Raw genomic sequence first — 558664 nt, forward strand, 5'->3', positions numbered from 1 at the left:
AATATAATTTTATATTTCCTGTGGCTCAGAGGTTAAAGCGTCTGCCTCCAATGCAGGAGGCCTGGGTTCGATCCCTGGGTCGGGAAAATCCCCTGGAGAAGGAAATGGTAACCCACTCCAGTATTCTTGCCTGGAGAATCCCATGAACGGAGAAGCCTGGTAGGCTACAGTCTACGGTGTCGCAAAGAGTCGGACACGACTGAGCGACTGAACGGAACGGAACGGAATAGAGGATAGGAGATCCAACCAGTCCATTCTAAAGGAGATCAATCCTGGGTGTTCATTGGAGGGACTGATGCTAAAGTTGAAACTCCAATACTTTGGCCACCTCGTGCGACGAGTTGACTCACTGGAAAAGACTCTGATGCTGGGAAAGACTGAGGACAGGAGGAGAAGGGGACGACAGAGAATGAGATGGCTGGATGGCATCACCGACTCGATGGACATGAGTTTGAGTGAACTCCGGGAGTTGGTGATGGACAGGGATGCCTGGCGTGCTGTGATTCATGGGGTCGCCGAGAATCAGACACGACTGAGCAACTGAACTGAACTGAACTGAATAGAGGATAGAGATTGATACTTCCAATCAGACCTGAGGCTTTGGATCAACTTTTCCTCTGATCTGGCAAGGCTCACTGGCAAATCCGCTTAATCAAAACTCAGGAACTCACTTATTCACCAGGTATCGGTGAGGAAACCACCACAAACCCCGCCTCATAACCACAGGTCTAATAATTCAGAAGGCTTCTTAAAAGGAGTGGAGGATTTTCTGTCAGGGACACACACACACAGAATTACTTTATGCTACTTTATGATTTTCCTAGTAAGCTGAAAGACAAGACTTTTAGAGCAGGGAAAAGTGAACAGTGAAGAAGAGAAGTTAATTTTGTTGGAAAGGCCCCTGCAGATTCGATAGTGCTGAGGACTCCAACAAAGAAAAGCATGAAGAGGTCCATGCATGACCGTGGGAGCAGGCACTTGACACTGAGTTTTCTTTCCCATGTTGCAAGTCCCTTATGATACATTCACATTTTTAGCTCAGCTTTAATGACTGCAACTCGTTGAAACTTTAGTTTCCAGAATGCAATAAGTGGAGCACAAATTCTGAATTTTTCCTTAAATTTCCTTAAAAAGTAAAATATGCAAGAACTATAGAAATGGATGAGGGACCCAGGGAACAGAAGTTGAGTATACTATGGCTTCATTTCGAGAAAAAAAAAAAGGAAAAGAATCTTCCGTTTATTATTGAAGAAAAAATTGTTTTAGTGAAAAGAAGTTCTTTGTGGATTAAGAGATTGAGAATTTGAATGAGATTTTAAAATTCTCTTGTTCAAAAGGAATTATAATAAAATGATACAAATAATATCATTTAATGACTAAGTAGTGGCTCCAGTGATGAAGAACCCACCTGCTAATGCAGGATACATAAGAGACTCTGGTTAGATCCTTTAGTCAGGAAGATCCCCTGGAGGAGGGCATGGCAACCCGCTCCAGTATTCTTGCCTGGAGAATCCCATGGTCAGAAGAGCCTGGCAGGTCCATACGGCTGCAAAGAGTCAGACATGACTGAAGCAACTTAGCACACACAATATATCCATTCGTGAACTAACGTTTATAATGATCCTCACAAAAAAATTCTATGAGGTGCCCTTATACACTTTTCACACACAAGAAAACTTGGAAAGGCAACACTCATTCTCTAACCTGAGTATCTACACAGCGATATTTCTATGATGGATCACTCTAGTTTATTTCCTCCAAAAGAACAAGGAATCATTCTGCATTTTCCATTAGACATTATCATCTTAACCCCTTTTTAAGAAGGAGGGGGAGATATATATATAATCTCTTCTGGCACTATTTGGAATAAGACATGATAAAAATTGACTATAAATATATAAATGATTTATGGTATATTAACTGAAACATTATTTTGCCTGTAATCAAGATTAAGTAAACTATATAACCATTATTAAAATAAATTAGAATAAAGTGGTAAAAAAACAATTCAAAGCTAATTTTGATAATGATGACTAATTAATGAAATTCTATCATTGTGGTGGTGTTAAAGAATCCACCTGAAAACGCAGGAGACAAAAGAAATGAGGGTTCGATCCCTGGGTGGGGAAGATCCCCTGAGGGAGGGCATGGCAACCCACTCCAGTATTCTTGCCTGGAGAAGCCCATGGACAGAGGAGCCTGGTGGGTCACAAAGAGTCAGACACGACTGAAGTGACTTAGCACAAGCACTATCATTATACATACACGGAAAATAAGAGAACAGGCTGATAGTTTTATAGTTTTTTCTTTCTCAGAATGTTGCTTTATGTTATAATGCTTGCACAATAAATAAGTAGATGGATATGCATCCTTTCAGATGCTCTGAGAAGGACATACCAAGACTGGATTTAACACATGAGAGGTTTTTTGAAGCAATGCTTGTCTTCATCAAAAGATAAAGACACCGTGTAGGGTCGGACATGACCGAGCAACTTCACTTTCACTTTTCACTTTCACACATTGGAGAAGGAAATGGCAACCCACTCCAGTGTTCTTGCCTGGAGAATCCCAGGGATGGGGGAGCCTGGTGGGCTTCCGTCTATGGGGTCGCACAGAGTCGGACACGACTGAAGTGACTTAGCAGCAGCAGCAGCAGGGATTATAAGCGGGAACCCCAAACTGCAATCTTCGAAGTCTCACCCATGGAGTGGACCCGCTGCCTGGGATCCTTTCCCATTTGTGCTGTGACATGGGGTTTTCCAGCACCGTTCAAGTCTGGATGTTGGTCAAAAAACCCAGTTAGGTGATGTATCCCCTGCTCTTTTTGTTTCTCTTTTCTTTTAATGTTAGTATATTGAAAGTAAGCTAGATAATTCTCTAATAAATATTTATATTATTAAAAAAAAAAAGACCCCAGGTAGACAGACAGTCTTCAGACAGTGATGCAATTTTGACACCTCTGAAGAGAGAGGGAAAGGAAGGTGGATGGGTAGGAAGAGTCTCAGACTGCTGTTATTCTAAAATAGTTTGGACCACACTAACGGAGAGTCCTCAAGCTAGAGTCACCAGTTAGAGGTGTCCCATGCTGGGCCGGAAGTGACCTGCATGGTCATTGTCGGGGAAGAGTGCAGGGGACATGTGACTTCAGTGTGTGACTGCGGTGGTGGATCTGAAAGCTCCTGGGACTCCCACTCACTGTGTTCCCCAGCACACAATCTGAGCTGTGCAGCCATGGCTGCCACAGGGCACACGTACATTATACTAAAATTTTAATACAAAACTTTTACCTCTGTCCGTCATGATGACACTCTGCCCCAATTCTACTGGGTGTTTGTTTCTTTCTCCTACACTTTAATTAACTGGAGTAATAAATTGGCAATTCATAGAGTATATTGTGTGTCAGTGATTTTCTATTCTCTCTAGTTTTGGTCCTGTGACCTGGTATATTAATTTAATGGTATGCCATTTATTTAAAATGACAATTTTCTAAGCTTACCCATAAAGGGATTGTGCAAAGAATCATTAAGTCAACATGAAAGAGGAAAAAAGTAAAAACAAAACTCAAGAAATCAAATGGAAATAATTCATGTCAAGGGCTTAGGAACCCTACAATGTAGGGAAAAAACATCAGTCACCTATTATATTTGACCTCCAATATTTCCAGTTTACAACAATTCTTTCTTTTACTACTTTCAGGTTAGAGACAGCTTCTGTGCTCCTTGGCTTCTGTAATAATCTCTTGTCAGTAACACTGGTACCTGGAAAGTGACCTAGAAAGCACATTGCATATGTACGTGCTCAGTCAGGTCCAACTCTTTTCAACCCCACAAACTGAAGCCTGCCAGGCTCCTCAGTCCATGGGATTTTCCAAGAAAGACTACTGAAGGGGGTTGCCATTTCCTACTCCAAAGAATGTACACTGCACATCACAAATTTTGTTTCTCTAAATATGACAAGGCAGCTAATCCACATACACACCATTTCTCTCCTCCCCAAACAGGGAACCAGCTATAGTGGAGAGGGAACCTTGCAAGTTTGTTAATATAAAATGCATCTTAAATACCTTCCATGTACCTTTTAATACTAGATGGGGAAAGGAAAAGAAATAATTTTCTCCTTTTTTTAATTATCGTTCATTTGAGACAAGTATTTCTTACTTAAAATAATTTTAATGGGTAGCCAGACAATGAATCTTCTTTCTTAGTTCAGTTCAGTTCAGTTCAGTCGCTCAGTCATGTCCGACTCTTTGCGACCCCATGAATCACAGCACGCCAGGCCTCCCTGTCCATCACCAACTCCCGGAGTTCACTCAAACTCATGTCCATCGAGTCAGTGATGCCATCCAGCCATCTCATTCTCTGTCGTCCCCATTTCCTCCCACCCCCAATCCCTCCTAGCATCAGACTCTTTTCCAGTGAATCAACTCGTCGCATGAGGTGGCCAAAGTATTGCAGTTTCAGCTTTAGCATCAGTCCTTCCAATGAACACCCAGGATTGATCTCCTTTAGAATGGACTGGTTGGATCTCCTTGCAGTCCAAAGGACTCTCAAGAGTCTTCTCCAGCACCACAGTTCAAAAGCATCAATTCTTCAGCGATCAGCTTTCTTTCTTAGTTGGGCTGTACCAAATAGAGATACATAAGACATAGAGATTCTGCAGTTCCAGACATTAAGAAAGTCAATCTGGGGAAATTAGCCAGGTTCTGAGACTAGGTGAAAGGATTTGGAACAAATTAATGAAATACCTGAATGGTCTCTGAACTTTCAAGCTTTTACAAGTGTGTGTGGGTGCTCGTACATGCTCAGTCACTCAGTTCTGGTCAACTCTATGGGACCCCATGGACCATAGCCCACCAGTCTCTGCTGTCCATGGAATTCTCCAGGCAAGAACACTGGAGTGGATTGCCATTTCCTTCTCCAGGGGATCTTCCCAACCCAGGGACTGAACCTGTGTTTCCTGCGTTTCCTGCATTGGCAGGCAGATATTTTACTACTGTGCCCCATGGGAAGCCCATTTTACAAGTATGCTATATTCTAAAAGAAAAGTCATACTCTGCCAATTGATTTGACCCACCCCAAAAGGGAAATGTCTCTTGGCATGCTCCGGTGGCAGCGACTGATCTCTTGGATGATACAGCAGTGATGCTGCACAATGTCCAACAATGCCTTTTGATAAGGAAGTTGTTTGTGGCTCATTCTGATTCCTTTCTAAGCATAGCATTTGCCTTTAACTGTGAAGGTCCTTTTAAAAGCTTTTTGACAACGATGTGACTTGTGCCTGTTTATAGCATGAGAAATGCAACCTTGATGATGCCACCTCTGGTTTTTGTCTCTTCCTTTTAGCAAGAATAAGCTAATCAATTAAAAATTTGTTTTTCTTGATCAAAAAAATATTGATTGATTCGCCAGAGATGTATGTCATTACACAGTTTTGTCGAAACAGTTCATAAAAAAACCATACCACTGCTCAAACAAATTCATAGTAGAGAAACATTGGGGATGAGGGGAAATGTAAGGAATGTGTAAACTGACCACATTTCAGTTCAGTTTTTCTTTTCAGTGGCTTGTGAAGGCCTTCACACTTGCGAGTTCATCTATCACTGTCAAGTTCACAGGTACAGTTACCATTTTTACTTGAGTCCCGAGCACTCTTTCTGCATATAACATAAGTTTTGCTTATAGATATTATTTTCATCATTGCTTTTATATCAATACTTTAATTAGTTGTATGCATTGATTCATCTTTGAGAATTGTGGCACAGTGAAAATAAACAGTACCTAACGAGCGACTGAACTGAACTGAACAATAGTGCAAATTATCAAATGTAAACAATCAAATAAGGATTACTGAGAAAATGTGTTAACTTAAACTTTCCCCTGTTATATCAGACTATGTTAAGTGGGATTTACTGGTCAAAGCAATCCTTGTAGCACATGCTCAGTTATTAAAAATGGAACTATTAAAAATGTAAGCAAACATTTGCTAATGTCACAATTAATTTCACATTCCAATGTTATTCAGTGTATGTGAAAAAAAATTTTTTTGTTGTGTTTTCTTCTGTCAAGAACAGCTGGAAAAGAATCTGCCTGCAATGCAGGAGACCCAGGTTCCATTCCTGGGTTGGGAAGATACCCTGGAGAAGGGATAGGCTACCCACTCCAGTATTCTTGGGCTTCCCTGGTGGCTTAGCTGTTAAAGAATCCGCCTGCAATGCAGGAGACCTGGATTCAGTTCCTGGGTTGGGAAGATACCCTGGAAAAGGGAACAGTTACCCACTCCAATATTCTGGTCTAGAGAATTCCATGGGCAGAGGAGCTTGGCAGGCTATATAGTCCGTGGTCACAAAGAGTCAGACATGACTGAGCGAATTTCACTTTCACTTCTATCAATAACAAAGCTCTTGCAAACTCTTGTTTGAGCACCTAGAATAGTCATAGGTCAGAATTTTTTTTAAGTAATACTCTGTAGCGCAATTGTTATTTGTGGACATTTAATGAATTGATGAAGGGGAGAAAACTATGCAGAATATGAATTTAAAATATTTCTGGGGGATTCCCTGGTGGTCCAGTGGTCAGGACTCTGAGTTTTCACTGCTGAGGGCCCAAGTTCAATCCCTGATTGGAAAAGTAAGATCCTGCCAGCCACATAGTACGGCCAAAGGAAAAAAATAAAATAAAAAAATATTTCTTAGCATATGTATCAGTTTGGGCTTCTTGATTAAAATGGACTAAACAATAGAAGATTAGTAATTTAAACACAAAGAAAAAGTCAAAAATAGGTTGTATCAGGGTCCCATCAAAACTTAGGAAATTCGTAGCTCTGAGTTGCTTCTCTTGGCCTTCACCTCACGTTAGCAAGATGGAGACACCAGGTGACAGCACTCCATCCTCTTGTGACACTCCAAAGCAAGAGGGAGGGGACAAAGCTCTCTCCTTATAAACCCCTCATTGTTCCAGAGCAGAAAATCTTTAAAAGAAGAATCCAAGCAAAGGTCTCCTTATATCTCCTTCATAATAACTGGATCAGTAGGATGAGAATACTCCAGTTAGTTTAGGCCAATCATGACTCATCTCTTTTGTCTGTAAACATATGTCCATAAATACTAGTACAAAATCGAAATTTAGCGTCAAAGAAGGATGTAGTTTGCTAAACAGCTTTCAATGTGGGCAGTGAAGTGTGTCTCCCACAGTAGAAAGCAAGTTTTCAAATATTTTGTTTTTCTGTTTCTGTTTAGTCGTTCAGTCATGTCCAACTCTTTATGACCCCATGAACTGCACCCACCAGGCTCCTCTGTGCATGAGATTTCCCAGGCAAGAATACTGGAGTGGGTTGCCATTTCCTTCTCCAAAATATTTCGTAGATGCCCCAGACATAAACCTGCAATCAAGTATGCAGAAAAAAGCAGAATACCTTCAGTTGGAAAGAGTGTGGGCAGAGATTCTCCACACACTTCTTTTCCCTTTAGTCACTCCAGAGATACTTCTGCCCAACTCTTAAGCACAGCTTGAAGAACACTGTCCTAGGAATTGAATGATTCCATAGGGAATTAAATGGAAACTACACCATAACTAAAACGGACTCATCCCCGAAATACAAAGATGGTTAACTTAGCAAATTGGTGGTGGTGATGGTGGTGGTGGTGGTGGTGGTTTAGTTACTAAGTCATGACCAACTCTTGCTACCTCATAGACTGTATCCTACCAGGCTCCTCTGTCCATGGGATTCTCCAGGCAAGAACACTGGAGTAGATTGCCATTTCCTTCTCCAGGGGATCTTCCCAACCTAGGAATCGAATCCAGGTCTCCTGCATTGCAGGCATATTTTTTACCAACTGAGCTATGAGGGAAGCTTAGTATAAATAATATAAAGATAAAACAAATTCCTTAGTAGCATTTCTTAGCAGGTTATAAAGAACTGGATTCATCTTTGAGATGATCTTTATCTCTTTCCATAAGGCATAACTTGTTTTATTGTCTTTGCTTTATTATGCTTCACAGATTCCCCCTTTTTTACAAATTGAAGATATGTGGCAACCCTGCATGGAGCAAGTCTGACAAAGTCATTTTCTCACTTTCTGTCTCTGTGTTACATTTTGGTAAGTTTCACAATATCCCAACTTTTTCATTATTGTTACATTTATTATGGTGATCTGTGATCAGTGATCTTTGATGTTACTCTTATGACTTGAGGAAGGCTCAGATGATGTTTAGCATTTCTAGCAATAAAACTTTTTTTAACAAATATAAAAAGTCAGTTTTTTCAATATGGCAACCCACTCCAGTGTTCTTGCCTGGAGAATCCCAGGGACGGGGGAGCCTGGTGGGCTTCCGTCTATGGGGTCGCACAGAGTCGGACACGACTGAAGTGACTTAGCAGCAGCAACATATAGTTAAAATGTATTTTTTAGTTTGTTTAAATAATGAAGTTTTTAATCCATGAATATAAAATTTTCATTTTCATTCTGGTCAAAACACCTTTTTTTTAACATATGTAATCAGTTTCAGAGATCTGGTCCTCAGCATGATTTTTATGATACCCACAGAGAAACCCAAGGCCCTACTCACAGTCATTGTAATTCAGAAGCCTTCCCTCCCTTCCTCCCTTCCTTTCTTCCTTCTATTTCTCTCTCTCCCCTCTCCTTTCTAATTATTTTTTAATTAAAGGATGTACATTGTTTTTTCTACATAATGCTACTGCACATTTGTGTGACTTGCTTTATTGCAATATTCAGACCACTTTAGTGCAGTGGTCTGGAACCAAACCTGCAATACCTCCAAGTTATGACTGTACTTTCTACAAAACAAGTGGGAAAAAAGTAGTTTCAGACTTCACTGTCAAAAGAATATAAGCATTACTGTTTAATTCAAGAATAAGAGAAGAATATTGGTCTGGAAGACTGGTCTGTGCAATTAAAAACCAGTATAAGTCTATACATATTTGGAGTGGGATGCAAATTTTATTATCTGAAGGTGACATCAAGGACTAGAATATTCAGATTCATACTCTAAGAACAAATTTGACCTGAACCATGAATAACCCAATATGGATGGATCTTCTTCCTAATTCTTTGAGCTCTTCTCTTTTTATTACCTTGTTAGACATGCATAGACAAGCAATTTTTTAAAAATTATTAACTAATTGAATGAGTGGGTATTTTCACAGTAAGACCTACTCAATCAGCTGTGACAGCAATGACTTGCAGATGAGCATTCACATTTGAGTCGATATTATTTTGGAGACTCTTTCTACTGTCAGGACAGTGACTTGAGTGGTAGCAAAAATGATGGAGGGAGATAATGAATCAAATATCAGTCTTATATGTGGGATTGTCATCATTTTTCCCAGAAGTATACTCCAAGACAAAGATTCAAGTGTATGTAGTTAATTTTGAAGTTCCAGGGTACACAAGTGAGTTTGGGGAAGTCAAACAAAGAAAGGCAGGCAGTCAGGAATGGGCTATTACTAAGCCAACATATACAAGAGCTTCTTTCCTGGTGGCTAAGACAGTAGAGAATCTGCTTGCACTGCAGGAGACCCCAGTTCTACTCCTGGGTTGGAAAGATCCCCTGGAGAAGGGAATGGCTACCTACTCTGATATTCTTGCCGGAGAATTCTATGGACAGAGGAGCCTGGTGGGCTACACTCCATGGGGTCACAAAGAGTCAGACATGACTGATGTAACTTAGCACGCATGGACACATGCAATAGGCCACCAGAGCTTACTCACAGGGAAATTTGAGGAAACACATGTTTCAGGATTACTCTGCTGGAGTAGCCAGAGGTGTCGAGTTTTTATACATCATTTCCTGGGAGTCATTGGTTGAGAACTGATGGGTGGGGAATAGGAGTGTGTGGTGTTAATCCCCCCCAAATTTCCAGCTATTTCAAGTGTGGGCTAGTAGCCTTCTATAGTGTGAGGGAAAGTCCTCACAAGTAAGAGAAGCAGATTTTAGCTACTGGGGTTTGGTTGAAGGATGCTGAAATGCAGTGAGATCTGAGTCAATGGGGATCTGAGTTAAAGATCTAAGTCACTTTGTCCAATAGATTGGACAAATTCAAGGGCTGCTCCTTTGCGGGACCACTGGCTTATTATGCTGAGATCGGAAGGACGTGGTAGATGATCCGCAACGTGACAAGGAAATCTGATTGAGGGACAGTCACGTGGGGCTAAACACACATGACACATCTCCTAGGAAACTCATAGAAATCCTCAGTGGCATTCCTTGCGAGGAGGAATAGGATTTATAGAGGTCATATGCAGCCTCCTAGTACCATGATCTGAATATACTAGAAATATGACTTTATAGCCACGGAAGAATGATACCTAGAAATATGATTTACATAATAACAAGATGGCTTGGAGTTATAATCTCCAGAATCTGTAAACTGTGGAGAGAAAGGAATGAAGAAGCTAGATATGAACATCTGTAAAATCTATAGCAACATTAGATTTATTGGCTAACCAAAAATCAAACTATATGACAGTGGCCCTAGGATTTACTTGGCTTTTCAGCAAATATTAAATTTGGCTTACCTAATGGGCATGACATAAAATTAAATTAAGTCATTAAATTTAACAATTTCAATTGACATTCTGTTAGGTTTACCCATGGGAAAAGAGGTTGTTCTGAGGGATATAAGAATGGTATTTTATGACTTTTTCAAATGAGGCAATAAAGCCCATGGGTTTAACCACATCTGACACATAAACCACTCATAGGCAGGAAAAATAAAAACAAAGGTTCTTCACTTGGATGAAAAGAAAAAGGCTTCCTAATCACAGAACAATCCAATTTAAATGGAAAAAATAAATTTAAAAAGAAAACAGAATAGAACTTTTTAGCAATATCTTCAACATAGCCTTGAAACACTGCCTCCTGTTATTCTTTTTTCCTTTCCTCTGCTTCAATAGATCAGCTGACAGCTAAAATTGGCCTATAAACCCCCCCTGGTTTGACTCCTCTCTGACCCAGTTCAGGCTCCCGAGAGGGGGATGGACAGAAGCTAAGCCAGCACTCGGCATTTGTTTACTTCTTTGTGTCTCAGCACAAATGATGAGACCACTAGAAAGAGTCCTGGGAATAATGTTTCTTTGTTTTGATGTAGCTTGCACACCTGCGGGGTCAGTACAGGCATTGTTTTGTGGTTTTCTCATATGCCAGACCAGATGAGAAAGCAATTCTTGTTATTGCTTTGTGATTCAATCTACCAAGCTATTCTTATTCCCACAAAATGTGGGTAGAAATGTGTATGCAACTAAGTGCATACTTCAGAACTCTAAGCAGTTATCAATTTTTTTTTCTCTTTTACATTTTCTAGCAGATGTTGATTAGGCAAAATTCTGGACTGAAATGTTAATCCAGTTGCTATGAGATCCTATCAGTAAGTGCTGGTTTCACCATTATGCTCTGAAAAATTGCTTCTCTGAAAAAATTATTCAGAGAATTTTAATGCATTTTCCACCATTCTACAGGATGGTTTTTTCCCTAACTTCTCTCTTTGTGGTTGACCAAATAGAAGATTTTTTAGGCTGTAACAAATCAATCTGGAGAAATGCTATTAAAAACATGAATTGAAAAAAATTGTTAATGTATTCATTTAATGACACATTGCAAATTTTGAACAGTTCACTGGTATATATAGGTAAAAAATTTACTACCCCGAATTATTGCAATTTAGATTGGAGCTCACTAGACATTAACCAATTACAGTTAATATGCTGAAGGCATTAGTGGTAAACAAGGGGCCAGCATTATGTATTTCTGTGAATGATGACCTAGAGCTGTTCAAGGCCATTGTGATTGTGACCTAGAGTAGACTGTAGGAAATACACAAGCAGAATCAGTTCAGTTCAGTTCAGTAGCTCAGTCGTGTCCGACTCTTTGCAACCTCATGAATCACAGCCCGCCAGGCCTCCCTGTCCATCACCAACTCCCAGAGTTCACTCAAACTCATGCCCATCGAGTCGGTGATGCCATCCAGCTGACTCATTCTCTGTCGTCCCCGTCTCCTCCCACCCCCAATCCCTCCCAGCATCAGACTCTTTTCCAGTGAGTCAACTCGTCGCAGGAGGTGGCCAAAGTATTGGAGCTTCAGCTTTAGCATCAGTCCTTCCAATGAACACCCAGGATCGAGCTCTTCTAGAATGGACCGGTTGGATCTCCTCGCAGTCCAAGGGACTCTCAAGAGTCTTCTCCAGGACCACAGTTCAAAAGCATCAATTCTTTGGCAATCAGCTTTCTTCACAGTCCAACTCTCACATCCATACACGACCACTGGAAAAACCATAGCCTTGACTAGACAGACCTTGGTTGGCAAAGTAATGTCTCTGCTTTTTAATATACTATCAAGGTTAGTCATAACTTTCCTTTTGAGTTCCTCTTCACTTTCTGCCATAAGGGTAGTGTCATCTGCATATCTGAGGTGATTAATATTTCTCCCAGCAATCTTGATTCCAGCTTGTGCTTCTTCCAGCCCAGCGTTCCTCATGATGTACTCTGCATATAAGTTAAATAATCAGGGTGACAATATACAACCTTGACGTACACCTTTTCCTATTTGGAACCAGTCTGTTGTTCCATGTCCAGTTCTAACTGTTGCTTCCTGAACTGCATACAGGTTTCTCAAGAGGCAGGTCAGGTGGTCTGGTATTCCCATGTCTTTCAGAATGTTCCACAGTTTATTGTGATCCACACAGTCAAAGGCTTTGGCATAGTCAATGAATACTCCCAGTCTTATCAGCAATCGAAAATTGAATTTGGCCCACCTACCAGACTTGACAGTGGGTAAGAAATCCTCCTGCAATGCAGGAGACACCAGGGACTGGGTCATTCCCTGGGTCAGGAAGATTCCCTGGAGAAGGAAATGGCAACCCATTCCAGTATTCTTGCCTGGAAAATTCCATGGACAAAGGAGCCTGGAGGGCTACAGTCCATAGGGTCGTAAAGAGTCTGACACAATTGAAGCAACTGATCATAAGCACAAACACACACCAGTCTTATCCACTCCTAAATTCTGAACATTTCCATTGTGGGTTCAATTTCTCTGCTGTAAATTGCTTGTCTCTTGGGGACCACTGAGAATTAACAGTTGTCACATTTTGGGGCAGTTTGGGAAAAACACCAGGAACAACAGTCTCCCATAATCTAGCGCTGACTGCTAACATTCATCCTGAGCATTTCTCAAACAATGAAACATCTATTTCACTTGTACCACTGTTGGTAATCTCGGGCCTCAGGGATTTCTAGATCTCACAGATGTGACAGAAATCAGATATCAACAGCTTTAGAAATCAAAATGTTCCTTTATAATGGGTAGAATTTCCTATTGTATAGTTCTGTACTTTCATGGACTTTTTAAAAGAGAAGTAGCAAATATTTGAAAGCAATTACTTGATTTTGTTAAGTATATTTAATACATATGACACTCTACTTTGTTGGGAATTACTGAGTCTTTAAGCATTTAAGAACAAATCTGGGCTTCACTCGTGACTAGTAAAGAATCTGCCTGCAATGCAGGACGTGCTGGAGATGTGGGTTCAATCCCTGGGTCAGGAAGATCCCGTGGAGGAGGAAATGGCAGCCCACTCCAGTATTCTTCCCTGGAAAATTCCATGGACAAAGGAGCCTGGCAGTCTACAGTCCATGGGGTCATAAAGAGTCACACATGACTTAGCAACTAAACAACAACAGTAACGACAAATCTGTGAAACACAGCTTAGAATATCAGCAGGCTTGGAATCAGCCAAAACAAAGTTTAAATCTAGGCTCTCCCATTCAAGAGTTTTCTACCCTTAGATAAGATATTTAAACTTACCTTTCAGTTTTTTTAATGTTTTTAACACTTAATAGGTCTAGGCTTGTTGTGCTCGTGCTGTCACTCAGTTATGCTCAACTCTTTGTTTACTTTGTATACTGTAGCCTACTGGGCTCCTCTGTCCATGGGACTTCCCAGGCAAGAATACTGGAGTGGGTTGTCATTTCCTTCTCCAGGGGATCTTCCTGATCCAGGGATCGAACCCAAGTCTTCTGCATTGGCAGGTGAATTCTTTAACACTGAGCCATCATGGAAGCCCATAGATCTAAGAGAATGTTTAAATAACACATGAAAGCGTCTAGTGTACTGAAAGCATAAAGTCCACACAATGTAAAGAGTGACATGAATCTCAATGGGGAATGTGCCTATGGCAGCTACCATTTCTGCATTTGGAGGAGAGGATGGCCACAGAGCAGGTGTCCCAGTTAGGAAAGGCAGGACCTGCGGCATCATCCACGCTGCAGAATAAGAACAGAGGGAGGTAAACTGCTCTGCAGAATTGAGTCTAGAAAAAGGGGGAAGAGTGTCCTTTTTGAGCTTGAGATGTTAATTTCATACAAAAATGACTTGAGGGTAAAGCTGAAGAGGAGTCAGAGGATGCCGAAGGTGAGCAACCAACAAGATAAAAATAAAAGAGGGTCTCTGGATGAATAAAGGTCACAGAACCAGCAATAGGCTACGGCCTAACAGGTGGAGCAGCTGAGATTAACGATCTCCCTGTGCCGAAGTTCAGCTTCTAGACTTTAGAAACGATGATGTCTGATACCCAATTTCAGTGGTTGTTGCCCTATGTAATGGTATGCTCTGCCACTTACCATCCTCTGGTATTCAGTAAAGTCTTATCAACTACTAATTTCATGCTGGTCTTTCAGGTAGCCTTCAGGATTAAAGAGAGGAGGTTATGATGATGTTGGAACAGGGAGAGAGGTCAGGAGAAAACTGGATCAAGAGGAAAATTCAGCCATGAGCTGGCCAGCTGCTCCCAAGGAACCCAAAAGCAGCCAGGACCAACAGCTCAATGTGACAGGCCACAAACACGATATAAAAGCAACCTCTGAAATTTTGTCAACAATAGTGACAAGGATACTGAATTTTTTACAGTTTCATCAGGGTGAGACTCATCATGTTGTAAACTGAAAAAAAAAAAAAGATAAACCCTAATTTCAGGAGAATTTGAGGACCTTTCTGTTACATAAAGTTTCAGTAAATTAAAAAAAAAACAGCTTAAGTAAGAAATCTTTTTCAAAATCTGCAATCAGGTTGATTTAATAGGCCTCATTTGGTGTTATTCAATGCTTTTGAAGGGTCAGTAATCCACCTACAAGGCAATTACACTGAAGGAGAAAGAATGAAAATAAATGATACCGAGCCCTGTCACCTCCGGTTTATCTCTTTTTGCTCTAAAATCATTCCTACCAGGGGAATCTTATTTCTGTTTTAGAAATGAGACCACTGATGCTATGAGAGGCTAAACAACCTGCCTTGGTGAGTCATTAGTGATGGCAGAGCGGGGATGGAAGCTAAGGCCCTTTCCCTTTCACCTCCCTGTGTGTTTCAGGTCTCCCCAGTGAACAAGCAGCATCCCACATCTGGAAAGCAAGTCTGGTGTCTCATCATCACAAGGGCACACAGATTCTTTTAATCTATTCTAATTGCTCCCAGAGACGACTCAGTCTAACTTCATTCTCTACTAATACACAGCTATATGAAACATAATACATTTTCCAGTTTAAAAGCAGTGCTTCATCATTACCAAATGCATTAGAAAACATTTATTAATATCTGAATTGCACATAATAATGATACTATTCATAGAACACTGACGAAATGCCAGACACGGTATTCAGCGCTTCACATTGATTATATCCTCTGAAGCTTACAAAACCCATAAGGTTGATATTACTCATTTCCCTGTTTTATGTTTGAAGACATTGAGACTCAGAGCGGTTAAGCAATTTGCTGAGGGTCATGCAGTTAATAAGAGTCACAATTAGACCAGGCAGTCCGAGTGCAGACCTCACACTTTTAACCAACATGCTAGAAATCCTCATATAAAACTTTACCAGGTATTGGGCACAAAGTCTAAACTCACTGTTTCTCCTGTGAAGCAAAATTGACACCATATAGAGGAAAAATGATACTTTTATAGATATTCACAAACAGGGACTGGAAGAAAGGGAGAAAACGTGAGGGACCTGTGTTATTACCAAGTTCTGCCCCCTCTCCTCCATGCCCCGAGTGCCTCGGTCATTGTGTTTCTGCAGATGAAAGCAAGGGAGACTGGAGATTAAACAGTTTGCCCAAGGTCACCTACTCAGAGCCAAGTCTATTGACCCGCAGGTCAAAGGAACTTTCACAATATACCTCAAGCCCTGATAGAAGTTAGACCATATCCCAGCAAAAATCCAAACAGTGGATTATGTTTTCAGAACTGTCTTTTGAAGATAACTTTGTTTTAGAAAACTGTCCAGCAATCTTCTCTCTATTTAGAAAGGTTTGTCAATGAAATGGTTGATTGATGAGGTCTGTATTTTTGTGCTTACTTTAATATGACAACAATTTTGATTTCAGGTCTTGACATGCTCAGGAAGAATAGAATGGCTCACTTTTTTTTCCTCCCCCAGAGGTGTGATTTTATGATTCCAAACTCTATTATCAATCCAATCCAGGTTGTAAATGGTAGTACTGTGTCAAGAAAGAGAAAATTTCCTACAGGGTTTCATATTTCCTCCTATAAGTTTTGGTTAGAAATTTTCTTCCCATGATATTGAACAAGTTGGCACTGAATATTTGCTGCACCTTTAAAACTTGAGTCCTGAGGTGTCTTTGGTCTTTGGGTCCAGATTCTGACTGACTTTATTACGGATTCATCAGGGAGTTGTTTTTCAAGCTGGTCCCATTTACAGAGCTTTTGTACCTGCAATATACCTTCATCAGTAGAATGACTACGGATATGGATGATGATAACTAGCCTTCCAAACTTAACAACCCTCAAGTTAAAATTCTTAACATCTCCTGCATTTCCTAGCATATTACAATAAAATCCTCAGAGTAGGTTGGAACAGGATGGGAGAAAAAGTAGACCGATTACTCTGTTATAGAAGTATAGTAGAGACTACTAATTACTCCCTAAAATTCATTCCTTCATTTGTAGTAATAACATTGAAGGTTACACTTGGTTGCCAACTTACAGACAACATTCCTCCACCACCCTAAAGCTTGATGTGGTTAGACGATTAAATTAAAGCCAATGGGATTGAATGTGGATGATGTTTGCAACTTGCGGATCTTCAAATCAAAACACAAACCATTTGCCATGGAGTTCCTCTCTTTTTCTATTGTTCTATAAAATAGACACAAGTGTGATCCAGCCCTTACTATGTAGGTGAAAAGCATGCCTTAGGAGATAGCAAAGCACCAAGTTGAAAGAAATTGTTCACATAAGTAGTGCATGCTAAGTCGCTTCAGTTGTGTCTGACTCTTTGAGACCCTATGGACTATAGCCCACCAGGTTCCTCTGTCCATGGGATTCTCCAGGCAAGAACCCTAGAATGGACAAGTATTCTCCAGGCAAGAATACATGCCATCCTCCAAGGGATCTTCCTGATCCTTCAGAGATCGAACTCACATCTCTTGTCTCCTGCACTGACAAGCAGGTTCTTTACCACTAACGCCACTTTGGAAGACCTCATAGAGCAGAGACATCTCCTTCTGAAGTGAGCTACTCACTTCAAAACCCTTAAATGAGGAAGAGATATTTACTCGGGATTTGAGACCCATTGTTATGTAAATTTAGATTTTGCCTTTGCTCTAGGACTGCACCTAGATAAAGGGTTAACTCCTGAATTCCTATGCCCGGTGAAGCATGTGCATGATTCACTATTTTTATTAACATTAGTAAAAAAAAAAGTAATTATAATGATTTTATGTAAAGTTTTATTTTCTTTGGCATTGTTAAATAAATACCTTCTCTACCAAATGTGAGGAATTAAAATGCTAGCCAAATGACCTATTCAAAGTTATGCTGTCATAAATTTATTTTTTTTTCAAATTACACTAGCACTTGCTTTTATGGCCAACTGATTTCTTTACTCCACTTTATTAATAGTATAACGGAGAATTTTTAAAGAAGAAAACAGCACACAATAAATTAACCCAATATTTCATACTGAAGTCAATCATTATTATGACTCAAAGATATTAATGGAGATAACCTGTGATATTACTCCTATTAATGTTTGTCTTTAAAAGATAAATAACAGATCTCATTAAAGTAAAATCATTTGAAAATCAACTGATTGAATCATGTGAACATTTGGAAACTATATAATAAATACACCTACTGGGAAACTGGAGCAGGACAAAGAAATTGGTGCAATATCTACAGTGCTGGTTTTATTAATGGTAAAGTTACTACTTTTCTAACTATTAGCCTCAGACATTAATTTTATAATTTTATACATTTAAAGAAATCAGATGATTATTATGAAAGTAAGTCTAAACCATCCCAATATTGACATCATTCAAGGGTAAACACATCTCCAAGAAATAGTTCTAAACTTTGTATGGAAGCTCAGAAGTAAACAATCTTGGGAAAGAACAGAGCGAGAAGAACCACATTCCATGATTTCAAACTATACTATGAAGCTACAATAATCAAATAAAGATTTCCACAAAAACGAACACATAGATCAATGGAACAGAATAGAGAGTCTAGAAATCAATCCACCTATACGGTCAATTAATCTATGACAAAGGAGGCAAGACTATAAAATGGAGAAAAGACAGACTCTTCAATAAATGGTGTTGGGAAAACTGGATAGCTACATGCAAAAGATCAAATTGGGCTACATTCTTATATCATATATGAAAATAAATTCAAAATGAGTTGAAGACTTAAATGTAGGACCTGAAACCATTAAACTTGTGGAAGAAAACATGGCAATTCTCTCTAACATTGATCATAGAAATATTTTTTTCAGATATGTCTCCTCAGGCAAGGGGAAAAAAATCAAAAGTAAACAAATAGAATGACATCAAACTAAAAAGCTTTTACATAATGAAGGAAACGATCAACAAAATGAAAAGATCACACACAGAATGAGAGAAGATACTTGTAAATGATATATCTGATAAAGGGCCAATATCCAGAATATACAAAGAACTCATGCAACTCAATATTTTAAACAAAAATTGATTAACTATGAGTAAAGTACCTGAATAGACATTTCTCAAAGAAATATGTACAGATGTTCAATAGACACATGAAAAGATGCTCATCACCACTAACCATCAGGGAAATTCAAACTAAATTCAATAAAATAGGTAAAATAATAGAACTAATCACTTAGGGTTAGAGAGCGAATTCAGTGAATTTCATAGTTTAACAGAATGTTTGTCCTCTGTAATTTTTCAATGAATAGTCTTCATTTTACTATCATTCACAGTGTTTATGCATACCCTGTTCCTCATGTACATTTCAAAATAATCATAGCCTCTTTTCAAAACTATACTGGCTATAAGCTCCAAGAATCATGTCACCAAAACTTGTAAAGAAAACAAGAAAATACATCCCTCTCTCCCCACCTCCAGAAAAAACTTACTAACAGTGAAAGCTAAATGAATAGACATAATGATTTAAACATCTAGTTATCTGTAGTTTTTGAAAAACAAGTAAAGCTGCATTCTGGAAACACTCCAGCTCTCTGAGAAACAGGGATAGTTTGAGAAAATAAGGTAACACAAGCAGCTTTGCATGTCTTTCATTCTCTCTCCACTGCCTCAGGAGCTTATGAATCAAAGAGCAAAAGCTAGGAGAAGAAGACCATGATGTAGAAGAAGAAAGAGAAGAAAAGTTTTCTAGACTAAATAGACAGCTGCAGCCATTCCCTAGGGCTATGCTATGCTAGTGCACAAATTCAAGGGGCTCCACTGGGGTTCATCACACTGAAGTCCATGTGGGGGGTTGCTGCAAGGCTTCTGTGGAGTTGTGTGCTACAGAGCTCCATTATTCCCTGGAGTGGTGCCAAATAATGGTCTGGACGTACCTTGGACCCTTTAGGAATTGTTGTTAGTCAGAGGGCATTTTCCTTACTCCCTCTCAGTCCCTCCTTGACTTTTCCTGTATTTTCTCTAAGTCCAGTATTAAAAATATTAGAGGACAGCTGGGCAGGAAGCAGAAGAAAAATAGGTGCCCCTCTGCACTCTGGGAGTGGTCACTTTGGGAGGAGAAATGCTCAGAAGAGGCTGCGGGTGGGGCTGGCACGGAACACTCGGCATGTTCTAGAGTGTGCTGTTCCATACCTGCCGAGAGTTCCAAAGGACCACACTGCGGATGCTCAGGACAGAAGTAAATGCCATTCTGGTTCCTTTTAGAAGCAAAGGTAAGTGCACCAGCCTGCCCCCATTCCTGCTATAAATTAAAAGTAGATAAATACACACTAACAGCAGACAGAGAGTCAATCCACCTGATCTCTTTACTCATACGCTCAGTCGGGACAGATTTTGCCTCATAAATGATGAATAAGAGGGGGAGAAATAGGTAGGGGTCAGGAAAATGGAGATCTACGAAGAATGAAGTAATAATGGCACTGAAGGATCCAGAAGAAGGTGGCTTCCTCCATAAAATACGATAAGAAAATAAATTCAAGGCATAGGACAGAAAGCAAGGTAGCATGACAGGGAAGATGGATGAGATAAAGAAGGATTTCAGGAACACTAAAGACACAACACAGGAATGATAAATTAAGCTGAAACAAAATGGATGCCGTTTTAAATTAAATTAATATTGTGGAGAACAAACATGAGCCATTCCCCCAGAATAAAAATGACAAGGACCAGGGGAAGACAATGGTCTGAAAATAAGAGAAAAATCTAGAAAAGGACTGTGAAGCAATCCAAAAGAATAGGCAGTAAGTAAAAATAAAATAGAAAAAAGATAAAATATGTGAGCACATAGCAAGTGATCTCTGTACTCCAGGCAAAATCTATGGGGAAAAAAAGAATATAAAGAGGAGATAAATGTTTAATCATTTACATTCTAAGAGTATTTCTGAACTACTAGCCTTTCATTTAAGGATGAAATTTTTCATTTGGGCAAAAACACCACCACTACCACCGCCACTTCCTTCAGAAAGAATAACAATAAGTAAACCTTATTCACAGCCAGAAGACGGGAAAGTGACACTGGCTTAGACCAGTGGTTCTCAAAATTTTCATTTCAGGACCCCTTATACTCTTAAAAGTTATTGAGAATTCTAAAGAGCTTTTGTTCTGTGGACTTTATCTATCAATATCTACTATGCCAGAAATAAATGTGAGAAATCTTAGGATTTGTATTCATTCGTTCATTTTAAAATAAGCCCACCACATATAGTCTATGGGGGAAAAAAGTCCAAAACCATAAAAAATTTAATGAGAAATGTGGCACCATGTTACATTTTTACAAATCTCTCAGTGTCTGACTTAATAGAAAACAGCTGGATTCTCATATCTGTGTCTATGTTTAAGTTATTGCCGTATTACTTGTCATATAACCTCTGGAAAACTCCATGTACACTCTGAAAAAAGTAGAGTAAAAAGGGCAAATAAAAATCTCATATTGTTATGAAAATAGTTTTGGATAAATGAATTCCCTGAGAGGGTCTCAGGGACCCCTCAGGTTCTCACACTTTGAGGACCACCACCTTAGGCTAAAGGATATTTATTAAATTAATAACAAAACTATGGAGCGAAAGTGAGCCCAGGGTTGCTTATTTCCCTAGCTCATTGACATAATCGAGAATTCAGGTTCTTTCCATCTTTGCCTCTGTGCCATTCTCGCAGTGAGTGCCTCTCCTCCTTCTCTGGCTTCCTTGTCCTCCTAAAGCTGCCAGAGTTCCAAGCGTTAACCCTCAAGACCAGAGACAAAAGAAAAGTTTTGTTTTATGAACACATTTCACAGTGAAGAAACAGATGCCTAAAGCAGATTTCCTTTATGCTTATAGACCAAAAATTAATAATGAGTCATTCTTTGATCGATTAGTTGGATGAAATCACCACAGTTGGACTTTGTACACACACACATATACATACATACACACATAGACGTACATAAACATATTTTGAGATATACATATTCCCTTTAAATTTACAATTCTATTTCTAGATATTTATCCTAACACAATCATCAAATATGTGAAAAGGGGAATGCATGTTGATGCTTTACATGACACTTCAATGTTACTGTATAACTTTTTAAACTCAGTGATCCAATCATAAAAAATCAGTTGGGAAAAAAAAAGGAAAAGAAAAAAGAAAAAAAAGTCAGTTGAAGAAGTAAATTTTTTGTGCTTCCATCAATGAAATGCTCCCAAATCACTGGAAAAAAACAATGAAGAATTGCACTTATTAGCATGGAAGTCTGATCACAGCATATTGTTAAATAAAAAGTAAAATTTACAAAATACTGTACATAGTTTGAGTCCACTTTTATAAAATATATTCACCAGTGTGTGTAGAAATATGTCAGAAAGACTATATATAGAAACAGTAATAGTAGTCAATCAATCCGGTCATAATGAAGATCATTGGTTTCTCATACTTTCCTGAATTATCTGATTTATTTATGAATAAATATTTTTATGAATAGTTTTACAATAATTTAGCAGAGCTATATTCATCTTTAAAAAGTGAAGTAATGCAGAAATATTTCTAGGTCACTAACACCATGTAAATAAATTTCATCTAAAGAAAGAACTATTCTCCCTAACTCCCCTTTCTTCTCAACATAGGAAAAATGTTACAGTTTTTAAAAAATTATTGTGCTCATGTTTTTAAGTGATTTAATGTGACTAATTTATATCCTGTGTGATTTTATAGCAATAGCAACGTGAATCATAATCATCAATTACATTTGAAAATAATGTGTCTCTGACTCTCATTTCCTTGACTCATAATTAGGGTTAATCTTGGGCTGTAAAAAACAAAACAATGCCTTCAATTTCTCTGTAACTGGTTTGAAAGAACAGAAATCACACCTTTACTTGAGGTCAGGATGTGTTTGTAGAATTATGACCTCAAAATCAAATATAATCCACTCACTTGATTTAAGCACCCGCAATACCTCATTCAAGAAATGCTTCTTTAATTTACCTGCTTAGCAGTCAAATAATTTCTAACTTCACTTCACTATTGATTTTTTTTCAAGTCCAGTACTGTCTGCCACTGCCTAGCATTATTCACTCATTCAGTCCCTGAAATCACTAACAACCTAGGATGTTCTGGGTACGATGATGGGCCCCGAGGGTACACAAGTAAATGAGCGAAGTCCTGCTCAGACAGATGTGAGAGATGGGGCTGGTGAAGTGGCGCTTTTATTGTTGCTGTTTTTTTTTTTTTTCTTTTCTTTCTATCTGAAATGAGAAGGAAGCAATGATGCAAATATGAGTCAATTTGTGAAGAGAAAGGCTGCGGTTCAAGAGAATATAAGCCTGAAAAATATCTATCTGCTCTGTAAACTGGCAAGAGGTGTCCTTGGCTAAGACTCAGTAAAGATGTGCCTGTCCACTTGAGTAGAGAGTTGAGACCATGGGGTATTCTCCTGGGATAAAGAAAAGGATGTGAACCAGAAATAAGAAAATAGGTAAGTGAACTTGAATTCTCCATAACTGGGGGGCGGGGGCGGGGGGCAGGGGGGTGCTTCCCTGGTGGCTCAGCTGGTAAAAAATTCTCCTGCAATGCGGGAGACCTGGGTTTGATCCCTGGGTTGGGAAGATCCCCTAGAGAATGGAAAGGCTACCCACTCCAGTATTCTAGCCTGGAGAAGTCCATGGAAAGTCCATGGGGTTGCAAAGCGTCGGACACGACTGAGCAACTTTCACTTCACTTCACTTCAGAACAACTGTGGGAATAGTGTGATTATGACAGAGCAAGAAGCATGAGGAGGTTCCTTTTGTCCATGCGATTTTCCAGGCAAGAATACTGGAGTGGGTTGCCATTTCCTTCTCCAGGGGATCTTCCCGACCCAGGGATCGAACCCTCATCTCCTAAGTCTCCTGTATTGCAGGCAGATTCTGTACTGCTGAGCCATCAGCGACGCTCCTTCTATATAAAATAATAGTTGCGCATAACGGAATTGGAGAAACTTGTTTCTGGTAGAGAAAGACTAAGGAACTTTTCTATGGTAAAAGAGAGTACAGCACATTGTATAACAGGGGTTCACTAACAAGTATATACTTAATAAATACTTCCTGAATGGAAGGAAAGAAGGAAAAAAGGGAGAATGGATATGTGTATACGCACGGCTGAGCTGCTTTGCTGTACACTGAAATTATCACAGCATTGTTAATCAGCCATACTCCAACATAAAATGAAAAGTTAAAAAAAAAAAAAGACTAAAAGGAGGGAGGGAAGGGGAAAGAAGAAGGGAGGGAGGATTTTTATGCATAGAGGTAATGTGCTGTTTACCAACAGCCCTGTACTAACCCACTCAGCTAAGATTTAAGTCTGTTTCCTATACATGGAGAAAGAAAGGGATGTGCATTTTAATAGGGATTTGGGGAAGCCCTTGAGATTCATACTCCCTATTAAATAAAAATAGAAAGGAAAATAAAAAGGAAAAGGACAGACAAGGAAGCACAGAGTTTGCAGGGAGCTGCAGTGTCACTTCTGAGAGCTCAGTACAAAACAGCAATCATTACTATGTCATTGTAAAACTTTCTATCTCTTTTCTATTTGTCCTCAGGTCTTTATAAATGCATTAATAATTTATGCTAGCATTTAAAAGGAGAGTTTAATTTAAGAACAAACTAAGAATAGGTGATGTGTCACTAATTAGAAAGTGGTGATTAAATTAAAATAAGCAGTGAAAACAGACAAAAACACCTGTAACATTAATCATAAAACAGGATGATATTTTGCCAAGAATATACATTTTGTCTTAATGTATTTTTGTATTATTACGTTTATGTCTTAATGTATTTATTTGGTAATTATGAGTAGGTAATTATGAGTAAGGATTAAAATACTTCTATAGAAAAAAGCTGGATGTTATTATTAAAAGCTGGATGTTATATTAAAGCTTTTGAAAGACATTAAAAATGAGGTATTTGTATCAAAATGTAAAATTTTAGTGTTCTAAATCAACTGCTTGCCTGAACGCAACAATTTATTAAATGGAAATGGAGATAGTTTTATTTTGGTGCTGCATTTTTAAGGATCATGTATTTCTTACCATATATCTTTAAGGAAACCTTAACTTCATTCATTCCAGTGAATAAATGGCAGATGAACAGGCTAAAGTAAAATGTTTACATATCAACAGGGAATAAAGCATTTGTAATAAAGTAAGGAATCATAACCTTTGGCCAAGATAGGAAAGGTGATGAATTTAAGAAAGACCCATTCATTTACGAAGTAGCTGAGTATATTAGTAAAGTGAGTCTTCAGTAAGTACAACCTTAAAAAATTCTGTTCTAATTTTGCTGTTTGCTAGATATTCCATATAAAAATGAGACCGTTCCACCTCAAACTAGGGTGACCAAACATTTTCCAGAGACTGAGTGGGGCCTTATGATGTTGGACTTTTATTTTTAAAACCAAGACCATCTCGGGCAAAACAGGACCCATTGGTCATCTACCTAGAGGTTGGTCAAAATGTGTAATAAAAATATCAGAGAATTTCTTCCTCAAAATCCTCTTCTTTCCTCAATTCATTAATGAATGATATCAAGCAGAGTGCTTTGACATAATAATGAACAATACATTTGTAATCCGCACTTTCACTCATAATGTCATCATAAGCATCAACTTCTAATATAGAAACAGTCTTTCAAATTGAAGATGAAGTGGAAGTTTTACTATTTATGGTAAATATATTATGATAAAAAGCTTAAAAATAAGACAAATTTAAAAGAAAGTGATTTTCAATTCCTTTTTTTTGGAAATACACATGAACTTCTATTAACTATGATTTGGATGATTAGAATCTTTCAGTTAGAATGATTAAATAGGTCCATTAACAGATTTTTAAATAGTATTTTAAAGTTAATGTATCTTTAAAACCTTTTTCTCCCAGCAGATAGTCACTAAGTGGGAAAAATCTGTAGACATGCTCATTTATCAAAGTCAGTGTTTAAAAAAAATGAATAAATGTTAATTTGAATCTACTTTGTCTGGGATCATTTTTAGCTCAATTACTTTAAAAATCTATTTATTCACAGATTCTAGACTCCTAGTGGTCTGACCTCTAAAGACACAGTTCTTGATCTGTCTGCAATAATAACATTTTTCTCTTATTTGAAATTTTCAAATATTATTTAAAAATTAATCAGGTGAAAAAGCCACATATAGTTCAAGAAAATTTATCTGGCAACACTAGAGTGAAAATCCATTATGGTAGCTTGCAAGAAGCCAATAATATCTAAAATTCAGACAATAAACAAAGTTGGAAATCACCCAGGACTGACAGAAAATATGAGTCCTAGTCCTGAGTCTGATATAAATTAACTGTGTCCTTTTAGGAAAAGCCCTTGGCCCCTCTTAGTTGCATTTTATTTCTGTCTAATAATGAAGTAAACAATAGGAAATTTAAGTAAATTAATATATTCATTATTTTTCAAATGTATTTTATAACACCCATAAATTTTAAGAAAAGCTATGTACAGTATTGTTTTAAAGAAAGAAAAGACTTTGCAACATATGCAAATACTCATAATTTTTCAATCTATTTATTTTTCTAATTTTAATTGTGTGGAGAGATTACTAGAAGGATTATTACTGGATGCTGACTATATTTGTTTCTCAATAATGGATATTTTTATTTTATTTCCCTCATTTTTAGTTATTTATTTTCTTTTTTCTATTGCTGTAAGTTTCTGTATCTACTTGAATGTTTTACACTGACCATGTGTTGTTTTTCCCCCACTAAAGTAACAAAATTCCTTCTTATATAAAAAAATAAGTTCATCAGCTATTAAAAATAATATTTAAAAAACTATTCTGATAAAAAAAAACCTGCAAAAATTTTAAAATCCAAATAACTACAAAAGTCTTATAATCAAAAAGAGAAACTTCTTGCTTCTTCTCCTTATTAGCGCCACCTCTCAATAGTTCATGAAGATCTCCTCCTTACTTCTCGGAGGCAAACACTGTCAAATCTTTTAAATTTTTTTCTAGTTTTTACTCCCCTTTCTATCCACTTTTAGCATTATTTATAACCATCTATTTATCAGAAGAGCATTTTGACTGACTCATCTCCTTTCTCACCTCTTATCCTCCCAAGATAGGTACCAATTTTTAAAAAACGTTATTGGGGTATAGTTTGTTAATAATGTTCTGTTAGTTTCTGCTGTATAGAAAAATGAATCATCCATACAGATAAATATACCCACTCTTTTTTTAGATTTTTTTCCCATGTAGCCATTACATAGTATTGAGTAGCGTTCTCTGAACAGCAGATTCCTATTAATTATCTATTTTATATATGTGTGTGTTAGTCACTCAGTCGTGTCCAACTCTGAAAGTGCATGGAGAGTAGACCGCCAGGCTCCTTGGTCCACAGAATTCTCCAGGCAAGAATACTGCAGTGGGTCGCCATTCCCTTCTCCAGGGGATCTTCCTGACCCAGAGATCAAACTAGGCCTCCTGCATTGCAGGGAGATGCTTTACTGTCTGAGCCACTGGGGAAATAGTGGGTGTATGTCAATCCCAATCTTCCAATTTATCCCTCCCCAAGTTTATCCCCTGGTGATCATGAGTTTGCATCCTACATTCATGACTCTACTTCTGTTTTGTAAATAAATTCACTTGTAGCCTTTTTTGTAGATTCCACGTATAAGCAATCTTATGATATTTGTCTTTCTGTGTCTGACTTTCTTCACTCAGTAAGACAGTCTCTAGGTCCATCCATGTTGCTGCAAATGGCATTATTTTGCTCTTTATATGACTGAGTAATATTCTATTCCACTGTGCATATGCACTGCACTGTTGATGGGAATGTAGTTGGTATAGCCACTGTGAAGAACAGTATTGAGGCTCCTTGAAAAACTAAAAGCAGAACTACCATACGACCCAGAAAATTCACTCTTTGGTATTTATCTGACAGAAAGTGAAAACAATCATTAGAAAAGATGCATGTACCCCAGTGTTCATGGTAAGCATTATCTACAATCGCCAAGATATGGAAACAACTTAAGAGTCTATCAACAGATGAATGGATAAAGATTTTATATATATATAAAATCAGGGCTTCCCTGGTGTCTCAGACAGTAAAGAATCTCCTGCAACGCAGAAGACCCAGGTTCTATGCTAGGTCAGGAAGATCCTTCAGAGAAGGCAATGGCTACTCAACTCAGTATATATATATATATATACACACACATATATATAATACAATATCATATAATATATATTAGGCAATATAATAGATATATACAATGGAATACTACTCATCTGTAAAAAAAGAATGAAATTTGCAACAACACGTTTGAAACTGGAGGTATTATGTGAAATCAATAGAGAATAACAAATACAGTATATTATCACTAAAATGATCCAGTGAACAGAACAAAAAATATACAACTTGACAGATATGGAGAACAAACTAGTGGTTACTTACCAACGGGGACTGGCAGTTATCAATAGAGATGAAGTTCCCGCCTTATGAAACTTATAGTGAAGTGAATTATACAAAGACATACTGCAAATAGTTATACCAATACAAACCATAACCACCCATCCCAACTATCCAGATCAGAGCTTCTTCCACTATATTATGCTGGCCTTTTTCTCAGTGTGAGAGTGATGGCCATGATCACAGTATTCAAGTAGGGAACCCTCCTTCCTTCCAAATGTCCCTCCCTACTCCTCAGAGTATCACTTGAGTATCACAGCCCCCTAGTTATATCATCTGTACAGCCCATATTTATCTGAATATGTGCTTATATAAATAATTGTGTATTTATTTAATATCATCTCCTCCAAAAATGCAAACTCTGACAGAAACATATCTTGCTTCTTTCAGTATCATATGTGTAGCTTCCAATGGTGCAAAGTAGATACTCAGAAATAACAGTTGTCTGAATGGATATAAGCAACTCTCTTTCTAAACACTATTACTGTTGTTTTTTGCAAATTATATATATATAGCACATGTGCGTGCTTAATTATAAGCATGTGCGTGATTAATATATACAGTGCATGTGCGTGTATGCCAAGTCACTTCAACAGTGCAAGTCAGTCATGCAAGTCAGTTGTGCCTGACTCCAACCCTATGGACTGTGGCCCGCCAGGTTCCTCAGTCCTTGGGATTCTCCAGTCAAGAATACTGGAATGGGATACAGTGTCCTCCTTCAGGGGATCTTCCCAACCCTGGGATCAAACTAATGTTTCTTACGTCTCCTGCATTGACAGGCAGGTTCTTTACCACTAGCACCACCTGGGAAGCCCATATAGTGGGCTCTATCTCAAATGATTAAATAGCATTTTCTTGTTAGTATAATAATGGAGAATCAAAACTTTCCAGGAGCTATATGGCATATTCGCAGCCCAATGACTAATACTAATTATAAACCAAGTACAGAAAGAACAGTTTGAAGATTATAATAAAAAGTGAAGCAACAAAGATCCCAAATAACTTGGATTCAAATCCTGGCTGTGGTGCTAGATGTATGATTGTAGGATGGCTTATTTAACCTCACTGAGGGCAGTTCCATCTACAATGACACTAGAAACATCTCTAACTTCAAACCAGCATGTAAACTCAGTAGAGGAAAAACTAGGATGTAGTGTTACCAATAACCCTTGAGTGGAAGTTACCATAGGTTGGCTCACTTAGCTACCATGCCAACCACTTTGTCATATGCTAACATAGAGGACAGAAAGAAAAGTACTCGGCCCCTCACCTCTTAGAATAAATATAAAATAATAAAAGGAGACCGTATCAACGGACATAAGTCTTCAATAAAGTTCAGAGGTATGAAAGTATATTGAAGTGGTTGCCTTGGAGTGGGTGGCTGCTCTGTGGACAAGGATGCGCTGAAGAAGAGACAAGAAGCAGAAAATGAGCCTAAATATCCAGCTGGCTACTCACTCCAGTTTGTCTGTGACCAGGTTAGCCTAGGGCACCATCCCACATGCAGAAAACCACGGTGGGCCCCAGGGTAAAGCCCTCAGCTTAACACCCAGCTCCTCTGCTGCCCACACAGAACAGATTCTGGTTGTCAAGCAGCCCCACTCATATTTACAGAGTTTGAAATCAGCCTACAGAACACAACTCTAGGTCTCCTAAAGCAAGGTGGCCCAGACTGGTTACTTAGACACTCGACCAAGTCGTCCTTCTTCAATACAGAAGGACAAATCACGATCAAGGATAAGCATATGAAGAAAACTAGAAACATGAAAGCAAAAGCCCAAGATAAACAAATCTCTGAGCTGAGAGAAATAAATGAATTGAGGAATAAAACAAATTACTTAGAAAATTATAAAAGCAAACTCTAGCTATTAAAATGTGAAATTAAGCACATATGTTCAGTTCAGTTCAGTTCAGTCGCTCAGTTGTGTCCGACTCTCCGCGACCCCATGAATCACAGCACCCAGGCCTCCCTGTCCATCACCAACTCCCGGAGTTCACTCAAACTCATGTCCATCAAGTCGGTGATGCCATCCAGCCATCTCATTCTCCCTCGTCCCCGCCTCCTCCCGCCCCCAACCTTTCCCAGCATCAGAGTCTTTTCCAGTGAGTCAACTCATCGCATGAGGTGGCCAAAGTATTGCAGTTTCAGCTTTAGCATCAGTCCCTCCAATGAACATCCAGGATTGATCTCCTTTCGAATGGACTGGTTGGATCTCCTTGCAGTATAAGGGACTCTCAAGAGTCTTCTCCAACACCACAGTTCAAAAGCATCGATTCTTCGGCGATCAGCTTTCTTCACAGTCCAACTCTCACATCCATACATGACCACGGGAAAAACCATTGCCTTGACTAGACGGACCTTGGTTGGCAAGTAATGTCTCTGCTTTTTAATATACTATCAATGTTGGTCATAAGTTTCCTTCCAAGGAGCAAGCGTCTTTTAATTTCATGGCTGCAATCAGCATCTGCAGTGATTTTGGAGCCCAAAAAAACAAAGTCTGACACTGTTTCCACTGTTTTTCCATCTATTTCCCATGAAGTGATGGGACCAGATGCCATGATCTTTGTTTTCTGAATGTTGAGCTTCAAGCCAACCTTTTCACTCTCCTCTTTCACTTTCATCAAGAGGCTTTTGAGTTCCTCTTCACTTTCTGCCATTAGCGCTCCTCTATATTCTTTGGCTCTATTTCTTTGTATCTATTATTTGATATCAAGTGTTATAAAAAAGAAATGGACTATTCACTGTAAACTTTTTTTTGTTTGTTTGTTTATTTTTTTGTTTTTTTTATTGGTTGGTTTTGTCATATATTGACATGAATTCGCCCCGGGTTTACATAAATTCCCCCTCCTGAACCCCCCTCCCACCTCCCTCCTCCCTTTATCCTCCCTCTGGGTCATCCCCGCATGCCAGCCCCGAGCATCCTATAACATGCATCGACCCTGAACTAGTGATTCGTTTCACATATGACAACATACGTGTTTCAATGCCATTCTCCCAAATCATCCCACCCTCACCCTCTCCCACAGAGTCCCAAAGACTGTTCTATTCATCTGTGTCTCTTTTGCTGTCTCGTATACAGGGTTATCATTTGCATCTTTCTAAATTCCATATATATGCGTTAGTATACTGTATTGGTGTTTTTCTTTCTGGCTGACTTCACTCTGTATAATAGGCTCCAGTTTCATCCACCTCATTAGAACTGATTCAAATATATTCTTTTTAATGGCTGAATAATACTCCATTGTGTATATGTACCAAAGCTTTCTTATCCATTCGTCTGCAGATGGACATCTAGGTTGCTTCCATGTCCTGGCTATTATAAACAGTGCTGCAATGAACATTGGAGTACATGTGTCTCTTTCAATTCTGGTTTCCTCAGTGTGTATGCCCAGGAGCGCAATTGCTGGATCATATGGCAGTTCTATTTCCAGTTTTTTGAGGAATCTCCACACTGTTCTCCATAGTGGCTGTACTAGTTTGCATTCCCACCAACAGTGTAAGAGTTCCTTTCTCTCCACACCCTCTCCAGCATTTATTGCATGTGGATTTTTGGATAGCAGCCATTCTGACTGGTGTGAAATGGTATCTCATTGTGGTTTTGATTTGCATCTCTCTGATTATGAGGGATGTTGAGCATTTTTTCATGTGTTTGTTAGCCATCTTTATGTCTTCTTTGGAGAAATGTCTGTTTAGTTCTTTGGCCCATTTTTTGATTGGGTCATTTATTTTTCTGGAATTGAGCTGCAGGAGCTGCTTGTATATTTTGGAGATTAATCCTTTATCAGTTGCTTCATTTGCTATTATTTTCTCCCATTCTGAAGGCTGTCTTTTCACCTTACTTATAGTTTCCTTTGCTGTGCAGAAGCTTTTGATTTTAATTAGGTCCCATTTGTTTATTTTTGCTTTTATTTCCAATATTCTGGGAGGTGGGTCTTGGAGGATCCTGCTGTGATTTATGTCGAAGAGTGTTTTGCCTACGCTCTCCTCTAGGAGTTTTATAATTTCCGGTCTTACATTTAGCCCTTTAATCCATTTTGAGTTTATTTTTGTGTTTGGTGTTAGGAAGTGTTCTAGTTTCATTCTTTTACAAGTGGCTGACCAGTTTTCCCAGCACCACTTGTTAAAGAGACTGCCTTTTCTCCATTTATATTCTTGCCTCCTTTGTCAAAGATAAGGTGTCCATAGGTGCGTGGATTTATCTCTAGGCTTTCTATTAGTTCCATTGATCTATATTTCTGTCTTTATGCCAGTACCATACTGTCTTGATGACTGTGGCTTTGTAGTAGAGCCTGAAGTCCGGCAGGTTAATTCCCCCAGTTCCATTTTTCTTCCTCAAGATTGCTTTGGCTATTCGAGGTTTTTTGTATTTCCATACAAATTGTGAGATTATTTGTTCTAGTTCTGTGAAAAATATCATTGGTAGCTTGATAGGGATTGCATTGAATGTATAAATTACTTTGGGTAGTTATTCACTGTAAACTTTTGAGGGCAGAATGTGGGTCCTGTTTTTTTTTTCCACCAAAATTATTTTCTTTTTAATCTGAAAACATATCTTTAAATGGATGTTTTCCAATTTCTCTTCCAATGTTATCATTAAAATAATGAGCAATTCTCTGAGTAAAGAATAAATCGTTCAGGGGCTGAGACACTGGAATGAAACAGTCAAATCATCAGGGGAAAACTGAGGTTCTCATTTAGCTACTATATATGCAAAAACATCCAAACTTTAAAACCATATGAATATTTTCAAATTAAGAATCGATTCTGCTGAATTAATTGCAAAGTATTGCTCTTGATCAGAGAAGTGATTCTGTGCTATTTTTTATCTTGTTTTTCTTTTAGCTTTTTCATCCTCATCTTACTGTAAATGGGCAAATTAATATTTGAGCAGATACAATTGAGAATATGTATAATCTGTAAAATAATATTTATCTCCAAAAGACACTTAGATGCCACTTCTACTTATCAATCGCCTAAAAACTCTAATCGCTCTACCCAGCCTTCATTTCTTTTCCAGATACCAGCCCCCTCCCCCACTGTATTGCCTCTTAATCCTCAAGGTTTAGAGTGAGTTATTTTTTATTTGGTTGCTGGTATGTATCTCTTAGCCACCATGAGACACAATTGGCCATCCTCCACTTCTCCATCCTTCTCTTCTTATGGTATTCAACCTGATTCAACTTTTTGGGACAACACAACCCACAGGGCACATCCACAGTGACTTATCCCTTTCCCCAACTTCCAGATCACTGCTGGATTACACCACAACCATTCCAGATCTTTCCAGACTTTAAATTTCTCAAAGTAACAGATCAAAGATCCAAACTTGCTTCTTTCTCACATGGTGACCAAAACAATACTGGGTAAATAATAGGTCCGTAAGATAATGAAAGTGAAAGTCGCTCAGTCATATACTACTCTTTGCAACCCTATGAACTGTAGCCCACCAGGCTCCTCTGCCCATGGAGTTCTCAAGGCAAGAATACTGGAGTGGATTGCCATTCTCTTCTCCAGGGGAACTTCTTGGCTCTCCAGATTCTGAACATCTGTATTCTAGCTCAGTATCACAGTCTTGGCCAATTCATCAAGCAAATGCAATAGTCTCTGTTTTTGTGCAATTGTTTTCTTCTCTTTCATTTTATTTAACTTTACTTGGTGTGACTTTTCTCAGTAAACCAAATATTTTCAGAAAATTGATACCTTCAAGGGATGTATAATAGCTTTCTTTTTCAAAGCATCATATAAAGTAACATGCAAATACAAACCCAAAATACCAAATATAAATCATTTTATAGTATTCCAAACTTTTTAAAAGGTATAATATATATCCTCAACAGATTTTCAAGAGTATCTGAGTTGACTTGCCACAAGAAAAAAAAAAAACTTGTATCTAATAAGCTTATTTAAAATGAAATAGATATTGGAAAACATTTTAGGTGCTTTCCAAAATCTTGAGAGATGAAAAATTTTCATGAAGATGAAAAACTGCAGAACAAATATCTAATTTGTATTTTTTTGGCAAAGTAAGTTTTGTCTTCTTTTTTTTTTCTTTTTTTTTAACTTGGAAATAATATGATTAAATGATCATTTTAGAAAAAGTAGTCTTCTGATGTTAAAATGTCTGCCCATGGATCCCTGACTAGTGAATGGCACAGTTTCAACTTGGAGCCTAAGCATGAAAAGATTTCGTTTTGTTCCAGTGGCTATTCTCTAATTGTACTGTATTCAGCCTACCTTTTCCACTTGTACTTTAAAGACACTTTGGCAAGATTCAGTAATTTTCCACTCAATTTCCTTTCTTTGAAAGGTCTTATTTTCATCAATAAGGAGTCAAGACTCTAGCAGCTTGTGAGTAGGACTGGTTGGGGAACTGCTGGGAGAAGGGGGCTGCAGATCAGAGGAGGGGGCTGCTTTCAAACCCCCTCTCACTCTGCCCTCTTCTAGGGTGAGCTGGTCCATTGTGTTGGGATGGGGAGGAAAAGGAGGTGGTGACAAGACAAGCCTCTCTCTCCTGGCTGAGCAGGGGGTAGCTTATCCTTCATCAAGTGACCTCTATTCCATCAAGATCCTTCATGGAGCTATTAAATAGTTCCCAAATGTTGCCACTCTTATGTGGATGGACCTCTGTAGGGGTCTCTACCCTAAAGGAGGCAGTTGATAGACCTCTTTCATCAACACCTCAGTGCCTCTGGGTGGTGGACTTTCCTTCCCCTGTGAGTGATCTCTTGCATAGAGTACCTGAGAAAGGCTTTAGCTCAGCTGTCTGTGTGGCGTTCACTTGATTTGCTGTGAATTTATGTATTCCTGGCATGCCTCACCCAAGTTTCTACCTTGTAACCTTACCAGTTCTTCTCTGCTCTGAAAACACAGAGAAAAATCAGGTCCCCATGCTAAGCAACCAGCAACACTCCTAGACCCAAGAAAAAGGAAGACTTTTAGTGGGCTGTGAGGAAGAGAGCAGATTATTGAATCTTATTGAATGTATGTTTTCAAATGTTCACTTTAGCTAGAGCCTTTGACTGTGTGGATCACAATAAACTGTGGAACATTCTGAAAGAGATGGGAATCCCAGACCACCTGACCTGCCTCTTGAGAAACCTGTATGCAGGTCAGGAAGCAACAGTTAGAACCGGACATGGAACAACAGACTGGTTCCAAATAGGAAAAGGTGTACGTCAAGGTTGTATATTGTCACCTTGCTTATTTAACTTATATGCAGAGTACATCATGAGGAACGCTGGGCTGGAAGAAGCACAAGCTGGAATCAAGATTGCTGGGAGAAATATCAATAACCTCAGATATGCAGATGACACTACCCTTATGGCAGAAAGTGAAGAGGAACTCAAAAGCCTCTTGATGAAAGTGAAAGAGGAGAGTGAAAAGGTTGGCTTGAAGCTCAACATTCAGAAAACAAAGATCCTGGCATCTGGTCCCAGCACTTCATGGGAAATAGATGGAAAAACAGTGGAAACAGTGTCAGACTTTATTTTTTTGGGCTCCAAAATCACTGCAGATGCTGATTGCAGCCATGAAATTAAAAGACGCTTGCTCCTTGGAAGGAAAGTTATGACCAACCTTGATAGTATATTAAAAAGCAGAGACATTACTTTGCCAACAAAGGTCCGTCTAGTCAAGGCAATGGTTTTTCCCGTGGTCATGTAATGATGTGAGAGTTGGACTGTGAAGAAAGCTGATCGCCGAAGAATCGATGCTTTTGAACTGTGGTGTTGGAGAAGACTCTTGAGAGTCCCTTATACTGCAAGGAGATCCAACCAGTCCATTCTAAAGGAGATCAATCCTGGATGTTCATTGGAGGGACTGATGCTAAAGCTGAAACTGCAATACTTTGGCCACCTCATGCGACGAGCTGACTCACTGGAAAAGACTCTGATGCTGGGAAAGGTTGGGGGCGGGAGGAGAAGGGGACGAGGGAGAATGAGATGGCTGGATGGCATCACCGACTCTGTGGACATGAGTTTGAGTGTACTCCGGGAGTTGGTGATGGATAGGGAGGCCTGGCTTGCTGTAATTCATGGGGTCGCGGAGAGTCGGACATGACTGAGCGACTAAACTGAACTGAACTGAACTGATAGAGAAAAATTCATAGAAGGGGATAGATAAGAGGGCAAGTGAGATCTGAGGTCCAGGCAGCTTGATCTCAAGAGATGAGGCTTTACAGAAAGAGTTCAACGTTCCAAGAAGTAGCCATCCTGGTGGGATATGATGAAAATAGTCATCTTAAGGGGATATGATGAGCAAACAATTAAGTGGGTAAGACAATAAAATCACTGTGATGAGAGTCAAGCTTATGACAGAACAAGAAAGAACAGGCTGAAAATTTGAACTAAGCCAGAGAGGTGAGTGATTTCAAGCACAGGACATGAAGGATTTCACCAGAAACAGAACTCAGGAATGCATCTGAGTTGGTGGAAAATCCAAAGTATGAGATCAACAGAAGGAATGCCTTTAGGAAATCAGAACCTGTCTGTGATGTGAATGAATGCCATCTACCTCGGATAGGAGTTTCTTATATGATTCTTTGGAGAAAGGAACCACAATTAAGGCAAGAAGCACAGAGTGACACCCTGCCACACCCGAGAGGTCCTGAAAACATGTACCACATCACCAAAGTTTCAGGGGTCATTCACAGAAACATGGTGAAGATAGGACTCTGCTGAGGGTCCACTGTCAACACTCACAATCACATTTTTAGATGCTTCAAACCACCAATGCATTGTAGGAAGGAAATTAGGAAGCTGAATTAAGGATTTTTCCTGAGGAGAACACAGATAATGAAGTTACGGTGAATATACACCAAAATCAATTAGTTCTCCAGCACTGTTGCACAGTTTGTAAATTCCACTGATGCAGTTTGAACCAGCAAAATGAAAAACATTATAAACTTATTTATGAACACTAAAACAAGTGAGTTGTAAGACAGACAAGCTATCCTAACATTAATGGCATGTCAAATAAATCTTTTATTTACATCCGTGCTATCTTGTTGTGAGAAACAAACCACTAATAATCAGATCTCCAGTGCCCATTTCAAAGCTGCGTAATGATCTGCTTACCCCCAGTATAGGCCCATCACAAAACAGAAGTGGGAGTCTCTGAAATTGTATAAGTGATAATTGTTGCTTCACTGCCAAACTGAAGAAATGCCTCCTGCATTGATGGAACTACCTCCTCCAGCTCTTAGTTTGCAAGGTTTGTGTGAGGCCTCAGTATGTGATGCAAGGGCAAAGCACGTGACCTTAGGTTAGAGCAGTCAGTGCTTTTCTTCCCAGTGAGTGGCTCAGAGATTGGAACATAACCCAGGATAGCCAGTGAAGGAGTGCACTTGGACTTCCATTGGAAACTATCCTGAAAGACTGTTCAGCTGGACTTCTAATTACAGGAGTGAGGTTAAGACGGCTGTAGTCTCCTTGTACCCCCAAGTTCAGAACCTTATTGCTGATGGAGCCAATTTGGAAAAAGTAGAGTTGAGAAATGGAGAGAAACATGCTGAAGCCAAAAAGCATGCTCCTTGACTTTTTGTTACTTGAGATAATGCATTTTCCTTTTTGCTTGCTTCAGTTTGGTTTGGTTTTTCTGTCACTGTATGAGAAAATACCTTGATTCAGTATTCAATCCCTGGTGGCTCAGATGCTTGCAATGCAGGAGACCTGGGTTCGATCCCTGGGTCAAGAAGATCCCCTGGAGAAGGGAATGGCAACCCACTCCAGTGTTCTTGCCTGGAGAATTCCATGGACAGAGGAGCCTGTTTCACTTTCACTTTTCAATATAATTGAAGACATCCCACAGACATTACTCCCACTCATCACATTTCCATGGTATCTATTACATGTTGACACAGTTCATGATCATTGGGTCTCACAGCGCACTTGAGGAAAGGGTATTTGTAATATGTAATGAACAACAAGGGCTTCCCTGGTGGCTCAGAGGTTAAAGCGTCTGCCTCCAATGCGGGAGACCCGGGTTCTATCCCTGGGTCGGGAAGATCCCCTGGAGAAGGAAACGGTAACCCACTCCAGTATTCTTGCCTGGAGAATCCCATGGACGGAGAAGCCTGGTAGGCTACGTCCACGGGGTCGCAAAGAGTCGGACACAACTGAGCGACAGAACGGAACGGAATGAACAACAAAACAAGCCAAGAGGGGTTAAATACCAGACACAACATGTCAGCAGTGTGGTGAGCACCAAAGTTTCAAGAAGATAGAAGGTGGTACATAGGATTCACCAAACCCTTCCACCATGAGAGTTGTTAAGGTTAGCAAACTTGACTATAATGTTTACAATCCATGGGATTTTGCGTTTGTTCAGTTCGGGGTATAAATAGATCAAGCAACTCCCTCACTGTACATTCATAAACGTTTATCCAATAATGTCACAAGTTATAATGTATATCTTCTCAGTCCATCTAAAACTCCCAAAAATAACCTACAGCAAAAAGAGAACAAAAGAAAAATAACGTACAGTAAGGACTTGAGTTTCACTTCCTTAAATTCCACTGAAATTATAGCAACCACAGTTGGGAAAATGATTTCTTATAAGTTTTTGTTCTGAAATGATCACAGATTCAGAGGAAGTTGCAAAAGAAAAATGTACAGAGAGATCCCACATACTCCAGCCTCCCACAGTGACAGTATCCTGCACAACAAGAGAACAACATCCAAACCAGGAAACTGACACCAGCATGATCTGCGGAGCTCATTCGAATTTCATCAGCATTGCATTAAGCACTAGTATGTGCATTGCAGTGGGGGAAGGAAATCCTATGCAGTGTCATCACTGGTGAAGATACAAGAGCCATTCCTTCACCATGAGTTTTCCTCCCACTGCTCCTCCGGCAACATCTGCTTCCATCTTCCATCTCTGGCAACTGCCAATCTGTGCTCCATCTCTACAATGTTGTCATTTCAAGAATTCCATACAAATAGGTAAAGAATCCATCTGCCAATGCAGGAGACACAGGTTTGATCCTTGATCTGGGAAGACCCCATATGTCACAGAGCAACTGAGCCCAGGCCCCACAACTATTGAGCCTGTGTTCTAGAGCCCTGGAACTGCAACTTCTGATCCCATGTGCCATAACTACTGAAGCCAGCATGCCCTAGAATCCATGCTCTGCAACAAGAGAAGCCACCACAATGAGAAGCCTGAGCCCTGCAACTAGAGAGTAGCCTCTGCTTGCTGCAACTAATGAAAGCCTGTGCAGCAGCAAAGATCCACCACAGCCAAAATTAAATAAATAAAAATTCTTAAAAAAAAGAATTACAAATGTCATCATGTAACATGTAACCCTCTGTGACCAACTTCGTTCTTTCAGCATAACTCCCAAAGATCCACCCAAGATGCCATAGGCACCTTGAGTTCAAACCCGTGTACTGAGCAGTATGCATAGTATGGATGCCCCCTAGTTAGTTCAATCACACACCCATTAAAGGACACTTAGGTTACTTTCAGTTTGAGTCCATTATGAAGAAAGTTGATATAAACTGCCATACATATTTTATACATATTATTGTGAGAAGTGAACTCTTCATTTCTCTGAGATAAACAGTCCAAAAAGTGCAAATAAAGAATGACTTTTAAAAGATTGTCTTCAATCACCTTGCGTACCTCCAAAACTTCACTGTTTTGACATTATTGGACTTAAAGGGTAATACCATAGCAGATCTCTTTAAGTTCTACCAGATGCAACATCTAAAGCTTGGCTGAGGTGAGCAGGGTAGCCTGATTTTCTGATTCTGAATTTAGTATGGTGGACATTTTCTAAAGCTGCTGCATGGAAACAACAGCTGGAAGTGGAATGATCAGATCTCTTTGTTCCAGTCAGGCCCACTCCATTGGCTGAAAACAGCCACTGAGTTGCGGCTCATGCTTCGCAAGCTGGTAGGTTATAACTCTGCAGTAAAGTCAGACTTCCCAGGTGGTCAGTGGTAAAGAATCTGCCTACCAATGTAGGAGTCGCGGATTCAGTCCCTGAATGGGGAAGATCCCCTACAGGAGGAAATAGCAACCCACTCCAGTATTCTTGCCTGGGAAATCCCATGGACAGAGGAGCCTGGCAGACTACAGTCCGTGGGGTCTCAAAGAGTCAGACATGGCTGAGAACCCACACAAGTTATTTTTGAGGTCTCTTATCGCTACCACATTCTAATATTTGAATTCCCAACATGATATACAACAGGTACCTAGTAACCTCAATTCCTTCTTTGTCTTGTGTTACATCGCCCAAAAATTCTATTTATGAGCAGAGGGGCAAGTCACTGAGATGTGATTCAGTTGTTGAGCCAGCAATGAATTTCCTTTTTACGTTGGATTACCCCTGCAGAAAACAAAGATCATGGCATCTGGTCCCATCACTTCATGGGAAATAGATGGAAAAACAGTGGAAACAGTGTCAGACTTTATATTTTTGGGCTCCAAAATCACTGAGGATGCTGATTGCAGCCATGAAATTAAAAGACGCTTGCTCCTTGGAAGGAAAGTTATGACCAACCTTGACAGTATATTAAAAAGCAGAGACATTACTTTGCCAACAAAGGTCCGTCTAGTCAAGGCAATGGTTTTTCCCGTGGTCATGTATGGATGTGAGAGTTGGACTGTGAAGAAAGCTGATCGCCAAAGAATCGATGCTTTTGAACTGTGGTGTTGGAGAAGACTCTTGAGAGTCCCTTATACTGCAAGGAGATCCAACCAGTCCATTCTAAAGGAGATCAATCCTGGATGTTCATTGGAGGGACTGATGCTAAAGCTGAAACTGCAATACTTTGGCCACCTCATGCGACGAGCTGACTCACTGGAAAAGACTCTGATGCTGGGAAAGGTTGGGGGCGGGAGGAGAAGGGGACGACGGAGAATGAGATGGCTGGATGGCATCACCGACTCTGTGGACATGAGTTTGAGTGTACTCCGGGAGTTGGTGATGGACAGGGAGGCCTGGCGTGCTGTGATTCATGGGGTCGCGGAGAGTCGGACACGACTGAGCGACTGAACTGAACTGAACTGAACTGAACCCCTGCTCACTGTTCCACTGAGACACAAAACATTTCACTTGCATCCCAGGGGAAGCACATTTAAAAGGCCAGAGGAGGAGGAAGAATGCATTTCTTGAAGTGCACAAGGTTTCCACTGACTTTATTAACAAAGCAAAGATTGTCTCTCTTACTCCTTGTTTTTTATGCTTGTGTCTGAACAAAGACACATACACAGCTGGGTTCTGGGTGTGGGCCGATGGAGTGAACCTTGCATATTCAGATACATCCACCCAGGTCCTGATCATGCAATGTGCCAGACGGAAAGGAAAAAACACAGAGGCAGTCATTTCCTCCACAAGCAATGACTGAGTGCTGAGATGCACAGGCCCCATGATAAATGCGGGTGATTCACAGTGGTGAGGAGAACAGATCACCTGCCCTCCTGCAAATTATGTAGAGGGCAGATACCAGGGGACAGAGGTACAGAGCGCTGGGAGCATAGAGAGGAGACATGAACTTGAGTCGGTCAGTTGAAATCTTCCTGGAAGCAGTGAAAGGTAAGCTGGCCTCTGGGAGCTGAGTGGGAAATAGCCAGGTGAGGGGGATGGGAGATGGGAGGGGAGAAGGCACATTTTGCAGGGAGGGTGGAAAAGGTACAGAGTCTCACAGAAGTTTCTCAGCAACTGTAAGTGGTCTAGGTGGGGCGGGAGTGGACTGAGATGTAGGTGGACAGGAAGGAGGAAGCAGAGTGTGAACAGCCTGTGAGGCTGGTAAAAAGAAACTGTACCTATTATCTGAGCTCAACTCTTACCCAAGGAAGGGAATTTGTGGGGTTTTTTTTTTAACCATTTCCTAAATATATCATTACTGTTAAATGAAATACATTGACTGAAAAAATCCAACCAAGATAAAACAGTGTTAGATTGTCAGTTTAGATTAAAAACTGAAGACTTAAAGGATGGGGAAAAAATCCACTGAGTCAAATTCTTTTAAGCCAAAGTCTTTTGCGTGGAACTCTACTGTGCTCCACAACCCCATGTACACACGCCATCTCTGCCTCTACACCAACCCCACCGCCTCCACAGCACCAGGCCCTCCACTCCTCAGAATCAATATCTCCTTTCTGTGCCTTCCCAAAACATTCTACACGTTGTTATGAATTAATGTAAACTAATAATAATTATTATGATAATGCTAATAATCATTAATATTTTAATGGGCAATGATTAATATAATAAATATTTGATTAATAAATTAACAACATTAATAACACATATTAATTAACACATAATCAGACAGTACTCTGATGATTTTATCTTGGTGTGTCTGCCTTCGCTGGTAAGCTGAGCTTCTTAAAGAAAGGTCACACATGTCTCAGTCCTGGATGTTCATTCAATCATTCATTCATTTAATAAATATTTATTGAAACCCTGCTATGAGCCCAGCATAGTCTCAATTTGGGAGACATATCAGTGACCATGTGGTCAACGTTCCTGGTCCTCTTGGAATCAAATTATAAGAAGCACTTGGCTGGGAGCTGGAGGCATCTTGACCACAAGGCAGGGCATCAGGAAGGACTTCTGGTTGTCCACCACTGCTGGCAGGGCTTCTTGAGGAAAGTTTGGTTTACATATTCTGTTCAGTCCAGATAAAGGCATTTTAAAAGCTGATAGGCTTTCCCACTGAAAACCTTCTCCTCCCCTTCTGCTTTTCCCTTGTGAGAAGTGACTCCTGATCTCAAGGCACAATGGGCCACGGGAGGGTCTGGGGCCCATATGGGCCATGGGAGATAATATACCCATCTCTCCTGGGCTGTAAGCTGCCCCCTCAGCCAGGGAGCAATGAGCCTACATAGGTCTTGAAAACTACATGCCAAATTGATCAAAGTTCTTTGGATCAGAGTTCTTAGGAGCCCCTGGTAGCTTAGACGGTAAAGAGTCTGCCTGCAGTGCAGGAGACGCGGGTTCAATCTCTGTTGGGAAGATCCCCTGGAGAAGGAAATGGCTACCCACTCCAGTACTCTTGCCTGGAGAATCCCATGGACAGAGGAGCCTGGCAGGCTACAGTCCATGGGGTCACAAAGAGTTGGACCCACTGAGTGACTTCACTTTCTTTGGATCCTATTGAGAAGTTATCTCACTAGCTAGAAGGTCTACTCCCTGGGAGACCTAGAACAAGTTGAGTTTCAGTGCCTGTGAATTCAGGGATTTGCCATTCTGTCCCAGGTCTCTGCATGGGCCAGTCCATGACTCTGTTTACCCATGTGATAATCTGACTGTAGAGACCTCATTACCTCTCTCTGCCTATTAAGTCTTGTGAAGGAAGGGTCTACAGATTCATCTCAGTAAGTCTAACTTTCATAGTCTCCTGCTTGAGAGTTCAGGAGTCCTTCCCTTCACTCTAGGCTTCTGCAGTTTCATCTGATCCCTCCCCGGAGCTCCATATTAGGAGGGGCAGTCTTTGCTTGTCCCTGAAGGTATGGATGACAGCTTCCCTTATCCTTCCATAACAAGAGATGGCACCCAGAAGATTCTTATTCCAAATAAATCTTCTCCAAGTTGAATTGCCTTCTGAATCTCCAAACACGGAAGTGGATACAAGCTGTTTTCTCTTCAAAGCCCACCTCACCATATATACCCTAATATGATTCCCAAGTTGCCTTAACATTCGTAAACATGTTTAATGATAGCAACCACCTGCACCACTTTAAAACAGATTCCCATTCTCTTCGCCATTCAGAATATGGTTTACTCAGTTTGCATGAGACTAAAGAATCCGCACTTTTTAACAGGACCCCAAGTCATTATTATCACCACGTGAGATTGAGAAACCCTGCCTTCAGCAGTAATATGCTGGGTATTGATTTAAAGTCCCTAATGTGGATGGAAATAGAGAATGTTTATGTGGAGTGCATATGAGTTTAAACGTTTAAGAGTTAAGATATCTCTCCAAGTTATTGATTTCATTTCTTTTGCATATATACCCAGAAGTGGGACTGCTGGATCTTATGTAGTTCTATCAGCAGTTTTTTGAGGAACTTCCATACTGTAGCCCCTTGTGTAATTTGCTCAGTCACGTCCAACTCTTTGTGACCCCATGGACCATACAGTCCACGGAATTCTCCAGGCCAGAATACTGGAGTGGGTAGTCTTTCCCTTCTCCAGGGGATCTTCCCAACCCAGGGATCAAACCCAGGTCTCCCACATAGCAGGCAGATTCTTTATCAGTTGAGCCACAAGGGAAGTCCAAGAATACTGGAATGGGTAGCCTATCCCTTCTCCAGCAGATCTTCCGAACCCAGGAATCAAACCAGGGTCTCCTGTGTCACAGGCAGATTCTTTACCAACTGAGCCATGAGGGAAGCCTGTTTTCTCTTATAGCTATACCAATGTATACTCTCACCAACAAGTGTACAAGGGTTCCTTTTTTCCACATCCTCACCAACCTTTAACCCTTGCTTTTTTCATGACAGCCATTCTTACAGGTGTGAGGTTTATCTCATTGTGGTTTTGATTTGCATTTCCCTGATTAGTGAGGTTGAGTATTTTTTTCACATATCTATTGGCTGTTTGCATATCTTCTTTTAAGAAATGTCTATTCAGGTCTCCAGCACATTTTTAAATCAGATTATTTGTTTTCTTCCTATTCATTTTTTTTTAGTTCCTTATGCATTATGGATATTAACTCCTTATCAGATATTATGGTCTGCAAAGATTTTTCTCTGACTCCATCTCCTCACACTGCTGATTGTTTGCTTTACTGTCCAGAAGCTTCTTAGTTGTAATCCCATTTGTCTACTGAAGAAAAATTTTATAAAAGATCTCCCAATTCTTAAATTTTTATAGTGTCAGTGCAGTAGAAAGTGCATGGGATTGATATTTAGGAAAACCTTGATTCTAAGCTCTGGTTTCTTCCACTTAGAGGTTATATAACCTTGACTAAATTAAACACAAACCTTTCACACGCACTTACTGGATAACATTCTATGCCAAACACAAATCTCCGAGTTCATGGTCCAGTAGGAGAAGCAGAAAGTAAGCAACTACCACTGCAAAGTGTTATATTTGCCAGAATGAAGCTTGCAGTAGGTTTAGGGTGCTTACAAGGCAACTTATTCAGACTATGGAGCTCAAGGAAGTCTTCTCTGAAGAAGGGATGTCTCAGCAGATTCACTGCAGCAGCCCCTAGACGTTTTGGCACCAGGGACAGATTTTGTGGGCTTCCCTGGTGGCTCAGCTGATAAAGAACCTGCCTGCCAATGCAGGAGATGCAAGAGACTCGGGTTCAATCCCTGGGTCAGGGAGATTCCCCTGGAGAAGGAAATGGCAATCTGCTCTAATAGTCTTGCTTGGAGAATCCCATGGACAGAAGAATCTGGTGGGCTACAGTCCATGGGGTAACAAAGAGTAGAAAACGACTGAGTGTGCACTCACACACACACACACACACACACAGAGTTCACCCAGTAATGCGAGCAATGGGGAATGGCTGAAAATACAGATGAAGCTTTGCCTACTAGCCTGCCACTCACCTCCTGCTGGGCAACCTGATCCCTAAAAGGTCACAGACCAGAAACAGTCCATGAACTAGGGCTTGGGGACCCCTGATTTTGTGGATCTCCAGAGCCTCATTTTCCTTCTTCTGTAAAATGGGAATAAAAGCTTTACTGCACAGAGTGGTTGTACAGATTCAATAAATTAATCTAGCACATTACTGGCACTGAACAAGTATTAAATAATCCCCCCCTGCCCTTTTACAGTTAAGGAATTCTAAAAGCCATCAATGAAAAGGAATACTGAGAACATAACATAGAAGCTTCTCCAAGTATAATGAGGTATAAAGCAAAAATAACTAATGGACCTAAGCCTTTCATTCTAAATATACAGGGACGTGTCCCCAGGTGCTTCCTTCTCTGTTTGGTCTTCATTTAATTGTACATTATTTCAGAGCAAGAATTGCTTCCTCTATATTCTGTGCCGGGCTGTGCCCTGCATCCAATATGCTGTTGGATGGGACTAAATAAAGTTTGTTTAAATTAAATTGACATACACACTCATTGTCCATCTTTTTCAAGTCATGTCTAATCATTAATCCAATCAATAACCCTATAAGGAGGTTATAGTCTTTCCATTTAATTATTCCAGGTTTATAATCCATGGTTGAGGAAATCCAGCTATTGAAGCCCTCTTCTTGGCCTAATCAGTAGCTAATGAAGATTTAAATGAAGGCTTCCTGGTTTCTTTTCCTTTAACGGAAATGCCAGTCCATTTTTCCACTTGATGGCTACTTTGTTAAGAAAAGTCATTAAAAGGAATTAACAATTCTATTCTCCTCTGATAAACCCACATTTTCATTTCAGAAGTAGACCTCAGCTTGCTTCATGTAATGACAATAGATCATCCTAAAATTTTACACCCTGAAAAACAAGAATAGATTTTAAAGTTGCAAAAAATTCCTTTAGTAAAATAAAATAAAAGTCAGTTTCTATAAAATATTAAATGGTTGATTTTGTTATTTTCAGTTCAGTTCAGTTGCTCAGTTGTGTCCGACTCTTTGTGACCCCATGAACCACAGAACACCAGGCCTCCCTGTCCATCACCAACTCCCAGAGTCCACCCAAACCCATCTCCATCGAGTCGATGATGCCATCCAAACATCTCATCCTCTGTCATCCCCTTCTCCTCCTGCCCTCAATCTTTCCCAGCATCGGGGTCTTTTCCACTGAGTCAGCTCTTTGCATCAGGTGGCCAAAGTATTGGAATTTCAACTTCAACATTAGTACTTCCAATGAACACCCACGACTGATCTCCTTTAGGATGGACTGGTTGGATCTCCTTGCAGTCCAAGGGACTCTCAAGAGTCTTCTCCAACACCACAATTCAAAAGTATCAATTCTTCAGCGCTCAGCTTTCTTTATAGTCCAACTCTCACATCCACTACTGCTGCTACTAAGTCACTTCAGTTGTGTCCGACTCTGTGCGACCCCATAGACAGCAGCCCACCAGGCTCCCCCGTCCCTGGGATTCTCCAGGCAAGAACACTGGAGTGGGTTGCCATTTCCTTCTCCAATGTGTGAAAGTGAAAACTGAAAGTGAAGTCGCTCAGTCATGTCCGACTCTTAGCGACCCCATGGACTGCAGCCTACCAGGCTCCTCCATCCATGGGATTTTCTAGGCAATAGTACTGGAGTGGCTTGCCATTGCCACATGACCACTATAAAAACCATAGCCTTGACTAGATGGACCTTTGTTGACAAAGTAATGTCTCTGCTTTTTAATATGCTGTCTAGGTTGGTCATAACTTTCCTTCCAAGGAGCAAGCATCTTTTAATTTCATGGCTGCACTCACTATCTGCAGTGATTTTGGAGCCCAGAAAAATAAAGTCAGCCACTGTTTCCACTGTTTCCCCATCTATCTGCCATGAAGTGATGGAACCGGATGCCATGATCTTAATTTTCTGAATGTTGAACTTTAAGCCAATGTTTTCACTCTCCTCTTTGACTTTCATCAAGAGGCTTTTTAGTTCCTCTTCACTCTCTGCCATAAAGGTGGTGTCATCCACATATCTGAGGTGATTGATATTTCTCCCGGCAATCTTGATTCCAGCTTGTGCTTCCTCCAACCCAGGCTTTTGAAGTAGTTGAAGATTTTAGATAGCTGGAGATTTTTGGTTTTGTCTGGTTTATCATTTGTTGATTTTAGCTTTTATGCTGTGACCATATTTATAAGACATTCCGATGGGGACCAAAAAAGCATGTTTGGGGATTTTCCAATCAAAACTTTCTGTTGAATTCATTATAAAACAAATATACCTGGAATAAGCTGGCACACAAGCTTAAATTTTGGAGATTCCACCTAAAACAATCTAAATGTCTAGCTTCTCTTGAAAAATAGTACATGTAACAACATAGGACTCATATTCCTGCAGGAACACTGTTCCTGGAGATGAATGGCAGCTACCTTTGTAGACGGGGTAAGTAATGTGGCATCAAACAGCTTCCTTCTTCCCTCATTTACTGGTCCTTCCTGCCTGAAGGTAGTCTGAGTTTGCATCACCAGCCCTGTCCTAACACCCTCTTGTTGCCAAGAAGGAAATCTGTCCAGAGGAAATAGAACAAATGACTTCTAGGGTTTGGATATTATTGCATAATAAAGTACCTCCAAAGCTCAGCAACAAAAAACAATAAGCATTTGTTTTGCTCATGTGTCTCAGGGTCAGCCAGGCTGAACTAATCTAGGCTGGGTTGGTCTGGGGTGGCTTGGCTTTTCTCCACTTGTCATTCATTCTCCTCCCAGCAACAGCACACCAGTGAGGCAACTTCTACTCAAGGCAATGACAGAAATGGAAAAGGTCAAGGGAAACACGGGCTTCTCAGTTGGCTCAGTGGTAAAGAATCTGCCTGCCAATGCAGGAGACATGGGTTCGATCCCTGGGTGGTGAAGATCCCCTGGAAAAGGAAATGGCAACCCACTCCAGTATTCTTGCCTCAGAAATCCCATGAACAGAGGAGCCTACAGCCCATGGGGTCGCAAAGAGTTGGATATGACTGAGCGATGAAGCACACACAAAGTGGAACACATGAGCTCTCATACTATCTAGGTTCATAACTAGTAGGCTTTGACATCTGTCTCTCTCAAGTGAGTGAAGCAAGTCAGGTGGTTGATTGCATGTCAAAGTAATTGGGAAATGTGCACTGCCCCTTTAACAATGGAATTTCCAAAGCACATCATGGATGGAGCGGGGGTAAGGTTAAATAAATAGAGCCAACTGTGCAGTGGTAGTCAATCATCCCTTGCACAGTCTCCATCAAGCCTACTTTCACTCATTTATCTTCCATTTCTTCCCCAGAACCATCTGATTTGGAGACAGCTGGTCCTATCTCATGATATAGACAAGGAAAAGAGACAAAAAGAATCAGAGCCCTGAGAAGAACCTACCTCTTAACCTAGTGTTCTTCACTTTTCAAATTGATGACAGAACACTATTATTTAACCTGTGTAAGGTAAAATAATCGCTTATAGATTTTGCCAATAGAATTTCATATTTGGAAAGAGCTACATTAAAGCTTGAAAGGCATTATAAAACTGGGCTACAAGTCACTCATTCAGAATGAGTTCTAAATACTCAAAGCAATCTTTTCCTTAATAATTCTCAGAGTCTGATTGCACCTTATATGGAAATGAGGCACTAGAGAACTCCATTCGGGGGGAAAAGAGCCTCCAACAAATTGCATGGCATCATTTACTTTATGATGAAAAATCTCAGCAGACGTCCCTTTACTTTCAAAATTGTAGTTTTTCTTGTTCTCTGCTTCTAAGACTTGATACTTTTTTAAAAAACACTGTGCTTAAAAAGCCAATAAAGCATTGAATCAGTAATGAATAAAGAAAGGAGAAACAAAGTTTAGTAAATGAATTTTATCATGCTAGTCTATCAGTCGCTCAGTCGTGTCCGACTTTTTGCAGCCCCATGGACTGTAGCACTCTAGGCCTCCCTGTCCATCACCAGCTCCCGGAGTTTACCCAAACTCATGTCCATTGAGTCAGTGATGCCAGCCAACCATCTCATCCTCTGTCCTCCCCTTCTCCTTCCAACTTTGATCTTTCCCAGCATCAGGGTCTTTTCCAGTGAGTCAGTTCTTCACATCAGGTGGTCAAAGTATTGGAATTTCAGCCTCAACATCAGTCCTTTCAATGAATATTCAGGACTGATTTCCTTTATGGTTGGATCTCCTTGCAATTCAAGGGACTCTCAAGAGTCTTCTCCAATACCACAGTTCAAAAGCATCAATAGTTTGGAACTTTGCTATCTTTATAGTTAAACTCTCAAATCCATACATGACTACTGGAAAAACCACAGCTTTGACTAGACGAGTCTTTGTTGGCAAAGTAACGTCTCTGCTTTTTAATATGCTGTCTAGGTTGGTCATAGCATTTCTTCCAATGAGTAAGCATCTTTTAATTTCACGATTATGTCACCATCTGCAGTGATTTTGCAACCCCCCAAAATAGTTTGTCACTGTTTCCACTGTTTCCCCATCTATTTGCCATGAAGTGATGGGACCAGATGCCATGATCTTAGTTTTTTGAATGTTGAGTTTTTAAGCCAGCTTTTTCACTCTCCTCTTTCACTTTCATTGAGAGGCTCTTTAGTTCCTCTTCATTTTCTGCCATAAGGGTGGTGTCATCTGCATATATGAGGTGATTGATATTTCTCCCAGCAATCTTGATTTCAGCCCGTGCTTCATTCAGCCTGGCATTTCACATGATGTACTCTGTATATGTTAAATTTAAATAAGCAGGGTGACAATATACAGTCTTGATGTACTCCTTTCCCAATTTGAAAGAAGTCTGTTGTTCCCCGTCCAATTGCTTCTTGACCTGCATACAAATTTCTCAGAAGGCAGGCAAGGTGGTCTGATATTCCCATCTCTTGAAGAATTCTCCACAGCTTAACACGCTAATTTGGATAATAACCCATAAATGTCCATCAGTTCAGTTCAGTTCAGTCGCTCAGTCGTGTCTGACTCTTTGCAACCCCATGAACCACAGCATGCCAGGCCTTCCTGTCCATCACCAACTCCCAGAGTTCACTCAAACTCATGTCCATCGAGTCGGTGATGCCATTCAGCCATCTCATTATCGGTCATCCCCTTCTCCTCCCACCCCCAATCCCTCCTAGCATCAGACTCTTTTCCAGTGAGTCAATTCATCGCATGAGGTGGCCAAAGTATTGCATAGCATCAGCCCTTCCAATGAACACCCAGGATTGATCTCCTCTAGAATGGACTGGTTGGATCTCCTTGCAGTCCAAGGGACTCTCAAGAGTCTTCTCCCACACCACAGTTCAAAAGCATCAATTCTTTGGCAATCAGCTTTCTTCACAGTCCAACTCTCACATCCATACATGACCAAGGGAAAAACCATAGCCTTGACTAGACGGACCTTGGTTGGCAAAGTAAGGTCTCTGCTTTTTAATATGCTATCTAGGTTGGTCATAACTTCCCTTCCAAGGAGTAAGCGTCTTTTAATTTCATGGCTGCAATCAGCATCTGCAGTGATTTTGGAGCTCCCCAAAAAATAAAGTCTGACACTGTTTCCACTGTTTTTCCATCTATTTCCCATGAAGTGATGGGACCAGATGCCATGATCTTCATTTTCTGAATGTTGAGCTTCAAGCCAAACTTTTCACTCTCCTCTTTCACTTTCATCAAGAGGCTTTTGAGTTCCTCTTCACTTTCTGCCATAAGGGTGGTGTCATCTGCATATCTGAGGTTATTGATATTTCTCCCAGCAATCTTGATTCCAGCTGGTGCTTCTTCCAGCCCAGCGTTCTTCATGATGTACTCTGCATAGACGTTAAATAAGCAGGGTGACAATCTACAACCTTGATGTATCCCTTAATTCCTTATAAGAGAAGTTCCATTCAAACAAACAGAAACTCTTTTTTTCTGGAGTGTGTGTGTCCACACAGCCCTACCTCCTCTCCTAGCATGCTTGGATGAGCAGTCCAAGAAAGGTCCCTTAGCTCTGTATGCTGATCTTAGGTGTCAGGTACTTTAGTCTCTAAGTCATGTCCAACTCTTTGTGACCCATGGACTGTAACTCGCCAGGCTCCTCCATCCATGGGCTTTCCCAGGCAAGAATACTGGAGTGGGTTGCCATTTCATTCTCCAGGGGATCTTCCCAACCCAGGAATTGAACCTGTGTCTCTTGCATTGGCAGGTGGATTCTTTACCACTGAGTCACCTGGGAAGCCCACTAGAAGCAACCCCCAAATACCCAGCTTCCACTGTTTTTCTAGGACCCAACCATTGTAGCTTTAGCTACAATGGCACCCTTGTCATGCAGGCAAAATTGACCTCCCACCCCACAAAATGAAGAGGCACAAATATAGTAATCAGAAACCTGGAAGATGCAGCAGTTCACAAGCTCTAAAGCTTCCAAAAACATCCCCAGTCCAAAAGTTCGCCTGTGGACCACCCTCACCACCCTCACACACCTCACAGTGTTCAAATCCTTTCAACGCCAAGACCTGTGATCCCCTTCAGATTTATTTTGTTTTGTTGGTGGAAGGTAGACTGCTGAGGAAGCAGAAGAGACAAATGGGAGTTTCTGTATCTCTCTTCCCTGCTTCCAAGTCTAGAGTAAACTATTTTTCTTTCCCTAAAACCTTTCCTACTTGTGATATAAATATTGGGTTGACAGCTTTGCTGGTTAGTCTTTACACATTAGCCAACCAGCTGGGTCAGGCCATGGTGCTTCCTCGTGGGCCTGGTTCGCACCTTCGTCTCCTTTGAGCACATCACAGTAACACCAGGTTCCCCGGGGATCATGAAGTGTATGGAAGTACGAAGCTCACCTAACACCTACACACTGAAGAATTCCATGAGGAGTGTGTCCCTCCATGGATTTCAATATATCCAGCAGGGATGAGAAAGAGAATTTAGAGATACAGCACTTTATTATCTGCTTTCAAGGATTTGAAATCACTTAAACCACACAGTCAGGGACCTCCCTGGTGGCTCACATGGTAAAGAATCTGCTTGCAATGCAGAGACCCAGGTTCAATCCCTGGGTAGGGAAGATCCCCTGGAGGAGGACATGGCAACCCACTCCAGTATTCTTGCCTGGAGAATTCCAAGGACAGAGGAGCCTGGCAGGCCCCAGTCCATGTGATCATAAAGAGTCAGACACAACTGAGCAGCTAACACTTGCAAACCACACAACCAAGTTGAAAATTTGCATTTTCATTTTGTAAACCAGGTGGGGAGGGGGCTTGAAGTTGTGATACATAAAGTCATTTTTTCAAAGTCATAAACATAGGAGAAGAGCTTTCACCACAGGGTGGAGGTGGGTAGGTAGAGGAAAATCTTAGACCCTGCCAGTCCCCTTCGTTCTTGATTAAATTCTACAGTCATAACTTCTGTTAAATTCTCCTTTCAGTTTCTGTAAATATAAGTAAGGAGCAAAATCAAAGCTCTCTTTCTTACAAAACATTTAATTTTGCCATTATAAGCTTATGCTTTTTCTGGTTTGTTTCTCTGAGATGGTTTCTGTACATATTTTAAAGATATTTAGCAAAGCATTACTACTGCTTGACTATATTTTTCTACAAGAATTCTTTAGGACAAATTGGTTGGTGCCAAGAAGTCTAGAAACTAGGAGCAGAGATTTCCCGTGTCTTGGTTTTGGATGATTTCAGAAATTGTGCCAATAGGTATAAAACCTGCCTTCCTCATCCAAGAGTGAGAGGGACAGACAGACGAATAGACTGAGGGTGTGAGTGTGTGATGAGCAAGGTTGAAAAAGGCTTGCCACACAGCTCACAGTCCTGTGGTTTAGATTTCCGTCTGTTCTTCAGATACCAGGGTGACGCAGGAAACAAATGGCCAAGCTGTCCTGGGCATGGTTTCAATAAGACCTTCACCACTGCCTTTTCCTACTTTTTTTCTACCATTAAAGATATACTTTTGTAAGAAAGGAATAATAACCTAAGATTTTGTGACTATGAAGAATCTTAGTCTTAGTTTGGGGGCTAATGGGAAATCTCCTCTAAAATCTAACCACAGTCTCTAGGTCTCTTTTAACTCTTTGGCCTGCTTTGTAAACTTCTTTGCACTAAGTGAAAGCCATAAACATGCTGATTAGGAAGACTTAATAAGAAAGAGGCAATCATTGCAATGCCTTTGTGGGCTGAGTGTGGGTTGGTCTGCTGACTTGGTTTTACCCAAAAGAATATGGCAAAGAAGATGGGCTGTCTCTTCCATGATTACACAGCATAACATAGTGACTTCCATCTTGCTTGCTGACTCTCTCACCGCTTTGGGGCTTTGATGAAGCAAGTTGAATTATTGGCAAGGTCCAGGTAGCATGAAACTGATAACAATCAAGGAACACTGTCCAATATCCTGTAAGAAATGGAATCCCACCAATAACCATGTGAGTCTGGAAGTAAATCCTTTCCACCATAACAGTGAGACCCCAGTCACTATATTTTGATAGGAGCAGCATAGGAGATTCTGATTCTGAGACACCCGGAGCTAAGTCTAGATCCTTGACTCACAGAAATAGTGAGATAATAAATGTGTGCTTTTTTAATCCAGTAAACTTGGGGAAAATTTTTACACAGCAATAAATAATGAACACACCTAGTCTTAAGCACAAAACATATATCAACTACCTCTTGAGTGATCACATACTTTATCTTTTTCTCATACTCTCAAAAGGAAAAACAAAATTACTAGAATTGAGTAATGGATAGGAAAATGGCAATACCCAGAGAATGTAGGAATGTTTTAAAAGGCCTAAAATGTATACAGATAGCAACAATGAATTGCTAAAAAACTTTGATGTAAATTCACGATTTGAACGTTGAGATGAATTTGGGCAATGCAATGCGAATTTTAGGACCAACTACCTAGTAGCTGAAATTGATATTAGTAGCTCTCTTTCTATCAACACTGTAGTTAAAAAAATACCTAACCCTGAAACTCCTTGAGGAAAAAAAAAAATATTTCCCTTAATTATATTCTTATCAGAACCCAGAAATTTATATTGCTTCTTAAAGTTAAAATAAGAGCATACATCAAAACCACTTAAGGTTAATGACCTACACACATCAAGATGAAGAACCCTGAAGATGCTTGAATTCTTGCTATGGATTCTGCAGATGGTGTACCAGATCTGGCTTTGTACCAGCTCATAAGCGACAACTGTATATACATACTCTCAGTGTTGTGTTTTGTGTCGTCTTGGTAGTTTGAATTTGGTTATAAGAGGAAAATAATATGTGGAAGGCAAAGCAGAGAAGCAGACAGAAACTGGATCCCAGAAATAATTCTGAGCCAGTAAGTTAATCAGGCCTGGAAAGCTGTTTTACATCTGGACCTTCATCTACTTACTAAAAAAAACAAAAAATTCTCTTCATTATTTTTGCATATTTGAATTGGATATTCTGTATCTTAGTATCTTAAACTGAATACACCTCAGCAGACTCACATGGAGGAGAGGATAAAAATTGAACATGTACTCTTTTTTTTAAAGTTCCAAACTCTGCTTTGTGCAACTTGCCTTGTTAATTGCCTGTTGTGGGGCGAAAATTTGATTCTAGGTCACACTTTTGATGGGAAACATCAAAGATAATTTTAACATGAGAGAATCAAAGTTGCTTCTAAAATGATAGCCATAATGTTTCAGTGTTGGAAAGTAAGTATAACATTAGTTTGACATGGGTATTTTAATGATTTTTTTTTTAATTCTTGATATGGCTCTTCCAATACCCTCCAGCAAAATTCATTAATTGACAAAAGAATCAAATCTTTCCCAGTGAGAAGAGAAAATACAGAACTTGGTCTTGACATAGCTTTATGATAGGAGCTTATGAAAACCACAGCTATCAATTCCATTTTATAAATGACAGCATGATTCATGACTATCACTATTTATCACTATAAACAGTGATAAATAGAAATGTTAAATAAATAGATTAAATAGACATGTTAATCCTCCTCCAAGTGGAGATAAGAAGAAATTTATTAGGAAGTTCAATAAAACAAAAGACTATTTTGAAAAAAATAATTTAAAATATATTATCAAATGAAAAAGTAAAACCTAAGCTTTTGGGTTGCTCACAAAGTTATAAACATAATAGATGTGAATAAAGAGATATATTGCAGTAGGCTGAAAATTGGCCCACCCCTCTCCTTCCCCCTCTCCCATAGATATCCATGTTCTAAACCCTGAGACCTGTGGAAGTTACCTTATGTGGTTAAAAAATAAGTGTCTTTGCAGATGTGATTAAGAATCTCCAAGATGAAGACCCTAGGTTATCTGGATGGGACCCACATGCCATCACAGGTGTGCTTTTGAGAGGCAGAAGGAGATCTCAAACAGGGAAGAGGAGAAAGTGGTGTGAATTGGAGAAGAGAGAGTCTTAATGATGCTAAGCTGCTGGCCTTGAAGACGGAAGATGAGGATGTGAACAAAGGAAAGCAAGAAATGCAGCCCTAGAAACTGGACAAGGCAAGTGAAACTAACTCTGGACGTCTGACCTCCAAAACTGAAAGAAGATAGAAGATGCCTTTAGCTAGAACTAGAAACCACATCAAGTCTGTGGTACAACAGCTACAGGAAGCTTTTTCTGAAGGCATACTTTGACTACACCCAGAGACTTACAGCATGTGACTCTTTAGGATCAACTTACAGGGTATCTTGGCAAGTTCAGTTCAGTTCAGTCGCTCAGTTGTGTCCAATTCTTTGCGACCCCATGGACTGCAGCACACCAGCCTTCCCTGTCCATCACCAACTCTCGGAGTTTACCCAGACTCATGTCCATTGAGTCAGTGATGCCATCCAACCATCTCATCCTCTGTCGTCCCCTTCTCCTCCCACCTTCAATCTTTCCCAGCATCAGGGTCTTTTCTTTTTCTTTTTTTTTAGGAATAGATTTTAATTTATTTATATTATTCATTATTTACAATAGCCAAGACATGGGAGCAACTTAAGTGCCCATTAACAGATGAATGGATAAAATGGATAAGCAAGATTCCTTCATCTTTATTGCATATTATAATATATATAGTATTTACACATGTATTTATATATAAAGAAGGTTATATATATATATATATATATATATGGTTGAGTAATATTCTACTAAATATAATGGAATTTATTATTTAAAGACTCATTTTTTTTCTTTTTTTATTTTATTGTATCATGCGTCATTTCACATATGATAATATACATGCTACAATGCCATTCTCCCAAATCATCCCACCTTCACCCTCTACCACAGAGTGCCAAAGACTGTTCTATACACCAATGTCTCCTTTGCAGTCTCATATACAGGGTTAAGGTTACCATCTTTCTAAATTCCATATATATGCGTTAGTATACTGTATTGATGTTTTTCTTTCTGGCTTACTTCACTCTGTATAATAGGCTCCAATTTCATCTACCTCATTAGAACTGATTCAAATGCATTCTTTTTGATGGCTGAAAAATACTCCATTGTGTATATGTACCAAAGCTTTCTTATCCATTCATCTGCAGATGGACATCTAGGTTGCTTCCATGTCCCAGCTATTATAAACAGTGCTGCAATGAACATTGGAGTACATGTGTCTCTTTCAGTTCTGGTTTCCTCGGTGTGTATGCCCAGGAGTGCAATTGCTGGATCATATGGCAGTTCTATTTCCAGTTTTTTGAGGAATCTCCACACTGTTCTCCATAGTGGCTGTACTAGTTTGCATTCCCACCAACAGTGTAAGAGGGTTCCCTTTTCTCCACACCCTCTCCAGCATTTATTGCATGTAGACTTTTGGATAGCAGCCATTCTGACTGGTGTGAAATGGTATCTCGTTGTGGTTTTGATTTGCATTTCTCTGATTATGAGGGATGTTGAGCATTTTTTCATGTGTTTGTTAGCCATCTATACGTCTTCTCTGGAAAAATATCTGTTTAGTTCTTTGGCCCATTTTTTGATTGGGTCATTTATTTTTCTGGAATTGAGCTGCAGGAGCTGCTTGTATATTTTGGAGATTAATCCTTTATTAGTTGCTTCATTTGCTATTATTTTCTCCCATTCTGAAGGCTGTCTTTTCACCTTGCTTATAGTTTCCTTTGCTGTGCAGAAGCTTTTGATTTTAATTAGGTCCCATTTGTTTATTTTTGCTTTTATTTCCAATATTCTGGGAGGTGGGTCTTGGAGGATCCTGCTGTGATTTATGTCGGAGAGTGTTTTGCCTACGCTCTCCTCTAGGAGTTTTATAGAATCTGGTCTTACATTTAGCTCTCTAATCCATTTTGAGTTTGTTTTGGTGTATGGTGTTAGGAAGTGTTCTAGTTTCATTCTTTTACAAGTGGCTGACCAGTTTTCCCAGCACCACTTGTGAAAGAGACTGTCTTTTCTCCATTTTATATTCTTGCCTCCTTTGTCAAAGATAAGGTGTCCATAGGTGCGTGGAATCATCTCTGGGCTTTCTATTTTGTTCCATTGATCTGTGTTTCTGTCTTTATGCCAGTACCATACTGTCTTGATGACTGTGGCTTTGTAGTAGAGCCTGAAGTCCGGTAGGTTAATTCCTCCAGTTCCATTCTTCCTCAAGATTGCTTTGGCTATTCGAGGTTTTTTGTATTTCCATACAAATTGTGAGATTATTTGTTCTAGTTCTGAGTCTTTTCAAATGAGTCACTTCTTCACATCAGGTGGCCAATCGCCTGGCTGGGCAGAGAGGCAAATAATTCCTTAAAAACAAATGTTGGACTTTGTTTTTCTGCTATAAAATTAAAAAATCATAGAGAAGTAATGAAATATTGGGGATTTACTATTATAAATACTTGAAAATATTTCTTCATGTGATAGCAATATCTGCCTCAATTGGATTTCAAACAGTAATGGTTTGGAACAGGTAATTTCTCCCAAACCATCTTTGCATATATTCATCCTTGAATTTTGGTACTTAAAGAGATACTGTCCATATTGATGAACTATCAAGTTTCAGTTCAGTTCAGTTGCTCAATCATGTCTGACTCTCTGCGACCCCATGAATCACAGCACGCCAGGCCTCCCTGTCCTTCACAAACTCCTGGAGTTCCCTCAAACTCATGTCCACAGAGTCGGTGATGCCATCCAGCCATCTCATTCTCCGTCGTCCCCTTCTCCTCCCGCCCCCAACCTTTCCCAGCATCAGAGTCTTTTCCAGTGAGCAGTTTCAGCTTTAGCATCAGTCCTTCCAATGAACACCCAGGATTGATCTCTTTAGAATGGACTGGTTGGATCTCCTTGCAGTCCAAGGGACTCTCAAGAGTCTTCTCCCACACCACAGTTCAAAAGCATCAATTCTTCGGCGATCAGCTTTCTTCACAGTCCAACTCTCACATCCATACATGACCACGGGAAAAACCATAACCTTGACTAGACAGACCTTGGTTGGCAAAGTAAGGTCTCTGCTTTTTAATATGCTATCTAGGTTGGTCATAACTTTCCTTCCAAGGAGTAAGTGTCTTTTAATTTCATGGCTGCAATCAGCATCTGCAGTGATTTTGGAGCCCCCCAAAAAATAAAGTCTGACACTGTCTCCACTGTTTTTCCATCTATTTCCCATGAAGTGATGGGACCAGATGCCATGATCTTTGTTTTCTGAATGTTGAGCTTCAAGCCAACCTTTTCACTCTCCTCTTTCACTTTCATCAAGAGGCTTTTGAGTTCCTCTTCACTTTCTGCCATAAGGGTAGTGTCATCTGCATATCTGAGGTTACTGATATTTCTCCCGGCAATCTTGATTCCAGCTGGTGCTTCTTCCAGCCCAGTGTTCCTCATGATGTACTCTGCATATAAGTTAAATAAGCAAGGTGACAATATACAGCCTTGACGTACTCCTTTTCCTATTTGGAACCAGTCTGTTTTTCCATGTACAGTTCTGACTGTTGCTTCCTGACCTGCATACAGGTTTCTCGTTGTTAATTTTTACTTTTAAAATACATTGGTAAATATCTAAATCACGCCCCAAACTGTTCATTTCATTTTCAAAGGTTCTGATAGAGCTATCATTCTTAAATGACAGAATTGTGAAAGTTAAGAGTGTGTTCTTCCATATCTCTTTTTGCGGATGAATGGCAGCTTTATTTATTTATTCCAAAGGTGACACCAAACTCTGATTCCTGACTCTCAAGGAAAAGAATATAGGATGCAGGCTTCTCCAAACCCCATAGGAGGCCAATTCAGGTCCCACCATGACACAGTCTCCTAATAATAATTCTTGACAACATCTGCCACAATTATTATTAGTAATCAATTGTGCAGTTACTTATATGATGTTTTTCTTTATCAGCATGTTTCTTCTATCATTGCCTGGCTCATAATATATATCAGTTGAATGAATGGATATAATAAATTATGATATTGTTGTTGCTTATTGAGTTCTCTAAGTTATACATTGTTTCTGATATTAATTATCACATCAATGATTGAAAAAGTTGTGTCATATGATATTTTCCCCACTTGAGAATATGTCAATTTTAAAGATACATTAAAAAAATACTTTGTATTATTTGAATATTACAAGGAGGATAAAGTCAGAAATATTGGGAACAGGTATTAAACACATCATGAACAAAACATTACCTGACATAGAGAATACAGTATCAGTGTCTAACACTATGAATTTTAACTTAACAATGTAAATGCCAGATAGGGATTTTAATCTCAAATAATTTACAACCTCATAATAAATGAGCATAACATGGCTTTTTATTCATATATTTAGTAAGAATTATCTGCTTTTAAGATATTTAAAGTAAGCTCCCAAAGTAAAATATTTATAAATTATTGTAGTCAAATTTTGATCATGACAGTATTAAATGTACTTTGGATGAAAATTATATGTAAAGATTCTGTAGAAGATACCAAGAAAGATGACATCATTCTTGCCACAAAGAGACTAAAATTACTCACTAGTCTATGCCATTCCTCCTTTCCTTCAAACAAATGTTCATCTAATCAAACTCCTACTCAGTCTTCAAGATCCTCCGTAAGAGGGACCAATCCGAACTGGTTTCCTGACTGCCTAGCAGGACTACTGACTTTCTCCATGTCATCATTCTCTTGCTGAGTTCAGTTCAGTCGCTCAGTCATGTCCACCTCTTTGCGACCCCATGAACTGCAGCACGCCAGGCCTCCCTATCCATCACCAACTCCCGGAGCTTACCCAAACTCACGTCCATTGAGTCAGTGATGACATCTAACCATCTTATCCTCTGTCATTAGTTATTTCCTCAAAGGCAGAACTTTTCTATACCAACACCTAAAATGGTTGCTTCAAATACTGTCTGCTAAAGAAATGTTTGCAGCATCACTGGATGATAAAGTTCATTTGGCAGAATTATAATGAGGAAAATGGGAGATTTGGTCAAATTCCCTCCAATCTCCATCGTCTCTCCTGTTCATGTTGGCTTACAGTTTTCTATGGTTTCTGACACTATGTTTCTCCTGCTCAGATACAAAAATTATATTATTTCTAACTTGGCTTAGTGTTCCCCGTTCCTGCTTCCTGCTCAGATTAGTGACGAAAGACCATGTGGAAAGAGGGGCCGTAAGGAAAAGCCCCACAGCAGTTCAGCAGCAGACATATGAGGCTGTCTCAGACGTTCCAGCCTCCACAGGGCTGCTGGCTGAATGCAGCCATGAGTGATCCCAGCCAACCAGATGAGACAGAAGAACTGATTCCAACCAATCCCAGAATCATAATAAATAATAAATCACTGTTGTTTCAGTCCACAGGGTTTTGGAGTAGTTTGTTATATAACAATAGATATGAGAAATACCACTATATCACTCCGGGTATTTCAGGAAAAAAGAAATGTAGTAGGGAACTTAGTTTTACACAATCATTGGAAGGGCAAAATGAGCCCCTCCTGGACTATGGAGTCCGAGGTTATAGAAGGCTCCTAACTGACCAGATAGCAGGAAGATTCTATTGCTGCTACTGCAGTTTGTGGGCACAACTGCCTCTCAATCCTCAAAGCTGGTGACTGAAAACTGGGTTCTTGAGTTTCCTCTACATACTCATGTCCCCCCAGCTTTCAGCTAAGCCACCACAGTGGCTGGAAGATGGCTCACGTCATTCCTGCCTTCTGGATCTCTTACAATGGCGTCTAACCAGCACACCTTCCATCAGACTCAGAATCCTAGATTCAAGAGATTTTGAAAAACGTAGGTTTCAGCTTTCCAACCTCAGAGGCTGGAAAGAGCATGGAATGATGAGAGAAGTCTAGTATCCGTGACCACAGCCCTCTGATTCTGAATTCAATCAAGATGACACAGAAATGACCTTGGAAGGGGCCTATGACACATTTGATTTCCCATCCTGGTTCTGATACTTATTAACTGTTTAAAACTGGTCAGTTAGGGAACCCTCATCCTTGACTTGAAGGGTTTTCCAAGAACTCAACACAGTTTTCATAAAGTTCCTGGCAAAACGCCTAGCACATAGTAGGTACTCAGTGATGGATAATGGTTATTTTTAAAAGAGGAGCGGACAAGGAGACAAAAAATTTACAGAAAGTATTATTTGAGAGTGTATAAAAGACATCTAGCAGATTGGGAGAAGGAGAGAAGACGTCTTAAGGAAGGTGATATTGAAATTTGAGATGAGTCAGTTCAGTCGCTCAGTCGTGTCCGACTCTCTGCGACCCCATGAATCACAGCACGCCAGGCCTCCCTGTCCATCACCAACTGCCAGAGTTCACTCAAACTCACCTCCATCGAGTCGGTGATGCCATCCAGCCATCTCATTCTCTGTCGTCCCTTCTCCTCCTGCCCCCAATCCCTCCCAGCATCAGAGTCTTTTCCAGTGAGTCAACTCATTGCATGAGGTGGCCAAAGTATTGGAGTTTCAGCTTTAGCATCAGTCCTTCCAATGAACACCCAGCACTGATCTCCTTTAGAATGGACTGGTTGGATCTCCTTGCAGTCCAAGGGACTCTCGAGTCTTCTCAGCACCACAGTTCAAAAGCATCAATTCTTCTGCACTCAGCTTTCTGTTTGGTCCAACTCTCACATCCATACATGACTACTGGAAAGACCATAGCCTTGACTAGATGGACCTTTGTTGACAAAGTAATGTCTCTGCTTTTTAATATGCTATCTAGATTGGTCATAACTTTCCTTCCAAGGAGAATGAATCTTTTAATTTCATGGCTGCACTCACCATCTGCAGTGATTTTGGAGCCCCCCAAAATAAAGTCAGTCACTGTTTCCACTGTTTCCCCATCTATTTGCTATGAATGACAGGACCGGATGCCATGATCTTAGTTTTCTGAATGTTGAACTTTAAGCCAACTTTTTCACTCTCTTTCACTTGCATCAAGAGGCTCTTTAGTTCTTCTTCACTTTCTGCTATATGGGTGGTGTCATCTGCATATCTGAGGTTATTGATATTTCTCCTGGCAATCTGGTTCTTCTTCCAGCCCAGGATTTCTCATGATGTAATCTGCATGTAAGCTAAATAAGCAGGGTGACAATATACAGCCCAGTCTGTTGTTCCATGTCCAGTTCTAACTGTTATTTCCTGATTTGAGATAGGCCAAACAAAAATGGCAGAAAAGAGAGTTCCGTATGCTGAGGTCTCTATCTGGCCCCATCCATAATTCTATAGGTAGGGCCATGACTCCAGTGGTTCTGTGCTTATTTCTATAACACTTCATAAGAATGGCAATTAATTTAATGTCATTAGCCTCTGATTTTCTCCCTTTCATGTTTCTAGCTACATTGTCTGGCATTGGAACAAACATTGGACTAAAAACATATCTGGGTATCAATCCTACCTTTGCCACCAAGAAATTTTGTCAACAGTTTATTTGAGATACAGCACTTAGCTTCTGAGTTTTCACTTTCCTTTCTGTAAACAAACTCAACAATTAAGAAAGCAAAAACAAACAAATAAGCATGACTTAGATAATTTCTGTGACCACTTCCAACTTTGACAGCCTCAGAAATACCTTGGTCCATTTATCCCCAAGCACAGAGTTGTGGTTTTTATCAGCTGATTCACCATCCATACACCAGGCACTCAGCCCCTACTGAAAACAGGAATCCAACGAGAGAACAGCTATCTAGCAATAAGATGAAAGCCTATTTAGTGGATTTCCATATTAACCACCAGGTTTGGCCTTCACAGATATACTTCATCAAACTGATCAATATTGCTTGGATAAATGCTGGAGCCAATGAAAGAAAAAAAAGGTAGTAAAAACCTGACATCTTCATGATATGCATTATTGATCTTCAAGAATCATACTTAGATGCTTTCAAGTAGATCCCTATTTTAACCAAAAATAGGGTATTTGGCAGGTGTTAGGAAGCCTCCTGTTAATGTGAGCTTGGAGCTTTGTACCCATGGTGATGCTAATAGTACCCTTAAAAATATACAAAAAGTACTTTGACTTTATTAGGGTTTTTTAGACTAGTTGCATAATAATTCTCCTATTGCTTTGAAAACATCTATAAAAATAGCTATTTTCTTCTTTTTTGTCCCTCTAGCAAAGAAACAAGCAAATAGAAAGGGGAGAAGACTCAGGATTAGCTCAGAACAGAAATACGTTTTCAAGTCTACACATGAGAAAATGCTAGAAGGTAAAGCTATGAAAAATCTTAATCTAGTCATATTAATAAATTCAAATGATCATGTGGGGAAGAAAGAAAGCCCACTGGCTTTCATTTGAATAGATGTCCTCAAGACTAGTCAATCTACCATTTTTGTTTCAGGGCCTGATCGTAGGTGCAGTTTGCATTGTTTTTCTTCCTCCTCCTACTCCCTTTTCAAGAACTGAGCTCTAGGCAATGCTGTTATGTTTCTATTTCACTTCTTTTTAATGCATCAAGGGCAGAGCCAAAGCAGAGCATATGCACAGGAAATGGGTTAGTGCAAATGCAAGCACACACCAAAACCGCATGCCTGAGAAAAGACAGTTACAATGTCAGATAGATTTTTTTTTTTAAAAAAAAGGAAAATTTTCCTGGAAATAAAACAGCTTCTTTACATCAACTACATCCACCAAAAACATTTTTCTCCAAATATCTTCCACCCACCTAATCATGGTATGGAAGTAAAGCTTTGGAAAACTTAAATGAGCATAGACTAAATATCAGTGTGTTTCCTTCTGGGGCTACCTATTAGGAAAAAAAAAAAAACCCACATCCTTAATCTCCTTTAAATAGTTATTTGGTATTTGTTAAGTATATATTTGGTGTAACATTCTTTTAATTCAATGAAGAAAATAGCAACTGATGCCATGATTTCTGATTAGTGTTATCAACTGCTGGCTGCCACTGCTGCTAATTCGCTTCAGTTGTGTCCGACTCTGTGAGACCCATAGACAGCAGCCCACCAGGCTCCTCTGTTCCTGGGATTCTCCAGGCAAGTATACTGGAGTGGGTTGCCATTTCCTTCTCCAAGTCTTATCAACATGCAATAGTAAAAACAACAAATCATACATACTTACATATTTGACTCATATCCAGAATATATACATTAAACTTTAAATGAGAGAAGGACAACCAGATTTAAAACGAGCAAAAACTGAAATAGATTTTCTTTTCTAATTCAGAATTCTTTTCTTAGGAATTTGACTGTTTGAGGTATTTTCCTTATCAGTTGAGATATTTGTATATTGAAGATATCTGTTTTTCTTAATTTTTATTATATTCACCCAATTATATTATTTGCCCATTGGCTTTTGTTATTTATTCTGCCAAAATAAAAATATAAGTTTTTATATATTTAAATACTACATTTTTTTCCTTCTATAATATCTAGGATTCCTGTCTTCATTCAGAGAATATCTTAATTAAATTATCTAATAATGAAACAAATAGTAAAATATATTTCAACTAGTAAAATCCAAAACCAGTTCTTTGAAGAGATAAGATAATCTCTTATCTTATAAGAGATAAGATAAATATAAGATAATCTCCCTCAAGAATTCAATTAAAGAAAAAAAGAAGAAAGCTAGAAATTCAAGATTCAGAATGGGAAAAGTCTTTGGATATAAATAAACAAATTAAATGTCAGTGAAAAGAAACAAGGGGCTTCCTTCCTTCCCACCAGGAAGCCACCAGGGTTTGATCCCTGGGTCAGGAAGACCCCTTGGAGGAGGCCATAGCAACCCACTCCAGTATTCTTGCCCGAGGAAATCCCACGGACAGAGGAGCAGGAGAGCTATGGTCCATGGGGTCACCAAGGGTCAGACATGACTGAAGCGACTGAGCACAGCACAGCACAAAAGGAAATAAAGCATGCAGGACAACTAAGTTAATCTCTTCAATAAGTTAATGTTATTAATATTATCAAAAAGGAGGTGGAGAATGGCTTTAATGGAAGACTTAAGACATGACAACCAAATCAATGTATCTTCTATGATTAAATTCTGGGTTGAACAAAGTAGCTATAAAGAAGCAGTGTTTAGGGAACAATTGGAGAAATTTGAATATGACAGAAGTTATGAAGAGACTGATTTCAGTGTGTTAAATGAATTTGCAGTTATGTGGAAGAACATTTTTACTCTCCGAAGATAAACGCTGAATTATTTAGAAATGTAGGATCACAATTTGTCTAATTTAAAATGGCTAGCTACAGCTGGGAGTTTTATGGATGTTCATTGTACTCTTTTGAAATTATTTTGTGCTGTGATTACTTGCTTCAGTCATGTCCAACTCTTTGCAACCCCATGGACTGTAATCCACCAGACTCCTCTGTCCATGGGGATTCTCCAGGCAAGAGTACTACAGTAGGTTGCCATACCCTCCTCCAGTGAAACTTTTTAGGCTTGTTTATAATACATAATAAACTTTTCAGGCTTGTTTACAATACATAATAAAACTTTCAAAAAAAATCAGTAAGGGGAAATATATGTATGTTAATGAAATGTGCAATGCTAAAGCAAATGTTTTTAAAACCTGGAAAATGGATGATAGTCTTAGAAAAATACAAATTCTTAATAATTAAAAGAAGATGTATAAGTCTTGCCTAAACGCGCTGCTATAGAAAAGATTTGAAAGTGATTATAGATTGCCTACTTAAGAAAATGCACCAGGACTGGATGGCTCCACAGCTGGATTCTATTCAATCTTTGGAGACCAAATGATCCCAGTGTTTTTTAAACTATCGTCGGCCATGGAAAGGGATAGAAGTTGCTCCAATCCACTCTAGGAAGTTAAAGTCTTCCTGGCAAAATGTAATGAAGTCACTTCCAAAAAGGAAAAGGTGACCAATCTCATTCATGCAGATAGCTGCATAATTCTCAACGACAGAATACAGATTCATTTTTCTGTTACTCTCTTCTAAAAAGAAGTAATTAAGTTATCATTTGTCATACGCGCATGCTCAGTCGCTTCAGTCGTGACTGACTCTTTGTGACCCCATGGACTGTAGCCCGCCAGGCTCCTCTGTCCTTGGGATTCTCCAGATGTTTGCCTTGCCCTCCTCCAGGGGATCTTTCGGAATCAGGGATCAAACTCAAGTCTCCTGCGCCACCTGCACTGCAGGCAGATTCTTTATCCATTGAGACACCTAGGAAGCCCATAACTTATTATATGAGGTGTATTTCTGTGAGAATAGTGAGTAACCAACATATTGGAGAAGCATATTCTAGCGAGAATGCCTAGAAGAATAAAACAATACAAGGGTTTAATTATGCATGGAAGCAATTGAAAAGTTCCCATTCGATATTTACTAACCATTTCCTTCCTCCTCATATCAAGGCAAAATCTGCCTCCAAGTAATTTTTACAGATGGAGAAATAAAGGTCCTAGGACATTAATTCCCTAAGGCCAGACTACAAATTAAATCCAAAGCAGGATAGAAAACCCAGTGCTGGTTTCCGTCCAAACTGTTCTTTTCTTTCAAGCATGTGCCTGTCTTTGAGATATGCCTCCAAGGATTCTGGTAGACTTATCGTGCGCTGCATGTAGAGTGTGGGCAGAATATACAGCCTGGCAGAGAGTTTCACATTCAAATCATATTAGGGTAAGTGCAATTTTCTTCCAAGAAGTGATCTGTCTTCTAAACACTGTAACAAATCCATATCAAATTTAATTCCTTTGCCCATAAACAACACAGAGGCACTCTGCTTTGTCACATGGCTCTGGCAAGGACTAATAGATGCCCATAAATATAACACCTCTCAAACCATATTTTCCCTGTTGCTTTTTAATATTCCCTTGGCAAAGTGAAGAAAAATGTACCTTAGAATCCAGCCAAAAAGCCACTGGATATAAATCCAATTGTTTACTTTTTTCTTTATATTAGAGAACAAAGAAATGTTTATGGCAAAGTCTTTTTCTTATATTCTTGTTTGCAATTCTGATATACCCACTCAAGTATTCTTGCCTGGAGAACTCCATGGACAGGGAAGGCTGGCAGCCTACAGTCCATGGGGTTGCAGAGTCAGACACAACTGAGCGACTAACACACACACACACACACACACACCCCAATTATAGACACTACAGTGTCAGGGTAGGTCACCTACTTCTGTGAATCTCTTTTCCTATGATTAAAAATAGAGTAAATGCACTTTTCCCTTAATAGGGAAACAGGAGGAAGACTTGATAATATCCCAGAATCATTTGAACTTTCAGTTCAGTTCAGTTGCTCAGTCGTGTCAAACTCTTTGCGATGCCATTAACCGCAGCACGCCAGGCCTCCCATGTCCATTGTGTCGGTGACGCCATCCAACCATCTCATCCTTTGTCGTCCCCGTCTCCTCCTGCCCTCAATCTTTCCCAGTATCAGGGTCTTTTCAAATGAGTCAACTCTTCGCATCAGGTGGCCAAAGTATTAGAGTTTCAGCTTCAACATCAGTCTCTCCAATGAACACCCAGGACTGATCTCCTTTAGGATGGACTGGTTGGATCTCCTTGCAGTCCAAGGGACTCTCAAGAGTCTTCTCCCACACCACAGTTCAAAAGCATCAATTCTTCGGTGCTCAGATTTCCTGATAGTCCAACTCTCACATCCATACATGACTACTGGACAAACCATAGCCTTGACTAGACGGACCTTTGCTGGCAAAGTAATGTCTCTGCTTTTTAATATGCTGTCTAGGTTGATCATAACTTTCCTTCCAAGGAGTAAGCATCTTTTAATTTCATGGCTGCATGAGTTGGTGAGGGACAGGGAGGCCTGGCATGCTGTGATTCATGAGGTTGCAGGGAGTCAGACACAACTGGGCAACTGAACTGAACTGAATTGAATCACCATCCACAGTGATTTTGGAGCCCAGAAAAATAAAGTCTGACACTGTTTCCACTGTTTCCTCATCTATTTGCCATGAAGTGATGGGACCGGATGCCATGATCTTAGTTTTCTGAATGTTGAGCTTTAAGCCAACTTTTTCACTCTCTTTTTCACTTTCATCAAGAGGCTCTTTAGTTCTTCTTCACTTTCTGCCATAAGGGTGGTGTCATCTGCACATCTGAGGTTATTGATATTTCTCCCAGCAATCTTGATTTCAGCTTATGCTTCCTCCAGCCCAGCATTTTTCATGATGTACTTTGCATATAAATTAAATAAGCAGGGCGACAATATACAGCCTTGACACACTCCTTTTCCTATTTGGAACCAGTCTGTTGTTCCATGTCCAGTTCTAACTGTTGCTTCCTGACTCGTATACAGGTTTCTCAAGAGGCAGGTCAGGTGGTCTGGTATGCCTATCTCTTTCATAATTTTCCACAGTTTATTGGGATCCACAAAGTCAAAGGCTTTGGCATAGTCAATAAAGCAGAAATACATGTTTTTCTGGAACTCTCTTGCTTTCTCCATGATCCAGCGGATGTTGGCAATTTGATCTCTGGTGCCTCTGCCTTTTCTAAAACCAGCTTGAACATCTGGAAGTTCACAGTTCACGTATTGCTGAAGCCTGGCTTGGAGAATTTTGAGCATGACTTTACTAGCGTGTGAGATGAGTGCAATTGTGCAATAGTTTGAGCATTCTTTGGCATTACCTTTCTTTAGGATTGGAATGAAAACTGACTTTTCCAGTTCAGTGGCCACTGCTGAGTTTTCCAAATTTGCTGGCAGATTGAGTGCAGCACTTTCACTGCATCATCTTTTAACTTAGATATTTGTATATGCCTTCTATATTAATTAACAAAATGTTCCTCTTTCTAATTTCAATGTTATTAAATTATCTCTCAATTTTATCTTATGGATGATGGGGGCAATATTGTACGCTTCATCTGACTTTTAGAATGAATGACTTTTAGCATGGCTAAACTTCACCTAGTTTAGGATGCATCATTTTAAAAGCAAACAAAATAGTGATTATATTTTGTAAATTGCATAACACTAGGCAAACAAATAGTTAAGCCTTGAGACAGGCTGATGATCAGGCTGACACCTAGAATGCAATGGACTTGGTATCACTTAGGAAAGATGCCTTAACCTCATAGAAATTAGTACAAGGGGTATTCATCTTAGTTTCTACAGTCTTTTAGTACCAAAACCTGGAATCACACCCAGGTCTTCAGATACCTGAACCAAGACTGATGAAATTTTCACACTATATATCTCTAGATATAGTAAAGATGGTACCATTTTCTTTTTTATATTTAATACTGATAAAGTTTCTAAAAGCTTTCCTTATTCATAAGACTGGTGTAATCAGCCCTGGATAAAGTCATGGACAAGGATGGTAGGAGGGGACTACCGACAATTTTATTTTTATAGTTGTGTAGAGCTTCAGAATGTATGAGGACAAGCAATCAATGCTTGTGTGTGTGTGTGTGTGTGTGTGTGCGCGTGCTCAGTCGTGTCTGCCTCTTTGTGACCCCATGGATTGTAGCCTGCCAGGATCCTCTGTCCATGGAATTCTCCAGGCAAGAACACCAGAATGGGTTTCCATTTTCTAATCCAGCGGGTCTTCCTGACCCAGAGAGTGAACCCACATCTCCTTCGTCTCCTGGATTCATGGGTGGATTCATGTACCACTGTGCCATCTGGGAAGCCCAATCAGTGGTTACTGCACGTGAAAAACACCATTGATGCTTTTGAATAAGAAGGGAGAGTATCTGAGCTTTAAAGAAGGAAAGGAGGGAGGGGGAAGAGAAAGGAAGGAAGAAGCATCAGAAACTCCCATGAGAAAATTTTTTTCAATCTTAGAGTCATAAGAAAATAAAAGATGTCAATATGGGTCCTACTGGATAGACACCATTTCCAGAATATTACCCCCCCACCTCTAACTAGTGTTTTATAAATCAGTTTCTCTATTTGAAATTAAGCTGTTTTAATGTAAAGACTAAAATAAACTGTGGAAACTTTTCCAATAAACTGTGGAAAATTCTGAAGGTGATGGGAATACCAGACCACCTGACCTGCCTCTTGAGAAACCTGTATGCAGGTCAGGAAGCAACAGTCAGAACTGTACATGGAACAACAGACTGGTTCCAAATAGGAAAAGGAGTACATCAAGGTTGTATATTGTCACCCTGCTTATTTAACTTATATGCAGAGTACATCATGAGGAACGCTGGGCTGGAAGAAGCACAAGCTGGAATCAAGATTGCCGGGAGAAATATCAATAATCTCAGATATGCAGTTGACACCACCCTTATGGCAGAAAGTGAAGAGGAACTCAAAAGCCTCTTGATGAAAGTGAAAGAGGAGAGTGAAAAGTTTGGCTTGAAGCTCAACATTCAGAAAACAAAGACCATGGCATCTGGTCCCATCACTTCATGGGAAATAGATGGAAAAACAGTGGAAACAGTGTCAGACTTTATTTTTGGGGGCTCCAAAATCACAGCAGATGCCGATTGCAGCCATGAAATTAAAAGACGCTTACTCCTTGGAAAGAAAGTTATGACCAACCTTGATAGTATATTAAAAAGCAGAGACATTACTTTGCCAACAAAGGTCCGTCTAGTCAAGGCTATGGTTTTTCCCGTGGTCATGTATGGATGTGAGAGTTGGACTGTGAAGAAAGCTGATCGCCGAAGAATTGATGCTTTTGAACTGTGGTGTGGGAGAAGACTCTTGAGAGTCCCTTGGACTGCAAGGAGATCCAATCAGTCCATTCTAAAGGAGATCAATCCTGGGTGTTTATTGGAAGGACTGATGCTAAAGCTGAAACTGCAATACTTTGGCCACCTCATGCGAGGAGTTGACTCACTGGAAAAGACTCTGATGCTGGGAAAGGTTGGGGGCGGGAGGAGGCGGGGACGACCAAGAATGAGATGGCTGGATGGCATCACCGACTCTGTGGACATGAGTTTGAGTGAACTCCAGAAGTTTGTGATGGACAGGGAGGCCTGGGTGCTGTGATTCATGGGGTCGCGGAGAGTCAGACACGACTGAGCGACTGAACTGAACTGAACTGAACTGAATGTAAAGACCATTTACTTTGCTCTCTGCCCCATGGCTTAGATTGAGATCCTGTCCAGAGTGGATAATTCATAAATGGCTGTTGAAAGTGGGGTTATCTCTTTCTAATTAAATGGCCTGGTCCAAGCCAACTCAAATAAAAAGGAGAGTTAGAACTTGATAAAATTTGATTGCAGGCTATGTGTTCTACATACTAGAAAATACAGAACAGTAAAAGCTTGAATTTAAGGTAATTGAACAAAATTGCCACTTCATGACATTTTTTAACTTTTAAAAATTTTATTGAATCTGTAGTTAATACCCTTTTGTCATTTCAATATTATTTTGTAAAATATTATTTTATTTACTTGTTTGTGAATATCTTATTAAATACGTGATACAAAATCCAACAAACACATAATGCATATGGTAATACATATTAACGTGTATATTAATAATATATATCGGCACTCCTGTCCTCCAGCTGTCAAGTTCCCCTTCCAAGAAACAATAACTGTAGTCTGTTCCTTGTGCAACCGCCAACATGATGAATTTTAGAACATTTTCATCATCCCCCAAAGAAACTGTGTACCCATTAGCTGTCACTCCACATTTTCTCCCAACTCCTCCAGCCCTCAGTTCAGTTCAGTCGCTCAGTTGTGTCCGACTCTTTGCGACCCCATGAATCACAGAACACCAGGCCTCCCTGTCCATCACCAACTTCCGGAGTTCACTCAAACTCATGTCCATCAAGTCAGTGATGCCATCCAGCCATCTCATTCTCTGTCGTCCCCATCTCCTCCCACCCCCAATTCTTCCTAGCATCAGACTCTTTTCCAGTGAGTCAACTCGTCGCATGAGGTGACCAAAGTATTGCAGTTTCAGCTTTAGCATCAGTCCTTCCAATGAACACCCAGGATTGATCTCCTTTAGAATGGACTGGTTGGATCTCCTTGCAGTCCAAGGGACTCTCAAGAGTCTTCTCCAACACCACAGTTCAAAAGCATCAATTCTTCGGCGATCAGCTTTCTTCACAGTCCAACTCTACTTAGAGGTAACATATTGGTCCCATATTGGCTACCCATGTGAAAGCATATAATGCCACAGTAGTTTATTATACAGGGTATCGGAGAGTCGACTGATGCTTCATATGGCACTTCTCAAGTCTTCCAGAATCTCTGCCTATCACAGTTTCTAGAATGTACCAAAACGATGCCCCATCAATATCTCTGGCTAATTGAATCCCAGATATCAGAGAGCTCACCCACGTCCACTTATCAGCCACTTAAGAATTCTTTACACCCAAATGTAACCTTGTGTTAAGCCATGTATTGGTGTGGGAAAACCTCAGGGTCACAGATTAAGAAACTGTTGAAGAAACCTAGAATATCTGGAATGCTGGGCACTTCAATAGTTCTCTGCCTATTTGCAGCACCACAGCCTGTACCCTGCCATGTTCCTGTGTCCGTGGGATTTTTTCAGGCAGGAAAATTGGAGTGGGCCATCACACCCTTCTACAGGGTATGGCATTGCAGGCGGATTTTTTTTTTTTTTTTTTTTAACCGCTGAGCCACCGGTGAAGCCCAGAATACTTGGGATGGCTGTCCCCAGTCTCTTCAGACTGGTATCCTAGGGGCTGCAGGTGCTCGTCTCCATCCCAGCCCCACATTGGTCGTTGGAGAACTACCCTGGGGTGTGACTCAGGATGAGAATTCTTAGATTTGAATCACATATCTGGGAACAACGTGCAGGCCAGATGAATGTGGGGCAAGAGTGGGAGCAGAGAAACTACACGGATATAAGTTCCACCCCCATACCTGACCCACACTACCTGGTAAGACCACAGTCCGCTCTAGACAACTCACCCCATGTGATTCCACCCCCCTTCTCAGCCTGTTACATCACATTATCCCGACTTACTGGTTTCTAGCTTGTATTATCCGAAACTCCCTTGTTCACAGATTCATATTCTTTATTAATTTGGTTATTTGCTGCCTCCCACCCCCAATTCAAAAACCTTATCACCCCCACCGCCTTAAAGTGGGGCTGGTAAGCTCCTTTCTTGGTCCAGTTTCCAGAGCAAGGTGAACCGGCACATAGTAGGTGGTTCCTGAATACTGGCTGAAGCATGAATAAACTGGGAAGCTTATTCCAGGGTCCTGAGAGGAATTTTAGACAAAGGAGACTTGGAAAGCCTGATGGGGGAGATGCAGCGGAAATCCCAGCCATCAGACCCTTTTTAAGCCTCTGATCTGTCTCCGCGGCTGGAAGGGCGAGCGGGCTTGACCCGCGCCCCCTCGCCAGCCCGGGGAAAGTCTGGGCCAAACCAGCGAACGCGGCCAGAGCGCCAGCCCCGCGAGGAGCCTCCACATGGGGACGAGGGCGGCGGGCAGGCCCCGCCCGGAGCCCCGGGGCGGCGGGCACAGCCCCGCGTGGCCAGCCGAGCCCGGGGGCGGCGCGGGCAGGAGCCGCCCCACGCGCGCCCCGCGGCCCCCTTTCCAGAGGCGCCGCCGCCGGGCCGGGGCCGCTCGCCGAGTTGGCCGCGCGCGCCCGGAGGAGCGCGGAGTTTGGAAAGTCGTCGCGAAGCTTCGGCGGAGAGCAGGGGGTGGGGGAGTGGGGGTGCTGGAGAGAAAAACCCGCCTCTTGCGAGTAGAGCGAGGAAGCGGGGGGAAAGGCGCCGAGTTCCGCTTCCTGACGGCGGTGGGCAGAGGAGGTCGGCGCGGGCCAGGCCGGCGGGACGCGCACTCCGGGCCCGCCACGGGCGATGGCCGGCGAGCGGACCCGCAGGTTCACCCGGAGCCTTCTGCGACCCGGGCAGGCGGCCGAGCTCCGGCACAGCGCCGCGTCCGCCGCCGCCGTGGCCGTCAGCAGCCGGCAGCAACAGCGGGTGAGTGCCGCGCGCCCCGCGAGCCTCCCCCGCGCGCCCCGGGCGGCCGTGGACCGCGCTCCCGCAGCCGGGTCTCCGCGAGCCCCTGGGCGCCCCAGCCTCGGCCGCCCCCCGCTTCCCCTCCCACGCAAGCCCTCCCCCAGCCTCCTTGCCCTGCGCCCCGCCGCACCACCTCCGCGAGGCAGCGATACCGACGCTTGGGGACCGAGGGAGCGCATTGGGGGACTGGGGACACTCCGAGGAGCCACCGCGCGGACCGCAGAAACGCAGCGTGGGAGAGGACGCGCCTGGGTTGGAAGCGTGGGGGCGGTGAGGAGGTGACGGGAACGCACCGCGAGGCACACGGGTGCCAGGTTGTGGGGTCCCAGAGCCTCGAGCGGTGGGCGAGTCTACCGAGCGGAGCCCCTCGGTCCACAGGTCTGCGCGCCCCCTTCACCCCCGGCGACTAGTGCGTCGGAGGGGAGAAGGCGATCGGAGGTCCTCTCCCGGGCTAAAACCTGGGAGCCTCACCTGAACGCTATCGCAGAAACAAATGTACTTCTCACCCACCTCCCTCCACGGGGCAAAAACCCACAAACCGCTTGATGGGACTTCAGAAAGGGCTGAGGGAACCAGACTGGAGGAGACGTGGGTCATTAAGTATCCAGTGGTTTCTGGTATTTTCCTAAGATGTTCGTGGGGTTCTCCCGCCAAGATCGCTTTACTGGTCACTTCCTTATTGAAACGCCTTCTAAGAGAGCGGGGTGATTTCCGCGGGAAATCCCTGGGGCAGCCTCCAGCCGTGCTCATATGATTCCCAAATCATCCATAGCTTCCCAGAGGTTCAGAAGTTCCAGTAGGTGTCACCCTCCAGGGTGGAAGTCTCAGGAGGAGGGGAAAAAAAATCTACTCTGGTGGGAATGGGAGACGAGTGGCAACAGCCTTAAAGCAAGACTTGGGTTCAGCAGCCACACTCTTGGCCTGCCTCTCTGGACCGGAATCCCACTTTGTGGCTTCCATTTTCCTTTTTGCCAGGAAATATCATTAGGAATTAAACGGCGTCTTTTAAGAGTGTCAAAGAAAGTGTTACTCTTGCCAGTCACCCATGAGGAGGGAGCCAAGGGCTACCCAGAGCCGGTTCCCACAGCCAGGACTTTTCTTTAGAGCCATAGGTCTGGAAGTTAAACAGAACGGAAGCTAATTGCCTGGCAGAGGACTAGGCATCGGATGCCCAAGAGGGTGGTGCTGATTGGAGTGTGAGATGGGTAGGTGGCCATACCTTCTCTCTCTCTCTCCCTTACCACTCACTGGCTGCAGCCTGCCGTTACCCAGAGGGAATTCACGGCTTAGCAGAATAAGCAGCTGCCCTGATTCTGATATCAGCATGGACATTTTCAAGGCAGGAAGGATAAACCATCAAAAAGAACTTTTTTTTTTCCTTAAAAGGTTCAATTGGAGTAAAAGTAGATATAGTAATATCTTCCAGCATGCCTAGAGAATAATTTTTACTTTGAAATGATTATTCAGAATGGTGGCTTTGTCATTCTCCACCATGTGCCTTTAAGATAACTTTATTTTGCTATTGATTCATTTTACCAAATCTCAGTAATGATCTGGTAGAGAATTGCAGCGAACTAAGTAGCGTTCATGTGGAATAAACAGCCTAAATGCTGTTTTTGATTTGGGTTTTGTTTCAGCTGGGTTCTCCAGGAGTTTTTGTAACACTTGACTTTCTCTAAAGAATATGTATCCTAGATACTTTTGTATGCAGACGCACACATTATTTTCTCCAAATTTATGTCAGATTTGAAATCCTAGGGAGTCTTGTCAAAATGAATAAGCTCAATGTCTTAAAAAGAGTTGGGACAAGGGGTGATTCACTGGCAGAGGCCTCCCTGCCTCCCTCAGCTCACTTCAGCACCGTGGCCAACACTCCTAAACAAGCTTTTGCCAAGACATTTCAAGGGATCTTACACATCTAGTCAGGCAGCTTGAGCAGCGATTTTGGCAGCAGGAAGCCATGTGCTTGGCATCCATCCTATCAGTTCACTCTTCATCACTATACTTTGAATCTACATTGTACAAAGTGACCAGGAAGTGGGCATCCATAATCGACCCACCTCTGAGGCTGTACCTTTCATACCAGTGTCTTCTTGGGCTCTTTTGATACTAAACATGTTTCTCATTCCAATGAATTGAGATGGGTTGATTCTCAGGAACCTCGTAAAAAGAAAACAAAGATATTGTACCATGTTTATTTAGTAATTTAATATTTGTTTCTCTCCCAGCAAATAACTACCTCATTGAAGTTAAAACTTCCAAACATAACTTATTAATAGTCTTCAATTTTGGCTCAGATTGCTCAAGATAAAAATACTATGCTAAATACAGATAACTTACAACAGCTTTAACAGTTAATTGTCTATAACACACACCAGGGTTTTTCCTTGACTAATTTTAAGGTGATCCATTAGTATTCCTTATACAGGTGGAAAATGATCTTCAATTTTCTTGTCTGTTTATTTTTAATATAAAAGTTGGAAGGGACATTCAATTTGTAAGTCACCACCATCAACTTTAAAAAAATAGTCGTCATCAGCAGGTGGAGGTAAACAAGCTGAATTGCATAACTCCAGGAGGTAGGGACCTTCAGTTTATATTCAAGTATACATATGCATGGGCCTTCCCTGGTGGCTTTGACAGTAAAGAAGCCTCCTGCAATGCGGGAGACCTAGGTTCCATCCCCAGGTTGGGAAGATCCCCTGGAGGAGTGGTTGGCAACTCACTCCAGTATTATTGCCTGGAGAATTCCTGCCAGGCTTCTCTGTCCATGGGGTCTCAAAGAGTCGGGCATGGCTGAGCTGCTAAGCACACATACATATGCATGTTCCAACAGAAAAAAGAATTCATCAAAAATAATTAACTCTTAAAGGGTGACAGGAAGATGATGCATTCTCTGCGTTGGCACCCAAACTCAATGGGATTCTGTGAGGCAGAACATCCCTTTTGAACCTAAGACCCTGTAACTGGACAACGCAGTGAAGATGAAGCCTAGCTTACATCGATCCACTTCCTTAAGACTCTTTTTGTTCCTTCAAGTTCTCAGATCCTAGTTGTCAGGGGAGAAAATGAATAGACTCGAGGAAGAAGATTATGGGCAGCCCACTCCAATACCACAAGTAGAATTGTGTGTATTGGAGCAAGCTGTCATCTATTGAAAAAATATTTGAGAGATACTAGAAGGTCTTGCTGAAAAAAACCGGTCTTGCTGCTAGTTTATAGAGTACTCTTTATGAAATTTGTCTTTTGGGGGCCAGAATCATCCAGAGTGTTATGGAGAGATTGCTATAGACTTTGATAAGGATAATAAGAGGTTATTATACGAAGAGATGAGGTTGTCAGATGGACAGAGTTTTGGACTCTGTGTCCTATACGCATAATAGAACAGGAAATCTTCAAAATCTGTTTGAATTATGGAAGGAGGCTGAGTAAGGGCACTTACTAGGGGGCCTGCTTTTAGGCCAGTTGCTGAGGGAAATAGAGGTAGGTTCCAAGGCAAGTTTGATTTCAGTTTTAACCCAAGACACTGCAGGAGCTCACATGCAGGCCGACTCCTGGGGAGGATCCACCTTATTCTGCGTTCCTCTTAAAACAATAATGCAATTATCTGCACTCTCAAGTTCATTGCAGCATTTTTCACAGCAGCCAGGATATTCCATTGCAATAGATATGTAATATTCCATTGTGTATGTGGATACACACAAACACACACACATTATTTAACCTTATAAAAGAGAGAAATAGAAGGAAGTCCTGCCATTTGTGTAATTATATTAAGTGGAATAAGTCAGACACAGAAAGACAAGTACTGCTGGAACTTATTTCTGTGTAGAACCTAAAAGAGTAAAACTCATAGATGCAGAGAGAGTAGAACGGGGGTTGCTGGAGTGGGGAGAGGAGTGGACGAAGAAATGAGAAGCTGGTCATCAAAGGGTGCGGACTGGTCAGTTCTGCTTGATAAATGAGTTCTGGAGCTCCAATGTACAACTTGGGGACAGTAGTTGAAAATACTGTTTTGTACACTTGTCATGTACTAAGAGAGAAGATCTTAACTCTTCCCAGCACACACACAATACAAAATGGTGACTATGTAGAGGTAATGGATAAGTTATTTAATTTCATTGTGGTGATCGTTTCACAATGTGTATGTACGTCACAATGTCAAATTGTACTCCTTAAGTATATACAGTTTTTATTTGTCAAAGATATCTCAATGACATTGTCTAAAAGAAAGAAAAGAGTAAGAACAATAAAGAACAGTTAGGACCAAATATACATTTTGAAAAAGTATATATTTCCTCCTTAGTTATCCTGAGATTATTTTTCATAGAAAACAAATGAATCACAACTCATGCAGAAGCCAATCTCAGGATCAAGTGAAGCTCAAGTATTTTCCTGAACCCCCCATTTATGGTAGTCCAACAAAGCAAGCTTCTTTAGTGCAGAATCTCAGTTCAAAAATGATTAGGAATATTTCTCCCATGTCAGGACTAGAATCTCTTATTTTTTTGGTTGAATATACCTACTGTGTTGGCCTCAAAGTTGTAGTGCCATTAATTAGAGATTCTTTTTTGATAAGAACCTCTTCCTTTAAAATGTATAAGGGGATTTGTACTTTCACATGAATTAGTTCATTTAGATAGCTCTCTACTGTTCATTAAGGGCTTCCCTGGTGGCTCAGATGGTAAAGAATCTGTCTGCAGTGCAGGAGAGCAAGGTTCGATCCCTGGGTCAGGAAGATCCCCTGGAGAAGGTAATGGCAACCCACTCTAGTATTCTTGCCTGGAGAATTCCACGGACAGAAGAGCCTGACTGGCTACAGTGCAAATAGTTGGACACAACTGAGCAACTAACACACACTGTTCATTAATTATAAACAAGATTGGTGCTCTTTTATCCATATATGTTCTATTTGATAGCAATTCAAGAAGAAAAAAAATTAATTTCTATTAACATCGCATCAGATTTGTCACTTTGAGAGATAGGCACTTTTATGTGTGGAACGTGATTGGTTAGAGTAATGAAAGGCTGGGTAACAGAGAGGGTAAGAGCCTGGCTAGGGTCAGACGGTGGGAAGGAAGTACAGAGGCTGGGGGAGGTTTGTGCATGTTAAGTCACTTGAGTCATGTCCGACTCTTTGCGACCCTATGGACTGTAGCCTGCCAGGCTCCTCTGTCTATCGGATTCTCTAGGCAAGAATACTGGAGTGGGTTGCCGTGCCCTCCTCCAGGGATCTTCCCAACCAAGGGATCGAACTCAAGTCTCTTATGTCTCCTGCATTGGCAGGCGGGTTCTTTACCACTAGCGCCACCTGGGAAGTCCTGGTGGAGGTTAATCAAAAACCAAATAATCATTTGGTCAGTTCTTGCTTAAAGCCTTTTATGTGGTTCCTCCATGGGAACATATCACTTTGTTTACATGTATTCTTTAGGACCTTTATTCTGTTGTTACACAGAAATTTCTTTGTACCTCATACTTGAATTGTATCCAAATTTATTAACTTCTTTTAAAGAGGAAACATCCTGCCAGAAGAGATTGTACTTAATCAGTATGTTTTTTCCCTCCCCACCCAGCCAGAAAGGCCAAGTGGTAAAGAATGGACAACATTAATTCAATAATCTCCCAAATTCCATATCCAAACTTTGATTTGATGCTTCCTAACTTCCTCTGTTCCCCAGTGATACTCCTTTTGATATTTTAGAGAGCTTTGAATAAGAAGCAGAACCTTTGACCTACTGAAGATCTCTGATTGAAAAACAGTGAATATGTAACTGTTTACAGGGGCAGGAGGAATTCTTAGAAAGAAGAATGTCCTCCCCTCTAAACTTTGTGATATTTAGGTAGATGAGAGTAGGAAGGGTTTTAAGAAACTGAGTGGGAGATACTAGGGTTTCTGAAAAATCCCATGCTGGGAGTGAGAGTCAGTGAAAAGATGCAGGAAATGATAGTGAAGGAAAATGAAACACTTGTTTTACTGTCAGTGTCTAGAATGAAAGCCGTATGCAAAGCACAAGCCTATTTGTTTGGCATTCCCTGCACCCTTGCTTTGTTTTCGTTTTTTTCCACGGAATTCTTATCAACAAGGGTGTTTACATTTTAGCAGAAATCACAGGCTTTAGCAGAAATTCCAGTCCCACGTTCATAGTCTCAAATGAGGAAAGCCCCTTGCCTGGTGAAGAAGTCAGCCCAAACTTAGCTGACAAGATCAAGGTTGAATGTTATCATTGGCTGTATCAATTCATGTTTTTGACTTCTCAAGGGCATTGCACAAGGAGCAACTGTGGGCTCTAGCGAACTTCTACATGGGTCAAAGAATGAAAGAATGAGCAAACATTCTCACCTGTCTTTTTCTTTACAACCTTCTTCTCTAAGGCCTAACATAAAAAAAAGAGCAGTCATAAATGTTACATAATAAACCATTTGTTGAGAACCTCCAAAATGCCTGACACAGCATTACGTGTTTTATTTAATTCTCAGAGCAATCCTATGAGGAAGTCATTATAGTTACAGATTACACAGGGGGCCATTGAGACACGTAGGGTTAATAGATTGCTCTGAGTTAAGTAACTGACATGGAGCCTCTTTTGCATCCTGGATAACAACTAGTTTTGTAGCTGCTTCCGATAGCATCTCTAAGTTGGAAGACACAAGGTGCTGACTTTGCCTTCTGATGGACAGACAGCTCAACCTAAAGAAGAACTCTGTCCTTCCCTCTGGCATTGCAGAGCAGCCCCAAGTGTTCCCGTGAGTTTTCCTCTGAGGTTAAAAGCTACAGCAGAGGCTGTTCCAGTTACCTGTATTAATAATAGACCCTCCCAAGGCAACCAGAGCTCAGTTATTAAATCCTTAAAATATGAACTCAGTCATCCCCGTGCCATCTATCTGGCAAAGCCATAAACAAATTGTGAAAGAGGGTGGGGTTACTTCTTCTCAAGTCCTCTTCTCTCCCAGGACGGGCTGCTTCTCCATTCTCAGTCATTTCACTCACTCCTGCAAGTGCCTGAAATTTTCCAGTGTATTGTGTGTCCTTGACGATGCATATTTCCATTTGACTAGGTAGTGCTGAGAGTCTTTTCTCACATGCTATCTTGTTCGAAGGAGTGATTCTAAGTGTCTTACAAAGATTGATAAGACTGCAACAACCCAAAATGTAGTAAAGGGGAAAAAAAATCAATATTAGCAACAACAACAAAAAGCCAGGTTAGGAAAGGTGGATGTAGTCAGGAGTAGGTCAGTGAAGTAGGATCAGTATATGAAATGTATAACCATAGTCTTGCTAAAGGCACATCCTAGCGACCAAGTCAAAGAGGAAAACATGATGCTTAGACATGAGAATAAGAGAGCTTTGAGATAAAAGAAAATAATTCACTCTAGACATGGTCAGGTTTTCTTTTTTTAATCTTCAAATAAGCACTTTATTATCAAATAGTTCAACATCAGAACAAGATTTCTAATTCCAAAAGAAGTTTCTTCACATAGTATTATATTGTGAAATACATTAGGGGTTTGACGCTAAAGCCTACATCCTGTTCCAGTTTCTCATATGCAGTTGGGTAACTTGATCTATAAAGTATAAATTCATCTCATTCTTAATAGTGCTTAGACATGGTCAGCTTTAACTGGACTGAGATTCCGAAAACAGAACAGTTCTTTTCTGTAATTGTTCACAAAGGACATCATGATACTGTGATGGACCCTCATTCCTTGGAATGTGGTCCAGGGCCAACAGCATTGGCATCACCTGGATGTTAGAAATGCACAATCCCTAGCCCCATACTAGACCTATTGGATCAGAATATGAATTTTAACAAGATCCTCTGGTGATTTGTAAGCACACTGAAATTTGGGAAACATACATAGCTACATGTGTAGACTATTTTTGCAGTGTATTGTCAGGTAAAGGCAATTGTGTGAGAGTCTAGTATAGTGCAGACCTATTATAATTCTTTGAAAGAGTCTCTTGAGGCAAAGATAAAGATTAGACCGCCTAGGGATGAAAATGAGATTGTTTCATTGCTAAGTGACTTTAGAGAAATCCCTTGCTTATTTGCATTCTGTTTGCTTCTGTAGCTAACACCTTAATTATAGAGTGAGATTAAGAAAAAAACACTCTATAACATACATGACAGAGTTGTGATTCAAGTCTGTGAAAGTTCTCACCTTGATTAGAACACCAAAGATGAGTCCCAGAGTGAGGCCAGTGTTACTCCACTCGCCAGAGAATTTGAAAGCAAAATTACTCCAACTCGGGTAGGACATGCAATGGTGATTCCTTATTGCTTTAGATTTATGTTGCCATCATACTGAAACTTTTAGTTATTTGAAAATAAATGGTTATATCAGAAAATGGTGAACCTTTTTTTCTTTCAGTCACTGATTCTCAGAAAAAAAGATTTTTCTTGTTCACAGTTGAATGTTCTAAGGATGGGGTTCCATGGTGTTAAGTCCTTGATATCTCCACGGGTTGCAACAAATGTGGTCCAGGAGCCCTGTGATTGCTGTCCTTCACCACCGTCTTGAGAGACCCTTTCCTCCTCACAGCTGTCCAAGCTGAAGTTCCTTCATGCACTTTGCACAACTTGGCCAATTTGGGATTTGGTATAGGAAATATCAGATCCTACTGAGACTGGAGACCAGAGTTCCAGCCCTTTCTCTGGGACTCTTTGCTTAGTCACTTCCCTTGTCTGAGTCTCAGTTTCCTCATCTGTGAAATTAGGGGACTAGTTGAGAGAGTCCTTACATTTGCCGTTTCTCTGTCCTGGAGTTCTCGGGGCTTCTTCTCATCCCTTGGGTTCTCAGCTGCAACCACTCAGGAAATTCACCGTGAATTCCCAAATGCAGGCGTCTTCTCCAGCCTCCTTCTCGTGGAGACGTCTCTGACCTGTTACTGTGCCTCGCTTTCCTCATTCGTGTTTCTCTTTTCCAACCTTCTGCCTTCATGTAAGCGCCATTGGGAGAAACTTGTCTGTTTCACTACTTTTACACTATGTTTATTATATAAAAATGGCTTCCCTGGTGACTCAGTTGGTAAAGAGTCTGTCTGCAATGTGGGAGACCCAGGTTTGATCCTTGAGTGGGGAAGATCCCCTGGAGAAGGAAATGGCAACCCCTCCAGTATTCTTGCCTTCAGAATTCCATAGACAGAGGAGCCTGGTGGACTACAATTCATAGGGTCACAAAGAGTCAGACATGACTGAGTGACTAACACTTTCACTTCATTATATGAAAATAAGGAGGGGGAAGTCTCGCTTCCCACGGCAAATGAGCATTTAAGGAAAGTCAGGAGAGTGGACTGGGTGTATACCAGTGAGGGATCACAGTGGAATTATGACCTCAAAACCGGGTTGTCAGTATCTGCTAAGGATGTTCCTTGAGTCGTCTTCTTCGTGGTCTACTTGGCAAGTAGTGAAAATGCAATTATATAGAAATATAGTGACCACATCCTAAATGGCAGGTACTTGACATGAACAGTCTCTTTCAATCCTCATGGCAACCGTGTGGGAAAGGATTGGTGTTTGTATTGTATAGATGAGGAAAGAGATCCTTGGAAATCAGAAACTTGCCCCAGATCTGGTAAATGACTGGTAAGTGATGAATCCAGAAGTCACATGCAGGCAGTCTGACTCTGGGTCTGTATTCACCACGATAACTCCATTCTTCAGACCGGGTCCACCAGGCAGGCAAGCAGATCTCATTAAACATGCAGTTGGCATCCATGCGAAAGAGCAAAGAGAGAAAGGAAACCTCAGAGTACTAGCCATAGGAAGAGGTTTTGAAAAAGAGTTTCTGAACGAGAAAAGAGCTGTGGTTACTTTTGCTCTGAGGAACAATTTTTCATTTATGACCTCTCAGCAGAGTAGTATATTGAGAATGACACCAACTCTGGACACTGTCAGTTCTTTCCCAAGAACAGAACTGGCACGGAGTGTGTTAAACTTTGCAAACAGTGGTCCCTTCATCTCTTGAAAGGGGCATCATCTGATTCTTCTCCTTCTGTGGAAATATATCTCTGGCAAGATAAGCATAGAGTAGTTGGATTGCAGCATGACATCTGTTACTTTGTCTTTTTTAGTCTTGATTTTAATGTTCATGTTTACAAAGGAGAGGGTTTTTTTTTTTTTCCTCCCCACTGAAATGAGATTTGTTCGCCTCTTGTCATTCACAGCAGCGTCAGTGGGCTGGAAAGAAAAGAAATGCTTGTGTTTGCTGGACTCGACATGCTGACCTACATTAAATGATGTAGAAATAATAAAATTTAATGAATGTGACCAAGTTAGTGGCAATAGAGCAAAACACTTGCCTTTGAAAACATTAATATTTTGCAATTGGATTTTGGTGGGAATGTCTGCCTCTGAGAATAGCAGAATTAATGGACCCAGATCATCAAAAGTTCCTTTAATTGTGCTGCTAAATGTGAGAATAGTCACTTTTCCTAATTCAATTTCAGCATAACTCCCTCTCCTGACATATAAAAGTGAGGAAGCGAGTCAGTTCTTTATGTTAAACACCCAAATGGCAGGGTTTAACAACAGGAGATAGAGAGTCTATTGAAAAAGGTGAAACCATTTATGATGACCACAGTGAGCTTTCCTTCATGTAATTATTTTAGTAATCGCCAATCTAAATGACTCATTAAGGCTGTCAAAATGACCAGTGCTGTTTGGGCTTTCAGATCACACATTCTATAAACAGAACACAGGCCTGAACATCTGACTTGGCAAACAAGCAAACAAAAAACTTGACAAAATGTACTATGCAATGAAATATGATAATTAAGTTATTTTTGAACACTCGTTGTTTATTTGATTAGCTCTTAAAAGTCCCTTTGTCATACTCTTCAGGAGGAGAAAATGGAAATTAACTATAGCTGAGTAACCTTCACAAAAATGAAAGTGCTATCAGAGCTCAGTAACTTTTTTGAAGAAGAAAATTCAAATCTGGAGAACTAATATTTAAAATCATTTATGTTCATCTTTTTTACATTATTTTAAAATCAGACATTTATTCAAAAGAGGATTTTATTTTCCAATATAAAGTGTTCCATTTTTATTTAAAGTAAGTCTACCTACATATCTATAAAACTTCCCTGTGAAACTGCCAGTAATAAAATTTATTGGCATGCCCATATGCACAGATAAGACTCTTTTAGGACCTTTCTGAGTGCTAACAGGGAAAGTTTATTTATTAACTTCCATTTTTTGAAGTCAAAAGCCATTATGTGGTTCCTAGTCAATCAATTTGAAAAATGTATCCTTTTATCATTAGGAAGCAGTGGTTTCCAGGCTGTGTAACCTTGCCTGTGTCTTTAAGCTTCTTTGGGTTTTAGTTTCCTTGTCTTTAAAATTAGAATGTTGGACAGTAGGAGCTTTAAAGATGCCTTAGTTCTACAGATCTAGGGGGTTATTATTCTTCTTAAGATGTTGAATAGAGGATTCCTTGTTTTCACTTTAATAACAGCATTATTGATTAACATAGCTGATTTTAGCAACTGAAGGAATGACTCCAAATGACCTACAACCAAAGTTGTATTTCAGAGATGAAAATGGTAACATAAAGTGGTTATTTGAGGATGTGATGAAGGCAATTGCTGTTTATACACACAGAGTACAGGGCTGGTAGCATCCAAATTGGAGAGGGACAGGCAGCAGTGACTGAGGGGGGCAAGACACACTCCTCTGACCTGGTAAAGGCTCAGAAGCTAGTATGTCAACTCATTTCCCGTTTTCTGTTCCTGCAGAGAACAAAGGTAGGCTCCATCTGCTTTAGGATCATTTCTCTGGTTCCCATGCCCAGTGTTGGTAGCAGCTCTCTGGCTTCACGTCTATGCCAGGCTCCTTTTAGCACCCATATGCCTACCATATAGACCGGGGTGGGGGCAATTTGAGCCATCCCTCCAGACTCCATGCCTTCTCCTTGCCATCAAAAAGCAGCCAGAACCTCTCTTTTTCCAGTTTCATCCCTGTCACCCCTTTCTCCCACCTGAGAAAGGTAATAGGGGCTGTCCCTGCCCTGGTGTGATTTCCGAGGTGTTGAAAAGACAGCAAAGTTTGTCCTTTCCAGATCACTCTCTTAACAACTTAAACCCTAATAAGGTCCAGCCTATTTCATTCAGCAGTCAGAAGTCAACCTTAAAGACACAAGAGGGTCATTGACTTGAATTCATGCCAAAGTGTAAATACATTTCCCAGCAGGTATAGCTCAGACAGTAAAGAATCTGCCTGCAATGCGGTCAACCTAGGTTCAATCCCTGAGTCGGGAAGATCCCCTGGAAAAGGGAATGGCTACCCACTCCAGTATTCTTGCCTGGAGAATTTCATGGACAGAGGAGCCTGGCCATCTAGAGTCCATGGGATTGCAAAGAGTCAGACACAACTGAGCAACTAACATTTCACTTTTTTTTTTTTTTCATACCTTGGGAAAAGGCTTTAGGGGAAAAGGGCATGAGAACAGGAGGCTTGTACCAGAAATAATGGTCCTTCATTTATTGGTAACTGGTAGTCTGATCTCTGGCATGTAAATACATGACAAATGTCCAGTTGCCTTCCCTGAACTGGAAGGATGAAGTATGGTTTTGCCTTCAGGTTTCCAAAACCCTGAGACACTTTCCAGGATAAGCTCTGTAGTTATCGTTTCTATATTCCCAGGATAGCAAGATGTCTGGCATGCATACAGTAGGTATTTACTAAATGTTTGTTAAATGCAAGAGAGAATGTCCCCCCTGGAGATGGCAGAAGTACAGGTTAGGCTTGTGAAAGGGAACCTAAGTGCCTGGTTTGCAGTGAAAAAATTCTCAGGTGTGTTTGGGAAGAAATACTTTGGCAATAAAGTACGGGCATACTGTATCTGCTGATAGTCACAAATTGAATTGAAGTAAGCTGAACAGAATTGAGGGGCTTCCCAGGTGGCTCTAGTGGTAAAGAGCGTGCCTGCCAATGCTGGAGAGGTAAGAGACACGGGTTCGATCCCTGGGTCAGGAAGATCCCTTGGAGGAGGCCATGGCAACCCACTGCAGTATTCTTGCCTGGACAGAGGAGCCTGGTGAGCTACAGTCCACAGGGTCGCAATGAGTGGGTCACAATTGAAGTGATTTAGCATGAACGCGCTAATGGAGCTGAATTCAGGAGTCTCATCAAAGGCTATTTGAAGATTAAAAGAAAAAATTAGAATGTCAGTTGGCATGAGTAGATATTCTTGGGTAAGAAAGGCTCAGCCCAGCAGTCGTTCAGGCTGTTTCAATACTAGCTCCTCCCCTGAGGGCACCTTGGTGACACACGGAGAGCTCACTCTTTGGCCAGGGGTGTCATTGCCATTCCTTCGGATGCTGTTAGCTGTCACGAGGCTGGGACAGAATACAATTCTGGGAGGGTTGCAGAAAATGATTGATTAAAATGCAGGAAGTGTGGGCAACGAGTTTTGACAGCAGTCCGATCCTAGTCCCGTGATGGAGTGCAGTTTATGTTTTCAAGAAGACTCATCATAAATCAACAGAGCTGTACGATTTTATCAGCGAATGTGAGTACTATTTTAGTTCTTTAGAACTCTGCTTCTTCTCTTTAGGTCAAGGAGCATTCCTGACGCTGTTTCCGACGGTTGTAATAACGGTGCTCTGTATTTTCTTTTTAATTCCAATTTTCATTGAGTAGTCTCTTTTTACAGCTCTGCTTTGAAAACTTATTAAATTAATAACTCAAAATATAAAAGATAATGGGGGAAAAAAAACAATTTCTTTTTTTTTTTTGCACCACCCACTGGCAACGGATTTCAGTGTTTATTTGAAACATTTGTCTGCTCACAAAAATGTTCTTTGACACATGTTTAAGCTAATGTTGAATATTTAAATGTTTAATGTGTAATTCAAGCTAAATTTTGTCCTGAGAATCCTTTCTTCTAGGTCTGTATGTTTAGCAACTCCCCATGAAATGTATGTTGGGAATAAAAAAAGAGAGACACATTTCTTGGTGTCCTACCATCATAAACAGTTAGACCTAGAGGAACGCTTGGTCTAAAATAGATCAGGAAGTTGAGTCACAGGGAGGTTTATGTGGACATGGTCAGGGTAACAGAGCAAGGCTGATGGCCTCAAACCCACTGCTTTTTCTCCCTCAGCCCAAGGCACCATCAGCAGGCAGAAGTATAATTTATTGTCATAAAATGAAAGTCTAGAATTTTACTCATATTTCCATGGGACTTTCCGATAAAGTGAATAAGCCTTAAACCCAAGAGAACACTGCTTTCAAAGGAGTTTAAACAGTAAACATTCACTTAACCTGAGTGTGCACACGTGGCTTACTTCCTGAACATGTGACGTGGGTGTTAACTGTTGCTGCTGAGACTCTGTAACCTGCGTCTGGCAGCAGGTTGAAGTTGTGTGCCTCTGATTTGTGAGTGCAGAGAAGGGAGTGGTTGTGTCTTTGAGCTTGTGTCATTCCTGGAAGCTGACATGAGTTTTGTCACCACCTCGAGTGATCTGAATGGTGACTTGTGACAGTCTGGGCATCTGTGGCTTTGTGGAGACACCAACCCTGTCGCTAGATTTCTATTGCTGCCATGACAAAATTGTTACAAACTTGTGGCTTAAAGAACACAGATGTATTATCTCCCTGCAGTGTGGGTAGGAGGACTTCCCTGGTGGCTCAGATGGTTCAGAAATCGCCTGTCATGCAGGAGATGCAAGTTCAATCTCTAGTTTGGGAAGATCTCCTGGAGAAGGGCATGGCACCCCACTGCAGTATTCTTGCCTAGAGAATCATCCCATGAACAGAGGAGCCTGGAGGCTATAGTGCGTGGGCTTGCAAAGAGTCGGACACGAGTGAGCAACTAACACACACACATACACACAACAGTGTGGGTAGGAGGTCACAACAGTGTCCACAGAGGTCTCTCCAGGCTAAAAGCAAGGTGTCCAAAGGGCTGCATCATTTTCCACAGGCCGGAGGGCAAAAGTGTTTCCTGCTTATTCAGGTGGTTGGCAGAATTTCTTGTGACTGTAGGGTCAAGGTGCATGTTTTCTTTCTGGCTGTAAACTGAAGGTCATTTCCAGCTCCTAGAGGCCAACACATTCCTTGGCCATGGCCCCTTCTTCCATCTTCAAATCCAGCAATGGTGGATCAAGTCCCGCACATACCACATCTCTCTGAGTCATTCTTCTGTTTCCTCTCTTGCTGTGAAGGACTCGTGCGATTACTTTGAGCCCCCCGCATAATGTAGGATCACCTCCCCATCTCGTCCTTAACCTTGATCACATTTGCAAAGTCCCCTTTTCTAGGAAAATTACCATATTCCTGGGTTTGGGGGTTGTTCAGTCACTCCGTTTTGTCCAAGTCTTTGTGACTGCATGAATTGCAGCACACCAGGCTTCCCCGTCCTTCACCATCTTCTGGAGCTTGTTCAGACTCATGTTCATTGAGTCAGTGATGCCATCCAAGCATCTCATCCTCTGTTGTCCCCTTCCCCTCCTGCCCTCAATCTTTCCCAACATCAAGGTCTTAGGAGGTAGACATCTTTGGGGAGCCTATCACAAATACGTTTAGAAGAATTATTAAAAGGACACATTTCTCCGCAAGTACTGTTTTCTCATCCTAACACAAAGAGGATGAAACAGTCTTTTGTAAAAGACTTCACTTCCAGACACGGACCTTTTCTATCTGAATGGTATTGGTAAGGTAATAAACCATAGCTTTTTCTCCTTGTAAAATAAGAAAACGCAAAATTCTCACGAGGGTCAAATGATGACATGCCTTAGAGTTTTTAATGCTACTTTCGTGTGCATTGCTGTAATTGCCACCCGTCTAAGGAAATGTTGCTCATTTGACTTTGTGTTCATCTACACAGGAACAGGCATTTTGGAATGAGGGTCACTGTGATTTAGTCGATGACGGACAATCCCCAAACGTGGCTGTAGGGTGCCTCCTCTGGGCATTCAAGGGACTCTGCCCCTGTTGGAGTTCAATTTAGGACCTAGTCTCTGACCAGGCCTCATGATTTTATGTGAAAGTCACTTTGATCCATGACAGATCTTACACCTACCACACCTTGAACTTCCTTCTCCATGTTTTCTTTAGTATCTTGTATTGAGGAGCCTGGTGGGCAGGAGCAGACACTGTGCATCAGTTCCTAACAAGCTGTCTACAGTTTTGTGTATAGGACTCAATAACCATTAGTCAGAAAGACAGGCTGAAACTGCCGTTTATCATTTTACCTAATGGCTAAAAGAACCATTTAACACAGGCAGTTTTATTAGAAATGATACCTTTAATTCATTAATAAGCAGAGCCTCGGTGTAGTTTTGGTCATGGAAGAGTGGATCAGGAATTTCTCAGTATGTGTTCAGTTCACAGATTACCTCAAGGGGAAATGGACCACTTCATGTTGAGGTTCACCTGGGGTCTAGCCTTACTCCTTCTTCTCTCGGCCTCTCCCCCAAAACCTCCGTCTGTGGTTCATCTTGCCCCTTAGATCCAACAGCTCACCCAGGCACCGATGTTTCCATCTCTGCCTCCACTTCATGCTCTGTAACTGAGCCCTACCCATAGACACTTCTATTCTGGGGTCCCTGAGTTACTTCAAACTCGACAGGATCCATATCTAACACATTTATCCTCCCCTCATAAATCTGTTCTTCTTTTTTCCCTGAGTTTCACATCCCAGTTTATCCTTTAATCTCAAACTGAAACCATGCTGAATTCTTTCCATTCCCTGCCACCCCGTGGGGGATTACGGTCCATTGCAGACAATTCTGCCTCCTAAATATTTCAAACTTCTCCCTGGCCTTACTAATCCTGGTAAGTCACTCATGATTTCTTGCCCAGATTGTCTTTTTCGGTGTTCTTGAAGGTTGTTTCCCCCCCCCCGCCAACGTTCTCACTACTTCCCTTCTCTGGTCTCCCCATCCAGACAGCCACCTTCCACACTTTGTCTCCCTTATCTGTTGAGCACTGAATCCTGATCATGATACATTTCTTCCTGAGTGTCCTCATGCTCTTGATGACTGCCTCAAGTTAAATCCCACTTGGTTCCAACCTGTCTTTCCAGCCTCATTTTCTAGAAAGTTCTTTCCTCTCTGCACACCATAGCTGCTTAAGGTTCTGGGCATTTCCCATGGATGCCAAGCATTTTTATGACACCAGCTGCTCTTCTTTCTCTTCTTGTTCAGCCCCACTTGCCTTTCATGACCCAACTCATGCTTTTCTTCACCTGTTACCCTCCCCTGAGTCCATAGACAGCCAGTCCCTTCCTCTTCTGTGTTTCCATAGCACTTCTTGAATGTGTGATTTTGTTTTCATTGTAATGGTTTAATTATTGTCTCATCAGACAGTTATAATTTTATTATAATGTAATAAATGATTCTTGGTTAGATGGATAAAGAGATGTCTATGCCTATTGACAGCTCTTTTAAATGTTCTAACCACTCCATGTCCTTTAAAAGGAAAATGCACTGCAAATATTATCTTGCAACGGAAGCAGTAAGGCATTATCTTCCTCTTCCTTACTTAGATGCTTAAATATTACTTAGCTTTGGAAATAATAGCCCAGCATTCAGTCCAGTACTTCTGAAAAAATTAAACAGGATCAGAGATGTTTCTAAAGGACCCATTTTAATTATTGCCTTTCAGTAAACGGCTGTGACTGCGAGGAAAAATTGCATTTTATGTCTGCTATTTCTTTATTTTTCAAAGTGCACTCCCCATCATTTCTCATTGGAATTTTTAGCTCCTTGAATATTTCTAACATTCTAAATATTTCTTCTCATTGCAGTGAGTTAAAATAAATTGTACATTAAATTTTTTATGAATTATCCAGTTTACTGGAGAAAATAATGGAGACTTTAAATTGCCCCAGTGCTAACATTGAAAATCTTCAGTGTGATAGTTCCAGACCCCAGCCTTCCCTTGCTGCCTGTGTCAAAGGTCCAGGGTGCCTGGTGTGCAAAAGACATCTGGCCAAGCATGGCCTTTCATTGGTCATTCCCAGCCCAGAATGCTCTTTTCTCCTCATCCGTCATATCCTCCAGGAATCTTTCTCTTCTCTGCCCCTAAACCCTCATAAGCTTGAATTGTACTGGGTACCCACCTCCTGTGGCACATACTGGTTTCCTGGTTATAAACTGTGAAATGCTTCATATATAAAAAGAATATCTAGAACATATGTTTACTCCTGGAAGACTACAAATGAAAGTATTGATTGTGAAATGCTACAAGCAGCACCTTCAGAGGCCTCCATCTGCCTCTGCTCACCCTAAGCTCCTCCTTCCTGAGAAGCAATCACTAAACAAAATATGCTCATTACTCATTCTCCTGCTTCATTTTTTCTTTTTCCTTTTTTTTTTATTTTGAACAGTGCTTAGATTTATAAAAAGTGTATAAAACTAGTGGAAAGAATCTCATATACCCTTCTCACCTAGATTCCCCAAATGTTAACATCTTACCACACTAAAAGCTATTCTTTCTCTCTCTCCCAAGCTCTTTTTGTCTCTCTCTGTCTCTTTAACACATACACACATAAATATACACACATAAACTGCACACATAATGCCCTTTTATCTCAAAATACTACTTCAGGTATATTTCTTAAAGCAGTTCCCTTTGGTACCTATACTATAATGATAAAAATCAAGAAATTAACACTGGTGTAAATATGGTATCTAATTTCATTCCTGGATCTTCCTACTCCCTGAAGTAGGAAATGGCATCCCACTCCAGTATTCTTGCCTAGAGAATTCCATGAACAGAGGAGCCTGGAGGCCTACAGTCCATGGGGTTGCAAAGAGTTGGACATGACTGTGTGACATAAACACATAGACTTTATTAGGATTTTGCCAGTTGACTCACCATTTCTTTTTCTGGTCCAGGATCCAAGGATGGCATTCCATTCCATTCTGTCGCTCAGTCGTGTCCGACTCTTTGCGACCCCGTGGACTGTAGCCTACCAGGCTTCTCCATCCAAGGGATTCTCCAGGCAAGAATACTGGAGTGGGTTACCGTTTCCTTCTCCAGGGGATCCTCCCGACCCAGGGATCGAACCCGGGTCTCCCGCATTGGAGGCAGATGCTTTAACCTCTGAGCCACCAGGGAAGCCCTGGCATTACATTCTGTCAAATCTCTTTAGTATTCTTCCATCTGGAACAGTTTCAGTTTCTCAGTCTTTCTGCTTTTCCTGACCTTTGAAAAGCACAGTTCCATTGCTCTGCAGAATGGTTTTACAGTCAGTCTGGTTTTAGACAGATGCATTCTCGTGATTAGAGTCAGGCTCTGTTGGGCAGGTGTGTCGCAGAAGCTGTGGGGCATCTTCAGTGCAAGCCTGTGTGTGTGGCGGGGGGTGGGGTCGGGGGGGAGGCATGGTGTCAGTTGTCCCATTGCTGATCAGTTAGCTATGATGGCGTCTGCCAGCTTTGTCCTCTAAAGTTACTAGGTCCCTGCCCTATTCAGCTTGGACTGCTATAACAAAATACCATAGACCAGGGACTTAAGCAACAAATATTTATTTCTTACAGTTGTGGAGGTTGGGAAGCCAAAGGTCAAGGCACAGGCAGATCTAGTATCTTATGAAGCTTCTCTTTCACCTCTAGGACCTAAATTTTTCCCAGAGGCCCCATCCACAAATACTATCATGTTGGAAGACTAGGGTTTCAACATAAAGAATTGGAGGCAGGGGACACAAGCATTCAGCCCATAGCAGTTCCCTCTGTAATTAACCAGTAGCTTATGGGGAGACCTCTGAGACTCCCCTGATTCTCCTTATACATTAGCCGTTGTCATAGCATTTGCAGTTGATATTTTCCTGAAGCAGTTACTGCTGTGAATGGACATTTAGGTTATTGCTAATTTTCCTTCTGTTGTTTGCTATTTTAAGTCTCCTGATGCACAAATGCAGGAACTTCTCCAGGGCGCACCGTCTTCAACTTTAGCAATGCTGCCATATCGTCTCCAAAAGATCATATCGCTTTCTACTCTCACACATACTTCCTAAACTTACTGTCAAAACTTTTTGATTTTTGTTGGTTTTCTGTCTATCGCATGACATCTGACCTTGCTGATTTCATCTGCATTTCTCTGCTCACAAAGTAGAACATCTTTTTATCTATTTACTGACTATGTTTGTTTCCTTTACGTGCTGACAGTTTAGCATATATTTGTGAGACTTGCATTTAATATCAACAAGTGTTCCAGACATTAATGATAGGATGATTATTTGAAATTATTTTGCAGCGGAAATTTTTTTAATTTAAGCTGCATTTTGAAGTTTTCAAAGCTGTTTTCAAAACTATGCTGGTAATTAGGATCAGTCCCCTTCCATCATCAAGTTCATGCTTCATTATTTGGTACATAAGTGTCCTGTATACAATTCTCATAATGAAATTCACAAGAATAAATACAAGCAGGTGTCTCCATTTAAGAAAATTCCATGTATTTGAATTTTTGCCCAAATCTAGGGATAGAAAGGCTTTTTGGGCCACAAAGTTTCCTGGCCTCAAGCATCTCTTGTGCAAATGTTTTGTTTTAATCAAACAGAATTCCTCAGTATAAAAATGTCTTACTCATTCCGTTTGACTTGTATTCAGTCGTAGTAAATGCCCATCCTGAAGTCTCAGATTTTTCCAGGCACAAATTCTAGTAGTTATATATAGTTTCTATATTAGAATGTTCCTTTTGACTTTCAGTTTAGGTTAAATTCTACACTTGCGTGACAATGTTTGTAGGGATAACAGAGGATGAGACGGTTGGTTGGCATCACTGACTCAATGGACATGAGTGTGAGTAAACTCCAGAAGTTGGTGATGGACAGGGAGGCCTGGTATGCTGCAGTCCATGGGGTCTCAAAGAGTCAGACACGATTAAGCAACTGAACTGAACTCATGACAATGTGTGGTTGTGCAAGTGAATTTGATATAAAAGAAGAGTTCTTTTTACTGCCACAAGGCTGCTATCAATCAGGACTGTGATGTGGAGCTGGGTGTGGGAACCCAATGGTATAGGTTCTTGCTGGCAAAATTAAACCTTTAAGTAATAAGTGAAAGGTCACCTAAGGGCAGAAATGGAGCTGGCAGTTCACTCTGACCAGCCAGAGAAATGGGCTGAATGGTTAAGTGACTTACTCAAGATTACACAATTTTAAATGGTAAAAAAGAGTTCATAATCTTAGCCACTCTGTTGTAAATACTGTGCATGTATGTATGGATATTACAACACTATACATTTTACAGCATAATGGTAAAAATATAAAATTAGGAAAATATAATTTTGGATATTATTTGAGTGGAGACGCCATCCTGATTTGTGTCCTTTTGTCACTTTCTAAATGGAAAGGCAATTTCTGTAAAAGCTCCTTAAAATAACTTATTGAAATGAAAATATGTATAACTTTGTTCAGTTCAGTTCAGTCACTCAGTCATGTCTGACTCTTTGTGACCCCGTGGACTACAGCACTCCAGGCTTCCTTATCAATCACCAGCTCCCAGAGTTTACTCAAACTCATGTCCATCAAGTCGGTGATGCCATCCAAACATCTCATCCTCTGTCATCCCCTTCTTCTCTTGCCCTCAATCTTTCCCGGCATCAGGGTCTTTTCAAATGAGTCAGCTCTTCTCATCAGGTGACCAAAGTATTGGAGTTTCAGCTTCAACATCTGTCCTTCCAATGAACATTCAGGACTGATTTCCTTTAGGATGGATTGGTTGGATCTCCTTGCAGTCCAAAGGACTCTCAAGAGTCTTCTCCAACACCACAGTTTGTAGAACATCCTAAATTATTTCATGTCTGGGTCCCATCTTCATGTTATGCAGTGAACTTCCAGCTGACTCGAGTTTCCAAAGTGAACCCTCCCAGTGTTGTTCTGCTGACTTAACAGTTTGTATATAGGAGTGGCCTTGAAATTCCTGAAGAGCACAGATGCTCAAATTCATATGTCTTGAAGAAGAACTGGGAGAGAAATAAAACAAGCAAACAAAACAATAACAAGAAACCCTTCTGACTCTTTCTTCTACCATCTATCCCGACTGAATTAGGAAATCAAATTCAGAAAAGCTGAGATCTGCCAATATATATCATCATGTACAGGAAGTGGCAACCTGCTGCAAGTATTTGATGTGCAAACCTCACCATAGAACAGAATGAAGCTCCATCCTATGGGGTGCAAAAGCTTCAGGGATAAATCCTCCGCTGAGTTTCTTTTTCCTATATTTCTTCCACCTCCATAACATGTTTTAAACAAGTACACTTCATGTAAATAAATAGAGTAGTTTGGAGTGAGGAAATAGTCATAAACGGGTGTCCCAAGTGAATAGGTAAAGCTGTAGATTGAGGTGAGGAGGCATTTGTATTTGCATAGCTTTAGCAGAAATGAAAGATTGATGCACTGATGATTTATCCACTGTTTAACCAACTGCCTAGTACTCTTGTCAGTTCTCTGATGGACATGGCATATACTGCTGAATACAACATTTAGGATCCCTGCCATTTATGGTTCTTGTCCCTTTAGTTGTTCAGCACAAGACACAGTTCTTCAGCTCCCCTCATATATAGCAAACTTCCTTGATTTTCACTCTGCTCTCCCCTAGAGTGCAGTTCCTGAAACAAATTGTTGATTGTTTCATCTTTGCAAGATGTGTTTAAAGTCAGTGGGTATAAACAGTATGTATCTGTGTCACATATGCATTCCATCACATCTATGGAGTCATCTTCATACAATTGCATGAGGGGTGTATATGTGTCTGAAACCCAAGATCCTTGGGAATGTAAATGAATTTAATGTTCTTTAATAGGAGGAAATACTATAGTGTGTCTTTGAAATTAGATTGCTGAAGATGGAGATTGTCCTAAGTGATAGCAAATGTTTCTTTCATCTTATGTTGAAGTGCTTGCAAGACATTTTTATAAAATGACATCATTTTATGATTGTCATCAGCTTAATTGTCCTTTGGAATCTTAAGATAGCTACCTCTACTCAGAGGAGAGAAACCCTGCAAAACCCATCGTAGACATCAATGTCACTTTTGTTCATCCAAATAATGTAATAAAGTTTGATTTTTGGAGAACAGTTATAATAAAGCAAAGTATAGGGGAAAGTTGCTTCTAAAATATTATGCTAAGTTGTTTGGCAGGAAAAAAAAATCCTGTGATTAGCTCATGATTTCTCCACTGCTTTGCCAATATGTTCACCATCTTGCTGCAACTCATCTGTTCTGCTCTATAGAATACATAGACCACAGAGGAACATAAATGTGTGTCCTATTTTCAATCAAATATTAAGGATGTATAGTTAGAATTGTTATGGCTCCCCTTTTAAAAATTTGGCATACTTTAATATTGATATCAAGACTATCTACTTATGAATCCTTACCAATATGAGGGTGATAGAACAAGGGAGCAAAATAGTGTTAGATTATTGACAGTCTGAAATTATGAAAAGACATAGAGGTAAGTGGTCTGCCTATATAGACAAATAGTTATGTTTATGTTGAGTCCATATCTCTGAATGAGCTAGATTCACAAGGAATTAGGCACGAGTACAACATATGGATAGCAGATACACTTGTAATCGACACCCGTGTCTTCAGGGCTTCAGCTTGTTGGGTTAGATTTGTCAATTGGTCCCATCACCTGACTGAAAACATGGGAACTTACCTAAATTATACTCATGTTTTGGCTGCTGATCCTCATCGTAATGCTCATGAAATCAGTAGACCATGCTTTGCAGAATGAGAGCTGAACATTAAACACTTTCAATCTTTTTTCCACTCTCACATTCCACCCTGATACCCAAGCCAGAGCTCATGGTTGTGTTTGCTAAGGCGCTCCCAGAGATAAGAGGACAAAACCGTCCACTTCAGAATGGAAGATCTGGCAGCAGAAGAATGTGGATCAAGCCTCTGTGTGTGACAGAAAATAGTAGGCACTGAACAGCTGGAGCCAAAGGGAAGCCAGGAGGGAGTAGACGCCAGGAGTAGCAAAAATGGATTTAAATAAGAAAACCAGGCAGGAACATGGGACCCTGAAGTGGGGTTGGCTTGAGGATTTGTATCTCAGCCAGGAAAAAAAGTAAACCACACTCTCTTGAGCTTTGAAGTTGCCAACCCCCAAATTCACAGTTGTCTTCTTTTTCGTTAACTATGAGACTCTGCTTCAGACCTTGGAAACCCAAAGCGTGTATTAGTTGGCGAGTGTGGTATTTCTCCACATCTATTCAGGAAGCTACCACATTGTGTGGTCAGGGTGACAGTCTTTGCTCATTCAAAATCCCACACACCATAACAGGGGTCCTGAGGATATGGAGGGCTGCACAGGCAGAAAACCTGATCAGCAACATGTCAGATGATTGGTCTCCACTGTGGCCCAACCCGTAGGACTGTTTCCTGTCTTAGATTATTACCTAAGTGCTCTTAACAGTTCAAAAGGGAAGGTTTAGAAAATGGCAGCCACTCAAAATTAGATTGTTGCTAATGGGTAGCAGAGCTTTACATACATTTACATGAGAGCTTGGAAAGACCTAGAATTCCCCCAATTTCGGCTGCAACTTGGTGCTCTTCGTGAAACCAGCTGAATCCCCTGACCTAGGGAAAGAATGATGGTTAAGATGAAGTATGCATTGCTCACTTCACAGGCCCCTGATTCAGTCCTGCAAGGAACAGCAGCTTCCTCCACACCAGTCCCCGGCTCTGTGCTTCTCCCCTCCAGCTGCTCAGACCCAGAGATGAACAATTTAGTCCCCACGATTGCTATGACACACAGAAGAGAACAGAGGAGAATGAGTATTTTGTTAAAATGCATGATTATCAAAAAGTCTTCCTCATACACTGTGTTTTTCTTGGAAAATGTCTGAATTCAGCACTTCGAAAGCAAGTTGTCACCTTGGCAAAATATTCCTCAAATTTTCTGTAGAAAATTCAGTCGAACATGAGATGTGGCATAGCTCTAACCTAGGGGCCACCCCAACATGACCGTGAGTGCATTATTCCAACAGAGTAGCTAAGGAGGAGGGGCCGGCCGTGGGGCCTGGCAACCAGACAGTGGCCTCTGTTCTCTGCTGGCAGGGTTAAGGAAGAACAGATGCAATTATAAATAGAATTAGAGCCCAAACCAGGATTCCTTGGAAAACTCAGTCAACACAAGCTTTCGTTTGATTCAATTTTCTAAATGATTTCATCAATGATTAGCCTAACTTTGTTAGTGGACATCTAACAGGAGAGCCAGCTTAAACATATTCAGCAAGGCCAGCGTTTCCTTTTTGCTTTTCTTTGAGTGGGAAGTTTATCTCCAGTTACTGGGTTCTTTGGCTAGGCAGTGCTATCCGCGTCTTTTTTTTTTTTTTTTTGACAAAGGAGAAAAAAAATCTCTTAGAAACTCTGGAAATCCGAAAGAAAATGGACAAGCTGGAGAAGTAACGCTGAATAATTACTTTAGATGTTTTACCGAAGTGGTATACCAGGCCAGACTGCTGAATCAGTCTGTCAGTCTGACTCTCTCTGTTGCCCTGTTTCTCTCACCACATGCTAAGTCATTTCAGTCATGTCCGACTCAGTGCGATCCCATGACTGTAGCCCGCCAGGCTCCTCTGTCTGTGGGATTCTTCAGGCAAGAATACTGAAGTGGGTTTCTGTGCCTTCATCCAGGGGATCTTCCCCACCCAGAGATTGAACCCGTGTCTCTTACGTCTTCTGCATTGGCATTTAACACTCTCATCACCATTTTATTTCTACTTCTTTCCATGTAACTTGTAGCTCTTTGCATGAACAGTGAGACTTGTTTCTGTGGCCAGACTGTCTTCAAGCATATAAGTTGGGTGGTTAATTCCATCCTACACTGATCTTTTGGACTGACTCATAATGAACAACCTTTGCAAACACATTTCATAACCAAAAGTTGGACTGAATAATTCAGCCACTCTTGCCATTTCCTAAAAGTGAAATTATTGGATAACAGTTTTGGTTAAGAAATCCTTTCAAAAATTTTTCTGGGTTTAATTTTAGTTTTCTTTGGACTGTAGCTTAGAAAGTTAAAAATATAAGTAAGAGGATTTGCTATCTGGGGAAAGAATGTACATATAAATAATAGTATCACTTAGTTTTTACTAATGTATTTACCTTCTTGCTCATATCAATCAACATTAAACTGTCCCTTTTAGTCAAAAGTTTCTATACAAATACAAATTATGATATGTTACTTAAAATGACCCATGATTCGAGTATTAAATTTGAGACGTTGTCTATGTAGTGTGGTGTTGTTCAGTTGCTAAGTTCTGTTGACTCTTTGCAACCCCGTGGGCTGAAGCAGACCAGGCTTCCCTGTCCTTCACTATCTCCCGGGGTTTGCACAAACTCATGTCCATTGAATTAGTGATGCCGTCCAACCATCTCATCCTCTGTCATCACCTTCTCCTCCTGCCCTCAATCTTTTCCAGCATCAGGGTCTTTTCCAATGAGTTATCTCTTCACATCAGATGGCCAAAATATTGGAGCTTCAACATCAGTCCTGCCAATGAATATTCAAAGTTGATTTCCTTTAGGATCAACTGGCTTGATCTCCTTGCTGTGGACTCTCAAGAGTCTTCCCCAGCATCATAGTTCAAAAGCATCAATTCTTCAGCTTTCAGCCTTCTTTATGGTTGAAGTCTCACATCCATACACGACTACTGGAAATACCATAGCTTTGACTATATGGACTTTTGTTGGCCAGGTGATGTCTCTGCTTTTTAATGTGCTGTCTAGGCTTGTCATAGCTTTTCTTCCAAGAAGCAAGTGTCTTAATTTCATGGCTGCAATCACCATCCACAGTGATTTTGGAGCCCAAGAAAATAAAATCTGTCACTGTTTCCACTTTTTCTGTATTTATTTGCTGTGAAGTGATGGGACCAGACGCCATGATCTTAGTTTTTTTGAATGTTGAGTTTTAAGCCAGCTTTTTCACTCTCCTCTTTCACCCACATCAAGAGGCTTTTTAGTTCCTCTTCGCTTTCTGCCATTAGAGTAGTATCATCTGTATGTTTGAGGTTGTTGATATTTCTAAGTTGTCTATATAAGTCCAAATAAAAACAGAAAGTCTTAACATGTAAACCAACTATTTTATTTTTTTCTTGTGTATTTTTATAGGCCATAGGAAGACATTTAAAAAGAAGATTATATGCCAGTGCCAAACCTGCTAACTAGACCTATTAACACTACCTGACTCTAATGAAGCAGCCATGGTAGACTCGATTACAAACAGAAATAATGCATAATGTTTTATGGGTTTTTGTTTGTTTGTTTTATTCTGGCTGTGTTGGGTCTTCATTGCGGTGCACAGGTTGTCTCTAGTTATGGCACTCAGGCTGTAGTGGTCCCATGGCAGGTGGGATCTTAGTCCCTGGCCAGGGATGGAGCAGCCCACATCCCATGCATTGGAAAGTGGATTCTTAACCACTAAATGACCAAGGAAGTCCTGTTTTATGGCTTTATAGTTTGCAAATAATTTTAAGAGGGGGTTATCTTAAAATATTCCTATCTTATTTAAGCCTCAGCAAATACTCCGTGATGGGGAAACTGAAGCCTAAGGAGTCTAAGTGAAACTTCTTGCCCAAATATTCTTTCCTGATTATATGGAAATAGTGCTGTAATCTGGAAAATACTTCCTTAAAGTTATAGTGAAACCCTGTCGTCATTGAAGTGTGGTGATCTAATAATGGTTCTATCACACAAAGTGCCAAGTTGCATTACTGTAAAAATAATGAAATATATTTTGTAGGAAAAGTAAAAGGAAAATATTTTATATTTATAATTTTTAGTTATTGAGTATATTAGTAAGTTTTAAAAAATGGTTCACTATTACAGATTTCATATCACACACTAAATTGAGAAAATCCTGAATTATCATGAAGTGGTCACTTCCAAACTACACCCTCCTCCCTACTCAGATTTTCTTTCCAAGAGTTAATACAACTTTTATTCACCCTTCAGATGAGAACAAGTAGATGACAGAAATCAGTCACCAATTACATTCAGTTCAGTTCAGTCACTCAGTCGTGTCCGACTCTTTGCGACCCCATGGACTGCAGCACGCCAGGCTTCCCTGTTCATCACCAACTCCTGGAGCTTGCTCAGACTCATGTCCATTGAGTTGGTGATGCCATCCAACTATCTCATCCTCTGTCATCCCCTTCTCCTCCTGCCTTCAGTCTTTCCCAGCATCAGGGTCTTTTCCAATGAGTCAGTCCTTTGCATCAGGTGGCCAAAGTATTGGAGCTTCAGCTTCAGCATCAGTCCTTCCAATGAATATTCAAAACTGATTTCCTTTAGGATTGACTGGTTTGATCTCTTTGCAGTCCAAGAGACTCTCAAGAGTCTTTTCCAATACCACAGTTCAAAAGCGTAAATTCTTTGGCACCAATTACATTATAATCACATTAAAATATTTTGTATCCCCTTACAATGGAGTTTACTTTAGAATATTCAGGGGGTAAAAAAAAATTAGTGGCTATATGAAGAATAATAAAGCAAGTACATACAGATTTTTTAAATCATGGAAATGAAAGCCCCTGAAATAAAGGAATAAACTTCAGACTAGACCCAGTTCAAGAAACAACTCATCTATTCAAAGATAGTATTGAATTCATACAAAAGAAAACTCAGAGAAATTAAAGATATAAGAGAGAGAATTGATAAATTCAGTGATATAAAATTCAGAAGAGAAAATGTTGAGCTTCTCAACCAGCAGAGGAAAAAAAAAGAATTCAAAGCATATCATTCCTACCTAATAGCAGAACTCCCCTAGGGGATCAGATGGTAAGTAATCTGCCTGCAATACAGGAGACCGGATTTTGATCTCTGAGTCATGAAGATCCCCTGGAGAAGGGAATGATAACCCATTCCAATGTTCTTACCTGGAGAATTCCATGGACAGAGGAGCCTGATGGGCTACAGTCCATGGGATCACAAAGAGTCAGACAGGACTGAGTGACGAACACACACACACACCAGCCTAACACATAATAAGAAAAAAAATATACAAACAAAAGTTATGATTAGTAGACATCTCAAAATAAAATTTTAGACATTAGTATAAATATATCAGTAACCAATCACAATAAATATAAGCTGCATTCATTACAAAACAGAATATACTCAGTATTTGTACTAAAACTATGATATCCTAAAAAATTCTATAGTAATAGCATAGCATCTTTTGTGTTTTAAAATCTTTTCTATTTTTTTGTAAGTAAATTACCTCACTCTTAATTGGAATTTTTCAGTAACTGAGCTTTTTATCAACACAGAAGTGTCCCAAATATCATTTTAAAATTATTCATTGTCTCCACAAGATATATGAGAAAATTATTTAGGCCACCATTTTATCTAGTTACCCTAGGAAGTAGGTGATATGATTTAAAAATTACCAGAGGTAAAATGTGGGCGTAATATCCACATTTTGATTTCAGAGGTTTTTATTGTTTTTTTTTTTTTTTTTTTTTTACTGTTTTAAGCATCTGTTTCCAATGAATTTTCAAGTTATATTTCTTTTTTTTTTTAAATAACCTTTATATTCTGACTTCTGGGCATTTTTTTTTTTAAAGATATCACTTACTTCTTACAGTTATATCACCATAGTATTTTGTGTGATCATAATAGGAGCCAAAGTATCATCATAGTAGCCAAAAACGCTTTTCTGATATATCTTTTGGAGACATTGAGAAATTTCTGAAATGACATTTTGGATGTTCCTGTGTTGAGATGAGCTTAGTGGCTAAAAAATTCTAATTGAGTGAAAGAAAATTTTGGATTCTATCCAAAAATGCTCTACTATTAATATGTTAAGATGAGGAGCTAATGCTAATATAGTTTTGTTCTACAGTTTGATATAATATAAATTATATTCAAGGAGAAAAGAATTCTAAGTATTATACATCTAAAATTCTGAAATGATTTCTTGGTGGCAGATGTCTTTAAAGTTTCATCATTGTTACAACCAAATATTGTCACTAAAAGAAGAACTTCTTATCCTGGGAACTGTGAGGCTCTATAAGAAAAAGAGGACATTCATGTCTATGGAGAAATCAAGCTATTGTTTAATTTCTGTGCACTTTGATGAAACTCTATCAGGGTGCCCTGTGGTTCCCTACCCTGTCATGCCTAGTGGTTCCCTACCCTGCCTGAGCTCAGTGAAACTCTCCTGAAGGGGTCAATATGGTTCTCTTACGGGGCATCCACCCATCCCTTGTCACTGAGACCATGTCACATCCTGGGCTTGCACAATCAGCAGATGAGTTTGAGAAGCTTCAACCAGTGAGGATGTTGGATCTTAAGAAAAAAACGCACCATGTCTTCATAAGAGGAACTAGACAGGGAAATTTCCTAAAGATTTTTAAAATCATGGCTGTTGTGTAAGGGGCAGTTTGCTAAAATACACAGAAAGGGGAAGGAAGAAAACATGTAAGGTTCTTAAATGCTTGGAAAGCTAGCTATTTCTGGAGCTACTGAACTGCTTTTCCTCTGCTATATTGCCACCTCCTCTCTATCTCCCGCTCTCCACCTCTCTCCCCTCCCCCCTGCTCCCCCCGCCCAATCTTTGTCCCTCTCCCTCTCTCCCTCTCTCTCACACACACACACACAGAGCCCTGCAGCCTGTGCTAAATTTTCCATCTCAATTATATGATGTCCGTGTTTCTGGAGATTCAGTGTTTGAAGTGAAGAGAACCAGAGGAAACTGTAGATTCTTCTTGCAAAAACTGGCATTAAACACATCTAGGATGCCATCACGGATGCCTGTGATAAAGTAATATCGGGGCAGATAGATTAGGTTGCCCCAAACGAAGCAGAGTGAAGCATTGAAGTACTTATTATCTAGATCAGGGATCCCCAACCGCCAGACCATGGACCAATCCCAGTCTGTGACCTGTTCGGAACAGCCGGAGGTTAGCAGCAGAGAAACAAGCAAAGCATTGTCTGTATTTACAGCTGGTCCCCATCACTTGCATTTTCTCCTAAATTCTGCCTCCTCTCAGATCAGTGGCAGCATAATAAATGTAATGTACTTGAATCATCCTGAACCTATCCCCTCCGTTCCATCTGTGGAAAAATTGTCTTCCACAAAACTGATCCCTGGTGCCAAAAAGGTTGGGGACCACTGATCTAGATGATTTGAGAATCTAGCTTGATTGACACACATGTTCTAACTCTCCACTTCACTTTGGCCACAGCAACCTGACCTGTATCATTTCATTTATATCAGGATCATGATTTTACCAGTTAAGGGAAATACAGATTAATGAATGAGATTTATTATATTTCTCTTGAAACCCTTGCTGAGAGATATTACTTTAGAATACTCTAAGCCTCACCATACACGTCATAGCAGCACTTTTAAAATCTTCAAGCACAATCTGTGTGCTTTTGAGGGATCAAGGAACTTTATATTCAGGGGGTTTTGATGATGCTTGTTATCCAATATGTAAATGATTATTTTCTTGTTTTCCTTTAGGGTACTAAAAACTGTATATTTGCATTTAAAGGGAATATCATTTGATTTTAACAAGCAAATTATCTATGTACCTTCCTTGATATTAATTAACTTGAAGAGTATTAATTGAGACTGAATTATTATTTAACTCGGTTGTAGCTAGTCAGGAAAATAAATTTCTAAATGTTTTTATTTCCAAAGAAGGCTTATGAATGTTAAAGTCTATGTGACTTGAGGCAACTAACAGAACTTTTCTGAACTTCAGTTTTCTGTTAAAATGGGGTGGTAATTACACCTAACATAGAGAGTTTTTATGAAGACTGAAATTTTAGAAAAGCAAATAATTTTTTTTAATTTTCTAACTTTTCAAATTGAAGTATAGTTAATTGCAACATCACATTTGTTTCGGGTGTACAACAGAGAGACTTCACATTTTTATAGATTACATACCATTCAAAATCATCACAAAATAGTGGCTATATTTTTCTGTGCCATACAATATGCTCCTGCGGCCTATCCATTTTATATATAGTAGTTTGTACCTCTCAGTCCCCTTCTGTCCTTTTTCCTCCCCATCCCCACTGGTAACCACTAGTCTGTTCTTTGTATCTGTAAGTTTCTGTTTTATTACTTGTTCATTTGCTTTATTTTTTAGATTCTACATGTAAGTGATAACCTACAGTTTTTCTTTCACTAAGCATAAAACCCTCTAGGTCCATCCATGTTGTTGCAAATGGCAGAATCCCATTCTTTTTATGGCTGAGTAATATTCCATTGTGGTATCTATAACACTTCTTCTTAAGTTAGTCTTCTGTTTATGGGCACCTGGGTTGCATTCCTATCTTGGCTGTTGTAAATAGTGCTGTTATGGACATTAAGGTATGCATATCTTTTCGAATTAGTGTTTTTGGTGTTTGTCAACTGTATACGCAGGAATGGAATTGCTAGGTCATATGGTAGTTCTGTTTTTAGTGTTTTGAGAAACCCTCCCTTCTGTTTTCCACAGTGACTGGCTGCACCAATGTACATTCCCACCAACAGTGTACTGGTGTCCTTATCTCCACATCCTTGCCAACAATTATTATTTTTTGGTTTTTGTGGTAGCCATTCTGACAGGTGTGAAGTGATGACTCATTGTGGTTTTGATTTGCGTTTCTCTGATGATTAGTGATGCTGAACATATTTCATGTGCCTGTTAGCCATCTGTGTGTCTTCTTTGGAAACATGTCTATTCAGGTCTTCTGTCCATTTTTAAATAGGGTTGTTGGGGGGTTTTTAGATATTAAGTTGTATGAACTGTTTATATATTGTAATTATTAACCCCTTATCAATTATATAATTTTCACATGTTTTTCCCACTCAGTAGGTTGTCTTTTCATTTTGTCAGTGGTTTCCTTTGCTGTGCAAAAGTTTTAAAGTTTGATTAGTTCCCATTTGTTTATTTTTTATTTTGTTTCTTTTGACTTAGGACCAGATCCAAAAAATATTGCTATGATTTTATATCAAAGAGTGTTATGCCTATGTTTTCTTCTAGGAGTTTTGGTTTCCAGTCTTTCATTAGGTCTTTAATCCATTTTGAGTTTATGTCTGAATACGATGTCAAAAAATGTTTAATTTCATTATTTTGCATGTATCTCTACAGTTTTCTCATCCCCATTTGTCTTTTCTCCATTGTATATTCTTGCTTATGTTATGGGTTAATTGATCATAAGTGCATGAGCTTATTTCTGGGCTCTCTATTCTGTTCCGTTGATTTCTGTGTCAGTTTTGTGCCAGGACCATGGTGTTTTGTTTACAAAGCAGTGTTATACTGCTTGTAGTAAGTCTGAAGTCAAGAGTGTGAAACCTTCAGCTTTGTTCTTTTTTCTCAAGATTGCTTTGGCTATTCAGAGTTTTTGTGTTTCCACACAAATTCTAAGATTATTTGTTCTAGTTCTGTGAAAAAATGTCATGGGTTTTTATAGAGATTGCATTAAATCTGTAGATTGCTTTGGGTAGTATGGACATTTTAACAGTATTAATTCTTCCAATCCATGAACATGGGATATCCTTCTATTTACTGGTATCTTTAATTACCTCCATCAGTGTCTTAAAGTTTTCTGGAGGTCTGTCACTCCTTGGTTAAATTTATTCCTAAGTATTTTATTCTTTTACTTCAATTATAAATTACAAATAGGTTGTTTTCTTTAATTCTTTTTCTGATAGTTCATTATGGCAAAGCAACAGATTTCTGTATATCAGTCTTGTATCCTGCAAATTTACTGAATTTTTTAATTAGTTCTAGTAGTTTTTTTTTTGGTGGAGACTTTAAGATTTTCTGTGTACAGTATCATGTCATCTGCAAATAGTGACAGTTTTACTTTTTTCCTTTCTAGTCTGTATGCCTTATATTTCTTTTTCTTGTCTGATTACTGTGGCTAGGACTTCTAATACTATGTTAAATGGAAGAGGCAAGAATGGGCACTTTTGTCTTGTTCCTGATTGTAGAGGAAAAGAAAAAGCAAGTTATTTTTTTTTAATTTTTTATTTTTATTGCAGGCTAATTATTTTACAATATTATATTAGTTGGTTTTGCCATACATTGACATGACCCTGGGTGTGCATGAGTTCCCCCTCCCGAACCCCCCTCCCACCTCCCTCCTCCCCTTATCCTCCCTCTGGGTCATCCCCACATACCAGCCCCAAGCATCCTGTAACATGCATCGACCCTGAACTGGCGATTCATTTCACATATAGTAATATACATGTTTCAATGCCATTCTCCCAAACCATCCCACCCTCACCCTCTCCCACAGAGTCCCAAAGACTGTTCTATACATCTGTGTCTCTTTTGCTGTCTTGTATACAGGGTTATCATTTGCATCTTTCTAAATTCCATATATATGGTTAGTATATTGTATTGGTATTTTTCTTTCTGGTTTACTTCACTCTGTATAATAGGCTCTAGTTTGATCTACCTCATTACAACTGGTTCAAATACATTATTTTTAATGGCTGAGTAATATTCCATTGTGTATATGTACCAAAGCTTTCTTATCCATTCGTCTGCAGATGGACATCTAGGTTGCTTTCATGTCTTGGCTATTATAAACAGTGCTGCAATGAACATTGGAGTACATGTGTCTCTTTCAATTCTGGTTTCCTCGGTATGTATGCCCAGGAGTGCGATTGCTGGATCATATGGCAGTTCTATTTCCAGTAGAAAAAGCAAGTTATTTTTAACATTGTATATTTTATACAAAGTTTGTAATTATTTACCATTATTATTGTTGTTTTTATTTATGAGCATCAAATGAGAAAGGTGGTTTGTAAGTTGTAAGTGCCTTGTTAACTCTTAAGGAGTTGTATATACTTGTTTTATTGTCAATATCTCTTTTTGATTATATGATGGAAAAGCTAATTTCTATGGGCACTGTAATTTTTTGAAAGCTGACTATAAAGCTTAGAAAACAGATGTTGCTACACAAGTAGATTAAAGGATTTGGGAAATGTCTTCCTCTTTCTTACTTTGAAAATAAAGTGAAAGCAGATGGAATTGATTATAAAATTATTACTGCAATAAAATTAACTTAGAAGTATATTTTGGATGATTTATATAGTTTCCCTAATTGTCATGCATGCCTCCAAATACTTTCCAAAGTTCTTTATTTAACAGAGAAGTGATTCAGGATATTCCAGCCTTTGTTTTTGTGTAAGGATCCTTTGACCATCATGGTCTAGTCCAGAGCAGAGTCAAGTAACCTGGACAGAGAGCATTCAGCCCATAGTGTAACCTGTGGCCAGTCAAGTCAGTGTCTGGGTCTCAAGCTTCCCTTCATGTAGTCAGATGGGAACTTTTTTTTCCTCTGCCTGTTGTGGATTTCAAATTCTGAATGAATGGGACCTCATTTTAAGAAATCTGGAGACATGGCATGTATAATATTGAATTGTTACTGATAGTAATAGCACCATGTAAAGCCATTTTCAAGTTCTGTCTCCTTAATGAATTTGGGTGGCAGTTTGTTTTTCTTCTCTCAGGGAGTGCACATGAACTAGTTTCCATTCAGATCGTACCTGCATCAAGCTTTCTCCTCCACTAGGCTGTTCTCAGTGGGGCTCAACCCAAAGAGCTGCTCAGGGCCCATTGATTCTGCGGAACTCTGCTCATGCTATAGCTGAGGGCAGCTAGACCATTCTTCCAGAGCCTAACACTTTGGGTGCCTGTTTAAAATGCCAGTGACATTTGCATACTGATGTGGCCTCCCTGCCAGAAACCAGATGTCCCGCTAAGGTTCAGAGTCTTCGTTTCACTCAGCTCCACCCAGATCTGAACTTGACTACATTTCTTTCCTAAAACACAGAGACTCTTCTGTTTTGTTTACTCTTTAAAGATCAGGGTTGAGTAAATGTGTTTCATTTTTTAAATATAGCATAAAATAGGAAAGCCATCAATATACCAAAATCATAACTGCAGACGTCTGTTTGCCTTTCCATTGGTTGGTGACACTGCTATCAATCTTTCTATAAGAGCTGTTTGTTTTTCACTTGTTTTTTTAAGCTAACTTGATTATCCAACCTCTTTCCTCTCTGGTTAATGAAAGGAAATCCCTTTATGAATCTAGAACTCCTGGTGTGAATACCTCTAGCAGGTTTGTTTGTGTGGCAGATATAATGATTTTATTTAACTTTCTTCCCAGAAGCAAAGAAAGAAAATGCTTCTTGTAACTTCTCCACTTTCTTTATAAAGCCATAAGTTCTTTCTGGCAACTACTGTGACATTGTCTTTTCTAGTTTGGTAATAATCTTCATTGGCATGAAATCTTTGAACCTGATCATTCGGCAAGACTTGCTTACTGTGAAAAGAACTTGAACTATCCACATATGCTATTTTAGATACCATATCAATATTTTCCATCACTGTTTAACATTATCAGGAAAGACATGTCCTGCTGTCAGGTCGAGTGAGTCACAGTCAGGTTCACTTCTGAGACCTAAAACATTTCACTGTATTTTCCTTCAAAATATTTGACTTGTCAGCTGAGTGGATACCAGGCCTTTATTCACAACTGGTTTAATTTAGACTAGTGTGGATGATGGCCCATATGCCCTGGCTGTGCTGTGTCACTTAGCTGCTCTGCTTCATACAAGCTAAACACTTCTTCAGAAAAAAAGTTTTTCAGGATTTAGTTCTGTTTCTAATCCTGGATTAGTTGATGTCTCTCCTATAAAAAAAAAACTTCTATTTTCTTTGCTCTCTTCTTTTTTCAAGGTTGAATCAAAGTTCTCTTTATTGACACCATTTTATATTTCATCCTTAAACCATGTTGACCCCCAGATTGTATGAACTGTCTGGCTTGAACCAAAGAGTGATGTGCCTGAACTGATCTTGGAACAAATAAGAACCTAAAGCTCCTTCCTCATGCCACCTATGCTGTCTATAATCGTAGTTCTCAGTGTGTTCCCTTCATCCTTTTTCTCCCAGTAACATCAGTATCACTTGGAAACTTGCTGGAAATGCAAGTTAGCAGTCCCAACCCATCACCTCCTAATTCAGAAAGTCAGGGGTAAGGTCCGGCAGTGTGTGTTTCAGCTTGGTGAGCAGTACAGTTGAGAGTAGTAAAGTTGATTAACCCCTTTCTTCTCTGGCTCTTTCTTTTGCTATTCTGGTCTTTCTTCCATTTCTCAAACTCCACTCTTCAAAAAGAAACTGCTGTCAATCAAGTGTGTACCAACCAGTGGTTGGGACGTTTGCTTTGTGTGCCTTTTTTCTTATTGGACCCTGGAAGACTGTCCTCTTTCCTGGGAGATGGGTTGCATTAAGCTCCACAGTTCTTCACACATTCTGTATGTAGTCCCTTAGGGGTACGTTTGCCCACTGACCCTGGGCTTGGAATCATTATTCACTTTGGCCAGTGAGACAGTAACTAACAATACACATGCGGAAGCCTAACAAGCTCCTGAATGCCTCTGCCTCCTCTTTTATTCCTTTGCCTTCATGATGAGAAAATGCCTGGGTTTGCTTCTGGAGGGTGATGCCTAATGGAGAACAGGGGAATATGCAAAGACCCTAGAGAGGTGAAGAGCTACCTGGCTGACCTGTGGCTGACAGTAGGTCAATGGGTGCCTCCTCAGTCAATACTAAAAAGAGTCCGATACCAAAAGAAGCCCAGCCAACCCATTGGCTCCTTAGCAATAAATAATGGTTGCTTTTTTTTCCTAAGCCACTGAGTTTTGGGGTAGTTTGTTACTCAGCAACAGCTAACTACTACACTGTTAAAGAAATGTAATACCTCATCTAAGGGGAAGAGGGCAACACAAAGACCCTTCTCTGTCTCTCAGAAATCATGTGCATAGCAGCTTGTGGGAATCGATCACATCTCTAAGTAGGGCAAAACCCTAGCAACTCTTGAGTCAAAATGAAAATTCATAGCAGGTCTTTTTAAGTGACTAGTTTGAATCTGTTACTGTTGGAGAGTTTTCCTTTTTAAGCAAATTCTGAATACAGTTTTTCAGCCTTTTTTAAACCTTAGGGCCTGCTTTTGTCCTTTTTCCCTTTACATCCTTCCATCTGTGTATCTTCTCTGCAGACATTCTGATAACCTTGCCAAAGGCCACCCAGGTGAAATGAGACTTACAGAGATAACATCTTTCACAGGAAGAATGATTGCAAAAGTCATCTCTCATTTGGTTGAAGCAAATACTTGCATTCTGTGGATATTTTACACTCTTGTTTTTGAAATCTCAAAGAGGGAAGTCCCCTAAGTATTTTGGCTAACTTTGAAATCCAGCTGAGAGTATTTTATTGTTCAGACAGCCTCCCTGCCTGGGTTCACTCCTATAGAACCTAAAATCATCTGTTTTCAATATTTTGAGTCAATTATCAGAGTTTTATTTTGGTATATAGAATATTACATCTTCGCTAAAAATTTAATACTTAGTTTATGGAGACTTCTTATGGGGACATGAAATTTTAACTAGACTCTTTAAAGTCAGTCATCCATGACCCCTTACTTAGGAGTCAACCTGGTTTTTCAAGAGGTTCTCCCTAGAGGGCGCCATTTGCTCACTTCACAACTTGGTCTGGAAAGGTTGGATGCTGGCCATGTCATAGGAAGTTGAAGACGTTTAGGTTCAAACGTTGGAATCTTTTAATAAATCTATCAGAAGTGGAGCCTTGATTTTAGCATAATAAATGCATAATTTACTGATGTATTTGGTTTAAGTGTTATAGCAAATGAGACACAGCTATGGAAGGAGGCAGTAGTGTTTATTTGGCGTGATTGTTGTCAGTCAATTCTAGTTGATGTCTGTGTTGCTACACAGTGGCCTGTGGAATATTATGGATGGCTGGATAGTATACTAAGAATTCATTCAGTGGACCTGAGCTCTCATTCTCTGTGTCACTTGGAGAAGGTACTTATCATATTTGTACTTCAGATTCCATGGAAAGCTGATCTTGTTTTTCTTCACAATCCCACCAGCTTTATGATATGATCTTTGGTCCATAACAATAGTTCTGTACAGTTTGGTAGAGGAAGTGATATGATAACTGCTAATTCTAAGGAAATTTAGGTAGTTACCCAGTGAAATTTTGTTTAGCCTGCAGAAAATATCTAAAATTTTTTGGGGAAAATTATAGCTTAATTATTAAAAGCCATAAATGCCAATAAATATGTTTTTATTTCTCTTCTTAAAACATGAATTGTTTCATAAAATCAGCATAAGATATTGGTATAATAACTAGTTCAGAAGAACAAATGTCAACTAGCCAAAACCTATCACTAGGCATAAGAACAGATCGGGTCTTCACTCCAGAAATAGTTGTTTAATGAATGGCAAGACGGCTAATTTCATTCTTGGTACAACTTTTATTTTCTAGAATATTCTTTATTCTCTTGAGTCAGAATTAATCTCTGTGAATTTTCAGCTGTGGCTTTAAATTTACTCCTTTGGATTGTATTGGGCATGCTGTATTTGCTATACATAGAAAGTTATTTTTATTTTTTTCCCACCCCCACTACTAAAATAGTTGGATGGTAATAATTTCTGAAAGCATGTCACTGGCCATACCTATAATTAGGCATAATTCTTTTTTATGACTGTTTTTAAGTTTTATTAATAGATAGCAATTCTCTTATCTGATAGAGTTATTGAGCTGGCCACAAAGTTTATTCAGATATTTCCATAAGAAAGAATGAATGAACAAACTTTGTGTACATCTTTTCAGGATGTACCCAGTACATCTTTTCAAAGCTAACCATCATTCTTCAGAGCTTTGCTACGCATGTTTTTTTTCATCGTCTTCATTAACTGTCTTCTAATGAGTCCTGGTTTGTCTATATCCTTCCTACACTGTCACTAAGAACTGAAAAGTTGTCATGTTTCATAAATGCCAAGAAAACCAGGATTACCTTCACCTGTGTACTAAGTACTATTTTTTTTATTTTTGTTGTTACAACTTAATATCACATTCTTCACCAAAGGTCAGTTTATACTAATACCCAAGTCTTTTTCATGAAAGCATTGTTAAATCATGTTTCTATATTAGTGTGAATTTTTTAAAATTTATATTAGGATCTTTTCATCTTCTTTGAAGTTTATCTTCAACTTTGTCTGCATGTGGGGACATTTTGGATTCTGGTTATATCCATCTGCTAATTACTTCTTTTGACTTCATGTCATCTATAGCAATGCTGGCCCTGTGACCTCGTCCAGTGTTTCATCTGTGTATGTGTGTAATTTAACAGAGCTAAGAGAGCAGTGAGATTAATGCTGGAAACCATGCTCCAGGTTGTCAACAGAAACATTTTGAAGGTTTTTTCAGATAGCTTTATAAGATTCATGCCATCATTCTATCTCAGGTCCAGGTAAAAAGAAATAAAATTATTGTGGCCTGATTTGATATAAGTGATCTATCTATATTGACTCTGCATGACCACCTTTTCCTTTCCTAAGAGCTGATAAACCATCGTGTTAATAGCCACTCTAGAAATTTGCTGGAAATAAACATTAAACGAGATGCTGGAAAGCAGAATGTACCTCATATTCCTTTTATGAATTTTGCGATGCATTTGTGCATCTCAAATTTTCTGGCCTGTCCATACATCTGCAGAGCCCCTAATGGCAGTTGAGTGAGTTCTCTAAATACATTACAAAGTAGTTTCATGGGCTTGAAGTTCAAGTCCTCAAAGCTCTTATTGAGGGCTTCATTTTCTCCTTTTGGAGGGTCATTTACCTTTTTTAGGCAAAGATCACAGATGCTGAGAAGAGCGGAGCAGTATGAAAGATGAATTTTGATATCCATCCATACTTTTCTTCAGGTTTAAGCAGCAGGCCTATCCTTTCCTGTTGCTTTTCTTTCCAAATGTAAATTAAAACTGTCAATAGTTTGGACATATACTCAAATCACTTATGTTGGATGGTGTGTGTTGGGCATAAGAGGAGAATAGAGGGGCATGCAGAGAGAGAAATAACTTTGGTCATAGGACCTTAGCAAATCTTTTTGGTTTAACTGTAGGATACGTGCTTTACAATATTGTGTTGGCTTCTGCCATAATCAACATGAGTCAGCCATAGGTATACATGGAAAAATATGTGAGATTTTGACTGGAAGCATTCAGATGGACTCTAAGAGGGGAAAGTGGCAGGAGTAAAAACATAAACAGGAAACTGCTTAAATATTTTAGAAACAGCTAGGACACTATTAATTTACCTAGTAGTTAATAAGGACCTTGCAGACTGCTTCTCATTTGAATAACTTGATGGACTTAGGTTTTAAAGGTTTTCAACTAGAGCTATGATGTAAGTGAATTCATAAACTTAACCTGAAAGATAGAAAGATAGTTAGAATTCAATAGCAACCCATGCCATTCCAACTAAGACTGCAACAAATGGAAAGGAGAGAAACAGCCCATAATGTAGAGGTAGGTAGAAATGTGAATATGAATTTCATAAGTGGTAAAGAATCCACCTGTCAGTGCAGGAGATGAAAGAGACACAGGTTTGATCCCTGGGTCAGGAATATCCCCTAGAGCAGGAAATGGTAACCCACTCCAGTATTCTTGCCTGGGAAATTCCATAGACAGAGGAGCCTGGTGGACTATAGTCCATGGGGTCGCAAAGAATCAGACATGACTGAGCGACTGAGCATACACACTTGAACAGATTATTTATATATATGTATAATATTTGTTCTGGAAAACTATTGTTTTGGAAATTTTCTTTACCTGTCCCCGCTTAGTGCTCTTTCCCAAGATGTGAAAAACAGACCAATGAGTGTTTCCAAGATTATTTTTGGTAGTTTCCCACACAGGTTTAAATAACATTGAATCACACTATGAAAAGTTATTTTCCTTTTAGTTCTTTATCAATACTTCTGATTACCTTGAGGATACAAATCTCTGTTTAGTGTTGGTTTCCTTACCACCTGCCTAACATTTGCTATTCTCTCACTTTTTACAAAGAGAGAGTGGATTTGGACTTAAACTTTGGGAGGCAGTGGTATTGAACTGGAACTGAACGGCAACATTTCTTTAATTTTGCCCTCATAGTTTAAAATTACCTTATTCTGTTTTTGGCAGCTGGTGCTATTCTGTTGATTGTCAATTTAAAATAAGTTTATGGAAAGAAATTAAATCATTGATTCAAATGAGATTCAAATTATTGTGTTAGGTATATAGCAGGTAATTCAATGATTTGGCAAAAATAAAAATGATGGTACATGTGTGACTAATAGTCAATCAGCCATGCTCTAATATAGTACAGATGTGAGAGCTGGACCAAAAAGAAGACTGAGCGCCGAAGAATTGATGCTTTCAAACTGTGGTGTTGGAGAAGACTCTTGAGAGTCCCTTGGACAGCAAGGAGATCAAACCAGTCAATTCTAAAGGAAATAAACCCTGAATATTTATTGGAAGGGCTGATGCTGGAGCTGAAGCTTCAATATTTTGCCCACCTGATGAGAAGAGCTAACTCATGGGAAAAGACCTTGATGCTGGGAAAGATTGAGGGCAAGAGGAGAAAGGGACGGATGGCATCACCAACTCAATGGATATGGGCTTGAGCAAACTCAGGGAGATAATGAAGGACAGGGAAGCCTGACATGTTGCAGTCCATGAGGTGACAAAGAGTTGGACATGACTCAGCGACTAAAATACAGCAATGCTCTAGTAAATGTCCAGTTGGAATTGCCAGAACTTTCCATGTTTTAAAGATATTTTTCTCTCCCCTGAATTCACCAATTATTGAAATCATGTTCCTATGTCCCTGTCAGCTGGCCTAGTGGCCTTTGGGGAATGGAGTGGAGTTAGATGTCCTCCTTGTTGGGGAACAGCAGTGGCATCCTGTTCTCCTTGAATCATAAAATCACTGTTTTGACTCCTGGAGATGTGTCATTATTTTGTGGTGCTGGACTCCTTTCAGTTTGGTTCAGTTACTCAGTCATGTCTGACTCTGCGATCCCATGGACTGCGGGATGCCAGGATTCCCTGCCCATCACCAACTCCAGGGAAAGGACTCCTTTGGTATAAGGTAATAAAAACTCTATCTCATGGCAAAAAGGTTTTATCCTAAAGAGAACATGAGGTCCCTGTTTCTCAATTCACTTCCGAATTGATTCTAATATGTCTAATGACCTCTTTTCCAAAATTAGTTTCATGAAGGGCTTGATTGATTTCAGGCTCTTTATAGGTTTAATGTTCATTCTCCATTGTATTATGCCCCAGCATGAGTAAAGATGGTGTGTATGATTACAGAAACAAAGCAAGGCCAAGACTGCACCTTTGGGGGTCAAGTGTAGAGCAGCTTTTATCCCTGACTCTGAAGCAGGGCCATACATGGACTGAATGGCAAATGGACAGACCCTAATGGCTCTTTTAATGCAAACAATTGATTCTGGAGGCAGGAAGCTTCTGGAAGGGCTGCTCTGAAACTCTGCATCAGCACACTCTTGGCATTCTTGATTTTTTCTTAGGAAAATAAATGCTCTTTAGACTGTTAAACCAGGCCTGTGGCTTTATGCTTAAAGCCTAGATTTTTGAGTTGGAAAGATGAGTTCAAACATGGCTTTGTTTTTTGTGAGTTTGCAAGTGCTCAGTCGTGTTCAACTCTTTGCAACCCCATGGACTGTAGCCCACTAGGTTCCTCTATCCATAGAATTTTCTAGGCAAGAATACTGGAGTGGGTTGCCATTTCCTACTCCAGGGGATAATCTCGACCCAGGGATCAAACCTGAGTCTCTTGTGTCTCTTGCATTGGCAGGTGGATTATTTACTACTGCACCAAGCCTACCATAACCAATTACCACAAATGGGCAACTTACATTTACAACAACAGAAGTGGTCAGCGAATCTACTAGTCAGTAAGTCTGCACTCTTCCCAAGGTTCTTGGGGCAAATCTTTCCTGTGTCTTCCAGTTTTTGGTGACTCCAGGCATTCCTTGGCTTGTGACTGCAAACTCCAATCCCTGATCCTTCTTCACATTGCTGTCTCTTCTTTTCTGTGTCTTCCCCTATTCTGTCTTTTATAAGGACACTTATCAGTGAGTTTTTAATATGCTGTCTAGGTTTATCATAACTTTCCTTCCAAGGGACAAGCATCTTTTAATTTCATGGCTGCAGTAATTTTGGAGTCCAGGAAAATAAAATCTACTCCTTGCTTCTTGAAAGAAAAGCTATGATAAACCTAGACAGAGTATTAAAAAGCAAATATATCACTTTTCCAAAAAAGGTCCATAAAGTCAAAGCTTTGGTTTTTCCAGTAGTCATGTATGACTGGATCATAAAGAAGGCTGAGCACTGAAGAATGGATGTTTTTGAATTGCAGTGCTAGAGGAGACTCTTGAGAGTCCCGTGGACTGCAAGGAGATCAAACCAGTGAATCCTAAAGGAAATCAGTCCTGAATATTCATTGGAAGGACTGATGCTAAAGATGAAGTTCCGATACTTTGGCCATCTGATGAGAAGAACTAACTCACTGGAAGACCCTGATGTTGGGAAAGATTGAAGGCAAAAGGAGAAGGAGATGGCAGAGGATGAGACTGTTGTATAGCATCACTGACTCAGTGGAGATGAACTTGAGCAAACTCCAGGAGATAGTGAAAGACAGGGAAGCTTGGTGTGCTGCAGTTCACGGGATTGCAAAGAGTTGGACACATCTTAGCAAGTGAACAACAGTCAGTGGGTTTAGGGCCCATTCAGATAATCCAAGATTATCTCATCTTAAATCTTAATTTAATTACATCTGCAGAGAACCTTTTCCCAGAAAAAGGTTGTATCTGCCAGTTTCAGGGATTAGGATGTAGAGATATCTTTTTGAGAGCCACATTTAACCCACGTATAAGAGATAATCATATACGTATCTCACAGATTAAATAAGAAAATGCTGAGCAAATAGGACATGTTCAAGAAATGTTAGTCATCAGTTTCAGGATTATCAAATAGCTTCTTGGATTTGTCATTCTAATATTTACTTTTGGTGAGCTAGCTGAACTTAGGGGCTTACCTGGTGGCTTAGATGGTAAAGAATTTGCCTGCAATGCAGAAGACCTGTGTTTGATCCCTGGGTAGGGAAGATCCCCTGGAGAAGGGAATGGCAACCCACTCCAGTATTCTTGCCTGGAGAATTCCATGGACATAGGAGCCTGGCAAGCTACAGTCCCTGGGATTGTAAAAAGTCAGTCAGGAACAATGACTCAGTTCAGTTCAGTTCAGTCGCTCAGTCGTGTCTGACTCTTTGCGACCCCATGAACTGTAGGTCGCCAGGCCTCCCTGTCCATCACCAACTCCTGGAGTCCACCCAAACCCATATCCATCGAGTCGATGATGCCATCCAACCATCTCATCCTCTGTCATCTCCTTCTCCTCCTGCCCTCTATCTTTCCCAGCATCAGGGTCTTTTCCAATGAGTCAGCTCTTCGCATCAGGTGGCTAACACACACAAATAACTGAACTTAACAGTGGGCTTGGTAATGATCAAACCTGAGGGATAGGTATAAGACTCTAGTTGCCTTTGACCATTTCATGGGAGAAAACATGGCTTCTGTCCCCAAACTGGTTTGGAAGTCATTAACCTTATTTTATCAGGTTAAATACACATCATGGAACTTTAAAGAGACACTATTTCTTGTAGTTTTAGCAGACAAGGAAGCTTATTAGGGATTAGGGATACAAATGAAATACCAACTCCATAAAATCTGGAACAAGAACTGCTTTTAGATAAAGCGTTTTATCTGAAACTAAAATAAGTGGAGAGTATCTCTGTGCTTTGAATATATACTTTTTTGAACAAAAGGTTCATTTGATTAAATGTGAAGTCAGTGAAATCAATAAGGCATGACTTCAGGATTGTGTGTCTTTCCTCTGATTCTAATTGAGAGTATTGTACCACTAGAGATAATTCTGCTGCGAAGATCCATCTTCTGGTGGAATGGTGGAACAAAGATCCACCTTGCACCCTCAGGGAGCTCAAAATCTCCTTGCGGGTATTAACTCCAAACTCCAGCTCTAAACTATAATTGTAACCTCCTGAAATTCTTTTCCATTATTAATTAGAAATAGCATTTGTCACATTATATAAATTTTTTCCCTGGTCGTACATCAGTTCTTACCTGTACATCCCACCCCAGCGGCACTGATAATGGTTTGTACCGATTCTTCAGGGTGTTCTGGACATCTCACAACACTGTAGACCCCTCCTGGGAGCTGTGGGTAATGAGATGCTCTCCACTGGTTCCTTTCCTTCTACATTTGTGGGGTATCTGTCTGTCTGCCTGAGTCCATGATCAGCTCCCTGAGGCATGGTCCAGCTATTGTCACACTGTGATAAGTAGTCACAGAAACACTTTCTGTATCTCAGTCTACTCGCCAGTTAAAGAGAGCTGAACAGTTGACCAAACGTCAGCCACTGAAACCAAAGAAATAAATGGAAGTGGTTCTTTTTCATGTCTGTCAATAAAGGGCCCTAAGCAGAAGCAGATTTATTTCTGAATAAAGTCACTGAGAAAGATGTATGTGTGGTTCTTGTTACTGTTGTTACTGCATTTCCTGGCCAATGCTCGCTTTTATTCATCATGCCACTTAGGGATGAGACCTGAAGAGATGATACGACGATGAAACAATACTGAGGATGACAGTAGGTTGTTCTTCAGTTCAGTTCAGTTCAGTTCAGTCGCTCAGTCGTGTCCAACTCTTCACGACCCCATGAATCACAGCACGCCAGGCCTCCCTGTCCATCACCAGCTCCCGGAGTACACTCAAACTCACGTCCACAGAGTCGGGGATGCCATCCAGCCATCTCATTCTCTGTCGTCCCCTTCTCCTCCCACCCCCAACCTTTCCCAGCATCAGAGTCTTTTCCAGTGAGTCAACTCGTCGCATGAGGTAGCCAAAGTATTGCAGTTTTAGCTTCAGCATCTGTCCTTCCAATGAACACCCAGGATTGATCTCCTTCAGAATGGACTGGTTGGATCTCCTTGCAGTATACGGGGCTCTCAAGAGTCTTCTCCAGCACCACAGCTCAAAAGCATCGATTCTTCGGCGATCAGCTTTCTTCACAGTCCAACTCTCACATCCATACATGACCACGGGAAAACCATAGCCTTGACTAGACGGACCTTTGTTGGCAAAGTAATGTCTCTGCTTTTTAATATACTATCAAGATTGGTCATAACTCTCCTTCCAAGGAGTAAGCGCCTTTTAATTTCATGGCTGCAATCAGCATCTGCAGTGATTTTGGAGCCCCCAAAAATAAAGTCTGACACTGTTTCCACTGTTTTTCCATCTATTTCCCATGAAGTGATGGGACCAGATGCCATGATCTTCGTTTTCTGAATGTTGAGCTTCAAGCCAACCTTTTCACTCTCCTCTTTCACTTTCATCAAGAGGCTTTTGAGTTCCTCTTCACTTTCTGCCATAAGGGTAGTGCCATCTGCATATCTGAGGTTATTGATATTTCTCCCGGCAATCTTGATTCCAGCTTGTGCTTCTTCCAGCCCAGCGTTCTTCATGATGTACTCTGCATATAAGTTAAATAAGCAAGGTGACAATATACAACCTTGACGTACACCTTTTCCTATTTGGAACCAGTCTGTTGTTCCATGTACAGTTCTGACTGTTGCTTCCTGACCTGCATACAGGTTTCTCAAGGTTGTTCTTACAGACCAGTAATAGCAGAGGATATTTGCACTTGAAGCCTCTTCTTACAATGGACACCAGGAGGCAGTGCTCATATTAAGAGATTTCTGCCTCAGGCAGGAAGTGAATCCATCTGCATAAGTGCCATGCCCTCGTGAGGGGCACGGCCATTCTTGTTTGAAACCCCTTTCCTCACTTTACTTTCCAAACATCATTTATTCATTCATCTTTCCATCCATGGGATTTTCCAGGCAAGAGTACTGGAGTGGGGTGCCATTACCTTCTCCGCATTCATCCTTAATGAGGCTCAAATCTTTTAGTCTCTAAGAAACCACATCTAACTCTCCTGGCCAAATTAACTGCCCCCTCTCATCTTCCAGGCTTCGATGGTGGCTCAGTTGGTAAAGAATCCACCTGCAATGCGGGAGACTTGGGTTCAATTCCTGGATTGGGAAGATCCTCTGGAGAAGGGAACGGCTACCTACTCCAGGATTCTGGCCTGGAGAATTCCATGGACAGAGGAGCCTGGCAGGCTAAAGTCCATGAGGTCACAAAGGGTCAGACCCGACTGAGCAATTTTCACTTCACTTCACTTCACTTTCATCTTTCATAGTACTTTGAATAAAACTGGCCTTTAGGTTCTCTGTTGTATACAGTTGCATACCTCTGGTAAGCCCCACCCATGACTACCAACATCCCCAGCACCTGCTTTTGCCTCCTGTATACCTGTTGCCAAATGCACATACCTTGAAAGATTGTCAAAACTACTATCACTTGTACTATTATCAGCTAACTAGCAACTTTAAAGCTAATCATTTAAAAATGCTGATAAGATACTACTGCCTGTAATAATCTTTGGCTTCCCACTGTTAATAGAAAGCAGCACTAAACCAGTTCAGCAGGTTTATTCCTTTAGGGCCAAATTAACACCCCACTTTCTAGTAATTGCTTTTATTTTGAGGAATAGCTAGAACACTGATCTGAAGCCCCTCTTCTCAAAGAGAAGACAGAGAGGCTATGATGGGTACATGAACTCACCATTCCAGTCCCTACATCCTGCCCCACTCTTGGCAAAGATACCCTCCAGATGTTGTAAATATGTTGAAATTCTGTTGGCCTCCTAGCTGGATTGGTGTTACTACTTTCCGTGAGCTGTGGACAGGAAGTGCTCAAAACAAAACAGTTTAAATGTGGAATAGGCTGCTCTAAGATATGTTTATTTCTTTTTTAAGTGGAAAAGGGGAAAGAAGGATTGCTAGGCAATGGGGATGAAGTTCAATTCTGTCAGATTTGCTGTACTACATTGTGTCCATAAGTGACAATCCTATACTACTGTACAGTTAAGCATCCATTGGAAGGGTAGATCTCATGTTGGCTGTTCTTATCAGAAAAATGAAAGAGTAATTAAGTGGGTTGTTTCTTTCCCTATTAAAGCATTTATCTTTTGGTCTTCAATACATGGAAAGCACAATTCCATTAATGACTGTAATGAACAGAATGTATATTTTCAAACGCTAAGAGTTGCCCAGAGGTCATGATTCTTTCCTTGTGTTTTTAGAAACCAGATACACAAACCATTAGGAACTACAGCAGTGAGACTGAAACATGAGCTGTAAAGCTAGTTCCTGTGTGTGTGTGTGTGTGTGTATCTGTGTATCAGTTTCTTGGGGCCAGCTGTATTTTTGCATAGAAGGTGTGTGATGTGAAAAGCCACATGTTCTTACCCTTTGATAGTCTGTAGTTTTCCAATTTAAGATCACTTGTCAATTCAACAGTGACTGGATCAGTGCCTTGTAACACCAAGAAGGATGTGTTCTGAAGAACCAGCGAAGGGAACCTGTTACATCACACATAATAAAGCTTTCAGTCTACTGCTGAGCTTTCCCAAGCACTTGGCATTCAATAGAATAAGTTCTAATATTTACTGCTATGTATTGTCAGGTTGTAATTATCAGGTTGGAGACCTAGGAGAAGTTGCTTCTTTGGACTTAATTTTTCTCCTCTGAAATTTTGGACAGTGCAGCAGATGTTGCTCATTTTAGGATAATGAACCCATCCGTTCTCTCCATCTGCATCTCCTTTCTTACTCTGCAAATAGGTTCATCAGTATCATTTTACTAGATTCCATATATATGCGTTATCTCTTTGTGACTTCCTTCACTATGTATAACAGGCTCTTGATTCATCCTCCTCACTAGAGCTGACTTGAATTCATCCTTTTTATGGCTGAGTAATAATCCATTGTATATATGTACCACATCTTTATCCATTCATCAGTTGATGAGAGAGTGGGATGAATGGAGAAAGTAGCATCAACATACATACCCTATCACCTGTAAGATGGATAGCTGGTGAGAAGCTTCTGTGTAACACAGGGAGCCCAGTCTGGTGCTCTTTGATGACCTGGAGGGATTGGACAGGGGAGGGGAGTGAGGCCAGCGAGGGAAGGGAAGTACGTATAATTATGGCTGATTTGCGTTGTTGTATGGCAGAAACCAACACAGCATTGTAAAAATGTATTTTAATTTTAAAAAAATTAAAAATAATCCATTCAAAAACACCATTGTGGTATTTATGGGTAAGCTTTTACTAATAGGACATTATATCTTATTTGAGATTGACACCAGAATGTAATCCCCGAGGGACAAGAGCTCTCGTCTCTATGTTCACGGTCCCAACCTGAGACAGTGCCTGGCATAGACTGATCTTCAGTAAATTTCCTTTCCTCCCCCCTCCCTTCCTTCCTTTCCTCTATCCATGATCATTAAGAAGGAAAGGACAGAAGGAGGAAGGACGGTTGACATATTAACACCTCATTAAGCTGAACCTGCTCCCTGGGGTAACAGGCAGAAGCAGCCTTGGAAGTTTGTACATGAAATGTCGTGCTATGGGTGATATTTCAGGAGCAACACTTTTGTAAGAGAAAAAAAGTACATTGCAGGATGTCAGCCGTCTTTTTTCCATCTAGGAATCACTGGCAGAGGTTATTGATGACCCTTTGGTGAAGAGGAAGAAGTCAGTGAAGTGAGTGCCAGGGTGTTAAGAGTGGATGGGAGAAGAGGAAGGAAAAAACAGGGCCTTTAGATGATGCTTTCCAGTTGTTTGCCTAGAAGGGAAGGTGAGAGAGTTCAGGAGCCATAGAAATTTCAGGGTTGAAGAGATGTTATTTTTGTTTGTATGATGTGTGGAAGAAGCTTTTATGCTGCTGAGGGGAAGGAGCCAGTAGAAGGGAGAGAAGTGATGGATGGAGCAAGATGCTGGAATTGATGAGTGCACAGAGATGGGTCATTGCTTCTGACACTGAGGACAGTGTAAGGAGGATGTGAATAAATATTTACAAAGAAAAACAACAATACAAAAGAAACACTAAGGTGCTGAGCCAAGTAAAACCAGATGCTTCTGAGTGATTGCAATAAGTTCATTTGCCACTTATTCCTTCATATTCACGCATCTGCTGGTGCTGACTCACAGACAAGCAGCAAGAGGAGCAACATTTTAAGAAAACAGATGGAAAACATACAACTCATGTAACACTTATTGGGAGTTGGAAATAGATTGCCATTTTTTCTTTGTTTGTTTTTTTAGATTGCCATTTTTAAACCATCTATGTCTGGCTCTGGGCTTCCCTGGTGGCTCAATGGTAAAGACTCTGCCTGCAATGGAGGAGATGTGGGTTCATTCCCTGGGTCGGGAAGATCCCATGGAGAAGGGTTAAGTGCTGCTCATGTTGCTAACATTTATTGACACTGTTATACCAAATACCTGCCTAAATGATTTTACATGGATTACCTATTTTGATTTTTTTACCTTATTTGATTTTTATAGCAACCATGTGCTGTGCTATGCTGTGCTGTGCTTAGTCGCTCAGTCATGTCCAACTCTTTGTGACCCCCATGAACTATAGTCCACCACACTCATCTGTCCATGAGGATTCTCCAGACAAGAATACTGGAGTGGGTTGCCATGCCCTCCTCCAGGGGACCTTCCCAACCCAGGAATCGAACCGGGGTCTCCTGCATTGCAGGCAGATTCTTTATCAGCTGAGCTACCAGAGAAGCCCCATAGCAACCATACATGATAGAAATTATTACCAAGGTGGCCTTGCATCCAATTTTGTCTCTGCATAGTCCCTATTTATGCCTAATATTCTGGTGTCATTATTAACAGCACCCTCTAAAAGGGTCCTGGTTTGGACCAGCAATTATATGGTCATTGTAACTGTTACCACACTTCCTTTCCTCAGTTCACAGATGACACCTAGAGACGTGAAGTCTCTTATCCATCATTACATCTCATTACATCGCTGATCCATGGCTTAGCCAGGACTTGGACTCTGGCATCAGACCCCACAGAGACAGCCTGTAAACCACTGTATTCTGATTCATGTTTGTGTGTGCATATGTGCTAAGTAGCTTCAGTCATGTCCAACTCTTTGCAACCTCATAGACTGTAGCCCCTCCCAGGCAAGAATACTGTAGTGGGTTGCCATACCCTCCTCCAGGGGATCTTCCCAAATCAAAGATCGAACCCTCACCTCCTGCGGCTCCTGCACTGCAGGTGAATTCTTTCCTACTGAGCCACAAGCGAAGCCCCTGATTCATTTTTACTGATCCCTTAAGTTTTGATGGATGACTGGTCTTTAGGATTTATTTTGCTGCTGATTTAGTTCTGATATTCTGTGTCATACCAAGCAGCTTAGCCTTTCACTCCCTTTTACCACGACTGGTGACCACCATGTCCCACTGCATCTGACCCTCAGATATAGGGTGAGTTTTTCCCACTTGGGGCTGAAATGGAGAGGAGTAAAATAGGGTGCTTACTGGAAGCTGTAGGAGACTTAAGAGAAATTTATTTATAGGGATGTAAGTATGCAGGTCAGGAAGGAACAGTTGGAACTGGACATGGAACAACAGACTGGTTCCAAATAGGAAAAGGAGTACGTCAAGGTTGTATATTGTCACCCTGCTTATTTAACTTATGTACAGAGTACGTCATGAGGAACGCTGGGCTGGAAGAAGCACAAGCTGCAATCAAGATTGCCAGGAGAAATATCAATAACCTCAGATATGCAAATGACACCACCCTTATGGCCGAAAGTGAAGACGAACTCAAAGGCCTTTTGATAAAAGTGAAAGAGGAGAGTGAAAAGGTTGGCTTGAAGCTCAACATTCAGAAAACGAAGATCATGGCATCTGGTCCCATCACTTCATGGGAAATAGATGGGGAAACAGTGGAAACAGTGTCAGACTTTATTTTTGGGGGCTCCAAAATCACTGCAGATGCTGATTGCAGCCATGAAATTAAAAGATGCTTACTCCTTGGAAGGAAAGTTATGACCAACCTGGATGACATATTGAAAAGCAGAGACATTACTTTGCCAACAAAGGTCTGTCTAGTCAAGGCTATGGTTTTTCCCGTGGTCATGTATGGATGTGAGAGTTGGACTGTGAAGAAAGCTGATCGCCGAAGAATTGATGCTTTTGAACTGTGGTGCTGGAGAAGACTCTTGAGAGTCCCTTGGACTGCAAGGAGATCCAACCAGTCCATTCTAAAGGAGATCAATCCTGGGTGTTCATTGGAAGGACTGATGCTAAAGCTGAAACTGCAATACTTTGGCCACCTCATGCGACGAGTTGACTCACTGGAAAAGACTCTGATGCTGGGAAAGGTTGGGGGCGGGAGGAGAAGGGGACGACAGAGAATGAGATGGCTGGATGGCATCACCGACTCGATGGACATGAGTTTGGGTGAACTTTGGGAGTTGGCAATGGACAGGGAGGCCTGGCGTGCTGTGATTCATGGGGTCGCAAAGAGTCGGACGTGACTGAGCGACTGAACTGAACTGAACCAAAGATGTGAGCAATTTGGCTCAAAAGACCTGAGCAAGAATTTTATTGAAAGAGAAATGGTTAAGCGAAGTAATGTCCCAGGCTTTTATTTGGGGCAGGTTGCCCATTGACTCAAATTATCCCACAGTCAATGCCAATGAAGCAAATAGTATCAGTTACAATACAGGCTAAAAGGCCGAAGAACAGCTATGCTGCCTACAAGTGCACCTCATCTAAACAGACTTGGTTTTTGTTAAAATTGAATTTTGAAAGTCAGTAGTGGTCTTTTCATGCAAAAGCAAGTTGATGGCCATGGGTGTGAGCAATGCATACTTACAAACCTTCAATTGCATACAACACCTTTTTCTCAAAAGAAAAAAAAAACCCGAAAGTAAAAAATGCATCCATGGTCACTTTCCACATCCTGAAAACAGTGAACTTACTAAGATTCACACAGTTAACCAGGTTTTCATCACCAACGTGCCAATATCCACTTCCTGTCATAACGGAAAGTAGCTTGGCAAGGGCCCTTCTGATCACACACCAGACTTTGTCACAGGTGTGTGGCTCTGTCTTTTTGTGGAAATAGGTAGAAATCTGAAACCATAGCTTAACATCAATAGCAGGTGGTGTGATGTGATCTTGTGGCACTGTTCAGAACACTTGTTGACATTTCACATATGTACTTTCACACAGATTATCTCACTTAATTTTCACAACAGTCCTCTGAGGTGAGTCTGAAAGCAAAGAAGAGTTATGTGACTTACTGAAGAGGACCAAGCTAGTAAGACACAGACCTGAGTTCCCAAACCATTGCCAGCGGTTGGCAGAGTCCTTCTCGAGTGTGTGCATGTGCTCAGTCCTGACTCTTTGTGACCCCATAGACAGGCTCCTCTGTCCTTGGGATTCTCCAGGCAAGAATACTGGAGCGGCTTGCCATTTCCTCCTCCAGCGGATCTTCCCAATCCCTTCCCAGACAGGGATTGAACCCATGTCTCTTGCATCTCCTGCAAGAGAATTCTTTACCACTGCACCACCTGGGAGGCCCAAGACCTCCTTACCCAGCACATACACTAGACAGTACAGAGGCTGTCTATAAGGTTAAACTTGCTTCCCAAGCTTATATCCTAGTTAACTCATTCAGAGGTGGTCATAATAGCCATTTATAATTGCTAGGCTATTCCTTTCCTAATGAATTTGATATATTAAGTGAATTACAAAGTGATCTGAAATGCTGTGTCCTTATCCTTAGATGTGTAATGACTGTTGTTGGTTTTCAGTTGCTAAGTCATGTCCAACTCTTTGCGACCCCATGGACTGCAGCATGCTAGGCTTACCTGTCCTTCCCTATCTCCCACGGTTTGTTCAAGTTCATGTCCATAGAGTCGATGATGCCATCCAACCATCTCATACTCTTTCTTCCCCTTCTCCTCTTGCCCTCACTCTTTCCCAGCATCAGGGTCTTTACAAGTGAGTCAGCTCTTCGCATCAGGTGGCCAAAGTACTGGAGTTTCAGCTTCAGCATCAGTCCTTTCAATGAACATTCAGGGTTGATTTCTTTTAGAATTGACTGGCTTGCTCTCTTTGAAGTAGAGGGGACCCTCAAGAGTCTTCTCCAGCACCACAGTTAGAAAGCATCAGTTCTTTGGTGCCCTGCCTTCTTTATGGTCTAACTCTCATATCTGTACATGACTACTGGAAAAACCATAACTTTGACTATAGGCACCTTTGTTGACAATATGATGTCTTTGCTTTTTAATATTCTGTCTAGGTCTGTCATAACTTTTCTTTCAAGGAGCAAGCATCTTTTAATTTCATGGCATGAAGCCATGACTGCATGGCTGCAGTCACTATCTGCAGTGATCTTGAAGTGCAAGAAAAGAAAATCTGTCACTGCCTCTACCTTCTCCCTATCTATTTGCCATGAAGTGATGGGATCGGATGCCATGATCTTACTTTTTTGAATGTTGAGTTTTAAGCCAGCCTTTCACTCTCCTTTTTGTGTAGTGATAGACTGCTTTAAAAGGCAAAATATGTTCATAGGAAATTCCTTCTCTTATCCCCCCACATTGGGTGCAGATTAGATCATTATTAAGATTTGCACTAAAATATTTGGCATTGGTTTTGAGGAATGGAATAGCATCATATCCTGATCACACATATTTCTAAAGACCTAGGGGCACTTGCAGTTGAATTTTGGGAAATTTCTTCATGTACGACCAGACTTACAGATTCTCAGAAGTAGAAGCTCACCAGTGTGGAGGTTGGGATCTCAGCCCCAAGTTATCCAGCCACCCTGAGAAATATCATCGGCACTGCAGCTTTGTCCTCTGGCAGCTTGACCACGTGCTGGCCTGCTTCCAGGTCCAAGAAGGCATGTATAGTCTAGGCTGATAGGAAACCTGCCACAAGTTGGTCAGGGCTTCTGTAGCCCCTCCCTCAGTGCAAAGCAGGGCTCCTGTGTCCTCCTTGGCTAGGGGTCAGAGTAGGCAAAGGGAAGAGAATTCAGTTCCCTGAAATCTGAGTCTTCCTCCTGTTCCTTTCTGCTCCTAAATAGAAAACAGAATGACAATACTTTGCCTAAAGGGTAAACATGAACATTCTGTGTCTGCCTTGCATTCTTCTCTTCTAAAATACTGAAAGCCCAGAGATTTCTGCTACTAGAGAAGGTTTTCTGCTTCTCCATGACTGCTACCATCATCCAACAGGAAGAGGCACAACTGCCTCACTGGGCGTGTAGCTGTCAACCCTGAAAGTCCCTGAACAGAGCTTCTCTATTGGGTCCTTACTCCGTCCTGGGAACAGTGTTAAGTGTGTTAAGTGCTTCATTTGGATTATCTCATTTACTCCTTCTCATCCTATCAGGTGGGCTTCCCAGATGGCAGTAGTGGTAAAGAACCTGCCTTGGCAAGGCAGGAGACATAACAAACACAGGTTCGATTCCTGGGTCCAGTTGATTCCCTGGAGCAGGGCGTGGCAACTGACTCCAGTGTTCTTGCTTGTTCTTGTTTGGTGGTCTACAGTCCATGCTGCTGCTAAGTCACTTCAGTCATGTCCAACTCTGTGTGATCCCATAGACGGCAGTCCACCAGGCTCCCCCGTCCCTGGGATTCTCCAGGCAAGAACACTGGAGTGGGTTGCCATTTGCTTCTGCAATGCATGAAAGTGAAAAGTGAAAGTGAAGTCACTCAGTCATGTCCGACCCTCAGCAACCCCACGGACTGCAGCCTACCAGGCTCCTCCATCCATGGGATTTTCTAGGCAAGAGTACTGGCGTGGCTTGCCATTGCCGGGTCGCAAAAAGTCAAACAGGACTAAAGTGACTTCGCACGCACGCACACATCTTATTGGGTAGGGATAAAAAACTATCATCAGTCCCATTTCACTGAAATGGAAGCGAAGTTCAAAAGGTTGTTTTGGGGGACAGTAATCCAGGTAGTATGGTACACCAAAATGATCATATCGTACCTCTGAAGAAAAACCAGTCAAGTCTTATCATTACCATCCCATCAGTCTGCTCCTGTTCCATAGGACATTGCTGTGTACACATTGGACCACATTGGAGTGATTATTCTGGCTACTGGGCTGAATCAGGATGCGGAGCAAGGAGGTCCTACTGGCTTCTGACTTGAGAAATGACTTGATCACCCAGAAAAAGGAAATGGGTTCAGTTGAACCTCCATCCACTCCCTCAACCCCAATATTTTTCTCTCCACTCTCACTCGTTGGAGTGCCTCTACCTGTTTTTCCACATTGCTTGTGATTCACTGTTGCCTTTTTAAAAATATTGGTGGGGGAATGAGAGAGATACCAACAACATCTCTTCCCAGCTCTTCTCCACTCCAAAGCCCAGACATCTGTTATTGGACTTTGTGAATCTATAGATGGAGAAAGCCTTTAGATTCTAGACCTAGAAGGAACCTGAGGTCATCTCTTCTTTGTTGCTGCTGTCCAGTTGCTAACTTGTGTCCAACTCTTTGTGACCCCATGGACTGCAGCACGCCAGGCTTCCCTGTCCCTCACCATCCCCCAGTTTGCCCAAGTTTATGTCCATTGAATCAGTGATGCCTTTCAACCATCTCATCCTCAGTTGCCCCCTTAGCTCCTTCTACCTTCAATCTTTCCTGGCATCAGGTCTTTTCTAATGAGTCAGCTGGTTGCATCAGGTGGCCAAAGTATTGGAACTTCACCTTCAGCATCAGTCCTTCCAAAGAGTATTCAGGGTTGATTTTCTTTAAGTTTGACTGATTTGATCTCCTTGCTTTCCAAGGGACTCTCAAGAGTCTTCTCCAGCACTGTAGTTTGAAAGCATCAGTTTTTAGGCACTCTGCCTTCTTTATTGTCCAGCTCTCACATCCATACATGACTACTGGACTCACATCCGTACGTGACTACTGGAAAGACCTCTAACTTTATGGACAAACCAACTTAGATCCAGAGAGACAGAAGTAACAAGACCTGTCTGAAGTCTTAATTAGTGTCAGAGCCCAAACTCCATCCACTGCTGTTCCCATCACATCCCCCTGGGATGCGGGGTACCCAAGTCCTCCTGCAGAACTGCAGTAGCTTCATTTGTCTGTAGCAGAAACTGAAGATAATAGGAACACAAACTTGAAGAATCCACAGCCTGCACTTTAGGATTTAAAGAGAAGCTGAACATTATCTTATCAAGTTAATCTTTTGAATATAGCCCTGCCCCTCCTATTCCTGCTGGGTTTAAACCTTGCTTTGTCCTCATTTCCTTTCAACCTCCTGAGCTGGGAGCTTTGTGCCAACCCTAAAATGATAATGTTGGGCTGCTCCCCTGAGTCCTGGCAAAGAATGTGGAGTTGAGATTTGCTCAGGTTGACACCATCCTTTTCAGCTCTCAAATTGGTTTGGAAAAGCACATTTGAAAATGACTTAAAAGACTGCCATTTTCATGTTTGGAAAGCAGTTCATGATTATTGTAAATGAGATTTAACTTGGAATGTTTAGGATGTGGGTGGCTAATTCCTGCCACAATTCAAAGGGGAAAGAAATGAACACAGAAAATAAAATAGAACAAGTACTGAAAGTACAGTTAATAGCTCATTGATCCAGCCACAGCTGAGAACATTTTTTACATGGCTAACTTTTGAAGATCATATAATTGACCCCATTTAGTCATAAACTTTTAAGAATTAAAAGCAGTTGCTGGAGGAAGTTTATCTCAAATGTTTCACAGGTTTCTCTTCCTTCTGGAGCTGTCACTGCTGGACATAATTTGACTTTTCTTGTTGCAAAGCATGGACCCTAGACACATGGACTTTAGTAGTTACAACACACAGGCTCAATAGTTGTGGCTCATGAACCCTAGAGCACACAGGCTTCAGTAGTTGTGGTACATGGACTTAGTTGCCCCATGGCATATAGAATCCTCCCAGACTATGAACGTCTTCTGCATTGGTAGGCAGATTCTTAGCCACTGTACCACCAGGGAAATCCTAGCTCTTTCTTTTGTCAGGGCTTGTACTTTTAAGTTAGTCAGACTCAACCATGTACCCTGGGCTCATACTTGACTGGTGAAGAGGAGCCGAGGAGACTTCCTGCTTCATCTCACTGTTGACCTTGACAATTCATTCTAGTGCGAAGGCTCTGTTGCTGGTGTATTTATATGTGACTGTGTTAGCGTTGAACCTTGACTTATGGGTCTGTTACTTACCTTTTTTAGCTCTTTCTTGGAATAATGATAATAAACATAATAGTTTTATTCATAATACAGCTAAAAGAGTGATAAAATCTACCATTTATGCTAGTGTTTTATTCATAACATGTCTTTTGTTATATAACTCTGCAAAAGAAGGCATCTTGGTTCTGTTGTACCAGTTGAGGAAAATAAGGTTCGGAGGACTTGAACTCAGAATCACTTCCCAGGTACCAAGCTAAAATCATGCACCCTCATCCTTGCCCCGGGAACACAGTCCACAGTCCCATTTGGTGGTGTGGGTCTTGGGTGGTTAGTTTAATTGCTGGGACCCCTGCCACCCTTTGAAGAAGTTAGAAGCTGTCAGCACCCCATCAGTGGCTTGAATCACGCACCTTCATCCTTACCCTGGGAACACAGTCCACAGTCCCATTTGGTGGTGTGGGTCTTGGTTGGCTGGATTAATTGCTGGGACCCTTGAAACCCTTTGAAGAAGTCAGAAGCTGTCAGCACTCCATCCATCAGGAGGGACATCCTTCCAGTTTTAAGTGGCTGTGCCCTATTCCCACTGGCCCAGGGCAAGTCACAGTTATATTGCGACTGGTCAGAGGCTTTTGCAAGCTTCATTCAGCAAGGTCTTTGGAATCCTGTGTATGGTGGCTGTAATTGGTACAGTTATGAAAACCCCTTCTCTAACCCACTCCTGTAAGCGTCCCAAATTGATGAATTGGGTCCTGTCTCTTTCTGGCCCTGCAGAAGTTGTTTCTGTTGCTTCCCAGGACTTGGCTGTGATCACAGTAGTTGAGGTTGCAAAATAAGTGCCCTTTGGGTAAGTGAGGTATTATTATATTATTTTAAATGTGTTTACTCATGGAAAAGGACTGGGAAGGGGTTATGGAACTGGTCTCATGTTACCATGGGACCCAACTTCAAAGCTCAGAGGAGGCATGCCCATTATTCCATCACCCAGGGAATCATGTGTCCCTCAGCAAGGAAGAGTCAGAGATTTTTAATAAAAAAAAAAACCACTTGTAAAGGGGACAGGGAAAAAGTAAACAATGTCTGAAATCCTTAGATCTTTTTTCTCTCTCAATAATAACTAACTCATGTGTATTGAATCCTTACTTACCATATGCCTGGCACTGTGCCAGGCACTGACAGGGCAATTGGATCCTCATGAGTATCTATTCATTTAACAGAGGAGGAAACTGAGGCTTAAAACTTTTGCTGTGTGCCACAAAGGTAGCAAGTATTTCAACTGGGGATTTAAATTCCCAGTCCACTTCCCAGGCTTTTGCCTAATTGCTACACTGTACTGCCTTCTACTAAGAATAAGAAAGATTGACTCTGACCAGAGAAGAATGCTGTCAAATGCAGACGCCTGAGAAATATAAGGTGTGATATTAATGAAACATTGACATTATCCATGTACTCGTCAAGAAGCTGCTGAGGAAGCCGCTTGAGAGAGCAATGAAGGAAAATTTTCTGAAGCACGTAAACATACCAAAGAGAAATCTGCTTTTAGCTGCACTGGTCCCAAAGGGAGGGAAATGAAGAGAAGATGTGCTTGGCAACAGCACCTGGATTTTTTAAATGAAAGAACTGTGTGCCTGTTTCCAAAGTGATTAATTGTACAGCTCAGTGAATGTCAGCAAGCGGAAAAGATGCCTGTGAAGGGGAGGCACTATAATTAAAGGCAAATGAAGAGGTAGGAGCTGAAAGAAGAGAACTCTACAGATCACAAATGGGGGAAAAGAGGTCATGGTCGCTATCAAAACTGACCTACGTCCCAAGCTCTTGAGTTGAAGTAACACCAAGAGAGGCAAAGATGCAAGTTGATAAGGAATAACTGGGCCTCAGGGAGAATCACTCTGCGGGGTTGTGTTTTTCACTTTTTTTTTTATCTAAGAAAGCACTGATCGACTCCCTCCTATCCGTTTAATTGAATTTATATACCTGAGGGGACTTACCCATCTGGAAATAGACAAGTTAAAAGATTCTTACCTTGGAAAATGGCCAAGTCCATGAACTGGTTTTACTCAGCTTGGAGTTAAATCCTCAGTTGCCTTTAGTCTATGAGAAGTCTCCTCCTTCAGGGTCACTTTCACTTGGTCACAATTGCTGAGCCTCTGGAAAACTCACAGAGAACCCCAACAAGATTCAGACCTTGATGATGATAATAAAGAGGAAGAGGAGTTTATTTTTACTCCATATTGGTTGATTCACTCCACAAAGCACTGAATTCCCATGGAAAGGCTGTGCTCCAACTTAAAGAAGTGGGTGCAAGTTTCAACCTTTGTCCTTGGTCTCCAGTTTCTTGCCATCATACAACTCTGTGTAGAATAGCACTGGTGGTGAAGGAGGGGCAACAAAGTCTGGGAGACCATTCCACTCCACCAGCTTCAGAGTCCTCACCAAATTCTCACGCTGGCCCAGAAAAGCAAATGGCTCGTTCCCTGTGAACAGAAGTGCGTTCAGGCTGTCAACTTCCCATGGATTCAAGGGCAAGTGGTAGCAGGTTTCCTCTTGGAGCCATGCCTAGGTTCAAACAGTGTCTTAGGGTGATGGCTTCATTCCTGTTGGACCCAAAGTAGCCTCTTCCCTGGGGTTATTTCAGTGTTAGCCAGCATCTTTGTATGTAAGGACAGATACTTCATCAAAGAGTAACAAAGGCGAAAGTCACGATTCCATATTCCCACTATACGCTTTCAGAGCCAGCTTGAATAGGTGAGTGGTTTCTGCCAATGAATGCTTCACACAGTAAATACATCTTTTTAAGAATTCTCTTAGCAAATTCATTACATTTTTAAATGTTGTAAGTTCCCATCAAAATGTAATTTAAATGGTCACCCAAAACATTCTGCTAACACTACTAGCTGCCTTCTGAAACTGATCCAAGGAAACATCACAGACTTTCCTATGGACAAACCAGCTCTCAAAGAGGATGTTCCAAGGTTGCCTCAATATACCCTGCCATGTGCCAAATAATATTTTTCTGGTATAAATCCACCTTTGGAAGATACAAGGTTTACTTGGCACATATTTGGCTTTCAGAACTGGTTTTAAAAAGCTCCTACCCTGTAGCCAGATCTGGCTTTGCCAGTTACTCAGTATGATTCTAGCAACAAGTCACTTCTCTGTGCCTCAGTTTCCTCAGCTGTAAAATGGGGAATGATCAGATCATGACCTCATAATAGAGATATAAATGAATCAATGTGTGTAAATATTAAATAGGACTGTGCTTGGCACCTAGTAAGTGCTATGGGATGGCTTACTTTATTGTATATATTACTGTTGTTATTATTGTTATTCACTGAGCATCTACTTCATAGTTACAGAGGACATGTAGTAAAGCAAGTACAATCTCAGCTCTTACAGAAAGGGGATGACAGCCCTTAGAATGAAATCCATCAGAACATATCTTCAGCTTGTTTGTGAGGAAGGAAACCCACAGGGTGCAGTAATAAGGACTGAGGTTCTGAACTGTGAGGTGTGGTCTGTCAGAGATGCTTCTCAGGGGGAAGAGACTGATCTTCCACTCTCCCCATCAGCAGAGGTAGCCTCACACTTGTTCAATGATTGATGAGGTAGCTTCATGGTAAAAAACCCACCTGCCAACACAGAAGAGGCAGGAGACTGGGGTTCAGTCCCTGGATCAGGAAGACCCCCTGGAATAGGAGATAGCAACCCACTCCAGTATTCTCGCCTGGAAAATCCCTTGGACAGAGGAGACTGGTGGGCTACTGTCCATGGGGTTGCAAAGAATAGGAGACAGCTGGGCACACACATACACACATTGATCTTTTCAGGTACTCTCCTCCCACCAACATCCAAATAGATGTTAAAGAATAATTTCCGTGTTACAGTGGATATTCTCGAGGCTCAGAGAGGTCAAGAAACTTGCTCAAGATGACACAGTGTATGGTTGGCAGAGCCTCAGCTGAGCAAGAATCTGACTCCGCAGTTCATGGGAGCCTCTCTGCTGCCTCTTCCACCAGGCTGCTGCCTGGACTAGACTTGAACTGTGTTGCCCAGTCCGTACATTGCCACTACCTCTATGAATGAAAGAAAAGTGAAAGTGAAGTCTCTCTGTCATGTCCTGCTGTTTGCGACCCCATAGACTGTAGCCTACCAGGCTTCTCCATCCATGGGATTTTCCAGGCAAGAGTCGTGGGGTGGGTTGCCATTTCCTTCTCTAGGGGATCTTCCCAACCCAGCGATCGAACCTAGGTCTCCCGCATTGCAGGCAGATGGCTTTGCCCTCTATGAATAAGTCCACATAGAAGGAGGGACCCACTTAGTTTGGGTAGCCTAAGTACTCTGCCCTCTGGCTCCAGGAACAGGAAGAAGAGCCCTGCAGGCCAACTTCTTCACATGGTCAGCCCCATACCTGCTCACAGGTTGACACGTGTGCCAGTTGCCATCTTTCTTCAGTGTGAGTGTAAGCCAGGTGGGCAGGCTGCAGACACGCCCGCCTCCACTGGCCAAGGGGTGCTGACCCCTGTGCTACTTATTCTAGAAGCATCTACCCGTCCGCTGTTGTCACATGCTCTAAAGTTCTGTCTCCTGGGGTTGGTGGTGGGATGGGTGTCAGTTAGCTACTTTCTCACACCGAGCACCTACTTCCCTGGATCTCTGACCCCCTCCAGGGCTCTATTGAGAACTGTGGCTCCTCTCTACCGTGTCCTCCTGCCCCCGAAGTTCTTGCTCATCCTTCATTTTTAGTTATCACTCAGTGTGATCAGGTTCACTTTTCAACTTTCAGAGAAACTCTGAAAACTCTCATCTGTTCAAAGATCCATCCCTCCACCCCCACTTTCTCACTATAATGAATATATTCCCCTTTTTTACTGCTTTTTTGTAATTTCACTTGGACTTTGGGAAGGAGGAAAGGAAACACATGTATTCATTTCTTAATTACGCTATTTGCATCTGAGCTCATGTTGGTTTTCTAAGATAACCTCTTGTTATCAGCAGTAGCATTCCGTGCACATTTAATGTTTGAAGGCCAGATTAGTGATTCATTTTATTAATACTTCAAAGAAACTAGCAGACACCTTCAGGGAATTGATTCTTCCTTTTAAAATATTTCCTGTGTATCAACATCTATGCCAAACATGAGGGGGAAAAGGGACCTTATTTCTGTGGGTTGATCTGTCTCCTCCCCCACTTTGCCACATCCCTAGCTTAATTTCCTCTTTCAAACATCTCAGAAGCCAATCCTTTTCCTGTAATTTTGAATTTGCGTGTTTGAAATTTTTCACAAGAAAACATTGGACTATATGTCCAGCTGTCATTCTCTGGTTTTCATCCTTCCAGCCTCTTTTCCATTGGATAACTGCGGTTGTGTATTGAATTCCCAAGAAACTAATTCTTGGAGGTTCCCTTTCCTTGATGATGGAAGTTAGAAGAGAGAGAGAGAATTTTGAGACTCCCATCAGTAATAGCAGTCCATCAAAAATAGGGCTGAATTCCTCAGAGGCGGTTCAGGGATCGATGAAGACAGGACTCTAATAGCCAGAAAGCACATCATTTATTTCCCCAAAGACTTTGGCATCCACCAGATCATCTGACTCCAGAAGCGACCCCAGAGGTTAGCCAGCCTTAGGGAGAGATGGCTGGAAAGGAGTTTGGGATGCATACTGCCTCTTTCCTGTCAAGCCCACGGTTTGCAACTTAGGGCTCCACCTTCTCTTATTTGTAGCCCACAGGAGCTGCTGGAATGTTTAAGCACCTCCAATCAGTGCCTTGCTGTATTTAAGCTCTTCCGCCCAGAGCAGATGACCAGAACCTGAGGGAATGACTGGAGGGTGATAGGTCATGGAGTATGGGAGTGGGTGGGCGACAGTGGGCACTGAGATCCAGGGAGCACCAAGGAACAATCAGATCTGAAAAGGCACATTCATAATCATGGAAGCCCATTCCATATTTTGTCTCTGGTGGGACACCATTTATATATATATATACATTCAATATGCAAGCCAGGCGGGCTAAATTGTAGCCTCTCTTCAGTAAATGCCCCAGTTGTTTAGAGTTAAAAAAAAAAAATGGTTTAGATTAGCACCCGGGCACTCTGACAAAGGTCCAGAAGGACTTAAGGGACTTGCCAGCATCATTAGCATTTTTTTCTTCTTTTTCCAGCCGCACTAAAATATGTTTGCTCAAAACAGAGGGAGATGAAAAACTACTGGCAGCCAGTACCTCTTAAAAGAAAAAAATATTTTACTCCTCTGGCAAACATACCAATTAAAACGAAGCTGTGTTGTGACAGATTACGGAGCAATTAATGCCTAATTGAGCCTTCTGCTAGATGCTTCTGTGAAAGCCACTTTACAGGGGCCTGAAGTGGCCACACCTTAGAGGAAAAGAAACCTCCAAACTTCCTGTAACACCCTCTGCGTTGAGGGGCCCGGAAACCAAAGACAACATTTTTACTTTGAATCTCCGAGAGTTACACTGACAGGATTAGCTTGACAGAAAGATCTTGACATTGTAATCCTACTGGGGATTTCATAGTTTCCTCATTTGTAAGCAAAATCTATTTTCCATGAGATATTTTTAGTGCAAGCATCCCTGTTGTCTTATTTTCTTGCAGTATACCATTAGATCTTGAGGCTGGTCCAAGTCAGTCACGTGACTCCTAAGCATCTCTCAGTCCCCTCTTAAGTGACTAGTCTCTCAGGAGTCAGGGAATACTAGACTCTTAACTGCCAGAAACTTTAAAGTCCTTCCTGAAGCCTTGAATTCTTATTGATAGGATGTGAAAATGCTTTACAGCTGCACTATTTTTTTTTTTTCCTGAGAGGTCAGCTTAGCAAAGCTCGCTGCCTGACCTCAGTAAACAGAGATATTTTCAGCCATGCAAGCCGCCTATGTAAATATAAAAATGTATCAGGCTGAAGAATTGCATGCGTGGGAACAGAACAACCGAGCTATTGAAAGAAAATCACAGGGGGAACACTAGTGTCACTCACATGGCTTTGGTTAACGCGTTCATACTCTGGATAAATCGTTTTGATTCATTGGACTCCCCACTTTAGATGAGTCCATTTCATTTCTGGAACTTACGAGCTACAATAAGCAGAACCCCAATCACTTAGTGAGGTGTCTAGTAAAATTTCCTTCTGGAAGTTATTACAGTAAAAAGACAACAATCACTTTCACTCTTTATATGACACGCCTCTGCCTTGGAAAAAACATGTGAGTATAAAGTCAATTTTTCAGTTGTTTAATGTGAAAAAGAGTGATTTGTTTGAGTGTCTGAGAGGGAAAGATATCTTTAATCAGACCTCCAAAACAGGAATTGAAGAGAATCACTGTAATGAACAGGAAACATGCTCTTGAGATGAATTGAGAAATGCTCTCTGGGCAAAATGCTCTAATATTCCTGAGTGTGTTTAGTTTCAGTGGATCAAATCTTTCCCATCTCTGCATCCAAGCTATTTGGCGGTGATCAGATGATCAGAGCTCAAGGAAGTGATTGGAGAGTGAGCTGGCTGCAGCTGCGATGTAGGCTGTTTTCAGGGACAAGGAGCCACTGTTTTTCAAACATAGCATCCACATAGAAGTTATTTTCTGGGCTCCAGGATGCAGCGATGGGCTGCACTGCCAGCATTGTTCTGCTTCAAGCTTTTCGTTCTGTGGTCCAGAGGAGCTGTCCACACATTTGTAGACGACGCCAGGAGGAACCATCCCACGAAATTTTGCCTCTGGAAATTGACGATGAAATGAGTAGACCCAGAACCCTCATCATAATGGTATGGTATCTGTGGCAAAACAGCCTCAGTTGATGAAGCTGTGATTATAGAAATGAAGCTGTCATTTGGGATTCGGGTTTTCAGCTTTAGATAAAGAAATGTGTGACCAAGAGTTTACTACTGTGCTGTACTGTTGGAGGAAAATCTTTTCAGAATGATTTCATACATTATTCACAGAACTGGTTTTCTTTCTCTTATATCTGTCTTGAAAATGTGCAGTTTGGCGGTCTGTTAGAAACTCTCTTCTGCCTAATGTTTTGTGTTGCTGTTATTAACTTTTGGGCAGAAAATTCTGAAGCCTGGTTCAATTAAGTGGATTTTATGTTGTGACTCTAATTTGAAAGTAGAGCCCCAAATAGGTATTTTTATATCACATGTGACTCATCCAGTTGTGTTGGCAGTTAGATCTCTAACTTCAAAGCATTTGAGGCTTTCATTTCTGGCGCTGCAAGGGAAATGCCTTTCCAAAATACTTAACTTAGGCATAAAATCAGAATGAAGTTTTTGAGAATTTTGTGGAATGCATGGTGTTTTCATTAGAAAACTGTTTCTTGCCACTTGACAAATGACATTTTTGTCTGTGCTTTAATGCTTATAGTGTTAACTCCTTCACGTGTATCTGGTTGATCAGCTAGAAAAAAGTGAAGGGTAAACTCTTTCCTTACCTTAGGTTCAGGGAGAGATCTGCTTAGTCACTGAAATCCTGTCTTAGGATGGAAGTGTTGTGCTTAAGTTTCCAAAATTGAGGAGGCATTGAAGTCTGCATGGTTTCAGCACAATCGACTTTTTTTTCTTAGATTTCAATGGTCGGATATCAAGAATGCAGTAAATAATGAATGATAAATACCTGTTACACCAAAAGTTTTTAAATGAAAGTCATTTGGCTTGAGCTGTGCATCTGAGTGACAGAATACTAAGCTGTAACATTCTAGGTCAATCTCTCCAACAAATCAATATTTGATTTTCAAAAGGCAATACTGTCCTTCAACTACTGGGCTATGATTACCTCTTGAAGGGAATACTTAGTGGGACTATTTCATTCTCTCATTATTTCCATGCTGTGCTGTGCTAAGTTGCTTCAGTCGTGTCTGACTCTTTGCGACCCCATGGACTGTAGCCTGCCAGGCTCCTCTGTCCATGGGATTGTCCAGGCAAGAATACTGGAGTGTGTTGCCATTCCCTTCTCCAGGGGATCTTCCCAACCCAGGGGTCAAATCTGTGTCTCTTACACTTCTGCATTGGCAAGTGGGTTCTTTACTGCTCTTGCCACCACACATTCTATAGCTATGTATTACTCATGCCATGTAAGTCTTGAAAACATTTTTTCCTAATTTTACTAAATTTTTACAACTAGAAATTTGCCCCCAAAATCACATTTCAAAGTAATTGAGAGATAAAAAGTAATAATTCACCTAATAACAGTGCCCTGTTTTTTCAAAGATCCTTTTATTCATATGATACTTTTATGGACATTAAATGAGGTGATGATTTATTGGTGAGGAAAATAAAGTTTAGAAAGATGGAATACTTTGGTTATATCACACAGCTGCCAAATGCCAGAGCCTCAAGTCACACTTAGATCAATAATTCCAAAAGCCAATATGCTTTTTCACTCTGTTCATATTTCTAAGGAAATAATGATAAAACTGATAGAAGTGAATTTTTATGAGAAATCTGATGGAAATGTTGGACCACTCAGAGTAAAATATGCTCATGCAAAGTTATTTTGTATCTTGAAAGTTTCCAATGGGCCAGTTGAAAATTCACACATTCCCCAATTGGGCCAACCACTGTTCTTAGTACTTGGAATCCATCAATGAACAAACCCATCAAAGATCCTTGCCCTAAGTTGCAAGATAGCATATTTTGCAGATCTCTTTATGGAATTACTATATTAGGGTTGTGATGCTTAGTGTTCTAATTTAAGTCAATAAAACTATTCCCTATCTTTCAAGATGGTGGTTTGAAAACTTTAATGCACTTCACAATCACCTAGGAGTTCTTGTATATACAAATCCTTGTGCTCCTGGTCCCAATGACTCTACATAAGAAGATCTAGAGTGGAATCAAGGATTCTTTGCTGTTAGCAAACTTCCCACCCCCAACCCAACTCCAGTTATTCTCAGGTTCTGATGGAGGAACAGGGTGGATGACACACTGAGACACATCACTCTGGAAACTGATAATCTAAACCCTCCATCTGGCGTCCTCCTTTAACCTTATATGCTAATTGTCTTCTAACTCTCGCTACAACCTTCTGAAAGTGGTGAAAGTGTTAGTCACTCAGTCGTGTCTGACTCTTTGCGATCCCATGGACTGTAGACCACCAGGCTCCTCTGTTCATGGAATTCTCCAGGCAAGAATACTGGAGTGGGTTGCCATTACCTTCTCCAGGGATCTTCCCCACCCAGGGACTGAGTCCAAGTCTCCTGCATTGCAGGCAGATTCTTTACCATCTGAGCCACCAAGGAAGTTCCACAAACTGATTTTTTAAATTCTCTTACTTTCCCATCAACCATTAGTCACCAAATTTTGTATATTGATTGTGGTGTATCTGTGTGTGTGTAAGATCACAGACTCTAGAGACAGAGATTTTATATTGGAATCCTAACTTCATTCCTTATTGGTTATATGACCTTCAGCACACTTTTTAGCAACTCTGGGTCTCCTTTCCTCGTCTGTAAGATGGAGGTAATAGTTCCCTTAGCTCAGAGCTGTTGTGAGGGTTTAATAAGTAAAGGGTGTGTTAAGTGCTTAGAATTATATCTAGATATATAAGTAAGATTATTAATAAGTAGGACTCTTGAGAGTCCCTTGGAGATCCAATCAGTCCATTCTAAAGGAGATCAATCCTGGAAGTACTGATGCTAAAGCTGAAGCTCCAATACTTTGGCCACCTCATGCGAAGAGTTGACTCACTGGAAAAGACTCTGATGCTGGGAGGGATTGGGGGCGGGAGGAGAAGGGAACGACAGAGAATGAGATGGCTGGATGGCATCACCGACTTGATGGACATGAATTTGGGTGAACTCCGGGAGTTGGTGATGGACAGGGAGGCCTGGCGTGCTGTGATTCATGGGGTCGCAAAGAGTCGGACACGACTGAGCAACTGAACTGAACTGAACTAAGGACTCCCTAACTGAAAAAGTGACATTTGCAGAAAAGACCTGAAGGAGGTGACAAGTGAGTCGGAATGGCTCAGGCAGAAGGACCAGCCAGGGTGACCGTCCCTGATACGGGAAGCAGCTTGGGGTGTTTTAGGACCAGCAAGGAAGTCACTGTGCCTGAGAAGCCAAGGAGAAGGCAGTAGAAGAATGTTGTGGTGGTAATGCGGGACAGATCATGTGAGGCTTAGCAGGCCATGATGAAGACTTGGGCTTTTTCCAAAAGTGAGAGGGGAAACCACTGGAGGGAGCAGGCACAGCAGTTAAGAGCACGGGCTGGGGAGCCAAAATGTCAGGGTTGGAGTCCTGTCTCTGCTGCTCATTAGCTGTGTGATCTTAACTTGCCCCTCCAGTGCCTCGTTGCCTCACTGATGAAACGCAGAGAGTCACAGTACCTGCCCTGTAAGGTTATTGTGAGAATGCAGTTAATACTTGCAAAGAGCTTGTGCTTGGTGGGTAGTAAGTGCTATATTAGCTATAAGCTTGTTAATTTGGATGGTCTTGGGCAGGGCAGTGACAGCATCTGTGGTTGCCAAGGGTCCAGGGTAGAAGCAGAAAAAGAAAAAAGTCGCTCAGTCATGTCCAACTTTTTGCAACCCAATGGACTATATAGTCCATGGCCTTCTCCAGGCCAGAATATTTGAGTGGGTAGCCTATCCCTTCTCCAGTGGATCTTCCTGACCCAAGAATCAAACTAGGGTCTCCTGCATTGCAGGTGGGTTCTTTACCAACCAAGATATCAGGGGTAGAAGCAGGGAGACCATTAATCAAGAAGCTATTGCAATGATCCCCACAACAGACCTGGATAGTACTTGTTGAGATTGTGACAAGTGGCTGGATTTGGATATATTTTAATAATAGGACCAGTAGGATTTGCTTACAAATCGAACACAAGTGAGGGAAAGAGAGGAATGAGGGATGAATATATGGTATTTTAGGGTTTTTTGTTGTTGTTTTGTTTTTTGTCCTGAACCAGAAGACTGAGTTGCCATTCAAAAGGGAAAGCCTGCAGGAGAAGATTTGGCAAATGAATCTAAGTTCACTGTAAGACATGTCATGTTTTAAATACCTGTGAGGTCTATACATGGAGATTTCAAATAGAAGATTGATTATATAGGTCAGAGTCCCAAGGAAGAGTCTACAAAGAAGATATAATACCTGGCACAGTATCAGTTCAGTTCAGTTGCTCAGTCGTGTCCAACTCCCCATGACCCCATGAATCACAGCACGCCAGGCCTCCCTGTCCATCACCAACTCCCGGAGTACACTCAAACTCATGTCCACAGAGTCGGTGATGCCATCCAGCCATCTCATTCTCTGTCGTCCCCTTCTCCTCCCGCCCCCAACCCTTCCCAGCATCAGAGTCTTTTCCAGTGAGTCAGCTCGTCGCATGAGGTGGCCAAAGTATTGCAGTTTCAGCTTTAGCATCAGTCCTTCCAATGAACACCCAGGATTGATCTCCTTTAGAATGGACTGGTTGGATCTCCTTGCAGTATAAGGGACTCTCAAGAGTCTTCTCCTGCACCACAGTTCAAAAGCATCGATTCTTCGGCGATCAGCTTTCTTCACAGTCCAACTCTCACATCCATACATGACCACGGGAAAAAAATAGCAATTAATGATTGATGAATGAATAAAGAATCTCTCTACTAATTTTCTATAATACTTATAGTGTGTCACTCCATTTGTAGTTAATTGTATCTTTACCTACTTCATTGAACTTTTAATTGCTTACTTACTTTTCTATTCATATTTTTATCTCACTGATAGATGGAAAACCCCTTGTAGGCAGGAACTAAGCTGACTTTATACCCTAGTAGTGCCCAGTACAATTGTTTTTATAAACTAAAACTTGATATCATTGATGATTTGAAATTTGTAAACAATTGACCCCCATATGAAAAGCTCAGTTGATAAAAGCTGCCTTCTTAACTCTTCATGAAATGTCCAGGAATAAGTTAAGAATGAAGACAGCTACTACAATAAATACAAGGGTTTGAATGTTCTTCAAAAGACTCTGGCACTCAAGTCATCATTATATCGAAGAATCTCATTGCTGAGTCCAAGTCCTGAGTCTTCATGGAGAGATCAGCTTTGGGCTAGCACTGATTATGGTTTGGCTGCAGAGTCCAAAATGAATAGCCTGGTAAACATCAAAATAAATCATTGTAGGCCCTCGGCCTTTGCAAGGGACACATGAATCCGAATAGCTGAGACTATTACAATGGCCTGTTAAAATGCATTCAAGTTTAACTGGGCAAAATGAGGAAATTCCTTCAAAACTCTACTTTACCTCTTCAAAAATTTTTGCTCTGATGGGAGAATGAACAGAAACCCTTTCATGAATTATTTTTTCTTACATCCTTTATAGCATATTTTGTTGAAGGCCTCAGACACTAATTTCATTTATGGAGATATATAGACATTCTGGGGAATGTCTATAATTTCTGATGTAATTCACTAATCACCAGCCCCGGAAGCTGACTTCCCTTTTAAGACCTATTTCCTCTCCTTCCCAACCCCCAAAGAATATTTATCTGTTTATATGGTGCAGGATAGGGATACAATAGAATGAGAGCAAGAACCAAATGCTAGCCAGGCTCCTGGTCTCTCACTATACGACCAACCCCTGTGCATAATTCTAGGGTCTAAACTTGAAAGTAAAGCATTTTATAAAATCCACGAACATTTTGGGGTGTCTCTGTAATAGTAGAAACCATAAAATTTAAATTTGTGAATGCCAAGGATCTAGTGTACATAACATGCCAAACATGGCTTTGACTTTAATTTTGATTGAAGACAGGAAAATATAGTCTAATGTGGTGAGTCGGAAGGTAAACTCTCTTCTGTGAGTCAGAGCACTTACAGGATAAGCATTTCAGAGCCTGGGAGCTTCAGGTGCTGTCCAGACCTGCATCACAAGTCACCCTTTTGTGGCTACCAGCTCCAGGGCTCTGATGAACTATAGTTTATAGGTCAAGTCCTGTCCACAGTCTTTTTTTGTATACCCTATTAACTAAGAGTGGTTTCTAAAACTTTCAAATTTTACAAAACAAAAAAGGAAGGAAAAGAAGAAGACTATGTAACAGAGACCATATATGGCCCACGAAGCTTAAAGTATTGACAGTCTGGCCTTTTATAGAAAAGTTTGCTGACCTTACTCTGGTGAATGATGTGGGTTCAACCAGAATGGAAACTTCTTCTTTTTTTTCTTTTTTTTTTGTTTTAAACTTATTTGATTTCTACGATGTACTTGCTCTCTGCTTGTGTGTGTGTGTGTTAGTCCCTCAGTCGTGTCCAACTCTTTACAATCCCATGGACTGTGGCTCACCAGGCTCCTCTGTCCATGGAATTCTCCAGGCAAGATTACTGGAGTGAGTAGTCATTCCCTTCTCTGGGGGATCTTCCCAACCCAGGGATTAAACCCACATCTCCTACATTGGCAGGCAGATTCTTTACCCTCTAAGCCACTAGGGAAGCCCTGCTCTTGGCCTACCTTGATGCAAAGGAACTTAGGTTTTTCCTGGGCACCTTTTGTTCACCCAAGGGTCTGAGAACTGTTGTAATTCAATGAAGAAGCTTTAGATTTGGAGTCAGAAGCCCTGTGTCTGAGTCTCAAGCCTGTCACTTAAAAGCCCATGTGATCTGGACATGATGATTTATTTGTCCTGGTTTCTGAAATGGTGACTACTATCTATTCTGTCTGTTGGAAGCATCAGAGTGTTTATTTTTATGGAATCACTTTGTAAATTAGTGGGTATTATACAAGAACAAAGTCTTGCAGGTAGTGGGCTAACTTACAGTGTCAGAGATCCACTGTCGGTCACCGTCCCAGTGAGAGTTCATTATCCACTGAGTGACTCATCTGTGATACAAGGACACAGCTTACATTAGGATTTTACTGTATTTGCTCCATCTCTACCCCAAAAGGCTGGAACAGTGAGTGTGGCCAGAAGAGAGGGTCCATGAGGGAATTGTCAGGCTTCTACTTGACTAGCTTTGACTAGCTTGGTCTTCAACAAATCTCCACATTTGTGTCCCCTCATGTAGAATAGGCATAATAGTCCTTCCTTCCTGGTCAAGTTCTTTGCAAAACCTGGGATAAGGAAGGAAGCTAAATGAAGGAAATGAATTATTTGTGAAACTAATGATGCCTTATCTTTGGAACTCACATTTGTTTACATTTATGTCCTATGAATAAAATCAGGACCAGAGAGAAATAGACTTTGGGAGCCACTTCAAAGAAAATAAAATAATTTCTATTCTTATTCTACAATAAATATTCTAATTTAATAAAACTTGTAACGAAAGGGATTTTGCCGAGTTTCAGCTTTATGCATTCAGAGGAAATGACTTCAAACATTCTCAATCCTGAGTAAATATTCATATTTCATTTTAGAGAGGTTGAATTTTGAATATACTAATGTAAGATTCCCCTGGGAAAGGAAGTTTGTGTAATGGAGTGTGAATTGAAATGGTTTGCCATAGATAGATGGGTATAACGTGGAGCTTAAAAGCACAGGGAATCTTTGGCAGCTATTTTTCCTTGTGAACTGAATTTGAGCTGAATCTCAAAGCCACATAAAATGGACAAATGAATTGAATGGCTTCTCTATGAATATAAGAATTAATTGAATGTAATTGAGGCTTAGTAATTAGCCACACAAATCTTTGAGGCCAAGGCTTACTAGACTCAAATTACATCTGGTCTCATCTTGTCCAATAATCTTACATCTATCTAGTTCTCCAAATAAGATATATTTAGAAATGATAATAAACAAACAAAAAAAAAATTCCAAACCTAAAATGTAAAATTTAAAACCACCACACTGGTAAAGAAAAGCAGAAAATCAGGTATATGGAGGAATGCAGAGGCTTTGACCAAAAATAATTACCAAACTCAATTTGGTAGAGATATAAATATATATTTGTATTATAATAAAATATATATTAAAACATGTAGAAAATTATGTCCTTAGTAGGTATAACTGTTTGAGGAGAGACCATGATATAAAGATTCAAACAATTTTGTTACAAGTAGAAATATGTAGTTATATGGCTAGAAAAAGTAAAGACTCAAGAAATAAGTGGTAGCGAAAAGTTCTTTAACTTTTTAAGATACTCAAATATTAAGAAAGTCTGATTATGCTTCTTTTTGTTTTTCTTTCTTCCCTTTCTAGATTTAAGGCTTATCTCCAACTTCCAGGTTTCAATACAATGAAATCTTGTGCCAACTGAGTAATATACTTGAGGATAAAAATGCATATTTTGGCAAGCCAAATGCAAATAGAGTATTTTTGTCATGCTTCAACAAATTTCTTCTAGATAGTTGTTTTATTCTCTCATATTTTCTTTTCATGGAGCTGATTTACTTAAGGGCTAAAGTCTAGGAGTTTTGAAATTCATTTCCCATAATCTATGCTGGAATGCATTTTATTCTCTTAAGACCTCGTCCAACAAATTCAACATGTGTCAAAAGAATTTGGATTGTTGATTATCTAAACATCAGAAATTCAGTAGACAGCAGAGAAACAACTGCACCTTGCCTTTGACAGGCACAGGCGGCAAGGGCTAACTACTGCTCTTATCTCATGGAGCTTAGAGTCTGGCGGCAGAGACAGAGAAGACGCAAACAAATATAAAATTGTAATCATGCTAAGTTCTTCAAATGAGAGTTACATTCTACCTTAAGCTTGTCTCCTTTGAGCATCCATCCTCAACCAGGCCACCAAGGAAGGCTTCCTCTAAGGAAGTAACGATGGAGCAGAGATTAAATAGTAGTTGCTAAGAAGAGGGAGAGTGCCATGTGTCACTCCTAACTTTTATTTTGTTGCCGTGGGTTAAGAACCCTTGGTTCATTGCCCCATTCCACCTTCAAATTCAGCAGCGTTGTATCGTCAAACAATTCTGACTCTGACCCTTGACTCTCCTACCTCCCTCTTTCACTTACAAAAGACCCTTGTGGATTACATTGGTCCCACTTGGACAATCCAGGACCATGTCAAGGTCAGCTGATTAGCAACCTTAATTCCATCTGCAGTCTTACTTTCCCCCTTACCATATAAATAACATATTCACAAGTTCTGGAGCTTAGGATGTGGACATCTCTGGGGGACTGTTATCTGTCTATTCAAATATTTCATGGAGTTACTTTCAGAGTTCAGTGAGTGAACTCACTGAAAAGGATCTATAATGTACCCAGAACTTAGAAAGACCTAAGTTTTAACTATTATGATTTCTTCCATTGTCTGGTTGAAACTAAGAGAGGCTCACAAATTTAATATACTTTAAAGAGTTATTTTAGGAAAAAGAATTGAACTGCTAAAAGGAAACTTAATTTGTTCTTCATAGAATGTGGAGAAATGGAAATTCAAAGTTAGCTTATTTACAGGAGCACTGTAATACTTACTGAATAGATTATTCAAAGAACACCTACGCTTATTAGAGATTCTCTTCTGTGTTATCCATCAGTTGCCACTTTTCTGAAATTTAACTTTTAATTTCTTTTTGTTTTCCCTTTATCATTTATGAAGGAATACTGCATGTTCCGAGTTCTCCAAATTATGCCAAAGATAGAAATGATAAGGAACAAAGAAAAAACATACAAAATCTTTTAAAAAAAAAAAAAAGTCTAGAATTTAAAACCACCACAATAATAAAAAAAAAAAAGTAGAAAATCATGTGAGAGAGAGAAAAAGATAATACTTTTAGGTTCAATAAGGACAATTGAAGTTATTAGCTTACAGATAAAGAATAAATTGTATTTTGCCATTTTAAAGCTATTTCAGTGTTTTTTGATGTGAGCAGATTTTTAAATTACAGCAGATCTATAACCATTAAGAAACTTAAGGATTCTGGCAATCCAGTGGTTAGGACTCTGCTTTTACTGCCCAGTGCCAAGAACTCAGGTTCAGTCCCTGGTAGAGGAGCTAAGATCCTGCAGTCCACAAGGCCAAAAAGAAGAAAAGAAATTTAAAAATTTGAAACTATGGAATCTAGATTCTTCTACAAGTTGTTACTCAGTTAAAGGTTTGATGAACGAATGTAAGTTATATCTTACAGGTCAGAAAATTTATAAAAGGAAATCTGTGCTGGGGGGGGGGGGATGACATGGGTTCATTTGGGAAATTACCAGCATCCATGCCATTTATTGGTCCTTTATGTTATCAAAGGTCTTCTTGGCTTTCCTGCACTTTAGGAGAACAGACTGAATGAATATCCCACAAAATAACTTCAAATTCTGTTTTATGAGTCAGAGAAAGTAAAGATGGAAATTGTACCCACAAAATAATAGCTCTTTAGTGAGCTCTTCCAGATATTTATCAAGCACTTTGCTAACAACTTTGCAGTTATCTTTTCTTGTTGCCACAACAACCCACTGGAGGATATTATTTTTATTCCCATATCATTGAGGAAGAAACTAAAGCACACAGAGTAGCTCTGCCCAATTCAAATGCAATGTGAACCACATAATTTTAAATTTTCTAGGAGCCATATCTTAAAAAGTAAAAAAGATGAAATTAATAATACATTTTATTGAACCCAGTATATCCAAACTCTGGTTATTCTGACATATAATCAATATACAATTATTAATGAGATATTTTGCATTCTTTTTTCTTAAGTTTTCAAAATCTGGTATGTATTTATACATATCACACATTTCAATTGGAATGCTAAATATTTATCACAAGTACTTGTGCAGTATTCAGGTTACATAAAATTTACAGTTGAAAGAGTAAATTCACATAGCCAAGTTGTTTCAAAATTAAACTTTTCCAGTAATTGGATAGAGTAGAGTTTGTAAAGATAAGCCAAAATTAATGAAGATGAAGTAAAACTAAAAATTCAGTTCCTCAGTCACACTGCTGCTGCTGCTGCTGCTGCTGCTGCTAAGTCACTTCAGTCGTGTCCAACTCTGTGTGACCCCATAGACGGCAGCCCACCAGGCTCCCCCGTCCCTGGGATTCTCCAGGCAAGAACACTGGAGTGGGTTGCCATTTCCTTCCCCAATGTGTGAAAGTGAAAAGTGAAAGTAAAGTCGCTCAGTCATGTCTGACCCTTAGCGACCCCACGGACTGCAGCCTACCAGGCTCCTCCATCCATGGGGTTTTCTAGGCAAGAGTACTGGAGTGGCTTGCCATTGCCTTCTCCGTCAGTCACACTAACACATCTCAATACCCACATATGACTAGTGGCTGCTGCAGTGAACTGTGCAAGTATAGTGCTTACTGAACTTGCCCTCGATCACCCTTTGGTAGGAACCTGAGCTGGGATTTGAACCTGGGGCTATTGCTTGTAGCCACAGTGCCACATTGCCTCTGCCTCGAAAGGCCAGGGAGTGGTGAGCAGCACCAGCCTCTGCCCACCTTTACCAGTGCATTCTCTATTGCCTTGCCATGGACCTTTGTTTCTCTGATTTAAATAAAACTAAGCAACCTAGATAGTATATTAAAAAGCAGAGACATTACTTTGCCAACCAAGGTCCATCTAGTCAAGGCTATGGTTTTTCCAGTGGCCATGTATGGATGTGAGAGTTGGACTGTGAAGAAAGCTGATCGCCGAAGAATTGATGCTTTTGAACTGTGGTGCTGGAGAAGACTCTTGAGAGTCCCTTGGACTGCAAGGAGATCCAGCCAGTCCATTCTAAAGGAGATCAATCCTGAGTGTTCATTGCAAGGACTGATGCTAAAGCTGAAACTGCAATACTTTGGCCACCTCATGCCATGAGTTGACTCACTGGAAAAGACTCTGATGCTGGGAAAGGTTGGGAGCGGGAGGAGAAGGGGACGACCGAGAATGAGATGGCTGGATGGCATCACCGACTCGATGGAGGTGAGCTTGGGTGAACTCCGGGAGTTGGTGATGGACAGGGAGGCCTGGCGTGCTGTGATTCAGGGGGTCGCAAAGAGTCAGACACGACTGAGTGACTGAACTGAACTGAACTGAACTGAAGCAACAAAAAATAAAACATTTACTTTTTTTAAAGCATATAGGGAGTGGGCAGGGGAGGTGTATCTATTAATATGAAGATTTGGGGTGAATTAAAAATTTGTCTTTTTTCACCTGTCCCTAGTAAATTTTTCTAAGGTATATAAATATCCTTATCAAGTTGGCAAATGAGTCAAATATATATTTTTTAATTGATTAATTAGTTAATTAATTACAAACGGACAAGCAACCCAGGCTAGAGATGGAGTCAGGGACAACCCCAGTGTGGCTCTTATCGAACATGCAGACTACCACTTTCCCTGCAACCTAGAGCCACCACCTCCCCAACCTCCCACCCCCACTTTCCATATCACCAACTTCCCTCACTCCATCTTCCTATCATCTCTGGCTCTCAAGCAGCCATGCCCACCCCACCAACTCCACCCACATTTTCTTCACTCCTGCAGCCTGGTCACGCCCGCTTTCCCAACTGCACCCTCCTGCCTTCTGTCTCTATTGATTCAGGTATCTGCCATGGCATTCCTTTGCTGTGTCCAGTATGGCAAGCTGCTTGGGAATTTTCTTTAAAATTCAGAGTTTTCCATGTAGATTGTATATAATAATAACATGGTATGCACTGGGAATAATAGAATCCAGTTGCTTCATTTGTAGGGTAAAAACCAGAGCCTTATCTGTGGCTTTCATAAGGGTTGGTGACAGAACAAGGACCTTTGCCCAGATCTCAAAGTGATGAAACCTTCACTCTTTTAAATCCCACACTCTTCCTTTCTTAATCCAAAGATAATGGGCCAGAGTGTGTGCACAATTTTAGGTAAAACCACATAATTCCTAACTGCAAAATAGTAATGACATCAGTAGCAGAGCAAATTGTATCCGGTCTCTGATTATTTTAGAAGAATAAATTTATATGGAGTTGAAACTTAATTTTGTCATTTAGTAAATAAGGACTCTTACTCCATACTATTCTCTTGAGTTTCAGTTCAGTCGCTCAGTCGTGTCTGACCCTTTGCGACCCCATGAATTGCAGCATGCCAGGCTTTCCTGTCCATCACCAGATCCTGGAGCTTGCTCAAACTCATGTCCATTGAGTCAGTGATGCCATCCAGCCATCTCATTCTCTATTGTCCCCCTCTTTTCCTGCCTTCAATCTTTCCCAGCATCAGGGTCTTTTCCAGTGAGTCAGTTCTTCACATCAGGTGGCCAAAGTATTGGAGTTTCACCTTCTGCATCAGTCCTTCCAATGAATATTCAGGGTTGATTTCCTTTAGGATTGACTGGTTTGATTTCCTTGCAGTCCAAGACACTCTGAAGAGTCTTCTTCAACATAACAGTTCAAAAGCATCAATTCTTCGGTGGTCAGCTTTCTTTACAGTCCAACCCTCACATCCATACATGACTACTGGAAAAACCAAAGCTTTGACTAGATGGACATTTGTTGGCAAAGTAATGTCTCTGCTTTTTAATATGCTGTCTAGGTTGGTCATAGATTTCTTCCAAGGAGCAAGTGTCTTTTAATTTCATGGCTGCAGTCACCATCTACAGTGATTTTGGAGCCAAAAAATAAAGTCTCTAACTGTTTCCATTGTTATCCCATCTATTTGCCATGAAGTGATGAGATAGGATGTCATGATCTTAATTTTTCAAATGTTGAGTTTTAAGCCAACTTTTTCACTCTCCTCTTTCTCTTTAATCAAGAGGCTCTTTAGTTCTTCTTCACTTTCTGCCATAAGGGTGGTGTCATCTCTGTATTTGAGGTTATTGATATTTCTCTTGGCAGTCTTGATTTCAGCTTGTGCTTCATCCAGCCTGGCTTTTCACATGATGTACTCTGCATATAAGTTAAATAAGCAGGATGACAGTATACAGCTTTGACGTACTCCTTTCCCAATATGAACCAGTCCGTTGTTCCATGTACAGTAATAACTGTTGCTTCTTGACCTGCATACCGATTTCTCAGGAGGCAGGTAAGATGGTCTGGTATTCCCATCTCTTGAAAAATTTTGCAGTTTGTTGTGATCCACACAGTCAAAGGTTTTGGTGTAGTCAGTAAAGCAGAAGTAGATGTTTTTCTGGAACTCTCTTGCTTTTTCTACGATCCAACAGATCTTGGCAATTTGACCTCTTGAATTTACCTGAAGGATTAAATACTAAGAAAATGAGTTCTGGTTAATCTGCAGAATAAACCTATATCCTGGGTGTCTTGGTAGTCCCAGAGCAGGAAGAGCAAAGGAAAAAAAAAAGATAAATCACTTTCTCGTAATCCCTTCAGATTGAACAGTTTACATAGTTCTACTTTGAGAACAGAAGTGTATCTGTTACCTTCCAGAACTCTGAACCACAAAATACTGTGCTGTACCAGAAAGACAAATATGTAATGACAAAACAAGGATTTGATGTCAGACCTGTGCCATTTTAAAAATGCGGGACTATAGGAGAATTCCTTGCATTCTTTGAATTTCAGTGTCCCAATCTGCAGCATGGCAGTGGGTCTTCACGGTGCTGTTGACCATCTAAATGGAAACTGAGGAAAATCACTTAGCACAGTGCTTCCATTCCTGAGGAAAATGTACCTCTTTTTCATCAGTGAAGTGAGGAAAATATCCAGTGTGTACCTGCATCATAATTAAAATAATAACTTTTGTAAGTGAAGTGTAATAACTTCTGTAAGTGAAAATTAACACTATTTTGTGTTAATTCCAAAGGAGACATTTTGGTATGTTTGACTGTTCTTCACTTTTCCAGATAAGGAAATTGAAATGCTAAAAGAGACAGCGAGTAAACAAGGGGACTCAGTGAAAAAGCCAGTGAACCAAATGACATACCCCCAACAAAAGCCCTTGGAAGAAATAAGTGGACCAAAAGCTAGAGATCAAGATTAAGGACAAAGAGATGTAGGCAGGGAAGAGGCTCACTGAACAGGGAAAGAAATGAAGTATAAAATGCCTTTACCTCTCTCAAATCCAAGTGGTATGAGGTTGTTAAAGGGTCCTGTTGTAAGGCTTGCTTAAAGCCAGTCTGCTTTTGTGCCACTGTCAAACTATGGACATTTCAATCAGTGTCATTCTTCTACTCTTTTTTTTTCTTTTTTTCCCATGAAGATATTTGTTCTTTCGTAATGGCTACCATACTTTGTCCTATTTTTACCCATGCTGTTGAAAAAGAATGCTGATGGGTTTTCAGTTAAAGATTGTATTAGTATATCCCTCTTATTTACTTAGTTTTGAAAGTTGAGTGGAGCATGGCAGATCTGTAACTGATGAAATTGGGGTGGAATCACATTTTCAGGGTCTGATTAGAGGATTTTGTTTTGATTGACAGTCAAGTGAGCCAATGAGCACTTCTGGAAATGTCATCTTAATGAATATCCCTGTCATGCAAGAAAGGGTGTCACTTCAGTCCTGTCCGACTCTTTGCAGCCCTATGGACTGTAGCCTGCCAGCCCCCTCTGTCTGTGGGATTCTCCGGCAAGAATACTGGAGTGCGTTGCCGTGCCCTTGTCCAAGGGATCCTCCCAATCCAGGGATCCAACCAGTGTCTCTTATGTCTCCTGCATTGGCAAGTGGCTTCTTTACCACTAGTGCCAGCTGGAAAGCCCAGCCCTGTAGTAGTCATTTGCAGAAATGTGAAGAATAAAGAGACGCTCTTCTTTAAATACATCCCTTTTTTCCACAGCTGAAATGAAAAGAAATTATGAATTGTAGCTGAGTTTGTCACAAAGCGGTAAGCACCATTGGAATCACCTAAGTTCTCCTTCAGATTATTTTTAAATCTGCCATAGAGACAGTGTATTTCACTGAAGATGTGTTAAGGTCATTGAGGATCATCAGTACTGTAGATTACTTCTTTAAAGAGCGAGATTGAAAAGAGAAACAGGATTGTGAAGTTATAGTATTACTAAGTAGGGCTTCTGTGGTGGCTCAGGGGTAAAGAATTCAGTTGCCAGAGCAGGAGATGTGGATTCGATCCCTGGGTTAAGAAGATTCCCTGGAGAAGGAAATGGCAACCCACTCCAATATTCTTGCCTGAGAAATCCCACGGACAGGAGCCTGGCCGGGCTACAGTCCATGGGGTTGCAAAGAGTCGAACTCGACTTAGTTACTAAACAACAACAACAGTACTACTAAGTAAATTCTAGAGTATTGTAGAAGCCTCAGTTAGGGAAGACAGCTACTTCTTCAAACAGCTGCACATTGTTAAAACTCCCTTGGCAGAAGCAGAGAGCCCAGGCTCAAACTGAGACCACAGAGAAGTAAATGAATTGTAGCCGAACAGCTTTGCCCTGGTGTTCTACAGAAGACACTGTGCTTCTCTGAAGCTTTACTGCCTGGACTTGGCAAACCCTACTTTCATTTTACCGCTCCAACTTTCTGCCTCTTTTTAATTGTAGTTTGTACCAGTAGATCTGTGTGCTTGTGTGTGTCTATGGCTCTGTTTTGCAGTCAAAGAAACTTCCCAACACTGTGTTGTCTTTAAACATTCAGCGTCATTATACCCATATATGCACAGTTAATTTACATGTCTGAATCCATGTAGCTATACAGCCAGATATGGATAGTATGTCAGTTAACTAGTAGCCAGAGTTTTAAATGGAGCCTGGTGGGTCTGGAAAATGAAATCTACTTCCTTATTTAGCCATTTGAGACTGGATCTGTTATTTCAGAACCTTGTGATGACAAAGCCAATGACAATAAAATTTTTGAGATAGAAATCTTAGCCAATATTCTCCTCACCGACTCAATGGACATGAGTTTGAGCAAACTCCAGGGGATGGTGAAGGACAGGGAAGCCTGGTCGGCTGCAATCCACGGGGTCACTAAAATAAACAACTGAGCAACTGAACAGCAAAATTCTCATTTCATCTCTTACAATATAGCAATAAGTGTTGCTTTATCACTATTTTACGAAGAATACCAAAAATGCAATAGCAAATGGTTGTGTCAGTCCCAAACAGATTAAAAGAAGTAACATGCTGAAGACCTCATAAGGAAGTGGAAAATTGAGACTAGGGGCTGATCGGCTGTAGGAGAATATAGCGTAGACCCAGACCGCATACCTTCCAAAGCTCAGCCATTTCTGGCAGAGAAGGGCTTACTGAGCCCCAGTACTTGCCCTGACTTGGATTATTTTGTGCTTAGACTTTGTGGTTTAACGAATCAAGAGTTTAAACTATTCTTAGTTCCTGGAGGTTATTTTCTGATGCTCGTCTTTAAATACCACATGGGAATAATTGTAGTCAGTGAAACTAGACATACCATTTTCTGTTAGCTTTATCCTTGCCATTTTTGTTTCTCACATGCTCGATTTCCCAGCCAGTGCTCCCTTTTATGTGCCTGATCATGGCCATAATTTAACATCATTTTATTTTCCTGGTGGTTATCTGTCTCCACGTTGAAAGGTGCAGACTTCCATGAACCCATTGAAATTCAGTTAGTGATTTCTCTGTAGGTGTTTCCTCAAAATAATGACTAGAAAGCTCCAGTTGCAGAAGGGTAAAAGTCAAGGCAGAATAAAGTCTATCATTTTTTTCTCTTTTATATTTTTTAATTTCCTATAAATAAGTATATACCATGTGAGCAAGGTAAATCATGTATATCTGTATAGAATGAAACAGTGAAAATACTTGAGGGATCTTACTCAAACCTCTTGCTCACATTTCTGCATTTCTCTCATGCCCCTACAAATAATCATCATTGTTAATAACATCTACATACATGTAGTTTTCTTTTTTTTGCAAAATTAATAAGACTTTTAGTATGTGGTACACCAAGAGATCTTTTCAGTCACAAAGGTAAGCATGATTATGACCCAGAACATGAGGACACAGAGTCAGTTTTTGGTCTAATTTCTCATTGCAGTTTGGCCAGGGGGCCTGTGATAGTCACTGATATAACTTACTTTCTGTCATTTACCAGCAGTAAGTATGCATGTGTGCTCAGTCATGTCCAGCTTGTTGTGACCCCATGGACTAGCCTGCTAGCTTCCTCAGTCCATGGGATTTTTTTCAGGCAAGAATACTGGAATGGGTTGCCATACCCTACTGCAGGGGATCTTCCCGACCCAGGGATCAAACCCATGTCTCCTGCATCTCCTGCATTGGCAGGTGGATTCTTTGTCATTGAGCCACCCGGGAAGCCTCACTTTCATAGCCACCTAATTAAATGACAATTTTGGATACTTGATTATAAAATAACGCTTTAGGTATATCCTACCCATTGCCAAACCACTGGGCAAACCCTGAAATTTTCACTTATTATGTAGTTCTTCATATTAGATAAAGACTAACAGATAAATGGAACTTTATCTGTTTGATCCTGGCATATTCTGTGCCCAATGAGTGGGGTCATTTCATCAGCTTTTACTATTTGTAGCATCTACAATATTTTGGACCTAAGTGATCTGTGTATAAGTCCTGCCTCTTTCATTTTAAATGTGGTTAAATGTGAGCCTCTATGTGAAGGAAATGGCAACCCACTCCAGTGTTCTTGCCTGGAGAATCCCAGGGACAGGGGAGCCTGGTGGGCTGCTGTCTATGGGGTTGCACAGATTCGGACACAACTGAAGTGACTTAGCAGCTTAGCAGCAGCATGTTTTTATCTGAGTATCTGCTTAGGGTAAAATATTTAACTTTCTAAGCATGTGCTACTTGGCATTAAAGAGTTCAATCTATGTTGTTCATAGCCTTAATACAATATAGTTGGCCATAAACCTGACAAAATAGTAAGGTCCATTTCCAAAGAAACTTGCTACATAGGCCATTATAATCTTTGTGACACTTAGCATTTTTCTGCAACTTTAGAATGAAAGTCATTCTGCTTTGTCTCGGGAGCACTGTGTGATACCTACATATAATCAATTTCACAATTCACCTGTAAGAGGCGGTAGTCTTACTGACTTCCAAAAGGAGGAAAGAAACACTTAAGACTTTTAGAAATTAGAAGCACATATTTCCTTTTTGTTGCCCTGGGAATTACCTTCAGGAACTTACAAGTGCAGAAAAGTAGAAACTCAGAAAGTCAGACTTATGTAAATCTTAATAGACTTTGTGGTAATTTTATGTATTCAGAATAGCCCCTGGATGGACCTAGAGGTTATCATACTGATTGAAGTAAGTCAGACAGAGAAAGACAAATATCATATGGTATTTCTTATATGTTGAATCAGGCTCCCTGGTGGCTCAGATGGTAAACATGTGTAACATCATTTTACTACAAGGAGGCCATGATTTTTAGAGTGGTTTATGTTATATCCTCGGAGAAGGCACTGGCAAGCCACTCCAGTACTCTTGCCTAGAAAATCCCATGGATGGAGGAGCCTGGTAGGCTGAGTCCATGGGGTCACTCAGTCGGACACGACTGAGAGACCTCACTTTCACTTTTCACTTTCACGCATTGGAGAAGGAAATGGCAACCCACTCCAGTGTTCTTGCCTGGAGAATCCCAGGGACAGGGGAACCTGGTAGGCTGCCGTCTTTGGGGTCGCACAGAGTCGGACACGACTGAAGTGACTTAGCAGCAGCAGCAGCAGCATGTTATATCCTAAAGGAGATCAGTCCTGGGTGTTCATTGGAAGGACTGATGTTGAAGCTGAAACTTCAATACTTTGGCCACCTGATACAAAGAGCTGACTCATTGGAAAAGACCCTGATGCTGGGAAAGATTGAGGGCAGGAGGAGAAGGGGACGATAGAAGATGAATGGTTGGATGGCATCACCAACTCAATGGACATGGTTTTGGGTGGACTCAGGGAGTTGGTGATGGACAGGGAGGCCTGGTGTGCTGAGGTTCATGTGGTCACAAAGAGTCAGACACAACTGAGCGACTGAACGGAGCTAAACTATGTTATATCTTAATACAAAGAAGCCTCGCTTCTTATCAAATAGAATTCTCTTTCTCTCTCTCTCTTTTTGCCACAGGGCTTGTGGGATTTAGTTCCCCAACCAGAGTTTGAACCTGGACCCTTGATAGTGAAAGCACAAAGTTCTAACCACTGGAAAACCAAGGATATCCCCAGGGTTCTCTTTCTAAAATGAGCATGAGGTACAGAGATAGGGCCATGACTGGGGCAACATCCATATATATTCCTCTAGCAGCCCACCTAATTTTTTGGTATTAAGAATAGGCAGCCCCTTCAGAAATGTCTTTTGAAAGAATTTGGAGGGAAAGAGTGGATGGTTTATAAGCTGAGCACTTTGTTTGCCAAATATCTGAAGGCGTCAGTGAGTCTGTTGTGCCCACTTGCATTTTTTCAGGATAATGTTAATCAATTAGCTCAATTCTGCTATAGATAGTAAGTAATTACATTCCCTGGGAACCACAGTGGCATGATTAATAATACATTCTAATTTCCAAAAGTAGCATTTCACTCAGCATTTAAATGTGGCTCTTTGAAAAGTAAGCTTTCTTGTATATAAGAAATATGGGTAGAGTGAAATTTACTTTTTTGAAAATAATCCTGTGAAAATGAAAATATTATAAAGTTTTCCGTGAGGACTTCTGGCCCCTCCTGTGTAAGTGAGTACAATTTAAAATGCTTCTTTAAGCATTTTCAAATAAATTCTTAAGAAATAATGCTGTAGGCTTCAGAGTTAAGTATACTACATGGGAGTTTTAGGGAAGCCATGTAAATTCTTAAGAATCATGGAGCACCTGCTAAATTACAGTTCTGAGACTAAGATCTCTCTAGGGTAAAAAGGTAATTAAGCCACTGGCTCTGTATCTGAGAAGATACCACAGCAAGAGGGCCTTTGGCCTGTGCTAAATAAGTAAATACAATCTAAAGAGAAATAAGGTAATTACCACGAGAGAAACACAAAGAAACTGCCATGAGGTTTCAACGGAGGGATGAAGAAGGCAGGAATCCATCCTAGAAGAGCTAGATTGTGGACTGTATAAAGCAGAGGTCCCCAACCTTTTTGGCAGAGACCAGTTTCGTAGAAGACAGTTGTTCCACCAACTAGAGCGATACGAGCAATAGGGAGCAGCTGTAAATACAGATGAAGCTTTGCTCACTCATCCACTGTTCACCTCCTCTGTGCAGCCTGGTTCCTAACAGGCCATGGACTGGTACTGGTCCATGGGGTTGAGCACCCCTGATATATGGCATCGTATTGGGAGATGAGGACAGATAAGCAAACTACCGACCAGTCATGTCTGAACATTGACCTTGCCATCGAAGGTGCTTAACAGTGGCTGTTGTGGGACGTGCAATCAGTAAACATTTACTTAATATTTTCTACATGCCAAGCTCTGCCCCTGCCCCTACACAACATGAAATTTGGTCACTTTCAGCATTCTGACCAGATCTTCATAAACTTTGCACATACTGTGAAGTTAAAGCCCATGGCATTGAATAGGTCTATTCTTCTATGCACTTAAAAGGTTGAATGATTATATTTTGGGGAAAATATACATCACCAGATCCTCAACATAATTGTGTCTAGCGTCAACCTAATAATTATTAATATTTTTCAAGCAATTAAAATCTAATTAATAAGAGTTGTCTTCTACGAAATGAGTATCTCTTATCTGACATAGTGATGTTAACATAACCCACCAAAGAGAAGCGTTTTTGCTGTGGCCATCTACAATAGAAGTAACTTGGCGGTATAAGTGGGCAGGACAGTCCCATCTCTACCTTTGACTATTCTGCATTCTTCCTTCTCCTAGTCTTGTATTCATGAAATGTGAGTTCTTTGAACATTGCTCATCCCTTCTAAGGGAGAAGAAAAGAAGAAAAATTAATGAAGAGAAGAGAGTTCTGCTTTTTTTGGAGTGCATGTTGCTGACAGGAAAATGTAAATTTGAATTTGTTGATGATATTCAAGACCAGTAATCATATTTTCCTAGAAATATTTAAAGGCCAAGATTTAAACCTATGAAATAATAAAACCAGGTTTTATTCCTGGTCCCTTATTTTCCTGTGCTTCTTTAAGTCCTCAAGAAGGAATTAGTGGTGAATTGGATGGTGTCTATTTCAAAGAGTTTTGTTGAAAAATTAAGCTATGTTGAAGAATCATTTGTATTTAGAAAATTAAATGTTGACTGGTTATCAAACAGCTTTTAGTTTTATAGAAACTTATCATTTAAAGAGTTTTTCTAATTCACCTTAAATTCTATGGCATATTTTTTAATTTCATCCATCTAAAACAGAAAGTCTTCTAAATTTCACAAAGGAAAATTCCCACAAGAGGCTTATTAACATGCTCTAGCCCACTGCATCCTGCATTGTCATCCTTCTCCCAAATATAACATTTTAAATAAGTATTTTTAAAATATAAGATGTAGAAAATGGCTCTTTGATTTTTAGATCAAATGGTAAAAACATGATGATTTCAGACCAAATCGTCTTTATGTCTCTGCGTTCAAACAGTTGTATCTCCCACCAACACACACATCCCAGGTGCCTCCTTGCCTCCTTGAACTTTTCTGTTCTACTTTGCTCTGTTCTGCAATGGATGTGAATATTATCCCTCTGCAGTTATTTGCATATGAAACCTTGCTTCCCAGGCATGAAGAAACAAACAAGTTTTGTAATAACAAGCTCCAGATATCTTTAGAGTGAAATAGTCCTTTCCTGAATCAACCCACGTAGGAGTAACTGTACTCCTTACACGAAGGCCAACCTTATTCAATTTTATAGTAGGCAGATTAAATTCAAGCTGAGAAGTTGCTAATTGTCCATTGTTGATAATATATCAAAATGGCTTGGGGAAAATGGGCTTGAACCTGTACTGGAGAATTTTAGAAATTCATTGTAACTTTGGTTTTCTCCCTTTTCAGTCTTTCATACCATCATTGCTGTTGTGATTAAAATAAAAATTTCCTATTCTATGTTATACTAACTCCAAATTTTCAATTACTTGTCATTCATGGTTCAAGAAAAGCTGGGAGCAATGCCAGATTCCTATTAACATTCTTCCCCTTTATCATGGTTCTCTATATTTTTCTTTTCTTTTTTTTCTTGAAGAGGGCAGGATTTGGTTGACAGTCCAACTAACTACTGAAACAGTGAGGCTAAGCTAGAAGCATTTGTCATTTTATACAAAAGATGTCAGCAAAAAAAGTTTCGGCATCATATTTGGATTATACTCCTAGGACAGTTTAAAGTTGTATTGTTTAGTGTTGAGAACAGAGAGGCCAGAAAGGTACTCCACTGGAGACTGGATGGGGCAGTGAGGGGTGATTCACTACCTGATCTCAACCATCCCAGTAGGGCAGCCATGACCCTGGAGACGGTGGAATGGGTGAGAAAATGGCACTGGTGCTTTGGAGGGAGGGTTTCTGGGATAAATCCATTACTCAATAATCTCAGGCAGGAGCAATGGCAGTACAACTATGAGTGAGCGAGTACCTGGTCACTCAGTCGTGTCTGACTCTTTGTGACCCCGTGGACTGTAGCTCTCCAGGCTCCTCTGTCCATAGGATTTCCCAGGCAAGAATACTGGAGTGGGTAGCCCCTTCCTTCTCCAAGGGATCTTCCCGACCCAGGGGTTAAACCTGGGTCTCCTGCATTGTAGGATTCTTTACAGTCTGAGCCACCAGGGAAGTCTATACAACTGCATAGTTGCTAGGAAATGTGAGGTATGGCAGAATCAGCTCTTGGCCATCTTTCAAAGTGCAGGGAAAATGCAACCATAACATGTCTGTAAAGAGTACCATGAAACCATCAAATTATTCAAGACTCTGATGGTCTTTCATCATGACTTACATGATTATCAACACGAGGACCCTGTATAAAGAAGGGAGAATAGTATTCTCTTATTTTTCCAAGGATAAATGTAGAGAATAAATAAGAATATTTGTTAAGCTTTCCTAGCTATACTCTCATAATAAGATTTTGGAGCTATAAGCGTTTTCAAGATTATTTGCAATGTCTTGTCTTTATTTCATTGAATGAGGAAAATGATCAACTCAATTTCTGAGTTCTTCATCCAGATACATGATATATTCCTTAAAATGTAGGGTGAAAATAATTTTAAATTGATAGGTAAATAACTTAGTATCATGATAACCATTACTATTAAATCTTTTATCTCTCCCTCATTATTAATATTGCAGAAGAAATTGGCTACCCACTCCAGTATTCTTGCCTAGAGAATTCATGAACAGAAGAACCTGGTGGGCTATACACCCCATGGGGCCTCAAAGAGTTGGACACAACTGAGTATGTACACACATACACACATTGTTAATAGAAAATTACTGCTTGAAAGATGTTTGCTTCTTCTCTAAACAAATATTTAGTCACTTCTTAGCATTATGTTCACATCATTTACATGAAGATGTGATGAACCATGCCACACCAATTTCTCCCATGAGCTGATTCTGCCACAAAATGGTTTTTATTTGGAAAAATTACAAAAGACATTAGTGCACTATAATGCTTTCTATGGCTTAATCAGTGTCAGAAATATTCTCTTGTCCCATACACTCAAGGAGGGGGTATTCTGACAGAAATTTTAGAACCAAAACACAATTTCATTAATTCATTCAAAATATTGGGAATTCTCAGGAGTATATTAGGGATCTGAGATAGACCTGGGTTAACAACAAGTCCGACTGAGCGACTGAACTGAACTGAACTGAACTGAACAACAAGTCCATTGGCAGAAGAAATCTTGACGCTTGTCGTTTAACATACAGGGGTCAAGGAAGGCTCCAGAGATTCTAGTTACATTAGTCTCACACAAAGTCATGATCATTTTTCTAAATTTATTTTTTATTGAATTATAGTTGAATTACAATGTTGTGCTAATTACTGTTGTCCAGAAAAGCTACTTAGTTATATATATATATATATATATTCTTTTTCATTTTCATTTCCATTATGGTTTATCACAGGATATTGAATATAGTTCCACATGCTATACAGTAGGACCTTGTAGTTTATCCATTCTGTATATAATAGTTTGCATCTGCTAATCCCAAACTCCCAATCCAACCCCCTCCTACCTTCCTCCCCCTTGGCAACCAGCTATTTCTCTATTTCTCTGTTCTCAACTGTCTATTTCTCTATGCCCCTGATTCTATTTCTGTTTCATAGATAGGTTCACCACTGCCATGTTTTAGATTCCACAGGTAAGTGATATCATATAGTATTTTTCTTCCTCTTTCTGACGTATTTCACTTAGTATGACCATCTGTAGTTACATCCATGTTGCTGCAAGTGGCATTGTTTCATTTTAAACATTATGATCTTAGATGTGACTTTAAGTCAAATGTTCCAAACTCAGATGCCTACAGGCCTTGCAGAGAAAGTGAATCAGGTTAGATAAGGAGACAAACAAGAGTGGTAGGGAGCAGAACAAACTAAAGAAACTATGACTCATCTCCAGAGTATAGCCATTGCTTCACTCAGGCAGTTTTTTTCAGTGTCTGAAAGGAGGATTAGTTATAGCACAGGGAAATTGACTCAGTATTCTGTGATAGAAAAAATCTATAAAAGAATGAATACTATGTCTATATATAACTGATTCAATTTGCCGTACCCCTGAAACTAACACTAGCTTCTCTGATAGCTCAGTTGGTAAAAAATCACCCTGCAATGCAGGAGACCCCAGTTTGATTCCTGGGTCAAGAAGATCCGCTGGAGAAGGGATAGGCTACCCACACCAGTATTCTTGGGCTTCCCTTGTGGCTCAGCTGGTAAAGAATCCGTCTGCAATGTGGGAGACCTGGGTTCAATCCCTACGTTGGGAAGATCCCCTAGCGAAGGGAAAGGCTATTCACTCCCACATCCTGGCCTGGAGAATTCCATGGACCGTATAGTCCATGGTGTCGCAAAGAGTCGGAAATGACTGAGCAACATGCACTTTCACTTTCACTTTGAAACTAATGCAACATTTAGTTCAGTCCAGTCGCTCACTGAACTGAGTCGCTCAGTTGTGTCTGACTCTTTGCAACTCCATGGACTGCAGCACACCAGGCCTCCCTGTCCATCACCAATACAACATTATAAATCAACTATACTCCAGTAAATTGTTTTTTTAAAAAGCACACACATACACACACAAAAGAAGGGAGGATTAGCATGATTAGATCTTAATTTTTCAAGAGAATCAAATAACCAAAGCTTTTAATATACAATCTTCCCATTTTTAAATGCTGGCAACTAATTCAAATATTTTAAAACACTGTTGGCAGGAAAACACAATTGTGGGATGGAGTTGAGTCATAGGCTACCTGATTGTCATTCTGTTATACATTTTTGTTAGTTTCCTTTTAATTCAAGGTTTCAGCTTCAAGGAGCCAGTGAGAGCTACACTGCCTGTAATATGTTACAGTATGTTTGGCTCATAGGAATGGAAAATTATTTTGATGTTAATGTCCATGTAGGGCTAGAGATTATATTTTGACTTCAAGAAATTGTGCAGCCCAACTCCTAATTCAGAAGGATTTCCACAGATATAATTGAATAATAACAGGTCAGACTATCCTTTCTTGACTGTAAAACAATGAGAGGGGAATGTGGTAATAAATATCAGACACTTAATGTAATTTTCAGCAACATAATGCAAGTAGAAGATGTGGCGACTAATGCCACATCAAATGCAACAAATCCTTTAAAAACCTGTTTACAAACCAGACTAGGGATGTCACCCTTTACTGAAAGGAAGGGAGGAGGGCAGGGATGGAGAGAGGATTCAGATGCCCCATATTTTCACCTTAACTGGGTCATGAATTACTTTCCATACTGACTACAGGGCTTATTCAGTGCTTACTACAGAACCACGAAAATCTGTGCCTGCCTTATCCTGTTAGGCTTAGATTTCACAGAGGCCCAATAAACCCAAAGCCACGTATCTAAATAGATGTTACTTTTGGTCCAGCTTGGGGGGGCTTCCCTAGTGGCTCAGATGGTAAAGAATCTGCCTGCAATGCAGGAGACCCAGGTTTGATTCCTGGATCCAGAAGATCCCCTGGAGAAGGGAATAGCAGCCCACTCCAGTATTCTTGCCTGGAGAGTTCCATGGACAGAGGAGCCTGATGGGCTACAGTCCAGAGGGTCACAAAGACTTGGACACAACTGAGCGACTAAACAACAATAACCCAGCATCTCCCCCATTCAGACTTTCCTCCTTCCTCACGTAAACCCCTGCAATTTCCCTCTACTCTGGAAAAGAAGCTGCTGTCACCTTTCTTTCTCAAATATATTAAATTCTTTCTTACCAAATGGCTTACTACAAATGCTGGTTTCAGAGACCATTTCCTGGGCTATGTGACACAGAATAATAAGTGTAATAAGTGCACTGTAAGAAAATGCTTCTGTGCAAAAATCAGTGTGGGAAATATTGCCGAGTGCACACTCCTTGAGAGACTCACCTTGCACTTTGGAAATGTAAAGAGTTTTTCAGTGAGGAGGCTAGTATAGCTTTGTTCCACCCATTGTTTCTCAAGTTTATTTGACGTTGAATATCTCTTACCTGGAACGCTGGCCCACACATCTTGAATTTCTATAGCGCACTTTGGGAAACAGGAATTTGGACAAGGGGGATGCCATCTAAGGCTTCTGAGCTGGGGAATCATATGGTCAAACTTGGCTTTAGACAGGAAAATGGCAGCAATGAGAGGGATGATTAAGAGAACACATATAATCATTAGAGTTAATAATAGGCTGGCTATGCAGAAATCAGTGGGAAAAGAATCTGAAAAAGAATGGATATATGTATTGATATGAATATATGTGTAACTCAATCAGTTAGCCGCACACCTGAAACTAACGCAACATTGTAAATCAGCTACATTCCAATAGAAAATAATTCAATTAAAAAAGGAGAATCAGATACTCAACTTTATCACCTACATGAATGATGATGTCACTAGCGTGATGACAGTCAGCCCTGATTATTTCATTGGAAGGACTGATGCTGAAGCTGAAGCTCTGATACTTTGGCCACCTGATTCGAAGAGCCGACTCATTGGAAAAGATTCTGATGCTGGGAAAGATTGAGGGCAAGAGGAGAAGGGGGTAACAGAGAATGGCATCGCTGACTCAATGGACATGAGTTTGAGCAAAGTCAGGGAGATAGTGAAGGACAGGGAAGTCTGGCATGCTGCAGTTCATGGAGTTGCATAGAGTCGGACACAACTGAGTGACTGACCAACAACAAAGTCACATGAAATAGTATTTGGACGGAAAAGTAATAAGCTTTCGATTGGTTTTAGCACTCAAAAGAATATTTAGAGTAAAAAAATTTTTCTTTGTTTGATTTTTAGGGTTTCTAATACAAACCTCCTTTTATAGCACATGCCAGATCATCTCCTCTAAGCTCTATGAAGGCAAAAAAGTTATTTTGTTTTTCTGATTTCCCTAAATACTGAGCACAATATTGGTACCCATTTACAAAGGAAGTTAACAAATGGTGGCAAAAATTACATGGTCACAAACAGAAAACGGCTTTAGCCGAATCAAGGGGAGTAAAGAGTGAAGGTGGGATGAGCCCTGGCCCATCAGACTGAGGCAGAGCTCACCGAAGGCCTTGTAAACGCAAGAAGGAGGAGGGCCCACGTCACCGGAGCTGGAACGTGCAGGGTTCGAGGAGCCTTTGGTATAAATCACAGCTTGGTGTCATTCTTCTCAAAGTTCAGGTTCGGAGAAAAGAGTTTTCTTTTAATGCAGGTGTGGTCAGGTCACTTGTTGGACATCTCTGGCAGATGAGGGGGGAGAGGAGAAGCCCCCACAAGAAAATCAAAAAATATCAGTAAAATGAATGGGTACAAAACCAGCACCAATATTCTTTTCGATGCTCTGTTTACGAACTGTGTCAAGGACAAGGTCACCCAATGAGAAGGCACAGCTATTGACTTTTGAAGTGAAATCTAGCTGGAACCAGAGAGTGAGGCCCAGGCAGCATTTGGGGATCACCATCTGGACTCGGCGTGCAGAAAGAGGCGATCTGACTGCACATTCCTTTCTTTTCCAGTTGGTCATTGAGGTTAAAATAAAGCAGACATAAAGCTGACTTTCTCCGCCTGGTCATTAGACTACCTAAAAATGGATAATATGAATTTTATTTTAGAACATAAAGATTTCAGAGATGAAAAAGGCTGTAGGTCAAAGAGACCCAGAGAGGTTACTGCTTTGTGCAAGGTTGCTTAGACCAACTGTGAATGGACTGATTCTTCTTTTTTTTCCATTCTATCTTTTTATTTTTTATTTTTTTAACTTATTTTTTTTTAATTTATTTTATTGGAGGCCAATTACCTTACATTAATATATTGGTTGGTTTTGCCATACATTGACATGAATCCGCCCCGGGTGCACATGTGTTCTCTTTCTTGAACCCCGCTTCCACCTCCCTCTTCCCCATATCCTCCCTCCATGTCATCCCCGTGCACCAGCCCCAAGCATCCTGTATCATGCGTCAAACCTGGACTGGTCACTTATGATAATATACATGCTACAATGCCGTTCTCCCCAATCATCCCACCTTCACCCTCTCCCACAGAGTCCCAAAGACTGTTCTATATGCTAACACATATATATGGAATTTAGAAAGATGGTAACCTGAACCCTGTATACGAGACTGCAAAAGAGACATAGGCATTCTATCTTTTTAAGTTGGAGGATAATCGCATTATAATGTTGTTAGTTCCTGCTGTACAAAAGTGTGAATCAGCTATAAGTATATATATCCCCTCTTGAGTCTCCTTCCCACTTCCACCCCCATGCCACCCCTCTATGTCATCACAGAGTCCTGAGCTGACTGATTTATTGAATACAAGCCTCCCGACTGCCATCGGATACTCTTCTCACCATGAACACAGATGCATTCTGCCTAGAAGAACAAAAGAAATGACTTCTCAGTGGCACTCACTCAGTAGGTATGGGCACAGAGAGATAAGACGTGAACACAAATTCAAAACCATTTTCTGAACCAAAACCCTGAATGCCAACCAAAGCAAGAGGGAGGCCAGTTTTAAATGCTGCCAAAGAGCTTTTGAGACAATCTTGGTAACAGATCTTTCCAATCTGTGACATCCTTGCAAACAGAAGCAAAGTCGGAATAAATGTGTCCATGTCAGTGTACTTTGATACCTTGCTGTGGCCTCGGAAAGTTGTGGAAAGGAGGAGAGAGGAAAAGAAAGTGTGATGCCATTTTCTCGGTTCACAACGTCAAATGGGTAATTACACTGTTGGTATTTGCCACATGTCTGCAAGAGACCCAGCACAGCTCAGACATAAAGACAACACTATTCATTGCTCTGGGAATTTACAGTCTCGCTTAGGCAGAAAAGCAACCATGAAAAGATGAGAAAAGCTTATGATACTGGTTAAATCTTGGCTTTCTTTAAATTCCGTGGCGTTTGGGTCTTTTGTGTGGGATGAAGGAAGATGACAGAAATAGGATAATTGGAAGCTTTTGTAGTGTGCACAGTGGGGATTTAAAAATGAAATCACCAGTATTGCAAGACACAGTGAGCACAAAGAGGTCAGTTGTGGAAGGATGGTGTGTGCATGGAGTGAGGGATGTTTAGCCTACTTATATACATCTGAGCCGAGGGGGTCTCCTAGCCACTCCCTCCATTTCTGGAAGATCCTTTCCCTTTCACTGCCATGTTCAAAGCAGCTAGTGCCCAAAGCAGCTAGTGCCCTCTGGTGCCCCCACCTACCTCTCCAAGCTCAGTGAATGAACAACTGGGACATCTGTGCCCCCTCAATACACACAGCCCAGCTTACGACCACTCCTCAACACAAGCAGACTTAGAGCTAACATCTATTGGGCATTTTCTTGTATTCCAAACATTGAGCTAAACACCCTGCAAATATTCTCTTATTAGGCTTTCCAGGTGGCACTAGTGGTAAAGAATCTGTCTGCCAATGCAGGATACATAAGAGACGTGGGTTCCATCCCTGGGTCAGGAAGATCCCCTTGAGGAGGGTGTGGCAATCTGCTCCAGGATTCTTGCCTGGAGTATCCCATGGAGAGAGGTGCCTGGCGGGCTACAGTCCATGTGGTGGTAAAGAGTCAAACATGACTGAAATGACTGAGCCCACACTCACGCAGTCAATGAGGCAGGTACTGTAATTATTGCCACTTTACAGATGAATAATTCTTGTTCAGAGAGGTTGAGTAACTTGTCTGGAGTCCTCCAGCAACTAAGTGGGAAAAGCCGGAATCAAATACATGCTCACTGACTCCAGCACAGTGGCCATACACACAGTGGCGAACACCACACTCCCAGCTTTACCCTTCACACTCTTAAAATGTGTATCTTCATCTCCAGTTGGTTGGGGCTTGGCCTCGGTGACCAGCTTGCCACTTTTGATGTGTCATGTTAAATTACTGAAGATTAGAATGGCTTCAGATCTTTTCCATAAAAGTGATAGCTATACTTTATTAGGGACACCTCAGAACAGAAACAGAAACCAGATTCAGAGACTAATTCTGATAGTGTGGTTTTGAAGCATTTAGAGAATAAGAGAGGGGATTGACTTGAAGGTTAGTAGCCCCAAGGTTCTTCCAAGCAAGTGATTCTCAACTTGGCTTTCAGTTGGAGCTCTCCAAACCTAAAGAGAAACATACATCAGTCAGGAGGTCTCTGGACCTGAAGTTATTCGCTCAGTTGTGTCTGACTCTTTGCGACTCCATCTGTAGCCTGCCAGGCTCCTCTGTCCATAGAATTCTCCAGGCAGGAATACTGAAATGGGTTGCCATATCCTTCGCCAGAGGCTCTTCCCAACCCGGGGATCGAACCTGGGTCTTCTGCTTTGCAGGCGGATTCTTTACTGTCTGAGCCAGCAGGCCCTTCTGAAAGCCATCGTCAAAGCAATACTGAGGCAGAATAATGTTCATTAGGATTTGAACCAGAGCATTTCAACCAGGAGTTATTTTCCCCTCCTCCCCCACCCTACAGAGGACATATGATGATGTCTGAAGACATTGTTGGTTGACATAGTAGGGGAATGGGGGAGTTCCTGGCATCTAGTGGGTAGAGGCCAGCCAGGGATGTTATGAAACATTCTGTGGTACACAGGACAACTCCCTACAGAAAGGATAATCTGGCCCAAATTGTCACTAATGCCAAGTTGAAGAAAACTTGTTTAGACATAACTGAGAGGCCAGTATAAGCCAGGTTGCAAAAGTCCAAGCAGAGAAATGGCTGATCAAGTAAAATGGAAGGACGGATGGAGCGTGTCTAAGGCCCAGTTTTTAACAACTGGTTACACTCCAGCGTTCTCTCCTCAGTCCCCCAAATGTTTACAGTGATGGAGCTGGTTAGTTGTGCCTCCTTGAATACACCTAAGAGAAAGGGAAGATTTGATCTTGTAAACAAGACCTCAGTCTAGTTAAACAAAACAGTTGGCACTGGGAGTGGTGCCCCTCTGGATACTAGTATATGATTTTTCTAGCTAAGAAAACAATTAGGTGAACCAGCTTCTGAGTCTTTGTTTCTCCAAGCGTGGTCTGTGTAGCATCTTCAAATGAATTGTGTGGTATTTGTTAACAAAGTCAAACTCCTGGACCTCCTATACCTCAGTAGTACCCAGACCTACTGAGATCCTGGGTAAGTCTAGGAATCCACAATTTTAACAATCTTCCCTGGTAATTCTTGGGCTTCCCTGGTAGCTCAGCTAGTAAAGAATCTGCCTGCCATGAAGGAGACCCCCGTTCAATTCCTGGGTCAGGAAGATCTCCTAGAGTAAGGAATAGGCTACCCACTCCAGTATTCTTGGGCTTCCCTGGTGGCTCAGACAGTAAAGAATCCGCGTGCAATGTGGGAGACTTGGGTTTGACCCCTGGGTTGGGAAGATCCCCTGGAGGAGGGCATGGCAACACACTCCAGCATTCTTGCCTGGAGAATCTCCATGGACAGAGGAGTCTGGCAGGCTATAATCCATGGAGTCGCAGAGAGTCGGACATGACTAAACGACTAAGCACATCACAGCACGGGTGATTCTTGCACACACTGGAAAACACCTGCTCTGGGGGTTCTTATAAAGGTGGCTTTCAAAGTCCTACCATGGTTCAGGCCTGGACTCAGGTCTCTGTGCCTGTATAAAGTCCCCTCATGTTCTTTACTCATAGTCTTCACTTGACAGTTTCTGCCTTTTTATATTTCTGTAGTTGTTTTGTGTGTACCTCAGTTCCCCCATCTGGACTATAGGTGGGCGCTCTGACTTAATCCCTTCTATCACAGATACCCGGCACAGAACCAGGGGGAAATGACTGACATAGAATCAGAGCCTTTCCAGATGTGTACTTTTTCTTATAAACCGGATTCAACACACACTAGTGCCCTGTTCAAGCCGTACAATCTTCATTTTCCTGTTGTCCTCTTCTGTCCACTTAGAGAGGTGCAGAACAGAGAGTGAAAAGTCAATTTGTCCTCGGATTGATGAGCTATTATATGTCCAAAGGTCAACAATTCACTCTAGTGTGCACAGCTAAATAAAATCCAACAGTTAATTCTGTGCAAATCACAAAGAAGCTGGCTTAGTGGTAAAGTTCACCTGCCAATGCAGGAGACTTGGGTTCGATCCCTGATCTGGGAAGATCCCACATCCCATGGAACAACTAAGCCCTTACACCCCGACTATTGAGCCTGTGCTTTAGAGCCCAGGAAATGCAACTACTGAGCTCATGTGCTACAACTACCCTAGCCCATGTGCCCAAGAGCCTGTGCTCCTCAGCAAGAGACCGCCATGAGAAGCACCCACACTGCAACTAGAGAAAAGCCCGAGCAGCAACAAAGACCCTGTGCAGCCAAAAATAAATAATAAAAAAATTAAATTAAATTTAAAACATTAAAAAAAAAGCAAAGAAACTCTTGATTGGAAAGCCAAGAACCTTCCATTAGTCTCCAATTTCTACAATGCAAGGCATTAAACGAGGGCTTCCCAGGTGGCACAGTGGTCAAGAATCTTGCTGCCAATGCAAGAGACGCGGGGTTTGATCCCTGAGTCAGGCAGATCCCCAGGAGGGGGAAATGGCAATCAACTCCAGTATTCTTGCCTGGAGAATTCCATGGACAGAGGATCCTGGCAGGCTACAATTCATGGGGTCACAAAGAGTCAGACACAACTGAGTTGTTGTAGCCACGCATTCCGGGAAACAAACTCACTCAGAAGGACAATGCAGATAGTGGAGTGCAGTTTATTACACCGGTGGGCCCAAGGCAGAGTCTCCTCTTAGCCAAGGACGCTGACCAGCATTTGTGAAAATCTTTTATACCCCATATGTACGTGTCTGAACCCACCACTCAAAATTCCGTGAGACTTACATAAACCAAGGAAAATACAATCCCAATAACCTCATCATTCACGTGCTATGTGCTCATGTGCTCAAACAGTCAAACAATTAGCCAATAATCAATAAACCCGAGATTACACTCCAATAGATACTGAAAAATTTACAGCCTGTCTGGAGGAAGGGGTGATTAGTGTATGTTTTCTCTTAGGCGATGAGTAACCTAGACACGACTGAGCGACTTCACTTTCACACATTGGAGAAGGAAATGGCAACCCACTCCAGTGTTCTTGCCTGGAGAATCCCAGGGACGGCGGAGTCTGGTCGGCTGCCGTCTATGGGGTCGCACAGAGTCGGGCACGACTGAAGCGACTTAGCAGCAGCAGCAGCAACCTAGATATGATCTTCAAGGGTCCCCTGTCTGGAGGGGGTCTTATCCTTCTGTTGTCATTTTCATAGGCACTAAACACAGAGTTCACTGGAAAGGTGGCAGACTGTGATCAGCATGAACAGGCCTCAGATGGGGTCCAGGCCCTATGAATTCCTTCTTCAGAGTGACTGAGTACACGCACAAGGCATTAAACACTTGAAGTATCACATTAGCTTCGTCTCTCCTCCTGATAGAGGCCTTAAAAAGACTGAAAGCGTTATGACACCATTAAAGAAATGGTTTGTGGGGCCGAGAGACTGCAGAAATTGCAGCCCAACTATCAACTCCACAAGCACACACTCCTTGGTCTGAATGGTTGGCCACTTCCATGCTCAGGGTGTGGCACGTACATGGCAATTAGTTGCTTTTTCAGAATTGCTTCGGTAAGAGTACTTCATTGCTCTCCCTTTGTAAAGACACATCCATTTGCAGTTAAAAAAAGAAAGACGATCACAACACTGAAACATTTGTAAAACTGATGCTGTATGGGCTTCCCTGGTAGCTCAGACAGTAAAGAATCTGCCTGCAATTCAGGAGACCTGAGTTCAATCTCTGGATCAGGAGGATCCCCTAGAATAGAAAAATTAACCAGCTTTTGCATGGGAGCTTTGAAGAGCCAAAAGACCTAGGCTCTTTCATAAAACACATGATTTTTGAGGCAATTATTAAACATTGAGTGACATTCTTAGTGAAAGCAAGGTAATTAGCAATTGGAAAGACCGCAAGAGGGCAATTTGGGTGCTTGTTTTATTTTAAAAGAAACAACTCAGGTCTCTAGTTGACTTTGCCAGCAGTGGGAGATTGGGGTGGGATCCAGCCAGCCAGCAGAAAGATGCATATGTCTTCAGGGGAAAATTACTGTCAGGCAGTAGTCCCTAGCAGATCAATGATAATAACATTGATTCGGACCCTAGACTCCATTTGTGTGCCTTCCTCTGATCACTTACGAGAGAAATTGTCTGTCTGGACCCAGAATGCCTTTCTGTCTTCTTTAAAAGACAGAGGAAGAGTCCAGGGAAGATAAGTTGCTTGGGAACTGATAATGTTTTTAATGGGAAAAGAATACTATATTCTAGGTGAAGAATTAGCTGCATGACTTTTAAAATAACTTGCCAGAGAACATTAACAATCCAGGCTGTATCATTCACATGAAATATAAGCTTAGAAAATCATACAGTAGCTTTGGTGTGTTTGTTGTTGTTACTGTCATGTTGTTAGGCTCTAGCTCTGAGTTTGGTGGTGTGGGGGTGTGAGTTAAAATGTAGTCTCTGTAAGTAATCTCCCTGATGAATCAGCTGGTAAAGAATCCACCTACAATGCTGGAGACACAGGTTGGATCCCTGGGTTGGGAAGAAGGAATAAGTTTCCTCCCTATAGGAGGAAATAGCAGCACACCCCAATATTCTTACCTGGAGAATCCCATGGGCAGAGGACCATGGCAGATTACAGTCCAAGGGGTCGCAAAGAGTCACTCAAAGAAACACGACTGCAGTGACTTAGCAGCAGCAGCTAGCTTACACGTACACTCCATAAGCAGACATTCTTGCTTCTTAGGGATTTCCCGTTCTTCCTCAGACCAAACTGAAACTGACTTCTTAAGAGTGGCTGGATGCCTTTAGCAAAGACAGAAAAAACATCAACATGGGTGATGAGTACCTATATGTGCGTGCGTACTAAGTCGCTTCAGTTGTGTCTGACTCTTTGCGACCCCATGGACCGTAACCCTCCAGGCTCCTTTGTCCATGGGATTCTCCAGGCAAGGCTACTGGAGTGGGTTGCCATTCCCTCCTCCAGGGGATCTTCCTGACTCAGGGACGGAGCCCACGTCTCTTGTGCCTCCTGCACTGGGACGTGGGGTTCTTTACAACTAGCGCCACCTGGGAAGTCCAAGTACCTATAGACCCATCAGGAAATTGAGAGAGAGGGTAAAATTAAAATCAGTTTTCCTCATTTCCTCATTTAATGACTTACCAGTAAGTCATTAAATGCTTACTGGTAAGATATGTGAGTATCTACAGGCCATAATATTTTTCCTGGTGGATGGCTGTGGCCAGTGATAAAGTCCACAATGGAAAAGAAAAAACTAAAACCCTTTCTCTGGTTGCTATTAGATTCTAAGATGGGCTCACCAAACTGAATAAAATGAGTTCCTTACCTGCCTTGTCACCATCAAATCCTAAATGAAAATTCTTAACTCCTGAGGTCTTCTTAAGTTCAGTAATATAAACAAATATCATTACAGTTTAATACATGTTAGAAGGGCCATGAATAACTTACTTTAATACAACAAAGAACGTTTATGCTTTGCACACAGACACACAACAAACACACACACCTGTCACATACTCAGCTTACATCATACATGCACACACACAAAACTGCAATCTGTTTTTGCATTTTCTCTCAGTGCAGTTCATCTTGCAGGGCTCTATTTTCTGTGAAGTTTCTAAATATTTAATGTTATTAATAAAACTAATGCCATTTGGATTAGAGGGTATTATTGTTGTTCAGTTTCTCAGTCATGTCCAATTCTTTGCGACCCCATGGACTGCAGCATACCAGGCTTCCCTGTGCTTCACCATCTCCCAGAGCTTGCTCAAACTCATGTCCATTGAGTCAGTGATGCCATCCAACCATCTCGTCCTCTGTCGTCCCCTTCTCCTCCTGCCTTCAATCTTTCCCAGCATCAGGGTCTTTTCCAATGAGTTGGCTCTTACTCTACAGGCATTGCCTACTGAAAGCTCTACAGTTAGAAATAAGAGGTTTTATTGCATCCATTGAAGCTCCTCCAAGATATCTAAGCCTCTCTCATCGCTGACTCTGTGCCATTCACTCTTGACCTTTATAGTGGGAAGTAGTAAGCCTCAGTGCTAAAAGCTTAAAAAACACTTCTGCCTGGGCCAGGCTCTGGAGAGACCATAGAGAGGGAAGAAGTAGCTACTTGTGCTTTATTTCCTTTAAATAAGGTAGACAGTAGTGAGCAGAGCATTGAGAGGCACTATGGACCAGCCTTGTTGTGTCCTATGAGAGAAAGGCTGAAAAGCACCCCAACTCTCAGGCAAAGGGAAAGTCTATTGGAAATGGAAGAGGAAAATGAAATAAAATGAGTCATCTAAACATTCTCTAACAAGGACATAGTAATCACAGTAAATGCTGAAAAGCTCTACAGGTAAAATAAATTGGAATAAACCTAAAGATGGGATGAGAAGCTAGTAAAGAAAGCAAATATAAATGAACAGGAAGTACTTTACCAGCTGCTCAAATTAAGCTTTGTGGATTCAAGTATGATGTAGTGTGTGGTTGTCTAAATCTTAACCACCAAGGTTTCAGTTACTCTGCATGCCTAACGGTACTTTCTGAGTAGTTTGTATTAAGTAGATTCAGATGCGTTGTCAAAGAAACAAGAATCTCTTGTCTTCTGATTTCTTCGATTCTGTGAGAATGTCATTTGCTATTTGTACAGCCTGTTCAAATGTATTAAAAAATAAACATTTTAGAGGTGACCTCAGAGCTTGTTGGTTTAGTTTATTGCCTTTGTTTTCTGTGTTTATCACTTTGATTACTTCTCCACCAATGTTCATCTTCCAAATTGTCTCTTTGCTTCTGCCCTCCCTCCCCACAGCCACTATTCTCTTTCTCACCTTTATTTCACTGCCAACTTTTCCAGGATGGGACCTATAAGTCAAAAATGTCTATTTCCTCTCATTCATTTCTTGGCTCCACTGCAACCCACATCCCACCTCACTGTTCAGCAGAAACGGAGCTCAAAGGTCAAGTACTGTCCTCACCTATACCTTCTTCTCAGTGCATTCTTGATGTTAACCTTGTCTTCAAAAGATAAGTGCAAAACCAAGTTGTGATCCAGAATAGGACCATGTGAGAAACAGTTTCCTAAAGATACCTCTCCCCCCTCCCTACAAGACTCCCTGGTGGTTCAGTGAAACACTCGTCTTAGTACTGGTGGGAAGGGACTTTGTGTTACTTATCAGCTGACCTTAAAAGAGAGAAATTATTCTGAATTGTCTGAGTGGAACCAATTTAATCAAATGGGGCCTTAAAGAGCTAAGACTTTTCTCCAACTAGAGTAGAAAGATGCAGAGGAGAGATTTTTAGGGGAGAAAAGAAAAAATCAGATTGAGAGTGTGAGAAGGATTTGACTCATTATTGCTGGCTTAGCAAGGGACAGTGAGCCAGAGAATGCAGGCAGCTGCTGGAGGCTGATAATTACTCCTGGCTGATGGACAGCAGGAAACTGAGACCTCAGTCCTATACCTGCAAGGAATTGAATTCTGCCAATAAACTGAATGAGCCTAGAACCAGGTGCTCCTCTGGAGCCTCCAGAAAAGGACATCACCCTGCTGACACTTGGATTTCAGCCTTGTGGGGCTCTATGGAGAGAATCAGCTGAGCTGTGTCATACCCAGATATCTGTCATACCCACAAAAACTATGAGGTCATAAGTGGGTGTTGACGTAAGTCAATAAACGTGTGGTGATCTGTTACAGCAGCAATGGAAAACTAATATAGACTACTAGAACTTTTTCTCAAATTTCTGATATTTTAGCATTCAAATTTCCATTTCTGCCGAAACATGGTTAATATTTACCATCTTAATTATATTCCAAATATATTATCTATTGAAATTACAAACTTAGTTTCTCTATCTGGACACCATGGGCCAGACTTTGAATACACATATAAGGATTTATGCATCCATGTATTTTGTTACGTACATTCATTTGTATATATAGGGGTGTTTATACATAAATACATACCTAGGTTGTTGTTCAGTCACTAAGTCATGTCTGACTCTTTGCGACCCCATGGACTGCAGCATGCCAGGCTTCCCGGTCCTTCACCATCTCCCTGAGTTTGCTCACACTCATGTCCATTGAGTTGGTGATGCCATCGAACCATCTCATCCTCCTTCTCCTGCCCTCAATCTTTCCCAGCATCGGGGTCTTTTCCAAAATCTAGGTAGACCTGGTAAATATCAATCATGGTCAATAAATAATAGTTTACATATACACATATATAGGAATCTTAGCCATTATATATACACATATGTGTATTTTTCCACAATGTTAAGTAAATGGTAACATTATTTTGTGACAATCTTGTAAGCTGTATATTAATTGCTTCGTTATACATGTTAGAAATAGGAAGACAGAGGTCACATAGCTAGATAGAGGTCATCTAGCAAGTGGCTGAAGAGGATTCAAATATAGATCTGTCTGGATCTAAGACTGCAAGGTCCGTAGTTTTCATCTTGCTTATCTCTCATGCTGGATCAGGTCCTACACCCATCTCTGCCCAAACGCCTTGTGTCAGCCTCTTTCAGCTTCCTTCTACAGTACGTCTGGATGCCACACTACACTGCTAGTTTCCCCCCTATAACTCTGTGCCTTTTCAGTTTCCTAAGTTGCTTCTATTTATCACATATAAAAGAATCTCAAGATTATGTTCTCAATCTTATGCTACTCTCTTCTCCAAAAATTCAGTTTACTTTTAAACTCTCAGTTGTAACTCTTTCAATGACTTTCAGCTTAATATCTCCAGTCCTGACTCTTCCCTGAGTTCCAGGCACATGTATTAATATAACCATGGTGCCCTGTTTTTCTATCTTCTTGACATTTCTAAATCAGTATTAGTAGGAAAAGAAGTCTTCTCTTCTTGGCAGCCTTTGTCCCTCAGTCATATTATCCATCTCTTTGGTGGCCAAACTCAGAAGCCTGTTAGCCCCTTTGGACCTCTATTCTGGCTAAGAGCATGAGCTCTGGACTGGGCTGCCTAGGATCAAATCCCATCTGTGTTACCTGTTTGGGACCTTGGACCAATTGCTTAACTTCTCAGGACCCAAGTATCTTCCTCTGTAAAACCGAGTGGTGATAGAAGTCATAGTAATACCTCACAGGGTTGTTGCATGATTTAAATAAGACACTATATTTAGATCAGCACTCAGCACCTAGTCCTCTTGATAAATTTCAGCTCTCGTTCATTTTCCATTTAATTGCCAGATCTTCATTCCACCCAAAATGCGGGAGACCTGGGTTCGATTCCTCAGTTGGGAAGATCCCCTGGAGAAGGGAAAGGCTACCCACTCCAGTATTCTGGCCTGGAGAATTCCATAGACTGTACAGCCCATGGGGTTGCAAAGAGTCTGACACGACTGAGCGACTTTCGCTTTTTCATCTGTGAAGTCTATGGTTAAGTTTCTGATGCCGACTTTTCTGCCCTCCACCACTCCATGTTAATATCTGAATCAATGCCGACTACCTCTGAATCAGAATCCCCAAAATCTGGCCTACGTATAATTATAAAATGAATCTTCCAAAAGCACTATTTTAATTATCATTCAAAAATCCTTCAGTGGTTTTCCGTAACTTTCATGATACAATGGAAACTTTCATTATTCTGCCTTTCAAAGCCTTCCATGAATTGGCCCCGACTTCTGTTTTAAATTGTTTCTACCTTTCCTCTCCCACTCAGCCTTTGACTGTACACAGGCTGTACCCCCTCCTTTTTCTTAAATACTTATTGGCCTGCCTCTTGGCTTTTGTGATAACTAGTAACTATGGTAAATATGTGCCAGGTAATGTGTTGAAACTTTCAAGAGTGTCGTCTCATTTGTCCTCACAAAAACACTATGTGGTATCTACTGTGCTATTCCTATTTTACAGATGAGAAAACTGAGGCCCAGAAAGGATGACAATGGCTGAAGGATATACAGTTAGGAAGTGGCGGACTCAGGATTTGAATCTAAACTGATTCCAGATTCCTGGTTTTAACCACTGTATCTTATGACTTCTCTATGCTTCAGTCCCCTTGCGTAGAGTGTCCTTTACTCTTCCCCTGTCTATTTGACTCCCACCTATTCAAAGTCTCCCTTATGTTCTGTCCTTACTATAAAACTTTCTGAGTCTCCTTTAAAAACTCTAGTGAACTCCTCTATCAGGTACAAGGTTCTCAAGGCCAAGAAGGGTGTTACATATTTCTCATGAAGCCCAGCAATACCTTGAGCATAATAATTAATTAATTATGATCATTAATTGGTACCAAATTTCTTTACTAGTGTACTTGACTGTGATTCCTTGTGATGGAGCCAGCAGACTGATTTCTCTTTATTACCCATTTTTTCCCAGTGAGAAAGTTAGGCTCTTTGATTGCCAACACATGTCTGAACTTAAGCAGAATAGGAAATTTTTTAAATGGCGTAGAGTATCACAGAATGCTGAAACAGCAGACTTGGTCTGAAATCAAGGAGGGCGCAGCCCAGCAGAGGTCCCCGACAGTGCCAGCACGTGGAACACTGAACTCCATGCTGTTGGATTTCCCCTCCTTTGCAGTCACCGCAGGTTGCGTCTGTCTGGCCTCCCCCGCCTCGATGCCCAGCTATGCCTTTTTTTGCCTATGTTCAAGGGAGCTGCAATCAACAGCTTAGCAAGGAGAGAAATGAGTCATTCTCTTATTGCAGAAGTTGGGGAGTGGGAGGGACTCCGGGATAAAGAACTGTGGCGCCTAAAGAGGAATAGAGGAGAGACGAGATGCAACTACTAGAAAGAGAGGAAGTCACTTATGAGTTGCTCAAGATTACCAAATGCTTTGTTATGAGACAACATTCCTATCTTCTCAAATTAGAAGTTGGGGATTCAGGGTAACATGAACAAATAAGAAGGTCCCCCAGATGACTTCAGAGATTTGTGACCCCTGACCACACACACACAGTTTCTGAGTCCTTACATTTCCTTAGTGAGTGAGTCCAGTTTCTGTTAGATTCTCAAATAGGTCCATGATCCAAAAGGGTTGTGAAATACTACTTTCAGCTATCGAAATAGAAGCATAATCTTACCTTGGAACATCAGGTGACTCAAAGGCAGAGTCTCATAATATCATGTAAGGAAAAAGTTAAATTTGAAAATTCTGCATATGCTATAATGTACCTGCTCATCTAACAGATGCCAAAGAGTTCTCAGAAGGTCACCTCTTTAGAATGAAAGACCTACAGTGGAATTTCTATCTATGCCATGACGATGCGTCAAAAGGGCTTCTGCTCTGTAGAATCCTTGGATGCCCTCTTAACCAATTGCAGAATAACAATACAGCTTACCTCCTCAGTTGTTATTTTTATAGCATCTTGCTGTTTTTCTCATAGTTTTTGAAAGATCCTTCCTGGGTCTCCATACTTCGGCAGGGAACGAGCAGTATCTCTTTATACCTGTCTCTCCAAGTTTCTGCATGACAGGGTAGAGGTACATGAGTAGCTAGAGTCTGTAAGAAGAAGAAGGCTTCTTACAGATTAAATAATAATTAATAATGAAAGTATTAGTTGCTCAGTTGTATCCAACTCTTTGCAACCCCATGGCCTATAGCCCACCAGGATCCTCTGTCCATGGAATTCTCCAGGCAAGAACACTGGAGTGGGTTGCCATTCCATTCTCCAGGGGATCTTCCCAACCCAGGGACTGAACCTGGGTCTCCTGCATTGAAGGCAGATTCTTTACCATCTGAGCCACCAGGGAAGTCCTGTGAGGCTTATCAAATAAGCAAGTGGTATCTATTTAGTGCCGGGCCTTTTTATCCTTTGTTTGTCTGCTTGTTTGTTTTTAGGTTTGTTTTCTTTTCCAGTTGTATATGTGTTTTAAATATTTGTTTCTTTTTGGCTGTGTCAGGTGTTAGTTGCAGCATGCTGGCTCAGTAGCTGTGGTGTGTGGACTTAGTTGTGCCAGGGCATGTGGGATCTTAGTTCCCCGACCAGAGATGGAACCCATGCCCCCTGCATTGGAAGGAGGATTCTTAACCCCTGGAGCACCAGGAAAGTCTTGTCTTTGGAACAAGCTGGTTAAGTGGGAGCTTCCTTGAGAGTTGCTGCCTTCATTACAGAATCAGAACTGCGTTTGCAGAAGTGGCTTCTCAGGGCGAGATGAGTGTCTTATCCATCATCTTAATGACCTGACTTTCCCACCACCACCACCAAAACATGGCAAGGGAGGAGCATCCAAAGTGTTTAGGGGAGAAAGCTGTAGTTTTCAATGAATGTCAGAGAAGGCTTTGTGAGGAAGCGACATTTGAGTAAAGGCCTGAAGGAAGTCGAGGAAAAGCCACCTGGATACATGGGACCACTGACTTCTGGGTGGCAAGTTGGTGTCACCATGGCGGCCAGCCTGGGCCTGCACCATTAAGTGTGTCGAGCTCCAGAAAGAGAAGAGAAAGCTCTGGAGCAAAAGCTCCCACAAAACCCACAACTCATTGTGTTAACTCATTGCTCCTCTCCTCTTGTCATTGTCCCCTTTCTACCTATATCCTCAGTTCTGCTTCCAGCTAAGACATGAACACCAATAGCAACCTTGTTATTTTCTTTCTTACAGTTCAAAACTCACAGAATATTGAGAGCCTTTTGCACAGAAATTGCCCTTCTGGTTGGGCTTCGTGTGTGTGTCCCCAATGCTTATTATACTGCTCTCTGTGCAAAGATGCCCCCAACAAGTGTCTGTGAAACTGATTCCCTGACCTAAGAGTGGGCGGTTACTCCACAATGCCGCATGCTCAGAACTTGTCTCCTGGGAGAGTTGGTTCAAGCTTGTGTCTCAGTGGTCATGAAGATCAGTCCTCAATGGAAATATTCCTTCAACCACCTTTTAAACCCCAGATTGCTTCCTAGATGAGCAATGATTCCTTTCAGTTCAGTTCAGTTCAGTCGCTCAGTTGTGTCCGACTCTCCGTGACCCCATGAATCACAGCACGCTAGGCCTCCCTGTCCCTCACCAACTCCCGGAGTTCACTCAAACTCATGTCCACAGAGTCGGTGATGCCATCCAGTCATCTCATTCTCTGTCGTCCCCTTCTCCTCCCGCCCCCAACCTTTCCCAGCATCAGAGTCTTTTCCAGTGTGTCAACTCGTCGCATGAGGTGGCCAAAGTATTGCAGTTTCAGCTTTAGCATCAGTCCCTCCAATGAACATCCAGGATTGATCTCCTTTAGAATGGACTGGTTGGATCTCCTTGCAGTCCAAGGGACTCTCAAGAGCCTTCTCCAACACCACAGTTCAAAAGCATCGATTCTTCGGCGATCAGCCTTCTTCACAGTCCAACTCTCACATCCATACATGACCACGGGAAAAACCATTGCCTTGACTAGACAGACCTTGGTTGGCAAAGTAATGTCTCTGCTTTTTAATATGCTATCAAGGTTGGTCATAACTTTCCCTCCAAGAAGCAAGCGTCTTTTAATTTCATGGCTGCAATCAGCATCTGCAATGATTTTGGAGCCCAAAAAAACAAAGTCTGACACTGTTTCCACTGTTTTTCCATCTATTTCCCATGAAGTGATGGGACCAGATGCCATGATCTTTGTTTTCTGAATGTTGAGCTTCAAGCCAACCTTTTCACTCTCCTCTTTCATTTTCATCAAGAGGCTTTTGAGTTCCTCTTCACTTTCTGCCATAAGGGTAGTGTCATCTGCATATCTGAGGTTATTGATATTTCTCCTAGCAATCTTGATTCCAGCTTGTGCTTCTTCCAGCCCAGCGTTCCTCATGATGTACTCTGCATATAAGTTAAATAAGCAAGGTGACAATATACAACCTTGACGTACACCTTTTCCTATTTGGAACCAGTCTGTTGTTCCATGTCCAGTTCTAACAGTTGCTTCCTGACCTGCATACAGGTTTCTCAAGAGGCAGGTCAGGTGGTCTGGGATTCCTATCTCTTTTTAGCACCTACCAAACTGATGAGCACCCCCATTAAGGAGGTTCATCCATAAGATGAAGAAACAAACTCTTAAAGAATCTGAATGACTGTCTCACACAACCTTTATTTTTGGAACTCATCTTTCTAATATTTAACCTAATCAATTATTCACTAGTCCCATGGCCTCCAACTACTTATCTCACACACTTCATAAAAAAATTTGAATGCATTCCTATATTCTATGTTTATTTATAAACAATACAGTCCTTGCCAATAGCTAATATTTCAAAACATAGTATACATAGGGGATAAGTTCATTGTTTAGCATAAGGTATACAAGTCCCTCAATTCTTTTATTAAACAGTTATATACTGAGAATCTTCTGGAAGCAGGCACAGTTCTGATCACTGAATACACAGTGAACAAAGCAAACAAAATTCCCACACTCCTGTGGCATAGAATCTAGTGGAGGATGAAAGATCATAAGTAAAATAAGTAAACTGTACAGCAGTGTCACATGACAGTAAGTGCTATGGAGAATAATAAAACAGGAAGGAGCACTAGAGTGGGTTTTAGGGGGGAAGTGCAATTTTAAATTGCATCAGAGAAAGGGAGTAAAGATCTAAAGATTAGGGAATTAACTAGTTGACTGTTCGCAACCATATGACATAGAGAATGAAGGTGTCCATGTCAATGCATTATATAAATATTAGTAAAACACAATTTCTTTATTTAGATGACTGATATAAATGGGATTCTAATATTTTCCCTTGTGCCTAAGTGGAAAGACCACTGATGTAATGAGTACCTGATTTAAACAGGTATATTATTACAGTTCCCTTTTGAGATCTAGCAGGTTGCCATTTCCTTCTCCAAGGGATCTTCCCCACCCAGGGATCAAACCTGGGTCTCCTGCATTGTAGGCAGATTCTTCACATCTGAGACACCAGGGAAAACCAACAAAAGATTATTGCAGTTCACCTTTGGAATCTAGCCACAATGATCAAGTTTGGATGGCTGTTGCACTAACAGATATGGAAGCCTACAGTAAATTCGCTCTTTGATTCTGGCTCAACTTGGTTCCAAGGGCTAGTTTAAGATCCTATGGTTTATTTATCTGTGAGCAATTCTCTTAAACATCCAGAGTCATTTTGTGCTTTTTTGTCTTGCTTTAAAGCAGGTGATTAGGGAGAATACATGCACAAAAGTACATCTGAACAGCTGGTAGTTACTCACAGGAAGCGGTAATTTGTCGGTTTTCTTTTCCTTTCTGTTGAGTTATGTTAATGTAGCATGAGCATTTCCCTTTTTACCAGAGAAGAAAAATTTGTTCGGCCTGGTGAAGCTTCAGGAGGAAGAGGCTTAAGGGAATTGATATTTTTAAATATCTTGCCACTCAAGTAACAACAATACAATGAGCTTCCGAGGAAAGGTTTTTAAACGGGATCCCAGTGAATTTTGGAAGAAGAGACGAACAATGAGGAGAAAAAATCAAGAAGAAATCCACAGATTTACCTCTGTAGGTATCTGAATGTTGATGTTTGCTTTTCATCTTCTCTTCAATACTTAAAAAAAAAAAAAAATAGCTCTGGGGTGGTAATCTAACCTAGGGTGATGGGCAAAGTCTTAAATGGAACAGAGTATTCATCCCAGCTCATAAATATCCTTTTTTACTTACATCATTATTTTTTAATTGCTTCCATCATTATTTTAAAACATATTGGAAGAGGTTTGAAGTAGTTAAAATACTAGCTTATTTAGAATATTGGAATTGCTACCATCATTATTTTGAAACATGTTGATAGAGGATTTAGAGAGTTACTATTGCTAGAATATTCTCCTTTTTTAAAGAAAAGTCTATAATTGCCTCAATTAAGACCCCAATTGATGATGTGCCTAAAGTTGTGTTTTTAAAAAAGTATTACTGCTCTATTTTTATCGTATACCATTCATGATTTGTTTTAAAGTTCTTAGAAAGAGCAACCCAAAATAGGCAAGGAAATGTAAATAACTATTTAATTATGTGAGCTGAGGGTGAGAGTAAAAATTGGTAAATTCTAAAGACTAAAAAGATTTGGTTTTGTTTACTGTTTAAAGTGTTTCTGCCTTAGGGTTGGTAAACAAAATGAGAGCTCTGAAAATGTGTCCTTATTACGGAATTCTAGATTTCTATCTGTCAGTATCAGGGCGGATGGTTAGAACTTCAGTGATTCATATGTAATGTGGAAGGCCCACTTTATATGATGAATGACTGGGTACTCTTTTTATAGGAATGTTTATTTTACCAGGTAGTTTGTTTTGCTTGTTTTACTTCAAGGCAAGGGTTCTTGAGCTCAGCACTACTATCATTTTGGGTTGGAGATTTCTTTGTTGTTTGGAGCTGTCCTGTGCATTGTGACCACATTTAGTGATGGCCTGGGCCTTTAACCAGTGGGTGCTGGTGGCAAGCTCTCCCCTGTTGTGACAAGCAAAAATGTCTCCTTACATTGTCAATGTCCTCTCGGGCAGGGAGAGTGATGTCCAAGTTGAGAACCACTGCTCTAGAGATAAATAAAGTTTTTGTTCATATAAACATTTTTTAATCTAGAAACAGAGCAACTTAGAAACTATATATGTTTGATCAGATAATGATTGTTTATGAATAGACATTGAAAGAATATGAAAAATCAAATTGATGAATAGTCACTCAGGCTTTGATAGGCCAAAATCAAGTACGGAATATTCCATCTCACATAGCAGTGGTTCTCTTTATACTTACAATCTGTCTGGTGATACTTTAATGTGAGTAGAGTTTACGTGAAGGTCTGTCTCATAGCGTTGATCCCTTGCTGATTCTATCTCAGGATCTTAGTAGTATATGTCTCCCATTGGCAAACATGGGCAAATGACCCCTTTGACCTCTTCCCATGGGATGTGTCCAGGTCTTTCCACTCAGTGTTTCTTAAGGAGACTATGCTGAGTTCAGAATCTAACCTCTTGGTCCCCACTGACCCCAAAGGATGCTCAGTTGTGACATCTCCACTGGCCTCATAAAAGCCTCATCAGTTTTTTACCATCAGCCTGTTAAAGAGGATAAGTGTTTGGAGACCTGTTTGCTTTGAGATTATGTTAACCTTCAGACCAATCCAAAACATGCAGTTTCCTAGCTGCCTATCTCTCAGTGGAATTTGGAAGTCCTAAGGTTATGTCACCACAAGACTTACTTCTTCTCGTGTCCACTGAAAGAGACAACGCACAAGAGAAGAATGTGTCTATCTTACAGAGACCACAAGACTGCAGGATTTGACGTTAGGGCAGTCCCAGGTGTCTTCCATATAATGAAACTAATCACTCCGTGAGTTATCTTAACTGAATGGGAAGGCATTGCCCCTGAGAAGCATGGGGAGAGCAGCCAGCAAGGATGGTGTGTTTCCCCACAGCATTGGGTAGCTGTGTATTCACATTTAGTTAAGATCATTCATACGGTGATTAGCTTTCTTCTGTGGAAGGCGCTGGGGACTCCCTGATGCTGTTGCCTGCTTTTGGTCCTCCTAAGATAGGCATATCTTCTTTCACAGCTTGTCTCCTCTGTTGAGTAGGGGATTGTAGTATTATCCTGGGACTTGGCTTTCATTTTGGAAAGAAAAAGAGAGACTCCAAGAAAGTGAAGCATGTGATTAGAGGGCTAGGGGGTCATTCTGACTGTCACCCACCGTTCAGGAGGCCTTGGGCAGTTAAATCATTCTGAGCCTTAGTCGCCCCTTTCATAAAATGTTCCTAATGATACCTGCCCTGTCTTAAGATTTTTTATTGGAATTCATTTTGATCATGTGTATTCTGAACATGATTTGAACGCTGTGAAAATTTATGAGCTGCAAGTGTTGTGGGTTACTAATAAAACCAAGTAAAATATCAAGGGAAGGGGGGGATATAATTGCAGAGTAAGATTGTTTTTCTTAGAAACTGCAACGTTGAAGCCACTGAGCTGTTGGTCACTCCTTCCTTCCAGGACCCTTTTTCAGTGATAGAGCCACTCAGTAGACAAAATTCTAGATTGCATCAAGCTGGTGTTGAGGGGGGCTCCCACATCATTCTATGTGTCGATGGGGGTTTCCTTTGAAATACCATTTCCCACCCCACCCTCACCATAGCCCAACTTAGCTGAAACCCACCCAAAACCAGATTGGACTTTCCACAGCACACTCATCTAAGCTTTTTAAAAGCTAAACCAACATTTCTATACCAGCTTCTGAGATGACTTGATAGGTGGTAAGGAAGAAGCAATTCAAACGTCAGAGTGCCCAACAAATGAACATAAGACTTACAGTTAGGTCAGAGAATAAAACGATTTCTTTTGAATTTTTAGATGTACTCATATATTGTTATAAAAGGAGAAATAATGATCTGGAAATAATTATCATAGATTGCAGTTTTATAATGATCATGTGTAATTTGAATTCTGCAAATCATTTGGTTTTATTTTTTTGAAAGTTGCTCAGTTGTGTCCAACTCTTTGCGACCCCATGGACTAAACAGTCCATGGAATTCTCCAGGTCAGAATACTGGAGTGGGTAGCCTTTCCCTTCTCCAGCGAATCTGCCCAACTCAGGAATTGAACCGGGATCTCCTGCATTGCACACAGATTTTTAACCAACTGAGCTATCAGGGAAGCCTTAGAAATGGTTTAGTATCATAGCAGTCTAGAATACTTAACTGGAAGTCTATGACTTCCGAAATGGTACACAACTCAAACTTTATATTCTCATGATCTAGGCTGACAGTTTTGTTTATTTGTTTTTCTTCAAATGCTGTTTAAAGCTGTTTATTTAACTCTGTTGAAATTTTTAATTGTTTTGGAAGCTTCCCTTATCAATCCAGTTTTCAAGTATCTTGTCTAAGAAATCCCTTTCCATGTTTTAATCCACTTATCACAGACAATATACAATAGAGACAGTGCAATAGCATTAGAAGAGAAGTTTGAGGAAAATGAAACTTACTTGTTAGATCATCAAGTAGAACTACTTCTCTTAATTTTTGAAGTCTGTTTCGTGTTCTATAGTTGAAGGTTTTCTCTTTAACTGCCTTTCTATTTTTATTTTTCTTTTTTTATTCAATCACCCAGTATGATCTCTGGTGCATAGAACGAAAGTTAATAAAAAGGTAGTTTCCTTCCTAAGCTGCATGTCCTAATTTGGAAAGATTAAGTGTACTATAAAGTTGAGTTATGATATCAATCATCTGTACTGCCAGAAAATTGTGAAATTCATTTAAGTAAATGTGATTTATTATTTTTACTTGTTACTGGCTTGTGGTTAATTAATCTGCAGGATTTCAAAGTATTTGGAAAATTTGGGCTACAAATGACAATTTCTCCTCCTCTTTAGTCATTTAGCAGTCATTTAGCCTGTTAGCACTTTAATAGAAAATTGAAAATTGTAGAAAGCTACAGACAAAGGATGTAATCTGAATGACTTTAACGTATCTCCCACATACATACATTTTGCCCTGTTGTCTTTCAAGTCTGCTTTTTATCTTTACTCTTCCACGTTAACGTGGATGGGTTCTCCCTGATCATCTGTGTTGCCTTACCTACTGATACTGTTTTATACAAACATTCACTGTTACCTCTTGGGCCTATTTTATAAGGAACCAGTTAGCTGAAAGGACGCATGGGATGGGGACCCAGGAACCAAGAGGATGGTTCCAGGAAATGAAATGAGATTGAATCAGGGTTGAAATATAGCATAAAGCAGGGATGAATGCTATAAATAGACAAGGCATAAGGAAGCCGTGAAACAGGACTAAACGGGGGATCTGAATTCAATCCAGATCATAGAAATGGAGAAGTGTAAGTTGAAACTGGATCTGAGGACTCTGCTTGTGGCTGTAGCGATGGGGAACAGCTAGCCCACGTGCCACAGAGATGCAGAGAGAATGCTTTTAAAATGAACTTAGGATTAGTACCTGCAATTGAACCAAAAATACCCTTACTTTCCTCAAGGCTGAGTGCCAGGAGAGGGAGATGAGTGAAATCCAGAGAGAGACCAAGTAGAGAACTGCCAAACAGGGCAAAGCTTGACTTTGTAACGATGCTCTTTACAACTAGCTGATCAGGAAGTGGACCATTTGTCAGACAGGGGGAGGGGTACAGTGGACAGGAAGTAATACCATGATCCCCCAAAACTCTTTAATTTCCCTAATGACAGCGATACAAAGCTTTCTTAAAACAGAGGTTCCTTCAGTTGGTGGCAGTTTCTGCTGTGATTTCTGACACAAATATTATCTAGCATTCTCAATGGGAAAAACTCAGTTTGCCACCTTTCTCTCTCTTATGTGTCTCCTTTACTGCTCACACAAGAACAATTCATTTCTGACACTTCCGGTCACCAAATGTGTTGCGGTTTTCCCCCACACCAAGAAATTTTCTGCAACACTGATCTCGGGTGGCCTTGACCTTCTGCGGCTTGAAGCAGGATTTCAGTTCCCAGCCAGAGACTGAAGTCAGCCTGAGGCAGTGTAAGCTCGAAATACTAGCCACTAGACTGCGAGGACAGATAGACAATGAATGACACGGCCCTGGCCCTGAATTTTCACATGGAGACAGAAAGTAGTGAAATAAGTAAAGTGTTTATTAAGAGAAAAAAAGAGTATAGTACTTGTGGGGACACACACGAGTAGGGTCAGAGGGAGAATCGTGCCCTGAAGAGAGGCGAAAAGCAAAGGAGAAAAGGAAAGATATAAGCATCTGAATGCAGAGTTCCAAAGAATAGCAAGGAGAGAGAAGAAAGACTTCCTCAGTGATCAATGCAAAGAAATAGAGGAAAAAAACAGAATAGGAAAAACAAGAGACCTCTTCAAGAAAATTAGAGATTCCAAGGGAACATTTCATGCAAAAATGGGCTCGATAAAGGACAGAAATGGTATGGACCTAACAGAAGCAGAAGATATTAAGAAGAGGTGGCAGGAATACACAGAAGAACTGTACAAAAAAGATCTTCACGACCAAGTTAGTCACGATAATGTGATCACTGACCTAGAGCCAGACATCTTGGAATGTGAAGTCAAGTGGGCCTTAGAAAGCATCACTACTAACAAAGCTAGTGGAGGTGATGGAATTCCAGTTGAGCTATTTCAAGTCTTGAAAGATGATGCTGTGAAAGTGCTGCACTCGATATGCCAGCAGATTTGGAAAACTCAGCGCTGGCCACAGGACTGGAAGAGGTCAGTCTTCATTCCAATCCCAAAGAAAGGCAATGCCAAAGAATGCTCAAACTACCGCACAATTGCACTCATCTCACACGCTAGTAAAGTCATGCTCAAAATTCTCCAAGCCAGGCTTCAGCAGTATGTAAACCGTGAACTTCCAGATGTTCAAGCAGGTTTTAGAAAAGGCAGAGGCACCAGAGATCAAATTGCCAACATCCGCTGGATCATGGAGAAAGCAAGAGAGTTTCAGAAAAACATCTATTTCTGCTTCATTGACTATGCCAAAGCCTTTGACTGTGTGGATCACAATAAACTGTGGAACATTCTGAAAGAGATGGGAATCCCAGACCACCTGACCTGCCTCTTGAGAAACCTGTATGCAGGTCAGGAAGCAACTGTTAGAACTGGACATGGAACAACAGACTGGTTCCAAATAGGAAAAGGTGTACGTCAAGGTTGTATATTGTCACCTTGCTTATTTAACTTATATGCAGAGTACATCATGAGGAACGCTGGGCTGGAAGAAGCACAAGCTGGAATCAAGATTGCTGGGAGAAATATCAATAACCTCAGATGTGCAGATGACACTACCCTTATGGCAGAAAGTGAAGAGGAACTCAAAAGCCTCTTGATGAAAGTGAAAGAGGAGAGTGAAAAGGTTGGCTTGAAGCTCAATATTCAGAAAACAAAGATCATGGCATCTGGTCCCATCACTTCATGTGAAATAGATGGGGAAACAGTGGAAACAGTGTCAGACTTTATTTTTTGGGCTCCAAAATCACTGCAGATGCTGATTGCAGCCATGAAATTAAAAGACGCTTGCTCCTTGGGAGCAAAGTTATGACCAACCTTGATAGTATATTAAAAAGCAGAGACATTACTTTGCCAACCAAGGTCCGTCTAGTCAAGGCAATGGTTTTTCCCGTGGTCATGTATGGATGTGAGAGTTGGACTGTGAAGAAAGCTGATCGCCGAAGAATTGATGCTTTTGAACTGTGGTGTTGGAGAAGACTCTTGAGAGTCCCTTATACTGCCAGGAGATCCAACCAGTCCATTCTAAAGGAGATCAATCCTGGATGTTCATTGGAGGGACTGATGCTAAAGCTGAAACTCCAATACTTTGGCCACCTCATGCGACGAGTTGACTCACTGGAAAAGACTCTGATGCTGGGAAAGGTTGGGGGCGGGAGGAGAAGGGGACGACGGAGAATGAGATGGCTGGATGGCATCACCGACTCTGTGGACATGAGTTTGAGTGTACTCCGGGAGTTGGTGATGGACAGGGAGGCCTGGCGTGCTGTGATTCATGGGGTCGCGGAGAGTCAGACATGACTGAGCGACTGAACTGAACTGAACTGATGGGGCATTTCTTCCTGGTTTCCTCTGGCCAATCATCTTGCTTTGCTTGATCCTGAGTCTGTTTGGTGTATCTTGGGGTTCTCCCAAGTGTGCACTCATATCTCTTAGCCAAGACAGATTCCAGCAAAGAGGCCTATGGGAAGGTTGACATCACCTACTATGGGGTGACACCCACTCCTTTTGATGTCCGAGGAGACTTTCTGCACGTGTGTTGGTTGGGAAGATCTTGACTTCAAGAATAAGGAATGTGTGGTCTGGGAGGATTCAGCTTCTCCTCCCTCCTATTTTGGAGTCTGTCCACAGGGGAGGAACTCCAGCTGCTCAGCCTGGGACTCATCTATCTCCTTGCCTCATCACCAGTTGGGTATCCTAAATTTAACCCAGTTCTGGGGTCGCAGAGAGTCGGACATGACTGAGCGACTGAACTGAACTGAACACTATCTACCTGGAGATTGCATCAAATCTCACAGGTTAAGAGCTCAGACCTACAAGGCAGCCCCCGCATCCCACATCAGATGCCAACCGTAAGTCTAGATTATTGCCTGTGCTTCTGACCAGCCCATTTTACATTGGAGGTTCCAACCACCCACTCTTTGAACTTCAGACACCAGTTGCAAGTCCAGGTTGTTACCTGTCCTTCTGATCCACTGGCTATAAATCACGGGTTCCCATGATCCCTTCTTGGGATTGACTAATTTGCTAGAGCAGCTCACAGAACTCAGAGAAACATTTTGCTCCCTAGATCATGGGTTTAGTATAAAAGAATATAACTCAGTAACCGCCAGATGGAACAGATACTTAAAGCAGGGTATAGGGAAAGAGTACCAATCTCCCTCAGATCTCCATGTACCCACCAACTCAGAAGTTCTCCAAACCCCATCCTTTGGGGTTTTTATAAAAGCTTCATTACATAGACATGATTGATTAAGTCATTGACTATTAGATATTGATTCAAACCCAAATTCTTCTTGATCTCCCCAGTGGTCAAGGAAGTGAAACTGAAAGGTCCAGCTCTCTTATCAGCTGGTTCATTCTCCTGGAAATCACCCCTCCCCACCATCTCTTCTAGGTTTGATAGGAATATTGAATGAGAGAAAGTGTTAAATTCTTATGATAGGCCTTTCCATTTGATCATGATAATAATAGTAGGAAAAATAAAAGCCATCATTAGCGTGTATACTGTGCTTAGTTGAGTCCGATTCTCTGACCCCATGGACTGTAGCCAGCCAGGTTCCTGTGTCCATGGGCATTCTCTAGCAAGAATACTGGAGTGGGTTGCCATGCCCTCTTCCAGGGGATCTTCCCAACCCAGGGATCGATCCCAGTTCTCTTGCATTCTAGGAAGATTCTTTACCTTCTGAGCTACCAGGGAAGCCCAAGAATAGGAGTAGGAAGCCTATTCCTTCTCCAGGGGAACTCCCAACCCAGGAATCAAACCAGTGTCTCTTGAATTCCAGGCAGATTCTTTACCAGCTGAGCTACCCATTGGCATATATGGGATAAGTGATTTTTAAATGGTAGTGTTTAAAGTTACTATTAGTATTAAACTGTTCGGTGTGCAGATGTTATTTCTACAAGTAAAAATATATGAATTGGTTTTAATATAGCAAATGTTTTAAGATGAAAATGGCAGAAAGAAGGAAGGTAATACGGGGCCAGCAATAGCTTAAAGACACCAGGTCAGTTGTCTATAACAAAACTTCCAGTGCAATCTGGCACCTCCTATGGAGAAAAAATTATAGTTTGTGACAGTGTCAACAATGAAAGCAAATGTGAATATGAACATTTTTTGGCCCCAGTTGCTCTGGTGATTAGCAGAGGGATGATTAAAATAGATTATGCTTAGTAGAAAATTAGAGATGAAAATTTTACTGAATTTATCACCTTGGAAAGCCAAGAAGGTATTTGTCACTCATTCTCAGCATGTGTGATGTCTGATGTATTTTTTATAGAGTAAGATGACATGAGACTTCATTAGTAATATATGAGTTTATTAAGTCTACATTCTGTACTTCAAGAAGTCATTGACTATAGGAAATGTTCTCCTTTAAGATGATTCAATTCCAAACAAAGGTAAGTTGAGGAAATAGTAGTCGCTTATTGTAGGTACTACTTCTTGTATTATTTCATTTTAGATTTCTTTAATTGCAAGCAGAAGAAACCTTCCCTGGTAAACAAATATATCCAGAGAAGTGAACAGAAGGAAGAATGAAGGGACAGGCTGGCAAAAAACAGGAATGGACGTAGAGCAGCTCAGGGCAATGGGAAACAGGAACGGTCTTGGTGTTTGGAACTAATGGACTGCCCTGTGAGATTCTGGTATCTCTCCTGCACTATTCAGAGTTTTGGAGGGAAGATTTTAATGGGCTGGGGTCACATGTCCTTGACCACAGAAAAGTAGGACCCTTTTAATTATCAGACCCACCAACACTGCTCTTTATGCAGGAGAAGGAAGTAAGTCCTCAGAAGGAAATTTACATGCTGATACTAAAACAAAGCAGGATGGATATGTGTGTGTCTGTGTTTGTGTGTGTTAGTCATTTAGTCATGCCTGACTCTTTGCTACCCTATGAACTGTAGCCCACCAGACTTCTGTCCTTGGAATTCTCCAGGCAAGAATACTAAAGTGGGTTGCCATTTCCTTCTCCAGGGGATCTTCTCGACCCAGGGTTTCCTGTATGGCAGACAAATTGTTTACCTTCTGACTTAGGTCAAAAAACAGCAAATATTCACTCTGCACGTTCAGTTTCAAGTAGCCAAAGCTTAAGAAAGGAAATGAAAGAATGAGCTGACTGTCATTATGGGGAAAATGTATTAAACATATATGATTAATGTTGTTAAGTATTTACATTCATATATATGTGTTTATGTACACACACACACCCACATACCTCTCACATTTGACCTGTTAGTTTATCTGTGTGACTGTTACAGTACTAAAATAGTGTCAGAGTTTCAGCTGATGGCAGCTTTCATCACAGACTTCATGAAAATTAATCTAAAAATCCAGGCAGTTGGCTCAAAGACATTAATTTCCCTGGTGTCAGGAATACTTGTAATTGGGTTGTAATGTAGTTTTAATGATATTTATTATCTTTCAAGTGTTTCTAGAAAACTAAGTGAGACGTGTAATTTAATTTCATTTAGATCTTCTTGGATATTTTCTACTTCTTTGCAAGTACCAGTGTTAGGCGAAGAAGCAGCCACTTTTATTTTTTTCATTTGCTAAACAAAAATGAGTGAATTTTGACATACTAAGAACTATATGTGGTCAAATTACCTTAAAAAATAAGACTGAGAAGATTTAAATTCAATTTGAAAGTGTATCTTCCATCATATATCCTATAAATCTCTTCGGTTCCTTAACTTTCCTAATGAATTTATGAGTTAATAAAATAGAACATCCTAATTTTCTAACTGTAGGGCTTCCTGGTGGCTCAGACAATAAAGAATCCACCTGAAATGTAGGAGACCTGGATTCAGTCCCTGGGTTGGGAAGATCCCCTGGAGGATGGCATGGCAACCCACTCCAGTATTCTTGCCTGGAGAACCCCCATGGACAGAGGAGGCTGGCAGGCTGCAGTCCATGGGGTCTCAAAGAGTCGGACACAACTGAGCGACTAAGCACGAAATAGAATATCCTGATTTTTTTAACTATAAAAAACTAACACTGAAAATTGTGTTGAATATTATGATTAATCATCCTATTTGCCAACAACAAGCTTAACCTGCTTTATTTCACGGAAATGGACTAGGACATTTAAAGAGTTACTACTGGCTGATTTCTTCCGAGGTCTCTGTCCATTTTTGTTACCAAGGGAACCGTTTCCAAATTCAGCTTAATCTGAGTTTGCCCAGCTGTACAGTTCTTTACTTTGAGTTAGCTGGTGTTTTTCCATTCTCACGAAACTGTGTGCTTGAAGATAGAGAAAAGGTTAAAGGGTCAGCATAAGATGGCTTATTCCTTACTTAATCATTTCCTTTTCCATAAGAAGAGCTAGTCTTGCTTTCTGAAACTCAAACATTTGAGAGGTTGTCTAGTGGAACTCCCTTTGATGAAAGGCTGAATTAAATCTGTCACACAACCACAGGCTGACAGCTGTGGCCATGGATCCAGCTGTACGGGCTCTCTGCAATTTTCTTGTTTGTTTTAAACACAAATAGTGTGGAAGTTGGTTCCATTCCAGTTACACAAAGGCCAAAGGGTCCTGATGAACTTAAGATCTAACGAATCCATGTGTCATTTAGAGCTTTTATTTCCTTTAAGAAATGTAATCCATTATCTTGATAACACTGAAATTAATTAACAGCTGTGTTGTTTCTAGTTTGTTTTGGTGATGTGGAGATTGGTTTGGTTTTTTTGGTTTTTATTTTTTCGAGGTCTGTCTAAAGACCCTATGGATCCTCACCCTTAGCTATTTGTCTGTGTGTCACAATGTGAAGACAATGTTAATTTGCATCTCATGCCCTACGAGAGGCTTCTGTATTGGTCCTGAAGTAAATTCTATTTTTATTTGTTTTTCTGGGTCACTACCCAGGATGAATAGTTTTGTCAGCTGACGAAGACGTTCAGATATAGAATCAATTGTTATAAATACTCAAACTAGAATAAAGATTCAGATATCTGAAAGTAACAGGGGTGATCAAGGAAAATAGAGGAAGTCTAGAGAAGGCAATGGCACCCCACTCCAGTACTCTTGCCTGGAAAATCCCATGGATGGAGGGAGGAGCCTGGTGGGCTGCAGTCCATGGGATCGCTAAGAGTCGGACACGACTGAGCAACTTCACTTTCACGTTTCACTTTCGTGCATTGGAGAAGGAAATGGCAACCCACTCCAGTGTTCTTGCCTGGAGAATCCCAGGGACAGGGGAGCCTGATGGGCTTCCGTCTATGGGGTCGCACAGAGTCGGACAGGACTGAAGCGACTTAGCATCAGTAGCAGCAGCAGACTAACATCACAGGAGGTACTGCAATGTCACAGAAAAAATATGAAGTATCTCAAAGGTAGGGGGAAAATCTCTTTACATAATAATGTTTCTTGAAAAGATAAGATTTTTTTGAAAAGCAGAACCAAGCAACTAGTTTAGATCAACAAACTAGAGTAACCCTAATGATGAGTAACCAAGGTTTGGCTCCCTAAATACCCTGAACAGCACAAATGTGTGGCCCCAAACTCAAGGTGTTTGCTATGGAGACTCTTCTCCATTTCCCATCCCATCAGACCCATTTCAAACCCTTAGCTATCCTCTTAATTCTCTGTTGCTAACAAGCTTGACTTGCATGTGTGTAGGTTAGAGCTCCAGAAAGAAATTCTAACTTTGATTGTTGTCTAGATATTTATCTTGGCAAAGCTAATGAGTTTAATACTAAAGTAATCCTAAATTTAATCCTTTCCTTTTGATCTGAAAATATAAATACAAGAAAAATTTTTCTGAAAATAAAAGGCAGAATTTCAAAGTCACTTTCATTGCTGATATACATAATTAGGTAGATTGCCTTTCTTCTTCCTACTGGGCATAGGGCAGCCTGACTTGATTCAGAAGATATTATACACAGATGAGACACAGCCCTATTTTTAATTTCAGTGCTTTTCCTTATGTTATTACTTCTTTTGCTTCCAATAGAATCACTAAATATCAAGGTTTGTTTGTTTCTAAAGGAAATTTAGATAATAAACATTAAAAGCATGTAAGACAGTTTCTAGCACATGAAAAATTTAGTATCATTGGTTTGGTTGGTTTGGCTTGATGTTAGGATATATTTTGGGGTAAACATGTGTGGTTATTTTCAATCGTTTTTGAGTAAAGAGAAATCAGTATTTGCCTGGCATCGGTGGTTCCCTTAACACCCTCACATACTTCGTCTCTTTGATCTTTTTAACAGCACTGCCGAAAGCAGGAAGTTGCTCTTTGATTTGAGTCGATCTCGCTAAGTCTCAATTTAAATGACTGTCCAAGTTATTTAGCTGGGAGGTAAAAGACCCTGGGCTTCCAGCTAGAGATTCTGCCTTCTGATCCTTTACAAGAGGGTCCAAGGCACAGAACTGTTTAAGAAACTTACCACGTGTTTATGGTTCCCTACAGAGCTCAAAATACTTTCGATAATAAATTGCTAATTGTTTTTCCCTTTCTTGCTGACATTAGCTTCTAGAAGCACATACATAATCTGTAGTTATTTTCCCTGGTCTCCTATCACCAGTGTTTTATTTCTCTTTTTTTAATTACTTGAATTTGGTAGTGGTTCAACTTCATGCACTTTTCTAGTTTTCCCTCTTTGGTGGATTTTCAAAGGATAAACACTTTTAAAACCAAGCAACTCCCCAGTGTTTTCACAGAAGCATGAGAGTGTTGAAAGGTCAAGTTCATTTTCACCATGATGAAACAAATGATCATTAAAGAAAATTTGGAAAATGCAAAAACTCAAAATAGCAAAATCCTAAATCTCGTCTATATAAAATTGATAATATATGGATATATATTTCTAGGGTTTTTTTCTTTAAATTTTTAAAATCTTGTACAGTTATTCAGCATGCAGTATTTAATCCCACTTTTACTTAGCAACAATGCAGAAGAAATTTTGCTTGTTTTAACAAGCATATATGTTTTTTCTTAGAATGGATGTGCTGTAATTTCCTAGTCATTCCTTACCTTTAATAATTTATTGTTTCACATTTTTAGCTGTCCTTGTCCTTCAGATTTTATTACCTGTCAAAGATCTAGGTGTTCTGAACTCAAATTCTCACAATATGTGAGAATCTAAAACCATCGTCAGGATAAATTTGACCTCCTTTAATTGCCTTTCCTTTTGCAGCAATGCCATATTGAACATAGACTCCAGCCTCCTCACATTCTCCCACAAAAGCCAATCACATGCAAAATGTTGTGACTTAACTAACTTTACTGAATATCTGAAAAGTTACAAGGGGGAATCATGGCATGTACCACACAGTTATTCATTGATTTTTTTTTTCCAACTCCTATCCTATTTTCAATGTCTTTTTAGATAGAGCCTCCACCAGCCTGCCTGCCTTTCTTAGCTCTCTTTGATTAAGGCAAATATATTTTCTCTGTCTTGTTACAAAGGGAATGTTGCAAAGGTATTCTTGTTTCATCTTAGATTATATATGTGACTATTTATTTAAAATTAATGTCCTAGATGAAATCATAAAAACTTATTTACTCAACATTTATTGAATACCTACTATTTGCTCTCTGTATCCATTAAATTTACAAAAGTGCTTTAAATCTATGACTAGTGAAAATTTAAAACTCGTGGCCCTTATCTACTTAACACTTATGTAATAAGTACTATGGATATAGTGTTGTTCTAAGAGCATAGCAAATATTACCTCATTTAATCTTATGATGTAGCTCCTACTAAAATGTCCATTTTACAGGTTGGAAAACTAGAGGAAAAGTCTGATGATGTTGTTGTTCAATCACTCAGTCGTGTCCAACTCTTTGTGACCCCATGGACTGCAGCACAACAGGCTTCTCTGTCCTTCACTGTCTCCCAAAGTTTGCTCAAACTTATGTCCATTGAGTCGGTGATGCCATCCAACCATCTCATCCTTTGCCACCCCCTTTTCCTCCTGCCTTCAATCTTTCCAGCATCAGAGTCTTTTCTAATGAGTTGGCTCTTCACATCAGGTTGCCAAAGTATTGGAGCTTCGGCTTCAGCATCAGTCCTTCCAATGAGTATTCAGGGTTGATTTCCTTTAGGTTGAACATTAAGTCACTGGATTTTTTATGCATTACGTACTCCAAATGCATGAAGTTGAACCACTACCACCTTCAACTTTAGACACATGCTTCAGTGTCTAAATACTTCTATACTCATTTGATTTTGAATTGTAATTATGAAAATAATTCAGATCTTTGTGAGGGAACACTGTGTTCCTAAAATTAGAATTTTTAGCTAAAGCATGGACAATGCTTACTTGGACCAGTAAACAGCTTCTGGCAGCCTTGGTTGTTACCAAGATGGCAGGTTTACCAATTGCAAGGCTTAGACTTGTGCTGGTGTTCCATGAGAAGCTGTGGAATAAGGAGCGGGGAAGAAAGCATTTGTTTTCATGACAGGAGTCCATTCTTCTGCTGTGAAGTCGAATTGGAAGAGAGCTGTGGATTTGGGGAGGTAGATCAAACAAATGTCTTCATACCACATCAGGAGAATAGCCCTATTCCCACGGCGGTACAACACCAGCCCTGCCACATAATAATAGGCACTGGTGGGTGCCTTTTCCCATGCCTTGAGTGATTTTTAGAACAGCTAATGAAATTCATTACTCATTTGAGAGGAAAAGAGTAAGAGTAAAAAGTGCTATAAAAATCCAATCCAATTCAGAGTAATCTTGGCACATACCTTCTCCCAGTTGGTGCATTTCCAAAAGCAAGAAGCACATTAAATTCAGGAGGGACAACCCAACCATTGTAAAGCTATAAATCTGTGCTGCTCAGTTCCCAGTTTCACTCAACGTCTCTGTAAGGAGCAGTAGTGAGAAATTAACCGATCCCATCATCCTTGTATACATCTGTCTCTTTAATCAAAACACAGAACCAAGAGCTCTCTTGCCCCAGAGAGAACTACTGGTTGTGTAACCTGGATTCTCACCATCACAGATACAGAAAGCATCCTTGGCAAGCATCACCAAATCCCAGGCTCTAGGTACTATGGAAGGTATCAGGGTTATTTTTATGTGTAAACCTCATATATTCCAAATAATGAAACATTGAACATCTTGAATATTACACACCATTTAGCACATTCTCTGAAAAGGTGGGATTTTACTTATCCCACAGAGTCTGAAACTTGATAAATTATATGAAGCAGAGCTGCTAGGCTTTGCAGCCCAACGTCAGGACAACCTCGGTGCAACATTTTAAACAGGAAAGGTTTAACAATGTCATTCATTAATTGTCTGGCATGTCAGAGCCTGAAATGAATAGATAAAAATATACCTTCGAACAGATGCTTACAGGCAATGCCACTTATTGTGTATATTAAGAAGAGTTTAGGATTTAGTTTTCCTGTGGTCTTATCAATAACCCATGATTTGTGAATTTTTATTTTCTTATTGTACTAATTTATGTGGGATTAATTTTGGATAGAGTTTGGACCCTAGTATAATTAAATAATAGATAAAAAGATTATCTTCTTTGAAAGGTGTCCTTGACATGGGGTTGTTTATTAATGCTTGAATTTTTGACTAATGGGAGATAAAATTAAAAGGATAATGAGAAGAAGATTATAGAAGACCTAGAACATCCTTATGTCATTTGCCTTAACCAATAAATTGCCATGTGTACCAAACCATACTTACACACTCCTATTCATGCTGGTGTGAAAAAGGGAGAGAAAAGAGAAAGTGTAAGTAGTCACATCTTGAGCTGTTGGTAGAAGGACATGAGACACTCGAGCTGAAGAAAGGGAGGAAACAGGGTGTAACCAACCAAGTTGATGCAGAGATAAGTCACCCTAACTCCTCTACAATGCATTCTCTTTCACTTGCTACATTTCCTACACATTATTGGGGGAAGGGGGAAGAAGTTCCAGAATAAGCCAGCTGTTTCAAACTTGAAGGCTTATTGGGGCAGCTGGCAATATAAATGTGACATTATGATACAAATGAACTTATTTACCAAAACAGATATAGAATCAAAGGCTTCCAGTACTCTGATTACCAAGGGAGAAGGGGAGAGGGGTAGGGATCGGTAGGGAGTTTGGGACTGACATATGCACACTGCTATGTTTAAAACAACCATTGAGGTCCTACTTATAGCACAGGGAATTCTGCTGAACGTTATGTAACAACCTAACTGAATCACTTTGCTGTGCACCTGAAACTAACACGACATTGTTAATCAAATATACTCCAATATAAAATAAAAAGTTAAAAAAAATGCAACATTGTAGGTAAGAGGCGATAGGCTATTGAGGACTATTACTGACCTGTAATGATATACCTGAAACTCCAGTACTTTGGCCACCTCATGCGACAAGTTGACTCACTGGAAAAGAGTCTGATGCTGGGAGGGATTGGGGGCAGGAGGAGAAGGGGACGACAGAGAATGAGATGGCTGAATGGCATCACCGATTCGATGGACATGAGTTGAGTGAACTCCAGGAGTTGGTGATGGACAGGGAGGCCTGGCGTGCTGTGATTCATGGGGTCACAAAGAGTCGGACACGACTGAGCGACTGAACTGAACTGAATGATATACCACTACTCAAGGACACTCAAAGCAAAATAAAAATATAATAAGTGAGCCAAAAGCAACATCTGGAGCCTACATTTGCCTCTTGAGCTATCAATCTCTGTTCCTTGGAATTAATTTTTGCCTGGGAAAATAGGCAATTGGAACTTAAAATAAGTCTAAAATAGAATACTCGTATCAAAAGGCAGGGAAAAGATGCAAGAAGGACTTTTTAAAAAACTCACCCATCATGCCATAGTGTCTGTGTATCTTCTACTTGAAAATATCTTTCACTAAATAGATTATGTTGGGCAACTAAATTTCTTCTTTTCTCCCAGCTCCACACAGAGTTCTGTATTTTCATTTGCTAAATCAGCAGTCTTAATTGAAGGGCCCTTCCAGAGTGAGAATTCATTTTTCATAGTCCTCAGTTTACTTAAGCATTGTAGAATCGGTTTGGTTTGACCTTAATTCAGAAAGCACATAGAAATCCTTGTTGTTGGTCCACTGTGTTACATTTTGTTTTGTTTGTATATGGAAAAAACATTGACTGCTACTTTAAGGAGCTCATTAGCAATTATTAAAATATCGGTAACAGTTTCTCGAGCTTTACCAACACAGATCTTCCAAAGAAGGCTTTAGAAGTTTAAGCTAAATCTGTGGCTTTGCAGAGTGGGGAGGCGTGGGGTTGATGGGAAAGGTTCTGTTGATGTCATTGACATGGTCAATGAAACAAATTTTTTTCTCATTTATGAGGAAAAAGGGGCAACAGAGGATGAGATGGTTGGATGGCATCACCGACTGATGGACATGAGTTTGAGTAGGCTCCAGGAGTTGGGGATGGACAGGGAGGCCTGGCATACTGTAATCCATGGGGCCACAAAGAGTCGGACATGACTGAGCAACTTAACTGAACTAATGAGACCACTTTAACATGCATATTTCGTGGCAACCACTCTAGCTTCCAGGAGCCCCCAAATAATCCAATCATCTCTTTTTATTTAGTTTGCATGAATGCTTCATCCAAGGGCTAAGGGAACTCAAACTGTGTCCTTGGTCTTCTGTAATATTTTATTCTTTACTTTGGACTCCAAGTTTCTCACTTTGTGAGTTCTATTTGCGATAAACAGATCAACCATAGAATGAAACAACCACCTTCCTCCCACTGGCATTTATCTCTTGGGCAGCTTCTCTGAGGGAAGTGCTTTTCTTTTGCCTTCAGGACTATAATGTGATGAGATTATCTGGCTATTTTTTTCAGACTCTTCTCCATTTTCACCACACTGTATCCATAATAATTGTGTTGTTCAATTTTACTAGAGAATTACCCAACTTCTGTCTATATCAGCAAAGAGGCTTAGAGCCAAGCAATTAATCCTGACATAGGATCCATGTTTCAGTGACAACTAAGATGGTCTGTAATACTTTGATTGCTAGCAAGGAGTCAGTGTTTTGAAATAGACCCAAGTAGACCTCTCAAGGAAGTATCTAATTCACCAAAAATGATGATGATCATCGTAATACTAGAGCAAGTAAGCAGAATGCCTTTCTTCACATTGACAAAGATCAAGTTTACACAACTGTCTGCTCCAGGGATGTGACAGGGCTGAAAACCATGTGCATGAGGGGCTCGGTGCCAACAGCTTAAATTACTGAATGAGATGTCAGGTATGTCAAGATCTCATATTATTTCAGATCTGGAAATAATACTTCTGTGGCTTTGCTCCAGATGCCTGGAGTCTCCATGACTCCCCCGAAAGGACTGCACGGTGTCAAAGCTTTGATGGTTCTAAAAAATGAACTCCAACCAGATGTTGAGAAGAAGCAAGATTTTACGTGTCAGTGGTTAATATGATATTTTCTCTGTCTGCAGCAAGAAAAGCCTCGGCTTCTCGAGCCTTTGGATTATGAAACTGTCATTGAAGAACTTGAAAAGACCTATCAGAATGATCCCCTTCGAGATCTCCTGTTCTTCCCCAGTAACGACTTTTCAGTAAGTATTGTCATTTCAAGCTGTCCAAGTACAGAAGGGCCCTGCAGGGTGATATAAGATCCTCCCAAATTGGGTCACCGTCTTTCCTTATAGACTTGGGGAGCTCAGCCCTCTTCCTGTGGTCATCCTGTATCGCCATCACCACAGAGGGAGCTATCACTATCATCATAGTAATGTCACCATCATCATATCTGATGATAGAAAGTACCCAACGGCCTTCTAATGTTGGAAGATTGGAGGCTCAGTGATACTGTGGCCACTTGGGATGGGAGGGGCATGGGGTGCTGCCTGGCTCCAGGTGGTACTTGTGTCCTTGCCAATATCTGGGTTTCTCACCACTTACCTGGCCTCACAGAGCACTTTCTCTCTTAGGCCATTTGTAACTGAAAGCTTCTAAGCAACTGAAACCAGCCAGTAGCAGAGGTGGGCATCTCCTGGCACAAAAGAAACAATTCTTTAAAAAATTCACCCTTAATCTTGGTTGTCCTTTGTTGAGTTGTGGACAAGGAAAGGTAGGCAAGTGTATCCTCATGGAAGGGTTTATGATCAGAGACGTGTCTCCTTAAGGACAATGCTCATAGGCACACAGAGGGTAGTGGAGTGAATGAATAAAAAGGAGATTCATTTTGGAGACACGCACAGTAAAATTATGGATGATGAGCACCCAAGTGTCCCAAACATTCCATCTCTGGTCATCTAAAACATGTTTAAATTGTTAGTGAATATCTATATAACAGAGATCTCAACGGGAAGATAGCAATGTTTCCTTTTTTTTTTTTCCCTAAGAGAAAAATAGTCTTAAGCATTACAAACCTGATCATCTTAAAGTAGATGAAAAGGCAACTTCAAGGTAACCTTGAGAAACAGCCATTGTCCCTGGAAGCCTCTGACAAGTTGCTGGGGCCCCAGGACTGACACTTCCTCATGCAACCTCAAATCCCCATTCCTTCTCGTGTGTTTGGGACAGATCTGGCTTCTTGCTTCTAAAGGTTCATTTTGTTCACATTTATCCATGGATTAATAAACAAGTAGATAACTGGAAGTCAACAATTTTCTGTTCCAAGTACCAGGAGTAATAGGAGAAAGGAGTAATGGGAGCAAAGGAGTAAAGTAATGGGAGAAATCTGTTGGCAATAAAAGCAACTCTTCTAATCTGTTTTTTGGACTTTTAAATGTTTCTCACTTGAGCATTTGACACATTTAAGAGAGACTTATCTTGGGCAGAAATCTCATTTCCGTGGTCAGATCAGGCCACAGGGTCTGAACTGCTAGCACAAAGTTGAACCAAGTTTTATTTTTTAATTCCACATCCTCCTTTTCTTTCAGACCAAAGGTAAACCTTGATGAACAGTCTCTTTTTGTCAAATAGCATACACAAAAAAATTGACACTGGGAGCCCCTTTTCTTCTGGCTCTGTTATTGAGAAATATGTCAAAAGCTACTCCAAGTTCCCCCAATTCAAGAAGAGAGTAGAGGGACTTCCATGGCGGTCCTGTGGTTAAAACTTTGTGCTTTCACTGCAGGTGGCATGGGTTCAATCCCGAATCTGGGAACTAAGATCCCACATGCCATACTGCAAGGCCAAAATAAATGATAGAAAATATATATTTTAAAAAAGAGAGTAGAGGCATGTGGGCTTCCCTGGTAACTCAGCTGGAAAAGAATCTGCCTGCAATGGAGGAGACCCCAGTTTGATTCCTGGGTCGGGAAGATCCCCTGGCGAAGGGATAGGCCACCCACTCCAGTATTCTTGGGCTTCCCTGGTGGCCCAGCTGGTAAAGAATCTGGCTGCAATGAGGGAGACCTAGGTTCAATCCCTGGGTTGGGAAGATCCCCTGGAGGAGGGCATGGCAACCTACTCCAGTATCTTGCCTGGAGAATCCCCATGGACAGAGGTGCCTGGCAGGTTACAGTCCCTGGAGTCACAAAGAGTTAAACACAACAAAGGGAATAAGCACAGAGGCATATAGATGCAATGTAACATTTCATTAATTTGAATTCATTTTTTTGGCATCTTTCCACATTCATTTAAACAAAGGCTGGTCTGATTACATCCTTCGCTATCCTTAATGCTGTAAACAAAGGATATCATAACATACTTTGTTATTTTCCTGAAGTAAACATTTAAATAAGTACACTGAGTTCTTTCATCTTGTACTTGCCAAAGACCCTTCTATGACCACCCCCATTGCCTTCCAAATAAAGTGCTTTGCAAGGGATTTTCCAAAATCTGGTACTCACCCATTTCTCAAAGCCATGGTCTTCCTCCCCGACCGAACCCCCCTACCCTGTCATACACAGTCACCCTCAGTCCCAGCTGGGGTAAAATACTAGCACAGTTCTCAATGGAACACTCTATCACTCTCACGAAATGTCCTTCCTTTATTCATTCAACAAATTACAAACTGTAATACCAAATGCTAGATATTAATCTCAGAATGGGAAAATAGCAGTGAGTAGGCAGAAATTACCTTGTTTTAACGAAGCTTGCCTTCTAGTAGAAGGAATCAGGCAAAAAAAAAGAACAGTAAATAAATTAATTAGCAAGATAATTTGGATAAAGACCAGAGTTCTGTGAAGAATGAACAGGGCCAAGTAATAGAAATAATGAAGGGAAGAACTAAGCTGGACTGGATGCTCAAGGGCACCTCTGACAAGCTGACATTTGAGCTGAGGTCTGAATGCCCAAGGAGGACCATCCCTGCTAAAAGCTGAGAAAGGAAGGAAGGAAGGTTTCAGGCTGCAGGAAGTTGCTGCAAAGGCCCTGGAGAGATCTGAGATTGAAGAGCGGTATAGGTGGACCAAGAGAGTGGTCAGAGTTGAGGTCAGGCAAGGACAAGGTAAGACATTTGTATTTTATCCGAAAGGCAAGTGGCAGGTCATTGGAGTGTTTCAAGAAGGGCAGCACATGACCTGGTGTATGTCATTAAAAGCTCATCTGGTCTGTGCAGGGAAAACACATAGCAGGGTGTAGATGAAGCTGGGAGTGCTAACGGGAGCATAGCTGGCAATTAGCAGGTGCTCGAGACATTGGACGCCACGCTCTTATCAGAAAATATCATATTAGACAAACAGATAAATTTTCATTTGCATGAAGCAGTGTTTTAACAAACAAAAGGATATCATTGAATATTATTACATCAAGTTGTCGGCTTTTGAACAATATTCAGATGAATTGTTTTCCCTCTTTCCTACTCTACAAAGTAAGAGTTGACAAACTGTGGTTAGTCGTGTCTAACTCTTTGTGACTCCATGGACTGTCCATGGAATTCTCCAGGCCAGAATACTGGAGTGGGTAGCCTTTCCCTTCTCCAGGGGATCTTCCCAACCCAGGGATTGAACCCAGGTGTCCCGCACTGCAAGCAGATTCTTTACCAGCTGAGCCACAGGGGAAGCCCAAGAACACTGAAGTGGGTAGCCTATCCCTTTTCCAGGGGATCTTGCCAAGCCAGGAATCAAACCGGGGTTTCCCTAATTGCAGGCAGATTCTGTGTAAAACCCTTCCTTACATGCCCTCTGCCACTGTGTGCTCCATCCACAGCCTGCATCACATTCAGAGGTGTTGCTGAGCAACAGCAAGGCTTCCATTTACCTGGCTAGGGTATCATTTCCCAGGCCCATCCTTGAGTGATGGGTAAGGATTCTCTGGGCTTCCCAGGTGGCTCCTCAGAATGAAAGGACGGGAAGCAGTCCCAAGCTTCCCACTCTCCTTCCAAATGTCCTTTCTGGTTGTGCCTTATAGCTGGAAGAATCCAGCTCACTTCTGTGTTTCCACGTTACCAAGCACCCACACTGCAGCAGACATGATTCATCACTTGGTTTGTTTAATCAATATTTATTCAGCACCCACGAGGTGCTGAATATAGAATAGCACTTCCTAGACAAGAGAGACTGACAAGAAAAGCAAAAGCCCCATGTTTAAGGAGTGTGAGCCCTAATATGGATGAAAATTAAAGTCGATTAAGAATGCTCATGGTGAAGAAATAACAAGAGACAAGGGCTTGATCTGGTCCTCGATACCCCTTAAAGGAGATAATTTTTTACCAAGGCAGTATTCCATGTACACTGCTGACCCAAGCCATTATCATCCTTTTTCATCTGTATCCCCAGATATAGCCTTTGACTGGTCTTCCTGCATCCTTCTTTGCCTTGCTTTGATTTATTCAAAGGAAGCTTTTGGAAATACAATCAGATAATGCCATGGACATGGAACAATGGACTGGTTCAAAATTGAGAAAGGAGTATGTCAAGGCTGTATATTGTCACCCTGCTTATTTAACTTATATGCAGAGTACATCATGTGTAATGCTGGCCTGAATGACTCACAAACTGGAATCAAGATTTCCAGGTGAAAGATCAACAACCTTAGATATGCAAATAATGCCACTCTAATGCAAAATGTGAAGCGGAACTAAAAAGCCTCTTGATGAATGAGGAAAGCAAAAAAGTTGGCTTAAAACTCAGCTTTCAGAAAACAAAGATCATGACATCATTCCCATCACTTGATGGCAAATAGATGGGGAAAAAGTGGAAAGAAACAGTGACAGATTTTATTTTCTTGGGCGTCAGAATCACTGTGGATGGTAACTGCAACCTTGAAATTAAAAGACACTTCCTCTTCCCTAGTGGCTCAGATGGTAAAGAATCTACCTGCAATGCAGAAGACCCAGGTTCAATCCTTGGATCAGGAAGATCCCCTGGAGAAGGAAATGACAACCCACTCCAGTATTCTTGCCTGGAGAATTCCATGAGCAGAGAAGCCTGGTGGGCTATAGTCCATGGGATCACAAAGAGTCAGACACAACTGAGTGACTAACACTTTCACTTTCGCTTTCCTCTTTGAAAGAAAAGCTATAACAAACCAGGACAGGATATTAAAAAGCAAAGACATCACTTTACTGACAAAAGTCTGTAGTCAAAGCTATGGTTTTTCCAGTAGTCATGTATGCATCTGAGAATTAGACCATGAAGACTGAGTACTGAAGAATTGATGCTTTGGAATTGTGCTGCTGGGGAAGACTCTTGACAATCCCTTGAACAGCAAGGGGATCAAACTGGTCATCCCTAAAGGAAATCAACCCTGAATATTCATTGGAAAGATTGGTGCTGAAGCTGAAGCTCTAACACTTTGGCCACCTGATGTGAAGAGCTGAGTCATTGGAAAAGACCCTGATGCTGGGAAAGAATAAAAGCAAAAGGAGAAGGCGGGGACAGAGGATGAAATGATTGGATGGCACCACCAACTCAATGGACATGAGTTTGAGCAAACTCTGGGAGATAAGGAAGGACAGGGAAACCTGGTGTGCTGCAGTCCATGGGGTCACAAAGAGTCAGACACAACTTAGCAACTGAATAGCAACAACAGCTATGCTACACTTCTAGTTAAAACTTTCCAGCGGTTTCCCATTGCCTTTAGAGTCAAATCCAACTTCTCATCTGACTACTGATGATTGCTGAGTACTTATCTTCCAGTCCTGTTTCCCTCGGTCACTACCCAGTCACCTAACATTCTTTGTGCTCACTGAACCTGCCAAGCCCACCTGCTCTGTGGGACCTTTATGCACCCTGCACAAGGACTTCCTATCTTACATTCATGATTCAGTTCAAATGCTACCTCTTCAAAGAACCATCCTTGACTTCCAACCTACATTACTCCACCCCCACCCTGTTTCACTCACATCCCCCATTTGCTTCTGTTTATAACACTTACCAGTGCCTGGAAATATCTCAATTTGCTTTTTCACTCCTGTCACATGTTTCTCACCATCAAAGAGTAACCTAAAGCAGGAATGTCCCTGTCTTGATCATGGCGAGGCCCCCAGCAACTGGAATGGCACTTGGCACCAAGCAAAGAGAAAATGAATATTTATTTCATGAATTATCTTTCAGACACATGTAGATTTTTAATTTTTAATTTATTTATTTTTGGCTGTGCCATGTGGCATGCTGCTGCTGCTAAGTCGCTTCAGTCTTATCCGACTCTGTGCGACCCCATTGACGGCAGCCCACCAGGCTCCCCCATCCCTGAGATTCTCCAGGCAAGAACACTGGAGTGGGTTGCCATTTCCTTCTCCAAGGCATGAAAGTGAAAAGTGAAAGTGAAGTCACTCAGTTGTGTCCAACTCTTAGCGACCCCATGGACTGCAGCCCACCAGGCTCCTCTGTCCATGGGATTTTCCAGGCAAGAGTACTGGAGTGGGTTGCCATTGCCTTCTCTGGCGATGTGGCATATGGGAGCTTAATTCCCTGACCAGGAATTGGACTCACGTCCCCTGCTTTGGAAGCAGAGAGTGTTAACCACCGGATTGCCAGGGAAATCTCTTAGGTTATTGTTTTAGAATATAATTTTGAGTACTTTTAGCAACCAAAAGGGCCATTCTGAAACGAAATTTGAGAATAAAGGAATGAAGTCATTGACTTTGTGGTGATCACTAATATGCTACTTTCGTCTCTGACACATCTTAACCTTAAAAAAACTGCACTACGATCATAATCCTCTTCCCCAGAGGCTCATTCCTTGCAGTACATTGACCGGCACTTAGCCGCCATCAACAAAGGCTGATTTCCTCCCTGTAACACCATGTACTTATTCACTAGCTTTCTGTTACTAGGCAAGGGAGAAATCAATTCATATCTGTATTTTAAGTACCCAACACAACATCTGGCTCATGGGCATTCAATAAAGATTGTTGAACATTGAATTAACATCGTCTTCTTCTAGATTAAGAAACTGAAGTAGAAGTATTTTCCTTTCTTGGCCCATGAGGTAGAAATACTTCCTCTGGTGTGTGGGTTCTAGAAGCAGGCAGTGTGATCTTCTGTAGTGCTTGCATCATAATGGTTTCTTGGAATAAGCAGTCTAGATGTGTTTATTAACTCATTCATTTCAAAAACACATATTCCTTCAATAATTGTGTTTGCTACTCTTGTTTTTCTCATCTTTCTTTTTGAAACTGGTAGTAGTAGAAACTGAAGACCAAAAAATGAAGAACTTAGTCACCAAATTGTGGCTTCACAAATAGGCAAAGAGAGTAGGGAAAAAAACAAGAGCTAAAGAACAGTTTCAAGGACACACTGATTCATATTGTGGAGTGATTCCATTGAAGGAGAGGCTGATACAAAACAGCAGAACAAAAAAGTGAGAAAGCCAGAAATGAGTTTCTTTCTGAGCAAAAGATACAGAAAGACTGAAGTGGCATCATTTCTAGGAGATGTAAAAACCTTAAAGAAGAAAGTTCAGGGGTTCAAAAGCAATACCAATGCTGTGTAAAGGCCACCCTATCACCTGTATTTCCATCCTGCCCACCCCAGCCACACTGCTGTTTCCACTCAGTTTCCTAGCCCAGTTTTCTGTGAGCTGTGTTGTAGACAGCAAGGATACCGACATGACCAAGAAGCCGGCTTGAAAGGTGAGACTTTCAGCACCGGTCAGTGGCATTCTCAAAGTCATAGGTTTATATTACACTTCCGAAATAGCCTCTCGAGAGAGTTGACATGATCTTTTCAAATCCTTTCTTCATATCAGTAGTTCAGAGAAGTAGTCTCAGGGCTGACGAATATATCCTGCATTTTTCATGACTTATTAGCAGAACTTAGTTGTGATTTAACATTTGTTCTTTCATAGAATGTTTTTAGCTATAAAAAGCAGTCTGGTATGTGGGGACTTCCATGCTCAACCACATGGGTCATTTTGTCAGAGGAAGCAGAAATACAGACCTTAATATGTCTTAAATGGAAAAGCAGAAAAGCCATGAGTGTTTTATTTTCTTCTTCTTTTGTCTCTTACAGAGACACAGCCTAACATTTTATAGGAATGTCAACCTCTTTTTAATCCTTGGTTTCTTAGCCTGAAATCAGACTTTAAATGGCTCTTGGTGTTCATGCAAGAACATTGTGATTGAAATTTAAAAGCTCAGTAAGAGTCTTTGTCAAACTAGATTATTCTAAGTTAGAATATTCCTCTCATTTACAAACCAATGAAGCTGAGATTTGGAAAGGCTCTTGTTCAAGGATATAGAGTAACTATGATGACAGAAATCAAGCATAAGCACCTTGATTTTTGCTACTAGAGTTTCTGTCTAAACAGCATGCTCTGAGTCAACTGCTTCTTATAAAAATAAGGTGCATGACTTGGGAGAAATATTAACCCCCTGAAACCCACAGTGAGTGGTACTATTGTAGTATTGCAGAAAAGGGGTTCTAGAGGGCTTACTTCAATTCAGTAAAGGATAATGTGAAGATGAGACTGCTCTGGACTTGATTGTGCTAGGAATATATGCCCATATAAAGACTTTTGTCAGAATATTCAAAACAGTATTATTCATAATCCAAAGTGGAAACAACCCAAATGTTCATCAACTGAAGAGTGGATAAACAAAGTGTGGTATGTCTATACAATCGAATATTATTCAGCCATAAAAAGGAATAGAGTACTGATACATGTTATAAGTGAACCTTGAAAACAACCCAAACGTCCATCAAATGAAGTGGATAAACAAAGTGTGGTATATCCATAAAATGGAATATTATTCAGCCATAAAAAGAAATGAAGTATTGATACATGTTACAACATGGGTGAACCTTGAAAACATTATGCTAAGCAAAAGAGGCCAGTCCCAAAAGAGTACCCGTCGTATGCTTTCATTCACATGAAATGTCCACAGTAGGAAAATCCTTAGAGACAGAAAGCTGGTTACAGTTGCCTAGGGCTGGGGAAAAGGGAGAAAGGGAGTAACTTCTAGTAGATATGGAGTTTCTTTTGGGGGTGATGAAAATGTTCTAAAATTAAATGGTGATGATTACATAATCCATGCATAGACTTAAAACTACTGAGTTCATTTTTAAAGGGTGAATTTTATGGCAAATCAGTTATATTTCAATAACACTGCTATTTTAAAGATAAGGATATTTTGAGGTTTTAAGATAGGTGTGATGTAGGTGGTCAGAGACAGAAAATCATAAAAACACATGTCTGCATTCAGGTACATCGTTCTTTAAAAAGAATAACAAGATATACCAGAGCCACAATAAACAGCATGGCAGTACATTTCATTTGTAGTAATATTTTATTGCCAAAGGGGATTTAATGTGACTTGCTTACAAACAAAAACAAACAAAACCACACATGTGAAATGACTGGCTGAATTAATCACTAGCAAAGCTTATGAGTCTAAAATATTCTATAGTTTAGCTGCAGACTTCATGGGTGATACAGACAGTAAATGACATAGTTCAAAGAAGAGAAGATGCATGATGGATGAATTAGAATTTTCAAAAGTACTGATATCTATATCAAGCCTGAGATTAGGAAAGAACAAGGTAAAAAGAAGATTTGTGAGAGAAGGAAAATGGGCAAGTCGTGTGTAGGCATGAGCCCAGAATGAAGTAGAAGTGTGAGCAGCCATCGGAAACGATGCCGTGGCAAGTTGGCTGCCGTAGCAAGTTGGCTGCCGTGGGGCGGCGGGGTGGCTTGTATCTTGAGTCTGTTTGCTCCCCCACAAAGCCTTGTCTGCAGGCCTCACAGGGATCAGGCTGTTCCCTTATGCTTCCTGGAGAGTGAGCTCAGACCACAGCCTCTGAGTCCTTGCCAAGGGCAGACCCCAATGCAATACTATCTTTCTATTGTTGGAACACTGTAATCTATTAATACTCAGAGTTTTCCATACATAAAATGTTTTGTCCTTACTTCCTTGGAAGAGGTGAGATACATTTTAGAGCCTAGAAAATGAAGCACAGAAAAAAGGAAGTGACTTACTCAGTGGTTTGCTTGTCCAAGAATAAAAAGGTTTTGAAACAGATTTCCAAAGTTCCCTAATTATATACTTAAATACTATGGTGGATGAGTCACCAGGCTTGACTTGGTTGGATGATGACAAGGGCCCAGTTATGGGCAACTGCTCACCATTTGTGCATTTCCCATACAATTTAACTTTAGCAAAGCAAGAAGGACCCTTCCCTGAAAGCACATTGAAAGTATTAATGTGAAAGGCTCACCTATTTAAAAAAAATTAAAATCACAATACTCTTCTGAATAGGGTAAAAATATATTTCAAGCAATAGATGTAGTCTTAAGTGCTCTCCTAGGATAAAAAGCAGTATCAGTGTTTTAATTTGAGAAATTTAGGTGAAGACTAAAACACATGCTTAGGTTGGAATTGACGTGAAGTTTTAGTTAATAGTCCTTATTGAGGGGATTGTTGACTTCTCAAGCTCCACTGATGGGTTACTCTAAACACCATCATTTTTGTCTACTGTTTTGAGCAGCTGGGATCAACAATGCTGTCAGAGGGATCTTTGCTCAACTCCAAGATAGGAAAAGCAGCTTCTTTTTTAGATTCTTGACAGTGGCCTTTGGCCGATTGAGAAATGGCCACTATGTGCTTGGAATGACAACTTCTGCAGCCCCCAGCAGAATGGTGGCTGTAACAAAGCCACAAAGACGACCCACTACAGAGTAGAAGGAACCAGAGAGTGTCAGGGCTGCAGTGGAGGATGTCTGAATGTCATGGACCCGAAACTACACACACAGGCCTGCATGTCTTGTTTCATAAATAAAAGGACAGTTTTTATTTCCAAATGCCTAATCTCTCGACAATAGGCCCCTTATAAGATTCTACCACCAGAAGAGGAGCTTGGCTGAGCGCCAGTTGAGTCTCAGCTCCGTCTCATGCTTTTGAGCTCTACTAATTGTTGACCAGAGGGTTTATAAAAGAGAACAGGAAGTCTGTTGTGGCCAAGGCAATTTGTAGTGGTCTGAAAGCATCTAATTCTCAGAAAAGAAATTCTTTGTAGTCATGTTAATACCCTTAACAAATATGACTCTGTATACTTTTCTTCTTATTTGATCAATTTATTTTTGCTTCAACAGAGACACATGAGAGAAATTAAAAATGAGCAAGATGGGAATAAGGGATGAAGAGGTACAGACTCTTATGTAAAAAATAAGCTACAAGGATATATAATACAATACAGGGAATATAGCCAGTATTGTGTAGTAACTATTAATGGAATATAATCTTTAAAAATTGTGAATCACTATGTTGCCCACCTGTAATTTATATAATATTGTACATCAACTGCATTTCAATTAAAAGTGAAGAAAAGGAATAAAAAAATGAGTAGAAGCTCTCCAGTTCTTAAAGTTGAAATTTTATGGAGGCCTTCTGCTTTTTCAAATAAAGTCTCCAATATTATGGCCAAGTATAACTGAGGTCAATAACGTCTCATTATACATTCCTTTTCTTGTATCTGTGTACTCTGTACAAGGTATTAGATTTGCATGTTGTAAAATATTGTTTTATGTATCTCATGTGGTTACATGAGAGTGGCTCAGCCCTAACTGCCCTAGTTAGTAAAGAATTGACATCATCTCATATCTAGAGGTCATCAGGAATCATACATAACCATTGTACATATGATTAATTTTTATTACCCCAAACTCAATGAACTTCCAATCATACATCAGGTGTGAGCATTACCCTATGTTTTTGGGGCCCTAATCTTTACTCTGGTAACATCACAAATCAAATAATCATGTGATTATCATTACCAGAAACCCAAGCCCACCTTCCAGAAACCTACCATAAAGAAAAAAAAAAAACTTCTTAAACCAGCTCACTATTCACTCTATTGAACTATACCACAGAGTACTGATCTTAGTGGGACAACAGACTGATGGTATAACTAAACAGGAAACTAAACTGCAGGTCCCTTCACTGTCCATCAGATTTAGAGTATTTTAGAGAAGCTATTATTTTTTTAAAGGCAAGAAATCAATAAGAAACTGTTGTGGATAATGAAAAAGAAGAGTCTTGCTTTAATATAAAAATTCTATTATAAAATAATGATTGAAATATAGAAAAACTTTTTAATTAGAGAAAAAAAATCCTTAATCTTGCCAGTAGATCGCAGTATGTACTGTTCCCTGGAAACCAATCAAGTTACATTGTGTATCTGCAAATTATCTGTCCAAACAGGAAAGAAGTTATCCCCAGATAATCGAAATCCAGCAATAATCCCCAAAGCTCACTTTAGGCACGGATTCTCATCTTTTGCTCTAGCCTTTCAATGGAGTTTGTTTACTGTTTATCTTCTAACAGAGTAAATAATATAAAAGAAACAATTTGAAAGAGGCAATTCAAAAGGAATAAAAATGTAAAATCTAAATAATAGTAAGTCCTACATTGACTCCCAAAATACAGGACTTATTATGAAAATGCAAATTTGTGAAGTGTTCCATACTTTGGGGGCTTCCCGGGTGGCTCTGTGTGCCTATGTGAGTTGGTCAGTCGTGTCCAACTCTTTGTGACCGCATGGACTGTAGCCCACCAGGCCCCTCTGTCCATGGATTTCTCCAGGCAAGAATACTGGAGTGGGTTGCCATTCCTTCTCCAGAGGATCTTCCTGACCCAGAGATCAAACCCACGTCTCCTGCATTGCAAGCAGATTCTTTACTGTCTGAGCCAGATGGTGCGAGTGGTAAAGAACCCTCCTGCCAGTGTAGGAGATGCAAGAGACCTGGGTTCAGTCCCTGGGTTGGGAAGATACCCTGGAGTAGGAAATGGCAACCCACTCCAGTATTCTTGCCTGGAGAGTCCCATGGACAGAGGAGCCTGGTGGACTACACTCCATGGGGTCACAAAGAGTTGGGCACGACTGAAGCAACTTAGCACACACACATTGACCCCAGCATGCTTCACATAGGAAGTAGTAATTGTTCCCTGTATGTGTATCTACACTTGGCTTGAACCAATAGCCATGGCCTCTGAGCACTTCCAAACTTCCTTCACACACTGCAGTCAAATCCTGGGGCAAACACACTGACAGAGAGGCTCTTTATCTGTTACAAGATGAGCTTTTATTTTTGCCATGTGATGTATCTTGAATATAATTTTCTCATTATTTTGTGTCCCCTGATGATGTTACATTCACATGACGTTCTTCTTCTTTTAGGGTCCAAACTCCGTCTTCCCAATATGCACATACATACGTGCACACCCACACACTCATTCACTCATAGATAGACTCACACACCACACTCACTCACATGTGACACACACACACCATGCACATACACACACACACTATCAAATACAGCCTACCTCCTTGCATAATCACACAGACACTACACACACACACACACACCAGGCACACATCACACACACAGGCATTCACACAGACATTCACAACAGGCGACCACAGGCACATACCACACACACTCAGCAAGTAAGTATTTGATCACCCAGCCAGGCACTGAGGTTATAACAGTGAACAAAACCGACCAGATTTCTTTCCCACAAGGAGCTTATATCAAGAGTAAAGAAAAAATTGAAGAATATATGAGCCTAGGATTAGAAGATAAGGAATGATTCTGCCCCTGTGGCAGAGCTGCAGTTGCCATTGTGAACTCAAAAGACTAAATTCCCTGGACCTCTCTCCTTCCCATCTTCTGTGAAAGTAAGAACAGATTTTGAGACTCTCATCTACTTAAATAATTAGTCTAGGAAAAATGCCCTTCATCTGTTGTTGTTATTTAGTCACTAAGTCATGTCTGTCTCTTTCATAACCCCGTGGACTGTGTAGCCTGTCAGGCTCCTCTGTCCATGGAATTCTCCAGGCAAGGATACTGGAGTGGGTTGCCATTTCCTTCTCCAGGGGATCTCCCCAACCCAGAGACTGAACCCATGTCTCCTTCATTGGCAGGCAGATTATTTACTGCTGAGCCACCAGGGAAGTCTGTGTTTCATCTAGAACAGCTCAAATGAATCCTGAAAGTGAAAATGTCAGTAGCTCAGTCGTGTTTTACTCTTTGCAACCCCATGCACTGTAGCTGGCCAGACTCCTTTGTCCATGCGATTCTCCAGGCAATAATACTGGAGTGGGTTGCCAGTCCCTTCTACAGGGAATCTTCCTGACCCAGGGCTCGAACCTTAGTCTGTTATGTCTTCTACATTGCAGGCAGATTCTTTATCATCTGAGGCTCAAAGAAATTTGTGCTATATGATTTGTGTACAAAATAAAAGATCCCAACTGTTGGTACCATGTATGCTATCAGACTCATCATCCCAGCATCCCTGTAATCACCAAGGAGAACAGACTAAAGGAAGCTGGTGGCTGGGGTTGCAAAGTTACATGGCATCCCATAAGATATATACAGAGGAAACAATCTATACGTTACATTTTAAATGTTTTATTTTAAGAGATACTTTATCCTTTTAGTTAATATATATTCATTTAAGAAAAACTGGTTTGTTTAGCTTAAAGTTGAAGATGTTTTATTTCTATGAAGATAAAGACACCAAAAACATTACATTTTCTTCAAGGTCTAAATGTACTGAATACCCTTTCTTCTCTCCCACCCTATCTGTGGCTGCACACACATGGCTTCTGAAAGGGGTCAAATTTACCCTGTGAATATTCAGGAGATTATTCAAAGTAGGGCTGACATATTGCTGACTTTGTAGGTTTTCTTTTTCACTTCAAATGTAGTTTATCATTAGCAGCAACAAAGGTACCAATATAAATAGTCAAAATATACAGATGCCCAAATTTTTGTTTTCTCCATGGAAGGAAACAGCTTAAAATTGTGAGCTCCACAGAGAAAACAGTGGTCTGTAATATCATAGTCTTCCATTGTACATTGGGAATACATCCCAAGATGCCTAGTGGGCGCCTGAAAGTGTAGATAGCACTCTATAAATACTATTTTTTCCTATACATGTATACCTGTGATGATGTTTAACTTATAAATTAGGCACAGTAAAAGATTAACAACAGTAACTGATGGTAAAATAGAACAATTTTACTATAATAAAAAATATGTGAATGTGGTTTCTCTCTTACAATATCTTTTCATACTGTACTCACCCTTCTTCCAGTGATGATATGAGATGATAAAATGCCTACGTGATGAGATGAGGTGAATGATGTAGTGACATAGCATTCAGTTCAGTTCAGTTCAGTTCAGTTGCTCAGTCGTGTCCAACCCTTTGCGACCCCATGAATCACAGCACATCAGGCCTCCCTGTCCATCACCAACTCCCGGAGTTCACCCAAACTCATGTCCATCGGGCTACTATTTATTAACCTCTGACAATAAATCAGAAGGAGGGTCATCTGCTTTAGGTGCTCCTGGATCATGGAACCCTGAGGAGGTCAATGAGATAAGATAGTGGGGGCAGGCAGAGTGGAGTGGCTTGAGATCCCATCATACATCTCAGAACAGAACACTAGAAGTTTCCATTTAATATTTTTGGACCCTGGTTAACCACGGGTAACTGAAACCACAAATAAGGAGGGGCTAACTGTAATGTTCCCTGGTGGCTCAGACAGTAAAGAATCCACCTGCAGTTCAGGAGGCCCAAGTTCTATTCCTGGGTCGGGAAGATACCCTGGAGAAGGGCATGGCAACCCACTCCAGCGTTCTTGCCTGGAGAATTCCATGGACAGAAGAGACTGGTGGGCTCCAGTCCACGAGATCACAGAGTCTGATACAACTGAGTGACTAATGCTTTCATTCTTAAAACTGTAATGCTAGTAGTGGTGATCAAAAGAGGTGTGAATCTTCCTTCATAGAGAGTAAATTGCTAAAAACTGTGCAAGTTTCTGTCTTCTCTTATCCTCAAATACTGAGATCTAATACATTTTCTTATTGTGTCTTGGGTATAGTGGTCTGCACAATGCTTTCAAGTTGGAAGATTAAATTCCCTTTCCTTGTTCTTCTCAGACCACCACAGTATCTTGGGACATCCGAACCTTGTATTCAACAGTACCTGAAGATGCAGAGCACAAAGCAGAAAATTTACTGGTGAAAGAGGTAAATGCAATGCTTCCAATCCATTATTTTAAAAAGTTTTGTTTTCTCCTATGTAGTTCTTAATGCAACTTATTATTTCTGCTGTCTCCCTCTCTTTTTCAATAGAGAATTCCAAATGCAGTTGTTAGTTAACCTTTATTACTTATTTCCTGTGAATCATTTTTCACTCTCTGGTGACCATTCGAGTTCTGGAATTTTTAAATTTTGTTTTTACTTAATTTAAAATCCCCACATTGAGAAATAATCGAGTATTCCTAAGAAAAAGATTTAATTTTATTTTACTTATTTGGATTGACTTGTAGGAAATTCCATATTATGTGAGAATTTCGGATAACAAAGTTTTTAAGAGAGATATTTCTTTCAAGTATTAACGATGAAAATAGTTAATGACTTCACTGGTAGCTAGGTGGTAAAGAATCAGCCTGCCAATGTAGCAGATGCAAGAGACACAGTTTCGATCCCTGGGCTGGAGAATCCCATGGAGAAGGAAATAGCAGACCACTCCAGTATTCTTGCCTGCAGAATTCCATGGACAGAGGAGCCTGGTGGGCTATAATCCACAGGGTTGCAAAGAGTCAGACATGACTGAGTACACACACACACACACACAACCATTTGGACAGCTTAAAAGGACTGATAAATTCTGTTGGTGTAGCATCCATTTGCATTTAGTTGGTGTGTGTGTTAATCACTCAGTCATGTTCAACTCTGCAACTCCATGGACTGTAGCCCACCAGTCTCATGTGACCATAAAATTCTCCAAGCAAGAATACTGAAGTGGGTTGCCATTTCCTTCTCCAAGTTGGTATAAAACTGCTTCTTCTAGCCAGACTACAGACAGCTTTGGGGCAGGGATTGGACCGACACTTAACAGCTATTTTTCATTTGTTTGAAAGTGAAAATGAAAGTGTTAATAGCTCAGTTCAGTTCAGTCGCTGAGTCGTATCCGACTCTTTGCAACCCCATGGAGTGTAGCATGACAGGCTTCTCTGTCCATCACCAACTCCCGGAGTTTTCATAAACTCATGTCCATCAAGTCAGTGATGCCATTCAACCATCTCATCCTCTGTCGTCCCCTTCTCCTCCGGCCTTCAATCTTTCCCAGCATCAGAGTCTTTTCAAATGAGCCAGTTCTTCACATCAGGTGGCCAAAGTATTGGAGTTTCAGCTTCAGCATCAGTCCTTCCAATGAACATTCAGGACTGATTTCCTTTCGGATGAGCTGGTTGGATCTCCTTGCAGTCCAAGGGGCTCTCAAGAGTCTTCTCCAACACCACAGTTCAAAAGCATCAATTCTTCAGCACTCAGCTTTCTTTATGGTCCAACTCTCACATCCATACATGACCACTGGAAAAACCACAGCTTTGATGAGACGGACCTTTGTTGGCAACATAATATCTCTGCTTTTTAATATGCTGTCTAGATTGGTCGTAGATTTCTTCCACGGAGCAAATGTCTTAATTTCATGGCTGCAGTCACCATCTGCAGTGATTTTGGAGCCTCCCAAAATAGTCTGTCATTGTTTCCATTGTTTCCCCATCTATTTGCCATGAAGTGATGGGACCAGATGCCATGATCTTAATCTTCTGAATGTTGAGTTTTAAGCCAATCTTTCACTCTCTTCTTTCACTTTCATCAAGAGGCTCTTTAGTTCTTCTTCACTTTCTGCCATAAGGGTGGTATCACCTGCATGTCTAAGGTTATTGATATTTCTCCTGGCAATCTTGATTCTAGCTTGTGCTTCCTCCAGTCCAGGGTTTCTCATTATGTACTCTGCATATAAGTTAAATAAACCGGGTGACAATATGCAGCCTTGACATCCTCCTTTCCCAATTTGGAACCAGCCTGTTGTTCCATGTCCAGTTCTAACTGTTGCTTCTTAATCTGCATACAGATTTCTCAGGAGGCAGGTCAGGTAGTCTGGTATTCCCATCTCTTTAAGAAGCTTCCATAGTTTTTTGTGATCCACACAGACAAAGGCTTTGGCATAGTCAATAAAGCAGAAATAGATGTTTTTCTGGAACTCTCTTGCTTTTTCGATGATCCAGTGGATGTTGGCAATTTGATCTCTGGTTCCTCTGCCTTTTCTCAAACCAGCTTGAACATCTGGAAGTTCACGGTTCATGTATTGCTAAAGCTTGGCTTGGAGAATTTTGAACATTACTTTGCTAGCGTGTGAATTGAGTGCAATTGTGTCATAGTTTGAACATTCATTGCATTGCCTTTCTTTGGGATTGGAATGAAAACTGACCTTTTCCAGTCCTGTGGCCACTGCTGAGTTTTCCACATTTGCTGGTATATTGAGTGCAGCACTTTCACAGCATCATCTTTTAGGATTTGAAAGAGCTCAACTGGAATTCCATCACCTCCACTAGCTTTGTTCATAGTGATGCTTCCTAAGGCCCACTTGACTTCACATTCAGGATGTCTGGCTCTCAGTGAGTGATCACACTATCATGGTTATCTGGGGCGTGAAGATCTTTTTTGTATCATTCTTTGGTGTATTGTTGCCACGTCTTCTTAATATCTTCTGCTTCTGTTAGGTCCATGCCATTTCTGTCCTTTATTGTGTCCATCTTTGCATGAAATATTCCCTTGGTATCTCTATTTTCTTGAAAAAAATCTCTAGTCTTTCCCATTCTATTGTTTTCCTGTATTTCTTTGCATTGATCACTGAAGAAGGCTTTCTTCTCTTTGCTATTCATTGGAACTCTGCATTCAAATGGGTGTATCTTTCCTTTTCTCCGTTGCCTTTCAGTTTTGTCTAACTCTGCAACCTCATGGACTGTAACCCAGTAGGCTCTTCTTTCATGGGATTCTCCAGGCAAGAGTACAGGAGTGGATTGCCATTCCCTTCTCCAGGGGATCTTCCCAACCCAGGGATCGAACCCGGGTCTCCAGCATTTCAGGCAGATTCTTTATCATATGCGGCACCAGAGATTGAATGAATAAATGTAGCCAGTCCTTCCTTTACAGAAAATGCAATGATAACCTTTAGCCCAGCACAGATCACATTGAAAGTAGTGGAATCTAAATTCAGTCTTTAATCCTAAGAAACTAGTATATCCCAGTTAGGATTTAATTCAGTTCAGTTCAGTTCAGTCACTCAGTCGTGTCCGACTCTCCGCAACCCCATGAATCACAGCACGCCAGGCCTCCCTGTCCATCACCAACTCCCGGAGTTCACTCAAACTCATGTCCACAGAGTTGGTGATGCCATCCAGCCATCTCATTCTCGGTCGTCCCCTTCCCCTCCCGCCCCCAACCTTTCCCAGCATCAGAGTCTTTTCCAGTGAGTCAGCTCGTCGCATGAGGTGGCCAACGTATTGCAGGATTTAATTAAAGGCACATAAAGTAGCAAAGGACTTCCCTTGTGGCTCAGCTGGTAAAGAATCTGCCTGTAATGCAGGAGACCTGGGTTCGATCCCTGGGTTGGGAAGATCCCCTGCAGGAGGGAAAGGCTACCCACTCCAGTATTCTGGCCTGGAGAATTTCATGGACACATAGGGTCACAAAGAGTCAGACAGGACTGAGCGACTTTCACAAAGTAGCAAAATCCTTTCTCAACTTTTAAGCATATTTGCATGAGTAGAAGCTTATTAATCAGATTATTCATAATCTGATTAATCATACATATTTTATGTTGAACCATTCAGTCCACACCATCTTTGCCACAGAGTTGTCTTTTCCTCCGCAATTCTGTCATTTCTTATTTATTTTCTCAAAGTTCACATTAAATTACAACATCTTCTAAGAAGGTGATGAGAAAAAATGAGGTAAATGTCATTCAGAAAACATCAGGATATCTGATTGTACTGTTTTCACATTTACTGATAAAAGTATGACATCAGTTCCGTAGTATTTTGTTTATAGTTACCTTAGAGGAAGTTTCTGTATCTCGTAGCGCATCGTTTTTTGTTTTTGTTTTTTTTTTAAAGCTGGTAAATCATTTTCTGCACAAGCAAATCAGAATCATTGAGACCAGGTCTACAAAAGTCCTATAGTAAGCATGTGTTAACTTAGGTAGGGCTTGAAATATTTATGATGTTGAAATTCCTAACAGGGAATATTTAACTAGGTTTTTTTATGTTTTCTTTACTAAACTATTGTACTTTTTGTTGTTGTGGCTCAGTTGTTCAGTCGTGTCCGACTCTTTGTGACCCCATGGACTGCAGCATGCCAGGCTTCACTGTCCTTCACTATCTCCCAGAGTTTGTTCAAACTCATGTTCATTAAGTCAGTGATACCATCCAACCATCTTATCCTCTGTCGCCCTCTTAATACTTCCCAGAATCAGGGTCTTTTCCAGTGAGTTGACTCTTCACATCAGTTGGCCAAAGTATTGGAACTTTAACTTCAGCACCGGTCCTTCCAATGAATATTCAGGGTTGATTTCCTTTAGGATTGACTGGTTTGATCTCCTTGCTGTCCAAGGGACTCTCAAGAGTCTTCTCCAACACCATAGTTAGAAAGTATCAGTTCTTTGGCACTCAGCCTTCTTTATAGTCCAACTCTCACATCTATACATGACCACTGGAAAAATCATAGCTTTGATTATATGGACCTTTGTCGGCAAAGTGATGTCTCTGCTTTTTAATACCCTATCTATTGTATTAAATACACTTTCTTCTTAAAAATCTTTAACTTTATTGTTCAGTTTATTTCCATATATTTTATAGTATTATTACAAAATTTTGAGTAAACTTCTTTTTTTGCTATTTATTGCTGATTTTTTAAAAGCTACTGATTTTCAAATTAAAAATTTTTTTTTCTAATAAGTATATTGTTTCCTTAATTTTTGTCTTATTATCTAATATCTCTAAAACAATATTGAATAATAATTCTAATCAGGCATCCTGTCTTATTCTTGATTTGGTGTTTTATGATAGTTTCAGAGACAAAAGAAATGTCTAAGGAAGGTCGTTCTGGTCTTTATCATGTTTAAGAAGGACCTTTCTTGGTCTCCACAGTGTTTATCAAGACTGGTTCCTGTGTTACAAAATTCATATCCAGACTATTGACATAATAGCTTTTTTGCTTGAATTTCGTGCTGTAATAGAATAGGTTCCTGTCCTATGAATACATACTTGTGTTTCTGGCTTAAACTTTCTTGTTAAAGTTGTATTTCTACCTTAATTCTTTGCTACATTAGAATTGCTAATTCTTTCAAATTTTTGCATTTATATTCATGAGTGAAATCTGGCTGTAGTTTTCTTTTATTTCTTTGGTATTAGAGAAATGTTAACTCTTAAAAATAGACATTCTCCATCTTTCTCTGCCTTCTGAAATTTAAAAAAAAAAATAATAATAAGCCAATGAAAGAAACCGAGTATTTGAAACAGACCCAAGTGCATATGGTTACTTGATAAATGGTAAATGTGGCACTTCAAATTCCTGGTGAAGGGTGGACTGTTCTACAACACCACTTGGCTATCCATTTTGGACAAAAGTAGTTAGAACTGTATCTCACAGTACATGTAGAAATTAATTCCAGATGAATTTTTAATATCTTAATTTCAAAAATAGAAGCTGTAAAAACATAGGAAGGCATTTTAAAATGAAAAGTTATGAAAAATGCTTGCATTTAACAGTCTTGAATTTTTATGATGAATGGTGCCATCAATAAAGCCAAAAAAAATGGTTAGTGAATTTATTCTCAACTCACGATGTCTTTTGCCACACTCTCCCACACACATTCCTAATACACAAAATTCTATAAATTAATAAGAAAAAGGTAAATAACTCAAGAAAATATGAGCACAAAGAAAGAGCAGGAAGTTCAAAAAGAGGAGGAATTTTAAGTTGGCTCAGAGGAACATAAAATTGCCAAGCTACACTTGTAATCATAGAAATACAAATAAAACAAAAATGATGTATAACATCTGAACGAAGAAATGCGAGTAGACATACAGGGAGACAAACACTATCACACAGTGCTTCTAGTTCTCACATGTCTGTGGCATTTAGAGATACTCAAATGCATATATATATGCAACATACATATTAGAAAAACAAACACGAGAACGTAAAAGTATAATTACAAGCATGAATACAGTGTGCATGCATGCATGCTCAGTTGCTAAGTCATGTCCGACTCTTTGAAGCACCATGGACTCTAACCCGAAAGATTCCTCTGTCCGTGGGATTTCCCAGTCAAGAATACTGGAGTGGATTGCCATTTCCTTCTCCAGAGGATCTTCTCAACCCAGGGACTGAGCCTGAGTCTCCTGCATTGGCAGGAGGGTTCTTTACCAATGAGCCACCAGGGAAGCCCATGAGTACCAGACCAATTTGTAATATTAGCTGATATAAGTAGAGTTGAATATGTTTTGGCACATCTACATTTTATAATAATAAGTAGCCAATAAAAATTTTACATTTAAGTGCATTAACTGGAATGCCCAATGTATATATTGTGTATTGTTGTGGTTACAAACAAATTTTTGTAATAAAAAATATTTTTAAAAAATACTGCCAAAATTGGAGACAACTTGAGTCTATTTCCTAAAATTGTCTCCAAAAGTTAAAATCCAACTGTATGCTTCCAGTCATTAGGTAGTCACTTTAGAGACTTCATCACCCTAAACTTTTCTGTTGTGACTCTCAGGACAGAGCATCTGTCTTGACAGTGTGAATGAATCTTCTTACCATGTTTTTCCCACCCTTGTGGATCTAAAGTAGAAGAAAGTGGGAAGAAACTTTGTGGATCTAAAGTAGAAGCCTGGGAAGAAACTCTTTTATTCCCTGCTAATTTTTGCAGATCACTAGCCGTGAAAACTCTGTGGAGATCCCCATAGTTGTACTTGTTTTTAAGGATGGAGATAAAGAGAAAACTTATGGCTTGGGATAGAAGACAAACATCACATGATGATAAAGGAATATGAATAGTCAAGCCTGGAGACAGTAGATAAAAAGAAAGGGGTCCCCAAGAGAGCTGGGTTAAGACTGAGAAATAACCCCAGAGAAGTAGGCTGCCAAGAAGTCTTGACCTCAGTAGCTAATAGCTGCTGATCGTTATTGACTAGTTACTTTGGGCCAGATACGCTTCTCAGGCCTTTCCTTGCAATAATTACAAACATACGTTTCATCATTATTATTACTTTCTAATGGTGAGGAAACTTTCATAGAAAAATTAAGGAACATGTCCAGCATTATACCGCTGGGAATAGACGGGTCCAGCATCCCAACCCATGCTGTCCGGCCCCTGGTCTCTTAACCACGATGCTGACTGCCACGTGTGCTTTGCTATAGCTGCCCTCTGGAAAGAATGCTTGCCTCAGTCTTCACCCTAACAACCCCCTGTAGCTTTGTAACCCTGATGCCTGTAGTTATTGGACCATACTTTGCAAAACATTGACTGAATTTTTCCAACCAGAGTAAGCCAGCCCTGAAGTGAATCACATTGCCGGTTTTGTAGGATTTTGCAGAAACTCGTGTTCCCTTTACAGTGGCTGCTGTATTGCACTAAGCAGCCTTTTGGATCCACCCTGTGCTGAGTTGCCCTGTTGCTCCCCACTAGGTGGCACGGATAAATACCTGATTGCTGGGCAACAAACTGGCATGAATCTTATTTAAACACCCCAAGTTCAACACTAATGTTGCATTCTGCCTCTCTACACTCTACTTTTGACAACTCTGAGTCTCTTAGGAAAGGTGGTGGGCATTCTTTCCTTTCTCAAATCTTAAATAACTTTGTGCTTTTAATGGGAGCTTAAATAAAATAAGCGATCTCTTCCTTTACTGTTTTATCTGTTATTAATTCTCTTTTGTGTCTATGAAATGTAAGGTTAAGTATTCCCCCAGACAAGAGTATAGGTGTACTTCACATCCACTAAAGCACTTCAGTGCTTTAAAGTTATGTAAAACTAACACGAGTCAGAGTTCGGCAACATTCTGTATATAGGTTAGATATGTAGGTATGCTGCTGCTGCTGCTGCTAAGTCTCTTCAGTCCTGTCCGACGCTGTGAGACCCCATAGACAGCAGCCCACCAGGCTCCCCTGTCCCTGGGATTCTCCAGGCAAGAACACTGGAGTGGGTTGCCATTTCCTTCTCCAATGCGTGAAATTGAAAAGTGAAAGTGAAGTTGCTCAGTTGTGTCCAACTCTTAGTGACCCCATGGGCTGCAGCCCACCTGGCTCCTCCGTCCATGCGATTTTCCAGGCAAGAGTACTGGAGTTGGGATGCCATTGCCTCTTCCGGATATGTAGGTGTATATATACGTATATATATGTAGAGAGAGAGCATTTTATGTTACAGAACTGCTACCTCATTTTAAAGCCTACAAAGCAGGTTCTGAATGATCAATAACTTGCCCACATTCACACAGAGTGGGAATTAACATCATGCTCTTACCCGCTTTTACCTCTGACCCTTTGAAAAACACCTTTAAATCATGCCCTTAATATCCTGATCCAATGGGGCTATTTTCACTGTACACAAGGGAATATATCCTTCATTTAGACAAAGATTTCATCTTTCTGCCTCAGTTTCTCCATCTTTAAATGAGGATATTAATAATCCCAATGCCATGTTTCTAAAAATAAATATAGCAATGGTATGAAAACACTTGGAACATAACTGGGAAGCAATGTCTTTATCTGATCCTCATAAATAGCCTAAAATCAACATCAATAACCATAAAAATTACAAAAGACTTCCATGATAAAACAAGCACCACTTCCTCCCACTGGAAGGTCAGGGGAGCAATTAAAGGGATCTATAAATAGGAGGCAGACTTCTCAAGCAAAACGTTTTCAGCAAAGTTTTCATTTTAATGTACACAAAACATTAATTAATGCTAAGCTCTTGGTTTGGTCTCTCTTAACAAAGAAGATGAGCAAGTAGAGAATTAAGAATAATAGTCATTCAACAGGGAGCCAGGGTCCAGGGACCACTTCATCTAAATAGCTGGGAAATATAGTAAGTACCAAGGTAGCAAGTTACTCTGCCAGCAAAGCCTTCTGTGATTTCTATAAACCAGCCTGCATCAGGAGTAGACTAACAATGAAGTGAAGCATAGTCACAAATTCAAGAATTCATGAATTCAAGAATCCAAGTCTCACTTTGGTCAAGACATAAAACACTCATAGATTTAAGAGTCATGGAAGGTTTAAAAGAATAGAAGCAAAATATCTATATCTACATCTGTATCTGAATATGTATACACACACATACACAATGATTATGTACTGTCCTCATCCAGAAAGTACTAAGTTACTGAGGCAAGGAAAAGTTCAGATTTTTAAACAGGGTTTCCAGACCAGAAATAATTGAATTTTCCAGGAAAAATAAAAATGATAAAAGAATCCAAGACTGAATAGGGAAAACAAACCAGATTCAGAGAAGACAGAATAAATGTCATTGAAATCGCTAGGCTTCCATAGAAAATGCACAATAAAAACCAGGAAAAAGTTGATTAAGATCAGAACAGACACTAATTTCACATATGCACGGAGTGTTCTGCAGAAAGCCGGAACTGCAGGATGTTCATGGTCACAAACACCCACGAAGTTCTTTAACTAGCTAACATCCACACTCTGCCTTAGAAGAGAATAATGGCATGAAATATTCCCCAAGACTTTTTTGGCCTTGGAGAAATTCTGCTTCCTCCCTGGGTATCTTGTGAAATGTCTGTCAGAAATGCTGATGAAAATCTGATAGAAGAAAATCAACAGGAATTGGGGTCACGGTACAGTTCAAGCCAGAGAGACTATTTTAGTAGCCTAGCTGGATTAAAGATCTGTACTAACATGTGGCAGATAATGGTGGTAACAGCAAAGAACTATTAAGGAGATAGAATTCATAGGAGTTGGTGATGGAAAAGAGAGAACTGTGTTTTGGTGATGGAAAAGAGAGAACTGTGTTGGCGATGACGCCCACATTTCTGGTTTGGGCTATTAGCTTGATAGTTGTGTCAGTAATTTAAATAAGGCACCCAGAAGAAAGTACAGATTGCTCAAGCAGAGATGGATGAAGAAAATAAGATGACATCTCTGGGTGATATGTAAAGCAAGAGATTCAACAAGATATATACATAGGTCTCAATATAGTAGGAAGGGGTGGGCTCTGCCTTTAAAAATTGAAACTTTGAATCTGGAAGAGCTTGCCCAGGAATGCCACGAGGCAGGTCCCTGAGTGACATTCCCACGTAAGAGGCTATGAAAGAGAGCCCAGCACAAGAAGTGGACCAGTGGACCAGGAGGTAGGAAGAAAACAAGGAGAACAAACAAACAAGTTCTTTGATTTCTCAGAATCAAAGAACTGTCAGTAGCGAGATTGAGGCAATGATATAAACACCAATGACGTGTCAAGATTGCGTAATTCATTGGATTTGGTAATTGAAAGTCACCAGTTGTTCTTTAACAGAACAGTTTCATAAACTTTGATCACAACATGATTACCGCTGGGTGAACTCTGAAGAGAAGCAAAGTGTGTTATTTTATCAAAGAAGGTATATGTTTGTCCCTTTACCTAGGAAGTGTCTTGAGAGTAAACCCAGTAAAAATATTGGAACTCTTCAGGTACAACACTGAATCCTGAAGTTAAAAATAGCTCAGTGGACTGTTAAATTATGTACCAAAATATTGAAAATGAAATTTCTTTCTCTTCTTCTTCCCCTTCCACCACCTGAACTCAGATAAGTGGCATTCAATTAATTCACAAGAAAATTACGAATAGTCAGGATAAAAGCTGCATCATGTTGAGAAAAGATTTTAAGCAACATGGGTCCTAGCATTTCAAGAAAATTATGGGGAGAGGATTAGCCTTGATTTTAAATGTATTTCATGCGGTGTCATTTTGTTAACTGAAAGAAATATATCTAAACAAAATGAAATGCATCTTGTTAGGCAATTTTATTTCTTTTATGGTTAAAACAATTTTATATATTTTATCTTTAATTTTGAACTGCATATTGTGTACTTTTGATAAAGAAACCATTCTTTTGACCAAAATGCCTTTGTCCTTTATACAAATAGTTTGAATCTCATATGTAGAATAATATGCAATTAAACTTACCCAGAAATAAGAATAAGTCTTTCAATAATTAATTCCAGGGTTTCTTTGCATGTATAAATAAATTAAGTAAAAAAATGAAAGCTGTTTTCTGAATCTGAAACATTGGGCAGAAAATGAGTGGTTCTAATGCATTCATTAACCTTGTACCATAGCATAGTAAGCATGGTTTTCTTCAGTCTAGAACTAGCTCCTCTGCTGTGACATCAGGGGTACATGCACAGTTTATAGTGCAGGAGAAGACTCCTGTGAGTCCCTTGGACAGCAAGATCAAACCAGTCAGTCCCTTTGCAGGCATACACTTTAACCTCTGAGCCACCAGGGAAGCCCCAATCCTGAAGAAAATCGACACTGAATATTCACTAGAAGGACTGATGCTGAAGCTGAAGCTCCAGTATTTTGGCCACCTGATGCAAAGAGCCGACTCTTTGGAAAAGACCCTGATGCTGGGAAAGACTGAGAACAGGAGGAGAACGGGGTGACAGAAGAGACAATTAAATAGTATCCCCTCCTCAATGGACATGAATTTGAGCAAACTCTGGGACAGGGAAGCCTGGCATGCTGCAGTTCATGGAGTCGCAAAGACGAAGACACGGCTTAGCAACTGAACACATTGGGGAAAACACAACTATTAAAAAACCTCTCCAAATTGCAAATAATTCACAATATTTTCTTAATAAAAGTAGCGCAAATAAAAAGATTTTTGTTTCTGTTTTGAAGAGGCTCTTAATTCATTAGTGAAGGTCTTGCTGGAGGTTAAGGGAATTTTATACTGTATGTACTTTTATAAGTATTTTTATAAGTACAGCCATATTTATTTTGCAACTTCAAGAATCTAATGGAAAATGATATCAAAATCTATTAGCCTATATATAGGCCTAGTTTATATAATGAGTTTTTTCTGTCATGGTCAGAATAAAATGGATCACCCAATTTTTTTTTTTTTTAACACTAAATGTATGATAGTAAAGCTGAGTGATAAAGAATCTGTCCTGCCAGTGCAGGAGATGAGGGTTCAATCCCTAGGTCAGGAAGATCCCCTGGAGAAGGAAATGGCAACCCTCTCCGATATTCTTGCCTGGAAAATCCCATAGACAGAGGAGCCTGGAAGGCTATAATCCATGGTGTTGCAAAGAGTCAGACACGACTGAGTGTACACACATACACACACACACAGAGAGATAAATATACGAATGTTGATTAAGGTAAATTCAAATTAATCTACTCTTTAGTGGCATTAGGATAGAATGTATATGGGAAATGCTATTTGAAAACAATGAAATCAAAATTTTTTGTGTTTTACATTAACCACCCTAAAGAAACGTATTTCCTAGTTGTTCAATTCCCTAGAATAGTAGTCTTGTTTCCAAATATGCAAGTGTTAGTCACTCACTCATGTCCGACTCTTTGTGACCCTGTGGACTGTAGCCCAGCAGGCTCTTCTGTCCATGGAATTCTCCAGGCAAGAAAAGTGGAGTGGGTTCCCATTTCCTTCTCCACCAAGTATGCAAAATGGTTCCAATTCTAAATTGACTTCCTCTAGACTTCTTCACAATAAGAGTCATCCTGTGTTTGGTAGTAAGTGAATAAAGACAGAAATATAAATCAGAGACCCTGGAATATAAAAATTTAAAAAAAGATTTCTCATAAGTTTGAACCTAAAATTTCAGTTGCATTGAATTACAATATAATTTTTGAATTATATGAAAAGAATGATTAAATCATAATTTTTCAAAGGGTTTTTTTGTTTGTTTGTTGTTTCTCAGTACCATCCATTTGATTTGTCCTGACAAAATACTGGGATAGCTAGCTGGAAAAGTGTATTCCCCAGACTAGGAACAGGTATGACTTATGAAAGTCTAATTTTAAAGTTTGTTCAGTTGCCTTAATGTAGCAGAACGGCAACCCACTCCAGTACTCTTGCCTGGAAAATCCCATGGATGAAGGAGCCTGGTAGGCTGCAGTTCATGGGATCGCTAAGAGTCGGACACGACTGAGCGACTTCACTTTCACTTTTCACTTTCATGCATTGGAGAAGGAAATGGCAACCCACTCCAGTGTTCTTGCCTGGAGAATCCCATGGATGGAGGAGCCTGGTGGGCTGCCGTCTATGGGGTCGCACAGAGTCGGACACGACTGAAGTGACTTAGCAGCAGCAGCAGCAGCACATTTTGAAAAGACAAGCCAAATACCTTGATTCACTTTCAGTTTAGAATCAACCAAGACAGCAATTTAGGCTACCCTATAATTCAAACAAAATAGTTAAAAATTATTTTCACTTACGGTTGGCCTTTGCTATGACATTCTGTTTTGCACTATACAGATGTATTTATATACATAGCAACATTCAGTTCAGTTCATTTCAGTCGCTCAGTCGTGTCTGACTCTTTGCCACCCCATGAACCGCAGCACGCCAGGCCTCCCTGTCCATTACCAACTCCCGGAGTTCACTCAAACTCATGTCCACAGAGTCGGTGATGCCATCCAGCCATCTCATTCTCTGTCGTCCCCTTCTCCTTCCTCCCCCAACCTTTCCTAGCATCAGAGTCTTTTCCAGTGAGTCAACTCGTCGCATGAGGTGGCCAAAGTATTGGAGTTTCAGCTTTAGCATCAGTCCTTCCAATGAACACCCAGGACTGATCTCCTTTAGGATGGACTGGTTGGATCTCCTTACAGTCCAAGGGACTCTCAAGAGTCTTCTCCAGCACCACAGTTCAAAAGCATCAATTCTTCAGCGATCAGCCTTCTTCACAGTCCAACTCTCACATCCATACATGACCACTGGAAAGACCATAGCCTTGACTAGACAGACCTTTGTTGGCAAAGTAATGTCTCTGCTTCTTAATATGCTATCTAGGTTGGTCATAACTTTCCTTCCAAGGAGTAAGCATCTTTTAATTTCCTGGCTGCAATCAGCATCCACAGTGATTTTGGAGCCCCCCAAAATAAAGTCTGACACTGTTTCCACTGTTTCCCCATCTATTTCCCATGAAGTGATGGGACCAGATGCCATGATCCTTGTTTTCTGAATGTTGAGCTTCAAGCCAACCTTTTCACTCTCTTCTTTCACTTACATCAATAGCAACATTATCTAATATCAAATAATATTTTTAAAAAACCAGACTCAAAAAACTATTAAATAAGATTCTATCATGACTCCTGAAAATGAGTCAGAAATACAGTCACATTTATTTTCTCCAAACTCATTTCCATTTCTCTCTCTAGAGTGTAGTATAAGTTTTAAAAGATCATTAGCAGTTCACCTTATTTTTATAGTGCAGAAATAAATGATTTAATTTTAAAGGAATATATAATGTGATCCAGTTAAATTTTAAAAAATGCCTTCTTCTTTTTTCTAAAATACTGATGTATTTATTGGGTGACCAATATCCTGATTTGCAAGAAGTTTCATGTTCTATCTGTTGGCTTGGCCATTACTTTTCATTTTGAAATGCCTCAATGTGAACAATAAATTATCCAGCCACTCTTTCAATACATAATTCACCTGAATTCACTTAACTTCATGATGCTGCATTTTTTTAACATTTACAAAATAGTCATAATTATTTCTAAACGTTATAAAGAATGGCATTAATATGAAAATTACCACCATCATTTTACACATACAGATTCATCCCAGTGGTAAGTAAGGGCCAAAGAGAACACATTTTGTGGTCGCATAAACCTTCCTGGCAAGGCACTAGTCATGTAATTAAGTAAGCCTCTATAGCTAGGAAGAAAAATAATTTTGAATCTAAAAAGCCATCTATTGTCTGCTTATTTCTCTGTAGTCAGAATCTAATAATCAGCCTTTTTAAGAGCTGGACAGATTACACTGCCAAACTCAAATTGCTATTTGAGGTAGGTAACCTGATTTGAATTGATTCTGATGATTTTCTAAATTCAGTTCAGTTCAGTCACTCAGTCATGTCTGACTCTTTGAGACTCCATGGACTGTAGCACGACAGGCTTCCCTGTCCATCACCAGTTCCCAGAGCTTACTCAAACTCATGTCCATCGAATTGGTGATGCCATCCAGCCATCTCATCCTCTACCATCCCCTTCTCCTCCAGCCTTCAATCTTTCCCAGCATCAGGGTCCTTTCCAATGAGTCAGTTCATTGCATCAGGTGGCCAAAGTATCGGATTTTCAGCTTCAGCATCAGTCCTTCTAATGAATACCCAAGACTGATCCCCTCTAAGATGGACTGGTTGGATCTCCTTGCAGTCCAAGGGACTCTCAAGAGTCTTCTCCAGCACCAGAGTTCAAAAGCATCAATTCTTCGGCGCTCAGCTTTCTTTGTAGTCCAACTCTCATATCCATACATGACCACGGGAAAAACCATAGCCTTGACTAGACGGACCTTTGTTGGAAAAATAATGTCTCTGCTTTTTAATATGTTGTCTAGGTTGGTCATAACTTTTCTTCCAAGGAGTAAGCGTCTTTTAATTTCATGGCTGCAGTCACCATCTGCAGTGATTTTGGAGGCCAAAAATTAAAGTCTCTCACTGTTTCCATTATTTCCCCATCTATTTGCCAAGAAGTGATGGGACTGGATGCCATGATCTTAGTTTTTTGAACATTGAGTTTTAAGCCAACTTTTTCACCCTCCTCTTTCACCTTCATCAAGAGGCTGTGTTTAGTTTTTCTTCACTTTCTGCCATAAGGGTGGTGTCATATGCATATCTGAGTTTATTGATATTTCTCCCACTAGTCTTGATTCCAGCTTGTGCTTCATCTAGCCTGGCATTTCGCATGATGTACTCTGCATATAAGTTAAATAAGCAGGGTGACAATATTCAGCCTTGACGTACTCCTTTCCCGTTTTGGAACCAGTCTGTTGTTCCATGTGCAGTTCTAACTCTTGCTTCTTGACTTGCATACAGTTTTCTCAGGAGGCTGGTCGGGTAGTCTGGTATTCCCATCTCTTTCAGAATTTTCCATAGTTTGTTGTAATCCACACAGTCAAAGGCTTTGGCATAGTCATTAAACAGAAGTATATGTTTTTCTGGAACTCCCATGCTTTTTCAATGATCCAGCGGATGTTGGCAACAGATGATTTTCTAAAAAGGGAATGAAAAGGGAGAAAAATGAAATGTTTTGTTTATAGTGTTTTAGGATACCCTTTACAGTTGTCCAATCTTTTCTAAAGTATTTAGATATTTAGAACTTTTAAGGTGTCCTATTTAGTTATTTATAAAGGAAAAAAGAACATGGAAGATTCATTCATTAAAATCATGCATTGAATGTCTCCTGTCAGTAAAGGCCCCATGCTGGAGTTGGTGTGCTCCCTGCTCTTATGAAAGGCCATGCCTACTTGAATAACACTGGAGCATCATCTCAGTTACTAGAATTCCCTGCATGAAGCTGGGACCCTAATGCTTTCAGTTCCTAGGCAGACAACATGTAAAGGACATAGTCATATTGTCACTCCAGTGGACTGATGGATTTCAAGGCACCCTCTAGAGATTCTGATTCAGTGAATCCCTTGTAGAGCCCAGGAAGCTGCATTTTAATTAGTAAGCCCCAGGGACACAACACAGTTTAGGAAACACTATCCTAATGGTTTAAAAGCCTTTGGCCAAGTAGACCTGACTCAAATTTTTGTGTGTCTAAAAAAATAACAGGCAGAGATGGCAAGATAAAGCCTGAACAAGCAAATGTAATAAATGAATAAAATGTGAACCAGGGCATTGGAAAAATCAACCAGTTCAACAAACTTTTGTTGGACATCCAGCCTTCATCTTTGAAGCTGACTGTGGCAGCCCCCCATTTTCAAGGGGAAAAGAAGTGGGTATTTTGAAACCAGTATTGTGGGCTAGGTATTAATAATTTTTAAGGAGAAAATGGGACCATTTCCTCATTGTAACAAGCAAGAGTTATAGTCTGTGGCTTTGAATTTCAACAGGTCATTTCAGCTTCATTTTTGGACAAAGAGGAGCTGTTGTCATAATAGTTCTTAATGATCTTCTTAGAGTGAGTATGTGGGCTAGAACAAAGAATAGAGAATAATTTTCTATGCGTAACATTTCTAAAATGCCTAACTATGTAGGAGAAACATTTATATGTTTATAAAATCCACTGGCTTCCTCAGAATCGGAGAAATCACTGATTTAAAAAGATTCCTGACGGTCATCTAATTCAACCTAAATCTTCATCTACCCACTACCAGATATAAGAAACCTAACAAATAAATTCAGGAGTTTGATAAAAAACAGAACACTGTGATTATCGGAGTTTAGATAGCTCTCTAAAACTATACTTGCATAAGTCAAGAAAAACAAGTTGTTATTCTCTACTTCTGTGAATGTGATTTATAGACTGAGCCAAACTTGCTGACAAAACTGATTTTTTAATTAAATATTTATTAATTATTTACCCTCAGGTATTTTATAGGAATTGAACCTAAAGAAGGTCGTATTATTTAGACAGATAAAAAAATTAGAGATACTAAATGACTTAATTGAGATCTCCCAATTAATACCAAAATTCAAAACCAGGTCTGTCTGACTTCAAGACAGAGACAGAAACACCATAGGAAACATTTGGCTTGATAGTCCAGATGTGATTTGAAAAAAAGAAGTCTGCAGTTATCAAACAACTCATAAATGACTTCAATAGACTTCTTAAGTCAGACAAATCCACTTTGAAATCCTGCTTCTGTCATGTGTGGGATCTTGGGCAGAAGTCTGAGCCTCTCCTTGCTTCTGTGGTCTATAAAATGGGAATAACAAAATCTCATGTAGTGCTTCTTAAGATTGTATGTAAAGCACCTAGTAGTACAGTATCTGACAAACACTTGCCACTGCAAAACCAAAGAAGAGGTTTTTACCAGGCTATACCAATATAAGAAAGTCAGTCAGTTAGTCAATTCAGTTGCTCAGTCGTGTCCCCATGGACTTGCAGCACACCAGGCCTCCTTGTCCATCACCACCTCCCGGACGTGAACTGAAACTTATTTCCACTGAATCAGTGATGCCATCCAACCATCTCATCCTAGGTCATCCCCTTCTCCTCTCGCCTTCAATCTTTCCCAGCATCAGGGTCTTTCCTAATGAATCAACTCTTCACCTCAGGTGGCCAAAGTATTAGAGCTTCAGCTTCAGCATCAGTCCTTCCAATGAATATACAGGACTGATTTTCTTTAAGATGGACTGGTTTGATTTCCTTGAAGTCCAAGGGACTCTCAAGAGTCTTCTCCAACACCATAGTTCAAAAGCATCAGTTCTTCAGCGCTCAGCCTTCTTTATGGTCCAACTGTCACATCCATACATGACTACTGGAAAAACCATAGCTTTGACTAGTCAGAACTTTGTCAGCAAAGTAATTACTGTGTCTGTTTTTTAATATGCTGTCTAGGTTGGTCATAACTTTTCTTTCAAGGAGTAAGCGTCTTTTAATTTCAAGGCTGCAGTCACCATCTGCAGTGATTTTGGAGCCCAAAAAATTAGTCACTGTTTCCATTGTTTCCCCATCTATTCGCCATGAAGTGATGGGACTGGATGCCATGATCTTACTTTTTCAATGATGAGTTTGAAACCAGCTTTTTCACTCTCTTTTTTCACTTTTATCAAGAGGCTCTTTAGTTCTTCTTCACTTTCTGCCATAAGGGTGGTGTCATCTGCATATCTGAGGCTGTCAATATTTCTCCCGGCAGTCTTGATTCCAGCTTGTGCTTCATCCAGCCAGGCATTTCACATGATGTATTCTGCATATAAGTTAAATAATCATTGTGACAATATACAGCCTTGACATCCTCCTTTCCCAATTTGGAACCAGTCTGTTGTTCCATGACTGGTTCTAACGTTGCTTCTTGATCTGCATACAGATTTCTCAGAAGACAGGTAAAGTGGTCTGATATCCCCATCTCTTAAAGAAGTTTCCAGTTTGTTGTGATCCACACAGTCAAAGGCTGTACCGTAGTCAGTGTAGCAGAAGATAGATATTATAAGACAGAAATTTCTAATCCAGTCTAATGCCCTGAATATTCAGTTGCTAAATCAGAGATCATAATAAATAAAATGAGTTACAAAAATCTTGTTGGAAGTCAATACTAGTTCCAGCCCAAGAATGAAGCCCTGTAGTTCTTGGTTCAGTTCTATACCCTCATACATTCTTATAAAAAGTATATATTAGTTTGACAAGTTTTTTTAATCAAGAATCTTTAAAATACTTTGAATACTCTATCTTAAGTAAATAATCCAAAATGGATCAGACTTGGGGGAGAATGAAAGGAATAAATGTGTGAAGAAATACTCTGAAGCATTTTTTTCTACAATGGCACAAAATTTGAAATAGCCTTAAGAATGACTCACTCTGTCCTTTTATAGTGTTTGAGTTAGTTTCTTAGTCCTGTCTGACTCTTTGTGACCCCATGGACTGTAGCCCGCCAGGCTTCTCTGTCCATGGAATTCTCCAAGCAAGAATACTGGAGTAAGTAGCCATTCCTTTCTCCAGGGGATCTTCCTGACCCAGGGGTCAAATCCAGGTCTCCTGCATTGCATCTGATTCTTTATCATCTGAGCCACCAGGGAAGCCCTTCTATAAGTCTTGCTCAAATGTCACCTTCTTTGTAAGACTCACCCAAATGATTCTATTTAAATTGTCCTCCTTCTCCCAACTCTACTGTCCTCCTTCATCTGCTTTCTTTTTCACACTACACTTGCCTTTCCTGATATGTTAGCACAATTTAATTATTTTTGTGTCTATTGACCAGCTTGTCATAAGGGCTTATATTTTAAGAGGTCATGAATTTTTGTCCTTTTCACTGATGTATTTGCATCACCAAGGAAAATCCCTAGGTACAGAGTATGGCTTCAAAAATGTTTATTAACCATATTAATGAACTAAGAGACCAGGTTGGTAAATTAGGGTATGAGACTTTATTCTGCTTATTTAAAGTGTCATAAAATTTGAAAAGCAAAAGTAGAAAATCTTTAGAATATACCATTAAGGGAAGGATTGAAGGCAGGAGAAGAAGGAGACGACAGAGGATGAGATGCTTGGATGTCATCACCGACTCAATGGACAGGAGTTTGAGCAAGCTCCAGGAGTTGGTGATGGACAGGGAAGCCTGTCATGCTGCAGTCCATGGGATCACAGAGTCGGACACGACTGAGTGACTGGACTGAACTGATACCATTCAGTGAATAAAAATAGTATTTCAATTCAAATATTCAAGGACAATTAGGTAAAACTATGCACCAGAAACCAATGCAAAGAAATAGAGGAAAACAACAGAATAGTAAAAACAAGAGATATCTTCAAGAAAATTAGAGATTCCAAGGGAACATTTCATGCAAAGATGGGCTCGATAAAGGACAGAAATGGTAGGGACCTAACAGAAGCAGAAGATATTAAGAAGAGGTGGCAAGAATACACAGAAGAACTGTACAAAAAAGATCTTCACGACCAAGATAATCACAATGGCGTGATCACTCACCTGGAGTCAGACATCTTGGAATGTGAAGTCAAGTGGGCCTTAGAGAGCATCACTATGAACAAACCTAATGGAGGTGATGGAATTCCAATTGAGCTATTTCAAATCCTGAAAGATGATGCTGTGAAAGTGCTGCACTCAATATGCCAGCAAATGTGGAAAACTCAGCAGTGGCCACAGGACTGGAAAAGGTCAGTCTTCATTCCAATCCCAAAGAAAGGCAATGCCAAAGAATACTCAAACTACTGCACAATTGCACTCATCTCACACGCTCGTAAAGTCATGCTCAAAATTCTCCAAGCCAGGCTTCAGCAATATGTGAACTGTGAACTTCCAGATGTTCAAGCAGGTTTTAGAAAAGGCAGAGGCACCAGAGATCAAATTGCCAACATCCGCTGGATCATGGAGAAAGCAAGAGAATTCCAGAAAAACATCTATTTCTGTTTCATTGACTATGCCAAAGCCTTTGACTGTGTGGATCACAATAAACTGTGGAACATTCTGAAAGAGATGGGAATCCCAGACCACCTGACCTGCCTCTTGAGAAACCTGTATGCAGGTCAGGAAGCAACAGTTAGAACTGTACATGGAACAACAGACTGGTTCCAAATAGGAAAAGGAGTATGTCAGGTTGTATATTGTCACCCTGTTTATTTAACTTATATGCAGAGTACATCATGAGGAACACGGAGTTGGAAGAAGCACAAACTGGAATCAGATTGCCAGGAGAACAGACTTAAATTGAAGAAAGTAGGGAAAACCACTAGACCATTCAGATATGACCTCAATCAAATCCCTTATGATTATGCAGTGGAAGTGAGAAATAGATTTAAGGGACTAGATCTGATTGATAGAGTGCCTGATGAACTCTGGACGGAGGTTCGTGACATTGTACAGGACACAGGGACCAAGACCATCCCCATGGAAAAGAAATGCAAAAGAGCGAAATGGCTGTCTGAGGAGGCCTTACAAATAGCTGTAAAAAGAAGAGAGGCGAAAAGCAAAGGAGAAAAGGAAAGATATAAGCATCTGAATGCAGAGTTCCAAAGAATAGCAAGGAGAGATAAGAAAGCCTTCCTCAGTGATCAATGCAAAGAAATAGAGGAAAACAACAGAATAGGAAAAACAAGAGACCTCTTCAAGAAAATTAGAGATTCCAAGGGAACTTTTCATGCAAAGATGGGCTCGATAAAGGACAGAAATGGTATGGACCTAACAGAAGCAGAAGATATTAAGAAGAGGTGGCAGGAATACACAGAAGAACTGTACAAAAAAGATCTTCACGACCAAGATAGTCACGATAATGTGATCACTGACCTAGAGCCAGACATCTTGGAATGTGAAGTCAAGTGGGCCTTAGAAAGCATCACTACGAACAAAGCTAGTGGAGGTGATGGAATTCCAGTTGAGGTAATTCAAGTCTTGAAAGATGATGCTGTGAAAGTGCTGCACTCAATATGCCAGCAGATTTGGAAAACTCAGCAGTGGCCACAGGACTGGAAAAGGTCAGTCTTCATTCCAATCCCAAAGAAAGGCAATGCCAAAGAATGCTCAAACTACCGCACAATTGCACTCATCTCACACGCTAGTAAAGTCATGCTCAAAATTCTCCAAGCCAGGCTTCAGCAGTATGTAAACCGTGAACTCCCAGATGTTCAAGCAGGTTTTAGAAAAGGCAGAGGCACCAGAGATCAAATTGCCAACATCCGCTGGATCATGGAGAAAGCAAGAGAGTTTCAGAAAAACATCTATTTCTGCTTCATTGACTATGCCAAAGCCTTTGACTGTGTGGATCACAATAAACTGTGGAACATTCTGAAAGAGATGGGAATCCCAGACCACCTGACCTGCCTCTTGAGAAACCTGTATGCAGGTCAGGAAGCAACAGTTAGAACCAGTCATGGAACTACAGACTGGTTCCAAATAGGAAAAGGTGTACGTCAAGGTTGTATATTGTCACCTTGCTTATTTAACTTATATGCAGAGTACATCATGAGGAACGCTGGGCTGGAAGAAGCACAAGCTGGAATCAAGATTGCTGGGAGAAATATCAATAACCTCAGATATGCAGATGACACTACCCTTATGGCAGAAAGTGAAGAGGAACTCAAAAGCCTCTTGATGAAAGTGAAAGAGGAGAGTGAAAAGGTTGGCTTGAAGCTCAACATTCAGAAAACAAAGATCATGGCATCTGGTCCCATCACTTCATGGGAAATAGATGGAAAAACAGTGGAAACAGTGTCAGACTTTATTTTTTTGGGCTCCAAAATCACTGCAGATGCTGATTGCAGCCATGAAATTAAAAGACGCTTGCTCCTTGGAAGGAAAGTTATGACCAACCTTGATAGTATATTAAAAAGCAGAGACATTACCTTGCCAACCAAGGTCCGTCTAGTCAAGGCAATGGTTTTTCCCGTGGTCATGTATGGATGTGAGAGTTGGACTGTGAAGAAAGCTGATCGCCGAAGGATCGATGCTTTTGAACTGTGGTGTTGGAGAAGACTCTTGAGAGTCCCTTATACTGCAAGGAGATCCAACCAGTCCATTCTAAAGGAGATCAATCCTGGATGTTCATTGGAGGGACTGATGCTAAAGCTGAAACTCCAATACTTTGGCCACCTCATGAGACGAGCTGACTCACTGGAAAAGACTCTGATGCTGGGAAAGGTTGGGGGCGGGAGGAGAAGGGGACGACGGAGAATGAGATGGCTGGATGGCATCACCGACTCTGTGGACATGAGTTTGAGTGTACTCCGGGAGTTGGTGATGGACAGGGAGGCCTGGCGTGCTGTGATTCATGGGGTCGCGGAGAGTCGGACACGACTGAGCGACTGAACTGAACTGAACTGATGCAGATGACACCACCCTTATGGCAGAAAGTGAAGAGGAACTCAAAGGCCTCTTGATGAAAGTGAAAGAAGAGAGTGAAAAGGTTGGCTTGAAGCTCAACATTCAGAAAACGAAGATCATGGCATCTGGTCCCATCACTTCATGGGAAATATATAGACAAACAGTGGAAACAGAGTCAGACTTTATTTTTTGGGCTCCAAAATCACTGCGGATGCTGATTGCAGCCATGAAATTAAGACGCTTACTCCTTGGAAGGGAAGTTATGACCAACCTTGATAGTATATTAAAAAGCAGAGACATTACTTTGCCAACAAAGGTCCGTCTAGTCAAGGCTATGGTTTTTCTAGTGGTCATGTATGGATGTGAGAGTTGGACTGTGAAGAAAGCTGATCGCCAAAGAATTGATGCTTTTGAACTGTGGTGTTAGAGAAGACTCTTGAGAGTCCCTTGGACTGCAAGGAGATCCAACCAGTCCATTCTAAAGGAGATCAATCCTGGGTGTTCATTGGAATGACTGATGTTGAAGCTGAAACTCCAATACTTTGGCCACTTCATGCGACAAGTTAACTCACTGGAAAAGACTGTGATGCTGGGAGGGATTGGGGGCGGTAGGAGACGGGGTCGACGGAGAATGAGATGGCTGAATGGCATCATCGACTCGATGGACATGAGTTTGAGTGAACTCCGGGAGTTGGTGATGGACAGGGAGGCCTGGCGTGCTGTGATTCATGGGGTCGCAAAGAGTCGGACACAACTGAGCAACTGAACTGAACTGAGCTGAACTGATGCACCAGAAAAAAAAAAAAAGATTGAAAGGAACTGCCAAAAAGGGATGAGTTTTACGTTTTTGTTTTCATATTTGTACCATTTGAGAACTACAGCAAAGTGTTGAGAAAGGGAAGTAAGAAAATGAGAGAGGATGGGAAAGAACCATAATCATGAATGTTTTGCCTCCTTGGGTTGGGATGCTGTGGGTCTTTTGCTCCTTGCCTGAATCCCTGGCATTTTTATCCAGAATGAAGATGGAACTTTCTAGCCAAGGAACATATCAGGGCTCAGATTTCCTCTTATTTCCAGAAACATGCGGTTTGCACAGTTGGCTCAGAAATTGGCAAGTTAAAAATTTGAGTATTAGCTGAACATTCAGTTCTAATCACATTGCTCGTCTCCATGCAGAGTCAGTACACGTCCGCTGGATTCCCTGGGGCTGTTGTCCGCGTCCCTTTGTCTCGTGCCTGTTGTGTTTTTGTCTCTTCTTTTCTCCCGTCCCGCGGCCGCCCCTCTCCCGCTCCTGTCTGTTCTTGCCTCACACGTTGTTTGCCCTCAGCCCCCATTTGTGTGTGGGTGTTTCCCTGAGCAAATAAAGCTATGGTATTGAGAAAGTTCGAGGCCAGGGAAATCTAGAGCAGCCGAGGACTCCTAGTCCTTCTGCCTGCCTTCCCTGTTCATCTTGAACCAGGTGCCCCGCCCGGTGCTCTCTGCCTGCCATTCTGTACCCATCTCTAGGCCATTCCCTCCCACTGTCTGCTCCTGCTAAGACAGGGCCAGTGCTTTCTTTGCTGTAGTGCTTCTACGTCCTGAATAATGATTCGCACAGAGATCTCCTTGCCTATCCCCTTCTTGGTTACAAAGATAATCAGAGGTCTTATCTCTCATATTGCAGTAAGTTTATTACTCCTCATTTTTTCCAACTAATGCTAGAGGACAGGTATCCTTATAGTTGTGCTGTTGCTGTTTAATTCCCAGATTCATGTAATTTTAGAATTGAAAGGAATCTTAAAAACCAGCTAGTGGAATCCCCATTACCAGTCCACAGTCAGGGCTGTGCCAGGTGCATAGATGGTGTTTGGGGAATATTTGCCATCAGTGAGTACTGTAAATTCAGCCATTATGAACCACTGTAAGTTGATTCTTTTGCACTATTAACTTGGTGTTTTAAACGGTTTTTGGTCATCCTTTATTCACATATATTTATAAAAAAATCAATGAATGATCAGAGAGAAGGCTGGGCTCAGAAGGCAATGAGGTAGGCAAAAGGGTTGTTATAAAGAGGAAAAGGATAGGTTTGCTGATGCAAGAACAAGAAGAAATAGGCTAAAATTATGATGAAAGGATGACATATAACCAATAACATCTTTCATTACGAAGAACTGTTAAATAAAGGAAGGATTGCCAAGAAAAGCTGAAAAAACGACAATACTTGAGGTTAGTGACATACCGGTTATGATTCAGCAGATGATTAAATTAGGCTTTCCTTGATGGAGAAAAGTAGAATAAGTATGTTAAATGGTTCCTCCTCTAAGAGTCTGGGAAGGTTTAGATTTCCCTTTCACTGAAAAATGAAATGATCATAATAAGCATGTTCTTACCTACCTTAAAATCACTCACATAGCTACCTTATCATTAACCCGGAGGTTATGAACACTGAATTCACCTTGCTTCTTGTCAGGACAGCTGATATTTGAATCATAAATATTAACTGTCATTTTTTCCTTTCAGGCTTGTAAATTTTATAGTTCCCAGTGGTATGTGGTAAATTACAAATATGAACAGTATTCTGGAGACATTCGACAGTTACCTCGGTAAGAACCTTTTATGAGTAATCCTTGGGTTTTTCCCTATATAAACTATGTTCTCTAAGTTCTGTCACTGTTTGTGAATATGTGTACATTCATCTAATACCAAGGTATATTTTAAAAATTTTAAAATAGGGGTCACAAGAGAACATTTTGTTCAACAAAATGTTGTTTATATCTTCACAGAATTGGGTGACAGATAAATATACTCATTTAGGTATAACCTAGGGCTTCCCAAGTGGCTCAATGGTAAAGAATCCGCCTGCCAAGCAGGAGACCCAGGTTCAATCCCTAAGTTGGGACCATCCCCTAGAGAAGGAAATGGCAACCCACTCCAGTATTCTTGCCTGGGAAATACCATGGACAGAGGAACCTGGAGGGCTATAGTCCATGGGGTCGCAAAAAGTCATACACAACTTAGTGACTAAACACCAACAAGGCTTTGAGCAAAGTTTTAAAGTGTTAGGTCATTCTTGTGTGAGCCATCGTTTCAGTAGCAGATACAAGAGGATTAAAAGGTACAATCTGGACCAGAAATGTTTTCAGATATGCTATATATAGCATTCAGATTTGCCATTGGTTTCATATATTTTCATGCTGGGATATCAAAAAGCATGAAAATAAACAACCTGCACAAGAGCAATAATGTCTAAGAATAACAAAAAAGAAAAACAAGCACCTAATTATTTCCAGACTGTAGGGAAATAAAGTCTTTAGGAGAAGATAACTTCATTCTGTACCTGCTTAACTGTCACCTCTATAGAGAAGCGACCTGACCTAGAGCAGTCGTTTATTCCATGTCTGTGTCCCCCACTAAGGTAAAGTCCAAAAGGGCAGGGACTCTTCTTTCCTTGCGGAATCTTTTGCAGACTTTGAAGAATGCCTGGCACATTCAAGTGAAAGTGAAAGTCGCTCAGTTGTGTCCGATTCTTGTGATGGAATTCTCCAGGCTAGAATACTGGAGTGCATAGCTATTCCCTTCTCCAGGGGAACTTCCTGGCCCAGGAATCAAACCAGGGTCACCTGAATTGCAGATGGATTCTTTACCAGCTGAGCTACCAGGGAAGCCCTGGCACATAGGAAGTATGCAGTAATTACTTATTGGATAAGTAAACTGAGTGGATCAAAAATTTTAAAATCTAATAATCCTGGATGGGCTTGGAGTTGCTTAAATTCAAAGAACTGTGATGAACTGGAAGCTCTCAACACACTGTTTCATCAAACTAAAATGATGCACATTATCTAGAAAATAAAACTTAAGGCAGAAATAAGTTAATTTTTTACTAACCCTTTCCTCAAGTGAGACTTTGAGTTCATACACATTGCACATAACTTTTTAATGGGCACATGGTTTAGATTTGGGTACCACTTTCTAAGATCTCCTGTGCCCAAAGAAACATCTTTTCCAGACTGGAATACTTGGAAGTACTGCGTTCAACTCCAAATGCAAAATTTGAAGAAGGTGGCCTTATGGAGCAGCACTGGGAAAGTGACATTTAAGCTCAGATCTGTGAGCTGGGAATCAGAGTGACAATCAGAGAGTTTGGACCTAAGGGTTGATTAAAACCCTGGGACCAGGCAAGGGACCTTGTGGGCCCTGGAAATGAGCTTGGGTTTTATTCTCATTTTAACAGAAGACTATAGAAATTGTAACCTAGAGTGTGACATGATCTAGTTTACCTCTTTAAGAGATTACCTGCTCTACTCTATGGAAAATGGGATTGTAGCAGTGAGAATTTAAAAAAAAAAAAAAAAGAGGGAAGGAGACCATTTCTTTGGAGTTGAGTTCCTGGGAAAGGCAAAGCAATGTTCCTCTAAAACAGCAAGTCTTTATACAAAACAGTGAATGTTTGATTTTTACCAAATCTCTGAACATTCCTTTAGATTCAGGTCACTCCTAATAGATAACCTCCTGTAATTTCATGCTGAGACAGTCTTATCACACCCTAAACTTTCATGAGTAATTATTACATTCAGAATGTCTGGACATTAGTCACGCACGTAGCTGCCATTGAGAAGCAAAGCATTTTTTTTACCATCAAGTCTTCCTCTTTCTGAAAATAGTTCTGAGAAGTGGTTACAACTTGGAAGCCATGTCAAGCACTTGGAAGACAGTTTATAAAGGGAGAGAGTGTAAGAAGAGGTGTTTAGCTTTCATTTGGCATAAACGCCTTCCTACTGTCCTTGTCTACTGAACACTTTAGTAGCTTTATCTCCAAACACTTCATCTTTTCTTGTATCCCTGATGCCATAAAAATATATATTAATTGAAAAATTCACATGTACTATTTTTTTTCCTCCGTTTAAAAAAAAAAATAGAGAAAGCACCTCCAGTCCAGATGTCATTGCTGACTTGGACTTCTTGTAGAGCACAAGAAGAAATCCCATGAGACACAAAAGTCACTTAAATATTGTTGAGAATTTCTCTCACTTTAAGGATATGAAAGTTGATACCAAGAAGGGGAAGAAGACTGCCACTAAGTAAGAAACTGTAATGAACTATGTATGTGTTTTAAAAATGAAAATCGAAGTTCTAGAATAATCCTCACATATCCCCTAAACAAATGAAGATTGTAATATTGAATAGCAAAAGTATTTTTTAATGATTTTACAAGGCTAGGCACTCCCCACTAGACTACAGATATTTAGGTCAGTAGTGGAAACATAATTTACTTGGGCCCTCTGAGGCTATTAGAAGTAAATCATTTTCATACCTCCTGGATTAGAATTCTCCTATGTCTGCTACCAATTTAAACTGATCATTTCTTTTTATGGATTGCTGAGGCCATAAAATAAAAACTTACAATTATGGAGAAGTGAAAAAAGATGTTTGCTTATCTCCCTCACTTTTAGTCTTTGAATTTAAAATTGTGTTATTATTAACTCTTAAGAATATCACTTTTTTTTAGTGTCTGTTCATAGGAAGATATTGGAAACAGACTCTATTTAAGGATAGAATACAAAAAGTAAAACCTTCACAAATTAGAAATAAAAACCAGTACCGAAATCAGTGTTCCTAAGGAGACAAGAATGTCATTAAAAAATACAAAGGATGTCAAAGGAGCCAAGAATATAAATGGGGAAAGGATATAAACATTGGAAACACTGACAGCCACAAGTGAAAGAATGAAATGAGGCTACTATCTTATACCATAGGTGAAATTAACTCAAAATGGATTTACTACTTGAGTATAAGACCAGAGACCATAAAACTCCTGGGGTGGGGGGTGGGGGAGGTGGGTAAAAACATAGGTGATAAACTTCTTGACATTGGTTTCGGCAATTTTTTTTTTTTTTATCTGACTGGAAAAGCAAAGGCAACAAAAGGACAAATAAACAAGTGAGATTCCATCAAACTAAAAGCTTTTGCACAGCAAAGGAAATCATCAAAAACATGAAAAAGCAGCCTACTGAATGGAGAAAATATTTGCAAATCATGTATCTGATAAGAGGTTAATATCCAAAATATACAAATAATTCATACAAGTCAATGCAAAAAAAGAAACACAACAATCTGATTTTTAAAATGAACAGATCTGACTAGACATTTTCCCGAAGAAGACACACAAATGGCCAACCAGTACATGACAAGATGCTCAGTATCACTAATCAGCAGGGAAATGCAAATCAAACCACAATGAATTATCACCTCACACTTGATAGAATGGCTGTAATCAAACCACCCAGAGATAGCAAGTGCTGCTAAGGATGTGGAGAAAAGGGAACCCTTGTGCACCCTTGGTGGGTACGTAAACTGGTACAGCCACCATGAAAACTAGTATGGCAAGTCCTCAAAAAATTAAAATTAAAACTACCGTATGATTCAGCAATAACGCTTCTGGGTATTTATTGGAAAAAACAAAAACACAAGTTCAAAAAGAAGTATGCACCCCCAAAGTTCATTACAGCATTATTTACACTAGCCAAGACACAGAAACAACTTAAGTGTCCCCTGATGGATGACTGGAGAAAGAAAATGTGGCATATATACATAAAGGAATATTATTAAGCCATAAAAAATGCAATTTGTCAGTTTTGATAACATGTGTAGACCTTAAGGGCACTATAATGAGTGAAATAAGTCAGAGAAAGACAATGCCATTGGATCTCACCTATGTGGAATTTTAAAACAAAATTAAAAGAAAACAACCTCACAGATACAAAGAACAGATTGATACTTGCCAGAGGTGGGGTGAAGAGAATCAGTCGGTACAAACTTCCAGTTATAAAATAAATGAGTCATGGAAATGGAATGTTCAGTTTGGTGTCTAGAGTTAACTATACCATATGAAATATTTTAAAGTCACCAAGAGAGTAGATCTTAAAAGTTCTCATCACAAGAAAAAAAAAAATTTAGTAGCTAAGTATGAACTAAACTTACTGTGGTCATCATTTCACAATATATACAAATATAGAATCATTTCTTTGTACACCCAAAACTAGTATAACATCATCTATCAATTATATCTCAATTTGAAAACGATGAAACAAACAAAAAATATGATGCCACAGATTTTGTTAATCCATGGGGTAAAATACAGGGATATATGACATATTTAGAAGTTTTACCACAGATGGGTGGATATAAGGAAGAAAATTTCATAAAGTACATTTCTTGACAGAAGAGCAAATAAAATGGAACCAGTTTAGTTGGACTGATTTGGAACAAAAAATTTTTTTAATAAAAGAATACTGCTTGAGTGTCCTGTGAGTTGGGATATTCTGGGTGCCATATTGACGTTATCTCATTTAATTTACACGATCCCACAGAGTAGGAACTGTCTTGTTGTATAAAGGAAACCAGAGCACTAAGAGGGTTAGTAACTTGCCCCCAACCTCACTCCACTCAAGTATCCCCACACTCCTTGTTTGGGGCATAGGAGGTAATTTGGGTGTAAATAAGACTGACCAAGACGGCAGCTACTGTGGGTCCAGACACCTGCTGAGCTCTCTGTCCCTGGAGCCCTAAGGCCCACAGTGCCATTGGGAGAAGAATTTTACTTTCAGCCAGCAAAGGGGCTTATCTTTGAATGATCTACAGAAGAGAGACCAGTCATTGATTAATGGCCCCACAAATGTGAGACTGAGCAACGATAATGGTTACTTAAAAACAGGAATGCTGTGCCCTGTGGGTCAGTGGGAAGGGGAATGGGAAAGAATTCTCAGTAGCCCGTATGCCTCAGCAATGGTCTAAAGGCTCTGCCAGCGCACTCCAGGGCATTTTCTTACAAGGCTGACCTCACATCCCCTCTCTCTCCCTCCCTCTCTGCACTCCAGCCCCACCAGCAGGGCACTCCTGGATGCTGCAAGCCTATCTTTCCTCAAGATCTTTGCTCACCATTCACTGTGCCAGAATGATCTTCCCCCAGATCATCACAGGCATGGCTTCTTCTCCTTCTCAACCGAAATGGCCATCTGTGACCACCCTTTCTAAACCTGGCTTCTCCCACCTCTACCTTGATCATTCTTTTCTTTGTTGATGTTGTTTAGTTGCTAAGTCGTGTCTGACTCTTTTGAGACCCCGTAGACTGTAGCCCCCCAGGCTCCTCTGTCCATGGGGATTCTCCAGACAAGAATACTGGAGTGGGTTGCCATTTCCTTCTCCAGGGAGTCTTCCCAACCCAGGGATCAAACCCACATCTCTTAAGTCTCCTGCTTTACAGGCAGATTCTTTACAGCTGAGCCACCTGGGAAAGCCCTTCTTCTCTTTAATTTTCTTCAAAATCATTTCCATCCAGGGAAATTATGTTGTTAATTTATGCTTTATTATCTAACTCTCTCCTTCCTTAGAGGGCAAGCCTTCTCAACTTGGGGATTTAATTTCTAATACATGGTTGGCATTATCGCAGGTCTTCTATGTGACAGGTGCGGTCTGGTAACTGGATCATTTAGTGACAAGGAAGAACGCCTCCAAAAATTAAGACCACTCTCAAATCATAGTGAATTTGATCAAGCAAACTTAGATTTAAGAAAAACTGACAGTGAAAGAGCATGCCCATTGACCTATCCCCCACCCAGGATAAGACCTAAATTGACATTCACTGATCTGCACATATTTTTTAATGAACAATAAGGTCTGCATGAATATCACTGAGGATTAATGCAGTGACTGAGTTTTGCTAGAGACATTATTGGTCTTATCTGTCTATCATATAATTTTTTGTACCATAATACTTAAGTGAACTAAAAAGGAAAGCTTAAAGAAAATTTGGTTTTTATGAAAGAGTTTTGAGACTTCACAAGTTGTAGTATTGTAACATTACAACTTGTGAAACTTTACAAATTTAAAAAATTGTTTTCAGCGTTTGTATGAAGCCCCTTTCTCTCTTTTCAAAATCATCTGTCCTTGAAATGCCAGGGAAAAATACTTGAGAAATTCATCCTCAGCGTTTCTTTGAGAATAGTTGCATATATTTTTGTATAATTTTTAATTAATTATTATTGGAGTATAGTTGCTTTACAGTGTTGTATCAGTGTCTACTGTATAGCAAAATGAATGAGTCATACATATACATAGTTTCCTCTACCCCTTTTGGACTTCCTTCCCATTCAGGTCACCACAGTGAATTAAGTAGAATTTCCTGTGCTGGATTGTATGTCCTCATTAGTTATCTGTGTTTTTCTTTTTTCTTTTGCAAATTGAACTTGTTTATTTTTTTATTTTTATTGAAGGCTAGTTACTTTACAATATTATATTGGTTGGTTTTGCCATACATTGACATGAATCTGCCCCGGGTGTACATGTGTTCCCCTTCTTGAACCCCCCTCCCACCTCCCTCCTCCTCATATCATCCCTCTGGGTCATCCCCATGCACCAGCCCCGAGCATCCTGTATCATGTGTCAAACCTGGACTGGTGTCGTTTCACATATGATAATATACATGTTTCAATGCCATTCTCCCAAATCATCCCACCCTCACCCTCTCCCACAGAGTCCCAAAGACTGATCTATACACCTGTGTCTCTTTTGCTGTCTCTTATACAGGCTTAAGATTACCATCTTTCTAAATTCCATATATATGTGTTAGTATACTGTATTGGTGTTTTTCTTTCTGGCTTACTTCACTCTGTATAATAGGCTCCAGTTTCATCCATTAGTTTCAGCTCATTAGAACTGATTCAAATGTATTCTATTCCATTCACTGTTGCAACGAAAAGAATTAAATACTTAGGAATATATCTACCTAAGGAAACAAAAGACCTGTACATAGAAAACTATAAAACACTGGTGAAAGTAATCAAAGAGGACACTGATAGATGGAGAAATATACCGTGTTCATGGATTGGAAGAATAAATATTGTGAAAATGAGTATACTACCCAAAGTAATTTATACATTCAACGCAATCCCTATCAAGCTACCAACGATATTTTTCACAGAACTAGAACAAATAATCTCACAATTTGTATGGAAATACAGAAAACCTCGAATAGTCAAAGCAATCTTGAGGAAGAAGAATGAAACTGGGGGAATCAACCTGCCGGACTTCAGGCTCTACTACAAAGCCACAGTCATCAAGACAGTATGGTACTGGCATAAAGACAGAAATATAGATCAATGGAACAAAATAGAAAGCCCAGAGATAAATCCATGCACCTATGGACACCTTATCTTTGACAAAGGAGGCAAGAATATAAAATGGAGAAAAGACAGTCTCTCTAACAAGTGGTGCTGGGAAAACTGGTCAGCCACTTGTAGAAGAATGAAACTAGAACACTTCCTAACACCAAACACAAAAATAAACTCAAAATGGATTAGAGAGCTAAATGCAAGACCAGATTCTATAAAACTCCTAGAGGAGAACGTAGGCAAAACACTCTCCGACATAAATCACAGCAGGATCCTCCAAGACTCACCTCCCAGAATATTGGAAATAAAAGCAAAAATAAACAAATGGGACCTAATTAAAATCAAAAGCTTCTGCACAGCAAAGGAAACTATAAGCAAGGTGAAAAGACAGCCTTCAGAATGGGAGAAAATAATAGCAAATGAAGCAACTGATAAAGGATTAATCTCCAAAATATACAAGCAGCTCCTGCAGCTAAATTCCAGAAAAATAAACGACCCAATCAAAAAGTGGGCCAAAGAACTAAACAGACATTTCTCCAAAGAAGACATACAGATGGCTAACAAGCACATGAAAAAATGCTCAACATCCCTCATAATCAGAGAGATGCAAATCAAAACCACAATGAGATACCATTTCACACCAGTCAGAATGGCTGCTATCCAAAAGTCTACATGCAATAAATGCTGGAGCGGGTGTGGAGAGAAGGGAACCCTCTTACACTGTTGGTGGGAATGCAAACTAGTTCAGCCACTATGGAAAATAGTGTGGAGATTCCTCAAAAAACTGGAAATAGAACTGCCATATGATCCAGCAATCGAACTCCTGGGCATACACACCGAGGAAACCATAATTGAAAGAAACACATGTACTCCAATGTTCATTGAAGCACTGTTTATAATAGCCAGGACATGGAAGCAACCTAGATGTCCATCTGCAGACGAATGGATAAGAAAGCTTTGGTACATATACACAATGGAGTATTATTCAACCATTAAAAAGAATACATTTGAATTAGTTATCTGTTTTACACAGAGTATCAATAGTGTACTTTTTTTTAATTTTTCTTGGTATTAAAAAAATTCAAGAGATGTCATTTTCATCACTCTTTAGATAATTTCTTCAACACTTTAAAAAAAATCCCCCCTATATTTTATTATGCAAATTTTCAAACATACAAAAAGTTTTGGAAAACTTATACAGTGAACACCCAGATTCCCACCATCTAGAATGTATCTTTTGCATTTTTCTATTTTTGCTGTATATGTATTTTATGACATGATCCATTCATCCACCCATGCATCTAGCCATCTATCAGTCCGTCTTATATTTTGACCATTTCAAAGTGAGTTTAAAATATCAACACACTGTATGTTGCCTTTCTAAACACTTTAGAATGCATACCATTAGCTAGAGATACATATGTTTATAGTTTACTTTTTTTCTTTTGAGGGAAACTTTAGGAGAAAAGAAACACGTTTTAAGTGAACCATTGGATGGCTTTGATTATGTACATACCTGTGCATTTGAAAATAATACTAAGATAAGGGACATAATCATCACCTGCAAAGAGCCCATTGCTACCCCTTCCTGGTCAGTCCTCACCCCTACTTTCCTCTCTCCCCAGAGACAACCATTGTTCTGATTATCTTCACTACAGATTTGTATTACTAGTTCTAAAACTTCATCACATTGGAATCATGCTGTATGTATTTCTGTGTTTCCAACTTCTTTGACTCAGCATGATGTTTTTGAGTGATACCCACATTGTTACATGTATTGGAAACTCCTTTCTCCTTCTGAGCAACATTCCTTTGTGTGAATCTACTATAGTTTATTTTTGGGCTTCCCAGATAGCACCGTGGTAAGGAACCTGCCTACTATTGCAAGAGATGCAAGAGACTCGGGTTCAATCCCTGTGGAACTGTGGATACAGCATTTTGAGCTAAGCTGTGCATAAGTCACTTTAAGATCATGGACTTTTGTGAAACTTTGTCCTTTTAAGGCTGACTCAATTACCAGTTCTCTGCTGAGAGATTTGTGGAAAAACCCTCACAAGTATTTAGCCTTATACTTTGGAGATTCATGAAAGCCCGACTTTGTTTCCTTAATTCTTTGTTATTTCATTACTAATTTGAAAAGCTGTTCCTTCTCTCCTTTCTTTACACTTTTATAAGTATCTTTGCAGAAATGATAGTTAGACTGTAGAACATGGCCACTGTTGCAAGCCACAATTATCAAATATCTATAAAATTATTCTTTTATGAGAAAGAGAAGAAAGGATAAATCACATGACAAAAGATGACAGAGTAAAGAATTCAGAAATGAATAGTGTCCAGGTCAAAGGAGACTGACAGAGGACTAGCATACAGTTTAGGGCTACCCTGGAGCCAAATATTGACCTTCCATGTTCAAAGTTGTCTTCGTTGCCATCCTCAGTTTTCCCTACTCATCCCTTTATCTTTCACTTGGAATGTTTCCTTAATAGTGCCTTTACTGCCCTGCCATCATTTTAAGAATCCTGGAACACTCATTTCTCCTCCTCTACAGACAAAATACTTCAAGTAATTGCTCTGAAATCAGCCCTCTGGACTTGCCTTTGAATCTCAGGCAACCTGTAAGCTGTCACAGGAGCAGAGATTGAGGAAAGGGTCATGTTTCACAGTTTTCTCTTGCCAATCAAATGAAAAGGCGAAAGGGACTGCCTCTGGTTCAAGGAGTGTCAGGACGTTGTTAAGGAGAGGAGGAGAACTTTGGGTGTGATAGAAGGAACTTTCAGGAGTCCCAAAATAACATTGTGGTCTGCCACACCCAGTGTCCTGCCTTCTGATTTGCATGCATGCACACTAAGTCACTTCAGTCATGTTCAACTCTTTGCAACCGTATGGACCGTAGCCCACCAGGGTCCTCTGTCCATGGGATTCACTAGGCAAGAAAACTGGAATGGGTTGCTATGCCCTCCTCTAGGGAGTCTTCCCAATTCAGGGATAGAACCCGTGTCTCTTACGTCTCCTGCATTGGTAGGTGGGTCCTTTACCACCAGCACCACCTGGCCCTAACAAAAGCGGCAGAACAAGTTAACATCAGTGGCAGCTGGCACAGATAGACTTGAATATCTCTAAGGTTTTGCAAGAAGCAGAAAGAACTAGATACACCAGGAATCCTTTGGAAGAGAAAAATGGCTGCCATCATACTTAACATGCTTATTAAAGATAGTTTGGAATAACCTGTCCTTAATACAAGAAGTAACATTTCAGAGATAAGCTGTCTGACCTCATCTCTTTCACTATGAATTTCTGTGAGTAACTGTTATGAACCTCATCTTCTTCTTAGCAAAAGAGCAAGATTAGATGAGACATGGATCACCGATATTTGTGTACAAAAGTCTGATTATATGTGTATACAATTTAATAAAAAGCAATGTGCTACTGCAGCTTCTCAAGTGGCTCAATGGTAAAGAATCTGACTGCCAATGCAGGAGGCGTGGGTTTGATCCCTGGGTCGGGAAGATGCCCTGGAGGAGGAAATGGCAATTCACTCCATTATTCTTGCCTGGGAAATCCTATGGACAGAGAAGCCTGGCGGGCTACAGTCCATGGGGTCACAAAAAGAGTCAGACATGACTTAGCAACTAAACAACAACGAATGTGCTACTTAGTACATATTAAGACTTTAGTACAAAATTTCTGCGCTCTTGGTATATATTTTTGAGCTTTCAGATAAATCATGGATGAAGAAGGTTGTATTATGTATTAATATGTTTTTGAAATTTGGACTAACACATACCCAAACAAGTAAATTAATATACATTAATTAACAAATATTTATTGATCACTTACCATGTGTCAGAAGCTGTGGGGATAACTTTGAAATACACGTTTCCTACCACTCTTCTTTTAAACTGCTGGCTTTTAAATTCAGTTCAGTTCAGTTCAGTCGCTCAACCATGTCCGACTCTTTGTGACCCCATGAATCGCAGCACACCAGGCCTCCCTGTCCATCACCAACTCCCGGAATTTACCCAAACTCATGTCCATCGAGTCGATGATGCCATCCAGCCATCTCATTCTCTGTCGTCCCCTTCTTCTCCTGCCCCCAATCCCTCCCAGCATCAGGGTCTTTTCCAATGAGTCAGCTCTTCACATGAGGTGGCCAAAGTATTGGAGTTTCAGCCTCAGCATCAGTCCTTCCAATGAACACCCAGGATTGATCTCCTTTAGAATGGACTGGTTGGATCTCCTTGCAGTCCAAGGGACTCTCAAGAGTCTTCTCCAACACCACAGTTCAAAAGCATCAATTCTTCTGCGCTCAGCTTTCTTCACAGTCCAACTCTCACATCCATACAGGACCAGTGGAAAAACCATAGCCTTGACTAGGCAGATCTTTGTTGGCAAAGTAATGTCTCTGCTTTTTAATATGCTCTCTGGGTTGGTCATAACTTTCATTCCAAGGAGTAAGTGTCTTTTAATTTCCTGGCTGCAATCAGCATCCTCAGTGATTTTGGAGCCCACAAAAATAAAGTCTGACACTGTTTCCACTGTTTCCCCATCTATTTGCCATAAAGTGATGGGACCATATGCCATGATCTTAGTTTTCTGAATGTTGAGCTTTAAGCCAACCTTTTCACTCCCCTCTTTCACTTTCATCAAGAGGCTCTTTAGTTCTTCACTTTCTGCCATAAGGGTGGTGTCATTTGCATATCTGAGGTTATTGATATTTCTTCCCGCAATCTTGATTCCAGCTTGTGCTTCTTCCAGCCTTTCGTTTCTCGTGATGTCCTCTGCATATAAGTTAAATAAGCAGGGTGACAATATACAGCCTTGACGTACTCCTTTTCCTATTTGGAACCAGTCTGTTGTTCCATGTCCAGTTCTAACTGTTCAAGCTGGTTTTAGAAAAGGCAGAGGAACCAGAGATCAAATTGCCAACATCTGCTGGATCATCGAAAAAAAAAGAGAGTTCCAGAATTACATCTATTTCTGCTTTATTGACTATGCCAAAGCCTTTGACTGAGTTGATCACAGTAAACTGTGGAAAATTCTGAAAGAGATGGGAATACCAGACCACCTGACCTGCCTCTTGAGAAACCTATATTCAGGTCAGGAAGCAACAGTTAGAACTGGACATGGAATAACAGACTGGTTCCAAATAGGCTTTTAAACTAGACTGTTACTATTTACAGCTATTTATCTATGGGTGCTGGGATGTCCTAACAGGACTATGCAGCCAAAACAAAATGGAGAAATAAATTGGAATTAGGGCTGAACTGAGACTCCAGATATCATTTATAATAATCAAGTACTGTGTACACCAGAATAGCTTTATATTTATTAGTTATGAATTTTGGTAGCAAGCAACTTTCATTAATTTGAATTTATAAAATAAATTAATTTAAATTTATAATTGAATTCATTATTTATTTATAAAATCAATAATAAGATACTTTTTCAAAACCTATTTACAGGCATAGAGAACAAACATTTGGACACCAAGTGGGAAAAGTTGAGGTGGGATGAATTGGGAGGTTAGGATTAATATATATCTATATACATTATTGATATTGTGTATAAAATAGAGGACTAATGAGAACCTACTGTATAGCATAAGGAATTCTACTCAGTGCTCTGTGGTGACCTAAATGGGAAGGAAATCCAAAAAAGAGTTTATAGAGGTATACATAGAGCTGATCCACTTTACTCTACAGTAGACACTAACACAACATTGTAAAGCAACTATACTCCAATAAAAATTAATTAAAAATAAATACATAAAAACCTATTTAACATGTTGGAGTTGTCTCAGGATTTTGATCACTCAGAATGTGTCCACTGCTAAAAAGAAGATCACCACGATCCCTTACAAAAACAAAGTTTTAAAGTATGACTTTTCATATTATCCCTATTCACCTTGCTTATCAATAATTCAGTCAGCAATGAATCTTGAGTATGTCTACAACAGGAAAGAAAAAAACTAAGATGTAGATGGGACTTCATTAGAGTCTCTGGCTTTCAGAAATGTATAATCAGATGGAGGGCTAAGACAAGTGTCCAAATACAGAACCAGGCAAACATCATAAGAGACGTATACTCAGAATCTACAGGGAGAGGGTCCTAATTCTGTAGATCCAGGATACCTTCATGGAAATTACTTTGGGGGCACAAACGCTTCTCAGGTTACGATGGAATATTACTCAGCCTTAAAAAGGAGTGAACTCTTGATACACTCCACTGTATGAATGAACCTTGAAGACATTATTCTAATAAAGTAAGCCAGACACAAAAAGATAAATGTTGCATTATTCTACTCATCAGATGTACTTAGAATAGTCAAAAACCTAGAGACAGCAAGTAGAACAATGATAACCCAGGGCTGAGGTAAGGGGGAAATGGACAGTTATTGTCTAATGGATACAGAGTCAGTTTGGGAATTAAAATGGTCTGGAGATGGTCAGTGATGATGGGCATATAGTATGAATCTACTTAATGCTACTGAACTATGCATGTGAAAATAGTTAACATAGAAATTCTTCTATTATGTATATTTTACCACAATAGGGAAAAAAAAAGTTTATCAGGAGTGGAGACTGTGGTTCTGATTTCAGGCTTTTCACAATTTAATAGTGAGGTTATTGTTCTTTTTGTGCTCTGACTTCTTCTACTGTGAACTGGGAATGGGCATTTCTAGGTCTTTCAGAAGAAGGGTAAAGGATATTTTGAATTTATTTGAATCCACTGAATTTCTATGTGAACGAACAGTTTGGTGATTTTATGAATACCTGTATAATTGTGCTTCCCTGATAGCTCAGTTGGTAAAGAATCCACCTGCAATGCAGGAGACCCCAGTTTAATTCCTGGGTCAGGAAGATCTGCTGGAGAAGAAATAGGCTACCCACTCCAGTATTCTTGGGCTTCCCTTGAGGCTCAGCTGGTAAAGAATCTGCCTGCGATGTGGCAGACCTGGGTTTGATCCCTGGGTCAGGAAGATCCCTTGGAGAAGGGAATGGCTACCTACTCCAGAATTCTGGCCTAGAGAATTCCATGGACAGAGGCCACAGTCCATGGGTCGCAAAGAGTCAAACACGACTGAGCGACTAATACTTAAACTTTCATATATGAATATACATATAAAGAGTCCTTGGTCATTCACCTTACTGTCTGGAAAACCATCAAGATAGGAACCATTTACAATGGAAATACTGAATGTTCTCATGGCCTTTTTTCTCAGTAGTCAGACTCTGGGGTTGCTTCTACATAATATAAATCATTTCAGAGAAAAAGCGCTACCTTGCAAATCCTCCATGTAGGGTTTTCTAGCTTGGTATCAAGGAATGCCTGGTTTGGATGATTCTATCTGGTTTCCATTCAACCATGTGTTATGAGATAGAATTAAGTCAAGGAAGGTTTATTTCTGTCTTATTTTACCATTTGTAGAGCCAAGTGAACACTCTTGCTCCTTTGGGCTGGTCAGCAATGCTCTGACTGAGAGGTGTTTCTGTGCTACCATGGAAATGCCTAAAGTAAACACAAATGCCACTAAGTCACGTGGATGCAGACTTTTGGGGCACCAGGGTTGGGGAGCAGCACAGCCTAGTGGCCACAGTAGTGGTCGGTTTTCAAATGACCATCCTATAGCCTTGAGCATGTCACATAAAAGCAAAGGGGGGAAAAATAATGAAAATATTGCTGTGTTATATTCCACTTCAAAATGTGGAAGAAGAAAAATATTAATCACCAAGGCCTTAAAATTGTCCCATTTGCCTTCATCTAATTAAAAAGGACATGTGTAAATCTGTGCAAATAGTAACTCTGTGGTTTAAAATGGAGATTTATTTACTGGAGGTAAGATATAATGGTGTAGGGAGCAAGTTAGTACTTCCAAAGAAAATGGCCCCGCACAAGATTACATTATTTTATAAAAGTCTATAAGAAAGCCACCACAGTAGCTGTTACTCAGCTGAAAGCAATGTCTCAAATGACAAATCAGAATCTTTTTTTTTTCTTTTTTTTAATCTCAGAGCAGAATACAAACCAGAGAAACTTCCTTCACATTCCTTTGAGGTTGACCATGAAGATGCTGATAAGGATGAAGTAAGTAAATGGTTGAAAGTGAAATGTTTAAAACATGAGGATAATTAGTTCCTGTCTAACATGTTTGAAATTCAGACTACTTTCTCCTAAAGCTGCAGTACCCATTGGTGTGAGGGTTTTTAGACAAAACGAATCACGTTTGTTTTGAAATTGAACATGATTGTTTAAGATGAGTCAGAGAAAAAGGGAGTCTTATTTTTAAGTGCAGTGTCTAAGATCTGGGATTCACAAAAGATTGCTGTGATGCTAATGATGCCTTTTGTACAGGATACCACTTCCCACTCATCTTCCAAGGGCGGAGGGGGAACGGGAGGGACCGGAGTTTTCAAGTCTGGTTGGCTCTACAAGGGGAATTTTAACAGCACCGTGAATAACACCGTTACTGTTCGGGTAAGGAGACATAGAGACTCATTTTTGTTTCTGCCACCTTTCTTGACGCCCACCCCCTCTTTATTCACAAAACTGAGGTGAGCTATTTGCATTGAGTTTGTGTTTCGTGTCATATTTTATTTATGAGAAAGAATGATGCTCTTCTCAGAACAGTGCTCAAGAAATGTAGCACTCTTGAAGGGATTAGAAAATTCTAATTTCCATGAATTTGAACTACCTCCTCATATTTTTTTCCTTTGTTTAGTCATTCAAAAAGCGCTTCTTCCAACTGACTCAGTTGCCAGATAATTCCTACATCATGAATTTTTACAAAGATGAAAAAATATCCAAAGAACCCAAAGGCTGTATCTTTTTGGATTCCTGTACAGGTGTGATACAGGTGAGTAGAAATCTCTTTTTCCCTGAGGGTTTTTTAATTGAAAAATACATTCATCCAATAATCATTCATTCATTCTAAAAATATTTATGGAGTACCTGATATGAGCCAAAAACTATTTCAGACTCTTAAGGATTCAGTGGAGAGGGAAGGCAGCCTAGAGACTTGCTTTCACAAAACTTACTTCAATAAAGTAAGGAAAACAGAAAATAGGCAGGAAAAAAAAAAAAAAGAAATGGAAAGGAATAGTTGGTAAAATCTGGAATAAAGAAAATAAACAAGGCTACAGAATGGGGAGGACAGATGGTGAGGTTAGTAAGGAATCTTTATGTTCCAGAAGTCATAGAAACATTTATGAAGAGAAAATATTTGATCTAGAGATTAAAGCATGAGCAGGGGCAGCAAGTACAAAGGTCCTGAAGCCAGAGCAAGTCTGATATATGCAAGGACAAGAGGAAAATGACCATCTGTGTAGCTACAGTGTAGAGATCCACTGAGCTAAAGAATGCAGTATGGTTATATGAAAATCACATAGTTCAAAGAAAGCGCTTCATGAATGTTACCTTTATTATTAGGTAATATTGCAATTGTAAATTTACAGTGTATATACACATCATCCTCCTTCTAAGAGCAGGTTTCTTCAAGGGCAAGGATTATATTGCATTGATTCTCAAGAGTTGAATCTCAGAAATTGAATCTCAGACGTGGCACTTTTAACCAACAATGCTCTTCTGCAGTAATTTGTCCTCAAACTATTGTCCTTAGTATTAAATTTGACATGGACCATTTTGGCAAAAAGAAGCAGAAAAATTCCATATGCCTCATTTGGACATCTTATTCTTTCTACTCTGATGATGGAACATTTTTATTCTTTCTCATGTAAAAATTGAAGCAATCAAGTGTTTTAGTGGTCTTCCCTCCAGTTTAACATTAAATGCTGGCTCATTGAGATTAAGGACTCTGTTTTTGATCACAAGCCACTAGGAACAATTCTTTGTGTTTCCACCAAACCATGGGCATTCACTTGCTACATGGCTTAGATTACCTCTTGGATTCATACCAAGGGCACTCAGATGCATGGATACAAAACAGAATTCTCTTCAGTCACTTAAGCCTCATCTATTTCTGGATGGTTTAGCTGTTAAAATTTGGAATTTCTCCAGAAAGTAATAATACTGAACTTTAAAGGGAAAGAATTAATTAAGTGTTGCTGAGCCCTCCACTAGAAATGAAAGAAAATTGCTTTTTAACACAGTTGCCAACTTTCCATATGGAAAGGGCAGTAAGGATCTTAATGGAAGATGGAGATCGTTTTCTATTGTTGGTCACAAAGGAGACTCTTTGACTTTAGAAATATGAAGTAAGACTTTAACAATAGGTTTAAAGATCAATAACTACATTTTATAGACATTGAGCTGAAAAACTAAATATTTTCTTTTCCCTTTGTACCTCCAAACTTTCTGTAACCAATGAGTCATCATCTTTTAAGAAGTATCATTGTATCCCTTGCTAGGTGTTAAGTTTGCAGAGACATAGATTCATGTGTAATTTCTTCTTCCAAGCCTGGTATAACTCTGTTGAACACAGAGTCAGTTAGTGCTCTACTCTGACCTTTCACCTCTTCTCCATCAACTTTTAGACCATGTTTCAGTCTCTGCTTAAGCAGTGCCTTGGAAAGAGAATGTCTTCCAAGGAAAAACATAAGAGTGGGATGTATTCAAGTCGATGTTTGAATTCTAGTTTCACCCTTTACTATCTAAGAGCCTTGAGTAAGTTACTCAAGCTGTTTGATTTCCAGTGTTTCATCTGTAAAACTAAAGTAAAAAAGGATCTGGGAGACAGTGTGTCCTCAGCCATCCTTTCCCAGTCTTTCCATTAATTATAAAAGTCACAACTTTGAGAGGTAAACATCCCATCATGGGAAAGCCCTTCTAGAAAATATTGATTGACATGGTAAAGAACTGCTTGCAATGCAGGAGACCCGGGTTTGATCCCTGGGTTGGGAAGATCCCCTGGAGAAGGGAATGGGAACCCACTCCAGTATTCTTGCCTGGAGAATCCCATGGACAGGGGAGCCTGGCGGGCTTCAGTCCATGGTATTGCAAAAAGTTGGACACAACTGATTGACTAACACTTCAAGCTGGCTAATTTATCCGTTTCTTCATTCATTTATTCACTCATCCAGCAAGCTGAGTTAGTACTTATGACATGCTAGAAGTGTGTTTAGGCATTAGGAGCTCCTTGCCAAAATCATAACCAGAGGAGGACATAGGCTCGTAACTATTACACAGTTTCTCAAAAGCTGTAATGGTGGTATAAATGTGCTTACTATGGAATGTTCTAGGAGCACAGAACAGTGATAAACTCTTCTGGGTTGGCTAGAAGAATACATAGAAAAAAATGGGCACATAGGTAGGAATTCCCAAGGTAGATTCTGCCCATTAAAGCAGCGTTGAATAATCCTACTTCATTTTCCAATAAATAGCCATTCACATATCTGGGATCATGTACTCTATCTTTTAAAGAGTTCAGCTCTATATCCCTGTATTTATATTCTTTATTATAAGCTTGTTATCCTTTGTAGAAAGAGGGACCTTTAGTTTCTTGAGATCCCTTTGGGAAGATAGACATCTAGGTCCTTGTCACCTTCTATCTGGATCCCAGTTCTTACATATTTGCTTACAGCTCTTTCTGACTTACAAGTTTTTACATCTGAAAAGAAGATTCTGAATGATACAGTGCAAGTTTAGTCATTGTTCTAGCAAGCTTTCAGGTACAAAATGTGCCTGAAGATGAAACGTGTACACACAGAAGCACAAAGCAAATGAGTCAGACCTATTTTGTTAAGAATCATTGTCAGTTTCACTTGAATAAAACAGAGAAGAAAAACAAAGAGATTGCCTCAGAAAGTGCTACCTACCACCCAGCATTCTCAGTGTGTTCCAGCTCATAACATCCTTTTGTGAATAGGCCATTTTAGTTTGCTTCATTCAAACCCATTCTATAGCACCATGCTTTCCTAGGAGTATGCCTTGGAATTCTCAGAAATATATTTTAAGGGCTACTTCAAGTAGAGCGAAACTCCTACCCAAAATTCTCAGAGACTTTGCGACCATTAGTCACTCTGTCCTGTCTGACTCTGCCAACTCACAGACTGTAGCCCACCAGGCTCCTCAGACCATGGCATTTTTCAAGCAAGAACACTAGAGTGGGTTGCCATTTTCCTCCTCCAGGGGATCTTCCCAATCCAGGGATTGAAACCAAGTCTCTTGTGTAACCTGCATTTTAGGCAGATTCTTTACCTGTTGAGCCATCAGGGAAGCCCCTCAGATACTTTAGGTGATGTTTGTGGTTAGGAATTTCCTGATCTTGGTAAAATAGAGACCTAGCAGTAGTTTTCCACTTTTCTGTAGTCATGAAACAGTACTAGATCTGTTTTATACCCCTCATTTCCAGCCTGAAGCAGAACTTCTTACTTTTGCATTTCAGTTTTGATCTGAGACTGAGGGCTGTTGAAGCCTAATATATCCTGTCTTGTTCCCTCAGCGCCTTCTCATTCATTCATTCATTCACTCAATCATTCATTTTTCCATCCATCCATCCCAGGTCCTGCCACTGTGAACGCAGTAAATAGCCCAGGAATCCCACCTACCCAGGGCCCCAACATTAACAGTGACAATGAGTGATGTCACTTTATACATAAAGGCTTAAAGCTGAACGGGCTTCCCAGGTGATGCAGCGGGAAAGACTCTGCCTGCCAACACAGGAGACCCAGGTTTGATCCTGGGTTGGAAAGATCCCTTGGAGAAGGGCATGGCAACCTGCTTCAGTATTCTTGCCTGGAAAATCCCATGGACAGAGGAGCCTGGTGGGCTGCAGTCCATGGGGTCCCAAAGAGCCGGACACGCCTAAGCACACACACACACACATCTGAAACTGAACATTGTTAGTTTCCTCCTAGGTGCTGGATCTGCTCTCTTGTGGATATAGGTCCCAAGATAATGGCCTTTGAGGCTTAACCAAAGTCTAAAAATTCAGATGCTTTCTGCAGTGCAGGCCACTGCAGGAAGGAAGTAGGGTCACTTCCTTCTCCTGTGTGAGATAACACAGAGCAGCTCAGACTGTGTGTGCCCACATAAAGGCCGTCATACTGGAAAGGAAAAAAAAGTGTGTACCTGCCAATGAAAACAAATTTAGAAGTCACCTATAACCTATAAACCCCCCAGCAAACCTTGGTGGTTAAGAATCTTACTTCCCGTGATAAAAATAAAAACCAGAATGACACTTGTAATCTTCTTCATCTAATATAGTATTTGACAACAGTTCGTGGAAAATGCATTATTATTGTCTCAATTTATTAAAGCTCAGAGAGATAAAGTGACTCGCCCAAGTAACAGAGCTAATAAGTGGAAAAATTAGATTTGAGGCTGAGGAAAATCCAGATCTACAGAAAGATGCCCAAGGAAATACTTTGGTGATCATATATCTAGTGGGTATGCTTGCATAGATACATATTAATACATTTATCCTACATAAGCCAACAGGCCGAAGAAACACTCTGAAGATAGATGTGTGTCATTTTAAGCCGTGAAATTTAGATGTAGGATTTATTTCAGCAAATATATATGCTACATGCAAAGCTTTGTGGGAAAGCCAAACATAAATTAGGTGTGGTTCCTGTCTTCAGAGAGCTTCTCGCCTGTGGAAAGATGCGCCAAAAAATACAGAATAAATATAGCATGTGCATGCGTAATTAAACATGTGTGACACATCTCCAAAGCTAGGTTCTGATATCAAATGCAAGAATGATATTACTGCATGATGCTACACTATATTATACAAATGTATGTATGTGTACTCAGCCATGTCCAGCTCTTTGCGACCCCATGGACTGTAACCTGCCAGTCACCTCTGTCCACAGGATTTTCCAGGCAAGAATACTAGATTGCCATCTCATACTCCAATGTAATACATATATTACATATATATATTTCACATTATATTGCTTGTTTCCTGACATTACATTGCACTAGAATGTAAGTCCCATGGGGGCAAGCACGTCACTTGAACATTTTTTAATGCTCTCTACCTAGCACATAGAAAATAGCCCGTACATTTTTGTGTGTATTGAACAAGTATGTATTTGAATGAATGAACATACAGAGAATGGAAAGGATTGCATGGATAGTAGCCACCAATTCCAGTAACCTGAATTTGATGTTGCGTGGCTCTTCTCCTGTTTCTGCAAAATTCTGTAAAAGATGCTAGCAACAGAACAGGTACAGTGGCATATTTGGCTTGGATAACTCCCTTCAATATTCCATCCTCCATTGGCTTTAGTGGTTTCATTGGAGTATCTATTTCAAAGCTTTTCTAGGTGAGCAGTGTGAAGAGCAATCCATTTGCCACAACTCATTAAACACATCAGATGGCATTAGAACATATTTCCAGTTTCCTTTTATTTATGAAGTCATATAGATAGACTGGTGAGCTTGAATGAACAAAGAAGCCGCATCAGTCACTAAGGATACTGATTTCAGGAAAATAAAGGAAAATTTGAGGAGTGAGAAGAAGAATATGATTCCTTCTTGGTTATCATTTTAATGACTTAACATTGCATTTCACGGTTATTAAAATGTCCCATCGGTTTTCTACTTCTGGTCCTTTCTTTTTTGCTGTTTTATATGCCATTATCTTGAAGATTACAGAGGGTGAGATGGAAAACCACTTAAGGCATCTTAATCTTCCCCAGCATAAGCTTCTGTGCACTGAAAGTAGTTCTCTTTCACACCAAGGAAAAAAAGATAATTTGGCTTTTTGTGAATAGAATATTTATTTCATTTATAAATACCCCCTTTTGAGAAACAAGGGCTTGTTATATTTTGCTCAAATTTTAAAAAATATGTAATATTGTTGAAGTTCTCAGCCATATTTAATTCACATACAGAAGGCAATTTAGAAAATCAATTTTTGTAATTTTTTATTAGTTCCTTGACATCTCCATTTGAAAGCAAGTTGCAGCTCAATCCATTTTTAATTTGGACCTAATGCAGGCATTTTACACAACCTTGCATCTACCCTTCCCCATTATTTACAGCATCAGATTAGTCAAGCAGATTCTTTCATTTGTTTGTTTTCAAGAAAACACTGAGATTTGTTTGCATTCTGCTACACTCATCTACTTTAGATCTGCTCTGAGCACTTCTGTTTCTTTCCTGAGTGTCTGTTCTGTTCCCGTGGTGTTTTGAAGGTATGATACTATCATGGGAAGCATGTCTGTCTTTTATTCCTGCTCTCAGCCAACTGTCTTTCCCCTTAGACCCTCTCTGTCAGTGCAGGTCACAGGCGGTTTTATGGACCTCCTTCAGCACCCAGGGAAGTGTGTGGGAGGGTGTGTGAAGTCTGGCCTTCCCTCTTGAGGAAAGTGTAGCGTCTAAGAAGTCGCATTCTTAAAGAAACTACCCAGATGTTTGCTTTGCATAGGAAATGTTGGGGTCACTGCCTTTCTAGCCATCCCATTCTGTTTACACTGAAGCCAAAATGATCTCAAAAAGCTGGGTGTGGATCACATAAGTTTATGCATTTTTCAAAAGCTTGATTTGTGTATCTCACTCTATATAAATTTAACTTTAGTAAAGGTATTTATACAAATATATGTGTGTATATATATATATAAAGCTGTGGCATTTTCCTAGTTGAAGTTATCCTTTCTGTATTCTCACAGAACACAGAGGGTTCTATAAGAATAGTAGTATTTTCATGTTGCAATTCTCATGCTGCGATAACAATCCTGTTCTCAAAAAAGAATGTTTATACCTTGATTTTTGTTCCTCTACTTCAGTACATTCGTACAGAAGTTAAGCACATTTGTCTTCCAGTTTCACATTTGGATGATGAATTGGTTAACACCTGTCTCCCCTGTCTGGGCAGAGACCTTGTCTGTTTTTGCCCAGCACAAAATACAAACCCGATAGAACCTCTTTAAGAATGAATACTATCACTACACTGAGGCTAACTAGTCACCTTCTGCCCTGGGCTCATGGGCTATTGAAAATGCCAGTCTGCAAGGGAATCCTTACAGGGCAAAGAAATAATAATAATTGACAATAATGGGAAAGTATGAATATGAGCAAAGCACTTGTCCTTGGCAGAGTCTAGAAAGTGCCACTTGAGCTGTGAAACCCCACAGTGAAGATCACAGTTAGTTTTTTTAGCTAATTCTTTTTTCTCCTTCAATCCCCAAATTTTTCTTTTTCCTGAGGCTTGTATGTTGCCCCAGTGTCTACTTTCAGGAACCAGCACCACCAGGCATGGCTGCCCCTTTAGAATGTGATAATGCCCAGCAGGTGGCAAAGAAGAACAACAGCCAATCAACATCTTCCTTGTGCTGGGTTGTCTCAGGGGGTGTTAAAGTATAAAGGGATTACTTCCTGTCTCCACCACTTGCTGTCCATGTATTCCAAACAGGTTTTCATTTGTCTCCCCAAGTCTCAGTGTTTTCATATGCTAAATGGAATGATAACAGTGTCTCTCATAGAGTTGTTATGAGATTTAAATAAAAAATAATGACTGTAAAATCCTCAGCACAGTGCCAGATATACAGCTGGCAAGTGTTTAATAAGTGTCATGTTTGTAGTAGTAATCGTGATATTGTGGAAGTTGAAAGGAGAAAGCTATTTTGGAAAGTTTCTCAGAGCATCCCAAAGTAAGAGAAGATTTCCAGAAGTATATTAAAGATTATTCTCTTTTGCCTCCAAGAAACAGCAATCTTGTTCTCAGAAAGAGTTTATACCTTGATGTTTATTAAGTTGTACCCCTACATTATAGTGACGCTCTCATCTTAGATTTCTACTCTTATTTGCATTTTACTTACTTTAATTGTATAGAGTCTTGCTTTACTACAGCTGTGAGTGCTCTTAGGCTTTAGAACAGTGTGGGTAAGAATTGAATACTTGTATCAGAGTTACCTGGGAGTCATTTGAAGATGGAATGTCTTCAGGAATTCTTTCAACCACCCCAGGTTACATAACTCTAGTTATCATTGGGGGAAGTTTCTACTTTGCCTTTATATTTCTAGTCTCATGGCAGAAATGTATGTAAACTGCTCTAATAATCTTCTTTTGTGTTCCCACTACTTTAATTGTGCTTCTTTGATCTTTAAACAGCTCACTTCTTTTTATAGATTTCACCTTCTGTGAAAGTCTAATCTAAGGTAGCTACTCATCGAATCAGACCACTTTAATTCTCTGCATAACAGAGAATCTCTGTTTTTCATTTGTTGGTTGATTTCTTCAGTTGTTCATTCATTCCCAAGGATTGGAACCTCTTCTGTCCCATTCATAAGAAATAATTGTTTTGAATGCACTGTTGAATCCTTCTGTGTGATGGCACTGTGATAGGATATGGTGGTGCTCCAGCTCTCATGAGGCAGTTGTAAGGGAGGAATATGCTGTGCAAACAAACATATGAAAGTGAATAAGCGTGTAATCACAAATTTTTGTGCATACCCTGGAGGACAAGAACCTTGTCCTAACTGGGGAATTGAGAAAGTTTCATTGAGCAAGGATAACTTTAGTTCAGATCTGAAGAGTGAATACAAGTCACCTAAGTACATGAAGGGCAAACATGGTGTTATGTGTATAAATCCATACCTGGTGACTGGGATGGGAGGGTTGTTTCAGGCCTTTATGGCAGCAACAAAGTCTATGATGGGAGTACATCCAACAAACTAGAACAAAACCTCAAGGGTTGGTCACAAAATGCAAGTAGAGATGTCAAGTAAGACAAAAGTCTAGAGGTTGATGAAGAAGCCAGAGGCAGAGAAAGGAATTGGGAGCCCCTGGCTTGTGATGTCATTTAAAGTCATTGGACCAGATAAGGAAGAAAAGAGTCTAAGGCAGAGCTGAGATTAGCATGACAAGTCACAAGGTAAGGAATAGCCAGTAGAGGTGACTGAAAAGTGGTGGCCATTCAGGAGGAAAGAAAACTGAAATAGAGTGTAGTCATGGAAACCAGAGAGAGGTGGGTTTCATGAAGGAGGAAGTAGCCACTGTGTCAGTTCTGCCGAAAGGTCAACAAAGATTGTATAGCCCTTGGGGTAGTACAGCAACGTAGAGTTTGTTGGTGACCTTGGCAAGTGCAGCCTCTGGGATGTGATGGGGTCAAAAACGCAACTGGAGTGAATTGTGGATAGAACGCAAGGTGGGAAAGTGAAGACAGCAACTCAAAGCAACTGTTTAAAGCTTAGAATATACTTCCCCCATGCCTGAAGATGAAATGTTTGAGCCCGCATGCTCACCTAGTCAACGAAAACCTTAAAATAGCTCTTTGTACAAAAATCCTTGAAAGAAACCAAATAAAATAATTCTTGTAGATGTAGATGTGGTGTACTGTCATGTCCGACTCTTTGTGATCCCATGGATTATAGCCCTCCAGACCTGTCCCCATCCGGGGATTGAATCTATGTCTCTTATGTCTACTTCATTGGCAGGCAGATTCTTTACCACTAGCACCACCTGGGAAGCCCCAAATAATTCTTACCCATCTAAACTTTTGTCTGTTTTGGAAAATCTCCTTGATGTCACCTCCTTGTGTGGAAAACCCCATAAAAAAATATATCCCACTGTCTAAGACTTAGTTGGTTTTTTTTCTTTTTATGCTGCAGAATAACAGACTGAGAAAATATGCCTTTGAATTGAAAATGAATGACCTGACCTATTTTGTGTTGGCGGCTGAGACGGAGTCAGATATGGACGAATGGATCCATACCCTCAACCGAATCCTGCAGATCAGTCCTGAGGGGCCCCCTCAGGGCAGGAGGAGTGCAGAACTCACGGATCTGGGGCTGGGTAAGCATACTACCTGCCTCCCTTGCCAACTGTGACCTGTGCATTTGGTTCATTTTGGGTGCTAGAAACCCTGGTAACTAGCTTGTCCAACCCTGAGCTATTTGCTCCAGGAAATCACCCCCAAACCTTTACCTTTACTGAATAATGGGGGTCACCTCACAGAGGTATGATTTTTAAGTTGACTGGCAGTGATTTGAGGCTGACATCCAGCAAATGATATTGGGAATCATTGATCAGCAATATTAAAATAAATGACCATGTCTAATGGGATGTTAGAGGGGAGATTCTGTGTTTTATAGATCCCATTAAATTTAATTAATGAACATTACTGTGTAATGGCAAATATGCATCCTTTCCTTATAGTTGCAAAGCATCTTTCATGTGTGCTTTTGACCCCATGGAGATCAGGCAAGTTGTGAAAGTTCCATGAATTTTGCATGAGATCAGGGATTTTTATAAGATAAAAAATGTTTCTTCTGCCCATCCCAGTTCTTTCATCAGATTCTAATCCACTCTAGGCAAAGAGAAGAGAGCAAGAGAAGGGGGGGGGGTGGGAAATGGTGAAAAGAAGAGGAGGGAAACAGGTTTATACTAATAGTCATGTGGAAGACAAGTTTATTCTCAGACTCAGTCACTCCTCCCAAAGGAAAACTGTTCTAAGACATTTTGCACAATACCGTGGTACATTAAAACCAGAGAGTCTTTATTTTTTTAGTTAATTTATTTATTTGACTGCATTGGGTATTAGTTATGACACTCAGACTTAGTTGCCCCAGGGCATGTGGGATCTTAGTTCCCCTACCAGGCATTGAGCCCACTTCCTCTGCATTGGAAGGAGGATTTATAACCACTGAACCACCAGGGAGGTCCCCCAAAGAGTCTTTAAGTTCTGGTAGCCTATCATGTAAGAGAGTCATGGGATAATGAAGAAGAAAATTAGTGTTAATTTTAACACCTTCTATATACTGTAGTAGGTGTTTTACACTCATCATTTACTTAATAATCATCAGCTAGAATATTAATGTTTACGGAGTCCTAGAAAGTTTAACTAACTGAAGCTAGAATATAGGTTTTATGTTGATGGCCTGAGAGTCAGAATTATCAAAAATATTTTCATATGTAAGAAAGCTTTAGTATACATTGATGAAGTGAGACAAGACAACCCGAAGTATAAATGTAGTATTGTAAGGGTCCAGAGTTCTTCTGGGCACAGGATGGTGTCATGGAGAGTGTCCCAAAATGATCACCAGGACATCCAATTTCCAGACCCAGTTTTTCCAACTATATGGAGGATTAGAGTCAGGGCACAGTGAAGGTATCTTCTCACCAGTGTCCATCCCTCATCGCTTTTGAGTCTAACCCAGTTTCCATATGTCACAGGCTTGAAAAATGAGTGATTCATGAGGATTGTTTAATGACCTTGTCTTGATGTATCTTTTCAAGATTCCCTGGATAATGCTATAACTTGTGAAAGCACACCGGAGGAAGCTGATTCTTCAGAAAACAGCCTGCACCCAGACTTCACGAAAGTAATCAAGCTGACATTTTTCTGTGCAAATAAACTCGAATTATTTATTATTTATCACTTTCATGGAAAACATGTAAATGCTTTCTTTTAAGATTTAGACTAAGAAACACAACAGTCAGAAAATAAAAAGCATGTTTCTATAAGATTGCAGAGTGTTGATGGATGATATTAAAACAGTATTAATACTAAGGGACTGTTTCTTGGCCATGTGTATGGGGCTGGGCTGTAGGTTTCCAGCCAAGTAGAAACTAAGAACTAACACTGTTTTCTCTGTAGTACCTCACAGAAACTGAAGAGACTGTCAAAGCAACTCGAAACATGGAGAGGCTAAATCTGTTCTCGCTGGATCCAGATATAGATGTAAGTCGGAATTCTCTTTAAGCAGATGTGAACTTAACTTGTACAGTTGCGGTTTATAATTTAGAAACTCTTTTCTTATGATGGGTGTATGTTGAGTAAAACTTTCCAAACTTTTTTAGAGCTTGAAACTTCAGAAAAAAGACCTTTTAGAACCCGAGTTTGTGATCAAACCATTTGAAGAGAAGGCCGCCAAGAGAATCATGATCATTTGTAAAGCTCTCAACTTAAATCTTCAGGGATGTGTGACAGAGAATGAAAATGATCCGATAACAAATGTAAGTTTCTCTTCTGATACATCCTGTACCCTCAGCCAGGGTATCACACCACCCTCATTAAAATCTTTTCTATTCCTGATGATTCCAGGCACTGAGTTCACACCCCCTATTGTACCAAGGAATATGATTGACAGCATTTTTCCACTTGACTATAAAGTCCACAAGTTCTGAAGTGGAATTGTCAATTATATTGCCACAAAATTTCCCTTTTAACATACAGAAGAAGTAACAAAGGGACTCTGCTTTATGATTCTTTCCATTAAATCAGCCCAATGGTTTAGAGTTTCCAGATATAATGTTTGTATCTTCCTGGTGGAACTTGATGGCTTTTAAATCCGCATTTTTATTTTAATGTTCATATGTTAATTTTAATGTATGTTAGAGAATATTTATAATGAACAAATTAACCCTGTGATTTCATAGCTACTACTGCTTACAATATGGCTAAATAGTGAGTCAAGTAGAATAATATATAAATATTAAATAAATAATACATGTAAATGGTAGGGGAAAAAGGTGCTTCACTGATATTTGGGAAACATCACTGTACTCATTAAATCAATACAAGATTCCTCTTCTTACTAGATGGTCTCTCTTGAGAGTTCATTTTTAGTATTCTAGGGGACAGTTCTATACTAATTGTGAATGTATGGGTGGGAAGGGCACATTTTGTTAGCATAAATATTATCAAAGGTTGAACTATAAAGAAAGAAATAAAAAGTACTCAATCTTAACGTCAAAAATTATTGTTAATATATTGGCGTGTTCCTTTTCATTCTTTTTTAATGCATTCTGTTCTTATTTCTAATAAATTATCCCTCAGTTGTCATCTTTCACCTTAAAGAACTTATTTCCAAATCCATGATACAAGCCACATCTGCTTTTGGAAGGCAGAAACAGTATGACATATTTCTGCAAATTGTATACACAATCCGTATACCTCTCTGTTTATGATGTAGTAAAATGAGCCTTGTTAGTTTGACAGTGAGTAGCGGGCAAATGGGTGAACCCTTTCAGAAAGAGTGTAACCTGCTTCCCTTGGGTCTTCAGGTAATGTTTCTCTGAGCCACCTTCTTCCTATTCTAGTAGCAGGGTAATGGTGTGTGCTGTGGACCTCAGGTTTAATGAGGATAATTTGTAAATATGATGCATGCAAGATATTGATGTTTTCAATGTTCCCTATGCGATTCTTGTTGACAAATGAGTTAAAACTGAAATGTATTTCCAGGAAGAATCTTCCCCCAAAATGAAGCTTCTTCATATTTTATAAACTGTAACTTGCCCTAGGTTGGTGACAGAGTGAAAGTAGTTAAAGTTGAGTTTATTCATTCTCCAGCAAATACTTTATTCAGTGCACGTAATGGAGCCAGACTTGTTCTAGTTCAGTTCAGTTCAGTCGCTCAGTCGTGTCCGACTCTCTGTGACCCCATGGACTGCAGCACGCCAGGCCTCCCTGCCGTCACAAACTCCCGGAGTTTACTCATACTCATGTCGATCGAGTTGGTCATGCCATCCAACCATCTCATCCTCTGCCGTCCCCTTTTCCTCCCACCTTCAGTCTTTCCAAGCATCAGGGTCTTTTGCATTGAGTCAGTTCTTCGCGTCAGGAGGCCAAAGTATTGGAGTTTCAGCTTCAACATCAGTCCTTCCAATGAACACCCAGGACTGATCTCCTTTAGAATGGACTGGTTGGATCTCCTTGCAGTCCAAGGGACTCTCAAGAGTCTTCTCCAACACCACAGTTTAAAAGCATCAATTCTTTGGCGCTCAACTTTCTTTATAGTCCAGCTCTTACAACCATACATGACTACTGGAAAAACCATAGCTTTGACTAGACGGACCTTTGTTGGCAAAGTAATGTCTCTGCTTTTTAATATGCTGTCTAGGTTGGTCATAACTTTTCTTCCAAGACTCTTTGTGACCCCATGGACTATGGAGTCCATGGAGTTCTCCAGGCCAGAATACTGGAGTGGGTCGCTTTTTCCCTTCTCCAGCAGATCTTCCCAACCCAGGAATCAAACCAGGGTCTCCTGAATTGCAGGCAGATTCTTTTCCAACTGAGCTATCAGGGAAGCCACAGACTTGTTCTAAGTACTGGAGAAACAGCAGGGAATAAGATGAACAAGGTCCCTGGCCTCTTGAAGATTAGAATCTCTGGGAAGAGACCAAAGTAAATAAGGACACAAATGAATTAACAAGAAACTTGCACACTGTGCAGAGTTCTTTAAAATAAATCAATATATAGAGATATGATACAGAGGAACTGAGAGGAGGGCTACTGAGGATAAGATGACAGCAGGAGACCTCTCTGAGAGGGTGACATTTGAACAGAGACCAAGGTTGAGAAAGGGAAAACATCAGGTCAGGGCAAAAGGTTCCGGGCAAAAGAAAGGACAAGTGTGAAGTTCCCTGAGACTGGTAAACGTTAGCAGATTCTAGGAACTGAAAGGAGATAGTGAAGGGAAGGGCAGACCCAGAGGGGGTGGGAGAAATAGCACAGAGTAAGAGTAGATAGGGTCTTCTACACTGCAGTGAAGAGTTTGGATTTATCCTTAGTGTAACTGGAGGCTATCCCAGGGTTTGAAGCACTTTAAAATGGTTTGATCTCATTCTAATTCTCAATTCTAATTTAAGAATTTGTGTTCCTAAAACATCCCATCAGAGGAGTGGACTGCAAGAAACGAGAGGTGACCGAGGAAAACGGAAGTTTATTACTACAGTTCACAGTGTGGCTTGCTCCAAGACTGGCAAAGAGGAAGGAGAGGAGTGGATGGGTTTGACTGGTGTTTTGTAAATTGAATTGACAGATTTTTTTGGATATCTGGGATATACAGGATAAGGAGAAGAGAAATCTCAAGGATGAGTCTCTAGTTTTTGCTTTAGACCCTTATATGTGTAGGGGTGTCATTCCTAGAAGGGCAAGCCTAGAGGAAGAGCAGATTTGGGGGATGCAGGACTAAAAGTACATTATGGACATGCGAAGGTTAATTGGCCTATTCAATATCCAAATTGAGATGTCCATTAGGCAGATTCAAACACATGTTTGGAACTCAAGGGAATGGCATGAACAGAGATATAAATCTGAAAGGCTAATCCAGGCAGTGATGTATAGGGAATCGTGTAGAAATTTCTGTGTATGTAGGAAATATTAAATGGATAAATATTGAAGCGACCAGAGAAAACTCAGAAGGAATGGTTGTTGATGTAGGGATAAACTGGGAAAGACTGACTCATGATGCTAAGGAAGAAAGAGTCAGCTGTGTGGAATGGTGCTAAGAAGCTGAGTAACATGAAGCCAGAGAAGAGCATGGTAGATGTGGCCACGTGGAGGATGACTGTAGCAGGAAAAATGTTCCTTTATGTGAAAGTGTTGGGAGGAGTATTCAGAACATATTTTCACTTAGGATTAAAAAAAAAAAAACTAGAAACTTAGTCTTGAAACTGTTTAGAAATATCAGGAAAATTTAACCTAAATCATAATATCACTTAATCATTTTATTAAAAAAAATGAATTCTTTTTTGACCAAATACATCCTTGTTGTTGTTTAATTACTAAGTCATGTCTGACTCTTCTGCAGCCCCATGTACTGTAGCCCGCCAGGCTTCTCTGTCCATGGGATTTCCCAGACAATAATGCTGGAGTGGGTTGCCATTTCCTTCTCCACAGGATCTTCCCAACTCAGGGATCAAACCCAAGTCTCTTGCATTGGCAGGCATGTTCTTTACTGCTAAGCCACCAGGGAAGTCAAAGTACATCCTCAAGTGTGATTAAAAACTCAAATTTAGAAACAAACATCAAAGAGAATGGACTTTCTTTCCAGTGCCAGGGCATGTGACTCCCTCCATGTGGATTCCTGTGTGTGCGTGTGAAGTCATATCAGTCCTTTGGGACCCTATGGACCGAAGCTCTCAAAGCTCCTCTGTCCATGGGATTCTCCAGGCGAGAATACTAGAGTGGGTTGCCATTTCCTTCTCCAGGGGATCTTCCCAACCCAGGGACTGAACCCGCATCTCTTAAGTCTTGTGCATTAGAGGGCAGGTTCTTTACCACTTGGAGAAGGAAATGGCAACCCACTCCAGTACTCTTGCCTGGAAAATCCCATGAATGGAGGAGCCTGGTTGGCTACAGTCCATGGGGTCGCAAAGAGTGTATCATTTTTAATTAATTTTGTAATTGATACAAATGTTAAAACAAAAACTAAGAAAATCCTTTTAAGAATAATTTCGTAGTGCTTATAAACAATGTGAAAAATGAGTAAGACAGCCTCATCTGGACTCAACTTCAATTTTATATGTAATGCCATTGTTTTAAAAAATCTTTTGCGATTATTCAGTGATACTCATTTATTCAAGTCGCTATTTTTAAACTCATTGTTTTTAACTCAGCGAACATGCTTTTAAACTAATTGAAATGTTTCTTGAAGTTGCTGAAGAGCCAACAACAATGCAGTTGCATTTAATGAATGAGCTTTTAAAAAGACTCCCCAAAAGAACTTTTTCATGATGAGGAAACAATACTTGACAGCATATAATTTTTCAGTCAGTCAATTGAAAACCAATTTCAAGTTGATGGCTTTAGAGTATAAAATATTTCTTTGAAAATAGAAATTGATCCAAAAATCTGAACTAATGAAGCTGCTTTATAGCAGAAGTACATTTAGAATTTCATGTTCTTAAATTTTTTAAAGATAAGTACAGAATTTTAAGAAAGAAACCTATAATGATTCATTGGGCTTTGTAGGTGCTTTGCTAACAAATATTTATTGAAAAACCAGTGATTCAAGAAGTAAGATGTGACATTTAAGTTGAAAAGGTGGATTGAAAGAAATAAGTGAATCACCATATGAGCTTTATTTTTGATTGATTATCAAAATAGGTAATTTATTTCCATTAACAAAGCAGAGGTGAAAATCAAAAGGCAGCAATCTGCACAATAATAATAATAAGGATTTTTTTCCTTTGACCTTCAGTGTGTTTTGGGTTCCTACCTGAATTATTTAATTTTGTATTGTTCAACTCTTGGCAGACTACCAGTACCACAAACCAAACCAAGAGTTTTTCTAAATTAAATTGGTAAAATAAGAAACTTTTACATTTTGCCTTATTTTTTTTAATTTGTTGAATTTTATTTTATATGTATAATTCTAACAGTAAGGGATCTGCCAAATATTGCTAATATTAAGGAATTAAACTAATACCCTTATTATAAGTTAGCCATATTCCTGCATTTCAAAGAACGCAAGATACTTATTAAACATTCAGCAAAATCTATGGCATGAATGAGTCTGTACAGTGATAAATTTGCTCACAATGTGTTTTTTGTATATAACCTACCTATCCACAGAATATTGGTGGATGAGAGGCATCAGTTCAAGATTAAGTAGCATAAACAAAACTTTAAAAACCTTTTATAAGTATATACATTTTAAGAAGTCTATAGTTAATTACATATGCATGTATTTACATATGTATATATATAATTACTCGTATGTGCATATATGTACATATATCTGTGAATATAATTACATATCTATATTTCTGTCCTTCTATTTAAATTCTGTTGCATTTGACACTTTTCTAGTTGAAAATTATTTCTTTATTAAATCTTTCTTCTTCAGTGTCTATGATACTCTGGCAGCATTAAACGTTTTTATCAACTTGTTTTTAAAAATCCCTCTCCACTCCCCAGTCTTCTTTGTAAACTGGTTTTCCTACTCCCACCTGTATCCTGTGCATGTTCAAATTTCCTCGGATGCCATTCTGCCATTTCCTAGGATTTTCTCTTTTTTTCATTTCAAGCTTGAACAGGAACCCACACACCCAAATCTTTCGTTTCCTACTGTCGAGCCCAATTTCCTTGACTGAGCTCGACACTCAGCTACCCCTCTGCTCCTGGAATGTCCTACAAATGACTTTCTGTGCTGAAGAATTCATCTTTGTATCTTCATCCTATACATTAGTGAATGGCATTGTCATTCACTTAATTTCTATAGTCCCAAACCTGAGAATTTTCTTTAATGCACGCCCCTGTGAACCATCTCTCCAACCAACCAACACACACACACACATGCAATGAGTTTCCAAGGCTTCTAGTTGTACTTCCCTAAATGGCAACCCACTCCAGTATCCTTGCCTGGAAAATCTCATGGACAGAGGAGCCTAGTGGGCTGCAGTCCATGGGGTCGCAAAGAGTCGGGCACGACTGAGCAACTAACACTAACTAACACTAACTAATGTTTCTCAAGTGTATTTTCTACAAACACATCCTAATGTTGTGTTTCCACTCTGATCTCACTCTAAACCTGTGTTTTTTCATGTCTTTGTGACTTTGCCTATGTCACTCCACCTACCGCTGCTGCTGCTGCTAAGACTTCAGTCGTGTCCGACTCTGTGCGACCCCATAAATGGCAGCCCACCACGTTCCCCCGTCCCTGGGATTCTTCAGGCAAGAACACTGGAACGGGTTGCCATGTCCTTCTGCAATGCATAAAAGTGAAAAGTGAAAGTGAAGTCTCTCAGTCATCTATCACTTCATGTATGGATGTGTGAGTTGGACTATAAAGAAAGCTGAGCATGAAGAATTGATGCTTTTGAACTGTGGTGTTGGAGAAGACTCTTGAGAGTCCCTTGGACTGCAAGGAGACCCAACCAGTCCATCCTAAAGGCAAGAAGTCCTGAATATTCATTGGAAGGACTGATCCTGAAGCTGAAACTCCAATACTTTTGCCAACTGAGTGCAAGAACTGGCTCATTTGAAAAGACCCTGATGCTGGGAAAGATTGAAGGCAGGAGGAGAAGGGGTCAATAGAGGATGAGATGGTTGGATAGCATCACTGACTCAATGGACATGAGTTTGAGTAAACTCTGGGAGTTGGTGATGGACAGGGAAGCCTGGCATGCTGCAGTCTGTGGGGTTGCAAAGAGTCAGACATGACTGACCTGAACTGAACTTTCAGGAAGGAGAAACTGTCCTCAAACAGGATACATTGTTATTATATAATCCTTCAGTTCATTTCAGTTCAGTCGCTCAGTCGTGTCCGACTCTTTGCGACCCCATGAACCACAGCATGCCAGGCCTCCCTGTCTATCACCAACTCCCGGAGTTCACTCAAACTCATGTCCATCGAGTCGGTGATGCCATCCAGCCATCTCATTCTCTGTCGTCCCCATCTCTTCCTACCCCCAATCCCTCCCAGCATCAGACTCTTTTCCAGTCAGCTCGTCGCATGAGGTGACCAAAGTATTGGAGTTTCAGCTTTAGCATAAGTCCTTCCAATGAACACCCAGGATTGATCTCCTCCAGAATGGACTGGTTGGATCTCCTTGCAGTCCAAGGGACTCTCAAGAGTCTTCTCCAGCACCACAGTTCAAAAGCATCAATTCTTCGGCGATCAGCTTTCTTCACAGTCCAACTCTCACAACTATACATGACCACAGGAAAAACCATAGCCTTGACTAGAATCCTTAGTACAGAGTTTAAACTGAGTTGTTTGTTGTGTAATCATCAGTTCTTAGCTTAAAAAAAAAAACGTTTTATGTGACTAAGACTAAGAAATGTAGAGAGAAAGAAAAGACATTTCTCCTTTCCTCCTCCTTGAGAATTCTAGACCTTTCTCTCCTCCTTGAGAGCCCCAGACCCCTCTGTCCTCCTCGGGGACCCCAGACTTCTTATCAACCTGCCTAGTAATTGACTCTCTCAGTAGTATTTTATCTATTGTGTTATTAAATATTTTACTAAAGAGGCTATTGTCTGTGTAATGATTTTATGTCGAAACCACCAATTCTTTCTTCTTCCCACAGATTGAGCCTTTTTTTGTGAGTGTGGCACTTTATGACCTCAGAGACAGCAGGAAGATTTCTGCCGATTTCCATGTGGATCTGAACCACACTGCTGTCAGGCAGATGCTCTTAGGGGCCTCCGTGGCTGTGGAAAATGGAAACATAGACACTGTCACTCCCAGACAATCAGGAGAACCTCACATCAAGGGATTTCCAGAAGACTGGCTAAAATTTCCAAAGCAGGTTGTACTTCTGTTTATCTCTCATAGGAGGGAAGATGTTTGTTCCATTGTTCTTACCAATAGATTACATAAGATGAGCAGTTTTCCAGATAAAAATTCCCCTTAAAGTTGTACTGTAAAAGTAGAATTTTGTATATGTCTTCATTGTGGTTTCCTAGATGCTTATTATTTGCTTTCTTTATATACAGGCTATATTTTCTGTAAGCAATCCACACTCTGAAATTGTTTTAGTGGCCAAAATTGAAAAAGTGCTGATGGGAAACATTGCAAGTGGTGCTGAACCTTATATTAAAAATCCAGACTCCAACAAGGTAATGCATGATCTTTTTATAAATGATTTCAGTCACTTTCAAGAAGTAAAAATCACACTGCTGATAGATTACGGTTAACAGTGTCAGATTCCTGATCTCCAAAGATTTAACTTTTGGACCAGGGGCCAGGCTTGATCACGCAAGAGCTTCTGTGTAACAAAGTTTTATTAAAGTATTCAAAGGGACAGAGAAAGCCTCTGACATAGGCATGAGAAGGGGGACAGAGAGTGCCCCCCTCACTAGTCTTAGCAAGGGAATTATATACTTTTTCAATTGGTTATGACAATAAATCAAAAGAATGTCTCCAGGTTGTAAAAATTTACCAGACCCACTCCCACAATTTACATTTTAAGATGACAGGATTAGAATTTAACAATAGAAAGATCTTACCACTCCCATAATATACATTTTAAGATACCAGGATTAGTCAGAAGCTTTTCAGGAAGGAGAAACTCTCCTCAAGCAGGATACATTGTTGTTATATAATCCTTCAGTTCAGTTCAGTACAGTTCAGTCGCTCAGTCGTGTCCGACTCTCCGCGACCCCATGAATCACAGCACGCCAGGCCTCCCTGTCCATCACCAACTCCCGGAGTTCACTCAAACTCATGTCCACAGAGTCGGTGATGCCATCCAGCCATCTCATTCTCCGTCGTCCCCTTCTCCTCCCGCCCCCAACCTTTCCCAGCATCAGAGTCTTTTCCAGTGAGTCAACTCGTCGCATGAGGTGGCCAAAGTACTGCAGTTTCAGTCCCTCCAGAGTTTAAACTGAGTTGTTTGTTGTGTAGTCATCTTAAAGAAAAAACAGTTTTATGTGACTAAGGAATGTAGAGAAAAAAAAGACATTTGTCCTTTTCTCCTCTTGAGGATTCCAGACCCCTATCTCCTCCTTGAGAGCCCCAGACCCCTTTCTTCTCCTCGAGGACACCGGACTTATCAACCTGCCTAGAAATTGACTCTCTCACTGCCTTGATGAATTATCAAGTTTGATAAATATGAGACTTGAAATAGCCCCTTGTTAGTGAAATGAGTATCCAGTTGGAAATTTTTAATGTGTATAGTCTCAGCTTATGTTTTTTGATACAGTAATTGCAACTGAGAATCTATTGGTGAAAATAAATTTACGAGGATAAAATTTCAACCTCCAAGGACCGAAGTGTTAACAATAATGAAAAGTCAGGATTAATCTGACTGGAAACAAGGAAATACAGTTTACTAAGACATCAGCAATACTTATGCAGAACTAAGTGAAAAATAAAATAATTGTTTATCAGGTTATAATAATACCTAAATGAAGAAAGAAAGAGGAAAGAAAATGCCATAAGTTCCTTAGATGGTGGAACTACAGGACATTGTTTCTGCTTCCTTTTTTCAATTACTGCATTTTTAAAATAATTGAATGTTATTATTTTAATAGAAAATAAATACAAAAAGCTTTTATTATCCACCCAAAGATGTATATTGGAAAATAATGTATAATAATTGAATTTGAGGGTGTGTGACAATTTAGGACCGTGTCTGACATACTTATGAGAGAGTGCTTTAAAACCCAGCCTGCCACCTATTTTTGTAAAAAAGTTTTATTGAAACACAGTTTCACTGATTCATTTAAGATTATCTTTGGCTGATTTCCTGCTGTGGTGACAGAGCTAAGAAGCTGAGACAGAGACTACATGGCCTGCAGATCCCTATATATTTACCATGTGACTCTTGACAGAACAAATTTGCTGACTGCTGTCATAATAAATAAAAAGAAATCTAGGACAAACTGTGAATGTAAATTTGATAACTCTTTCCATTCAATATTTTAAGGTCTCTTAAGTCAGGAAAAGGTGAGGTGAAGTTGATATTCCAAGATAAGAGTGTTTTCTGCATTTAAAATTTCTAAACTAAGAAGAAAGAGAGACTTCCCTGGTGATCCAGTGGTTAATACTCTACGTTTCCAAAGCAGGGGGCACTGGTTCGATCCCTGGTCAGGGAACTAAGATCTCACATGCCACAAGGGATGGCTGAGAAGTAAAAAAGGAATAAAGAGAGGATGTTTAAAAAATAATTAAAGAAAGAAAAACCTTGTGCAATAATTTGAACACAGATGCAATCTTTTCGCTCTTTATAGGGTAGAATCTCTGGGCCAGTAAAGCAGGATTTCACTGATTTTCAATGTAAAGATAAGTATTTATTCGCATTTTACATGGACTGTTTCTATAGTGATGTTCTAAACAATGTCTCTATTTACTTTTTTCCTTAGTATGCACAAAAGATACTAAAATCCAACAGGCAGTTCTGCAGCAAGTTGGGGAAATACCGCATGCCGTTTGCTTGGGCGGTGAGGTAGGTTGACAGTTGCAACCAACAGAATAGAAATGCATTTATAATCTATATTGAAAGCTTCAGTTTTGAACATGTCTGTGTTACCTGTTTTTTTTAACATGCCAACACCTAGAAGAATGCCAGTGTGTTCATCTTCATAAATAAATACCTGGAGTTCCCTAGAAACATGTGTTTTACAGTTCAGCAAGTCAGCTCATAATAGACTGGGACCATGACACAGGTGCATTGTATGCATGACCAGGTATCCAATGGTCATAACTTCTGTATTATATAAAATTCAGATGGAAGCACTGTGATTTCTTATGCAGCTACATGTTTTCATCTGTGCAGGAAACTCAGGTCTATATATGGATGGTCAAATGAAACCATCAGATCGATCCCTGAAACACTCTGATTTTGGTACTTATTAGTGTAGCCACACTTATCAGAACCAGTTGACTCTCTGAGCGAAATGCTGAGTTATGTGGATACTAATGGTGGAGTCACCCACCTGGGTATATAACCTCTGCATACAGAACAAAAATTGCCTTTCAGATCTGTTTAAATATCAATTACTATTGTCTCTCTCTGTCTTCTTGTGTCTTTATCAGTACTTAATTTCTTAAAGGAAGAAGAGCCTGGCATAGACATGGCAAAAGGTCAACAATGTACAAACTGAATGAACTAAAAAGGATTAATTAGTGCTACCAAAAAAGAGCACCTATTAGGTATCCATTTGAATACTGATTACACCCCAATGCAAAGAACTTTAAAATACAGGAGGAAAGGGGAACTGGTTGGTTATGCCATTTTCAGGTCTTACAGTATCCAATGAGGTGAAGAACCAGAGTACACTCACTAATATCTTTCATAACTTTGATACTGGTATTGAAAGTTGGAGATAGTCCTTAGGTACAGGAAGGAGAAATGTGGAAATCTGGGGCAGCAGTAATCAAGGGAAACTCATGTAGTCTGTAGGAATCAGTTTGCCCTAAGGCAACACTCTAAGGAGAAAGAGACAAATGTGGTCCAGATCAGGAGCTATTTACAGACTATAACTTTCAGTCAGTTTTCTTTCTGAGTCTCAGGGTCTCCATCTACAGAATGAAGCTGACAACACCTGCCTTGTGAACAGTAGTGCAATCATAAGCACAGAGGCATCTGTCATAAAGTGCATCATAACTATCATTTTATCTCCTTTAATATCTCTCCCCATTCTGTATGAAAAAAGATGCTATTTAGGAATGCTGAACCCTTTATAATGAGCTTAATTCTTTTTATTCCTCGTAAGCTTCAAGAAAAAGAATAACTACGATGCAGAGAACAGAAGTATAGACACCAAGAGGGGAAAGGGAGGTTGGGATGAATTGGGAGATTGGGATTGACATGTATACATTATTGATAGTATGTATCAAGTAGATACGAAGAAGGCAGTGGCACCCCATTCCAGTACTCCTGCCTGGAAAGTCCCATGGGCGGAGGAGCCTGGTAGGCTGCAATCCATGGGGTCACTAAGAGTAGGACACAACTGAGCGACTTCCTTTTCACTTTTCACTTTCATGCATTGGAGAAGGAAATGGCAACCCACTCCAGTGTTCTTGCCTGGAGAATCCCAGGGATGGGGGAGCCTGGTGGGCTGCCGTCTATGGGGTCTCACAGAGTCGGACACGACTGAAGCAACTTAGCGTGCATGTATAAAGTAGATAACTAATATGAACCTACTGTATAGCACAGGGAACTCTACTCAATGCTCTGAGGTGAACTAAATGGGCAGGAAATCCAAAAAAAGAGGGGATATATGTGTACATATAGCTGATTCACTTTGCTATACAGTAGAAACTAACATAGCATTGCAAAGCAACTATAATCCAATAAAAATTAATTTTAAAAACAGGAGAAAAAGAAAAAGGATGACTAGTTATAATTTAGAAGCCAAACTTTTTCATGTTAATAAGTATTGTCATTTCCCACAGGAAACTCAGTTTGGGCAAGTCGAAGGGCAAAGGCAGTATGTCCTTTTGCAAGGTGAAATATTCCAATGTAGCAAAATTATAATAGTGAACACATGTTCTTTTTAAGTACTGAGAATTATCCTGAGCATTGTTATAAATAGATACTTTAGAGCTCGAGCTGGATTCTAAGTCTCAACTCTATTTACCAGCCAAGTGAATTTAGACAAGAATTTATAGTCTTTGTTTACCTAGGTTTTTTTGAATATACAAAAGAGAGGTGTCAATACCTAATTTACTATTTCAGGGATCAGCAAGTACAACTATGTAATCAATAAAAGATAGCCATTATTAGAAGTCACTAATCTAATATGATTATTAAAAGTCCTGGGACTCCCTGGCAGTACAGCAGTTAGGACTCTGCACTTCCACTGGAGGGAGCCAGGTTCAGTTCCTGGTTAGGGAGCTAAAATCCCACATACTGCTTGGCATGGCCAAAAATAAGTAAAATAAAACAGACAAAATCCACAAGCAGATAGTTCCAGAAAAAGAGCTGCAGAAGGACCCTGAACATGTGAGATGTACATTCGTAATTACAATAAGAGACAAGAAAATTCTAAAATAAAAAAATTTTTAAATAAAAGTATAAAGATCATATCCACCTCCTGCAAGTCTTTTCAGGTCAATTTGGGACAGTGAATAATAATGTGGGAGAAAGAAGTGAAAGAATCACCCATTATTGAAAGAAACTGAGCAGTTAGGAAAAGCAGTAAGAATCCTACTTTGAAGTTGTCTGCTCAGATGTGCTGGAGGAAAGATAGATGAAGTTTCTAGGGAGGTTGGTGATATTACCAACTATTGAAGTATTTATATCTAGGACAGGAAAGCCAACAGAACCACAAGTTCATGCCACATGAATGCCTGATATGTGGTTTGGTCGTAGATTAGGAAATACCACCAAATATACCACCAATGTGTGTATACAAATATAGATTTACATTTACAGAAATCTCTCTAGCAACTGAGAAAAATGGTTAGAAGTGTAGTTCTCAAGATTTCCTGTTAGACCACTTGGGAAAGTGTTATTTAGGGGCTTCCCTGGTGACTCAGATGGTAAAGAATCTGCCTGCCAATGCAGGAGACCCAGGTTCGATCCCTGGGTTGAGAAGATCACCTGGAGAAGGAAATGGCAACCCACCCCAGTATTCTTGCCTGGAGAATTCCAGGCAAGAACCTGGCGGGCTACAAAACACTTGAGAAAATCTAACCACAAAAACAAGTACAAGATAAAACCAAAGAAGATTTTAATTTTCCCTTTACAGTTTAGAAACTGCTTCAAATAAATTGCTGATCAAGTCAGGGGAGGGCTCCTTGCTACTCATGTCATTTTGACATGAACTAGCCTGCTGTCTTATTTGAATACCCTATTGATACTGCAGGTTCTCTGACTCCTTTTCCTTTCCATTAGATTTTCTTGATTGCAGCTTGTCTCATGATACAGCTCTGAGTGTACACTAAAATCCTTTGGCCCTTAAAATCAACTGCCACTGAGAAGCCTAAAGTTGACAATAAGCTTACTGCCCAGATGCAATCATCCCACCAGCTGCAAGAGACACATATTCATCACTGTGAACATTTTATCTAGGGCTGATTTGGTGCATGTTCTTATTTTTGGCACCAGCTGCAGTGCCATTTTATAGTAAAAAAGATTATATTGAGAGTAGGTAAAGAGAACATGTTCAGATGGCTACATTTGGTGTTATACACTCATTGATTCAGGAAGAAAGTCAACCTTTACAAATGTGCCTTGCTGTTAAATCAAATTCTTTCCACCCATGTAAGGCTCAGAGTTTTGCGGGCCTAAATCCAGGACAAGAATCTGTTTTTTCTTCCCAAACTTTAAACTTTCGATTTTGTATTGGGCTATAGCTGATTGACAATATTATGTTAGTCTCAGGTGAATGGCAAAGGGACTCAACCATACCTATACATGTATCCATTCTCCCCGAAACCCCCTTACTATACCGGCTGGCACATAACATTGAACAGAGTTCCCTGTGCTCTACTATAGAGCCTTGTTGGCTATTCATTTTAAATATAGCAGTGTATACGTGACCTTCCCAAAGTCCCTAACTTTCCCTTACCTCCAGCAGCCATAAGTTTGTTTTCTAAGTCTGTGAGTCTTCCTGTTTTGTTAAGTTCATTTGTATCATTTCTTTTTAGATTCCACAAGTAAGGAATGTCATACGATATTTCTCCTCCTCTGCAGGACAAGACTGTTTTTTATTTCTTTTCTCTGTCCTATGCAACATTTCAGATGGACCAGAGTTAAAATGCCGGATTTTCTTTAGAATTAAACAAGACTAAAACAAAAATTTAATTCTTTCATCTATACATTTATAAAAGACAGTGAAGCAACACCCCTAACAAGTGGTTGTCCAACCTCTATTCATATCCTTCCAATGTCAAAAACTCAAGTATGTCCCAGAGTGGTTCTGTCTTTTTATAGCTCTAATGATTAGATAATTCTTCAGATATATATATGTATATGTACATATGTATACACAGGGCTTCCCAGGTGACACTAGTGGGAACCTGCCTGCCAGTGTAGGAGACATAAGAGACACGGGTTCAATCCCTGAATTGGAAAGATCCCTTGGGGAAGGGAATGGCAACCCACTCCAGTATTCTTACCTGGAAAACTCCATGGCCAAGGGAGCCTGGCAAGCTATAGTCCATATGGTCACAAAGAGTTGGATACAGCTGAAGCTACTTAGCATGCACGCATGCACATATATATACATATATAATATATACACATTTTTAAACTGCTTGACAGTCACTTGTATGTTTTGTCTTCCAAAGCAACAAAATATGTGCTTTTCTTTCTGTGTTGTTATTGTTCAGTCGCTAATCCCATGAACTGCAGCACGCCAGTCTTCCCTGTCCTTTACTCCCTCCCAGAGTTTGCTCAAGCTCATGTCCATTGAGTCAATATGCAACCAACCATCTCATCTTCGGTTGCTCCCTTCTCCTCCTGCCCTCAACCTTTCCCAGAATCAGGGTTTTTTCCAATGAATCGACTTTTTGCATCAAGTGGCCAAAGTATTGGAGCTTCAGCATCAGTCCTTCTAATGAATATTCAGGATTGATTTCCTTTAGGATTGACTGGTTTGATCTCCCTGCTATCCAAGGAACTCTCTCAAGAGTCTTCTCCAGCACCACAGTTCAAAAGCATCAATTCTTCATTCTTTCTGTATATCACAGTTATTTTGCTTATGAATGAAGCTGTCATGGATACCTAAGCTTCTTTTCCTTTAGGCTAAATACAGCATTTTTTTTCAATCACACCCCACAGATCAAGGCTTTGAGATCATTGCACACTGATCATTGCTCAACTTTGGCAGTTAGAACAGGACACAATGTCTCAGCCACCCTGAAACCATCTGTGTAAATGAATGAGTTCTCTGCTCTCCTGCCAGTTAGCATATTTATCAAGCAGGGACAGAGTGTGTGGTGCTATGATCAGTGCTTCTCTGTGACACTGTGTTCTTCACAATGTTTCCAATGTAATTGAGCTATTTCCACAACAGAGCTATGGATAAAAGTCAGTAATACAGCTCAAGTCTACCAATAGATTTCCAGTGATTGGTTAACCTTAAAGAAAAAAACTCAATTTAACTTCCTCCTATATTGAAAAAAATGACACACATTCAGACAAATGTCCTGAATAATATATAAATGAAAATAATCTTCGAGTTAAATATTCTCATTTGTCTCCACAGTGTGATTTGAGAGAGGACCTTGTTTTCTCTCAGTTACTACTTCACAGAAAAAACGGAGGAGAAACACTGAAGGATCCTAAAAATATCATTCTGAGAAATTCCTGGCCCAGCCCTTGTAGTAAAGAATCCACCTGCTATTGTAGAAGATGCAAGAGACAGGGGTTCAGTCTGTGGGTCAGGAAGATCCTCTGGAGAAGGAAATAGCAACCCACTCCAGTATTCTTGCCTGGAGGATTCCATGGGCAGAGGAGCCCATGGCTACAGTCCCTGGGGCCACAAAGAGCCAGACACGACTAAATACAGCACACAGCGGATTCGTATTCACAGCTCTGCAGTGTTATTTCATAGACGACTTTTCTTTTCTTCTCTCTCAGTTGCTACTTCACAGACACAGAAGAAAAAACTAAGGAGAAACGCTGAAGTATTCTAAAACTCATTCTGACCCTTTGCCCATTTTCTAAATTATCTGACACTAAACTCAATCTCTATGATCAGACAGCCATTTAAATTACTTCCTCAGCCTATGTATTGAAATCTTTAGCTCATTTAAAGAGTAGTAAGAGTCTATGGAAAATTCTGAAAGAGATTGGAATACCAGACCACCTGACCTGCCTCTTGGCAAACCTATATGCAGGTCAGGAAGCAACAGTTAGAACTGGACATGGAACAACAGACTGGTTTCAAATAGGAAAAGGAATACGTCAAGGCTGTATATTGTCACCCTGCTTATTTAACTTATACGCAGAGTACATCATGAGAAACGCTGGGCTGGAGGAAGCATAAGCTGGAATCAAGATTGCCGGGAGAAATATCAATAACCTCAGATATGCAGATGACACTACCCTTATGGCAGAAAGTGAAGAGGAACTCAAAAGCCTCTTGAGGAAAGTGAAAGAGGAGAGTAAAAAAGTTGGCTTAAAGCTCAACATTCAGAAAACTAACATCATGGCATCTGGTCCCATCACTTCATGGGAAATAGATGGGGAAACAGTGGAAACAGTGTCAGGCTTTATTTTTTGGGGCTCCAAAATCACTGCAGATGGTGATTGCAGCCATGAAATTAAAAGACGCTTACTCCTTGGAAGGAAAGTTATGACCAACCTAGAGAGCATATTAAGAAGCAGAGACATTACTTTGCCAACAAAAGTCCATCTAGTCAAGGCTATGGTTTTTCCAGTGGTCGTGTAAGGATGTGAGAGTTGGACTGTGAAGAAAGTTGAGCACCAAAGAATTGATGCTTTTGAACTGTGGTGTTGAAGAAGACTCTTGAGAGTCCCTTGAACTGCAAGGAGACCCAGCCAGTCCATTCTAAGGGAGACCAGTCCTAGGTGTTCATTGGAAGGACTGATGCTAAAGCTGAAACTCCAAAACTTTGGCCACCTCATGGGAAGAGTTGACTCAATGGAAAAGACTCTGATGCTGGGAGGGATTGAGGGCAGGAGGAGAAGGGGACAACAGAGGATGAAATGGCTGGGTGGCATCACCGACTCGATGGATATGAATTTGAGTGAACTCCGGGAGTTGGTGATGGACAGGGAGGCCTGGCGTGCTGCGATTCATGGGGTCGCAAAGAGTCGGACACGACTCAGCGACTGAACTGAACTGAACTGAAGAGTCTTGTTAAGGTTCTTAAGTTAGGAGAAATAAAAATTCAGCATTTCTCTAACACTAAAGAAAAATCAATAACACATAGGTTTAATTTTTCTTTGATGGGCCACAGAGTATAATAAGTTATAGGGAAGAAAAATAGCACTAAGCATGCTATGTATACTTGCTTTTCAAGAAATGTTGCCTCGCATTACTATATTATTTGGATGAAAAAACTTTATGTATTTTAAGTAAATCTATATAATCCCATCAGTCTGGATCAAGGAAGGAAATAAATTGTCTAGGTTCATGGTATTCTCTTTGTTTAGTACAAAATGCTTACTCAGGTGTTTTTGATTTTTTCTTTGTCTCTGTCCTAAACTTTAGGACATGGGCACCTTTATCTCCATGAAAATGTTAAAAAGTCTGCCTCTCTACACCCATATACACCACCTTATCCCATTTCCTTTACTCGTAAATTCTAATGGCACCACCCAACCCAACATGACCCTAACTTGCCCAGGAAATAATGAAAAAGTAATAACCTGTGTTCCTATTCCTCTCCACACTCCTAATACTCTATGGCTTTGATACATTACTAAATCATAAATAAATGTACTTGTAATTAATATGGCCTGCTGTCACTTTAGATACTAGGTTGAAAATAAGAAATTAAAGATAACAAATACAGTATCCAAATGAAATTTTTGTCAAAGAAGTTTTCTTGTCTCTTTACTATATAAGTTCCTTGGAGTTTCTTCCGTTTTAAGTGGGAAGTTGAATCACTTTAGTCAACTTAAAAATACAGCTTGGTAAATGATATCCAAGTACCAAAAGGGGAGTATTGTGGTTCAGTAGTAGAATTCTTACCTCCCTCCCATGCCAAATATCAAACTGAATAAATATTATTTTCTTTCAGATCATTATTTAAGGACAACCAGGGAAATGTGGACAGAGACTCAAGATTTTCACCACTGTATAGACAAGAAAGTAACAAGATTTCAGCTGAGGACCTCCTTAAACTAGTGTCAGATTATAGAAGGTAGGACTTGAGGAATACTCCTGAAACCAACATGAATCAGTTACATTGCTACTGTTGATTTATTATTTCTGCACAAACAATAATTGATTACCAGATTCTTCAAATACCAAGCTCCTTCAGAAAACAGATGCTTTGCAAATGACCTTACATATGCCCAGGTGACCCCCTAAAAGTCAATTTGCCAGAATAATATAGAAGAAGAGTGAAACATTAAACTGTATCAGTGATTGATAGCTATGTAACACCCACTATAGCCACTCAGTAGAAAACAAGTATACTTTTCCTCTTCACTTTTTTCCAAATGTATTGAAACATGAAAAGTTGTAACACAGCAGAAAGGAATGGGCAAAACGGAAGACCATATTGTCATGAAACCCATGTTATTGGTGTTTAGCAAAGAAAGTAATCACAGCATTTAGAGGGCATCTAGAATACCCAGTGCCATACTGTGAGATTAAATTATTTCATATATGCCTCACACCTTATGACATTTATTGTTAGTAGTGTGCTGATAAATGTCTACCCCTGACCCGCTGGCAGGGAAAAATTGATTTGTACTGATAGAAAAATTCTATGGTGTAAATTCTCCTACTGTTGCTGATTTCAAGCTACCAATGGGGCTTCAGCAAACATGGAGTTGGGAAGAAATGTGCACACCATTATATGACATTTCCACCACACAGTTAGATGTAAATAACCTCAAGATCATGCATCATCTCACCATGTAGTAAAACAATTACTAAGTGATGAAATTTTAGTACTTATTACCTTGTGTTTAATGGTAAGTTTATATAATTTTATTTTTAATAATGGCTGTGTTTTACAGTTGGCAGGCAAAATAACTGAAAATTTAACCATCAACTCTCACAAGCTGGAAAGAGCTGACTTGACCCACCACTATAATTATTCTGCCTCTCAAAGTAGATTTCCTGAGAGGGGTAACATTTGAAACTGTGATCAACAACTTCTACCTTACTATAAAGGAAAATAGAGGAGAAGGTTTTAGGAAAGAGGAAGGGAAAGAAATTCAAGGACTCATAAATTAGAATGAATGTGGGAACAGGGTTAGGTGGTGAAGAAGAATCTACATACACTTGCAAAGGTGGAAGAAGAAGAACCAGGGTCAAGGAAAGGTCCCTTTTCCTCCTGCATTGTTGGTGAAGAGGGAAAAAGCAGTTGTAGCAAAAAGCAGCCTTGCTCTCAAAAAATTTTTAAATTCCCCATGAAAGTGAATCATTTAAACCAATTCAAATGCTAGTATCTTTTGTTAACAAAGCTATCTACCATTTACCAAAACTAAGAATTTACATTGTACACAGTTGGCTGTATAAATGGTTATCTGAAGTGGTGCAAACAAGTTTAAAATATCCTTCAGAATATCTATAACTTGACCCCTCCCTGATTTTTAATTTTTATTTGCCAAATCACATACATTTTAGTTTTCAACTAGCTAAATGAAATTATTCACAGATTATTTAGGGTTCCACTGTTTATTCTTATCAAAGCTCAGAATTACAGTTGACTGTTTCTTTTTTTTCCTTGACAACTAGAATTAACTCATTGTGTGTTTGTGTGTGTGTGTGTGTGTGTGTCTATGCTGGCATACTTTCACAGAGCTGACAGAATAAGCAAAACACAGACCATTCCCGGAAGCCTGGATATTGCTGTTGACAACATTCCTTTGGAGCATCCAAGTATGATGATGTCATGGTTTCTTTGTACAGTTTGAGTATTCACTGGCTTTTTGGTTGGTTGATTGGTTGGTTGGTTGGTTGGTTGGATAGATAGTTTGTTACAAAGATTTGTTAAGGATTCTTTTTCTTAAGGTTTGGGATAACTAATTCATTATCGTGTAAAAATTTGGGACTTCTTTCTCCATTAGGACAGATTTATACGTATTATTAGATAGGAACTATATTCAGGGTAACCTAATATTCATCTGGTATACACCATATACCTAGCAGGATATTACACTATATCATTTAATCCTCAAACACTGAAGGGCTGCAAATGACAAAAGTCAGTTTCAGATGTATTGATAAACAACCCATATTGGGCAATGCCACACTGTGCTGCCGAAAGGCTACTCCAAACACCGTGTGTAGCTACTCAGGTGGCCAGGCAGTAGTTACAGCTGGAATGTTTCTAGACCCTTATTACAGAGAGCATGTATCTTTCTCAGAATATGGTCCATTTATGTTAGTGAAAATTTAAATTTCCAGAAGCAATTTTATTAATTTATAAATAAGATCTTCAGAATTGATTTGTAAATGGTGAGATTGTTTTTTTCCTTCTTATTATGCTTTTTAGTGACTTTCTCAGTGGTGCAAATAATGAGTAAAGGCATTCTAAAAAGAGCTACAAACAGGAAAAGGATCATTATCACAGGATATTTGAATGACCATGAGCACTATTAAGTTTTTCATTCTTATGATTTTTCCACAAGTCACTGTAATATGAAAAAAAAAAAAAAAAGAGCATTCTCACTTAACCCATGGCTCCAAATCACTTTTGTATTGATTGGGGTGAAAAACCAGAAGATAAACTAAGCCATTTCCTCTACCTGATGTGTGGGATGTAGATGTTATTACCTAGGGAAAAGAAAAATAGCAAAAGAGAAAGCTAAAATATTCTCTCTGAAAGAGCCAGAGAACATCAGAGAAATATAAGCATACAATAAAAAAATTATACACAATTTTTTTGGGAAAAAAAATCTAGTAATCTGATTCCCAAGCATATTTAGCTAACCATTTTGCTTGTTTGGACACAGGAAAATTCCAGATGGAGTAAAGGAAGGTATAAAATTTTGCTGTCTTTCAGTACTGCAGGCTGAAGCCTCCAAACTATATAGTGACCAGTCTTGATTTATATATTCCTCATGGTCTTTTCCCCCTTTTAGGCTATTTTTTACAAAGTTAGAATTTAAAAGATGGTAAAAACTGAAGAAAAAATAAAATTGTAACTAATAATGCAGAGGGTGATTATGACCAATGTTGTGAACTCATTCCATAGGGAAAATAACTATTAAGCCGATTGGTACTATCAGTAATAAATCCATTGGACAGAGTTTTGTTCCATCACAGATCAATTTTTATAGTGTTATGGTAAAGGTTAGTGGACTACTGTTTATCTTATATATGTTAGTCGCTCAGTCATGTCTCTTTGTGAGCCCACGGACTGTAGCCCACCAGGCTCCTCTGTGTATGGGATTTTCCAGGCAAAAATACTGGAGTGGGTTGCCATTCCCTTCTCCAGGGGATCTTCCCAACCCAGGGGTCGAACCCGGCCTGGTTAGTATGCTCCTAGGATCTCTAGCTAAAATTTACTTTTTATATGAAGCTTACTACAAAAAGAAAATAGTTATAAATCCAAAAGATTTGCCAGTTTTTTGAGACATTAGTTTTGATGTTAAATATATCACTACTTATCTATCATGCTTGCCTCCTACAAATTTTTCATGCCAACATAATTTAACATAAATTGGTATACAAGTATGGAATTTCTATTTTGAATAGATTCAGTTTTAAATAGATTAAGTCTTGTTCACTTATGATCATATTCAATGACAAACTTTTATTTCTGATTTTTAAAGACTGTGTAACATCGTCCTTTATTCCTGTCAAGCCTTTCAATGTGACGGCAAAACCAGAACCCACAGTGGAAGTGGAAGAATTTATTTATGACTCAACAAAGTATTGCCGTCCTTATAGAGTATACAAAAATCAGATTTACATTTACCCCAAGCACCTCAAGTATGATAGCCAGAAATGTTTCAACAAGGTATGATATGTTTCTGAAATATCATCCTCTCTTGCTCCCCTTTTTAGACCATATTAAGATGGCTCCTTAAAAGTTCAAATACAAATTTCTATTGGCCAACACTTTGAGACAGAAAACTATTTGAAGAAAATGTTTAATGAGAGGCAGTGATGGGTTTTACCTTAAAAGTGTTTAAGGATATACATTTTGTAATATATGAATAATCCTTTCTGAAATCAGCCCTAAATAATTTTCTTCTAGACTCTATTTTTAGTTTATTAAGAGAGACTCTGAGAATAGCATACCTGCACTTTCATTATGAGTCTTTTATTCCCTTTTAGATAATCTCTCCAAATCCTTCTGCTATTTCTGAGCACTATGAATAATATCACAAGAAAATATTGGCTAGTCTACACTTTTCAGATTTAATTAGAAGCTACTTATTTTAGACACTTGGATTGTTTTGTGATGTTATCTAACAGGAAATTACAATGTCCATTTCCTCTGCTGTAATTTCAGGCACGAAATATAACCGTGTGCATTGAATTCAAAAATTCTGATGAGGAAGATGCCAGGCCCTTGAAGGTGAGCCAAGCCCCAGAGGGAACACAGCATAAAGGGGGAGGCAGGTGCCCTGATTCCCTCCACCACCAAGAGGCTTTTATTTTAGTGTGCTTGAAAGAGGAGCACTTAGTACGTTTATTTTAAGTTTCCTAACATGTACCTGATTGAATAGCCACCATTAACTAGATCTATTAGAAATGCCAGTCTCATGGCTCCACTTAGCTTTTCATGATTTGGAAAAAAGAAAGGCATTCTAGCGTGAAATCAATGTAAAGATTCCCCGCTGGAAGTCTTTGCCCTTTTCAGAGATTAGCCTGCATCTCATGAATTCACCCTACTTGATTTCAAATGCCACATCCCAGCTGGCCTTCATGTGGTCTGTACAGAAGGACTGCTCCTACCGGCCTGATGGCTAATGCAGGTGCCCCGTGGGATGCTCACTTTTATGGAAGGTGCATTTGGCCATCTGCCTGAGGACCTGAGAAATGGCCCTGGGAAGCTGGTCCCTGCTGTTGATCACATGATTTAATAAGATCAATAAAACTATGAGGTTTGTATGAACTGAACTGTTTGAACCTATAAAACTGCAACTAGATGGCTTTTTTCAGAGTTCATATTTGATGTATGCTGTTTTTATTTTAGGCACTTCAAACAACATAAAGTAACCTATAAAAATAGAGTGAAAATTCTTTTTAGTGGGCCTGCAGCCAGATCTTCCCAGTTTCAATGAATCGGAGGAAAGAGATAGTAAAGGACAAAACTAATTTCTAGCTAACCCCCACAATTATCTGAGATCATCTCTTAAAGCACTCTGTCAGGGACTAGTTGTATTCTCCAAGCTCCGAAGGATGGTAGCATTATTTAGAAGAACAGTAATCAATTTGAGTGATTGAATGAATCATGCAGAGTAGAGAGAAAGAATTCTTTAAAATTGTCCTGAGGTATTCTCAGCCTCCTCAGGTTCCAAGTTCCGCAATAGCATTAGCAGCAGGAGAGAAAACTAAAATGAAATGAAATTGTCAGGCAAACAATGACAGTGAGCAGATGGCAAACATACCAGGCCTGTTAGAGTGATTGCTTAAGGGGAAAATTCTTAAAAATGAAAAGTACTTGCAGGTATGTGTGACCTCTGTTTCACTGCATTCTAGAGCATTACTCAGAGATACAGCTAACTTCAGTAGAGGGACTCTGAACCTTGGACTAAAGGGACTTTTAATGACGAAGTCATAAATCCGCTGGCCTGATTAGGACCTGGGATAGAAGAAAAATACAATATGGTAGAACCTGGAGCCAGCCCTAGGATTCCGGCATTCTTGGTTGGGAGCTGGTATGTTAAGTACTGGGATCAAACCAAGCCTTGTGGTCACCCAGGACTGATGACCTTAAACTCTAGATCAGAGTTGGATACCATGGGCTGCAGCAGTCAGAAGTGAACAGTCTCTTATCTCCAGTAATCAAAAGTTAGGTAGTGAACTGACTCAGATATTTAGTTTTGATGTAATATCTACAGAGTGAATTAAAGCCTTCATATTTTCTTCAACAGTGCCCTATTGTAGAATAAATACAGGACCACAGATCAGAGAAGTTCAAGGTTAATTAGATGTCAGCTAAGCCTGGAAGATTATCACAAAATTTATCTTTGTTCCAGAATGGGGAACTGAAAAAAGTTGTGGCCTTTCTGTGCTCAGGGTTAATTTCAGACCCTCATAATTATTCAACTCATGATTCTTTAAACAGTGTATTTATGGAAAACCTGGAGGGTCCCTCTTCACCTCGGCTGCCTACACTGCAGTTCTGCACCATTCCCAGAATCCAGATTTCTCGGATGAGGTAAGGGTCAAGACTTCCCTTCCCTCAGCAGCTCCTTAAAAGATGTGTGAGTGGGTGAGATAATGCATGATGATAGAAGCTCTCCCTTGACTACACCTCCAACTCAGGACATTCCTTAGCAGGCGTTTACATAACCAAGCTTCCAAAACTACATTCATTGACAGTTGCCCCAGGACTATGTTGAAAATTTCTATATTCCAGCATATGACTTTCTTTTTAAAATGTGCAATTTTTATTCTATCATTCCTTTCAAATTAGATGAATTTTTTCTTTTATTTCATTGGCTACTATAACAAAGATCGTGTTAGATAGTTCTTACCAATCAGTTGCAGCATTTCATGTCTTAAGGAACAAAACAAAAAGGGCCAGAGTATGAGCCAACATTGTTACTTATAACCTTCATAGTAATTGAAGGAGCTTGGACCCCTTCCCCTCAGGACCTGCTCTGCCAGTTCTTAAGACTCCCTTATAATGTGCCGGGCACCACACTGTCCTCCAAGTACGCACCATCTCCCTTCATCCACTCAGCTTTCTCCAGAGAACCAGAGCCAATAGGAAGATAGATAGATAGATATGATTTAATACAAGGAGGCTTAAAAGTCCCATGATCTATCATCTCCCGCTGGAAACCCAAGAAAGCCATTGGTGTAGTTCAAAAGCCTGAGAACCAGAGTGCCTATTGTAGATTCCAGGCCAGGTGGGAAGGCCTGAGAACCAGCAGCAAAGGGCAGGAGAAGATCAGTGTTCCAGGTCAAGCAGTCAGGCAGAGAGGGAGTTCCACCTTCCCCAGCCCTCTTGTTCTATTCTGGACCTCAATGGGATGATGGTCACCTATGTCAGGAAGGCCATCTACTTTGCTCAATCCAAATTCAAATGCTGGTCTCTTCCAGAAACAGCCTCACAGGCACACCCAGAAATCATATTTAACCAGCTATCTGGGTATCCCATGGCCCAGCCAAGTTGACACATAGAATGAACTTTCACGCCTTCCTACTTTACAGATAAGGAAACTGGGGGTCAGGGAAGCAATTCTGCCTAGGGCATGTAACTATGAAGTGACAGTCATAATATAGGCCAGGCCGTGTGACTCCAGAGCCTGAGCTTCACCATTCTGCTATAACACATCTAAAAAACTCACTGGGAGATTTTCCTGGCGGTCCAGTGGTTAGGACTCTGCACTTCCACTGCCAGGAACCTGGGTTCAGTCCTTCACTGGGGAACTATGATCCCATAAGCAGTGCAGCATGGCAAAAAGCAACAAGAATAACAACAGCAAAAACTTCATTGGGTTAATGGTAAATTACTATACGCATGTCAGCTGGTAGTATAAATAGCTTCAGAAAAACAAGTTCCAATAATTAAATTCAATTTCTAACTGCTAAACTAAGGTCTGAATTCATGAAACCTGTCAGTATGATGTCTAGGATTAAAAGCATCACATCTTTCGTATTAATTTCCTGTTGCTGCTCTAAGAAATTATCTCAGTTTAGTGACTTAACACACATTGATGATCTTACAGTTCGTTGTGTAGGTCAGAACTCTGAAATGGGTCCCCAGGGCTGAAATCAGGTGTCAGCAGGGCTCTGTTTCTCATGGAGGCTCTGGAGAGAATCCTTACCTCGCTTTTCCAGTTTCTGGAAATGCCCATACTCCTTGGCTTTTGACCCTTTCCAGCAGTGTCATCACTCTGACCTCTGTTTCTTTCCTCACATTTCTTATGACCCTGACTCTTCTGCCCTCTCTGATAAGGACTTTTGTGATTACATTGGCTCCACTGGGCTAATCTGGTTTAATCGCCCCATCTCAAGACCCTTAACTTGGTTGCACCTGTAAAGTCTCTTTTACCATGTAAGGAAACATATTCATATTTTCTGGGGATTCGGACATGGGGGGCATCTTTCTGCACTAAGTTGCTCAGTGGTATCCAACTCTTTGCAACCCTATGGACCGTAGCCCACCAGGCTCCTCTGTCCATGGGATTTTCCAGACAAGAATACTGGAATGAGTAGGTTGCTATGACCTCCTCCAAGGGATCTTCCCTACCCAGGGATCAAACCTGCATCTCTTATGTCTTGTGCATTGGCAGACGGGTTCTTTACCACTAGCACCACCTGGGAAGCCCCGGAGGACATTGTGTGGGGCAGGGGGAGGCGCTATTATTCTGCCTATCACCCATGGTTACACACGGGCCATTTTTAAACTTATTAAAAGAACACCGATGAAACCACCGACCTGAGGAACCTTATCTCCTTCCTCCACATCCGTTTAATGCTCTTAATTTTTTCCCTATAAATTTAGAACAGAGGTTGAAAAAAAAAATTAAGAGAAAAGTCTCTTACCATATTACTGAATATTTACTACAATATTGACCCCTTGACAAAGCCCATCTGAAAGGCGCATTCTCTGTCGACATACAAGATTAAAAGGAAAAAAAGGATGTTCTTAGGGTTAAGTGTGGCTTTTAATCTCTCTCATTTTCATGTGCTTCCTGGAATCCTTGTAAAAGTCGTGAGCTTCTCCACAGGAGAACGTGTATGAACAGCCTGGTGAACTATGCCATGCACATTCAAAACCATTTTCTTCTTTGTATTGCAAAAAGAAATGATTACCCTAATTATAAGCACAGCTATCAATTCTTCTAAGACACTGTTAAAAATATAATGTGAATATTTGCAGTACTTATTTCTGGGGAATATTTGCCTTAATATGTAGTTTAACAAATTCTTAAGTACCTGTTTCATTCCTATGTGCTCTGGCTAAAAAAAGAAAATTTCATTTTACTGCATTGTTAGTTATCGCATGCTTTGAACTGTATATTGGATTTTGTTACCAGGTTAGCATGCTGGTATGTAACGAATATATGTAAGCTGCAAACCATTCTAATTCAGAAGTTCTCAAACTCTACCAGGCATCAGTTCAGTCAGTTCAGTTCAGTCGCTCAGTCGTGTCCGACTCTTTGCAACCCTATGAATCACAGCACTCCAGGCCTCCCTGTCCATCACCAACTCCCGGAGTTCACTCAAACTCATGTCCATCGAGTCGGTGGTGCCATCCAGCCAGCTCATTCTCTGTCGTCCCCGTCTCCTCCCACACCCAATCGCTCCCAGCATCAGAGTCTTTTCCAGTGAGTCAACTCGTCGCATGAGGTGGCCAAAGTATTGCAGTTTCAGCTTTAGCATCGGTCCTTCCAATGAACACCCAGGATCGATCTCCTCCAGAATGGACTGGTTGGATCTCCTTGCAGTCCAAGGGACTCTCAAGAGTCTTCTCCAACACCACAGTTCAAAAGCATCAATTCTTCGGCGATCAGCTTTCTTCACAGTCCAACTCTCACATCCATACACGACCACGGGAAAAATCATAGCCTTGACTAGACGGACCTTTGTTGGCAAAGTAATGTCTCTGCTTTTTAATATGCTATCTAGGTTGGTCATAACTTTCCTTCCAAGGAATAAGCGTCTTTTAATTTCCTGGCTGCAATCAGCATCTGCAGTGATTTTGGAGCGCAAAAAAATTAGAATCACCAAAAAGGCTTGTTAAAACACAGATTACTGAAACCCAGCACCACCACCCAGGCCCCCAGAATTTTGGATCCTGTATATGTCTGGGATCAGTTCAGTCAGTCAGTTCAGTCACTCAGTTGTGTCCGACTCTCCGCGACCCCATGAATCACAGCACGCCAGGCCTCCCTGTCCATCACCAACTCCCAGAATTCACCCAAACTCATGTCCACAGAGTCGGTGATGCCATCCAGCCACCTCATTCTTGGTCGTCCCCTTCTCCTCCCGCCCCCAACCTTTCCCAGCATCAGAGTCTTTTCCAGTGAGTCAACTCGTCGCATGAGGTGGCCAAAGTATTGGAGTTTCAACTTTAGCATCAGTCCTTCCAATGAACATCCAGGATTGATCTCCTTTAGAATGGACTGGTTGGATCTCCTTGCAGTACAAGGGACTCTCAAGAGTCTTCTCCAACACCACAGTTCAAAAGCATCAATTCTTCGGCGATCAGCTTTCTTCACAGTCCAACTCTCACATCCATACATGACCACGGGAAAAAACATAGCCTTGACTAGATGGACCTTGGTTGGCAAAGTAATGTCTCTGCTTTTTAATATGCTATCTAGGTTGGTCATAACTTTCCTTCCAAGGAGTAAGCGTCTTTTAATTTCATGGCTGCAATCAGCATCTGCAGTGATTTTGGAGCCCAAAAAAATAAAGTCTGACACTGTTTCCACTGTTTTTCCATCTATTTCCCATGAAGTGATGGGACCAGATGCCATGATCTTTGTTTTCTGAATGCTGAGTTTCAAGCCAACCTTTTCACTCTCCTCTTTCACTTTCATCAGGAGGCTTTTTAGTTCCTCTTCACTTTCTGCCATAAGGGTAGTGTCATCTGCATATCTGAGGTTATTGATATTTCTCCCAGCAATCTTGATTCCAGCTTGTGCTTCTTCCAGCCCAGCGTTCCTCATGATGTACTCTGCATATAAGTTAAATAAGCAAGGTGACAATATACAACTTTGATGTACTCCTTTTCCTATTTGGAACCAGTCTGTTGTTCCATGTACAGTTCTGACTGTTGCTTCCTGACCTGCATACAGGTTTCTCAAGAGACAGGCCAGGTGGTCTGGGATTCCCATCTCTTTCAGAATGTTCCACAGTTTATTGTGATCCACATAGTCAAAGGCTTTGGCATAGTCAATGAAGCAGAAATAGATGGGCCCCGAGAATTCACATTTTCAGACAAGTTTCTTTTTTTTTTTTAGGTAATTAATTTATTTTTTATTGGAGGCAAATTATTTTACAATATTATATTGGTTGGTTTTGCCATACATTGATATGAATTCGCCCCGGGTTTACATAAGTTCCCCCTCCTGAACCCCCCTCCCACCTCCCTTCTCCTTTTATCCTCCCTCTGGGTCATCCCCGCATGCCAGCCCCGAGCATCCTATAACATGCATTGACCCTGCATAGTGATTCGTTTCACATATGACAACATACGTGTTTCAATGCCATTCTCCCAAATCATCCCACCCTCACCCTCTCCCATAAGAGACACAGATGTATAGAACAGACAAGTTTCTAAGTGATGCTGATACTACTGTCCCAGGGATGACACTGAAAATCTATTAATAAATTATCTCCTGAACAGTGTGAAAATAAATTAACTAGCTATATAGATGCACAGAGTCTAATAAATAAATTGGTAGATAATTTGCCTGGGTCTCTGGACTTCCCTGGTGGCTTAGCTTGTAAAGAATACGCTTGCAATGTGGGAGACCTGGATCAATCCTTGGGTTGGGAAGATCCCCTGGAAAAGGGAAAGGCTACCCACTCCAGTATTCTGGCCTGGAGAATTCCATGGACTTTATAGTCCATGGTGTCACAAATAGTTGGACACAACTGAGCAGCTTTCACTTCACTTTCACTATCACCTTATTGCTTGATTTGATGTTCTAGAAACTACCTAGTTGCTAATATTGAACTGAATGTAGGTTACCTGCCTGGGATCCTGGGATCCAGTGTGACAGATGTTCTTGTCCTAGAAGGTCCTAGTAATTACTGACGAGTCTATCCTCCTAAATGATTCAAAGCCCCCTGATGTCTCTTGCCTTGATTGCTTCCTCTATACCATCCTACTTCACAAGACTGTTGAGGGAGTTAAATGACAGCCTCTGTGACAGAAGTTTAAAAACTGAAAAGTATGACATGCAGAGGATTTTAAAACCTTTCTTTCCAGGAACATGAAGGATGCTCCTCATTAAGTATTATGTTGTATTTATGTTGTTTAATCACTCAGTTGTGTCTGACTCTTCTGTGATCCCAATGCCAGTCTCCTCTGTCCATGGGATTTCCCAGGCAAGAAAGCTGGAGTGGGTTGCCATTTCCTTCTCCAAGGGGTCTTCCCAATGCAGGGATCAAACCTGCATCTCCTGTATTGGCAGGTGGATTCTTTACCACTGAGTCACCTGGGAAGCCCTTATTAAATATATTCTTCACCTATATAAATTTTATGTTTCAGTTCAGTTCAGTTCAGTCGCTCAGTCGTGTCTGACTCTCTGCGACCCCATGAATCACAGCACTCCAGGCCTCCCTGTCCATCACCAACTCCCGGAGTTCACTCAAACTCATGTCCATCGAGTCGGTGATGCCATCCAGCCATCTCATTCTCTGTCGTCCCCTTCTCCTCCTGCCCCCAATCCTTCCCAGCATCAGAGTCTTTTCCATTTATGTTTATTTATAAGAACTACCTATAGAGCTGGAGCATGACTTCTGCACAAAATGACTCATTACTTAGTTACCACAATGTATTTTTTTATGCAGTATACACCACATGTATTTTTGTGTTATTTTAAAAAGGGGGTACAGTCCATGCCCTAGTTACATCATGTCCAGCTACCATGTTTCTCAACAAGAGGCCTATGAATCGCCTGGGGGTCTTGTTAAAATGAAGATTCAGATTCCATGTGTCTGGAGTAGTATCTGAGTTTCTGCGCATATAACCAGCTCCCAAGTGATGCTTGTGCAACTGGTCCATACACACCCTTTGGGAGGCGAGGACAACTTAATTCATGCCCCTTGATGATAAGTCCTTAATCTGTGCCTTATTTACATTGTACAGTTATGTCTCCTTGTGTGTTTTTCATATGTGTATGTCTATTTGTATGTGTGTGTGTGTTTAATTCACGGCGGAATCTGTTGTTCAGTCACTCAGTTGTGTCTGAGTCTTTGTGACCCCATGGACTGCAGCATGCCAGGCCTCCCTGTCCTTCACTATGTCCTGGAGTTTGCTCAAAACTATGTCCCAGAGTTTGCCATGATGACATAAATTACCTAAGGAGAAACACTACCTAAGGGTAATCTAAATTATCATCATCCACCACAATAAAGAAGTGAAAATATAATCTGACGCATTAGTGCTAGCAGGATGGATATGTACTAAGGATTAAATCAGTGCTTCCAGTGCTGACTATTAAACGTGGACCTAGATTTCAGTTAAAGACTTTATAAAAGGTTAAAGTGCCTATGCTTTGTCTTGCCCTGACCCTAGGAAAATGATTTCAGTCTCAGCCCAGATACTGTCTCTTTCATTGCAGGTGAAAATTGAGCTCCCAACACAACTTCATGAGAAACACCATATTCTGTTCTCTTTTTATCATGTCACTTGTGACATAAATGCAAAAGCTAATGCCAAAAAGAAGGAGGCGCTGGAAACACCAGGTACTGACCAGAAGCAATCCGACATAGCCATACATGTCATCTCTGGGACTTGAATTGGAAAGTACTTGAAAAGCTCTGATTTATTTTATTTAGAGTTTTTTAACTAAGTTTTGTATTCATAAATGATAAATAGCTTTCTTTTTACTCCTCACCATGAAGGTTTGTACTAAAAAGTTTTCTCTCTGTTTTTCTTTTGTACAGTTGGATATGCTTGGCTTCCTTTGATGAAAGATGATCAGATAGCTTCTCAAGAGTATAATATCCCAGTAGCAACAAGCCTGCCTCCAAATTATTTAAGCTTTCAAGATTCTGCAAATGGGAAGGTACTGGGTAGCATATAACTTAAGAGAAAAGATACATGGGCCAAATGGCATGAGGTTATCTTCCTTCAGCTATTTAAATTAACCCCACCTTAATGTATTCATCCATTGTAATTAGGAATCAACTATACCTGTAATATTTCAATACCTTGCTTCGTTTGTGGCCAGTAGAAATGATCTATTCAAAATGATCCCCTGATATCACCAAATGTACTTGCATACTGCCAAATGTATTTGCATCTCTCATTTTCCATCTCTATACTACTGTGAGACTGATAGATCAAGGTGGCAAATTAACATAAACTAAATGACCTATTTATTGTTATTTCCTTTCTCTCAAATTGCCACAGTGACAGTGACAAACTCTTTTTTGCAGCACACTGGGAGTGACGTTAAATGGGTCGATGGTGGTAAACCACTTTTCAAAGTATCGACATTTGTTGTATCAACAGTGAACACTCAGGTGAGCATGTTGTCCTGATACTATCCAACTGCAGACCAAAATTACAGAAGTGTGTTTATCAAGGTGACACTTCCCTTGGAAGATGGTTTGCTTCCAATGACAACACCCAAGTGTTAAAAATGTGAAACAATTAAAATTAAAATTGTAGACCTTTCCCTTAAAACTCATTCTAATTTCCAATGCCTACCCAAGCCTCTTCTCATGGAGCAAAGGCCATGAAGTAGGCAAATCTATATCTGAGAGCCACTTTGGTCAACTTTTGACACAGTGACTTTGGACAAGTCACTTCACCCCTGCAATCCCATGTCCTCATCAGGAAAATGATAACAATAAAAGAAAATCTCCACCTAAGATTGTAGTGAGGCTCGAAATGAGAAACTGCATGTGAAAATGTCTCATGAACTACAAAATGCTGTACACAGGGAACTATTACTGTCATATTACCATAAAACTCACCCCTTCCCTTGCAAGGCAGCTTATTTTACACAGTGGGAGAACTTTTATGATACTTATTATAAACTACAAAGCAAACTGTTACCTGTACATAGAATATGTATTGCTCCTTCCTTAAATTCAATGTGTATTTTGTTGTTGTAGTTGTGTGTGTGTATGTTTGGTTTTATTTCTTTTTTTTGTTTTCTAGTTTTGTTTTGTTTTTTGCTTCAAGCTGCTTTAGCACATACTTGGTTGCTAAGAAAAGTGAAATAATCCAGCATATACTATATCAGAATGTCTTTCCATAACCACTGGCGCCTCAAGCCAAATTGAGTCCTCTTCCCCAGTCCTCTGTCATAATTCCTTAAATACATCTTTTCTCTGATGCCATCAGCCCCAGTCAAGTCCCACAAGATGGTCATTCTCCACCAAATCCTGCGTTTATGTATCTCAGAATCCTGAGTTTCCCTTTGTCATACTTCCAGCCACCTTCCTCCAAACAGCTCAGGTCTCTCTGTGACTCACCGTTACTTACCTTTCTCTGCATCAGCTTCCACTGCCCACACACTCGTCGCCGTGGGAGACACCATCTTCCTTCCCCCATAGTGGTATTTACATCAGTTTGCAAAGACCCTAGGCCCCCTCATGTGCTGTGCCTTCTGTCTGGTTCATTCCTCCAGGACACAGGGATTTTGTGACACTCTGCCTTTCCTCAGCCAGGAAAGCTCTCTCTCTGCCTCCCCTCCCCCATCAGTCTTTCGACTCCTGTCCACCCTTCAAATCTTGGTTCAAATATCATCTCCTCAAAGAAGTCTTCTCTGTCCTCTGACCCCTCAGATATGCTATATCATCTTATCACACACCCTCGGACACCCTGTTTTCCTTTGAAGCACTTGTCTAATTGTGAGAAAATAGGTATGTGTGGAAACTATGGTGTAGTATCCATCTCAGGGGCATTATGGAAGGACCAGAGGAAGGGGGTGGGTTTTCCTTGCCCAGAACTCTGTCCTCCATGCCTGCTGAGGATCTGACAAATAGCTTTCACTAAATAATTGTTGAATAAATAACGTGAAACTGAAAATATTACACACACACAAAGCACAGATGCCCCTCTAGAGCTGACAAATGCCAGAGGAACACCCAGAAGAGTGTGAAAAGTCAAAGTGCTAGTTGCTCAGTTGCTGTGTCTGACTCTTTGCGACCCCATAGACTGTAGCCCACCAGTCTCCTCTGTCCATGGAATTCTCCAGGCAGGAATACTGGAGTGGGTTGCCATTCCCTTCTCCAGGGGATCTTCCTGACCCAGGAATTGAACCTGGGTCTCCTGCCTTGCAGGCAGATTCTTTACCACCTGAGCCACCAGGGAATCTGTATCCCACTTCCTGAATATGTAACTTTGACCCCCAGCATTTCCAATGTGACATTTGCTTCAGGAAACAACATTAAAGGACAGACTGGTTTGCTCAAGCTGCCATTAGAAAATACCATAGACGGGGTTGCTTAAAAAACTGAAGTATATTTTCTCACATTTGTAGAGGCCAATCGTCTGAGATCAAGGTGTCAGCAGTGTTGTCTTCTTCCAAAGCCTCCCTCCTTGGCTTTCCTCTGTGTGTAAATATCCAAGTTTTCTCTTCTGTAAAGACATCAGTCATATTTGGGATTAGGACCACACTCCAGTACTCTTGCCTGGAAAATCCCATGGGCAGAGGAGTCTGGTGGGCTGCAGTCCATGGGGTCACTAAGAGTCGGACACGACTGAGTGACTTCACTTTCACTTTTCACTTTCATGCATTGGAGAAGGAAATGGCGACCCACTCCAGTGTTCTTGCCTGGAGAATCCCAGGGACGGGGGAGCCTAGTGGGCTGCCGTCTATGGGGTCGCACAGAATCGGACATGACTGAAGTGACTTAGCAGCAACTACCATAATTACCTCTTTCGAGGCCTTATTTTCAAATATGGTTACAGCCTGAGGTACTGGGAGTTGGGACTTCAACACATGGATTTTGGAGGGGACACAGTTCTGCCCCTAACAAAAGGACAGGAGTCAACTTTGATTTCACGATGGCAGGTGGACTTCCTAATTTTTTATTAATGCTGACATTTTAAGTCTGAAAGTATCCCTGTGCATATTAAACTGTACCCCTTCTCGTGTGTATTAAAGAATATGTAAGAATAAATGATAGAACTCTGTGGAAGAAGCAGGAATAGGAAGATGATAGAAGGCAGTTTAAGAAAGAAGGAAAAAAAAAAAAGAGGGAGGAAAGGAGGAGGAACAGAGCTAAGAGGAGGAATTCTCTAGCCATTGTCATGTGGCCCAGAAGGAAACAAGTCTCTGAGAATGAAATAGGAAGGAGAGCAGACTTTGTGGCTCAGGTCAGGCCCTCAGTGTGCCAGAACAGCTGCGGAGACGAGAGGTCTGTCTCTCTGCCTCCTTGGTAAGGCGCCTCACATCAAGTCATCTGCCCTGCAGAAGGACTCACCTCCCATCACCATGACTGTTACACAGCTTATGTCTCACCAAAAATTCAATATTTTTTTTTTGCTGTTTCAGGATCCACATGTGAACGCATTTTTCCGACAATGCCAAAAAAGGGAGAAAGATATGTCTCAGTCACCTACCTCGAATTTCGTCCGCTCCTGTAAGGTAACATGACATACAAATAGTTGCAGTGGTCTCCAGGATGAAAATGGGCAAAACAGACCTTTATATTTTGCATTGAGTAGCAAGCTTCGGGGTAATTATTCTTGAAGATTTTTAAACACCTTATCAATTCCAAGAGGAAATGATTTTATTTCACAGTTCCTAAAAGATATCTGTCTGTATAATGGAAGAGTAAGCAAAGATCAGTTTCTCCAAAATAAAAATGATTGAAAATCAGAGTCATTTGACTCTAAATTAGTTAATTAGATGTAGAGTCTTTGCAACATTTACCCTCATGCCTGTATGTCATGCGAAATGCCATGAAAAATGAAGCCAAACAAAGGTGAATTGCTGTATTCATATTCAAGTCCTGATGAACATCAGTAGAATGTGCTTTAAATTTAATCAATGACTTTTTTTTTTTTGTCCTGCCAATTTAACAGAACTTACTGAATGTGGAAAAGATTCACGCAATCATGAGTTTTCTGCCTATAATCTTGAATCAGCTCTTCAAGGTTCTGGTACAGAATGAAGAAGACGAAATAAGCACCACTGTGACCAGGTATTCATAGCACAGCCTTGGGAGAAGAGCTTTTGTAAGCTGTGGTAACAGGCGACTTTAGTTATGACTGAGTGGCTGCATAACTGCGTATGCTTGCATCTTGTTTGAACACATATCTCAAAGTTAAGTATGTCTCACTCTTGAGTTCTTAACTTCTAATCATCAATTATTATCATCCAAGTGGAGTTTTAGGCCTCTTTTTTAACTTTTCCTTTGCCCTTTTTAATTTTACTTTTTTATTTTGAGATAGTTATAGAGGCACTTGCAGTTGTAAGAAGTAATACAGAAGAGAGCTCATGGTCTCTTCAGATGTTGCCAATGGTGACATCTAGCAAAACTGTAGGACAGCATCACTCCCAAAATATTGCCATTGAAGAAGCAGGAGACAGAACACCGCCCTTCCCAGAAGGATCCCTCATGTTGCCCTTGTATTGACACACCTACTTCTTTCTCATCTCAGTCCCCACCACTTATTCCTGGCAACTGCTAATCTGTTCTCCATCTCTAAAATTTTGTTACTCTAAGAATTTTATATATGTTATATTGAAATTTTATATGTAATATGAATACATATATTTTTATATATAATATTATATTATATATTCCATGTATTTATATAAGTTGATAAATTTATTATATATTCTATTTTAAATTTATATATGTTATATGGATTTATGAGGACTTCCCAGGTGGCACAGTGGTAAAGAATCTGCCTGCCAGTGCAGGAGACACAAGAGACACAGGTTCAATCCCTAGGTAGGGAAGATCCCCTGGAGGAGGAAATGGCAACCCACTCCAATATTCTTGCCTGGAGAATCCCATGGGCAGAGGAGCCTGATGGGCTACAGCCCATGGGGTTGCAAAGAGTTGAACATGACTGAGCATGCACACATGGACAAATATGGAATTATATCATATGACAGTGTGTAACCTTTAGGAATTGGCTTTTTTCACTCAGCATAACTCTCTGGAGATTCATCCAGATTGTTACATCAATCAATAGTTCTCTCCTTTTTATGTGAGTAGTATTCCATATCATAATATGTTTAAAACTCACCCGTTGAAGGATAGGTGGATTGTTTCCAGTTTTTGGTAGATTTGGGGTGAACGTAAGTTTCCATTTCTCTGAAAAGAACAATTGCTAGGCCGTACGGTAGTGGTGTGCACTGGGTTTTTTTTTCATATTTATTTATTGAGTCTTAGTTGTGACACGCAGGATCTTTGGCCTTTGTTGCGGCATGCAGGATGTTTAGTTGCGGCACGCATACTCTTAGCTGAGGTATGTGGGATCTAGTTCCCTGCCCAGGGATTGAACTCAGGCCCTCTGCATTCAGAGTTCAGAGCGCTAGCCACTGAGCCACCAGGGAAGTCCCATATGTGCTGGTTTTAAGAACATGCCGAATTATTTTCCAGAGTAGCTGTACCATATTTTTTCCCACTGAATCTTATTTTCCTTTTTATGTTCAATTTTTCTTTCACTGTTCTTGCTTTAAATTTGCTTTCACAACATTCTTTCAACATTACTAATCTGTCTGGTGACTTTAGCAAGTTACAATCTTCTCTTTCTAGAGATAGGGTTTTCAGTTAATTATTGAATCATATATTCCTAAAGTTCATTTAAAAAAATATTAGTCACAGCATTCTGGAAAAAAATTACTCTTGACATTGAAATGTCTCTAATACTTCATAACTTCCATGCATATTATTAGCCTCTTTCAGAAAGACAGTCATAGCTCAGCTGGTTGAGAATCCTCCTGCAATGCAGGAGACCCTAGTTCAATTCCTGGGTCTGGAAGATCCCCTGGAGAAGGAATAGGCTACCCACTCCAGTATTCTTGGGCTTCCCTGGTGGCTCAGATGGGAAGATCCCCTGGAGAAGGAAATGGCAACCCTCTCCAGTATTCTTGCCTGGAGAATCCCCATGGACAAAGGAGCCTGATGGGCTATAGTCCATAGGGTCGCAAAGAGTAGAACACTACTGAGTGACTAAGCACAGCATCATTTTTAAAATAAAGCTCTGAAGCTAGAAAATTAAAACATCTCTAACATTTCTACAACCAGCCAGTTCTGGAGCCAGATTAGAAGTCCCCATCTGTGCCTTCAGGCTGTACTCTTTTCAGCATGAGTAGATGCATCTGTTGGCAAAACTAAATATTTCAGCAGCTAGACCTGTTAAAATTCTGAGATATTCCTAAGCACTGCAGCCATGGAGTAACTGCAAGTATTAATGTGAAGAAATTAACCTGTAACACCATTGCTACTGGACTCTAACCCAGCTAAGGAGGAAAACCCAAAAACTTACATCTTAAACTAAATACTTTTTCCAAAAGCACGTATAGAACACCTCTAAGTTGGAAGACAAGCTCTTTAAAAACAGAATGTGATACTTAGAGGTTAAAGATCTTAAGTTTTAATAAGGTACTAAAAGCAATTCCTTTTCCAAAAAGACATTGTCAGCAGACACAAACTGTAATAGAATATACAACTTGGGCAAAAATGTCTCAAAGGTAATATTGCAGCCATAAGACATAACCTTTATCTTCGTGTTTAGAGATTTCAAGGTTGGAAATGGCTGATGGATGTTATAGATACTGAACACCCAGTACTGAGTTTGAAATTGGCTCATTCATTCATTCAGTAATGATTAAGTGCCCAGCTTACCAAGCACTTCAGTGACAAGCCAAGTGGTATTTTGCTGCCTTCTCCAGAAAGGCCACTCAACAGCTTTGCTTTTCCAGGGTTCTGACCGACATCGTGGCCAAGTGCCATGAGGAACAACTGGACCCCTCTGTCCAGTCCTACATTAAGGTATGAAATTGCCACTTGGGCGTTGGTCGTATCCCCTTGTGCTGTGTGGCTTGTCTCATTTCCTGTCTGCAATAAGTGGGAAGTTCCCATCTTTAGCTGAATGGTGCCCACCCCAGTCATATTGAACTTTCCCTTTAGTGACTTAGCACTCCTTCTTTTTGCATTGATGGGCTTAATGTATTATTTCAATGTATAAATAATGCATACATGTGCAAATGAATATTTATATGGGGAGAACAAGAAAGAAAGAAGTGGAGGAGTAAACGAAAGTATGGTCTTTTGAAATCAACATTAGAAATAAATGAAATTCCTCTGTAAATTTAAGGAAGACACCTCCTGTTGGTTTGTTGAATGCGCTGTGTTTCTTCTGCAATGTTTTCTTAGCTCTTTTTATTGTTTTCTCAGGCATTATTTCATTTTCCCAGTTACTGTGTATTTGTACCTGCTTCTGGTATGTTAAGTCCTTTCTCCTCCGGCATGAACCACTAGCCCATCCCATCAGTGTGCGCTGCTTCCTCCAGTGACCTTCTTCAGATGTTCACTTGGACATGTTTATATTCTCATTTTCAGCTGGCCTGTGAATTTATGCCAGTGAACTTGTAATGATGTTTGCACATTACAGTTCCAGCCTAAGGGTCATCCTCTTGAAGGAAAAGAAAAAACCCATCCAGAGATAAATAAAAGTATCTTATATTCCTTTATATATATAAAGGACCTAAATTTCAATTTTTATGCAAAGATTATCTCTTTTAAGAGACAGAACTGTTTAATTAAAAGAACATATTCCAAGAATATGTATCGGTAGACATATACCCATGTAGTTCAGATGTCTAAAAAGGCAACCAGAGAAGAATTTGGGGTCTTTTGTGCTAAAATTTTGTGACAACAAGAAATAACTAGAAATTTTATTCTGGAATGCACCCCTCTGAGATATAATCAGTGAGGAATTACTCCCATTACAGTTTCATATTATCATGTTTTTTATCCATCAGAAAAGTTAAATGTCTTCCCAAATATGAGTGTGTGCCCTTAAAACAGCCCATATGCCAAAAATAGTAATTTCACAATAATTTCCCTATGGTATGATTTTACCCAATAAGATCTACAATTCAATTGCCAAAGGCCAGTTCCACCTACAAATGCCTTTTTAGTTTGCTCTGTAAGACAGAGGTATAGCTTCCTTTTATAGGGTATTGATGAATTTACTATTCAAGAGAATCATCTATAGAATTTTCATTCTCTCAACCCTTACCCCAATTTTCCATTTCAAGCTCCAGAGGGCATGAAAGGAGAAAAATTCCCCAATCTCTATCATACAAAGTCATCCCTTTTTCAACACATGTATTATTTACCTTGCTCCAGTAGAATTACCAAAAATTGCATTTAGAACCCACTGATGGGACTATTTTTGTGACAGCCGAGGCTAGTTCCTGATGAGAGCCTTATATCAGCTCAGAGAAGCGATCTGTAATGCTCTTGGAGTGGTGTCCTGGCAGTGCTTCCTGGAGCAGTCTTTATTTTTAACCAGGATATTTAAAAAATCCTGACGAGACCATTTGATTTTGTGATGTAGGAGGATATTTACTGAGTTTGCTTTGAAGTGTTTTCTCCAGTGGACCACATTTGTCAGTGTTTTAAATCCAGAAATACACCTACGTGGATTTTCAAGCTGATGACAATTCCTAAAGATGTTTCATAACATAATTTCATATGTCTAAAACAAATACAGACAAATACATATAACCAACTAAAATTTATTCTGGAAAAAGCGCTAAAGTAGAAAATGGAAAATTAACTAGAAAAAGTAGAAAATGGAAAACTAACTAGAAAATAGATTCTAGTTAGGGTAAGATAGTTAACTCAGAGGGATCAGCCTGTCTGAACCTCACATTTCCTCTCTGTGAAGTGAGATGGGTGGACAAGATGAATATCCAGCTATCTGACTGTGATTTGACTCCAGCTGTAATACGTGGCTGATAGTCTGACCTTGACCAAGGAGTCTGATTCTTTTTTCACCCTTAGTGAAAAAATTATTTTCTAACATATACAATAATATGAAGCTCCACACCTCAGAGTTTAATGAAAACTAGGGTAAATACCTGCTTTGATGTCCTTGCAAGATGTGATCGTTGATATAGTTAATACTTATTCAGAAATACACTAAACACCATTTCAAGTTCAGTGGTGCTAAATGCTGCTAACTCACTCCATCTACGATATCCAAAATGCACACATACACCCACCATGTCTTTTTCAAAGATGTCTGTCTAAAGTCGATCTAATTAGATACCATCGTTAATAGCAATTCATGGGATTGACATGGTTTAGCCAAAATTTTAAAAAATTTCAGAGCTAGTCAAGATGCCCTTGGAGCTCAGTTACAGTGCATGGGATTAGATAGTTGATTACATTACCCTCATAGGAGTCATAACCCATGAGGGGGAAAATTGCACTACTCTTGATTTTAGCTAGTTTCATACATCTCTTAGCCTTATTTTTCTCCTTTGGGATGAGCTTGGAGAAGTCAGATGCCTCAGGAGATTTAGGCATCAATGTGCTATGAAGTCAAGAGATAATTATAGACCCAGATGCAAAGTGCCTCTGCTTTGTTTCTTGTCTGTCTTCACCCTTGACTATAATGAAGTCCAAACTATGAATATTGTAAAGAAATCACCTTCCTTGAGGCAAACCCAACTCATAAGTAAAACATTATAAGCATTTTGTATTTTAAATATATGTGCATGAATTGATACTTAAAATATATGAAGAAATATGGAAAACTAAACCATGACATGCACTCACTGTGCCAGCAACCAATCTTTTAAGGAAAAAGCCAGCAGCATTTGTTACCTTACTGACGGCCAATGCTTATGAACCTCTTGATTGCCGTGTCTCAGCATAAGATGGTAGTGGACCCTGGGCTTGTGGACAACTCTCCTACTGGCCTCTGGAAGGCACCAGTTTCCCCACTTGGCTATTTGAGTGGGTACTCTACCCTTTCAGGATGAAGAAATGCTACCATGCCACCCACCTGTTGCCAGTGGAAGGAAGGAGAAGGGGAAATGTGCCCTAAGTAGGTGGGTCAAAGCCCTCCATGTTTCCTTGAACCTGCTAAATTGCTCTCTGATCTTCCTTTTGATTTCTACTAAGAGTGTTTCAAGGAGAGCTTAGGTGAGCAAGGCTCCACCTGTACAAAGCCCTCAGTAGGAGGAGGTGTGTATTACACTTATCATTGGACCTTCATTTATTTCATGACAAAATCTGGCATGAGCAGATAATTTTGAGACATGAGTTATTCATGGAACATAATGTTTGACCCTTTGTTTTTAAGTATTTAACTTTTTTTCACTGTTTGGATTTTCTTCAGTTTGTGTTCAAGACTACGTCATACAAGGAGAGAACTATACATGAAGAACTGGTTAAAAATATGACTGGTCTTTTGCAATCAAATGACTCCACAACAGTCAAGCATGTCCTGAAGGTAAAGAATTTAAAGACGGGCTTTCACTGGGATGGCTTACACTCAACTCTGAAGGTGATAGGATTCGTTGATTTTTATAGATTACTTCTCTTATGGTTTCTGGTATAAGCTTCATGTTGGAACATAGCATGTGACCGCATGGACTGTAGCCCGCCAGGCTTCTCTGTCCATGGGATTCCCCAGGCAAGAATACTGGAGTAGGTTACCATGCCCTCCTCCAATGTTAAGAGAACAGATCATATTTAAAAGTAGAATGGACCCAGATCCTTTGGCCTAAAGGCAAAATGAATGACTCTTGCTGCTGCTGCTGCTGCTAAGTCACTTCAGTCGTGTCCGACTCTGTGTGACCCCATAGACAGCAGCCGACCAGGCTCCGCCGTCCCTGGGATTCTCCAGGCAAGAACTCTTAAGAATGACCTGAAACATTCAAAAGTACTCAGTGTACCCGAAATAAAGTTTATGGGGTTTTTAGGCACAGTAAGAGGAAAAATATCAACAAAAGGATTAATGATGTATTCATGAGTAGACTGACAGCAGAGAGGAGGCAGAGAAACAGCTACTCTTTGACCCCCAAAAGTTGCAACACATGCATTTGTAGTAACATAAAAGTTGGTGATAAGCTTATAAAGATATAACTCTAAGTCATTATAGACTTGTGAATGTAGTCCCCTGCTAAATTAATTATCTATCATGACTTGACAGATAGATGATTGATGAGTAAGTAGCTAGGGTGGGCTGAGGCTGGATCAATAAGCAATCAGCATTTCACTAAAATCAAATTTGTCTAGGTCAAGTGGCTTGTTTGTTTAAATTTAAATTAGCTGTAAGAGTATATTCATTTAATTTATCCAGCAAATATGTTTCAAGTGCTTTCCATGCAACAAACAACATCCTCACCATCCTTGGCACTTGATACGCATTTAGAGAATAGAATAAAGATCTCTGCCTTTGGGAAGCTTACACAGTACTGCAAGATAAAAAACAATAAACAACTCACATAATAGCAAAGTTAATTAAATTGCAGGTTCAGGGACTTTCCTGGCTGTCCAGTAGTTAAGACTCCATGTTGCCAATACAGGGGGCTCAGGTTCAATTCCTGATTAGGAATTTGAGATCCCACATGTGGGAAGGAGAGGTTGAGATGAATTGCAAGAGTAGCACTGACGTATATACACTACCATGTGTAAAACAGATAGCTAGCAGGAAGCTGCTGTGTGACCCAGGAAGCTCAGCTTGATGCTCCGTGGCAACCTGGAGGGGCGGGATGGGGTGGGGGGGAAGGGAAGCTCAAGAGGGAGGGGATGTATGTATACATACAGCTGATTCATGTTGCACAGCAGAAATTAACAACATTATAAAGTAATTCTAATTTTTTTGTTTTAAAATTAAAAAATAAATTTAAAAATTAAATTTTTAAAATTAAAAAATTGATTAAAAAAAATCCCACATACCAGGTGGTACGGCCTAAAGATATAAAACTAAATAAATAGTCTTGTGAGGTTTTTAAAAATGGGGAAAATTGCATGTTCAGCAGTGAGAAGTAGCATGGGAAGAGAAAATATCAAGGAAGTAAGGGGATGGGAGCATTGAGGGCAGAGTGAGGTTTACAGTTTTAATTAGAATGGTCAGGATAGAGCTTGTGGAGAAGGAAAGACCTCAGCAAAAAATGTGAAGGAGGTGAGAGAGCTGGAGACATTTAGGGTAGAACATTAAAGGGAGAGGGGAAAACATACAGTGTTTGTCATTCTTTGACTAAGCATGTAATGCCCTCCCAGTCCATCTACGATGTCACAAATAGCAACATTTATTTCCCTTATATGTGGAATCTAAAAAAATAAAGCAAACAAGTGAGTATAACAAAACAGAAACAGACTTAGTGATACAGAGAACGAACTAGTGGTTATCTGAGGGGAGAGGAGTGAAGGGAGGGGGAAAATAAGTGAAGGGGATTAAGAGGTACAAACTGCTAGGTATAAAATAAACTACAACGATGTAATGAAGAGCACAGGGTGTATTGCCAGTATTTTATAATAACCTTATGAGGAGTGTACTCCATAAACATATTGAATCATTATGTTGTACACCTGGAACTTAAATAATATTGTTAAGTCAACTGTATTTCAATTAAAGAAAATAAAGATTGAGGGGAAGACCTGGATAATGTCATAAGGCAGTAGCACACCTGGTGGACATGCCTAAAGGGTGGCAGGAAGGCCAGTGTGGCTGGAGCCACGTAAAAAAAAGGAGGCAAGGTGAAGTCAGAGAGGCACCAGGAGGTTAGCGGGGTAGCGTGTGGCCTGTGGGCCATTGTGAGGGCTTTGGCTTTCACTGGGAAAGAAACTGGGAGCCATGAGAGGCCTTTGAAGGGAGAAGTGACTTGAGCTGACCTTGGTTCAAAAGGATCTCTCTGATGACTGCGTAGAGAATAGACTGTAATGGGGTGAGGGTGGAGACAGGGTCGCTGGAGAAGGCTGCCCACCTAGTACCCTTGGGTATTCTTTGCTGCTGTGTGTGCTCAGTTGTGTCTGACCCTTTGTGACCCCATGGACTGTAGCTCAACAGGGTCGTCTGCCCATGGAGTTTTCCAGGCAAGAGTACTGGAGTGGGGTACCATTTCTTTCTCCAGAGGATCTTTCCAACCCAGGAATCAAACCCACATCTCTTGTGTCTCCTGGATTGGCGGGCAAGTTCTTTACCAGTAGCACCACCTGGGAAGCCCTTGGCCTTCTCCAAGTGCATCCCTTCTCATGAGACAAAGTGTGAGGGTAGTCAAAAGGAATGCTGCCTGGAACTATAAGGATTCCTAGGAGAACCCACCTTTAGAGCTAGTAGGTTTATTTCTGGGCCTGCTTACATTATAAGTCCATATTAAAGAGGGAACCTCTTGTTGCCTGAGTGTAGCCCCAGACCCAAGGCAGGAGCAGCGTTTGGTGGGAGAGAGGAACTGGTTTGTGGGCAGCGCTTGGGCTTGGAGGCTGGACAGTCACACCAGGTCCCTCAGGGCAGGACAGAGCCCCAGGTGAAAGGAAGGGGTGGGCCAGGGTTGTGCTCTTCCTCTGCTCCCACATTCAGGGACAGTATCCCAAACCGTCATGAAGTTGTATTTGTCGAGGTAGGAAGAGCCAACATACTTTATTTAACACTCTGTTAGTTTTTAAATACTTAAATGTACAGCTTCCATTTTTACTCTTGCCTCTACCCATGGTAGTGTGAGGGGTGGGCCTGCTACAACATTTAGTTTTGTTTAAGGAAAACAGGTAGAACACCCCACGAATTTCCTAAGACGACTGTCTAATCAGCCATGTCAAGTAAGCCAGTGTCTTTTGTTATACAGTCTTTGAGATGACTGGGAAACAGAAATATCTGGCATTTACATTTCCCGTTAGAACTTTGCTAAGGATGATCCTAACATAATGGAGACTATATTATTGCTCTGATGCATTTAATTTCAAAGAATACATTCTAAGATAAAGATTTTATAATACCGCATGTTGTAAAGAACAGAATTATCATTACTTTGCCGTAAGATAATAAATTTCTGGTTGTCTTTTCTTTTCCTAACAGCATTCCTGGTTCTTCTTTGCAATTATCCTAAAATCCATGGCACAGCACTTGATTGACACAAATAAAATTCAGGTAAGATCATATGTAATAAAATAGCATCCAACAATTATGCTCATGAATATTCTCTTAATAATGAATGTTCTCTTATTAGTTCCATTTTTGTTTTATAAACCTTACTGATTCATGCTCACTGCTTTAAGAATTTTTTTATGTGGGCCATTTTTAAAGTCTTTATGGAATTTGTTACAATATTACTTCTGTTTTATGTTTTGGTTTTTTGGTCACAGGGCATGTAGGATCTTAGCCTCCCCCAGAGAGAGTGAGTGTTAGTCACTCAGTCGTGTCCAACTCTTTGCGACCCCATGGAGTGTAGCCTGCCAGACTTTTTTCCATGGAATTCTCCAGGCAAGAATACTGGAGTGGGTAACCATTCCCTTCTCCAGGGCATCTTCTCAACCCAGGGATTGAGCCTGGATCTTCTGCATTGCAGGCAGATTCTTTACTGGGAGCCATCAGGGAAACCCCTTAGTCCCCCAGTCAGGGATCGAACCCACATCCCCTGTCTTAGCCACTGGACCACCAGGGAAGTCCCTGCTCATTGCTTTCTATGTGGGAGACATTATTGTTGTGCCAGGTACAGGTCCTTCAGAAGCAGATAGAAGGACAAAGTTAGAAATGCAAAATGAATGTAAAGGATAAAAGGTCAGGCAAAAGAACTAGGGAAGTCTGATGCCTGTGAAAGGAGTTGGCAAAGAAAGGATTGACTGGAAAGACCCTCACAGTGTGAAGGTTTAAGCTGGACCAATGGGCTGTCTGAGAGCAAAGAATGTTCATGAGAAAAGTCCTGCATTGGGCAGATGATCTGACTCTGGTACCTTTGCAAGCTTGGAGCAGCCAGAGAAAACGTGACCTTGGTGACCTTGGCATGGTCTCAAGTGCATCCCCCAAACTCCGTAGCTGTTTCATTCATCACAGCAGATTTTGTCTCAAAGGAATAGCTAAGCTGTGCATATCCTTGACTGCTGCCTGTGGTCCATGGTCCACAGATTATACTACATTTTGCAAATGTCTCTGATTCTGCCCCTCCATAGCTTCCCTGGGCCTCTCTTCCTGAAAAATGGAGGCTAGTAGGATTTGATTAACTGTAGCCTGTTACTATGGAGAAGGCAATGGCACCCCACTCCAGTACTCTTGCCTGGGAAATACCATGGACGGAGGAGCCTGGTAGGCTACAGTCCATGGGGTCACGAAGAGTCGGACATGACTGAGCGACTTCACTTTCACTTGTCACTTTCATGCATTGGAGAAGGAAATGGCAGCCCACTCCAGTGTTCTTGCCTGGAGAATCCCAGGGACGGGGAGCCTGGTGGGCTGCCGTCTATGGGGTTGCACAGAGTCGGACACGACTGAAGCGACTTAGCAGCAGCAGCGGCAGCCTATTACTATGCTGGCCTCAGGACCGTACGTGGTTCTCATCACCTCCCTCCTCTGCCATCCATTCTAGATTCCCCTAACCCTCAGCCAGCAGCTCTGAAGGTCTCAGTCACTTACCTGTGTTGTGTCCCAAACGCTCATTCCAAAGGGGTCCAGAGTGGTCTCAGCCTTTGGAAAATAAACTCTACTCTACTTGGACCGATTGTAGTTACAGTTGGATAAGGAGGCTATAGAAGCTCCCAAGTGGATTCCCTGAGTTCTGCGCGTATTTCTCTCTGTTCTCTTTGTGGGTAAGACCAGGCAGAAACCTCAGACACTATGCCTCCTTCACTGGGAGACTAAATCAGAACAGTATTGCATGGGGTGGGGATAGTGGTTAATAGCAATTATTGTCTTCATTTATACTCTTTGTGGGGGAGGGGCAGTGTTCTAGGCCAAAACCTATAGAGCCCTTTGGAGAAGGACTTTAGAATCATTACATTAGACGCTTACTCAAGCTGCAGGACATTTTCTTTAGGGACCCTGCCTCCTCTTCAGCCAGTGTATACCAGATTTGAGAACTGACTCAGGTCCAGGAAGAGGGAAGTCATGGCTATTTGTTGGAACAGAGATCTGTGTCTTCTGATGGTCCATTCTCGTCTTATTGGTGGATATGAAGCATTGCCATTGTTGCCTGCTGCCTGTCTTGTCACTAGGGATTCCACACATCATTAACCAGCCCTAGAGCTTCATGAGAGTCAAGCCCCCTTGGCTGCTCTCCAGATTTGCCATTTGTCTTGATCATCACAGCCACTGGTCCTGGAGATTAGGTGCAATCACATGACCTCCGCATATAGGTGACCATCATCCTCACGGCTGTTAGTGAGCCAACACTGTATTTGTCTCTCCCACCTGCAGAGGGGAGATACCACTGAATGTCTTAGGGATGTCAGTTCTCAATACCTTCTGGATGGCTTTGGTTCACAGTGGGTCTTCTGGGCTCATATTTCCATTCCTCTACGTCCACCTCCCTCTGCCTGTTTATTCCTTCCTCTATCATCTGCCAGAGCAACCCAGGTATTTTCATTCTGCTTAAAGTGAGCCATCTCCAGGACTCTTAAGAGCCACCTAACAGTGAGTGGTCCATGCCCTGAATTCTTGTTTAAGCCCACGTCCTGACAAAGTGCCCTCAAGTCAGTGAATTTGAACTTGTCCACTCTTTCATTCTGGCCATGTTGATCAAACACCCTTGACATTGTCTCAGTGGTACTCCCACGTGGCCCTTGCTAGTACACACTGTGCTGTTTTGAGTTGCTCAGTTGTGTCCAACTCTCTGCAGCCCCATGAACTGTAGTCCACCAGTCTCCTCTGCCCATGGAATTTTCCAGGCAAGGATACTGGAGTGGGTTGCCATTTCCCTCACCAGGTGATCTTCCTGACCCAGGGATCAAACCCGAATCTCTTGCTTCTCCTGCATTGGCAGGTGAGTTCTTTACCACTACCACCCCCTGTGAAACCATACCTGGTACATATTAGCTAAATCTCATTAACTCCTGGGGGTATACGCTCTTCCTTACCTTATTAGGCTGAGCAGGTTCACAGCTGAGTTAAGCTGGGCTTTAACCCCATTTAATGGCCAGAGCTTCAGGAGAGGAGGAAGGAGAGCTCCCAAAGGGTCTGCCTGTTGCCTTGCAGGCTTTTGCAGTGTCTTCCCACATGCCAGAAGTGCTGCCTCTTAATAGGGAGGGTTGGGGCACTGAAGATCCTTGGGTTTTCCATCCACACACCCCATCCACACCTCCAGCCATCAGGTCTTACCAAACATGGTCTTGACATAGCATACGAGACCTGCCCTGGCTACACATCTGATCATCTCTAGTATTCCAGAACTCTGAATTCTTAAGTCCTATGTTTGCTTTTCAGCTGTGTCTGCTTTTCTACTTCCAGAGATAACAGCCTCCCACCTGGGAGCAAGAGAAAATCTAACATGAAGATAAGGATGATTCCTGTCTCTCTGTTATTAAGCTATATCAGGACACCTCAGCATTATAACCCTTGCTTTGCCGTTAACATGTTAGATGATAAAAAAAAGACACTGAACATCTCACAGCCTGCTTTCCCATCTGTAAAAAGAACAGACTGGACTAAAATCTTTCAGTTCCCACTAGTATATATCTGCTCAAATTGATAGGTTACAAACATCCTATGAACAACTTAAGAATAGAAGAACTTCTCATGGAAAACAGTTCATATTCACTGAGTCCAGTTCCCTTTTCATTACCCTCTTCAGGAGCAGCCACCACACCCAGTTTTCTTCCAAGGGCACGTGACCATCTAATGTTCTAACCATCTCTATTTATCACATTAGGAGAAGACCAGATGCCATCATTTGACTCAAAAGCATTCCCAATAATCATCTCCCAAGCTATTTGCATCTTATTTTCTTATTTTTTTAAATTGTGAAGTGAATGGCTTTCTTTGTTATTAAAAAAAGAATTCCACTATCAGGAAGACTTGAGGACGTCATATCCTCTAGTCTGGTCCTCTGAGAGGCAGATAGTACCTCCCCGAGACCTCTGCTTTCTTGTCCAAGGCAAATTCCTGTTTATTAGTGCTTCCCAGGTGGCACTAGTGGTAAAGAATCTGAACCTGCCAGTCAATTCAGGAGACACAAGAGATGTAGGTTTGATCCCCTGGATGGGGAAGATCCCCTGGAGGAGGCCATGGCAACCCTTGTGGTAAAGAACCCTCTGAGAGGCAGACAGCACCTCCCTGGCACCCCTGATTTCTTATCCTTGTCAATTCCTATTTACTAGAAAATGCGGAATGCCTTCTCAACACTGAGCTCTAGTAGCGAAAAGTTCCTTGTATTGGCTGCACATTTTGTTTTCCATCAGCCCCTTATTCCTAACGCAACTCCCAAACGCCTGAAACTCAGCCCCTGCATTCTGCACCTGGTCCTTGCGACCTCTGCCGTATCATAGCCCTGGTTTTCCAGCAGGTTCCAGCTTGCAGCTGGGGATCCGGCCGTGCTGTCACCTCACTGCCTTCCTCCCCTTCCAGAGGCAGAAAGCCCACCGTCCCCAGCTCAGCAGTTCTCCCCTCTCAAGGCCTTGGGATAGACTTCTGGAGAAGAATTTAAACTATTACTCATTGGGAATTCCCTGGTGGTCTGGTGGTTAGGACTCGGCACTTTCACTGCTGGGGACAGGGTTCAATTCCTAGTCAGGGATCCTGAATAGGATCCTACAAATCATGTGGCACAACCAAAAAAAATTAAATTAAAAAATAAAAATGTTACCTGTGTATACCAATCAGCGTGTCTTGGGGTTAAGAGTAGGAGTAGGCTTCAAGGGTAATTTGAAAGTTCAGTTCAGTTCAGTCGCTCAGTCGTGTCCGACTCTTTGCAACCCCATGAACCACAGCACGCCAGGCCTCCCTGTCCATCACCAACTCCCAGAGTTCACTCAAACTCGTGTCCATCGAGTCGGTGATGCCATCCGGCCATCTCATTCTCCGTCGTCCCCTTCTCCTCCCGCCCCCAATCCTTCCCAGCATCAGAGTCTTTTCCAGTGAGTCAACTCGTCGCATGAGGTGGCCAAAGTATTGCAGTTTCAGCTTTAGCATCAGTCCTTCCAATGAACACCCAGGATTGATCTCCTTTAGAATGGACTGGTTGGATCTCCTTGCAGTATAAGGGACTCTCAAGAGTCTTCTCCAGCACCACAGTTCAAAAGCATCAATTCTTCAGCGGTCAGCTTTCTTCACAGTCCAACTCTCACATCCATACATGAACACGGGAAAAACCATAGCCTTGACTAGATGGACCTTTGTTGGCAAAGTAATGTCTCTGCTTTTTAATATGCTATCTAGGTTGGTCATAACTTTCCTCAAGGAGTAAGCTTCTTTTAATTTCCTGGCTGCAATCAGCATCTGCAGTGATTTTGGAGCTCCAAAAAATAAAGTCTGACACTGTTTCCACTGTTTCCCCATCTATTTCCCATGAAGTGATGGGACCAGATGCCATGATCTTCATTTTCTGAATGTTGAGCTTCAAGCCAACCTTTTCACTCTCCTCTTTCACTTTCATCAAGAGGCTTTTTAGTTCCTCTTCACTTTCTGCCATAAGGGTGGTGTCATCTGCATATCTGAGGTTATTGATATTTCTCCTGGCAATCTTGATTCCAGTTTGTGCTTCTTCCAGCCCAGCGTTCCTCATGATGTACTCTGCATATAAGTTAAATAAGCAGGGTGACAATATACAACCTTGACGTGCTCCTTATCCTATTTGGAACCAGTCTGTTGTTCCATGCCCAGTTCTAACTGTTGCTTCCTGACTTGTATACAGGTTTCTCAAGAGGCAGGTCAGGTGGTCTGGTATTCCCATCTCTTTCAGAATGTTCCACAGTTTATTGTGATCCACACAGTCAAAGGCTTTGGCATAGTCAATGAAGCAGAAATAGGTGTTTTTCTGGAACTCTCTTGCTTTCTCCATGATCCAGCGGATGTTGGCAATTTGATCTCTGGTGCCTCTGCCTTTTCTAAAACCTGCTTGAACATCTGGGAGTTCACAGTTCACGTATTGCTGAAGCCCGGCTTGGAGAATTTTGAGCATGACTTTACTAGCGTGTGAGATGAGTACAATTGTGCGGTAGTTTGAGCATCCTTTGGCAGTGTCTTTCTTTGGGATTGGAATGAAGACTGACCTTTTCCAGTCCTGTGGCCACTGCTGAGTTTTCCAAATTTGCTGGCTTATTGAGTGCAGCACTTTCACAGCATCATCTTTCAGGATTTGAAATAGCTCAATTGGAATTCCATCACCTCCACTAGCTTTGTTCGTAGTGATGCTTTCTAAGGCCCACTTGACTTCACATTCCAAGATGTCTGGCTCCAGGTGTGTGATCACACCATTGTGATTATCTTGGTCGTGAAGATCTTTTTTGTACAGTTCTTCTGTGTATTCTTGCCACCTCTTCTTAATATCTTCTGCTTCTGTTAGGTCCATACCACTTCTGTCCTTTATCGAGCCCATCTTTGCATGAAATGTTCCCTTGATATCTCTAATTTTCTTGAAAAGATCTCTTGTTTTTCCTACTCTGTTGTTTTCCTCTATTTCTTTGCACTGATCGCTGAGGAAGTCTTTCTTATCTCTCCTTGCTATTCTTTGGAACTCTGCATTCAGATGCTTATATCTTTCCTTTTCTCCTTTGCTTTTCTCTTGTCTTCTTTTCACAGCTATTTGTAAGGCCTCCTCAGACAACCATTTTGCTTTTTTGCATTTCTTTTCCATGGGGATTTGAAAGGAAGACAAAAAAAGGGTGGGGAGGAGGAACAGAGGAATTATCAAGGTCCAAGCTGTTAATGCATGTCCCTGTGAAGCAAATGTTGGCCCTGATGTGTTTAATGTCTCTTAGAGGACTAACACAGTGAAAAGAGGAAAACGACAATTGTGTTTTGATTATCTAAAACCTGATTATTGCTTTCACAGGTGAATCATTTACCCTTATTTCTCAAGGTATATGGAGCAGAATGAAAAATGATGTATGCAGTTAAAATCATTAGGTTTATTTGTTGTCAATTTAATTTTATTTCAATAGTAAACTTTGACTATATATAGAGAGTAACCATGAGATTCTTATCGTGACATTCATGTCCTGGTAAAAATGGCTAAGAAAATCCAGTCAAAGCCAACTGCAGCATTCTGTAGTTAATCAGTGTTTGTGCTATGTAGTTTCTCTAATTTTAGCCTCCATGGTTTTTATTGTTGCATCATGGAAGGTTGAGTGCTTAGAATTTAAGAAAATAAAGGTTAGTCAAACTCGCAATTGTCTGTTTCTGTCTATAGTGATATTGCAAGTCTAATTTTAAAGCCATCTTGTAAAGGTGAATGAATCTTACCTATCTTGTGCAGAGAAATTGTATAAATTCACAAAGCAGTGACAGAAATGGGAAAAGTCAGCTGCCTGAAATTTTCCAAGTTAAAATAGAAGGGGTAGATTTCTGTACCTGAGGGCACTCTTTAGGGGCCTGTAGAATTTTACTTAGTGTATGTTGTGTAATCTCACAACCAAAACCATTTTTTATCTTATGGCAAAAGCGTTTTGACAGTGAAGTCTCACTGACGCCTGTTATGGGCATATGCTAAGACCACTGAGTGAAGACCAGCCGGTATAGACTTCCATCTATAAGATGAGTAACATTTGAGCATCTAATGGAAAACTTGGTGATTATAGTTGATAGCACTGTATTGTATAACTGAAATTTGCTAGGAGAGTAGAACTTAAATGTTCTCTCCCCAAAAATATGTATGTGAGCTGATGGATGGCTTAATTAACTAGATGAGGGGTGGAGATTCTTTCACAATTTATTATGTGCATGAAAACACCAGAGTGTATGGTTTAACTGTGTTATAATTTTGTATGTCAGTTATGTCTCTTATAAAACTGAAATAACTTTTATAAAAAAGCTAGCTGGTACTCACAACTTAGAGGGCATTTCAAACTAATATCTGTACTCATTCATTTGCTCATTCCTTGATTTCTTATGGTTGATTATTGGAGGATTCTTATTAATAGCTTTAAAAATCAAAGGAATTGATTTTTAAATTAGAAAACTGTGAATCAAAGAAAGTCTAGAATAATAGTCATTAAACCATTCATAGTCGTTATTTCCTGAGAAGGCAAGAAGGGGTATTAAGAGGTTATAAAAAATGTTACATTTCTACGTTGTCTGAATAGTTTGCAATTCATATATGTTATAATTTATAATGAAAAAGTAAAAGCTTTATTGGCAAAAATAGAAGAAAAATTTACTGAAAAGTGGAAATCGTGACCTTGAAATTGAAATGGCTTCTAATTTCATTATTGCTTTCAAGTTTCCAAAAAGACTTTTTGTTTGATAATAAATAGAATGAAGTACGTTTTACAGGTTATGTTTTCCAGGCTTAGTATTTCACGGTCTCATTGTAAAGAAATGACCCATTCTTTCCTTAGCTTTCTCGGCCTCAAAGATTTCCCGAATCTTTTCAAAATGAATTGGACAATCTTGTCATGAGCTTCGCTGACCACATGATTTGGAAAAACAAAGACGCACTTGAAGAAACAAGAAGGGCAAATCACAGCGTTGCCAGATTTCTTAAGGTACATTATACAAAGTCATGATTCTATTCAAGCCTGTGTGATAGTGGCTATGAGATACTCTACATGTTAATTAAGTCACAGGTTCATTTATGATGAAAAGTCAAGACTACCACGATTAGATGAATGCTTTCATCTATGTCTTTCTTGCTTGGAATACATTCTGACTTTTTTTTTTCAATTTGGAGTCCTATAGAACAAAAATCAAGGTTAGAGAAAAGTATCTGCTTTGAATAATGCCAAATGTAGGACTTCTAAATATTTTTAAAGAGAAAAATGAGATTTTTAAAGGAGAACTTTTCCTGAGGCAATATTTTTGTCTCGGACTTTTCTATCCTTGAAGTGATATTTTGGCATGGCTACAGGTCTCACAATGATGCCAAATAGCCACTTTGGAAAAATTTGGGGGAATTGAGTATTTTTGTTATTTTACTTCCAGGCTCTTTTTTACATGATGAAAATATTACAAATTAGCTACATAAAAGGAAAATGATCAGTTAAAGTATTGAGCAACATAAAATGAAATATATATATGCATACATATGTATATTTAGCAATATTTCTGTATATTAAATTAGGAAGAAAAATGAGCTTAGTCCAAAAATAGCTAATGTAGAATGATGGTGTATCACTCAACAGATCATACATCCAATCAGAAAGATAATGTTTTTCTTCTGTTTTTTTCTTTTGCCCAGTTGTTGACTATTGGTGACCTTGATGAAGGCACTTTCCTTGCTTTTTTGTAGTAGACACCAAGACATACTGGGCAGTTGTGGGAACTTATCAATAAATGTTAGTAACAGAGAGACTATGGAGATAGATGGGAAATTAGCTGAAGTTGTCATTCATGAATTTTAATTCAGTTTAATTTCTTTTTTGATGTATTAAATGCTATTTCAAATTATGTACTATGCATGTTTACCTCTTGAATTGTCTTCTTCACTGTTTTACATCTTATTTTTGCTTTTTTCTTGCTTCAAGAAAGAGAAAGAGATGGTTAGGGTTAAGGAGGAAGAGAGTAAAATAGAAAAAAATTTACTCTAATTTTCTACCACATTTTAAGACCTATGAGAATACAGTTTGTTACTATGCTAGTAGTTTATCTGAAGTGCTTGATGAAAAAGAAAATTTGGAGAAAATGACATGTTGTCCAATTTGTAAGCACATTGCATTTAAGAAACATCTGCAGAGTATTCTTCCCTAAATTGCAAAAAAAAAAAATGTTGCATAAGCAAGTCTCTTAAAAAGGGAAAAGACCCCTTATCTACCCTCTTCAGCTTAAATGTTCTGTACTTATTAGAAAACATATGCTTTCCTTGGACCTCATTTATGCAAAAGTAACTTCTGGTGGTTCATAAAGTAATGTCTAACATGAATGTCCAAGGTGAAAAGAGACACAAAGTATACAGCTAATGGTGACACCGGTGGTTGGTGAAAGCTGTGGGTAAAAAGCATGGATTGACAATAGATAAGCAAATATAGTCTATAAGATGTGTGGATCCATGAACTGTAAACTGAAAGCAGAACTTTTGTGAAGTTCATAAATGGAAACACTAGTTTAGTATATTGTACATTATAAAAATCCATTTTACAAGCATTGTTTTCATATTATAGTTCTGATGGCATTAATTTGACCCAGAAAGCTTTTTTAAAAATGTTTGTAAAGTTTATCATATGAATCATTTGAATACAAAGGAGAAAAGAGAAAAGAAGATGACATGATTTTTTGATGTAAAATTGAATATAGTCGTTCGGCATAATGCATGTGAATTGAACTTTGAGTGTTCAGCTGCTCAACACTGCCCCACTGTTGGCGTTATAAAACTTTTATATTCCCAGAAAATAGTTATTCACTTAACTTAGGTTTCAAATGACTTTTATCTCTTTTGGTTGTTGAATTCTACATTAGTAATCTAATACTGTAAATTAGTTGTCATCAGAATTTAACAATTGAAGTATTATAACACCATGGTTGTACCAAGATTGTTTTCCAAAAATGGAGAATGTGGTCCCTCCGAGGTGACCGCATGAAAATGTCCTAGATGAGAAAGTGTCCTCCTTTGCTTTCCATCATGGGAAAGTAATGTTTTTGTAGCACTTAGGCCAGAAACCTTGTCCATTTCTCAGACTGTTCTCTCCTAGAGATAGATAGGATGCAAATGCATCCATGGCTACGTATGTAGCTTCTGTAATTTTTCTTTCCACTGCCAATCTGGGTCACAATGCTAAATTACCTAAGCGTACCTGTCTAGATACTCTTCTCTTGCAAATATAATACCAAGGAGGTAGCAAAGGAAAGTTCATTCTGATTTTAATTTTCCTTCTTAGAGAGTCATGTCTTTTACCCACTCTTCTGACTATTCTCTATTTCAATTTGCTTTTGGAAACCATTTGGCAATCATATAAAAGACAGATTTTGGTAGCAAAATATTTTAAAGAAACATCTGTGATATTTCTCTCTAAATATCAAAAAAAAATGGATAAGCAAGTCTATGAAAGGGAAAGTTCATATTTACTCTTTTACTTAAATGTTCTGTGTTTGTGGAATAAATAAATGTTTTCTATAAATCCCATCTATGCAAAAGTTGCTGTGGTGGTACATAAGTTAATACCTAGTAAAGTATCCAGATGAGAAAGAAAAAGATGGACCAAGTGGTTTTGTAAAATATAAAGCGAAAAGGGTATCAGATTGTGTGCTTTGTAATTTGAGTTCATAACTGATCACTAAACAAGCTATAGAGTAAAATTCTCATTGGTTCTCACAGTTGGTGAAACAAAATAAATAATTTTTTATTGTAATATATCTTTGCATGTTTAATTTAGGATATTTTCCTTTATTAAGCCAGACTGAGAAAAAATCTGATAGGATATGTTATTCTTTATATCAACAATCTGCAAATGTTTTTCTGTAAAGGGTCAAATGTTAAATATTTTTAGTTTTGCAGACCGTACAGTCTCTGTGGCAAGTATCCAACTCAGCTAGAAACAATCATAGACCATTCTGTGTTAGTCACTCAATTGTGTCCAACTCTTTGCAACTCCATGGAGTGTAGCCTGCCAGGCTCCTCCATCTTTAGGATTCTCCAGGTAAGAATACTGGAGTGGGTTGCCATTTCCTTCTCCAGGGTATCTTCCTGACCCAGGGGTTGAACCAGGTCTCCTGTGTTGCCGGCAGACTCTTTACCAGCTGAACCACCAGGGAAACCCATAGACCGTTCACCATGGACAATATATAAACAAATGGGTACAGCTGTGTCCCAATAAAACATTATTTACAAAAACAAACAGTGGGCCAGTTTTGGCTCATGGAACATAGTTTGCCATATTAGCAGAATATGGAAAGATTATTTTAAAACAAAAGCAGAGAGGCCCCTCCATGCCTTAAAAATGGGTGAAAGATCCTCTGCCCTTGGGGTTAAAAAGGTGCTGGAATGGGCCAGAAATAGGGTACCGATGACAGGAGAGACACGTTTGATGAAGCTTGACCCGCAGGAGGGCTCTCTGTAGGAAAAAGGCTGATTCTACCTGCTTTGTATCCTTGGAACAACCTGCCCCCTTATCCCTCACTGCCCCTTGAAAAGAGGATGACAAGTTCCTCCTCCGTCTAATCAAGGTGCCCTGTGACTTCACCAAAGTGCTTCTGTTCTCATGCTCTTTCTTGAGAAGTTTCTAGAACCCACAGTTATACTAGATGGTCTTCCTCTCTGCAAAATGAGACCCAAGCTTCTTCCCAGCAGGAAGGAGACAGCAATAGCAGAGGTCTCCGGGGAGAGAGCTCTGCATTGGGAATATTCCAAGGGTCACCAGTTGGGACTTCATTCTACAGATGGAGACCCTTAGAGGGCCTGACCCACCTGCTGAGAGCCTGCATAGTGCAGAGGACATCAAAGCCCTCTTCCTCCCCTCCTCTGCACCTTCTTTACCTGTGATTATGTTCTGGTGTTACCTTTCCTCCCTGTTCTGTTGGGAGATAGGAGGACCAGGGAGCCATTTACTTTTTTACTAAAGGGAGATGATTGAAAGAACTTAAATTCATACTGAAAATGAAAATATAAATGAAGTCGTATGTAATGAATAGAAACATAGAAAAATGGAAAGGGAAAGAAAACAAACATATGATTGACCAATCAACTGGAAACATGTTGTTGGAGAAAATAACTCATGTTTATACCTGGGCGTATTTCGATGGGAAATCTTCCACTTGATATACTACCTATAGGGCTTTCCAGGTATCTCTAGTGGCAAAGAACTCGCCTGCCAATTCAGAAGACAGATACAGGTTCCATTCCACTCCACGGGTTCCCTGGTGGAGGTGGATGAGGGCATGGCAACCCACTCCAGTACTCTTGCCTGGAGAATCCCGTGGACAGAGGAGCCTGGCAGACTACAATCCATCAAGTTGCAAAGAGTTGGACACGACTGAAACAACTTAGCGTGCACACATGCGTACTGCCTATAACAAGATTTTATGTCCAGTCCTTTCTGAGAAAAGAGATTTGTTTGTAAAACTGAGGAGAGATTAAGAAATGCAAAACCATTACAATGGACCCTACTGGACTCTGGATGAGAAAGAAACCTTCTATACTGAGCGATACAGCAGCCGAGAAATTTACCCACGTGATACACATGCTCGCACACTTGTGGATGGGTGGAATGAAACACACTTGCAGTGATGACCTCCATAAGCTAATCTACTATAGTGCCCAAGATGCTGCATCAGGAAACATAGTCCATGCCCACTTCACACTTTTTCAGTGCAGGAACTGGCCCCCGTAGCTTGGTTACTGGTTACGTGGCCATTAGTCTTTGGGATAGAGAGCAGATGCTGAGCCGACTTGCAATGCTTTCCTGACTCCTCTAAACCTACCTACTGCTTAAAACTGTCCTTATTACAGTTACGACAGTGTGATGACAGAGTAAGACAGACAGTGAGCAGCTCACTGATAGAAATCTCAGGCTCTCTTACCTTCACTCTTCAAATTCAAGCTGCCTTGGCTGAAAAGAAAAGCTATTGAAAGAGGCCAGCGAGATTGCAAAAGGTTTCCCTGACCTGTCTGTGCTGCCCCTGTTCCTACCTGATGTTGTACAGCAAATGATCTTTACCTAAGGAACTGTGGAAAAAAATATTAAAAAACAATAATAAAATGTAGCAAAGTGGTTAAAAAATAGACAAGTAAAAGCTAAAAATTTCTATATTAAAAGGAAAGGGCTTTGCAGTGTTTCATTGCAAAGCTCCAAGAGATGTTTTATGAAAAATGATAAATATGGGTTTGTAACTTTGTGGTGTGTGTCCTATATCTGGTATTTTAATTAGCTGCCATATGTGGATGAATGCTTAAGCATATTGTAGATATTGTTCAAACATTTATTATACAACACATTTAGTGAGATGTTATTTTGCTTCAATATTTTTAATCATCTTTTCTAACATCTTTAATGATCCTTAAAAACATCTGAATTTAAACTTTTATTTATTTTTTAGCGCTGCTTTACATTTATGGACCGGGGTTTTGTGTTTAAGATGGTTAACAATTACATCAGCATGTTCTCCTCTGGTGATCCCAAGGTAAGAACCACATTCAGGAGTGATGGCTTTCCAAACTGTTGCATTACAAATAAATACACTGGTCTCTGTGTATAATCTGTCTAAAGCAATAACCTATCCATTATTTGTATCAAAAAATAATTTCTATACAATGAAAGGCATGCTTTTAAAATCGCTTATCAGTTCAGCAAGTCTCCCAAGTCCTCCCTTCATGGGGGACAAATGGGCATGGGGTTAAAGTGTTTACATTTCATTTCTATTTCTTGTGGGCTATGAGAGGAGTGATTCTGGCTGCAATTCTTTTTCCTCAGGTTTGCCCAAGGACTGTCTTGGTTTTAGCAATTTCTACTTCTCTGGAAATTTACAGTCTTGGGCAAAATGGAACAGTTGATCACTTTACATAAATAGTGACTCTGTGTCTGGAGACAGAGAATAGTACTAATATCTAGGGAGCAGTGGTTCCCAAAGTGTGGTTCCTAGACCAGTGATCTCAGAGCTGAGCTACTGCAGGTGGGGCCCAGAAATCTGGAATGCAGCAAGATTCCTGTCACCTTCACGTGATTTCTGTGTTCTTTCAAGGTTGAGAACCACTGAGCTATACAATATGGCATATGCCAGAGGGACATAGCCTGGAAATGGGCCAGACTCTGAAACTTGTATCATTAAGCATTAAGGTTCTTTCTGTTGCAACCAACAGAAACTTACTCCAGTTTGAGTGAAAGGGAATTTATTGGAAGGATATTGGGAGAACTAGGCTTGGAAAAGAGCAGAGACCAAGGCATTTCCAGGGCAAAAGAGTAATCACAAAGGATGAACCTGGGGCCAAGGTCTGCTGCTCCTTAAATAATGAAATGGGACCATTTTCTCCCTCTTAACACTCTGCTTACAGTATACAGTGGAATATTATTTGGCCATAAAAATGAAATAAGGTCATTTGCAGCAATGTGGAGGGACTTCGAGATTATCTAAGTGAAGTAAGTCAGACAGAGAAAGACAAATACCATATGATACAACTTATATGTGGAATCTAATTTTTTTAAGATACAAATAAACTTATTTACAAACCAGAAATGGACTCACTCAAATTTATGGTTACCAAAGAGGAAACGTGGGAGGATGTGATAAATAGGAGATTGGGATGAACATATACACATTACAATATACAAAATAGATATATAATAAGGACCTACCGTATAATGCAGGGAACTCTAGTTAATATTCTGTAATAACCTACTTGGGAAAAGAATCTAAAAAAGAATGGATATATATATATATATATATAATAACTGATCCACTTTGCTGTACATCTGAAACTAACACAACATTATAAATCAACTATACTACAGTAAAAAAATTTTTTTAAAGATTTACACTCCAGAAAGGAAGCATGTAAATAGTCTGCTTTGGGTCACGTGGAAGAGAAGGCACCTGAATTAACAGTTCTCCATTAACCTTTCTTTCCCCATCGGGAGGAAAATAAGTCCCCAAGAGAAGTCATCTAGGTATTGGGAAAGAATATAGAAATATATTTATGAATATAGAAATAGAATATATTTATAGAAACAAATATAGAAATTCCAAAAGTAAATAATGATATTCTTGGAGCATTTCATGTTAGGCTTAGGAGCCTGAATGTTATTTTTTAGCTGTAGAGATTTAGCTAGGAGAACTGCATGATTATATGTCATTCAGTTCTGAAAATCCAGTTCTTTCTGTAAATATTTTTTTAAAGAATGTCCTTCATTAGTGCTCCAGTTATGCATGAAATTTCCAGAATATCCTTTTAGGTATGATTCCAGTGACCCTAAATTATATATCTTATCAAAGACCAAATGGAACATACTCAATGAAGAGTGATTACTGTGTAATTTAATTATGTTCCTTTTCACTTTGATGTACAAAGGATTAAGTCAAATACTACCCTTGTTTGACATGTCAGTATTCTAAATTACTGACTAAAGTTGTCACAAATTATGATTCTAAAATATCTGAGCAAATGAAATATATTTTATTTTGTTAGATGTTTTTAGTGAATACAATGAACACAAGCTAACTGAGTCTTAAAAATTGATTACTTAGTTTGCATGACAATGAAAATAGAATGGTTATGGACTTGCTAATTGTTCCTATTTATGCAGTTGTATTCAAGTTGTTTTGGATCATGTCTGCATTTCATTTATCACTGTCCTACTCAAAACATTGAGATGACAGACCTGTTTGCAAGGGCAGGGAAGGGGTGGAATGAGATAATGTACTCTCAGAATAAATGGCAGATGGAGAGAGATACACTCTAAGTTTAGATTATCTGCACCATTTTTTTCCTTAGCACTGGATCTTAGAAGTTGATTGGTGTGATCTGCTCTTCAACTTGAGTGTAGTTGTACATCGTAGTACGTGTGGTGAGGCACTGTCTTTCTCAGAATAAATATATTTTGCTATATGCTAAAAGAAGTGAAAAAAACAGAACTCAAAAAGATTGTATCACATAGAAGCTCAAGGTAGGTTACAAATGAAACCACTTCCTGCACAGGCCTTGACCAATCTCCAAAAATAGCGTGCCTGACTACATTTACCACTGCAGAGGGGACAAAATCCTTTAAACTTAACAGTGACCCAGTGGTCACACAAAAATAACTCCACTTCCTTTTTAGAGATAAGATTCAAGTGCATATTTTCTATTAACTTTCTTAGTGTGTGAATAATAGTCATTCTTTTGCCTCTTTTTTAGACCTTATGCCAATATAAATTTGATTTTCTCCAAGAAGTATGTCAGCATGAACACTTTATTCCATTGTGTCTCCCCATAAGATCAGCAAACATTCCAGGTAATAAGTCCCAGATTTTTATCAGTTCCTCCAAAGGGAACACATCTGTTTGTTTGTCTTACCTTCTTTGTTTATATTCCTGTTTCCTCAGTATTGTTTTGTCTGAAATTGTCATATGGGGATTAGACCCAGGTAATCAGGTTAAAATGCAGAAAACGATAGCATGTGGTAAAGAGTACAGCACTGTATTTCTCAATTTTTGTTTATGTTTTCTTTTTCATCAAAGAGAAGGCCAAGAAAGCCATACAATTGGTGCTTGTAAATCAAAGAATATTAACCTCGTTACAAGTGCCAAGTTATCACTGCATTAGGCAGGCTGGTTAAGACAGTCATGGGGATCAAAATCTGTTTTAGTCATTTGGATTCTGTTTACTTCCCAAGTAGCTCAGCTAGAAAGAATCCACCCGCAATGCAGGAGACCCCGGTTCAATTCCTGGGTCTGGAATTTACCCTGGAGAAGGGACAGTTTACTATTTATCAATAAGTAAAAGGGATTGTTTACTATTTATCAGTAGCTCAGAAACCTTTGTAGATCTGATATTATCAATAGTAAACATAAAAACATATTTCATAGCAAGCAGGTTTCGGATAGAAGGAAAAAATGGTGCCCAAGAAGAAGGCTAAGAATTAAAATAATTCTGTTCATGACATTCTTTCTTAAGAAAAGAAGTAAACAACCAAAGCCTTGTCTTGAAAAGCAAAGCTTTATTGAAGGGATTCACTTGTATTTTAAGACAATATATTTTTTAAGTATAAATTACACATAGTTAATGAATATGAAGTTTATCTGAGTATGTATATATCAGATCTTTTTGTTTATTTATATTAAATTCAGATCCTTTGACACCTTCAGAATCAATACAAGAGTTACATGCATCAGGTAAATGATTTTTATTTTCTATTACACTATCTCAGCATCAATAACCACTTTGTATTTTGATAATATTGATGAGTATAGACACTTCATATTTCCAGTTTCTAGATGCTAATAGTCATATCCTCTAATTAAATATATTAAAATATCAAATATCATCTAATCAAAATAGTCAAAAAGTTGACTGAGCTTTTCTTTTACCACAAATAATTAAATGCTTCCTTAGTTTGAATTCTTTCATACCCTATTCTCCAAAGTTTGAACTTTAGTTTCCCAAAGCATCAGAAATTTCCTTAGAGTGTAACCATACATGAAATTCCCAATCATATGTAATAACATGCTTATTCAATGAAACTATCTTTCTATGATATTTCTATCAATAAGCCACAGCCTGGTTCTAACCCTTCTCTCAAAATTGAGATCATTAGAATCATATCAGTTTATTTTTACCCCAGAAAAGTTCATAACTTGAAATAGTCCAGGCAAATTTTTTTCTAGGTATAAATGGGCAATTTGCAAGTTTTGTTTTATTTTTGGCTCCTCACTGTTACTCAGTATTTCATGGAAAAATTTATTTAACCTAACTTCCACATTCCCTGAACTTCTGCCTTCAGCAGTATTTTCACAGACTGGAAAAAATCGATGTGTTTACTTTACTCCTGGTCAGATATGATGTGGAGTGTTCTAACAGTTCATTATCCCTAACATGTAGTCCTGGGTTGGAAAGATCCCCAGAGTAAGAAACGGCAACTCACGCCAGTATTCTTGCTGGGAAAATCCCATGGACAGAGGAGCCTGGCAGGCTGTGGTCCATAGGATCGCAAGAGTTGAACATGACTGAAATGACTCAGCATGCACACATGCACTGTTTTGGATAAGAATAAACAGTATTTACTGAATGCCGCCTTCACATTTTTCATACAAGACTGTATTGCTGAATCCCTCCTAGTAGCAAGAGGGGTTTATAGTTGTTTGTTCCACCTCGCTTGATTGTAAAGTGATCATCTGACTTTCAGTAACATGATCTCTTTACCTTCCTCACAAAGATATGCCTGAATATTCGGTTACGAATGAATTTTGCCGCAAACACTTCTTAATTGGAATTCTGCTCCGAGAAGTTGGCTTTGCTCTGCAAGAAGATCAAGATATCAGGCACTTGGCTTTAGCTGTCCTAAAAAATCTAATGGCTAAGCATTCATTTGATGATCGATACAGAGAACCAGTAAGTGGTCTTTCTTTCTCCCTTCCCTAAGCACCATTTAATGGTTCACTGCATTAAGTGCCTATCAAACCTACAAGTCTATTGATTTTTATGTGAATCATTTCTTTTGACTGCTTTTCTACCTAGGAAAAGCAGGCCCAGATAGCCAGTTTATACATGCCCCTCTATGGCATGCTTCTGGACAATATGCCAAGGATTTACCTAAAGGACCTGTATCCTTTTACCATCAATACATCGAATCAGGTAAGTTTGCATAATATTCCAAGTGTCTATTTTAATAAAGAATTTGCATTTTTTAAATATTTTTGGCCTTGATAACCATTTTCCCCTGAATGTGAGCAAACTAAAGATTAAACAGAACAGTGCTTCTTGCTAGGTGTTTTGTTTTTTTTTTTTTTGGTGGAGGGGAGAGAGAAGTTGTTTGCTTTTGGTTTTTTATTTATCTATTTTTTATTGTCCTATAACTGCTTTACACTGTTGTGTTACTTTCTGCTGTACAGTGAAGTATATCAGCCATATGCATGCATCTATTCCCTCCCTGTTAGACCTCCCTCCCACCCAGCCCTTCATTTCGCCCTCCCCAGGTCACAGAGCACTGAGCTCAGCTGCCTGTGTTATATATACGCAGCTATCTAGCCATCTGTGTTGCACATGGGAGCAGACATATGGGGCTTTCCATGTGGCTTGGATGGTACTTTCTCAATTCTTTTCACCCTCTCCTTCCCCATCCCTCCTGTGTCCACACATCCATTCTCTACATCTGCATCTCTGTTCCTACCCTGCAAATAGGTTCATCTGTACCATTTTTCTAGGTTCCATATATATGCATTAATATAGGTGTTTTGAGGTGTTTATAGTGTCTAGAAGTTGGGAACTATGTCTGGAATTTTTTTTTTTACCTTGGACCGGTATCAGTTACTGTCTATGTAACCTTCAATAAGCAATTCAACTTTTTCCTCATTTATAAAATGGAGCAGAATACCTCTATCACAGGGTTCTTAGGAGAATTAAATGTGTAATAGAAAACATACATCATAGAGACTGGCACATTGTAAGTATCTAACATCTCGTTCCCAGTTGTGGATGTGACTGGTGATAGAAGCAAGGTCCGGTGCTGTGAAGAGCAATATTGCATACGAACCTGGAATGTTAGGTCCATGAATCAAGGCAAGTTGGAAGTGGTCAAACAGGAGACGGCAAGAGTGAACATAGACATTCTAGGAGTCAGTGAACTAAAATGGACTGGAATGGGTGAATTTAACTCAGATGACCATTATATCTACTACTGTAGGCAGGAATCCCTTAGAAGAAATGGAATAGCCATCATGGTCAACAAAAGAGTCCGAAATGCAGTCCTTGGATGCAATCTTAAAAACGTCAGAATGATTTCTGTTCATTTCCAAGGCAAACCATTCAATATTAACAATAATCCAAGTCTATGCCCCAACCAGTAATGCTGAAGAAGCTGAAGTTGAATGGTTCTATGAAGACCTACAAGACCTTTTAGAACTAACACCCAAAAAAGATGTCCTTTTCATTATAAGGGACTGGAATGCAAAAGTAGGAAGTCAAGAAATACCTGGAGTAACAGGCAAATTTGGCCTTGGAGCACGGAATGAAGCAGGGCAAAGGTTAATAGAGTTTTGCCAAGAGAACGCACTGGTCATAGCAAACACCCTCTTCCAACAACACAAGAGAAGACTCTACACATGGACATCACCAGATGGTCAACACCGAAATCAGATTGATTATCTTCTTTGCAGCCAAAGATGGAGAAGCTGTATACAGTTAGCAAAAACAAGACCAGGAGCTGACTGTGGCTCAGATCATGAACTCCTTATTGCCAAATTCAGACTTAAATTGAAAAAAGTAGGGCAAACCACTAGACCATTCAGATATGACCTAAATCAAATCCCTTATGATTATACAGTGGAAGTAAGAAATAGATTTAAGGGACTAGATCTGATAGATAGGGTGCCTGATGAACTCTGGACGGAGGTTCATGACACTGTACAGGAGACAGGGACCAAGACCATCCCCATGGAAAAGAAATGCAAAAAGCAAAATGGCTGTCTGAGGAGGCCTTACAAATAGCTGTGAAAAGAAGAGAAGTGAAAAGCAAAGGAGAAAAGGACAGATATAAGCATCTGAATGCAGAGTTCCAAAGAATAGCAAGGAGAGATAAGAAAGACTTCCTCAGCGATCAATGCAAAGAATTAGAGGAAAACAACAGAGTAGGAAAAACAAGAGATCTTTTCAAGAAAATTAGAGATATCAAGGGAACATTTCATGCAAAGATGGGCTCGATAAAGGACAGAAATGGTAGGGACCTAACAGAAGCAGAAGATATTAAGAAGAGGTGGCAGGAATACACAGAAGAACTGTACAAAAAAGAGCTTCACGACCAAGATAATCACGATGACCTGATCACTCACCTGGAACCAGACATCTTGGAATGTGAAGTCAAGTGGACCTTAGAGAGCATCACTACGAACAAAGCTAGTGGAGGTAATGGAATTCCAATTGAGCTATTTCAAATCCTGAAAGATGATGCTGTGAAAGTGCTGCACTCAATAAGCCAGCAAATTTGGAAAACTCAGCAGTGGCCACAGGACTGGAAAAGGTCAGTCTTCATTCCAGTCCCAAAGAAAGGCAATGCCAAAGAATGCTCAAACTACCGCACAATTGCACTCATCTCCCACGCTAGTAAAAATTCTCCAACCAGGCTTCAGCAATATGTGAACAGTGAACTTCCAGATGTTCAAGCAGGTTTTAGAAAAGGCAGAGGCACCAGAGATCAAATTGCCAACATCTGCTGGATCATGGAGAAAGCAAGAGAGTTCCAGAAAAGCACCTATTTCTGCTTCATTGACTATGCCAAAGCCTTTGACTATGTGGATCACAATAAACTGTGGAAAATTCTGAAAGAGATGGGAATACCAGACCACCTGACCTGCCTCTTGAGAAACCTGTATGCAGGTCAGGAAGCAACAGTCAGAACTGGACATGGAACAACAGACTGGTTCCAAATAGGAAAAGAAGTAGGTCAAGGTTGTATATTGTCACCCTGCTTATTTAACTTATATGCGGAGTACATCATGAGGAATGCTGGGCTGGAAGAAGCACAAGCTGCAATCAAGATTGCCGGGAGAAATATCAATAACCTCAGATATGCAGATGACACCACCCTTATGGCAGAAAGTGAAGAGGAACTCAAAGGCCTCTTGATGAAAGTGAAAGAGGAGAGTGAAAAGGTTGGCTTGAAGCTCAACATTCAGAAAACTAAGATCGTGGCATCTGGTCCCATCACTTCATGGGAAATAGATGGAAAAACAGTGAAAACAGTGTCAGACTTTATTTTGGGGGGCTCTAAAATCACTGCAGATGCTGATTGCAGCCATGAAATTAAAAGACGCTTACTCCTTGGAAGGAAAGTTATGACCAACCTAGATAGCATATTAAGAAGCAGAGACATTACTTTGCCAACAAAGGTCTGTCTAGTCAAGGCTATGGTTTTTCCCGTGTTCATGTATGGATGTGAGAGTTGGACTGTGAAGAAAGCTGATCCCCGAAGAATTGATGCTTTTGAACTGCGGTGCTGAGAAGACTCTTGAGAATCCCTTGAACTGCAAGTAGATACAACCAGTCCATTCTAAAGGAGATCAATCCTGGGTGTTCGTTGGAAGGACTGATGCTAAAGTTGAAACTCCAATACTTTGGCCACCTCATGCAAAGAGTTGACTCACTGGAAAAGAGTCTGATGCTGGGTTGGATTGGGGGTGGGAGGAGACGGGGACGACAGAGAATGAGCTGGCTGGATGGCATCACCGACTCAATGGACATGAGTTTGAGTGAACTCCGGGAGTTGGTGATGGACAGGGATGCCTGGTGTGCTGTGATTCATGGGGTCGCAAAGAGTCGGACACGACTGAGCGACTGAACTGAACTGAACTGAACATCTCGTTCTTAATAATAATAACATACATTTAAATATCCATGATAATAGTGATAATCTAATCGATGCATTTATGATACCACTTATAGGTGGAATCTAAAAAATACAACAAACTAGTGAATATGACAGAAAAAAGAAGCAGACTCACAGATATAGACAACAAACTAGTGATTAGCAGTAGGAAGAGGGAAGAGTCATAGGAATAGGAGTTAAGAGGTACAAAGGGTTATATATAAAATTATTATTTTATAAGTATAAGGATATATTGTACAACATGGGGAATGTAGCCAGTATTTTATTATAACTGTAAATGGAGTGTAACCTTTAAAACTGTGAATCCCTATGTTCTATACTTATATAATATTGTACATCAATTATAGTTCAATTAAATTTTTTTTTAAATCTGTGAACTTATCAATAACCATCATAGTCATTTAGTCCAGGGGTCCCCAACTTCTGGGATCTAATGCCTGATGATCTGAAGTGGAGCTGATGTAATAATAATAGACATAAAATGCACAATAAATGTAATGTGTTTGAATCATCTCCAAACCATCCTTCCACCAGGGTCTGTGGAAAAACTTTCTTCCACAAAATCTAAAGGTGCCAAAAAGGTTGGGGACCACTGATTTAATCTATATCTGAAAGGGTTTCCACTGAATATTGTTTAAAAATTTTAAAATCACATAAGAAATCAAATTGTGACTAAGATTATGGTTTGACAGTATTCACTTTCACTGCCTACTTTGGCAAAAGATTTTGCAAAAATATAAAAATCAAATCTCATATCATCTAATTGACAATGTAATGAAGAAAACATTTGTAGGTTTATGATGTTGAAATATGTTTATTTCCACTAATCTCTTCTGTGCTTTGAATACAGGGGTCTAGAGATGACCTCAGTACCAACGGAGGATTCCACACCCAGTCAGCTATGAAACATGCCAACTCTGCAGACACATCGTTTTCTAAAGATGTTTTAAATTCTATAGCAGGTACCTCAGACCTTCCAGACAATCGTGTTTAACACTCATCTGTGTTTACATTGTATATCTCTGCTTTTTACCCACTCATTCATTGTACATAATGTATGAGGCAAAGTATTCTGCATTTATATAGCTAAAGAGTCTTGTAACATGTTTCTCTGAATGTCATCCAACAACTTCCTCTTCTACTTAGTGTTCATTTCTACTTGGATTAAGAAGAAATCTATTCAGATGTCATCAAATTGTTTCATTCTGGAAATAATCTTGATGTTTTCATTGCATACAGCCTTTTAAAATATAATAGCCCTTCCACTTCAAAGATTATTTTTAAGAACTATTTTGGAAATGTCATCTTAATTTCTTACAAACTGTCAAAAATTGAAAGCTGCTTCCTCCAAATCATCCTTAAGAACTTTTATTAAACATTTTAAAACAGAGACATTCTTTAAAAAGCTTTGTAAGAAATCAAAGGAGCACACTTTATTTCCAGTTATAATGGTCTAAATGTTCTTAAATCCTTCATACAGGCATGGCTGTTAAAATAATATTTTAAAAGTTGCATATCTTTCATGCCAATCCGACTCTATTGTGTCAGCCTTTCACAATACCTAAACGATCAGCATCTTTTTGGTTCATTTTAGCTTTGTGTGTGTGTGTGTGCCCATGCATCTCATTACTGTCTGTGTGCTATGGCTTGTGTTTACAGCATTTTCATCAATAGCTATTTCTACAGTAACCCATGCTGATTCCAGAGCTTCGTTAGCAAGTCTTGACTCCAACCCAAGTACCACTGAGAAGAGCAGTGAGAAGACTGACAACTGTGAAAAGGTACGACTTCCCTCCCGAACTTACCAAGCGCATTACAAGTCAGCTGTCTCCTCCTCCTCCTCCTCAATCCTTGCTGTTTCTTTCATCCCTAGATCCCAAGACCCTTGTCTCTGATAGGCTCAACTCTTCGATTTGACAAGTTAGATCAAGCAGAAACCAGGAGTCTTCTCATGTGCTTTCTACACATTATGAAAACAATTTCGGAGGGTAAAGAGAGCTCTTTAAAATTAAATTTAAAAAAAAAAAAGGAAAAACCTTTGAATTTCAAGGAGTCTCATGCCACTTGGTGTTTCCTTTCAGAGACTCTGATTGCCTACTGGCAAAGAGCCCCCAGTCCAGAGGTATCTGACTTCTTCAGCATCTTGGAGTAAGTTTTACAGTTGATTTACTTAAGACTTTTTTTCTAGAAACTTCAAATGACTTTAGTATACCATTTTTCATTCTACGTATCATATAGTGAATAATCTATCAATAATAATGCATAAACCATCTAAATAAAACTGTATTTTTCTTTTAATGTACTTGGATGAACACTTTGTATAGATAAAAAGGTATGAATAATTAGAATGTGACTTTTTTTTTCCTTTCTAGTGTCTGTCTTCAAAATTTCAGATATCTAGGGAAACGGAACATAATAAGGTAATCATTTTAAACTCCAAAAGATTAGTCTGATCTTTGAAATGAATCATAGTCTGATCTTTTGTAAAGAATCATATATGTGTGTGTTAGAAATCTTAAAATGCAAATAGGATTTTAAGGTTGACCTCACATTAAGCAAAGCATGTTTGATGATTACACTATACCCATAGTAGATCCAAGAATAGTTAATGTTGTCCAAACAAAAAACACACATTTCTGAAAGGAAACCACATTTCACGTAGCTTTTCAACCAATTTGTCATCATATGAGTGTAAAGAAAATACTTCCAATATACTAAAAAAAAAAAAGGTTAATCTGGAATAACTGTGCTCTCCTCCTTTCCCATAAGAGACAGCAGTGCCCCCCCCCAGCACATTCCCTAAACCCTCAATTTCCCATTTCCAGAAGAAAATGTGGTTTTTTTCATAACATATGAAAGATTTCATTGTCCGGTAATCTCTTTGTCAGTTGCCATTTTTTGTTTATATATCAGTTGCAAACACTGAGTTAAGATTAAAACTTCAGTTTTCCTTGCAGAAAAATTGCTGCTGCATTTAAATTCGTGCAGTCCACCCAGAACAATGGAACTCTCAAAGGATCTAATCCATCCTGCCAGACTTCTGGCCTTTTGTCACAATGGTACTGTCACATTTGCTTGATATTTAAAATTATATTGTGAGTGTACATGGATGTGTATGTGTGTGTGTATGTATTGGGCTTCTCCGGTGGCTCAGTGGTCAAGAATCTGCCTGCAGTGCAGGAGCCGAAGGAGACGCGGGTTCGATCCCTGAGACAATTGCCTGGAGGAAGACATGGCAGCCCACTCCAGTATTCCTGCCTGGAGAATCCCATGGACAGGGGAGCCTGGTGGGCTACAGTCCATGGGGTCACAGAATAGGGCATGACTGAAGCAATGTAGCACACACACATGCATACATATATATAGGGTGTGGATCCACACACTATGTACACACACACATGCATGTATGTGTGTGTATATATATATTTCATACATATGAAATATTCCCTGGTGGCTCAGACGGTAAAGCATCTGCCTGCAATGCCAGAGACCTGGGTTCAGGAAGATCCCCTGGAGAAGGAAATGGCAACCCACTCCAGTACTCTCGCCTGGAAAATTCCATAGACAGAGGAGCCTGGCAGGCTACCATCCATGGGGTCGCAAAGAGTCGGACACGACTGAGCGACTTTATTTACTTACTTATATGTATATTTCAAACCAGACACAGATTTCAAATAACTCTGCATGTTTCTAAGAAGAAACCTTGTAAGTACTTCCATATCTGCCCCACTAACTTGCAAAGACCTAAGAAGCAAGGAGATCCAACCAGTCCATTCTAAAGGAGATCAGTCCTGGGTGTTCATTGGAAGGACTGATGCTAAAGCTGAAACTCCAATACTTTGGCCACCTCATGCGAAGAGTTGACTCACTGGAAAAGAGTCTGATGCTGGGAGGGATTGGGGGTGGGAGGAGACGGGGACGACAGAGAATGAGATGGCTGGATGGCATCACCGACTCGATGGAGATGAGTTTGAGTGAACTCCGGGAGTTGGTGATGGACAGGGAGGCCTGGCGTGCTGTGATTCATGGGGTCACAAAGAGTCGGACACGACTGAGCGACTGAACTGAAGAAGCAAGAATTACGCCTTATTTATGTGACCTACTGTACAATGCCTTATGTTGTTGTGTGTAGTCAGTCATGTCCGACTCTGTGACCCCCAGGAACTGTAGCCTGCCAGCCTCCTCTGTCTGTGGGATTTCCCAGGCAAGAATACTGGAATAGGTTGCCATTTCCTTTTCCGGGGGATCTTCCCAGTCCACAGATTGAACGTGGTCTCTATTGTCTCCTGCACTGGCTGGTGGATTCTTGCATAGGGTCAATGAGTATCTTAATTTCATTAAGCCTGGAAAGATATAATTCTAATCAATGACTATTTTCATGTTTGCTAATCTCTTGGTGACAAAGTAAACTGTGAGGTCATATCTCCCCTTTCCTTTCAGTAATTTTAATAATTTAACCATATTTTTAGAGGTTAATGTAATTTTTTTAAGGTTCAAAGGCAATAAGGAAACATATCTGGCCCCATAAGCTCATGTTAGTTTTTTTAGTCATCAGACTGATTTGACTAGCATAAAAATCCTAGGGTCACCCCTCATAAACTACCCTACAGAAAACGTTAGCCTGAAATGCTGCCTTAAAGCTCCTCTGGGTCTAGTCAATCCAAATTCTTTGCTAAGGTTTTCTCCAGCTTGATTTATTCTTCCCAGGGGTATCATGATAATATACAATATGAAAATGGCTGTATTTTAGAAAGAATTTTAGAAAGTAATATGGAAGTAGTAAATGGCTAATAAATCATAGAATAAATTTTGCCTCTTTATCCATGGGGACCACTTGAGTGTCCCCCTTATGAGAAAGCAAATAAAAAACGTAATGGGCATGTTCTGGCAATTGGTAGTAGGAGAGAGGACCATAAACAATGACTTTAATGACAATCATAACCCAGCTGAGGTCTCTGCAGTTTAGAGGATGTCTGGTAAGTTAGATTTCAGGGTCCTCCCTGAACACCTCCTGATTTGTTCCCCAAAACCATGGCTTTTCCTCCAGGAGTTACAGACAAAAGGAGACTGGAAGTAATTCAGTCCCAAAATTTAAGCCATACAGCCCCAAACCCATTACTTCCTATAGCTGCAGAAATGACCCAGACTCTCTTGGCTACTGAAAACCAAAGTCAGATTTCTTGGGCCCTGATGCACTCCGAGCACTTGATTTAGCCAGAACCAAATAAGCCTTGAGAAGTAAGACAAAGAGAAAATCATTGCTTCTTTTTGAGGCTTGACTCTTCAGTATCTCTTCCTCCAAATACTAAGAAGTAAGAGTCAAAGAGTTGTTTCAGACCAAATTTTACTTTTTTGTATTTTACCCCCTAAAAATAATTGTTACCAATTGAGTTATGTAGTATTGTACTTTGTAAATGTTTATCACTATGCCTTTCTGAGCAACCAATAGTCAATGTAACATCTATGGAATCCCATGATTTCATTAAATAATAATGAATATGATTGTGCACAATTTAATTCTGTATCTATTATTTTGGCAGATGAATTCTTTACTACTAGCGCCACCTGGGAAACCCATTATCCTTTAGTATCTATTATCATTCTGAACCATTTTTTGGCTTAAATAAAATTTCTCCAAAAGTATTTTTAAAGTTTCTGTCATGGTGTCACCCCATAATTAATGGTTTTTCATAAAAAGTCTCTATTCAAAATGTTAAGTGACAAAAGCAAGAGAATTTGAACAAACATTTGGTTTTCCTATCTCTACGACTTTAACCATTTTTCTCATTTCATTTCCAGGATGCACACCACTTCCAGTCACGAAGGACAGAAGCAGCACAGATCACAAACTTTACCAATAATTCGAGGCAAAAATGCACTTTCTAACCCCAAACTCCTCCAGATGTTAGACAATACCATGACCAGTAAGTAACCAGAAACAATAGCAACAAGATGGTTATCGTTTTTCTCTAGACATGTGCAGGAAATAAATTCATTATGTTTCAGAATGTAGGGAATGTTGCTATGCCCCTCAGACCACTGGTTTTCAGGCTTGCTGTAGCCCTGGGATTGTTCCTGAGAGGAGAGAATCAGCAGGGAGTAGTTTTAAAAACGTAGTGTCCTGGGACTTCCCTGTTGGTCCAGTGGTAAAGACTGTGCTCCCAATGCATCGGGCATGGGTTTGAGCCCTCACTGGGGAACCAAGTGACTCTGGCATTGTGAGAGTTATAGTGGCCTCTCTCAACCTGATTATTATCCACTCTTTGGGAAAAGAAAAAAGTTGCCTGTGTCCTAGAAGCAGCAGGCGTGCCATCGTGAATCCAGTGTTGCACACATTCTAGGTGTGAATGAGGTAAAAAATGAGATCCAGTGTTTTCATATCATGTAAGTGTTCTTGATTATGGACACATGACCAAAGTTAGCTATTTGACAGTATTTGCCTTAACCTGTAAATACATTTAGTACCTTTCTGAAGAGGTCATTCGTGCAGATCATCCACTCAGACTCTACATTTGATCTATTAACCTGGAGCATAAAACTTGACCCAGACTAATTATGGAGGAAATATGACTATACTGACAGCTGAACCAATAGAAAAGAAGTGGGAAATAAAGAACAGACTACTCTGATTCTTTAGAAACTCCATACCTGACCAATGAAAAGGGCACACACACTGTCTTCGTTGGTTCAAGCTACTAAAACAGACTGTGTAGCTTAAAAAATATTTATTTCTCCTAGTTCTAGAGGGTAGAAGATCCAAGATCAAGGTGCCAGCAGATTTTATGTCTGGTAGAAACCAACCTTGCAAATGGCTGCCTTCTTGCTGTGTTCTCACATGGTGGAAATAGAGATGATCCCGTTGGTATCTCTTTTTAAAAGGGCATTAATCCCAATCATGAGGGCTCCATTCTCATAACCTAATTACTTCTCAAAGACTCCACCTGCAAATACCATCATATTGTGGATGAGGACTTTGATCTATGATTTTGCTTTTTCATACTGTTCTGACTCAAGGGACATGAGTTTGAGCACATTCCGGGAAATAGTGAAGGGTAGGGAAGTCTGATGTGCCACAGTCCATGGGATTGCCAAGAGTCAGACATGACTTAATGACTCAACAGCAACAACAATATGAATTTTGGGGGGAATACACATATTCAGTCTATCAGTTCAGTTCAGTTCAGTTCAGTCGCTCAGGCGTGTACGACTCTGTGCGACCCCATGAATCACAGCACTCCAGGCCTCCCTGTCCATCACCAACTCCCGGAGTTCACTCAAACTCATGTCTGTCGAGTGGGTGATGCCATCCAACCATCTCATTCTCTGTCATCCCCTTCTCCTCCCGCCCCCAATCCCTCCCAGCATCAGAGTCTTTACCAGTGAGTCAACTCTTCGCATGAGGTAGCCAAAGTATTGGAGTTTCAGCTTTAGCATCAGTCCTTCCAATGAACACCCAGGACTGATCTCCTTTAGAATGGACTAGTTGGATCTCCTTGCAGTCCAAGGGACTCTCAAGAGTCTTCTCCAACACCACAGTTCAAATAGCATCCACTAAAAATTCTGGCTGGTATTCTTGCTTCAGCTGATAAAGAAATTGAATAAATGAAAGCATTTTGATTTACTAAATTACTCATCAAAACACCAGTGAAGATTGTATGTCTATACATAGGTTGTGTATTGTATCTACATTGTACATATTGTATATATGTTGTATATGACTATGTTGTAATAGAAGAAAGATTTTAATAGGTTACAAAGACTTGTCTCAGACCTTTATGCATTTTCTACTTTGGACTTTGTAGGCAACTCTAATGAAATAGACATCGTGCACCACGTGGACACGGAGGCCAACATCGCTACAGAGGTTTGCCTGACTATTCTAGACCTGCTGGCCCTCTTCACTCAGGTCCACCAGGTAAGTGTGACCGCAGCATCTTCTCCAGCATAATAAACTAGAGATGGAAAAGTCACGTGAAGTCAAGAACATGTTTTTAAGACATTTAATGAAACCCATTAATCTTCCATAAATAAACCTGTGAGTAGAAAGTATCTTAAAGATGAGATTCAGAATTCACCAGTTCAGTTCAGTTCAGTTGCTCAGTCATGTCCAACTCTTTGCGACCCCATGAACCACAGCACTCCAGGCCTCCCTGTCCATCACCAACTCCCGGAGTCCACCCAAACCCATGTTCATTGAGTTCATTGATGCCATCCAACCATCTTATCCTCTGTCATCCCCTTCTCCTCCTGCCTTTAATCTTTCCCAGTATCAGGGTCTTTTCCAATGAGTCAGCTATTCACATCAAGTGGCCAAAGCATTGGAGTTTCAGCTTCAACATTAATCCTTCCAATGAATACCCAGGACTGATCTCCTTAAGGATGAACTGGTTGGATCTCCCTGCGGTCCAAGGGACTCTCAAGAGTCTTCTCCAACACCACAGATCAAAAGCATCAATTCTTCGGCGCTCAGCTTTCTTTATAGTCTAACTCTCACATCCATACATGACCACTAGAAAAACCATAGACTTGACTAGACAGACCTTTGTTGACAAAGTAATGTCTCTACTTTTTAATATGCTGTCTAGGTTGGTCATAACTTTCCCTCCAAAGAGTAAGCGTCATTTAATTTCATGGCTACAATCAGCATCTGCAGTGATTTTGGAGCCCAGAAAAATAAAGTCAGCCACTGTTTTCATTGTTTCCCCATCTATTTCCCATGAAGTGATGGGACCAGATGCCATGATCTTAGTTTTCTGAATGTTGAGTTTTAAGCCAACTTTTCACTCTCCTCTTTCTCTTTCATCAAGAGGCTCTTTAGTTCTTTCTCACTTTCTGCCATAAGGGTGGTGTCATCTGCATATCTGAGGTTATTGATATTTCTTCCAGCAATCTTGATTCCAGCTTGTGCTTCCTCCAGCCCAGGATTTCTCATGATGTACTCTGCACATAAGTTAAAAAAGCAGTGTGACAATATATAGCCTTGATGTAATCCTTTTTCTGTTTGGAACCAGTCTGTTGTTCCATGTCCAGTTCTAACTTCCTGACCTGTATATAGGTTTCTCAAGAGGCAGGTCAGGTGGTCTGGTATTCCCATCTCTTTCAGAATTTTCCACAATTTATTGTGATCTTGACCTGTATACAGGTTTCTCAAGAGGCAGGTCAAGTGGTCTGGTATTCCCATCTCTTTCAGAATTTTTCACAGTTTATTGTGATCCACACAGTCAAAGGCTTTGGCATACTCAATAAAGCAGAAATAGATGTTTTTCTGGAACTCTCTTGCTTTTTGAATGATCCAGCGGATGTTGGCAATTTGATCTCTGGTTCCTCTGCCTTTTCTAAAACCAGCTTGAACATCTGGAAGTTCACGATTCACATATTGCTAAAGCCTGGCTTGGAGAATTTTCAGCATGACTTTACTGGTGTGTGAAGTGAAGTGAAGTCTCAGTCGTGTCCGACTCTGCAACCCCATGGACTGTAGCCTACCAGGCTCTTCCGTCCATGGGATTCTCCAGGAAAGAATACTGGAGTGGGTTGCCATTTCCATCTCCAGGGGATCTTCCCAACCCAGGGATTGAACCCAGGTCTCCAGCATTGCAGGCAGATGCTTTAACCTCTGAGCCACCAGGGAAGCCCACTAGTGTGTGAGATGAGTGCAACTGTGCAGTAGTTTGAGCATTCTTTGGCATTGCCTTTCTTTGGGATTGGAACGAAAACTGACCTTTTCCAGTCCTGTGGCCACTGCTGAGTTTTCCAAATTTGCTGGCATATTGAGTGCAGCACTTTCACAGCATCATGTTTCAGGATTTGAAATAACTCAACTGGAATTCCATTGCCTCCACTAGCTTTGTTCATAGTGATGCTTCAGAATTCATCAGAAGTTGGCAAATGCACAGCTGATATACACACAGACATTTCATTATTTTCCAATAATAGACACTCTTTCTTCCTTGTTTCTTTTGTTTTATGTCAGTCAAGCTGGGCTCAGTGAGAATGTGACCCTACATTTTCAGTATCAGAGGGAGAGACAAATGATTCAACTAGATACAACAGATAAACAGACTCAACAGCTAGAGAAAACCGAGTGATAATGTTGAGCATCTTTTTGAGTGCTTACTTACCATCTGTAGATCTTTGGTGAAATGATACCACTACCAGCTCTGAGAATGGCTACAGTTAAAAAGTTTTGGCAAGGATACAGAGAAACTGGAATTCTCATTCACTGGTGGTGGAAATGCAAAATGGTACAAACACCTTGAAAAACAATATGCTGAAATAAAAAATAAAACAGAATCTATCATGTGAACAGCCATTCCAATACCAAGGATTTACACAGGAAAAATAAGTGTTTGCTCACACAAAGCTTTATACATGAATATTCATAGAAGCTTTGTTTTTGATAATTAAACACTGAAAACAACCCAAGTGAATGGATTTTCTAAAACAGTGATATAGCCATACAGTAGGATACTGCTCAGTTATGCTCAGTGAAAGAAGCCAAACAGAGCACATTCTGTATAATTCCTTCTAAATAAAATTTTATAAAATATGAACTATAGAATTTGTATGTCAGTTACACCTCAATGAAGTTATTAAAAACTTTAGCTCAACCTAATGAGCTTTTCTGAACTGAACTGAATGAGCTTTTGAATGTTAAGGGTTTAATTAGAAAAAGTTGAGTTGGTAGAATAAAGACTACACCAAACAGAATAATTGAACCAAGAAAGTCCTACTTTCAAGTAAAAAGTCAGCATGATGGTAGAAAAGTCAAAATCCGTATTTTAATTCTTTATTGCTCAATGGAAATGTTAGTCAAATCCCATACATCTTACAGACTCATCAGTGCCTTCCAGGACCTGCCTGTCTATGACCTCTTCATCTTCTACCTCCCTGACTCCACCCCCACTCACCATGCTTAGGCTACACAGCAATTTTTTTCTCCACCTTGAACTCCTTTTCAACTCAAGTCCCTGGTACCAATTTTTTTCCTTACTCGGACAGTCCTCTCAGATCTGGCCAGGGCTGACTTTTTCAGCTCACATGTCAATTCATCCATTAGAGGAATTTTAACCATCCTACATAAAGTAATCCTAGCCCCCCCACCCAAAGCATTTACTTTCCTTCATATTATCCTTCTACTCTGTTTTGTTATTTGGTCGCTTTTTTCAGCCACTGCTGTATATACGTTTCACTGGGAACAAGAATAAGACCTTCTTATTTTGCAGTTCATTTCCAGCATCCAAAATTGTGCCTATCACATAGCAGATTGTTGTTGTTGAGTTGCTAAGTTATGTCCAACTCTTTGCAACCCCATGGACTACAGCACACCAAGCCTCCCTGTACCTCACTATCTCCCAAAGTTGGCCCAAGTTCATGTCCATTGAGTTGGTGATTCTATCTAACCATCTCATAGCCGGTCCAGAGAAAATATTTTTTGAAAGAATACAGGTTTCCTTTTACTCATCCTAAATAAGTGCTGTGTTGAATTTCCAGAGACAACTCCAACAATCTGAATGTCAGAATTCAATGATGAAAAGGGTCTTTGACACCTACATGCTCTTTTTCCAAGTCAACCAATCAGCTACCGCACTGAAGCACGTGTTTGCCTCCTTGCGGCTGTTTGTGTGCAAGGTAAGAGTCCGGGTTCCATGGAGAGCTCAGTGAAGTGTTTATTACTGACACTGAAGGTGTTAGTCACTCAGTGTGTCCGACTCTTTGTGACCCCATGGACTGCAGCCGGCCAGGCTCCTCTGTCCATGAAATTCTTCAGGCAAGAATATTGTAGTGGGTTGCCATGCCCTTCTCTGAGGGATCCTCCCGATCCAGGGATTGAACCCAGGTCTTCTGCATTGCATGCAGATTCTTTACCGTCTGAGCCACCAGGGATGCCCGTTACTGAAAATAAACAAGCATTAATCCTTACATCTCTCAGTAGGGTGGAAAGAAGGTTTGTTTGATTCTATGTTGATTTATTTGTTTTTATTAGACTGTTTGATTCATGGTCTCAGGATAAGTTCACAGCCTTGACAGCCTATCTGCTGGATATCAAAAGAGGATAAAATTGGCATTTGGCTACCAATTCTTTGGGTTCTCAGTGTTTGTGGCAGAGAGTTAAGTAAAATGTACACCATCAAATGTGATGTTAAATTGTTCCACTTCAGAAGAGTCCCCTTTGACGACCTATGGCTTTACAATGTTGAGTGAATAGAAACTATCTCAAAGTTCTCATTCTGTTGCTTTGAGTAATCATCCATTATTGATGCAAAGGATACTTACGGCATGTTATTTAGTCATGTCCGACTCTTTTGTGACCCCATGGACTGTACCCTGCCAGGCTCCTTGGTCATAGGATTTCCCAGGCAAGAATTCCCAGGAACTATGTTGCCATTTCCTCCTCCAGGGGATCTTCCTGACCCAGAGATCGAACCTGCATCTTCTGCATTGGCAGGTGGATTCTTTACCACTGAGCTACTGTGAAAGGCCAAATACTAGCGTAGACTTTGGTAAATAAAATTATATCCTCTTCCACCTACAAATGGTAGAAAAAGTTTAGGTTTAAAAAAAAAAAGGATTTTGTTCTAAGGAATTTTCAAATATGAGAATGAACAGAGCGAAATGAAGAAATTTGCTCATTTCACCAGCACTTCTGTCTCCATAGTTTCCTTCAGCGTTTTTCCAAGGGCCTGCTGACCTGTGCGGATCATTCTGCTATGAAGTCCTAAAATGCTGTAACCACAGGTCACGGTCAACTCAGATGGAAGCATCAGCACTTCTATACTTCTTTATGAGGAAGAATTTTGAATTTAACAAGCAGAAGTCAATTGTACGGTCACACTTACAAGTAAGTGCTGCCAGTTTTCATTAATGTTGTTAAAACCACTCATCTCTTTCAGCATTGATACAAGCTTCCTGTTTCCAGGGCAACCAGATCCCCATTCCTTCATCAGATTCCTCTTTAAGGATGCTCATCACACTCAATTCTGATTCACAGAAAGAGGGCAGCTGGACAGAAATGAGCAAAGTCCATAATTCCACTTGTACTTTTCCTTTTTTCTGCCAGGGAATAAATAGACTCATATGGAACAGAGGTCCCCAACCCCAGTTTTGTCGATGGCCTGTTAGGAAATGGGCCACAAAGCAGGAATTGAGGGGAAAGCAAGCGAGTGAAGCTACATCTGTATTTACAATCACTCCCCATCGCTCCCCTTACTACCTGAGCTCAGGAAAACAAGCTCAGGGCCCTCACTGATTCTGCATTATGGTGAGCTGTATAGCTCCTTCATTATGTATCACAATGTAATAATAATAGAAATAAAGTGCACAGTAGATGTTGTGTGCTTGAATCATCCCAAAACCATCCCCCCTGCCCCTGTCTTCCACAAAACTGGTCCCTGGGGCTGAAAAGGTTTCGGACCACTGATAATAGAATACACAACTTGAGAAACCATGACTATTTCTAGGATGCGAAATTCCCCCAGATTCTGAGCACATTCGTTGCGCCTACAGGGATAAATTTATGATACATCCACCCAACTCAATGGGTTTCTTTACACCTACTATTTTGGAGTTACTTACCTTTGAGGTTCCATTTTTCTTTTCTCTTTCAGCTCATCAAGGCCGTAAGCCAGTTAATAGCTGATGCTGGGATTGGAGGCTCTCGTTTTCAGCATTCCCTTGCTATTACCAATAATTTTGCTAATGGAGACAAGCAAATGAAAGTAAGAAATGCATTGTGAACTTCTTTTAAGGAATTGAGAATAAACTAAGCTGTTGGATTCTTTTTATGAGATGTCAAAGTCACAGAAAACACAAATTCTGCATTTTGTTTATTGACACTTTGAGTCCTGACATTGAGTTTGCTTCCACTTTGAGCATGTAATCTGTTAAGTGATATTACCAAGGTATGGGGCAGAATGATATGGAACAATAAAACTAACCACATAAAGCACAGTGATTCTCTCATAATCCTATTCTTGGTCAAATTCTTTTTATTTTTCTTTTAGAACTTTGTGGGGACATCTCCTTCAATCATTATACTGAAAAGTCCAGGGGTAGAGCCTAGTGACAGGCATGAGTGAACCCAGGGATTAAAATAATGTTTTCAGATCTCTTTCCCCTGCCACCTCTATTTTTTTGCCTCTCTGTCTCTCAGTTCAATTTTCTTCTTCGTTTACTTCATTTACAGGTAGGCTGTCCCCATGAGCTTACTCTCTCAGAAATTCTGAGGACACTGGTAGTATCTATGAGTGGGAAATTAAGGTCCCTAGACTGAGTCTCTTTGATCCAACCTTGTATCATATGCCCAGTCCCTAAACCAATCACTGTGACCTGGAGTATCAAAGAATACGACTGATTGGCCAGGCCAGTATCATGTCCAGCCCTGGTGCCTGGGAAGGAAGTGGTGTTATTGTTCAGTTACTAAGTTGTGTCTGACCCTTTGCATGGACTGCAGCACACCTCTGTCCTCCTCTATCTCCCAGAGTTTGCTCAAATTCATGTCCATTGAGTCAGTGATGCTATCTAACCATCTCATCCTCTGCTGTCCTCTTCTGCTTTTGCCTTCAATCTTTCCCAACATCAGGGTCTTTTCCAGTGAGTCGGCACTTCTCATCAGGTGACCAAAGTATTGGAGCTTTAGCTTCAGCATCAGTCCTTCCAATGAATATTCAGGGTTGATTTCCTTTAGGATGGACTGGTTAGATCTCCTTACAGTCCAAGGGAAGGAAGCAGACACATGCAAATCACGTGAACCAGAGCCAGAGAGGATGCCAGACGATGTCAAAGGACAGCCAGGATGCTCTCACTAGATAGGCTAGAAGACAAAATGGACTCTACTGTGACTCACCTTCAAATATGCACAACCGCAATCACAATACATAGAATGTATCCGCAGAGAACATACCTATTTGTGAACAGTATATAGAATGCACCAGACCATGATGCCAGGCCACAGCTAAAAGCATAACTTGAAGTGAGTTAACTTGTGAAATCCAAACAGATAATGACCCAGGCTCTCTGTTTTCCAAAGAACAGCAATTTCCCAGCAGAGGTGAAAGACCTGACTAAACGAATAAGGACTGTTTTGATGGCCACAGCTCAGATGAAGGAGCACGAGAAGGATCCAGAGATGCTGGTGGATCTCCAGTACAGCCTGGCAAACTCCTACGCCAGCACCCCTGAGCTGCGGAGGACTTGGCTAGAAAGCATGGCCAAGATTCATGCCAGAAATGGAGACTTATCTGAGGTGATCAGCAGACTCGGTCCTTCTCTGTCAGCATAGTCCTCTCAATCAGGACCACTGGATTGTCATTTACATCAGGAATATAAAACATTGCCCTATTCCCCCACTAATGTCAACATGACCTGATTTTGTTGGCTTGACCAAAACGTTCATTCGGGTTTCTAAGAGTAAATGGAAGACCCCAAATGAACTTTTTGGCCAACCCAATATGTTATGTGCACTACACTTGCATGTAAGATTCAAGGATACCTGACTCCACATAAATGATATCAAATAAAAGCCAGAGTCTAGGGGGACCAGCTGCAGTTGTAGTTTGTGCAGTGGAGACCAAATGCTAAAGCCTGAGGCTTGGGAGCATGATTGTAAGGGTATCTGGAAATTAAAAGTTATATAAGTTACTGTTGTGTGTGTTAAAACTTCTTCCCTGGAATTAGAGTGAAATGGGGAAACTTACCATCATGGTGAGTAAAGGCAGTTTCGAGTAATCTGTCCTCATGTGCATCTCATCGAACTAGCAATAGAATGGTTCACAGTTCTAAGGGCCACATTGATGAGAGGCAGTTATAAATCAATAGCTAACTTTTCTATGTCTGTTTAAACACTGGTGGATTTATGGGCAACAACTCACAGCTTCCATGTGGGGCAGTTTCAGACACTCAGTGAGGAAGTTCTGCTTCGTTCCCAAAATTTTACCCACTTTGGGAAGAGATGAGTTTGTCCAGGAAAACTGTAATTCTTCTAAATGCAGGTGAAGGGCTCTGGAATGGATGTAGATCTGAGCAGAAGCCTCACTGGATAGTGGTTTGGTGAGGACAAAAATGAGCAACTCCAATTCCCTTGGACCACCCTGAATGTGGAGAAGTTCTCCACAAAACTTCGAAAGGAAATGTTGAAGTCATTTGTATTCTTCAGCCAGTCAGCATCTAGTGTGTGTTCATCAATGTTCTAGGGCTTTGCAAGAGAGTTTAAAGAGCAATAAAATGTCACTCAAATAATCTGGTTGAAGAAAGCATACTTGATACATTAGGTCACACTATTTCATCAACTGCCACCTCTTGAGGCTACCATTTAAAGATGACAGAAATTCTAAGCAGGGGCCATGGCTGGAGGTTAAAAAAAAAGAAGACAGCTTATTTTCACTTCCAATTTTATCCAGATGCTATTTAGAGAAAGGGGAGAAACATAGATATTAATGCAGGAAGATAATTCTATAGAAAAATTCTTCAAGTCAGCTCATTTACCCACCTGGAAACTAAATTAAGAAAAGCAAACCAAAAAAAAAAACCCAAATATGCTTTTTATTCTTGAGGGTGTACTTTTTGGAGATCTAATTGATTCTTATTTTCTGTTCTACCATGAAAAGGATTTCTCTGCATATTCTGATTTGGAATACAGACTCCCCTTGGAGGATTAGTCTGAATTAGACTGATGGTAAAATCTTTAGTATGAGATAGATGGTAAAATCTTCCTCTCACACTATTTGCTTTTCTCTTACAGGCAGCCATGTGTTACATCCATATAGCTGCTCTCATCGCAGAATACCTGAAAAGAAGGGGTAAGACGACCATGTGTGGGGAGAAATCACCATGTCAAAACCTGATAAATAATGCGTACAATGTATTTATTATGTATTTTAAATTTGATCAATCTCAGTGTTTCAGCAGTGTTAATTTTCACAGATGTTTCTAATGATGCTGTACTTTTTAAGTTTTACCTTTCTCTTCATGCCATCATCATGTTTATTTTATGCACAACCAGGCTAACTGGTCCACTTCTTAGTTCCAAATGAGAAGACTTCACTGGTTAACGAGTCATAGTTTCATAAGCTTGAATTAACATAAACTTGTAACAATGTCCTAACTTCGTCTTGCACTGCCATAGGTTACTGGAAAATGGAAAAGATTTGCGTACCATCCCTGCTCCCGGAGGATGTCCACCCTTGTGATAGCAACCCATTACTAACAACTCCCAGTGGAGGAAGTGAGTGATTTAACTGGGCTCCTTTACCCCCAGGGCACGGTGTGGAGGAAACCAAGTCCTGATTGAGTTTCACTCCAGTGAAACTTTTAAACATCTTCCCGAAAGCAAAGACTGTCTCGGACCTACATAACTTACTCTGCCGAAACCCAAAGTTCTTACCATTCAGAAATTCCATCATCAAACTTTATGAAGTTTAGGGACCTCAAGAGTTCTCAGCAAACAGAAGTGCATCTTATATAATATTATGGCCATGTTTTGTTACCAGTTTGCATGCTAGACTGTCTTTGGGATTCTATTGTGAAATGGATGAATTGTTTAAAATTGCAAGAGAAATCCATTTTACTGTTGAAATGTCATATAGCTATTTATTCAAAATAAGGAGTGCAGAAAAGTGACATATAAATATAGTGTATATACAGGACCGTGGGCTTCCCAGGTGACTCTGTGGTAAAGAATCCACCTGCCAATGCAGGAGACGCAGGTTTGAATCTTGAGTTGGGAAGATCCCCTGAAGTAGGAAGTAGCAACCCACTCCAGTATTCTTGTCTGGAAAATTCAATGGACAGAGGAACCTAGCAGGCTACAGTTGCATGGGGCCACAAAGAATCGGACACAACTGAGCAACTGAGCATGAACACACACATATCAGGACTATACCTATAATCTACATGTTTCAGTTTCTTTAAGTATACATTGATTCTGACAATTTATAACATATAGTGATTTACAGTATAATCTTCCTTTAATTAAAAATATTCCATCTTTAATATCTGATAAACATTTTGTAATAATAACCAAAGAATTATTCTTTGTTAAAAAAAAAACAATGTATGTATCCTTGTAAAATTTTGTTCAAACCCAGTTTATGAACTTCAGTCTATTTCATAATACTCTCTTAACTTTCAAAATGAAATGGAAAACTCAGTGTATGAACAAGAGAAACAAATATTTAAATGTTTAGATTAAAATATCTAAACAAAAGGGAAATGGACTTTGGTTATAATATTTTGGAAACATAATTGGTCCCTTATTCTTTTAAATGCATATATATCTCCCAAAGAGTTTCAGTGGATTTTGCAAATAAGATATTTGAACCGAATGACCAAAGTGAATTCTGAAACAGTAAGCTCATTCGTTTGAGGGCCTTGAAGAAGGCACCAGACTTGGCCTCATGACTCATGTCCACGATAAAATTCAAAGGTCTTGCTCAGTTTCACGCTTTCTATTTATACAGGCAAGTCATCAAAACCACCCTTGTTTCATTTAACATACCCTTCCTCCTCATCTTTTTTTTTCATAATCAGATACCATACAGTTCCATAAAAACTATTTTGAGAAACCTGATAAAACTAGGTGTCAGTTTGAGAAGTTGTGGGAACTTGTAGACCAATGGTGACATTGGAATAATATATCAATAAATGAGAAAAGTATATACAATTGACCTTTGGACAATGAGAAGGTTGGGAATAACCCCTGGGAATAACTTTATTGCTGGCCCTGCATATCCACATCCATGGATTCGACCAACCACAGACAGTGCAGTGCTGCAGTATGTACTTACAGAAAAACATCTGCATTTAAGTGGACCCATACAGTTCAAATCTGTGTTGTTTAGGGTCAACTGTATTTGTTTTATAAGCTTTAAATAATGAAGATGATTATTTATGATGCATTAGCATATATTTGTATTCATTGCCATATATCTGAAGCTCATTGGCATATATTTGAAGTCCTCGATGTGTTTCTATGTTGTGATGTTCTAAGTCAGAGAAGTAAACGGTCCCTTCACTACAGTGCACACATGATAAGAAGACAGCTGACCCTCTGTATGAGGGAATTCCAGATCTGCAGATTCAACCAACCGCTCCACCAGTGAGAATCCACAGATGCAGAGGGCTCATCATACTGTGTCGTTTAAAACAAAGGACTTGAGCATTTGTGAAAAGAAAGTGTTAGTCCCTCAGTCATGTCCAAATCTTTACTAGGCTCCTCTGTCCATGGAATTCTCCAGGCAAGAATACTGGAGTGGGTAGCCATTCCCTTCTCCAGGGGATCTTCCCAACCCAGGGATCAAACCCAGGTCTCCTGCATTGCAGGCAGATTCTTTACCGTTTGAGCCATAGGGGAAGCCCAACATTTATTTGGTGGTGTTGCGTCTTAGTTGTGGTATGTGTGATGTTTAGTTGCAGCATGCAAACTTTTAGTTGTGGCCAGTGGGATCTAGTTCCCTGACCAAGGACTGAACCCAGGCCCCTTGCATTGAGAGTGCAGAGTCTTAACCACTGGACCACCTGCATTTGTAGAGTTTGATATCTGCTAGGGGTCCTGGAATCAATTCTCTGTGGATATTGAGGAGCAACTATAGAGGTGAATTTAGGTGACTCCAGAAAATACAGCTTCTTCAGTTGTACTAACAACCATCATCATCCAGGAGGTAGTATGTCATGACTTTTCCTGCTCTATTCAATCCTCATATATTTTAATATGTTTAATTACCAAAGAAAAATGCTAATAAAAAGTTGGAAAGTAGAATTTTTAATACAAAGATTCAATTGCAATAATTACTATCATTATCATTTCTAGCATGTTTTGGGGTGATAATTTAGTCACATAGCCAATGATCTGATTATTAAAAAATGAAAATATCTGCAAAAGTATTAATTATAACTTAAAATACACTTGCTCCAAGGTAGGCAACTGCCCTAAGTTCTGTGCTGTGGCAATATCTCAATTACTTGCCAATAAGGAGTCTATGAGTTAGGTGCCATTATCACTGCCTATTTACTGGTGATAGGACCTAAAGAAGTTAGGCAATCTGCCCCAGGTTGGCTTGTGATAGGGCCACGTTCACGGGCTGGTCTGCCACTCCAGACTGTGCTCTTAACCTCTCATATTCCCTTAAGGTTCTGATCCAACCCCTGTCTGGGCACATTGCTCATTATCAACTGTTATCATATGATCTGCAGAGCTCCAGCTTTCTTAGTCCTGGTGCCCATGATGCTAAGAAATCTTGAGAAGTTTTCTAAATAATGCAAAAGAGTGAAAGTTAGTGAGTACTGTGTATTGTCTTCAGAAGGCAGTGATGATACCTGATGTTTTCTCAAATACTAATGCTTTGAATCCTTTCCGCATCCTTGAGATTGGGTATTAATGTCTCCAATTTAACAAACAAGGGATACAGACTCCAGAAAGCTAATTAAACCAGAACATTGAAGTACATCAATCCACAAGCCTGTGTTCTGCCCGTAATCCCATAATATCTCCTTAGAGAAAGCAGGTCAGCTGAGCACAATACAAAAATTATTAGAAAGGGAAAGCTGGTTGCCTGGCAGAGTATTTATCAACAGTCATAATCTAACCATCTCATTGATTGTGTGAGTGTTACAACCACTACATGTAACATCATGAACAAAGCCACTGTCTAATCCAGGCAGGATTTGGCTCAAATAATAATGTTTCATTTTCCTTTGTCCTCTTAAGGCATGTTCTCTATGGGCTGGCCAGCTTTTCTGAGCATTACACCAAATATTAAAGAAGAAGGGGCGATGAAAGAAGATTCGGGCATGCAAGACACACCATACAATGAGGTTAGATGAAAATTATCAAATATATTTTAACTGAATAAGAAGATACATTGCATTGAAACATTAAACTAAGTAGGGAGAAGATCTCATTCCAGAATCAAAGTTACCCTATAACATGACTTAGGCAAAATAAAATGCAGGCTAAAATTAAACTAGATTAATAGATATCAGATTCCACTGATAAAGTGTAATGTTCAATGAAAATTTAAACTAACTTTTAATTCTCTAGGATGAACCCAAATATATACAATCAGCTCTTCTACAAAATATAAAAGCTCTGGTCTTTTGGTAAATATGGTAAGGGATGCTAAAATTTTTTGAGCTGGTCACAACTTTTTTAATGCATTGGAAATTTTATTAACAAATATACTTGAACAGAAAGTCTCACTAGTTTCTGCAGAAAACTTAATGGTATGCAGACTACAGTTATTTTTCAAAAGAAGCTTTCTACCAGGAGTTATAGCAACAATTCAAGTGAAAAAAATAGAACTCTCTTCCTCAAGTAAATAAAATATTTCAAAAACTAATTTTTATTCACAATATTACATAGGTTTAAAAAAGGATTCAGAAAACAAATCTTAGGGGAGATGTTAAAGAAATCTTACATAAGGCTGTACATTAATTTAATGTACATTGCAAATAGTAAAAATAAATACACATTTGCATTAACTGTTTCAAACTGTTTAAAACCTTTTCTGAAAAGACACTGAAAACATTTCAACAGTATTATCCACTTGCTTTAGAAAGTATATAATTTGGTTCAGTTGTTCAAAACATTTATTAAGCTCTTAGTATATGTGAGACATTGAGACAAAGATAAATAAGGCAAATTTATTTGGGGAGACAAAGATAATAAGGCATAATCCCAGCTCTCAAAGAGTTTAGAATCTCGTGAAAGACAAACATCCTTCAGGGTGGGGGTAACCAGTCTAAGTAACTAAATCTAGGCATCATCTACAGCTGCAGTTAAAAAGGGAATAATATTTTACGTGATAATAATTATAATGCAAATGATGGAACATAAATAAAAGATCTGCAGACTTTTGCACTGGGTCTTGACATTTGCTAGGACTTAAAAGGTGTCAAATGAGAAACTAAGGTTCTCAAAGGAGCAGAAGCAACATCACAGGCAAAAGTGTGGAAATTACAGAGCATCCTAGGAATGGTGTAGTACCATCTTGTATAGCCAAAGTGCCAAGTTCATGCCAAAGTGCTGAAAGAGAGGGCCACTGAAAGGGAGGTTGGTACCTGATTCTGGAGCTCCTTCATTGTCATGCTAGAGAGTTTAGGCAGCAGTTCATAGGAAATGGAAAGGTTTGGGACAGTGGCAAGCTCATGATCAGGTTGATGTCTTTGGAAGAAAGATTACTAGAGAGCTACACACAGGACCAGTAGGACCGAACTAGAGATGGAAAACAGTTTAGCTTGCAAACTATTTCATGGTGTCTCAGAGTGAAGAAACAGGAGTTTGATCTAAGCCTGTGACTGTGGGATTGGAAAAAAAAAACTGACAGATCTGAATACTTTTCATAGATTTAAATGAGCAAGTTTGAGGGACTAATAAGGTTATGGAAAGAGAAGAATCCTAGAAGACATCACTATACCTCCCGGGATGGATGTAACTGCCAGTCACAAAGATGAGGGAAGCAGAAATCCCACTATGAAAAAGATTGACAGTGCAATAGTTTTCAAAGCAAGTTTCAGGGATGAGACACAGTCTTCATTGTGTAAAATCTCATTTTCATTTGGGGAATTGCAGAATATCCTGGTGGAGCAGCTGTACATGTGTGTGGAGTTTCTTTGGAAGTCTGAGAGATATGAGCTCATCGCTGATGTCAACAAACCAATCATTGCAGTCTTTGAGAAGCAGAGAGACTTCAAAGTAGGTGTTCTAAACCCAGGAGTTAGTTAAATATCCTTCATTACACCAGAGAATTACTTACGATTTTCTATTTTTTATGTTGGCATCATCTTCATGAAACCCTTTGTTTCTGTTTTCAGAAATTATCTGATCTTTACTACGATATTCATCGGTCATATCTGAAAGTTGCAGAGGTGGTGAATTCAGAGAAGCGACTCTTCGGTCGCTACTATCGTGTGGCATTTTATGGGCAGGTAAGTTTCCTCCTAATATGAGCTTTGATGTTGAGTAGTTGATTGCTGTCTTTCATTCTTAACAAGACATCTAACTATATGAGCCAAAGGACTCAGGGGGTGGGGTGAGGGTAGGAATATGTTTGGGTATATTTGAGTGTTTCTTGAGGTGTGAGGGTCTATGTGTTTGGCCAGAGAAATGTACTAAATTGAAAAATAAATGAGTAGAGCCCTCCTTGGGTCCTAATACAGATTGAGTTAAAATAGTAATTTTGAATTTCTTGAAGAAAAAGGTCACTTCTTCTTCAGCACCCTCCTCCAGTTCTCCCCAAAATGTCTAAATACAGGTTTGCATCATATTTGAAAGTGAAATTTAATTGAATATTTTTAAACAATGCCACCCATAGCATTCCAGTAAATAAAAGGTTCCTAGGGGCTCTACCATATTAAAGCCATGAACCTTTGACTTTAAAATCATTCATTTCCTTTTCTCCTATTTTCAAACCATCACTGCTTCTCTGCAGAAAGTAATTTGCTTGTTTTATTTCTTATACTATAGGTCAATATCATTTCAAAGTGATTTTTCTCAGCTTACTGCATAAATAATGAACAAGATAGAAAATATTAGCTAGCCATAGCATTGGCCTAAAAATAAAATGAACTTATCTTATATATTAATTATGAATGTTTCTGAGAGTGCTTTAAGTGGGTTAAACCCAGGGACCATCCTGTTTCTTTCCTGGAGGGCTTATAACCCTAATGTATTTCAGCATACATATTTCAGACTATTACTTCCATGGAGAATCATTCCATCCTATTATTTTCACAGTTGGAATGACTCTCAGCCCCTCTGTCTTCCATTTTTTTCTCCCTTCATGTAAAGCACAGTTTCGCATGGCTTCTTGTCCTCCTCAGACTCTTTTAAGGCTGCAGACAAAGGCATCAAATTCAGCATGATCATTCTAGATCATTTACCACTGAAGTCTTTTGGAAGATAGACATTGTCCTGTAATCACCAAAGGCAGTTTAAAAACTAACTTCTGAATTAATCAAGATAGCTGTTGTCTCCCTGGAAAGAAAAGTATAGCCACTTACCATAAACAAATTAATCCAACATAAATTTCCCCCACTGCACAGGAGCATCAGGACTGTGGATACAGTCTACAGAAAGAAGCTAAGTTTACACATTTCTGAATTCCCAGGACAAGAATCTGAACTATCTGAAGTCAGAGTGTGTATTGGGAAAGAAACACGTGGGAATCTGCAGGAGAGGAGGAGACAGAAAAGGACATGATCTTTCAAACCAGCAGTAAACAAAAAACAAATAACTCTTGACCTTAGTGAAACCTTCACAAGAAAAATGGCAGAAAACCCCATCAGGAAGGGAATGTGGGAGCTGAGGGATTGTAGGAGAAAGACAAGGGCTTTCCAGGAATGGCCACAAACTAACTGAGCAGTACAGAAGTGACAGACAAGATGTGAGTTCAGCAAACCTAGATTTGAGTCAACAACTGTTCAGACAATCTTTCCAAAGAAAAAGTAATGAACGGCCATTAGTATCCTCTGGTCACGGAGACCACAGTGCCTACCTGATGGTTTCTCCAACCAACGTCTAAGATGCTGGTTACTAGACAGGTGGAAACAAAACAATTATGCTCCTTTCCGATGAGATTTTAATGCAGATGTTTACTTTTTTCTTCTTTTGGTCTTGATTGTTCCAGGCTGTGGTAAGTTCTCTCTCTCTCCATTTGCATGTCCTAATAAGCCTCACACTTCCCTCCGTATGGTTTTACTGAACCTTAACTTTTTTGTGCAAATGAACGTTCAGTACCAAGGTAAGATAATCCCACTTCCATTCATTTTGGAGTCATCCTGCATTTCTGGAACTAAATTGTGTTTATTCCAGTTATCTGAATTACAAAAATGTATATTTTGCTTTTCATATCTAATATCTTTCAGCACAGAGGTCGGTGTAGTATGAAATACATACACACACATATGCACACAGAGAAACATGGGCACCACATGTTTGAAATACATGGATAGTAGACTAACTGTTGAGCTTGCCTGCTTAGTTCAGGCCACCAGAGTTGCAGATGATTAAGAAGAAAGCAGTGGGCAGAATTTCAAAAGCTGTAGTGATGGCCATTGGTGGGTATTTTCTGGGGTCCTGAAAGGACTATGCCTTTTCCAAATAAAATGAGTATTGTGGAGAAATAGGACTCTCTTTAGTAGTGTGCTCTGAGCATTCTTAAAGGTAGTGATATTAATTCCCAGTACAAGTGACTAAACAGTAAACTACAGTAAATCAGGTTAAGTCTCCTGAGATGCAAAAAAGAACCTATGTAAAAAAATTGGAGGACAAGCCAAAGGCAATGACATGACAGCACCTAGAGATTTGTGACACAGGATTTTCCCTGTTATTTTGAACTGTATGAACTTTCCCATATTCAACCATTTTTACTTACAAAGATGGCGATTTCATGTGGCTCAAATAATTATTTTTGAAAAGAACTGGAAGTGAAAGTGTTCATAGCTCAATTGTGTCTGACTCTTTGTGACCCCATGGACTGTTGCCCACCAGGCTCCACTGTCCATGAAATTCTCCAGGCTAGAATACTAGAGTGGGTAGCCACTCCCTTTTCCAGGGGATCTTCCCCACCCAGGGATCGAACCCAGGTCTCCTGCATTGCAGACAGATTCTTTACTCTCTGAGCCACCAGGGAAACCCAGCTGGCAAGGCAAATTCTTTTAATATTCACACATTGTCCATAGCTCTGCTTCTCTGACTAGTACATACTTTTTTGTAATTCTTTAAATCCCTTCCCCTATCCATACCATATCAGTATTTTCTACATTCATTTGTAAATTTGGGGTCATGGGTCCTTAACTCACCTACTAAAAGAATACTTGAAAACCCCTCTAACTAAATACCCTGGGTGGGAAAGGGGAAGAATGGGAGAGAGCTACTTTCAAATGTCCTAACCTTGTTCTTTTTGCAGATTTCTCAGTAAAGTGTGCTGACGTGCACCTGACTGTTTTGTATCCTGCTAGTTTTCTCAGTTGTCTTTGATTTGAAAGTCAAAGCAAGCTTAAAAAACAAAGTGTCGTGTTAAATCTGCAGACCCAAGTACATGCCTGAGCATGGTACTCCTCAAACTCAAACCCCAGCTGCCTTTGAACAAAGGAGAACTAGTGGAGGTCGTTGTGATAAACAGCCATTGTGATGACTCCTCGGTCATCATTGTTCAAATGATATTCAGATACCTGTCCTCAGACACCAAACGGAGAACATGAACTATTGTGTTCAGTGTCAGCAGACAGTGCACGTCACTTCATATTTGATGATAAAGAAATAACCAAATAGATTGGCACATTCCTGAAACGTGTGCAGAATGAAAGTGCTAAAGATCTAAGAAAAAATCTTGACTATTTCATTAGCATAATCCCCATGGTCAGACATAATTTCCTTTTCATGATAGTACCTTATGTCCCTGTAAAATTCAGTTTTTAATATTCAAACTGATGTCTCAAAATCATGCTCCAAGGATTATGGGAATATAATATGCGATCAGCTCATTGCCTCCACAAAGGCCTTTGTGTAAATATTTTAGCGTCCCCTGTAGACTAGTGCTTTCACTTTACAGGGCTGACGAGAGTAATGTTATGTCTGCACTGAGCCAGACCCTGGAAAAGAATTTGGAAACTATTCTTTTGTGGCAAGAACTTTAAAAACGCAAGTCTTACATAGCATGACTTTTGTAATCCAACACTTGGCATCACTGAGTATGGAAATTTTACACAGAGCTGCCCACATGAAACATCCCCCCCAAGTGTCCCTGAAGTATTAATTTCAAGAGTAATGAATTGCCAGTAGTGATCAACCACTGTAATCAATGAAATTCTTAGGCTCTGGTATTTAGCATGAAAGCAAGTAAGTGAATGCGCATTGCATAACTTAAAACATCAGAAGGCCCTGGGATGAGATGAGTGAAAGGCCTGGGGGAATTTGATTCTATTCAGCAAAGGATTGATTCTGTGATTCCGTGATTCTCAATCATGCCTATGTGGGTGTAGATACATTTTAAAATCTTGATAGTAAAGGGGGTTGGGGGTCGGAGGGAAGAGCATTTGTACTGTGTACAACCATCACCTTCATGTCAGTGTATGATATACCCTTCTGGCTCCCCTCTTATATGAAAGTCACTGAGAAACACATGTATACTAACAATTGTGTTCCTATTTGGGTTCCTATCTCCGTGAAACCATTTCTCTGCATCTGTGAGGTTTTTCTTTTCTTAGTATTCAGCCTATTGTGATTTTCTGACCCATCTTCTAAAGGCCAGATTTCTCTTTGGATGCATTCCTCTGTGAGTGTTGAGTCAGTGGAATATAATAGCAGGGCACTTACATGTGATGTCCCAGTAATGATCTAGAGCTATTGCAGGATTCTGAAATACCTACCAAAACATCTAAGAAGGAGCCGATGATTTTTGTTGTAAATTTGTTGAAGTGTATTTTTATTGTAACCTGTTGCCTTGAAGTTTCATAATCTGTGCATGTTAACTCTACTGACTCAAAGTCCATGTTTAACTAGGACACATGCTGACTCCTAACCACGGCAGATCAGGGGGCTGTTGCCATGTAAAATGACACTTTAAAAAGTCAGACTAGCTAGGGAAATGCAGAGGTCACATTTCCTGATGCTTTGAAATTCACTTTTCTCATCACGTCGGAGCAAAAGAGATACTGCCCATAGGTTTTCTTCACCTTGTATCCCTATTTATAAGTCGATTATTTCATGGACAGAGCATTACACTTCCTTAAGATAGTCTCCTGTTCCTCACTGGGCTTTGCTTTGATGGTTTCCTTGGGTAAAAGGCAAGCTCACCTCCTAGCCATTTTCAGAGCTGCCATTTATCTGGCTCCATAAGTTCTTACACAAATCCTGGCAGACAGCAAATTAACATTTATTCTGCTCCACTAGCTCTTTTCTATTCATTTTATAAAATAGTCTCAATAGGTTTGTATCTCCATGTTCTATAAATAAATTGATTAATTCTAATCATAATTCTTTCTGATCACTTACCAAAATATCAAAATAAGCATCAATAGTCCATTTACAATAAGGAAAAATGTAATTCCCAAGCAACAGAACTTGAGTATGTATTTTTAAGCACTCAAAACTCAGTTAAACTATTTACCTCATATTGTGTGTATGTGTGTGTGTTCAGTATTGTCTGACTCTGCAACCCTATAGACTGTAACCCACCAGGCACCTCTGTCCATGAGATTTTCCCAGCAAGAATACTGGACTGGGTTGCCATTTCCTCTTCCAGGGATCTTACCGATCCAGGGATCAAACCTGCATCTCCTGCATTGCAGGCGGATTCTTTGCCGCTGAGCCACCAGGGAAGCCTCACCTTATGCTAGCCAGAACTCAAATTGCTTTGACAGTGTTTTCTTTTATTACTGTTATCACTGTTATTCTCCTCATCATAGCTAACAATCACCGGTAGCCTATTATGTCCTGGGCACTGCCCTTAGGGTTTCCTAAGTCTAAGTCTGTACTGTTTCCCATCCTCTAGACCAAGGATTAAGAAAGAAAGAAAGTCACAGGTCATGACCAAGGCCACAAAGGTCATCGTAATGACAATAAAATACTGTTCTCACCGCTCCTTTTCTGCTGACTCTGGACTCAGAAATTTGTTAGGGGAAGAAATTCACAGTGAAAGTGTTTCTTTGTGCTAGTTTTCACACCTTGATGAAAAAATCTTTTCCTAGAATTTGGAAGCATTTTTCTCATTGAAATGGAAGTGGTAAATGTTGCTTGAGCTGTTGCCCTGTGGGGATTCTGGTCGATGGCCTCAGAAGTCAGTTCTCTTTTGTGTCAGTCTGTCAATTTTAGCCACTTACTTCTGACCTTGAATCAGACAAAACTCCATAAAGCATCAACAGAAAAAAACCTAGCAGGCTGGAAGTCATGTGGGATAGGGTCAGACCTCACTACCCCTACAGAGCCTAGAAGAATGATAGGGAGAGGCTTTTCATGCTTTTAACATCACACATCACTGTTTTAGCAGTCTGGAGTCAAGGTACTCACAATCAGCTGTATTGGTCTTGAACATTTCTCAAAGAAACTGTTCAATAATAACACCTGTACCAAAAGCAGTGGAATCTTTTCCAGCTATACTTGGTGCAAATACATGCTTTTAAGATGTATGCTCTCTAAGAACTGCTTCATTCATCTGTTTATTCATTCAACTAACGTGCAGGGATGTCTCTCTTAAGACCAGGCACAGTGCTAAACGTTGGGCATGTAGTGTGGAACAAGACACGTTCCTTTCTTTGAAAAGCCCAGAATCGATTAGGGAAACAGCAAGGAAACAGGCAATTACCTGCTTAACAAGAACTGTGCTAGGGAATGTGCCTTGTTCCTTGTCGTTAGTTACAGACCATTTATGATACCAAGTATTCTCTTCATGATGGTCAAACACCAATGAAAGCGCTTTGCAAGTATAAAGCACCATACCGATGTGAATTGCAATCAGTATTGTTAGATTGCCTCACATTAGCTATGGGGAAAAAAAAAACAGCATTGGAATATTTTACCCATTTTTTAATATAATGAGTATGTTTTTAATGTTTTTATGTTTTAACAAGCAAAAAAAAGTATAGCTGAGATATTTTATGACTTCCAGTATCTTCAGTTCAGTTCAGTTCAGTCGCTCAGTCGTGTCCGACTCTTTGTGACCCCATGAATCACAGCACGCCAGGCCTCCCTGTCCATCACCAACTCTCGGAGTTCACTCAAACTCATGTCCATCGAGTTGGTGATGCCATCCATCCATCTCATTCTCTGTCGTCCCCGTCTCCTCCCGCCCCCAATCCCTCCCAGCATCAGAGTCTTTTCCAGTGAGTCAACTCATCGCATGAGATGGCCAAAGTATTGGAGTTTCAGCTTTAGCATCAGTCCTTCCAATGAACACCCTGGATTGATCTCCTCTAGAATGGACTGGTTGGATCTCCTTGCAGTCCAAGGGACTCTCAAGAGTCTTCTCCAGCAGCACAGTTCAAAAGCATCAATTCTTCGGTGATCAGCTTTCTTCACAGTCCAACTCTCACATCCATACATGACCACGGGAAAAACCATAGCCTTGACTAGACGCACCTTGGTTGGCAAAGTAATGTCTCTGCTTTTTAATACGCTATCTAGGTTGGTCATAACTTTCCTTCCAAGGAGTAAGCGTCTTTTAATTTCATGGCTGCAATCACCATCTGCAGTGATTTTGGAGCCCCAAAAAATAAAGTCTGACACTGTTTCCACTGTTTCCCCATCTATTTCCCATGAAGTGATGGGACCAGATGCCATGATCTTTGTTTTCTGAATGTTGAGCTTCAAGTCAACCTTTTCACTCTCCTCTTTCACTTTCATCAAGAGGCCTTTGAGTTCCTCTTCACTTTCTGCCATAAGGGTGGTGTCATCTGCATATCTTCACTCAGCCTTTAAATGTTATTTCCTGGGCTTCCCTAGTGGTTCAGTGGTAAAGAATCCACCTGCCAGTGAAGGAGACACCATTCAATCCCTGATCTGGGAAGATCCCACAAGCCACGGGGCAGCTGAACCCATGTGCCACAACTACTGAGCCTGAGCTTTAGAGCCAGGGAGCCACAACTACTGAGCCCACCTGCCGCAACTACTGAAGCCCACATGCCCTAGAGCCGAAGCCACCGCAGTGAGAAGCCCATGATCACAGCTAGAGAGTAGCCCCAGCTCCTCGCAACTAGAGAAAAGCCCGTGCAGCAACAAAGACTCAATACAGCCAACAAAATTATTGTTTTTAAGTTACTTTCTTAAGGTAAACTCTGCAGTCAGAAGATTCCAAATGCACTCAGCTTCTTAACTGCAGACTTTCTCCAGTTATCTGAAGCCACATGTCTTCCATAGGAAAAAATGCCTCTGTGTCTCTTCAGTGAGAAAGAATTATAAAGATTGCCCTGTTATCCTCCATGGAATCTTCCCTTCCCCAAACCAGATAAATAAATTAACAGAGCTTAAAACCTACTTGCTCCTATGACATAAAAATGATGACATGGTTAATTTACTACTTTCAATCTTATGAGGTCTAGCTTTGCAAGAATGTAACCAATCTATCAGTAAAGTGAATTGAATGACGGAATTGCACACAGCCGAGTTGCATTGGGCCCCTCATGAAATATTAATGTAAAATAATTTTAAAGTAACAGTACTTGGGAGCATAACACAAGTAATTTCTGTTATGACTTTTCATCTCAGAGGATGTGGGGTGCAGATCAACCTGTTTAGATCCCTTCATGTGCCCCTATAGTTTTTCCTATGCTGGTTTCCAAGACTTTCAGAAGAGTTGATTAAAAATGATACCACTCTGAAAAAAAATACCAGAGTCCTCCAGTCTTTGTGTCCTACACCAAACTACCACAGGAGGGCATTCTTCCCCTAATATATATACAAGCAGGGATTACCAGTGATTTCTACTAATAGAGAAAAATATGTGGAAGGTACCTCTGGAGGTTCTTTGGTCTGAGTGGGGAATATTTGGATCAATGACTGATTCTAACATGATATTTTGCTTTCTTCACTTGATTTTTCTCTGATTGTGAATTTTATAGGGAGCTAACCTGTGGCATGGCTGACAATCAAGTCTGGCTGTAATATCTAAGTAAATCGTTTTTGTTTAGCTCATGACTTGCAATTGGAGTTCTCTAGTAAAATTGGTGGTTCACTATATGTCTTCTGTAGGGATTTTTTGAAGAAGAAGAAGGCAAAGAGTATATTTATAAAGAGCCTAAGCTGACAGGTCTCTCTGAGATTTCTCAAAGATTGCTCAAGCTCTATGCAGATAAATTCGGAGCAGACAATGTGAAGATAATCCAGGACTCCAATAAGGTAGGAGAATATTCGTGCAAGTGCAATGAACTGATTTCCTTTTCTCTTCACTACATTTATTAAAGTTTCACATTTTTGCCTGACTATGCAAAGTAAACTACCTAAGCTCTTTTGGTTGTTTTTTTATTGGTTGACTGATTGGTGATGGGAGGGGGAGAGTTAAAAACTTTGTACATGTGTATTGGAGTAGCTTTTGGATAATCTTAAAAACAACTTACCAGGCCCTGCATCCCTCCCATGGTTTGTTTGCATTTGAATAGCAACCAAAGGGTTAAAGTGATTGGGCCTCATGATGGACTGAGAAAATAGCAAGAAATTATTTATTCACTCATGGAGGTCTTCATGGGTCATAAGAATTTTGAAATCTACCCTCTAGTGACAGTACCAGACTTGCCAATCCCATTGTACTAAGCTACAAACATCCAACTAACCTCCTCCCGGCTGCAGAAAGCAAACACTTACATCCTCTAATGAGATTACTCAGAATCTTTCTAATACACTTTTATTCATTTAGCCAACCTTAATTGAATACCTACTGCATTCCAGGCCCAGAACTAGGAGCTGGGGCAAACAGTCTCTTCCTTCCAGAGCCCACAGTTCACACAGGGCTAGGAAAAGGAGGCTGTATGCAAAGAGCTAGTTAAATAGAGTTCAGTGAAGTACCACAGGAGACACGGTCTACACCGTCAAGTCATACAGGGAAAGCTCACGGCTGGGGGCTCCCTGAACAGCTCATTCTTGGCTGGGCGATGCTTCACAGAGGGCATGATGTTTGAGCTGGGGATTGTAAGGTGAGAGGGGAGAAGGTATTTGCTAGAAGCAAAGGGTATCTGAGAAACCAGCACATGCAATGATGGGGGGTATTTAGGGGAAGGTGTGTTGGAGGAATGGGAGGTCTTTGAAGCACAGGTTGGAGAGAAGAATGTGACAAGATGGAGCTCGAGAAGACGGTTTGCACTATTGTATTGGCCTCTGTTGGGCTACAAAAGAGGTCTTTTATCCTTTTCCTCTTTTACTGAGATGGTCTTTAGAAGGATATAAGATCTGGATGTAAGATTAGATTGCTGGATCTGGGCAGAAATTGTTACAAATGTGATCATCATTCTTAACTTGAAAGGTGCAAACTCCTTCCCCATAAAGAGGGGCAGAACTCGAACCACTGTCATGGTGGCCCTCCTACGTGGAAAGTAGAGGCAGCTCCTAGTGGTGAAAGAAATGCCAAATTTGGTGTCAGAACAACTGGAGTCTTCATTCCACCATGCTGCCACTTAGCAGCTGGTAATCCATCCTGGAGAAGCTGGTTGGTCACTCTGAGTCTCCATCTTTTAATCTGTAAAAATGGTTATAATTATATCCCATCCTACAGTATCATTACAAATTAATTCACAAGCCTCCTCAAATCTCTTGAATTAGATAGGCAGTGGATGGGTGAATGGATGGAGAAAGTTGCAAGAAGTTTTAAAACTGTTCAAGAAATCATTAGAAAAGAGGCACGGAGCGGGCAGGACCTTTTGCCTGTTTTCCATGCTATTTGTCAAGCCTACTCACCAAAGCAGAGTTAGTTTTAAAAGTTACATAGAATAACTTAGATTAGAGAAGGCAAGAAATTGAAAAGAAAAATGTTTGCAATCATGTGACAGGTTATCAGTTAATCTTCTAAACCAATGAGGAACCTCCTAACACATTACAAGCCCATAGCTCATGACTCCAGTCTAGGTACATGGCTAATTGTAGAGAGAAAAAGAGATATATTTCCACTCTTAACACGCTTGATTCAAGCCAAAGATGAAGATATTGAATACAGAAAAGAAAGAAAATAAAAGATTAAATATGTCATAGCCAAGTACTTTTATTTCAGAGCCCTAGGGATTTAGCACGCTGGCTCCGATTTGCTCTCTGTCACCATCTGGCTGCTTGACCACAGTCCAGCCAATTACTCTTTCTGTGGTTTCCATTCACCCAGCCCTCAGATGATGTCATTGACCATCTTCATCCAAGGAAGAAGGGACGGCTCAGGACGCCAAGCTGCAGGGGTACTGGGCTCCCCGCCTTTCTTCCAGGAACACCCAGGCCCACCACTCTTTCTCTACCCACAATGTATTAAAACAGGTGAACCCCAAGGATTTGGACCCCAAATACGCCTACATCCAGGTGACCTATGTCACACCATTCTTTGAGGAAAAGGAAATAGAGGACCGAAAGACGGACTTTGAAATGCACCACAATATCAACCGCTTCGTCTTCGAGACGCCCTTCACATTGTCAGGCAAGAAGCACGGTGGCGTGGAGGAGCAGTGCAAGCGGAGGACCGTCCTGACAAGTAAGTGCCGGTCCCCAAGTGCATGTCCCCCTGCGGGGTCCTGGGTTAGGCTGGACTCGGGAAATCAAGACACTTCAGTCTTGCAGCGTGCATGCATTCGTGCTAAGTCACTTCAGTCAGATCCAACTCTGGGCAGCCCTGTGGACTGAAGCCCGAGAGGCGCCTCTGTCCCTGGGATTCTCCAGGCAAGAATACTGGAGTGGGTTGCCATGCCCTCTGCCAGGGGATCTTCCCAACCCAGGGATCGAACCCAGATCTCTTACCTCTCCTGCATTGGCAGGCAGATTCTTTACCACTAGCAGCACCTGGGAAGCCCCTCAATCTTGCAGACAAGAACCCAACATGTGCTAACTTGAAAATGTTTGCCAGGAAGCCCAGACTTCCGCTTGTCCCTTCTCTTTGGAAACAAGAGACCCTTGACAAGTCAGCCAACACAGAAACTGTCATAGAGTTAAAGTCACTTTATCTGCCGCTTCCCTTTAGATCTTCCAGTGGTGATGATCATGGTGTCTTGGGAAAGGCACTCTGCGCATTCCTCTCCTCTCTCCCTGAACCTGCCCTCAGTTATTGCAGAGTCAACTGCTCTCAGAATTGTGTGCTTTGGGGCAAGATTCTAAACCACTCTGGAATTCAGGTTTCTCATCTGTGAAACGGATGCAGAGGGTTTTCGTCCACCATCCCTTCCATACTATCTAGATCGATTCTATGAGCTGGTCATCCTTTCCACAGACATTCAATAAGTGCCTATAGGTGTTGGACACTGTTCTGAGAATTCAAATAGATAAAACACAATTCTTGCCTTCAAGGCGCTCACTGTCTGATAGGAAAAAGAGCCAAGTAAAGAAAGAATTTTAGGTGAGCCCAGCATGAGAAATGAGGGGAACTTAAGGCAGACTCGGGTTGTGGGGAATGAACACAGGCTTCTGACTGAATGAGACCCAAGGCATCTTCAAAGGTGAGCAATCCTGGGTTTTGCAATAGGTACGTGGCTAGCAGCCACATCCAAACTATGAGAAAACTGTCACCTTCAGTAAACTTTACCAGAACCTTTGTAATAAAAAAAGAAACTAGAACAAAGCTATTATAGAATATGCTTGTTGTTGTTTAGTTGCTAAGTCATGTCTGACTCTTGTGACCCACAAGGCTCCTCTGTCCATGGGATTTCCCAGGCAAGAATATTGGAGTGGGTTGCCATTTCCTTCTCCAGGGGATCTTCCCAATCCAGGGACTCAACCTGCATCTCCTGCATTGCAGGCAGATTCTTTACCACTGAGTCACTGGGGAAGCCCCATAGTATGTGCTGTTCAGCATCTATTTAAGCATTCTTTATTGTTCACTGTAGTTTTTATTTGAACTACAAGTTGTGGTGGAAACTATCATCTTTTCAATGTTTAGGGACTCTAAAGGTCTATTCCAGCCTTGGCAATGAGGAGATGTTGCTAGTGAAGTGGGGAAGAGCATGCCAGGCACAAAAGTAGCTGGGAGAAAAGTAAGAGGTGCGTGAGAGCATGGCACAGAGGAGAAAAATAGCTCACATACATAGAGAGCATGTAGGATAGAGTGCTCTGAGTGCAAAGACTCAGGGTCATCCTGACCTTCAGGGGAGCCCGTGGCTTTTCACTAGCCCTCAACCTTGAAATGCTCTTGTATTGCTTTTGTGCAGCGAGTCACTTGTTCCCCTACGTGAAGAAGAGGATACAGGTCGTTAGCCAGTCGAGCACAGAACTGAATCCCATTGAAGTGGCGATTGACGAGATGTCCAAGAAAGTTTCTGAGCTTAATCAGCTTTGCACGATGGAAGAAGTGGACATGATCAGACTGCAGCTCAAACTCCAAGGCAGTGTCAGTGTGAAGGTGAGCATCACCCAGAGCTGAGTCGCACATGGTCAGTGGAACCTGGTACAAAAATGATGCCCCTTGGAATTCTTTGACAAAGAGTATGAGATATTTTTCTGTTTTTGATACCATCCAACACCTTTATCTGAATCTTTAAAATGTTTCCTTGTGGAGGTACATCAGTGGTGCCAAACGCCTGGAGATAAATCTTTCTTAGGTTTTAGCTAAAATAAAATTTCTTTTTTTTCAACTCTCCTTTCCCATCTTCTCTGAATAAACTGTGTTCTATATTCTAAATTCTAACAAATGAATTAATGAATGAATTAGCATGGCTTTTTTAAATCTGTCATGAACAGACTTATGAAATTGTTCAAAAACAAAAATGTTTAAATGTTTGTTCATTCATAAATGTGCATCAGTATTTATCTGTCAGGGTCCTAAGAGGAAGCAGATGGCCTATTCACAGTGAGGAACTGAAGAAAATATAATTAAATAGACTCTTTGAGAATGTATAAGCAGTATTTAGGAAAACCAAAGAGGGCAGGCACTGGGGCATAAGACTGAGGGACTATCACCCTCCCCAAACCTGAAGACTCAGGGGAGAGAAGAGTTAGTGGAAGAAGAGAGAGAGGGAGAGCCCACTCATGACAGACAGACACGGTTTCCGCTGGGGAATTGCAAGGAGGAAGCCATGGGCCTAAATACTCTGACAGGGCTGAGACTAGGGTACGATGTTCCCTTGCGCACAAAATTAAGGGAGCGGCAAAAAATTCAGTAATCAAGCTAAAATAATACTTTAATGCTCTATTTCTAAAAATCAAAAGTAACTTCACAAAACCATATTGAACAAAGTATTAAAATTTTAAATAAAGGCAGGCCAGTAACAGTGCCGCAGAGAGCCATGCAGGAGGCTGAGGCCAAAGGAAAACTCGGTATCACTGGTCTTGATGCTGACCTGGCTCTTCTTTTCCCTGCCCACCTCTCGTCTGCATCCCCATGGCTGACTCAATAATTTCTTTAAAGCCAGAAGGCAAAAGAGCCATTGTTACACTCCAAATGGGACAGTTTCCCTCAGCACATGGCTGAGCAGAGGAAGGTTGAGAGGGATCCGAAGAAACTAAGGAAAGGATTCTGTACGGTTCGTCGTCTCTACCACACGGGCAGTAGCTGGTGAGCAAAGCCATCTGAAGATGCCTCAAATACAGCATTGACTTCCTCCTTCTTTCTCCTCATTTCTTCCCAGCCCCACAGTCATAAGCAAAGATCATAAGCTCTAAAGAATGTCAGCCCCTTCACTAATGAGAGCCTATGCATGCTTGTGAGCACGACCAGGGCCTGGCATTGTGCCTCCATTCAGAAAATCTAGAAAGTCCCTCCCTGGACCAGAATTGGCCAGACTGTCCAGGGAGACACAATAAAACAGTGGTTCCCAGTGCGATGCCGAGATCATGACCACCGTGGAATGTCTCTTTTTAGTAGCTGTGTGTTTGTTTGAATGTTTATAGGGGGAGAAGTGACTAGCCCAGCAAACATTTGACTTCACAGATGTTAAATTAATAAAAGTAAATAGAGATGAGTCTAGTTTTCAGAGTTATTAAGAAAATAACAGTGCTTGCCGAATTTGTGAATATAGCAAAAACATGACATGGTGGCCACACAACTGACATTTAGGAAGGATGGTAATGAAGTGTGGAGTTCAGATGCGTCCTTTAGTAGCTCACTGACTGGTCTAGAGACAGCAGATGAGACAGATACAAGGGGATGTCAGAGAATTAGTGGGGCCACATGGTAGAGGCTCCTCTTTCTAGCCATGGAGAGGACTCCATGGAGGAGATACTACCATTCTTAGCCAATTCTCTTCTTCCCAATAGGTTAATGCTGGACCAATGGCCTATGCACGGGCTTTTCTTGAAGAAACCAATGCAAAGAAATACCCTGACAACCAAGTAAAGCTTTTGAAGGAAATCTTCAGGTAAGACTTTCTCTGTTGAGCTGTTCTTCCTTGAATTCCGTCAGATAGGGCGTCATGAATGAATGCCCCCAGGGAGCCACCTGACAGACCCTCTTCTCCATAACCTAGTTTATCAGCAGCCTGACTTCAAGTTGCCACTTTCTTATTTTATTTTCTTTTAATATTTATATATTTGGCTGCGTCAGGTTTTAGTTGAGGCATGCAGGATCCTCGTTGCATATGTAGGATCTTTCCTTGGGGTGCAGGAGCTCTCTAATTGTGGCGTGTGGGCTTAATTGCCCCACGTATATGTGGAATCTTAGTTTGCCTGACTAAGAATCAAACCCACCTCCTCTGCATTGCAAGACAAATTCTTAACCCTTGGATCACCAGGAAGTCTCTAAGTTGCCACTTTCTGAAAGTGAAAGAAAGTGAAAGTCGCTCAGTGGTATCGGACTCTCTGCGACTTCACGGACTATACACTCCATGGAATTCTCCAGGCCAGAATACTGAGTAGGTAGCCTTTCCCTTCTCCAGGGAATCTTCCCAACCCAGGGATCAAACCCAGATCTCCCACATTACAGGCAGATTCTTGACCAGTTGAGCCACCAGGGAAGCCACTTTCTAGGGTTGCTTGTTAATTCGCTTATTGCCGTCCCTAAAGGCAATTTGCAGATGCGTGTGGCCAGGCCCTGGATGTGAATGAGCGCCTCATCAAGGAGGACCAGCTGGAGTACCAGGAGGAACTAAGGTCCCATTACAAGGACATGCTCAGCGAGCTCTCGGCAATCATGAATGAGCAGGTGAGGCTTTCCCTATCTGTGCACAGGAAGTGCCCATTTTATACCCCATGCCACAAAGACAGGAACGAGTCTCTTTCTTTTCCTGCTGTTGAAATCCCTGCACTTTCACGAACACCTTGTTGCTGAGCTGTTCTCTCCCCCATGTACATCACCCCTTGACTCAAAGGAGAGAGATGAGATTGGAGAAAAATCTGTAGAAAAGAAGATTGAGAACCCAGATGCTGTCCAGTTTTCAGAGACATTTATCCAAACCAGATGTGTGTTGGTTTTCCAGAATAGATGACACCTAATTAGACACCAAGAACATTGGGTGACGTTCCTGCTAGAGTTTATTACCACACCCAATGCCCCTGATTCAGGACCTCACAACCTCCAGGCTGGGATGTGTAGTTCCACAGTACTGCCACTAGGGGACACTGTACCATTCTCAGGAAGACAGGAACTTAGGGTCCTGGACTTTTATGGTCAAGGTTGCCTCTACAGAGGCTGAGCCTCTAGAAGATATGCAGATTGAGATAAACTTACCCCTCCATCCCACAAGCAGTCATTCATGATTTCAGTATGTTCCACAAGACTGCACAAAATGGGGACATTCAATAACACTACTTTTGGGGGTATTGAGAATCAAGCAATCGAAACCAAGTTCAGTTTGTTTGGGCCTACTTCCAGCATCCATCAATCCTCACACTCCACCTGGGTGTCTCTTCACCCATGGTCCCTTCAAGGAGTTAGATGTGTTCTTTACAGAATAACTGAGGGGGAGAACTTGAGTTAATCTCCCAATAGTGCCTCATGCATGGTAGCTATTAAGTATTAGCTCCTTCTCCTTTCCTGAAATGGAAAATAGTGTTTAGTGTTAATAATAAATAACACTATCACAAAACAGGAAATGTCTCATACCCTTCTTTTATTCTAATTAAATTTCCCTTTTTTTTTTCTCTTCTTTTCCATCTCCTTCTATCACATTTTAATTTCTCCATAGCAGTTAGAGAAAGAAATAGTTATTTGACTTATGTTGCAAAGAAAAAATCTCCCTGGATAGGATTTTTAGTGGAGAAAGTGTTTGTTTGGAATTGTTAAGGGGTGATGGGAATTAAATACTCAGGAGTGATGCCATAACAGATGGGGAAATCATAAATCTGAGAGTGAAACAAAAAGAACAAGCAATGGATCTGTACATTGGAAAAGATGACAAAGAAATGCTTGTTTCCAACTGTAAATTGCATCTGACCTTGAAACTTTGGGCAAAAATGCTTTTCTCTTTTTTTCCTGGCAGCTCTGTCGCGGTCCATGTTTATACAGCTTCTGTTCCTCTGTGTCTAGTATTTCCCTCAGTACTGTAAGCAAAAGTGGTATGTTTTTCTTTCCTTATGTCTACTCTGTCCTTTGTGGCCTTCTGGTCTACCTGTTCATTTTCCCCAGACACCTCCATAGTCACAAGTGTTCTGTAAATGCTTATTTAATTAAATCAACTTTATTTCCATTTCAAGGTAGGTCAATATTAAAATAAAAAGCCTATTAAAGTCAAAAAGCTAATTAACATCTTATCATTTAAAAGAAAAACATATATCCTATCAACTTCTAAAATATATTTGAGCTCATTTGTATCCAAAACGAAGATTCATTATATCTCAAAGGGCTAAAAAAGAAAAAAAAAAAAAAAAACAGTACAGAGACAATGACCAGGTGATTTAGAGGAAGGAAAATAACTTTTTTTCTAGAAAGCTTTTGATAAGAGAAGCAGAATTTGACTCTGAGCTTCCTAGAAACTGACATAAAGAAACTAATGGATTATACAGGTCTTGTTATTTAGCAAAAGAAATAGATCTGTTGGCAGGAAAGATAAACTTTCTCCTGGTCCTGAGCCTCTATAGCAATTTGTCACATAGGTTTTATACATGGAAATTGACTACAGTGTTCGTGATATCCTCAAAAAAAAGTTTTCCTTAAAAGTGCCTTACTCTATTATATGGCCATTCCACATTTCCATCTTAGATTAAAATGAGGAAAAAATACTCACTTCTAACTCTGAAGAGGAGATTCTAGAAGAGGCACTATTTAATTGATAATTATCAACCATAAGTTTAAGTTAACCATAGCAAAACTACGTATTCTGCAGAAAAATTAGCTATCTTTATGACAAATATTGATAAGTGTCTTGAGTTGGTTGTAATGTCAGAAATAGCAAAAGATGAGGTCCTTAAAGTCCAAAGTAGTTTTTAAAAGTGGGTGTAAGTCTCAATTCAGATTTATAACAAAAAATGTTTGCTTCTTTCCTCAATATTTTTACTAAAAAGGCATTTGACCCTAATGTTTGGGTTGGCACTCTAGTAGAGTGAAGGGTAGTCAAATTTTAGCATAATCCTATAACGCATGAATGAGCCTTAATCTGTGACACATGAATACCTTTACATACTTCGATACTCTTCCACATATTCTGGAAACAGATACATGTATAATTACAGTGAAGAGAGGAATTCTACCATTAAACTTGTTAACAATAGAAACAGAGTTAGAATGGATAGACAGATATAGAAAAACAGAAATAGAATTGATTATGCCATTCATTCCAAGAGCGTCCAGAAAAGTCTAAGGTAAAAGGCAAATACTAAAGCCACTGCTTAATGAAAGAACCTTCAATATAAGGAGTGGGATGGAGCAGGATGAAGTAGACGCTCTTGTGTAAAAATGGAGAGGTGGACATGGAGCTGCTGAAGTGACCAGCAGGCAGTAATTACCTTTTCAGATAGCCAGGATGCCAAGCTGTTTTATAAATGGCCAAAATCCATAAAAGCCTCTTTTGATGGAGGCCAAAGTAATACATAAAACTATTGGATGAAACATAAGATGCTGATTTGCTGTCTATTTCAGCGTTTAAAAGGATGACAGCATAGTGAAGTCAACGCTGGTAACGGATAGCAAATATTAAAAAAAAAAAAAAAAACAGGGGAGGGAACACATCTATTCTGTTAAGGTGCCAAGCAGGGGCAATCCAAAGGCATGTTGCTTTTTGAGTTACAGATACATTGTTTGCCAATGTATTTAAACAGAACTTGTGACGCTGATCATAAGGAGAACTTATTGGTAGTATAATGTACATGGATGCTGTGGGGACAGAGAAGCCATTCTCTCCCGGAAAAGCAGTATTAGCCAAAGCCTGGTAATGTGCAAAGTTAGTAAGAAAACCAGGAATATTAAATATTCATTAAGCCTCTTCTGCACCAAGGTTTTAGAGGTGCCTGGGGTTTCTGGTATTGTTATTGTGTTCGCATATCATTAGTTGAACAGATCTGACAGGGAAGTACAGTTAGGGCATATTAACATTTTTTTCGAAAGTAAAATCAGGTCAAGGTATATTTTTTTTTCCTCTTATTTCCATTAATGCAAACATTTAAATGAGGCTTCGGATGTTTTCTTTGGGGGCAGATTTTGACAATACTTATTATGACCTTTGCAAATAAAATTCCAGAATTACTCAAACACATCCATAAGATTCATTCACATTTAAAAACATATCTGATAGTTGAAGAGAATTAGGAAACTACTTTAAATCTGGTCAACATGGCTGAGATGTAGGCTGGGGAAAAAAAGCTCTTCAGATTATACAGAGTGAAGTAAGCCAGAAAGAAAAACACCAATACAGTATATTAATGCATATATATGGAATTTAGAAAGATGGTAATGATGACCCTGTATGCGAGACAGCACAAGAGACACAGATATACAGAACAGACTTTTGGACTCTGTGGGAGAAGGCGAGGGTGGGATGATTTGAGAGAATAGCATTGAAACATGTATATTACCGTATGTGAAATAGATGACCAGTCCAAGTTCAATGCATGAAACAGGGCAGTCAAACAAAGCCAGTGCCCTGGGACAACCCTGAGCGATGGGATGGGGAGGGAGGTGGGAGAGGGGGGTTCAGGATGGGGGACACATGTACACCCATGGCTGATTCATGTCAGTGTAGGGCATAAACCACTACAATATTATAAAGTAATTAGCCTCCAATTAAAATAAATTAATTTTTTTAAAAACTCAAAGAAGTTTGATATGGGCGTTTTCAAAATTTGCAGATTCCTTGTAGGGAAATTTCTTTTAAAAGTCACTGTTCTGGGTTTTACTTTTGTATTTGAAGTTATTAACACAGACCTCTCTATTATCGTTTTGTTTTGTTGCATTGTGTTTTATCCTGTCTCAAGATTACCTACCCGGACGACCCATCAAAGCGAGGAGTGGAGCGAACTTGCACTCGAGTAATTAACAAGGCGGCTTCCTCTCTGCCCACGGTCTCTGTCTCAGCCAGTGGAGAAGCTTGAGAAGTCCACGGCATCGGACACTCCTCCTTCAAGGGAACTCTGAATTTGCAGCTAATCTCGGGGAAGAGAAAGATAACATTTAATTTATTTGAAGTTTTTATGGTGGTATTCATATTGTTTTTTACCTCGCTAGCTTGAGAATTTTGCCAGCCTCCAGATTTGCACATTTCTTACGATTTTTTTTTTCCTTTGAGTAACGTCGATCAAGCCAAGCTGAATATTTGCTATGAAATTCCAATGAATGTGTAAGTCAAAAGCTGACTGTAAGTCTGCTGTCGGTCACATTATGTTCAATGCCCAGTCCTCGCACACATATTTTAAAGGTCAAAGTGAATGTTTTTGTAACATTTAAGCATATTTCAGATGTAAATAGAAGATTGTAAAATATATGGTTTTTACCAAATTTAAAAGAACCTTTTTAGGTATTACTTATGACAGTGCTAAAATTATATGAATAACATTTCAGATACTGTTATATTAAAATATTTGTGTATGTGTACAAAAGTGTTGATAAATACTAATCTTTAAAGTTTGTGGAGTTTCTTTATTTGTAATATATGTGCTCTTAAAAGCAATGAGATGTGAAATTATGGAAGCCTTTTGTTGTTCATAGAAATAAAAAAATACAGTTACTTTGCATTTGGTTCCCTCTTGAAGAGTGGGAGAGTTGCCACTAAAAGTGGTTCATGGGACTGGGCAACTGCTGAATGCAGTCCTACTTATGATTTATGATGCCTTAGCATTGGAGAAGGCAATGGCAACCCACTCCAGTGTTCTTGCCTGGAGAATCCCAGGGACGGGGGAGCCTGGTGGGCTGCCGTCTATGGGGTCGCACAGCGTCGGACACGACTGAAGTGACTTAGCAGCAGCAGCAAGAAGTCAGGACAAGGACTTGAACCTCAGCTGGACAAAGATTCGAAGATCAACTGGAGACAGACTAGAGTTTTCCAATCCCAAGAGATAACTAGACTGATTTGAAGAAGATACACTGAATCAGAATCTCGAGGGTTATGGTAATTTTTAGGACTCTGCACAAATATTCCATTCTGTAAATTTGTGTGGGATTGCGCTCCCATACCTTTTTCTTTTTGGTTGCACTGGGTCTTTGTTGCTTTTTACGGGCTTTCTCTAGTTGCAGGAAGAAGCAGGAGCTACTCTCTGCTACAGCGCACAGGCTTCCCATTGCAGCGGCTCCTCTTGTTGTGGAGCACAGGCTCTGGGCGAGCAGGCTTCAGTAGTCGCAGCGTATAGACTCAGTAGTTGCAGCGCATGGGCTCAGTAGCTCACCAGCTTACTTCTCCACAGCGTATGGAATCTTCCCAGGCCAGGGACTGAACCTGTGCCCCCTGCATTGGCAGGCAGATTCTTGTTCACTGTGCCAGCAGGGAAGTCCCTGTGCCTTTTTTGGGTGAAGCTAGACTTGACCATTCTTTAGCCATTGAAATGTCAGCCAGTCCAGGTCCTGCTCTCTTGACTACACATACACCCTGCACTAGACCCACAACATTCTACTCACTTGAAAACAAAACAAAACCAAAGCAAGGGCTTTGCTGATGGTCCAGCATTTAAGAATCTGCCTGCCAATGCAGAGGATATTCACAACCCAGGGATTGAACCCAGGCCTCCCACACTTCAGGCAGATTCTTTACCATCTCAGCCCCCAGGAGAGCCCCCCACCACATAAACCCAGCCTGTATACATCAGGACTCAGCTGAATTCACACCTGTGGTGGCCACTGTGATAGGACACCTAGAGCCAACTTTCAGGGCTAAGACTCCTATTTCCCCAGCAGCCGGCTCTCTAGGAAACACTTCAACGACTGGTTGATGGCAGGAAGGGCAAAGGCCTGGCCTCATTGTCCCAATTCAAGATGATTCTGAACGGCCATCCAGGCTCCCCAGCTCTGACTTGAGAGCAACCTGAGACTACATCACAGTTCATCTCTTTCTCTCCACAAATCCTTTGAAAAGGATTCTCAGGAGACATGGACTCCCAATACATTTCCTGCATATAAATCTCCACATCAGAGTCTGTTTCTTGGGGGAACAGATCAAGTCAAGAGCTTTTCCAGCAGCTTTGCTCACATGAACTTCTAATTCCCTGTCCTGCCTTAACATTTACACCCATGTCATCCATTTTTCTCCCCTTGATTATGTTGCCAGTTATCATTTTGCATGTCTGCATGTTCTTTCCAACCATGTCAGGGCCAGCTTGAAGGAAGATTATGTCTTGATCTTCTCTTCAGTCTTGGCAATTCAAATTATTGCCCTGAACTTCATAGTTTTGGAGTCATTTCTCAAAGTCCTGTTGGAATGGAGCCATTCCAGAGAAAATGCTAGGGCAGGGAAAGGGGAGCCAAGGAGAAAAGAGTAGATTGTGGCAGGATGGATTTGGAGCTAGAAGTCACTGTCGGAACAAGTGTCTGTGAATCTCTTCTATGGAGATGTACATTTTTTAAAATAATCAGCATTGACTGCTTTTGGTTTCTTTTCAGTTCTCAGCCTTAGCAGGGTTTTGCCACTGAAGTATTTGGCACTGGATATGTACATCTGTGGAGCAAACTCAGGCAGCATTATTAACAACATGATCTTTTCATTTGGAAGCTACCCAACTCCTCTCTGCTCCCAGCTCCTCTGTATCTTCATGCCTCCCCATCATCCAGTGACCTAATGTCGCCTCCCCACAGTCCCTGCTCCAGCCCTCCACCCAGTCTTGTCTTCCTCAAGCAGAATCCCCACCCCTTCTCCATCTGTGTTTGTCTGGCTTCCAAATGGATTCCAGTTCAAATACCAACTCCAGTCAAAACGAAGCTGTTGGGAGTTCTTTGGTGGTCCGGTGGTTAGAACTCAAGAGTTTTCACTGCCGAGGGCGTGGGTTCAATCCGTGGTCAGATGACTAAGATCCCACAAGCCACTGGACTGAGGACTGTGTGAGACCACCTCTAGTCCCCAAAGGTATGGGCCACTGGCCAGGCACTGGACAGGTGAGTTAGCAGCACTGTGCTGTGATTTTCCCACTCCTGCGTGAAATCTGCTGAAACACTGACACCCAAGTTGCCTCAAACTATTGATCCAACGACTGAGCGAAGGAAAAGGTGGTATGGTTTCCTGGGGAAAGTGGTATCCTCAGAGGACAGTCTTTCATTCAAAAGAATTAATTTTGATTTGGTGAAATTTTAGGTCTTCGGATAGTCTGCCAGTAAAGTTCTTCCTCAACCCACATCCCTCTCCACCGTCTCCCTAAACTAGCCATCATCTCTACCTAGGATAGTCAGTTAAATTGCATCTAAGTGAAGTCATAAATGTGTTACAAAGAGCCTGGTTAAGATCTGAAGTCCCAGGTATGTTCTTGGGCCAATCACTTTAACTGTCTGAGAGAGGGCCATGATTGCTACTGAACAAGTGGTTCTGAAAATTAAATGCAAAAAAGAGCCATTTTCTGGCACTTTGTAGAGTCATGTACATAGACAGAATAGGTTCATTGAAATTTTTCAATTTACAATCTTACCAGGTCACCCTATTTTCCCCACATCATTCCAAAACAATCAGCATCTGATTCTCAAACAACAATCAAAGTCTGATGGCTACTGAGAGAGCCACGTGTATATAATGTGAAGAGAATTTTGATAATGTGAGAAAGTTTGTCTGGTATTTTGAATTTTCTTAGGGTGAGAAGAAGTTTAAGAAGAGCTAAGAGTTGTCATCTGAGAACTCTCTAGGAGTGTCCTTTGCAGCTCTCTCCTGGTTATGTACTGAGATTTAACAAGAAAATCCACGGTCTCCTTCAGACAAAGAGTCCCATCCCAACCAGAAGCACCTTTGCCTGTGATGGAACAGGATAAGCATCAAATTACTTAAAAGCGCATGAGAGGAAGCGCTATGAAGAGAGGACAGATAGGCAGATTTATATATAAGTTTGGGTTCAGAACACGGGAAAGTAAAGTGCTCCAGGTGAATAACTGAGATGGGGAGACACTCGCAAGATAAAGAAATTCCCATGGAAACTCTAAACTCCTTTGCCTTCCCTTTGCCCTTAGACGTTCCTGTAGGGAATGCATGTGGTTGGGGAGGGGAGGAAAGAGAGGAGTAATTTGATGGAGAGATCATAAATCACAAATCTCAAGAGAGACACTACAGCAAGCACATAAAGTTGATCTGAGAGGGATAAGGAGGGAGAGATAAATCAAAACATGCCCAAATGGGGTTCACGAAGGTCATTTGGAGAAGGTAATGGTGATTGAGCCTGAGTAATTGAGCAAAGGTTTACAAAGAATAGCTTTAAATAACACTAATGTCAAGGATTCTCCAGAGGAATCTGCTTGCAATTTTCTTACATCATTAATATTAATACCCAACTATAAAGCCATTGTTTCTTGGATGTATTCCTAATGTATGAAGAATATTTATATTTAAAAGCTCATGACTTTCTTTGTATTTCATCAAAAGCCACACAACTATAACTACTAAATCCAGGGTAGGTGGACATTTCTAAAGTTATAAATAAGACAGTGTGGTATTTGCAGGATATTTTACTGAACAGAATGGCTCAAGAATGAGGAAGTATGTTTCATAATACTTGCATGAAATTTAGAGGGTCCCTTTAGATTTCTATGGGACTTCCCTTATGCCATATTATTTTTCCCTTTGGATGAGCAATGATTTTAAGAAATAAAGAATAAAAGTAAAGTTCTAGAAATCAAGTCAAATCAATTTAATGACAACAACAAAAAGGAATTTTTGCTTTTTAACAAAAGTCAAGTAAAATGGAAATCTAGCTTGAAGACTCTGGAGTGTTCTACAAAAATATTTCCAGTCAGTGTCCCAGGCCAAGGCAGAGGCCTTTCACCACCCCACCTAAAAACACCCCTTTCGCTTCCAAAAGTCAAAATGACCCATCACATTCTATCTAGCGATTTCCAAGTTTCAGCCTCTCCCTCTAAACAGCTGAGCAAAAGACATTGCTGCTGGAGGTTTATTAAATGGCCGTGTGTGTGTGTGTATGTGTGTGTGTGTGTTTTCAGTCGTGTCTGACTCTTTGCGACCCCAAGGACTATAGCCCAACAAGGCTCCTCTGTCCATGGAATTTTCCAGACAAGAATACTGGAGTGGGTTGTAGTTTCCTTCTCCAGGGATTCTTCCTGCCCCAGGGATGAAACCCACATCTCTTGCATCTCCTGCATTGGCAGGCAGATTCTTTACCCTTGAACCACCAGGGAAGCCCATTATTTTGGATGTTTCTAAGCCAAAGGATTTGGGACATGTATGTGGCCACTTATTTTGCCTTCAACATTTAGAAGGGCTGAAAATAAGAGTCTTTTTCAGAAGGAAACTGTTTCCATTAGGATTCTAAGCCCAAGAATTGCAGATGATGATTTAAAACAATCTATACCCTTTTTTTTCTGAAGGACCTTGATTCTGATACTACGGATTTTTATTGTTACTACTGGGAAAAATTGAGAATGGACAGTATAATAAGTCCCCTACATACGTGCGTTCCCATGTCCGGTCACATTAATTTAGTTCACGAGTCTGGTTTACATTGTCACATGCGTGCATCTTCTACAAATGGTTGTGTTTTTGTGTACTTTGCTGTACAATACTATATAAAGGACAGTAGTACAGTACGTCATATATTTATTTCAAGCCCAGAACCTACACCATCAACATCAAGTGTGAGTGAGATCGCAGCTTGCCCTCCATCTCCTATTGCTGAAGATCTTTCAGCTCCACCATTTCCCACCGCCTCTCATTCCTCAAGTCAGTGACTCTTCCTGCCTGTTCACGCAATGCCAGCCCTTTTATACCACTTGTTGTACTCGTCTACTGTGATTTTCAAGGTATTACAACATTAAAAGCATTTTCTTTATTTTTCGTGTTTGCTTTTTATGTATTATTTGTATGAAAAGTGTTATATACCTATTAAAGTACAGTAGTTTAGAGCCGACTGAATTAGTTGGATACCTAGGCTAACTTTGTTGGACTTAACTAACAAATTGGACTTACAAACATGGGCTGAGAACAGAACTTGTTGGCATATAGGGGACTTACTGCAACAGTCTTTTATAAACTTACTTCCTTCTACAGTGTAACGTGAGTGTGTAACTGTGCTAACAGAAACTCTCTTCAAAGAAGCAGTGTTTTTCTCCATCTTCCTTTCCCATCTTACTTCAGGTCCTGCTCAGAGTGAGTCAGAGCCCCAAGAGGGGATGGGTAGGTGCCACATCCCAGAGATGGGGATTTCCTAACATCACACATTTGGTGAGAATGAAATGATATGTTTTAAAAATGCATGCAACAGAAATGAATCTAGCCCAGAAGAGTAAGCCAAAACTTCCCTGACTCCCAGGCAGATCACCAGCCCTGGGGAGTCTGAGGTTTCCCAATTTCTCCCATACGATGAGGCATCTGTTTGTTTCTGGAGCATATCATGGCAACATTGTTTTACACCTCTCAAAATAGCTTCCATTTGGCTGTAGTCATATGTGCATCATTGAAAGTGGGATTTTCATATCAAGTTGTCGATAAGATAACAGGATGTCTTAAATTTGAACACTAAGTTTTAATATTCCGGTTACTATTGATTTTTTCCACTCTCATCAAATATGCAGTTTTTGTACTCCTTTCAACTGAATCTGAGAAAGAGAGTTTTTGGCAAAAATGCAGGACCCTTGGAGGGCGGCGTAGCTGCAATTCAATTCTTTCTTCTGGAGGAAGAAACAGCTCATGGCTGGAATTCTAGACAATTGCCTCATTATTTCACCTCAGAAATGGCCATAAGTGCAGTGTTCATCTTAGGCGAAGTCTAAGCTTTATCTTCTAATCAGTTTCATCTCTTTATGGGAATTAGCAGCTTCTTGGTTTGTCTATGTAACATATCAGATGATAGTCCCTTTGAAGTATAAATATTAGCACCACAGTCTCTTTTTAAGAATTAGGAAATAATGTTTTACTTGTTAGAATTTCCCAGTTGTATTTTCTGTACTGTGATATCTTAACATCTGAATATCAATTAAAATTGGATCTGAATGACGTCCTATAGCAGTCCATTGCCAAGGATCAGCACCAAACAACCTCCTCCAGGACTCATAGAGCTAAGATGTTCCATGATTCTAGAGTAATCAAAAAACAAATCCATAGACAGAGGCAGAAAACAAATAGCTGAAACCAAGCTTGTAAATCCTTGAAAGCCAGGATTGAATCTTGTGTACCTTTGTGTTTCAGAGGCCCAGAAAAGCACCTGGCAGAGAGAAGGGTCTCAGTCAACACCAGCTGAATACAGGGGTGAATGGATAAGCCAATGAATCAAGAAGACTCTCAAGGTTAATTTCCTTGAGCAATGTCACACTGACTATGTGCTAAGTCACTTCAGTCGTGTCTGACTCTTTGCAACCCCATAGACTGTAATCCACCAGGCTCCTCTATTCATGGAATTCTCCAGGCAAGAATACTGGAGTGGGTTACCATGCCCTTCTCCAGGGCATCTTCCTGACCCAGGGATCAAACCCAGATCTCTTATGTCTCCTGGGTTGCAGCTGGGTTCTTTACCACTTGTGCCACCTGGGAAGCCCTAATGACTATTCAGTTTCCCTACTCATACTATATTAAATCAGAAGGCATAGTGGTCTTTAGCATCAGCTCCAGAGCAAATATAGAACCTCAGCTCCACTACTAATTGCCTGTGTTAAGCATCCTCAGTTAATTATCTGTGTCTCAGTTTTATCATCTGTAAAATGGCAATAATGAATACGCCAATTTTGCACGGTTATTAAGAGTATTAAAAGAAAGAACAGAAAAAAAAAAAAAACAGCATGGCAACAATAAACACTCAATCTCTGTGAACTATAATTTTTAATATCCTACCAAAAAGCTACCCAGTGGAAAGTGACTTTAAATTATTTTAAAATAATATTTATCAAAAGATTGAATTAAATGAATAATTAATGAATGCATAAATTTGAAAATGAGTAATTCACATTGCCTCCATACACAGTCACTAATGAACACAGTACCAGTTGGAAGCCCCGGGTGGTTTCCCTTTCTGTGAATTGGCTGAGCACAGAGACACCGCTTCTCTTTTCAGAGACTGCTGGCATAGTGCATGCCATATTGTAGGCACCCAGCAAATGTTGTTCAAAGTACACAAATACTACTGATTATTTGCCTGTATATCTATTGAAAGATGCTACCTACTGGCTTGACTTTGGATGAACTCTCGGAAATTGCCCATAAAAGACAAAAGTGAAATTAGCATAATTACTGACAAAGGAAATAAATACAGAAAAGGCATTCTTTCTAAAATCCAGCTGGATGATTTTATGCTCAACAGTTATATGCTCAAAAAATTTCTTTCTTTTAATTAGCAATGTCAAAAATAATTTAGCATAGATTTGCTTTCTGTGTTAAGAGAATCAAGCTGATCATCCTTAGTGACAGAAAAACATTAGGAGGATGTGAGGTTTGGGAGTATTTTTTAAATGCCTAAAAGCTATGTAAAAGCCAAAAAAAACTGATTTATAACCCTGACTTGCTGTGTGTTTCAGGAGCTGAGATTGGAGACCCGTTCAACTGATTAATATTCACAGGAATAATTTACTGTAATTAACATCAAAAGATTGGCTCTAACTATGGTAATACATGGAACTGACAGCTTTTTCATAACAATGCTGTGAAATAATTAAGTAGATATAAGTATACACATATTACTGTGAAAGTGTAAAACAAAGTTCAAATGGAGATCATTAAGACATGGGGAAGTGAGAATAGGGAAACTCTAAGTAAACTATTCAATTTCTGGTTTATTCTGAAAGCTAATGTCTTCACACAGACACACAGGGAATAGTTAGTCTGATAATTTCCACTACAGGGCAAGAACTTACGCAAATCACGATAAGTGAAAATGAAAGAAATGAATAGAAAAATTGAACTGCTCAAAGCAGTTATATGCTACAAATTGGAATAAATAGATTGATGATCTGTAGTTCTGCGGAGAAGGCAATGGCAAGCCACTCCAGTACTATTGCCTAGAAAATCCCATGGATGGAGGAGCCTGGTAGGCTGCAATCCGTGGGGTCGCTAAGGGTCGGACACGACTGAGCGACTTCACTTTCACTTTTCACTTTCCACTTTCACACATTGGAGAAGGAAATGGCAACCCACTCCAGTGTTCTTGCCTGGAGAATCCCAGGGATGGGGGAGCCTGGTGGGCTTCCGTCTATGGGGTCACACAGAGTCGGACACGACTGAAGTGACTTAGCAGCAGCAGCAGCAGTTCTGCACACACACAAACTACTCAGAAAATCGGCAGAACTTCCAAGCAGTAGTCTTTCTACTCTACCCCGGTGTAACTCAGCAAGATACATGGGATCTACTGTTACATAAGGCTGATGTTGACTGTGACTTCTTGTGGTCCTTTAGAATATTCTGAAGTCTATAGGGAAAGAAGACTAAAGAGAGAAAGAAAAAGAAGAAAGGGAGAAGGGTACGACCAAGGATAGAAGTGGGGGTTGAATTCATTCAATGTTCACAATCAGCACCAGCTTAAGCAACTTTACCTACATTGTTTCGTTAATCCTCTCAGTGCCACTGTAAACAGACGTCCTTATCATCATTTTATAGATGAAGAAATGCCAATTCAGGGAAATGAAGAAATTGGTTCAACATCACAATATAATATTATGAAAGTAGAACTTGATTGTGATTAGATCTGTCTGTTTGTCCACTGCCGTTCTTCCATTTACCACTGGTTTGAGTTTGGTTGAACCTAAACCAAAATCCTGCCCAATGGCCATAAAAAGCCATAGCCCCCTCCCATGACATCAGATGTCCTTTCTGAGGATATTCCTTATCTCCTGGAGGACGACAGTCAGATATTATGTGAGGTTAGAGATAAGCTACTGCCTACTGAGGAACGCTGGGCTGGAAGAAGCACAAGCTGGAATCAAGATTGCCGGGAGAAATATCAATAACCTCAGATATGCAGATAACACCACCTTTACGGCAGAAAGTGAAGAGGAACTCAAAAGCCTCTTGATGAAAGTGAAAGAAGAGAGTGAAAAGGTTGGCTTGAAGCTCAACTTCAGAAAACAAAGATCATGGCATCTGATCCCATCACTTCATGGGAAATAGATGGGGAAACAGTGGAAGCAGTGTCAGACTTTATTTTGGGGGGCTCCAAAATCACTGCAGATGCTGATTGCAGCCATGAAATTAAAAGACGCTTACTCCTTGGAAGGAAAGTTATGACCAACCTTGATATTATATTAAAAAGCAGAGAACTGCTTTGTCAACAAAGGTCCGTTTAGTCAAGGCTATGGTTTTTCCCGTGGTCATGTATGGATGTGCGAGTTGGACTGTGAAGAAAGCTGATCTCCGAAGAATTGATGCTTTTGAACTGTGGTGCTGGAGAAGACTCTTGAGAATCCCTTGGACTGCAAGGAGATCCAACCAGTCCATTCTAAAGGAGATCACTCCTGGGTGTTCATTGGAAGGACTGATGCTAAAGCTGAAACTCCAATACTTTGGCCACCTCATGCAACGAGTTGACTCACTGGAAAAGACTCTGATGCTGGGAAGGATTGGGGGTGGGAGGAGACGGGGACAACGGAGAATGAGATGGCTGGATGGCATCACCGACTCTGTGGACATGAGTTTGAGTGAACTCCGGGAGTTGGTGATGGACAGGGAGGCCTGGTGTGCTGTGATTCATGGGGTTGCGGAGAGTCGCACATGACGGAACGACTGAACTGAACTGAACTGATAGTCATTTCGGTTTGCCACCCATTGGTCTTTGATTTTAAATAAAGTGATACTTAACTGTTTATTTACTTGCAGCAGAGACGGCCATCTGCCTTACAGGTTCTAGCCATCTTTCTCCGTAACACAACCATGATTTTATGCAGGAGACAAAAGTACTGAGTCAAAAAGACTGCTTCTCAGCCAAACTTGTGTATATGTGTTTAAGGTCTAGCTAATGAAATGCAGGAAGAAATTGTTGAGTGACACATCAAGTAAAGCTCCTTAAAAGGGTAAAAGTTAGCTGAGATGGACCCTTTTTTGCTCACCCTCACTACCTCCCTTTTGCTTGGAACATGAGGCTGAGTTCTGGCAGCAATCTTGGCCCCTGGGGAAAAATTGATAGCCACACATTGAGAAGGGCAAAGAAGAAAAATAGGGTACTGGGTCCAAGATGATGGTGGAAAGCCATGCCAGTTTCAGGATGCCTATTTCTGGAGAAAAAACTGAAAAAAATCATCTCATTAGCCCAGCATTTTTGTTACCTGAATCATCATGTAATTTCTAACAAATATACTCCCTGGAAAATATAAAGTCCTCTTTGGGTCACCTATGACACTTAACTGCTCAATTTTTGTCTAATGCTTTGAGGTAGAACCAAATGAAATATTACAAGGTATTGAAAGTACTGGGTTAAAGACAAATTCTACTGTAGTAAATTTAACTTTGAATCAAGCTTCAAGAATACTTGAAGTACTAAAGATATTTTGCAAATAAACCTTTTGATACACAACTTAAACATCACATTTATTGAAATGCCCATTATCTCAAGGATTGATGTAGGTTTATAAAGTGAAAGGTAATCATTAAATATCTCATTCGTGGTTATGTACTTAAGGGTGTTGGTTTGCAAGAAACAACTTAAGGAAAAACAAAAGTATTAGTTTAGCTAACATAAAAGTTCAGTGGTGGAGGTGGTTTCTAACACAGCTGAATCTTCAGGATACTATGTTTCTCCAGCTTTCAGCTTTGAGTTTCCTTTTATTGACTTTATTCTGAGGCAATCTTTTCCTGGATGACTGAAAATTCAGCCACTAATAGATCCAAGACTCTAGTTTATCAGCTTAAAAAAGAAAAGTGGAAAGAAGGCACTAGTTTCAAAAATATGACAAATTAAATTATCATTCAGTAAGATGGACATGAGTTTGAGTAAACTCCAGGAGTTGGTGATGGACAGGGAGGCCTGGCGTGCTGTGATTCATGGGGTCGCAAAGAGTCTGTCACGACTGAGAGACTGAACTGAACTGAACTGAACTGAAACATTCATTATCTCCCCTTCAACTTTCATGTGAGTTTTTTATTGTGATATCGACCACATGATTTGCTTTGTGTGTGCTTAGTAACTCGGTCATGCCCAACTCTTTGAGACTTCATGAACTGTAGCCCACCAGGCTCCTTTGTCCATGGGATTCTCCAGGCAAGAATACTGGAGTGGATAGCCATTCCCTTCTCCAGGGGATCTTCTCAACCCAAGGATCAAATCCAGTCTCCTGCATTGCAGGTTGATTCTTTACCATTAGAGTCACCAGAGAAACCCCTTTGGCCAATGGAATATTAGTAGATGAGTTAGAGCTGTAATAAGCTTGCAGACAGAATGGGACCTGGTCAGTTGAACTTTGACTTTTATTCTTAAAACCATGCTTTGAGTTGAGTAGCCATTTAACCAAGGAAGATGAAGCAGAGCTTGGCTAAACCTACCACTTGGAGCCAAGTCCAATCAAAGCCAGATTCAAACAGTGATCACATGTGTAAAAGAGGAATAAGTACCTACAGTTGTATGCAACTAAGATTTAGGGTATCTTTTCACACAGCATTTATGATGCATCAGCTAAATGAAGCATGTGGCTTTTCAACAAAATTCTCAGAGTTTAACCTCATGAACTCAGAGCAATGGTTCTCAAAGTGTGATCATCAGCATCTCCTAGGAGCAGCCCCAGCATTACCCGGTAACTTGGTAAAAATGCCTGGGTCCCAAACCAGACCTACAAAATCATAAGCTCTGAGGGAGAGGACCAGCAGTTTTTGCCTTAACATGCGCTTCAAGTTCAACATTCAGATTCAACATTAAGTTTGAAAACCATTGACCTGGATCGTACTTTAAACCATCAGAGTGCATAAATCATCAGGCCTGGAGTTCTGGGGTATGTCTGCAGTACTAGAATTACTTAAACCAGTGGGACTATGCATTTTTAACAAGTTTTCTGATGCTAATGCTACTGGTCTGAGGAACACACTTTAAGAAACACATGACTGAGTTCAATAGAAGTGGCTAGCTGGGAAATCAACATTCCATTAACAAAAGAAGAAACAGAAGAGTGGGTGGAGAACACATGTCAATCACACTGCACTCTTATTAAAAGGAAAAAGTTCTGACAGAAGAGATCAGACAACCACCAATATTCAACAATTCTGCAGGGACAGGCAAAGCTGGAGCCAAAGACAAAATTCATCTGTCTTTTTAGTTCATGAAATTGATTGAGACATGAACTGATTTTTTTGTCTCTTCAATTTTGCTGAAATTCAATAGAGATTTGAGGAATCAAATAAAAGACAGCAGTTTTTGCTACAGAGAGTCATGTATCACCTCAAATGTGATATGAGTTGTCACACAAATCTTTCTTACTACAATTCACTGAAGATAAATATAGTGCTTAAGGAGGCAATGTCTATATATCAAACAATTGAGTCATTTTGATCCATTCTCAGGAAACCAAGACAACAGCCTATAGTTTTGAGCAATCCGAGATACAAAATAGGATCACAGACTCTGGTTATGGTCACTATTTTTAATCTGTTCCTAAAAATTATAGAATTTTAGAATTCGAAGAACCTTAGAAATTATCCAGCCCACATACTGCAAATCCCCAGGCTATTGGAAACATTCCACTCAGAAATGTGTTTTTTTGTCCTGCACGAAAGCATTTTTCTTTTCATTAAAATTATCACCATGTTTAAAATTCTTCATTTATTCTGGACAAGTCTGAAGATTCAGCCACACATCACATGGACAGAAGTCTATGTTGCTTCACCTTGCAGTCCATCAGAGCTGAGAGCCGGCTTCATGCTTCTAAAGGAGCATTTCCCCTACTCCCCAGTCTGACAAAAACATTCCACCCTATGGTTTTACAACCAGGCTGCTCCACTCATTTACAGGGCCTGCCTGTGTCCCATAGGCATGTAGTTTTGTCATCTCTCATCTAGACAAACTCCTTTGTTTTAGCAACAAAGGAAGTTCATGATGAAGTTCATGATGATGACCAACTTTTATTCACATTATCTTTTTAGCAGAAGATCAGGCTTGCGCTGTCGATTTTTCACAATATCATAAAACAGTGTCTTCTACAGACATTTATTCACCATGGAAAATAGGATTTCAAAAGTTCACCATTTAAATTCTGCCCAGTTAACACTGAGGTAGATGGTTCATTTCAGTACATGGCTTATTTCAAAAGAAAAAAAAAAATCTATGAGCAACACAAGAAATGATCAACCACAATATATTTAATGTGAAATGAATCTTATTCGGATTTTGTAGACTTTGTGCCTTCAATAGTTTCAACTCCTTTGATGAGAAAGTGGGCCTTTTATTTTTTAATTAAAGGGAAAGTTTTAAACACACTGATTAGGATAACTACTATTTTAAAAAACAAGAAGGTAAGAAGTGTTAGCAAAGATGTGGAAAAAAGAATCCCCATGTGCTGCTGGTAGAAATGTAAAATGGTTCTGTTATCACAGAAAACAGTATAAAGATTCCTCAAAAAATTGAAAGTAAGATTATCATATGATCCAGACTTTACACTTCTGGGTACATATCCGAAAGGACTGAAAACAGGACTGCAGAGAGATATTTGCACATCCATGTTCATAGCAACAATATTCAAAATAGCCAAGAGGTGGAAGAAACCCAAGTCTTCACTGATGGATGAAAAGATTTTTTAATGTTGTCTATACATACTGGAATGGGTGAATTTAACTCAGATGACCATTATATCTACTACTGTGGGCAGGAATCCCTTAGAAGAAATGGAGTAGCCATCATGGTCAACAAAAGAGTCCGAAATGCAGTACTTGGATGCAATCTTAAAAATGACAGAATGATTTCTGTTCGTTTCCAAGGCAAACCATTCAATATTACAGTAATCCAGGCCTATGCCCCAACCAGTAATGCTGAAGAAGCCGAAGTTAATCGGTTCTATGAAGACCTACAAGAACTTTTAGAACTAACACCCAAAAAAGATGTCCTTTTCATTATAGGGGACTGGAATGCAAAAGTAGGAAGTCAAGAAACACCTGGAGTAACTGGCAAATTTGGCCTTGGAGCACAGAATGAAGCAGGGCAAAGGCTAATAGAGTTTTGTCAAGAGAATGCACTGGTCATAGCAAACACCCTCTTCCAACAACACAAGAGAAGACTCTACACATGGACATCACCAGATGTCAACACCGAAATCAGATTGATTATATTCTTTGCCACCAGAGATGGAGAAGCTGTATACAGTTAGTGAAAACAAGACCAGGAGCTGACTGTGGCTCAGATCATGAACTCTTTATTGCCAAATTCAGACTTAAATTGAAGAAAGGAGGGAAAACCACTAGGCCATTCAGATATGACCTCAATCAAATCCCTTATGATTATACAGTAGAAGTGAGAAATAGATTTAAGGGACTAGATCTGATTGATAGAGTGCCTGATGAACTCTGGACGGAGGTTTGTGACATTGTACAGGAGACAGGGACCAAGACCATCCCCATGGAAAAGAAATGCAAAAGAGTGAAATGGCTGTCTGAGGGGGCCTTACAAATAGCTGTGAAAAGAAGAGAGGCAAAAAGCAAAGGAGAAAAGGAAAGATATAAGCATCTGAATGCAGAGTTCCAAAGAATAGCAAGGAGAGATAAGAAAGCCTTCCTCAGTGATCAATGCAAAGAAATAGAGAAAAACAACAGAATAGGAAAAACAAGAGACCTCTTCAAGAAAATTAGAGATTCCAAGGGAACATTTCATGCAAAGATGGGCTCAATAAAGGACAGAAATGGTATGGACCTAACAGAAGCAGAAGATATTAGGAAGAGGTGGCAGGAATACACAGAAGAACTGTACAAAAAAGATCTTCACGACCAAGATAGTCACGATAACATGATCACTGACCTAGAGCCAGACATCTTGGAATGTGAAGTCAAGTGGGCCTTAGAAAGCATCATTACTAACAAAGCTAGTGGAGATGATGGAATTCCAGTTGAGCTATTTCAAATCTTGAAAGATGATGCTGTGAAAGTGCTGCACTCAATATGCCAGCAGATTTGGAAAACTCAGCAGTGGCCACAAGACTGGAAGAGGTCAGTCTTCATTCCAATCCCAAAGAAAGGCAATGCCAAAGAATGCTCAAACTACCACACAATTGCACTCATCTCACACGCTAGTAAAGTCATGCTCAAAATTCTCCAAGCCAGGCTTCAGCAGTATGTAAACCGTGAACTCCCAGATGTTCAAGCAGGTTTTAGAAAAGGCAGAGGCACCAGAGATCAAATTGCCAACATCCGCTGGATCATGGAGAAAGCAAGAGAGTTTCAGAAAAACATCTATTTCTGCTTCATTGACTATGCCAAAGCCTTTGACTGTGTGGATCACAAGAAACTGTGGAACATTCTGAAAGAGATGGGAATCCCAGACCACCTGACCTGCCTCTTGAGAAACCTGTATGCAGGTCAGGAAGCAACAGTTAGAACTGGACATGGAACAACAGACTGGTTCCAAATAGGAAAAGGTGTACGTCAAGGTAGTATATTGTCACCTTGCTTATTTAACTTATATGCAGAGTACATCATGAGGAACGCTGGGCTGGAAGAAGCACAAGCTGGAATCAAGATTGCTGGGAGAAATATCAATAATCTCAGATATGTAGATGACACTACCCTTATGGCAGAAAGTGAAAAGGAACTCAAAAGCCTCTTGATGAAAGTGAAAGAAGAGAGTGAAAAGGTTGGCTTGAAGCTCAACATTCAGAAAACAAAGATCATGGCATCTGGTCCCATCACTTCATGGGAAATAGATGGAAAAACAGTGGAAACAGTGTCAGACTTTGTTTTTTTGGGCTCCAAAATCACTGCAGATGCTGATTGCAGCCATGAAATTAAAAGACGCTTACTCCTTGGAAGGAAAGTTATGACCAACCTTGATAGTATATTAAAAAGCAGAGACATTACTTTGCCAACCAAGGTCCGTCTAGTCAAGGCAATGGTTTTTCCCGTGGTCATGTATGGATGTGAGAGTTGGACTGTGAAGAAGGCTGATCGCCGAAGAATTGATGCTTTTGAACTGTGGTGTTGGAGAAGACTCTTGAGAGTCCCTTATACTGCCAGGAGATCCAACCAGTCCATTCTAAAGGAGATCAATCCTGGATGTTCATTGGAGGGACTGATGCTAAAGCTGAAACTGCAATACTTTGGCCACCTCATGCGATGAGTTGACTCACTGGAAAAGACTCTGATGCTGGGAAAGGTTGGGGGTGGGAGGAGAAGGGGACGACGGAGAATGAGATGGCTGGATGGCATCACCAACTCTGTGGACATGAGTTTGAGTGTACTCCGGGAGTTGGTGATGGACAGGGAGGCCTGGCGTGCTGTGTTTCATGGGGTTGCGGAGAGTCGGACACGACTGAGCGACTGAACTGAACTGAACTGATACATACAATGCCGGAGAAGGCAATGGCACCCCATTCGAGTACTCTTGCCTGGAGAATCCCAGGGATGGCGGAGCCTGGTGGGCTGCCGTCTATGGGGTCGCACAGAGTCGGACACGACTGAAGCGACTTAGCAGCAGCAGCAGCAGCATACATACAATTCCCTGGTGGCTCAACTGTAAAGACTCTTCCTGCAATGCAGAGACCTGGGTTTGATCCCTAGACCGGGAAGATCCCCTGAAGAAGAAAGGGCACGGCAACCCACTTCAGTAGTCTTGCCTGGAGAATCCCATGTACAGAGGAACCTCGCAGTCCATAGGGTCACACAGAGTTGGCCACAACTGAAGTGACTAAGCAGCAGAAGCATACATAAAATACGTAAAATAAAAGTACGACTTAGTCTTAAGAAGGAAAGAAATTCTGACATTTGCTACATCATGGATAAACAGTGAAGCTACTCAGCTAAGTAAAATAAGCCAGTCACAAAAAAGACAATTACAAGCTTCCCAGGTAGTGCCAGTGGTAAAGTACCCACCTGCCAATGCAAAAGGCCCAAGAGACCTGCATTCGATCCCTGGGTTGGGAAGATCCCGTAGAGAAGGGAATGGCTACCCACTCCAGTATTCTTGCCTGGAAAATTCCATGGACAGAGGAGCCTGGAGAGCTACAGTCTATGGGATCTCAAAGAGTGGGACACAACTAAGCAGGCACACAGAAAGGAAGAAGACAAATATTGTATAATTCTATTCTGTGAGGTATCCAGAGTAGTCAAAATCACAAAAACAGAAAAGAGAATGATGGTTGCCAGGGACTGGGGGAGGGAAAGTGGAGAGTGGTTGTTTAATGCATCCAGAATTTCAGTTTCACAAGACGAAAAAGTTCTGGAACTTGACTGCACAACAATGTGAAAATACTTAACACAGCTGAAGTGAGCAGGTAAAAAAATGGTTCAGTTCAGTTCAGTCGCTCAGTCGTGTCCGACTCTCCGCGACCCCATGAATCACAGCACGCCAGGTTTAAGATGGTACATTTCATGTCATGGACTTTCAGCCACAATCAAAAAAAAATTTTTTTAAGAAATTTAATAGTGAAATCTGCTAGGTTTGGGGCGATCTGGGGTAATTATTTCAAAGGCCAGAGTGATACAAAGAAGAAATAGAAAGACTATGTGTGTCCTATTCTGCAGAGGCTCTCAGGGAGGAGAACTTCCATTCACACCAGCATGGCTAAGCAGATTCAAAGTCATGCTCTCCAAAGATCCTCTCCAACAATTAGATGACAATTTTATCTCATCCTGAAAACTACAACAAAATTTTTTGCTATTTAGTGGGTATTGAAATTACTCCAAAATGTGTTACAAAGTAAGAAATTAAATTGTATCAAATAAAAGCCAAGCAGAATATTAAATCTCAGCTTTTTGACATTTGACTAGTCTTTATCTTAGAATTAAAAAATCTACTTTGGGTTTTTAGCACTGACAATATATAGACTGTCATACATGAAGTAGATAACTGGTGGGAAGCTGCCGTTTAACACAAGGAGCCCAGTCTGGTGCTCTGTGATGATGTAAAGAGGAGGAATTGGTGGGGAGAGGGTTGGGAGGGAGGTTCAAGAGGGAGGGGATATAAGTATAATTACGACTGATTCGAGTTGATGTATGGCAGAGACCATCAAAACAAAGTAAAAGCAATTATCCTTCAATAAAAAATTTTTTTAATCAGCTTTGGTTTTTTAATACTCTTCTTGATTATCTACTCCTATTCACTAATCCTAGAGACCTTTTAGAACTTACACACAGAAAAGATGTCCTTTTCATTATCAGTTCAGTTAAGTTCAGTCGCTCAGTCTTGTCCGACTCTTTGCGACCCCATGAATCACAGCACGCCAGGCCTCCCTGTCCATCACCAACTCCCGGAGTTCACTCAAACTCATGTCCAACAAGTCGGTGAGGCCATCCAGCCATCTCTTTCTCTGTCGTCCCCTTCTCCTCCTGCCCCCAATCCCTCGTCGCATGAGGTGGCCAAAGTATTGCAGTTTCAGCTTTAGCTTCCAATGAACACCCAGGAGTGATCTCCTTTAGGATGGACTGGCTGGATCTCCTTGCAGTCCAAGGGACTCTCAAGAGTCTTCTCCAGCACCACAATTCAAAAGCATCAATTCTTCGGCGATCAGCTTTCTTCACAGTCCAACTCTCACATCCATACATGAACACGGGAAAAACCATAGCCTTGACTAGACAGACCTTGGTTGGCAAAGTCATGTCTCTGCTTTTTAATATGCTATCTAGGTTGGTCATAACTTTCCTTCCAAGGAGTAAGCATCTTTTAATTTCATGGCTGCAATCAGCATCCGCAGTGATTTTGGAGCCCAAAAAAATAAAGTCTGACACTGCTTCCACTGTTTCCCCATCTATTTCCCATGAAGTGATGGGATGAGATGCCATGATCTTTGTTTTCTGAATGTTGAGCTTTAAGCCAACTTTTTCATTTTAGGGGACTGGAATGCAAAAGTAGGAAGGTAAGAAATACCTGGAGTAACAGGCAAATTTGGCCTTGGAATACGGAATGAAGCGGGGCAAAGGCAAATAGAATTTTGCCAAGAGTACACACTGATCATAGCAAACACCATCTTCCAACAACACAAGAGAAGACTCTACACATGGACATCACCAGATGGTCAACACTGAAATCAGATTGATTATATTCTTCGCAGCCAAAGACGGAGAAGCTCTATGCAGTCAGCAAAAACAAGACCGGGAGCTGACTGTGGCTCAGATCATGAACTCCTTATTGCCAAATTCAGACTAAATTGAAGAAAGTAGGGAAAACCACTAGACCATTCAGGTATGACCTAAATCAAATCACTTGTGATTATACAGTGGAAGTGAGAAATAGATTTAAGGGACTAGATCTGATAGATAGAGTGCCTGATGAACTCTGGACGGAGGTTTGTGACATTGTACATAAGACAGGGATCAAGACCATCCCCATGGAAAAGAAATGCAAAAAAGCAAAATGGCTGTCTGAGGAGGCCTTACAAATAGTTGTGAAAGGAAGAAAAGCGAAAAGCAAAGGAGAAAAAGAAAGATATAAGCATCTGAATGCAGAGTTCCAAAGAATAGCAAGGAGAGATAAGAAAGCCTTCCTCAGTGATCAATGCAAAGAAATAGAGGAAAACAACAGATTGGGAAAGACTAGAGATCTCTTTAAGAAAATTAGATACCAAGGGAACATTTCATGCAAAGATGGCTCGATAAAGGACAAAAATGGTAGGGACCTAACAGAAGCAGAAGATATTAAGAAGAGGTGGCAAGAATACACAGAAGAACTGTACAAAAAAGATCTTCATGACCAAGATAATCACGATGGTGTGATCACTCACCTACAATCAAACATCCTGGAATGTGAAGTCAAGTGGGCCTTAGGAAGCATCATTACGAACTAAGCTAGTGGAGGTGATGGAATTCCAGTTGAGCTATTTCAAATCCTGAAAGATGATGCTGTGAAAGTGCTGCACTCAATATGCCAGCAAATTTGGAAAACTCAGCAGTGGCCACAGGGCTGGAAAAGGTCATTTTTCATTCCAATCCCAAAGAAAGGCAATGCCAAAAAATGCTCAAACTACTGCACAATTGCACTCATCTCACACACTAGTAAAGTCATGCTCAAAATTCTCCAAGCCAGGCTTCAGCAATACATGAACCATGAACTTCCAGATGTTCAAGCAGGTTTTAGAAAAGGCAGAGGAACCAGAGATCAAATTGCCAACATCCGCTGGATCATCGAAAAAGCAAGAGAGTTCCAGAAAATCATCTATTTCTGCTTCATTGACTATGCCAAAGCCTTTGACTGTGTGGATCACAATAAACTGTGGAAAATTCTGAAAGAGATGGGAATACCAGACCATCTGACCTGCCTCTTGAGAAACCTGTATGCAGGTCAGGAAGCAAGTTAGAACTGGACATGGAACAACAGACTGGTTCCAAATAGGAAAAGGAGTATGTCAAGGCTGTATATTGTCACCCTGCTTATTTAACTTATATGCAGAGTACATCATGAGAAACGCGGGGCTGGAAGAAGCACAAGCTGGAATCAAGATTGCTGGGAGAAATATCAATAACCTCAGATATGCAGATGACACCACCCTTATGGCAGAAAGTGAAGAGGAACTCAAAAGCCTCTTGATGAAAGTGAAAGAAGAGAGTGAAAAGGTTGGCTTAAAGCTCAACATTCAGAAAACAAAGATCATGGCATCTGGTCCCATCACTTCATGGGAAATAGATGGAAAACAGTGGAAACAGTCTCAGACTTCATATTTTTGGGCTACAAAATCATTGCAGATGCTGATTGCAGCCATGAAATTAAAAGACGCTTACTCCTTTGAAGGAAAGTTATGACCAAACAGAGACATTGCTTTGCCAACAAAGGTTCGTCCAGTCAAGGCTATGGTTTTTCCCGTGGTCATGTATGGATGTGAGAGTTGGACTGTGAAGAAAGTTGAGTGGAGAAGAATTGATGCTTTTGAACTGTGGTGCTGGAGTAGACTCTTGTGAGTCCCTTGGGCTGCAGGGAGATCCAACCAGTTCATCCTAAAGGAGACCAGTCCTGGGTGTTCATTGGAAGAACTGATGCTGGGGCTGAAACTCCAATACTTTGGCTACCTCATGAGAAGAATTGACTCATTGGAAAAGACCCTGGTGCTGGGAGGGATTAGGGGAAGGAGTAGAAGGGGACAACAGAGGATGAGATGGCTGGATGGCATCACCGACTCGATGCAGGTGAGTTTGGGTGAACTCTAGGAGTTGGTGATGGACAGGGAAGCCTGGAGTGCTGCGAATCATGGGGTCTCAAAGAGTCAGACATGACTGAGCGACTGAACTGAACTGAACTGAACTGAACTAAGAGATCATTCAGTTCAGTTCAGTCGCTTAGTCGTGTCCGACTCTTTGCGACCCCATGAACCACAGCACGCCAGGCCTCCCTGTCCATCACCAATTCCCAGAGTTCATTATTCCTGGAATTAATAGCAATAAACTAGCTGTTCAAATTGTAATAGTTCTGCCTTTACTGGGCCATCAATCACTGAGGAAAGGCAAGACCAGCGTCAGTGTCCCAAAAGGCAGTCCTAAAGCAAACCACCCTCTGATAATTCTGTCATTGTTGGTCTATTTTTTGTCTATTGAATATGAGTATCTGTACACTGCTGGTGTGTACATCACTCTGTTTCACCAGCTTTCCACACTGTCTTGGTGTCTCTAAGGACTGCCAAGAAAAGAACTGCCCTGCCAAATACTCTAACCACAGCTCAGTAGCCTGAGTTTGGTTCACTGGAGACATCTGAAATGGAAACTGGAATCTACCCAGGAAACAGATTAGTCTAATGCTCTAGGGCTACGCCATCTTGAAAAGACAAACTACAGATTTGTCTGAAAGTTATGGAGTCACAGTTGTTGTGTGTGTCTTGAAGCTTAACCACTCCAATAAATATTTATTATGATATGGATAGATTATCATGGTGGTGGTGTTGTTTAGTCGCTAAGTCATCTCCAACTCTTTTCAACCCCATGGACTGCAGCATTCTTGTCAATTCTATGATTGTTGGAGAAAGGACACTGGGGAGAGAGGGGGAAAAAAAATTGGGACTAGTTTTTGCTCTCAAGAAGTTTGTATCTTACCCAAGGAGATACATGCTATGTATCCATGTGTCCATGTTTCCAGAAAAGTGCATGACAGAATATTAAGTGTCAAGATTCGCCATATCTGCTACATTTATTAAAAGAATTCAGAAAAGGCAAAGACCAAAGAGAGATGGAATTTTTAGAAGGATTTCATGAACTCGATAGGGTTCCAAGCAGACCTTGAAAGAAAGATGGCATGCAAAATAGACAACAGACTACTTGTGTGTCCTCACTTGAATTCTACAATGAACATTTCCTGCACTTGCTTTATCACATGTCTATTCATCTGTTCATTCCTATGACCATCCATCTTTCCATCTCATTTTTAAAATATATTTTAGAGTACATTACTCACATCAGCATATCTCAGCCCTAAAAACCTTAGCATGAATAACATTGGAATTTAATATTTGTTCATCATTTGAGAGAGGTAAATTTTGCATTAAAGTGAAATGCACATATCCTAGTCTTTGATGTGTTTGAATAAGTGTTTGCTCCTGAGTAATATAGCCCCCCTTTCAAGATAACAGAACATTACCATCATTTCAGAAGGTTTCCTTGCACTCTAACTGCCTTGAGGCAACCACTGTTCCAATTTTTATGGACAAATTAGTTTTGCTTATTTTAGAACATCAGATAAATGGAATTATATGCTATCTTTGCTTCTCAGGTAGTACTAGTGATAAAGAACCAGCCTGCCAATGCAGGAGATATAAGAGATACGGGTTCATTCCCTGGGTCGGGAAGATCCCCTGGAGAAGAAAATGACAACCCACTCCAGTATTCTTGCCTGGAGAATTCCATGGACAGAGGAGCCCGGTGGGCTGCAGTCCAGTGGGTCACAAAGAGTCGGACACAGCTGAAGTGACTTAGCACATGCGATGCTAAAGCTGAAACTGCAATACTTTGGCCACCTCATGCGACAAGTTGACTCACTGGAAAAGACTCTGATGCTGGGAAAGGTTGGGGATGGGAGGAGAAGGGGACGACTGAGAATGAGATGGCTGGATGGCATCACCGACTCTGTGGACATGAGTTTGAGTGAACTCCGGGAGTTGGTGATAGACAGGGAGGCCTGGCGTGCTGTGATTCATGGGGTCGTGGAGAGTCGGACACGACTGAGCGACTGAACTGAACTGAACTGAACTGAAAGCATATTGGCTTTGAGAATCATTAAAGTTTTTACATGTATTTCATTATTTTTTAAGTGCTGGGTAGTATTCCACTCTGTAAATGGACTATAATTGGTTTATCCATTCTTCTGTTGGTAATCACTTCAGCTCTTTACATTTTGGGACTATTATGAGTAAAGCTGTTTTAAACCTTTTCTGTACAGATCTTTTCATTTCCCTTATATAAGCACCTAGGAGTAAAACTGCTGGGCCAAAATTAAGAAGGTAGAAATGACTTTACAGCTTATACAAGGACCTCATTTACAATAGAGGACAGACTAAGAATAAAACTGGATGATGGGTTTTTAAATTAAATTTAGTCTATAAAACTCTATGCTGTGCTGTGCTTAGTCGCTCAGTCATGTCTGACTCTTTGCGACACCATGGACTGTAGCCCACCAGGCTTCTCTGTCCCTGGGATTTCCCAGGAAAGAATACAGGAATGGGTTGCTATTTTCTTCTCCAGGGGATCTTTCCAACCCAGGGATCCAATCCGAGTCTCCTGCTTGGCAGGCAGATTCTTTACCACTGAGCCAACAAGGAAGACCACTTTTTATATTAGTCCATATGTTAAGCAATCATTCTAAAAGTTAACCCACCTGCAATGCAGGAGACCTGGGTTTGATCTCTGGGCCGGGAAGATCCCCTGAAGAAGGAAACAGCAACCCACTCCAATATTCTTCCTGGAGAATCCCATTGACAGAGGAGACTAAGAAGCTATAGTCCACGGGGTTGCAAAGAGCTGAACACAACTGAGCAACTAACATATTTTTTTTAATGCAATCATTCTCAAAGTTTTAAAATTCAGCAAAATGAAGAAGCGCACAACTTGAGTAATTTCTTATTCTATGAAAAAGACAACAGTGAGAAATGCAGTGATCATTATTATGTTCTGTGTAAATTCTTTCATGCTAGTAAAGGTAAGTAACAATTTCCCTAATAAAAAGAATCCACCTGCAATGCAGGAGACACAGGAGACATGGGTTCAATCTCTGGGTTGGGAAGATCCTTTGGAGTAGGAAATGGCAACCCACTCCAATATTCTTGCCTGGGAAATCCCATGGACAGAGGAGTCTGATGGGTTACAGTCCATGGGGTTGCAAAGAGTCAAAGAAAACTGAGTGACTGAGGACACACATGACACATACTGGTGACTTTTCTAAGAAAATTTTTTTTAACCTTAGATTTTTTTTCAAATTAAAGTATAATGTATCTAATTTTATAGTGATTTGGATTCTAGGAAAATTTAGATACCCCATTCTAGTATTAACACTTTGGGGCTTCTCTGCTTTCTGATGAGAAAAGACTGATGCAGTTACTAAAAATACCGATTCCCAGGTGTTTCCCCTGGAGATTCTGATTTAGTAAGGAGGCGTTGAAGCCAGCAAAGAGCATCCCAGGAACTGTAGGTAGCACATCTGAGTTTCACTAGTCCATTGAGCCTCCCCTGGGCTCCTACATTCTGAGACTGAGCAGGCCATTTTACCCTGTGAGTTTCATTGCCTCATTTAAAAAAAAAAAGGAAGAGCATTAGTACCTAGAAAGGTAGTCAGATTTTGCGACTCCTGCCATGACCCTCCAATCAATGCAGGTACACTTAGAATAGAACTAGAAGCTCTGCCATCATGCTGTCTGCAAGGCCAATGTGATGGGGCCTCTGAGGCCCTCTGTGTCCTCCCTTCCTGGCATCCAGGTTCACTCTGCTGTAGCCACATGAGCCTTCTGGTCCCCACATGTAACAAGCTGAGGCCTAACTCAGGGCTTTGCACTTACTGATCCATTTGCCTGGAAGGATCTTCCCCCTACCTGCGCCCCCCAGGTGGTGACACGTCCTGCTTCCTCGTTCATTCCAGTCCCTGTTCACATATCACCTCCACAAAGGGGACTTCCCAGAATTCCAAGACTAAAATTCAAAGCAGCATTTCTCCTCTTTCTTCTCATCCTTCCCTACTTCCTTTCCTGCTTGTTATTTCTCCTAGAATTTATCACTACCTGGAATTACACATAAATTCTTTATTTATATATGAATTTGTTTAACAGATATTATGCTCCATGAGGGTCAGTATTGTTTGCCCGTTCAAGCTGCTCTAACAAAAAACATGGTAAACTGAAGGCTTTTCCCAGTACTGGAGATTAGGAAGTCAGAGATCATGGTACCAACAGATTTGGTAACTGGTGAGAATCTGTTTCCTCAGAGACAAAGCCTTCTCACTGTGTCTTCATAGGGTAGAAGGTACTCTGAGGTCTTTCTTAAAAAGGCACCAATTCTAGACATGGAAGCTCCACCCTCATAAGCTAATTACCTTCCAACTGCCTCACCTCTAATATTATCACATTGGGAGCTAAGGTTTCAACATACAAAAATTGGAGGGACTTAAGTATTCAGACCATAGCAGCCAGAAATGTTCATCTCTTTTGTTTAAACTTCTTTGAGAATCTAAAACAATATTTGGCTCACAGTAGGCCCTAAATAAAATTTTTGTAAACTAATATCAACACTTATGATCTTGATTACTCAATGTATGTGCTTATGAAGTGTTGATCACTCAGTCATGTCCAACTCTTTGCTACCCCAAGGACTGTAGCCCACCAGGATCCTCTGTCCATGGGATTCTCCAGATAAGAATACTGAAGTGGGTTGCCATTTTCTTCTCCAGCTTAAAAAATCAATTTGTAAATAAAAAACACCATATTCAAATATTTTTTTACCATTATGCTATTATTGAAAATATATAGCTTCATCTACAGATAAAAAGCTATTTTTCATAAAGAATATAGTTGATGTCAATACTAGTATTAATTTTTCCTTCAGCACTCAGTGCATTTATTAAATAAATGAAGTACTGTGCAACTCCTGCATGCAATAAACTCCTTTAAAAAATCAGTAGTTTAGGTTGTCCATTAATAAATTCTTCAAAACCTACAAATAATTAAAACTTTATTGCAATTGTTTTAATAATTTCAATATTACATAAAAGCATCTTCCAATCTGAATAAGAATTTGGCATTTTATGTTTCTGTATTTAGGATTCTATTTCGTTGCTCCTGCTTTTATGCATTTTCATAATTGCATTTATTAATGACATTAATCTGAATGTCAGATTCTTCCCAATTTCTTTACTGACACTTTAACACAAATAATACTTAGTAGGAAAGTAGAGATGTGTTGAATTCCATTTCTTTTCATTCAAAAACTTCGGTCTTGGGAATTCCCTGAGGGGCAGTAGTTAGGATTCAGAATTTTTACTGCCAGGGCCCAGGTTCTATCCCTGGTTGGGAACTAATATCCCACAAGCCATGCCAGGTGGTCTAATAAAAAAACCAAAAATAAAAAAACATTTCAGCCTAGTCAGTGTCCATATTTCCATTACTCTCTTTATAGGTCATATGGACACATTGCTCACTGGGAATAAACAGCCCAAACCAACCTCGTTAGCCACAATATGCAGAATTCTAATATATAAGGGCAAGAATTAACAGAGACCTTTTCCTTTTCATTGAATATTTACACTCACCGTGTGTGTACCTCCTATGTCACTTCAGTCTTGTTGGACTCTTAGTGACCCCATGGAGCCTTCCAGTCTCTTCTGTCCATGGGATTCTCCAGGCAAGAATACTGGAGGTTGCCATTTCCTTCTCCAGGGGAGCTTCCCAACCCAGGGATTGAACCCCCGTCTCCTGTGACTCCAGCATTATAGGTGGATTCGTTACCACTGAGCCACCAAGGAAACCCATTTACACTCAATACTACAGGCCTTATTGTTCTATAAACAAATACAACTGGACACTTTCATGGTATTAATGTCAGGACCAAGGAGAGTAATAATCACTTCCCTCATTTGAAAATTCACCATGTGCCCTGAACTATTCTGAGCACTCAGTTACACTTCACAGCCACCCTCTGGTATGAGTAATTTTTGTGCTCACTTTATGGAAAAAGAAACTTAACCAGGAAAGTACACATCACACACTTTGTATTAAAGATAGAAACTCCAGCACTCAAACTCTGAATAGACATGTCTGTCCACACTTATTCTGCCTCAGGATGGTTTCTATGACCTGGTTTTCCACTGGAGTAAAGACAAACAGCCTGCAGTTTTAAAGGATACCACATGGTTGATATGGTAGAAAGAGTTACTTCAAATCCAGTTTTAATATTTAGGGGAAATGGCAAATTATGTAATTAGAGAGAAGTTCAGTCCAGTTTAGTCACTCAGTCGTGTCCAGTTCTTTGCAATCCCAAGGACTGCAGCACACCAGGCTTCCCTGTCCATCACCAACTCCTGGAGCTTGCTCAAATTCATGTCCATCGAGTTGGTAGAGCCATACAACCATCTCTTCCTTCTTCCCCTTCTCCTCCTGCCTTCAATCTTTCCCAGGATCAGGGTTTTTTTCAATGAATCAGTTCTTCGCATCAAGTGGCCAAAGTTTCAGAGTTTCAACTTCAGCATCAGTTCTTCCAATGAATATTCAGGACTGATTTCCTTTAGGATGGACTGGTTGGATCTCCTTACAGTCCAAGGGACTCTAGAAACTAAAAACTTAAAGCTTATAAGTTAACTTCAGGTAAATTTATTCATGCAGTTGGTGTTCTCCTGTCTGAATGGTAAGATTTTTTTAATTTTCGTTAAAACTTAACTGTCTATTGGCTTTTGTGTACATTTTTTGAGACAGAATTCTTTGAGACCAAATAAAATTCACCATACATGCTACAGTATGAATGAATCTTGAAAACACTCTGCTAAGAACACAAAAGGCCACATGTTTTATGATTCCATTTATCAGAGATGTCGAGAATACGAAAAAAACAGAAACAAAGAGTAGATTAATGATTGCCAAGGGCAGGGAAGGAGGTAGGCATGAGGAGTGGGCAAAGAGTTTCTTTTTAGACTGATGAAAATGTTGTAAAATTAGATATCAAGGATGTTTGCACAAGGTTTTGACTATATCTGAGATAGGACCAAAGGGTTATTGATCATTCTTTGCTGAGGGGGAGCACTACCCTTAATTTCTTCATCTTTTTATGGAAAACCTATAACCATACATGGCCACATAAACCTAAGAACAGGTAAGAACGGGAGTGATAGACAAAACACGAAAGGCACAAGAACTCGACTAAATGCACTGTGGTGACCTGAATGGGAAGGAAGTTTGAAAGGGAGGTAATATATGATACATATATTACTGATAGACATATACATATATATGTCTGATTCATTTTGCTGTACAGTAGAAACTAATGCAACATTGTAGAGCAACTATACTTCAATAAAAATTAATAACAAAAGCAAACAGAACAACATACTTTAAATATGTTTGCCACTTCAGTTCAGTTCAGTCACTCAGTCATGTCCAACTCTCCACGACCCCATGAATCACAGCACGCCAGGCCTCCCTGTCCATCACCAACTCCCGGAGTTCACTCAAACTCATGTCCACAGAGTTGGTGATGCCATCCAGCCATCTCATTCTCTGTCGTCCCCTTCTCCTCCCGCCCTCAACCTTTCCCAGCATCAGAGTCTTTTCCAGTGAGTCAACTAGTCACATGAGGTGGCCAAAGTACTGCAGTTTCAGCTTCAGCATCAGTCCTTCCAATGAACACCCAGGATTGATCTCCCTTAGAATGGACTGATCGGATCTCCTTGCAGTACAAGGGACTCTCAAGAGTCTAGAGTAAAGCCACCCATATTTAAATTGAACTGTTATGCTATGTTTCTTAAACTAAGACTGTTGCTTTTCATAATTTTAATAAAAATGCATAATATTGTTATAAAATGAAAAAACAAAAAAGAAAACCATGAAAATTCAATTCCAATAACAAATTATAGCAGAACTATCCTTAATGATTGGAAAATAACACACCAAAAGAAACCTTCATATCCATGAACTATTTGCATTTACAATTACAGTTAAATGTGTCTCAGTGCTTAATTACTTAAAGCTGAAGAAGAAATAAATAATAGCCCAGCAAGCTTCCTATTTCTGTATCATTTCATCATGAGCCAATATCTCCAAACCATTGCCTTTTAATCATTTACCTGAGTTGCATAAAAAAAGCAGGACTAAAAACCCAGACTTACTTTTCTGACAAGAAAACTAAAAAAGGAAAAATAGAGGATCCAAAAGGTCAACTACAAACCAAAAATAATTTGAATGACTATTCAGCTCAAAATAAATAGGAAAAAAATGATCATGGTAACATAAACACAGAGACTTGGATGAACAAACATTTTTTTCATTGGTATCTTTTAATCCTGCTGATACTTTTGAAAACCTAGCTTCCAATACATTGCTATTCTACAAATAGTAACATACGTAAAAAGCACATGTCTCTGAACAAAAGTAACATGTTTTCCTGCTTCAATCACAAAAGCCTAGGACTGAAGAAAACCTCAAAACTGCTTCAGCAGATGAATGGCTATCTAGAAAAGCAGATGGCCATTTACTTAATTTATAAGCATCTCCAGAGACCAAGAATTTGCATTGAACAGAACAAGAGTAAAACTGTCAAATATTTGATGGAAAATAATCTTTACCAAAATCATACATCCAAAGACTGTATATTTTGATTGCTTATTGACTTCCACTTGCACATTTCTACATTCATTGAACCAAATCTAACATGAATCTCATTTAAGAAGTAGACCAGAAGTGAATAAAAATCCAACCATATTTTCACTGAGTTCCTCTGACAAACCTAGACAACATGTTAAAAAGCAGAGACATCACTTTGCCTAGAAATGTCCATATAGTCAAAGCTATGATTTTTCCAGTAGTCATGTACAGTTGTGAGACTTGGACCATAAAGAAAGCTAAGCATTGAAGAAATGAGACTTTTAAGCTGTGGTGCTGGAGAAGCCTCTTTAGAGTCCTTTAGACAGCAAGGAGATCAAACCAATCAATCCTAAAGGAAATCAACCCTGAATATTCATTGGAAGGACTGAGGCTGAAGCTGAAGTTCCAGTACTTTGACCACCTGATGCAAAGAGCCGACTCATTGATAAAGGCCCTGATGCTGGGAAAGATTGAAGCCAGGAGTAGAAGGGGACGATAGAGGATGAGATAGTTGGATGGCATTACCAACTCAGTGGACATGAGTATGAGCAAATTCCAGGAGTTAAAGACAGGGAAGCCTGATGTGCTGTAGTCTATGGGGTTACAAAGATCTAACATGACTGAGGGACTAAACAACAAATCCTGGGAAACTCAGACACAGCACCTAGCCCCTTTACAACCTTGTAGGTAGCAGCCCCATAGTCAAATGACTCTTCTGGACTGTGAACCCATTTCCTTGGGCTGGCATGTGAACTGTGTCTGTGAACGGGAAGTCTGCAACAGTCTACTATAATGGCAGTGGAGTTGGCGAATGTAAAGGTTCCTGAAAACCCTATTTCAAGACCTCCAACCCACCCAGACAGCACAAAACCACATGCAGTGACTTCACAGAGATTTTACCCAGAGTCAAATAGTCCCAACATTTGCATTATTCATATCTACAGAAGAACTAGCCACAGGGCCCATGTTTTAGGACACTAGCCAAGTTTTGAAGAACTAAATGAGTAGGCATTCATAGTTCTAGTCCTATTGGCAGACTACCTTCTATTTATTTTTAAAATGTACTCAGGAAATTACTATTCATTCCTTCTTTTACCAAACACACCCTAATAATATAAGGAACAAAGAATGCTCTTTGTTCAGCTACAGTGGCTCTAGTCAAAATAGCATAGTTTATTTTGAACAGTTTCTAGGATAAACTAAAAAGAGAACAAAACGTAATAATCCATTTACTCTCGTCTTTAGAGTAAGTCTTTCCCATCACCACACAAATCACAAATTTCCACAAGACATTTCATCCTCAGGTAAATCTAAAGATGTCTTTCCATTTAAAATAATCAGACATGGTAAATAATACTTCTTGAAAAGAAAAGTCGTTTTAATATCAGGAGCCATGCAGTCTCCCAGAAGGGAGGACCCTTCCAGGCAGATCACAGGAAGACCACTGTTGTCGAGCTTGGGACTGAAAACTCTTTACATGTCTTTGGTAGGAGAAATTCCTTTTTTAACATTATATATTAATGGATTACAAAAATTTTTTTCGTAAACCATCCTGTCTCTTCACATTTAATACCACTTACTAAGTATTAACTCTAACTATTCTTCACCCAAAGCCCAAAAGATCTTTTTAAAATTTAAAATAAAAGCCAGAATATAAGGATTGTAGGGGTGGTGGGGAGAGGCTTACTATGAAATTATAGGAAATCACATGTGTGAAACTTTTGAAAACTGTAAAGCACTATACAATTTAAAGAATTTTTCATTCAATTTTAAAAATTAAAAACAATAAAATCACATTCTTCTGTTGGAAAAAGTAAAAAAGAAAGAAAATCAAATTCCTCCATGTGGTATGCAAAGACTTTCAACATTTGGCTGAGTTTTTTTGCAGAGCTCCAGTGTTCCCACTCTTTATGGCCTAAGAGGCCTCCCCTGACCATCTTCCTTAAAGTGAGTCTCCTAAATTCTAGCCAAGATATAATTAAAAGTTTTATACTTAAAAAAGGTTAATCATTGTAATGTAAAAATAGTTTTTAAAATGGAAGCAAAATGAATACTCCTAAATTAGACATTAAAGCATCATTAAAAATGTTTCTTAAAGTAAAAAAGAAGAATCCCCTGGGTGCCTTATTCCTAAGACTACTCATAATCCAAGTTACAATTTATGTCTTATTTAATGTATTTATTTGGTTGTCTCCCTTTTTAAGGCATAAAGTCGGTCTGTCTCCTGTGTCCAGTATAATACATTGTGCTGTGCTGTGCTCAGTTGTGTCCAACTCTGTGACCCCATAGACTGTAGCCCGCCAGGCTCCTCTGTCCATGCGATTTTCCAGGCAAGAATACTGGAGTGGGTTGCCATTTCCTTCTCCAGGGGATCTTCCCAACGCAGGGATTGAACCCGTGTAGTTTTATGTTTCCTGCATTGACAGGCAGATTCTTTACCACTGAGCCACCTGGGAATTCCTAGTACATTAGATAGATGCTTAATAAGAACTTGATGAATATATAAAAGAATGAAATATATATATACATGAATTGCTTCAGTCTCTCAGAAAGAATCTCATACACACACACATACAGAATTTTAGTTTCTAGAAAAGAACACTTTTCAGGCTATTGTACTATGAAGTTAAGAACTTCATATATGTTGTTCATTCACTTCTTACTAAACTACTTGGTATCCTATCAGCCTGGATTTAATTTTTTTTTCCAGCCTGGATTTAAAAGCACTGAATGACAAGGTACAAATGATGTTCCCCTGTCGTCAGTAGCAGAAGTACAGTTTAATATTTATTTACTGGCACCGTGATATGCCCTGACAATCCCTCCACTGGCCAGACACTGAAAAAGAACAGAGGGATTGAGAGAATGAGAGTGGAGGTTCTGGAGAACAGGCTGTTTCAGAGACTCAGCTTGGAAGAAGCAAATCTACTTCCAATATTCCATTGGCTAACAGTCCTATCACTAGGAAGTGGTAGAGACTGAATTGCAACCCAGGGCCATTCATCTGTAAAGCTCACTCACTGTCCGTCATGGTACAAAGGGCACCCACGGAACAAGCTTGCTCTCAGGACAAAATAGGGCAATGAATGGGGAAATGCTTTATAACTATTAATGCACTCCAATGTAAAACAATATTATTATTATTACCTCCAGGAATGTTGCCATTTCTTACAACAGAAACATCTTTTAAAGCACTGAAGTCTCATTTCACTGTGACCTACTGGTGTGGTGAATAACTGTCAAAAAGTAAGAGCTAAATAGTCAATCCAAAAATAAATGGATGGAGAACATGGAGGATAAGTGTCCAAACACAGCAACTCTGATATGATTAGATCTTGAAAATTTCAGAATGTTGACTGACTACCCAGAGTCTTTACAGTGTTGTGTGCTCAGCCGTGTCCTACTCTTTGCGACTCCATGGACTATACCCTACTAGGCTCCTCTGTCCATGGGATTTTTACAGGCAAGAATACTGGACACAGGTTGGATCCCTGGGTCTATTCCCCCCTCCCAGAGATTGAATCTGTGTGTCTTGCATCTCTTGCATTGGCAAGTAGATTCTTTACCACTACCGCCACCTGGGAAGCCCTCATTACAGTGTTGGCTTCTTGTTTTTCTATTTATTTTTTCTCCTCCATCTCAAACATAAGTCTCTGTATTCCTCCCTATCCAAGATGCTGGACAATGAGAAGCATAATGTTAGTACTCACAGGATACAGATCAGCAGAACCGCCTCCATCCTTCGTTAAAGAAAGTGCTAATAAGCAAAGGGTTAGCATCACAAAGTCTAAGGAAGTGATTACTTCCAGGGACTTGTAGCAGATGTATACTGTCCAGGGGACACTACCCTCCAAGGCTTCTAATGGAAGAAGCTGGTCCTGGAGAAAAACTTTGCAATATTGTGCAACACGAGTCAATGGAATGGGATCCTCTTGGGAAAAGAAGAAGCATCTTTTCCAAAGTCAGAAGCCCTGATGCAGACTTTGGAGTCTGTTGAATGTTATTAAAATAAATGAGGCCAAAGCAGAGATATCAAGCTATGCAAGACATCAGGTGAAACTGGACATTTTTCAAGTCCCATTTCATTAATAATTAAGAGCAACCAAAGTTCAGCAAAGCCACAGATTTCTCTTCATCTATAAAATAAGAGAGACAATGGAAGACCAGACTTATTTCTGGCAAATTGGCTTCATAAGGAGAAGAGTGGCTAAATAGGTCACTTTTTTTTTTTTTTTTGCTATATCTAGAACAGTTTTCCTCTAAAGAGTAGAATTTATACATGTACCACACCGTTGTACAGCAGAAACCAACAAAATATTGTAAAGCAATTATCTTCCAATAAAAATAAGTTTGACCCTAAATTGATAATTGTTGATGCAAGATGATGGCAACATAAAGGATTTGTTCAGTTCAGTTCATTCGCTCAGTCATGTCCAACTCTTTGCGACCCCATGAACCACAGCACGCCAGGCCTCCCTGTCCATCACCAAACTCATCTCCATCGAGTCGGTGATGCCATCCAGCCATCTCATTCTCTGTCGTCCCCGTCTCCTCCTGCCCGCAATCCATTCCAGCATCAGAGTCTTTTCCAGTGAGTCAGCTCATCGCATGAGGTGGCCAAAGTATTGGAGTTTCAGCTTAGCATCAGTCCTTCCAATGAACACCCAGGACTGATCTCCTTTAGAATGGACTGGTTGGATCTCCTTGCAGTCCAAGGGACTCTCAAGAGTCTTCTCCAGCACCACAGTTCAAAAGCATCAATTCTTCGGCAATCAGCCTTCTTCACAGTCCAACTCTCACATCCATACATGACCACTGGAAAAACCATAGCCTTGACTAGATGGACCTTGGTTGGCAAAGTGATGTCTCTGCTTTTTAATATACTATCTAGGTTGGTCATAACTTTCTTTCCAAGGAGTAAGCGTCTTTTAATTTCCTGGCTGCAATCAGCATCTGCAGTGATTTTGGAGCCCAAAAAAATAAAGTCTGACACTGTTTCCACTGTTTCCCTGTTATTTCCCATGAAGTGATGGGACCAGATGCCACGATCTTTGTTTTCTGAATGTTGAGCTTCAAGCCAACCTTTTCACTCTCCTCTTTCACTTTCATCAAGAGATTCCATCAAGGATTTGTTACACTGTTTAAAAAAACAGAATAAAACTTATGAGTAATGGGCTCTTGGAAAGACATAGCATTCCTCTGTCTCTGTAATCTTCACAAAGCTGAATATCGTGGTGAATGACCCTGAACTTACCTTCACATGATCAAAAGGAAGATTATCAATGCTCACAGGCTATTTTGGGGGCCTTTCTACCCCAACCCATTTGGAAGATCAAATGGTATGGTCTCCATCAGTCATAGTGGCTCCTTATGACAATAACTTTTAGAGAAGAAAGAGATTTTAAAACCACAATAGGCAAACAGAGACAGTCTAAATTAAGAACCCTTGTTTAGACAAATAAAATTTTCTTTAAAAAAAATTCAAACATATAAATGGATATGGGAATTCAAGAAGCCACGAGAAACACTTGTTTAATCTTCTTCGATAAATTGTTTGAGCTTCTTCCTGTAGGACTTTGAGGGAGCAAGGGGTGGGGGTCAAGGGAGAGGCGAGGAAGAAAGCTGTATAGATCAGGAATAGAGAACCACCTGCTATAGGGGTCAGCCTGCCCAGCACTGAGTGCTGCTGCTAAATGTGATCATTTTGCATTTTTAAAGTATTTTTTCCATATGGTTGTATTGATTTGCCTATGAGTATGTACACACATACACATGTACACACACAGCGTATTGCCTAATATACATAACCTATTCTAGAATAGCGTTGTTCAAAGGACATCCGCAGTCCATCCAAATCAGGTGGTGCTCTCAAAGAAAAGGAGAATACAGCTTCATCAGTGCCTTTGTTCTTTCTGTTCACGTGCCTGGAACTGTTTCCCATCATTTTTCTCCCTTTCTTTCACAGGCCACCTTTACAGGGACTTCTTTCCTACCTGCTCTGTTTTAAAATAAATTTAAATTGAATTCTCACTGCCCTTGCCTGACATTCTGTGCTCCTTTATTTTTCTCTATAGACTTTATCTCTTCTTTCATGCTTTACATTTTGCTTATTTATTGTGTTTCTTTGCTGTTTTCCTGACTAGAATATATATTCCCTAAAGACAGGGCTTTCTGTCTCTTTTGTTTACTAGCTATGGTCCAGGGCTTTGAATGGGGCATGGCACACGGCAAGAAGTAAATAAATATTCATCAAATGAATGAATGAGGTAATAACAATAGAAATTACAAAATCTTTGGAGCTAAATGATGATGAAAGTTTTATGCAGTAAAATAAGTGGAAGACATTTGGGTACAACTACAAAACATTCTTGAAGTACTTAGAGGGAGATTTGAATAAATGTCATAATAAAGATTCAATACAGGGCTTCCTTGGTGGTTCAGTGGTAAAGAATCCACCTGCCAGTGCAGGAGACATAGATTTGATCCCTGGTCCAGGAAGATCCCACATGCCATGGAGCAACTAAGCCCCTGGCCACAACTATTCAGCCTGTGCTCTGGAGCCCAGGAGGTGCAACTACTGAGCCCTCACACCCTAGTCTATCCACTGAAATAACAGAAGCCACTATAATGAGAAACCTGGGCAGTGCAACTAGAGAGTAGCCCCCACTCACCACAACTAGAGAAAAGCCCCTGCAGCAATGAAGACCCAGCGCAGCCAAAAATAAATAAGTAAATAAAGAAAAATTATAAAAATAAGAAGATTCAATACAACCAAGATAGATGTCAATTCTTCCCAGCTGATCCATAAATTCCAAAAGAGATTTTCATGAAACTAAAAATCAGGGCTACCCAGAGAGAAATCATTTGCAGTTACACAGGTATTCAGTGCAAAGCTAGAATCAGACCACACAGATAGATTTCATTCCCTACAATTCCAAGTCTTTCCATACTCCTTGTCTGCTCAACTACGAAGCCCTCCCCCTACTTAATACTAGAGAGCAGATAGAATATTCAACAAAAAAAGCTTTCGTTTTAAAACCTGATGTTACTCAACAAACATGTATTGAAAACTTACTAACTTCAAAGTACTTCAGAGCATTTATCACTATAAATTCATTTAATCTGAGAATCGCTATCCTTATGTCTCCTTCACAGATAAAGATACAGGCTTAGAAAAGAGGAATAAATTGGTCTTGCCACTGAAAGTTCATAGAGCCAGATCCTTCCAGGATATCTTGTGGGAGGCTTAAACTTGAATGTGAAGTGAAAGTCACTCAGTCGTATCCGACTGTTTGTGGCTCCATGGACTGTAGCCCACCAGGCTCCTCTATCCATGGAATTCTCCAAGCAAGAATATGGGAGTGGGTGGCCATTCCTTCTCCAAGGGATCTTCCTGACCCAGGGATCAAACCCATGCCTTTTATGTCTCTTGCGTTAGCAGGTGGATTTTTTACCGTCTATGCCACCACGGAAGCCTTGGCCTTCAGTAAATGTTCATGACAACAAGTTGATCTTGGAAAGCTGTATTACTTTTTTGGTCCTTAGTTTCTCATGGAAAGAAGGACTCTGTCTCCTGAAGCCATGCTCCTTGGAAACCAAGAGAATTTACCATTCCCTCAAACTAGTTTTGCTGGCTCCACGCAGTATATTTGAAAGGTTGAATTAGTCGCCCATTAAAAAAGTGTAATGATCTCTCATGATATCTGGATTCCAACTTCTTTTGAAAATTCTAAAGAACTGGAAACACTAGAACTAGAAAAATACATTCATTTCTTCATGGCAACTGATGGTTGGAGCTCAGTAGTTGTTGAACTCACCATATTCAATTATTTTACCTGCCTTTATTTTATGAGTAAGATTTAATAATGAGATAGTGACAGAGTGGCAGTTAGTAACTTAGGACCCAGACCTCCACCCTGTGCATTATATCAGTCAAATTTTTTGCACATGTGGCAATTGCAAGGAAGTCTTGAAATTCTTATTTTCATTAGAAACTTACACAGGTCCATGATCATCTATCAGATGGCAAATATCCTTTCCCATATTCGGCTCTATGTAAGTCTCTTCATGCACAACAGTCAAGATTATCTCACATCTGGCTGAACAGGGAAGCGGCTCAGCCCTTCTATGTGAGTTGACCCAGAGCATTCTTACACATCCCTTTCACAGGCTTATCAGTATTTCACTGAATCTGTGACCATCAAAAACTTTTCATCTCCTCCTTCTTTTCCACATGATTGCTCCACCACTGTGTGACACTCAAATGTCAAAAAGATGCCGGGATGGCAGACTGTCAAATCCACTTCTGAGTAGGGGCTCATGGCAACACCAGAGGCTTCCGGTCACCTGGGAAATCACTGTGACAATAGCTACATATCAAGTTCAAGGTCAAAGTGAACTCTTGGCAAATGCTGCAAAAGCCGAATTTCTGAGCAGCTGTTTAAATAATTTATAACAGCAGAGTGTACGCCTGCTTGAAAAGTGAGACCTAAGACTTCATGTAAGTGACACTTTCCTATTATGTCTTAGAGGGCAAGTCCATTGTGTATCTCCACTCGGAAGGACGCATGGTCGGGTGGTGATAATGCAGTCAAAATCCCCGAGTTCTAATCTGACCTTGCCTATCCTCTGTCACTGACTAAAACCAAAGGTTCTGACAGATAAAGGATTCACATGTCAGCCCTAAACACCATATTCCAGCGAGGCATGATTTTATGTCCAGACAAAAGACATGCTGTGACATCATATATTTGAAGAAGATGGAAAGCAGACATTTGCTGCCAACTCTCCATTCTCTGGAAAGCAGACATGCTAGCACAGTTTTTCTCCTTTTTAAAACCTTGCCCACAAATGTGGGAAAAGTTAAAGACAGACTCCATTCCCACAGGGCCAACTCATGCTGGAGGCTGGCGGCATGACGTTTACTAGCTGATGTAGAAGATGAGGGAATTAACTATGTGGATACCTGGGAAAAGCCCTTTCAATCAGAGAGGGACAGCTGGGACCAGTGTTACAAGGCAGCGATGTGCCTGGAATGTTCATGAAACTAATGCTTAGGCCAGTGTGATTGGGGCAGAGCAGAGGGATAGAGCAAGGAAGTCAGAGCAGATGAAATCAGGGAGAAGCCACTTCATTAGCCTCTAGCACGCCAGGCACACAAATGCTTACTGAAATTCATTTAAATACAAATAGAAGTAGTAGATCAAAACAACTGACTAAAAAAAAAAAACTGACTAGTAAACATGTCATAAAATTTAAATACATATAATAATTCTGTATGAAAGAAAAAGAAATAATACTTCCTCTAGTAACTCCCACATACTGCCTTGGATCAATCAACCTGACCATCCTATTTACTAACATAAGCAAAAAAGCATCAATATATGTAGAAAACATAAGTAAACAAATGTGCAAGGAAAATTACCACCATGAAAAATTATCTAATCATTTTGACTCTATTGCAAAAGAGCATTTATGCTTGAGCATGAATTGAATTTCCAAACAGATACAGAGCACAAACCTTTCACTCCCAATGAAAACACCTCTTCAGGAAATACGTCATGAAAGCTGTTAACTATTGCATGTTCTTCTCATTCAAGATCAATGTTTGACCTGTGTCTTCTTACATTCCCGAAATAGCCCTCAGCAGTATTTGCCTGAGCAAACACTCTGAAACCAAATAACAGCAAAAATGATCATAAGAAAACCTACCAAGAAGTAATTATATCATCCTTGACATTATCTTAAGGGATTAAGGTATAATTATCGACATCTCATTTAAATAATCTCATGGCAATTCATATGATTTCCTTTGTAAGTTAAGTTTTGACACCTAATCAACAGGTGTCAAAATTAATAATTTACCCCAAAAGTACAAAACTATGATATATCCTACAGAAAAGACAAGGAATAATTCTTATGTGCCCACTTTGATGTGCTCATGACAGTTGGCAATCCTATGAAACATCTGATACCAGAAATAGCAACAGAGAAAAAACTTGAGTGGCTGCTCGGATGGTGAGTTCATGACAGAAACAAGAAATTCTGTTCCTTGCCGGAAATTTTCAGTGTCTTCTATAGACCCAAAACAGTATTCCAGAACTGTGGATTGATATGAAATGAAAGATACAAAGAAAAGCTCTGTTCTGAAAAACAAAACCCAGGATGAATAAGTCATGGAGATCCTTTACCTCCCTTGATAGCCTAACTCCCCAGGTGCTGAAAGATGGCATAGAGAAGAGTGACATCTATTGTTCAGGAAAGTTTAGGGGCGGGGTCAACCTGTGCCACTGAGCAGATTGTGCATTTGGTTCATAAGCAAATGTTGACCTGTCTCCCCAAAGGAGCAACCAGAGCAACCTGAAAAGAGGCAATGGCCGCGAATATCCACCTCATGAGAGTTATCCAGGAAATGCGGGCAGAGATTCACAAGCTGGAGAAAGAGAATCAAGCCCTCCGGATGAAGCTGACTTTGAGTAGTCAGAGACTCCCAGGCTCAGGAGGAGAATCAGGAGATGAAAAGGAAGTCACCAACCTCAGTAACCTTGAAGAAGTGCCCGGGCAATCTCCAGCAGCCGTTCATGGTGGTGTTGCCACTGCTTCAGCCCCAGGTGCAAGAGAACACCAAGGTACTGACTACCCATAGTTCTTTGGGGCTGTACCCACCTTTGCAAATATCTGTTAAATAGTTGGCTTAGTGTGCCTCTCACATAAGCGCATAATTTGGTATTAACAGTGGTGTGGTTTTTTTTCCTGGTATTGGGTTGGCCAAAAGGTTCTCATTACAGAAAGATGCTATGGAAAAATCCAAATGACCTTTTTGGCCAAGATAGATAAGTTTTGAATCCTTAGGCAAAAATTTATTTAACATCTTCAATTATCATATTTTAACAACAGTAAAACTATCTCCATTTATTCCTGAGAAGTTCGAGGTGACAGATTTGTGGAAATCGGTCATATTAAAAAGAATGCTTTTTTCCCTTTCTTGACTTCAAGCATTTAAATGCTACATAATAGAACACCAAATGGGTATGTGTCAAATGGAGTGCTCGTTTATTAAGCCAGAACAGTAGTGCACAACAGTTAAGTGTATGGATATCAGAGTCAGACAAATACGGTTGCCAATGATTTGACAGCCACTTGATTTAGGGCTAGTTATAATAAACCTTTAACTCTCATTTTGTTCATTCAGAAGTGCTATAGGACCTATCTCAGGTGGTGATGACTGGTTGGAATAATAAACTGAGTGCTTAGTACAGCATCTAACAAACATACAACCAAGGCAGATATTGTTTCTTATCCATGTTTTAGAAGATCTTTACTGTCCTTTATGAATGTATGTTGCACATAATTCAACTTATTATATGCAGACTTGGAGACTTCAAGACTAAAAGTCAATGTCTGATACATTCGTAAAAAAATCTAATCTTTCACCTTTTATGGGAAAGAATTTTGACTGTGAAGACTATACATGAAATTAGAAATCAGGAGAGTGAAAAATATTGAGTTGGCCAAAAAAGTTCATTTTGATTTTTCCGTGATTAGAGAAATAGCCAAATGAGATTTTGAGCAACTCAATATGTTCTACATTCAACTTGTCAAACTTGCCTACATATAGCATAATCAAATAAAATTGATACATACTTGAATACTCAAAGTGCTTAATATCCTCTGTCAAAGGCTTCAGGCAAGGCTATTTAGAGGTACTGAACAGCTTAGCAGTGGGACATGTCTTATCTCCAGCTGTTTTTGTTTTTTGTTTTTTGCTGTTAAAGCAGTCTCTCTCTGGTGTGGGGCCCTATACTTCAAAGCTGAAAATAGATTCCAATCAGGGTCTTTTTCCTTGTTGTCAAGTACAGCTATGGATATGAGTTATTCTGTCTGTTGGTTATTTAATAAAATTGAAAGATGAACCTATAAAGAAGTTAGACCTTCTCCTAGTGGGGAAGAAAAAGATACAGACGTGTGTAATATATCTTTCTTCCATGTTTCCTCCACCTCTGAATTCCTGACATTTGGAATGAATAACTCTGTATTATAGGAGTCTGTCTTGGACATTGTAAGATGTTTAGTGAAGTATCTGCTTCTTCCCCTTCGGTCATGATCATCAAAAATGTCTTCAGACATTCCAAATATCACCTGGAGGCTATTTCCCCTAGTTGAAAACCGCTGCCTTACTCCAGACATAAAAAACTCCTTCAAAACTATTTTCCATGATGTTTCAGTTCAGTTCAGTTCAGTCACTCAGTCGTGTCCAACTCTCTGCGACCGCATGACCTGCAGCACGCCAGGCTTCCCTGTCCATCACCAACTCCCAGAGCTTGCTCAAACTCATTTCCATTAAGTCGGTGATGCCATCCAACCATCTCATCCTCTGTCATCCTCTTTTCCTCCTGCCCTCAGTATTTCCCAGCATCAGGGTCTTTTCTAAAGAGTCGGCTCTTTTCATCAGGTGGCCAAATTACTGGAGCTTCAACTTCAGACTCAGTCCTTCAAATGAATATTCAGGACTGATTTCCTTTAGAACTGACTGGTTTGACCTCCTTGCAATCCAGGGGACTCTCAAGAGTCTTCTCCAATATCACAGTTCAAAAGCATCAATTTCATGATGTTTATCCTAATGCAAAGGTAACTTGGGGCTTACTATATGTTGTGCCATTCTAAAACAAGAATCACTCTGTTCAAAGAACAGAGAGAACTACCCTTTAAACCTTCAGAGCCTGAATGCCATCGTTTAAATTAAGTTAGAATACTATTAAGCACTAAATGCACGATTGATACATACTTCTTCAGCATCTGAATGGTGACCTCCAATAATAATATAAGCACTAAGTTTGAAATGATCTAGTGAAAACATTTCTTGACATTTGGGAAATTCTTTCAGGCTGCACCAATAAAACAAAGAGTTTATTATTTAAATTTGTGTTTAGAAGCCCAGCCTACTTACTTCAAGTGATATTTATGTGTCTTACATGTAGTGTTCTATTACGAAAGTAAATGACAGAAATAGTGGGAACACTGGCCGGAGCATGAAGACACATGCATTGTGGTACTGGTTTTGTAAGAGTTGGTTGATGCTGGGTAGACCACATAAAATTCCTCGACTTATCATTCTTATGTAAAAATGAATGGATTGGATGCCTTCCAAGGCCTATTCCAACTGTAAAATTCTATGAGTATATGAATGTGACATGCTTTTATAATCACTCTCCTCATCTGTAAAATGGAGATAACAATAGAATCTATCTCGGGCTGCTGAGACAGTTAAATGAGGCCGCAGAAGTAGGACTCAACATGGTTTCTTTGTTCAGTTCAGTCACTCGGTCATGTCCGACTCTTTGTGACCCCATGGACTGCAGCACGCCAGGCTTCCCTGTCCATCACCAACTCCCAGAGCTTACTCAAACTCATGTCCACTGAGTCGGTGATGCCATCCAACCATCTCATCCTCTGTCGTCCCCTTCTCCTGCCTTCAACCTTTCCCAGTAGTAGTCTTAATAATATTCGATAAGTCTGACCTATTAGCAGTTTTAGTAAGATATTGCCAATAATCAAAATTCATACTTGCAACTGATTCATAAAACTGTGATCCTAGAGAAGAACTGTAGTGATCATCCCCTTATTTTACTGTTGAGGATATAAGACCCAGAGAGATTCAGCAACTTGTCCTATCCTCTTTTAAAAAAAAAAATAATATAAACCTATACTCTGAGAAGGGATGATGTGAAATCAGAAGTCTGTCTCACTTTAAGAAAGGGAACCATTGTGCTCGCTTCGGTAGCACATATACTAAAATTAGAACGATACAGAGAAGATTAGCATGGCCCCTGCGCAAGGATGACACGCAAATTCGTGAAGCGTTCCATATTTAAAAAAAAAAAAAGAAAGGGAACCATTAAGCTGGGTCTGGAAGCAAATCCCTTGGGACTAAATCCTCCTGGACACATCGATGATAGTGTGCAAGTATTTGGTAGGTATGAAATCCAATCCGCCTCATGGAGATGTTGCCCTCATCCCTCCTGCCCTTAGAATTCTCACCTTGGGGCTATTAGGGAAGAGATTGTTGCTCAGTCACTCAATCGTGTCTGATTCTTTGCAACCCCATGGACTGTAGCACACCAGGCTTCCCTGTCCTTCACTGTCTCCCAGAGTTTGCTCAAACTCATCTCCATTGAGTCGATGATGCTAATCCAACCATCTCATCCTCTGTTGCCCCTTCTCCTCTCACCGTGAATCTTTCCCAGCATCAGGGTCTTTTCCAGTAGGTCAGCTGTTCGCATCAGCTGGCATAAGTATTGGAGCTTTAGCTTCAAAATCAGCCCTTCCAATGAATATTCAGAATTGATTTCCTTTAAGATTGATTAGTTTGATCTCCTGCTGTCCAAGGGACTCTCAAGAGTCTTCTCCAGCCTCATAGTTTGAAGGGAAGAAATAATTTGCTAGAAAGAAGATGCAAGAAATAATTCTTTACCAAGAAACTTCAGCATTCCTAGACCTTTGATTCTCTTCAATCTGCTCCTACCCTTATCTGACAAACTGTATTTGATAGGAATCTTTGAAATGGTGCTGATGATCCCTTGATGTCATGTGGAATATTCTTTCGCTTCTATTGATAAGAAACTAAAGAATACAGATTATTTATGACCCAGGGACATAAACAAAGAACTTATTTTCTGATCAGTCATGTTGGAGTATAGATCTCATATAAGAACAAACTTAACTTTGCAGTTGTTGATATAATTTCCTCTGTTGTATTTTCTCATCATTTGGTATAAAGAGATTGTTTTATAATCCTTTTAAGTAGAAACTTTTGTGTTTGTCAATAGTCATAAACCTGTCTTTAGATCATTATTAAAGTTATATATCATGGCCAAAGTTTTCAAAGATAATTTAAGAATAGTATTTGTAGTTAAATACTTCAGTTGGATTTGAACTTAAACTCCCCCATAGACTCTTGCCAAAAATCTGATCTACTGCTCTTCCATATTATAAAAAGCAAGGGCAGCCTCCACTTCCTGTAATGACTATATAATTTGCTGTCTGTGTTCTACAGACATGAGTCACAAAATTTAAAAAAGAGAAAATTGTGCTTCTAACACTGAAAACCTAAACATGATGCTGGACTTACTTTTACTTTCCTGCTGCTGCTGCTACTGCTAAGTTGCGTCAGTCGTGTCCGACTCTGTGCGACCCCTAGACAGCAGCCCACCAGGCTCCGCCGTCCCTGGGATTCTCCAGGCAAGAACACTGGAGTGGGTTGCCATTTCCTTCTCCAAGGCATGAAAGTGAAAAGTGAAAGTGAAGTCATTCAGTCCTGTCCGACTCTTCGTGATCCCATGGACTGTAGTCTACCAGGGTCCTCCGCCCATGGGATTGTCCAGGCAAGAGCACTGGAGTGGGGTACCATCGCCTTCTCCTACTTTCCTGCTAATTAGTGGCAAAGCTGTAATGAGAAAGAATAGAGTCAACAAACATTCATTAAGTGCTCCAGAAAATGGAATCCAGACCATGAAGTCAGTGTCATTAGCCCCAGTGGTAATAACTAGATGTCTAAGCAGAGGCTGAATGATAGGCCCCAGGTCAGTTAGCAGAGTGTTAGATGTGAGATGCAGACAAACCAAGATGCCCTAAAATAAAGCTCTTTTACTCAAGAGGCTTTCATTCTAAGGACTGGAGATACGATTTACCTCAAGGAAAGAGTTTATTAGGAGACCCTTATGGATAGAAATTGAGTCGGAAACCCTCAAAAACTAAAGACATAAAGCTCTTAAAAGAAAGAGAAAACTCCTGTTTCCCACACAGGCATCTTTACTTCTTTTTTTTTTTTGGCTTCAACTCAAGGCATGTGGGATCTTAGTTCCCTGACCAGGGATCAAACTCGCACCCACTGCAGTGAAAGTGTGGCGTCTTAGCCACTGAATCACCTGGGAAGTCCCTAGACATTTTTACTTCTTTCTACTTGTTTGCCTTGCTCTCATCTCTCATTCGACAGAGAGAGATGAATGCTCAAACACACACATTTCAGGCCAGTTGGCAGCAACCAGTTCAATTATTTGTGGTCATTCAGGTGATGAGGGGCTGTGGATGAGCACATTCTTTTAGAATGGGGATTGAGAAGCCATCCAGAAATGCGTCTTTACAAGTTCATGTTCTTCCCATTCTAAAATCGTATTTTACTGTTTCGTTACATGCAGGTTTCTGTTCATATTCTGTGTTCTCAGGAAGGTCTTCCCTGACTACACTATTTAAGTAGCCTCCAGACCTTGCCTCATCTAAATCTAGCACCTTTCTCTCAGTAGTCTTATTCATCCTCCTAGAATCTATTGCTAGCTGAATTTTATCATATATCTGTCTATCATTTGTCAGCCACACAAGAAGGTAAGCTCTATGTAAGCAAGAATTTTGTGTTTTCACTTGCACATATCCATCTCTTTAAAAAGTGCCTGGCTTAGGGTTGGAACTCAATTATTTGCAAAATAAATCAATGAATGAATATCTTTTATGCAAAAAATTAATCTAAAAACAACAGTTTTGTTTAGTTAGTTTCAACAAAGTACTAGTAATACAGTCTTCCATTTGTGGATGTCAGTAAAAATAGAATTTTTAAACTTGAATTTTGTGTCTGCTTTACAGGCAATGTCATGATTGTTAGACGCTATTCCATTTCCTCACCAATTCATTCATCAACTGCAAGTGACCCTTGGAAGACTAGGAGAAAACATCCAAACTGTGGAATTCTAGAAATTCAAGGGACGGTCAAATCACTGGCTTCTTCAGTTAAGAAGCAAGACAATGAAGAAAAGATGTTTACCTCAGATTCTTTTACTACCAATGGTTACAGCAAAAGAGTCTTTCCTGAGCATGATTTTGGTTGCAGGTAATATACAATTCCCCTGGAGGAGGGCATGATAACCCACTCCAGCATTCTTGCCCAGAGAATCCCCATGGGCAGAGGAGCCTGGCAGGCTCCAATCCATGGGGTCGCAAAGAGGTGGACACTTCTGAGTGACTAAGCACAGCACAGCACAATGTACAGTCCGCCTCGAGACAGTTTATAGTTGCACAGGGTGATGGCTACTGAGACATTCCCCTGGATAAACAAGACCTTATACAGTGGAGGAACTAAAAACAAGGAGGCTATTTGACCAAAATAATTTCCATCACATTTATGTGGTTTGAGAACCTAAAGAAACAAATTTATCTGAGATCAAATGGTACTCTCTAATAGATGCCTGTAAGAAGTGGAAAGTGATCAGTCTTCACTTACTCATCAAGCATGAATGATGGTACTCTGGGCTGGGTGCTGGGAATCCAAGATTCAGCGAAAGCAAAATGTTATTTTAAAGTTCAAAACTTTCCTTTAGTGACAAAGACACACAAGCAAACTGATCACTACAATAAAGTGTGTCTCAGGAAGAAGACACATTTACACTGGGAGCCAAACACAGAATTCCTCTCTGAGGGAGAACTGTGCTTGTAGAAGAAGGCGCCTTCATGGGCTTTTGTGGGTACAAGAAAGGACCCTTTAGGCATAAGCCAAACGGGCTAGGAGACAAAGACAAAACTGGCCTGTTCTGCAAAATACATGAATTGGTATTTAAGGAGTCAGAAGCAGCCTACGAATGGAAGGGAGTGAGAAAACATTTGAGAAGTAGCCTGGGAATCTTTTAGAGGAGAGTTGGCCAGTGGCCCCTGGTGTGGGTAAAGCCAAGAGCTCTTTGGAACAAGACTGTCACCGTCAAGCACTAGTGTGTCAGAGTATCACCTCCACTCCCTGCACTTCTACCTCCCAATTCCCAGTTAGGCTCTGACTCTTTATCAAGAGTCTATACACACTATGGATAATCAACAAAGACCTATTGTTTAGCAGAGGGAACTCTACTCAGTATTCTGCAATAACCTAGATGGGAATAGACTCACAAAAAGAAAAAAAAATACGGTTATTTAAAAAACAAAAAGTCTATACACATTTGTCTCTTTTGAGGAGAAGGAGAAAAATCAAGCAAAAGGGAGCTGGTTTCATGATTAACTTATCATGAGGAAGAGAAAATGGACAAATATGGTTGTTTAGAGAATCAGTGAGTCATCTAATTCAGCAGCAGCAGGAAATCAAATCAAAGTGGTCGTCATAATTAATAGACCATCAGGAATTCTCATAAATATGGAAAAGAGCACTGGTCTTCCCACAGGATGTAGGATACAAAGGTTGAGCCAGTTTTATTTGAATTTTCCGAAGCAGGATGAACATTGTGTTTTACTTGTAGAAAGTTCTATTACAGGAGGAGAGAGGAACCTGGTCAGGAAGGACAGATAAAGACAAATGTACAGCGTACCCCACTAGAGCATAAAAGAGAAGAGGATAGAAGAAATCATGACTGTGGAGAAAACTAGAAGCAGGGAAGTCAGGGAGGATGGAGAGATTGGCAGTATCCATCGCAGAAGGCATCCCATGGAATGCTGGGAGTATGTGCTTTATCCAGTAATTACTGGAAAGCTGATAAAAAATGTCTTCACAAAAATTTTCAAAATACACAAATATTCAGAAACTAATATTACAAACACCAATGCATTCATCTGCAAGAGTTTTGTCATAGTTTATCAGGTATTTTTATACATAAGACAAAAAGTGCTACTAAGAAAGAAAAGGGACATCTCTTCCCCTGTCCTCCCAAGGGGCAAGCATTACCAGGAATTTTGTTTCTATCCTTTAGGTCTATTTTTTATGCTTTCATTACACACATTCATTTATTCGACAAATACATCTTAAATGTGTACCATGTACTGGGCAGGATTCTAGGCACTGAGGATACAGCAGGAAACAAAATTGTCAGAAATCTCTGCCGATGTGGAGTTTTTCCTCTGTAACAGGATGATCAATCAACATGAGAATACATGAAGCGTATAGTTAGACAGTGAAACAAGTAAGCCAATCAAAGGAAAAATGGAGGGCTTGAGAAGCAAGCATTGTTGAAATGTTAATTGAAATGAATTGTTGCAGCCAGAAAGTATGACAGTATTTGAATAAAGAAGGGAGAGAGAGTTCTGGGAATATGAGGAGGGGTTTGGAGTGGATTGGGTGAGGGGACTTGCCAGACATTGAGAACGGCAAATGCCAGAGGACTGGGTAGGCTCAAAAACGACTGGTGTTTAAGGAAGGACAAGGAGGCTGGCTTTGAGTGCAGTGGAGGGAGCAAGCAAGACAGAGAGCAATGAAAAAGAAAGCTAAGGATGGCCATCCACTCTTTTCAATGTTCTAGATCTATTGCAAGTGAACTGGGATATATAAGATACTCTTTCATTAGTATATGTATTAATATATAATATACATATGGAACTATGTTTTGAAAAGACTATAGGAAAATAATACAGAAAACAAGAGGACCAATTTAAAGCTAAAAAAGTAATTTAGGCAAGAAATGATTATTTATTGGCCAACAGCAATAACTGAATGTGGTTTCTAATCTTGTTTTGAAGATGGAGCCAACAAGATTTGTTAACAGAGCAGATGTAGGATATGGAAACAATAAGTGTTTACCTAACCATTGTATTCCAAAGGCCATGTGTTTTCAAAGAGGGAGGAGGGAAGAAAGGCAGAGACCTACCCTTTGTCTGAGTAAAATTATGTATGTGTAATAGACAGTCATATGAAAGCACTAAATATTCCTTGTTTTCAAAATTGCAAATTTAAAAATATAAATACAATATACAAAGTAAAAAGTATAAAAGGAATATCTTCCATAATCCCACTACCTGAAAAACCATGATTGAGATTTTAAAATTTATTTTATTTATTTATTTGGCTGTACCAGGTCTTAATTACAGCATGCTGGATCCAGCTCCCCGACCAGGGATCAAACCCAGAACCCCTGCACTGGGAGCTCAGAGTCTTAACCACTGGACCACCAGGGAAGTCCCCATCATTGAGATTTTAATGGCTATCTCTCCATGCTAGTATCTATATAGATTGTAATTGTACAGTGTCTGTATTATAATGGCTTAGTTTTTGCACTTAAATCACTACAGGTCCACAGACCTACAACACTACACTGAGAAATATAGTAATATTAATTTTTCCATTTCAGTTTATATTATTTTCTATGATAGTTTGAGAACCTAGCCAATGTTTAAAATGTATTACTTTTCTGAAGCAAAGTGTTTTCCAACTTCCAAGCTGCCAATGAATAAACTATTAGAACACAATCCATTTCTAATTTGGAATCTACTTTAATTTGAAAGATTGAGCCAATTGTAGAATTGTGTTAAAGCAAGAAAGTCAGTAACGGCTGAAAATCAACAGCTGGGCTGGCATAAAACCCAGTAGATACAGAGAATGGTTTCATAGGAATTAATCACTTTCTTTCGTAGTCTTTTTTTTTTATTTTGTCTTTTACTTTCACAGGGATTAACTAGTAAAGTAACAATTCATTACATTATTCCTCTGATTTGGGGAGTAAATTCATTTCCTTTCTAATAGCATTCAAAGAATCTTACAAAGATTTATCAAGAACCAACCAACATGTTTGAACTAGCTTTCAAATCAATGAGATATCTTATGTAATTTGCTCATGAACTTTTCAACTGTTATACCAAGAAAGTATTTTACAGAAGAAAGCCAGTATCAATATTTATAAGAACCCATGATCTCCAGAAACTAGAGATTGGATTTTAATTTTTTTTCCCTCGTTTTGACATAAAATTTTTTCCTCCTGCATTCAAGAAAAAAATAATAACCTTAGGCTGTTGGAAAGATTAGGGAAAAGGGTCCATATAGACAACTGAACTTAGAAAGATTATTTTACTAAAAGGACAAAACAGACATTAAAATAAATACATTGTCTTCTTTTTCTAAGCAAAGTCATTAAGAAGACAGCCTCTAGAATCAGATGACGAAAATTCCAACTCCATCATTTGCAAAAAGCATGCTCTTGGAAAAGTTATTAGTCTGTCCAGTGCCATAGTTTATTTTTTTGTAAAAAGGGAATCATAATAGCAGTGACCTCATAGTTTTTGTGAAGAATAAACGGGAGAGTCTAGTGAATGCTTGCTAAGTGGCAGAGCTGTTATTATTTTATTGATCCCAACATATGGAACAACTGGCCTTCCTCCCGAGGGAGGGAGCAGATGTGTGTTCCCCACAATACAGCCACTAAACGCCATTCTGTGGAATTATGGCCTTATCTAATCAAAGAGAGATCAAAACTAGAGAAAAGACAGTCATTCTGAACACTATTCTTTAGACTTATTCCTGGGAGCACTTTATCCTGGTTCTTGTCAAAATCGTACATAACACTGGAGTAGTGGGCAAAATGAAAAGATTTAAACCCCTAGATAACACTAGGTCATTGCTGGCTCTGCCCTCTCTCCTTTATTGTTCAGGTGTGATGGATATTAATCAAAATCCAAAATGGTGCGTTGATCTGGATTTAGAAAATAATCGTCCCAAATTTCTGCTTCATTTCAACTGAAGAACTTTGATATGCAGGACCCTTTGTTGAGAGAACATATTAATCTTTAACTTTAAACATTAAGCTAAGAATCCTCAGAGGTACAGTCTTTTCCTCCAAAGTTTTTAGTTTTATCAGCATTATCCACTGGTTTAATAAAAAAGCCAGTTACAATATATTTTCTTGCATCCCAAATTGTTTTCTTGAACAACTAAACAAAAAAATAGTATGGTATATGTAAGTTGAACGTTTAACTCTTTAGGCATTATTTGGTACTTGGGAAAATAGTACATGTTTTGCAGAAATAGTAAATGTTTTGTGTAAAGCCCTCACTAAATTTTTATTTCTCTCTCCTTTATTATGCTTTCTTTAGGGACAAGATAAAGACAGTCGGTTTCCTGTTACCCATGAACATGTCTTCGTATTCCAAAGATTCAAGTTCTTTGAAATACTCACCAAACCAGCTAAGTACTATTATAGAATAGGATACTCAACGTGGTGAAATTTAAAACAGAGTTAATTTCCAACATGTGGGAACACTGAGGCATGTTTGGGTCAGTGTCCCCCGGGCAAAGAGCTCTGAGAAGATGCTCATTAAGGGCTTTCGATAGCTGAGTCCAAGATCTCTCTTAGTAAATAGCGTACTGCACTTGAAAATATGTGGGTTATTGTCAAATATCCTTTGATATTGATTTCTAATATAAGTCCACAGTGATAAGAGAACAGACTCTGCATGATTTCAATAGCTTTGGGCTGTGAAATTTTTGCACCTTGTTTTATGTCCCTGCATCTGTTCCAGGGTCTCCTAGCTTACAGCCTATGGGAACTTGAATAGAAGTAGTTTCTTACTGTTGTGTGAAAATTGTATAAATCTTACTTATGTTGAATTGGTTCACAGTGCTTTTCATGTCTACTATATCCTTCTACTTCTCTGCATGTTCATTCTATTAATTTTTGAGAGCTTGATATTGAAACTCCAATTTAAAAATCTTAATTTATCTACTTGAAAAAATAATTGTAATATATAGTGAAATATATTGGAATATAGTGGAAATAAACTTGTTCTGTATTTTCCAAGTCTCCCCCAAGTGTGTTATCATACTTTCATAATTTAAAAAAAGAAAAAGATGTTCACTAAGACATACAAAATACCCAATGTTGGGTGAATGGAGTCGTCAAAGAACCTGAGCAAGAAATGGAAGTCATTACTTTATGTTGTCACTGAATATTAATGTTGATGTGTGCACAGTGGCTGTGGCAGTCTCTCTATGCAGCCTCTGAACAATTAAATTAAATTAAATTGCTTGCTAAGTGTTCAGTATCTGTGTTTTGCTATCATGAAATTCTTCTATTCCCATTATGGGTCACTCTCCAGATGAAACTATAACACATCTAGGGAAAAAAAATTCTATATCTGACCAATAACATAGAAGCCATAGTGATTATCCTTAGAGTTAATTGTGGGCTGATATTTAATCTTTTAATATCCTGTGTCATTGGCACATGAACACAAACACAGTAAACTCCCACAGCATATGTTGTGGACTCAGAGTAACTGTGAACGAATGGTAAAGACACTCATCTTGGTTGGAAGGAGAGAGAAAAATCTTCAAATCATCATTACTTCAGTTCAGTTCAGTTCAGTCGCTCAGTCGTGTCCCACTCTTTGTGTACTTAGGGATCGGAAATTTCAGAAATCCCTCAGATCCCAAACCTTTTCAAGAGTCCCGCCCGCACTCCAGGTTTACAGCTCATGTTTTAATACCAATATGCCTTTTAAACAAATATATTAAAATCTCCTGTTTTCAAAGCAGAAATAGAGACACAGACATAGAGAACAAACCTATGGACACCAAGGAGGGGACAGAGCGGGTGTGAAGGGAGATTGGGACTGACATGTACACGCTGCTGATATTACGTATAAAATAGGTAACTAATGAGAACCTATTATATAGCACAGGGAACTCTACTCAATGCGCTGTGGTAACATAGACAGGAGGGAAATCCAAAAAAGAGGAGATATATGTGTACATAAAGATTCACTCTGCTATACAGTAGAAATTAACAGAGCATTGTAAGGCAGCTATACTCCAACAAAATTTTTTTAAATCTCCAGAGTGTTAGAATGTAGATTCGGGGCTCCCAACAGGAACAAGACAAGATATTCACATTTTAAACAAGCCTTCCCAGATGATTTCTCATACAGCTATGATTTCGATCCACTATTATAAATAATAAGAATCACAGAGTTCCCCAGATGTGACACCAAGTTGAAAGGCAAGCACTGAAGCAAGGAAAGGGTAGAAATGGTCCAATCTCTTTCTAACAAAGGATTTCAGTGTTCACAAAACAGACTTCTAGAAGGAGATGGATGAATCATGACTACCCTGAAGTAAAAACAGCATAATGGATCAAATCCTTCTTTTATTTGTGATATTAATTTAAGACTAACAATATTCTCAACATTACAACAGATGTACAACAAGGCAAGGTTATGACTGTAGGGGAAAGATACAAGTGAGATGTAAAAACATTCACCTGGGAATAAAGATGCGTGCCGTAATTAAACTATTAACATATGTGATTATTGGAATTTTTAGTTCATGCACAATTCTATTTTCTACATATTTACAAAATGGAGAATTTTGTTGACATCAAAGAAACATTTTCCAGTATTTTTTTTAAAAAAAAAGCAATGACTGACAACCACTCGAATCACAGTGTCATAACTGGCAAAGTTATAATGACAAATTACCCCAATGCCCAACTCAATGACTAATATGTGATTGACATTACACACACAGTCCGTGACCTGAACTGAATGAACAATTCCAAGAGACTATCCCTGCCCAGTGAGAAATACCGCACCATCAAATATTATACTTTGAAATTAAGTTACTTAATATTATGATGAAAGAAACAGAGCTCCATCTCTGTTCCCTGACTCTGTAGAGTTTGATAATAAATCCTTTGAGCATATTTTTAAATACAATGAACACAAATGTATCTCAGTCATGCTCTGATCTACCAATTATATTTCTCTTCTTCCATGATCCAAACTTCTGTAAGTCAGGAACCCAAGTATCCAGTAGGGACAGACAAGTGACAGAAATGAGTGAGGGCTCTGGAGGAAAAGCATATGCACACTCCAGCCAAAGGGGGCTGCAACCATTCACCCTTGTGAGGCTGTGTGGGGAAGTGGACACTCCATTGTCACATGGCCTATTGTCCAAGGGATGTTAAAATCTGAATTTTTATGCAAAAATCTCCTGATTCATAAATACTGGCATCACGTTTGACTTTTAAAACATTATGAAAATAAAACACAATATATCCAAAGACCAGATTTAAGATATCAGGTTTCAACCTCTGATTTAAATGCAATTTTTTTAAGGTTTTTTGTTTATTTCCTTATTGGAGTGTAGTCGCTTTACAATATTGTTAGTATCTGCTGTACAGCAAAGTGAATCCACCATATGTATACATATATCCCCTCTTGTTTGAGTTTCCTTCCCATATAGGTCACTACAGAATATTGAGTTCCCTGTGCTACACAGTAGTGTCTCAAAAGTTATATATTTCATTTGTTGGTGTTTAGTGGCTAAGTCACGTCTCACTCTTTGCGACTCTGTGGACTGCATTACGCCAGGGTCCTCTGTCCTCTACTATCTCCCAGAATTTGTTCAAATTCATGTCCACTGAGTCAGTGATTCTATCTAACCATCTCATCCTCTGCCGCCCCATTCTCCTCTTTTCTTCAATCTTTCACAAAATCAGGGTCTTTTCCAGTGAGTGGGGTCTTCGCATCAGGTAGCCAAAATATTGGAGCTTCAGTTTCAGCATCAGTTTATACATAGTATATCTATTTTATACATAATATCAATAGTGTATGTATGTCAATCCCATCCTCCCAATTAATCCCACCCTCCCTTTCCGCATTGGTATCATATGTTTCTTCTTTATATCTCTGTCTCCATTTCTGCTTTTAAATGCAATTTAAACATAGAGATCCAAAGCAAGAATGTGGCTCTGGAAAGCTACAATCTGGATGGAATGAGAAGGAAATTTGAGACTGGGAAAAGAGGATAAGATGGTTCAGGAAATGAAGTCTACTTAGATAAAAAGGATGAAATTCTGTGTCTTCACAAAAAAAATGTAGCTTAATCCAGAGTCAACACATATTTGCTCACAGAACCAAATCCGAATATGAGAATTCATGGGCTAAGTTTTATTTTAAAACTTTTATTATGTATTTTGTCTGGTTTATATTTTTCACTTGTTTAGAACTCTTGGCAAACAGTCTTGCTGACTTTTCCTCCTTTTGGTGGGGAAGATCCTAAAGTTAGAGGATCAGAGAATTTTCCAACACAATTCTGGTTTGGGGCTATAATTTCAAAGAGTAACCATAGCTCATGGAAATTACCCCACTAGTCTGAAGCAACAGAGTTTAGAGTGAAGCCAGAATCAGAACCCATATCTGCTGACTCCTCCTGTAAGAGTTCCATGCTGTCACCTGCATTTGCTACACTAAGCCAGTCATTAAATTTAAGATCTTTGTCATCTGAGCCTTTCTCAACAAGTGAAGACAGTCTCAGTGTTCTCAATGACCAGGTTATCTAAGGATCAAATGAGATCATGTATGTGGATATGTGGCATAAAGCACTAAGCAAGTACAAGACAGTGTTATTTTGTTCCATTCAAAACACAGACTCCCAACCAGAGTCTAATTTTAGATCAAGGTGTTCAGTTGGTAAAAATTTACATGAAATTTCTAGCTTTTGTGGTTTCTACCTTTTGATTTTTCTCTGGGTTCAGTTGATGAGTCGACTGCTAAAAGATAAACAGCAAGGAATTCAGAGCATTCAGCATCATGTACTTTACCTGGAAAGAAGAAAAAAAAGGGAAAGAAACCTCCCCATGATGCATTCTTAGTGGTCACCAACACTCCCGAGAGTGGCACAGACTCTTAACTCTGTGGGTGATAAAAGCCAAAACTTAATAAATACATCAAGGTGAAAGTGAAAGTCACTCAGTCGTGTCCAGCTCTTTGTGACCCTCGTGGACTATACAGTCATGGAATTCTCCAGGCCAGAATACTGGAGCGGGTAGCCTTTCCCTTCTCCAGGGGATCTTCAACCCAGGGATCAAACCCAGGTCTCCTATATTGCAGGAGGATTCTTTACCAACTGAGACACAGGGGAAGCCCAATAAATGTATCGATTTATTGTCAAAGTACACCAACATCCACCTATTTGCTTTCATAAATTGGTATCTTGCAAATGTCTATTAACAAATAAACACATTGAAATGAAGGAAAATATAAACAATGTATTCAAAATCAAATGGAAGCCCAGATAATTTTTTCAGCACCCTAATTCTCTCTGCTTATTTAACTTATATGCAGAGTACATCATGAGGAACGCTGGGCTGGAAGAAGCACAAGCTGGAATCAAGATTTCTGGGAGAAATATCAATAACCTCAGATATGCAGATGACACTACCCTTATGGCAGAAAGTGAAGAGGAACTCAAAAGCCTCTTGATGAAAGTGAAAGAGGAGAGTGAAAAGGTTGGCTTGAAGCTCAACATTCAGAAAACAAAGATCATGGCATCTGGTCCCATCACTTCATGGGAAATAGATGGAAAAACAGTGGAAACAGTGTCAGATTTTGTTTTTTGGGGCTCCAAAATCACTGCAGATGCTGATTGCAGCCATGAAATTAAAAGACGCTTGCTCCTTGGAAGGAAAGTTATGACCAACCTTGATAGTATATTAAAAAGCAGAGACATTACTTTGCCAACCAAGGTCCGTCTAGTCAAGGCAATGGTTTTTCCCGTGGTCATGTATGGATGTGAGAGTTGGACTGAAGAAAGCTGATCGCCGAAGAATCGATGCTTTTGAACTGTGGTGTTGGAGAAGACTCTTGAGAGTCCCTTATACTGCAAGGAGATCCAACCAGTCCATTCTAAAGGAGATCAATCCTGGATGTTCATTGGAGGGACTGATGCTAAAGCTGAAACTCCAATACTTTGGCCACCTCATGCGACGAGTTGACTCACTGGAAAAGACTCTGATGCTGGGAAAGGTTGGGGGCAGGAGGAGAAGGGGACGACGGAGAATGAGATGGCTGGATGGCATCACCGATTCTGTGGACATGAGTTTGAGTGAACTCCGGGAGTTGGTGATGGACAGGGAGGCCTGGCGTGCTGTGATTCATGGGGTCGCGGAGAGTCGGACACGACTGAGCGACTGAACTGAACTGAACTGAACTGAATTCTCTCTGCTCCCATCTCCTTGAGCTATTTCTACTCCCTTAGCTGTGAATCTAAAACAAACTTAGCTGGAAAGATACCTGTGTATAGGTACAATATGACACATTATGGAGCTCATTTTATTACTTTTCAAATTTTAGCTTATCCTCTAGAAAACACATCTTAGGAACCTCTAAGAATCCTGGCAGGCACAATTGTTGAGCCTGATGTTTTTACCTCCAAGATAAAAAGCAAAGTACAGTAGTACCTGATAATTATGGGAAGTACCACCCATAGAACTTAAAAGATATGATAAAAACAGTCTGAAAGAGGACTATGTGGTTATTGTAATCAACGAAAACGTTTAGTTATAGTCTTTTTTTTTAAGAGACAGTTCTACTGCCTGAAGTAGTACTTAAGTTTTAAATATTGATTCAGAGAAATCTTCATTCATTCAAGCTGTGTTTGAAAAAAGCACATAGTAGGAGAATCCTCTTTCTTATATGGGAGTTAATAAAAGACCTGTAGTAGCTTTAATTCTTCTTTGATTTCTTCTTTTATCATTAGTACCGTGAGACAGTCAAAATATTTCATGACTACAATAATCTGCTCACAATTACTTTTTAAAAGCTGAGAGAAGACTGGATTTATCCAGTCTCACACATACATACTTAATACTTTGACATTATTAAAACTGCTTTGAAAGTTGATATTGAAACAATTCACCCTCAACTCAGAGAATTACACTTGTTCCTGTCCGGTTTTGCTAAAAGATAATTCTATGTGGCCCTCAGGTTTGCATTCAGAAAACGTCTCCCCATTTTTCCTTTTTCCTAACTAGAATTTGTCCTCCTGCAATCACCTTAAAATTCTTACATTTGAGATGTCTGAATCTGAGGACCAGTTGAAAGTCTATTCTTTCTAGATTCCGTGTATATGCGTTAATGTACAATATTAGTTTTTCTCTTTCTGACTTCTCTGTGTAATAGACTCTAGATTCGTCCACCTCATTAGAACTGAACCCATATGCAGGGCACCAGTGGAGATGCAGACATAGAGAACAGACTAGTGGACTCAGTGGGGGAAGGAGAGGATGGCAGGAATTGGGAGAGAAGCATTGAAACAATTCATTATCATGTGTAAAAAAGATAGCCAGTGGGAATTGCTGCATGACGCAGGGAGCTCAGATCCAGTCCTCTGGGACAACCTGGAGGGGTAAGATGGGGTGGGAGGTGGGAGGGAGATTCAAGAGGGAGGAGACCTATGTAAACCTATGGCCGATTCATGTTGATGTATGGCAGAAACTAACACAACGTTGTAAAGCAATTAAAAATGTATAAATCCTCCAATCAAAAATGAATAAATTTTTTAAACTTTATTCTTAAGAACAATAAATTCATTCTGCATCTGCTCAATACCATTTTTGAAGACCATATGCATCTTTGTTAAGAGTGTTCCAAGAAATACAGTACCCCTCTCCTTTAGGGAACACAGTTATCAATCTTAATTTTACTCGTTCATGAAAACTGTCCCTAACTCCATCCATTAATTCCCAAATCCACACCCTTTCTCTTTCTTTCCTTCTCAGCCTTGAGAATTTTTAATTCACACAATTACTTCAGGCCAGGAGCTCACTTCTGATGGGAAGATAAGCAGAGCAAGAAAGATTTTCTATGTAGGAAAAAAATTCACTTTCTGAAACACCCAGAAAGTTCTCGGTCTTTGAAATAACATTTGGACCAACAAACTCCATTGTTTCATATAAGAAAAGCTTTCTGCATTGAAAAGCAGGTAAGTGAATAAATGGCTTAGAAATACATCTTCATCCCAGTTGCAACACCATTGAGTGCACACTAGTAAAAGTAACTTGCCCATGGTCACAGTTAAATGGACATCCAAGAAGTGAGCCAGTTACTCCCTTCCTAATTATATTATCTCATCCATCATGTGGCTGGTTCTATATTGCCCATCAGGGATGTGGTCTTTTTCATCTCTGCCATTGGCTTTGGTTCTGGTTCTTTCCAGATCGATCGTGGAAACCTACCATCACATCATCACACACAGACACTTCCTCTCATCAAACAGAAACTCCCTCTGGCATCAAAACTGTCCCAAACCAACTCATTCAAGTGTTCCTCCCAAATTCAGTCTTTCTTTATCCAAGTGCTTTACATTTCTAGAGCTGCACTGAGGCTCTGTCCCAGCCCCAGGAATCTAGCATTCTAAGGATCCTCTCAAGAGGCCATTCCAAGGAAAGTTAGCTCTCAGAAAACTGAAATTGAAATTAGAAAGTGCCTTGGCCCTCCCAGCCTTCTCTCTCCAGTCCATAAAACTGTGAAGCAGCAGTTCTCAATCCTGGTTGCAAAATCAAATAAACTGGAGAGAGTTAAAAAATCCCATTTCCCAGTCTCCATCTAGACAAATTATGTCAGCATCCCTAGGGATGGGCTTTGCCATCAGTATTCCCTAGAGCTCCTCCCTTGATTCCAATGTACAAGCAAGGCTGAGAAACGCTGTTGTAAAGTTGAGGGGCTACGAAGACCACCCTGCATGTCACAGATCCTGAAGGAGGACACACACAGACCTTGAAGTCAGACAGCCCTGGACCCTCACTCCCACACACATTTATTAATTTTTGGTTGGGTGGTGTCTTCCTTGCTGTACAGGCGTTTCTCTAGTTGCAGCAAGCAGGGACTACACTCAAGTTGTAGGGCAAGGGCTTCATTGGGGCTATCTCTAGTTGGAATGCAAGGGCTTCTCATTGTGGTGGCTTCTCTTGTTGCGGAACATGGGCTCCAGGGTGTGAGGGCATCAGTGGTTGCGGCTCCCAGGCTCCAGAGCACAGGCTCAGTAATTGCGATGCACAGGCTTAGTTGCCCCACGGCGTGTGGGAATCTTCTGGGATGAGGGATTAAACTCATGTCTCCTGCACTGGTAGGCAGATTCTTTACCACTGAGTCACCAGGGACGTCCCCCTGGGATCTTAGGCAACATCCCTGGGTCTCTCAGTTTCCCCATCTATGAAATGGAGACATACTGACATTCTCTGGCACGTGGCGACTTAGTGAGCTAAGTCATTTAAAGCACCTACTCCAATACCTAGCACCCAAGAAATAATTCATGCAATAAGCATTCGAAAAATAATAGAGATGCAGACACAGAGAACAAACACGTAGATATCAAGGGGGGAAAAGGGAGGTCGGATGAATTGGGAGATCGGGATTGACACATATACTCTATTGATACTGTGTATAAGATAGATAGCTAATGAGAAACGACTGTACAGCAGAGGGAACGCTACTCAGTGCTCTGTGGTGACCTAAATGGAAAAAGATGGGATATATGTATGCATATAGCTGATTCGCTTTGCTGTACAGTAGAAACGAACACAACATTGTAAAACAACTATACGCCAATAAAAAGTAAAAATAAATTTTTAAAAGAAATAACAGCAATCGTAGTAACACTAGCAATGGTATAGTCTTTGCCTTCAAGAAAAAGATAAGCAGAGGTATCCCCCCTCCCTGCCCTGCCCAGGGAATTAGTGGCAGGCCATGCCGAGATACCCCATCTCCTCACTAATGCTCCAGCAGCCTTTCCACGGCTCCACAGTTCTGCCCTGATGAACTCAGCCCTCCTGTCACTGAGTTTGGTGACGGCAGAGGATTTACACAGCAAATAAGATTGGACATGGCACAAGCATTCTTTCCTATGAAAATGGTATGTTTTAAATCTGCATTTTGTGGGCTTCCCTGGTGGCTCAGTGGTAAAGAATCTGCCTGCCAATTCAGGAGACATGGGAGAAGCAGGAGTTCTGTCCCCCAGGAAGGCCTCACAGGGTCCTGCTCAGTTTCTATCTGTGTTATCAAAAATAACTCATCTGGCTTGCTGTGGTCTATAGCCATCCTCCAGGATCCATCAACTTTCTTTGGGGTCTGTACTGGTGGATTAAATGGAACCCTGTATCATTTATATTTTTAAGGATGGTCTTAATCTCTCCATGCCCCTTTGATGCAATATTTTTTCTTGCCTACTGTTTTATCCAGGGATTGAGAGTGTCAGAGTCTTCTCCTTGAATTTCCCGTCTCTTGGCAGATCTTATTCTGCCAAGGACTCAATGTGGTACAGTTGAAAGGAAGAAAAGAGGACTATACGGATGACTCCAGCCTTCTCCCTGAAAAGAGGAAAAGAGAATATAAAACCATTCAAATAATACACAGAAATCTCTCAAGAGAAAAAAATCTTATTAGGGCTATATTTTTGTAACCCTAGAAGAGACAGTTTATGTCTAAAATTTTAGAACATGAATAATTTTCAGAAGAAAAAAAGTTGAGAGAAGTTTATCATAACAAAGAAAACAATAGCTATTTTGTTAAACGTAAGTATGAGAAGAATGAGGGAAATATACAAGTCTGGGGGTTTAGGAAAGTGAAAAATTACATGACCTTTTTCTGTACTTTTATTTACTGTGCTTAATGTGTTCTCTGCTATTCTCCAGATTAAATAAAGGACTGAAGACTTTATTGTCTAAGGTGCATCTTGAATCTCTCCTGTTTATGAATGACCACACTTGCTATCTGTCTCCTAAGCATACAAGGAGAGTTATCATAGAAAGTAAATATAATGAGAAAAGAGACTCACTGAGCAATTTCCAGCCATATCTGACCACAGAAACATGGGAAGGGCTTTTAGAAAATACATTCCTGGGAGGATGCTGAAAACCAGAGAGTACCTGGAGGTACCCAAGTGATGACCTGAGTCCTCTCTGCCACTGCTTTATAGCAGTGTTCCCCTTGAAGATCAAGATCAATCACCCTTTCTTAGGTGAGGATTCCTCTCACCTGCTGACCCCTGGACACAAGGAGCTCCAAGAGCCAGGCAAGAGCAATGACTGGTAGCCCATTGGAACCCTCACTAAGTCTCCTGGAAAGAGAGCATCCACTTTGGAAATCAGTTCCGCTAGCTTTACAGAGTCCAGAAGTGCACGGATACAAAGCACCCAGCCATGAATCTCCCAGGCTACATGGCTGTTGTGGTCCACCCCTCATGCCACAGGGATGCAGTTCTCTGGAGACCCATGTTCAGAGAGCAGCTTTTCCATGTGAGCCTCTCTTCCTGGGGGAAGACAGAAGAGGGAGTCTAGTGGGGTGAACTGTGCCCTAGTCATCCTCTCCTGCCTGCACTCTTCATTCGAAACCCTTCGCTCTCAGACATCACCTCTGCTGGACTTGGTGGCTCAGCTGGTGCTATGAAGACCATCATCGCTCAACCCGGATGGTCTCCGGTGCTGACAACTATACCCTACTCAGTGCAGGATGCCCACACTCACTCATCCACAGTCACAGGTGAGGGAGGAAAAAGCAGCACACCCACACCTTCCCCCTGCCCCCTGCTCCTGGAAGCCGCCCCCATCTCCTCCCATCATGCTCGGTGCCCACTGTCTGTGCCACTGTTGGGCACCTGTTTACTGCCTGGTGGCAGAAGTCACTCTTACATCATTATTACCACCATGAAGCTTTTAGCTTCAACTAGCACAGAAAACTAAGATCATGGCATCCGGTCCCATCTTTTCATGGGAAATAGATGGGGAAACAGGGGAAACAGTGTCAGACTTTATTTTGGGGGGGGCTCCAAAATCACTGCAGATGCTGATTGCAGCCATGAAATTAAAAGATGCTTACTCCTTGGAAGGAAAGTTATGACCAACCTAGATAGCATATTAAAAAGCAGAGACATGACTTTGCCAACAAAGGTCCATCTAGTCAAGACTGGTTTTTCCAGTGGTCATGTATGGATGTGAGAGTTGGACTGTGAAGAAAGCTGAGTGCCAAAGAATTGATGCTTTTGAACTGTGGTGTTGGAGAAGACTCTTGAGAGTCCCTTGGACAGCAACAAGATCCAACCAGTCCATCCTAAAGGAGACCAGTGTTCATTGGAAGAACTGATGTTGATGCTCAGTTGAAACTCCAGTACTGTGGCCACCTCATGCGAAGAGCTGACTCATTGGAAAAGACCCTGATGCTGGGAGGGATTGGGGGCAGGAGGAGAAGGGGACGACAGAGGATGAGATGGCTGGATGGCATCACCAACTCAATGCACATGAGTTTGAGTGAACTCCAGAAGTTGGTGATGGACAGGGAGGCCTGGCGTGCTATGATTCATGGGGTCGCAAAGAGTCGGACACGACTGAGCGACTGAACTGAACTGAGCACAGTGTTTGCACATATCCAATATTCAGTAGATGGTTCCCGATTGGCAAGTTCACAGCATGTAATTGGGGGATATTTTATAGTCTGTGAGTCCTTCAAGCAACTGATTGACTGACAGTATTTGTAAGACAGCAGTTATAGTTTTGCTTCTAGCATAAACAAACACCATTTGGCTATTTTTAAGTTGCACATCACCTTTTTGAGAACATTGAAACCTGAGTCAATAGTATGAGGGCGTGTTAGAGGATACACAAGAGTGTGTACAGGTTTTGAGAGTGAACTGGACTGTAAGAGAACATTAGAGAAATGACAAAAATCAACAGGACTAGGTTGCTGTCCCCACAGTCAAGGTCAGATACTCCCTAAGATTTCACAAGCCTTTCTATTACCCATCCCAGTGTGCCGTGTTGCTCATTTCCCCTTAAAGATAAGGGCTTTCTCGTCATTTTTTCTATTCCTAGTATCTTACTCAGGGTATTGGCTCAGTATATATGAAATGAGTGAGGGAATGACTGGTGGAAATAGTGGCAGGGATACACAGAAATCACTTGATTAGGAACAAGAAGCCATGTCAGAACCAGGAGGGGCAGCGAGCAATAGGAATACAGACTTCAGAACTGAGCAGATCTACGAATAGCTCTTCACATAATCTCAGGTTTGAAGAAAAGTCCTTTCTCTAAGGCTCAGTCTCCTCACCACCTGTCAAATAAATAGTGAGGGAAGTGGGGAGGCTATTTCAAGGAGTAAAATCAATATATAAAGAACCTAGAGGGAATTCCCTGGGGTTAATCTGAGCTTCCATTGCAGGAGGAACAGGTTTGATCCGTAGAGTTGGGAAACTAAGATCCCTCAGGCTGTGTGGTGCAGCCAGAAAAAAACACAACACAAAACGGAACAAAACCTAGAGCAACACCCAGATTAAAGCCAAATTTCCATAAATTTTAGTCGCTGTTATTCTTTAGGCAATTTGTGTGTTTTTAAGCCCAAGACCATCGTCAGAAATGGATGATTGGGTTATTTGGAACACACACACAAAAGAAAAGAAATCCAGATCTCTTCTACATAATATTTATATTCTGGATTCAAGGTGGGAGGAGTTAGTGCTCATGCAGGTCTTCTAAGGTGGGTGTGTCAGGTCTCCTGGTAAAAAGCTGTTAAGACGATCCTGAAAGGAAACTATCAGCTCCTCTGTGGGCTTGGGTTTTCTGGCTTCGAGAAAAATGTCCAAAAGGGAACAACTTCAAAATGTGTGTTCTCCTTTCAAATAGTCAAACAGCTTTTGTATATACAATGTTATCATTTTTTTCATCAACATATCACCTTTTTAGTCATAAAAACTCACAATTTGCAGGTTTAATTTAAAAAGCTAGATTTTTAACCATAAGTACCCCGTTCTAGGAAAATGGTTAGAAGGAAAAGCTGTTCTATCAGAACAAGGTAATAAGACTCTACCCCAGGGGTAGATTGGGAAATTATGGGGTGGGTACCACAGCAAGAAAAGCAGGGTCCTTCCCCTCTAGCTGTCCTGCACTGAAAGCCCTACCTTGGTAATGGATCCAGAAAATTCCATGCCAATACTAGGAAACCACTCCCCCTTCTCCTTAATCCACTGATTACAGATCTGGGAATCTATCCCAAGGAAGCAATCAGAGCCTCACAAAAAATATTCAGATACTCATCGTAATGTTATTTTACAAGAGCCAAAAAATACCTTCTATTTCCAAAAATTAGGTATTGCTTTAGTAAATTTGGCAACCTGATGGATTTTAAAGTTTTGGGAGAATATTTTATGACATGGAAATATACACATGATATACTAAACTTAAATAGTACAGAATAAAACATTTAATTCCATCTTGTTACAAAAAGCAGGACAAATGCCTGTGAGAGCATACACACGAAGGATAAAGCATGTCCAAACCCCAAAGAGTTCATCTCTGAGGCAGAGACTTATGAGTAAACTATTTTCTCCTTCACCCTTCTATTTTCCAATTTTTTTATCATGAACTTTTATGATCAGGGGGAAAATGTAATTGATTACACAGAAAAATAACTAAGAGTTTATATCATGCTGATGGAGTGGACTGGTAGCTTAACCTTCATGCATGAGTAACAGCAAAATTCAAACATTCCAGAACCTCACATTTCTAGCATGGCTGCTTCTTCACAGACTGTGACATCATCCTTCTCACAGAATGAAAAAAAAATGTAAATTTTATCACATATATATATATAGAAGATGAATTAAAATATTGGCTATTTGTAAACATCTGAATAATTGAGATATTGAACATTACTTCACAGTGTACAAAGTTTTGCTCAAGTAAAATGTCCATTTTCTGAAGATCAGGAATAACTTCTTTTTAATTGAAGTGTAGTTGATTTACAGTGCTGTGTTAGTTTCAGGTATAGAAATAACTTTTTAGATACTCATACCAATCTGCTTCACTCTGAAGAGGTGAAAAAAAACCTCAGTTCCATGTTCATAAAAATCAGTAGACTGGGTTTTCCCCAAATGTTACTTTAGTTAAGCTGTATCAAATAACGCCTCAAAAATTCAGAGCATTCCTTCCCACTGACACAAAGTGATTTGGCAATCTTCTAGTCAAAAGATTTATCTGAAGTGTGACGCTATCAATCATTTGGAGCCCGGACTTGCAAAGATAGAGTGCTAAATTATCTGAGAAACACTTATCACCCAAGTCTACATGATGTTGATAATAACAGAATTTATTTTTCATATATTGATTTTTTTAAAGATGAACTTCATGTTCGGCTATTATGATCATCTCTCCTAAGCTTGATTCATATTTATTAAAGAAGGCAGCAAGTGAATGGAATTCCAGATCTTGGCAATCCCTTCACTTAACTGAGCCTCACATCTGTCATCTGTAAAAGAGGGAGTTGGATTGATAGAGCTGAGGTCTTGACTCCACTAACATACTGTGACCTATGACCATTGCCACAAGCCGATTTTAGGTAGAAAAACAGATGTGAGCAAATAAGAAGCCGTATGCCCAGAACCTAAAGAGATCAGAATGAACTTATATGAGATTTGGCTACAAACCTGAAGAAATCCCTTCAGCAGTTCAGTGAAAACTCTAGGTTTCCTCTTGTTTCTAAGTTAGTTTGGTGTGTTTCATCATTGGGAATTTCTAGGGCACATCCATGGAACTGAGGGTCTATGTTCTATATACATAGTGGATTCTCATTATACACTGTGAAGTCACCATGAACATTGAATTAAAAAATACCAAACAATTGCCCCTGGAGGAAGTACAGGGTTAGCTTCCTGCAAGCCTCCCATCACAAAATTTTCATCGACCAAATCATACATAAGTTTGTTTTATGTTTATTTCTGTTTAAGACACCTTGTTTAATGTGTGTGTGTGCTTAGTCACTCAGTTGTGTCCGACTCTTTGCAACCCCATGAACTGTTTAATGTATATGGTGATTCAATAACAAACTCACAGCCAACAACACTATAACTCATGTCCAAAGGAAGCTTGTCAATCACTTGGGTTTTCTCCATGAGACACATCCATTGCCGTTTTCTTGTACTCGGAAACACTAGATAGCACTTCAACACTACTTGCTTGGGGACCATTTTAAATGTCAAAATCTCCAAGCACAAATGTGAAAATTGTGACACTAAGAGACCATGGAAAGGACATTTGCTTACAGCCCAAGAGCAGAAGGCAGAGCATCAGCTGGTGCAGTGTCAGCTGGTAGCATGAGTCTCTAGGAACTCAAATGCTTCTGTCACTTTGCATATGTCCACAAACATGCACGAAAGCACATTGAGTACTGATCTGTGTGTCATAAATTTTAGCAAGAGATGAACTTAACAATTACAGAATCTTTGAATAATGAGGGTCCGCTGTATTTGTCATCTCACCATCAACTGAAACAGAAGACAAGAAGGATGACGGAAATTTGGAGGAAAGAACATTTGTGAACTTAAAGAGTTTTGAAGAAAAAAGTGATGCATAGTGATCATCAGATACATATCTCTTTGGTGTTTTCAGAGGCTGGTGCTTATAATTTCCCTGACGGCTCAGGTTCCCCTCCCCTGCTCCATTTTCAAAGCCAGAAATGGGGGTGGGTGGAGTCTTTCTGGCATCTCATCTCTCTGACCTCCCGTTCTGCCTCCCTCTTCCACTTTTAAGAACCCGTTTAATTTTACTGTGCCCACACAGATAATCCACAGTAATCTTTCCATCTCAAGAACCTGCCTTTAAAGACTTCTTCAGGGCCTCTTTTGTCATGTATTGTAACACACTCAGTTTTCAGGGATGAGACTGTGGACGTCTTTGGTAGCCCATTATTCTGTCTTACCACAGTGCTTACAATGCACACATATAGTTGTGTATAAATTATACTTCAATTTAAAAAATAGTTTTTCCAAGAATAAAAAAAATGTTGGACAGAAATCTTGAAAACACCTGAGAATGTCAGGTTTATCTTCAGAAGCCTTCCCCAATATTTACAACTGAAGCCAATGGAATCCAAACTGCTAAAAGTTAATTCATAGCGCACTAGTTGCTTTAGTCACTAAGTCATGTTTGACTCTTTGGCGACCCCATGGACTATAACCCACCAGACTTCTCTGTCCGTGGGATTTCCTAGGCAAGAATACTGGTTCCTCCTCCAGGGGATCTTCCCGATTCAGGGATCAAACCCACATCTCCTGCATTAGCAGGAGGGCTCTTTACCACTCAGCCACCTGGGAAGACCAGCTCACTAGTTAGTCGAACATAAATAATCAGTCCAATTTAGGAAGAAATAACTATCCAAGCTTATGTTCTGACTTAGCTGAAGGACATATGCAAAGTCTATGTAAGATATAATATAGTATGCAAAAATGCTAGGCAGCCTAAGAACCAGCTCATCTGTGTTTATCTCATGCTCCTTATGTTTCCTTACCCAAGAGACTGTTCGCTGGTATTTGATGATATGGATCATTTAATTTGCAGTTAACTTTGACTTTTAACTGGATAAACAAGCCAAGAGATAAATCACAATCTCAATCTTAAAGGCTTTAATTTTGAGCTTCTTCCTTAACTATGCAGTTGATTGAAAAGTTTGTGAAACTAAAATATTTTTTAAAGGCACAGATATTATTCATAAATAATGAATGATGTAAGAGTGTTATCAGCCTTATTTTTAAAGGTGTTTTAGTTACTGCTTTGTTTGCATTCAAATATATTCACAACAGATACCTGCTATTTAGATTAAAAGTATTTGCCTAATAAGAAAATAAATACTCCACCATATGGTCTCAGATATACTTGCACTATTCTGCCAACATGTATTGTCATATTCGCGCGAGGAAAAAGAACTCAGTAGATTAAGCTAAGAAAATAACAAAAAGTGAAAAGCCATACCTTTGGCACTATGCCAGCTTAATCCTGCTTACCCAGGTGCCTGCTGCCCTGTGGATCTGGGTCATCTCGATTAAAGCACAGCCCCTAAGAGTAGATATTGCACCAAAGATCTTCCACTGGAAAAAATATATCTTCGCCACTGGTTATAAACAATACTGAACCTGAATATTGGGTTTTTCAGGTAAGGAGACTATCCATGTGTACCATCTGCCAAGTGTCTGAGCACAGGAAATCCTTTTGGTCTCAGAAGTTCAAGGAGAAAGGGACCTTGATGGGCATGAAATGTAGCCCCAAAAGTAAAAATTCAGGCACTGACATTGGTAGACAATCACTCAGATAGCACACATCACTCTGTGAGTCAGACTACCACTCAGTGAGAGAGATAAAGTGTGCACCCAGGCAGACTGACTCTCATGGGATTAATTACTATTTGTACCATTTGTTGCACAATTCCGTGGCTTCCCAAGCCTCCGAAATCATGGTCGTGTGTACAGCCACGTTAAAAACGTCTGCGTCCTCTCTCCATGCACTGAGCTGGGGCAGGTGGAAAAAACACAGTGTTCGTGGGCTGGGTGATATCTTGAAATGCCATGAGGGTCCGATCACAGACTGGCTCCAGCTCAAAGGGCCCCAAAGAGTTGCAAACATCCCAGGAAGATGTTTTCATCCCAGAAAGAATTTCCAGGCCACACTTAGGTATCTGATAGCTCCAAAAGCATCCCAGATCCAAGAGGGTAATCCAGGAAATAGAAAAAAAAATTCCACTAAAAAAAAAACCCAGTTCCCCGTATGAGTCCACTAGGGATGTCAAGCATATTGGGAGATCCAGCACCTCCTGGACTAGACAGACTTTAAGAAAGGTGGAATACTGGGACTTCTCCGGTGGTTAAGAATTCGCCTTCCAAAGCAGGGATTTCAATCCCTGGTCTGGGACTAAGATCCCACAAGCCGTGGAGCAACTAAGCCCAAGTGCCACAACTACTGAGCCCATGCCCACTGGAGCCCATGCCCCACAACTAGAGGGAAGACCACACCACAAATAAGACTTGGAGCAGCCAAAAATAATTAATTAATTTACTTTAAAAAAAAAAAGAAAGTTGGTATAAGATTCAAGGTGATGCATCTCCTCTAGCTTCTCTTGTTTTCCAAGCTGAGGGGCCATGGACAGAGTTAAAAGTCCCAAGAATACTCCAGCCTAAGATATGGGATAACTTGTGTGTGTGTGTGTGTGTGTGTGTGTGTGTGCGCGCGCGTGCTTAGTTGCTCAGTTGTGTCTGACTCTCTGCCACCCCATGGACTGTAGCCCACCAGGCTCCTCTGTCCATGGAATTTTCCAGGCAAGAATACCAGACTGGCTATTCACTTCCTACCCCAGAGGATCTTACCAATCCAGGGATCGAATCTGGGTCTCCTGCATTGCAGGTGGGTTCTTTACCACGGCATCACCAGGAAAGCCCTACGGGATAGCTTACATCTACAGCAATTGCCTCTACCAGAGCCTGTCCTTCAGGGACATGTTATTACCACTCATCTCATCCAGAAAGTCCATTCATTCATTCATTCAGGAAACCTTAATTGAGCACCAGCTACAGGTGAAGCTAAATAGTAAAAGCTACGGTCATGTTTGGATATGAGAGTTGGACCATAAAGAAGACTGAGCATGGAAGAACGGATGTTTTTGAACTGTGGCGTTGTAGAAGACTCTTGAGAGTCCCTTGGACTATAAGGAGATCAAACCAGTCAATCCTAAAGGAAATCAGTCCCGAATGTTCATTGGAGGGACTGATGCTAAGACTGAAGTTCCAATACTTTGGCCACCTGATGCGAAGAGCTGACACATTAGAAAAGACCCTGATGCTGGGAAAAATTGAAGGCAGGAGGAGAAGGGGATGACAGAGGATGAGATGTCTGGATGCAGTTATCAACTCAATGGACGTGAGTTTGAGCAAGCTCCGGGAGATGGTGATGGACAGGGAAGCCTGGCTGCTGCAATCCCTGGGGTCACAAAGAGTCAGACACAACTGAGTGACTGAACAACAATGGGTGAAGCACTGCACCAGTGTGGGGACCACTGCTGTGAATGAGACAGACCAACCAGCCCCTGATGGGCTGGAGGTAGCATTACAGCTGAAGCAGACAGATTTATCCACAAAGCAACCAATATAAACCAATAAATAGGAGAAATGGGTGGAGACCAAAAGGTTAATGAAAAACTTCACTTTGCTTGAAACTAACACAACATTGTAAATCAGATACACTATAATATAAAATAAATAATTTAATTTAAAATTTTAAAAATACATTTTTAATCAACTAATGAATTACTGTAGGAATAAGTGTTGAGAAGAAAAATCCTTTGAGCACAAAAGATAAATTAATTAAAGGATGAGATGAAGCCAGCTTTTTTTTAATACTTATTTAGTTATTTGGCCATGCTGGGTCTTAGCTGTGGCATGTGGGATCTAGCTCCCTGACCAGGGATTGAACCTGGGCCCCCTGCTTTGGGAGCACGGAGTCTGAGTCACTGAACTCCCAGGAAAGTCCTGAAGCCAGCTTTTGAAGAAATGGAAGAAGAGTGTCCAGGGAGAGGGAAGAATAATTTATGCTCGAATCCCAGGGACGGGGGAGCCTGGTGGGCTGCCATCTATGGGGTCGCACAGAGTCGGACACGACTGAACTGACTTAGCAGCAGCAGTGCAGGTAGTCATCCCACTCCCAAATTCACAGGAACCATGTTCCACTACCAGTGCCCCTTGGTCTTTCCTGAAAGGAGAATCAAGGGTTTGCAAAATGACCCTTGAATATGACTTCAGCTCCCCTTTTCAAGATCTCAAACCAAAACCTTCATTTGCACACCTTGACCTCATGAGGAAGACAGTCCAGTACAGTGTGAAGACCTGAACAGCCCCCAAACCCAGACTCTGGCTGTGACTCACCCTTCCAGGACATTCCCTAGTTAACTGTGCCTCCCTCTACATCGCTAGTCCAGGCTTCTATAAACTGCAAGCGTTGGATATAAAGTCCCTTTCATCGTTCATGCAGCTTGCAATTAGCTGACAGTTGCAAGCTTGTATTATCCCTCAATCATTTTTACTGCATCACATAAACCATATTATAAGACATAATTTCTAGTCCAGATTGTTGGCTTTTAAGAGCTCACCCTTGTGGTTTTGCAAAATGGATAAAATAGGGGACCGCTTCAAATGGTCCCTCAAACACATCACAACTAAGCAAATGATTTTCCCATAAATGTCCTACCTTGCACTCGCCCATTTGATTTGTCCTTAACAGTGAGTTGACTTTTCATTTTCCCATATTATTAATTCACTTGGCATTTCCTCCCCCTTCCAAATTTTATTCATGCATGGATAAGATGTCTCCTTTGGAATTTCCTTTTTACATCATTTTCCCTTCTCCCCAGTCAGACTGCACCACCTGTCAATAGCAGACTCCAGGGACGCTTCTTCCAAACTGACACTACAGTACACCTCACCGGCATAGGGCTTTATAGGCAATTTCAACTAAGGAGTTCTAGTTCCCAGTGGATGTCCCTAAGTGTTCCAAACCAGGACAGATTTTAGGAAAGGCCAATTTTATCATCCCATTTATATTGTCAAAAATAAGCAAAATTTAGCTATAGTGTTAGATCTCAAGAGAGCAATTATTAATGGAGAGAGAAAGGGGGTAGGTGTTTGTGCCCGTATTGTTCTGGGGGCCAATATTGTTCCCTGCTTGAATAGAATGGTGTTCAAAGGCTTGTCCACTTTGATAACTCACCCAACTACACACTTAGGATTTTTATACTTTCTTGTATGTATGTTATATTTAAAGTTCGTTAATATTAAAAGAGTCTTTTCCAGTGAGTCAACTCGTCGCATGAGGTGGCCAAAGTATTGCAGTTTCAGCTTTAGCATCAGTCCTTCCAATGAACACCCAGGATTGATCTCCTTTAGAATGGACTGGTTGGATGGCATCACCGACTCTGTGGACATGAGTTTGAGTGAACTCCGGGAGTTGGTGATGGACAGGGAGGCCTGGCGTGCTGTGATTCGTGGGGTTGCGGAGAGTCAGACATGACTAAGCGACTGAACTGAACTGAACTGAATATTGAAAGAAAAAAGAAAAAGCCAAAACCACTCACCATACTTTCAGTTCAGTTCAGTCGCTCAGTCGTGTCTGACTCTTTGTGACCCCATGAATCAGAGCACACCAGGCCTCCCTGTCCATCACCAACTTCTGGAGTTCACTCAAACTCATGTCCATCGAGTTGGTGATGCCATCCAGCCATCTCATTCTCTGTCGTCCCCTTCTTCTCCCGCCCCTAATCCCTCCCAGCATCAGAATCTTTTCCAGTGAGTCAACTCTTCACATGAGGTGGCCAAAGTATTGGAGTTTCAGTTTTAGCATCAGTCCTTCCAATGAACACCCAGGACTGATCTCCTCTAGAAAGGACTGGTTGGATCTCCTTGCAGTCCAAGGGACTCTCAAGAGTCTTCTCCAGCACCACAGTTCAAAAGCATCAATTCTTTGGCAATCAGCTTTCTTCACAGTCCAACTCTCACATCCATATATGATCACTGGAAAAACCAGTGGTCCTTGACTAGACGGACCTTGGTTGGCAAAGTAATGTCTCTGCTTTTTAATATGCTATCTAGGTTGGTCATAACTTTCCTTCCAAGGAGTAAGTGTCTTTTAATTTCATGGCTGCAATCAGCATCCACAGTGATTTTGGAGCCCAAAATAATAAAGTCTGACACTGTTTCCGCTGTTTCCCCATCTATTTCCCATGAAGTGATGGGACCAGATGCCATGATCTTTGTTTTCTGAATGTTGAGCTTCAAGCCAACCTTTTCACTCTCCTCTTTTACTTTCATTAAGAGGCTTTTTAGTTCCTCTTCACTTTCCGCCATAAGGGTGTTGTCATCTGCATATCTGAGGTTATTGATATTTCTCCCGGTAATCTTGATTCCAGCTTGTGCTTCTTCCAGCCCAGCGTTCCTCATGATGTACTCTGCATATAAGTTAAATAAGCAAGGTGACAATATACAGCCTTGACGTACTCCTTTTCCTATTTGGAACCAGTCTGTTGTTCCATGTCCAGTTCTAACTGTTGCTTCCTGACCTGCATACAGGTTTCTCAAGAGGCAGGTCAGGTGGTCTGATATTCCCATTTCTTTCAGAATTTTCCACAGTTTATTGTGATCCACACAGTCAAAGGCTTTACACCATACTTTACATAGTATCAAAACCTACATTGATAATTTCTCCATTATAGAGAGCAAACTTGGAGCTAGACCCCCTATTTTATTGCTATTTTATTGCTGTATTCTTTCCTTGTTTATAAAATGTAATGGCAGTGGTACCTAGGCCTATTCTGAGCATCGGAAGGGTTACCATCTATAAAGACCTTAAACAAGTGAAAGAAAGTGAAAGTCTCTCAGTTGTGTCTGACTCTTTGGGACCCCATGGACTGTAGCCCACCAGGCTCCTCTGTCCATAGAATTCTCAAACAAGAAACTGGAGTGTGTTGCCATTCCGTTCTCCAGGGGGATCTTCTTGACCCAGGGATCGAACTTGCATCTGCTGCATTGCAGGTAGATTTTTTACCATCTAAGCCACCAGTGAAGCCCTCATATCACCAAGGGCAGTATTTAAATACCACTTCTCATGTCTACAAAAGATGACCAGAGTCCTTACTAGACTTTAACAGTGCAACCCTTAGGCATATAGTCTAAGCCTGAGATGTCCTGGAAGGTCCAGACCCAGCCTACCTGGTCCCATGAACCTCAAACTAAGTCAATGTTACCCCAATCAATGTCACCATAATTCACCCAGTTGTTAAAGCTGAAAACCTAAGGATAATTTGGATGCCTTGCTTTTCCGCTTTTATCCATTCACTCAAGTGTTGTCAACTGCAGGTCCAAATCTTCCTTATTCTCTTACCTGGACTCCTTCCCACCTCGTCTGCTCAACACTTGCTTCCTCTTACACCTTTGTATGCTGCAACCAAAACTAATCTTCTGAAATATAAAACAAATGATATTATTATCCTGAGGCCTGGTGTGCTGTGATTCATGGGGTCGCAAAGAGTTGGACACAACTGAGCGACTGAACTGAACTGAACTGAAAAGCCCCTGAATGGCTTCCCATTACACTGTGGGGGAGGCAGGATTCCTTAAATCCTTTGCTATTGCCTACAATAACCTCTGCCTGGCTGTCACCTTCATGGAGTTCCCTATTTTACAAATAAGGAAACCCAGGCACAAAAAGTTTTAGAAACTCACCACCTGGACTTCCCTGGTGGTCCAATGGTTAAGACACAGCATTCCCAATGCAGGAAGCCTGGGTTCAATCCCTGGTCAGGGAACAAGATCCCACATACTGCAACCAAGACCCAGTATGGCCAAATAAATAAATAAATATTTTTTAAAAAAAGAAGAAGAACAAAGAAACTCATCATGAGGATAACAAGGCTAGCGAGTGATGGAGGCAGAATCTGAACTCTGATTGCAGAGCCATCACACTTGACTCCCATACTAACAGCCACAACTTTTCGCCTGCCTCAGGTCTTAAACACTGAGCACACGTGCATAGTCTTCACTCAGGCTTTTCCTCTCTACTGAGAACTCCTCTTTTGGTATTGGATTTATTCTTACTCTTTAGATCCGAATTTAAGTGCCATTCTGTCAGAGGTTTGGCCTGACCATGCTATGCAAAGTAGGCACCTCCCATCGTTAGCCTCAGACTTTTCTATGTTTTGTTGTTCAGTCGCTCCATCATGTCTGACTCTTTTCGACCCCATGGACTGCAGCACGCCAGGCTTCCCTGTCCTTCACCATCTCCCAGAGCTTGCTCAGATTCACGTCCATTGAGTCGGTGATGCCATCCAACCATCTCATCCTCTGTCATCCCCTTCTCCTCCTGCCTTCAATCTTTCCCAGCATCAGGATCTTTTCTTATGAGTCAGCTCTTCGCATCAGGTGCCCAAAGTATTGAAGCTTCAGCTTCCACATCAGTCCTTCTAATGAACATTCAGGACTGATTTCCTTTGTTTACTTTGCAACATTTATGTTAATGTCTAATTATTTGGTCCACTCACTTGTTTTCCTCTGCCTTTGCCCTTAGTACCCAAGCCCCTTGAGGGCAGGCACTATATCTACCTTATTCTCTGCTAGTTCTCAGGTTTCTGGGACAGAGTAGTGCTCAAAAAACACTAGGTGGTGGAGAAGGACATGGCAACCCACTCAAGTAATCTTGCCTGAAAAACACCATGGACAGAGGAGCCTGGCAGGCTACAGTCGGTGGGATCACAAGAGTCAGATACGACTTAGCGACTAAACCATCCACCACTACAATGTGAATATATGCCTAAGGATAATGTGTGAAAGGATATTTGCCTTATAGTAGCTAGTTTTTTGGTGGGAGGATGGGAGTCAAGGAAGACTTGGGGTTATTTTTTCGTCAACTTCCATTTTATACTTATTTATAATGGCCATTATTTTTACTAATACTGTAAAACTATGAAAATGAATAAATACTAAAAGTTTCATATAAGAAAAAAACACTAGGTGGATGTAGGATACGTGATTTCCACACTAGATGATAGTTATCACCTAACAAGATGCAGGATTATCCCAGCACTTAGCCCACTGTTTTGTTTTGTTTTCTATTATTGCAAGTATTAACAGAAGAAGTTCTGTTGTGTTGTAAGTGAATTTTTTCTTCATTTTATATCAATTTTATCTTTTCAAACATGCATTCATTCAAAACACTCAACAAAATGATGTTCCACAGACTCATGAAACTTACATTCTAATGAAGATAGACAGGAGACATCAGACAAAATAAAGGAGTAAAGCAGAGTGTATTCAAAGGTGATAGCTTCTATGAATAAAAAAGAAATAGCATGTGCGATGTACTCTACATACTGCCACACTGGTGGCCCCCAAGGATTTTACCCACTGGCATTCATGTGCTTATGTAGTAAGTCCCTTCCACATCCCCTCAAGCCTTAGCCATAGGACTTGCTTTGGCCAATGCGAATTAGCAAGGATGATGCAAGCAGAAGTTCAAAAAGTGCTTGCATCTTAGGTCTTGACTTTTTAGAATGCTTCTTCCATGGAAGCCAGCCACTACGCTGCAAAGAAGCTTGGACTAGACTACTGAATCAGAGACGCCACAGAGACAGGCACCCAGGAAAAGAAGAGGCCATCCTGGACGTTCCAGCCCTAGCCAACATCCCAGTTGAATTTAGTTGCCATCAGACCACACAGGGGACCAGCGTCCCAAACTCTGGTAGCAGAAATCCTACTCCCCAAGCAAGCTAGCTAACCTCTCAGGGTTCCTGCTTTCTCATCCACAAAAACTGGCTTCTGAAAGAAGTGACCTCTACCCTCTCTCCTAATTCCAACTTCCTAACATTTTAGATGTTTTAAATTTAAGTGAAACATACAGAATATATCAGTTTCATCATGGAAAAGTAGAGTCGTAAGGTGAAATAACCTAAATTGCCTCCAATAAGCTACTGTGATATCTAAGGTATTTCTGTTTCTCTTTTGAAAAACAAGATGAGCTTTCGGGCAAGCCTCAAAAAATAATATACATCCTTTTGTCCTGTTCTTTCTTCTTTTTTTGCCTACTCATAATTTCCGCAGAAATATTAGTGTTGAAAAACTAAACACAAGATCATTGCTCTAAGGCCTGGTGAGAGAGAAAAAAATGTGACTAGAAAAGTGAAAATTTTCACATTGAAAACAAATTTTTATAGGCAAGTCTGATAAAATGCATTGAGGGAATTCCCTGGCAGTCCAGTGACTTAATGGACATGAATCTGAGCAAACTCCAGGAGATGGAGAATGACAGAGATGCCTGGTAAGAATTAGACATGATTCAGCGACTAAACAAAAACCAGCAGCTAGGACTCTGAGCTCTCATTGCTGAGGTCCCAGGTTGGTCAGGGAACTAAAATTTCACAAGCTGCACAACACTGCCAAAAAAAAAAGAAAGAAAGAAAAGAAAAATGTGTTGACGGCCACACTGAGTCAGTGTCTCTCCCCTGGGCTGTATAGCACACATTTTCTTCATAGCATGAGTCTTCTTTACCATCTGGTCATCTGAAATGAAATCATTCGGGGGCCAAGGTATTTGAAAATCTTACTGCCAGTCTTTCCTGCATTAGGTTCCAGGAAGAAGGGTTAAATCTCACCAGCAACCCGCATAAGGGGATAAGGTAAAACTCAAGAGAACTGGAAGAGGGAAAAATTCCTTGTCCATAGAGAAAATAACTCACCATAAATTAAATCAACCAGAGCTCTTGTAATTCTTGTTCAAATTCCTGTTGAAACTGAAATCCAAGGAGAACCTAACTGTAAGACATACAACGGCAGTGGGATTTGAGAAGTGTCTGTGGGATAAACCATTCAGGGAAGACTGGGGGGATGATCCTGGGAAAATGGGTGGGAGATGAAGAGAAAAGCAGAGCTCTGTGAAAGGAGAAGGAATGCCAGTTCCCCAAGGTATCTAACAGAGAAGGAAAAGAAAGTATTTTTGTCTGCTCTCGGCTATGCTTGGGTAGAAAGGAGACTGGAGAGGTCACAGGAGCAGCAAAGATTAATGCACTTGTTATGTCAGTCACTTGTTGCTGAGTAACAAACCATCCCCAAATTGTGTGGCTTAAGATAGTAATAATGTATTATTTTTTACAGCGCATCTCACGGTATTTTCACTCTGAAGGTTTTTATGATGTTTTGCCTCTTTCATGCTCTGTAGGCAGCTGAAAGGCTGGTCCGGTTATTTAATAGAAAGTCCAAGATGACTCAGTCGAACGTCTGGCAGGAAGTGTGGCTGTCTGCTAGGGTGTCTTACTTCTCCCTGGAGTCCTTCATTCTCCAATCGGCTGGAACTGCTTCCTCTCTGGGGGCCCTGGCCCAGGGCTGTATTCTGAGAAAACAACCTGGCAACTGCAGGGTCTCTTGAGCTTTAGCCCTCAGAATTCTCACAATGTCACTTCTGCCACATTCTGTTGGTCACAGCAAGTCCCAAAGCCACCCCAGAATGAAGGGGTATTTTCAAATACCGCTCCACCTTTTGATAAGAGAAACTTCAAAATCTTGAGCAAGATTTTTCAGTTCACCATGGAATCTACCATTTCAACCCTCTGCATTGTCACAAGCAAAAATTATCTTAACACTCTACTGGACCGCTGAATGAGAGTTAACTCTTCCTTACCTGGTGAAATTCTCAGTGAAACCAAGTTTGAGTATAGGCAGCCTGCAAATGGGTGGAGGATCAGTGGAAAATAATGAAATTTATAATGAAAACACAAGAACTTGCAATGATTCCTGGAAAACCAAGTATGCAACTTTGAAAATTGCCTCATTTGAAATGGGAACTCGCATCACTTGATGAGCAAAAATCCTTTCAAGAATTTTCTGATAAAGTTAACTATTATCATTAATGCTTGTATAATTATCTTTTTACATTATTGGCTGCGAAGAATCTCTTACTTTAATAAGTGAATTCTTCATTACCTAAAAGAAGAAAAAAAAACACAGACTCTGGATAATAATACCATGTTTATTTTTGTGAGTAGGCTTAAATCCCTCCCTTAAGAAAATGAATACAAACAGCTGTCTGCCATGAAATTCCTTTCAAAAGCATAATGCTATTCGGTTGGGCTTTGCCAGGTTGTATTTGTTTTGCCCTCAAGCAATATAAGCTCTACATATGTTCACAAAACTCAGTACACCCAGTTGTTTATAAAGTGCCCTCTTGGAACAATCCAGTGTGATGCCTCTAATCCAAAATCAGAATAGACAATACATCTCTGGTTATTGATTTCTTAAATTTTCAGTAAAAAAAACAACAACAACAGGGAAGTAGTAATAATTCTCAATATGTTACTTGATGCAAACCTCTTGAAAAACAAACAATTATTTTGTTAAATAAATCCAGCCTTAAAGATCATGGAATTAGCCCTAAATATATGATAAACATATGCCCCAACCAGTAATGCTGAAGAAGCTGAAGTTGAACGGTTCTATGAAGACCTACAAGATCTTTTAGAACTAACACCAGAAAAAGATGTCCTTTTCATTATAAGGGACTGGAATGCAAAAGTAGGAAGTCAAGAAATACCTGGAGTAACAGGCAAATTTGGCCTTGGAGTACAGAATAAAGCAGGGCAAAGGGCCAACAGAGTTTTGCCAAGAGAACGCACTGGTCAAAGCAAACACCCTCTGCCAACAACACAAACACAAGAGAGGACTCTACACATGGACATCTCCAGATGGTCAATACTGAAATCAGACTGATTATATTCTTTGCAGTCAAAGATGGAGCAGCTCTATACAGTCAGCAAACACAAGACCAGGAGCTGACTGTGGCTCAGATCATGAACTCCTTATTGCCAAATTCAGACTTAAATTGAAGAAAGTAGGGAAAACCACTAGACCATTCAGGTATGACCTAAATCAAATCCCTTACAAAATATACAGTGGACATGAGAAATAGATTTAAGGGACTATATATGAAAGACAGAGTGCCTGAAGAACTATGGACGGAGGTTTGTCACACTGTACAGGAAGCAGTGATCAAGATCATCCCCAAGAAAAAGAAATGCAAAAAGGCAAAATGGTTGTCTGAGGATGCCTTACAAAATAGCTGTGAAAAGAAGAGATGCCAAAGGCAAAGGAGAAAAGGAAAGATATACCCATTTGAATGCAGAGTTCCAAAGAATAGAAAGGAGAGAGAAGAAAGCCTTTGTCAGAATCAACCTGCCTGACTTCAGGCTATACTACAAAGTTACAGTCATCAAGACGGTACAGTACTGGCACAAAGACAGAAACCTAGATCAATGGAACAGAATAGAAAGCCCAGAGATAAATCCACGCACCTATGGACACCTTATCTTTGACAAAGGAGGCAAGAATACACAACAGAGAAAAGACAATCCCTTTAACAAGTGGTGCTGGGAAAACTGGTCAACCACTTGAAAAAGACTGAAACTAGAACACTTTCTAACACCATACACAAAAAATAAACTCAAAATGGATTAAAGATCTAACTGTAAAACCAGCAACTATAAAACTCCTAGAGGAAAACATAGGCAAACACTCTCTGACACAAATCACAGCAGGATCCTCTATGATCCACTTCCCAGAGTAATGGAAATAAAAGCAAAAATAAACAAATGGGACCTAATTAAACTTAAAAGCTTTTGCACAACAAAGGAAACCATAAGCAAGGTGAAAAGACAGCCTTCAGATTGGGAGAAAATAATAGCAAATGAAGCAACTGACAAAGAGTTAATTTCAAAAATATACAAGCAACTCCTGCAGCTCAATTCCAGAAAAATAAGCAACCCAATCAAAAAATGGGCCAAAGAACTAAACAGACATTTCTCCAAAGGAGACATACAGATGGCTAACAAACACATGAAAAGATGCTCAACATCACTCATTATCAGAGAAAGGCAAATCAAAACCACAGAGAAGTACCATCTCATGTTGGTAAGAATGGCCACCATCAAAAAGTCTACAAACAATAAATTCTGGAGCAGGTGTGGAGAAAAGGGAACCCTCTTACACTGTTGGTGGGAATGCAAACTAGTACCACCACTATGAAGAACAGTGTGGAGATTCCTTAAAAAACTGGAAATAGAACGGCCATATGACCAAGCAATCTTACTGCTGGGCAAACACACCGAGGAAACCAGAATTGAAAGAGACGTGTGTACCCCAATGTTCATTGCAGCACTGTTTACTATAGCCAGGACATGGAAGAAACCTAGATGTCCATCAGCAGACAAATGGATAAGAAAACTGTGGTACACATACACAATGGAGTATTACTGAGCTATTAAAAAGAATGCATTTGAATCAGTTCTAATGAAGTGGATGAAACTGGAGCCTATTATACAGAGCGAAGTAAGTCAGAAAGAAAAACACCAATACAGTATATTAACACATATATATGGAATTTAGAAAGATGGTAATGATGACCCTATATGCGAGATAGCAAAAGAGACACAGATGTAAAGAACAGACTTTTGGACTCTGTGGGAGAAGGTGAGGGTGGGATGATTTGAGAGAATAGCATTGAAACATGTATATTATCATATGTGAAATAGATCGCCAGTCCAGGTTTGATGCATGAGACAGGGTGCTCAGGGCTAATGCACTGGGATGACCCTGAGGGATGGGATGGGGAGGGGAGGGGATGGGGGGAGGTTCAGGATGGGGAACACATGTACACCCATGGCCGATTCATGTGAATGTATGGCAAAAACCACCACAATACTGTAAAGTAATTAACCTCCAATTAAAATTTTAAAAAGAAAGCCTTCCTCAGTGGTCAATGCAAAGAAATGGAGGAAAACAATAGAATGGGAAAGACTAGAGATCGCTTCAAGGAAATTAGAGATACCAAGGAAACATTTCATGCAAAGATGGGCACAATAAAGGACAGAAATAGTATAGACCTAACAGAAGCAGAGATATTAAGAAGAGGTGGCAAGAATACACAGAAGAACTGTACAAAAAAGATCTTCATGACCCAGATAACCACAATGGTGTGATCACTCACCTAGAGCCAGACATCCTGGAATGTGAGGTCAAGTGGGCCTTAGAAAGCATCACTACCAACAAAGCTAGTGGAGGTGATGGAATTCCAGTTGAGCCATTTTGAATCCTAAAAGATGATGTTGTGAAAGTGCTGCACTCAATATGCCAGTAAATTCAGAAAACTCAGCAGTGACCACAGGACTGGAAAAGGTCAGTTTTCATTCCAATCCCAAAGAAAGGCAATGCCATAGAATGTTCAAACTACTGCACAATTGCACTCATCTCATATGCTAGCAAAGTAATGCTCAATATTCTCCAAGCCAGGCTTCAACAGTACGTGAACCATGAACTTCCAGATGTTCAAGCTGGTTTTAGAAAAGACAGAGGAACCATAGGTCAAATTGCTACCATCCACTGGGATCAATGAAAAAGCAAGAGAGTTCCAGAAAAACATCTATTTCTGCTTCATTGACTATGCCAAAGCCTTTGACTGTGTGAATCACAACAAACTGTGGAAGATTCTTCAAGAGATGGGAATGCCAGACCACCTGACCTGCCTCCTGAGAAATCTCTATGCAAGTCAAGAAGCAACAGTTAGAACTGGACATGCAACAACAGACTGGTTCCAAATCGGGAAAGGAGTATGTCAAGGCTGTATATTGTCACCCTGTTTATTTAACTTATATGCAGAGTACATCATGAGAAATGCTGGACTGGATGAAGCATAAGCTGGAATCAAGATTGCCAGGAGACATATCAATAACTTCAGATATACAGATGCCATCACCCTTGTGGCAGAAAGCAAAGAAGAACTAAAGAGTCTCTTGATGAAAGTGAAAGAGGAGAGTGAAAAAGTTGGCTTAAAGCTCAACATTCAGAAAACTAAGATCATGGCATCTAGTCCCATCACTTCATGGCAAATAGATGGAGAAACAATGGAAATAGTGATAGACTTTATTTTTGGGGCTCCAAAAGCACTGCAGATGGTGACTGCAGCCATGAAATTAAAAGACGCTTGCTCCTTGGAAGAAAAGTTATGACCAAGTTAGACAGCATATGAAAAAGCAGAGACATTACTTTGCCAACAAATGTCCATCTAGACAAAGCTATAGTTTTTCCAGTAGTCATGTATGGATGTGAGAGTTGGACTATAAAGAAAGCTAAGCACTGAAGAACTGAAGCTTTTGAACTGAGGTGGTTGGATGGCATCACCAACTCAATGGACATGAGTTTGGGTAAGCTCTGGGAGTTAGTGATGGACAGGGAATCCTGGCGTGCTGCAGTCCATCGGGTCACAAAGAATCGGACATGACTGAGCGACTTAATTGAACTGAACTGAATGTGAAAAAAAGGGGAGACTGGGAAAAATATCTCCAATTTAGAGCTTTTATTTAAGAGGGATCTTATTTTAAACTGTTGCTGCTTAGTTGCTAAGTCGTAGCCAACGTTTGCAAACCCATGGACTGTAGCCCACCAGGATCCTCTGTCTGTGGGATTTCCCTAGGAAGAATAATGGAGTGGCCATTTCCCTCTACAAGGGATCTTCCAGGGATTGAACTCAAGTCTCCTGCATCTCCTGCACTGCAGGCAGATTCTTTACAACTGGGCTACCAGGGAAGCTATTTTAAATTAGTACTTCTCAAATTTTAATGTGCGTGAAAATAACCCTGGAACCCTTTTAAAACACAAATTCCCAGGCAGCACCCTTGAGACTGTAATTCAGTAGGTCCCAGTGGAGCCTGAAAATTTGCATTTCTAACCATCTTTCGGTTGATGCTGATGCTTCTGGCCCAGGGACCACAGCTTAAGACTGTCCTAATCTCCATCAGGTGTGAAAAGAGTCTGCAAAAGAGAATACACTTTTTATTTTTCATCTTTGTTCAAAAATGCTACACAAGCACCCTGCAATATATTCCTCCAATAAAATAACCTGTGAATCCATTTTGTTATTTTATTTATTATTTATTTTGTTATCTTAATCTATTGCTAAAAGTAGATTCTACTGAGGTTTGGGTTGTGTTAAATTGGTTGTTGTTATTGTTACAAGTAAACCTTTCACAGAGTTCCAATAATGGCCTTTGGTGTTAAAAATCCAGATTACCTAAAGAATAGTGACACTGTATCAGATTGCCAATGTGGGAGAATGTTTAAAGGCCAGAAATTCCCTGCTCTCACACTTCACATCCTTTGCACAGTGAGCAACTGCTGATTCTCCCATTCAGATTTGAAATCTATTTTTCAACATCCTGAACTTGAACTGGCCATATGACTTGCTTCAACCAATAGAATCCACTAAAAGAGCCATTCCGTTAAGTCCCAGTCCTTAAACCTCAAAAAGCCTTGCAGTTTCTGCCCTTTTTCTCTTTTCAAAATGTCTTGAAACTGCTCAGTAAGGAAGCTAATCTAGCCAAGTGGAGGACGAGACACCGTAGAGGAGAACCGAGGCACCCCAGCCAACAGCTAGCACCTGCCGGGTGTGCAAAGGCAGCCATCCTGGACTTTAAGTCCCATAGACCTGAAGCTGAATGTTGTGGCATGAATGGGCTCAGGTCACATCAGTGGAGGATCAGCTCGCTCAACCCTCAGAAACGTGAGAAGTAACAAAATACTGTTTTAAGTCACTAAATTTTGGGGTGTTTTGTCAAGCTGTAAGTAACTGGCACAGCTATCCTGCATATTTCAGTGAATCTGAAGAAGGACAGATCCTGAGAGTCTATAACTAGGACAAGAATAATAACATGAGAGCATCTCACAGTCAGCTATGCCTGTAGTGAACAGAGTCCCACAGATACAAGCAGACAGACTAGCGGTGACCAGTAGGGAGGGAGGGGGCGCATTCATGGATGACTCCTAAAAAAATCATCAATAATTTCTCTGTGTCCGAGGGAGTAAATAACATAGTCAAGAAAAAGACCCTCTGCTTCTCCAGTTTCACTTGAGGCTGAGAAGATATGAGAAAAGATTGCTTAGAAGCAGAGTACATGATCGTGTGCGACAGAAAAGAAGCGTTTCCCAACACACAGGCAGAACACTGGTTGTGGTAGAAAAGAAGCAGATCTTTCCAGAGTAGAACCCCAATAACTGAGCATTTACTTTTTCAAGGAAAATGGGTAGGATTTGCACTGAAGTAATACCTTCCTCCCTAGTCCCTCAATCAAATGACCTGAATAAAGACATCTTATAATATTACCTTGCCTTTCTAAAATCTTTTATAAATTTTAAACTTTCATTTCCAAGGGATTTTCTTTGATCCTGGTAGGTAAGATAGCAAATATTGTATTGTCCTCACTTTAAAAAAAAAAAAGTTGACTCTTAAGTCCATATTAAAGCTTGCCCAACATCTAATTGATAAAGTAATCAATATCTCTTGTACTTGAATTATCCCAAGTTCAATAGATCACAGTGAGGAGGTTGAGGACCTCTGATTTCAGACAGAAAATGAATAGTAAGGATGTCAGGTAGAGTTCAGCTTCTTGCCCCATTTCCCCAGTTTATTTAGTGAGTCTGAGGTAAGACCCTGAATCTGCACTTAGAAAAAAAAAAATTTAGTTGAAGGATAATTACTTTATAATGTTGTGTTGATTTCTGCCACACATCAACATGAATCAGCCATAGGTATATACATGTCCCCTCCCTCTTGAACCTCCCTCCCACCTCGCACCCCATCCAGACACCCTCTAGGTTGTCAGAGAGCACTGGGTTAAGCTCTCTGTGTCATACAGCAAATTCTCACGGGCTATCTATTTTATATACGGTAATGCATATGTTCAATGCTACTCTCTCAATTGATCCCATGCTTTCCTTCCCCCACTGTGTCCGCAAGTCTGTTTTCTATATCTGTGTCTCTACTGCCGCACATCAGTACTATTTTTCTATATTTCATATATATGCATTAATATACAGTGTTTGTCTTTCTAACTCACTTCACTCTGCCTAACAGGCTCTAGGTTCGTCCATCTCAGTTCAGCTGACTCATATTCATTTTTTATGACTAATATTTCACTGTTTATAGGAACTATTTTATTTGCTGAATCTGCACTTTTAATAGGTATCCCAAGAGGATTCTTATGCAAGTGGTTTTCCAGTCAGTTTTTGGAAAACACTGGAGGAGTTTGAAAAGACAGTGTTGGAGTGACCTGAATCCAGCCACAGCCCTACCCATCACTGTTGTGTGACTTGGGGCAAGTTTTGTCTCTGATCACTTACCTCAGAATCTTCATCTATAAAACGGGGCCATGATAGTACTGTATTCATTTGCTACAGCTGCTATAACAGTGTACCACAAACTAGATGGCTTGGCAACAGAGATTTATTGTCTCAGAATTTGAGGGTCAGCAAATCTGAAATCAACACGTTGGCAAGGTTGTTTGCTTCTGAGGGGTGTGAAGGAGAATCAGCTCCAGGCCCGTCTCCTACCTTCTTCTGGTTTGCTGGTTATCTTTGGCATTCTTTGGCATATACATCTCCACTTTCATCTTCACCTGGTGATCTCCCTACCTGCAATCTATGTCCATATTTCCCCTTTTATAAGAATACGAATTGTAATTGGATTAAGGGCCCACCCTAACCCAATGTGACTTCATATTAACCAACTAATCTGCAATGAGCCTATACCCAAATAAAGTCACATTCTGAGGTCCTGGGAGGTTAGGACTTCAACATATGAATTCTCAAGTGACACAGTTCAGTCCAGAATGTTTCCACCTCTCCAAGTTGCACTGAGATAAATGTGCATAACATATTTAACACATAATGTTTGTAAAGATTGAGGGCAAGAGGAGAAGAGGGCATCAGAGGATGAGATGGTTGGATGGCATCACTGACTCAATGATATGAATTTGAGCAAACTCCAGGAGATGGTGAAGGACAGGGAAGCATGGCATGCTACCATCCATGGGGTCATAAAGAGACGGACACAACTTAGTGACTGAACAACTAGCATGTATAAGCCTAAATGAATAATAGCCAGTAACTACAGGAGACAGGGACCAAGACCTGTCTTGGTCTTTCTTTTCCCCGTGGAAAAGAAATGCAAAACAGCGAAATGGCTGTCTGAGGAGGCCTTACAAATAGCTGTGGAAAGAAGAGAGGCGAAAAGCAAAGGAGGAAAGGAAAGATATAAGCATCTGAATGCAGAGTTCCAAAGAATAGCAAGGAGAGATAAGAAAGACTTCCTCAGTGATCAATGCAAAGAAATAGAGGAAAACAACAGAACAGGAAAAACAAGAGACCTCTGCAAGAAAATTAGAGATTCCAAGGGAACATTTCATGCAAAGATGGGCTCGATAAAGGACAGAAATGGTATGGTCCTAACAGAAGCAGAAGATATTAGGAAGAGGTGGCAGGAATACACAGAAGAACTGTACAAAAAAGATCTTCATGACCAAGATAGTCACGATAACGTGATCACTAAACTAGAGCCAGACATCTTGGAATGTGAAGCCAAGTGGGCCTTAGAAAGCATCACTACTAACAAAGCTAGTGGAGGTGATGGAATTCCAGTTGAGCTATTTCAAGTCTTGAAAGATGATGCTGTGAAAGTGCTGCACTCAATATGCCAGCAGATTTGGAAAACTCAGCAGTGGCCACAGGACTGGAAAAGGTCAGTCTTCATTCCAATCCCAAAGAAAGGCAATGCCAAAGAATGCTCAAACTACTGCACAATTGCACTCATCTCACACGCTAGTAAAGTCATGCTCAAAATTCTCCAAGCCAGGCTTCAGCAGTATGTAAACCGTCAACTCCCAGATGTTCAAGCAGGTTTTAGAAAAGGCAGAGGCACCAGAGATCAAATTACCAACATCCGCTGGATCATGGAGAAAGCAAGAGAGTTTCAGAAAAACATCTATTTCTGCTTCATTGACTATGCCAAAGCCTTTGACTGTGTGGATCACAATAAACTGTGGAACATTCTGAAAGAGATGGGAATACCAGACCACCTGACCTGCCTCTTGAGAAACCTGTATGCAGGTCAGGAAGCAACAGTTATAACTGGACATGGAACAACAGACTGGTTCCAAATAGGAAAAGGTGTACGTCAAGGTTGTATATTGTCACCTTGCTTATTTAAATTATATGCAGAGTACATCATGAGGAACGCTGGGCTGGAAGAAGCTCAAGCTGGAATCAAGGTTGCTGGGAGAAATATCAATAACCTCAGATATGCAGATGACACTACCCTTATGGCAGAAAGTGAAGAGGAACTCAAAAGCCTCTTGATGAAAGTGAAAGAGGAGAGTGAAAAGGTTGGCTTGAAGCTCAACATTCAGAAAACAAAGATCATGGCGTCTGGTCCCATCACTTCATGTGAAATAGATGGAAAAACAGTGGAAACAGTGTCAGACTTTATTTTTTTGGGCTCCAAAATCACTGCAGATGCTGATTGCAGCCATGAAATTAAAAAACGCTTGCTCCTTGGAAAGAAAGTTATGACCAACCTTGATAGTATATTAAAAAGCAGAGACATTACTTTGCCAACCAAGGTCCGTCTGGTCAAGGCAATGGTTTTTCCCGTGGTCATGTATGGATGTGAGAGTTGGACTGTGAAGAAAGCTGATCGCCGAAGAATCGATGCTTTTGAACTGTGGTGTTGGAGAAGACTCTTGAGAGTCCCTTATACTGCAAGGAGATCCAACCAGTCCATTCTAAAGGAGATCAATCCTGGATGTTCATTGGAGGGACTGATGCTAAAGCTGAAACTGCAATACTTTGGCCACCTCATGCGATGAGTTGACTCACTGGAAAAGACTCTGATGCTGGGAAAGGTTGGGGGAGGGAGGAGAAGGGGATGACGGAGAATGAGATGGCTGGATGGCATCACCGACTCTGTGGACCTGAGTTTGAGTGTACTCCGGGAGTTGGTGATGGACAGGGAGGCCTGGTGTGCTGTGATTCATGGGGTCGCGGAGAGTCGGACACGACTGAGCGACTGAACTGAACTGAACTGAATGGTATATCATTGTGTATTGCTGTTGTTCAGTTCCTAAGTCATGACCGACTGTGACGCCATGGTTTGTAGCATGCCATGTTTCTCTGTCCTTCACCATCTCCTGGAGTGGCTCAAATTCACACCCACTGAGTCAATGATGCTATCTAACTATCTCATCCTCTGCCGCCTTCTTCTCCTTTTGCTTTCAATCTTTCCCAGCATCAGGGTCTTTTCCAATAAGCTGGCTCTTCGACTTCAGGTAGCCAAAATATTAGAACTTCAGCACCAGTCCTTCCAATGAATATTCAGGGTTGATTTCCTTTAGGATTGACTGGTGTGACCTCCCTGTGGCCCAAGGTACTCTGAAGAGTCTTCTCATTGTGTGTATCATATGTATATTATATCTTGTGTATCCCCTTTCTATATTTACTACAGTTTGTGACATATTAGTAGAATGTAAACAAGAATGTAAACATTGGCCCTTTCAAAATTCTCTTTATATACTAGAAGAATAAATGATCTGGCATGTTTTCTATGTTTTAGAAAATACAAGAAAATAGACAAATTTTCAAACCCTATGAATGCACTCAGGATCTGAAAGTTTCTGGGAAACAGGGCATCTGCCTTGGTGCCTTCTTCTGCTTAAAAAAAAAAACTTTTTTTAAATGCTGCTTTTAATTATACTACTTAGGCCCCAGGGTACTGAGTGTTTTCTAATCTTTTGCCTTTTGTACAAGGGTTTTCCAGTCGTTTGGAGATTTTATTTTCTTAGTTATACCTCAGTTAATAGAATTGTTGAATCCCTTGCAAATTAAAGTAATCTAAAGGGTTTATTATTTAACTTGATAATTAAAGTCCCTGTGTTCTCTCCTAATGTGGTGCTTCATACAAAGAAAAGACCACCATTAAAAATGTAAGTAGTCTTGGATAAGAACAATTCTCAGAGTAACAACATCTACTCTCATTATCTCCCAGCAAAGTATCCACTTTGTAGATAATATGCTGAAAACTTAAATTCTTATCAAAAAGAGCAAGTGAGAGCTAAGCTTCTGGCTCTGCCATTAACTCTTCAGTGACTTTTTGTGGAAGTCTGAGAGCTCTCAAAACATGTATTTCTTGGCGGGAATGGCAAGGACAGGTAATGTATGTAATGCACCCATGTTTTCATGAAGTTATAAAAACTCCCAGCTGGGGTCATCAGCAAATGATCAACGTCTGACCTTTTGCAAGACTCAAGGAAATATTCACCAAACTCCTTCAGAAGTATATTGGAGGGCTTCCCTGGTGGCTCGCTGGTAAAGAATCACTTGCTAATGCATGAGACACAGGTTCAGTCCCTGGTCTGGGAAGATCCCACATGCCCTGGAGCAACTAAACCTGTGGGCCACAACTACTGAAGCCCATGCTCCTAGAGCCTTTGCTCCACAATGAAGGAGGCCACCACAATGAGAAGCCCACCACAACTAGAGAGTAGCCGCCACTCACCGCAACTAGAGAAAAACCCGAGGAGCAAAGAAGACTCAGCACAGCCAATCATGATTTTTTTTCAAAAAGAATGAAAATTGGGTATGGTTTGCTCTTTATAATACCTCCCTACATAGTCCCTCAGTCACAGACCTGAGTGATAATTTATGATCTGACTGCACCTTTGTAAAATCCTTTATAATTTTTAAAGTTCACTCAAGGGATTGAGTTCGATACTGTGAAGTAAGGTAAGGCACATTTTATTGGCCCTTCTTTAAAAAAAAAGGAACTCTAAAGTCCATCATACTTTTCAGTCTTGTAGCAGACAGCTATTTGTTTTAGCCAGCCCATATCCAGCACCTGCCTATAAGTAGGTGCCAGTCTTCTTTCAGGGAACGATCTCTTTCCCACCCCCTTTGCCATGTGATTGGGTGGGCCGATCCCAACCCCCACCAACCCTCTAGAAATGAGCATGTGATTCATATTAGCCAATTGGAGCATTCCATTTTCCAGGCCACAATTACTGACCCAGGAATGGACCGGTTACATTAGATGCTTCAAAAAGAACTGGCTGTAGTCCCTTAATTAGAACCGTTGGGAAAGATGGGTTGTTCTCCCAGAGGGTGCTAAGCTGGTATGATGTCATCCTTGTCTCCATATGGGAGAACATGCCCAAGAATGAAACTAAAACAAAGAAAATCAGGATTAGGAATTGAGAGAGACCTTACTGGTGATGTTTAGACCTTGATTTCCCTGTGCCTGAAACATGACTGCTTGGCTTTTCAGATGCTTGACCAGATATGGATTCTCTTTTTGCCCCCTTGAAGCAATGTTTCTGTTATTTGATACTAAAATAGTTGAAGTCTCCACTATATTGCAAACAATGATATGTAACATTCCTGGTATTAATAAAGACATTCATGGATAAGAAGCAGACCCACTGGACTGTGATTTCCTTTTGAAATGATCTCCACTCTTGTGGTCACGTGATGATTTAATAAAATGCTACTTACTGTACAAATAAATATGCTCAAAGAAATCATGTGACCTTGTAAATCAACTCATTTCCTTCCCTTTGTTCCCAGTATCAGGTCTGGTTTTCAGAAGCTTACTTTGAGATGAGGATTCACAGGCAAGGAACTGATTTAGGACATGGGGAAACTGGTAACAGAAAGGAAAAAGCCAGACAGGGAAGAGGAAGGAGCCCAGCCAGGCTCAGTCTGGCAGAGTCCAGAGAGGGTGTGCTAGCTTGGAGGGTGAGTCACAGCTCAGAGTGGTCCCCATTTGAGGCAAGGAACTGGGGTTTTCCTACTTCTACACCTGTCATTTGCTAGTACAGCCCTCAAAGAATCTAAGTTTCATGTGCAACCAAAAGCATCCAATAACCCAAGGGCAGACCTCTGAAAGGTTTCAGTGAACCTTTGGGACCTCAATGAACAGTCCTCTCAAGAAACCATTGGGAAAAAAGTACAATGACAGAGGAGGAGATTCAAAGCTGGTAAGAAGAATACAGATATGTCCAGCAAGATCCCCAGTATTACCTCACTTTTACCCCCTTTTCCACTGCCAGGGACTTCAGGCAGGTTCTTAAAAAATTCATTCTTAAAGAAAAATTCATTCTTAAGAGAAAATGGAGAAAGACTATTACCCAAGCTGTCAGTCATTATTCTTAACTTTCTGCCATTAGTTTAACATCTAATCTTTTTTTTTTTTTGAGGCTGATTATTTTACATTATTATATTGGTTGGTTTTGCCATACATTGACATGAATCCGCCCCTTTTGTACATGAGTTCCCCCTCCCAAACCCCCCTCCTACCTCCCTCCTCCCTTTATCCTCCCTCTGGGTCATCCCCACATACCAGCCCCGAGCATCCTGTAACATGCATCGAGCCTGAACTGGCGATTCATTTCACATATGATAATATACATGTTTCAATGCCATTCTCCCAAACCATCCCACCCTCACCCTCTCCCACAGAGTCCCAAAGACTGTTCTATACATCTGTGTCTCTTTTGCTGTCTCATATACAAGGTTATCATTTGCATCTTTCTAAATTCCATATATATGCATTAGTATATTGTATTGGTGTTTTTCTTTCTGGCTTACTTCACTCTGTATAATAGGCTCTAGTTTAATCCACCTCATTAGAACTGGTTCAAATGCATTCTTTTTAATATCTCAGTAATACTCCATTGTGTATATGTACCAAAGCTTTCTTATCCATTCGTCTGCAGATGGACATCTAGGTTGCTTCCATATCCTGGCTTTATTAATACTAGGAAGGCCATATTAAACACCACTAAAATTACAACTGTTGGTCAGACTTCAAACAGTAGAACTATTACAGCACAAAGTCAGATTCTTCCATTCCTAGTTCCTCTGGCTACTTAAGTCAAGAACTTTGAAGTTTGAAATCATTTACTATTCCTTGGCTTCGATTCACAAATGCTCTGGTGAGGGAATGGCAAACCACTTCAGTATACTTGCCTTGAGAACCCCATGAACAGTATCAAAAGGCAAAATGATAGGACAGTGAATGAGGAATTCCCTAGGTCGGTAGGTGCCCAGTATGCTACTGGAGATCAGTGGAGAAATAACTCCAGAAAGAATGAAGGGATGGAGCCAAAGCAAAACAAATACCCAGTTGTGGATGTGACTGATGCTAGAAGCAAGGTCCGATGCTGTAAAGAGCAATATTGCATAGGAACCTGGAATGTTAAGTCCATGAATCAAGGCAAATTGGAAGTGGTCAAACAGGAGATGGCAAGAGTGAACAGACATTCTAGGATTCAGTGAACTAAAATGGACTGGAATGGGTGAATTTAACTCAGATGACCATTATATCTACTACTGTGGGCAGGAATCCCTTAGAAGAAATGGTGTAGCCATCATGGTCAACAAAAGAGTCCGAAATGCAGTACTTGGATGCAATCTTAAAAATGACAGAATGATTTCTATTCGTTTCCAAGGCAAACCATTCAATATTACAGTAATCCAGGCCTATGCCCCAACCAGTAATGCTGAAGAAGCCAAAGTTGAACAGTTCTATGAAGACCTACAAGACCTTTTAGAACTAACACCCAAAAAAGATGTCCTTTTCATTATAGGGGACTGGAATGCAAAAGTAGGAAGTCAAGAAAAGCCTGGAGTAACAGGCAAATTTGGCCTTGGAGCACAGAATGAAGCAGGGCAAAGGCTAATGGAGTTTTGCCAAGAGAACGCACTGGTCATAGCAAACACCCTCTTCCAACAACACAAGAGAAGACTCTACACATGGACATCACCAGATGGTCAACACCGAAATCAGATTGATTATATTCTTTGCAGCCAAAGATGGAGAAGCTGTATACAGTTAGCAAAAACAAGACCAGGAGCTGACTGTGGCTCAGATCATGAACTCCTTATTGCCAAATTCAGACTGAAATTGAAGAAAGTAGGGAAAACCACTAGACCATTCAGATATGACCTAAATCAAATCCCTTATGATTATACAGTGGAAGTAAGAAATAGATTTAAGGGACTAGATCTGATAGAGTGCCTGATGAACTCTGGACGGAGGTTCATGACATTGTACAAGAGACAGGGACCAAGACCATCCCCATGGAAAAGAAATGCAAAAAAGCAAAATGGCTGTCTGAGGAGGCCTTACAAATAGCTGTGAAAAGAAGAGAGGCGAAAAGTAAAGGAGGAAAGGAAAGATATAAGCATCTGAATGCAGAGTTCCAAAGAATAGCAAGGAGAGATAAGAAAGACTTCCTCAGTGATCAATGCAAAGAAATAGAGGAAAACAACAGAATAGGAAAAACAAGAGATCTCTTCAAGAAAATTAGAGATTCCAAGGGAACATTTCATGCAAAGATGGGCTCAATAAAGGACAGAAATGGTATGGACCTAACAGAAGCAGAAGATATTAAGAAGAGGTGGCAAGAATACACAGAAGAACTGTACAAAAAAGATCTTCATGACGAAGATAATCACGATGGCGTGATCACTCACCTGGAACCAGACATCTTGGAATGTGAAGTCAAGTGGGCCTTAGAGAGCATCATGACGAACAAAGCTAGTGGAGGTGATGGAATTCCAGTTGAGCTATTTCAAATCCCAAAAGATGATGCTGTGAAAGTGCTGCACTCAATATGCCAGCAAATTTGGAAAACTCAGCAATGGCCACAGGACTGGAAAAGGTCAGTCTTCATTCCAATCCCAAAGAAAGGCAATGCCAAAGAATGCTCAAACTACCGCACAATTGCACTCATCTCACACGCTAGTAAAGTCATGCTCAAAATTCTCCAAGCTAGGCTTCAGCAATATGTGAATCGTGAACTTCCAGATGTTCAAGCAGGTTTTAGAAAGGGCAGAGGCACCAGAGATCAAATTGCCAACATCCGCTGGATCATGGAGAAAGCAAGAGAGTTCCAGAAAAACATCTATTTCTGCTTCATTGACTATGCCAAGGCCTTTGACTGTGTGGATCACAATAAACTGTGGAAAATTCTGAAAGAGATGGGAATCCCAGACCACCTGACCTGCCTCTTGAGAAACCTGTATGCAGGTCAGGAAGCAACAGTTAGAACTGGACATGCAACAACAGACTGGTTCCAAATAGGAAATGGAGTACATCAAGGTTGTATATTGTCCCCCTGCTTATTTAACTTATATGCAGAGTACATCATGAGGAACGCTGGGCTGGAAGAAGCACAAGCTGGAATCAAGATTACCGGGAGAAATATCAATAACCTCAGATATGCAGATGACACCACCCTTATAGCAGAAAGCGAAGAGGAACTCAAAGGCCTCTTGATGAAAGTGAAAGAGGAGAGTGAAAAGGTTGGCTTGAAGCTCAACATTCAGAAAACTAAGATCATGGCATCTGGTCCCATCACTTCTTGGGAAATAGATGGGGAAACAGTGAAAACCGTGTCAGACTTTATTTTTGGGGGCTCCAAAATCACTGTGGATGCTGATTGCAGCCAGGAAATTAAAAGACACTTACTCCTTGGAAGGAAAGTTATGACCAACCTAGATAGCATATTAAAAAGCAGAGACATCACTTTGTCAACCAAGGTCCATCTAGTCAAGGCTATGGTTTTTCCCGTGATCATGTATGGATGTGAGAGTTGGACTGTGAAGAAAGCTGATCGCCGAAGAATTGATGCTTTTGAACTGTGGTGCTGGAGAAGACTCTTGAGAGTCCCTTGGACTGCAAGGAGATCCAACCAGTCCATTCTAGAGGAGATCAGTCCTGGGTGTTCATTGGAAGGACTGATGCTAAAGCTGAAACTGCAATACTTTGGCCACCTCATGCGACAAGCTGACTCACTGGAAAAGACTCTAATGCTGGGAGCGATTGGGGGTAGGAGGAGATGGGGACGACAGAGAATGAGGTGGCTGGATGGCATCACCGACTCAATGGACATGAGTTTGAGTGAACTCCGGGAGTTGGTGATGGACAGGGAGGCCTGGCGTACTGTGATTCATGCGGTCGCAGAGAGTCGGACACAACTGAGCAACTGAACTGAACTGAACTATGAACAAAGAACATGTTTTCCCTGTATCCTTCCTCACTCTTCAATCCTTTTGTATTTTTGTAAGAGCATATATTTTAGGTCTTAATGCATTGTGTAGTCATGTTTCAACAAAATATGAACGTATTTTAAATCTGTAGTCCATGTCTGATAGTTCGTCTGAAGGCAGAATACATAAAATACAGATGTATGTATATTTATACACACACATCCTCATTTCCCAAGGACATCAGATAAATTATAAAGTTATATAATTGCCATGTTATATGTATTTGTATCTATTGTCCATGATATCTATTTATCAGTATTTAAAATCATCCACATTCAATGAATATTTGTCTACTGAATTAATTACCTTACTTTTTCCTTCCATCTCTCAAGGCATAAAATTTTAAGATTTGCTGTCTCCTTGATTGCCAGAAACTTTTCATATATATATGTATATATATATATATTCCAGCCGCTGAATGCCTAAGAGATTTTCCACATTTTTTAAACATGTTACAAACCTATGGATCATTTTACTACCAAGTTATAAAAGTCTGAAAATATAAGCGAGCTGATGAAAATGCCAAATGTGTGCTTAGTCGTTCAGTCATGTCCAACTCTTTGCGACCCCATGGACTGCAACCTGCCAGACAGACTCCTCTGTCCATGGGGATTCTCCAGACAAGAATACTGGAGTGGGCTGCCATGCCCTCTTTCAGGGGATCTTCCCAAACCAAGGATGGAACCCAGGTCTCCCACATTGCAGGCAGCTGTCTGAGCCACCTGGGAAATCCATATGTACTTATATAACCATATATACATATATATCCCCTTGCTTGCTGGCCAGAGGCAAATGTCACTGGATTTACATATACTTTATTGGTGCAACCCAATAGGGCCTTTCTTGTTCAGCTGCTAAGTTGTGTCTGACTCTTTGTGACCCCATGGACTACAGCATGCCAGCTTTCTCTATCCTCCACTATCTCCTGGAGTTTGCTCAATTTATGTCCATTAAGTCAGTCATGCTCTCTAACCAGCTTATCCTCTGCTGCCTTCTTCTTCTTTTGTCTTCAATCTTTCCCAGCATCAGGGTCTTTTCCAATACTGTGACTAGCAGCTTGCAATTGCAAGGTGAGTTTTGGGGAGCTGTTCTGAGAATGGTGCTGAATTAATTAACCCATCATGGAGGGGTCAGCATTCATTCCTCAGATTATAGGGACACATGCTCTTCACATTCAAAACTCTTGGGACTATCCTCTGATTGCTCTTGGGAGCATCCTCTGAAACCACATCCACTAAAAAAAAATTCCTAGCCAAATTGGGACAGAATGAAAACCTCAAGAAAAAACACATTTAATTGATTCCTGGGTTCAATGCCATAAGCAGGGAACTCAAGCTCTGTCAGACTTCAGGGTCAAATCCTACTCTGCTCTATGAGATAAAAGTACTGTGACATAAAACTGTCTGGATTGACATAGAGGCTACTCTCCATTGTAATAGAGTATTACTTCAGTCATAAGAACGTACTTAATTATTGTTACTGAGTTCAGAATCTTAAGGGTTCTTCCAAGGATAAAGTCTATACTGTAAAATAAAAGATATTTTTAAAGTTCGGGGGATGCCCATTATGACCTCCTACATTTTTACCTTAAATTATTGTTTACTTGACGAGTGAATGTCACATTTGCTACCTAGATTAGTTGAGTTAGTCTTAGAGAAAAAATGTCCAGTGTGTTACATGAAGGGTATTGTGTGCTTGTGTATATGTGTGTGTGTGTATTTGATTCTTAGACTCAATTTAATACATGTGTCCCGGCCCTTTTCTAAGTGTGTGTGTGTGTGCACGCGCGTGTGTGTGTGTGTGTATTTTATTCTTAGACTCAATTTAACACGTGTCCCAGCCCTTTTCTAAGTGTGTGTGTGTGTGTGTGTGTGTGTGCGCGCGTGCGCGTGTGTGTGTGTGTAGTTGCTCAGTTGTTTCCGACTCTTTGTGACCCCACTGACTATAGCCCACCAGGCTTCTCTGTCCATGGGATTTCCCAGGCAAGAATATTGAAGTGGGTTGCCATTTCTTTCTCTGGGGGATCTTCCTGACCCCAGGGATCGAACCTGGATCTGCTGCATTCCAGGCAGATTCTTTACCATCTGAGCCACCAAGGAAGCCCCCTTTTCTAAGTAGTTACACCAAATCTATAACTATTATCCTTTCTTTTACACTAAATCTAAAATTATTATCCTTTCTTTTCTAAAAACAACCACATCAAAGCTCAACACATTATACTTTTTGTAATTTTAAGTGCTTAACAAATGCTGAGTGATTTCATCACCAAAAGATAATGTATAGAATTTTAGATTAATAATCATTCCATCCAACATTCCTTAAGATCAATAGAGACAATTGCAAGTTCTGTTTGAGTAATACTTTCCTTTATTCCTATGGCCTTATAAGGAATGTAATGAGGAAAAATATTTGTCAATATGCTATTTAAGTTGGAATAATATTTAGTTCCCTACAACTATATGCAGGTCAGATCCTTGATACAAAAGTACTTCTTTGTGCATGTTGGTAAATTTAAGTCAGTGATCGAATATTCCTGTGCTTAGCCAGAGAAGATTTTCTTTTCCTCCTGGTTATCTACCTTGTATCCTGAGTTTTAAATGTTGTATCTTTTAAGTCAATTTCACATCCTGCCTTAAGGCTCTCTGACTTGTATTTCACTGACTATAACTCTTGTTTACTGAGTTTATGTCTGACTCCTAGAATTTATGGTCTTAAAAGAGCTGCCAGTTAAGATCCAATCAACTTTCAGCTCACTTTCAATAGAGAACCAAAAAACATTCCAAAATATAACGCCTTAAAGACAGGTGATTTTTTTTTTCCTTTTCTTGAAAATAATTTTCTAAACATTGTGATGGAAAATTTCATAGGACTGACACTGACTACAAAGCCCCATTATTTTTTATTACCTATTAAGGGTTCACATACATTAAAAGATTAAATGACTTCAATATTTGCTTACCAGCATACTATTAGATGTAAATTATATTGTTCTGAAAATGATTCTCCAGTGATAAAAAGTTATGAATATTGAAACAAATGCACTGAATCTTCAGTGGTCAAAGTAGACCAATACAAATATTTTCAGTGGGTGACATTTTCATAACAAAGTAAATTTTGATTTAAAAATATTGCACTTAAATTGGGATGCCAGCTTTAACTCCATTCAAACATTGATAAGTATGCTTTATTAATTACGTGTGTAATTGTATTTTCAAAAGGATTTCTCCTACACTCCGTGCAGATACTCACCACCCACCAGGACTGTGGCTTTCTCACTTTTTTAAAAGTCTATGTACTTTACCAACTGACTTCAGCACATTCATAACCAGACAACAGAAGAACAGCACCAGTAAAATTTAGGGGACCTAGTATCTTAACACATTCTGTCCAGTCTTGACAAAATAACCAAATTATGAATTAAAAAGTTAAAGCCATCGCCATTGCGGCAGTGTTGGCAGCAAATAAACAGAAATGGGCCATCGGTTTCTGTCATGTCTTTTATTTACTGTTTTGAACTTTCTGCTTTTGAAAGAGATTTGTTGTTAAAATCTGCTGCTTTATTTAATTAGGGTAATGGGGAAGCCTCAGAAGGGAGGAAAGCTGAATTACCCAATTATCTGAATTAAACTAATTAGCGCCACATGGTAAAGTACCCCCACCGCCCCCCTCCCAACCCCCACTCCGAGCGAAATTTAGTCATCTCCTGTCAAATGTGGTCTTTCTTTCCATCCCCAGTCCTGGTGAATGGTAATCTCATCTGCAGAAATCTAGTCCATTTTTGCAGTAAGTCTCTCTCCATCTCCCCTAGAGGGCGATCCTTCCTAATTTTAAAAGGATCTGATTCCAATGAGAGAAAGTTGAGAGCTCACCAAACTGCAGAATTGGACAGTAATCTCTTGCAAAGACTATGATGGGAAAAAACTCGCTGTGTTCACATCCCCTGTGACTCACCAACCAGCTGAGTCTCCACTTTCTTTCTTCATTCCCTCATCCATGAAATGTTGAACCACTTTAACTATCTTGATGTAAAGAAAGAAATTACATAATCCCCTAAAAATCCCTTTTAGCTATATAAATCCTACCATCTTCATTGTTTGGTTTTGTTTCTTAGCACTAATAGTAAAAAAAAAAAAACTTTCTGTCGGTCAAAATATTGACACATTAGGTTTCTTGTCTCTTGTTTCCTCTTTCTGGGCTTTTTTTCTTTTGTATGGTACCGTTTTTAGAAGCAGAACCAAGTCATATAGTAAGTGATAAAGGTAGCCTTAGATTGTGAATTCATACAATACATAATACCTGTCCTTTATAAAGTTTCCAAAAAGACAAACAATTATTCAAGGGTCATTTTATTTCTCAGTGGCAGAGCCAGAATTTCTTCTTAGTTTTAAAATGTTTATCTGAGATTTGCTTGCTAATCCACCTGCATTCTGTAATTCTACCACTAGACTCTCTGCAAAAACAAGAACTAAGATTTTTATTGAGTGCTTTCTATGTGCCAAGCCCTGCATTAGGCACTTTACCTGAATTTTATCATGTAATCCTTAGAACAACCCAAAGAAACATTATTACTCCCTTTTACAAATGAGAAACACAAAGCTCAGAGACAATAAGTAACTTGTCTGAATCTCTCAGTTAGTAGGTTTCACTACAATTCAAACCACTTCTGTCTACTACAGGGTTTATTTTCTCATCTCCTACTGCCTTATCAACCTGTCTCTGAAGCTTTCCTTCAAGGACAGTAAAGAAAACGCAAAGAAATCTCAGGAAAAATAAAGAATCAATTTCCTTAATATTCCCCCTGGAAAAACTGACTCATGCTTAGTTTACAAAACTAATTTTTTAGCTTAGAAAAATTCTATTTCCTGATTTCATAAGATATAAGGTAGTGTTTATGTTTAACTAGCCAGACAGCCTGGGTTGAAGTTTCAACTCTTTCCTTAACCAGTTGAATCATTTTTAACAAAGGCCCGTGCTTGTGTGCTAAGTCACTTAAATTGTGTTCGACTCTTTGCGACCCTATGGATCGGAGCCCGTCAGGCTTCTCTGCCCATGGGGATTCTCCAGGAAAGAATACTGGATTGGGTTGCCATGCCCTCCTCCAGGGATCTTCCCAACCCTGGGATCTAACCCACATCTCTCAAGTCTCTTCCATTGGCAAGCAGGTTCTTTACCACTAATGCCACCTGAGAAGCCCAACAAAGGCCCAGGCAATGCCAATTCTAATTATTTTTGTTTGAGGTTAAAAAAGAGAAAGGTTTGATAATGGTAACTATGAGAGGGGCTCACCAACCTGAAAAAAATAAACCGAAGGATAGATTCATCATTTAAGTTGAACAGGTAAGATTTTTAAAAGTCCCATGCAAACATGCCAGTTTGGTTTTGGTTTCTGCTTGTTCAGTTTGGTGGTATGGCTTCCATAGGTGCATAAAGAGGTTTTTCTGGGCAAGGAAAAAAGTCCATCCAGTTTAACAGGTTATGTGCATATTTCATTCCAAATGCCAAACCCCACCCCTGCCCATTTGAAACAGAACTGAAATGCCATATTTCTTTAAGAATATTTGAGATACCAATGGCGTCTGTGCAAATAAAAGGTAAGGAATTGATTACACGAATCTCACTTCCTTTCTCTCAGATGTTTCACAAAATTCAGTATTTCATCTCAATATTCCAATCCCACTAGCCACTTTAAATACATTGCTCTCTCCTCAACAACTCAATCTGAACTCGAGGGGTGACCCTGTCCTTTGGAAATAATGACCTACATATGCAATTCAGGGGTGCATGCTAAGTTGCCTCAGTCGTGTCTGACTCTGCAATCCCATGGACTAGAGCCCACCAGGCTCCTCTGTCCACGGGATTTTTCAGGCAAGAATACTGGAGTGGGTTTCCATGCCCTTCTCAAGGGATCTTCCCGAACCAGGGATCAAACCCCTGTCTCCTGCATCTCCTGCATTGCAGGCCAATTCTTTACCCGCTAAGCCACCTGGGAAGCCCAGGTTGCTTTATATATAAAACTGGTTTAACTCAGCTATGAGTCCATGAAGAGACCAATTTGCTATTGATCTACATCTACATATCTTTAACCCACTGCATGGCAGCCTTTAATTTATGCCCCTAATTTTATTTTTTTAAAGTTACCTATCACATTAATACTCACATGACTTTCTTTTCACCTTCTTACAGGTTTCTCAGCCTTGTCACTATTGACATGTTGGACCCAGTAATTCTTTGTTGTGGGGGGACTGTCCTGGGCACTGCAGGGTGTTTTGAAGAATCCTTGGCCTCTACCAACTAAATGTAGCAGCACACCTCTCTCTTAGTTCTAATAACCCAAAATGTCTCCAGACATTGCTAAATTACACCTGTTAAGAACCATTGATCAACTAGTATTATCCTATAACTTTTAAATAGCATTAGATATTTGAGTTTCATTCTAAATATTAATAGTAATTAGTAAGGTTTTATTTTTAACCTCAATGTTGAACTTTTCTCTGCCAGTGGATGCAGTATCCAAAACTGCATTCTCTCAGTATCCTAAACCCTTTAATAGGCATTGTTGAGTTATGAAAACCATAACCAAATAGCTGCATGACAGTATGACAGTCCAGGTCAAACTGAAAAGTGAAAGTAGACTCCAGCATGGTCCAGGCACCTGCTTTGTAGTTCAGTTTATTGTACTGGCTTATATGATCCAAGCCTAGCTGTCCTCCTCTCTCTGTGTGTGTGTACATGTGTGACGCGTGCTCAGTCATGTCTGACTCTGCAACTCCATGGACTATAGCCCACCAGGCTCCTCTGTCCATGGAATTTTCTAGGCAGGAATACTGGAGTGAGTTGCTATTCCCTTATCCAGGGGATCTTCCCAACCCAGGGAACAAACCCACGAATCCTGCAGGTGGATTCTTTACCACTGTGTCACCCAGGAAGCCCTCCTCCTGTGTATGCTCCCCCCAAATGCCTGCATCAGGTAGGACCCACAGGAGCCTCAAGACAAAAGCAAGCAGTTGCCTAACTATGAATGATGCCATAGCTATGCACGTCAGGTGCAACCCGGGCCCCAGGAAGCAGTGACTTGAACAATACTGCCTCTGTCACCTGACTGCCAAGGAAGTAAAAACAACCTGTATATTCAAAGCACAGACATCTGTGGCATTGGGGCCAGCCCTACATCAGGTTCTGAAGTATGCCCAGGTCACTTGGGTCACATGCTTCATCTTTCAGCACCCTCCGTCATCAAAAGTACAACCTGTCTCCTACCCTAAGGGAGCTTCTGGGGCAGCCCCCACTTGAGTTTCCTGTACTAAAACATCCTTTCATTTAAACGTACTTTCCTGGACCCTACTTGTAGCTGATCTCCCAAACTGACCTGTAGTTATCAAGATCCAAAGCACTAAACTGATGGCTCTGAGCCAGGTCCACCCCCATGGACCATGTGTCTCTTTAGTCAGCTAGGTGTTCTGTTTTGTTTCTTTGGTCTAACTGCCAACATTTATAAACCCGGAAATTTTATCTCAAAATTCCAGATTTCCAGATTCTCTTAAGGAACTTGCCTGTGACACCACTGGCATTGAAACAGCTGCAGCTGAGCCATACGACCTGTTTAGACAGGTCGGATCATGTGTTCCTGGTCCATTCCTGAGCCTGCTCCCCTCACTCCCCAAAGGTGTCTGAGTATGTCATCTTCTTATTTCAATCCGAGATTCACATGCCGAATCTGTAATTATTCCTGGAAAACAGGATCAGCAAGACGAATGGAAGATGTACTAAAATTGAAAATAATAACTCTTGAATGCTATTCATGCACTTTTCCTAGACATCATTTTTTGACAAGCATCATGCGCCTCTTATCAAGCACTATTTTTAGGTGCTGCAGTCAAATGCCAGTCACAGTCTGAAGCACTTTACAAGAGTTCATCTAAGTCTCACAGCAGCCATTTGAAGGAGGTACCATTATTGTCCTCTTAGGGGAGATGAGGAAACTGAGGCATGGATTAGTTAACAAATGTGTTCCAATGTCAGGATCTGTATGGCAAAGAACTTGGGTGGTCTGACTCTAGACTCCAAGCCAAGTGTGCCTTGACTTTTAACTGCCTCTCAAATTGACAGTTCTCACAATATCTTAGAAGCAATGGGTATTACTATCCCACCTTTAAAGATGAGGGCATTGGCATTCAGAGAAATTAAGGAAGTCTTCTAAAAATAGTTGTCAAAGCGCTTCAGAGAAGAGACTGTCTACTCTCTCCACCAGTTTCCATGGTCAGCCTTAAGCAGTGGTGCTGGGCCTCCACTACCATGAACCACCCAGGCTGTAGGCCCTTCCCCCGCACCCCAGACCCTCACCAAGGGAGTGAGTAGGGGTCTGCTCTGCTCTGCTCCTGCCCCCAAGACCAGTGCAGGATCAGCACAGGCAGAGGAAAGTGTCAAAGTCTCTGAAGCCAAGATCTGCCAAGGCAGGAGGCCACACCCTCTGAAGGGTGGTCCACTGAAGTTGCCCTGTAGAGCGGTTACTGTACTGTTGAGGTGAAGAGAAAGCTGCAGAAGTGGGATGGGAAAGTAGGCGTGGAAACTGAGACAGCTTGAGAAAAACTGAAACAAAAGTTACAGAGTAATCCAGCACTGGTTGGACAGAAGGAACAAAACTTAAAGGATTCTGGAAGTATTAGCATCTCTTCTCCAGTTCGACCAAATCTTTATCCCAGTCTGGATTCTCATTGAAAATCACACATACTGACTTAAATGAGCTCCTCTTGCACAGCACATGGAATTGTTTCCTTTCAAAACCCGCAGTGGAGCTGAGAAGAGAGTCGTAGATTTCCCAGCAAACAAGTACTCAGCCAAAGCCCTGGAGTCATTCTAGATTCCTCTGTTCCTTTCACTTCCCAAGTTCTATCCATGTTGGTCCAAGCAGCTCTTCTCCAAAATGCATCTCCAAATGCACCTTGTCTCTATCTCAACTGCTAAAACCCTTGGCCAAACCCCAATCACCTCTCACCTGGATTATTGTCTTCTCCTCCTCACTTTTTCAAGGCTACCTTGTCATTTTCACCCCTCCAATCCATCTTCCAAATAACACAATAAATATCCTTACAAAACACAAATCAGATCGCATCATTCCAATGTGCAAAACCCTCCATCATAAAGTCAAATTTCCTGCCGTCCTAGAAAACTCAGTCTCTCCATCTTCACCCTCTATGTTCTCTCATTTGCTCACCACTTGCAATTCTGACCTACTTTGCTCCTCAGACACATTAAATTCATTTCACTTGCATATACTCTGCCCCCAGCGCACTTTTCCTACAGTTTCCCATTGCTATTGCCTCACTTCCTTCAACTTTCTTTTTTTTCTGTATTTTTTTTTTGTTTTTTTTTATTGGAGGCTAATTATTTCACAATATTATATTGGTTGGTTTTGCCATACATTGACATGAATCCGCCCCGGGTGTACACGAGTTCCCCCTCCTGAACCCCCCTCCCACTTCCCTCCTCCCTTTATCCTCCCTCTGGGTCATCCCCGTGCACCAGCCCCGAGCATCCTGTAACATGCATCGACCCTGAACTGGTGATTCGTTTCACATATGACAACATACATGTTTCAATGCCATTCTCCCAAATCATCCCACCCTCACCCTCTCCCAGAGTCCCAAAGACTGTTCTATACATCTGTGTCTCTTTTGCTGTCTCATATACAGGGTTATCATTTGCATTTTTCTAAATTCCATATATATGCGTTAGTATACTGTATTGGTGTTTTTCTTTCTGGCTTACCAACTTTCTTTTCTAATGTCACTTCCTTAGAGGTTGCTTTCTTGAGCATTTCTTTCTTTTTTTTTTTTAATTTATTTTATTGGAGGCAAATTACCTTACATTAATATATTGGTTGGTTTTGCCATACATTGACATGAATCCGCCCCGGGTGTACATGTGTTCTCTTTCTTGAACCCCCCTCCCACCTCCCTCTTTCCCATATCCTCCCTCCATGTCATCCCCGTGCACCAGCCCCAAGCATCCTGTATCATGCGTCGAACCTGGACTGGTCACTTAGAGCATTTCTTTTTCAAAAATATTTTTTGTTTATTTATTTCGCTGCGCTGAGTCTTGGTTGTAGCATGCAGGATCTTTTAGTTGAGGCATTTGAACTCTTACTTGCTGTCTGTGGGATCTACTTCCTCAACCAGGGATCGAATCCAGTCCCCTGCACTGGGCATGCAGACCACCAGGGAAGTCCCCTTCACCACCATTTCTAAAATAGTCATCATTCATTGCCTAGCCACCAATCCCAGCTGTCTCCATTTCCTCATGGTACTTCGTTTTCCTGCAATTGTTATTTTTTAGTACTTAGCCGCTGTCTGAAATTATCTAATATATGTATTTGCTTCTGTGTTTCTTTTCAGTCTCTCTTCACTAGACCCCGATCTCTGAGCACATAGATGTAGTCTGTCTTGTTTGGGGGTTTATGTTCAGAACAAAGAACCATGTCTAGCACGCAGGAGTTGCTCTGTAAATATTTGTTTAATGAAAGAACAAAATTACAAAATCACTGTATTTTTAGCTTTGGAGAAATAGAGTAAGAAGATAATGAGGAAGAGGAAGGGGAACATAGTTAGTTTTTCAAATGCCTACAAGGGGCCAAGCACAGTGCCTCAAATGTACCAAAGTCCCTAATAAATGGTCGCTGTGTTTGTTGATCCTGTACTGATTGACACACTCGATTGAACTTCATGCACGCATGGATTCTTTCATGGATTTAAGGTTGACATTAGTGTCCCAATCATACAGAAAAGGAAGCTGAGGTTGAGAGGTGTTAAATAACATGGGCCAAAGCGCTGGGTCGCTTCATGGCAAATAGAAGGGGAAACAGTGGAAACAGTGTCAGACTTTATTTTCTTGGGCTCCAAAATCACTGCAGATGGTGATTACAGCCATGAAATTAAAAGATGCATGCTCCTTGGAAGAAAAGCAACCTAGACAGCATATTAACAGGCAGAAACATTCAGTTCACTCAGTTGAGTCCAACTTTTTGTGACGCCACGAACAGCAGCACGCCAGGCCTCTCTGTCCATCACCAACTCCTGGAGTTTACACAAACTAATGGGGTCGCTAAGAGTCGGACACGACTGAGCGACTGAACTGAACTGAACTGAATGTCCATTGAGTCGGTAATGCCATCCAACCATCTCATCCTGTGTCATCCCCTTCTCCTCCTGCCCTTAATCCTTCCCAGCATCAGGGTCTTTTCCAATGAGTCAGCTCTTCACATCAGGTGGCCAAAGTATTGGAGTTTCAGCTTCAACATCAGTCCTTCCAATGAACACCCAGGACTGATCTCCTTTAGGATGGACTGGTTGGATCTCCTTGTGGTCTGAGGGACTCTCAAGAGTCTTCTCCAGCACCACAGTTCAAAAGCATCAATTCTTCGGTGCTCAGCTTTCTTCACAGTTCAACTCTCACATCCATACATGACCACTGGAAAAACCATAGCCTTGACTAGACGACCTTTGACAAAGTGATGTCTCTGCTTTTTAATATTCTGTCGATGTTGGTCATAACTTTCCTTCCAAGGAGTAAGCGTCTTTTAATTTCCTGGCTGCAATCAGCATCCGCAGTGATTTTGGAGCCCACAAAAATAAAGTCAGCCATTGTTTCCACTGTTTCCCCATCTATTTCCCATGAAGTGATGGGACCGGATGCCATGATCTTAGTTTACTGAAGGTTGAGCTTTAAGCCAACTTTTTCACTCTCCTCTTTCACTTTCATCAAGAGACTTTTTAGTTCCTCTTCACTTTCTGCCATAAGGGTGTTGTCATCTACATATCTGAGGCAATCTTGATTCCAGCTTGTGCTTTTTCCAGCCCAGCATTTGTCATGATGTACTCTGCGTATAAGTTAAATAAGCAGGCTGATAATATATAGCCTTGACATACTCTTTTTCCTATTAGGAACCAGTCTATTGTTCCATGTCTGGTTCTAACTGTTGCTTCCTGACCTGCATACAGGTTTCTCAAGAGGCAGGTCAGGTGGTCTGGTATTCCCATCTCTTTCAGAATTTTCCAGTTTATTGTGATCCACACAGTCAAAGGCTTTGGCATAGTCAATAAAGCAGAAATAGATGTTTTCCTGGAACTCTCTTGCTTTTTCCATGATCCAGCAGATGTTGGCAATTTGATCTCTGGTGCCTCTGCCTTTTTGAAAACCAACTTGAACATCTGGAAGTTCACGGTTCACGTATTGCTGAACCCTGACTTGGAGAATTTTGAGCATGACTTTACTAGTGTGTGAGATGAGTGCAATTGTGCGGTAGTTTGAGCATTCTTTGGCATTGCCTTTCTTTGGGATTGGAATGAAAACTGACCTTTTCCAGTCCTGTGGCCACTGCTGAGTTTTCCAAATTTGCTAGCATATTGAGTGCAGCACTTTCACAGCATCATCTTTCAGGATTTGAAATAGCTCAACTGAATTCCATCACCTACACTATCTTTGTTCATAGTGATGCTTCCTAAGGCCCACTTGACTTCCCGTTCCAGGATGTCTGGCTCTAGGTGAGTGATCACACCATCATGATTATCTGGGTCCTGAAGATCTTTTTTGTACAGTTCTTCTGGGTATTCTTGCCACCTCTTCTTAATGTTTCTCTTAGTTCTCTACCATTTCTGTCCTTTATTGAGCCCATCTTTGCATGAAATGTTCCCTTGGTATCTCTAATTTTCTTGAAGAGATCTCTAGTCTTTCCCATTCTGTTGTTTTCCTCTATTTCTTTGCATTGATCGCTGAGAGATTATTTACCAACAAAAGTCTGTATAGTCAAAGCTATGGTTTTTCCAGTTGTCATGTATGGATGTGAGAGTTGGACTGTGAAGAAAGCTGATCGCCGAAGAATTGATGCTTTTGAACTGTGGTGCTGGAGAAGACTCTTGAGAGTCCCTTGGACTGCAAGGAGATCCAACCAGTCCATTCTAAAGGAGATCAGTCCTGGGTGTTCATTGGAGGAACTGATGCTAAAGCTGAAACTCCAATACTTTGGCCACCTCATGCAAAGAGTTGACTCACTGGAAAAGACTCTGATGCTGGGAGGGATTGGGGGCAGGAGAAGGGGACAACAGAGGATGAGATGGTTGGAAGGCATCACCGACTCAAGGGACTTGAGTTGGAGAAACTCCGGGTTTTGGTGATGGACAGGGAAGCCTGGCATGCTGCAGTTCCTGAGATCACAAAGAGTTGGACACAACTGAGTGACTGAACTGAACTGAAAGAGCTGGAAGGTAACAGAACTGACCTCAATGCCAGAGATGGTTTCCCTCCCACCAAACTATGATTCTGACACTGTCTCTGAGGTTTACTGCCATAACCTTTCATCCTTACACTTTCTCCTGTAAAAAAAATGGGCTGAATTAAAAAGAATGAAATAATGCCATTTGTAGCAACATGGATGGACCTAGTGATTTTCATACTAAGCGAAGTAAGTCAGACTGAGAAGGAGAAATATTGTACGACATCCCCCCCTTATACCCCTTATATGTGGAATCTCAGAAGAAATGATGGGAACAAACTTACTTACAAAACAGAAAGAGACTCACAGACTTAGAGAATGAACTTATGGTTGCCTGTACACACTGCTATATTTAAAATGGATAACCAACATGGTCCTACTGTAAAATACATGGAACTCTGCTCAGTGTTAGGTGCCAGCCTAGATGAGAGAGGAGTTTAGAGGAGAATGGATGTATTTTTCTGAATGACTCAGTCCCTTTGCTGTCCACCTGAAACTATCACAACATTGTTAACCCAATAAAAAATAAAAAGTTTAAAATAAATAAATAGAAATAAAACCAAAAAATTGGCTGAAAAGAACTTGCCTCCTAAATCCTAAATGTGGCCAAGGCAAGAAAATAAAACTCAAAAATTGTTTCAACCTCTTGGAAGTAGAGCACCCTTTGATGGCTAAGTGCCTCTTGTTTATCTGGCATGTCAGAACAAATTATGTTCTTGTTAATAAAGAGAGGTCAACATTTGAACACCTGACGTGTCCATTCCTGCTCCTGTCCATCCAGCTTAGCCTCTGTATCTGTGGTCCCTAGTAACCACACACTAGGATCAGCATTTTCCCCATCTATTATGATGTCTTACCTTGCAAAGGGAACATAATGTGGTCAGATAGAATGATCACAGACTCATAAATTGACTTTTCCCCTTGGAAGAACCCATTTCAGTAACCAATTGCCTAAAAATTTGATGCTCAATTTTTATAAAAGTAGCATGCTGAGAATGGAAAATGGTGTTTGCTGTTGTTGTTATTCAGCCACCAAGTCGTGTCCAATTCTTCATGACCCCATGGACTGCAGCACGCCAGGCTTCCCTGTCCTTCACCCTCTCCCAGAGTTTCCTCAGACTCTTGTCCATTGTGTTGGTCATGCCATCCAACTATCTCATCCTCTGTTGTCCCCTTCTGCTCCCACCTTCAACAGCTTTGACAAACATAATTCTAACATCTTTCCCAGAATCAGGGTCTTTTCCAATGAGTGGGCTCTTCTCATCAGGTGGCCAAAGTATTGGAGCTTCAGCTTCAGCATCAGTCCTTCCAATGAAAATTCAGGGTAGATTTCCTTTAGGATTGACTTTTGTGATCTCCTTGCTGTTCAAGGGACTCTCATGGATCCCCTTCGTGGATCACTGCCTTGTTGTGGCAAAGGGGCTTGCATAACTCAGTGAAGCTATAAGCCATGCCATGCAGGGCCACCCAAGATAGATGGGTCATAGTGGAGAGTTCTGACAAAACATGAGCCAGTGGAGGAGGGGATGGCAAACCACTCCAGTATATTTGCCATGAGAACTCCATGAACTGTATGAAAAAGAAAGTGGTATAACCACCTTGAAAAACAGTTAGGCAATTTCTTTTAAAAACTAAATATATACTATGACTTACCAATCGCACTTATCCCAGAGAAGTGAAAATATATGTGCACACAAACCACAACACAATTGTCCACAGCAACTGTAATGGAAATAGCCAGCAGACGGTGGCACCTTCATGCCAGGGAACTGTGCTTAGTAATACAAAGGAATGAACTAACTGCTCATACACACAGCTTGGGTGAATCTCAAGGGTATTATGTTGAGCAGCAAAAAGGCAGCCTCTAAAGCTCACATACTATAGAATTCCACTTATATAACCACCTCAAAATGATGACCTTACAGAAATGGAACAGATTAGTTGTTCCAAAGGTTTGGTTGTGGTGGGGAAGGGTCAGGTAGCAGGAGGAAAATTGTTGAGATGTTGGAATAGTTCCTTATTTGGATTGTAGTGGTGGTTAGACACATCTGTGCTGTGCTGTGCTGTGCTTAGTTGCTCAGTGGTGTTGACTCTTTTCGACCCCATGGACTGTAGCCCAGGCTCCTCTGTCCGTGGGGATTCTCCAGGTGAGAATACTAGAGTGGGTTGCCATGCCCTCCTCCAGGGGATCTTCCAAACCCAGGGATTGAACCCAGGTCTCCTGCATTGTAGATGGATTCTTTACTATCTGAGCCACCAGGGAAGCCCAAAGATACTGGAATGGGTAGCCTATCTCTTCTCCAGGGGATCTTCCCAACCAAGGAATCAAACCAGGGTCTCCTGTGTGGCAGGTGGATTCTCTGCACAAGTCTTTGATTCACATAGAACTATGCACACACATGGTACCAATGTCCTAGTATCTCTCCCTTAATGCCATGGTGCTTTGTGCACATACAGAAAACACTTCTCTCTAAAATTAGACATTCTAATAAAAACAATGGAGATAAATTGTTTGTATAAATTGTAACATTTGATAAATGTTCTTGGGATAGTCCAAGGAAATTCTTTTGCATTCCACGTCAATCCAAATCAGAGTGCTATAATATATAGGTAGATATAATGACGAGATCAGGTGCATTCAGGGTGGTATGGCCGTAGACTATAGGTAGATATAATGATAAACAAGTTTGACGGTTTGAAACCTCAAGAGAGTTCCTGGTGAAATCTGAAACTGGACCCCAGCAAGGGAAAGTGAGGAGAGAGAAGAAGGGTCAACTTCTCCAGGCTGGTAGGTGGCTTTGAAATAAGCAAGGGACTTATATAAGAGGCTTGTCTTGGGTGACTGTTGTAAGCATATCTTCTCACCCACCCAGCAGAATCTTGAGTTTATGTAAGACCTTACTACCTGGGTTCAGTCATGTATTCAAAACAGATGGTCCCAAGAGACCTTATTCTTTCAAGGTGATGACCTTGAAAATCCCCCCGCCCCTCACTCTGGGAACAGTGGTCAAAGTGTACATTCCAAGGACAGGGGAATGTACCAGCCTGTGTACAAGCCTCTACTTGCCCGGGTTCAGCTTGCAAGTCAAGCAGTGGTCACGTTCTCTCCATTTCTTCCAGCACCTTCAGCACTGGTTTCAGCAGTTCTAGAAGTGATGATTGAAGATACATTTGTTCTAGGATGGTGTTTTCCTATGTGTTTTCCCTCCTTAAACGAAGTAAGCTCAGCCTCAATGTCTATTTCCTTCTGGTTTTGTCTGCCATGGCAAAAGCCCAGGCAGGTGATGTAAATGTGTGAGTCAAATAGGATGTAGTGTGACTTAGAGTGAACCAAAGAGCATGCCTCACCTCAAATCATTCAAATTCAAATATTATAAAAAGAGAGGAAAACCACACACATTGTGGCAGCTTCACAAACCTGCAACCTCTGAGCAGTTGCCGCTCCCCTCAGTAAACAACTTGCAGGCGCACCGCCACTGAGGTGGGGCCAGGCTTGTTTGTTTTCTTTTGAATCAGGATGAGGAGGCAGCCATAATGAGGAAGTGCTGAATTTTTTAGCCACGAAATAGTGAGGGTGCCTCCCAGAGACACCCACCTGTTGAACTGTTTACTTCATAAGGAGTGTGGCAGGGAACATCAAGATACCACTGAAGAAAGGAATTCAGCTAAAGCTCTCAACACCAGCAGGAGTATATTGGGCACACTGGAGTGCAAAAGGTTGCTACAAAGCATTGGTGAATATTCTGTTTCCTCCCAATCACAGTAACCCAAAACCAGTCATTTGTAACATTTATGTTGTTCTGGATAAATGGTGAGGAAAGCAGAAGAAAACTTGCATTGACAGTCCCTAAAATCTGTGGCCCATTGCTTTCTGTCAAGTTGCTGTGGAGCCCTGTAATTCCGAATCCCAATAACCACAAAATCTGTGATTTTGTGATTGCATGTGCCCATCCCCCTTGTCTTCAAACAAAGTTATCCTAAACCTTTTAATGCAGGCTGGAAATCTGGAAGCTGCCATTGTATGAAATTCAGGCTTCAGGATCCAAATGGTTCACAGAAGAAAAAAATGTAGCGCTGATGCCTCTTTACTGCTAAATGTTATTCAAATGGTTGACATCTGGTCTATTACAAAATCCTATGTAATTTGAGGTCCTGATTATGTGATTGTATCTTCCTCTGTTTCCTTTGGACAGGATGCTTTTGTAAATGCCTCCCTTCTTAATTTGAGAAAAACCAGGGATTATTTGGACTTTTTTTGTAACTACAGGACAAATATAGATCAGATTTGCCACCTTTCTGGGTACTCTTATGCCAGAAATAAAGCAATGAGTAAAAGATGGTTCTTATCCTCGGCAAAATCCTGCAGAAAGAAATAGAGTAGGTGGACATTGACAATTGTCTATCTAGCAGACTTTCCCTTCTTAGGCCTTTCAAACAGAACTCTGACTGAAGGGTAAATTCATTTCTCTCGTCAGCGATTAGACAGGTGAAAATTCTTGCCAATGAATTATGAGAAGAGGTATGCTGGGGGACCCCCACCATGCTCTTCAGAAGAAACTTCTGGAGGCCTCTGTCTTCCTCTGATGTTACTGTTCACGGGTCATGTGTCTGGAACCGCTGCATCCAGTTCAGTACAAGAATGAGGGTGAAGCTGATCCAGAGAGGCGCAGAGCTCAGACAGTCAGGAAAACGGAGCCAGTGGATAAAGACAATTAAAAACGTGTCCTATGTCTGGGCTTCCCCTTATGGGAACCAGTGAGTTTCTTTGTCACTAAAGGCAATTTGAGTTGGGTTTCCTCATACCTGCAAAGAAAATGGTTTGGTATGTGCCTTGACCAAGACCCCTTCCCATGAGACGATCCAAGATCACATCATCTTTTTCTCAGTAAAGGGAGTGACACGTGATGTCATGAACTATCGTGGATGTACTTCTAACTGTGCTTCTCCTTCTCAGGAAAGATACTTGAAGTTACCGGGCACTTTTTCCTCTCTCTTTGCCCTTGAATTTACAATCTCCCTTCACCTATTCCCAGTTAATTTAACCTAAACTACAACATGAGGAACACAACAGGAAAGTTTCTCAAACTATAACTGTTTCTGTAGGTTTATTTTCAGTTATAAAAATTATTTTCAATGGATATATATTTACAGTTAGAAAATTAGATATATATTTACAATTAGAAAATTCACAATTAGTCAATTAAAAAGTGGAACTTGAACTCAAGTTTTCTGACTGCCAGCCTTTAAAAATAATGTTCTTGTGAAAACCCTGGCCTTCCTGAAGACCATCGCTGACAAAGGGCCTTCTACGAGGAGTTCCTCTGAGAAATACCGCAGTGACACAGACTCTGTCACTGATTAACTTAGGTTATCATTATTTTAGACTATAAAGAAACTATTATTTCAGTTTTAACACAATAATCACAAATAGTTTAAGGGCAACACCCACATGACTTCTCCCTGCCCCACATTGCTCAGTCCAGGGTAATAGGTCTGAAGTATCCCAGGCCTTACCTTTTACAGAAACAGGAGTCAATAGAGGGCAGTAGCTTGGGGCAAATTCCATCATCCCTGGAGACTCAACATCAACACAGGTCAAAGGGAAGCATCCTGTTCTGACTTCCTCACCCCCAACAGGGTCAGAAGGGAGCCCCAGATTGTCCACTTTGCCCAGCCCCTAACATTCAAAGGCTAACCACCTCTGCCTTGAATCCCCTAGGATGAATCCCATTATGCCCCATATATACACGTCAATCACCATAACGAGGCCCAGATTCTCAGGTCATCTGGAATCCTCCTCACTCTAACCCCCACAGAGCTCTGCATGGCCCCTGTTGAGTCCCAGCTTCTACTTTCCCAAACTCTTTCCCATACTGCTGCTGCTGCTGCTAAGTCACTTCAGTCACGTCCAACTTTGTGCGATCCCACAGACAGCACCCCCCAGGCTTCCCCATCCCTGGGACTCTCCAAGCAAGAACACTGGAGTGGGTTGCCATTTCCTTCTCTAATGCATGAAAGTGAAAAGTGAAAGTGAAGTCGCTCATTCGTGTCTGACTCTTAGCAACCCCACAGACTGCAGCCTACTAGGCTCCTCCATCCAGGGGATTTTCCAGGCAAGAGTACTGGAGTGGGTTGCCATTGTCTTCTCCTCTTTCTCATACTGCCCTCGGCAAATCCCAGTCCATCCTGTGTAACACCTATATCCACAAGCTGTCTCTGAATGGTCCCTCCTTTTTCTTGCTCCAACTATAACCTGGCTCTCCCCTGAGGATGCTGTTTCCCCTGTGGCCTCTTGGCCAATGGACCTCTTTTCTCCCAAGGCCCTTGTATTACCTGGTTATGGAATAAGTATCTCAAAGCTAACATACACAAAACAGCTCTTGATCTTCCTCCACAGAACTCGACTACAGACTTCCCTATTGGACTGATTGATGGCATCTCCACCCTTCCAGTTGTTCCAGTCCAAAACCTCGGAGACATCCTTGATTCCCTGTTCTGTCACACCTCACATTCAATCTGTAGGGAGATTCGTTGGCTCTACTCTGAAAATACTACATGCAGAAAGCAAACTCTTCTCTCCACCCCTGGTGATCCACACCATCCCTTACCTAGATTACTAAGACAGCATCTTTGAAAGTGTTACTGCTTCTGTCTGAGTCTACTCCACCTTGCTGAAGTCCATTCTCAAGGCAGCAGCCAGAGAAATCCCTTAAACATGTAAGTTAGAGGATGCCACCACCTCTGGGCATGAAACCTAGCAAAGACACCCTGTTTAGAATGAAGTGGTACAAACCAATGTCCTCATGGTGGCCTACCAGGCCCTACAGGGCCTGGTCCCTTGGCCCATCAGGTCTCTTCTGCTCTCCAAGAATTACTCTGTTCTACACATTCTTTGGGCTTCCCTGGTGGCTCAGATGGAAAAGAATCTGCCTGCAATGCAGGAGACCTGAGTTTGATCCCTGGGTCAGGAAGATCTCCTGGAGAAGGGAATGACTACCCACTCCAGTATTCTTGCCTGGAGAACTCCATGGACAGAGGAGACTGGTGGGCTACAGTTCATGGGGTTGCAAAGAGTCAATATGACTGAGCAACTCACACACACAGACACACACACACACTCTTCACTCTCCAATGCGTGCGCACACGCACACACACACACACACACACACATACACACACAGTCTTCACTCTCCAGTGCTCCCAGGAGGAACTGACAAGTACTGTCTCTCTTCGGACTTTGAACTGTTTCTTCTGCTTGAAACACTCTTTTTCCTGATATGCCCCAACACCACCCCAGCATTCCTGATCCCCATACCCTGCTCTCTGCGCTTTCTCCTAGCTCTCATCCTTTCTATCATCTACATAATTTTCTTATGTATCACATTTCTGTACCCCCAACAAACTGAGAATGTAATGGCGGGAGCTGGAATCTTTGCTTGTTTGGTTCACTCAGGTGTCCCAAGTGCCTACTTAGAGCCCAGGACTGACTCCTGATCATCTCCCACAAACCTGCTTCACAAGGAACACCTCTACCCCCCTCTCAGTTAATGGCAACATCATCCTTCCAGTGGCCCAAGTCAAAAATATTGAGGGCATCCTTAAATCTTTTATCTCTTAACACCCACATCTGATCAGACAGGAAGTCTTTTGTGCTCCACCTTTAGTATAATTGCTTGTTAATTTCATGTTGCAAGAAAGACTGTGCAACTGGCTAATAATAATATGTCCCAATAATAGAAAACCATGATGGAATCTCAATAGATCAAATCCTTTTACATATCTCACACATTGATACCCTACCAATTACCTACATAGGTGTGGGTAGTCCTTCTAAACATCACTTTTGAATCTAATTTTGTCTGGCTTGACATCTACCATGCATAATAACTCCCTAAGTGCAGGAAACATGTGCAAGAGACTTTCTAAATCTTGTAGGTCCAGTTTATTCCTTCTAGCTATGAAAGCAATAGTTGATGCTAAGACAAATAGTAAGTTCACAATCTTCAAACCATGGAGTTCTCAAGATCTTATTTGAAAGTCCATCTAATCCAACGAATTTTTACTACATGACTCTACTAGAAATTTTACTGGATGCTGGAAAGATCAAAATACATAACTCTCAAGATGCACACTGTCTTATAAAGAACATAGTCATTTAAACAAATAATTTCAATACAATGTGACAAATAAAATATGAACATGGATACAAGGTGAGAGGAGTTAACCCCCAAAACCCTGGGAAAGGCAAGGGCAAGTCAGAATTTATTAGGAATACAGTGTGGGGAAAAAAACACTCCAAGCATGGAAAAACTGAACAGAACTTTTGTGTTTGTTGTTAAGCTCTGTTCCTTATTATTAGGGATGCTGCTTTTGGGCATGGGAGTGCAGACGGGGAAGGGGATACAATTCACGGACCAGAACACACACATTAGGTAGGAAGTTTGAATTAAACTGTTTTCAAAGTCCTCTGCAAAACTTTTATACATAATAACTCAACTGATCAAAAAAGGACTCTATTAATTTATTCAAGTTTTGACTCAGAATGTTTTTGGCAAGGTTTTCATGAATAATACTATTTTATGTGGCTGAGGCCAGACTGAAGTATTAATAGACTGTGTTAAGATTTAAATGTAGTCATAAACATGTCTCCAAGATAAGATGCATGATAATTAGGAGAAAAAAAATAATCTGGGGCTGTTTCTTTCTGTGAACCATCAGAACCGCAAACAGCTACAATCTGTCTTCGCATTTTCCTTGAAAGTAAAATTGAGAAACAACAAAGAATAAAACTGCCAATACCTATACCACAGCCTGAGAATAATTCTGTTTTAATTCCGTTTTGAGAAATTTTGACCACTTGCTATGGAAATATTTTCTTCTGGAATCTGTAAATTAAGCCATTGCTTTTCCAATAGGCATGGATAAACACATTCACATCTTCACAAAACTAAAAATAAACAACAAATTTCATCTTTCTTTGAAAACAGTGTGCTTCTGTTAACATTCCTTAAGTTATTCTTGGGCTTCCCAGGTGGCACTAGTGTTAAACAACCTGCCTGTCAATGCAGGAGACTTAAGAAATGCGGGTTCAGTGCATTTGAGTGGGTCCTAATGAGGTAGATTAAACTAGAGCCTATTATACAAAGTGAAGCAAGCCAGAAAGAGAAAAACAATTATCATATACTAATGTGTATATATGGAATCTAGAAAGATGGTACTGATGAATCTATTAGCAGAGCAGCAATGAAGACACAGGCATTAAGAACAGATTTACGGGCAAGGCTGAGGGGGTGGGGACGAGAAAGTGGGATGTATGGAGAGAGTGGTATGGAAACATATACTACCAGATACAAATGGACAGCCAATGAGAATTTGCTGTATGACTCAGGGAACTCAAACTGGGGCTCTGTAACAACCTAGAGGGGTAGGATGGGGAGGGAGGTGGGAGGGAGGTTCAAATGGGAGGGGACATGGGTAAAACTATGTCTGATTCATGTTGCTGTTTGGTAGAAACCAACACAATACTGTAAAACAATTATCCTTCAATTAAAAATAAATAACTTTTTTTAAAAAAAGAGAGAGAGATGCTGGTTTGATCCCTCAGTCAGGAAGATCCCCTGGAGGAGGAAATGGCAACCCACTCCAGATCTCTACGGGGAAGGTGATCCCCCAGAAGTCTGGCTTTGAGGACTGTCAGGGCTTGTGTTTGGGAGAGTTGGAGGCTACAGAAAAACAGGAACTTCACTCTTAAAGGGGCACACAAAACCTCACATGCTCCCGGCCCAAGCAGAGACGGTAATCTGAAAAAAGCCCTAGTCTCAACCACCTGGAGAGCCTCCTGGAGAGACAGAAGGCACCTGGGAGTGCCTAGGGGCCGAGACCCTGGAGACAGCCATCTTGGGAGCTTGTTCTAGCACAGCCACAGCAGTACCAGCAAACACCATTAGCACTGGAGACCCAGCCCCAGCTTCTAGCTGGCTGGCATCAGCCTCCAGCTCCCAGGCCACACAGATGGACCCCCCAGAGAACTGGTACCACCCACCAGTGGATAAAAGAAGCTCAGTGTCCCCAGCCTCACAGCCAATTACTAAAGAAGCCTATCCACCTTGCAGCAGGCCCTAGCCACCTCAAGAGGCAGGAGGTCACAACCAACCAGGCCCAGGGTTCAGCCCCACCTACTGACACGCCCACAGTAGTCAGCCCCACCACAGCAGAAGAGTGCATCCAGCCTACACAAGGGGCACTCTAGAGCATGTAGCTGAAGGGACCAGAAGGGAGTGTGCTGCTGGGCGAGTACATAGGCTGACTCCTGCTGCTGCTGCTGCTAAGTCACTTCAGTCGTGTCTGACTCTGTGCGACCCCACAGACAGCAATCCACCAGGCACTCCCATCCCTGGGATTCTCCAGGCAAGAACACTGGACTGGGTTTCCATTCCCTCCTCCAATGCATGAAAGTGAAAAGTGAAAGTGAAGTCGCTCAGTCATGTCCAACCCTTAGCGACCCCATGGACTGCAGCCTACCAGGCTCCTCTGTCCATGGGAGTTTTCAGGCAAGAGTACTGGAGTGGTTGCCATTTCCTTCTCTCCTCAGTTCAGTTCAGTCGCTCAGTCATGTCCAACTCTTTGCGACCCCATGAATCACAGCACGCCAGGCCTCCCTGTCCATCACCAACTCTCAGAGTTCACTCAAACTCATGTCCATCAAGCTGGTGATGCCACCCAGCCATCTCATTCTCTGTCGTCCCCGTCTCCTCCCGCCCCCAATCTCTCCCAGCATCAGAGTCTTTTCCAGTGAGTCAACTAGTCCAATTCTCCAGGATAAGGAAATGCACCCAGATTACCTAATGCATAGATATAAATACAGACAACTGGGCAAAATGAGATAGGAGCAAGACGAAATCTCAGAAAAAGAACTAAACGAAGAGGACATAAGAAATCGATCCAACATGGGTTAAACTGGGAAGTTGAGATATATACACAAAAGCCTCTTGATGAAAGTGAAAGAGGAGAGTGAAAAGTTTGGCTTGAAGCTCAACATTCAGAAAACGAAGATCATGGCTTCTGGTCCCATCACTTCATGGGAAATAGATGGGGAAACAGTGGAAACAGTGTCAGACTTTATTTTTTTGGGCTCCAAAATCACTGCAGATGCTGATTGCAGCCAGGAAATTAAAAGACGCTTACTCCTTGGAAGGAAAGTTATGACCAACCTAGATAGCATATTAAAAAGCAGAGACATTACTTTGCCAACCAAGGTCCGTCTAGTCAAGGCTATGGTTTTTCCCGTGGTCATGTATGGATGTGAGAGTTGGACTGTGAGGAAAGCTGATCACCAAAGAATTGATGCTTTTGAACTGTGGTGCTGGAGAAGACTCTTGAGAGTCCCTTGGACTGCAAGGAGATCCAACCAGTCCATTCTAAAAGAGATCAATCCTGGGTGTTCATTGGAAGGACTGATGCTGAAGCTGAAACTCCAATACTTTGGCCACCTCATGCAACGAGTTGACTCACTGGAAAAGACTCTGATGCTGGGAGGGATTGCGGGCAGGAGGAGAAGGGGATGACAGAGAATGAGATGGCTGGATGACATCACCGACTAGATGGACGTTAGTTTGAGTGAACTCCGGGAGTTGGTGATGGACAGGGAGGCCTGGCATGCTGTGATTCATGTGGTCGCAAAGAGTCGGACACAACTGAGCGACTGAACTGAACTGAACTGAACTGTGTATAAAATGGGCTTCCCTACTGGTATAATGGTAAAGCATCCACCTGCAATGCAAGAGACTCGAGTTCCATCCCTCAGTGTGGAAGATCCCCTGAAGAAGGGAATGGCAACCCACTCCAGTATTCCTGGAAAATCCCATGGACAGAGGGGCCTGGTGGGTAACAGATCATGGGGTCCCAAAGGAATCCGACACGACTTAGCAACTAAACATTAATATATAAAATAGAAAACTAACAAGGACCTACTGTATAGCACAGGGAACTCTACTCAGTATTTTGCAGTGGTCTATATGAGAAAAGAACCTAAAAAAGAAAAGAATGGACATAAGGGTATGTAAACTGAATCACTTTGCTGTACACCTGAAACTAACACAACATTGTAAATCAGCTTTACTCCAATAAAAATTTTAAAAAGTAATAATTACCAGGCCATAAACAATTATTCACTAACATGATAAGAAATAAAATAACTTTTATTAAAAAAAAGAAATTTTACTCGATAAAAGAGTAGTATAGCAGGGCTAAAAAGGTTTAGATACACTTTAGATTCCTTTTACTATTAATAGAAACATTACTGAGAAATCTACCTATTTTTCTTATTTTTTTCTTATTTGGTAATACATAATCTTGGGCTTCCCTCATAGGTCAGTTGGTAAAGAATCGGCCCACAATGCAGGAGACCCCAATTCAATTCCTGGATAGGGAAGATCCACTGGAGAAGGGATAGGCTACCCACTCCAGTATTCTTGGGCTTCCCTTGTGGCCCAGCTGGTAAAGAATCTGCCTTCAATGCGGGAGACTTGGGTTTGTTCCCTGGGTTGGGAAGATCCCCTGGAGAAGGGAAAGGCTATCCACTCCAGTATTCTTGCCAGGAATAGTCCATGGGGTTGCAAACAGTTGGACACAACTGAGTGACTTTCACTTCACTTCATATATAATCTTAAATTAAGCTGAATTTTGTCATATAAAATAGCAGCTAGTTTACTGTTTCCTTCCATCTGGTATACATAGGTTTAGTATGAACTGTGTGTAAAGGTTTGCTAATAAGTAAACAGATTTGCCAAGCCACAGGAAGAGACTAATTTATAACACGTTTCCTTCCAGCCATGACATATAACTGCAACCACAGCTAACGATATACGCAGTGTTGCAGGTGAGTTTTAGATAAAAATTCCAGGCAAGCAGTCTTTGGTATACATGTGCCAGGACTGGGAATTGTTTTTTTGTTCAATTCAGTTGCAATTGACAAAGGAAGGTTTTTAATAAAATCTCAGAATTCTGAGACATTCCTGGTATTGGACTAGAGAAACATAAGGATATTATCAAAAGGGGTTTTTCTTATCACTTATGAGGGATGTCAAAGTGAAAGCGTTAGTCCCTCAATCGTGTCTGACTCTTTGTGAATCCATGGACTGTGGCCCGCCAGGCTCCCCTGTCCATGGGATTCTCCATGCAAGAATACTGGAGGAGGTTTCCATCCCTTCTCCAGGGGATCTTCCCAACCCAGGGATGGACCCTGGGTCTCTTGCATTGCAGGCAGATTCTCTACTGTCTGAGCCATCAGGGAAGTTCCATACCTGGGAAACTGGAAATCTGAGGAGAGGGAGATTAAGACCTGAAATTCTGCTTTCAAAAAATTGGTAATAAAGTCTAATAGAAACATGTGGACAGTGACTACACATGCAAGTAAGTGGACAGTGGAGATTTTAACATAGCAATACTTTCCTCTATACATAGATTTCTTTGACACTACATCTTTGCATTGTTGTTGCTCGGTTGCTAAGTAGTTTAAAGTATTGGAGCTTCAGCTTCAGCATCAGTCCTTCCAATGAATGTTTAAGGTTGATTTGCTTTAGCATTGACTGGTTTGTTTGGTTCACTGAAGTGTCTCAAGTGCCTACTTAGAGTGTAGGACTGACTTGAATTTGCAGTTCAAATAAGAAATGTGCAGCTTGCAGGATTTGGTTATTTTAGAATCCTAGACTCCAAATCAGGGCAACACATCACCTTTTATCAGCTTTCATAAATGTTTTGTTTTCCTGGCTATTTATTTCATTGTGTTTTATTATTGTTTCTATAGATCCGAGACAACACTTACTGTATATATCCCAATAAAAGTGCATTATTATGTAACCCACGGGGTAGACTTTTTTCTTTGTCCAGAAGGCATTCACAGTCTGCAGGATGATTCTTCTGGACCCCAGAAGCAGCTGATGAGGTCTCTGTGTGACACAGGAGTAATGAGACAGAGGAAAGACAGCCCTCCTGCTCATGGACACTGTCCCAAGTGCCTTTGACTGAAGCTACCTTGGCGCTGACTCATTGAAGAATTAAGGCAGAGCTTGCAAACAAAACAAAAAACACACAGAACCTTTTGGCACAAAGGGCAATTTTTTTTTTCTTTTTTCAAAATTTGAGTCTAAACACCTTCAGGTGAGACACAAACTCACCACAGCCCCCAGCTGTCTTACACTTGGCTGCCTCTGACTTCTCTGATACCTCTGTGGCCCCTGAAGGCTCCTGGAGCAGGTCTCTCCCACCAGATTGCTTATATTTATTCCAAAGCTGCATTGAATACAGAAAGAAGGGGTGGGCCCTTGTTAAGATGCCAGTTCTTTTATTTTTTAAATAAAATTTTATTTTATTGAAGTTTAGTTGATTTACAATGTTGTGATAATTTCTGCTGTACAGTAAAGCGATTCAGTCATGCATGGATATACGTTATTTTTTAAATTTTTTAAATTGGAGAATAATTGCTTTACAATGCTGTGTTGTGCATGCTCAGTCACTTCAGTGATGTGTGACTCTTTGCAACCTCATAGACCATAGCTTGCCAGGCTCCTCTGTCCATGGAATTTTCCAGGCAAGAATATTGGAGTAGGTTGCCATGCCCTTCTCCAAGAGATCTTCCCAACCCAGGGATCAAACCCACAGCTCCTGCATCTCCTGTATCACAGGCAAATTCTTTACTGCTAAACCACCAGGGAAGCCATAATGCTGTGTTAGTTCTTACTATACAGCAAAATGTATACAGCTATACATATACAGTCCTAAAAGATAATGGTGTGAAAGTGCTGCACTCAGTATGTCAACAAATTTGGAAAAGTCACCAGTGGCCACAGGACTGGAAAAGGTCAGTTTTCATTCCAGTCCCCAAAGAAGGGCAATGCCAGAGAACGTTCAAACCACCACACAATTGCACTCATTTCACATGCTAGCAAAGTAATGTGCTCAAAATTCTCTAAGCTAGGCTTCAACAATACTTGAACTGAGAACTCGCAGATGTTCAAATTGGATTTAGAAAAGCAAAAGAACCAGAGGCCAAATTGCCAACATCTGTTGGATCGTAGAAAAAGAAAGGAATTCCAGAAAAACATCTACTTCTGCTTCATTGACTATGCTAAATAATTGACTGTGTGGATCACAACAAACTGGAAAATTCTTCAGGAAATGAGAATACCAGACCACTTTACCTACCTCCTGAGAAACTTGTATGCAGGTCAAGAAGCAACTGTTAGAGCCGGACATGGAACAACAGACTGGTTCCAAATTGGAAAAGGAATACGTCAAGGCTGTGTATTGTCACCCTGCTTATTTAACTCCTATGCAAAGTACATCCTGAGAAATGCCAGGCTGGATGAAGTACAAGATGGAATCAAGATTGCTGGGAGAAATATCAATAACCTCAGATATGCAGATGACACCACCCTTATGGCGGAAAGCGAAGAGGAAATAAAGAGCCTCTTGATGAGGTGCAAGAGGAGAGTGAAAAAGCTGGCTTAAAACTCAGCATTCAGAAAACTAAGATCATGTATCTTGTCCCATCACTTCATGGCAAATAGATGGGAAACAATAGAAACAGTGAGAGACTTTATTTTTTGAGGGGCTCCAAAAGCACTGCATATGGTGACTGTAGCCATGAAATTAAAAGATGCTTGCTCCTTGGAAGAAAAACTATGAGAAACCTAGACATGAGTATTAAAAAACAGAGACATCACTTTGCTGACAGAGGTCGGTATAGTCAAATCTATGGTTTTTCCAGTAGTCATGTAAGGATATGAAAGTTGGACCACAAAGAAGGTTGAGCAGCAAAGAACTGATGCTTTTGAACTGTGGTGCTGGAGAATACTCTTGATACTCACTTGGACTGCAAGGAGATTAAACCAGTCAATCCTAAAGGAAATCAACCCTGAGTATTCTCTGGAGGGACTGATGCTGAAGCTGAAACACCAGTACTTGGGCCATCTGATACAAAGAGCTGACTCATTAGAAAAGACCCTGATGCTGGGAAAGACTGAAGGCAGAAGGAGATGAAGGCAACAGAGGATGAGATGGTTGGATGGCATCACTGATTCAATGGGAATGGGTTTGAGCAAGCTCCAGAAGATGGTGAAAGATAGGAAAGCCTGGCATGCTGCAGTCCACGGGGTCGCAAAGAGTAGGAACGACTGAGCGACTGAACAACGATAACAACCACAGCATACATATCTCCCCTCTTTTTTCGATTTTCTTCCCACTTAGGTCACCGTTGAGCATTGAGTAGTGTTCCCTGTGCTATATAGAAAGTTCTCATTAGTTATCTATTTTATATGTAGCACCAATAATGTATATATGTCAATCCCAATCTCCTAACTCATCCTACCGCCCCTTCCCCTTCGGTATCCATGTTTGTTCTCTAAGTCTGTGTCTCTACTTCTACTTTGCAAATAAAATCACTATGCCATTTTTTTAGATTCCATAAATATGTGTCAATATTCCACATTTGTCTTTCTAACTTACTTGATTCAGTATGACAGGCTCTAACTAGGTCCATCCACAGGTCTGCAAATTAGACGCTCTGTTTGTTTAAACCTCATTATGGCTAAGAGTTCATACCTCACTTTCCTGGGTGAGGGGATAACCCCATGAGAAGGCATCTGAAGCTTTCAGAATGAATTTCTTCCCAACCCCGATCTCTCTTGTTTCCGATCCTGGATCCTCCATTCAACCGTCTTCCCCTCTCATATCACATCTCCTTATCTTTTCAGGGTGCTTCTTACCCCTCCGTGAAGAAATAACCAAGTAAATTCCATATCCCCAGGCACCAAGTGTCAATGACAATAATGATGGTTAACAGGGTTAGAGTTTATATTATATACAATATAATGCTACTGCTACTGCTGCTGCTAAGTCACTTCAGTCGTGTCCGACTCTGTGTGACCCCATAGATGGAAGCCCACCAGGCTCCCCTGTCCCTGGGATTCTCCAGGCAAGAACACAGGAGTGGGTTGCCATTTCCTTCTCCAATGTGTGAAAGTGAAAAGTGAAAGTGAAGTCCCTCAGTCGTGTCCGACCCCTAGTGACCCCATGGACTGCAGCCCACCAGGCTCCTCCATCCATGGGATTTTCCAGGCAAGAGTACTGGAGTGGCTTGTCATTGCCTTCTCCAAATATAATGCTAAGGGAATTGTTAACCATAGTTTACATATGAAGACATTGAGGCTTCAGGCACGAATGAACTTCTCGGTGCCACAGGCTGTGGGATTCCAACCTAAACTGCCTGTCCTGGGCCCTCCATCACAAGATCTCTTCTGCTTTCTCCCCCATCCATCCAATACTTTCTGCTCTAATGAAGAGAGCTGAGCTTCGACTCAGGCTATGAAAGTCTGCCCCAGAGAAGGGAAGGCAGAAAAGAGGAAAAGCGGGAGTCTTTCTTCAAACCCCGATCCCACACCTACCCACTCTTATACCTCCTCTGCTGAGAATCAGAACCAAACACATTCACCAAGACAAAGACCCATTTCCTTCTGACACTTGGCCTGAGGGTCAAGAATAGAAATTCATATTCTCCCATTATTTATGCAAAGTAATATCCTAATCTTTTTAGATCTAGAAAGCCAATTGCTCTCGTTTTTCCTCTCATCACACAACACAAAGCATCTTTGTGAACCAGATAGTGAATAATAAAAGGACAACAGCACCTTTCGTAAAACAGGAGGCGGGGGAAGGGAAGAAAGATGTACGGAAGAGTCTCAGTGTTCCTTTGACAGTTTAATATACAATTAATTTAGATTAAATATTGATTTATTTTTAATATGATGTGTAGAGTCTTTAAAAATTATACACAAAAGGGGGAAAAGACACCAAGAAAATGCAGCCTGATATTTGGTCCTAGGGATTCAGAGACACCTACAAATCTCAAACTTGGCTCTGTCCCAGTGGATCCTAGGAGGCTGGCTTCTTTCAGGGAAGCTGGCCTGTGTAGGCCACATAGAGAGGCCTGCTAAGTTGACCCAAACCTCTTGTCACCTGGAAGTCCATCCACGTGATTGATGGTAATCACAGAGACTTTTTATAAAAGTTAAATAAATGAATAAGAAAATAAATAAAGGCATACCTGCATTCATACATTCGTAATGTATTCAGGGTAGAAATCCATTCAAAGCTAATTGCTAAGCAAATTAACAGGCTAGCTGAATTGCCCAGAAATTGTTATTTCGTGTGGGTAGCATAAGACAGTGTGTTAAATACAAAATATCGTTGACCCTAGAGGAACTTTTATTTAAGAAGGGGAGGAAATTATGCCTTAGAGCATTCATTTTTTAAGCTCTTTACTATCTGTTTGGGTGAAAGACCATATAAAGGCCGGGAATCACCATTATCACTAATTATCTGTCACTAGAAATCTTTTTCAGTTTACCATTAGCATTAAATGTGAAGCAAGAAGCAGGCTTATTAAGTCCTAGAGGAGATCTTGATTCTCTATAGACACACATAGTTTACAAAGCACTTTTGATATTCTAATGTGCACTGTGTGTCCAATTACTTAGGATCCCGTCCACCTTCACTTCTGTGCATGGAACTTCCTGCTTGTTCCTCAGACCTGGTGTTGTGTAACTTGGGCTCAATCAGGTTCTGACCCAGTTAGGTTCTACCTGGTCATCCAGTTACCAGGGAGAATGATAACTGTTGTTATGTGCCAGACGAGAATGCTCATCGTATGGATGTCAAAGACATCAAAATTAAGAGATTCTAGGCCCTGAAAGAGAAAAGCTATGTATGCTTGTTGTTGCTAGTTGCTCAGTAGTGTTAGACTCTTTCTGACCCCATGGACTGTAGCTTGCCAGGCTTCTCTGTCCATGAAATTCTACAGGCAAAAACACTGGAGTGGGTTGCATTCCCTTCTCCAGAGAATCGTCCCGACCCAGGAACTGAACTTGGGTCTCCTGCATTGCAAGCAGATTCTTTACTGTCTGAGTCAACAGGGAAGCCCTTATGTATGTTTACTAGGCAGTGAATAAAACCCTCATTCACTTACTTTGCTTCATTCATCGAAGTGCTTAACACAAAGTGGAACCCAGGGAAGAAGCCTGAAAAATGTTAGTTGTTTGTAAGTAGAATGACCTGTGGCTTATTGGCTTGGTATTTAATTAAGTTGTTTCCAGTGATCTACTGACTTTATTTTTCAAGAGTTGAGATATCAAATAGTCTATCTTTCTCAAGAGCTTAGTAAGCAGACTCAGATTCCAGTTGCCATATATCTAGATTGTCATTTCATGGTGTGATCTCCCTCTTGACACACTGTACAACTAAATTAACCTGCTACTTGACTCTGGAGCCTAGGGCTCACCCAGCAACCAAAGAATATTTTATAGAAAAGCATGGCAGCTTTCCTCCATGGTGTTGTTAGGTAATTAGAATAGGAAAGAGGAGTCCAAGATGGCAGTGGCTAAAAGACAGACAAAGAAAGGGGAAAAGCCCACGGAAAGGGAACAAAGGAAAAATCCATAGGCCAGGGTGAGAACCTCAGATGAAACAAACACACCTCCTTCCTGACTAGTCCTAATACACATAGGGCAGGCTCAGGGAGGAGGAGATAAAACATATAAAAAGTGGGATCCAAGATGGGTTGAGGCCTCTTCTTGGGGGTCAGCCCACCCTCATGCCTCTGGGTATACTATCCTTAAGAAAACTCTGAGCTGTAACCAAGCTGTAACACTGGTCCGTCATTTCAAATTTTTGTCGCTGAGAGACAGAACAGAGCAAATTACACACTCTCCCAACAGTGTGTTCTCTGAGATTACAGAGACCCTGGAAAGTCTAAATGCCTCAGCTTCACCCCTTAAAACCCTTAACAATCTGATACCATCCTTTATTTCCAGCTTCTTTACCTAATTGTTCCCTATATGAACTTGGGCTACAATGAGTTCAGACTATATAATGATCTCTGAATCTCAGAGTTAATCTAGAAAATTTACTGACTACATTCATTTTACTGACCCTTGTGCTGTACCTTTGTTCATGCTATTTCTTCTTCCAAAAGTGAATTTCTTCCATAAGCTACTCACATTTTAAAGTTGTCATAGATAGGTTTTCAGAAATGTGTCTTCGCAAACTCCCTTTCTTGCCACCTGCCACCATCCACCATCTACTTCATCCTACTAGGGCTGCAAAATAAAGGGGTACAGGTGCCCATGTTTTTACCATGTGTTTTCATTCCTACTCTCAGCTGAGTGAATCATGTTGGTTGCATAGCTAATCAAACTGGATCAATCAGAATCTTCTCCTGGGAATCTAGAATTAACATCAGTTCAGTTGAGTTCAGTCGCTCAGTCATGTCCGACTCTTTGCGACCCCATGAATCACAGCACGCCAGGCCTCCCTGTCCATTGCCAACTCCCAAAGTTCACCCAAACTCATGTCCATCGAGTCGGTGATGCCATCCAGCCATCTCATTCTCTGTCATCCCCTTTTCCTCCTGCCCCCAATCCCTCCTGGCATCAGAGTCTTTTCCAGTGAGTCAACTCTTCACATGAGGTGGCCAAAGTGTTGGAGTTTCAGCTTCAGCATCAGTCCTTCCAAAGAACACCCAGGACTGATTTCCTTCAAAATGGACTGGTTGGATCTCCTTGCAGTCCAAGGGACTCTCAAGAGTCTTCTCCAACACCACAGTTCAAAAGCATCACTTCTTTGGCGCTCAGCTTTCTTCACAGTCCAACTCTCACATCCATACATGACCACTGGGAAAACCATAGCCTTGACTGGATGGACCTTTGTTCGCAAAGTAATGCACATAGAGTCAATTAAATTCAACATAGAAAGTTATGTAAAACTCATCCAGAGTCTCTTCTTGAATTAGTCCCTTATCAACCCAAAGTTATGCACAAGACAAAGTTATGGAGAATCAGAAAGCAAAGAAAGTTGGTTGGCCAAACAGAAGAGAGCATGCTTATGAAATTATGTGCAAAAGAAGAATTATGAAGCCACCAAAAGATAAAGCAACCTTGGCAGTTCCCCAAGTTACAGCGCCATTCCCAGTTGTATCTCATTTATGTGAGAGCTCCATTTTCTAAAAATAAAACTTCCTTTCAGTTGGAATTAATTTGAATGAGTTTCCATCCCTTAAAACCACCAAGATTTGACTTTTAAAAAATAGCTCTACTTAGGTCTGGTCCCCTTGTTGCTTTTCTTCTCAAATTGAGGTACGGGGATGAGGTAGATGTATGCTGACCAAACCTTGGCCAGGTAAGATTAGATAAGCATGGCAATTTCTCTGAAGCATTTATTTTCCTGGCAGATTTTTGAGGAAATGTTAATTAATGGAAAGATTATTATTACATTAAGTTGAATTCAAAAATTGCATTAAATTTAAATAAAATCAAGTTGCTTAAAAAAAAATACCTCCACTTAGATGACAATTCTTCTATGGTTGTCCAGTCTCTACGTAATATCCAATTCTTTGCAACTACATGGACTGCAGCATGCCAGGTTTCTCTGTCCTTCACTATCCCTCAGAGTTTGCTCAAACTCATGTCCACTGAGTCAGTGATGGCATCCAACCATCACTTCTGTCACCCTCTTCTCCTCCTGCCCTCTATGTTCCCCAGCATCAGAGTCTTTTCCAATGAGTTAGCTCTTTACATCAGGTGGCCAAAGGATTGGAGCTACAACTTTAGCTTCAGGATCAGTCCTTCCAGTGAAAATTAAGGGTTGATTTAGGATTGACTGGTTTGATCTCCTTGCTGTCCAATGGACTCTCAAGAGTCTTCTCCAGCACCACAATTTGAAAGCATCAATTCTTCGGCATTCAGCTCCCTTTATGGTACCTTCTTCTATGGTACTTTGAATTGTCCCAACTGAAACAATTCTTGCCTTGCTATGCTACCTTGTCATGAGCTGCCTGATTTTCTCTTCTTACTGTCTCCTAGTCTCTACACATACACCCCTCTAAGCTTAACCCCAGCTCTAAGCCCTGGATAGATCATGTATTATTATCTGGGGAAACCAGAGAAGGCCTAGTTCAATTGCCCAGTACTACTAGACTTCAGCTTGTTTCTGTCACCAAACTCCCATCTTTGTCCTTGATTTGATAATTTGGTACATGACACCTTTCTAAACTGATCCTAACTAGTTGTCTTCTGAGAGTCCAGTTCTAAGGCAAGGGTTGTGCCAGACCTCTCTAACCTCAGTAACCTCTTGGTACTGACAGTGGTGCTCAAGAAGTGACTTTGGCATATGGTATTATCTTTTATCACAATCTGATAGGGAGGCGGAGTGGCTTGCATCTAGCGGGTAGAGTCCAGAGATGCTGATAAACACCCTACAGTGCACAGGACTGTTGCCCACAACAAAGAATCATCCAGCCTAAAATGTGAATAATGTGAATGTTGAGAGTTCTGGGTAAATGATCTTGAGCCAGTTATTTAACAACTGTATGCTTTAGAATTTCCCTCCATAAGGATACAGATCTATTTCTTGTAGGGTTATCACAGTGCCTAACACAATGCCTTTAGTACTTTGTCATGATTCTGTCTGTATAATACAAAAAAAAATCTTGTTAAATACTTATACCATTATCTAACTATTCCTTCCTTATTCCATCTATACTTTGGGTTTGGAAAAGTTTTTGGCAGTGATGAATTACATGTTTACTCATCAAATCTCTTAGGACTCTGGTCTTTGATCACATTTGTCTCGATTTTTAAATAAGATTTCTTAACGAAACTTTTTATAGTGGTAAAATAAAATAGCATAAAATTTAAATTTAATCATCTTTGTTGTTGTTCAGTCTCTCAGTCATGTCCGACTCTTTGCGATCCCATGGACTGCAGCATGCCAGGCTTCCCTGTCTGTCACGCTCTCCCAGAGTTTGCTCATACTCATGTCCATTGAGTTGGTGATGCCATGCAACTAACTTGTCCTCTTTTGTCCTTTTTTCCTCCTGCCTTCAATCTTCCCCAACAGCAGGATCTTTTCTAATGAGTCGGCTATTTGCATCAGGTGGCCATCTTAACCATTTGAATCATCTTTACCAGTTTTAAGTGTCCAGTTCTGTGGTATTAAGTACATTCATATTGTTGTGCAACCATCACCATCATACCTGTCAAGAACACTTCATCTAGCAAAACTGAAGCTCTTTACCCATTAAACAATAACTTCTCATTTCCTCCTCCCTCCTACCCCTGGCAATCACCATTCTACTTTCTGTCTCTACATACTTGACAACTCTAAGCACTTGTATAAGTGGAATAGTACACAGTATTTGCCTTTTGATGAATCAGGTATTGCACTTAGCATAATACTGGTAAGGTTCAGCCATCTTGTAGCCTGTGCTAGAATTACATTCCTTTTTAAGACTGAATAACATTTTATCTTATGTACACATTTTTCGCTTATACATTCATCTGTCAATAGACAGTTGGGTTGCTTCTATGTTTTGGCTTGTTGTGAATAATGCTGCTATGAATATGGTTATACAACTATCTCTTCAAGACCATTCTTTCAATTCTTTTGGGTATGCACCCAGAAGTAGAATTGCTGGATCACTGGTAATTCTAATTTTGTTCTTATAAAGTACTGCCATTTTGTTTTCCATGGTGGTGTACCATCTTATTAATACATTCCCACCAACAGTGCACAAGTGTTCCAATTTCTCTACACTCTCATCAACACTTGTTACTTTCCATCTTAATGTGTGTGAAGTATGAATTTTTTATTTGCATTTATGTAATGACTCAGTCAAGGCTATGGTTTTTCCCATGGTCATGTATGGATGTGAGAGTTGGACTGTGAAGAATGCTGATCGCTGAAGAATTGATGCTTTTGAACTGTGGTGCTGGAGAAGACTCTTGAGAGTCCCTTGGACTGCAAGGAGATCCAACCAGTCCATTCTAAAGGAGATCAATCCTGGGTGTTCACTGGAAGGACTGATGCTAAAGCTGAAACTCCAATACTTTGGCCACCTCATGCAACGAGTTGACTCACTGGAAAAGACTGGTGCTGGGAAAGGTTGGGGGCAGGAGGAGAAGGGGACAACAGAGAATCGGATGGCTGGATGGCATCACCAACTCTGTGGACACGGGTTTGAGTGAACTCCGGGAGTTGGTGATAGACAAGGAGGCCTGGCGTGCTGTAATTCATGGGGTCGCGGAGAGTCGGACACGACTGAGCAACTGAACTGAACTGAACTGAATGACTCAGTGGAAAAGACCCTGATGCTGGGGAAGATTGAAGGTAGGATAAGAAAGGGATGACAGGTGATGAGATGGTTGAATGACATCATTGACTCAATAGACACAGAGTGTAAACAAATTCTGGGAGATCATAACAGACAGGGAAGCCTTGGTATGCTTCAGTCCATGGGGTCGAAAGAGTCAGACACGACTTAACAACTGAACAACAACTGTTAGTGATGTTGGGCATCTTTTTGTGATCTTGTTTGTTATTTGTATATCTTCCTGGGATAACGGTCTATTTAAGTCCCTTTGTCTACTTTTGAATTGAAGTGTTTGTTTTTCGTGAGTATTAGGAATTCTCTACATACTCTTTATCATGTATATATATATAATTTGCACATAATTTCTCCCACTCTGTGGATTTTCTTTTAGTCTGTTAATAGTATCTTATGACACAAAAAGTTTTCATTCTGATCAAGTTCAATTTGTCTTTTTTATCTTTTATTGTCTGTGACTTTACAGGCAATACTCAACAAATCATCCCCTAATCCAGTGTCATGAAGCTTTTTTTCACATGTGTTTTTCTGAGCTTTATGGTTTGTATCTTGGGACAAAATTTTGTAGCCTAAATATGTCCTGTGTAAAACATACATAGATGAATTCAGTTCAGTTCAGTTCAGTTCAGTCAGTCATGTCCGACTCTTTGCGACCCCATGAATTGCAGCACACCAGGCCCCTCTGTCCATCACCAACTCCCAGAGTTCACTCAAACTCATGTCCATCGAGTTGGTGATGCCATCCAGCCATCTCATCCTCTGTCGTCCCCTTCTCCTCCTGCTCCCAATCCCTCCCAGCATCAGGGTCTTTCCCAATGAGTCAGCTCTTCACATGAGGTGGCCAAAGTATTGGAGTTTCAGCTGCAGCATCAGTCCTTACAATGAACACCCAGGACTGGTCTCCTTTAGGATGGACTCGTTGGATCTTGTTGCTGTCCAAGGGACTCTCAAGAGTCTTCTCCAACACCACAGTTCAAAAGCATCAATTTTTCGGTGCTCAGCTTTCTTCACAGTCAACTCTCACATCCATACATGACCACTGGAAAAACCATAGCCTTGACTAGATGGACCTTTGTTGACAAAGTGATATCTCTGCTTTTTAATATATTGTCTAGGTTGGTCATAACTTTCCTTCCAAGAAGTAAGTGTCTTTTAATTTCATGGCTGCAATCAGCATCCGCAGTGATTTTGGAGCCCCAAAAAATAGTCTGACACTGTTTCCCCATCTATTTGCCTTGAAGTGATGGGACCAGATGCCATGATCTTAGTTTTCTGAATGTTGAGCTTTAAGCCAACTTTTTCACTCTCTTCTTTCACTTTCATCAAGAGGCCTTTTAGTTCCTCTTCACTTTCTGCCATAAGGGTGGCATCATCTGCATATCTGAGGTGACTGATATTTCTCCCAGCAATCTTGATTCTGGCTTGTGCTTCTTCCAGCCCAACATTTCTCATGATGTACTCTGCACATAAGTTAAATAAGCAGGGTGACAATAGACAGCCTTGACGTACTCCTTTTCCTATTTGGAACCAATCTGTTGTTCCATGTCCAGTCCTAACTGTTGCTTCCTGCCCTGCATATAGGTTTCTCAAGAGGCAGGTCAGGTGGTCTGGTATTCCCATCTCTTCCAGAATTTTCCACAGTTTATTGTGATCCACACAGTCAAAGGCTTTGGCATAGTCAATAAAGCAGAAATAGATGTTTTTCTGGAACCCTCTTGCTTTTTGGATGATCCAGCGGATGTTGGCAATTTGTTCTCTGTTTCCTCTGCCTTTTCTAAAACCTGCTTGAACATCTGGAAGTTCACGGTTCACGTATTGCTGAAGCCTGGCTTGGAGAATTTTGAGCATTACTTTACTAGCATGTGAGATGAGTGCACTTGTGCGGTAGTTTGAGCATTCTTTGGCATTGCCAAAGATGAATTACTCATCTGCAAAACCCAAAGGTAAATAGCTCCTGTGTCTGTACTTGTGCACATGTGTGTACCCAAGTACTTGTGCATGTATGTTAGGGTATCACTCACTGAAAGAAATAGAAAAAGCATTTAACACCAGTACAGGAAAATATGGACATATTAGAGTGTGTAGGCTAATGGCTAAACAAACAAACCCCCAAATTTTCTAGCTGTTCAAGCAAAAAAAGAAGTTTATTTCATACTTGTGTAATATCCAAAGCAAACTTGTTTGATTGATGGCAGGCTTTCCTCAAAGTGATGATCCAAGGACCCATTCTTCTTCCTTCTTGAGCCAGCTTTCTTAGGCTGCATGTTTATTTGCATCAAGCTTAGGAAAGGGGGCAGAGAGTGAAGAAGCTACACATGCTTCACCTTAGTTTAGAAGTGACAAACATAACTTCTATTCCCAAGTTTTTGGCAATATCTAGTCACTGGGCCCTTCCTAGATGCAAAGTAGCCAGGAACTGAGATTCCTTAAGAGCATAACTGCTGTCCAGTGATTGCTGTCTTTGGGATCCAATATGATAGCCACCAGACACATGTGGGTATTGGACGCTGGGAATGTGGTTCATCCAAACTGAGATGTGTTATAAGCATAAGGTGCATACCAAACTTTGATGACTTTAGAATGAATGAAAGGGTATGAATATCTCATTGGTAACTTTTAGTGGTTACATGTTAAAATGGCAAGACTATGAATTTGTGAATAACTGGGTTAAATAAACTATGTTGTTAGAATTAATTTTACCTGTTTCTTTTTACTTTTTTACCAAGGCTACTAGAAAATCTTAAATTACATATGTGGCTTGTGTTCTATTGGGTTGGCCTAAAATTCATTTGGTTTTTTTTCCCGTAACACTTAAGACCCAAATGAACTTTTTGGCCATTCCAATATTTCTATTAGATAGTCCTGCAATGGAAACCAGCCTTCTCTATTACACAGATTGTCTCACAGGCTTGAGATAGGGAGTGTATCTGAGCCATTCACAGAATCCAAAGAAGGGGACTTGGAAAGCTCTCTTGAATCAAGATGTGTGCTCTCTCTCTTTCTCTCTTTCTTTTTCTCTCTCTGGAGCCACATGGTCACTGGTGTCTCTCTCAATACCTACTGACTTGACTCTTCTCTTTCTGTCTATCTCTTTCATCCCTGTTGCAATCAGCTGAGGTCAGGAGGCTGAGGTCAAATGGCTTGCTGCCCACTCACCAGAAGCAATGGAAACAGGTTCTCAGGAAAAGGGCATGAGGAGGTCAGGCAGACTGATTGACATGTTTGCTCAGCATGTAAATGTGTAGAGACTACATGGGCTTGGTAGCTGTCAGCATTCCCCAATTTTTATATTTAAAAGACTCTATTTACTCCAAGGCCTTTTGAAGGAACTCTGTGTTGAATAGATGATAAATTTAATCTGAGGGGATACTATTTAACTCAAGTCATCGCTAATGAGAACATGTAACTAATTTTTATTTCTGGGATTTGTAAGTCAATGGCACCCCACTCCAGTACTCTTGCCTGGAAAATCCCATGGACGGAGGAGCCTGGTGGGCTGCAGTCCATGGGGTCGCGAAGAGTCGGACACGACTGAGTGACTTCACTTTCACTTTCCTGCATGGGAGAAGGAAATGGCAACCCATTCCAGTGTTCTTGCCTGGAGAATCCCAGGGACGGGGGAGCCTGGTGGGCTGCCCGTCTATGGGGTCGCACAGAGTCGGACACGACTGAGCGACTTCACTTTCACTTTCCTGCATTGGAGAAGGAAATGGCAACCCACTCCAGTGTTCTTTCTTGCCTGGAGAATCCCAGGGACAGGGGAGCCTGGTGGGCTGCCCGTCTATGGGGTCACACAGAGTTGGACACGACTGACGTGACTTAGCAGCAGTAGCAGCAGCAGCAGCAGTGCCCAGAAATAGTCAACCTCATAGACAAAGCTTAAATTTCCAGCAGTGATCTTTGGACTCAATATATATTCACAGAATGTCAATTTAGCCCATAGGACCAAGTTCATTAAACCATATTTTGAAATTATGTGAGAGTACAAAATTAATAAATGGGTGCTACTGCTGCTGCTGCTAAGTCACTTCAGTCGTGTCCGACTCTGTGCGACCCCACAGACGGCAGCCCACCAGGCTCCCCCGTCCCTGGGATTCTCCAAGCAAGAACAATGGAGCCATTTCCTTCTCCAGTGCATAAAAGTGAAAAGTGAAAGTGAAGTCGCTCAGTCATGTCTGACTTGTAGTGACCCCATGGACTGCAGCCTACCAGGCTTCTCGGTCCATGGGATTTTCTAGGCAAGAGTACCGGAGTGAATAAACGGGTGATATACCCCCAAATATAACTCACATCTAGAACTGGAACATTTAAATTGTAATGCCTTCTCTGGAGTTTAATTAATGTCTCCAAGTAGCCTCTGTTAGAATATGTACATATGGACTAGAGAGATTGCCAGATGTGTTTATATTCTCAGGAAGCATTTATATGCCAGACACTGTCCTAAATCTATGATCACCACTAACAATTTATCGAAATGGGTTTTTCAGATTATTCTCTTTCATCTAGAAAAAAATGGGGCCCATAAGGAATGGAATTAACTTTTGTTAAAGTAGGATTTTATTAGCCTCAAAATGACCAACCTTGATAGTATATTAAAAAGCAGAGACATTACTTTGCCAACCAAGGTCCGTCTAGTCAAGGCAATGGTTTTTCCCGTGGTCATGTATGGATGTGAGAGTTGGACTGTGAAGAAGGCTGACCGCCGAAGAATCGATGCTTTTGAACTGTGGTGTTGGAGAAGACTCTTGAGAGTCCCTTATACTGCAAGGAGATCCAACCAGTCCATTCTAGAGGAGATCAATCCTGGATGTTCATTGGAGGGACTGATGCTAAGGCTGAAACTGCAATACTTCGGCCACCTCATGCGACGAGTTGACTCACTGGAAAAGACTCTGATGCTGGGAAAGGTTGGGGGCGGGAGGAGAAGGGGACGACGGAGAATGAGATGGCTGGATGGCATCACCGACTCTGTGGACATGAGTTTGAGTGTACTCCGGGAGTTGGTGATGGACAGGGAGGCCTGGCGTGCTGTGATTCATGGGGTCGCGGAGAGTCGGACACGACTGAGCGACTGAACTGAACTGAACTGAACTGATGTCAGACTTCCTAGATAGCTCAAGAGGCAAAGAATCCTCCTGCCATTCAAGAGATGCAGAAGACATGGATTCAATCCCTGGGTTGGGAAGATCCCCTGGAGAAGGAAATAGCAACCCACTGTATTCTTGCCTGGAAAATCTCATGTATAGAAAAACCAGGCAGTCTATAGTCCGTAGGATCACAATGAGTCACACAAAACTGAGCACACACACAAGCGCACATGTACAGGGGTCCCTGTAGAGACTGAACACGTACTAGGATCCTGGCCATCAGGGAAGGAAGAAAGGCAGGAGATGATGAAGAAAGAGGGGATGGAAGAGTCAGCAAACACACATTTGCATTCTTTATTTTTCTGATGCAGCTAGAGCTTTGACAGTGGTAGTCCTTTTGCAGGTGCAATTTCACAGCCTTGCTTTGAGGCTATGTCCTTCAAAGTAGGTAGGAGTCTCCTCAGTCTCTGAGGTTCTTTTGGACTTGTGTTAGTCAGTGGATGACTTTCCAGAAATGAGCTGACATTTCCTGTGGCATTTTAAGGATGCTGAGTGTGGCTGACTGCAAGCTGAGCTGTTGAGGATACATACTTAGCCTTTTTCTCTCCTACAGAGCTTACTCAGAGTCCGGTGGGTGTGTGGGTCTGCCAAGAGAGGCCTCTACTACATAGTGCATCAAGCTGGACCTTAAATCTCCCACTGACATAATGACCTGCCTCCCAAGAAGCCTAGCCTATTCCCAAGGAGGATCCTTTTACCCCTTCACTAAAAGGAGTTGGGGTATAGTTGCCAGCTTGGAATCTAGACAAATTCCAGCCAGGACATTTGCCAGAAAGTGGGAAGTAGCAATGCAAACAGCTCAGGTATCTTCCACTGCTTGTGGATGGCTTTGAGGGCCACACACAAATTTTGATGAAATCACTGGCCTTACGATTTATGTTCCTGAAATCAAACACACATCTTACAAATATGCACAACATTTGACTACTAGAGCTAGCTTATTAGCTCTATGAAGGCAGGGACCACTTCTGTCTTTATTGTCTTGTTTTTCCTACTGATTTAATGAATGAATGAATGAACAACAAATTTACTTATACTCTTGGTGATATGTTGTTTATATTGATCATTTTTGCTATAGTCATTCTTTGAAGGAAGAATAAGATCAGCTTTATTTTTTTTGTTTGTTTGGTTTTTTTTTTTTCTGTTTTACTTTATTCTATGTCTAGTAGACAGCTTTATCAGGGAACCACTTACTAAAAATTACTGCTAATAAACAATTGGATGGGAACAATTAGAGTTTTAGTTGTAGAAAACAAATAATCCTTTGCTCTAAAGAATGGACTTCTTTTTCCACTTGCCATGTGAAAATAAATAATAATGGAGATCACAGAGAAATAATAAATAGTATCTGTCTCAAACTCTATCATGTGGGGAAAAAAAAGGAACACTTTCACATACCTTATTTCATATTATACTTAGAGGAATCTTCTCATAAATAAAGCTGAGACTGTCATCTGTTTTATTCATAGAAGAGTAATTTAAGATGCAGATAGTTGTGGTGTACATCTCCAGTAAAACCAAGAGGGTTGGGGTCACTAATTGCAACATGTGGCTCATCTTAATTTTGAAGATGATTTACAGACTTAATTTTACAGACTTCTGTGTTGACTCTTAGGTTACAGACACAATTGCAGCCAGAATCATTATTTTATGTCTGAGTCCTATGCATACCTCAGATCTCAATTCAGATGTCTTTTCCTCAAGGAAGTCCTCTATTTCTCTATAGGCTAGGTCTGGTCTCTAGAAATGCCCTCAAAGTACCTGGTAGCCTTTGTGTGTGTGTGCTAAGTTGCTTCAGTCGTGTGTAATTTTTTGTGACCCCACGGACTATGGCCCACCAGGCTCCTCTGTCCATGGGATTCTCCAGGCAAGAATACTGGAGTGGGTTGCCTTGCTCTCCTCCAGGGGATCTTCCCAACCCAGGGATCGAACCTGCATCTCCTGCAGCTGCTGTATTGCAGGTGGATTCTTTATCCCTGAGCTGCTGGGGAAGTCAGGTAGCTTCTGTACATGGCATTTATCACACTTGTCTTTTATGGGCTTTTTCAGTGGCATTATTTGATTATTACTACTATTATTATTATTATTAATATTATTACTATTTGGTGGCATTATTTGATTACTAAGAAGCATGCTGTTTTACCTTGTTATTCCTGGAGCTTAGCACACAGTAAGTAAACAAAGATCATGGCATCTGGTCCCATCACTTCATGGGAAATAGATGGAAAAACAGTGGAGACAGTGTCAGATTTTATTTTTTTGGGCTCCAAAATCACTGGAGATGCTGATTGCAGCCAGGAAATTAAAAGACGCTTACTCCTTGGAAGGAAAGTTATGTCCAACCTAGATAGTATATTAAAAAGCAGAGACATTACTTTGCCAACCAAGGTCCATCTAGTCAAGGCTATGGTTTTTCCCGTGGTCATGTATGGATGTGAGAGTTGGACTGTGAAGAATGCTGATCACTGAAGAATTGATGCTTTTGAACTGTGGTGCTGGAGAAGACTCTTGAGAGTCCCTTGTACTGCAAGGAGGTCCAATCAGTCCATTCTAGAGGAGATCAATCCTGGGTGTTCATTGGAGGGACTGATGCTAAAGCTGAAACTCCAATACTTTGGCCACCTCATGCGATGAGTTGATTCACTGGAAAAAGACTCTGATGCTGGGAAAGGTTGGGGATGACAGAAAATGAGATGGCTGGATGGCATCACCGACTCTATGGACATGAGTTTGGGTGAACTCCGGGAGTTGTGATGGTCAGGAGGCCTGGCGTGCTGTGATTCATGGGGTCGTGGAGAGTCGGACACGACTGAGTGACTGAACTGAACTGAACTGAAGCTTTGGTAAGTGAACACCATAGTATTAATAAGTAAAGGAATAAGGACTTACTGGATAGTATGGGGAACTATACTCAATATTTTATGATAACCTATAAGGAAAAAGAATCTGAAAAAATATATGTATATATGTGCATAACTGATTCACTGTGCAGTATAGCTTAAACTAATACAACATTGTAAATCTACTATACTTCAATTAAAAAAAAAGAAATAAAAGAATAAATAAATGTTGACTTTTTAAAATGGAGTTTAATGTCCAAGGAGGAATTCAAAGAAAAAGCAAGAATTAAAATACATTTTCAGAGGCTATGAATTGATGTTTACATTTCAGAAGTCAGAATAATTTTAAAAATTTAAATAAATGCAGCAAAGAGATATTTCAAACAGTTATTACTAAATAAATAAAGATATATTATTTTTATAAGTATGTATATACACAGACTACTTAAAACATTTAAAATAATTTCTTAACATCCATAAATCTGTAATACAATTTGAACTTATTTTTTAACTTGACTTATGTGCTTTCTAATAAAAACATCGGTTAAATCATGAATTTTATTTCTTTTTTCTTCCTAATGATCTGTTTTTAAGATAAAAACATTTGACTCATATTATCTATAGCAATATGTTTTATTAAAATGATGCTGAGAGGAAGAAAGTGGCTAGAAAATTCAAGAAATAAAAATAATGCTATAGTATATATGAATTAAGTTTATAGGAAATTTTACTCTCCCTCCTACTTAGAAAAATTTTATAGGCCAGTAAGACATCAAAAAAATTTTTTTAAGTTGACTAATGGAAGAAAAGAATGATTACAGGTTTTTCTAACTTTTCTTGGTCTATAATGAAAATAAGTACCATTTAATAGAATTCAAATGTAAGACATTTAAATGTGGAAAAAAAGAAGTACCTAAAAATAAAACGTCTCATTAAAACTGTCAAAATCTTTCAGTCTAAACACTGGTAAGATATTTACACAAAGATTACAATTTTCTTAACTTTTAAAAAATATCCACATATATACTGCATTAAGATAGCTTCAGATTTAGACATAGAAAATAATATCTAAATTAGCAACTGCAAAAGTGAAAAAGGATTTTGAGCAAAATGCTTGAGACAATTTCCTTAATATAAAGACTTAACAAAAACTTAAAAGTCTTCATATAAAGACACATAATACATATATAAAAGTGAGAATTCTTTAAATAAGAGATTAAAAGTCAAAGCAGAGTAAGGCAAGAGGACTGTTTGGGGACAATTAAAGGTAATGGAGATCAAGGATTTTATTAGATTAGGAAATAGGCTAATCTGTAGACCTTTGAGGGCTTTCCTGGTGACTCAACAGTAAGGAATCCACCTGCGATGTAGGAGATACAGGTTTCATCCCTGGGTTCAGAAGATGCCCTGGAGGAGGGCATGGCAACCCACTCCAGTATTCTTGCCTGGAGAATTCCAAGGACAGAGGAGCCTGGCAGGTTATAATCCATAGGATCTGTAGAGTCAGACATAACTGAAGTGACTGAGCACGCATGCATGCATAGACCTCTGAAGAGCTGGTTTCCATAAATATGTCTGTTCCTTGGTAAACTGTGGTTTCCTTCTCCTATGTTTAGCATAACAGCAGAATTTTACCAAGAGGATTACTAAAATTCTAGAGTGTTTTCCGTTGGTGAATTCCATAGTTACCATGATGCTGATTTGCAAGAGCCTGACATAAATGATACATACTGCTAGAAAATTGAGTTTAAAATATACTTCTCTTTTATATTTTCATTACCATAATAGAAGAATAGAAAATTGAGTATAAAACTGTTGTGTTACTGACACTTCAAATAAAGTTTAATTAGTTTCTCTGACAAAGCAATAAATCTTTAAATTAAAGAGTTTAGGAGTGCTTAGCCCATAAAATTCTCTAAGGAAATTTAAATAGGAATAATAAGTTTTAAATACATCTTTCTTAGTACCTCCCATGAGACAGCCAATGTTGGCCCTTGACAAAGGGCAAATATAAATACACCTTGAATCTGTTAAGAGTCCATCACAGGCAGTTACTAAAATCAGACTTCTTGATGTTTGGGCATTAGAAGTCGACTTCCAGAATATCAGAGAATGATAGAGAAATGCTAATCAATCAATAAATGTCATCTTCTTTTATAACAATAGCCAACATTTTATTATGTGCTTAGGAAATGCTATGACCTACTTTAAGTATTTTACATGGATTGAATCTGGAATCCTTCTCTCAACCCTAGGTGGTTGGAGTTATTATTATTTCCATTTTATGGAGGAGGAAACTAGGGCTTAAACAGGTTGAGTGACCTCCTAGGAATATATTGATAGAGGATGTCTGTAGCAAAGGCTGTGGGTGTGCCAACTATAGTTCCTTGACCTTATCAATATAGTGCACACCCAGGCCATACTTCTAACTGCCAGCGCCTGCTGCAGGCCACTCTGTGTATGTTTTGCTGCATGCAAGACAGGCCAGAAAAGCCTAGAATCTGTCCCAACCTCCTCCCAGGAGCCCTCAATCAATGATGAATGGGATTTGGTATAAAATATCTCCGGTCCCTCACCCCTCAGGCACATGTTCTATATTGCCTACTAAGAGTTTCTGAGTGGAATTAAACTTTTGTTACCCATAGTCATAATTTACTTAAAAATCCATCATTTATTGGCAGGCTTCCCTCCCCTTTATTTCCTTAGTTCCTACCAGTGATTTCTGGGATTACCTCTCAAATAAACTGTTTTCTCTCATAATCCTTATCTTAGAATTTGTTTCTGGAGGAATTCAAACTAAAAAGAGCCCTAGACATGATTAGAACCCAGACAGTCTGACCACAGAGCCTAGCGTTTATCCCTATCACATGCTTCCTATTCTCCCAAAAAGATGATATATATTTTGTAAACCTGGTCTCAAGACATGAGAGGCAAAAGAGTTTTGTCTCTGTTATGCATCCCACAGTTCTTATCAAGAACTGTGAAGGGTCTGAGATTTTACTTTTCTTGCCAACAAAGAAATTAGTCTGCTATAGACTAGCAGAGTTTTGCCAAGAGAACATGATGGTCATAGCAAACATGCTTTTCCAACAACCCAAGAGCTCGACACATGGACATCACCATATGGTCAATGCTGAGATCATATTGATTATGTTCTTAGCTGCCAAAGAAGGAAAAGCTCTAAAGTCAGCAAAAACAAGACCTGGAGTTGACTGTGGCTCAGATCAGGAGCTCCTTATTGCAAAATTCAGGCTTAAATTAAGAAAGTAGGGGAAAATCACTAGGTCATTCAGGAATGACCTAAAACAAATCCCTTATGATTATACAGTGAAGGTGATGAATAGATTTAAGGATTAGATCTGGTAGACAGAGTGCCTGAAGAACTATGGATTAAGATCAATAACACTGTGCAGGAGGCAGTGACCAAAACGATCCCCAAGGAAAAGAAATGCAAGAAGGCAAAATGACTGTCTAAAGAGGCTTAAAAATAACTGAGGAAAGAAGAGGAGTAAAAGGCAAGGGAGAAAAGGAAAGATATAACCAACTAAATGCAGAGTTCCAGAAAATAGCAAGGAGATATAAGAAGGCTTTCTTGAATGAACAATGCAAAGAAACAGAGGAAAACAATAGAATGGGAAAAACTAGAGATCTCTTCAAGAAAATTAGACATATCAAGAAAACATTTCACGCCAGGATGGGCACGATAAAGGACAGAAACAGTAAGGACCTAAGAGAAGCAGAAGAGATTAAGAAGAGGTGGCAAGAATACACAGAAGAATGATACAAAAAAGGTCTTCATGACCTGAATAGCATGGGTATGGTCACCTAGAGTGGAACATCCTGGCGTGCGAAGTCAAGTGGGTCTTAGACAGCATTGTTATTAATAGGAATAAAGCCAGCAGAGATGATGGAATTTCAGCTGAGCTGTTTCAAACCCTAAAAGATGATGTTGTTAAAGTGTTGCACTCAATATGTCAGCAAATTTGGGAAACTCAGCAGTGGTCACAGGACTGGAAAAGGTCAGTTTTCATTCCAATCTCAAAGAAGGGCAATGCCAAAGAGTGTTCAAACTACCTTACAGTTGCACTCATTTCACATGCTAGCAAGGTTATGCTTAAAATCCTTCAAGCTAGGCTTCAGTAGTACATGAACTCAGAACTTCCAGATCTATAAGCTATGCTTCGACGAGGCAGAGGAATTATATATCAAATTGTCAACATTCATTGAATCATGGAGAAAGGAAGGGAATTCCAGAAAAATATATACTTCTGCTCCTTTGACTATGCTAAAGCCTTTGACTGTGTAGGTCTCAACAAACTGTGCAAAATTCTTAGAGAGATGGAAGTACCATACCATCTTGCCTGTCTCCTGAGGAAAGAACCAGACATGGAACAATGGACTGGTTCAAAACTGGGAAAGGAGTATGTCAAGGCTGTATAGTGTCACCCTGCTTATTTAATTTTTATGCAGAATACATCATGCAAAATGTCAGGCTGGATGAATCCCACGCTGGAATCAAGATTTCTGTGAGAAATATCCACAGCCTCAGTAATGCCGATGATACCACTCTAATGGCTGACAGTGAAGAGGAACAAAAGAACCTCTTGATGAGGGTGAAAGAGGAGAGTGTAAAAGCTGGTTTGAAACTCAGCCGTAAAAAACTAAGGTCATGGCATCTGGTCCCATCTGCTGCTGTTGCTAAGTCGCTTCACTTGTGTCTGACTCCTTTCAACCCTTTAGACTGTAGCCTGCCAGTTTCCTCTGTCCACAGGATTCTCCAAGCACGAATACTGGAGTGAGTTGCATTGCCCTCCTCCATGGTAAATAGAAGGGAGAAAAGTGGAAGTAATGACAGATTTTATTTTCTTGGGCTCCAAAATCACTGAGGACAGTGACTGCAGTAATGAAATTAAAAGATGCTTGCTCCTTGGAAGGAAAGCTATGACAAACATAGACAATGTATTAAAAAGCAGAGACATCACTTCGTTGACATAGGTCCATATAGTTAAAGCTGTGGTTTTTCCAGTAGTCATGTACATATGTGAGATTTGGACCATAAAGAAGGCTGGCGTGCTCAGTTGCTCAGTCAAGTCCGACTCTTTACAATCCCATGAACTGTAGCCCACCAGGCTCCTCTGTCCATGGGATTTTCCAGGCAAGAATACAGGAGTGGGTTGCCATTTTCTTCTCCAGGGAAATAAGGCTGAGCACGGAAGAAGTGATGCCTTCAAGTTGTGGTGCTGGAGAAGACTCTTGAGAGTCCCTTGGACAGCAAGGATCAAGCCTGTCAATCCTAAAGGAAATCAACCCCGAATATTCATTGGAAGGACTGATGCTGAAGCTGAAGCTCCAACACTTTGGCTACCCGATGCAAAGAACCGACTCACTGGAAAAGACCCTGTTGCTGGGAAAGGCTGAAGGCAAAAGGAGAAGGGTTTGGCAGAGGAGGAGATGGTTAGATAACATCTCTGACTCAATGGACATGAATTTGAGCAAACTCCAGGAGACAGTGGAAAACAGAGGAATCTGTCATGCCATAGTCCATGGGGTTGCAAAGAGTCAGACATGAGTTAGTGACTGAACAACAGTTTCATGAAGACTGACAGAAGACACAAAACTCCTGGGTCAGAGACAAGAGCTCTGCTCTATTATACACAGTAATGATAGTAGCTAAAAAATCTGAATTTGCTCCCCAAGGTCCATTTCCCACAGGACGATACAAACAGGCCCAGAAGGATAACTACACATACAGTGGATTGTGTTATGGGAGAAAGGACCCTGAGGTTAGAAAACCCAAACCTTTTATACAGGACAATATACATGACTGTTCTTTGCTCCAGAGGTAGTCACTCCCTCTGTCTTTCAAGGCTGTTAACTATACCAAAATCTTGGAAAAGATAGTCCATAATAGAGGAAATCAGCGTCTCACTTGAAATGTGTGCAGCTGTGCAAGTCACCCATAAAGAACTGTCTTCTTTGTTCTGAAATCACAAAAGCTTGTTCCTAGTTTCATCACACAATGGAAACATAATTATGCCTTACAGAAAATAGCAAAAACAAATGGCAAAATTTAAGAACTGTTCATTGCATGGTCTTAGTTTTTATGGTTTTGTCATTTTGTTTTCAAGGTATAAACGGGCTTCCCTGGTGGCTCAAAGGGTAAAGAATCTGCCTGCAATGCAGACCTGGGTTCCATCTCTAGGTCAGGGAAATCCTCTGGAGAAGGGCACGGCAACCCACTCCAGTATTCTTACCTGGAGAATCCCTTGGACAGAGGACCCTGGGGAGCTACAGTCTATGGGATTGAAAAGAGTCGGACACAACTGAACGACTAACACTTTCACTTTTCAAAGTATAAACACATTTTCCTTCGATGCCAGCAATAATCCTATGAGGTAAGTTATTTTACGACTGATGGAAAAATGACTCAGGAGAAAAAGAGCTTCATTATACTCCTCTAGGTAGGAGGACATCTGTGGGGTCGCACAGAGTCGGACACGACTGAAGAGACTTAGCAGCAGCAGTGAGCGGTGGGCCCACAGGTTAAACCCAGGATTTCTTATTCCCAGACTTCCAAACATTTGACCAATAGCACTAGAGCAGATACATCTGCTGAGAACTTAAAACCTGAAAGCTTTAGTGGGTCTCTTCATTTCCTCAGCGCTGCCACACTCCCATGGCAGAATTTTGGGAGCAGAATTGAAGACATAAGCTGGAGGGACCACAGGTGGGGGAAAGGATATAAATATGCCCTCTTTGTCTTTTGATGCTCAACTTCCCCTTTCTACATTCTTTTTTTTTTTTTTTCCTTTTGGTGGTTTGCACTATATAAATCAGCCGTTGCTTTAGAAAAAAACATCCCACAACGACATGGATTTGGAATTAAACTGTGAAAAAAATCCATATTTATCAGAATTATAGCATTTTCACTCAAATGGATGGATGCAATACATATTTAGTTTAGAATTTTGTGTGTTTCTCCCACCGGGGAAGTGTTCACAATTTCAGGGCATTCAAAACTTCAAGCAAATTTACATTTTTGGACATACTGTTCATAGCATCTTGGTGCTGCTGTTTATGACATATACAATACCTGAAAAAAGTATACAGATCAAATTCTGCTATATTGTATGATAGTTGGAGTACATTATAGAAATCTATTACCTAAAGGAATCCTATAGTGAATCCATTTTGTAAAAAAAACAAAAAACTGTACCTTGAGAGATATTATGACTTGTGGCAAAAGCCTTGATCAAAGAGTAGAAATTCTGGAATTCTAGTGCTACATCCCCTTTGTGTCATTTGTACCAAGGAGTGGGAAAATTTAATCTCTAAACATCTAATTTAAATGTCCTTTTCCTAGGGACTTTGTGGTGGTCCAGTGGTTAGTGGACCTGCATCCCCAATGCAGGGGGCCAAGATTCAATCCCTGGTCAGGGGAATAGATCTCACTCATGGCAATGAAGATCCCACAAGCCAACTAAGATCTGACACAGCCAAATAAAGTAACTTTAGTAATAATAGATTTCCCTTTCCTGGAGTGCAGTGACTTATGTGGTCTGCCTCTCAACTATGCCGCTTACTGGATATACACTTTGCTGCAAGTCATGTTACCTTTTTACATCTTTTCCTAACTTGTGAAATAAGGATGATAATATGTACTTCAAATAGTAATTGTATTACATTAAATTAGATAATGGGCTTCCCCGGTGGCTCAGCAGTAGAGAATCCACCTGCAATGCAGGAGTCGGGTTCAGAATCCCTGGGTCTAGAAGATCCACTGGAGAATGAAATGGCAACCCACTTCAGTATTCTTGCCTGGAAATTTTCATGGACAAAGGACCCTGGTGGGCTACAGTGCATGGGGTTGCAAAGAGTCAGACATGATTTAGCAACTAAAGAACAACAACAAAATTAGATAATACTTATTAAGCAGTTTGTACACACTAAGCACTCAATAAATTGCAGTCAATACCATTAATTCTATATTTTTCATGTATCAAGTTCACTTACAGTGAGACTTCCTATAACACATACATTTTTTGGACTCTTCAATTAAATCTGAATATAAGCAATTTTCTTCAGTAGTCATGTATGGATGTGAGAGTTGGACCATAAAGAAGGCTGAGCATGGGAGAATTGAAGCTTTTGACTTGTGGTGCTGAAGAAGACTCGAGAGTCCCTTGGACTGCAAGGAGCTCAAACCAGTCAATCCTAAGGGAAATCGGTCCTGAATATTCATTGGATGGACTGATGCTGATGCTGAAGCTGAAGCTCCAATACTTTGGCCACCTGACGCAGAGAGCTGACTCAACGAAAAAGATCCTGATGCTGGGAATGATTGAAGGAAAAAGGAGAAGGGGGCGGCAGAGGATGAGATGGTTAGATAGCATCACTGACTCAATGGACATGAATTTGAGCAAGTTCCAGAGGTAGCAATAGACAAGGCAGATTGGTGTGCTGCAGTCCACGGGTTCACAAAGTCGGACATGACTTAGCAACTGAACAACAAGATAAGTAATTTAATCCACACATTCATATTTTTTCTAACATTTTATTGAAAAATTTTAAATCTACCTAAAGTCGAAAGAAATATGCTGTGAATACCTATCCACTCATGGCCTGGATTGTACAATTAACATTTCCCTGGAGAGTGCAATGGCAACCCACTCCAGTACTCTTGCCTGGAAAACCCCATGGATAGAGGAGCCTGGTGGGCTGCAGGCCATGGGGTCGCTACGAGTTGGGCATGACTGAGAGACTTCACTTTCACTTTCCTGCATTGGAGAAGGAAATGGCAACCCACTCCAGTGTTCTTGCCTGGAGAATCCCAGGGACGGGGGAGCCTGGTGGGCTGCCGTCTATGGGGTCGCACAGAGTCGGACACGACTGAAGCAACTTAGCTGCAGCAGCAGCAGTGCTGTGCTCAGTTATGTCCAACTCTTTGTGACCCCATGGACTGTAACCCGTCAGGCTTCTCTGTCCATTGGGATTCTCTAGGCAAAAATACTGGAGTGGGTTGCCATGATTACCAAGGATATTTATATTATCACATATCTGCCCACTTACTCCTGTATCCATCCAGCAAGGCTTCTTTTCTAATGCAGTTCATATTCTATGGAAAACATCAGTACACTTCTCTCCCCAAAAATATCAGCCTCAGTTCAGTTCAGTTCAGTTCAGTCGCTCAGTCGTGTCTGACTCTCCGCGACCCCATGAATCACAGCACGCCAGGCCTCCCTGTCCATCACCAACTCCTGGAGTTCACTCAAACTCATGTCCACAGAGTCGGTGATGCCATCCAGCCATCTCATTCTCTGTCGTCCCCATCTCCTCCCGCCCCCAACCTTTCCCAGCATCAGAGTCTTTTCCAGTGAGTCAACTCGTCGCGTGAGGTGGCCAAAGTATTGCAGTTTCAGCTTTAGCCTGCTTATTGTTAAATAGAATCCAGACTTTGTTTGGGAGTCTTTTTTTCCCACTTGGGGTAAAACTTTACATATAGGGAAACTATGCATTTCTTCTTATATTCCAAGGTGATTTAAATATTTCAAATCAACTCTTTTGTGGTGACTTAAATACTCAAATTAAATCACCAATTATATTTGCTATAACCCGTAATATAATGCATTGAAATGCCTTCAAAATCCTGGTATCAAAGAGCAGGCTTGTCTGATAGGTCAGCTGAACCATATCAAGTTTCTCTTTGCTGATTGTTTGATTTGGGCATTGAAGGTCAAAACCAGAGAAGGCAATGGCAAGCCACTCCAGTACTCTTGCCTAGAAAATCCCATGGATGGAGGAGCCTGGTAGGCTGCAGTCCGTGGGGTCGCTAAGGGTCGGACACGACTGAGCAACTTCACTTTCACACATTGAAGAAGGAAATGGCAACCCATTCCAGTGTTCTTGCCTGGAGAATCCCAGTGATGGGGGAGCCTGGTGGGCTTCCGTCTGTGGGGTCACACAGAGTTGGACACGACTGAAGTGACTTAGCAGCAGCAGCAAGGTCAAAACGGCCCAATGATGTTAGATAAAAAGAACTCAAACACCCAATAGGTGGTATAACAAGCTTTAATGGGAAGCGCTCCCGGGCGGGGTTCCCGGACCCAAGCAAGTGAGGTCGAGGAAGTCGGCGCTCGAGCAAAGACAAAGAGCAACTTCTATAGCTTCACAGTAAGGGGCAGCGAAAGTTTTCCCGAATGAGGCAAGGTTTGGAATGGTGGTCTCTCACAGGGCAGTTAGCCGGGCGGGCAAGACCGGGTTGGTTGCCCAATCTGCTCAAGGTTGTGCTGACGCAGTGGAATAGTTCTTGCTGTTTCTGGGCAGGATGCTGTTTCTGGGCAGGATGCTGTTTCTGGACAGGAGGTTAGGAGGGGGAGGTTAGGAGAGGGTTGATTTCTACCAGGAACCGATACATCAAGGACACTCCAGCAGTGGGGGAGGGAATAAGGGAACAGAGCACAATAGAGTTCTGGTGGGACGGGAAAGGGGGAAGGAGGCAGAGAGACCAAAATGGCCACCGAGGTCCGACCTTACAGGCATTTTCAGTTTGATCTTGTGTCATAAGTCCAAATCCATCTGGTATATCCATTTGTAAGTTAAAATATAAAGAAGTCCCACCAAAAGAAAAAAAATTGTAAATTTGTAACTACGTGTGTTGACGGGTATTAACTAAATTTACTGTGATGATCATTTCACAGTAATCACATATTGGACACCAGAAATAAATAGAATGTTACCATGTCAATTATATCTTGATTTTTAGAAAGAAGAAAAGGAAATAAACCTATAAATATGTAATAAAACCTAAAAAATAGAAAAGACAATGAATATTGCAAGTCAATAAAATTAGCATGATGACAAGGGTCATGTTCTGATTCTCCAGTTTTTGTTTGATTCTACCACGTCAAGGAGATCCAACCAGTCCATTCTAAAGGAGATAAATCCTGGGTGTTCATTGGAAGGACCGATGCTAAAGCTGAAACTCCAATACTTTGGCCACCTCATGTGACGAGTTGACTCACTGGAAAAGACTCTGATGCTGGGAGGGATTGGGGGCGGGAGGAGAAGGGGACGACAGAGAATGAGATGGCTGGATGGCATCACCGACTCTGTGGACGTGAGTTTGAGTGAACTCCGGGAGTTGGTGATGGACAGGGAGGCCTTGTGTGCTTTGATTCATGGAATCGCAAAGAGTCGGACATGACTGAGCGACTGAACTGAACTGAACTGAACCATGTCAACACACTTAAACTCAATAGTTCCCACTTGTAACTCTAAGGGGACAATGTGGACAATGATGAGATCCCCTACCAAAGGAAGGGTTTTGGCAATCTTAGTCTTTTTGGGTGTGCTCCAAGAAAAAAGATTTCAACAAAATTATCCCCTAACGTGTGCCTGCTCAGCATATTTTATAATTCACATCTACTCCCTCTCATAATACATTTGATGTAGAAAGTAAACCCTGGACAGAAAACAAAAACGTTCTGGTGCTGTTATTGAAAAAAAGCAACACATAATCACAGTTGGGACTGTCTTATATATCTATCTATATATTCTGGTGAGCTAAAGAAATGAATTTCACTCCAAAATCTCTGTTGAAACTTCAGTTCCTTTCTCTACCATGTGAAGAACATACTCAGCAAAATTCATTTTTCCTAGCTAACATGCCTTAAAAGACATAGAGATGATCTTTGTGAGTAAAGATCACAGCAGTCTTATTATATTTTCAGGTCATCACTGACAATGACAACAAAATACAGTCGTCTCTCAGTATTCAAAGGGGATTAAGCTCCAGGACCACCACGGATGCTCAAGTCCCTTCTGTAAATTGGTGAAGTATTTGCATATAACCTATGTACATCCTCCTGTGTACATCAAATCACCTCTAGATTACTTATGATACCTAATACAGTGCAAAAATAATCAATGTGTGGCAAAGTTTTGCTTTTTGGAACTTGGTGGATTTTTTTTTTTCCCCAAAATTATTTCATTCCTTTAATTGGCTGAATCCTTGGATGCAGAACCCTTGGATACAGGGAGTCAATTGTAGTTTGTCAGGATCTTAGGCGTGGACTCACCATCATTCAGCATTTTGCAACACCCACTTAGGGCCCTTAAGTACAGATCACTAAGGAAGATACAAAAAAAAAAAAAAATTCCACTCTTCAAATTTTAGGGAGCTTCATCCTATTATCCTGTGTGGAATAGAGCAGTGAAATGGATGATTCCGCAGGAATATTAACTATTTGTGAAAGATGCAGACTCTAGAAATTAATAAACCTGAAATTAGAAAAGTGTTTGAATCCCTCTCTCATGATTTATTAATGCAGTGACCTTAGGCAAATAACCTCTCTCTCATAACAGATATGACAAGTTACTTAATCTCTTTGAGACACGACTTTCTGATAGGTAATATAAGAAAAACAATAAAACAAGAGCAGATTTCTATTAAGTTCTTATTTGCATGGTCTGGGGTCGCAAAGAGTCGATCACGACTGAGCGACTGAACTGAACTTGAACTAAGAGTGTTGAAGTTTCCTTAACTGATTTAATTTTTACAGCAATCTCATGAGGTAGGTGTTGTTACTATCTTCTTCTGTAGGAGAGCCCAGGTCGTTCAGCTTGAGTGCAGTAGCTGGGCTTGAACCCAGAGCTCTTCATCATTTTATCCTAGTAAAACTGAATTGCACAGCGTTGCTTTCAAGAGAAGTGAACAAAACTGAGGCATGAAAGACATGTAGTAGAAGTTCAATCAATGGTGACCTCCCCTCCTTTGCAATCTAAATAAGAACATCCAGAACTTATACTTTAGATATTTTTTAATCTATTTATTTTTGAAGTATAATTGATGTACAATATTGTATGTTACAGGTGTACAATGTAGTGATTCACAATTTCTAAAGGTTAGATAGTTTCTTAGGAAGTTAGTGAATTAAGCAAACAAAACAACAATAGATCAAGAATCGATCTGACCTAAACATAAAGTACAAACTTCTATTCCTAAAGGAAAGCTTCCTTGTTACACTGGCTTTTTACATCTTTGGGGGACACACACCTTTACTATCAAATAGTAAAGACAGGATCAAAAGCCAGAAGGGCTCCAGAAAGATGAAAAAGCCTTTTGACATCAATGAAGTACAAACATTTCTGAGCTAAATATCCCGATACAAAGTTCTCATATTCCTATTCATTCCCTTGTTGTTGTTTAGTCGCTAAGTCATGCCTGACTCTTTTGCAATCCCATAGACTGTAGCCTGCCAGGTTCCTCTGTCCATGGGATTTCCCAGGCAAGAAGACTGGAGTGGACTGCCATTTCCTACTTCAAGGGATCTTCCTGATCTAGGGCTTGAACCCTCATCTCTTGAGGCTCCTGCATTGGCAGGTGGGTTCTTTACCCCTAGCACCACCGAAGAATACTGTTGTTGGTTGCCATTTCCTTCTCCAAGAGATTTTTCCAACCCAGGGATCGTACCCATGTCTGCTGCATTGGCAGGCAGATTCCTTACCACTGAGCCACCAGGAAAGCCCACTCACTTCCTTAGGAGGGTCTAAAATGATCCCAAAGTCATACTTGATTCTTGGGAGTCTTGATTAATTTCCATTGTAATGTGGAGAGGAGCCAATCTCTCATCAATAGGCAGGAAGTGGGGTGAAGAACACAACCCCGGGATTCCCCTTGGAAGACAAGCCAGGGAAAGAGGAGATCCCAGAGGGCCACTGGCCCTCTCCTGAGAGGCTTAGTTCCTGGTTTCTTCCTCATATATTGGTTTACGTAGGACACATATTAGAATTTCATCATCACATTATTTTCCCATGTGTTATATAGACATGCTTGTCTTACTGGAAATCTAAGCAAACTGATAGAGCAGTTGCATCTCCCTTTTTAAAGATGCTATCCATCCAGGAAGTTTACTTGTTTTCAGGTACACTAAGCTTCTGTGATGTAACAATTAATGCCAAGGTGTTGGTGGCTTAATGTAGTCTACTTCCCATAGACGTTTACTTTTCTTGTGTTTTTTTTATTGGAATATAATTGCTATCAATGTTGTGTTAGTTTCTGTTGTACAGTGAAGTAAATCAGCTATGTGTATACATATATTCCCTCCCTCCCCCCTCAACCCATCCCACCTTCTAGGTCATCACAGAGCACCAAGTTGAGCTTCCTGTGCTTTACAGCATGTTCCCACTCGCTATTTTATACATGGCGGTGTATATATGTCAGTCTTAATGTCCCAGCTCATCCCACCCTCCCCTTCCCTACCTGTGTCCAAATGTCCGTTTTCTAAGTCGGCATCTTCATTCCTGCCCTGGAAATATATTCATCTGTACTATTTTTCTAGATTCCATAATGTTCATTGCAACACTATTTACAAGTAGCCAGGACATGAAAACAACCTAAACGTGCAAAAACGTTTGATGAATGGATGGATAAAGACGACGTGGTGCATGTATACAATGAATATTAACTCAGCCACTAAAATAAATGAAATAGGGTTATTTGTAGAGATATGGATGGGCCTAGTGTCTGTCATACAGAGTGAAGCAGGTCAGAAAAACAAGTATCGTATATTAGTGCATGTATATGGAACCTAGAAAAAGCATTACTTTTGAAAAAAACTTTAGGCATGCTTTGTCCAATAGTGGAACTGATGTCTTTGGGTTGAGAATCGGGTGCTACGAGGGCTTGGAGAAACAGCACAGAAACTCTCTCCATATTTCATGGCTAGCTAGCTTTCTTGTCCATCTAAGCTGGTAGCTAGTTTGATTTCTGTGTGTTTTTGTGCATGACATTTCCTTTGTTTTTGAGGGGAGCGTGTTGGAGGGTGGAGAGGCCTCTTCACCACCTGTCGTGTTGCTCTGTGTGGGCACCCACCTCGTGTGCATTTGCCTGTGGTGGTCCTGATCTACAGATCCCATTAAAGCAGGGAGCAGAGGATAAGGTTTCTTCAGTACCTCTGGGAAAGAAGCCTGTGACCCCTGATAGAAGTGTGCAAGTGTCTGTGTACATGTGCACGCCCGTGGCATCTTTTTGAAAGAAGTTGCATCTTTCTGTGGATCCCTGGCTGTGATACACTTCTCTCTGATTTCCTTTTCTGTGTTCGAGAGCTATCCTTTCATTTCATTGTAGTTTGAGGTCTGAGATCATGCCCCTTTATTCACACACACACACACACACACACACACACTTCTCTTTCCTTAATCTCCATGTGGAATCTCTTCACAGATAAATAAATGTGTTCTGTACTAATAGTTGACTCACCAAATCCATTTTACCCCAATGATTAGCACAAACTAAGGTCACTCTCCTTGCTACTGAGTGGGTTAAAGTATACGTGTAATCTAGTCTTAGCCAATGAGCCAAAAGAGAGTCTCCTGCTTCTGGGAACAGCTTTCTGGCTCATTACACAGAGAGACAATTCTCTCCTTCCTGCACTGTTGACTTTGTTGTGTCTGTAAGTGATAGAGACACACACACAGATACAGAGGTGACTGCAGCCACCTCTCCATCAGTGCAAGACCAGGGCGAGGAAGATTGTCACAAGGCTGGGCTGGAGCCTTGATATAACATACCTAGAACCCATGCTAACTTTGGACTTACTATGTGCGACAGTAGATTTGAATGTTGCATATGGCTGTCTGAGTGGAGTTTTCTCTTACTTGCAACAAAAATTAATTTGGCTGATTCAGATGCACTACTTAAAAATATTTTATATATTGTTTTTGGCCGTGCTGGGTTTTTGTTGTTGCATGCAGGCTTTCTCTAGCTGTGGTGTGTGGGCTTCTCACTGCTGGGGCTTCTCTTACTGCAGAGCACAGGCTCTAGGCACATGGGCTTCAGGAGTGTGGCACAGGGGCTCATTAGTTGTGGCTCATGGGTCATAGAGCATGCAGGCTTCAGTAGTTGTGGCTCACAGGCTCAGTAGTTGTGACACATGGGCTTAGTTGCTTCGCGGCAAGTGGACTCTTCCTGGACCAGGGATTAAACCTGTGTCCCCTGCATTGGTAGGCAGATTCTTATCCACTTCACCACCAGGTTACTCCTCAAGTGTACTATTTTTATGGACAACCAAAATTGTTCTGTGGCTTTGGTATAACCACTCGGTAACTGCTAATATTCTTTGAGTTTAGACCATATGACAAGTATTTATATAAAGGAGAGTGTGCTGGCCTGTTTTAAAAAGTGATGTTTCTCATAATCAGTTCATTCATAATCCTTCTGCATACCTACCCATGGTCACTTGTTACCACATTAGTTAGTGTAACATCAAACGGTAGATGGGTAAATGCACCAAAAACTGATAATGAGTTGGTCAAACGAGAGTCTTGTGGACCATTTCTATTACTTCTAAAAGTCTGGACACAATTATGGAAAGAACTGCCTACTTATCAATAGATATAAAAATACTTTAGATTTTAATATAGCGTCATACTTTCAATCAAAACCTTAAGGACGATGAAGCTGCTATTTGAGATTAAATCAATGCAAGAGTGTCAAGGGGAGTTTGCTATAAACTCCTTTTAAACTGAGGCTTCCCAGGAGGCTCGGTACTAAAGAATCCTCCTGCCAATGCAGTTGTGGGTGTGAGCCCTGTGCTGGGAAGATCCCCTGGAGAAGGAAATAGCAACCCACTCTAGCATTCTTACCTGGGAAATCCCATGGACAGAGGAGCCTGGCAGGCTACAGTACACACGGGCACAGAGTTGGACACGACTGAGCGACTAAGCATGAATGCCTTTTAAATTTGCATTCTGTTAATATTATTGACAAGTATTAGGATTAAATGAAAATTTAAAAGCCATGTGCTGAAATATAATAAAGGTGAAAAATGATGAGAACACAAGAAGCTTAAGGATGAATTTGTCATGTACTTAACACTGACATGAGACATAATTTTTCAGTTGTCATGATGTCAGTTCGAACCTTGCTGCTCTCTTGTGAACAACAAAAGTGACATGGCAATGGAGAGAGAAAAGCAGAAGTGCAAATGATGATGAATTGCACCACATGTAATTTATATATCCAAGGTTTATGATTTGTATGCTTTAGAAAGTAAGAACACAGCATAAGACAGATCATGACAAGGGACAGTCAGGTTACATTGCTTTGTGTGTTTTTCAAGTCCTTTGTTGGCCCTTAAAATAAGCATAGTAGATTTACAATTTTAATCCTAGAATTGTGGTAAAATAAAATCTTAAACTACAGAAAGGATATCCTAATAGTATAAAAGTTAGTGAAGATTTTGACATGGCTGGAAAGTCAAAGCAAAGTTCCCATCATTGTTTCTCCTTTTCAGTCGTTTTTAGAAGACTTGCTGCTCCTGGGTCTCCCTGGGAAGACAGATACCTTGGGAGCAACTTTCATAGGTAAGAGACAGCTAGGAAATAGGCCTAGAGAAGCAAAAGTTGCAGGGAAAATGAAAGCTGATTGGAAAGTCATATGATTGAGAGGGTGATGGTAGTATAGGTACCAGATACAGATGACAGAATGGCTACTGTGTAAGAGGTGATGGTACTGGTGCCACCGGGGAAGATATCAAGCAAACAGGATATGATGGTGGCTGCAGGAATGAAAGTCAAAACAAAGGGTTAGAAATCAACCATGGAACAATTGTTCATGTTCTTTGAGTTCAAACTTCATGTCGGTGTTGTGCCAAATACTTTACCTCCACTGTTTCTCTTAATCCTCATGTTAGCCTTGTGAAGCTGGTATTATTATTAACCTAATTTCACTGATGAAAATAAGTGGTACATTTATTGATACCATGGACATGAACTTGGGCACACTCCAGGAGATGGTGAGGGACAAAGAAGCCTGGCGTGCGGCAGTCCATGGGGTCTCGAAGAGTCAGACACTACTAGGTGACTGAACAACAACAAAAATTGATACATTGTAGAATTTGGTTTAGAATCCAGGTGGTCTGATTCCAGCGCAGGCACGCTTAACCATGGTGCTATATTCTTTCGTAGTTTAAAATTTTAGTCTATGGGTAATGCAATCACTATGTCTACATGATAGGTTTTCAAAATAATTTTATTTAGTTGTGCTGCGTGGGCTTCTTGCTGCGGTGGCTCCTCTTGTTTCGGAGTACAGGCTCTAGGACTGAGTTGTGGCTCCTGGACTCTGGAGCACAAGCTCAATAGTTGTGGCACATGACTCAGCTCCTCTGTGGTGAGTGGGATCTTCCCGGACCAGGGATCAAATCTGCATCTCCTGCATAGGCAGGCGGATGCTTTACCACTGAGGCACCAGGGAAACCCTGTATGATGGTTTTAATACAAATTAGAAAAGACCAAAGGGCCCTGCCCACCACCGACGGAAACACAGACTCACAGCTGCACAGTTTAGAGGGCAATTGGCACCTCTGATCAAGGCAATAGGTTTCCTTCCTTCAAGTAATGACAGCCCTTGCAAGCACACCTGCTTTGGATATCAGTTCTATTGACCTCCTCAGCAAGACATCTCCTTATTGCGCACAGACTTTACAACTACATGAAGGGGTTTAAAAAAATGTGCATTTTATTTTTATCAGTTCAGTCTTATTCACAAGAACTCTACATGGAGAGTCTCTGTTCCCGTCTCCATTCTGCTGTGTTCAGGAAGGCTGACCTTTATGGGCTCCATTAATGGGCTTCCTTGCCTTCTGGCTTCCAGTTAGCTTCATCCAATGGGAGGTTACCAGCCAGAAGACTGGAAGAAGGAGAGGAGTGAGGCTGGGGTATTTTCTCCCCTGTCTGCCTCCCTATTGAGCCAGCAGCTCGGGTCCTCTCCTAAGGTCTCAGCTTCTCAGACAGCCCTGTTTCATAGCTTCAGAGAGAATTCTGCCTCCAGATTCTGGTGGCCACTTCTCGTAGCCCTTCTAGCCTGGAAGGGATGCAAACCTCCCTTCTGTTGTTAGACTTGAGATGTTTCATCATCCCATGGTCACTCCCTAACTCTGCCCACACTTCTGTAAATAGTCCCTGAATTAAACTCGCCTCAATTTCCCTGTATGAGTGAGCCATCTGTTTCTTGCCAGGACCCTGACTGATACACAGTGCAAACAAACTTTGACTATTTTAAGTGAAAATGGAAATTGGGATGTTAGGAGTCACAGAAAGGCGGGGAGGTGGGAAGATCAGGGTTGGAGAATAAGCAGGAACCCAGGGACCTCTGGAAAGCTGAAGAGCAGAAATGACACTGAAGACATTCAGTGGGAGGCGCCTAGGCCACCCACTGCCACTGCCTGTATGCCCACCAAACGTCCCTGTGTCCTTCAGCCACCCACTCAAGGAGAAGGCCCATTCACCTGAATCTACATAATGCATCCCCACGTTGAGCTGGGCAGTGGAGAGCGGGCATCAGGTCCCTTTGGCTACTGTGATAGGAAATGGACACCACTACCCACCAAGACCACACCCAACAGCTGAATCCTTTAAAACAAGAAATCAGGAAATGCTAATAGGAAGTACCACCCCCCAAACAAGAACAAACATAACTATAAAAATTAATAAAATTGTGTGAAACTGCCTTAACAATACGAGGATCTAAAGCAACTTTTCCCAAAAAATGAAGGTTCATGCAGAGATAGGCACTTCTCAACAAAGTCCCTCAGCAGAGAAGGACAATATCTAAAGTTCTTATACATGCAAAATCTTTACAAGGTTTTAACCTGGGTGAGATATAAAGTTGCCTGTTTCATCTTAATAAGGTGTCCACATTGTCCGTTTCTTAGAACCATCCATTTGGTGGATTGTCTGCCCAAAAACCAGCCATTCAAGAACCAGGAGGTTCAGATACCAGTAACTTCAAATCAACTTATTGGTGGGAATTAACTGATTATATCAACTTGGGGCTAGAAATCAGCCCCAACAATTTAAAACAATAATCTGTAAGTTTCTTAAAGGTAATTCTTCATCTCTACCAGCACTATTGAAAATGCAACAATAAAGAATATAGGTTTACTGTGAACTCAAGAATATAGGTTTACTGTGAACTCAAAACAAACAGCTTATTGAAGAAGCTGAAAGATAATACTATTTTATTTGTAGACTGTTGTATTTATAGTTCACACAATTACTAAATCTAGCATAAAATTTAGACTATTTACATTTATAGTCCTTTGGAACCGCATTTTATCTCATCTTCAAAATTAACTTACTTCACAAGACAGAATTGAAGAGTTATAAATTTCAACATGCGTTTTACTCATCACAAAAGAAAGAGCAATACATATCCATAATTGTCCCCCAGAGGTTTCTTGATATAGTTACTGTTATCAGTAAGGGGAAATTATTTGTCTTCCAAATGAAATTACATCGACATGATACCTATAATTTTTAATTGAGAGTATATATTCTGTTAAATTAGGTTTGTCGGTTGTATATATAGCCATTTTTATTTTCAAAATATTAATTTACTGGATAAATGTGGAGTAAACAGAACACTGTCCAGGCCAACTAGAAGATTTCCAGAGCTGCCAGTGAGATGATTTTGTTTAGCATGACATGTGATAAAAAATTGAGATGGGTTTTTTATGATACAATGGGCATTTAAGATTTTAATTCAAGACATAACTTGTTTCCTATGCTCATAGGTCTTACATGCTCTTGTATAGATGACATACATATGAAAAATAGTAAAAAGTAGAAAAGATCTACGGTTTTTATGTCTGTGATTGATTACAACAGTCAATCCAATACTCCTGTAACATGTCACCTTATAAAGCAAACATGAATGCTACTGCTCTAAACATGTACAAATTTAATGGTCTACAATACTTACTAGTTGCCTGGTGAAGACAAGGAAGAAAGTAGACAGAGCCCTTCTTTTCAAGGAAGTGATAATATCTATAGATCTTTCCCTTCCAATTTGAAGAACGTGCATCCTCCCTTAACACAGCCTTTGCTGTTTAAAGCCAATGAGCAGATCTTTCCAAATAAACTGGTAAGCTGTCAGCTGTTTTAATCGGAGAAGGCAATGGCCAGCCACTCCAGTACTCTTGCCTAGAAAATCCCATGGATGGAGGAGCCTGGTAGGCTGCAGTCCGTGGGGTCGCTAAGGGTCGGACTCGACTGAGCGACTTCACTTTCACTTTTCACACATTGGAGAAGGAAATGGCAACCCACTCCAGTGTTCTTGCCTGGAGAATCCCAGGGACGGGGGAGCCTGGTGGGCTTCTGTCTGTGGGGTCACACAGAGTCGGACACGACTGAAGTGACTTAGCAGCAGCAGCAGCTGTTTTAATAAGCAATATCTGCAGAATCAAATCACTAGGTATGATGCAGTGATTAATGTTGCTTGGTATCTTGGATACCTGGAAAGTCATGGCCAAGATGAAGCTATTGCCTTTCACTGGCTTCTCACAGTCTGTATTGCCTATCTCTAGACTGGAATGTAGAAAAGAGGCTGGTCCATTCAGCCTCTTGGCTTCTCTGCACGTGCTCCCTGCAAATAAATGGAAATGGGGCCACAATTCTCCTGTGTCAGGACACGGTCAGCATAAGTGGGAATACCAACTGGCAGGCATGTAACATCTAGTTGGTTCCTAGTCCTGCGCTCCTTTCTCTGCTGGATCAGGTGGCAGTTGACAGAAAAAGGAATATCCTGAAAGTTCATTTGCTATTTGCAGGTCAGGGAACACAACTGGACTAGGAGAATGGCCTACTGCTGCTTTAGAGGGTATTTCATAGGCATTTTGAGGATGTTGATTTTCTAGGAAGGAAAAGCTCTGATTTATGGACTACAGTGTATAAAAATGTTATTGCCAAATCTAGCGTGGACCTGTTGTTTCCAAGTTTTTGGGATGGGGAGGGAAGAAGGGCTATATATTATGTGATGGTAGGTCTCATCTGTCTTATTTACCTTACTGCCCGATATATGGCAGCCATTAAATAAATATTTCTTAAATAAATGAGCAGTAGAATTTTTTATGGCAGTGGCAGACAAATTCATTTTTAAGAATTTTTCTGGGTCTTTGAGGTTAACAACCTAAAAGGAGACAGTAGAGAGTGATTCTTTTAAATGCAGCTAAATTTTGCTTAAGTAAAACCATAATATGAAAATCTGAGTTCACAAAAGATTATACGCTTCACAATTCCATGGGTATATGCTTTAATGCAGGGGGGCTTCCTAAATGCTGGCTTTTATTGTGGTGTCAATGCTGGTGTATTCTCAGGTTCACACGGAAAGAAGAAAAAATCGGCTCAATGCATTGTTCTAGAGAACTGTTCTTCATTCACAAACTGACCTTCCTCCATTTCTGTGGTTAAAAAACTTAAAAAGCAAAATAAAATAATGAAGCTAGTCTACACTTCCGGTTATTTATTTTATTATTTATTATTATGCTCTTTGTTGTTGCTGTTTTACTGGCTAAGTCGCGCTCAACTCTTTCGCGACACGATGGATTGTAGCCCGCCAGCCTCCTCTGTCCTTGGGATTTCCTGGGCAAGAATACTGAAGTGGGTTGCCACTTCCTTCTCTGGGGGATTTTCCCAGCCCAAGGAGCAAACTGGCATCTCCTGTGACTCTTGTGTTGGCAGGGGGATTCTTTACCACTGAGCCACCTGGGAAGCCCTTTAATGCTCTTACTTGCCAAATAAAGTTGCCAACCCTACACTGGTTCTCTAGTGTTTTAAAAAACTACTTCATTGGTTTCTGAAATCCAAGTAAGATTCATTTTGTAAAAGCATACAGCAGTCTTAAAGAAACCTACATATTGAATAAAGGAAGACAGTATAAGTTCCAATTTGCCAGCTGGGCCTTAATTACCGAAGACAGTGGCAGCCAACAGGTTTTGAGTGACTACTCTGTGCTGAGCAATGCTTTCAGGGTTTTAAAAAATGTATTTATCATCTAAATTTCAGAGTAGCCCAAGAAGAAACATTATTTTTATCTCCATTTCACAGATAAGGAACTCTAGACAAACAGCCTAGCCCTTGCCCCCAAAGACACAAAATACATTCAGTAAAAGAGTAGAAGGGCTTCCCAGGTGGTTCAGTGCAAAAAGAATCCTCCTGCAATGCAGGAGAAGTGGGTTTGATCCCTGGGTCAGTAAGATCCCCTGGAGGAGGGCATGGCAAACTACTCCAGTATTTCGCCTGGAGAATCCCTTGGACCGAGCAGTCTTCTTACATTACAAAGAAACTGAGCCACGTGACACTGCAACCAATACAAAAACATTGGTTGTTAATACCGTCTAAAGATTATGGAAATGAAGGTTCAATCAGCATACAGATTATAAACTTCGATCCAAGACTCAGAGCTACTTACATTTAAATCAGAGTCCCTCCCATTGTTAGTTTATCAACAAAATTCTTGACCTATTTTTAGCTTCAGTATTTGCATAGATATTGCTTCAAGCAACATCCTTGTTTCTTAAGCTCTGTTTTATTAGCAAATACAAGAAAACAAAAACAAGAAAATGTTTTCAGTGGGGCATTTCAACCAAGTAAGGGGTGAAAGCACAACACTGGTGAATCCAGTTATCAGGATTAAGTTAATTTAGGGAAAATCCAACCTTACAGTGAACAAATCAAAAAGGTATATTCCAGTTCATTTATTAAAAAAAAAAGACCCAGCTTCCAAATACTTAAAAAGAATTAAACTTCATCTTAAAAAAAGGCATTAAAAATAAAATTTAAAATTATTAATATTCTATTAATATTCATCCCAACAGTAGATTCTTACTTAAAATGATATCGCAAACTTTAGTGGGAACTCACATATTCCTCTGCAGTCAGAAATCCAAATATAACAATACAAAGAGGTAAATTAGGATTCATAATAAATGAAAATTCATAATAAATGAAAAGTAAAACTGATGAATCAAACTGGACTTTTTGAACGCAATGCCAAACTTTTATTCCCCCAAATTATCAGCAAACTAAAATGAAAGACAAAAATTTTGGCTTTCAAAATGTATCATACTCTTGTAATGGTAAAAATGATTTGGCAAGGTTAGGTTTCTATCATTCTATTTAACACCATTTACCAAACTTAAATTGCCAGGGAAGCCTGGCGAGCTGCGATTCATGGGGTCGCAAAGAGTCGCACACGACTGAGCGACTGAACTGAACTGAACCAAAATATTGCACTGCGTTAAGGGAGTTGTTATTTTAATGGCAACGAAATACAAATTTTAATATTAGTAAGTTCTAGGTCTCGCAGACAAAAGTGAATCAAGAGCTTATGCAGTTTAAGGAAAGTTTATGGATTTCCACCCCTCAATCCTGACAGCTGGAGTGAGCACATCCAATCCTAATACCTTGTTAGGTATACAGGACTCTACTTTCTGACACTGCATGTATTAATAACTCCTGCACAAACTCTTCTTTCAACTTTCTGGCTTCTGGTCAAGTACCCATCCCTAGTCCACATGCCCTAGAAAAACACAGGAACCAGTTTCAGGACGTGGTTATCCACCTAGCACCCTACGCTCCACCCCGAGACTACCCTCCTCCCGCTCTGGCCCAGCCCAGCCCAGCCAGGTCGGCCCAGTCAAGCGGAGCTGAACACTGCCTACTACAGTCCGGCTCTGGCTCTCGGAACTTCTCCCGCCCACTCCGTCCA

The 558664-nt window shown here is 40.5% G+C and overlaps 2 protein-coding genes and 1 non-coding gene across 7 annotated transcripts; all 3 read left to right on the forward strand.

The window, feature by feature from the left end:
• Window positions 1-74946: 74946 nt before the first annotated feature.
• DOCK10 (dedicator of cytokinesis 10) lies at window positions 74947-396826 on the forward strand. 5 transcript variants are annotated; one of them, XM_088845248.1, is made up of 57 exons: window positions 141777-141976; window positions 208011-208130; window positions 223855-223944; window positions 249748-249830; window positions 265406-265478; window positions 265746-265868; window positions 266113-266247; window positions 275909-276092; window positions 277536-277621; window positions 277897-277980; window positions 278100-278255; window positions 286056-286277; window positions 286465-286587; window positions 288835-288917; window positions 297137-297259; window positions 298874-298953; window positions 300852-301039; window positions 301538-301603; window positions 303320-303412; window positions 310509-310632; window positions 310834-310955; window positions 311329-311415; window positions 314403-314495; window positions 314936-315054; window positions 317793-317862; window positions 321230-321343; window positions 324908-324979; window positions 333313-333459; window positions 338939-339022; window positions 341730-341826; window positions 342662-342706; window positions 343747-343922; window positions 344049-344165; window positions 348761-348872; window positions 349570-349691; window positions 349784-349898; window positions 349992-350058; window positions 350283-350330; window positions 350868-350969; window positions 353710-353834; window positions 355713-355825; window positions 359401-359538; window positions 360566-360748; window positions 361515-361625; window positions 362936-363151; window positions 364646-364703; window positions 365030-365128; window positions 368609-368715; window positions 370472-370594; window positions 370714-370827; window positions 379586-379732; window positions 381842-382052; window positions 383716-383906; window positions 385760-385860; window positions 386504-386642; window positions 387919-387994; window positions 390845-396826. In XM_088845248.1, exons 1-57 carry the CDS (start codon window positions 141815-141817, stop codon window positions 390904-390906), a joined length of 6621 nt encoding a protein of 2206 aa, XP_088701374.1. In that variant the 5' UTR covers window positions 141777-141814; the 3' UTR covers window positions 390907-396826. The 5 variants fall into 5 exon arrangements, with proteins under 5 accessions (XP_088701366.1, XP_088701374.1, XP_088701360.1 ...); XM_088845240.1 differs by lacking the exons at window positions 141777-141976; window positions 387919-387994 and adding an exon at window positions 74947-75160; XM_088845234.1 differs by lacking the exon at window positions 387919-387994 and having other exon boundaries at window positions 141780-141976.
• Window positions 396827-432204: 35378 nt separating this feature from the next.
• On the forward strand, window positions 432205-443760 carry CCDC195 (coiled-coil domain containing 195). The gene is made up of 3 exons (XM_055398433.2): window positions 432205-432460; window positions 438465-438708; window positions 443649-443760. The coding sequence occupies exons 1-3, from the start codon at window positions 432205-432207 to the stop codon at window positions 443758-443760; spliced, it is 612 nt and encodes a 203-aa protein (XP_055254408.2).
• Window positions 435597-435703, forward strand: LOC129538792 (U6 spliceosomal RNA). The gene has a single exon (XR_008682328.2). It is a non-coding gene; the product is annotated as a U6 spliceosomal RNA (small nuclear RNA).
• Window positions 443761-558664: the final 114904 nt, after the last annotated feature.

Source organism: Moschus berezovskii, chromosome 2 (assembly GCF_049115385.1).
Source record: "Moschus berezovskii isolate FMDL1 chromosome 2, NW_MosBer_1.0, whole genome shotgun sequence".
Taxonomy (NCBI): domain Eukaryota; kingdom Metazoa; phylum Chordata; class Mammalia; order Artiodactyla; family Moschidae; genus Moschus; species Moschus berezovskii.

Excerpts from the sequence above, each read along its gene's own strand:
- DOCK10 (XM_088845248.1), top strand. The coding sequence starts at position 141,815 with ATGGGCTGCACTGCCAGCATTGTTCTGCTTCAAGCTTTTCGTTCTGTG. Across the intron at positions 141,977-208,010 it reads CCAGAACCCTCATCATAATG|CAAGAAAAGCCTCGGCTTCT; the intron begins GTATGGTATCTG and ends CTCTGTCTGCAG. Across the intron at positions 277,981-278,099 it reads CGCTGGATCCAGATATAGAT|AGCTTGAAACTTCAGAAAAA; the intron begins GTAAGTCGGAAT and ends AAACTTTTTTAG.
- CCDC195 (XM_055398433.2), top strand. The coding sequence starts at position 432,205 with ATGGCCGCGAATATCCACCTCATGAGAGTTATCCAGGAAATGCGGGCA. Across the intron at positions 432,461-438,464 it reads AGGTGCAAGAGAACACCAAG|GCAATGTCATGATTGTTAGA; the intron begins GTACTGACTACC and ends TCTGCTTTACAG. Across the intron at positions 438,709-443,648 it reads GAGCATGATTTTGGTTGCAG|GGACAAGATAAAGACAGTCG; the intron begins GTAATATACAAT and ends TGCTTTCTTTAG.